The 576,716-nt window shown below is 40.7% G+C and overlaps 4 protein-coding genes, 1 long non-coding RNA gene and 1 other non-coding gene across 14 annotated transcripts; 3 read left to right on the top strand and 3 right to left on the bottom strand.

Annotated features, from left to right (window-relative positions):
- Positions 1-48,572: 48,572 nt before the first annotated feature.
- Positions 48,573-55,065, bottom strand: LOC115519270. Its single transcript, XR_003970447.1, has 3 exons — positions 55,056-55,065; positions 49,961-49,968; positions 48,573-48,681 (listed from the first exon to the last, which is right to left on the bottom strand). It is a non-coding gene; the product is annotated as an uncharacterized LOC115519270 (long non-coding RNA).
- A 151,035-nt stretch (positions 55,066-206,100) lies between these two features.
- On the bottom strand, positions 206,101-235,336 carry ARL5B (ADP ribosylation factor like GTPase 5B). Its single transcript, XM_030320894.2, has 6 exons — positions 234,970-235,336; positions 220,576-220,636; positions 218,855-219,002; positions 215,900-215,983; positions 213,637-213,788; positions 206,101-212,515 (listed from the first exon to the last, which is right to left on the bottom strand). The coding sequence occupies exons 1-6, from the start codon at positions 235,016-235,018 to the stop codon at positions 212,467-212,469; spliced, it is 543 nt and encodes a 180-aa protein (XP_030176754.1). The 5' UTR covers positions 235,019-235,336; the 3' UTR covers positions 206,101-212,466.
- A 4,761-nt stretch (positions 235,337-240,097) lies between these two features.
- Positions 240,098-313,677, top strand: NSUN6 (NOP2/Sun RNA methyltransferase 6). 6 transcript variants are annotated; one of them, XM_030320888.2, is made up of 16 exons: positions 240,098-240,648; positions 242,646-242,801; positions 244,646-244,725; positions 257,710-257,819; positions 259,599-259,752; positions 268,125-268,206; positions 272,722-272,841; positions 278,677-278,821; positions 293,931-294,079; positions 297,418-297,543; positions 299,258-300,349; positions 300,685-300,747; positions 301,090-301,168; positions 301,423-304,120; positions 311,529-311,590; positions 312,400-313,677. In XM_030320888.2, exons 1-11 carry the CDS (start codon positions 240,574-240,576, stop codon positions 299,468-299,470), a joined length of 1,410 nt encoding a protein of 469 aa, XP_030176748.1. In that variant the 5' UTR covers positions 240,098-240,573; the 3' UTR covers positions 299,471-300,349; positions 300,685-300,747; positions 301,090-301,168; positions 301,423-304,120; positions 311,529-311,590; positions 312,400-313,677. The 6 variants fall into 6 exon arrangements, with proteins under 6 accessions (XP_030176748.1, XP_030176749.1, XP_030176747.1 ...); XM_030320889.2 differs by having other exon boundaries at positions 301,087-301,168; positions 303,995-304,120; XM_030320887.2 differs by having other exon boundaries at positions 301,087-301,168.
- On the top strand, positions 248,373-249,589 carry LOC115517848 (60S ribosomal protein L23a-like). Its single transcript, XM_032593835.1, is given in 2 exon segments — positions 248,373-249,179; positions 249,181-249,589. Coding segments are annotated over 2 exon segments (474 nt in total). The 5' UTR covers positions 248,373-249,071; the 3' UTR covers positions 249,547-249,589.
- Positions 279,350-279,538, top strand: LOC115519622. Its single transcript, XR_003970616.1, has one exon. It is a non-coding gene; the product is annotated as a U2 spliceosomal RNA (small nuclear RNA).
- CACNB2 (calcium voltage-gated channel auxiliary subunit beta 2) lies at positions 304,301-502,842 on the bottom strand. Of its 4 annotated transcripts, none has more exons than XM_030320881.1 (13): positions 502,570-502,842; positions 437,238-437,357; positions 342,125-342,247; positions 339,946-340,082; positions 336,141-336,217; positions 330,686-330,819; positions 326,829-326,909; positions 326,288-326,346; positions 315,994-316,103; positions 309,505-309,656; positions 307,986-308,081; positions 306,616-306,801; positions 304,301-305,717 (listed from the first exon to the last, which is right to left on the bottom strand). In XM_030320881.1, exons 1-13 carry the CDS (start codon positions 502,618-502,620, stop codon positions 305,223-305,225), a joined length of 1,821 nt encoding a protein of 606 aa, XP_030176741.1. In that variant the 5' UTR covers positions 502,621-502,842; the 3' UTR covers positions 304,301-305,222. The 4 variants fall into 4 exon arrangements, with proteins under 4 accessions (XP_030176741.1, XP_030176744.1, XP_030176745.1 ...); XM_030320884.1 differs by lacking the exon at positions 502,570-502,842 and adding an exon at positions 472,576-472,673; XM_030320885.1 differs by lacking the exons at positions 330,686-330,819; positions 502,570-502,842 and adding exons at positions 329,992-330,053; positions 438,196-438,643.
- Positions 502,843-576,716: the final 73,874 nt, after the last annotated feature.

Raw genomic sequence — 576,716 nt, 5'->3', positions numbered from 1 at the left:
GCAGAAAAATGAACCTGGACCACTTTCTTACACCGTACACAAAAATAAACTCAAAATGGATGAAAGACCTCAGTGTAAGACAGGAAGCCATCAAAATACTCGAGGAGAAAGCAGGCAACAACCTCTTTGCTGTTGGCCACAGCAACTTCTTATTCAACACGTCTGCAGAGGCAAGGGAAACCAAAGCAAAAATGAACTATTGGGACCTCATCAAAATAAAAAAGCTTCTACACAGTGAAGGAAACAATAAGCAAAACTAAAAGGCAACTGATGAAGTAGGAGAAGATATTTGCAAACATTAGTATCCAAAATCTATAGAGAATTTATCAAACTCAACCCCTAAAATCAAATAACCCAGTGAAGAAATGGGCAAAAGACATGGATAGACACTTCTCCAAAGAAGACATCCAGATGGCCAACTGACACATGAAAAAATGCTCAACATCACTCATCATCAGGCAAATACAAATCAAAACCACAATGAGATACCACCTTACACCTGTCAGAATGGCTAACATTAACAACTCAGGCAACAACAGACGTTGGCGAGGATGCGGAGAAAGAAGATCTCTTTTGCACTGCTGGTAGGAATGCAAACTGGTGAGGCCACTTTGGAAAACAGTATGGAGGTTCCTCAAAAAATTAAAAATAGAACTATCCCATGACCCAGCATTTGCACTACCAGGTATTTATACAAGGGATACAGGTGTACTGTTTCGAAGGGGCACTTGCACCCCAATGTTTATAGCAGCACTATCAACAATAGCCAAAGTATGGAAAAAGCCCAAATGTCCATCGATGGATGAATGGATACAGAAGAGGTGAGATATATATATATATATATATATATATATATACACACACACACACACACATACACACACACACACACACACACACACACACACACACATATACACAATGGAGTATTACTCGGCAATCAAAAAGAGTGAAATCTTGCCATGCAACTACATTGATGGGAGTAGAGGGTATTATGCTAAGCTAAATTAGTCAGTCAAAGAAAGACAAATATATGACTTCACTCATATGAGGAATTTAGGATGCAAAACAGATGAATGTGAGGGAAGGGAAGCAAAAATAATATAAAAACAGGGAGGGGACAAAACGTAAGAGAGTCTTAAATATAGAGAATAAACAAAGGGTTGCTGGAGGAGTTGGGAGAGGAGATGGGCTAAATGGGTAAGGGGCATTAAGGAATCTACTCCTGAAATCAATGTTGCACCATATGCTAACTTGGATGTAAATTAAAAAAATAAATTATTAATTAAAAAATAATACAAAAATAAAAATAAAAACAAAACAAACAAAAAACCCAGAAACACTCTTATAAGTACAGAGAACTGTTGGTTGCCAGACAGGAGGGAGGTGGGCGGTGCTGGGTGAAAGAGATAGGGGCCTTAAGAGATACAAACTTCCAATTATAAGATAAATAAGTCACAGGGACGAAAAGTGCAGCATAGAGAATACAGCCAATAGTATCGTAATAACTTTGCATGATGACAGATGGTAACTACACTTATTGTGGCGAACACTGCATAATATATATATAATTGTTGAATCACTATGTTGTACACCTAAAACTAAGATAATGTTGTATGCCAACTATACTTCAATTAAAAACAACAACAAAAAAAACCCTTTAAGTTCTAAAGTATTCAAAGCATTTCGATTCTCCTATAGAAGTGCAGAAAGAATGTTTTTACCTCGCATTGATTTGATTAAAAAAAAAAGTATGGAAACATTATCAAGATTGACATTTGTGAATTGTCTATAACCTGAGTACAATTCAGTATCCCCACTAAGAAAAAGCGAAAAAAGAACTCTGAAGAAATGGATTGCTTCCAAAGCTATTAAAACCTTTCATGTTTTGGACGGATGCCAACTGTTTGCTCTCTGCCCATTTAAAATATTCATTGTTACCCAAATAGCTTGGATGCAAACCCATCCCCCGAATGACAGCACAACAAATTACTGGGACTTGTGGTGATTTCTTGGATTTAGTGATGGCAATATTACATATAAAAAAAAAGAAGAACAAAATGAGATGGCTGAGCTAAGGACGGTGTTGGAGAATTTGCAACCTAAAACACTCTTGGCAGATGGTGCCGAGTTGTCCAATCATCCTTGGGAAATAGCAAGAGATTTATTTTAAAATTTCCCTTCAGATCTTAAAGACTTGGCAGACAGCAAGAACTCACGACTGTGGGGTTCTTCACCAGCTAAGCTTTGGCGGGTCATTTGCCGCAGTCTCAGCATAAACAAACAAATAGCAAAACAAGTGGTTTATACATTGTTTAATGATGACATTTATGAAAAGTACCCACGTAATAATCTTTCGTTAAAAATCATCCAGAAAAAAAATATCGTTTAGACAAATGCACGGTCAAGCTATCTTGAAGATTTTCTTAAAACTTAAATAAATAACATAATTTTGTGCTTTCAGACTATAAAAGAAAGACGTTTGAGCACTGCGCTGTGGTCTCCAAAGGTATAATTTAAATACAAATCAATGGACTTTCAAGCCCAGTAAAATGCTTTCCTTCCCTTTTATTTATGAGAAGATAATGCAGTCACATTTGCTTTTACAAGAAGAGAAATATTCTGAGAGTAAGGATAACTGATAGAAGACAGATCTGAAATATAATTACAATTCATTGATCAAACAGGAAATTTTACCACAAAATTTAAGCACTGGCTTACATAACAAACAATTAAACATAACTGGATTCTTCTTTGGTTTGAATCCATAATTGTTTTAAGGGGTGGCTTGCCTAGCCAGATACGAGCTCTGTAGTGGTGAGAAACCCAGGCTTTGGAGTGTAGTACAACCGGATTAGGAATTGAGCTCCACAGTTTACGACATGTGTGACCTTGGGAAGTCACTTAAACTATGCTTCGGTTTCATTATTTTCAAAATGGGATCATAATTGTATCTCACGCATTTCTTCTAAGAAATAAATGACACAGTTTATCAAAAGGGCTCTCAGAGTCTGGTACAGGGTAATTGCTCAGTAAATGATTTTACTATTGCTTTCTATTGTTATTGAAGCATGAGCTTGTAAGATGACGAATTACATGGTTTTCTCGAACTGTGGCTACAACAAGTGACTTTAAATGTCAATCAGATCAGTTGAGTTGAATAGTATGTCCTTAAAAATAGCTGAGGAAAATCTTTTATGAGAGGAGAAAAGCCAACCAGTATCGTTCTAAGAATTGTTTGCTGTTCAAATTCTCAGAAGGCTCAGAGGAAGAGGTTGTGCTGACCATGGCGCAGAGCAGGGCCCCAGAAATAAAGTGGCAGTTCAACAGCTGTTCAGTGGACGATCTGAATTTAGCAAGAGGGGTGGGGGGAAATACCAAGGTGTGGTAAAGGTCACAATGAAAAATGTTTAGTTCTTCAAGGTCTTCTAAACATACAATTTTATGACGCCAATAAAATCATTACTTCCTAACAACTTACACAAGAGAATGAACTATAAGCTAAGCTTTGTGGGTTTTTTAAAATGTTTATTTATGTATTTTGAGGGGAGTAGATAGCGTGGGCGGGAAAGGAGCAGAGAGAGAATCCCAAGTAGGCTCTGTACTGTCAGCCCCACGCAGGGCTCCATCTCATGAACCCGTGAGGCCATGACCTGAGCCAAAAGTGGCCGACTGAGCCACCCAGGAGCTCCAACTATAAGCTAAGTTAATGTGACCTTAAATGTATTAAGGTAAAATCTATACTGTGGTTACAGTCATTAAGATTAATGCAGGGATATGTGGAAGCAGAGGAAACAGGAAAGAAAGTGTGAGGGAAAACATTTCAGCAGAATGTTCAAGACTGGAAGGAAGATGGAAGAGGAGAGTAATTCCTTCATGAGGCTAAGGGTAAAGAAGTCCTTAACCAGGAATGGCTAGGGTTTTCCACCCAGGTTATTGCCTAGTTAGTTTTGTTTGTCCGTCTGGTCAGATTAAGAGCATAGGCTCTGGAGTCAAATGTAGGGGTTTGGAGACCTTGGGCCAACCCTTACAGCCTCGGTTTCCACACTTGCAAAGCGAGAATAAAAACGGCTGTCTCTTAGGACTGCTTTGAGGATTAAAGAAGATAATGTACGAAAACCCTAGTACAAATCAGTAGTCGTTCAACTGATCACTATTCTTCTATGTCCGCCACTGATGTGCTTCCATAATTCATGTTGAATTTCTCACATTTGCATTTGAAAGGAATAATAAAAGACTCTCCAACTCCTGAATTTCCTACATTCTCAAGGCTAATGCAAGAACTATTAGGAACAAAAGTAACTAGAAATGATCCATTCATCTCTCTTCTGGTAATATTTCCTAGGGGAATAATCTGAAATATTAGCAAAGGTTTATGTACAAAGACATGAATATACTTAGAAATTATGCTTACCAGGAGTTTAACGCCAGAGGAAAACTCTAATATTTCCTGAGAAGAATAAGACTCAAAATTTGATCTGCAGTCCCCAACTTAGCTATTTTAAGACGCACAGAGAAAAAAGGATGGAAACAAAAATATGCTTTGAAATTGACCTCTACCTTCCATACAATGCCTGGGACCACAGGCTTTCTTTGTGTGAAGGTGAAGTTTTTTTAGACCCTCCTGGTTTTCGGCAGTGGCATTGTATCTTCCGGGCCAAATGCTGCCTGAAAGACTCTTGCATTATTCAGAATCTCACTGCTTTATGAGTGCCCCTATCCTTTGCAATTACACACAGCCCGGCTCTAATGGTGGATATAAAAATCTGTGCCACTGCTCCAATACTGCACCGTAGCATATGAAGTTGTGTTGACCCCACGCAGGGGAATTATTTCTTCGGTCTTTGGAATTCTTGAAACGGCAATAAAAACCATTGCTTCCCCGGATTCCTTCTGTTTCCACTATGTCGGGAATGCCTCACACCCACGCTGAGAGAACTTCAGCACGACTGTTCCTTCTAACAAACTCCATCTCCCTCACCCACTGTGCAACCACGAAGAAATAACATATCCCAAACCAAAACGTTAATTAGATTATTCTCACAACTTATTTCCTAACTAACAAAACCCATACTTCAGGCAGTTTTGCCTCAGACCCCAGTCTGAATTTTTCAGCCATACCGCGCCGTCCAGAACACAAGAGAATGCCTCTCCACCCTCCTGTCATAATATCTCTTCACTGCCTCTAATTTTGCTCACAACACTCCCTCAGGTTAGAACAGTCTTCCCATCTTTCCTCTCAGTCTCATTCTGCTCAAAATGCCCTCACAGTTAGCTTTTTGACTCTTCCTGCCTCCACAGTTGACAGCACACCTACTATTTCCCGCATGGCGGCCAAACTGACGTTTAGCAATTGGCTCTTCTCACTGCCAGCGACTTCTGATGACCTCAGAGTAAGGTCAGCAGGATATGTGGGACACCAACAGCCCAGTTCCCCACACATCTCCCTCTGAACTGTCCTCACTGTCCTCAGCACTCCATGCTCGTTCCCAACCCTGGGTCTTTTGCTGCCCCTCAAGCACTGCAAGTTCATTCCGGCCTCTGACCCTTACACCGGCTTTGCCCTCCACCAGAGACATTCTTCTCCCTCCTCCACTTACCTCCCAAACTCCTCACAGCTTTCTCCTTCATAAAATTCAAGTTTCTGCCCAAAGGTTACTCTTCTCTAACTGCTCCGTCTAAAATAAGGCCCCTCCCACTTCTTGATCACACTTTCTTCCTTTCCCTGATTACTTTGGCATTTATTTGTATTATTTGGAGCATTCATTTCCTTATTGAAAGACTCAATGTACAAATAAACAGTGACTAGATCATATGCAAGAACAGAGCTCTGTCCCACAATCTACTTCAACCAGCCCAAGAAGCCAACCTATTATCTACAAAGCCGACTTGTAAAAAGTCCGACTGCTATCTCTAACAACCCTTCCAGGAAGCCAAACAATAAGAGCCTCCAACCAGGGCCTACCTGAAGCCTACCCCTTTTCTCTATTATAAAGGTTTCCCACTGCTCTGCCGGGTGCAAGTAATGGTGGTGGCTCACTTCCTTTTTATAGCAAGCGCTGAGTAAATATCATTGGCTTATTCTCACTATTATCATTGGTCTCCATTCATTTCTACATTGTCTATCTATCTTGGTCTATACATGAAATCTCCAAGGACAAAGTATTCACCACTGATTCTTCATTATGCAGAATGCTATTTGGAACATATGCTAGACTAAAATATTAAAAGAATAAATGAGTAAGCATCTTTCCTGAGTATAAGACCCAGAATGCACCCCTTATTCCTCTATAATCCCATATAATCTATCACCTGTGGGGACCCTATCAGACTGCTCTGTAGTATAGGACCCCATACCCTATATTGTCTTCTCCTAACTGTAAATTACTGGAATACAGAGAATTGTGCATTTATATATATTTTTTCACGGTAACAGCTCAGGCTGTCCTCTAATCATGTCTTCGATAGTTTTGTACATGCCGGTCTTGTCTCTAAACAGGACTGTTCTCATTTTTATTCTCCCTTAATTTATGGTATGACCTCAGGTGAGGCAAAGCTTCTATGAACTACAGCTGGCTTGTCCATTAAAGGCAATGGTTGGACCATATGATCATCAAAACCCCTTCTAACTTCACCAAGCTATGATTATCTTAGGGCCTGTGGTAAAAGACCAAGAAAGCAAGAAGGGTCCAGATTTCAAAATGACTTTCCATTTAGTGTATTCCGTTAATATGCAAGTTGTAAAGTCAGTTGTTATGCATTGCAGGTAAAGCTTATTTATATTCAGAGCATTGGGAAAGTTTCCGTGTAAAACACAAGAAATGTCTAGCATGCCAATGAAGTTTCTGTCCTTTGAGGACAATCCAACTTGAAAAACAGGACAACAAAACTAAAGAATTGCTGGAGGTAAAATGTGTCAATCTTTCATGTCTTACGGCAACAACACTAAGGAGTTTCCCATCAGACATAAATAAAATTCACTAATGCAGATAGAGTTTTATCATCTCCCCAAATTATGCAGCCCAAAAACCAAAGGAAAGTACATTAGTAATAGATATAGAACTTCTGAGACCTTTGTGTTTAAGTTTTTCTTTAAACAACCACCTATTAATTGTGAATATTAATTCACCATCTCTTTACTGATACCTACTGTATCCAGCTCTCAGCTCTGCACTACTGGCTATGTAAGTTTGAGCCAGTTATTTAAGTTACTCGTGCCTTAGTTTCCTCATCAGTTAAATGGGGATGATAGTACCCAATTCATGGAGTTGTTGTATGGATTCAGTGAGTTAATATGTACAAAACGCTAAGACAGGGACTAGCACATACTTAATATTTAAGGGATTCATATTATCGTTGGTGTTACTGTTGTTGTTCTCTTACTGTTCTTTTTCCATGGAAAGCATTCAGCTTAATAGATGGGAGAATTACAAAAGAGACCAGAAGGGAGAGGAAAGGATAAATAGGCGGAGCATAGAGGATTTTTAGGGCAGGAAAAGTACTCTGTATGATACTATGATGTCAGATACATGTCATTATACATTTACCTAAACTCAAAGAAAGTACCAAAGAAACACCAAGGATGAAACCTAATGTAAACTATGAACCTTGGGTGATTATGATGTGTCCATGTAAGTTCATCAATAATAACAAATGTTCCACTCTGGCAAGGGAGGTTGATAATAGGGAGGCTGTGCATGTGTGGGAGAAGGAGGTATATGGGAAATGTCTCCATAGTCCCTTCAATTTTGCCATGAACTTAAAACTACTCTAAAAACTGTCTTAAAATTTTTCAAAAAAACATAATATCCATTCTTGCCCCTCAAAAACTTTGAAGTCATAGGAGAGGTAAATGACTGTACTAAAAGGTAAAAAAAATAATGCCACAGGACAGATTAAGATAAAATGCTACGAAAATTAAGGAAAAGAAAGAATCATTTGCATAAATTTCCACCGGAGCCCTTACCACACCATGTGATTTTTTTTTACATGCTGTGTGTCCCTCCTCCCCACCCCCACTAGAATGAATGTCACCCGGAAGGTAAGTATCACGGCTAATTCATCTTTGACTCACTTGTCTCATGCAGAATACAATATAAAAAAAGGCTTCACAACAGAAAGACAAATAAAGAAACTGATCCCATTCACAATTGCACCAAGAAGCATAAAATACCTAGGAATAAATCTAACCAAAGATGTAAAAGATCTGTATGTTGAAAACTATAGAAAGCTTATGAAGGATATTGAAGAAGATATAAAGAAATGGAAAAATGTTCGTGCTCATGGATTGGAAGAATAAATATTGTCAAAATGTCAATACTACTTAAAGCTATCTACACATTCAATGCAATCCCAATCAAAATTGCACCAACATTCTTCTTGAAACTAGAACAAGCAATCCTAAAATTCGTATGGAACCACAAAAGGCCCCGAATAGCCAAAGTAATTTTGAAGAAGAAGACCAAAGCAGGAGGCATCACAATCCCAGACTTTAGCCTCTACTACAAAGCTGTCATCATCAAGGCAACATGGTATTGGCACAAAAACAGACACATAGACCAATGGAATAGAATAGAAACCCCAGAACTAGACCCACAAACATATGGCCAACTAATCTTTGACAAAGCAGGAAAGAACATCCAATGGAAAAAAGACAGTCTCTTTAACAAATGTTGCTGGGAGAACTGGACAGCAACATGCAGAAGATTGAAACTAGATCACTTTCTCACACCATTCACAAAAATAAACTCAAAATGGATAAAGGACCTGAATGTGAGACAGGAAACCATCACCATCAAAACCCTAGAGGAGAAAGCAGGAAAAGACCTCTCTGACCTCAGCAGTAGCAATTTCTTACTTGACACAGCCCCAAAGGCAAGGGAATTAAAAGCAAAAATGAACTACTGGGACCTCATGAAGATAAAAAGCTTCTGCACAGCAAAGGAAATAACCAATGAAACTAAAAGACAACCAACGGAATGGGAAAAGATATTTGCAAATGACATATTGGACAAAGGGCTAGTATACAAAATCTATAAAGAGCTCACCAAACTCCACAGCCAAAAAACAAATAACCCAGTGAAGAAATGGGCAGAAAACATGAATAGACACTTCTCTAAAGAAGACATCCGGATGGCCAACAGGCACATGAAAAGATGCTCAATGTCACTCCTCATCAGGGAAGTACAAATCAAAACCACACACAGATATCACCTCATGCCAGTCAGAGTGGCCAAAATGAACCAATCAGGAGACTATAGATGCTGGAGAGGATGTGGAGAAACGGGAACTCTCTTGCACTGTTGGTGGGAATGCAAATTGGTGCAGCCACTCTGGAAAACAGTGTGGAAGTTCCTCAAAAAATTAAAAATAGACCTACCCTATGACCCAGCAATAGCACTGCTAGGAATTTACCCAAGGGATACAGGAGTACAGATGCATAGGGGCACTTGTACCCCAATGGTTACAGCAGCACTCTCAACAATAGCCAAATTGTGGGAAAAGCCTAAATGTCCATCAGCTGATGAATGGATAAAGAAATTGTGGTTTATATACACAATGGAGTACTATGTGGCAATGAGAAAGAATGAAATATGGCCCTTTGTAGCAACATGGATGGAAGTGGAGAGTGTGATGCTAAGTGAAATAAGCCATACAGAGAAAGACAGATACCATATGGTTTCACTCTTATGTGGATCCTGAGAAACTTAACAGAAACCCATGGGGGAGGGGAAGGAAAAAAAAAAAAGAGGCTAGAGTGGAAGAGAGCCAAAGCATAAGAGACTGTTAAAAACTGAGAACAAACTGAGGGTTGATGGGGGGTGGGAGGGAGGGAAGGGTGGGTGATGGGTATTGAGGAGTGCACCTTTTGGGATGAGCACTGGGTGTTGTATGGAAACCAATTTGACAATAAACTTCATATATTGAAAAAATAAAAAACAATAAAAAATAAAATAAATAATAAATAAAATAAAATAATAAAAAAAATTTTAAAAAGGCTTCAATAAATCTTGATTAAAGGAAAGTAAATGTGACTAAGTTCAGATTCAGATAGATGGCATTTGACTGTAAACATGGCATCCACATAGAAATATCTAACAAGGAGTTAGAAACGGCAATTAATTCAAGTTTTCTTGTGTGAAAAAAGGGCCATTTACTGAGATTTGTACTTTAAGAAAATATTCCGATAAGGACGCCTGGGTGGCTCAGTCAGTTAAGTGTCCAACTTCGGCTTAGATCATGATCTCAAGGTTTGTCAGCTCAAGCCCCTCATCAGGCTCTGTGCTAACAGCTCAGATCCTGGAGCCTATTTGGGATTCTGTGTCTCCCTCTCTCTCTGCTCCTCCCCTACTCTCTCTCTCTCTCTCTCTCTCTCTCTCAAAAATAAACATAAACATTTTTTAAAAAAGGAAAATATTCTGATAATTGTCCATAGGATGAATTGGATAAATCAGGAAGCCATTTAGATTTTCCAGTGTTATTACAGTGTAAAAAAAAAATAATTCATGCAACATATTTTCAATTTTCCTTGAGGTTTACGTCTTTAACTTATACTTATAGAAAACACTTCAATTGCATTACTCAGGTGGTACTATTTGCTTCATTATTAAAATCAAAGGAGAACGTTCTAAATGCGGCCATTCAGCAGATATGAACTTTCATTAATTTTAAGATAATTCATGTTGTTGGGGCTCAGTGGCTCAACAGTGAGCCTGGGTGGCTCAGTCAGTTAAGCATCTGACTACGGCTCAGGTCAGGATCTCACGGTTCGTGGGTTTGAGCCCTGCGTCAGGCTCTGTGCTGAAAGCTCAGAGCCTGGAGACTGCTTCTGATTCTGTGTCTCCATCTTTCTGCCCCTCCCCTGCTCACACTTGTCTCTATCTCTCAGAAATAAACATTAAAAAATTTTGTTTAATTAAGATAACATTCATGTTGTAGATACTGTCAGAAAGAAGGATCTTAGAACAGAAACGTAGCTAAAAAAAATGTATCAGGGAATCTATGATTGAGATTTTCCACACACCTAGTCCCTTCCTTGAGGCTTGGACTATAACCTGAAGCCTTTAAAAAATAATTTAGGACAAAGGCTTCACAATTACACAGAGAACAGAATTATTAAGTCAGCCTCTTCTATCCAGAAGAAACCGTGGTTAAAGTAAAATGTCCCCTGTAGGAATCACATGACGCCTCCCAAAATTTTGGTGTTTTCAACATACCTTCCCACACTGCAAGGCAGTTATTTATATTATTTCCTTCTTCCCCAGGAGCTCAGACTAACTGAAATGTCGGTTCCTTATGTTTCTGAAAAGATGATGAGACTTTTGTTTCCAGCCACTTGGGAATTAACACTCTGAACCCACTACTCCAACCTGCTGCATTAAAAATAAATAGATGCAGGGGCTCCTGAGTGTCTCAGTCAGTTAAGCATCCAACTCCTGATTTCAGCTCAGGTCATGATCTCACAGTCCATGGGATTGAGTTCCGTGTCAGGCTCTCTGCTGATAGCACAGAACCTGCTTGGGATTCTCTCTCTCCCTCTCTCTCTGCCCCTCCCCCACTTGTGTGTGTGCATACTGTCTCTCAAAAATAAACATTTAAAATAAAAAAACATTGAAGAGGGCATCTTTTGGGATGAGCACTGGGTGTTGTATGGAAACCAATTTGACAATAAATTTCATATATTAATAAATAAATAAATATAAATAAATAGGATATGGAAAGAGCCTAAATGTCCATCAACTGATGAATGGATAAAGAAGTTGTGTTTATATATACACTGGAATACTACTTGGCAATGAGAAAGAATGAAATACGTCCTTTTGTAGCAACGTGGATGGAACTGGAGAGTGTTATGCTAAGTGAAATAAGTCATACAGAGAAAGACGGATACCATATGTTTTCACTCTTATGTGGATCCTGAGAAACTCAACAGAAGACCATGGGGGAGGGGAAGGGAGAAAAAAAAAGTTTCAGAGAGGGAAGGAGGAAAACCATAAGAGACTCTTAAAAACTGAGAATAAACTGAAGGTTGATGGGGGGTGGGAGGGAGGGGAAAGTGGGTGATATGGGCATTGAGGAGGGCAACTGTTGGGATGAGCACTGGGTATTGTATGGAAACCAATCTGACAATAAATTTCATATATTAAAAAAAATTTTTAATAAAATAAAATAAAAATAAAAAATAAATACTGGACACATTACAAAAATCATATTTTTCAAATGCATTGCTAATCTAAAAAGAAAGTCTGGAAAAAAATCCCAAAAGGCAACAAATAATGATGATAACAATAGTAATAAAAGGCTAAAAGTAGAATAAGGAAGAGAACATAAGAAGCTGGAAATGTTCTGGGGACAATGCCAACAACAGGAGTCTAGAGCACTGGGCATGGAAGTCTCACCAAGCTGGTAAGTGAGGAGAGGACCCTGGGCCTTTGCCAAGATGGAAAATGCTAAACATAAAACTGCACACAAAGAAAGAACTCTAACCAGGATGAAAGGACAAGTAGGCAATCCAGCCCTGCCACAAAGGGAGCTAAAAAGAAAACCTGTCTGTCCCAGCCTTCGTGCCAGGGGTGAAATAAAGAAGAAAAATGGCCTCATAAAAAATGTTAGCCATAGACCTGCCAGCACATGTGTCCTGGGCTTGATTTCATATTATATGTATGATTTGGGAGAGAAGAAGACAAAATATTAATTAAAGTCAACCTAGAATTAACACACAAATCCTCTCTGGAGTAAATCTAATCATCATCCAGGTAGACCCCATAGGATTTTCCCACAATCAAATATTAGTCCAAAATAATTACCAAATGCGTACTAAAACAAAGTCATCTTGGGTGAGGGACAGGAGAAACAGAAACTACAGATTCACATACGTAAGGATTCTATTATCAGAACAAACAGAAGAGAAAACAATCAAGTAATAAAATAGTTAAGAATAAAGAATCAGACTATAGCCAAGGATCAAGAAAATATTAAAAACAACCAAGCCAGTTTGACAAAGAACCAAGTAAAAGGTCTTAAAAAAAAAAAGGAACCATTGAAGTTCAAGAGTCAAATAGCACACAAAACAAAACCAAAGAGAATTAATAAACTAGAAAATAAATCTGAAGAAATTACCCAAAGGCAGCATAAATAAACAAGAGATTTAAGAAGTACAGAAAATAGAATGAGAAGCTTTAACATATATTTCTTTCTCTTGAAAGAATCCAGAAATTGGAGTGAAAAAAAAAATCTAAAGAATGGTGCCTAAGTGTTTTTTAGATATGATAAAATACACAAACACTGAAGCAGGATTTAAAAAACAGAAAACCACAGCCTACATACACTACATTTAAAATGCAGAAAACCAAAGATACAGAAAATGTTCTTTAAAAATTCATTAAAAAAGCATAAATCAATGTAAGATAAAGATCAAAGCAGAATTAATAAAATACAAACCAAAAATAAAAACACAAAGGTGTTCAATTTATCCCTGTCATACCAATGAGCACATGACTCCCCACTGGGACCCTCTGGAATAGGAAGCTCCCAAATCGACCATCATGTACATGGAAACATGACATATGACAGAGAAGGAATGCATTGCCAATCAGTACAGAGGAACATGAGCTTAAATAATGATGCCAGAAAATGGATTAATAAAATAGTGATGCTGGAGTACATGATTACACATTAAAAAAAAAAAATGGAAACTGTATCTCACACCACACAGAAAAATCAATTCTAGAAGATAAAAGACTTAAATGTGAAAAGACTCTCTTTTAATTTATATAATAAATAAGTAAATAAATAAATATGTATATGTATATATATATGCACACACACACACACACACACACACACACACACACACACAAATATCTTCACCTGCAGTAAGTATGACTTTTTTTTTAGAGAGCATGTGAGCAGGGGAGAGGGGCAGAGAAAGAGAGAGAGAGAGAGAGAGAGAGAGAGAGAGAATCTTAAGCAGGCTCCACACTCGGTGCAGAGCCCATGTGGGGCTTGATCCTACAACCCTGGGATCATGACCTGAGCTGAAATCAAGACTCAGATCATCAACTGACTAAGCCACCCAGGCACCCCTCTTTTTTTTTTTCTTTAAGGGTATGACTTTCTTAAACAAGACACAAAAGCCTAAGTCCTGGTTGATAAATAAATACATTTGACCTATTAAAATCAAGATATCTTGGGGCGCCTGGGTGGCGCAGTCGGTTAAGCGTCCGACTTCAGCCAGGTCACGATCTCGCGGTCCGTGAGTTCGAGCCCCGCGTCAGGCTCTGGGCTGATGGCTCAGAGCCTGGAGCCTGTTTCCGATTCTGTGTCTCCCTCTCTCTGCCCCTCCCCCGTTCATGCTCTGTCTCTCTCTGTCCCAAAAATAAATAAACGTTGAAAAAAAAATTTTTTTAAAAAAATAATAAAATAAAATCAAGATATCTTTACATCAAAAGATATTTTAAAAGAAAATGTAGAATCAACAAAACTAGAAGATACATTTGTAATCTGTAGAGCATAAACCAGGGTACATAAATAACTGTTAATCAAAAAGAAAAAGATAGGGGCGCCTGGGTGGTGCAGTTGGTTAAGCGTCCGACTTCAGCCAGGTCACGATCTCGCGGTCCGTGAGTTCGAGCCCCGCGTCGGGCTCTGGGCTGATGGCTCAGAGCCTGGAGCCTGTTTCCGATTCTGTGTCTCCCTCTCTCTCTGCCCCTCCCCCGTTCATGCTCTGTCTCTCTCTGTCCCAAAAATAAATAAAAAGCGTTGAAAAAAAAATTAAAAAAAAAAAGAAAAAGATAAACAACCAATTGAAAAATGGGCAAAGGGAGACATATAAATGCCTAATAAATAAGTCAAAATGTGCCCACTCTCATTTTTAATCAGAGTTATGCAAGTTAAAACCAGGAGAGAATATTTTGCACTCACCAAGTTGGCAAAATTTAAAAACCTGACTTTAGCAAGTAGTAATGGGTACAATGAAGAGCAAACAATGCCTTGTTAACGTAAGGTAAATTGATTCTACAATTTTGGAAAACAATTTGGCTTTATTTTGTAATGCCACTTGCCTGTGAAGCGTATCACACTTTGCTTTAATGTTTATTCAATAATAAAACTGTTTTCTTTCTCTTCTGCCTTTGTCGAGAGGTTTCCTGGGTTGGCAGGAGTTCTTGTTTTTAATTACATTTCCTCAACAATAGCAAAAGAAAATCACAGAAAAATACCAAGTGGGATATCATGTATGGATAATTCAATATCCAAAATTGATTAATATAATGTTAAAGATATGTACAAAACTTTTTAAATGCCATTGAAAACAATGGAATTATAAAACAAAAATCAGAATAGATATTATTGGGAAGGGGAAGAAGAGAGTTTGAATGGAAAAGGTATACAGGGAGCTACAGCATTATTGGTTTTATTCTCCTCCTTGATCTAGTTGGTGAGAACCCTGATGTTTGATTTAATATTCTGTGTACTTTTTATACACACTTTTTATACACTTTTTATACTTTTTATGGGTTCGGTTCATGTGCACCCAGATCCAAGCCTGTCTTGGATCTTGCTGTCTCAACAGAGGAACCCTCTGAGATGAGGGCTCCTAGTCTCTCATGCCTGTCTCAACACACCTTATCCCTGCCTCACCACACCCCTCACCCTGTACTTCAGCCTCCACCCAAGATGTCCCCTTTGTCTCTGAGTCATGAGGCCAACAATGCAGGGCAGAGAATGCACGGGGGTTGGCAGTCTGACAAGATAAAATTTGACAAATAGGAGGCAGGATGCAATGGATAAATAGTCTACCTGGGGGCAGACTATTTGTTGGACGGTAGCTTTGTGGAGTCCCTTGAAGGATGCCAAGGTATGAATGAGTGACTGGCTTGCCATGAAAACATGAGCAGCCCGATAGCATGCCAATTCATATTCACTCCCTCTCCTTCCCTGCCTCACGCTCCTTTGGTCCCAATAAAGCTTTAGCAACAAAGCTTTTGCCTCAGGCTCTGTTTTGCTAGGAAACTCATGCTAAGAAAAACTTAGACATGTTTTAAAAACTTCCATGTAAATGTACACAGTTTTAGGAAATAGTAACAGAATTATTGTAAAACAAAAATAATGTTAACAATATAAAAAGATGAGTAAAGACAAATCATCCCAAGGACAATGGGATCCAGAGAACAAGTGGAAAGATGACTTCAGCATTAACTACTCAGGTTGAGATGAGAAGAGAAAAGAATACAATGAATACATAAGAATTTGGGCAAGGGAGCTCATGTTACATCTTTTCTTTCTGTCAAACAGAAATCATGGCCATTTACTGGGACTTACAGTGGCAAGGAGAAAATTAAGAATTGAGAAAGAGGGAAGAGTAGTTCCTGTACTCATCGTAGGTGAAGTGTGCATCCAACCCAGAGAAGTGTCGGTGGAGGGCAGGATGAGATGGTCAATGGGAATCCGAAATGGACAGCCTCTGTTAGTTCTCTGGCTCCCATGGGCAGTGATTTCTGGTTCCAGGACAACGGCGAGGCAGCAGAGGCCAAGGGGACTGGAGGTTATCCAAGACTACAGTCCAAGTGTAGAGTCAATGGTCATAGATCAGCACAAATTAAATGACCTGCCAAGATGGCAAAGTAGCAGAGTCGCTAAAACCTTCTCCCCAAATTCAACCCTAGAGAATATATAGACTCAGGAAGCAAACATGGATTCCAGAACTAGGAAAAAAAACAAATCAAATGAACAAACCAAATGTGAGAACTAGTGGAGAGAATGAAAGCTGCCTTGAATTGGTGTATGTGTAGGGGAAGGAGAAGGGGGGGGGAAGGTGAGTGACAGCTGTGGAGGATGGTGTGGAGGAAAGCCCTTTCAGTGTTACTCCTTCCTCTCTAATATGCTGCCCTAAACAACTACTGTGTCTACACTCATCACAGAAATAGGCAGCAACAGCACGGGCCTCTGGTGCAGTTAGGGAGGAGAGTAGCTAGCACAAAACCTGTGACAGGGTTAGGAGGTGGTATAGTCAGGTATGACCTGACCAGTGCCCTACTGCGTTACTCCTCCATTGCCTCCTGAGACAACAGAACCCAGGAAGACTACGTCTGCCCAGTGCTGGCTGTGTCAAGGAGCAAAGGTGGTCCTGGGTGTGGTTATCCCTTGAAGAGTCCATAGTGACTGATGTCTCCCCACCAACGGTCTCCCGGAGTAACAGAGACTAGGGCCTGGATTCCTGGCTCTTCCCAAACTCACACTGCCCGCGGGTACCCCAGAAAAACACACACAGGCAAAAATAACCACACAACATGAAGCTTCACATAACCTCATCTGAAATAGGTTCAGTCAGCAACATATAAAACCTACGGAAGAATTCGTGAGGACCAGGAAACAGAGTAGATACCTCTTGGAGAGATATTCAAAAGGATATTCACAATTTGAAAGAAGGAAAAGTAATCACAAGTAGCGCCAAGTGTAATATTAATTACGAAAATATAATATTTGAGATAAATACAACATCTAATTTAAGCAAGAAGATGATTATTTTTTAAACACATTAGAGAATTGGAAACATAAATTGAGAAACTGAGAAAATGGCAACAAAGGATAAAGAAAGAGAATTTCCTTTCAAAGCTAAAGAATCTGGAAAGATGTGCCAAGATACAGATTACAAGAGTTCTAGGAGAGAAGTAAAAAATGTGAAGGGGCAAAGTATTGACGAAATAATAGAGATAAATTTCCGAGAATTAGGTGGACAAAAGACCACAGATCAAAAGGGATCACAGAGTGCTAAACATGAGAGATAAGAAAAAAAGAATCCACAGTAAAACAAATGGTGGGACATTGTAAGAACATCAAACAATTAGAAAATTCTAAAGCCTTTTGGAGAGAAAGGAATCCAAAAGGAACAAAAATCATATCTAGAGTGAGGCCCAAGAATTTGCATTTCTAAGTTCCCAGCTGATACTGAATCGGCTGGTCCAGGGACCACACATTGAGAACCACTGAAATATATTTCACTCAGAAACTGAACATCAAGCAGGAAAAAAAAAAAACACAGAGATCTAAACTACCTGAATAATGTACTCATAAGTTGTTAGATGAACAGAGAATTCTACATCTAACAAAGAATACGCATTCTTTTCAAGTACCAATGGGACATTTTACTGAAATAAACTATTAGGCCTCAATATAAGGAAGACTCAATAAATCCCAAAGAATAAATATTGTATGGACCCTACCTTCTAACCATAATGCAAAAAAAAAAAAAATTTTTTTTTAATTAAGCAAAAATTAATTTTCTAAGAATAAAACTGGTGGTGCCGGATAGAAGTCAAAGATACAATGGTGTTTTTAAGGTGGAGAGGGACAGGTGTAGATGTCCCTCTATATATACATGGGGTACTGTACATCATATATATTGCAGTTCTATTTACTAACAGGCATTAGAAATCAAAATCAACACATCTAGTACTCAAATCTTGGCCTCCAAATGCCATTCTCCAACAAAAGAAGCAGAGCCTCTTTAAAAACTGGTTGATCTCAAGGTTAGGGCAGGAAAAACATAGGGTAAGTAAGCCTAGAGTAATTTGTGCTGTCAGAAAGTAAAAAGTGTCTAAAGAAAACAAGGATGGGAGCATGTCAAAGAGCATGGGAACAAACCTGGATAACAAAAAAAGGATATTTAGACTCAAAGTATCGCCGCCTAAATACTTACTAATTTCAAAGGGAAAATAATTACTTTTACATTAGAAAATGCTGATAAACACCACCTTAACCAACCGATCAAGGTTAACAGCACCGGTAATATATTCTATCATCACCAACCCCTGATATTATGTTCTGATACCTTTGTGGCATCCTTCCCAATTATGCATAGCCTCATTCTGTTCGTGCAGAATCGTCAGCTAAACTCAGAGTGAGGGACAATCCACAGCATGACTGGCCAATACTCTTAAAAGTGTCATAGTGAAAAGACAAGGGAAAATTGAGGGACAGACACAGATTTGAAAGAGACAGAACAAGGAAATGGGTTGCAGAATCCAGAACTGGATCCTGGGAACAGAAATAAGGCATTACTGGAATACGGGTGAAATCCAAGTAAGTCCTGTACGTTAGTTACTAGCATTGTACCTAAGTCAGTTTCTTAGTTTTGATCACTGCTTGGTGTTACATCAGATGCTGACAGTGGGGGGAGCTGAGTGAAGGGCATCTGAGAATTCTCTGTTCTACTTCCACAACTCTTCCAGAAGTCTAAAATTACCACAAAATAAAGAATCAACTCTTAATTTTTATTGATGGCATACCCAAAACCTCAACAAAATAGAAAACTATTTTAAATGTATATCTGTACCCATAATGGAAATTTTAACACCCAAAAGGCATTTAGTTTCATCTTTTCATTAATAATAATTCAACATATACATCAGACTTTTGCTTTCATGGCTCTTCAATCCCTATTTTGCAGCAATTCAAAACAAACAAGAATCCTAAGAGTAAATATACAGATGTCTTATGTTACCAAAATATTGAATGTGAAACTCTAGAAAATGTTAAAGAATAGTATACAGTGCATATAGCAAGACAGATTTTGTAATTCTTGTCCCCACCCCACACCACCCACGTGCCCAAGAACTTTCCTCTTACCATGGCTAATTCATCCTGGGGCAGACAGCTGAACCTGAAGAAAGCAATCCATTGACTGGATGGATTCACTCAGATGCTCTCTCCAGTAATTTAGAATCCAGACCCCAGACACTCTAGTACCTTATTTTACTGATGCTAAGATGCACAGTTTTGCACATTCTATCATTTCTAAAATCACTACGTATCTTAGAATAGCTTGTGCACCATATTTAACAACGTGTTTTCTTAGTACTATATAAATTAATGGTGCACCATAAAATATTCAGGATACATAGTACAAATATAGTATACGTCTCTTGAATACTTGGGAAACCACATGAGTCTGGTAATCCTATAAAGAGAAAGACAGGAATGAAGCCAACATACAGAGGGAAAACAAAGATGAGTGACCTTGTGACGTAGAGAGAGACGAAAGGTAAGGATTGTGCTCTAGCTCCTCACCATATTCCATTTTTCTTTTTTTTTTATGTTTTTTTATTTATTTTTGAGACAGAGAGAGACAGAGCATGAGCAAGGGAGGGGCAGAGAGAGAGGGAGACACAGAATCTGAAGCAGGCTCCAGGCTCTGAGCTGTCAGCACAGAGCCCGACGCGGGACTCAAACTCACAGACTGTGAGATCATGACCTGAGCCGAAGTCGGATGCCCAACCGACTGAGCCACCCAGGCGCCCCTGTATTCCATTTTTCTCATCCAATCTTTTGTGTGGCCCAATGGCACTCTCATCATTAGGTTCTGCAAGTTACTTTCACATCCTTATAATGAAGCCTTTTTACTAAAAATATATATACTAAAACTGAAATACTCAAGGACACCAAAAAGATGAGTATATCAGCCAAATTTTCCAGGATTTCAGGAAGGAATTTGTCTTACGCATTGAATGTGTCTAATGTGAAAGGTGATGTTGTTTGGTCTACATTCACCCTAGCGAAAGGGTCGTTACCAAGCCAAAGCTGGATGAAGATCACAAAAGGATGTTTAAAGATGAAGGCAAATCAGATGCAAGAAGATAATTGTCTTATACTGTACATAAATTCAATTAAGTTGCTAAAATGAATACAAACTTATGTGTTCTCCCTTACAAAAACATCACCGTGGGGTAGTGGATTCTTTGCTTCCTATATTTTCCTCCATCTTCACAACATTGATGTTTCTAACTTCGTTTGTGATGTTAATAGGCATAGAAAGTGAATTCCACATGAAGTTTACAAATTCAGCAGCACCATTTTTATGGGTTGACTTGTGGACTTGAATTTCGAATCGGACAAATAAAAAATATTGGGAAGGGTGCTATAGAGCACACATATCTATCTCGCAAAACAAAATAAAAAGAACACCACCTCAAAGGCAGTGATGGAGTACCACGTGAGCAATTAAGGTTGCCATTGTTTAAGGTTCCCATTGTTCCCACTGCTTCAGAGTCTGTCTCCCTCTCTCTCTGCCCCTCTTCCCCCTCCTCAAGAAAAAAAAAAGAATACTTCAGAACCTGAGCCTTCCTGTCTTTACCCTTTTTTCCTGCTATCTCGCCTCAGTTTCTCCCAAAAAGACAGTCTGAGACAAAAATGTGCATGCAGCTAGTTTACTCTGGAAGGTGACTGTAAGAAAAAGAAATGAGAGACTAAGAAGAACAAGGCAGAGAAGGTATGATAATAAGAAATACATACGTGGTCTTGGCTTCCAATTCCTGACACAGGGCTCCTAAAAGTCTTAAAGTTCTTGAGGAGCATATTTTGTTATTCATAATGAGCCCCTTTCTACCTTTATTGAATGTATGCTAATGAGGTGACATTTGGGTCCCTAGTTAGTTTGTCTCACGATGGGGCCGGTTGCCAGGTGGCTACCAGGTGATTGGAGGGTTGGGACTTTCAGCTCCATCCCCAGACACCTGGGGAGAAGAGAGAGACTGGAGATTGAGTTGGGTCACCAAGGCCAATGATTTAGTCAGTTGTGCCTACATAATGGCACCTTCATAAAAACCTCTAAACGACACGCTTCGGAGAGCTTCTGAGTTGAATACATCAAGGTGCTAGGGGGTTGGCACACACAGAGAGGCCACAGAAGCTTTGTGCACCCCTCTCCCCTCACCCTATGCATCTCTCCCATCTGGCTGTTGCTGAGTTGTATTCTTTATGATGTATCAGTAAACCTAAATTAAGTGTTACCCTGAGTTTTCCCTGAGCCATCCTAGCAAACTGTCTGAGGAAGGGGTGAGACAGGGAGCAGAAACCCAATCCATTTTGGCCGGGTGGCCCAAAGTAGAGGAGGGCTGGACTTGCAATTGGCATCTAAAGCGGGGGCACTCTGGTGGGACTGAGCCCTTTACCTCTGGGGTCTGTGAAAAGGCTGGGTAGCTAGCGTCAGAACCGAAGCGAATTGTAAGACATCCGGTTGGCCTAGGAGAATCAGTTCATGTGAGGAAACAAACCCCACGCATTTGGTGTCAGAAGAGATATAAGTAAAAACACATAAAAGGCGGTGAAGTCCATCTAAATGTGCGTTCCTGAGTTGATCACCACCGTGAGCAAGGGGAACCCCCTCCTGCTATCCCTGCTGCGTGCACTTCAGAGTCGTTTACATGAAGAGCAGGAAAGGGAAGTGCTGATGTATAGGTTTCTGCTCCACGGGGAAGGACTACCCCCTGAAGTGTGAACTCCCTCACCCTTGCAGGTCTATGCACAGGTCCAAAGGGGTGAGCATATTCCCACGGACGTCCCACACAACAGCAGCAAAGAAGTCTTCTTGAGGCACAAATACTAGATCAGCTGAGACAAGGTCCTATCAGGTTATACCTCCGTGTAGCTGTTACCACAGCAACTAGAATAAAAAGGCAGCTGTGAAGGTTTGGGTGGGGAAGGGGACACAAGAGGTGAGCAATACTGTCGACTTCCTACCCCTCTTAACCATCACGTAAATTATGTTCTCAGACATACGCTGCATTTGTTTAATAAAGTTCCAAATTAACTATTTCAAAAATCAGTTAATTCTCCCACTAGTCAGTTTCAAAAGCAAATATAAATTTGATCCTGTTTGATCTTTCATCTTAGTGGTGTATCAAAGCATTTATTCTTTTTTTTTTTTAAATGTTTATTCATTTTTGAGAGACAGAGAGAGACAGAGTGTGAGCAGGGGAGGGGCAGAGAGAGAGGGAGACACAGAATCCGAAGCAGGCTCCAGGCTCCGAGCTGTCAGCCCAGAGCCCGACGCGGGGCTCAAACTCACAAACTACGAGATCATGACCCAAGCTGAAGTAGGACGCTTAACCGACTGAACCACTCAGGCGCCCCTCAAAGCACTTTCTCTTAACATAATTGTGCATGATACGGTAGTAAGCGATTAGCTGAAAACACAATCCTAAATCATTATTGCACAAGGGTTGATTTTCAAAACCAGTTTATGATTCCAAGGCCCTTGCCTTGCGATGAATACTTCTCTGCATTTATTCTATCAGTATAAAAGGCACATCTAAACTTACCATGTGCAGGGAGGTGGATTTATGCCAATAATGAAGAACAGACACAGCCGCACAACGTGGAATGGACTGCTGTATGGAATAAAAAGCTCAATATTCATTCACTGAAGCATGGTATCATGGTATATTAAGTGAAGAAAAATGCACGTGTAACCGAATAAGCAATAATAGACATGAAAATGCCGTGACAGGCAAATGCTAACCATCAGGATCAGAGAGGAGCGTAATGGAATTAAATATGTTGAAGGAAATAGGGGAACCTACATAGAAGGTGAGAAGGATACAAGCTATGCTCACTTGGCCATCTCTTGACTCTTCAGGACCCCTGGAAGGAGACGGGTCCCACAGAGGCCCTTGCTGTTACAGGAGGCTTCAGGATTTAGCTTTGGCCAGTATTTTCAGTGCCCAATATCAACTTAACCTCCCCCTTCCTGGACTCATATTTTCTTCCTCTACCCCACTCCCCCACCAAAAAAAAAAAAAAAAAAAAAAAACCCTATTCCCACTTTAGATCATTTCCCATCTTCTATCCTTAACTGTTCTAAAGCTGTATTTGTGCCCAACCTGAAATTGTGCGTCAGTGAATATTTTAAAGGACTTGTGTTCACCCAGCTTCTCCAACTCTGTTTCACTATTCCGGAGCTGCTCAGAAAATCCTGCTACACACCCAGAGCCAACACTGGCAAACCCTCCTCTACCCCCATTGTGTGGAGTGTTCTCTCTACCTTGCTTGTGACTCCTGCCCTTGCTTGTTGAGGATGATTATCACTGACACTAATTTGAACCGTGAGGATGTGGGGCTCCAACTCACAAACCATGAGATCATGACCTGAGACAAAACAAGGAGTGGAATGCTCAACCGACTGAGCCATCCAGGCGCCCCTGTATTTTATTTTTCTTAATTCAACCAGTATAGCATACTTTTTATGACAGTCAAAAACTTTTGTAGAGTCAGGTGACAACGAATAGGTGGTGTTTTACTTCGATTTTATAGTCCTTTGTTCATTTGCTTCTTTAGAAATTCTTACATACATATATGAAATACACAATGATGCCAATAGTAAGGGAAGATGTAGAATATCAACAGAAAATTCATATTTTTCAAGGAGAAAAAAATAGATGTTAATCAAACACTGGGAATGCTATTTACAATGATATATTGTCAGTCGTTCAGGAATCGTGTATAGGATGTGGTGGTTTTAAAACATGGCCTCCAAATTACACACCTCCCATTGAAAGGTGCCGTCTATGCCCCCTCCTCTTGAATTGGGGCTCCTTGAAAAACTGAAAAATAGAATATTGCGAAATGAACACTGCTTCTGTCTCTGAGCCCAGGGTTATGAAACTGGCAGCTTTCGCTTTCTGTCTCTTAAGAGACTTGCTCTTAGAACCCAATCACCATGCTGTGAGGAACTCCAAATAGCCCATGGACAGGCCCAGGTAAAGAGGAACCAGCCCCCAACCCACAGTACTGTCTCAGTTCCCAGGCAACGGCCTGTACCAACCTGCTAGCCATGTGAGACAGCCATCTTGAAAATGGATCCACTAGGCTCTACCAAGCAGCCCCAGCTGATATCCAGGAGCAATGAGCTGCTCCCTGTCAATCCCTCTCTGCCCAAATTGCAGATCCATAGGAAAGGGGAAAAAAAGATTGTCGTTTCAAGCCACTATGTTTTGGGGTGATGTATATATACTATAGAAATTAGAACATAGAATTTTATAAAACACCCTAAAAGTTCTTAAAAGTCTTTAACTTTTGGGGCACCTAGGTGACCCGACTTTGGCTCAGGTCATGATCTCGTGGTTCATGAGTTCGAGCCCCGCATCACGCTCTGTGCTGACAGCTCAGAGCCTGGAGCCTGCTTGGAATTCTGTGTCTCCCTCTCTCTCTCTCTGCCCCTTTCCCACTGATGCTCTGTCTCCCTCTCTTTCTCAAAAATAAATACACGTTAAAAAAAACTTTTAAGTCTTTGACTTTTAACAAGTTAAAAGAAATAAAATTAGGAGCACCTGAGTGGCTTAGTCAGTTAAGGGTCTGACTCTTGATTTCAGCTCAGGTCATGATCTCACGGGTTCATGAGATTGGGCCCCGTGTCAGACTCTATGGTGACAGCACGGAGCCTGCTTCAGATTCTCTCTCTCTCCCTCTCTCTCTTTCTCTCTCTGCCCCTCCCCCCTGCTCTCACTCTCTCTCAAAATAAACATTTTTTAAAAAAGAGAATTAACAAGTAATAAGTATATACACAACTTATATGCATATATCAGATATATTTGATACACAGACATCAGTTCTAGAGATGTTCACGTGTTCTCACTATAAATGAGAAGATGGTCACCAAAGGTTAAGGGATTTTTCCCCAAATTAAAAATTTAATAAGGAGAGTCATCAGGATTAAAATGCAATCCTGAGCCTCCTACTTTGATGTTTTGTCAATAGGTTGTGCCCCTTTGCACACAGCCTATGTTTGAAGGGCATTTGCTTCCTAGGGCAAGTCTGCACTTAATTGGCATTCTTTAAAAGATGACGCTAGTGCTAATCAGGGCAAAGGAAGTGCACATTACACTCGAAGTCAAATGCATGTCCCAGATGTAAACATTTGTTTTAGGGTCAAAGCTCCTTCCGTAAGCCTTAAATAATAGTATTTATTAGTTACTGGCAACAGGACTCTATCCAAACATCCGTGCAGCACAGTCAATGATACCATTCAGTGAGGAAAACAGAACCGCATAAATGCCAACAATAACAAAAACAATGGCCAACCAAATTAAAGTTTTAAAGGTTATCAAAATAAATATGTCAGATAATAGGCTTTAATTGTGTACAACTTGAGAATCTACTGACCCACCCTTGAAAATAAATTTAAGATAGAGCTGTCCACCTGTCATTCCAGAAAACCACTTGATGTTTCCATTCCTAAGACACATTTCCTGAGAAGGGACCCTAGGTAGCCGGTATTTCCTACTGTACTTGCATCTTCTTAACACCCACTAAACATAAAACAGCAAAATCAAAGTAAAATGCCATGTGGAAGAGGTTAGACAAATCTGATAAAGCCAAGTACACACAGGAGAAAATGTAAGCAAGCTGTAACTCCTCTTTGTAACTGAAATACCTTGAGCACAGCTCAGGATTCCCTTCCACAGCAAACCAACAAAACAAGAAACTTTCTCTCCTGACCAACAAAACAAATATTTCCCTCTTCTATAGCAGTGTTTTGGCACATACGAGTCCAATGAATATATAAACAAACCTAAATCATAGCTCACGTTTACCGGCTATTCTAGTCAAACAATCTCAACAGCCAATAGATAAGGGCCAGGCCTGGATGGATGACAATTTTCTTTTCATATCAAATTTCTGTCTGGAAGTAAGTTCTACAACTGCAGTGACAGACGTTTGTTTTCTGGGGAGTTTCCCTGCTTCGATGCCTCTTTCTTAACACAACTGTGTCCTATTGTTTCCAAGGAGTACTTCAGAATACATTTTAGATACCTGTTGACCGAGCTTCTCCCATAAATTCTAAGTGCTAGATGTAAAACACCTGTTACTGATTATATCGGATACTTCATGGATTTGTAATCATATAGTGGTTAAGAATTCAGGATTGGGAGTCAGCTAGACCTTGGTTTGAATCTTGATTATCTTCTATTAGCACTATGACACTGGGAAAGGTAATAAGCCTCTCCAATCTCATCTGTTTTTCTGAGGATTAAAGAGGATTAAATAAGAAAACAATTTTGAAGATTTTTTTATTCACCCATGGATGAATAAACAGCCTAATTAGCAATAAAACGCAATCCTGTCTATCTCCAAAGCCCCTAGTTCAGCTACTGCATAATACTATTTCTAAAAGTATACATGAAATATACACTGAAACACATAGCACAGAGTTATTATTCTATGCAGGGATTTTTTTTACCGGCATTTAAATATATTGTCATTGTAAAACTTTATGCAAATATCACATTTTCCAGAAAATATAAAAATATCACTACAAGTGCTTCTTATGAGAATATATCTCCTTATAACAACTGTTGGAAGACAATTCTCCAGGGGCCCCTCTGCACCTATGAACGCCTTATTGGCAAGGTACTGACTGCTTTTCATTCTGGACTATCCTTTCAAGGATGTTTGTATATAAAATAGCCTTGGAAGATAGAGGTTCACTTCTCCCTCAGGAGCAAGAAGTTGGTTTGCTCCCTTGGCAAAGATAGTGTCTCTCTCCAGACTAGAGGGCAGACATGCTTTCTGAACAGTATAATAAAATAATGCTCCTTCTGAAGCAAAGGGCAGTCTTGCTTACTGCCCATTAAAAAAGATTCAAGTTCCCTAATCTCAGAGTTCCTCTCCCAAAAATCAACCTGTTGTGTTTGCAGGTGTATTCTGACTGTCTTCACATCACACAGTGGGAACGGGGGCCCAGGGAGCTGGCACAAAATTCTGATGCTTGGGCTACTGGTATCGCTGTGAGTAATGCATCAGCCTTCGTGTCTGCACCAGGATCTTTCTGTGTTCCTCCAGAACCCGTGAAACTGTGACAGGCTAACTTGTGTCTGCACATAGGGTCAGATCTCAGACTATTCACAGTTCTTGACAACAACTTATAATGCATATTTTACAAAATTGTGCTCAAATTTTTGAAATTAAAAAAGTAGCAACAATCTACTAAAGAAGTAGATTTCATAAAGTGGTAAGTCAAGGGGAGCCGGATAGAATATTCCGGCTCTGTGAGAACACTAACCTCACTGTCAGACCTCAGAAAGTGTACTGGTGAAAGAAGAGAATGCTAAAAACTCTTATTATTGTTGTCAATCTGGAAAGAAGCCTATCAGGGTACAGAGATGGGAAACCTCAGAAAATTTTTTAAAAAACAAAAAGCTCTCAGGAGAAAAAACCATTGTAACCACCATAGAATAGTCAGGTCTGTAGTGAATTCATCATCTCCATGACTCTTATGGACTGAATTGGATCCTCCTCAAAAAGATATGTTGAAGTCTTAGCCCACAATACTTCAGAATGTGACTGTATTTGGAAATAAGGTTGCTTCGGGGGCACCTGGGTGGCTCAGTTGGTTAAGCATCCGACTTCGGCTCGGTGGAAGTCGAGGTCATGATCTCGTGGTCCATGGGTTCGAGCCCCACGTCAGGCTCTGTGCTGACAGCTCAGAGCCTGGAGCCTGCTTCAGACTGTGTCTCCCTCTCCCTCTGCCCCTCCCCCCATTATACGCTCACTCACTCTCTCGCTCTCTTTCTCCCTCAAAAATAAACATTAAAAGAAAGAAAGAAAGAAAGAAAGAAAGAAAGAAAGAAAGAAAGAAAGAAAGAAAGAAAGAAAGAAAATAGGGTTGCTTCGGAGGTAATTGGTTAAGATGAGGTCATCCTGGAGCACAACCAATGCTACTGGTGTCCTTATAAGAAGATAGACATACTGGAAGACAGCCACATGACAATGGAGGCAGAGATTAGACATGAATCTACAAACTAAGGACACCAAGGATTACTGGCCACTACCAGAAGCTAGGAAGAGTCAAGGAAGGCTTCTACCTGAAGTCTCACAGAATGTATACCCTGCTGACACCTTGATTTTAGACTTTTGGCCTCCAGAACTCTAAGAGAGTAAACATCTGTTGTTTTAAGGTACTCAGTTTGTGGTATTGTGTATGGAAATCCTAGGAAACAAATGCAATGACCAAAGTGAAGGCACAATCTGAACCTTGGGGAATAGACCCATGAGAACAGCACAAAGGCTGCATGAAGCCCAAGTTAATCTTAACAGTCCCCTCCCCCCCATAGTGCCCATCTCTCCATCCTACCACCATCTCAACGAGACAAAAATGGGAACGGGACAAAATGTGCTCCTCCTCTTCTGTAATCAGGGAAGACACATCTTTAGTCTCTTTTTCTCTTTTAGTTTACCTTGGCCAATAATACAATTCATTTTTTTTTCTGAGTCATATTTATCTTTCTGAACTTTCATGCTCTTAAATAACTATGCATCTAGTAAAACAAACGTTAATATTGTACATTTCCTTTGCATTATCATTAGCCACCTAAGGATGTATGACACCCCTCGAGAATAATTTTAACAGACATACAAGGGATGGAGTAGAATTTGCAATTATGTTCTTCAAATTCAATTCTGAAAGTTTTTGAAAAAAGCAAAACATTCCTCAAAGCAATGATTTCAAACCTTGAAATTATACAAACTAACATAGAATTCAAATGTGTGGCTAGCCAACACATGGCCAGTGTATATGTTTACTGTGTAAAACTCCTATTGCCCAAAGTTAACATATAAACTTGTCATATATAATAATGAGCCCAACACAACGATGTGTATCAGAAGGCTAGCAAGGCATTTACAAATATATAAACTGTTGGGATAAATTATTTCCTTGACTTCTTGGATTACAATGTTATTGGAGCTTGGCATTTGGGAGAATTGGAACTTAATGAACGTTAGATGAACTGGGATATGGGCGGTTGCCTCAAATGAATCATTGTGACAGAGGCTTCTTTCCTTCCTCCTTTTTTTTTAAACAGGAAAGTGAACTCAGTGAGAGTTACAGTTTATTTCCATCAAAAGCTCAGTAAGAATTCACAAGGTGAGTGCAAGTATAAGACTTTTTTTTTGATAAATAACTAAAAGGGTTCACTTGCCAAATACTAGCTATCCAACAGTTTGCCAAGCATCTAGAAAATATAACCTTCCATAATGTTTTACAAAATAAACTTGGAAGCAATTTGGAGTACAATTTTTCTCCAAAACAGTTCATTGGTCAAAAGCAACCTAACTTCCCACCGGCACACTCTCAGCATCAACCAAGGTAGCTGCCTTTCAGTACACAGGCGTTAATAGGCTTTGCTTGACAATTTCTAAGAAAGGAATTGCAAGGCCAAAAAAAAAAGGTGTAATTGCCCAATTCTTGACCACAAACCAAGAGATACAAATTCTGACATCAACTGACCCTTCTAAGAAGAATTTCATTTATAAGCAATAATTTCCATATACCCACCATGTCTCAGAGTATCATGATTCTTCACAAAGGACAAAAGAAATTCTACCACCTACTCATTTAATTTCCCCTCCTACCTTTTCTTCTTTCCCTCTTCCTGCCAGCACTCGTGGCTATATGTTTGCATCCCTATCCATTTACCTTTGAATTATAGGGTAACAGAGCTCCCTTAGAACAGGCACAAAATCACTGCTAATCACCTAAGCAATTAATCTGAGCAATATCTGAATATCCATGGGGAACTAAAAAAATAAATCAGGAGGAACATCTTCTTCTGATGCAATTTTTTCTACTCTTGTCTACTCCTGATGAAAGAACAATGCTTATTAATGACTGAGATATTATGTAATTTAAAGTAACATGATGATCCCATGGGCATGCTCGAAATACAGCCCAGCTCATTTGAATTCATCATGGCTGAAACAGTCTAGCTGGCAGTTAAAAAGCTTCTGGTTTTATTTTCCTGCAAGACTTTTTTGAGCCTGACCCTGCCAACTTGTACAAACGTGTGCAATCATACACATCATTCAGTTAGCAGCCTCTTAAACACAGGCAGGCTACAGCGTATCATTAATGTCCAAATTCTCTCTGTTTTCATTTTGACTTGGCCACATAGACTAGAGAAGAGATAGATCCACTGTTCTAAATGATGTTGGTGCTGTCACATGAACATTTGCTCTCCTTGTGGGATGTTGTCTCTGGAGAGGGAGATTAAAAGCAGGGAGGGGTGCTGGCCAGCCAGTGGGACTAAAAGGTTGTACCTTCTATATCCTTTTATAACATCTCTAATCTTCCTAAATTATCTATGGGTTGCTTTGCCTACAGACCCTACGAGGTCTAGAGCCAGACCATCAAGGTTAGAACCCAGATTCACCACTCTTGGGCAAGTCACTCGTCTTCTCTGTAACTCAGTTTCCCCATCTGTAACATTAACCACATGGGATTGTTGTAATGACTGAAACAATTCTCACAGAACGAAGCCTATGGCATACTTGATTGGTGCTGATGCTGGTGTTAGTGAAAAGGACCAGATCTTCTTTGCGTCTGTACTCCCAAAGGCTCAACTTAGTGCTTAACCTTAGGAGAGAGCTGAAAAAGCATGCTAATTGTGTAGCCTTGGACAAGATATTTATTTATTTTTTTTTCAATATATGAAGTTTATTGTCAAATTGGTTTCCATACAACACCCAGTGCTCATCCCAAAAGGTGCCCTCCTCAATACCCATCACCCACCCCCCCCTCCCTCCCACCCCCCATCAACCCTCAGTTTGTTCTCAGTTTTTAAGAGTCTCTTATGCTTTGGCTCTCTCCCACTCTAACCTCTTTTTCTTTTTTTCCTTCCCCTCCCCCATGGGTTTCTGTTAAGTTTCTCAGGATCCACATAAGAGTGAAAACATATGGTATCTGTCTTTCTCTGTATGGCTTAGTTCACTTAGCCTATCACTCTCCAGTTCCATCCACATTGCTACAAAGGGCCATATTTCATTCTTTCTCATTGTTGGGCAAGATATTTAAATTGCTTGAGCTATAGGAAAGAAAACTAGTGGGCATGTAGGGAAGAGAGAGCATAGGTGAAGCAAGATTGACAAATAGTAATTCTTCAATCTAGGTTTCATGTGGTTTCTTTACACCTTTAATTTAAGGGTTTTTACTTAATGATTCTTATTTTGAGACAGGGAGAACTGCAAGCAGTGGAGGGGTAAAGAGAGAGAGAGGGAAAGAGAATCTCAAGCAGGCTCTGCACCCGACATGGGGCTCCGTCCCGCAAACCATGAGATCATGACAAGAGCCGAAATCAAGAGTCAAAGGCTTAACTGACTGAGCCACTCAGGCATGATTTTCTTTATCCTTATGCACGTTTGAACACTTCCATAATAAAATTTAAACAAAAACAATTATCTGAGCCTCAGTTCTTTCACCTGTAAAATAATGACAATAACAGCGTTCTTGCAAAGTCATAGAAAGGATGAGAACTGCATGCAGAGCAGAGCATGATGCATAACAAGGGCTAGACACATGGTAACTATTCTTCTTATTCCACTTAATAGCTGATGAACTAAACTATTATGCCAGTCTGAACCAGTAATACCTACATGGAGGTGGCTTGTTCCACAGTCCAGAGTTTTTGGGGTTCTCTAGAAACTCAATTGTATCAATGCACCAAGAGAGCTTCTAAGAACCTGATTAAAACTAACCACGTAAAAGTTAATAAATAAACCTTCCACTGAAGCTGCTGGGATGACCCAACTACTGGTGAGGCCAAAACTCAGAAGCAAGCTGACCCCAGGAGACATTTCTTCTGTGCAGGAAATGCATAATAAACTGGAACTCCCTCTCACTTCAGTTTCTCTGTCTCTGTCTCTGTCTCTGTCTCTCTCTCTGCAGGGTAAGATGCCAGACTCTTAGCTTCAAATATCTCTCTTTGCAGGCTGCAGATCGCCTCTCTTTCTTCAGATGAGTTAATGCTAGCAATCAAGCTATGCTTCCATTTCAGTGCTCAACCTCTCCCAAGTAAAAACAAATGAAAACATCATCTCATTTCCCTTCTCTTTCCACATACTGTTCTACCTTCTCTCAAACTTCACCTTCATAGCCTCACTTCTTGAGAAAATGTCCTGCATGTGTCTCCAGTGCTTCACCTGTTGCCCCTTTCTCCACCTTCGTTTGGCTTTCACAACTCATCAAAACTACTCTCCGCCTCAGGTCGCCCTTGACCTCACTGCCAATTAAACGCTAATAACTTAATACTTTAGTCTTAGAATTGTATTATCACTTTTCAGATCTCCAGAACATTCCACGCTGATGACCCATTTCCTTTCTAAAGCCATGTTCTCCCTGACATCACACTGTCTCTGGTTATGTCTTCACATTCTGATTTCACCTTTGCTGGCTCAGCCACTCCTTACTGCCTTGAGATTTTATAGTTTGGCTAGGCTCAGTCCTACCCTGTACTTTCACCACTGAATGCTCTCTTCCTAGATACACCAATATTTATTAACTTGACATTTCCCCCCAAACTCTTCTCTGAATTTCAGATCCACATTAACAGGGGCCTTCTTGACATCTCTAAGATGTTACAAAGTCACTTTGCAGTATATACAAAACCAAATTCATTATCTTGTCTCAACCCAACTCACTTCCTGTGTTCCCCATAAGACATCCAGTCTACATGCCAAAAACAAAACGAAACAAAACAAAAAAAGTAGTTTCCCTGACATCCTCTTTTCATTCATTTCTTCATGTGAAGAATTACATATGTAATTCACACATATGAATTACACATACGTGTGTATATGTGTGTGAGTGAACATCCTAGGAGTTTTGCTAGGTAGTTTTGAGTGTCTGCTGTGCTTATGATAACTAATTTAAAGGAAAATCAATCGACAGAGCGTCTGATTTGCTCTACAAACATTCAGCTGCTCAGAGCAGGTACAGAGGTTGAACAGTCAAGTTTAACTGGGGTTGGGTTTTACAAGGTGAGTATAATGGTAGAAGAAAAGGGCAAGGGTTTGGAGAATTACAAGACAGTGATCATAATGATGGATCACGGAGTCTGTGTTGAGTAGTGGAGAAGTTAATATAAAAAGGAGTGATGCAACGGGGAAAAACTGAGAGCTTTTTCCCTGAGATCAGGAACACGACAGGGATGCCCACTCTCACCGCTGTTGTTTAACATAGTGCTGGAAGTTCTAGCATCAGCAAGCAGACAACAAAAGGAAATCAAAGGCATCAAAATTGGCAAAGATGAAGTCAAGCTTTTGCTTTTTGCAGATGACATGATATTATACATGGAAAATCCGATAGACTCCACCAAAAGTCTGCTAGAACTGATACATGAATTCAGCAAAGTTGCAGGATACAAAATCAATGTACAGAAATCAGTTGCATTCTTATACACTAACAATGAAGCAACAGAAAGACAAATAAAGAAACTGATCCCATTCACAATTGCACCAAGAACCATAAAATACCTAGGAATAAATCTAACCAAAGATGTAAAGGATCTGTATGCTGAAAACTACAGAAAGCTTATGAAGGTAATTGAAGAAGATTTAAAGAAATGGAAAGACATTCCCTGCTCATGGATTGGAAAAATAAATATTATCAAAATGTCAATACTACCCAAAGCTATCTACACATTCAATGCAATCCCAATCAAAATTGCACCAGCATTCTTCTCGAAACTAGAACAAGCAATCCTAAAATTCATATGGAACCACAAAAGGCCCCGAATAGCCAAAGGAATTTTGAAGAAGAAGACCAAAACAGGAGGCATCACAATCCCAGACTTTAGCCTCTACTACAAAGCTGTCATCATCAAGACAGCATGGTATTGGCACAAAAACAGACACACAGACCAATGGAATAGAATAAAAACCCCAGAACTAGACCCACAAACGTATGGCCAACTCATCTTTGACAAAGCAGGAAAGAACATCCAATGGAAAAAAGACAGCCTCTTTAACAAATGGTGCTGGGAGAACTGGACAGCAACATGCAGAAGGTTGAAACTAGACCACTTTCTCACACCATTTACAAAAATAAACTCAAAATGGATAAAGGACCTAAATGTGAGACAGGAAACCATCAAAACCTTAGAGGAGAAAGCAGGAAAAGACCTCTCTGACCTCAGCCGTAGCAATCTCTTACTCGACACATCCCCAAAGGCAAGGGAATTAAAAGCAAAAGTGAATTACTGGGACCTTATGAAGATAAAAAGCTTCTGCACAGTAAAAGAAATAACCAACAAAACTAAAAGGCAACCAACGGAATGGGAAAAGATATTTGCAAATGACATATTGGACAAAGGGCTAGTATCTAAAATCTATAAAGAGCTCACCAAACTCCACACCCGAAAAACAAATAACCCAGTGAAGAAATGGGCAGAAAACATGAATAGACACTTCTCTAAAGAAGAGATCCAGATGGCCAACAGGCACATGAAAAGATGTTCAGCGTCGCTCCTTATCAGGGAAATACAAATCAAAACCACACTCAGGTATCACCTCACGCCAGCCAGAGTGGCCAAAATGAACAAATCAGGAGACTATAGATGCTGGAGAGGATGTGGAGAAACGGGAACCCTCCTGCACTGTTGGTGGGAATGCAAATTGGTGCAGCCGCTCTGGAAAGCAGTGTGGAGGTTCCTCAGAAAATTAAAAATTGACCTACCCTATGACCCAGCAATAGCACTGCTAGGAATTTATCCAAGGGATACAGGAGTACTGATGCATAGGGGCACTTGTACCCCAATGTTCATAGCAGCACTCTCAACAATAGCCAAATTATGGAAAGAGCCTAAATGTCCATCAACTGATGAATGGATAAAGAAATTGTGGTATATATACACAATGGAATACTACATGGCAATGAGAAAAAATGAAATATGGCCTTTTGTAGCAACGTGGATGGAACTGGAGAGTGTAATGCTAAGTGAAATAAGCCATACAGAGAAAGACAGATACCATATGGTTTCACTCTTATGTGGATCCTGAGAAACTTAACAGGAACCCACGGGGGAGGGGAAGGAAAAAAAAAAAAAGAAAAGAAAAGAGGTTAGAGTGGGAGAGAGCCAAAACATAAGAGACTGTTAAAAACTGAGAACAAACTGAGGGTTGATGGGGGGGTGGGAGGGAGGGGAGGATGGGTGATGGGTATTGAGGAGGGCATCTTTTGGGATGAGCACTGGGTGTTGTATGGAAACCAATTTGTCAATAAATTTCATATATATATATATATATAAAAAAAAGGAGTGATGCATGATAAAAAGAAGGGTGATATCAGTGGATTAGAGGTCTCCATGGGATCAAAAAAAAATTAATGGAATGCTTAAAACCAAGGAATTAAGAGACCAAGTTCTGAGAAAGTCAAAAAAACATATCAAAGTCAATGTTAATTATTATGGGGAACAAAGGCATCACCAGGTCAAATCTATTCCTTCGTTTCCACCATCACACCCAGGTACATGTTACCATGTGTGGAAATGTCCAATAATACACCAATTTAATACAACACATATAGCAATTATATATGCATTTCTATGGGTAGGACCAGAGTTATTTCTAAAATCTGTAACAGTATTTTTCTTAAACAGAACAACAACAACAAATAAGTATATCTACTGAGGATAATATCAGTGTTGGATAGAATCTTACATAAAAAATAAAATGCGCATTACAAAAAACATAGCTATAATAAACACTTTAGTAAATTCTGTACATGTAGCAAGTCTGAGAAAAACAATTAAAAATATAAATACAAATTTAAAAATTATATTTCTTTCATAATATCTGAATAGGCAAGTGTGGTTAACCAATACAATTCTCAGTATATTTTATTTTCACAAGTATCTTACACATGGCCATGTAAAAAGAATGATACCTCCACTGATGTTTAAAAAAAAAAAATGCAAGAATTTGCATTCCTAGTAAATAGTCTGCTATGGCCTGAGAGATGGGGCTTAGAGACTCTCACAGGCAACAGAAATAATTATTTCTACACTGTATTTATTTTTTAGCCAAAAATATCTGAGTTGGCAATTGAATGAATCATGCAGTAGAAACTCTATTATAAAATTGGTCAAGACAGTATGGCACATTGGGAAGATATTCCAAGTGCTCATAATTATATTATTTCTGGTAAAGTGCTGCAAGTATACTTTTATTTTTAAAAAGAGAATATATGGGTGGGGGGGGGGTGGGATGGGTGGCGCCTGGGTGTCTCAATCAGTTAAGTGTCCGCCTTCAGCTCAGGTCATGATGTCACAGTTCATGGTTTCAGGCCCCACATCAGTCTCTGTGCTGACAGCTCAGAGCCTGGAGCCAACTTCAGATTCTGTGTCTCCCTCTCTCTCTCTGCCCTTCCCCCCCACTCATGCTCTGTCTCCTTGTCTCTCTCTCTCTCTCTCAAAAAAAAATTTTTTTTAAAGAGAATATACGGGAAATAAATATGTTTTGTTGTATATAATGAACAATATCATTTCAAAACAATTTTTAAAAACCATGGTGCTTCCCTATCATCTCTGAAGTGCATTAAACTCTAACATGAACACAGTTATACAATGAATGTTAAGGTATTTCATACACTTTTTAAAATTCTCTAAATTAGTTTAAACTGAGTGTCAGCACTATTGTCAAAAATAACTCAGCATAGTACATACCAAATCTAGCAGCATAAATGTAAATAAACATTTTTTTGGTGATGATATAAAATTTAAGCCTATGACTTGCAGACAGAATCATTAATTTTAAATGTGTACAAAAATGCTTCTAAAGGAGGAATTATTTCATTATCCTAAAAGCATATCCTTTTAAGCAGAACCATTCTTTTAAACTGTCAGACCTGCACAATAAAATACGCCACGCCAAACCCCACCAATACAGATAAACTCTTGAAAATATCGATTTCGCACTGCTTTAAAAATTTTTATTTCAATGCAACTGTAACAGACCAGAGTAGGTGTGAAACCCAAAGATGTGAGCACCATATCTTATCATTGCTTCCCCTGAAGCGGAGTCACAGACACAGCAGTGAGAGCACATAGATTGATCTTTCCTACTTTTGTGACTACATGAGGAAAAGGCCTTTTTTCTAAGGTAACTAAAGTCCAATCATAACACTTTTCACTTAAAGTCAGTGTCTCAAATTGCAAACTGCAGGTGAATCACAAAACTGCTATCATGCCCATAATCCTCATATTTCTCAAGGAGATGGGCCAAAATGTTCAATTTAAAGAAAGAGTGGTATTTCACAGATGTCATGAGGCTGTTGCTTAAACAGAAAGGAAAGCCTCAAAATGCAAATGATACTCTATGGGATCTTTGGGGAGGACTAAAAGAAGGCTGAGGGATGAAATACAAAGATTATAGAAATGAGAAAACAATTAAAATGGTTTATCTATAGATGTCAGGGGTTACTAGTGCTACTGAAGATACAGTATCAATCATTCAAAAATGTTTTCTAAAAACACATTCTATTTTTTTCAGTTTTTATTTTACTTGCCGTTAGTTAGCATACAGTATTAGTATGTATAGTGATTCAACAGTTCCGTACATCACTCAGTGCTCATCACAAGTGCACGCCTTAATTCCCATCTAAATTTTAAACATAAAACGCAGAGAAAAATATCACTTCAAAAGCAGAAATCATATTCTCCCTCCCTTTCCATTATTTCACTATCCATTATTAGAGAACAGAGAGAGGAAAGTTAGATTTCAAACCAGATAAGTTCTGCAACTTACTCCTAGTTCCGAAGAATGTTTTGGTGGCCATGCACAGCGGGTCATGGGGAGGATGGTTTATGGTCAAGAAATTGGCTTACTAAAATTTGTAGCATGCAGGGGCACCTGAGTGGCTCAGTCGATTAAGCGTCTGATTTCAGCTCAGGTCATGATCTCACAGTTTGTGAGTTTGAGTCCTGCATTGGGCTCTGTGCTGACAGCTCAGAGCCTGGAGCCCGCTTCAGATTCTGTGTCTCCCTCTGTCTTCCCCTCTGCTGCTTGCACTCTGTCTCTAGCATTGTCTCAAAAATAAATAAACATCAAATAAATAAATAAATAAATAAATAAATAAATAAATAAATAAAATTGTGAGATGCAGTAAAAGATGTGTTAGGGTAAACTTACAGCATTAAATGCATATTTTAGGGAAAAAAGTATCTAAAATCAGCAATCTCATCTTCTACCTTAGAAACTAGAAAAAAAGAACAAATTAAATCTAAACCAAACAAAATGAAATAATAAACATTAGAGAATAAATCAGTGATACTGAAAACAAAAAAGAACTCAATGGGCAAAATCAATGAAACAAAAGCTGATTCTTTGTAAAGATTATCAAAATTGATAAATCTCTTGCCAAATTAACATAGGAAAAAACAGAGAAGACACAAAGTACCAATATCAGAAGTGAAAGAGGGGCCCTCACTACCAATCCTATGGAAAATAAAAGAATAAGAAAGGAATATTAAGAATCCAATGTCCACAAATTTAATAACTGAGATGAAATAGACAAATTCGTTGAAAACCACAATCTATTAAAACCCACACAAGGAGAAAAAAGCAAACTGAATATAGGCCTATATGTATTAAATGAATTAATTTAATTATTAATAACCTTCCAAACAGAAAACACCAGGCCCAAAAAGGTTCACTGGTGGCTTCTACCAAACATTTTTTAAAATTTATTTATTTAGGGGCGCCTGGGTGGCGCAGTCGGCTAAGTGTCCGACTTCAGCCAGGTCACGATCTCGCGGTCCGGGAGTTCGAGCCCCGCGTCAGGCTCTGGGCTGATGGCTCGGAGCCTGGAGCCTGTTTCTTCTGTGTCTCCCTCTCTCTCTGCCCCTCCCCCGTTCATGCTCTGTCTCTCTCTGTCCCAAAAATAAAAAAACGTTGAAAAAAATAAAATAAAATAAAATAAAATTTATTTATTTATTTTGAGAGAGAGAAAGTATGTGTGCACGTGTGTGCACATGGGTAAGTGATGAAGGGACGGACAGAAAGGGGGAGAGAGAGAGAGAGAGAGAGAGAGAGAGAGAGAGAGAGAGAGAGAATCCCAAGCAGTCTCCATGCTGTTAGCATGGAGCTCAACACAGGACTTGATCTCACAACCATGAGGTCATGACCTGAGCCAAAATCAGGAGCTGGATGCTTAACCGACGGAGCCACTGAGGCACCCCTACAAACATTTAAAGAAGAAATTTATGCTAATTCTCTAGAATCTCTTCCAGAAAGCAACAGAAGAGGAACTATCTTCTAGACTTCTAAATCATTCTATGAGAGCTGCATTATCCTAACATCAAAACAAAGACATTAACAAGAAAAAAAAAAGCTACAGACTAATATGTCTCATGAACAGAGATGCAAAAATCTTCAACAAAATATTAACAAATCAAACCTGACAATGCATAAAAAGAACTATACATGACAGTCAAGTGGGACTTATTCCAGGTACACAAGGCTAGTTCAACATTCAAAAATCAATTAGCAAACAGACCAATGAATCAAAACAGAAAGCCCAGAAATACACCCATACAGTCCATTAATCTTTGACAAAGGAGCAAAGGCAAATAAATGGAGAAAAGATACTCTTTTCCACAATGGTGTTTGAATAACTATGCACAAGCAAAAAAAAAAAAAATCTAAACCCATATCTTATGCCATTCAAAAAAATAAAATCAAAGTGGATCATAAAACTAAATATAAAATGAAAAATATAAAATATCTAGAATAATTTAAAGAAAATCTAGGTGACCTGGGGTTTGGCATTTATGTCTTAGATAACAGCCCAAAAGCATGATCCATGAAAGAAAAAAACTGATAAGTGTACTTCATAAAAATTGAAAAACTCCTGATCTGTGAAAGACACTGTTAAGAGGAAAAAACAAGCCACACACTGGGAGAAATTCTTTGCAAAATATGTCTGCTAAAGGACTGGTATCCAAAATATACAAAGAACTCGTAAAACTCAGCAAAAAGAAAACAAACAACCCAATTTAAAAATGGGCCAAAGATCTGAATAAACACCTCACCAAAGAAGAGATGCAGATGGAAAATAAGCACATGAAAAGATGCTCAGCATTGTGTGCCATTAGGGACGTGCAATTTAAAACAACAATACATTCACCACAAGATCCAGCAATCACACTTCTTGATACTTACCCAATTGTGTAGAAAACTAATACACATAGAAAAACATGCATACAAATAATTATAGCAGCTTTATTCATAATTGCCAAAACTTGGAAACAACCAAGATGTTGTTAGATAAATGCATAAACAAACTGTGGTATATCCATTCAGAAGAATATGATTCAGTAATTAAAAAACATGAGTTGGGGCGCCTGGGTGGCGCAGTCGGTTGAGCGTCCGACTTCAGCCAGGTCACGATCTCACGGTCCGTGAGTTCGAGCCCCGCGTCAGGCTCTGGGCTGATGGCTCAGAGCCTGGAGCCTGTTTCCGATTCTGTGTCTCCCTCTCTCTCTGCCCCTCCCCCGTTCATGCTCTGTCTCTCTCTGTCCCAAAAATAAATAAAAAACGTTGAAAAAAAAAAAAAAACATGAGTTGTCAGGCCACAAATGACATGGAGAAAACATAAATGCATGTTGCTAGGTGAAAGAAACCAATCTGCAAAGCTTACATGCTGAAGGCAAAACTATGGAAATGGTTAAAAAAAGAAAGAAAGAAATGCTTTCCAATGTTGCAAGAAGAATGAAGGAGAAATAAGTAGAACACAGGGAAATTTTAGAGTGGTGAAACTATTCTGCATGAATCTATAATGGTAGGTACATGCCATTGCACATTTGTCAAAAACTAATAGAATGCATAACCCTTACATAAACTATGGACTTCTATTAACAATAATACATCACTATTGGCTCATTGATTGCAACAAGTGCACCACACTAATCCAAGATGTGAATAATAGAGAAAATGGAAAAACAAGGCAGGGGGAAGCCTGTGAAAGTGTATATGGGAACTCCATGCTTTCTGCTTATTTTTTCTGTAAACCTAAAACTGCTCAAAAAAATAAAATCTGAGGTACCTGGGTGGCTCAGTCCATCAAGTATCTGACTCTTGATTTCTGCTCAGGTCATGATCCCAGGGTCATGAAATCGAGCCCCGTGTCAGGCTCTGCTCTGAGCGTGGAGCCTACTTAAGATTCTCTCTCTTCTCTCCCCCCCCCACCCCTCTCTCTCTCTCCCTCTACCCCTCTCCCCCACTCACTCTCTCTAAAATTAAAAATAAATTTAAAATAAATAAATAAACAATAAATAAATAAAATTTAGTTTAAAAACACCAAAAAAAATTTGTCGGTGCCCCTGAAGGAAGGTTTTCAACTCTAATTCAGTTTCTTTGATACCAGGTTATTCTAGTTATCTATTCCTTCTTGAATGATATTTGTAGTTATACATTTTGTATATTCCTTCTAAATTGGTGAAAGTATGGGGGAAGGCTTGTTTATAATGTTCCCTTATTATGCTTTCAGTGTCTGTAGAATTCCTAGTGATGATCTGTCCTTCTTTCCTTTCATTGGTAATTTTTCTTTTTTTTTCTGATCAGTCTGACTAGACATTTGTTTTTATTGATTTTTCTCAACCAACAACGTCTGATTTCATTGATTTTTCTCTCTTATTATCCTCAGTTTTTGGCTAACTGACTTCTGCTTACATTTCCTTTCTCTGCTTACTTTGGGTTTAGTTTGGTTTTTTTTTTTCCCTAGTTTCTTAAGGAGGAAACTGAAGTCATTAATTTGAGAACTTTCTTCTCCTCTAATAAAGACACTTTCTCCTATAAATTTTGAGACACTGTGATTTTCTTTTCATTTCATTCCAAAAAATTTCAAATTTTTCTTTTGATTAGTTGACATGCGAGTTGTTTAGAATTGTGTTTAGTTTCCAAATATTTGAAGATTTTTCAGAAGTATTTCTGCTAGATTTCTAGTATAATTCTACATAGTTGGAGAATACACTTTGTGGGACTTGAGTCATTTTAAACTTACTTAAACTTGTATTATACGGTGCATAATTTGGTATATCTTTGCAAATGTTCCATGACACTTAAAAAGAATGTGTATTCAACCCTTTTATGGAGTGTTCTTTTTTTGTTTTGTTTTGTTTTTTTTAATTTTTTTTTCAACATTTATTAATTTTTGGGACAGAGAGAGACAGAGCATGAACGGGGGAGGGGCAGAGAGAGAGGGAGACACAGAATCGGAAACAGGTTCCAGGCTCCAAGCCATCAGCCCAGAGCCTGACACGGGGCTCGAACTCACAGACCGCGAGATGGTGACCTGGCTGAAGTCAGACGCTTAACCCACTGCGCCACCCAGGCGCCCCTTTTGTTTTGTTTTTGTTTTCTGTTTTGATGATTGTGTTTTATTATTCCTACCAACTGTTGTTACACAGACTTGAGCATCCAGCGTCTATCTCCTAACTAAAGCTGATTACTTTATTTATTTTTTTGCTTTCCAGAGCAAGTTTATTTTTTATTTTCTAATATAATTTCTTATCAAATTGGCTAACATACAGTGTGTACCCTGTGCTCTTGGTTTTGGGGGTAGATTCCCGGGATTCTTCGCTTACATACAACACCCAGTGCTCATCCCAACAAGTGCCCTCCTCAATGCCCATCACCCATTTTCCCCTCTCCCCCGCCATCCATCAACCCTTAGTTCTCTGTATTTAAGACTCTCTCATGGTTTGCCTCCCTCCCTCTCTGTTTGTAACTCTTTTACCCCTTTTCTTCCCCCATGGTCTTCTGCTAACTGTCTCAAGTTCCACATATGAATAAAAACATAGGATATCTATCTTTCTGTGACTGACTCATTTCACTTAGCATAATACCTTCCAGTTCCATCCACATTGCTGCAAATGGCATGATTTCATTCTTTCTCATTGCCAAGTAGTATTCCATTGTATACATAAATCACATCTTCTTTACCCATTCGTCAGTTGATGGACATTTAGGCTCTTTCCATAATTTGGCTATTGTTGAAAGTGCTGCTATAGGGGCGCCTGGGTGGCGCAGTCGGTTAAGCGTCCGACTTCAGCCAGGTCACGATCTCGCGGTCTGTGAGTTCGAGCCCCGCGTCGGGCTCTGGGCTGATGGCTCAGAGCCTGGAGCCTGTTTCCGATTCTGTGTCTCCCTCTCTCTCTGCCCCTCCCCTGTTCATGTTCTGTCTCTCTCTGTCCCAAAAATAAATAAACGTTGAAAGTGCTGCTATAAACATTGGGTGGAGTGTTCTATAAGTGTTAATTAGATAAAGTTGCTTTTCAAGTCAACATCTCATCAATTTTCTATATAATTGTTCTAGAAATTATCCAGAGAGAAGTACTGGAATCTCCATTTTCAGTTATAGATTTGTCTATTTCTCCCTGCAGACTTGTAAGTTTTTGCTTCATGTACTTCAGTACTCTCTTCCCTGGTTAAAAAAAAAAAAAAAAAAAAAAAAAAAAAAAAAAAACATCTCAAATTGGTAAGTCTTTTCACCCTACATCATGATGAGGTGACTACACCACCTCATGAGTCACCCTACATCATGATGAGGTGACTATTCATCCTTAAGAATATTATTTTCTCTGAAATCCATTTTGTCTGACATTATCAGACACTCTATTTTGACTAGTATAAACATTATATGTATTTCAACCTTTTAGTCTATTTGTCTTGATGTTTAAAGTGGATTTCTAGAAAGTAAAATATAAATTGAGCCTTGCTTTTTTATCCAGTCTTCCAACACTTGCCTTTTAATAGGATATTCATACCATTTAAATTTAATATGGCTACTGATATAATTTAAGTCATGATATTTGCCAGCTATTTACCTCATCTTTTATTTGTTCCCTTTTTCTTCTTTTTCCAATTTCTTTTTTTTTTTTTTAAGTTTGTTTATTTTGAGAGAGAGACTGCATGAGTGGGGGAAGGAGGAGAGACAGAGGAGAGAAAGAATTCCAAGCAGGCTCCACACTGCCAGTACAGAGCCTGACATAGGGCTCGATCCCACAAACCATGAGATCATGACCTAAGCCAAAATCAAGAGTCAGATGTTCAAATGACTGAGCCATTAAGGTGCCCCTAATTTCTTTTAGGTTGAGTATTCTTATGAATTCATTTGATCTCCTGGCCTATTGGCTATAATTTTTCATTGTGATATTTTAGTGATTGTTCTAGGGTTCATATTCTACATCTTCATTTTATCACAACCCACTTTCAAATATACCGTGATATTAGAAAAACATGGTATAACAACTTTATAAAAATATACTTTAATTTCTCCTCTGTGGGTCTTTATGTTATTTTTGTTACGTTTTTACATATATATGTATATATTATAAATATAATATATATGTATTATAAACCCTACAGTACAGTTATATGGGGTTTTTTGTTTAAACAGTCAATTATAACTTTAGGAGATTTAAATAAGGAAAATATCTTATGCATTGACTGGTAGAGTTATCATTTCCAGTGTTATTTATTCCTTTGCTTGAAATTTATAAAAATTTCCAAATTTGGAAAATGTTCATCCATTATTTTTCAAGTCTTTCTCTACCCATCTCACCTTTGGGAACTACAATTACATGTATATTAAGTTACATTCAGTTGTCCCACAGCTCAATGATTTTTTTTTATTTCATTTACTCTCTTCATGTTTCATTTTCAATTATCTATTACTATGTCTTCAAATTCACTAATCTTTTCTTCTATGATATCAAATCTTCCATTAAAGCAACTCTGTATAGTTTTTTCTGATACATTATAGTTTTCACCTCTAGAAGTTTAAGTCTTTTTATATCTTCCATGTCTCTACTTAATTTTTTTTGAATTTTTGAATTATTTATTTTAGAGCTCTTTATTCCACCCTACTGAGGCAAGACCTCTCTGATCTCTCTACCCAGTGCCCCATAATCGTGAAGTTTTCTAGACTCGCTGATAGGACAGGTACTATTCCAACCTTGACTGGCTGCCACATAATGCTCCTGGTAATCCTTTTGGATGGTTTCATTCCCTAGACTCAGGTTTACTGTTTTTTCACATATATATGCTCATCAATACTCTGCTAACTACTCAAGTGGGTCCTCCTGCAATCTCAAGAGTTATTTCTTTGTACAACTCTCTCTTTTTCAGGACTCTGTTCTGTGGACTGCAGATGATTCAGCCACCTTGAACTCTCAACTCTATTTCTTCAATTCAGGGTGTCCTCTGGGTTCTACCTGAGTCTACCCACCCTATATTACAGCATGGAAATTCTTTCAAGCTACTGTAACAATCATAGGGCTCACCTGACTTATTTTCTTTTTTAAAATTTTTTTTTCAACGTTTTATTTTATTTTTGGGACAGAGAGAGACAGAGCATGAACGGGGGAGGGGCAGAGAGAGAGGGAGACACAGAATCGGAAACAGGCTCCAGGCTCTGAGCCATCAGCCCAGAGCCTGATGCGGGGCTCGAACTCACGGACCGCGAGATCGTGACCTGGCTGAAGTCGGAGGCTTAGCCGACTGCGCCACCCAGGCGCCCCACACCTGACTTATTTTCTGTCTCTCTCAGCCTTCACTGTCCTTCATGCCTGATGGCTAATGCCTTGAAAATTATTGTTTCATGTATTTTGTCCAGTTTTTTGTTTGTTGGTTTGTCTCAGGAAAGTTATCTAGTACAGATGAGACATTTTAATTCTGGAAATAAAGTTTGTTTCTGACTTAAGTGATAGTAAAAATTCCTATTTCTTAAAAGCAATCACATAAGAGAGAAGGAGTTAAGATGGTGTAGAAGTAGGGGGGACCCTGGGCATTCCTTGTCCCTCAAACACAGCTGTATTGAGGTAAGATCACTTGGAACACATAGGAAATCAATCTGTGGACTGTCAGAAGGATCTTCACAGTTGGAGGGAGACAGCTTGGCAGGTGTCAGGTACATGGAAGTGAATTGGGGAAGAGAAAAATAGCAGTGTCAGGGAAGGGAGAGAACTCTTTCCATGGAGTCCAAAACGGAGAGACAGAGGGTGGGGTGAGAAAGTGTGATACTGAGTTAATACAAGAGGAAGATGTCTCTGGACCAAGGACTGGAGAACAAGAAGTACTAAGTGTCCCAAGTTTGTTTTTTGGGTTTTTTGTTTGTTTGTTTTGTTTTGTTTTGCTTTGTGGATTTTGTTTGTTTGGGTTTGTTTTGGGTTTTTGGTTTTTTTTGGGTTTTTTTTTGGCAAATACCATATGGAGCTCAAACTCTGAGGTTTTGGATGTGTGCAACTTTCTCCAGAGCAGATCTGTGGTATCTGCTCCTGGGGAGAAGGGAACTGTCCCCTGAGTGCACAGCATGGTGTAGGGATCTCCGGGGTACACTGGAAGAGAGCATTCTCCTTTCTGGAGTACATTTGGAAGAAGGTATATTGCCTCCCCAAGGACAAAAGACCCTGCAGGTGCCAGCCAATGGCCTTTCATCAGCAGGGGACAGAGGCACACCCAGAGGGAATGTAACCTTTGCTGCTCTTAGTAGTGTGACACCATCAATTCCGTGCACTGTGCAGGTGTGTTTTTCAGGGACAGAGGACCTCACGTAGTGTGAAGAGGCTCTACTCCGGAGGAGGGGAGCAGATCCACATGCTACCAGGTTCTTTAAGACTTCAGGTTTTGAATCCCAGCTGTGTGCCAAAGAAAAAATGCAGGGTAGTTGTGATACAGGGCAAGCTGCCTGCCCTCGCTACTCTGTGAAGGCTGTCTGAATAGCAAGGGGTGAGATCCCCGGTCCAGGATGAGAGATTGGGGTGGTGCCATTTTCCCCCCAACACCAACATGGTGGGACTTCAGAGAGCTGCACAGCGGCCCCCAGTGGAGGCAGGTGACCTGCTTACACCAAATCCTGCTGCCCCCTCCCCTACGCCTGGCAACTGCTTTGCTGGGGCAAGACAGAGTCTGAGCCAGAGCAGCAGACCTGCCCCCCAGAAAACCAGCAGAGCCAGCAGCTCACAGGCACCAATTGCACTGAAAACTGAGTGCTTCAAAGTGACACCTGCAGTTTTTATTTTTTTTCTTTCTTCTTCTTCTTTTTCTTTTGGAATCCGGCTCATACTTTCTTGTTTGTTTGTTTGTTTGTTTGTTTGTTTGTTTCATTTCCTTTTCTCCTTTTTTTTGGATCCGGCTTTGTTTATACTTTCCTTTGTCTCTTCTTTTTTTCTTTTTCTTTGGATCACCCTTATAGTTTTTTGATTCTCTGTTAGGTTTTTGTTCTTTTTTTTTTTCTTTTTTTGGAATCAGGCTTCCTCCCCTGCCCTCTTTTTTCCAGGGTCACTTCAAGGAACAATAAAAGCATACATTCTTAAAGGTCCAAACACTCCCCCACTACAAGCAAGGAGGAGCTCTGCAGAGGACCGGCCAGTGGGAAAGAGCAGCCAAAATGCAACAGCAGAGTGCACACAGCATACACCAGAAACACTTCCTGAAGTGCCAGGCCTAGGACAGTGTATGACCCATTTTTAATATGGCGGTATTCTCAGGTGCAGGAAATGTAACAAGCTTTTAAAACACACAAAAGATAGAAAGTTAGCCAAAATGCCAAAATGGAGGAATTCTCCCCCATAAAAAGGTCAAGAGGAAGGAGATCACAGCCAGGGGCTTGCTCAAAACAGATATAAGCAATATATATCTGAACAAGAATTTAAAACAATGATCATAAGACTACTAGCTGGGCTTGAAAAAAGCACAGAAGACACTAGAGAAACCCTTGCTGCAGAGATTAAAGACCTAAAAACTAGTCAGAATGAGATAAAACATGCTATAACTGAGATGCAAAACCAACTGAATACAGTGACAACAAGGATTGAAGAAGCAGAGAATAGGTGATATAGAAGATAAAATTATGGAAAATAATGAAACTGAGAAAAAGAGGGAAAGGAAATTATCATATCATGAGGGGAGACTTAGAGAACTTAGTGATTCCATGAAATGAAACAATATCCATATCATAAGAATCCCAGAAGAAGAACACAGGAAAAGGGGGCAGAAAGTTTATTTGAACAAATTATAGCTGACAACTTCCCTAATTTGGGTAAGGAAATAGGCATTCAAGTCCAAGAGGCACAGGAACTCCCCCCAAAATCAATAAAAACAGGTCAACACCATAAGATAGCATAGTGAAACTTGCAAACTACAAAGATAAAGAGAGAATTCTGAAAGCAGCTAGGGACAAAAGGTCCTTAACCTACAAGGGTAGACACATAAAGTCAGCAGCAGATCTATTCACTGAAACCTGTCAGGCCAAAGGGAGTGGCAGGAAATGTTCAATGTGCTGAATGGGAAAAATATGAAGCCAAGAATTCTTTATACAGCAAGGCTGTCATCCAGAATAGGAGAGATAAAGAGTTTCCCAGACAAACAAAAACTAAAGGAGTTTGTGACCACTAAATAAGCCCTGCAAGAAGTACTAAGGGGGACTCTTTGAGTGGAGAAAAAAAAAAAAAGAAGAAGACCAAAGCAACAAAGACTACAAAGGACCAGAAAACATCACCCAGAAACACTAACTCTACAGGTAACACAATAGCACTAAATTCATTTCTTTCAATAATCACTCTAAATGTAAATGGACTAAATGCTCCAATCAAAAGGCATAGAGTTTCAGAATGGATTTTTAAAAATCCATCTATATGCTGCCTACAAGAGAATCATTTGGGACCTAAAGACACCTGCAGATTGAAAGTGAGGTGATGCAGAACCAACCATCATGCTAATGGAGGCCAAAAGAAAGCTGGAATAGCCACATTTACATCAGACACACTAGATTTTAAGCCAAAGACTATAACAAGAGATGAAGAAGGGCATTATACCATAATTAAGGGGTCTATCCATCAAGATGTAACAATTGTAAACATTTATGCCTTCAACTTGAGAGCCTCCAAATGTATAAATCAATTAATAACAAACATTAAAAAAACTCATTGATAATAATACCATAAAAATAGGAGACTTTAATACCCCACTCATAACCATGGACAGATCATCTAAGCAGAAATTCAACATGGAAACAATGGCTTTGAATGACACACTGAACCAGATGGACTTAACAGATATATTCAGAACATTTCATCCTAAAGCAGCAGAACACCCATTCTTCTCAAATGTACATGGAACATTCTCCAGAACTGATCACATACTGGGTCACAAATCAGCCCTCAATAGGTACAAAAAAGATCAAGATCATATCATGCGTATTTTCAGATCACAACTTGAAATCAACCACTAGAAAAATATTGGAAAACACTCAAATACACAGAGGTTAAAGAAGATCCTACTAAAGAACAAATGGGTTAATCAGGAACTTACAGGAGAAAAAAAAATACATCGAAGCAAATGAAAATGAAAAGATTACACTCCAAACTCTTTGGGATGCAGCAAAAGCAGTCGTAAGAGGAAAATAAATTGCAATCCAGGCCTATCTCAAGAAGCAAGAAAGGTCCCAAATACACAACCTAACCTTACACCTAAAGGAGCTAGAAGAGGAGCAGCAAATAAAGCCTAAAGCCAGCAGAAAAAAGGGAAATAATAAAGTTTAGGACAGAAATAAATGATGTCGAAACAAACATACAGAAACAGTAGAACATATCAATGAAACTAAATGCTGATTCTTTGAAAGAATAAACAAAATAGATATATCCCTAACCAGACTTATCAAAGAGAGAGAGAGAGAAAAACCAAAATAGATAAAATCACAGATGAACAAACAAATCTAGAGGAGAAAACAGACCAGATGGCTTCTCAGGCGAATTGTATCAGACATTTAAAGCAGAAGTAATACCTATTTTTCTCAAACTGTCCCAAAGAAAAGAAATGGAAGGAAACATTTCCAAACTTATTATATGAAGCCAGCATTACCTTGATTCCAAAACCAGACAAAGACCCCACTAAAAAGGAGAATTACAGGCCAATATCCCTGATGAACCTTGATGTAAAAATTCTCAACAAGACACAAGCAAATCAAATTCAACAATACATTAAAAGAATTATCCCCCATAATCAAGTGGGACTTATTCCTGGGCTGCAGGGCTGGTTCAATGTTTGCAAATCAATCAACACAATACGTCACATTAATAAAAGAAAGGATAAGAACCATATGATCCTGTCAATAGGTGCAGAAAAAGCATCTGACAAAATACAGCATTCTTTCTTGACAAAAGCCCTCAGAAAAAGAAGGATAGAAGGAACATAACTGGGGCACCTGGGTGGCTCAGTCAGTTAAGTGTCCGACTTCGGTTCAGGTCATGATCTCGCGGTTCATGAGTTCAAGCCCCGCATCAGGCTGTGTGCTGACAGCTCAGAGCCTGGAGCCTGCTTCAGATTCTGCGTCTCCCTTTCTCTTTGTCCCCACCCACACCCTGCTTGCACTCTGTCTCTCTCTCTCAAAAATAAATAGACATCAGAAAAAAAAACTTAAGGGGCGCCTGGGTGGCGCAGTCGGTTAAGCGTCCGACTTCAGCTAGGTCACGATCTCGCGGTCCGTGAGTTCGAGCCCCGCGTCGGGCTCTGGGCTGATGGCTCGGAGCCTGGAGCCTGTTTCCGATTCTGTGTCTCCCTCTCTCTCTGCCCCTCCCCCGTTCATGCTCTGTCTCTCTCTGTCCCAAAAATAAATAAACGTTGAAAAAAAAAAATTTTTTAAGAAAAAAAAACTTAAAAAAAAAGAAGGAACATACCTCAACATCCTAAAGGCCATATATGAAATACCCACAGCTAATATTATCCTTAATGGAGAAAGACTGAGAGCTTTCCCCCTGAGATCAGGAATACGACAAGGATGTCCCCTCTCACCACTGTGTTCAACATAGTACTGGAAGTCCTAGCCTCAGCAATCAGACAACAAAAAGAAATAAAAAGCATACAAATTGCCAAGGAAGAAGTCAAACTTTTACTCTTTGAAGATGACATGACACTCTACATGGAAAACCTGAAAGCCTCCACCAAAATACCCTGCTGTATCTAATACGTGAATTCAGCAATGTCACAGGATATAAAATCAATGCACAGAAATCAGTTGCATTTCTATACATCAATAATGAATCATCAGAAAGAGAAATCAAGGAATCAATCCCATTTACAACTGCACCAAAATCCATAAGATACCTAGAGATAAACCTAACCAACGAGGTAAAAGATCTATACGCTGAAAACTATAGAAAGCTTATGAAAGATACTAAAGAAGACACAAAGGAAAAGCATTCCATGCTCATGGATTGGAAGAACAAATATTGTTAAAATGGCAATACTAACCAAATCAGCAATTCCTACCAAAAAAACACCAGCATTCTTCACGGATCTAGAATAAACAATTCTAAGATGCGTATGGAACCAGAAAAAAAACCTGAATAGCCAAAGTGAGGTTGAAAAAGAAAACCAAAGCCAGAGGCATCACAATTCTGGACTTTAGCCTGTATTACAAAGAAAGCTGTATCATCAAGATAGTGTGGTATTGGCACAAAAACAGACACATAGATGAGTGGAACAGAATAGAAAACCCAGAAATGGACCCATAAACGTACGGCCAACTAATCTTTGACAAAGCAGGAAAGAATATCCAGGGGAAAAAAGAGCCTCTTTGGCAAATGGTGTTGGGAAAACTGGACAGTGGCATGCAGAAGAATGAACCTGGACCACTTTCTTACACCATACCCAAAAATAAACTCAAAATGGATGAAAGACCTCAATGTAAGACAGGAAGCCATCAAAATCCTCGAGGAGAAAGCAGGCAAAAACCTCTTTGACCTTGGCTGCAGCAACTTCTTACTCAACACATCTCCAGAAGCAAGGGCAACAAAAGCAAAAATGAACTATTGGGACTTCATCAACATAAAAAGCTCCTGCACAGTGAAGGAAACATTCAACAAAACTAAAAGTCAACCAACAGAATGGGAGAAGATATGTGCAAATGATGTATCAGATAAAGGATTAGTAATCAAAATCTGTAAAGAACTTATCAAACTCCACACCCAAAAAGACAAATAATCCAGTGAAGAGATGGGCAGAAGACATGAAAAGACATTTTTCCAAAGGAGACATCCAAATGGCTAACAGACACATGAAGAGATGCTCAACATCCCTCTTCACCAGAGAATCACAAATCAAAACCACAATGAGATACCACCTTACACCGGTCAGAATGGCTAAAAATAACTCAGGATGTGGGGGGTGAGGATGCAGAGAAAGGAGAACATTTTTGCACTGTTGGTAGGAATGAAAAGTGCTTCAGCCACTCTAGAAACCAGTATGGAGGTTCCTCAAAAAATTAAAAATAGAATCACCCTACAACCCAGCAATTGCACTACTAGATATTTATCCAAGGGATACAAAAATGCTGATTCAAAGGGGCACATGCACCCCACTGTTTATAGCAGTACAATCAACAATAGCCAAATTATTGAAAGAGCCTAAATGTCCATCGACTGATGGATGGATAAAGAAAATGTGGTATGTATATAAATGGAATATTCCTTGGTGATGAAATAAATGAAATCTTTCCATTTTCAACAATGTGGATGGAACAAGAGTGTATAATACTAAGCGAAATAAGTCAGAGAAAGACAAGTATCATATGATTTCACTCATGTGGAATTTAAGAAACAAAACAGATGAATACAGGGGAAGGGAAGGAAAGATAAGATAAAAACAGAGGGGGAGGCAAACCATAAATCCAGAGAACAAACTGAGGGTTGCTGGAGGAGGGTTGGGTCGGGGGATGGGCTAAATGGGTGATGGGCATTAAGGAGGGCACTTGGGATGAGCACTGGGTGTTATATGTAAGTGACGAATCACTAAATTCTATTACTAAAACCAATACTACACTATATTTTAACTAACTTGTATTGAAGGGAGGAAGGGAGGAAGGGAGGGAGGGAGGGAGGAAGGAAGGAAGGAAGGTGGAGAGTAATCAGATAAGAGTTCCCAGTTTTTAATCAGCAGAAGACAAATGAGACCAAATAAATGCAGAGAAACTCCTAAGAAAAAAAAATAAAATTACCTTCTCATTGCATCCCATAAGTCATTCTGTTCATTGTACCACTTATTCAACAACTGGAAAAATTTCAATGACCCTGAATACAGGATTGCTCGTTCATGCCATCCTTTACTGCTATTAACTGCAACCTCCCTATATTCAACTATAATTGTAAAGCTTTCTCTCAGAATGAGGCATTTACTTTCTCCTTGTAAAGTTTTCCAGTCAACGTTTTCTGCCCATCAGCTGTCACTGGAACTTAAAGGAAACCTGCTACACCCTGGTCATATTTATTGCTCCCACAAAAGAATTTGATAATGGAATCAAGCCCCTGTAAGTTGTTTCTGCAGGGTCACAGATAGGGGAATCTGTACAATATTGCCAAATTGGATTTTCGTGCTCCACACAATGTATTTGATATTCCTCTGACATAAACCTATCTGGTCTGTGTCTCTGACTACATGGGACCCCTGAATACAAGATTTCAGGCAGAGCGTTTTTTTGGTATTGCAGCAATAAAATGTTTCCAAAGGCAAAAAGAAACATTTATTGGTAGGCTCATGATTGTATCAAAGGGGATCCTTGAGTTCTTACTTTGTTTCTAGATATTTTAGAATTTTTAATGCACTTAAGGCAGATTAGAAATGTTTAAACACTTGATGCTTCAATTAAAATATGTATTTAATATCTATTTAGTGATGGGCACTGTACTGTGCAGTGAGAATATAGAAATGAAGTAAATCAGCTGTGCTGTTAAGATGCTTATAGTCTGCAGTGAGTCTTATGGTTATATTGGCAAATAAGTGTGAAACTGTAAAGATCTGTTTTGTTTCCACAAAAGATCATACCCAAAATGAGCTATTATGGAATTTTAAGATTATAGAATAATAATAATAATAATAATAATAATAATTAATTGTAGAATAAGAAGATCACAGAGATAGAGCTCACTTATCATCATTCCTCTTAGATTCTACCAAGCAGGGGTGCCTGGGTGGCTCAGTTGGTTAAGCACCAGACTTTAGCTCAGGCTCAGGTCATGATCTCACAGTTTGTGAGTTCAAGCCCTGCCTCAGGTTCTTTGCTGATAGCTCAGAGCCTGGAGTCTGCTTTGGATTCTGTCTGTCTGTCTGTCTCTCTCTCTCAAAAATAAATAAACATTAAAGAAAGGAAAAAAAACTCTACCGAGCAAATGTTCCACACAGTCTTCCACAGAAAAATGATATCAGACCACAACCCTGGCAAACTATGGCCCAAATCCCACCTGCCTTCTCTTTTTATAAATAAAGATTTATTGGAACATGGCCATGTTCACTCATTTACACTATTGTTTAAGGCTGTATTAGCCTACCACTCAAAGTTGAGTAGCTGCAACAGAGGTCACATGGTCCCCAAACCAAACATATTTACTCTCTGACCCTTTATAGACAAAGTTTGCTAACTCCTTCATCAGATGGTTAACTTGTCAGTCCTCTATCTAAACTAAGATTAACACTCAGCCGCTTTGAAATCTGCAATAAAGAAAATTACACAACCCATTAACCAATTTTACATTCAAGAGTTTGACCACTGCTTTCTTTACACTTAGCCCATGTCTCCTTTGTTTGCTTGTATAATACCGATTGCCTTTATTCCACCCTCGGTGGAGATACAGAACACCTGACCATTAAACTCCTCATTAGAGTCCTCTATATATTTTTGTATATGTCACCTTTTCCCCCAAAAAGCAAAACTTTTCAAGGTTCTTAGAGCCCTCATAATGCAAATGGCACAGTGAAAACCTTGAATCCAGTTCCATCCGCTATGTGACTCCCCACATGCATGCTGATCTGTCAGTCTGTTTCTTTGTGTTACCCTGAAGTGGTGAATGCCATCAAATTATCAACTATCTCTACTACTACCTTCTTGAGAAGTTTTCTTGTAGTCTCTTTGTAAAAAGGGAACCATTATCTCAACATTAATTTCTCGCATTCTGCTTTTCTATCTTCATCTTTTGCCAATAACATAGGTGTTGTGTTTACAAATACTTCCAGATCCCTAACAATTTAGCCATGATGTAGCAGATTTCTCTGCAACTCAGTTTGGAATTCCTTGCATCAGGTAAAGCTGCATTAAAATGTCATCAGTTACTCGCAAATAGATCATTAGGGAGCTGAACAAACTATACTAACTCAAAGTGCTAAGAAATCTAAAGAAGACAAATCAAAAGAAGATTGCTTAGAACTATAAGTAAACTTCCTTAAAAATAATAAGTCACTGGTGTTAACAAAGGTGTTTCTCAGAAAAGAGTAGTGCGGAAAATGTTTCCATCTGTATGTCTAAATGGATGTCCATATTTCTGTCTTGATAGATTCCAATTGGTAGTTGTCTTGGTCAGATTGAGCTGCTCTAACAGAATACCACCAACAGGATGGCTAAACAACAACCACTTAATTCTCACAGTTCTGGAGGCTGGATGTCCAAGAAGAGAGTAGCTGCATAGTCAGGTCCTTGGTGTAGGACCCTCTCCTTGGTTATGTCCTCACATGTCTACATTTAGACAGAGAGAGAGATCTGTGTTTCTCTCTCTCTTTCTCTCTCTCTCTCTCTATCTCAGAAGGCCATTCACACATAGAGAGAAAGAGATCTCATATTTTCCTCTTTTTAAAAAGGCATTCATCCACATGAGGGGTACACCCTTACAACCTCCTATTTACCTCCCATAGGCCCCACCCCCAAACACCATCTCATTGGGGATTACAGTTTTAACATACAAACTTTAGGGGAACAAAAACATTCAGTCCACAGCAGTAGGACCTACCCGCTAAAAGGAAAATACATCTGGATGGAAATGTCCATCTCTACAGACTTCATATTTATAGGTGAGCTTTATTTCTACTTCGTTTAACCTACTCCCTCTTCAAATCACACTTCTAGAATCGCCAAGGCTACTTTCAAAAATGAGATTGCCTCAAGGGTCCTCGGCTGAAGGAACTAGGTAAGTGTTCATATTTGTATTTATCAATTTGGGTCAGTCAGTGAGGAGGCCGACTTGATCGTGGCTTATTTCCCAGGCCTACCCGCCGTATTTTAGAGACATTAACACCTTTGTGGGATTTGGGTGGGGGGAGGGCTATGCACTTGCTGTATTATTACTGCACTTTAAACATTTCAAACAGTACGGTCTAGTCACCGAGCTTATTTATGTTACTTCTTAGGAAAGTCAAGAATACAGTCTGAAGTTTCCAAAACACAAAGGCAAAGCTCCTCTTCTACCTTGTGTGATTCCCTTATTTCAACACTAGGTAGTATGTGTGCAGTCCAATGAGATTTTTTTTTATTTCATTTATATTTTTACACGGCAATTTTATATGCATTAAATGTAATAATATGCAATAATAAAGCTAATGTCATGATTCCAACTGCTGTCTTAACTTTAAAAAATTAATTCCCCCCTCGTTTTACTCCTAAAATACATTCTGCATGTTTGGCAATTAGTTTCCTTTTCTTTACTGTTTCTCTGTGAACTCTCATTTTAAGTAAATATTTATGTTTTTCAGCCTAAGCACCCTCAGAACTACTTACCAAAATCCATTGCTTTCTTGTATCTCTAGATTTGTTATTTTAAAAATCAGTGGATAAAGATCACTAGTTTTCTTTTTATAACTTTTTTTTTTTCTTGACATGGTCCTCTGATGACAACGGCTTTAGAACAGTGCAGGGAAAATAAGCAACATGGGCTGCTTTCTCTCTAACAATTTTATGGTAACAACATGGGTGTCCAAGGCAAAGGACTTTTCACGTAAACTACTCCAATACCCTGTCACTTTGAGTTCCCTACTCTAAATACTGACCACTTGGGAAACAGCAAGGCCTTTACTAAATAAGTGCCTTTTGATGCCAACAATTGCTCTCAAACTTATTTTTTTAATGTCAAGCCGGTCCACTAATACCAGAGTCATATTTCAAATGATTTGTCTGAAGAGTGTGTTATTGGAAAGATTAGCAAAATACACCCATCCAGGAAAATATAACTCCTTTTGTTTCTAGTACTATTTATTTGTGCCCCTATGGAATCACAACTTCTGCTTTAGAAGTTATTGCTCTATTTAGAAAGGGTAAAATTTAATAATAATAAAAAATGATAATACTAGGGACATCTGGGTGGCTCAGTCAGTTGAGCTCAGGTCATGATCTCCTGGTTCATGAGTTCAAGCCCCGTGTCAGGCTCTGTGCTGACAGCTCAGAGCCTGAAACCTGCTTCAGATTCTGTGTCTCGCTCTCTCTCTGCCCCTCCCCTGCTCATGCTCTGTCTCTCTGTCTCTCAAAAATTAATAAACGTTAAAAAAAATGTAATGACAATACTAATAATAGCTATCATTTAATAAGCACTAAATGTACAAGACTTGTACTAGGTACATTAAATATAATATAATCCATTTTATCCCCACCATAATCCTAGTAATAGTTCCTTTTTACACATAAAGAAATCGAGACCCAGGGCACCTGAGTGGCTCAGTTGGTTACGTGTCCAACTTCAGCTCAGGTCGTGATCTCATGGTTCATGAGTTTGGGCCCCGTGACGGGCTCTGTGCTGACAGCTCAGAGCCTGGAGCCTGCTTGGGATTCTGTGTCTCCCTCTCTCTCTCCCCCTCCTCGACTCATCCTCTGTCTCTCTCTCCCCCTCCCCCCACTCACACTCTGTTTCTCTCTCTCTCTCAAAAATAAATAAACATTAGGAAAAAAAAAGAAAGAAAGAAATCGAGACCCAAAGAGGTTAAATAAAATGGCCAATGGTAGGTAGCTATTAAGTCACTGAGTGAGAGAGCACATCAGTGCCTGAGTCCCAAATCCCTGCCAGCTTCAACACAGCACTGTCTCTTATTAAAAATGGCTATACTTGGGGCACCTGGCTGGCTCAGTTGGAAAAACATGATGCTCTTGATCTCAGGGTTGTGAGTTCAAGCCCCACATGGGGTGTAGAGATCACTTAAATAAATAAGATTTTTTAAAATATGGCTGCACTTAGTTGTAGAATTTTAGTGGCTTCCATATTAAGGCCAAAAAAAGTAAGCCAAACATCTCAGGGTAACTCTTCATAATTTCTCTAAATTAAAATAGTATTGACCAGTTTAGGAAATTCAAATGGCAATTTTATCTTCAGAGAAACCAGAGTCTATTATGAACATCCCTCACTTAGTTTATCCTATTGAATGTAAACCTACAGATTGTAAGGCTAGATGTCTCTTTTTTTTTTTTTTAGTGTTTATTTATTTTAGACAGAGAGAGAGAGAGAGACAGAGCATGAGTGGGGGAGGGGCAGAGAGAGAGGGAGACACAGAATCTGAAGCGGGCTCCAGGATCCCACCTGTCAGCACAGAGCCTGAAGCGGGGCTTGAACTCATAAACCATGAAATCATGACCTGATCCAAAGTCGGATGCGTAACCAACTGAGCTACCCAGGTGCTTTGAGGCTAGATGTCTCTTATTTAGATTTTTTAATTTTTCTGAAAACCAATGGACATTTAGCAGTAGATCTGGAGAAATTGACTGCTCTTTGCTATTTTGCTCAGATTACCCCCCACTCCTTCTAGACCATTTCTATTAAATTCTAGAAGGCAGCATTATAATAAGCACTACACACTGAATGTAAGTGGAATAGTGTTTCACACATGTATTTATTGTTATATTTCAAATATACACATATTTTAGCGATTAATACATTACAAATTATTCAAAGTATTCTTTTTTTCCCAAAGTATTCTTAAACTCATAGAATTTTTGTCCTGTCAACCACCATAAAAAGTATAAGTAATAGGGGCGCCTGGGTGGGTCAGTTGGATAGGTGTCCGACTTCCACTCAGGTCATGATCTCACAGTTCCTGAGTTCGAGCCCCAAGTCAGGCACTGTGCTGACAGGTGGGAGCCTAGAGCCTGCTTTGGATTCTGTGTCTCCCTCTCTCTCTGTCCCTCCTCCATCTGCACTCTGTCTCTCTCAAAAATAAATAAATAAAAATAATATTTTTAATAAAATAATATTTAATAAAAATAAACAGGGGCGCCTGGGTGCCTCAGTCGGTTGAGTGTCCGACTTCGGCTCAGGTCATGATCTCACAGTGAGTTCAAGCCCTGCATCCAGTTCCACGCTGACAGCTCAGAGCCCACTCAGGATTCTCTCTCCCTCTCTCTCTGCCCCTCTCCCACTCATGCTCTCTCTCTCTCTCAAATAAAAAATTTTTAAAAAAGAACGACATTGTTTTATTCCCTCAAGTTGCCCACCTCGACACCCACTTTCCTAAATGCATTTTATTCATATCTCTTCCTCAGCTCTGAACACTTCTTTCAGTCTATACAATGCCCAGTGGCTTTGAACAACCCGCCCATGAAATAGGGGGATTGACTAGGAACAGACTGAAGGAGGCACAGCCAGCAAAGTGAAATCATTAGCATGGATCTCGCCAGTCCTGTCTGCAGTGGCTTCTCTCCATTAGCTTGATTCATCCTCAATGGAATAAGTTTAGTTTCAAGAACCGTTTAAGTAGGTGCTAGTCACATGACAAGATGAAATTCACAGTTGTTGCCAATTCAATCAGAGGTAAAACATATATGAATGAAAACATATAGGTCTTTTTCGTTCATGACAACATTGGTTAAAGTATAAATAAAATTGTTGTCACAAATAAAGTGTTTCTGGAGTTCATGAATGCTAAAAGCTGAATGTTTGGATGCTGTGAATTAGATATGCAAAAATCGTTCACAACCTTACCTTTTTCTTAACTTCTGTAAGAAAGACTAGAGAATTAAGATACTTTTCCAGAATCCTCCACAGTTGGGTTTAGCCATGTGACTCACTTCCAGCCAATGAAATGAAAGCAGAAGTCATTGACTAGGCTTTTTTGAATGGACAGTGTTGTAAGTTTTAGCATTTTGCTTTTACCCTTTATCTTTTCCCTTTTTTCTACATGGAACAAGGATACAATGCCTAGAGATGGAACAGCCATCATATAACTGTGAGGATGAAAAACACAGTTTAAGGATGAAAGGGACCCAGGTCCATGATGAAACCACTAAACTCTACCAAACGAAACTTCCCGCTTCCAAATTTCTTGTCACATGAGACAAATAAATCTCTTACTTTGTTAAGCCACTATTCGTTGAGTTTTCTGTCACTTACAATTGAACTTTATCCCAGCTGATGCAGCCTAAATGGAGAATAAAAATTTAGTTTTACGGAGGAGAATGGGAGAGAATTACAGTTCGGAAAACAGCAGGAGGACTCGACAGGAAGATGGCGGCGTAGGAGGACGCTGGGCTCACCGCGCGTCCTGCTGATCACTTAGATTCCACCTACACCTGCCTAAATAACCCAGAAAACCGCCAGAGGATTAGCAGAACGGAGTCACCGGACCCAAGTGCAGACGAGAGGCCCACGGAAGAGGGTAGGAAGGGCGGCGAGGCGGTGCGCGCTCCACGGACTGGCGGGAGGGAGCCGGGGCGGAGGGGCGGCTCGCCGGCCAAGCAGAGCCCTCGAGTCCGGCTTGCAAAAGCGGAGGGGCCTGACGGACTGTGTTCCCACAGCAAGCGCGACTTAGCGTCTGGGAGGTCATAAGTTAACGGCTCTGCTCGGAAAGCGGGAAGGCTGGAGGACAAAGGGAGGGAGAGCTGCGGAGCCCCCGGACGACAGAGCTCAGTTTGGTGGGGAACAAAGGCGCTCACCAGCGCCATCTCCCCCGCCCATCCCCCAGCCAAAGTCCCAAAGGGAACCGGTTCCGGCCAGGGAAATTGCTCCCTCCGGGCAAACACCCAACTCTGTGCTTCTGCGGAGCCAAACCTCCGGCAGCGGATCTGACTCCCTCCGGCTGCCACAGGGCCCCTCCTGAAGTGGATCACCTAAGGAGAAGCGAGCTAAGCCTGCCACCCCGCCGCCGTGCACCTTGCCTTCCCACCCCAGCTAATACGCCAGATCCCCAGCATCACAAGCCTGGCAGTGTGCAAGTAGCCCAGACGGGCCACGCCACCCCACAGTGAATCCCGCCCCTAGGAGAGGGGAAGAGAAGGCACACACCAGTCTGACTGTGGCCCCAGCGGTGGGCTGGGGGCAGACATCAGGACTGACTGCGGCCCCGCCCACCAACTCCAGTTATACACCACAGCACAGGGGAAGTGCCCTGCAGGTCCTCACCACACCAGGGACTATCCAAAATGACCAAGCGGAAGAATTCCCCTCAGAAGAATCTCCAGGAAATAACAACAGCTAATGAGCTGATCAAAAAGGATTTAAATAATATAACAGAAAGTGAATTTAGAATAATAGTCATAAAATTAATCGCTGGGCTGGAAAACAGTATACAGGACAGCAGAGAATCTCTTGCTACAGAGATCAAGGGACTAAGGAACAGTCACGAGGAGCTGAAAAACGCTTTAAAGGAAATGCAAACCACCACGGCTCGGATGGAAGAGGCAGAGGAGAGAATAGGTGAACTAGGAGATAAAGTTATGGAAAAAGAGGAAGCTGAGAAAAAGAGAGATAAAAAAATCCAGGAGTATGAGGGGAAAATTAGAGAACTAAGTGATACACTAAAAAGAAATAATATACGCATAATTGGTATCCCAGAGGAGGAAGAGAGAGGGAAAGGTGCTGAAGGGGTACTTGAAGAAATTATAGCTGAGAACTTCCCTGAACTGGGGAAGGAAAAAGGCATTGAAATCCAAGAGGCACAGAGAACTCCCTTCAGACGTAACTTGAATCGATCTTCTGCACGACATATCATAGTGAAACTGGCAAAATACAAGGATAAAGAGAAAATTCTGAAAGCAGCAAGGGGTAAACGTGCCCTCACATATAAAGGGAGACCTATAAGACTCGTGACTGATCTCTCTTTTGAAACTTGGCAGGCCAGAAAGAATTGGCACGAGATTTTCAGGGTGCTAGACAGCAAAAATATGCAGCCGAGAATCCTTTATCCAGCAAGTCTGTCATTTAGAATAGAAGGAGAGATAAAGGTCTTCCCAAACAAACAAAAACTGAAGGAATTTGTCACCACTAAACCAGCCCTACAAGAGATCCTAAGGGGGACCCTGTGAGACAAAGTACCAGAGACATCACTACAAGCATAAAACATACAGACATCACAATGACTCTAAACCCGTATCTTTCTATAATAACACTGAATGTAAATGGATTAAATGCGCCAACCAAAAGACATAGGGTATCAGAATGGATAAAAAAACAAGACCCATCTATTTGCTGTCTACAAGAGACTCATTTTAGACCTGAGGACACCTTTAGATTCAGAGTGAGGGGATGGAGAACTATTTATCATGCTACTGGAAGCCAAAAGAAAGCTGGAGTAGCCATACTTATATCAGACAAACTAGACTTTCAATTAAAGGCTGTAACAAGAGATGAAGAAGGACATTATATAATAGTTACAGGGTCTATCCATCAGGAAGAGCTAACAATTATAAATGTCTATGTGCCGAATACCGGAGCCCCCAAATATATAAAACAATTACTCATAAACATAAGCAACCTTATTGATAAGAATGTGGTAATTGCAGGGGACTTTAACACCCCACTTACAGAAATGGATAGATCATCTAGACACATGGTCAATAAAGAAACAAGGGCCCTGAATGAGACATTGGATCAGATGGACTTGACAGATATATTTAGAACTCTGCATCCCAAAGCAACAGAATATACTTTCTTCTCGAGTGCACATGGAACATTCTCCAAGATAGATCATATACTGGGTCACAAAACAGCCCTTCATAAGTTTACAAGAATTGAAATTATACCATGCATACGTTCAGACCACAATGCTATGAAGCTTGAAATCAACCACAGGAAAAAGTCTGGAAAACCTCCAAAAGCATGGAGGTTAAAGAACACCCTACTAACGAATGAGTGGGTCAACCAGGCAATTAGAGAAGAAATCAAAAAATATATGGAAACAAACAAAAATGAAAATACAACAATCCAAACGCTTTGGGACGCAGCGAAGGCAGTCCTGAGAGGAAAATACATTGCAATCCAGGCCTATCTCAAGAAACAAGAAAAATCCCAAATACAAAATCTAACAGCACACCTAAAGGAACTAGAAGCAGAACAGCAAAGGCAGCCTAAACCCAGCAGAAGAAGAGAAATAATAAAGATCAGAGCAGAAATAAACAATATAGAATCTAAAAAAACTGTAGAGCAGATCAACGAAACCAAGAGTTGGTTTTTTGAAAAAATAAACAAAATTGACAAACCTCTAGCCAGGCTTCTCAAAAAGAAAAGGGAGATGACCCAAATAGATAAAATCATGAATGAAAATGGAATTATTACAACCAATCCCTCAGAGATACAAACAATTATCAGGGAATACTATGAAAAATTATATGCCAACAAATTGGACAACCTGGAAGAAATGGACAAATTCCTGAACACCCACACTCTTCCAAAACTCAATCAGGAGGAAATAGAAAGCTTGAACAGACCCATAACCAGCGAAGAAATTGAATCGGTTATCAAAAATCTCCCAACAAATAAGAGTCCAGGACCAGATGGCTTCCCAGGGGAGTTCTACCAGACGTTTAAAGCAGAGATAATACCTATCCTTCTCAAGCTATTCCAAGAAATAGAAAGGGAAGGAAAACTTCCAGACTCATTCTATGAAGCCAGTATTACTTTGATTCCTAAACCAGACAGAGACCCAGTAAAAAAAGAGAACTACAGGCCAATATCCCTGATGAATATGGATGCAAAAATTCTCAATAAGATACTAGCAAATCGAATTCAACAGCATATAAAAAGAATTATTCACCATGATCAAGTGGGATTCATTCCTGGGATGCAGGGCTGGTTCAACATTCGCAAATCAATCAACGTGATACATCACATTAACAAAAAAAAAGAGAAGAACCATATGATCCTGTCAATCAATGCAGAAAAGGCCTTTGACAAAATCCGGCACCCTTTCTTAATAAAAACCCTTGAGAAAGTCGGGATAGAAGGAACATACTTAAAGATCATAAAAGCCATTTATGAAAAGCCCACAGCTAACATCATCCTCAACGGGGAAAAACTGAGAGCTTTTTCCCTGAGATCAGGAACACGACAGGGATGCCCACTCTCACCGCTGTTGTTTCACATAGTGCTGGAAGTTCTAGCATCAGCAATCAGACAACAAAAGGAAATCAAAGGCATCAAAATTGGCAAAGATGAAGTCAAGCTTTCGCTTTTTGCAGATGACATGATATTATACATGGAAAATCCGATAGACTCCACCAAAAGTCTGCTAGAACTGATACATGAATTCAGCAAAGTTGCAGGATACAAAATCAATGTACAGAAATCAGTTGCATTCTTATACATTAACAATGAAGCAACAGAAAGACAAATAAAGAAAATGATCCCATTCACAATTGCACCAAGAAGCATAAAATACCTAGGAATAAATCTAACCAAAGATGTAAAGGATCTGTATGCTGAAAACTATAGAAAGCTTATGAAGGTAATTGAAGAAGATTTAAAGAAATGGAAAGACATTCCCTGCTCATGGATTGGAAAAATAAATATTGTCAAAATGTCAATACTACCCAAAGCTATCTACACATTCAATGCAATCCCAATCAAAATTGCACCAGCATTCTTCTCGAAACTAGAACAAGCAATCCTAAAATTCATATGGAACCACAAAAGGCCCCGAATAGCCAAAGGAATTTTGAAGAAGAAGACCAAAGCAGGAGGCATCACAATCCCAGACTTTAGCCTCTACTACAAAGCTGTCATCATCAAGACAGCATGGTATTGGCACAAAAACAGACACACAGACCAATGGAATAGAATAGAAACCCCAGAACTAGACCCACAAACGTATGGCCAACTCATCTTTGACAAAGCAGGAAAGAACATCCAATGGAAAAAAGACAGCCTCTTTAACAAATGGTGCTGGGAGAACTGGACAGCAACATGCAGAAGGTTGAAACTAGACCACTTTCTCACACCATTTACAAAAATAAACTCAAAATGGATAAAGGACCTAAATGTGAGACAGGAAACCATCAGAACCTTAGAGGAGAAAGCAGGAAAAGACCTCTCTGACCTCAGCCGTAGCAATCTCTTACTCAACACATCCCCAAAGGCAAGGGAACTAAAAGCAAAAGTGAATTACTGGGACCTTATGAAGATAAAAAGCTTCTACACAGCAAAGGAAACAACCAACAAAACTAAAAGGCAACCAACGGAATGGGAAAAGATATTTGCAAATGACATATCGGACAAAGGGCTAGTATCTAAAATCTATAAAGAGCTCACCAAACTCCACACCCGAAAAACAAATAACCCAGTGAAGAAATGGGCAGAAAACATGAATAAACACTTCTCTAAAGAAGACATCCAGATGGCCAACAGGCACATGAAAAGATGTTCAGCGTCGCTCCTTATCAGGGAAATACAAATCAAAACCACACTCAGGTATTACCTCACGCCAGTCAGAGTGGCCAAAATGAACAAATCAGGAGACTATAGATGCTGGAGAGGATGTGGAGAAACGGGAACCCTCTTGCACTGTTGGTGGGAATGCAAATTGGTGCAGCCGCTCTGGAAAGCAGTGTGGAGGTTCCTCAGAAAATTAAAAATTGACCTACCCTATGACCCAGCAATAGCACTGCTAGGAATTTACCCAAGGGATACAGGAGTACTGATGCATAGGGGCACTTGTACCCCAATGTTCATAGCAGCACTCTCAACAATAGCCAAATTATGGAAAGAGCCTAAATGTCCATCAACTGATGAATGGATAAAGAAATTGTGGTATATATACACAATGGAATACCATGTGGCAATGAGAAAAAATGAAATATGGCCTTTTGTAGCAACGTGGATGGAACTGGAGAGTGTAATGCTAAGTGAAATAAGCCATACAGAGAAAGACAGATACCAATACCATATGGTTTCACTCTTATGTGGATCCTGAGAAACTTAACAGGAACCCATGGGGGAGGGGAAGGAAAAAAAAAAAAAAAAAGAGGTTAGAGTGGGAGAGAGCCAAAGCATAAGAGACTCTTAAAAACTGAGAACAAACTGAGGGTTGATGGGGGGTGGGAGGGAGGGGAGGGTGGGTGATGGGTATTGAGGAGGGCACCTTTTGGGATGAGCACTGGGTGTTGTATGGAAACCAATTTGTCAATAAATTTCATATATATAAAAAAATAATAAAAAAATAAAAATAAAAAAAATAAAAAGAGAATAATCAAAAAAAAAAAAGAAAGAAAATAAAAAAAAAAAAAAAAAAAAAGGAAAACAGCAGGAAACATGATCATATCCAAGAATGCCTGCCCTGTGTTTGGAGAAAAATGAACAAAATAAAGTCACCGAAGCCAAGGATATACAGGAGGCAGTTGTAGATAAAATAGGGTTGGGTCTATGGAAAATGGTCCAGATAAACAGTGTCTGAATGCCAGGACAGAGAATGGGGCTCTGTGGGAGCTCACTGAAGGATTAGTGGGGCAAGACACAGGGGTTTTACATACAGAATAGTATAGTGTAATAGTCTGCAAATTTTCAGTTGCTGACTTCACGTATACATGGAGCTGGTATTTGTCATTTTGTAATTTATTTATTTTGAGAGAGAGAGAGAGAGAGAGAGAGAGAGAGAGAGAGAGAGAGAGATAGCATGAGCAGAGAAGGGACAGAGAGAGAAAGAGATGGAACCCCAACCAGGCTCAACACGGCCAATGTGGAACCCGATTCAGGACTCAAACCCACGAACCGCGAGATCATGATCTGAGTCAAAACCAAGAGTCAGATGCTTAACCAAGTGAGCCACCTAAGTGCCCCTGGTACTTGTCATTTTTAAAGATCTAGAATGGTACAACCATATTGCATGTATTTCTAGTCATTTGCTCTTTGTAATCTGTGAAGTAGCCCTCCCTCAAATCCTCTAGACTGAGTGGTACTCAATCCAGAGAAATACTAGGGATAGGTCTCAAAATAAAAAGGAAGTATGTATTTATCACCTAGATACTTCTGTTCCTTACACGATACATCAACTCTTTACTTGCTCTGATCTCCCACATCACTTGTGACATCAATAGATGTTGCAGTAACAACAACCAATCCCAGCTTCTCCTGTACCTCAGGAGTACCTCAAATTTTACTTCATCACTTTAACTTCCGTTCTACACATTGAAAGAACATGGGGCTCTCTGACTGGGACCCCCTAGAAGCAGATGCTGATACAAATATTTGAATACAATATGTCTATTTGGAAAGGGAAGGAACATCAGCTAGGAAATGGAGAAGTCAGTCAAGGAAGGAAAGGTGTTCCATAAAGAGATTCCTAGTGCTTAATCCACTAGGAATTTGGAAGACTCCTGGATTGAACCTGAGGGAAAAGGACCTGGTGTATTTGGACACTACCTCCCATCAGCTAACAACTGAGAGCCAACAACTTTGGGCCAGCCTTCACTTTGGGCCAGCCATGGACATAGGCAGAGTTTTTACTTTTCAGCTTCAGAGAAAGTCCTCTGGAAGACCATGGTTTGTGGAAGTCTGATGTGAGGCACAAACATGGTAAGTCCTGAGAAATAGGGGTGGGAAACCAACAGCAAATGCTACAACATGCTTGGGCTGACCACTGACTGAGTGCAGGAACCATTTTAAGTAACAAAGTTCCAGTTCTACAGAAATGACAAAACATAAGAATTAAGAACTCACCAACAGAGCATAAAAAGATCTTCCTTTCTTTGCTGCACTCTAGAAGTCAGATATGAAATCCAAGATGATTCCAAAAGAGAGCACTCAAGTGGGGTTTGCTTTTCCTCTGCAAATTTTATGGTAGTCTGACTGTAACAAGAGCCGTTTTGAATGAAAGTAAAAAATACTAATGAAAATCACAGGTGGTCACAGAATTATTCCTTTCACATTTGGCAAACCCAGTAAGAGGAAAAATCAAACTATGTGATCTGGATGGCAAGGAAGAAGTCAAATAATAAGATCAGAGTCTATATCTGTATAGCTAGGCAAGAATCGGGAGAGAAAGCCATACATGTTTCCTCAAATGGGCTATGACTTTTTGCAGCCCTAACTTTATTTTTCTCTATTTAACTACATTAATATAATGCTTACTATGTGCTTGTGACTGTTATGTACGCTTTATAAAGAAAACTAATTTAATTTTTCTAACAATTTTACGAAGTACTTACTAATATTTTTATCACCATTTTACAGATAGAAACATGAAGAAGCTAAGTAACTTTCCCAAGAAAAATCTACCTCCAAAGTATTTTCTTTTTAATCTCTGCAATCTTCTGCCTCCCTCTAAATAAGAATTTGGTCAATATTGTGGACATATGATTGTTCCTGAATCCCTAATACAAGTTTCTGTATCCTTATAATTATCATTGGCCTATCCTTCGATTGTAAAGGGAGCAACAGGAGAGAAGAAGTGAGTCTTCTGGCAAAAGTTCATTGCTAGGCTAATTATAACAGCTACACCAGAAATCACCTCTATCCTTAGAGCGTTTGGTACAACCAGAAGAGGCTCAATTGACTAAAGCAAGCACAAAGTAATTGCACTGGAAAACCTAGAATACCAGCCAATCGGATTAGCCTTTATTATCCTGTAACCAAAACAATAAAGAACCACTTAAAAATCTGAGAAAGAAATTAAAAGCACGTACATGCGGTCAAGTGTCTTATGAGCAACAAAAATTGCGGAAGCATAGTACTCAATGGCAGGCAATTGGGATTCCAGGAAACCACAACTATCTGGGAAAGTCCACCTCATCTCAAGGGCAGGACATAAATACTCCCATGCTAGCCTCCTAAAATGCAAGTAACAGAGAAACAACAACAGGTGTATTCACTCTGGAGGAAAAACACATTTCTGCCTTTTAATGCGAACCTTCATGACCATGGACACCAAGTGGCTTCTCTTGGTCCATGAATTCATTTTCAAGACAAATCACACAGAAAAAAATGCTATTGTCTTTCAATAGGAGCCACTTGGAAACACACAGGCAAACATTCTTCCCTCAAGGACTTGTTCCACCTAGACCCCCAAACGTGTTCAACAACTGATAGCCAAAGACTTTTGGACAACACTTGCTTTAGTATTGACAGGTATAGGGCTTGGTAGCTCAAGTTCTGTGCCTTGAGCAATGCAGTTTCTAAAGGGCATTGCCATCCTTGCTCATCTTCACATTTTTCCACCTGAGAACACATCATAGATGTGCTCCATAGAGCTGACTATACTTCAGAATCCCTGGGTTTTCTTCCACACATGCCCAGACTCCAATTCCAGACATTCTGACTCATGGCTCTGGGTTAGAACTGGAGCACGTGTGTTGTTTTTTTCTTGTTTCAAACTCCATGGGTGACCAATGCCACGCAGGGTGAAGAATGACAGCACCACAATAAAAATGATGACAGTTCACAACTTTGACACGCTTGCCGTGTGCCAGGCGCCCGGCTCAGAAATCTACGTGTCTCAATTCACTGGATCTTCGTAACAACTTTCCGAGCTTGGAACTATTATTATCTCTGCTCTTCTGTTAAGAAATCTGAGAACTGATAAACTGAATAACTTTCCCCAGGTCATATGGGAAACACATGATGGAGTCAGGATTGAAATGCAGGCAGTGTGCTATAAATATACATACACATGCTCCTTACACCAAATAAGAAAAAGCAGTTTCCTTCTATGGCCAGCGTGATGGCTTAATAAGCTTTCACATCTTAAAATCTTAAAGCATCAAGACACAAGATTTAAAAGATATTGGCTTGAGCCTCCGTTGAATTTTCTACGGAAAGTCTAATGACCTGCCCCCAAATTTCTATACCGGGTCTTTTAAGCAGTCGGTGCTGACTCCAAGCTCTGGCCGCCATTGAATTAGCTCAGGTCAGGGAGCACACTGACCACCGCCTTGTACTTGCCCGTGTTTTGGTCTCTGTTGGCCCATGGGACCACCACACATGGTAATCAGCCACTTCACACTATTAAAAAAAAATGCTAAGCTAAAAAAGTTACAGTAGGTTTTCTAAGGTAGTATGTAGCAAACTTCTTTGCTGATTTCTTGGGGGAGACAGAGAATTTACTATTTTTTTAATTGCAGTAAGACAAACTAAAATTGAACAGTGATGCCTTTTATTAACATTTCTCCAGCCACTCAGTATGCCAGCTACTCAGACATACTCTGTTCCTTCTGTTCTCTCCCCCCTCCCCACACCCCCTACACCATGACTCTCTCCTATTTTATCCAGCCTTTGCTCGCTCTTCACCCCTGAACTTCTCTTATCTCTAAAACAAAAGCATTTAGTAAGTTCATCTGTTGCCTCCGGTGTATTCCTTTGCTAATATCTGCTTTCAGGTGCTCACATTTAATCTTAAGTAGTTTTTTTGTTTTGTTTTGTTTTTTGTTTCACCTTCACGTACCTTTTCTTTGCCAAAGACTGGGCTGTGTCAATAGTTACATAAAATAAGGTTGAGAAATCGTCCCTAATCAAAGAGTTGACAGTTTAGATGGTAAGGCAAGATATGTGTAAGACAATGTGATAAGGAATGAATACATAAATAAGTGTTCTAGGGTATAGCGAACTTGGAAATTCAGATTAAGAAAAAGACCAGAGATGTAGAAGAAAATGTTACGGAGAAGAAAAAGCTTTGTGGCTCAGTAGGATTCACATCAGAGATATGAAATGGGAAGTCACCTGTATCCCATCCCAGGTCAATTCAATCAGAATCTTTGTGGACGGGACCTGGAGTAAAATACATTTTTTAAAGCACCCCAAGTGATTCAACTATAACCATGGTTAATCATCACTGTTCTATTTAGGGTCTCATGACTGGACTGGTTAGGGAAATATCAAGCAAAGTAATGACATTCAAGTTTCTGACATGGAATAACATCCCAAACTTTCTAATTGACCTTTACATTATATACACAACAGGCTTCAATGTATCCTGTGTGCTTTACTAGAGATCTGACATAGTCTAAATTATCACCAGAATTTGGGTGAAAGACAATCTGAATTCTCACCATCTAATCTTATTGTTTATCTCTCTTCTAGTTATTACAGTAATAGCTACTGCAGCATTTGGAAATGGGTACCTGTCCCCCAACTCTCAGATGAACAAAGCTCCCCACTTAAGAGAAATACTGTAGAATGCACTATTTGATTTCAGCGTTCATGGATTGTGAATTGATATTGGTAGGAGAGGGAGAGCAATGACATCGACATGATTCCAGAACAACGATGAAATCTGCTTCCAGAACTAAATCAATGGACTCCCAGACAAAGCCCGCGAGAAAGACTTCCATTCATGTCTACGACAGTTAGTTGGTGTCACCCATTTGATGCTGAAATCTAGGAAACCTGGGTAGAATACGTTTTAAAAAGAAAAACAAAAAGAACAAAAACACGGAAGGCAAGGTGCTTCCAAGGCAGCAAGGACTTGAGGGGCCAATATCCCCAAGAGGCAACGCTCAAATTCATTATCATCTCCCTTGAGTCATTGGCTTTTTTTTAAGTGGTGGCCAGGGAGGTGAAAAGCTGAGCAGAATGCAAGAGTTCAGTGGTCTCAGTACACTGAGGAGATAAAAAAATGGAAAAGAAGAGCCCACCAAGGGGAAGAACCCAGTCACCACTTCTAGACATCACTTAGGACTCATAAGGGGCTGGAGCAAAGGCAACTAGAAATAGAGCAGCTTTCACAAAAATTTAAATACAGCTGCGAATCAGCTCAATTCCAGATGAGAGTGAAGAGTCCTTCCCCCAAACTTCCTGCATTCCAGAAGCAAAAGTAAATTCGCTGTGCAGGAAGATAACAGGTGGAGCCTCAATATCGCTCTATCGTTTTTCACACACAACAGCTACAAGAAATAGTCATTTTGGTAAAATGGGGGGAACCAAATTTACTACAGAATAGGTTCTGTAGTTATGAGGATTATAGAAGAGGTCTATAAATTACCTGCCACCATAAAAGCTTGACAAAGGACACTGAGGAAATGTTTATAGAATATGTCATCTGTGTTTTAAAAAAGGCTTCCTTTTAGGGGCGCCTGGCTGTCTCAGACGCTTAAGCGCCAGACTTCTGCTCAGGTCATGATCTCACAGTTCGTGAGTTCAAGCCCCATGACCAACTCTGTACTGTCAGCTCAGAGCCTGGGGCCTGCTTAAGATTCTGTGTCTCCCTCTCTCTGTATCCCTCCTCCACTCACGCTCTGTCTCTCTGTCTCAAAAAGTAAAATAAAAATAAATAAACATTAAAAAAAATTTAGTGCTCCCTTTTATTCTTTCTACCAGAGACATTAGGTAATTGACTTATAACTTGGCATTATGAAAGAGAGAAAGATGGGCTGGCTTTATAATTAGATTGACATTAGTATTAGGAGTCAGAGAGGGACACTTTCCCCTTTTAGTTCCTCAGCAAGCCACCAGAAGTCAGCAAAAAGGACAGTTCCACACGAATGAAGCCAGCACAGCTTGAAAAGCTCTTACACCTTACTTTTCTAGCCATTGTCACCATGTCAAATCCCGGTCTGTTCTGTTTATAACTAAACAAAATTTCTGCATACAGCATGGCAACCTAGTGTTTCATAATCAAGGGAAAATAATTACCTTTCACTATGGGTGTTCTTAATGAATGAAAATGAAAATGTATTAGCCATGCTTTTAAAGCCTGAATATTGTGCTCCACTTAGAACATCAGAATATAGTGGTGAGATATTAGGAATTAAATGTACTTCAAATTTATAAAGTGTTTTACAAACAGGTATTTTTATACCTTTAAGTAAGGATTGTGTTTATTTCTACACTAAAGCCTGAGAATATGAGGCATACGGAATCTAAATGCCCGTAACAGTCCCAATAATACTAAATTTGAGCACAAATGGTGATTTCAATTTTACTTGTGCCATTTAGCCATCCGGTTTATAACGTGACTTCAAACTAGATTTGAAATCTCCAAATACTACTTTGAATAACTGTGCCCACGATTTTAGATCCACCTCGGCCAGGAGAGTTGGACTGATAAAACACACAAGGTTCTCTAAAAGGGAAAAAAGTTGAGATTAAAAAACTTCTGACCTCCCCCCACCAGCGTGCGCCTTCCACGTTCCTCACCGCTGGGATCCAGCCCGCCCGCGGCCCCTGCTCTGCCTGACCACACCAGCCCATACAATTCTGACAGCATTACCTGGGGACTGGAGGTGAGTGACTTCAGTAAGAAGGTGCCCATCATCGTGGGCTGCAAGACTGACCCGAGCGAGGCGCTGGTGAAGAGGCTGCGGAAAACGAGTTGGCGCGCCCGTGACCCACCACGGCGGCCAGCAGGTGGTGGGGGCCGAGGGCACAGTGGCCTACCTCCAGCGCTGGCCCTTCCAGACGGCCGCCCACATTCTGGCTACGGATTGCGCGGAGTTTGGACAGGGTGACCTGCCCACCAGTGTCACCGCCCCAGCCGCTTGGCCAGGAGCCGACGCTGACCTTGCACCTGCTGGCCTGGCCGCGCCCAGGCCCAGGCTGTGACCTCGGAGCCGCACCTCCAACAGACAGGCACCACTGAGGCCGGCCCAGACCGGGGCCGGACTCCTGCACGGGAGCAAAACCTCTCGGAGGCTGGAGGAAGGGGCTTCCCGGGCCCACGGAGCCTGTGGAGGGCCAGCTCTCGAGGCCCCTGGAATCTCAGGCTGACTCGCAGCTGCCAGCCCTTGATGGCACATCCTGGTGCAGCCTGTGCAGCCTGGCGCCACCTGGCGGCTGTTTCCGGGGCTTCACCTTCAGGACCTGGCGTTCCTAGGACCCTCTGACCAGAACCCACACTCGGCGGGCTCCTTTCCACTGTGCCCTGTGCATCCCAGTGGTAACAGCTAGTAACTGAAATAACTAAAATGACATCACTTGTCCAAAAAAATTTTCATGAAATAAACAACTATTTGTTTCACAAAATAAACCAGTTGTCAACCACTATGCCATAAACCCTACATTGGCAGTGACTCACTTAAAAAAGGACACCTCGGGGCGCCTGGGTGGCGCAGTCGGTTAAGCGTCCGACTTCAGCCAGGTCACGATCTCGCGGTCCGTGAGTTCGAGCCCCGCGTCGGGCTCTGGGCTGATGGCTCAGAGCCTGGAGCCTGTTTCCGATTCTGTGTCTCCCTCTCTCTCTGCCCCTCCCCCGTTCATGCTCTGTCTCTCTCTGTCCCAAAAATAAATAAACGTTGAAAAAAAAAATTTAAAAAAAAAAAAAAAAGGACACCTCTAAAGGGATGGAAGGATTGGGATTATCTTACAAATCCTAGCTTTCTTACAGTTCTTATTCTTTTTTTTTAAATTCTTTTCAATGTTTATTTACTTTTAAGACAGAGAGAGTGAGCACGAACAGGGGAGGGGCAGAGAGAGATTAAGACACAGAATCCGAAGCAGGCTCCAGGCTCTGAGCCATCAGCGCAGAGCCCCACGAGGGGCTCAAACTCGTGAACCAGGAGATCATGACCTGAGCCGAAGTCAGACACTTAACCGACTGAGCCACCCAGGTGCCTCTTTTGTAGTTCCTATTCCTAAGAGACAATAAGATATTCCAAGAGGTAAGGGGTCTAAACTACAATAAAACTATCACACTCCACGTAAGGAATTTCTCTTTCCCAAAGGATGGAGGAAATAAAGAATAAAATGTGGAAAACTGGAGACACGCAAGGAAAACCCATGACTGCCGACAGACAGGATATGAAATACAGAACAAGGGAAAAACAGTCACATACACTGACAGTTTTCAGCGGTGTTAAATCAGACAACATTTTTGGATGACAGGAAAAAGAAATATTGGATCCTTGGCCTTTAAACAGTTTGAAAAAGCCACCTACATATTAAAATGTATTCTGAGACTTGCAGACCATGATGTGACATGATAGATAATGATGGTAGTTCAGTAGTTCAGCTAGTGGACAACAATTTTTGGCTGAAGTACTATTTTTTGCTTTAGGAAAAATCCAGTTTATAATAGCCACAAAATCTGTAAAATGCCAACGAATTAACATAAGAATTGATGTTCAAGAGAGATATCAAGAAAGCTATTAAATTTAAACTTTACTGGTGGACACAAGACAGGATCAGAGAATCACACCTTGCTCTGGATTAAAGGTAAAAAATCAGAAGCCTATCAACTTTCCTCAAATCTGTAAAATCAATGCAGTCTTAATCAAATTCAAACAGAAATTTAATACAACTTTACAAAGTGATTCTAGGATTCAGTTGAAAGAGTAAACGAGCAAGAGAAACAACAAAATCTTAAAAGAAATGGAAGAGAATAGGGGTGCCTGGTTGGCTCAGTCAGTTAAGTGTCCGACTTCGGCTCAGGTCATGATCTCATGGTTTGTAGGTTCCAGCCAGGCATAGGGCTCTGTGCTGACCGCTCAGAGCCTGGATCCTGCTTCGGATTCTGTGTCTCCCTCTCTCTCTGCCCTTCCCCCACTCGCGTGCGCTCTCTCTCTCTCTCTCTCTCTCTAAAAAAAGTGAATAAACATTAAAAAAAATTAAAGAAATGGAAATAGTGAGTGATTCACTTGACAACTCAAATACCAAACCATTGAGAAAAGTTTAGTAGCTAAGAGAGAGTCTAATTGTCCTAGCAATGATGGAGTACATAAATGTATCCAAATACGCAGAACAGACCTAAACCTATAAGAATTCATATATAAGAGCACTGACATTTCAGATAATTGAGAAAAATAGTGCTAAAAAATTATTCATTTGAAAAGTTATATAGATCATTATATCACACATTCACAAAAATAAGTCCCTGTCATACTAAAGATCTAAACAAGAAAACGACTAACTTTTAAAAGAAAATATAGAAAATTACATTTTTGCAAAGAAAGCCTTTATAAACGAAACCAGATGCCATAAAAGAGAATTTTATAATTTGACTTAATAAAACTGAATACCAAAATCCCTTAAACAAAAGAGAGAATAAGGATTATAGTATATAAAGGATTTCTACAAATTTATCTTCTAAAGAAATAAAAATGCCTTTAACACATATATAAGCAATTATATAGAAATAAGAATAAACACAAAGTTCAAATAAACATATAAAATGATAAATCATTAGAAACTGTGGGAATTCAAGTTTACCAGCAACTTAGAATAAACTGAAAAAAAAAAAAAAGAAAAACAATAAAATCTAATATTGGCATGTCTTTACACTATTGGTAACAATATAAAATGTTGGGGAGCCTGGGTGGTTCAGTCGGTTAAGCGTCTGACTTCGGCTCAGGTAATGATCTCGCGGTCCATGAGTTCAAGCCCCGCCTCAGGCTCTGCACTGACAGCTAAGAGCCTGGAGCCTGTCTCAGATTCTGTGTCTCCCTCTGTCTCTGACCGTCCCCCGTTCATGCTCTATCTCTCTCTGTCTCAAAAATAAATAAACGTTAAAAAAAATTTTTTTAAAAAGAAAGAAAAAGGGAAACCTATGCGTTCTATCATAGAAAATTCTCCCAAATGTAAGTTAAATTATTGAGGCAATATGCAATATATACATTAAAATGCAATTTGTGTTTTTAAAATATAGATATACGCATATATATGCAAATTAATAGAAAGCTATGTGAAAATACAACACCAAGCATCAACATGATTAATCTTAAGGAGAGGTAAATGAGTAAGATAACCCACCTTAAACTACTCATAGAGGGGGCACCTGGGTGGCTCAGATGGTTAAGCATCCGACCTCAGCTCAGGTCATGATTTCATGGTCCTGGGTTTGAGCCCCACGTTGGGCTCTGCGCTGACAGCTCAGAGCCTGGAGCCTGCTTCAGACTCTGTGTCTCCCTTTCTCTCCACCTCTTCCCCACTCACACTCTGTCTTTCTCTCTCAAAAATAAACATTTAAAAATTTTTTTAAACTATTCATAGACTAAGTGGTAAAAAGTTATAGCCAGCCTACATTATAACATCATAATATGTACCTACTAACTTTATATTGTCAATAAAACTATTATTTGATACATAATGCATGCGTTAGTGATCCCATAGACTGACTTGTTTTTAAGACATAAGAAAAGCAGGTCTAACATTCGTCATGAAAATATAATCAATAAAACTACTTTCTTTGAGTTTTCATTTAAATTCCTAGACTTTTGAAAATCTACCTGACAGTTGTTTCCACGTGAATAAATATCTACATGTGAAACCGAAATGAAACCAAACTTAACATTATCATCATCCTTATCAATTCTAGATTATTCAGGCCCCAAATTGATCTCATGAAAGGTAACAAGCTAGCTTATGTTTATCCTTAAAATGGTTATTTTTCATTTGTAATTTGCAGACATTCATAGGGTACACTTAAATAGCTGTACTTTTGCAGTTATTTGTTTTAACCAATATTTCAAGGCATTTCAAAAATTTGCATTGCAAGCATCTGCCCTACAATCCTACCAGAGGTCTATGAGAAAGGTAAAAACAAGCCATTTCATCAAATTGCCCAGCTGAAGCCTTTCAGAATTCTTCAAGGAAACTGAGGAATAAGCGAAAATATTATACAAAGCCATTCGCTTCGCCCCATCACACCAAACCCCCCATTCAGGTGTGATCAGAGATAAATGATCACTTCTCTGTAAAGACTCCCTCACCCATCCTTGTGGCAAAACTCCCAGTGATCTCAGTGGTCTCAAGTGCTTCCATCCATATCCCCTGTTTCAAATACCCTAGATATTTTCATAGTCTAGGGGTGCCTGGTTGGCTCAGTTGGTTAAGCATCTGACTCCTGATTTCAGCTCAGGTCATGATCTCACGGTTTCTGGGATCGAGTCCTGCTTCTGCCTCTGCACTGACGGAGCAAAGCCTGCGTAGGGTTCTCCCCCGCTCGCTCCCTCTCTCTTTCTCTAAATAAACAAACATTTTTTAAAAAGATATTTTCATAGTCTAATTGGAAAGGATGAACGATCAGAGTTTCACATGTCAAAGGCGTTTCACCATTTAACTGGCAAAGACAGCTATCTCTGTAGCCTTAAGTACTCTCCCTGTCTGTACTACGGAATGACTGCATTTTCTGTCTGTATTTTCCCATCTGTACTACAGAATGACTGAACTAGATGATCTCTAAGATTAGGCCAATATTCACTGAGCTTATGGGCCAAGCCTCCAAGCTTAAGAGAACCAGAGAAAGGGCATTATGTGGTAGGAAGGGGGTGGTTATCAGGTATTTTCAGTTAGCATCAGTTTATACTACGGAACGAACCACTCAAAACTTGGAGGCTTAAACCAACAAACATTTACATCCCTCATGATTTTGTGATTGAGCTGAATAGTTCTGGCCAGCCTACCTGGCACTGGATGGTTTAGGCAGGAGTCAACAAACCTTTCCTGTAAAAAATTTTATGGACCATATGGTCTCTGAGTCAGCCACTGAGCTCTGCTGTTGTAGCACAAAAGTAACTGTAGACAATATGTAAATGAACGGGCATGCCCGTGTTCCAACAAAACCTTATTTACAAAAGCAGATGGTGGGCTGGATTCGACCCATAAACCATAGCTTTCCAACCCCTGGTGGACGTGGTCTAACACACAAGTCTGCCTGGCTGGTTTCATATCTGCCAGGGTGCTTCAGTTTCTTCCACATAGCCTCTCCTCCATGAGGCTAGCCTGTGTTCATTCGCCTTGGGTACTTGGAGTTGCAACATAACAAGTCCTATTGCATAGCATTTTTTAAGCGTCTGCTTATGACGGTTTGCCCCATTGGCCAAAGCAAGTCACATGGCCAAGAGCTGAGTCAAGAAATGAAGAAATAGGTTCCACCCCTTGAAAGGACCAATGGGAGGGGTGCCTGGGTGGCTCAGTGGGTTAAGTGAACTCTTGATTGAGGCTCAGGTCAGAATCTCACCGTGCGGAAATTGAGCCCCATATCAGGCTCAGCACAGAGTGCGAGCCTGCCTGGGATTCCCTCTATCCCTCTCTTTCTGCCCCTCCCCCGCTTATACTCAAACACACACACACACTTTCTCTCTCAAAATAAATAAATAAATAAACTTTGAAAAAAATAATAAAAAAAGAAAGCACCAATGGGAAAAGTCAAAATATAAAGTGCTGTGCATATAGGAGTGGAAGAAATCTGTAGCCACTTTTAAGATATGCCACAGGGAACCCGCTAAAACTGTATCTAGGACACATCCAAATTTCTAATCATTTGGGTTTAACTAACCCTGAGCCAATTAGAAAGATGATGTTTTGGGATGACATGAAATGTACTTGATTTCTCCTAAAAGTGATTTTAACCTTGTAATTATGTCAAGCTTCTCCACATGGAAAGGAATATTATCACCTGAGGAATTCCAGAGTTTGTCTGACAATATAAACTGTAATTTATAAGGTTTGTGGAGATGAGACCATTAAAGAGTAGATTAGTAGAATCTTTTAAGTTGGATTTCTTCCCCCATCTTTATGTGAAAAGAGGTGTCTACAGCCTACAGCAATAAGAGTACATTTATCACTCACGACTAGACATACAAAGTTCACACCGTCATTTTCGGATCTGTGCTCCAGGCAACAGAGTCTTGCCATGACGAAGGCAGCAATCAACACAGAAATTGACTGCTTTTATTTTATAGCAGAAAAGTGTCGGAGAGAGTGGTCTAAAAAAATTGGAGAAGTACCCTTAAAACACTAAAGGTGGAATCCCCCCTGAGCGCTTTGTCAAAAATAGAGAAATAAAAGTGAGAATGCTTAGTAATTTGAGCTGGCTTTTGAAATAATAGCTGGTGTATTATGGCAGTCACTGTGGAATCTAGGACTAACACGTATTTATCTTATTTTAGTTTTTATTTTAGAGAGAGAGCTTGCAAGAGCAAGAGCTGGGGAGAGGGGCAGAGGGAGAGGGAGAAAAAGAATCTTAAGCAGGCTCCACACTCAGCACAGAGCCTGATGTGGGGCTCCATCCCACGACCCTGGGATCGTGACCTGAGCCAAAACTAAGAGTTGTACATTTCACCGACTGAGTCACCCAGGTGCCCCCTGACACACATTTATTTTAAAAAAACACATTTATTTATACGAAAGTGGATCCTTAATTTGTCAGCAATAGAGAAGCATAAAGGTTTACCAGATAGGCATTTGAAACAAAATTGTAAGTTTCCTCTACATGACAGAGATGCCATCTACGGAATATTTTATTTGTTGTTCTTAAGATGAGCTTCATGAGAACACTTTTCCCCTGCCTGCTTTCCAATTCTCGGGAAGGGAAAAATAAATCTTTAGGGTAACCCTTTTAGAGAAGAAGCCATCGACATTCTTATACATGAAAGCCGCTATGCAAGTTATTTTATAGATTACTTAATGTGGAAAGGTCAGAGAAGGGAATGAACTCACTTAAGAACAGGGGTTCTTAAAGTGTAGCCCTTTACCAGCCGCATCGGCCCCAGGCATCAGCTCGTAATTTGTTAGAGATGCAAGTTATCTGGCCCATGCCCTAGTCAGTGGCCAGAAACTCTAGAAGCGGGATCCAGCAATCTGTGTCTAACAACCCCTTCAGTTGATTCTGATGCAATCCAAGGTTGGTAAGTACTGTATTTGAATATAATCCAATGTGATTATTACCTTGAGAGGGACTACTAGAAGCAATTATGTCCAATGATTTTAAATTATCTTTCTGCACTCTTCATGGCTGATTCGCTGGAAGAAAGAAAGAAAGAAAGAAAGAAAGAAAGAAAGAAAGAAAGAAAGAAAAAGATATCCAATCAGGAATTTGTAGTTATAGGAACACAAGTTGACTACTGACAATAAGGTTGATTATCAAATCATCATAGTGCAAATGCCTACTTTTATTTCTCATTTCTATTCACCTTAGGTGGGATCAGTGTAGCTAAGAAAGCATCATTAGTTAAATGAAAAAAAAAAAATCAGGGCATGGAAGTGAGATAAAATTCCGTTTCCTTCCCTACAATAATTTTCAAGCGTTGTGTACTTCCTATGACTCCAGCGGATCGATTTGGATGATTAGAAGAGTAACGAAAACTTGTCATTCCTGCCTGAAATCGCACAATATGAGTCCAGCATCAATGGAAAGAAAAAAAAAGAAGTGGAATTTTTCTTCTTCTAATGAAACAGCAGAAAGTAAACAGACCCTTGAAAATGTTATAAAGACACGGAAAAGTGGATAACAAACTAGTCCAAAAGGGAATTTAGCAAAACATAGGACAAAAATGATAGATGGACTGTAAACCAGATACAGTATGACATAGGAAAGAGTTCCAGAATTTCAGGCGGTTTTTACTTCTATGGTGGGCTCCCGTGAGTTTACAACTGTACCTGGTTTTGCCGGTTTCTGCCTTCATGGATGAAGTAGTGAACAGCCAGGATGTTAAAGGCAGAGACTACCTGCTCCTTCTCAGCCATCCTCCATCTTGCAGCCAACCGTCTGCATTCCGTTCTCACTTTTGAACACGTTGTCTTGGTAGAAATACACATCTCATAGGACTTTCCAACAGTTACTTAGTTGTAATCACTTTCCAAATAATTCTCTACCATGTAAGTGCATGGAAGCATGTAAGTGCATGTAAGCATGCACATTCCCAAGTGCATTTACCAGTCCCAAAAATCTTAAGCCGAAATAATGTAGAGTTTGATGGGGTACAGGACAAACTACCCCAAAATATGGCACTTTGGCATACTGAATATTTTAACTGAAGCAGTTTGAGAAAATGGCAGAAGGAGGCAGGTTACTCAGATCATCTCCAATCCTCCTCCCCTGAAACAGGTCATAAAATCTGCATGTGAAGGGTGCCCTCCCTATATCTGAAGGAAAAAAGCATTCTCATCTTTGAAGACAAAGGGACCTAAAAATAATAACAGACCTTGCTTGCTAAGTCTTCTCCAGTTTACTACACTAAAGTCAGACCCCTTAATCTATCATCTTTCTAGATAGCTGCTCACTCTGAAAGCGTGCCCTGTAGGGTTAATGAGGTTAAAAGTAGCAGAAAAGTTAAAGCTTGTTTTTCAGAGAACTGTTTCTTCCCAGTCGGCTATTGTGTCTTTTCAGACCCCACTAACAAATCCACTGGCTGTCTCTGCAGAAGCCTGGATTCAAGATCAACTGAGATGCTTTCAGCCTATGAACAACCAAGACCCTGCATTCCTTCCTCAAGGTAACGAGCCCAAGACCCCATCCAGTTTATACCAGCTCTCAGAGTATGGCCACCCCTCTTCTCCTTGTCCTATAGAAACTTCCATCCCAAGGCCCACATGGAATGTACGTAACATATATATGTTTGCTCAATGCACATGCTTTGTCTTGCCTCATGAATAGTTTTAGGTTTCTCTGCCCTTTTCATCAATATGTGTGTAAACTCAACCCCCTTTTCCTTTGGCCGCCTCTGGAATAAATCCTTTCCTTGTTACATACCTGACATCTCAGTGATTAGCTCTGCTGCGTGTAGGGCAGATGCACTTGGGTTCAGTTACAACTCTTCACTGAACCTCGCTGAAAATACACAAGTCTGTTTAGGTCTTCGTTTCCTTATGAAGGCTCCTGTGTCATGAAGAACTGATGTTAAATACTTTTGCATGTTTTTTTCCTGCAAATCTGTCCTTGCCATTTAAAATTTCAGATTTAGCCAGGGACCCTAAGAGGGTGGAGAAAAACTTTTTTCCTCCCCCACAAGGCAACAGAAACTCATGAGAGAAAAGATCATCTTAAAAGCAAAAAACTGGTGTTTTCTTTATGTATATTTTACACAGTTGATTGTCTAGAGGCATGGCTAATCGAGGTCATTCCATAGGTGACAATTGCTAGGAGCATGGCTCCCTGGAATAAAGATGGGAGTAAGGAAGCTTTACTAATTTGGATTACTACCAACCAAAGCAAAGCACCACCGACTTGGGTCGGTCTGAAATATTCAGAACTGAAATTTCTCTTCCCAAAGCCTCCAACTTGGAAATGATATTTTACATAGAACTATTAGAGGGATTATTATTAATCCAATAATATGTGCTCCTTTTATATTGTATGAAAGATTGATTTTTACATCTTTAAAAAACAAAGGAGCCATAAAACATTGACGCTAGTGATAATGTTAGGATATTTCCTTATGCATTATGTTGTATGACTAGCTCATTGAAAATCATTATTTGCCAAGTTTTAAAGCTTTATACATGAATGACAATAATCTACCAACTGTGCAGATATTAAGAGTATGATTTTGGAGCACCTGGGTGGCTCAGTTGGTCAATCGTCCAACTTTGGCTCAAGTCATGATCTCACAGTTTGAGTTCGAGCCCTGCATCAGGCTCTGTGCTGACAGCTCAGCACCAGGAGCCTGTTTCAGATTCTGTGTCTCCCTCTCTCTCTGTCCCTCACCCACTCATGCTTTCTCTCTCTCTCTCTCTCTCTCTCTCCCTCTCTGAAATAAATATTTAAAAAAATTTTAGAATTACTTTTCAATATTTAACCAACTTTAGATGCCACAAATTGTTGCCCACCATAAACTCATTCCATTCTCAGAAGAATGTGAATGTGTCAAATTCAAATAGTAACTCCATCAAAGATTCTGTTCAACAGAATCGCACAAGTCAACATATTTCAAAATGCAATTACAGAATTTTTAAATTACATTTTACACCATTTGCACTCCTAGTCTTTATCAGTTCTGTGTATTTGTGGGGATTTATTTCAAAGTCTCCTTTTTTTGCAAGGTCTGTTTTCAGTAAATGCTATTTGATAAAAGTTATTTTACCAAAATCTAGAACAATACCTAGCCCAGAATAGACACTCAACCATATTAATAAATCAATCTATCAAAATTTGAGTAAAGTATACTGAGGTCTGTAGCTATAATTATGGATTTGGCCTTTTTTTTTAATTTTTTTAACATTTATTATTTTTCCGAGACAAAGAGACAAATCATGAGCAGGGAAGGGGCAGAGAGAGAGAGAGGGAGACACAGAATCTAAAGCAGGCTCCAGGCTCTGAGCTGTCAGCACAGAGCCTGACACGGAGCTTGAACCCACGAACCATGATATCATGACCTGAGCTGAAGTCGATGCTTAACTGACTGACCCACCCAGGCGCCCCTGGATTTGGCCTTTTTTAAAATTGTAGTTCTATTTTTGTTTTATGTTTTCTGAGGCAATGTCGTTGCATGAATGTAATTCGACAGCATATCTTCTTGGTGGGTCATCCTTTTTATCAATATGAAATTCCTGTGTCAGTATTCATTGATTTTTGCTTTGAATACTATTTTATATCATAAGGTTATGTCACCTTTTGTGTTACAATTTTTCCATCCTTTTATTTTCCAATCATATAATTTGCTTTCTCAAGTATGTCTCTTGAAAGGATTATTTCATTTAATCTAAGACCATCACTGACTGTACAAGCACCATGATATTAGTTATTTCTGTGAAAGAAAAACCTCTGTTAATTAGTGTGTAAATATGTATGTAATAATAAAAACAACGTATAATACAAATAAATATAAACAAAGATACTGTATAAAAATAATGTATTTATTACTTAGAACTATAATTTTGCACTCACTGAAACAACTCTTACTAAAAAAGTATTTAGGAACTGGTTGTTTATATCCACCAAGCGCATATATTTTTCCAAAAAGGAAAACATAAGCATGGGGCGCCTGGGTGGCTCAGTCAGTTGAGAGTCTGACTTTGGCTCAGGTCATGATCTCACACTTTGTGAGTTCAAGCCCCACATCGGGCTCTCTGCTGTCAGCACAGAGCCCACTTCAGATCCTCTGTCCCCTTCTCTCTCTGCCCCTCTTCTCTCTCTCTCTCTTTCTCTCCCTCTGTCTCTCTCTCAAAAATAAATAAGCATTTTTTTAAAAAAAGGAAAACATAAGCAAAATAAAATGGGAAGTAAGGGTATTCCTCAAACAAAATTTCTTCACATTCAGAATCCAATGCTTCTGAATTGCTTTTTACTCAGAGTTGTTGACATTCACATTTTTCCATACGCTATTATCCTGTGTGCCATCAAGAGGGTGGGTGAGACATTTGTTCAAGAGTTTCATTCTTGTCTCCAGAATTTCCTTCCACGCTGCTGACACTCATTCTGACAAGGTTTGATATCAGCGTTTTCTTAAACTTTTCCTAAGATGTCAACAGAAGGTTTTCAAACAGTGCAGACTTAGATTTCTTTCAAATGATCCTTAATGATTTGTTGACTGGAGCATCAAAGGGTTGCTATCGCCCAATCTTGCCACCAGGAATACTAAGCAAGTCGCACAGCCTAGTGACAACAACATCACAAGTGTCACCTAGACATGCCGATCATGTCTATAATGCCTAAGATATTTTGTAGTTTCAGAGTTGTCAAAAGTGAAAATAACATGCATCTTAGAATCGATGACACATAGACTTTGGCTTTATTTTCTTTAATGAGTCTGAGAGACAGTGCTAATGGATTTAAACCCGTTTCTATTTATAATTATTACTGATACCTATGGACATAATTCTGCCATCCTGTTGTGTATGCTTAATATGGTAATAGGAAGTTTCAGCCTCTATGCAATCCAACATCTCAAACATGAATTTTCTAAAATCCACTCCTTTTTAAAAATCCCTAATGCAGTATAGAAACAAAAGCAAAATACCCTTTACTTCTTTGTTGTATCATAATAGCTCACTGCCAAATGAAATCTAAATTTTTGCTTCAGTGGGTGATGAAAATTAAAACCACCAGATCATTATTGCTTGATGATGCAGATATAAAATATGTAGATGGGGGCAGGGCAGGGAACCGTACTACTCCTACCTTCAATATAGTGCATTGTACCTCATAAATCTAAAAGGTAAATTTTTTTGAATAGTGTAATATCTATATTAAGGCCATCTCTCTTTCTTTCTTCTGTTTTTTGGGCTTTTTTTTGTTTTGGGGGTTTTTTTGGAGAGAGAGAGAAGGGGAGAGGGGCAGAGGGAGACAGAGAATCTTAGGCAGACTGCACGCTCAGCAAGGAGCCCCACATGGGGCTTGATCCCATGACACTGAGATCATGACCTGAGCCAAAATCAAGAGTCAGACACTCAACTGACTGAGTCAACCAGCCACCCCTATATGAAGGTGATTTCTGACAAAAAGGATGTACTCCTTGTAGGAATAAAATTGATTGCACTGAATCTTTCCGATGAATCCATTTAATTCAAATGAAATCCCTCCTGAGTGAAATACTTAATATTTCACTTCAAAATGGATTTAATTACCTATGTTGCCATTTTTACCTTCTGAATAATAAAGATAAAGGTATATATAGAGACATAATATATAAAGACAAAGGTATATATATAAAGGTATAAAAAGATAAGGTTTCACAAACACTATAACATTCTAAATCTAAAAATGCACCCTGATTTCGGTGCAACTTAGAGAGAAAATGCCATTTACCCGCAGGAGTTACGAGAACGAGGATACTTACTATTTACTTTACAAACTATGACAATGTTTTTTCAGGAAACTTTAGGGCAGGAAACAGTAAGACATTATCTTTGAGAAAAATGCGGGCTTACTCTGATGGTTTTCAAACCCAATACTTCTTCAAAGAAAGAACCCTCTGCTTTTAAATGCAGTTCATTATTGCTCCCCCAGAAATGCAAAGAATGGCATGAAGCAGGAAAGGATTATTATTTCTACTTTGACTCCTATTCTCTCTACGTTATGCCACTAAATGCATGAGAAACGGAAGAACTTTAAGGAGCAGTCATTAAACAAGCCCAGAAAGGGAACAAACTATAATGAAAAACAATACCGATAGAGCAATTTTTTTTTTTTCTCAGCATCAGGGTCTCATTAAATGCTGTCTAACTTTAATGAGTTTGGCAAGTTAAAAAAACGTCTTTTTTGTGTTATCTTACCAGTTACCAAATAACTTTATACCCTATAGACTCCCTGAATACTTAAAGGCACAGAATCTCCCAGGACAAATAGACAACATTTTAGGGAAAGACCATTGTCTCTATTTCTCTACAACTATTTCAGGATAGGACATGAAAAACTACTAGGCTGCTTTTTCTTCAATTATTTGGGGCTGTATAAAATAAGTGGACTGGCTATTTTAGCCTTCAGTGGCATTGTCTAAATTATGTTTTCGAGCTCGGTGACAGAAAATATAGAATAAGGACAAAAATTGTTTACCTTTCATACAACCCAGACATTAAGGATGACCTCAAATGGCCCAAGGAAGGTGTACTCCGTTCTGTTTTAAATCACTTTCAAAATTCCAGAGTCATCTTGATCTAAGTTATTAAGGAATCCATGACCTGTTCCACTCAACACAAGGGAGAGTTCACCAGAAACAAAGAAAGAACACACAACTAGCTCCTTCAAGGCAAGGTTTTGTCTTATTTTTCAATGTAGCCCCATTGCCTTGCACAGAGTCCAACTACATCATTAATAAATGTTTGGTGTCTATTGTGTGTTGAAAGAATTTTTAACTGAGCTGACCCAACTACATAGGAAAATGAACTGCCACCTTCCTTCTCTCCCCAATTTCTACCTCTTTCATACACACACATACACCCACACATACGCACAAGGACACACACACACACCCCCCAAGGAAGTTGGCAATAATCATTTTGCTGTGTTAATTCTCTCTTCTTTTAACATAGCAACTACATTTCTATTTGTGCTCACATGCAGCTTTCTACAGTTTTCTAATTATGCTTCCAGAGAGTCAAGGGGAAAGAGATTTGGTTGAGGAGCCTGTCTGTCTGAATTGTGCGGTAAATTGCCTCTGACAATGACATTTATACTTGCCAGACATTCAGTTGGGCAATATGACTACTGTAGCAGCATAAATTTATGCAAGCCTGTATAATTGCCGATGATGGGAGCAAGATAATTGAGCTTAATATTTGATGAGAAAGACAGAAAAATTACGATCCCTCCTAGTCCCCAGTATGCTGAGTTCCCAATTATCAGCATTTGAAGCTGAGTGCCACAATGAAAAGAAATAACAGCAGTGGTGAGCCTCACAGAGAATTACAATTTTGCCAGGGGGAGAGATTAAGGCCTGCTAACGGTAGGTGAAGGATTGGTCCAGGGATTCAGCCCAGACTGAAATCGGAACACGCAGGCTGTCTCTAAATCAGTCTGAAAGGCAAAACTGAGGCTGTGTGACAGAGGGAGTGAAGGGATGGGGTAATAATGGGAGTGGCCAGCATGCCAGAAAGGCATGGGACAGGCAGCTTTGAGTCAATGGAGCATGGAAGGTTTTTCATTTCCATTTCAATTGGCCACTCGGCCAGCGATCCTATGTGGGACAAAACCCAAGATTGACACCTGGCTCCTGGACTTCAGATGGGACAAAATCAGCTTGGTAGGCCCATGGGGATTGCTCTGGACATGAGGAGACCAGACCATTCTTGGCATCCGTGCACCTGGATTGGTTTTCCCTTGTTGCTAATTCGGTCAACAGACAATTCTTAGTATTCATGAAGTCTCACCTCCTAAAATAAATACCACTTTATGCATTCATCCATTTAGTTGAGCCTCACTAAGCCTTTCCGATCTGGAAAGGAAGGTTTTGCTCTTACTAGGTGATGTAGCATCAGAGGCAGCTTTGTGGTGTGAATGGGAGTGTAGAAATAAATAAGATGTAAATATTATTATGTGGTTGTGACTATAATGATATTTTTTCTGGGCCAAATGACCATCCAACATACTCCTATTTAACAAGATTCCATTTTGATTTTTCTTCTCCCTTGATGATGTGGACAGAGTTGCATCAGTTTTGAGGGAACTTCTCAAGGAAATTGGGTAGAAGGAAAAAACTTCGTAATTACTACACCCTCTTCTTTCTACCTTGAACACAACTGAAATTGTTCCTGCTATGGGGTCCACGATCTACCTTCTCATGTAGGCTTCTCCCTATAACTATGGCCCCCTAGGGCATCCTGAAATAGAACAGCCAAGATAGATCCCAGTCTTCCTTCCAAATCTGAAGAAATGCTAAAGACCCCTTGATCTTTCAGTTTTATGGAAACAAGAAAAAGGTCGTCTCAAGTCCAGATCAATAAAGTAAAAATGGAAAGCCTTAACTCTTCTTCTTTTTATTCACTATATCAGTTCCCTATGGCTGCTAAGAAGGAAAAAAAAAAAAAGGAAACAAAATAGTACTAGCTAGGTAGCTTAAGAGAACAGAAGTTTATTCTCTCATAGTACTAGAAGTCAGAAGTCCACAATCAGTATCACTGGGCCAAAACCAAGGTGTCAGCATGGCCACACTTTCCTCCAAAGACTTCTGGGAGAATCTGCGTTTGCTTATTCCAGTGTCTGGTGACTGTGGGCATTCCTTGGTGTGATGGTTAATTTTATGTGTCAAGTTGCCTGGGCTAAGGGATGCCCTGATAGCTGGTAAAACATTATTTCTGGGTGTGTTTTGTGAGGGTGCCTATACGAGAGATTAGCATTTGAATCAGTAGATAGTCTAAAGAAGATTGCTCTCACCAATACAAGGGGGCACCATCCATTCTGTTGGAGACCTGAATAGAACAAAAAGTCAGAGGAAGGGCAAATTCGTTGTCTCTGCTTGAGCTGAGACATTCATCTTCTCCTGCCCTCAGACATCAGTGCTCCTGGTTCTCAGCCTTTCAGACCCAGACTGGATTTACATCATCAGCCCCCAGATATTCACTTGGACTGAGTTATAACACTGGCTTTCCTGGCTCTCCAGCTTGCAGAAGGCAGATAGTGGGACTTCTGAGCCTCCATACCCACCTGAGTCAATTCCTAGAATTATCCTATTGGTTCTGTTTCTCTGGAGATCCCTGATCAATACACTACGTTTATGACCAGAGCACTCCACTCAGCCTCCTTAGTCACACTGCCATCTTTTCTGTGGGTAGTCTCCTGCTGCCTTTTATTAGCACACTTTTGATTGCCATTAGGTCCACCCAGATACTCCAGGATAATTCCCCCATCTCAAGATCATGAATTTAACTGCATCTCTAAATACCCTTTTGCTATAAACAATAACGTTTCCAGTTTCCAGGGATTCGTACCTGATATCTTTGGGGATATTATTCAGACTACTGTATTCATATTGCATAATCTTTCCAAATGCTCTTCAAGTTCAACCCCTCCCATTCCATGAGAAGAAGCACAAATATTATTGAGAGAACTGGGGTGAGTAATCTCTACTCCCATATCAGAGATATTTGTCCTCAGGGGATCCATTTAATGATTTTATCTTTTCTATATCGACTCTTAGTCTCTAGCAACATACAACCACAGCCAACTAGATCTGAAACAAACAATTCTGTTTCCTGCCTGATTCCAGGCACTCTGACATCTTCAGATATCACTGGCTCCCCCTATATTTTTATAATCTTGCAGATCAAACTTGTTAAAGGTAAAGCACCCCATCTCCACCCCCAACAAATTCTGTCTAGGCCAGCAATTACCAAAGGAACCACCCTCAATTACTTCTGCCCCAAAATGTTAATTGATGCTGATGGGGAGAAATATGACTCATGATCAAGTCAGTTTGGAAAATCCAACATTAAAAAATGTTGAACACATTTTACTATAGGCCTCCTGAGAGCCTCCAATAGGCTGGTGTATCCTGGGATTCTCCTAGAAGAGGTTGGTGTGTGTGACATTTCCTAGTCATGGCACCCTTTTATGAGAGATTAACTTAAGGGGAGGGTGAAGGTGTGTAGACAATAGCTTGTAAAACACTAATCAAGACTGCACACACATTACAAAGTAAATACTGCATGGCCATAGCTGTAAAGAAATCCAAGTTAAGAGAGCTGTAGGCATTCTCTCCAAGACAGCTTCGGGAAAGGAAGACAGTCTACAGCAAGTTTGAAATATTTCTGGGCTTGGGCTTCCACCTCTTTAAGCTATATATGCTCAATATATGTACCTAATTTTTTAAGGACCTTCTTTTTACCTTTTTTTAAATTTTTTTTTTTTTTGGAAAGAGAGAGAGAGCATGAGCAGGGGAGAGGGGTAGAGGGAGAGGGATGGAAAGAATCTTAGTCTCCTTGCCCAACACGGGGCTCGATCTCACAACCCTGGGATCATGACCTGAGCCAAAATCAAGAGTTGGACACTCAACCTACTGAGCCACCCAGATGCCCCAAGAAACCTATTTTAACTAAGCAAATGTGGTGCTATCCCTCTGTAAGTAATGAGAGTAATCAAATTCTGCCAATTACAAAAATGTGCTCTATGGCATATCAATATGGAGGGCTAGATCCTATCTGAAAAACAGTATTTTCTGAGTGATCTGTAGGGCGGCATGACTATTATTTTACTTAATGGGGCCAAAGAGGAGAAAAGTGTTCAGTGATCACTGGAAACACAGTTCATGCCAGGACTTGCCCACCCTGCTTGGGGAGGTAGTCCAATCAAAAACTATAGGAAAACCAAAGAGCAGTCTTTCTGTCCTGCCTCTAGAGATAAGCAGATAGGCATAGCTGACCATAAGATTATGTTAATATCTTGATTATGCTAATCAACACAATAACAAAGATAAGTATGGGACATTACAATCATGACAAAAATCTTTTATGTAATGGTTCCTCCAATTACCTGAACCTTAGCAACACAAAATCTAATAAACTCATTCAAAAAGACATTAATCCTGGAGGACTTGGGGCAATGGCCTTTGTATGAAAGTGTCATTGGAGCCCTTCAGCCTCAGAACTGACCAGCGAAAAATCCTCATAAAAGCACTCAGACACATGCATGGAAAAACAAGGAAAATGCAATGTTATTTTTACTCTATCCACACATTTCAAAAGAAAACAGCCTGAGGGAAGGGTCAGATGGGAAGAATCACTAACAGACAGGACCAGCCACATCATTTCCAAGGCCCAGTGCAACACGAAAATGCGGGACCATTTTGTTCACAAAGCAGGTGCAAAGCTCCTTCCTTGCTTTTGCCATCTGTCTCTTGACCTGCCCTGCTGTTTTTTTACTTACTATTTAATGTTACACTCTCTTGGGAGAGCGAAGACCTCTCAGCTCCACCCAGCTGGGCACACGGGGTGCACACCCAACCCCCAGCCTTCCTGCACCCACACCCAGGCCCTCCGCTGGGGGTGAAGGCAACAAGGCAGTTGCTGGGAAAAGCCAGAGAGCAGGTGTCTGATCATCTGTCCTGAGGAGGCACCCCAGTGGCAGAAAGGAGAACCCCACTTGAACCATGGCTCCAAGTCCCTGGCACATACTCCATTGTCCCCTTAGACTTCAGTCCTATAGTACAAATTCAAAGATTAAATCACTAAGAATTTCAAGGTGGCAACTGCAGAGCGTTAAACTCCAAGTGCCTGCGCTGGTCGCACACCCATGAAACAGGTCCTAGTAACAGAGGGTCATCCAAGCCAGTGCATATGGACTGATTGGACGATGACAAATGAGGGCTGACTGAGCCATGGAAATGGTGACTCTGGCACAAGAAAATCCTCCCCTCCCTATTTTTTCTAGACTCGGTTGAGCTACCAAAAAAGAACCAAATGAGATTTAACCAAATATGGGATGAAAGGGAGACTTTATGAGATGTGCTTCAAGTGGCTTCTACATTTTCTTTTTCTTATTATTGACAACACTTTTAATGAACAGCTTTGCTGATACTGGATAACTATAAAAATGTTTAGGAAATCAATCTGTTCTTTTTACCTCTTTCTACCTCTTACTCAAACCACTTATTTTTTTATTAGTGCCAAGGAGATCCACAGATTTTAATCTAGTTTCGATTAAATGTAGTTCCCCCACTAGTTAAAAGTTACTGTAAAAAGAATGTACAATTACACATTTGGTAGATGGTGATATAATCAGAACAATTTTACCTAGTAAAATTCATACTTTATAAGTCTGCTGGGGTTATCTAGCAAAATCTTTATGTATTTCTGAATTGTTCTCATGTGCTTGGTAAAAATTTACAGGGATTGAGATCCATACATTTCACAAAGAGGGCAGTTAGTGACTTTTTAAAAATGTAGTTTCCCTTTGCCAAACTCAGAGAATCTAGAACACATTAAATAAATCATCAAAAAGATTAAGTCCTCAAAGCTAGAGGAGATCGTTAGTAACAAAAGGCTGCTAATGAGAGCTGCAAAGTTTTATTACAACTTCCTGCAGTTCTTTCAAAATTATGAAATGATTTATAAGGTTCTGATAAGGGAATACTATAGCATCAGATGCAGTCTTATTAACTGTAAAGCATCTAATTCTTGAACAGATGCACTGTCCCTATCCAACCACCTCCAGGGCCTAATTCAACACCACAGGGTTTAATTTGAGGGAAAAAGAGAGCACTTGTTTTTTCTTAATCATATCCTACTTTCAGCCTGCTTTGCTGCGGTTTTAAGAAAAGGACACAGGAAAAATAGCCCTGAGTCCCAGCGGCGAAAACACCTGAGGGGATGAATCCTTCCCAGGGCTTTTGTCTATTACTATTTTCAACCCAACTGTAGAGATCTGGAAAGATCAACATAGAGTCTAACGTGGATAAAAGGGTAGTGAAACAGAGTTTCTAATGGGATGGACATTCAGCAGGAGACAGGATCTTCACACAGCCAGCTGATGATAAACAATTCCTGGAAGGAAAAATAGGAATTGTGTTCTTTAGAACGAATGTGTCAAAGCAGGCTTAAGTTGTTTTCCTTTTAATTTCAAGCAGAACAGCGTGAAGAAATTATTGACTTACATTTGGCAAGATTAGCACACTTATAAGGACAAATAAAGGTTATTTTCAACTGTCCACTGGATGTGCTGCAGAGGAAATGCATGTTTGTTTAACGGCTGTGTCTCCTTAATCATCACCATTAAAGGAAACATTAGGTAACCCTAATTATTAAACACAGTTTAAATGGGGTTTTTTTTAGTTCATTTATTTATTTTGAGAGACACAGAAAGAGTGTGAGCGGGACAGGGGCAGAGAGACTGGGAGAGAGGGAGAATCCCAAGTAGAACCCCATGGCTATGGTCAGTGTGCAGAGACCAGATGGGGCTCGAATTTGCGAAACCACAAGATCACGACCTGAGCCAAAATCAAAGGTCAGACGTTTAACCAAATAATCCACCCAGGAACCCCATAACACAGCTCTAAATTTTAATCTGTCTCACAGTATTTCAAATCCCCCAACTCTGACATGGAGCCATTTATCAACGGCTTTTTATCCTGCAGGACATATTATTATTATTATGTTGTATGGAAGAATACTCTAGAGATTATCCCCTATATTATACAGAGTTTTCTTCATGTAGACCCATAAGATAAAGTTCTCTCCAGTTCATGAACATAGCAGAAATATGGATCGATGATATTAAGCAAATTATTTGTTTATATCCTATGGTCATTAAAAAACCATCCATCATTACTCATCAGGAAAATGTAAATCAAAATCATAATGCAATACCACTTCATGACCACTGAAACAGCTGCAATTAAAAAAAATTAGATTAAAAGTGTTGGCAACTACATGGCGTAATTGGAACCCTGATCTACTGATAGTAAAAATATAAAATGGGGCGCCCGCTTTGGAAAACAATGAGGCAGTTCTTCAAAGGACTCAACATAAAGTTACTATATGATCCAGAAACTCCAGTCTTGCATGTATACCCCAAAGAAATAAAATACATTCCACACAGAAACTTGTATACAAATGTTTACAACAGCACTATTCATAATAGCCGAAAGGTAGAAGCAACCAAAAAGTCCATCAGTGGAATAAGGGGATAAACAAAAATATGACTTGTCCAGATGAAGGAATATTATTCAGCCATCAAAAAGGAAAGACGCATGGATAAAACACTACAATATAGTGAAACATGACATTAGGTCAAGTGAAGACAGCCAGTTATTAAAATAAAAACAAAAAACAAACACATACCATATGATTTCATTCATATAAAAATACAGCATGAAAAAAAATCTATAAAGACAGGAAGTAGATGAGTGGTTTCTTATGGCTAAAGGGTGAGATGTTGACTGAAGGATAGAGAGTTAAAAGCTAAAGTGTACAGGGTTTCTTTTTTGAAGTGATAAAAATATTCTAAAACTAACTGCAGTGGTGAGCACACATATTTGTAAAGATGATACAAACCATTGAGTCACTCGCTTTCAGTGTGTGAATTGTATTGAGTTATCTCAATGAGCTAAATTTTTTTAATTGAAAAAAGAAGAAAAGCATATAACCTATTTTATTGCCTACTACAAAGAAGTCAGTCAAATTTCTGCATGATTTCAGCAAATGTATAGACTTTTCCTTTAAGTATATTTTTTTTTGAGAGAGAGAGAGAGAGAGAAAGAGAGAGAGAGAGTGCAAGCACGTGCACACATAAGTGGGGGAGGGGCAGAGACGGCAGAGAGAGAGAATCCCAAGCAGGCTCCACACTGTCAACACAAAATCAAGAGTTGGACACTTAACCAACTGACCCACAAATGTATAAGCTTTATAGATTATGGCTCAAAATATTAATTTTACTCTAGCTTTATTTTCCATTCTTTTGCCTTTGCCTTTCCATCTCTCTTACCACCAACACTTTAAGCTATTTGGTCACCTATATGATTTGTTCACCTCTTTATTTTGCATATATTTATTGTCTAGTGAAATTTGTACACTGTCTCATTTCCTCTCTGGAATGATTACACTATTATTTATCATTTAAACTGCTGTTGGAGCACCTGGGTGGCTCAGTCAGTTAAATGTCCAACTCTTGTTTTCAGCTCAGGTCATGATGTCACCGTCCATGAGATCGAGCCCATGGTTCGTGAGCTTGAGCCTTGCATCAGGCTCTGTGCTAACAGTGCAGAGCCTGCTTGGGATTCTCTCTCTCTGTACCTCTCCCTTGTCTCAAAAATTAATAAATAAACATTTTAAAAAATTAAACTGTTCATATAACTGTTTATATAACCAGTTGGTTGGGCAAACCTAGTCTTAGAGTAATAAGAGACACAGATTTATAATTTCTTCTTTAGGGAGACAAAATTAAGATTCACACAAAACTTTTATTTGATGAGTTTCCCATATTTGAAAATCTCATCTTCATTTAATTACAAGGTAGTATGATCCCTTTCTGGTAAGTATTTTCAGAACAGTGGTTATGTCTGTACTATCCTCAGGAATTTCTGTATATTTGAAATCGAGTGATGACAAAAACTATCAAAAACATTTACCTTGAAACAGCTATTAACTTAAAGAAAAACTGCTTAAACCACTGCTATTTTTACTGTGTTCTTTGATGCATTCAGTTTTGGCAGGGAATGCAAAATGAGCACAGCCTGCCCTAAAACCAGTCTGTTTTTGTTATAACAGTACTTTATAAAGTTAAACATAACTTTCAAGTACAGGTCTACTATATAAAATTTAAAGGAAAGACAAACGGACACAATTTGGCTTCTTTTGCTAAGAAAAGAATATTTTTGTCCAAGGATAATAATTCTTATCAAAATGTTAATGTGTGCAATACCAAACCTCAGCTCTTAAAAATCACACATCTCTCTTGCGTCCAAGCAGAAGGCAAAAAGAAGGCCATGAACTTCACAACAGTAAACATAAATAAGACAACATATATGACATTTTCTTCAGTTTGACAATCTCAGCCTCATGTCTAATTTCATAAAAGCAGGATGCAGTACTCCTCCTAAAAGGATGTAGTTAATCCTAGTTGCCAAGGTAGATGGCACTTTTATAATTCCGATTTTTCACCCTATTATAGTAAAGCTTTTCGTATTATTCAGCCTCTTGGGTAAAAGATGTTAACTCTATTGAAAATCCAGTTAACATACTCCCTCTGCTGGTTAATAGCTGTCTTACTCAAGCATAAGGATGGTCAGTTCATTATCTGTTTCTCGAATATGCAGTTCCTTTACACATCAGGATTTTTATTTTATTCTTCCTTCTAAAGAACCAAGTTACCTAAGTAAGCTATGAGCGAACAAGTAAATGAAAAATTCTTAAAACTGTAGGTTTTTATTGAACTTATTATATGCAAAATCTTCCTTCTGGCCAAATTCCAGCTGTTTTGAAGAATTTGGTAACACGATCAAATTTCTACTCTCCTCTCTTCCATCTTCTACAAACTAATCTCAGGAAAAATACTATCTTTTCCCTCATTTCCAACAGCCACTTCTAAAAACTTTTACTAAAGTCATCCTGCCTCTAAGATAAGTGACTACGTAACCTCTGATATCACAAACTACTTCCTAAAATATTTGGAACATTAAATATAAAAATTAAAATGCACACAGAAAATTATTCATTGCATTCCATCAACTACAAAATCATCTTCAGTTACATAACGAGCAATATCTTCCTTTTATGGCTTTAATCTCCGTTCCTACAGCTGCCTTTCTAGTCCAGATCATTTTCCTTCCATATTTACATTTCTCTACCCCCAGCTCTTTCCTGGCTCCAATCATTTTAGTTATACAGTTACCAGGAAAATTTCCCTAAACCGGAAAAATGTCCCTAAACCCAATGTAGTAATTTCATTCCGCGACTCATAAATCAATGCTCATTTTGAAACAAATGTATTTCTTCCACTCACCTTTCAAGAAGTTGTAAATCCCTACAATTAAATACAAAATTTTGCATTTGTATACATAGGCACAGTTTTTGTTAGCTTATCGAAAGGTTCTACGACACCCCTTCCAAAATGTAAGAATTCACCTCTTCTATGTGTCTACATGCACCTTGCACCTTTACACATAACATTAATGTTTACACCTCATTGGCCCCTTTACTCTGCTGGATCCCACAGCCAGAACGACTCCCTGTTCCACATCCATCTACCCAAGTTCTAGCTTCCTCCAAAGTACCACCTTCCCCAACTGTCTGCTGAATTTTTATGCCCCTTTGAACAGCAGCTCTCTCTATGTAGCACTTACTCATTCTTTAATAATTTCCAGCTATGATCAAATAACCATTTCTTAATGTTCGTGTCATGTGTATTGGTTTTATTTTCCCATCTAGGCTGCACGTGTCTCTATTCTATCGTTTAGTATATTTTGTCATCTATTTGACTGTGAGCTTCCTAAGAGCAGAAAGCTCTTATTTTATATATCCTTTCCCACTGTCCAGTATTGCATCTGGTGTAGAGATTCCCTAACGTTTGAGGAATAGAACTATAAACGCTCTGAAGGAAACAAAACATCTCATTATTTTGCTTGCTTCGATTAAACAGGTACTCCAAATTATACTCATTTACGGATTTTAAAAAGATTTTGTAAAAATAGTCACAATCTAGGGGCGCCTGGGTGGCTCAGTCAGTTAAGCATCAGACGTCGGCTCAGGTCACGATCTCGCGGTCCGTGGGTTCCAGCCCCGCGTCGGGCTCTGCACTGACAGCTCAGAGCCTGGAGCTGCTTGGGATGCTGTGTCTCCCCGTCTCTCTGCCCCTCCCTCGTTCGCGCTCTGTCTCTGTCTCGCTCTCAAAAATAAATAAACGTTAAAAAGATAATAAAAAATATCTCAGGATCCACATAAGAGTGAAACCATATGGTATCTGTCTTTCTCTGTATGGCTTATTTCACTTAGCATTACACTCTCCAGTTCCATCCACGTTGCTACAAAAGGCCATATTTCATTTTTTCTCATTGCCACAATTTTTAAAAAATAGTGACAATCTAAGCTTTTCCTTACTTGGAAAATAAAGAAAGAATAAAAAGGTATCGCTCTAGAGATACAATGGCATGCCTTGGAAGTCATAAGGCCTAAATACTTCAGTCTCTAAAGAAAATGCATCATTCACTAAAAAACATTTGGAAGTATATTTCTATAAAAAATGGATGGCAGGAGACAAACCCAAATCTCGTTTTTAGGGAGATTACATCCTTATTTCCCATGGATGTTGTTAAAACCTGGCGGTAGTTGCTCTAATTACAAGGTACAAAACAATGTCTTATCATGTTGCTTTTCCTTTTGGGCCTCCATGAAGCAATTTGCCATCTCATTAAAGTCTATCCTATATAATATAAACTTTTACATTAAAAAGACATGCGAAGTAACAGTTAAAAAGGCAGAATTCAAAAAAAAAAAAAAAACCTCAGTTAACGACCAACAAAATTGCCTAGCTATTCTCAACCCTGAACATCATTAGAATCAACTGGGAAGCTTTCAGAAGAACACAAAGACCAGAATTCTAGCCCAGCTTAATTACTGGTAGAGTCTAGGCACTGTTTTCCCAAGCTCCCCAGATAATTCAAATGTAAGGTCAGGCTTGAGAATCTTGACCCTAAACTTAATCAAAATCATATCCAAACAGTGCTTATCGAGATAAATTATACAGTTCAGTAAACTAAATTCTGGAATACAGGTTCTAGGCATGAATGAGAAAAAGAAAGGCAGGGAGTTAGGAAGGAAAACAGAGGAAGACTGGAATTATCACAAAGGAAGGGAAAGGTAATAGAGAAGACATGACATGGTAAAACCTTGCTTCAGCCATCTTCAGACCAACAGTCAGAGAAAATATTGCTCCAGAATTCCACAGCTTCCCAGGTATTAGCCTAAGGTCTCCTAACTCTTCAAAAAATCATTTCATTAAATTGTCTCATGAATACTTTTTCTGAAAGTCCCTTGATTTTAGATGAGTGGCTTTCAAACGTAGCTGAATCATCAGATTTAATTTAAAAAAAATTTTTATTATAATTACAGATTTCCCTTCCTGCCTCCAAAAGCTTCTGATTCAGTAAATTGCAGTGGAGTCCAAGAGTTGATATCCCTAGAAGTTTTCCAGGCATTTCACATGCAGGATCAAGAACTACTGATCTAGATTACTGGATAATAAACTCCTTCAGGGCAAGAGCATGCCCAGTGCTAGGATCCCCAAATCGACTTTTGCAAAATAAACACATGCAAAATCAACCCAAGAGACTCATTCTGCAGGGAAAGAGTTCGGACTGAAACATTTGTATATTTTAGGTGTTCAGCTGAAGCACGTGAAGTTGAGAAGCTCCAGCACAACACACTGTAAAATTTCAGTGAGTTGAAATTCAATGAGTTGAAATGAGTTGAATACACCAAAGAATGACTCAGTATAAATCTCTGTGGCTTTTGCCTCCTTTTCATCTTACAACTCACCTTGTTTTTGATTGTAATAGTATTTTTATTCTACTTCTCATGTCGGGGACAGGATGCTCCTTCAGAAGTATGGGTCTCCTAATTCCTAGGAAGACTTGATAAAAACAAAGACCAGTTTGGCATGTGCAGATATTGTCTTCATGAAGCCAGGATTCCAAATAGCCGTTCATAATGGCATGCCGCAATCCTACCTGAAAGGCGTACTACGTTCTTCAATGAAAACATTGAAGAATCTCAATGTTAGTAGATATCTTGGAGCAAAAACTATGGCTCGTCTGCCCTTACATCCAGCATCAATAAAACAGCTGACTACTTAAATAATACACACTTTCATCATATCATTCACTTACCAAATCAGAAACAGGGGACAAGGGAAGGGTATTCTGGGACTGTATTTTTAACAAGCACTTACAGGTGTTTCCATAATGAGGCAACATTTGAAAACACTGAAAAAGGAGAAGAGTGAAAATCAGCCAAGACCTGAAGGGAAGGTAGGATAAACAAGCCGTGATTAATCCAATAAATAAGGAAAGGCAGCTGGTCATCACAGTGCACAATGTAGATTGCAAGGCATTAAAACCATGTCTCAGATGTAAGAAACAAGGAAGACAGCATTTCACCAAAGTGTGTGGAATAGTAGTTAAGAAGCACAGCTTTAGGTGTTCCTAGGTGGCTCAGTCATTTAAGCGTCCAACTTCAACTCAGGTTTGTGAGTGTGAGCTCCACGTCGGGCCCTGTTCTGTCAGCATGGACCCACTCGGGATCCTCTATCCATTTCTTATTGCTCGTCCCCCCTCAAAAGAAAATAAAAATAAAACAACAACCAAAAGAAGCATAGCTTTTAAAAGTAATCAATCTCGTTAAGTCTGCCCATTCTTCCCACTTCAAGAAATGATTTGGACTGGCTGACAATAAAACTACAACTTCCAACTACAAATACGTGGATGTTGAATAAAATAAAAATGTCAATTTAGAATAATGATGGAAGGTAGCAATTAATATCTGTGAAACTCTGACTGATGAAAGCTAGAATAGCTGAACTCCATGGTTTGTCCAGAACTTGCTAGCAAACTAAGTAACAGGGAAAGTTACTCCCACCTAGGAGAGGAAAGCACATCCGCTCATCAGGCGAAAGAAACTTTTTCCTAAATCTTAGTGTTAGGAAAAATTTGTCCCGAAGGTCTTTATATAAGGACCATTGAGAATGTAATGGGCTGTGAACTTTAAAGCAGTAAAGAACAAAGAATGTCATTCAACATATGGCTATTTTTAATATCAAAGCCTCTGTAAAAGCAAAGAGCATAGTGCTAATGATTCTGTACACGTATGCAGACTTCTGGTAACTTCCTCCAATGGAAGAATGACTAGTATCACATTATGCTCAGAAAAGCTTGAGAAATGAAAAAATCCATTAAGCCTGTGTTTCCCTAAGTTAATCATATGTAACAATCACACAGGAGCTGTCAAAACAGTATCAATTCCTATAATGCTTCCTAGGATCTCTGGGCTGGGACGAGGAATCTATATATAGACCAAATGTTCTTCACATGATGGTAGGGAGCCACCTCTAAGAATTGCCACTTTCAAAAATCCATTCTCACTGCTGGCATTGCTCTAAATCAAGATGAAAGAAACAAGGAAATATACTGATGGAAAGTAAGGGGAACCAAGGTCTCTAAGATCAGTTTGTCCAGGTATGGCCCTTGGTAGCTTTCTAAAAATACATATAAAGATACACCCCAGAGCAGGAAAAACCCTTTCTTAGTGATGGAATGCAGGAATCTGCATTTTAACTAATATTCCCAGTGATTCTTTCACAATAGAGTTTGAAAACCTTCGGTCTAGCTATTGGACATATGAGTGGAAGAGAAATGATAAGAGATACTTTATTATGAGAAGTAAAGTTTCCAAATTTGAAATATGGCCAGAGTGGAAAACTTGAAGCTCACACAAGTCATCCAAGATTTCTTAGAGAGCAATTTCAAATCTGTTCCAGTGCTCAAACCAGAAGTCAATTGAATATCGCAGTATCCGTGATGAGTAATTAATCTAAAAGTTCCAGCAACATTCAGCTCTAGGAAATGTCCTATTAAATATGGCATCAGTTGACATAGCAAACCTATGCTTCCAAATATAATTGTTCTTCCTCTGAAACCCTTAAACAATACCAGAGCCTAGACGACTCTCCAGTTCTTCGAATTAAATTCTCTCGATTTGCAAATGCAGAGAGCTGAAGACCAGAGGTCGTGTCCAAGGTGACATGGCTAATTTTGGCACATATAGTTCAAAATTCTGGGCCCCTGACACTACTGTTATACAATTCCTTCTATTACAAACTTGTTGATGCAAACCAAAGTTGTTATTGGTTGGGTTTGTTTTTTTTTTAATTTTTTTTTCAACGTTTATTTATTTTTGGGACAGAGAGAGACAGAGCATGAACGGGGGAGGGGCAGAGAGAGAGGGAGACACAGAATCGGAAACAGGCTCCAGGCTCCGAGCCATCAGCCCAGAGCCTGACGCGGGGCTCCAACTCACGGACCGCGAGATCGTGACCTGGCTGAAGTCGGACGCTTAACCGACTGCGCCACCCAGGCGCCCCTTGGTTGGGTTTTTTAAAGAAAGGCTGAATTTAGGAGTTATGAAAGCAAGAATTCTCTTAATAGCCTATTTTTCGTAGACTAAGAAAATACTGACCTATCCTCATTAAATGTTGAGTTTTTTTTAAGGAAGGGAGAGGATTTGACTTGGTTTTGGCTTTCATTTGCTATTTGTTATATATTATTTTCATTTGGGAGATAATACCTTTGTGGATTTAGCTGTCTATTCTCTTTACCCAGACCTCATTTTTATAAGGTTCCTACTGTGAGTAGGGATGAAACTTACACTTCTGAACAAACAAAACCCAATGGTCTGCTTCTTAATCCTGAGTATTGCTTTGACCATTATGGAATAATACTGTTTTTACGGTTTTTATTTTAATTCCACTTAGTAAGCTAACTTGTGTTAGTTTCAGGTGTACGATACACTGATGCGATGCTTCCATACAATAGCTCATCACAGTAAGTGCACTCCTAAATCCCCATCATCTATTTAACCCATCCCCCAATCCACCTCCCCTCTGGTAACCATCAGTTTGTTCTCTATAGTTAAGAGTCTGTTACTTGCTTTGTCTCTCCCTGTCTCTCTTTTTCCCCTTTGCTTGTTTTGTTTCGTAAATTCCACGCATGAGTGAAATCATATGGTATTTGTCTTCCTCTGACTCATTTCACTTAGCATTATACTCTCTAGCTCCACCCATGTCATTGCAAATGGTAAGATTTCACTCTTTTTTATGGCTGATTATTTTATGGCTGATATCCATTGCATATAGATACACCGCTTCTTAGGGCGCCCCCGTCGCTCAGTCGGGTAAGTGTCCGACTCTTGATTTCGGCTCGGGTCAGGGTCTCATGGCTTGTGAGATTGAGTTCTGCGTTGGGCTTGGCATTGACCATGGAGCCTCCTTGGGATTCTCTCTCTCTCTGCCCCTCCCTCACTCGCATCCTCTCGTGCTCTCTCTCAAATAAGTAAACTTTTTTTTTAAATATATACCACTTCTTCTTTATCCATTCATCAATTGATGAGCAGTTAGGCGGCTTCCATATCTTGGCTATTGTAAATAATGCTGATATAAACATAGGGGTGTATGTATCTCTTTGAATTAATGTTCCTGTATTGTTTGGGTAAATACCCACTAGTGCAATTCCTGCATTGTCAGGTAGTTCTACTTTTAACTTTCTGAGGAACCTCCATACGGTTTTCCATAGCAGCTGCATCAGTTTGCATTCCCACCAAGAGTGCATGAGGGTTCCTTTTACTCCACATCCTCACCAACATCTGTTGTTGCTTGTGTTTTGATTTTAACCATTCTGACAAGTATAAGGTGATATCTCATTGCAATTTTGATTTGCATTTCCCTGATGATGAGTGATGATGAGCATCTTTTCATGTGTCTGCTGGCCATCTGGATGTCTTCTTTGGAGAAAAGTCTGTTTCATGTCTTCTGCCCATTTTTAATTGGACTATTTTGTTTTTTGGCTGTTGAGTTGTATAAATTCCCTGTATAGTTTGGATACTAGCCCTTTATCAGATATGTCATTTGCAGGTATCTTCTATTCTGTAGGTTACCTTTTAGTTTTGTTGATTGCTTTATTTGCTATGCAGAGCTTTTTATTTTGATGAAGTCCCAATAGTTTATCTTTGCTTTTGTTTTCCTTGCGTCAGGAGACACATCTAGTAAGAAGTTGCTACAGGCGATGTCAAAGAAGTTACTGCCTGTGCTCTCTTCTAGAATTTTTATGGTTTCTCATCACACATTGAGGTCTTTAATCCATTTTGAATTTATTTTTGTGTGTGGTGTAAGAAAGTGGTCCACAGGCACCTAGGTAGCTCACTCAGTTAAGTATCCAGCTCTTGATTTTGCCTCAGATCATGATCCAAGGATCATGAGATCAAGCCTGCATCAAGCTCTGAACTGAGAGTGGAGTCTGCTTGGGATTCTCTCTGCCTCTCCCTGATAGCACACACATGTGCGCTCTCTCTCTCTCTCAAAATAAATAAATAAACTGTATGTCCATTTTTCCCAAAACCATTTGTTGAAGAGATCATCTATTTCCCATTGGGTATTCTTTCCTGCTTTGTCAAAGATTAATTGATAATATAATTGTGGGTTTGTTTCTGGATTTTCTATTCTGTTCGATTGATCTATGTGTCTGTTTTTGTCCAGTACCATAACTGTTTTGATTACTACAGCTTTGTAATATAACTTAGTCCAGAATTGTGATGCCTCCAGCTTTGCTTTTCTTTTTCAAGACTGCTTTGGCTACTCTAGGTCTCCTTTGGTTCCATACAAATTTCAGGATTGTTCTGTGAAAAATGCTGTTGGTATTTTTCATAGAGATTGTATTAAATGTGTAGATTGCTTTGAGTAGTATAGACATTTTAGAAATATTTGTTTTTCCATTCCATGAGCATGGAATGTCTTTCCATTTTTTGTGTCCATTTGAATTTCTTTCATCAGTGTCTTATAGTTTTAAGAGTACAGATCTTTCACCTCTTTGGCTAGGTTTATTCCTAGGTATCTTATTATTTTAGGTGCGCTTATAACTGGGATTGTTTTCTTAATTCCTCTTTCTGCTGCTTCATTACTGGTGTATAGAAATACAACAGATTTCTTTTTTTTGTTATTGTTGTTACAATTTTTTTAATGTTTCTTTATTTTTGAGAGAGAGACAGAGTGTTAGTGGGGGAGGGGCAGAGAGAGAGGGAGACAGAATCTGAAGCAGGCCCCAGGCTCTGAGCTGTCAGCACAGAGCCTGAAACAGGGCTCAAACCCATGAACCATGAGATCATGACTTGAACTGAAGTCCAGCGTTTAATTGACTGAGCCACCCAAGCACCCCTCAACAGATTTCTTTTGTATTGATACATTGGTTTTGTGTCTTGTGACTTTACTGAATTCATGTATCAGTTCTAGCAGTTTTTTGTTGGAGTCTTTTGGTTTTCTATGTACAGTATCAAGTCATCTGCAAATAGTGAAGGTTTTACTTATTCTTTACCAATTTGGATTCCTTTTTATTTGTTTTTCTTGTCTGACTGCTGTGGCTAGGACTTCCAGTACTATGTTGAATAAAAGTGGCGAGAGTAGACATTCTTGTCTTATTTCTAATCTTAGGAGAAAAGTTCTCAGCTATGAATTTTTCATATATAGGCTTTATTATGTTGAAGTATGTTCCCTCCAAATCTACTTTGTTGAGGGTTTTTATCATAAATGGGTGTTACACTTTGCCAAATGCATTTTCTGCATCTACTGAAATGACCGTATGGTTCTTATACTTTTTTATGGATGTAATATATCGTATTGATTGATTTGCCAATATTGAACCAACCTTGAAACCCAAGAATAAATCCCACTTGATCGTGGTGAATGATTTTTTTTCTATTTATTTTTATTTTTTATTTTTTAAAATTTACATCCAAATTAGTTAGCATATAGTGCAACAATGATTTCAGGAGTAGATTCCTTAATGCCCCTTACCTATTTAGCCCATCTCCCCTCCCACACCCCCTCCAGTAACCCTCAGTTTGTTCTCCATATTTATGAGTCTCTTCTGTTTTGTCCCCCTCCCTGTTTTTATATTATTTTTGTTTCCCTTCCCTTATGTTCATCTGTTTTGTCTCTTAAAGTCCTCATGAGTGAAGGCATATGATTTTTGTCTTTCTCTGACTGACTAATTTCACTTAGCATAATACCCTCCAGTTCCATCCACGTAGTTGCAAATGGCAAGATTTCCTTCTTTTTGATTGCCGAGTAATACTCCATTATATATATATATATATATATATATATATATATATATATATACCACATCTTCTTTATCCATTCATCCATTGATGGACAGTTGGGCTCTTTCCATACTTTGGCTATTGTTGATAGTGCTGCTATAAACATGGGGGTACATGTGACCCTTCAAAACAGCACACCCATATCCCATGGATAAATGCCTAGTAGTGCAATTGCTGGGTTGTAGGTTACTTCTATTTTTAATTTTTTGAGGAACCTCCATACTGTTTTCCAGAGTGGCTGCACCAGCTTGCATTGCCACCAACAATGCAAAAGAGATCCTCTTTCTCTGCATCCTTGCCAACATCTGTTGTTGCCTGACTTGTTAACGTTAGCCATTCTGACAGGTGTGAGGTGGTATCTCATTGTGGTTTTGATTTGTATTTCCCTGATGATGAGTGATGTTGAGCATTTTTTCATGTGTCGGCCATCTGGATGTCTTCTTTGGAGAAGTGTCTATTCATTTCTTCACTGGATTATTTGTTTTTTGGGTGTTGAGTTTGATAAGTTCTTTCTAGATTTTGGATCTAACCCTTTATCTGATATGTCATTTGCAAATATCTTCTCCCATTCTGTCGGCTGCCTTTTAGTTTTGCTGATTGTTTGTGAATGATTTTTTTAATGTATTGTTGGATTCAGTTTGCTAGTATTACTGAGGATTTTTTCATCCATGTTCATCAGGGATATTGGCCTATAGTTCTCTTTTAGTGGTGTCTCTATCTAGTTTTGGTATCAAGGTAATGTGGGCCTCATAGAATGAATTTGGCAGTTTTCCTTCCTTTTCTATATTTTGGAATAGATTAAGCTCAGGTCTTGCATGATCTCACAGCTTGTGAGTTCAAGCCCCACCTCGGGCTTTGTGCTGATGGCTCAGAGATCAGATTCTGGCTCTTCATATTCTGAAACCTGCTTCAGATTCTGTGTTTCCCTCTCTTTCTGCCTCTCTCTCCCTCTCTCTCAAAAATAAACATTAGAATTTTTTTTTAAGATTTCTCTCTCTCTCTTCTATCTCCCTCTGCCCCTCTCCCCTACTTCTGCATGCTCGCTCTCTCTCTCTCTCTCTCTCTCTCTAAAAAGTAAAAAATAAAATAAAAAATAAACTTCCCTCTTAGAACCACTTAGGCTGCATCTGGACCATCATGTTTCCATTTTCATTTGTTTTCATGTAGTTTTTAGTTTCTTCTTTGATTTCCTAGTTGACCCATTTATTGTTTAGTAGCATGTTATTTAACCTCCATGTATTTGTGGTCTTTCCAAATTCTTTCTTGTGGTTGGCTTCAAGTTTCATAGTTTTGTGGTCAGAAAAGATGCACGGTATGATTTCAATCTTCTCGAATTTGTTGAGGTTTGTTTGGGGGACGAGTGTGTGATCTGTTGTGGAGAATGTTCCATGTGCACTTGAAAAGAATGTGTATTCTGATGTTTTAGGATGGATGTGGTATATGTGTTAAAGCCTAGTGGCACTGGATCTATCAGGAATCTACCCTTTCATAAAAGAAAAAAAGTTCCTTTCTGACATTTTCTAGTAACACTGCCCAGATTTCTTGACGTAAATTAATCCTGTCTGAAAATGAGTGTAGTCCCCCCCCAAAAACAAATATAGATCTAACCCTGAGATTACACATTTTAACTTTATATTCAAAAATAACTCAGAAAGAAATAATGCTTTTTCTCTAGAGTTTTTATCTGCAACTGTGTTACCCCTAAGTCTTCCTAATGGTCTACAAGTCTGATTTTTTTAAATGTCTTCAAAGAGAAAGACTCTAAATAAACACTAATTACTTCCCTGAGACATTTTAGAGTGTACATTATCTGTGTTCACATTTTTTTTCCTATTACCTTCATCTGAGCAAAGCCTTGTTAGCGTTTGATTAGAGGAGTCCTAAAATCCTTCTAATGGCAGCTCTGAGGAGGAGAGGGCATTAGAACACATTTTAGAAAAACAAGCTTAGCAAACAAGCCCCTGCATTTAACAGAGGATGAGATGCTCTTACACCAGAAGCACTATTTTACCTGAAGATCTACTCAAGGAAAGAATATTTTTAGTAAAACTTAAGGAAAAGATGTTGTGCACCCCTTGTTTAGATTTATGGAATATAAGAACATGTATTGAGTAGGACAATCAATGACTAATAAATCCTGCCACCAAAAACTATGGAAATCTGATGTGATTTCTGTAGTCTTGATGAAAAAATTGTCAAGTAAGATAGGTGGAATTTATTTTTTAAAATTCTGATTTAGGATGCCTGGGTGGCTCAGTCAGTTAAGCAACCGACTCTTAATTTCTACTCAGGTTATGATCTCACAGTAGTGAGAATGAGCCCTGCGTCAGGCTCCATGCTGAGAGTGGAGACTGCTTGAGATTCTCTCTCTCCCTCTCTCTCTCTGCCCCTCCCCTGCTTTCACTCTCTCTCTCTGAAAATACTACTACTAATAAATAAATACTAAGAATAAAAATTCTGTTTATTATGATTACATTTTTAATCCACTTACATTTCAGGGACTATAACCAAAATAGAAGCTGTCACCCAATATAAGATTCATTGATCACATACTAGTTGCCATGGTCCATTTACCACACTGCCAATAGGAAAAAGTCTTTTATATTCACTCAACACTTTGTGTAAATCATTTTTGCTTCTGGGACTAGGAATACAAAGAAAAATAAGTTTGGAGCTCTTCCTGTTAAGAGTTTGTTGACATGTAAGAAAATAATTACAATCCCTTGTGGTAAGTACTAGACGTTTAGATGCTAAAAAGGTCCTTGAAACAATCAACTTTTTTCCTGGAACAAAAACAGAGATTTATTTCAAAGCTCTCTTCAAACTGAGGTTTCTAGAATAAGGAGTTGATCAGGATGTATGCAAATCCAGAAGGCTGTCTCAACAAAGAGAAAGCAGGACAACAACTGCAAAGTCAGGGCCATTAACACGGTTGGCATGTTCAGAAGACAATTCATATCCTGGTGTGTGCACCTATGCTGGGGAAGGAGGTGCTAAGAATGGAAGGAGGTTAGGGGAGAAGAGCAGACAAATGCCAGATTATAAAGGGCATGTGCTCAGTATTCTATGCAATGATTTTTTTTTAACCTTACTCCATAAGTGTTGGAGGTCAAGAAGGACATAAACTAAAGCAGTGGGGATAAAAAAGATGCAAAACACATAGGAGATATTTCTATATCTGGTGGTAATATGTGATAAATTACTTAGTTTAACAACAAACACAACTAAGTTTCAAAAATTAACACAACTGTGAACAAAGGCAGAGTCGACACTGTTTAGGTAAATTGAGGTGCTTTTTTACTTGTATTCTCAATAGTGAATTTAATTTAAAACTCTAAATTTAGGGATAACACATGACAGCTATCATGTCTTGAATCTATTTTTTTTGCATTCACTGAACTTAGGTGCTTCTATCCTTTTATACCTGTAGTTTATCTCAGTTCCACATTTTCATCATTTATGTTGTGACTCTTACCAGCATCCTACTGCGGTCTGGCTTGAATGGACCCTGAAACATCACTCTTCCTTAGCATCATCTAGAGACTTCCTCCATGAGGCAGTTCAGGTGAATGTCTATTGAACACTTATCCAAAAACAAGATAAAAATACATAACTATATAGTAAGAGCTTTGAAAATTGAGCTGTAAACACCCAATGCTAAAACAGAACAGAAATATAAAAATGCCATTTTGTAAGGGTTTTTCAAGGTCTTAAAGAAGTAATTATCATGGAATACAGATTGATAAGAATATTGACTTCCACTCAGGCTCTTCCAGGGCTATTTCAAGTTTCATCTTTTCCATAGATAATGGATCAGTTAGAGATGTCAATCCCACCCAACACACACACACACACACACACACTAACACACACTGGTGCACATGCGCACACACACACACACAAGAAGTTATCTCCTTCTTTCACACCCCCAATCTTATTTGTTAGCACATTCTACTGGCTCTACGTCCAGAATATATATGAAATCCAACCTCATATCACCACTGTGGTAAGAAATCAGGAGAATAATAAATAGAGGGATGTCAAGAAAGGAAGTTTTATGACAGGCATATGGTTTGTAGAGGAAGGTGCTGCAAAGGGGAAAAACTATGGTGGGTGGGAAAATAATAGATGAAAAAATGATTTAAAGAGTTTACTGTGTGCTTTTTATCTCCTTCATAGTGTTTGGGCAATACACTATGGGTAGATACTTTAATTACTTTGATTTAGATTTGGTAAACTGCATGTCTTTGGGTGATGACTCTATTTTCTGTATAAATCATAATAAGGTCTAGCTTAGTAGAAGAATTTTAGAGTCTCCCTTGATTGTTTTCAGTCTTTCCCATAGCCTCCATATTCTCCTGTGTAGAGGAATATATTTATACCTCTAGTCCTGCTTTCTGTTCTGGGCACCAATCTTATATTTTAATTTGCTTCTTCTCAAATATATTATCCTCAAAATTTATTTGCCATTGTTCCTTCTGGTCTTGGTGAACAATTTCCATTCACCTAGTTAAACAAAATCAACTTTGCCTCGTCCCTTCCTTTGCCCCGGACATTCAGTCAGTTACCAAGTCCTATCTTTTCTGCCTTAGCATCATCACATCAGTAGTGTGTTGAGTAGGTCCTGACGAGAAGTAGATGGCACACTCAGATTAGGCAGTGTGAAGAGAGGTTAATAAAGGTATTGATACAATGTATGTAGAGGAGAACCCATTACTACCCCTAGGACTGAAGAGCTAACACAAGGGGAAAATGGTAGTGGAAATAGAAAGCCACTTAACAGGCTAGACTTAACAGGAGCTATGACCTTGGACCTCAGCAAGACCATAATGATCCCCAACAAAAGATCCCCAACAAAAGAAGCCGGTTGAGGTGGGGGGAGGGGTATATAAATATCCTAATCTCATACTCTGTCACTCCTCTGATGTCCAGCCAGAACACATCATTGTCTGAACTTAACTGGAAGCTAGAACAAAAATACCTATTGATGTAGTCCAAACTGTTCAATTCCTGGATACTAACATTCTATACAACAGTCTACGGAGGGACAAATGGAAGATATACAGCACAGTTAGCATCCTCTCTATCTCCTTGTTACTCCATTAATTTGGGACCCTATTTTCTCTTCCCTGATCTGTTGGCTTCTAAAGATCTGCTTCTTTACTCCTAATACACCAAACAATCCTGCCTTTTACTCTAGAAGACACTATCTCTCTCTTCCATGGATGTTCACTGTACAAACATCCTTGAAAATAGTCCAGAAGGTCACCTTAATAACCATCCACAGAGGTCTGGCCCCTAAATTGTCCAACCCACATCCTTTCTGGATTTCCATGGTATGCTCTACACCATGTCAGCTTTTGAAACTATCACAGGAAGAGACCATTACTTGGTATCTGAAACTAAAAACTGAATTTATTGTGTACCTAAGTAAGGGAGAGCTATGCTGACCAGGCATACTCTTTTGGGCAAAGGAAATTGCTTATTTTATTTTATTGTACTTTATTTTGTTTTATTTTAATGTTTATTTATTTTTGAGAGAGAGAGAGTGACAGAGCATGAGCAGGGGAAGGGGCAGAAAGACAGGGAGACGCAGAATCTGAAGCAGGCTCCAGGCTCTGAGCTGTCCGCACAGCGCCTGATGTGAGGCTCAAACCCATAAACCATGAGATCATGAGCTGAGCCAAAAGTCGGATGTTTAACCAATTGAGCCGCCCAGGTGCCCCCAAATTGCTCATTTGATGTGGGGTTTTCAGAAACCATTCGTTTCAGAATAGTGTTGGTTAATTTAACATGAGTTAATTTAACATGTTTTCTACTTGTTACAGAGATAGGACTGAGTTAACATCAATTTTAGATGCATACTCATTGGAATGGGTTCACAGTCGATTGTCTGATTTTCTTTTTTTTCTTTTCAACGTTTTGTTTTTGTTTTTGTTTTTGTTTTTTTTCAACGTTTATTTGTTTTGGGGGCGGAGGGGCAGAGAGAGGGAGACACAGAATCGGAAACAGGCTCCGGGCTCCGAGCCATCAGCCCAGAGCCCGACGCGGGGCTCAAACTCACGGACCGCGAGATCGTGACCTGGCTGAAGTCGGACGCTCAACCGACTGCGCCACCCAGGCGCCCCTCAACGTTTTTTTATTTATTTTTGGGACAGAGAGAGACAGAGCATAAACGGGGGAGGGGCAGAGAGAGAGGGAGACACAGAATCGGAAACAGGCTCCGGGCTCCGAGCCATCAGCCCAGAGCCCGACGCGGGGCTCAAACCCATGGACCGCGAGATCGTGACCCGGCTGAAGTCGGACGCTTAACCGACTGCGCCACCCAGGCGCCCAGATTGTCTGATTTTCAAAGTGTGAGGCTGGCATTCATGGTTAGATCTTAGATTTGTGTTTAACACAAGTGGGAAGTCCATGAGTCAACTAAAGAAGTTTAAACGAGGTCTGTTGGTTACTACCATAGCTATAGAACTGTCATTGACTGATTAAACAGATTTAAAAAGAATTTTGTTGGTTTACTAGTTATCTTGAATATAAAACAATACTCTTTTCCCTGAATTTATTTAAAGAGAAATCCTGTTCGTATAAGACTTTTGGCTCTGCTGCCTCCTAAATCACATCACCATGGGCTAAGGGTGCATCATCTGGGATATCCTTTCCCAAGTCTCAAATATGACTGTATTTCTTTCTTGTCCTCGAACCAATCAGAGTGGATGAGTTAACTTCAAATGAAAGAATCTAATTTAACTCAAACTACTAGAAAGACTACTGTGCCATCCACTTGCCACTGGTACAAATCAGAATCTATGTCAGAAGATGTGCCCTTTCATGGTATCTCTTGGTCCCCAATTCCAATGTATCAAATCCCCTGCTATTATTCTTTGCACCTCAACCCCTGCTCAATCCTTAGAGAGCTAAGGTCTCTGACAAGAAGATAAATGGACTGTATTTCAGCAAGCCTAGGAGAGGCATACTACCACAACAGATAGATCTCCCAAAAGAAAGGAGGCCATAAATCAGAGAACAATTTTGGAGTGATGTTCATCTCAGAACATCTGCTCTTTACAGCCCTGATGGAGTAGAAATGCTGGACTGATCTGAAGAGCCCATGGTGTTCTGCCTCAGTTTCCCTTCCTTCCACCCCCATCACTCCCTTGCATACCCATCCTGTGTTCCATCAGATCCTCCAAATCTGGGCATCCAGGGATTCTCCTTCAGAGTTAGAACTCTTTCATAGAAATTTCATTATAGAATATTGAGAAACTTCAGGTCATGATCTCACAGTTGTGAGTTCGAGCCCTGATTTGAGCCTGCTTAGGATTCTCTCTCTCTCTCTCTCTCTCTCTCTCTCTCTCTCTCTCTCCCCTCCCTGCTCCCCCACCCTCAAAATAAATAAATAACTTAAAAGAAAAAGAATATTGAGAATCTTAGTAAAGCTGTAAGATCAGTTTTAGAGAATTTTAGGATTTTGAATCCTACCCCTCTAGCACTTTCTTTCCATTCTTGGATTATTAGCAAGAATAAATTCCGTTCCATAAATCTTTATAAACTGTTCCTAGCTTATCTTGCCAGTTCATAACCACTAAGTATCCTTGTATACTTCATAGCACTAATGTTACAGGAAGAACTAATGTTATTAGTGGACATAACCCATTATTTGGCCACATAAATGCCTCAGCCATTGGAATCCTACACTGTGGGTCAGTATCCCAACACATTGACTTCGCACGCATCAGAACAGCTCTGTACAGAGACCTCAGCTGAAACCTGGAGGTGAGTAATAGGAAAGAAGCATCATAAAACAACTATAGAAATGGAACCCTAAACTGAATTATTCTTAAGTCTACTGTGCCACTTGCAGAAGCCTGAGCATAACTAGGAGTATAATTATGCTTCGCGGAGTCATTCAAGTGAAATAGAAAGCACATTTTCTGCTCTATAGCAGTATATAGTTTAATAGTAAAAAAGTGAATGAACAAATAAAAACGAAATAATGTGTGAAAGGAGGGGCGCCTGGGTGGCTCAGTCGGTTAAGTGTCCGACTTCAGCTCAGGTCATGATCTCACAGTTCGTGAGTTCGAGCCCCAGGTCGGGCTCTGTGTTGACAGCACAGAGCCTGGAACCCACTTCGAGTTCTACGTCTCTCCCTCTCTCTCTGCTCGTCCCCTGCTCGCACTCACTCTCTCTCCCTCTCTCTCTCTCTCTCTCTCAAAAATAAACATTAAAAAGAAAAATAATGTGTGAAAAGAAAACATAAGTACAGCTAACTACAATTACCCATTCTTCAGTTCTCAAGTCAAATGCCAGTCACATTTTCCTGACCACCATCAATTTGATTTTGCTCTTAGAATACTGCTATAATTTCCTTTATTTTATGTACCCAGTTGTTAAGTTTTATGTATGTGTGTGATTATCTGATAAGTGTCTGTCTCCTGTGCGGGCCTGTAATCTCCACATAGATGGATCCCATACCTGCTTTTTACTCACTATTTTACTCCCAAAACCTCATCTATTGCCTGGAACCTACTAGTACTACTCAATAAAATATCTCTGACTGAATGACTGAGTTTAAAATGTTTCCATTATATTTTTATCACTGGTTCTATCTTTAAAAGAGTATCCAGTGGTTTAAATAGTCCACTATTGAACGGACACTAACTTATTAGGAAACCCTGAAAATGTCCCTTCTCTCTCTCCCTTTACTTTGTATTTCCACAGCACTAAAATGATGATTAAAAACATCTGACTAACCTGGGACACATGGGTGGCTCGGTCAGCTAAGCCTCTGACTTTGGGGCTCAGGTCATGATCTTGCGGCTCATGAGTTTTGAGTTCCACATTGGGCTCTGTTTTATCAGCTTGGAGCCTGGAGCCTGCTTCAGATTCTGGGTCTCCCTCTCTCTCTGTCCCTCCCCACTTGCTCTCTCTCTCTCTCTCTCTCTTTCTCTCTCAAAAATAAACAAGCATTAAAAAAACACACACACCCGCACATCTGACTAACCTATTTTTTCTTATACAGTTGCTCTTCCAGTTACTATTGCTACATAGCAAACCAAAACTTCGAGACATAAAACAATGATTCTATTACGCTCACAAATTCTGTAAGTCAGGAATTCAAATGGAGCAGAATGGACTTTGTTGTTTCCGCTCCAAGGTGTTTACAGCCCCAGTTGGGAAGATTCGAAGGATGGGGGTGACTCAATGGCTGGAAGCTAATTTTCTGGAGACATCTCCACTTACATATTTGGCAGTTGATACTGGGTGCTGACTAGGAGCTCTGTTGGACCATTGGTCGGAAACCATCACGTGGCCTCTCCAAGTGGGCTAGTTTTGACTTCCTTACATAAGAGTAGCTGAGTTCCAACAGGAAGCATCAAAAGAGAACCAGGAAGGAATGATAGTGTCATTTAGGATCTAACTTCAAAACCAACTAGTTTCACTTGCATTGATGCAGTCTCAAGTCTTCTGGGCTCAAAGTGACGGAGATTATAGACCCGACCGCTCAATGGAAAGAGTGGTAAATTCACATTGTAGAAAAAGCATGTAGGTGAGAAATATTGTTCTGGCATTTTTGGAATATACAATCTGCCACAGTTGCTTTGATGATCCAAGAAGGTACCAGGAGAAATGCTAAACTGCATCTTCAAGAGTTAATTTTGGTCCAAATCTTAACCCTTTGTTAGTCTAGCAAAATATTTGAATCATGCATTTCTGAAGTTTCCTTGTGGTCCCTATTGGCATCGTTATACTGCTGTATTGGTTCTTGGTGGAAATTCAAACCTTAGGAAAAAACGGAAACTCTAATTTAAAAAAAAAAATGGACAGACAGAAATCACCGCTGGAAGTGAAAAAATGATTAGTTAAACACGGGAAAATCATTAACTGAAATGTTAACAAAACACTAAGATAATATTTATCTGCCAAATTAGCTTAAAAATGACAAGGCCAGCAAGGACTCTATGCCAACTGTTGGTAGGGAGTGGGTATTACTTATCTATTGATGTGTAACAAATGATCCTAAAGTGTAACAAATAAAACAAAAAGTATTTATTATCTCACACAGTTTCTGAGGGTCAAGAATCCAAGAGTGGTTTTGCTGGCTGGTTCTGGCTCAAGACTTCTCATGAGGTGGCCAGCAAGATGCTGGCCAGGGTTGCAGTCCTGAAGGCTGGACTCGGCCCAGAGGATGTGTACAAGATGGCACAGTCACATGATTGCTGGCTCTCGGAATGGAGTGGCAGGATCTTGCCACATGGAGCTCTCGTTGGGACTGCTTACGTGTTCTCATGCTATAGCACCTGGCTCCCTCAGAGCACACTATCCAACAGAGCACAAGACAGATACAACAATGTCCTTTCTGACCAACCTTCATTTCCATAATACCGTGTCGGTTTACACAGGCCAACCCTATTCATGATGGAAGGAATCACCCAACAGCATAAATGTCAGGAGGTAAGTACTGGCATAATCATCAATAAATTGGTATCACCACACTGAATGGCAATTTTACAATATGCATCAAAAGCCTTAAAAATGTTTCATAGCTCAAAGCTGGCTTTCAAGGACGCTTGTTGCAGGAATGGTTAAGTAAGTAGATATCTCAGAAGTTCCAATCCTAGGAGCCAACTCTAAGAAAATAGTAAGATATAGATGACAAAGATTTATTTATTAAGATGTTTGAAACATTATTTGAAACAAGGGTGGAGTAGAAATACACTAAATATCCAAATAGCAGATTCATGAAATGAATTATATCTTATTTTTTAGTCATTAAAAATTAAATTTTCAAAGAATTTTAATGAGATGTAACATTCCTGATATAACATTAGATGAAAAATGCACACAGAATAAAAAGCAATACTTAAATATGATCCCAATCAGTTGCATTCATATGTGAAAATAAAGAATACTGGAAGGAAATATAACAAAGAGTTAACAAAAGTTCTTTCCAGTTGCGTGTTATAGTTTTTTTCTTCCTTCTACTTCTCTGTACCTTCAAATTGTTTATATTGCACTTATTTTTATAATCAGAGATACTATTTTTTGATTCTTATTTACTGCTTTTCTCATGCAATTTATTCTCACCAGCTCATGCAGTCCTGCATAACCTTGACAACAAGGTCGTAGCTAAACTTTTGCACTTTTCTATTATGTTTTCTAAAATGGAATTTTTCATTCGTAGTATTGAGATATTTGGGACATGTTGGATATTCCAGTGCAATGCTCATTTAAGTCTTTTGCCAAGCATTACCCTAAATTTCAATATTTCAAGGTATAATTCCTATGTAAACGTAAGACAACAGTATACCTTAATTTTAGCATTCCTCCCAAACAATTAGCCTGCTTCTCTGAGGATCAGTACTGTGTTTTACTCATCTTTTATTAGAGCTACAGCCAAGCACATAACAAGCACTATGTGGAATTGATTTGAATATTTATGATCCCTGTCTAGGCCAACATTATCATATTAGCATCTTGTAACTGACAAAAAAGAGAGGGAGGGGGAAGTTCTTCAGGGAAAGCTCATAGAAAAGTGCACAAAATTCTCAAGTTGATTACCCAACACTTGTATCTGGGGCAAGAGAAACATATTAGAGCAAATGTGGCAACTCTGAGCCCTAGAGGCTGTCTTGATGTTCCATAGGGAACTCCTAATGGTCTGGATTTCACCTGAGTCAAGGGACACGAATCCTTGCCAAAGGTGTGAGGCTGTGACGATTTTAACTTCCTGCTGTCAAATGACTAGAATGTCTGATTTTTTTCCTTTCCATTAACTGGGTCATGTTTTGGCTGAATGGATTAGCAGGGTCAGTGTTGGGACATTGGACATTGGCACCTTCCAGTTCTGTGTGTGTCCTGTCCCCAGTCCTAGCAGGACATGAGGGAGAGTTCTAACTTCCTGGAGTGTTCAGGCTGCACCAAAAAAATGTAAATGGTCACTAATGCTGAGATTACTTTTGTAACTGAGAGATCTTATGGTGGAGTTTGTAAAAAGGATTAATAGGGAATTTAAAAAAAAAAATCATCATTGTTAAATACATTTGTTAAGCCACAGTTGCTATCTGTCTGTCCAGACAACCATGTATCCATATCCCTTCCCAGAAGGCTTTGGAGCCACCATCTCAAAGACATATATTTCAGTAATATATATCGACATTGCTATACTGTACTACTTTTAGCAACTGGTTTCTCTTCTTCACTACTGTTTTCTGTTTTGTTTTCCTACTGGCCATTTATCATCCCTTTACCTCCTTAACTCCCTTCAAAGTCTTATATGATAGCTTATTTCTGGAACAATCTCTTTCCATCCAGGGAAAGACCCAGAAGCAACTTAAGGCATGGGACTATGTCTGCCAAGTGGCGGTTATGTGAGAAGAAGGAGGACATTCACTGAAGAGGAGGTGAAGGAGGCCAGCAGCGAATAAGAGCAGAGCTGCAAGTCTCGGGGGGACGGGGAGGTAATCCACACCACGGGTGAAGGTCTCATCTCACTGAGATGCCGACAGTCTCTGAAGCGGGTGGACCGTCAAGGGATGCAGAGGTCAAGGGAGTCAGAATCATAAGTCTGATCAATCCAGGAGATTCAAAAAGGTGATCAAGACTAGGATGAGAGCCACTTTCTGAAAATGGAACTGGAGAGGAACCATCTATCCCTGCCGCCCTGGCGGGACCTCAGCTTCAACTCCAACTGGATGTTCAGCCTTGGAGGCGGAGAGGAGGAAGCCCCCACTCTTTCACAGAGTGGGACCAGGCAGCAGCCTGGTCACACACAGCAGACATTCGAGGGGAACCGCCTGAGTGATGTCTGTTCTAGAACACCACCCCCAAATCTCCTTGTGCCTTCGCCCTATGCTTTTGTGTAAGCTATCTACAATGCCCAGAATCCCAAACTCCACTCCTTAAATTAGGAGAACTGCACTTACCTCTTAATGTCAAGTGTAACATGCCCCCTCCACCTCATGGATGAGATGTCCTTCCTCTGTGCTCCCAGTCATAATCGAATTGTAACAGAATTATATATTTGTCACCCCCACAGACAGCGAGTTCCTGGAGGCCAGAAATTACATTTGTTTTTCATCTCTGTGTCTCCATAATTGCCTTACACGTTGTGCTCAATACATACATGTTGATGAGCAAATGAGCAAATCCACACATAAAAGAAGGAAAGGATGATACATTCCTGAGCATTTGTGGTTTTGACAGGGAGACCACTGACCATTACCGAAACCTGCTGGCACTGAGGGTCTTGGTAAGGGGGATGAACCAAGGGTAGGGAATGCCGTCCTCTCACTGAGCTGGAACAAGAGGCAGAGCTGTCTACACACACTAGGTGCCCATCAGACACACAGCGACGGCAGGTGGAAAGACACAAGTGCGGATACCTCCTCTGATAGCAGTACCTCTCAGACACCTGAAATCGCTTCCCTTTTCTTCCTGCCTCCAGCCGGAGTTAAGGAATGAGTAAGTGCACACTGCTGATATTTCTCATTAGGGTATTTTACACTGGAATGGACTTTCCTGCTTAGGAAATAAGCCCTTTGGCGAAATGACTACAACTCTATTCTACAGAATATTCTGCAGAAAGTACGTTATCACCATAGAGATAATAGCAATGCCACCTCTAAGGCTAGTGATAAGAAGTTAGCTTAAACTTTTCTGGGAGAACGGAGATTAAAGAAAAGAATAATTACAATATTTCAGGGTAAATCTGTTCCACAAGTTTGAATAAGAGAAAGAGAAAAAAGTCTCAACTCAAGCCTCTGTAGTCAGTGATTTCAAGGGCAGCAATGGTGTTTTATCCTTATCAATGAGTTTATTCTCACACAATGCATAGGGCTATAGAAAAATGGTTAAGTTTTAAAAGGAAGAGGAGATTTTTGCTACCAGAAAGCAAGGATCTGATTCTTTCTTACTAGGTTGTCCACTGTTTCTTAGAAATCATGCTTAGGAATGTCTCATCCAACCCCCCACCCTCAGAAAGTGTCACCCGTTTTGTGCTTTCCAATGTGAGCTGTCAGGCCATATCAGAGAAATTAACAAGTGTAGTAATACTCTGAAGCCTAAATAATGGAAATCAATTAATGGTATTAGACCTTATAATTTACATATATTTATGCATTTTTCCATGAATGAAGAAATAAAAATTTTTAAGTCTAGTACTGTAACTTAGAACACAAAGAATGAATAGCAATGCAAAAGAATGAAACTTACATCATACAAAAAACAAACTCAAAAATGGATTAAAATTCTAAATGTAAGCTGAAACCATAAAACCCCAAAAAGAAAATATAAGTAATCACCTCTTGGACATCAGCCTTAGCAACCTTTTCCTGAGTACGTCTCCTCAAGCAAGGGAAACAAAGGTAAAAATAAACTGTTAAGACTGTATCAAACCAAAACGCCTTTACACAACAAAGGAAACCATCAACAAAACAAAAAGGCAATCTACTGAATGCGAGAAGAAATTTGTAAATGATATATCTGATAAGGGGTTTATAGCCAAAATATATAAAGAACTCCTGCAACTCAACATCAAAAACAAGCAATCTGAGCAAAAAGGGGACAGAGAACCTGAATAAACATTTTTCCAAAGAAGACACACAGATAGCCAGACAGCCAAGAGACACATGAAAAGATGTGCATCAAAATCACTAATCATCAGGGAAATGAAAATGAAGACCACAGTGAGCTATCCCCTCACACCTGTCAGAACAGCTACACTCAAAAAGACAAGCAATAACAAATGTTGGCGAGAATGAGGTAAGCGGAGGTAACCACACTTATTGTGGTGAGCACAGCATAATGTAAAGATTTGTTCAATCACTATGTCATACACTTGAAACTAATATAGCATTGTATGTCAGCTATACCTCAGTTAAAAAAAAAAAGGACCAACAGCAAAGTCTAAATGCAATACACATTCCTCATCTCTAATCTAATATACTCCCTAAGTGAAATAGACATATATGTGTCCTTTGATTTTTAGCAAAAAATAATGGCACATTGTTACCCTGTTTTACAGATTAAAAAGTTTAGACTCAGAATCATGAAGGAGGATGTTCAAAGTCATATAGCTTACATACAATAGAACCTAGACTTGAACTTGCGTCCCTTGAATTAATGAGATGAAGGTAAATAGAGAATTCTAGTAGATGGATAAATCAACTTTTATTTGACTATAGACATTATTCAAATTCTCTATAGTCTTTTCCTTCAAAATAAATAAGAATATGATTTATCATAAATGGGAAAATGACATAAAACAAAGTTCTCCAAGACTTTGCAATCATAGCACCAACAGTACAAATTACTGTATCTCTTTGGGAAACAGTTTCTAACCTGTGCCCTTCAGGACCATATTTTTACAGGATATTTAGAGATATTATAATATGGAGGGAAAAAATATTCAACAAAAATCAGTTGCATTTCTATACACTAACAATGAGCAGTTCCAAAAGGAAATTAAGGAAGCCATTTCATTTAAAATAGCATCAAACTGTATTAACTAACCTTTTTGTAGCAATCATTTCACAATATATACATCCAACAAATCATTACTTAGTACACCTTAAATTAGATAATGGTATATGTAAATTATATCTCAATAAATCTGGGAAAGAAATTTAAAAATAAAAATAATATGGCATCAAAAAAGAATTAAATACTTAGTCATACTTAGTAATAAACTTCATGGGGGGGGGGCTCAGTGGCTCAGTGGGTTAAGTGTCTGACTCTTGATTTTGGCTCAAGTCATGATCCCAGGATCATGGGATCAAGCCCTGCATTGGACTCTGTGCTGAGCATGGAGCCTGCTTAAGATTTTCTCTCTCTTGGGGCGCCTGGGTGGTTCAGTCAGTTAAGCGTCCAACTTTGGCTCAGGTTATTGATCTCACTAACGTGAGTTCGAGCCCCATGTCGGGCTCTATGCTGACAGCTCGGAGCCTGGCGCCTGCTTCAGGTTCTGTGTCTCCCTCTTGCTCTGTTCCTCCTCCGCTTGCACTCTGTCTCTCTCTCTCTCAAAAATAAATAAAGATTAAAAAAAATTTTTTTAAAGATTCTCTCTCTAAAAATATAAATAAATAATAAAATAAAATGAACTTCATCAAGGATGCAAAGGCTACAAAACTACAGAATATTGCTGTAAGAAGTTATAGAAGACACCCATAAATGGAAAACCATTCATGCTCATGGATTGGAAAACAATATTGTTAAGATATCAATATTACCCGAAGGGGTCTACATATTCAATGCAATCCCTATCAAAATCCCAAAGACATTTTTTTGCAGAAATACTAAAATCAATCCTAAAATTAATATGGAATCTCAAGAGACCCTGAACACCCGAAACAATTTTGAAAAAAGGAACAAATTTGGAGGTCTCACACTAGCTGATTTCAAAACTTACCACAAAGCTACAGTAATCAGAGAAGTGCAGCGCTGTCATAAAAACAAACATATATTCTTTTTAAAAAAATTTTTTTAATGCTTATTTATTTTTGAGACAGAGAGAGACAGAGCATGAACAGGGGAGGGTCAGAGAGAGAGGGAGACACAGAATCTGAAACAGGCTCCAGGCTCTGAGTGGTCAGCACAGAGCCCGATGCGAGGCTCGAACTCACAGACTTCGAGATCATGACCTGAGCCGAAGTCGGCCACTTAACCTACTGAGCCACCCAGGCGCCCCAAAACAAACATATATTCTAATGCAATAGTATAGACAGCCCCAAAGCAAACCCTCCCATAGGTGGTCACATGTTTTTGACAAGGGTTCCAGGACCATGCAAGGAGGAAAGGGGAGTCGTTTCAACAAACAATACTGGGAAAACTGGGTATCCACATGCAAAAGAACAAAGTTGAACCTCTACCTTACACTATATTCAAAAACTAACTAAAAATGAATCACGGACCTCCTTCGTCCATACTCCTTTGTATCTCAATAAAGGGCAATCGCATCCTAACAGTTGCTCAGACCAGCAGCCTCAGTCACCCTTGTCTTCTCAAATGTCACACTATATGTTCAGACCATTAGGAGACCTATCAGCTCCTATCCTATCAGGATAGGAGACCTATCCTGAATCTGACCATTTTCATTACCTCAAAGATATGCTTACCTTCTCCTCTGTGCAGAATTGTTATCTGGTTCCCTTTACTTCTTCTCATCTTTATATATGTTTCACAGTGCAGGGTCATTTCTTTTTTTCAATTTTTTTAACGTTTATTTATTTATTTTTTTTTTTAATTAAAAATAACAAAAGTGAATTTTAATTAATGGAACTATTATTCTTTCATGGCTGTTTTTTTTTCAATTAGCATTTTCTTTTTTTTTTTTTTTTTTTTTTTTTATGAAGTTTATTGACAAATTGGTTTCCATACAACACCTTGAGACGGAGAGAGACAGAGCATGAATGGGGGAGGGTCAGAGAGAGAGGGGGACACAGAATCTGAAACAGACTCCAGGCTCTGAGCTGTCAGCACAGAGCCCAACGCGGGGCTCAAACTCGCGGACCACGAGATCATGACCTGAGCCAAAGTCAGACACTCAACCAACTAAGCCACCCAGGCGCCCCCAGGGTCATTTCTTTGAAACAAACCAGATCACGTCTCTCTTCTGGCCAAAACCCTGTAATGGATTCTTATCTCATCCTAAGTAAAAGCCAAAGTCATTATGGTGGTCTAAAAGTTCTGTACCACCCACACTCCCTTGCAACCTTTTTGAGTCGTTTTATGTAACCCCCTCCTCATCCACTCTGCCCCAGCACATCTGCCTCATTACTTGACCTGCACAGCACCCAGAATGTTTCTACCCCAACACCTAGACGCCTGCTATTTTTTCCACCTAGAAGTTCTTCCCCATACCTGCAGGCTTGTCCCCTCCTCTCCTCAGGTCTTGATTCTAATATTTCAGACCTTCTATGACCACCTTATATAAAACAGGTCTGGGGGCACCTGGCTGGCTTGGTCGGTAGAGCATGCAACTCTTGATCTCAGGGTCGTGAGTTTGAGCCCCACTTTCGGCATGGAGCCTACTTAGAATAAAATAAAAATAAATATAAAATAAAACAGGTCTGCCTACAGTGTTTTTAGCTTACTTTGGATTTTACTGTGCAAACCAAAATTTAAAGTTTTATACATGGTATATGTTTACTTGTTTAATGTCTATCTCTCTCCACCAGAATATAAGCTCCATTAGAATAGGGAGTTTGTTTTGTTCACTGTTATATCCCCTATACTGGAGCCTGCCGCATGCAAAAACTCAAAAAATATTGTTATGAATGCAAATATTGTTATAATGTGAGTGAATGAATGAATGAACATAATTGCTGCTACATTTATACACGTAACTAACAACTCATGAAATTTACAATTTACTTCATTGCACCAATTAAATCCTTAAAATTGAGTATTATCATTTTGGTCATAAGTGGTCATAGCTCAATTTAGTGAACAAAAATTAGCTTTTAAATTATGATGCAGCCCACTATGGAAAAAGAAATTCTATTGCTCATTGTATACTGCCTTACAATTTATACGAACCCTTGCCCCAGTGATGTCTTGGTCAGTTGGACCATGAAAGAACCTGAAAAAAAAGCATGATCAGTTTTTCAAAGTCTTGTCAGTCATTAGTATTTTCTTCATGGCGAAATGACAAACAGCAGAACTGATGAGTGTGGCTCTGACTTTGCTGATTTGGAACCATTGTTACCACAGTCATGTTCCTGTGTTGTGTTAAATTTCTGGTCAAGTAAATTTATTGTTTCTCTACCCACACTGGAGACACACTGTGAATCAGTAACATCTCCCTAAACTTCTTCCAACCCTAGACAGAAAAAAATACTAACGGTAGTTTCCTTTTCCTTGTAGGTTCTTTCCACGTCTGTACAAAAATAACCTCCATACAAATTGTACACTTTTTTATGCTTCAACCCAGTAATAGATTTTATACTGCAAATGAGGAGTCCTCTCTGACCCTTTGGGATGTTGATTCTCATACAAGAGTCTGTTGTCAATGTCAACCCACCAGATCAGTTCCCCAGGGTGAACATAGGCTCAAGCACTCACTGTGCTCATGTTTTCTCCATTCAAAATGTAAATCTCAGTCACCTGGGTGGCTCCGTTGGTTGAGTGTCTGAATCTTGATTTCAGCTCAGGCCGTGATCCCAGGGTCATGGGACTGAGCCCCATGTCGGGCTCTGTGCTGAGCATGGAACCTGCTTAAGATTCTCTCACCCTCTCCTATTCATTCTCTCTCTCTCTCTCTCAAAACAAAAAATAAAATAAAATAAAATAAAATAAAATAAAATAAAATAAAATAAAATAATGTTAGAATGTCATTGTGCAGCGTCCCAACCCCCTCAGTGTTTAAAAAAGAAATGTACTTCTTGGGGCGCCTGGGTGGCTCAGTCGGTCGAGCATCCAACTTCGGCTCAGGTCACGATCTCATGGTTTGCGGGTTCGAGCCCCGCGCCGGGCTCTGTGCCGACAGCTCGGAGCCTGGAGCCTGCTTCCGATTCTGTGTCTCCCTCTCTCTCTGCTCCTCCCCTGCTCACACTTTGTCTATCTCTCTCAAAAATAAAATAAAGCAATAAAAAAATGTACTTCTCATATTTTGGCTAGAACTAATATGCTGATCCAGGCCAAGGTATAAAAATAAATAATAACTTCATGTGAACGTTTTGAAATGAGAAATATTTTTCAGCACTACTCCAATCATACCACATAGGGAGTTATTTATTATAACTTAATATTATAAGTGCCTTCTCAGGAAGCAAACAAGTGTGGCTGGGTCCACCATGAGGCAAATTGGATCAATCCACTGAATGGAATATTGTGACATTAAAAATGATACTAATAATGATTAAACAGCAAGATGTGAAAATATATATAATTTTAAGTTAAAATCACAGATTGCATGTAACATGATTATATCTGCTAAAAATATGTATGGAGTGAGGTAAGGACTGCAAAAAAAACATAAAAAATAAATGCAATTTATATATCAGATTCTTCCAATTTCTTTCTTTGAAGTTTTAAATTGATTTTATAGCTATTTTAGGTTAAAAATGTAATTTTATGGAATGTGTTATACGAATATGTTCTGTCTTCTGGGTTTCCTTTTGAAACTATTCGTTATATAATCTTCAAAATTAAAATAAATATGCAGATATTTTGACCATTCTGACTTATCTTATGATATATCACAAAAAGTCTAACAAACACCTCATCTACTCAATGTGGAATGTTTTTATTTGTTTTCTTTTAACTTTTTTTAATGTTTATTTATTTTTGAGAGAGAGAGTGAGACAGAGCGTGAGCGGGGGAGGGCCAGAGGCAGGGAAACACAGAATCGGAAGCAGGATCCCGACGCAGGGCTTGAACCACGAACCGTGAGAATATGACCTGAGCCGAAGTTAGATGCCCAACCAACTGAGCCACCCAGGTGCCCTTCAATGTGGAATGTTTTTAACGAATTAAATAGTAAAAAAAAAAATCCCATGCTTTGCATTAATTTTGTAATTTATGATGATTATATGGAGTATTTAAACATCCTCCTGTTGTAATATTTATTATATTAGGACTTTCATGTGATTGTCTTTAATGATATCTTTTACTGAAAACAATCCTTACCTCAAATAATTTTTAAAATTATTATTTATTCCAACAATGGCATACACTGCTAGAGAAGAAGATATACTTATCAAATATTAAAAATTATCTATAATTTTTCCATCATCAGGATTTATTTGACATGGCAGATTTAATTTCATTTCTGTCAAACTGTACCTTGAAAAGATATACATCACAAAAATCCTATGAAATCTTGAATTTGTAGCAGTAAAATGTGTGCCTCTGACTGACATTTTATTTTAGCTGCAAATGATTTTGATAAGCACTAAATATCCAATAAAAATATCGACTTTCAAAGTCAGATTTGGACAACTTGGCCAAAGAGGAAATACTTCTAACATACCCTTGTTTTAGAGCATTTTAAACACCTTCCCCCAGCATCCTCCCATAAAAAAAACAAAATAACAATTCCACAAAACCGGGTTCCAGAAAATAATTAGATAGGGTTGAAAATAAATCCCTCTCTTGTGAAGAAGTGATCAAAGGGATGTATGATTGCCGGAGTAGGAGAGAAATTTCACAACCAATTTTCACATTGGTTTTCCACTATAACTAAAAGCAAGAAGAGACTCTTCTAACAAAATGCATGTGGAATGACCCTTGTGTTACCCTGCATAAGCTCAACAGAAGAGCACAGAATTCTCAATATAGAGCTATAGCATTGATTAACCATAAACCCACGTCAGCATTTTATAGATTGTAAGTAAGAATAGAGAATGCTTCCAACCAATACCCTAAAAGCCATTTCCTGTTTCTTCCATTCATTCATTGAAAACAATATTTATTGAGCACCTGGTATAGTCAGGCGCTCCTCCAACACTCAGACTATAACTGCAAAAATAAAGGCAAAATCCCTGCTATCAGAAAGCCTATGTTGTGCTGGAGAAAGGCAACAATCAGTCAACTGAATCAATAGGTAATTAATATTGATATGTGCTCTAAGGAATTAAAGGGCTGGCAAGGCTCCTATGTTTGATGGGGGTTCGGAGAGAGACTCTCAGATTAGGTGACACGACATTGGATAGAAAACCTGAATGAAGTAAGGCAGTGAGCTAGAAGGCTATGTGACAAAAGTGCTTGTGGCAGAAGCAGCACCATGGGCCAAGGCCCAAGTGGAGTTAGCATGAGCGGGGATGCCACAAGGAGGTACTTGGCTGGAGTAGAGTGAGGGAGGCCAAGATCGGGAAGAGATGTAAAGAAACAGTAAAGGCCATTTCACTGAGAACATTATTTGCCGTGGTAAGCACTTGGAATTTCATTTTGAATAAAATTGTAAGTCATTACTGGGTCAGGAGTAGGGGATGATCACAGAGTAAGAGGGGAAGCTGGGAGGCACATTAGAAACCTATTGCAATAGACCAAGTGAGAGATGATGGTGGCTTGGACTGATTTCATCGATAAGCTCAAGATTAGGATACATGTTGAAAGCAGAGTTTCTGATATTTTGAAATATGGGGTTTAAAGGAAAGGTAGATACTTTTTGAGAGTCGAATATCCAGGTCAAGATGAGATAACCCTAGTGAGTGAATACAAACAGAGAAGAGAAAAGATCCAAACCCTACACCTTGAGAGACTCCAATATACGAGACCACAAAGCTGAGTGGGATCCAGCAAAGAAAACAGAGAAGTCCGATGAGGCAGAAACAAAACATAAGGGGAATGATATTCTAGTGACCAAGTACAGACAGTACAAGTAGAGTTTCAAAGAGAAAGGAGCAATCAATGATGTCAGATGCCGATGCCCAGTAAGTAATATGAGGACTGAGGGTTCACCACTGGGTTTAGCAACATGGAGGGCGTAGAGGGTACGGATAAGAAACAGGTGTGGAACTAGGGAAGATCGGAGTGGGTTCTGTGGAGAATGAGAACACACAAAGTGCTGACACTGCCTCAAGGAAGTTTGCTAGTGAGAAAGGTAAAGACATTAGACAGAAGCTGTGGGATATGAGGGGTCAAAAGAAGGTTATTGGATAGAAATGTTTCAAACATCTTTTATGTTTTCAAAGATGCAAAACGATCCATCCTTATGTTATCCCTTGGCAAAATCAGACTTTCGTAGCTTCATTATAAAGTCAATACGCAACTTCATTATAAAGTCATTCATGGGGTGCCGGGCTGGCTCAGTCAGTAGAGCACATGACCCTTAATCTTAGGGTTGTGAGTTCAAGCCCCACATAGGGCATGGAGCCTACTTAAAAAAAAAAATTAATTCATAAAAAAAAAAAAAACAAATAGATATTTTTCTCACTCCTACAATTTTCATGGCAATCTTTAAAGCATAGTTTCTAAGTAATCTTTAAGGTAAATTTCCTCATAAAAATACAGACTTTTGAAGAAAATATATTTTTTAACTCTTTTTTTTTTTAATGCTTATTTATTTTTTGGAGAGAGACAGAGACAGAACACAAGCAGGGGAGGGGCAGAGAGAGAGGAAGACACAGAATCCGAAGCAGGCTCCAGGCTCTGAGTTGTCAGCACGGAGCCCGACATGGGGCTCGAACTCGTGGACTGCGAGATCATGATCTCGCCGTCGCTGAAGTTGGGCACTTAACCGACTAGGCCACCCAGGTGCCCGTGTATTTTTTAATTCTTGATATAAGATGAGCTAACCATAAAATTTAACATTGGGCTTCCCACAAAAAAATAATAAAATTATTCATGAAATGGGAAGTAGAAGGAATATTACTATTACCCTGTTGTACTTCTCATTTTCAAGAGAGAGGAAATTCCCCACTAGTAACTTCATTAAGAATATTTAATGACACGTGGGGAGCCTGGGTGGCTCAGTCGGTTAAGCGTCTGACTCTTGGTTTGGGCTCAGGTCACGATCTCACAGTTCCATGAGTTCAACCCCCACGTTGGGGTCTGTGCTGACAACTCAGAGCCTGGAGCCTGCTTCAGATTCTCTCTCTCTGCTCCTCCCCTGCTCGGTCTCTGTCTCTCAAAATAAATAATAAATAGACTCTTAAAAAAAGAATATTTAACAACACAATGAATGTTGCTAAATGTGTGTATCTTCAATAACAATATATATTCCATGTGGATTTTTTTGATAACAATCCTCTAACAAAAAAAGCTTAGAACATATATTATAATTCTTTGAGTAAATTTCTACAGCAAATTATGTCATCTAAAATATGAATCTGTAAATGTTTTCGCTCAGATGTGGAACTTGAGAAACTTGGAAGACCATGGAGGAAGAGAAGGGGGAAAAAATAGTTACAAACAGAGAGGGAAGGAGGCAAACCATAAGAGACTCTTAAATACACAGAACAAATGGAGGGTTGATGGAGAGGGAGAAGGGAAAATGGGTGATGGACATTGGACATTGAGGAGGGCACTTGTTGGGATGAGCACTGGGCGTTGTATATAAGCACTGAATCACAGGAATATACCTCCAAAACCAAGAGCACAGGGTACACACCATATGTTAGCCAACTTGACAGTAAGTTATGTTTAAAAAATTAATTACTTAAATATTGATCTAGGGGCACCTGGTTCAGTTGGTTAATCGACCAACTCTTGATTTCAGCACAGGTCATGATCTCATGGTCCATGAGATTAGGCTCTGAGCTAAGCATGGGGCCTGCTTAAGATTCTCTCTCCCTCTCCCTCTGCCTCTTCTCCACTTGCACATGCACACGAGCCTGCATGCACTGTCTCTCTCTCAAAAAAAAAAAATAATAATAATAATAAATCTAATTTTCTGGTGATATTATATTAGAAAACCCAGAAAAACAAATGATCAGCTTATCTCTTTGGCCATTTTTCAGACTCACACACGTCCCTTCAAGGGGTCTTAAACAAGCCTACCTACAACTTAAACAAGCCTACCTACAACTACAGAGGACAAGGGACTCAGTATCTCTGCATACTCTCAATCCCTCTGTGGCAATACCAGCTGAGAAGAACCTTAGATTATGACTCCCATACATGCATTGTTTCAATCTGTCTTTTGAGACAAAAGAACAGTAAAATCCAGCCCAGACTCTCCAACAAGTACCTAAGATGCAGAACAAAGAGATCCCGTTTGCTGTAAGTACCTGATATGCCAAGAACAAAGTTGGGTTGTTGCTATCAAGTTTTAGAAGCTTATCTGAAATTCTTTTTTATAAGAAGGAAAACTCCAAAAGCACCTGTAGCCAGAGATAAAGGTGTCCTCATGTAGCATCTTCAGATGGATTTAAAGGCTAAGATTAAGGGAATCAGCAAGATGATCTGTCAGGATTACAGAATAGTAGAGCTTCTATTTACATTTATTGTTATTTGTATTTCATCCCTTTAAAATTTCTATTGTGTGTATGTTTTATAATAATCATAATATTTAGTAGAGTTGTACGTTTATATGATATACATAAACATATATTTTAAAGGAGATGCTCAAAAAAAATCCGGACATGGTGTTCAGTCAGCAAGTTCAGGATTGACTGCATAAATGTGGTCTTAAAACTACTTTGGCTTAGGGGCACCAGGTTGGCTCAGTCAGCTAAGCGTCCAACTTCAGCTCAGGTCATAATCTCGAGGTTCATGGGCTCAAGGCTGCATCGGGCTCTGTGCTGAGAGCTTGGAGCCTGGAGCCTGATTTGGATTCTGTGTCGCCCTGTATATGCCCCTCCCCCACTCACGCTCTGTCTCTCCCTGTCTCTCAAAAAATGAATAAATGTTAAAAAATTTTTTTTAAACTACTTTGGCTTGGGAATGCATAGAGGATAGCATTATTCACCTTCCACCTTGGCTGAAGATTACCTCAATGTGGGCACTCTAAAAGTCACAGTTTTGAGAAGTATCATGTTCTAGTATGTCTACCTTTGGAGAGGCGCCAATGTTTTTTGTTTTTTGTTTTTTGTTTTAATGTTTATTTTTGTGAGAGAGAGACAGAATGTGAGCAGGGCAGAGGCAGAGAAAGAGGCACACACAGAATCCGAAGCAGGCTCCAGTCTCTGAGCTGTCAGCACAGAACCTGATATGGGACTCGAATCCACAAACTGTAAGATCATGACCTGAGCTGAAGTCAGACACCTAACTGACTGAGCCACCCAGGCGACCCAAGGTGCCAATGGTTTAATGACTTATAAATCCAATGGGGAGGGGTATAAGAATCCCCATCACACCCCGACTCCTGTGTTCATGGACTGCTATATTCCACCATATTTCCAGTGCTTAGAACAGTGACCAGCTCATAGTAAGTGCTCAATAAATATCACTTCCAAAATTATTCATTCAGCCAATATTTTATTGAGGACTTATTACACACCAGGCACTGTTCTAATATAGCCATTCATGAGAAGAACACTCTGGATGAGCTATATGTTATGGAAATCTGATACTGATAGATTTTACCAAAGCTTTCTTTTTGCCGTAATTGGATTTTTTAAATACTATGTGGGAACAGTCTATAAGATCACATGCTTTTTTAAAAACCTTTTTCAGGTTTATTGCTTCAACTGTCATCATTCAACATAACAGCCTAACAAAAAAAGCTGAACTCACAGAAACAGTAAAGTGGTTGCCAGGGGCTGGAGAAGGGGGGAAATAGGGAGAGGCTGGTAAAAGAATACAAACTCTCAGCTATAAGATGAATAAGGCCTGTATAACTAATGTATAACATGGTGAAGACAGTTGGTTACACTGTATCGCATAATTTGAGATTTCCTAGGTGAGTAGAATTTAATGTTCTCACCAAAAAAATTAAAAAGATAAATACGTGGGATGATGGACATGTGAGTGAACTGGCTGGAGTGAATCACTACACGTGTATCAAATCACCATGATATACACTTTAAACATCTTGACAACTTTATATGTTAATTACAAAGGTGAAATTATTTCAGAAAAAAGACTGATTCTTGAAACCATTTGCATTGGGATTTGGCAACGTCCTTGATGATCACGTGCTCATCTTTCACACCAATGATTGTTGTTTATGACGGTACTTTTTTGCTCCGGGCATCAAAAGTCATCTCAGGGGAGGGGACAAAACGGCGGAACAGCATAGAAGTTGTTTTTGCATCTCTCATCGTTTTGAAATGCAGCCAGATCAACACTAAACCATCAGGCACACCTAGAAAACTGATGTGAGGATTAACACAACAATCGACACCACCCGAACCACAGAACTCAGCAGGTAAGCAGCGTGGAGAGGTGAACTGGGGGAGAGAGAAGCCACGGAGGGCTGGGAGCTGTTTTGCTTGCAGAGAGAGGACGGAGATGGGGCTGGTGGGGAGGGGAGTACGGGAAAGCATCTCTCTCCATCCCCTCCGCCCCGCCCCGGCCTAAAAGCAGCTGGAGAGAAAAGGAAGCGTACACAAGGGACTGAACAAAAAAGGGAGAAAGGAGAAAGGAGAGGGTTTAAATTCCATCAAGACTCTATAAACAGGGGGAGTGCAGAGTCTGAAACTCCACAGCTAAATACCTGGTGGTGCTCTGGTGGGAAGGGCAAATCCCCAGGAGCAGAGAGCGAGGTCCAAGGGGTCCAGGCCACATGGAGAGAGGCGGTTCCCCCGCTGGGAGGACATTTGGTAGAGACTGTGTGGTCCCCACACAGGCAAAGGTCCCAGGGGACCCCGGATAATAACCACATTTACTGGTGTTGGAACAAGTCGTTAAGGGGGAAGCCTGGCACCAGACATGTGTCGTGATTTTCCATAATCCCTGGAACACTACCGCTACATGATCGCGAGACCTTTCTCTGGGGTGGACTGGCACCCGGTGGCAGTCTCTGGGCATCGGCAGCAGCACAGTCCCGCGAACCTTCCCAGGGGCAGGCTGGCACCTGGCCATTGCTCAGTGAGACTTTCTCCCAGAAGGTCAGCTTGGGTCAAAGCCACAGTCCCTCAGAAGTGAGGGGTCAGGAAAAACAGCCACATCTGAGATAAAACTCACAAGGAGGGGCTGCCTGGCAGCCTGACAGCTTGGTCACAGACAGTGTAGAAGGGAGTGGACGGAAGCCAGAAACAAAGGAGGGGTGTGCCATTGCTGGTCAGGGAGAACACAGAATTCTGATACTAGAGACTGGGTAGCTGGGCGATGCATTTTCACCCTGCCTGCCCATGTGCATACCTGCCTACACGCGCCACAGCAATCTACCCCAGTAAGCTGAGCAGCGCCATCTAGTGGAGAATGGAGCCATTACACTAAGCCCCGCCCAACTGGGCCAACCTCTCTCTTCACGAAAAACACAAGTCTCTCCACCTGCTTAGTTTTGGATTATAAAGTGCTTCATAGTTCGACTTCTAGGGAAAACTGATATAATTCCAATTATATTTCAGTCTGTTCACTGGTCCATCTATTCAATTTTTTTTCTTCTTCTTTTATTTCTTCTTGAATACAGAAAGAAAATATTTATTTTTATTCTCAATTTTTATTAAAAATATTTTAAATTTTTTCCACTATATTTTTTACTTTTTTGTATATTTTTTTTTAAATTTTTTTTTTGAACGTTTATTTTTATTTTTGGGACAGAGAGAGACAGAGCATGAATGGGGGAGGGGCAGAGAGAGAGGGAGACACAGAATTGGAAGCAGGCTCCAGGCTCTGAGCCATCAGCCCAGAGCCTGATGCGGGGCTCGAACTCACGGACTGCGAGATCGTGACCTGGCTGAAGTCGGACGCTTAACCGACTGCGCCACCCAGGCGCCCCATGTATATTTTTAAATTCTATTTTACTTCCATCATTTCATTTTATACTATATTATTTTATTTATTTTTTCAAATTTTCAAACGTTTTACTTTTTTTCTTTTCTCCTATTCTGTTTCTTTTTTTTTCTTTTCTTATCTTTCCCTTTTTTCTCTAATCTATCAAGCTTCTTTCAACAACCATACCAAAACACAGCTACTATCTAGCATCCTTTATTTGATTTTTTGTGTTGTTTTGAATTTTTTATTTTAATTTTTTTTACTTTATTAATTCCGTTTCTTCCTTCAAAATGACAAAATGAAGAAATTCACCCCAAATGAAAGAACAGGAAGAAATGACAGTCAGGGACTTAATCAACACAGATACAGGCAAGATGTCTGAACCGGAATTTAGAATCACAATAATAAGAATACTAGCTGGGGTTGAAAATAGATTAGAATCCCTTTCTGTGGAGATAAAAGAAGTAAAGGCTAGTCAGCATGAAATAAAAAAATGCTATCTGAGCTGCAATCCCAAATGAATGCCACGGTGGCAAATATTGATGAAGCAGAGCAGTGAATCAGCAATATTGAGGACAAATTTATGGAGAATAATGAAGCAGAAAAGAAGAGGGAGACTAAGGCAAAAGAGCACAATTTAAGAATTAGAGAACTCAGAGACATATTAAAAAGGAATAACATCAGAATCATAGGGGGTCCCAGAAGATGAAGAGAAAGAAAAGGGGTACAAGGTTTGTGTGAGCAAATCATAGTGGAAAACTTTCTAAGCTGGGGGAAAATACAGACATCAAAATCCAGGAAGCACAGAAGACTCCCATTAGATTGAAAACAACAACAACAACAACCATCAACAAGGCATATCATAGTCAAATTCACAAAATACTCAGACAAGGAAAGAGTCATGAAAGCAGCAAGGGAAAAAAGTCCTTAACCTACAAAAGAACACAGATCAGGTTCCCAGCAGACCTATCCATAGAAACTTGGTAGGCTACAAAGGAGTGGTAGGGTTTAGTCAATGTGCTGAGTCAGAAAAATATGCAGCCAAGAATTCTTTATCCAGCAAGGCTGTCATTCAAAATAGAAGGAGAGATTAAAAGTTTCCTAGTCAAACAAAAATTAAAGGAGATCATGACCACTAAACCAGCCCTGCAAGAAATTTTAAGGGGGACTCACTGTGGGAAGAAAAGACATAAATAGACAAATAAATATATAAATAAATAAATACCAAAAGCCACAAAAACTAGAAAGGACCAGAGAATGCTACCAGAAACTCCAACTCTACGAGCAACATAATGGCAATAAATTCATATCTTTCAGTACTCACTCTAAATGTCAGTGGACTAAATGCTCCAATCAAAAGACATAGGGTAGGGGTGCCTGGGTGGCTTGGTCGGTTAAGCGTCCGACTTCGGCTCAGGTCATGATCTCACGGTCCATGAGTTCCAGCCCCACATCGGGCTCTGTGCTGACAGCTCAGAGCCTGGAGCCTGCTTCAGGTTCTGTGTCTCCCTCTCTCTCTCTCTGCCCCTCCCCTGTTCATGCTCTGTCTCTCTCTGTCTCAAAAATAAATAAACGTTAAAAAAAATTAAAAAAAAAAGACATAGGGTAACAGAATGGATAAGAAAACATGATCCATCTATATGCTGTTTAAAAGAGACCCACTTCAGAGCTAAAGACACCTTCAGATTGAAAATAAGCTAATGGTCACCAAAGAAAGCTGGAGTAGCCATACTTATATCAGACAAGATAGACTTTAAAATAAAGACTGTAACAAGAGATGAAGAAGGGCATTATATCATAATTAAGGGGTCTATCCACCAAGAAGATCTAACAATTGTAAACATTTATGCTCCAAATGTAGAGTAACCAAATATATAAATCAATTAATCACAAACATAAAGACACTCATTGATAATAATACCATAATAGTAGGGGAATTCAACACACCATTTATAACAATGGACAGATCATCTAAACAGAAATAAACAAAGAAACAATGGCTTTGAAAGACACACTGGACCAGATGGACTTAACAGATATATTCAGAACATTTCATCCTAAAGCAGCAGAATTCACATTCTTCTCCAGGTATATGCAATGTTCTCCAGAATAGATTGCATACTGGGGCACAAATCATCCCTCAACAAGTACAAAAAGATCAAGATCATCCCATGAATATTTTCAGATCACAATGCTATGAAACTCAAAATCAACCACAAGAAAAGTTGTGGAAAGGCAACAAATATCTGGAGACTAAAGACCATCCTACTAAAGAATGAATGGACTAACCAAGAAGTTAAAGAGAAAATTTTAAAGTACATGGAAGCCAATGAAAATGACAACACCATGGCCCAAAACCTCTGGGAAGCAGCAAAGGCGGTCATAAGCAGGAAGTATATAGCAATCCAGGCCTTCCTAAAGAAGGAAGAAAGGTCTCAAATACAGAACATAACCTTACACCTTAAAGAGCTGGAAAAAGAACAGAAAATAAAACCCCAAACCAGCAGAAGACAGGAACAATAAAGATTAGGGTAGAAATCAATGTTATCGAAACAAAAAAAAAAAAAACAAAAAACAGTAGAACAGATGAATGAAACTAGAAGTTGGTTCTTTAAAGAACTAACAAAATTGATAAACCAATAGACAGTTTGATGAAGAAGAAAAAGGAAAGGACCCAAATAAATAAAGTCAAGAATGAAAGAGGAGAGATCACAACCAACACAACAGAAATAAAAACAATAATAAGAGAATATTATGAGCAACTGTATGACAATAAAGTGGGCAATCTGGAAGAAATGGACAAATTCCTAGAAATATATACATTACCAAAACTGAAACAGGAAGAAATAGAAAATTTGAACAGACCCATAACCAGTAAAGAAATCAAATTAGTAATAAAAATCTCCCAAAAAAAACAGAACCAGGGCAAGATGGCCTTCTGGGGGAATTCTACCAAACATTTAAGGAAGAGTTAACACCTATTCTCTTGAAGCTGTTCCAAAAAATAGAAATGGAAGAAAAACTTCTGAACTCTTTCGATGAAGCCAGCATTACCTTGATTCCAAAACCAGTCAAAAACCCCACTAAAAAGAACTCTAGACCAATTTCTCTGATGAACATGGATGCAAAAATCCTCAACAAGACATTAGCCAACCAGATCCAATAATACATTTCAAAAATTATTCACCACGACCAAGTGGGATTTATACCTGGGATGCAGGGCTGGCTCAATATCCGCAAAACAATCAATGTGATACAGCACATCAATAAAAGAAGGGACAAGAACCCCATGATCCTCTCAACAGATGCAGAAAAAGTATTTGACAAAATATAGCATCCTTTGGTGATATAAACCCTCAAGAAAGTAAGGATAGAAGGATCATACCTCAAGATCATAAAAGCCATATATGAAGGACCCAATGCTAATGTCATCCTCAATGGGCAAAAACTGAGAGCTTTCCCCCTAAGCTTAGGAACAAGACAGGGATGTCCACTCTCACCACTGTTACTCATCAGAGTATTGGAAGTCTTGGCCCAGGAATCAGACAACACAAAGGAATAAAAGGCATCCAAAATGGCCAGGAGGATGTCAAATTTTCACTCTTTGCAGATGACATGATTCTCTATATGGAAAACTCAAAAGATTCCACTAAAAAATTCTAGAACCGATTCATGAATTCAGCAAAGTCGCAGGATATAAAATCAATGCACAGAAATCGGTTGCATTCATATACACCAATAATGAAACAACAGGAAGAGAAATCAAGGAATCGATCCCATTTACAATTGCACCAAAACCCATAAAATACCTAGGAATAAATTTAACCAAAGAGGTGAAAAATCTATACACTGAAAACTACAGAAAGCTTATGAAAGAAATTGAAGAAGACACAAAAGAACGGAAAAAGATTCCATGCTCCTGGATAGGAATAACAAATATTGTTAAAATGTCAATACTACGCAAAGCAATCTACATATTCAATGCAATACCTATCAAAATAACACCATCATTCTTCACAGAGCTAGAACAAACAACCCTAAAATTTGTATGGAACCAGAAAAGACCCCGAACAGCTAAAGCAATCTTGAAGAAGAAAAGCAAAGCAGGGGGCATCACAATCCCAGACTTCAAGCTGTATTACAAAGCTGTGATCATCAAGACAGTATGGTACTGGCACAGAAACAGACACTCAGATCAATAGAACAGAATAGAGAACCCAGAAGTGGACCCACAAACATATGACCAACTAATCTTTGACAAAGCAGGAAAGAATATCCAATGGAATAAAGACAGTCTCTTCAGCAAGTGGTGCTGGGAAAACTGGAAAGCAAATTGCATAAAAATGAACCCGGACCACTTTCTTACACCATACACAAAAATAAACTCAAAATGGATGAAAGATCTAAACGTAAGACAGGAAGGCATCTAAATACTCCAGGCAAAAACCTCTTTGATCTTGGCCACAGCAACTTGTTACTCAACACGTATCTGGAGGCAAGGGAAACAACAGCAAAAATGAACTACAGGGACCTCATCAAAATAAAAAGCTTCTGCACAGCGAAGGAAACAATCGGCAAAACTAAAAGGCATCCAACAGAATGGAAGAAGATATTTGCAAATGACATATCAGATAAAGGGTTAGTATCCGAAATCTAGAAAGAACTTATCAAATTCAACACCCAAAAAACAAATAATCCAGTGAAGAAATGGGCAAAAGAATGAATAGACACTTCTCCAAAGAAGACATCCAGATGGCCAACCGACACATGAAAAAATGCTCAACATCACTCATCAGCAGGGAAATACAAATCAAAACCACAATGAGATACCCCCTCACACCTGTCAGAATGGCTAACGTTAACAAGTCAGGCAACCACAGATGTTGGCGAGGATGCAGAGAAAGAGGATCTCTTTTGCACTGCTGGTGGCAATGCAAGCTGGTGCGGCCACTCTGGAAAATAGTATGGGGGTTCCTCAAAAAACTAAAAATAGAAGTATCCTACAACCCAGCAATTGCACTACTAGGTATCTATCCAAGGGATACAGGTGTGCTGTTTTGAAGGGGCACATGTACCCCAAAGTTTATAGCCGCACTATTGACAATAGCCAAAGGATGGAAAGAACCCTAATATCCATCGATGGATGAATGGATAAAGAAGATGTGGTGTGTATATATACAATGGAGTATTACTCAGCAATCAAAAAGAAGGAAATCTTGCCATTTGCAACTATGTGAATGGAACTAGAGGGTATTATGCTAAGTGAAATTAGTCAGTCAGAGAAAGACAAACATCATATGACTTCACTCATATGAGTGATACAAAACAGATGAACATAAGGGAAGGGAAGCAAAAATAATATAAAAACAGGGAAGGGAACAAAACATAAGAGACTCTTAACTATAGAGAACAGAGGGTTACTGGAGGGGTTGCGGGAGGGTAATGGGCTAAATGGGTAAGGGCATTAAGGAATCTACTCCTGAAATCACTGTTGCACTATATGCTAGCTAACTTGGATATAAGTTTTTAAAAACTCATCTCAAAGAAAATATAAAACCAGTGCATGTTCCCCAAAATGAACGACAATCAAACAAGTTTGTTTTTTTATGGAGAGTATTTTTGTTTAGACCTTGCTCTAAAATAATGCACATATGCCTCCTATAATCTCCTTTCTCCCCAGAAGGCTTATAACAATGAGGAAAAAAAAAAAACTTTTGCTTAACGTTTGAGAACTCCATCATTTTCTTCCAAAAAAGAAAAAAAAAAAGTGAGCACCCAACAAACCACAGAGCCTTTTGATTTAATGATTTTACAAAAATAAGAAATGAGTCTAATAGACAAACTTCTGCAGCCATATCCTATTTGATAATGATGACTGCTAAGTTCAGGATTCCCCCCTCCCCAAAAAAAAGTTTCTTCCTTGAGAGTACCCAGCTTGTGCTGAGACACACAGATGTAGAACGAGAAGCTGATGCCAAAGCTGAGGAGAGATTCTGAGCTGAGATATAAAGGGTGAGAAGGCTTTGGGAACACTATTATTTACACTCGCAGAACAAAGCTATTTCCAAGTCCAGTGAAGCTAAGCACACCGACAAAAATGAAATACCACCCATGCTCAGAATTTAGTCAAGTATATTTTATCGAGTTCGACTACTCTGTGTGAAATGAACTCACAGAGGAATTACAATCCAAGTTCAGATGCTTTCGATCACCATTTTCTCCCGCCCTGGGAAATGACACATTCTTCAGAATGCTTTACGTTAGAGGATTTTACAAATGTGCTGCTTCCTAGGAAGCTTGGGCTTTCTCATTTCTTCACTTATTAACATACACATACGACAAATAGGGGAAAGAATCATTAACAACAACGGTATCTATCATTGAAAAAACAAAACAAGTTGTGTCTGGATTTTGTACTGTCCGGAGAGATAAACGTGTTATGTCAGTTAGAAGTGATGGATGGTGTTGGCTCCTTCGGACTCACTTGGTGGTAGCCTGGTTCCTCATCAGTCTTGTGCCTCAGCAATGGCATAAATACACGCATGCGCACATACACGTGCACAGCCTAGTATATCCAACGTCACATGCTAAGTTTCAGAGCATTCAGGGACAACGAAAACAAAAAGATCATCTTTGGGAAATGATTCAATTTAGATTTAGAAGGTGAATATAAACACAAATGATTCACTGTCAGGGAAGCAATCCTATTAAAGTATCATTTCCAAGGCCCACAAGTTTTTATTATCACTTCATTATGGGGACGCTTATAATGGGCCAAGGCAGCGACAGACAGGTGCTATATGACTTGAATGTTGTTCTCTAAGTATTAGTCCTATTTGTATGCCTGATAGTCCCTTACAAAGTGAACATCGTAGGTATTCAATAAGTACTTTTTAAATTGTAGGGAATAAAGTCAATAATGACATAAATCACTTACAGCTCATGATGTTTATTTGAGAAAGGCCAAAAAGGCCTGAGGAATCAAGGATCAAATTCAAAGCCAAGCAATTTGTGAACATTTAATAATGTAAATGCTCATGTCTTCTTTTGATCACAAAGTCATATCTTCATGAGAAGATGGCTGAGAGCCAGACTTCGAGACCTTTGCTATCATGGCCATGGACAGCATGAGAAACAGCTGTCAGGGAGCCTGTGTGGCTCAGTTGGTTAGGCATCCGACTACAGCTCAGGTCATGATCTCACAGTTCATGATCTCGTAGTTCATGAGTTTGAGTCCTGCGTCGGGCACTGTGCTGACGCTCGGAGCCTGGAGCCTGCTTCTGATTCTGTGTCTCTCTCTGTCTCTGCCCCTCCCCCCTCTCTCTTTCTCTCTCTCTCTCAAATAAATAAACACAGAAAGAAAGAAAGAAAAAAGAAAGAAGGAAGAAAGAAAGAAAGAAAGAAAGAAAGAAAGAAAGAAAGAAAGAAAGGAAGGAAGGAAGAAAGAGAAAGAAAGAAAGAAAGAAAGAAAGAAAGAAAGAAAGAAAGAAAGAAAGGGTTTTCACATGGATGGAGGTATAGAACACAGGATCAGTCAAAACCGGTGTTCCTAGTGATCTCTATCCTCTAAAGGGTTATCCACACTTGGGCAGATTTCTCACCCCTGCCATTTGGGGACAGGCAAGCAATTTAGATGAGATCTCTGTGATTGATGACGTTTGCGTGTCTGAGCCCATGCTGAGTGCCTGAGGTTAGGTTTTCATCGTCTCTGTCTGCACTATCAGAGCAGCCTCTCACCCACATCCCTGCCGATTGCCCTTCAGTCTTCTGACACACCGTACCAAGCTCATTTTTCACACATGCGTACCTGGACTCACTGTGCTCCTATCAGAGCCTGCCCAGTTTCTCCACTGCCAATAGACTAAAATCCAAATGTGTTAAAATACCAGACGTGTTTGTACTAACCTAACACTTTAGCTTTATATCCCCCTTCTTAAATATACACACACATATCCACCTCCGGACTCCTCCAATTCCTCAGTTGTTACCCGAAAGTCATAATGTTTCTGCTTTCGTGCCTTTGTTTTGTGCTATTTTTCTTCCTAGAATGCCCCTTAACACCTGGAAAACTCCTAATCATTCTTCAATGCCCAGGTCTAACACTGTCCTCACTGTGAGGACCCAGGGTTCCAGGCAGCACAAGTTGACCTTTTCTTTGTTTCTTTAACAAGTGATACCTGTGTCTTGTAGTGAGATGTTACAGTTGTCTATCTTCCTAGCTTGATTTAAAATCCTTGAGAATGAAAAAAAAATCCTTAGGAATGGAAAATTCATTTATTCAAAAAAACTATTATCATTGTCATTAGTTGTTATATTTGCATAATTATGGTTATTATAATTATTATTCAGTACTTACCCCTGGAGCCAAGGCTATAGCAACGAACACAACAAACAAGATCCCTATCCTGTTGGAACTCACATTCTATTAGGAAAGAGACGATAAACAAAATAAACATATAGTATAATATAGAAGGTGATAAGAACTATGAAAAGAGTTAATCAGGGAAGCAGGACAGGAGTACTGAGGTTGACAGTTGCCATTTCAATTTGGGTGAGCAGGAACAGACTCCCTGAGAAGACGATATCTGAGCCAGGATACAAAGACAAGGCAGAAAGCCATATAGATAGCTACAGGAAACACACTGCAGACCGAAGAAACAAGTGGAAAAGGCCCTGGTCTGGGAGCATGTCTGGCACATTCTAGGGCCATCAAAGAAGTCAGTGTGACTGGAGAGGAGTGACTAAGGGGAAGAGAATAGGAAATAAAGCAAAAAAGGTAATGGTAACCAGATCATGGAAGACCCCTTCCCCATGGTACAGATGTAGGGTTGTTTGTTTTTGTTTTGTTTTGTTTCATTTTGTTTTTTGAGTGGGAAGTTAGGGCATGGGAAAGTTTTGAGCAATAAAGCAATTTGGTGCTTACATTTAATAGGATGGCCATGACTGCTATGTGCTCACCCAGTATTTCCTCCCCGTATACACAGCTCAGCGCAGTCTCCAGGTTTCTCTTGCAGATGCTACCATGTGACTGACTTCCCCAATGGGAAACCATCAGAAGTGATGTATGCTACCTCCAGTGCTGGAGGTAAGAAAATTCACACGCTGCCCACATTCTCTGCCACATGCAGAGAATTAAGTAGAGAATTCCACATTATAGAAAAAGATGGACCCACTAGATGGAAGAATCCTGGGTTCCTAAATGGCCATGTAGATCAGAGCCCCTTCGTTTACTTACTATCGTGTGAGCAAACAACCAACATTTGCTGCACTAAGCCACTGAGATTTTAGAGTTGTGTTACAGTAGTTGGTGTAACACATGAGTCTATTGCAGTAATCCAGGTAAAATATGACACGTGGTAACAATGGTAGAAACAAAACCTTGATATAGCTTGAATATGAGCCAGTAGAATTTACTCATAGATTATATTCAGAATGGGAAATTAAGAGAGGCGTCAAAGGTGAAAGAAAGAGCAGTCCAATATTTCTGGCCTGAGTGGCCACAAGGATAGAATTGCATTTATCTGAGCCTGGAAAGACTGAGAGGATCAGGCCCTGGAGAAAATCAGGAACTGAGTTTAAGAAATAAAAAGTTTGAGATCCATGTTCAAATGCCATGGAGGCAATTAGAGAGAGAGAGAGAGAGAGAGAGAGAGAGAGAGAGAGAACCCCAAGCAGGCTCTGCACTGACAATGTGTAGCCTGATGAGGGGCTTGAACTCACGAACCCATGAGATCATGACCTGAGCCAAGATCAAGAGTTGGATGCTTAACCAACTGAGCCACCCAAGCGCCCCATAGCTAACAAACTTTAAAGTGCATTGTAAGAGGTGACAACTCAGAAATGTTTTATTCAAAAAAGGGTAAGAATCTCATCTGGAATGGCCCATATTAACATAGAAATTCAAAATCTCCTTCTTTACTAACAAACATTGAACAACAAATATATTTACGAAAGTATAGCAGTACCAAAAATAATATAGACATACAAATTAGTTCACTACAAATGTTCATATGAATCTTTCAGACCTAAAATTAAACGTTTTATTTCATTGATGTATGCGTGTGAGTGTGTGTGTAATCAGTTTTAAAAGATAAGAGTACAGTTATTCGCCTGAGAGATTTGGAAAACAGCTAAAACTGGTATATATAAGCAGGAGATAGGACATTGGCCAACGTACATTAGGAATTCTAAGGCTTAAACCCAGTTAACACCACCATTTTATCTGATATCTAAAGGTGTCATAAAATAAAGCAAAATGATTATGAAGTCAAACTAGATATCAAGTTCCATCCTAGGAATTCTAGGTATCAATATTCTATTGAATATGCTTAAAATTGCCATGAGTTGAATAATGATCAAGTTAAAACTTGCAATCTGTAAGATCTGTTGCTTCTGAAATATTACTTCACCAACCTAGAGAAATAAATTGTCCCTTTTTATTCTTATATCACAAGTGTCTCAAAAGATTTTCTTCACAGCTACCAAATTTTGCTTCCTGAAATTTGAGATCATTCCGAAATAAAGATACAATTTCTAATGGGAATTGTTAAGAAATCATCTACTCTTTGCAATATAATCTTCTGTTCTGTGCAAAATTCTTTGGTTTCATTGCAATCTCATTGCAAATAGACCTGATATTCAAAACCACCAGAACAAAATCTCACCAGGATCTTCTGACATGTTTTGTATTTATAAACTCTTCTTTTTTTTTTTTAGCTTCTAAATACAGCTTTAGACCCTGAGCTATGTAGTGATGAAGGGATAATTGTTAAAGAAAAAAATTGTAATTGTAATAGATATACCACAATGAAATTTTTTAAATGGAGTCATCCGTACCCCACAGTTCCAATTTCTGACAGTACAGGCTGGGTTCCATAACTGATCCTCCAATGCAAAACAAATTAAAATGCTAACTCAGATATATTTGTGAATCTTTTCAAATGCCTATATCTAGCAAGAAAGTAATGTTCAGATGCCAAAATATAAGTGAGGGCAGAAACCCAGCAATGTAAACAAAGAATTTAAAATAGATTATTCCTTGAAGAAAGCCAATTTCTGAGCTCAGGAATTTTAAGCTTTGGCTTTTATTGCTTAAAAAGTGCAGGAACAGGAAACAATGTCCAAGGCATGCACAAATAAGAGTTTAATAGGAGGAGAGGGAAAGAGGATGAATTATGGGAAATAACTGAATAAACAATGACCTCAACTTTCTAAAATTTACAGAAGACCCCTCTCCACATTTTAATAAGCTTCACAAATATCAGGCAGAATAAAGAAGGAGAAATCCACATCACAAGGAAACTACTGAAAACCAAAGAAAAAGAAAAGTTCTAACTAGAACCAGAGGGAAAAATAACAGGTTACCCCTAAAGGAATAATAACTACATTAGCAGGGGTGCCTGGGTGGTTCAGTTGGCTAAGCGTCTGATTTGGGATCAGGTCGTAATCTCATGGGTCATGTGTTTCAGCCCCAGTCCCACACGGGGCTCCACAATGACAGCGCAGAGATTGCTTGGGAAACTCTCTCTTTCCCCTTCTCTCTGCCCCTCCCCTACTCACATTTTCTCTCTCTCCAAAATAAACAAAATAAACTTCAAAAACAATTACATTAACAGTTGATCACCATTTGTAACAGTAGAAACCAGAAGATGGTAGAATTACATATATGCTGAAAAAAATTAACTAGTAGCATTCTAAACCCAAGTAAAAACATGTAACCGAATGTATCGGTATATAATGTATTGAAAATGAACTGCAGGCATTTAATGTGTACAATTTCCTCAGGCTCCTCTGTGGTACATCCCACCCTTTACCACCAGACAACCACAGATAAATATTTTTGCCAGGGTAGCATTTTCTATTCTTTTTAGCATGAATGGCGTCATACAAAATGCATTTTTTTCTGTGGACCCTTTCACTTAGCATACGTTGATTCATGTTGTATTATGAATCAGTAATTCATTGTTTTTTATTTCTGAGTAATATTTAGTTGAATATATATGCCACATTTTTAAAATTCACTGACAGGCATGTCAGTTTCCACCTTTTGGCTATAGTGAATAAAGCTGTTACAAACATTTACCCTTGTGTAAACATTTTATTTTAAATGTTTATTTTTATTTCTGAGAGGGAGAGAGAGAGAAAGAGAGAGAGAGAGCAGGGGACGGGCAGAGAGAGAGGGGGATAGAGGATCCGAAGCAGGCTCTGCACTGACAGCAGTGAGCCCAATGCAGGGATGGAACTCACAAACCATGAGATCATGACCGAGCAGAAGCTGGATGCTTAACTGACTGAACCACTGAGGTGCCCCAGTGTGGAAAGTTTTTCATTTCACACATGGAGTGAAATGCCTGGACCATACAGTAAGTATATGTTTACTTATTAAAGTAAGTGTTAATTTTCCAAAGTAGTTGTAATCATATGAAAATTCCAGTTGCTTCACATTCTCAAGAATATGTGTATTCTTAGTAATTTTAAAGTCAGTGTTCTACTGATAAGTAGTGGCATCTTATGGCTTCGATTTGCATTCTCCTAATGATGCTGAACATCGTTTTATGTCTTGTTGACCACTGTTTCCTAAAGTATCTATTGAAGTTTCTTGCCCATTTTTAAGTTGGGTAGTTGGTGTTCCTATGTATGTATGTATGTATGTATTTTAGAGAGAAAGCATGAACGGTAGAGAAGGGCAGAGGGAGAGAGAATCTCAAGCAGGCTCCACACTCAGCACAGAGCTCAAAGTGGGACTCAATCCCATGACCCTGGGATCATGACCTGAGCCAAAATCAAGAGTCAGACACTCAACCAGCTGAGCCACCCAGAGGCCTCTTAATTAAGAAAGTCTTTATATATATTCTAGATATAAGTCTTATCAGAAATATGTATTGCCTGGGAATGCAAGCTGGTGCAGCCACTCTGGAAAACAGTATGGAGGTTCCTCAAAAAACTAAAAATAGAACTACCCTATGACCCAGCAATTGCACTACTGGGCATTTATCCATGGGATACAGGTGTGCTGTTTCGAAGGGACACATGCACCCCCATGTTTATAGCAGCGCTATCTCCAACAGCCAAAGTATGGAGAGAGCCCAAATGTCCATCGGCGGATGAATGGATAAAGAAGATGTGATATATATATATATATATATATATATATATATATATATACAACAGAGTATTACTCGGCAATCAAAAAGAAGGAAATCTTGCCATTTGCAACCATGTGGATGGAACTGGAGGGTATCATGATAACTGAAATTAGTCAGTCATAGAAAGACAAAAATCATACGACTTCACTCATATGAGGACTTTACGAGACAAAACAGACGAACATAAGGGAAGGGAAACAAAAATAATATAAAAACATGGAGGGGGACAAAACAGAAGAGACTCATAAATATGGAGAACAAACTGAGGGTTCCTGGAGGGGTTGTGGGAGGAGGGATGGGCTAAATGGGTCAGGGGCATAAAGGAATTTACTCCTGAAATCATTGTTGCACTATATGCTAACTAATTTGGATGTAAATTTTAAAAAAGAAAAAAGAAAATTAAAAAAAGAAAGAAAATATGTATTGCAAAGAATTTATTCAATTCTGTGGCTCATCTTACATTTTCTTACTGGTGTCTTTTGAAGAGCAAAAGTCTGTAATTTTGATAAGGTTCAACTTACCAATTTTTTTTCTTTTGCAGTTCATGCTTTTTGTGAGGTATCTAAGAAAACTTTTCCTACACAAAGTTGCAAAAAATATTTTATCCTATGTTTTCTTCCAGAGTTTTTTTTTTCTTTTAAATTTTCCATTTAAGTCTATAATCTACTTCAAGTTAAATTTTGTGTATAAGGTAAGGATTGATATTTTTTTACATGGATATCCATTTTTTCTACCAGTATTTGTTGAAAAGACTTTCCTTTCTCCAATAAATTGCCTCATAACCATTGTTGAAAACAAGTTACTGCATAGAAATAGGTTTAGTTCTGAACTCTCAATTATGTCCCATTGATCTACATATCTATCCTTTCACTAAAACCATTTTATGGGTAAGACTCCCTGAAATCACAAAATAAAATAATACAGATTATTCTAAATACATTATTAATTTAAAATTATGTATCAACTAAATGTATCAATTTAAGAAAAATGAAATTACATTTAATTCGGTATATCTTATTTATGGAAAATATATAAAAAACATAGAGATATAGAAAATAAAAAAGCATAAAAATAGAAGTTTATACGCTAAGGGGAACCTGGATGGCTCAGTCCATTAAGCATCCAACTCTTGATTTTGGTTCAGATCATGATCTCATGGTTCATGGGTTTGAGCCCCACATCAGGCTCTATGATGACTGTGCAGAGCCTGCTTGGGATTCTCTCTCTCTCTCCCTCTCTCTCTGCCCCTCCTCCACTCTCGCTCTCTCAAAATAAATAAATAAACTTAAAAATTTTTTAAGGAAATTTATATGCTAAGCAAATATTAACCAAACGAAAGCTTGCATAATTCCCTTAATACCAACAATTCACTTATAAACTAAGGTCATTACTAGAAATAGGTCAACTCATAATGATAAAAGTTTCAAAAAACAGTTTCAATATACATGGAAGAATATCAGGCCTAAAATTATATGCAACTAATAACATAAATTCAATGAATATAAAGCCAAAAATTTAAATAAACACGAGAAAGAAAAACATCTACCAACGTAGTAGAATGTTTTAAATATATCCTTCCCATTAATAATAGACAAATCAGGTATCATGTAACAATATAGCTCAAATGAAAATGCAAAAAGTGTCCTTAAACCCCATAGGTCAAAAGAAACCCACTCAAAATATTCCCAGCAACAATACCACATACAAAATATCTGAAGCCCTCCACCCTCGTGGATTTATCATCTCATTATTCTCTTACCAAAATTCCAAGCTTTTAATATGCCTGAACAGGCAAAGAAATATGATTGTTTTTGTTCGGATTAAGAAAAATAACACAGCGTTCTACAACAAATAAACTTACTAAATTCCAGTTATCTAAACAAAATAAAAGTTTCTTTTTTATTCCCATTACAATCCAACTGAAGATTTTCTTCCATATGGTCATTCAGGGACCCAAGTAACTTCCCCTTAATGGTTCCATTTAAGTCCATAGGAACTTAAATTTGTTGCTTGATCTGCATCTATCCAGAATTTGGGGGAAGAGAAAGAATGGAGGGCTATGAGTGTTTCTGGGCCAAGCATGAAAGTGTTTCTACAGGATTTCATCAGAGAGCCAGACATAATTGCAAGGGAGGCCGGAAATTACCATCTGATAGTGAGCCCAGGAGGTAGATAAAATGGTTTTAAAAAGCACATAGCAATGTCAGTCACAATGCCCCACCATCCTACTTAACAAGAGAGCAAGCGATTCTATCCCACTCTCTGTAAATGCTTTCAATCTGTATCATCCTTTGTAGGAGAGAATTATATAATTCCCTTCTTAACCTCTTGTACTCTTTTCCTCTCTACGTCCTTGAGGCTTTCAGAACTCTTTCACAAAGGAAGTAAGATGCACTAAGGGAACAATTAGTAAAAACCATTGCTTTTTCTTTTTTTTTTTTTTTAATTAAGGCATGATCTCCATATTGTAAAACCCCCATTTTAGTGAACAGCTCTCTGAGTTTTGACAAGTAATAAAGTTGTTCAATCTGCACCACAATCAAAATCTAGAATAGTTGCATTAACCCTCCTTCCTCCCCAAAAAACTCCCCTTTACCTTCTGTGGTTAATTTTTACTCCTACTCCCGCCCCTGGTAACTACTGATGTATTTTCTGTTAAAAACTAGCATACGAATTGTTCTAGCAGCTTTATTCATAATTGCTAAAAAAACTACAAATAACCCAAATGTCCTTCCACTAAGAAACAGATAAACAGAACTATTACTCTTCAGTGCTCAATTAGGCCATTTATGAGCACAAAACAAAGGTTCTAAAGTTTGGTATATGGGCAAGTTATCTCATATTAAACTGTCATCTTAGCTCTATACTATATTTTAGAAGGAAAGTTTGCTGTTTTGTTTTTGTTTCCTCATTTCAATGAACCATCAGTTCTCTTCAAGAAAACAATGGAAAGAGAGGGAGCTGATGTCTGGGGAATGTGTGAGGTTGAAATATCTATCAGGCCAAAAAAAGACTGTGAAAAAGATTGCTCCAGATGAGACAGTCAGTCATTGGCGCTAAGCAATTTCAGCTGTGTCCTAGATTCCTAAAGCAAAGTCAATACTGAGCATAGTGCTTCCTCAAGAGCTCATGAAGGTCTTATTGACGACTGGGCTCTCACAATGAATATCCATTTCCCAATCATTAGGCAAAAGTTGCATCCAATACATTCTTAGTAAACTAGGCCAATTTTAAAGACAATATTCTGTGTGAGTCATCCAGACTTCCAACATGCCTAGGCATAAACCTGAAACTACTGGGTTTTAAAGAAATGCTTGTTACGTGTTATCTTTCTCACTCTTACCTTTATTGTATTTTTTCCTTGAGATATAATTGACATAAAACATTATATCAGTTTCAGGTGTGTTACATGATGAGTCCATATTTGTATATATTGTGAAATGATTGCCACAGGAAGCCTAGTTAACATGTCATTACACATAATTACAAATTTCTTTTCCTGGTGATGAGAACTTTTAAGATTTACTCTCTTAGCAGCTTTCAAACATACAGCACAGGACTATAAACTATAGTCACCATGCTGCACATTAAATCTCCAGGACTTACTTATCTTATAACTGGAAGCTGGTATGCCATCCTTAAGTTTATTTTTTTTATTTTTATTTATTTTTAATTTTTTTAATGTTTATTTACTTTCGAGAGAGGCAGAAACAGAGTGTGAGCAGGGCAGGGGCAGAGAGAAAGGGAGACAGAATCCGAAGCAGGCTCCAGGCTCTGAGCAAGCTGTCAGCACAGAGCCTGACACGGGGCTCGAACTCACAAACCGTGAGATCATGACCTGAGCCGAAGTTGGACGCTTAACCAACTGAGCCGCCCAGGGGCCACTGCCATCCTTAAGTTTTGTTTTTTGTTTTCTGTTTTTTTCGCAATTTTGTTTTTTTCCCAATTTTTAATTGTTTCATGTTTAATTTTTTTATAATTAATTTGTAAGTTTTCTTAATTGTTATAGAATATTCCCAATTTAATTCCCCACAACATACTTGCAGAAATCTACATTATACATTAGTAAGTGAAAAGCTTGTCACCTACGTATTGTAAAAGCTTTGAAAAAGACTGGGGTGCCTGGGTGACTCAGTTGGTGAAGCAGCAGACTCTTGATTTCAGCTCAGGTCATGATCTCATGGTTTGTGGGTTCCAGACCCACAGCAGGCTCTGTGCTGACAGCGAGGATCCTGCTTAGGATTCTTTCTCTCCCTCTCGCTCACTGTCCCTCCCCCACTCGTGCTCTTTCTCTCTCTCTCTCTCTCAAAATAAATAAATACTAAAAAAAAAAAAAAAAAAGCTTTGACAAGACCCATGTTTAATCTGTTGACAGAAATCTAGGGAGGTGACTGGCCAGAAATACAAGAGAAAAAAAGGACCCAAATCCAGAGATGTGGGGCTGACGCACAATGGAAGTTTTTCAACCGTATTTGAGACCCCTCAGAATGGTTCAAGGACGCATGCGGGAGGATCACTTTTACATACCGAAAGGAGTGTCCAAAGCAGAAGGAGGGTGTGAGAAAGATAAAGGTCATCATCACCCACAGCAGGAGACTGAAGCCTCAGGCGCCCACACAGCCGCATGTGGCCCTGGTATCAGCAGCTGGGCGATGGAGAGATGCTTAGCCTGGCATCAGAGCAAGATTAGCGAGCCCCTGGCAGTAAGTTCCAGGCTTCAGACTCTTAGGGGGCCCCCTAGGCAAGCACTTCAGAAGTGAGACAGCCGGCTATCAAGTGGAACAAACAAGATGCACGGCAGCTAGCGTAGCATCTCGAGGCCCATCTAGTCCACTGCCACGCAGAAAAAGAACTTTACACAGAGGCTAGGTTCCAGTGCCCCCTGGAGGAGGATGAGTTGAACTGCAGAGTGCCAGCTTCAGCCATACCTGATTCTTAGTCTCAAAAATCTTGTGACCTGGAGAAATCGGTATTAGAACAGTGATAGTTAGGGGCGCCCGGGTGGCTCAGACGGTTAAGCATCTGACTTTTGATTTCGGCCCAGGTCATGATCTCCCTGTCTTGAGATCAAGCCTTGCAAAGGGCTCTGCCCTGGTGCGGAGCCTGCTTAAGAGTCTCTCTCTCTCCCTCTGCTCCTACCCCCTCCCAAAAAAAGGACAGTGATATTTTATTGCTATTTCGTATTCAGCAAAAAGCAGGAAGTTCATTCATGTATTTTCTTCCACTAAATGCATGGTAAATAGCTCTCAGAAAATGTCTCCGAAAGCAACGTTGGGCTTTTCCTCATAACTAAAAGAAGTTCCAAATTTTATTTTATTTTATTGTTCAAGTTTATTTATTTATTTATTTTGAGAGAGAGTGTGTGTATGCAAGTGGGAGAGAGGGAAAGCGGGAAAGAGAGAGAATCCCAAGCAGGCTGACACCGAGTGTGGAGCCCAATGCAGGGCTCGACCTCACGACCGTGAGATCATGACCTGAGCCAAAATCAGGAGTCTGACACTTAACTGACTGAGCCACCCAGCTGCCCCAAGAAGTCCAAATGAACACTAAAGGTTAACACACTATTTTGAACTCTTTCGGAAATCAAATGCAATGACTCAGAGTTTTTCCACAGATGAAACAGAAGATGTTTTTCTACCAAGGTTAACTTTCTCTTAGAATTTACTGGATGAAATCACATGAGTGAATATAAACAGATATCTCTAGATGGACCAATATTTTAGAAATAAAGATAGCTTGTCTCATATTATCAGAAGAATTTGAAGTCCATTCTACATTGCATTCAGGTTCTAAAAAATAGTATTTGGAAATACAAATCAACTCAATGACTCTTTTTTTTTAATTGGTTAAAACCATCAGAAAAACAACATTTTAAGGAGGTAATATACCACAGTAGTGGATGACAATCCTTGGGGTCAGTAAATGTGAGTTGAAATCCCACCTCCAAATCCCACCTCAGACTAATCAATCAACTTCTTTTCCCTAAATTTCACCTTCTCACTAGCTAGAAGACAATACCAACACCTACCTTACAACTGAGCAGGTCAACTACTCTGTGGACCCCAATTCCTCCAGCTGCAAAAGTGGGCCTTTGATACTGGTTTCACAGCCTTACTCTGAGAATTGACAAAACCTACTACAACACATTAAATACGAGGAACTATATAAATTTCCTAATTGTGCTGCTTTTTATTATTTGCAGAACATGCTGGCGTATAAATTAGTAAGAAATAAAATACATATAATTATTAACCTAATTTGTCAGTAGAATTACCTAGTCAATTGTCAAACAGGGTCTCAGGCTTGTAGGCTAATTAGAAAATCACATTTGGAAATGGCCTGATTTACACTATCCTTGCCTTTGTGGCACCGAGTGGGTTTGTTAGGGAGATAAATACCCGCCAGGCATGACCAGACAAACCCATTTTACCTCACGACCTGGTCAAACCTGAATGCAGGTGAGCACATGAGGTAAAAATGTGGCTGAACCTTGGCACTGTTCTTACTGTATCAGTTTTCAGCTCGGGTTTCTTCCAGGAGAGAGCTTTTATACATACATACATATATATACATATGTGTACACATATATACATATACATATATACATATACATATATATGTACACATATATACATATATATATACATACATATACATATATATATATACATATACATATATATATATACATAGCTTCATCTCAGTCTCACAAACCCTAGAGTATAACATTTCTAGAGATTTCTGCACAGTGATGAGAATTCTTTTCCACACAAAAACAAATGTCTCAGACTTTTGCTGTTGTTCTGACATATTCCTTATATCTTTTTCTCCTTCAGACCCCAATGCTAAACTAGAAAGTGGCTTTTTAAACTTTTTTTTTTTCATCTTACACAGTCATACAGGAAACTTTAATACAGTTGTAATATCCTTGAAATATCCTTTTTATAATGTCCCCAGGTGATAGCATTCACTATTACCACTTTCATGACAATTATTAAGGATGGGAAGGTTTTCTTTTTTCTTTTTTTGTTTTAATAAGACATGTAGAGAAGGTACTGCAGGGAAGCACATTTTTTTGTAATTTTTTTCATGTTTATTTATTTTTGAGACAGAGGGAAACCAAGTATGAGTTGGGGTAGGAGCAGAGTGAGAGGGAGACACAGAATCTGAAGCAGGCTCCAGGCTCTGAGCTGTCAGCACAGAGCCTGACACAGGGCTCGAACCCACCAACCGTGAGACCATGACCTGAGCCAAAGTTGGACGCTTAACCAACTGAGCCACCCAGGCGCCCCAGATGGGAAGGTTTTCTTAAATAGAACTTTAAGGTGACAACCAGTGCCCTCACTATAGACCTCAGAATTCACTGAGCTTAGAAGAGCTGACAGCTTCCTGATATTTAAATATATTTAAGTGTTTCTGCCTGAGCACATGATCAATTTTGAAATTTGTATAAGGCAAGTGTAATAACATACATAAAGATAAACACTTTTAAATCTTTATAATGAAACATTTAATACATACAACTAGTAGTATGCATGACTGTCTTCTTTCACTTGGTTGTAATGCATTTAAGCTTCCTCCATGTCTTTTCATGACATGATAGCTCACTTCTTCTTAGCACTGAGTAATACTCCATTATCGGAATGCACCAGTTTATTTATCCATTCACTTACTGAAGGACATATTGCTTCCAAGTTTTGGCAATTGTGAAAAAATTTTCCATATACATTCATTTGTGTGAATATGAGTGTTTAGGTAACTGCTGAAGAGCACAATTACTGGATTGTAGGGTAAGAGTATGTTTAGTTTTCCACCAGCATTCAGTCTACTTAGTGTTCTGGATTTGGGCCCTTCTAGCAGGTGGATAGTAGTATCTCATTGCTGTTGTCATTTGTGATTTCCCAACGAGGTACGATGTTGAGCATCTATTCACAAGCTTAAATCATCTGTACATCTTTTATTCTGGGGGTTGGGACAAATAGAGATGTACCATGGTTCAGTTTTACTCCAAGTGGATAACACATATGGTGTAGGAGCAGAAGGGCAAGAATGGAAGTAGGCAGACCACCTAGGAAGGGTGTGCAAAGTTCCTGCCAGGGATTAGGATGACCTGGACCCGGAAGTAACAAAGATGGTGAAGGGGTCAGATTCAATACAAATTTTAAAGTCAGGACTCATGACGGGGCGTCTGGGTAGCGCAGTTGGTTAAAGCATCCAACTCGATCTCAGTTACAGGTCATGATCTCGTAGTTTGTGAGTTCGAGCCCCGTGTCTGGCTCTGCCCCGATGGCATGGAGGCTGCTTGGGATTTCGTCTCTCCTTCTCTCTGCTCCTCCCCCACCTGTGCTTGCTCTCTAAATAAATAAATAAATAAATAAATAAATAAATAAATAAATAAATAAAAATAAAGGTAGGGCTCATAAGATTTGCTGAAAGATCGAATCTGGGGGGAATGAAGAAGGAAAAAGTGTAAGGAAGATTCCTCCTCCCCACCACCACCACCACCATCATCATCCTCATCCTCATGGCTAATATTATATTTATTATGCATCAGGAAGGATGCTAAGTCCATTCCTCTGCATGCATTTCCCCCTCTTCTTCTTCTTCACAATAACCCTTTAAGTATTTTTATGGTATCTATTTTACAGGTGAGGAAACAGAGGCTCAGAGAAGGCTCAGTAGCCCAGCTAATTCGGAGAAAAATCAAGATTTAAATTCAGTCCTGCCATTAAAGCCCAAGTTCCTCCCACTATATCCCTGACTCTCGTGCTGTTACCACTTCTATGGTATTGCATGCTTACCCTTCACTTGGACAGTACGTGCTCAGCCTGTTGCTGAGTAATCACAAAATCATTTTGTTTCTTATTTAAGTTTTTAATACGTCGCTTTATGCAAGAGTCTTGTGATATGGTTTAGCATCACAGTTTTCATTTCAACTTTCTATTTATCCATTTATCTTGTTTAGGGAGTAAGGCTTTTATTCATACTTCTTAGGTGCCAGCCTACTTGGAAAAGCTCCCTATGTTCTATTGGCCAAAACGCATAGTTTTAAATTGGTAAGGGTAACAATATGAACTGGTGGTGTATTTCAGGGTTTTTTTAATGTTTATTTATTTGTTTTGAAAGAGAGAGAGAGCTTGAGTGGAGAAGGGGCAGAGAAAGAGAGAGAATATTAAGCAGGCTCCACACTGTCAGCACAGAGCCTGAAGCAGGGCTCGAACTCACAAACCATAAGATCATGACCTGAGCTGAAACCAAGAGTGGGACACTTAACTGACGGAGCCACCCAGGCAACCGTGCCCTCTTTTTATTTTATTTTTTTTAAATAATGCTGAGAAAGAGAAAAGCAGTCCCTGGCATCTAAGAATTGACCCGACACTCACAGGTAGGACTTGATGTACTCCTGTTGAACACAAACAATGTTACAGAACATCAACCTCAGATAAAGACATTCCATGGCCATGATGGATCAAGACAAAAACAAGATCACTGTGCGTGTCCAACACAGGCAAAACATGAACACTGGCAAAGCCACATCAATGACCAAACATCCCTATCCCAGCTAATATGAGTAAATGCCTTACCCTAGTCTGACCTTCTAGATAAGATTATTTAAGACATCTTATGTGAGCTGAATTGTGGCCCAGCAAGATTCACATGTTGAAGCTCTAACCCCCAGAACCCTAGAAGTGACTAATTTTGGAGGTATAATCTTGGAAGAGATAGTAAGTTAAAAAAAAAGTCACCAAAGTAGGTTCTAGATCAATATGATTATGACCTTATTAAAAGAGATTAGGACAGGGGCGCCTGGGTGGCGCAGTCGGTTAAGCATCCGACTTCAGCCAGGTCACGATCTCGCAGTCTGGGAGTTCGAGCCCCGCGTCGCGCTCTGGGCTGATGGCTCAGAGCCTGGAGCCTGTATCCAATTCTGTGTCTCCCTCTCTCTCTGCCCCTCCCCCGTTCATGCTCTGTCTCTCTCTGTCCCAAAAATAAATAAAGGTTGAAAAAAAAATTTAAAAAAAAAAAGAGATTAGGACACAGACTGAGGGAAGACCATGAGAAGACACACAGAGGGGATGGCTATCTACAAGACAAGAAGAGAGGCCTCAAAAGAAATCAAACCTGCCAATATCTCGCTCTTAGACTTCTAGTTTCTAGAACTGGGAAGACATAAATTATGTTTTTTAAGTCACTGAGTCTGTGGTAATTTATTTTAGCAGCCTGTCTTATAATAGGAAATATATTTGGACTTCACCCTGGTTTCTGACACAGAGCTAATAAACTCTAGTAATTTCCGAGGTGACAGGGGTGTCTTGTTATTCATATCAAGCCCTTTGTATCATACCTGACTTTATGCTAATGGGATGACTTGGGCAGGGGGGGTCCCTACATGGCCATCAGATGGAACTGGTCACTAGAAAGACCAAGTGATTAGAGGGTTGAAATCTCAGCCCCAGCTACCAACCTCTAGAAGGAGAGGAGAATGGTGGGCTGGAGGTTAAAGTTCTCAAACTCTCGAACAACAAGAATGGTTGGGCTGGTGAACACCATGTGCCTGGAGGGTGGTGCACCCCAGTTCCATGGGGACAGAGGCTCCCGCTCTTGAGACCCTTCCAGAACTCACTTCACATATCTCTTCACCTGGATGTTCATAGGTATTATTTATGATAAACTGATAAGCTAAGTAAGTAAATGTTCTCCTGAGCTTTGTGAGCCATGATAGCAAATTATCAAACAGTAGGAGGAAGTTGAGGGAAACCAATTTATAGCCAGTCAGTCAGAAATACAGGTGACAATTTGAATTAGCATCTGAAGTGGGGGCAGCCTTGTGGGACTGAGCCTTTAGCCTGAGGGATCTGATGCTATTTCTACATAGAAGATGTTAGAATTAAATTAAATCTGTAGGACACCCGGCTGGTGTCCACTGAGACTTGGAGAATTACTTGGTGGGGTTGGCAAATGTTTCAGACAGCCCTAGAATACTAACACAAAACCTGGTCATAGACTTACCTACCTCTTTCCACCACCACCCTCTTCCTGACAGCATCCAATCTAGAATAAAGTTCTGCTTTCTGAAACCATCCCCCACTTGCCTAGCACAGGCCCAAATGCTGTAAGTCCTTTCTTACTACTTATTACTGAAACACCTCACTGTCCCCAAAATGTGTGTCCCTGGTTCCATCTATAGGTGTGTTCTCGGTGGGCTTTGGCTGAAGAGCATCGACAGTGTCTTGATGTCATTGAGAGGTTTCCTTTGTTAAACACTCTCGAACGCTTATAATCATCAGCTTTGCTAAAGCACAAGAGATTTTCCCACCCAAGTGGTTCCAGTGCAAATCTGAGGAACTCAGTTTAAAAGACCACACCATGATCACCCATCCCATCCCACAAAAGACAGCCCCAGGGGGCTTGTGTCGGGAAAACACCCTCAACACTCTTGGTCAGGACCCCCTTCATGATCAAGCAAGATGCCAGGTGCTTTATATAACTGGTGCTGTTTAAGAAGAGCCTTCAGGGGCACCTGGGTGGCTCAGTCGGTTAAGCGTCCGACTTCAGCTCAGGTCACGATCTCGCGCGGTCCATGAGTTCGAGCCCCACGACGGGCTCTGGGCTGATGGCTCAGAGCCTGGAGCCTGCTTCGGATTCTGTGTCTCCCTCTCTCTCTGCCCCTCCCCCGTTCATGCTCTGTCTCTCTCTGTCTCAAAAATAAATAAAACGTTAAAAAAAAATTTAAGAACAGCCTTCAGCAACCCTGTGAACAGACATTAACTTTCTTAATTTAAATAAAGGCTGCACCAGTGAAATAAACGCTAGGGCAGAATTTCAATTCAGTCCTAATTCCATCTAGGGATGGAGGGATTTCTGTAAGACTTTGGGAACTTGGGGCACCTGGGTGACTCAGTCGGTTGGGCATCTGACTTCAGCTCAGGTCATGATCTCATGGTTCATGAGTTCAACCCCCGCATAGGGCTTGCTGCTGTCAGCACAAAGCCAGCTTCAGATCCTCTGTACCCCTCTCTCTCTCTCTGTCCCTCCCCCACTCACACTGTCTCTCTCAAAAATGAATAAACATTGATTTTAAAAAAAAAAGACTTTGGTAACTTAAATCATCCATTCCAAAGGACACTTCCAAATTTAGGGAAATCACCCACTTGTTGGGGATAATTTCCATTCTCAAGTTGCTAGAGACTGCGCTGAAGAGACAGCAAAAGGAATGAAAAACACTTTGTGGTCATGTTACAAACAAAATATCTGTCAGCAGTTCCTCCCTCCCTTTTTTGTGCATGGTTGTATGTACTAGTTAAAAAGGCACCATGTTGCGTGAAAGAAAACAGACCTAATACATTGATACGTAAACTGCTTTTACAGATTACATATTTTATAGATTAGATTAGCTATTAGAAGCGTTCAGAAAAGGAGTGTTCAGTAAAATATTTTGAAGGAATGAATAAATGAGCAGTTTTACATTGTCACACTCTACCCTCACAAAAATCCTCCGAGGTAAGGAAAAGTGGCCCCAGGAGTGATTTTTTTTGATCAAGAGATGTTATCTTTTAATTTGCTAAGAGTAAGGGAATCATTACTAAAGTTTTGCTTCAAAGACAAAGGCATTTTTTTTCCATTTATTTTTTTTCCATTTTACAGCATAGCTCCTTTCATATCAAACAGACCTAAAATTTATCATTTTGTAATGTAGTGCTCTTTTCTTTGATCAACTTACTTCTAGGACACTTGGGATATGATAGAAAGGAATAATAGACTGACAGTTGGGGTATAATGAATGACATCAATTTTCTGACTAAAAAGACATGAATTTTCTCTCAAAATGAATTTCACTACACATGCTTATATATTTATGAAGTACAAAATCATACTGGCTTAATAATAAATAATTTTGTTTTCGTTTTTTAATAATAAATCATTTTATAATATTACTGAGCTTTTCATTTAGAAATCTTTAGAATTACATGGGATGCTTGGATGGCTCAGTTGGATGAGCACCCAACTCTTGATTTCAGTTCATGTCATGATCCCAGGGTCATGGGATTGAGCCCCACACGGGACTCCACGCTGAGTGTGGAGCATGATTGAGATTCTCTCCCTCCCTCTCTCTCTGCCCCTCTCCTCCCCTTGCTCTCTCTCTCTCAAATAAAAAAATTTTTTTAAATAAAAAAATTTGTATAAACTTTCAGAATTACAACAGTGAATAAACATTGATCTGATTACTATTCGCTGGGTCCTCACTGTACATCATATCTTGGCAAGTGATTAGAGGAGTGGTTAAGCACTCCGACCAGACCACTCTCGTACGTGGTTTACTCAAGACTCAGGTCAGCATTCTCATGCTGGAAGGAGAGTCCACTTATTTTTGAGAATTTCTGAATATTCTGTCTGCCTAATTCTGAACATCATCATTAAAATTTTGGATTTGAGAGGAACAAACACAGAATAAGTTCATGAAGTTCTCTCAGATACTTTTCACGCACAACTTCAATCATCAGAGGGTTCCGGCACAGAGTAAGCACATCGTGACTCTGACACAATACTAGTTTACAGAAAATTCACACCCTAGCAGCCTGACAGAGTCACTTCTTCCAAATATGAGTAAATTACTCCCAGTCCTAATATGGAGAAAAATATAACTGATAGAATTCCATGTCTTGAGATCTTTCAAGTAAAGATTTTTTTTTGTAGAATTTTAATATTTCTGAATGGATTCTGAATCCCTGTAATTTCTTTTCTTAAATTTGCTACTTTAAATGGAGTTAGTTTCTAATAGACACTGGAGTAGGTAGCAGGTTTCTGTCCTACTTTGCCCCATCTGCCTGCAGAGGTACGCAGTTCCTATAAAAGACTCTCTGTGAGTCTAGTCACATTGAGAATGGTATTAGAAAAGCCATCTCTTCTTTGACAAAGTCCTCCTACACCTATTCAAAACATCATAATTGATATGATCTCATAGGATTATTGAATTTTTAGTGTATCAATAAATTAGTGCAAGCTTTCTAAGATTAAAATGTTCTAAAAAGGTAAGACTATGATTAAGGATATCATGTTTTAAACTGAAACTTTCATTTCAAAAAAGCATAAAGGAACTAGAGATTTCTGATACAATAATTTGGAATGTACAAAACAGGTTTTTAAATTCTAGAATTCTGGGAGGTGCCTGGGTGGCTCAGTCAGTTAAGTGTCTGACTCTTAGTTTTGGCTCAGGTCATGATCTCACCGTTCATGAGTTCAAGCCCTGCGTCAGATTCTGCACTGACAATGCATAGCCTGCTTGGGATTCTCTCTCCCTCTCTCTCTGCCCCTCCCCTGCATTCTCACTCTCAAAAAAAACAAAAACAAAAACAAAAACAAAATTTAAAAAAACTTTAAATTCTAGAATTCTGGGGTGAGGGGTGGGGAAAATGGGCAAAGGTGGTAAAAAGGTACAAACTTCTAGTTATAAATAGAGAAGTCCTAGGGATGTACAGCATAGTGACTATAGTTAATAACACTGTGCTGCAAATTTGAAAGATGATAAGAGTAGTTCTTAAAAGTTCTAATCACTAGAGAAAAATATGTGCAGTGAGGGATGTTAAGACGTCCTGTGGTGAACATATATCATTTGTATGATATATACAAATATTGAATCACTATGTCATACACCTGAAACTAATACAATGTTATATGTCAGTTATGTCTCAATTAAAAGATGGCATGGGGCGTGTGGGTGGCTCAGTCGGTTAAATGTCCGACTTCGGCTCGGGTCATGATCTCACGGTTCATGGGTTCAAGCCCCACATCAGGCTCTGTGCTGATAGCTCAGAGCCTGGAGCCTACTTTGGATTCTGCGTCTCCCTCTCTCTCTCTGCCCCACCCCACTCATGGTCTGTCTCTCTCTGTCTCTCAAAAATGAATAAATGTTAAAAAAATTAATGGAAAAAAAAAAGATGGTATCATTCTGGAATTCTGGACACGGTTTCCTCATGGATGGTCCTGTATGAGGTTATGCACACACACACATACACACACACATCTCTCTCTCCCTCTTTCTCCCTCTTGTCTCCCAGAGAAAACAAGCAGAATTAATTAGCAATAGGTTCAATGTCTGTTCAACTCAATTCAGAATTTGTTAGAACGTAAGTAATGGGGATTTTTCTCACATTAGCCATGTAGGATCCGGAGAAGAACAGAAAAAGTTCTCAAAGAAATAAATACTAGAGAGTAGGAAAGTTCTTGGAAATCAGATTATCCAGCTTTTTGAAGACCTTTCTAAACTTTTCACGTTCTCAATTGTCTCTGGGTTGTATGAGGCATAAGTAGCTGAAGCGAAGCAGAGAATGACCTGGCTGTGCGGGCACTTGAGACTAAGAAAGTGACAAAATCTTGAATCCTGGAGATCAACAAAAGCCAAATGGCAACTGAGTCACAGAGCACAGCACAGTCTCGCTGTGGATCCACTGAGCCAGGGAGCAGAAGTGTCCCCAGGGGCAGCGGGGACAGATCTGCACTGTTAGGTCACTCTCAACGATAGCGGGTGTGGAGGGAGCTTGAATGACAGTTGGCTTCTGGATGTAGGTCCTTTCTTATCAGATAATAACACGGAGTGAAGAGTCCAAGAGGTCTGCTGGAGAGAATCACGGCGCACATTTGAGGGGGTGTTCCTGCTGATATGTCGCAGCCCCTCCGAAATGAAGTGTCGAGAAAATCAAAAGAGAGGCTATGAAGTAAGAGAGTTAGGAGAGAAGAACAGTATCAAGGGTTTTCAGCTTCCGCTGGCTCAGATGAATGGAAGTGGTTCAGTTTTGTTGGGTTTTTTTCTGTTTTAAGTAGGCCATTTTGTTTGATATAAACTCATTGCTATATGTGTGTATCTGTCTTTAAAATTCCCACAAAGTACAAAGAGAAAAATCCTCTAAACATCCAAATTGACCCAAAGGTTACACAGCTCTCAGAAAAGAAAAAGTGTGTGTTTCTTATCTATTATTGAATTGGGCTGTATTCCCCTCTTATCTTTCCAAATAAAGGATAATATCAAGTTATATTCTTGAAATCTGATTTTCCCAGTGTCAAGGCAGCTCCCTGGGAGAGGAGGCATGGACGCTTTCAGTCCTACATGGCAATACTTATTTAAAAGCCTCCCTAATGATTTTTAAAATTACTATATCGTCGGCATGTACCAAATACACTAACTGAATTAAAGGAGCCATAAAGCCATCTTGGTACTACAACAATTCATTCTACCCCATAAATTAAAGAATTTGAGCCCAATGGTCCAGAACGATTAGCATCTGAGGTTTTATGAGGGATTTCCAATAAACCACTTGTGAGTTTTCACAAACTAATATTTCACCAAAAAAGAGCCGTTGTTCAGTTATTTGAAATTGCGACAGTAACTAAAGTTACAGGGCCCCTAAACCGTTTATCACCAAACCCTTGTATGCCCACCATAAAATTCAGGTTGACAATGGTTTTTTCACTTACAATAATGTTGCAGTCACTGACTTTTAAATAAGAGTAAGAACAAAAATGTTTTTCCTATGCTTACAGTGGGACTAAAGACCACAGAGAAATAACACGTTTTTCAAAGCACTTCCCTCACACTTTTGACTTCTAATACTACCATCTGCCCCAAAACATGACATTTTGTCTTTCTTTACCTTAAATTGTTTGCCATTACAACGTCATTCAAACGCAAATTTACACCCAAGACAGGTGCAGAGCATAGCTTTTCCATAGTATTTTCTTTTGTTGTTGTTGTTGATTTATTTGAGAGAGACAGAGACAGCACGAGTGGGGGAGGGGGCAGAGACAGAGAGGGAGACAGAGAACCCCAAGCAGGCTCCGCACTGTCAGCACAGAGCCCCGTGCAGGGCTCGAACCCACGAAGCCGCGAGATCATGACCGGAGCCGAAATCAAGAGTCGGAAGCTTGGCTGGCTGAGCCACCCAGGTGCCCCTTCCATAGTATTTTCCAGGGCAAGGAGTTGTTTGTCCATCAGCCAAAGTGTACATAGTCGTATTCACAGAGCAACAGGAACTTTCTGGAGTCTCTGGAGAGCCAGAGTTACTTTCAGTGGAGCAGGATCATTCACAAATTTACCAAGCCGCGCAGAGGCCTTTCGCACCACTTTTGCCCCCTTGCTGAAACCTCTTGATTGTCACTACCGGAGGGAAGAGCGAACGAGCTCTCTCACAAAAAGTTCAGGCAGCATCAGCAAAGCCATCCAGCAGCGTCTCTTGACCTTTTAGAAATCCCAGATCCCCGTTGAGAATCCCGGAAAAAAGTTACGAATCGTGTCCCCAGAAACAAATACACGTGGGGATAACCACAAACACGTGTGTGGTTTCAGGCATTGTCACATTTCCGGAGCTCAGTCACGGACCCCAGGTTAGAATTCTTGCCCGTGGCTTTTGCAACGGGTTCAGTCGCCAGGGCGGTGATTGCTTGTTCGTTCTGTGCCACCCATAGCTGCACAGTGGCTTAAGATGGTGACCCACGGACAGAAAACATTTGACTCTATTAAGCGCTGTCCCAAAATGGCTGGGGTTTTATTTCCCTACGATCAGCCCCCGGCACCATATTCCGTTTCCCCCCCTTCCTTAAGGACAAAGCTTCCGTTAGTTCTTTTCTGCCTCTACACACAACCCAAATGTTTAGAAATTTTTCCTCCCTTTCGGAGGACGCTTACTGTTTTAGCCCATATGTGACCCCGTAGGCTATGCACACAGAGACTCACTCCTCCACATTCCATACATTGCCCTCTCACGGCATCCACAACCCTTCCTCTTGTCAAAAATTTTTTCCTGACTCAATAGTATATGCTGGTTAAAAACACAGATTGGCTTCCTCACCACGTGCTTCACATTTCTGGTTTCCCTAGTACATTTTTTTTGGACATTTAAAAAAATTTACTTATTTTTCAATTTGCATCCAAGTTAGTTAGCATGTAGTGCAATACTGATTTCAGGAGTAGAATCCACTGGTCCATCCCCTACATACAACACCCAGTGCTCATCCCGACAAGTGTCCTCCCTAATGCCCCTTGCCCATTTAGCCCATTCCCCTCCCACAGCCCCTCCAGCAACCCTCAGTTGGTTTTCTGTATTTTAGAGTCTCTTATATTTTGTCCCCCTCCTTGTGTTTTTTTTTTTTTTAATTTTTCAATGTTTATATTAGAGAGAGAGAGAGATACAGTGTGTGGGCAGGGAGGGGCAGAGAGACAGAGACAGAATCTGAAGCAGAACCCAGGCTCTGAGCTATCAGCACAGAGCCCAACTCGGGGCTCGAACTCACCAGCTGTGAGATCATGACCTGAGCCGAAGTCAGATGCTTAACCCACTGAGCCAACCAGAAGCCACCCCCCTCCTTGTTTTTATATTATTTTTGCTTCCTTCCCTTTATTTTCAACTGTTTTGTATCTTAAATTCCTCCTATGAGTGAAATATCATATGATATGTGAAAAATCATATTTGCAATATCATATGATATTCATCTTTCTCTGACTGGCTAATTTCACTTAGCATAATATCCTACCGTTCCACCCACATAGTTGCAAATGACCCTAGTACATTTAGAAAGCATCAGAGAGTCACTGTCAGGCCCTTTGTCAATGTCCTTTCAGGTCACAGGCCTATCTCTTGTCATCGACAAGGAGAATAAGAATTCTCTGGCCTAATCTATATATTATGTCCACCCTCCAACCTCTGTTGAACTCCCTTCTCTTCCCTCTTTTTAATTTGTATTGTATTTTCTTAACTAGTAATTTTTATTGTCTGATGGACTAACCTAGAGATCCCATTCTTAATGAACCAGTAGCACTTTTTTTCCAGGACACAAAGGTCTACTCTTATTAGGTCAAGGCCAGGGGAACTAACCTCCTAGGAGCTGGTAACTGTAATTGCCGATCTCTCTGTGTATACAAACTAGTTGAAATATGTCAACTTTACTCCAGGGCAGTTTCTGCGGGCTGTCAATTAACCAACGAGGAAAAGAAGAAATAATTAATTTATTCACTCAAGAAATATTTACATAGCTCCAGACTGTTATCAGTCTGGAAGTGTGGAAGGAAAAGAGACAGACAATGCCTCTCCTCCGTGAAGTTACATTCTTGTGACGGGATAAACAGAGGATCGTAGAAGATAATTTCAGATAATGAAAACCACTATTAAAAAAAAAAGCCAGGGGAGGAGCCAAGATGGTAGAACAGCCTGAAAGTTTTGTTGCGTGTCTCGTGTCCATGAAATACAGCCAGATCCACACTAAACCATCCTGCACACTAGAAAACTGATTTGAGGATTAACACAACAATCTGCACAACCTGAACCACAGAACTCAGCAGGTCCGTGGCACGGAGAGGTGAACTTGGGGAGCGAGAAGCCGCGGACACAGGGAGCTGTTTTTGCATGTGGAGAGAGGACAGAGACAGGGGGCGGGAGAATACGGGAAAAGCACCACCCCCCAGAAGCAGCTGGAGAGAAAGTAGAAAAGTGGAAACAGCCGCAGGGACTGAACTAAAAAAGGAGAAAGGAGAGGGTGCAAATTCCATTAAGACTCTAAAAACAGGGGAAGAAGCAGAGTCTGAAACTCTGCAGCTCGTTACCTGGCAGAGCTGTGGAGAGAAGGGCGAATCCCCAGGAGCAGAGTGGGGTCGGGCTTCGGGCCACACGGGGAGAGGCGGTTCCCCTGCTGGGAGGACATCTGGTAGAGGCTGTGTGGCCACCACACAGGCAAAGGACCCAGTGGACCTGGGAGGACAACCACAGTCGCTGGTGCTGGAACAAGGTCGTTGGGGTGAAGCCTGGTGCCAGATGTGTGTTGTGATTTTCCATAATCCCTGAAATGCTGCTGCTACACGATCGAATGAACCTTTTCAGGGGTGGGCCGGCACTTGGCCGCAGTCTCTGGGCATCAGCAGCAGCACGGTCCTGCGAAAATCTCTGGGTGCAGCCGGCACCCGGCCATTGCTCGGTGAGACCCTCCCGCAGAGGAGCAGATCGGGTCAAAGCTGCAGTTCCTCTGAAATAAGGGTCGGGAAAAACAGCCGCATCTGAGATAAAACTCAGGAGGGAGGTGCTGCCTGGGGCTTGTCACGGACGGTGTAAAAGCTGGGAGTGGAGGGAAGAGGAAGACAAAGGACAGGTGTGCTATTACTGATCAGGGAGAATAGAGTTCCAATACTAGGGTAGCTGGGTGATGCCATTTTCACCAATCCCACGCATGCGCATACGCACCTACAAGCGCCACAACAATCCACCGGAGTAAGCTAAGCAGCGCCATCTAGTGGGAAACAGAGCCATTACACTAAACCCCACCCAAGTGGGCCAATCTCCCTCTCCAGGAACACAAATCTCTCTGCCTGTTTAGTTTACAGACTCTAAAGCATTTTATAGTTTGACTTCTAGGGGAAAACGAAGTAATTTCAATTGTATTTCAGTCTGTTCACTGGTCCCTCTATTCAATTTTTTTTCTCTTTTTTGTTTCTTTTCTTTTTCTTGAATACAGGAAGAGAAAAAATTTTTACTTTCAATTTTTTACTAAAAATATTTTTCGTTAACTTGTTTTCTACTATATTTTTTACTTTTGTGTAAATTTTTTCAAATCTTATTTTGCTTCCATCATTTCATTTTATTCTATTTCAGTGTATTCATTTTTTCAAACTTTCAAATGATTTCTTTTTTTTCTTTCCGCTTTTTTCTCTAATCTATCAAGCACCTTTCAACACCCAGACCAAAACACACCTAGGATCTAGCATCATTTATTCGATTTTGTGTGCATATGCGTGTGTGTGTGTGTTGTTTTTAATTTTTTAATTTTAATTTTTTTGTTTTAGTTTTTTTAATTTTATTTTTTTTACCTCATCAGTTCCTTTTCTTCCCTCAAAATGATGAAATGAAGGAATTTACCCCAAGAGAAAGAGCAGGAAGAAAGGACAGCCAGGGACTTAACCAACATAGATACAAACAAGATGGCTGAACCAGATTTTAGAATCATGGTAATAAGAATACTAGCTGGAGTTGAAAATAGATTAGAATCCCTTTCTGTGGAGATAAAAGAAATAAAAGCTAGTCAAGATGAAATTTAAAAAAGCTATAACTGGGTTGCAATCTTGAATGGATGCCCTGGTGGCAAGGATGGATGAGGCCGACCCAGAATCAGCTATATAGAGAATAGTCTTATGGAGAATAATGAACCAGAAAAGAAGAGGGAGACTAAGACAAAAGAGCACGATTAAAGAATTAAAGAAATTGGTGAAACATTGAAAGGAAAAAACATCAGAATCATAGGGGTCCAGGAAGATGAAAAGAGAGGAAAAGGGGTAGAAGGGTTATGTGAGCAAATCATGGCAGAAAACTTTCCTAACCTGGGGAAAGATGCAGACATCAAAATCCAGGAAGCACAGAAGACTCCCCTTAGACTCAACAAAAACCAACCATCAACAAGGCATATCATAGTCAAATTCACAAAATACTCAGGCAAGGAAAGAATCATAAAAGCAGCAAGAGGAAAAAAGTCCTTAACCTGCAAGAGAAGACAGATCAGGTTCTCAGCAGACCGATGCAGGCCACAAAGGAATGGCAGGGTATATTCAATGTGTTGAATCAGAAAAATATGCAGCCAAAAATTCTTTATCCAGCAAGGCTGTCATTCAAAATAGAAGGAGAGATTAAAAGTTTCCCAGTCAAACAAAAATTAAAGAAGTTTATGACCAGTAACCAGCCCTGCAAGAAATTTTAAGGGGGACTCACTGTGGGAGAAAAGACTAAATAAATAAATAAATAAATAAATACCAAAAGCAACAAAGACTAAAAAGGACCAGAGAATGCCACCAGAAACTCCGACTCTAAAAGCAACATAATGGCAATAAATTCATATCTTTCAGTACTCACTCTAAATGTCAATGAACTAAATGCTCTAATCAAAAGACATAAGGTAACAGAATGGATAGGAAAACAAGATCCATCGATATGCTATTTACAAGAGACCTACTTTAGACCTAAGATACCTTCAGATTGAAAGTAAGGGGATGGAGAACCATCTATCATGCTAATGGTCACCAAAGAAAACTGGAGTAGCCATGCTTATATCAGACAATATAGACTTTAAAATAAAGACTGTAACAAGAGATGAAGAAGGGCATTATATCATAATTAAGGGGTCTATCCACCAAGAAGATCTAACAATTGTAAACACTTATGCTTCAAATGTAGAGGCACCCAAATATATAAATCATTTAATCACAAACATAAAGAAACTCATTGATAATAATACCATAATAGTTGGGGACTTCAACACACCATTTACAGCAATGGACAGATCATCTAAACAGAAAATCAACAAGGAAACAATGGCTTTGATTGACACACTGGACCAGATGGACTTAACAGATATATTCAGAACATTTCATCCTAAAGCAGCAGAATTCGCATTCTTCTCTAGTACACATGGAATGTTCTCCAGAAAAGACCACATACTGGGACATAAATCAGCCCTCAACAAGTACAAAAATATTGAGATCAATCTCATATATGCATATCTCATATATGCATATATTTTCAGACCACAACAATATGAATCTCCAAATCAACAACAAGAAAAGTTGTGGAAAGGTAGCAAATACCTGGAGACTAAGACCATACTACTAAAGAATGAATGCACTAACCAAGGAGTTAAGGAGGAAATTAAAAAGTACATGGAAGCCAATGAAAATACTACCACAGCCCAAAACCTCTGGGACGCAGCAAAGGTGATCATAAGAGGGAAGTATATAGCAATCCAGGCCTTCCTAAAGAAGGAAGAAAGGTCTCAGATACAGAACCTAACCTTACACCTTAAAGAGCTGGAAAAAGAACAGCAAATAAAACCCAAAACCAGCAGAAGACAGGAAATAATAAAGATTAGAGCAGAAATTAATGCCATAGAAACTCCCCCCTCAAAAAAACAAAGCAAAACAAAACAGTAGAACAGATGAATGAAACCAGAAGCTGATTCTTTAAGGATTAACACAATTGATAAACAACTAGCCAGTTTGATCAAAAAGAAAAAGGATCCAAATAAATAAAGTCAAGAATGAAAGAGAAGTGATCACAACCAACACAGCAGAAATAAAAACAATGATTAGAATGTTATGAGCAATTATATGCCAATAAAATGGTCAATCTGGAAGAAATGGACAAATTCCTAGAAACATATACACTACCAAAACTGAAACAGGAAGAAATAGAAAATTTGAACAGACCCATAGAAAATTTGAACAGACCCATAACCAGTAAAGAAATCAAATTAGTAATAAAAATCTCCCAAAAAAACAGACTCCAGGGCCAGATGGCCTTCCAGGGGAATTCTACCAAACATTTAAGAAAGAGTTAACACCTATTCTCTTGAAGCTGTTCCAAAAAATAGAAATGGAAGGAAAACTTCCAAACTCTATGAAGCCAGCATTACCTTGATTCCAAAACCAGACAAAAACCCCACTAAAAAGAACTCTAGACCAATTTCTCTGATGAACATGTATGCAAAAATCCTCAACAAGACATTAGCCAACCAGATCCAATAATACATTTAAAAAATTATTCACCACGACCAAGTGGGATTTATACCTGGGATGCAGGGCTGGTTCAATATCCGCAAAACAATCAATGTGATTCATCACATCAATAAAAGAAAGGACAAGAACCACATGATCCTCTCAATAGATGCAGAGAAAGCATTTGACGAAATACACCATCCTTTCTTGATAAAAACCCTCAAGAAAGTAGGGAGAGAAGTGTCATACCTCAAGATCATAAAAGCCATATATGAACGACCCAACGCTAATATCATCCTCAATGGGGAAAAACTGAGAGATTTCCCTCTAAGGTCAGGAGCAAGACAGGGATGTCCACTCTTGCCACTGTTATTCAACATAGTAATGGAAGTCTTAGCCTTAGCTTTTAGACAACACAAAGAAATACAAGGCAACCAAATCAGCCAGGAGGAGGTCAAAATTTCACTCTTTGCAGATGACATGATACTCTATGTAGAAAACCCAACAGATTCCACCAAAAAACTGCTAGAACTGATTCATGAATTCAGCAAAGTTGCAGGATATAAAATCAATGCACAGAAATCGGTGGCATTCCTATGCACCATCAATGAAGCAACAGAAAGAGAAATCAAGGAATCGATCCCATTTACAATTGCACCAAAAACCATAAAATACCTAGGAATAAATTTAACCAAAGAGGTGAAAAATCTATACACTGAAAACTACAGAAAGCTTATGAAAGAAATTGAAGAAGACACAAACAAATGGAAAAATATTTCATGCTCCTGGATAGGAATAACAAATATTGTTAAAATGTCAATACTACGCAAAGCAATCTACATATTCAATGCAATACCTATCAAAATAACACCAACACTCTCCACAGAGCTAGAACAAACAATTGTAAAATTTATATGGAACTAGAAAGGACCCCAAATAGCCAAAGCAATCTTGAAGAAGAAAAGCAAAGCAGGAGGTATCACAATCCTGGACGTCAAGCTGTATTACAAAGCTGTAATCAACAGGACAGTATGGTACTGGCACAAAAACAGACACTCAGATCAATAGAACAGAATAGAGAACCCAGAAATGGACCCACAAATGTATGGCCAACTAATCTTTGACAAAGCAAAAAAGAATACTCGATGGAATAAAGACAGTCTCTTCAGCAAATGGTGCTGTGAAAATTGGACAGTGACATGCAGAAGAATGAACCTGGACCACTTTCTTACACCAGACACAAACTCAAAATGGATTGAAAGACCTAAATGTTAAGACAGGAAACCATCAAAATCCTAAAGAAGAAAGCAGGCAAAAACCTCTCTGACCTTGGCTGCAGCATCTTCTTACTCAACACGTCTCCGGAGGCAAGGGAAACAAAAACAAAAATGAACTGTTGGGACCTCATCAAAATAAAAAGCTTCTGCACAGCAAAGGAAACAATCAGAAAAACTAAAAGGCGACTGACGGAATGGGAGAAGATATTTGCAAACGACATATCAGATAAAGGGTTAATATCCAAAATCTATAAAGAACTTATCAAACTCAGCACACAAAAAACAAATGACCCAGTGAAGAAATGGGCAAAGGACATGAATAGACACTTCTCCAAAGAAGACACCCAGATGGCCAACCAACACATGAGTAAATGCTCAACATCACTCATCATCAGGGAAATACAAATCAAAACCATAATGAGATACCACCTCACACCTATCAGGATGGCTCACATTAACAACTCAGGCAACAACAGAAGTTGGTGAGAATGCAGAGACAGAGGATCTCTTTTGCACTGCTGGTGGGAATGCAAGCTGGTGCAGCCACTCTGGAAAGCAGTCTGGAGGTTCTTCAAAAATTAAAAAATAGAAGTACCCTACGACCCAGCAATTGCACTACTAGGTATTTATCCAAGGGATACAGGTGTGCTGTTTCAAAGGAGCACATGCACCCCCATGTTTATAGCAGCACTATCAACAGTAGCCAAAATATGGAAAGAGCCCAAGTGTCCATCGATGGATAAATGGATAAAGAAGATGTGGTATATAGATACAATGGAGTATTACTCGGCAATCAAAAAGAATGAAATCTTACCATTTGCAACTACGTGTATGGAACTGGAGGGTATTGTGCTAAGCAAAATTAGTCAGAAAAAGACAAATATCATATGACTTCACTCATGAGGACTTAAAGACAGAGAACAGATGAACACAAGGGGAGGGAAGCAAACATAATATAAAAACAGGGAGGGAAACAAAACATAGAGACTCTTAAAAATGGAGAACAAACAGACGGTTACTGGAGGGGTTGTGGGCGGGGGGGAGGGCTAAATGGGTAAGGGGCATTAAGGAATCTACTCCTGAAATCACTGTTGTACTACATGCTAACTAACTTGGATGTAAATTAAAAAAATAAAAGGAAATAAAAAAAACTTAAAAAAAAAGAAAAATAACTTGGAGAGCTACACTTGCAAGTGACTAGGGGCCTCTGGCCTTGTTTGCATTCTCTTTCACCTGCTATTTTGTATGTTTATTAAAAGCTTTTTTAAGCATGAAAAAAAAAAAAAAAGCCAGGTGATGTGACTTTGGCTGGGATCAGAGTTACCCTTAGGTTTGGAGGGCAAGGAAGACCTTACTGGGGAGGGGTGGTGGGGAGAGATACATTTGAGTGGAACCTGATTAAGCAGCCAGTCATGCAAAAATCGGGGAGCAGAGCTTTCTAGGCAGTATGAACAGCAATGGCAGAGGCGTAAGGTCGGAATGAAGCAGGCAATTTATCTAGGAACAGCAAGATGTCTGTGTGATTGGAACCCGGTGAGCAAATGGGAAAGTGTCACGAGATAAGGCTGGTGAGAAAGGGCTCATTCCTTTCAGCTTCATAGCACGAGCAAGAGAGTTTAGACTTTAAATACAAGAAAACCAATGGAAAGTTAAGCAGAGGGTGAAATAATCCTATTTACATTGCTAGAAGATTACTCCAGTTGTTATCTGCAAATAGAATGTAATGGGCCAAGAGTAGAAGCAGAAAATGAAAGAAAAATCAACCATCAGTGTTCTGTGCTGAGGAGAAACTACTATTCCTCACACAATTTTTGAAAAGTGGTTTCGGTTTTTTGGGGCCTCCTAACAACACAAATCCGTCCAACCGAAATCACAACATAGTAGAAGAGTCCCTCCTTATCCAGACCACATTCACATAACTCTTATTACAGCATATTGTTATCATTGTTTTGTTTTACTATTAGGTACTGGTGTTCATCTCCTACCGCGCCTAATTTATAAATTAAATTTATTGTAGGTGTGTACGTATAGAGGGAAAAAAGAAACAAAATGTATATAGGGTTGGGTAGTACCGGGGTTTCAGGTTTGTGGGTTTGAGCCCTGCACCGGGCTCTGGGCTGACAGTGTGGATGGAATCTGCTTGGGATTCTCTCTATCCCTCTCTCTGGCCCTCCCCACCTCAAAATAAATAAATGAAAGAAAAAAAGAAAGGAAGGAAGGAAGGAAGGAAGGAAGGAAGGAAGGAAGGAAGGAAGGAAGGAAACATACATAATATGATATTTTAGTTGTGTTTTGACCAGAGCTCTGAAGTTTTGAGTAACATTATAGTGCTTATAATACTCTAAAACTGGATACAAATTCTTGGAGTCGCCTGGTAATTATTCAGAACAGGGATCTGCATCTGGGTAAAATGGTTTCTCCTGCTATTACTAAGCTTTCAATCATATTAATTGCATTTTAAACAGAAGGAGCAGCAAGTCTGGCTAGTAGTTCAAAAGAAAAGAAAGAAATACCAAAATGTGTTGATATGATACACAGACCTATTTTTCATGCATCACCCTGAATATCTGAATCTTCCAGAGCCACGGCATGACCTAGTGCTCTAGAATGTTCAGCATATTCATTTTTGCCCTTCCTTCCACTATCAGCACGACTAGTCCCACCTTTTTAATCACTGTCCACTGCCCAGTGCACCCGCATTCTATTTTAGTGGCTTTTTCTCACTGCGAGGAGGGAAGCAATTAATCTAGAATGGTGATGGCTATTCATGTTTAAGATATTTCTCTGTCCTGATAACAGGCATTCAGAAACCCAAATTAGGATGCAAAGCTATAAATGTCATTCTAATGGGAGAAACTGCAGACATCACTGGATGTGTCTTAGAAACCCAGTGATGCGGGCTGGCCCTCAGGCTCTGCACAAATCCTATAACTAAAGCCCAACGTTCGTCCCACATGGAAAGTTACCTTATCGATCACCATTGCCCTATCATTCCCACACATGGAAGATGCTCGCTGTTTGAACATCGTCCAGCTGGAGGAGAATCAACCGTGGAACAAATACCACCAGATTTTTCTTCCCTGCAGTTCAATTTTCTGTAAAAGTGCCAAGCCTTTGTAACTTTAATGACTTCTTCCTCTTACCCAGGCCTTTTCCACAGATCCTCTTTCTAAAACCTCAACTCTTACTGTGCCAAACAGCAAAAGGCACCCATTCAGCACCATACATTTTTTTAGCTAATTTACTAGCTATTCTCATCATTCAGATTTGACAAGCCCAAATAAAAAAAAATCAATTTCTGTCTCTGATGACAGATAAGAAAAGCCAAAGTATGGTGAAATGGTGTCTTTGTCAATGCTTAATGAATAAACCGCATAAAAGGAATAGCCTGATATATTTTTTTCTCAGAAATCAATAGGAACACTCTCCATTTTTATATTAATCCACTCTGCATTAAAACCTAGAATTGCAGATTAAGCCTTTCATGTCTCTGTACTCATTTCCCAAGCTGCCCTCTTTGGTGATGTGTTTCTTCTAGGCATTGAACAATTGTCACTCACCCCTGCATTTCACCAGCTCCCTGCAAAGAAGTTATTTGCTGACATGCTGATCTATTAAGCAACATGCAAAGAAATCCACAAGCTTGTGTTTCACTGAGTCATAAAAAGCTTAAGAAAATCCAACAAAGGGCTGTGAGCAAAGGGAAACTTAATTAGTTTAAGTGAAACTGACTCAGACAAATATGCTAATTTGCTGACTCCACCAAGATCTGGTTTTCTCAGGAACAGACTTCTATGCTCAGTTTTGACTTTCAAGCCACGTTTGTGACTGTAGACTGTCACGGGCCCCACCCTTCCAAGCCAGGGTTGATGTGGGTTTGGTGACAAAGAAGACCAGCCAGGCAGGAAAGCCAGGCCTCGCTCAACAGGGCCTGTTCTCACAGTCAAGTCAAATAGGGCTTCTTGAAGGAGGGGGGAATGTCACTGGTTCCCCCAGAAGCAGCTAGAAGACATCGAAAACACAGGGCAGAGTTGGGCCTACTCAGGATGTCAAAGTACAAGTCTGAGCTACTTGGTGAAACAAAAAAGGGGTCAATGTGAGACAGATTATATGCATTTTAGATGATGCTTGGGATAAAAGGTTTTCTTCCACCCACACAGAGGTGACTTCAGGTACCATTGGTCAAGTGAGAATGATATTTTGGACTGAAGGAAATCCTGCTCCATACCTCTGAAGTAGCACCTGCCTCTATAAGCAAAAGTGGCTTAGGGTGGGATGATAAGAGAAATCCTGAGGCTCCAGATACAAAATATAATCAACAGAGTTTTCATGGGAAACATGCCTTCCTTAGGTGGTTTTACGTCGCCAAGACTGAGTCCCAAGATGGCCGTTTGGGCCTGTCTGGAGTCCTGAATGTTGCAACGTGCCTCTTCAAAATAACAGGTTGCTCTTCTCCTCCTTTCCCTTTCCTGTGGGAAGTTAGCAGCACTGAGGCCATTAAGGAAAGAGGTGTAGAAGTGGCAAGCTGAGGTGACAGTCTAGTCAGGCAGTCTAAGATTACAGAGAAGCTTGAGCTGGTAAGTCAATATATTGGGATTAATGGAAGCCCGGTTTTTCATTATTGGACGAAGAATTTACAGATGCAGCAAGTTGGAAGGCCATAAAGAACCCAAGTGTTGGGGTGCCTGAATGGCTCAGTCGGTCATGCCTCCGACTTCAGCTCAGGTCATGATCTCATGGTTTGTGAGTTCAAGCCCCGCATCAGGCTCTGTGCTCACAGCTCAGAGCCTGGAGCCTGCTTTGGATTCTGTGCATCCCTCTCTCTCTTTCTGCTCCTCCCTCTCTCACACTCTGTTCCCTCTCTCTCTCAAAAATTAATATTAAAAAAAAACTTTTTTAAGAAAAAAATTTAAAAAGAGAACTCAGGTATTGAATTGAAATAAGGGTTACCAATGTAAACTCCCGATTTCTTTTTTTTTTTTTTAAGTTTATTTATTTTGAGAGAGACAGATACAGTTCAGTGGGGGAGGAGCAGAGAGAGGGAGGAGGGAGAGAATGGGATATAGGAGCCAACCGTAAAGAATTTCCAGTAACCAGAGCTGGGATAATTTGGTCAATGCAACAAACAGTAGTAGTGGATTCTAAGAATAAAATAAATATTCATAATGTAAGTAAACGATTGAATCAATATACAATGGGGACACCTTTTTTTATGGAAGAATTCCAAATAATAAATGTAGGAGGAATGAGAGAAATAGAAAATCATTAGAATTTTACAGTAGTTATTATTGCCACAGGGAAATTCCACTGATGGATGTTTAAATTAGTGGTCAGAACTTTAAAGAAAAATAGGATATTAGCATAGCTTCAAAACATCAGCCATAATATTTAGTCATTGTTGTGGTACCTGTTAATTACTGTGGTTCTGGGAGGTGGAATTTAATTACCTTTTTTTTGAGTGTGGCCTGGATTTAGTGACTGGCTTCTAATGAATAGAACATGGAAAGGGAAAAAAATATAACTTTACAGGCGATCAACCTGACAGAGACCACCTTAACCAAATCCATCAAGGTTAATATCCTCAGTATGAGTCATGTTGATATCCTATACCCATTAATAGGTCACGATGACAAGTATTCTCCCCCAATTCATAATTCCAGTCCAATTTATCATAAGATACCATCAGACAGACCAAATTGAGAGATACTCTGTAAAATACCTTCCTGTTACTCTTCAGTAGTGTTAAAATCATGAGAAACAGGAAGAGACAGAGAAAGCACCAAAGACTAAAGAATACTAAGTAGACATGACAACTAAATGCAATGTGATACCCTGTGTTGGATCCTGGAACAGAATGGGGACATTAGCAGAAAGCTGGTCAAATCTCAACAGAATGTAGTTTAGCTAAGTGAGCTGTTCCAGTGTTTAGTTCTTAGCTGGGATCATGTACCATGGTTATGTAAGATGTTAACATTAAGGGAAGCAGGGGGAAAGGGAAGCAGGGGGAAAGGAAAAAGAGAACTCCCAGTGCTAATTTTGCACTTATGTACATCCAAAATTATTTCAAAATGAAAATGTTCTTTAAAGGACTAGAAAAACAATCTAGCCACTTAGTATTTTACAGTGGAAAAAAAGGAAACCCACAATCTTCTTTAGCTGCTCGAATGCTATTTCTCGTGACTCTGCTGTCAGTTTCTAATTAAATTTTCTCTCTACTTCACAATTTTCTCGAATTTGCAAGATTGACCTAGGTCACGAGAATGAGAAGACAAGCCCCAGATTGAGAGAAATATTTGCAAAAGACATATTTGATAAAAGACTGCTATCCAAAATATACAAAGAACACTTAAAACTCAACAATAAGAAAACAAACCAACCAATTAAAAAATGAGCCAAAGAAGCAGACACCTTACTGAAGGAGGTATGTGGCAAATAATCTTATGAAAAGATGCTCAACATCATACATCGTTAGGCAATTGTAACTTCAACAACGCCACACCACTATATACCTATTAGAATAACCAAAATCCAAAACACTGACAACACCAAATGCTGAAAAGGATGTGACGGAACAGGAACTTTCATTCGTCACTAGTGGGAACACAAACACTTTGGAAGACCGTTTGGCAGTTTCTAATAAAATGAAATATATTCTTACAATATAATCCAGGAATTATAGTCCTTAGCATTTACTCAAGAGACTCAAAAACACAACCACGCAAAAGCCTGCACACAGATGGTTACAGCGGCCTTATTCATAACTGCCGAAAACTTGGAAGCAACGAAGGTGTCCTTAATAAATGAATTCATTAATAAACTGTGGGACCTCCATACAATTGCATATATTATTCAGTACTAAAAAGAAATGAGCTATCAAGCCATGAAAAGGTATGGATGAACCATAAATACATGTTACTGGGTAAAAGAAGGTAATCTGAAAATCATACATATTGTATGATTCCAACTGTATGACATTCTGGAAAAGGCAAAACTATGGAGACGGTAAACAGATCAGTGGTTGCCAGAGACTGAGGAGAAAGAAAAGATGAAAAGGTGGAGCTCAGAGGATTTTTTTTTAATAGACTATTTTCTAGGGCACGTTCAGGTTCATAACAAAATTGACAGGAAGATACACAGATTTCCCTTATACTGCTGCCCCTGCATATGCACACCCTCCCCCACCATTAATATCCCCCACCAGAGTGGAACATTTGTTACAACTCATAAACCTACATTAACATATCACCATCACCCAAAGTCCATAGTATGCAATAGGGTTTGTTAATTAGTTAATTTTTTTATTTATTTAAAGCACAGGCAGGAGAGAGACAGAGAGAGAGGGAGAGAGAGAATCCCAGGCAGGCTCCGCACCATCAGCTCAGAGCCCCTCTCAGGGCTCGACCTCACGAACTGTGAGATCATGACCTGAGCTGACCGAAATCAAGAGTTGGACACTCAACTGACTGAGCCACCCAGGTGCCCTATGGCTCATTCTTGGTGTTGTATATTCTAAAGGTTCAGACAAGTATGTAATGATATGTATCCATCACTAAAGTATTTCAATGCCTTAAAAATCCCATCAGTGTAGGTTCATCAACTGTAACAAATAAATCACATCGGTGGTATATGCTGATAGAGGAGGCTGTGCATGTGTGGGAAGGGGGTTTGGGGGACCCTCTCTATACTTGTGCTCACTTTTGCTATGAATCTAAAATTTCTCTAAAATAATAAATTTACATTTAAGGAAAAAAAAAGATTGTCCTAAGGTAATGAATGAAGAAAATTGACCAAGTAAAGAAAACAACTTCATGCTTATTGATAATATAGTACATTCACTGGAACACGGCATCTGCTATGTGTCTGACATATTCCAAAAGCTTTGTATACATAACCGAATAATCACGACATTTCGGAGGTAGCAACTTTTATAATTATTCCTTTAGAGGTGAGGAAACAGACGCAAGGAGCTTAAAATACTTGCTGAGAAGACAGAAAAACATGGCGCCAGGGAAAGTCTGGTTCTTACTTTCTGGGGAAACCAAACACAGAAACCGAGGTACATTAAAATTTATAAGTGTCGGGGCGCCTGGGTGGCGCAGTCGGTTAAGCGTCCGACTTCAGCCAGGTCACGATCTCGCGGTCCGTGAGTTCGAGCCCCGCGTCGGGCTCTGGGCTGATGGCTCGGAGCCTGGAGCCTGTTTCTGATTCTGTGTCTCCCTCTCTCTCTGCCCCTCGCCCATTCATGCTCTGTCTCTCTCTGTCCCAAAATAAATAAACGTTGAAAAAAAAAATTTATAAGTGTTTATTTGAGCAAACATCCATTTAAATCAAGCAGCAGCAAATTGAAAGTGGTTAGGAGCTTTCTGCGCACAGAAGCTAGAAGGAAGCCTTTTTACAGGGCAGATGCAGAAACAAAGCAAAGCAATTTGATTGGCTATAGCTCCACTGGCTGCTTTATTGGGGGAAACCTAGCTGGCTGCTTGTACGTAGTGGTTCTTGAGTTGTTTCCTCAGATTTGAGTTCATTGACTCTGGCTTAGGTTTTAGTGTGCTTACATAGGCCCCCAAGGTATCAGAGTCACCTCGGTCTAATGGTCTCCTTGTTTATTTATTTATTTTTTTTCAACGTTTATTTATTTTTTTTTTGGGACAGAGAGAGACAGAGCATGAACGGGGGAAGGGCAGAGAGAGAGGGAGACACAGAATCGGAAACAGTCTCCAGGCTCCGAGCCATCAGCCCAGAGCCTGACGCGGGGCTCGAACTCACGGGACCGCGAGATCGTGACCTGGCTGAAGTCGGACGCTTAACCGACTGCGCCACCCAGGCGCCCCTGGTCTCCTTGTTTATTAACAGAATATAGCTAAATTTGGAGGAATTAGAGCCTTACTTACAACATGCAACATGAAATTTTGTATTTCTTTTTAAGTTTATTTATTTATTTTGAGAGAGAAAGGGAAAGCATGTGTACAAGTGGAGAAGGGCCAGAGAGAGAGGGAGAGAGAGAGAGAAGGCCAAGCAGGCTCTGCACTGACAGCATGGGGCTAAAACTCACCAACACTGTGATCCTGACCTAAGCCGAAACCAAGAGTCAGACGCTTAACCAACTGAGCCAACCAGGCACCCCCCAAATTTGATATTTCTTATATTAACCTGTAAACCTGACTGAAGAATCAAATTTACATGGAAGTACGGTAGTCTCAATGGAAAATCACATTGTTTTTTGTGGATTCAGAACACAAATTGTTTCCATATATGTTACCTTAATCTTATGCTTATTACAGATTTGTGATGCAAGTACTGAAAAGGGGAGCACTGTTTCAAAACAATGCCTATTTTGTGCTACTATAAGCCAACATTCACTAATTAGTTTACGTTATCAACATTTGACCCAAGGCAAGTTTGATCTACAGTGTTTGTATTCACAGCTAATTACAGAAGAAGCTCAAGTTATCAGAATATATATTATTATATATATTATATTGGGGCGCTGGAGTGGTTCAGTCAGTTAAGCATTTGACTCAGTTTTGGCTCAGGTCATGATCTCCCATTTGTAAGTTCAAGCCCCACATCAAGCTCTGTGCTGACAGCGTGGGGCCTGCTTGCTTTCTCTCTCTCAAAATAAATAAACTTTAAAAAAAATTAAAAGTGGGGTGCCTGGGTGGCTCAGTCAGTTAGCCATCTGACTTTGGCTCAGGTCATGATCTCACAGCTCGTGGGTTCAAGCCCTGCATTGGGCTCTGTGCTGACAGCTCAGAGCTTGGAGCCTGCTTTGGACTCTGTGTCTCCCTCTCTCTCTGTTCCTCCCCCACTTGCACTCTCTCTCCTGCAAAAATAAATATTAAAAAAAATTTTTTTAATAAAATAAATTAAAAATAAATTTAAAAAGTTAAAAGAATGCTCTCTTTGCATCTGTCATTTAGGATATGTCAATGGAAATTAAGATCCCAGAGGAAAATAAATAACCTTAAGAGAAGACACAGTACCCCCTTCCAGAGGGAGCCATAGCGAGTCTAACGTGAGGCAAAGGGAAAGGCTAGGTAGGGTTGACCAACTGCTTTAATGAAAAGCAATCTTTTAATTAGAAATGAAGATAAAGAATGAACAGGAGAAGGAACAGAACAAAAAAAAGACATAAGGATTGATATTCCCCTCCTTGTTTTAAATTTGCACGTTCTTCTTATTATCAGTACAATAATCTCCAAAGTCTTCACGTGCCACAGTAGCTCTTTGGGAATCACTAACTCCTAGGCTGCAATTACCAGGCATGAGTCCCTAGGTTCCAGTTCCACAGAACCACTCAAGGTCTCCAGACTCACTCTTCACTTTCCGGCCTCCGAGCCTTTGCCTCACTTATTCCCACATCTTCGAATGTCCTCATTCGAGCTCAAATGCAAATGCCAAGAGGCCCAAAAAGCTATCCCAGAACACATTTCATTCTCCATTTGAAGTTTTCCTTTCCTCCCTTTTCCTGTGTTACCAGTGCATTTTATCCCTGCGTAAAAGCCCTTCGCACATTCTGGCCTGATGGGCCAATGAGCTGAGACTAGGACCTACCTCCCCTGCTGGGCTGGAATCTGAGAGCAGAGACCGCATCTCTTCATCTTGTACTCCCCAACACATTTACGGCAATGCCTGACCTGTAGAAGAATCCTAGAATCTGAAACTCAGAGTTAGAAGGAAACTGAGAGATGAAATGGGACATATCATCGGGTGGCAAGACAGGTTTGATGCAGGAATGATTGAGGAGAAAGGTTAGGAAAAGAAAATTAGAGAGGGCAAGAGTAATAATAAATATTTGTTAAGAATTTATTGTGGGCCACCAAATTCCAAGCCCGCTGTATATATTCTCTCACTTGATTTTCACAATTTGACAAAGTAGGTGTTGTTGTCATTCTCCTCCTAGCGGAGGAGCAAACCAAGACACGGAGTCAAACAAATTGCTCAAGTTGAGCAGGTGAGGAACGGTGGGTCCAGAACCCCAACCCGGGCAGTTTGGCTCTAATGTACACGTGCCAGTAACATAAAGCTCAGTAAAGGGGTACGTCACACAAACCACAGGGAGAAGGGACCTTCAGGAATGGGCAAATGCAATGTACTTTCCATCCTGCTAACCTTTGGATGCCCACACTGAGTACACTGGGTGTAGTTGTCTTGAAGTTCAAAAACCTTAGCCACGATGGTCAGCATTCGCAAAGTATTATAAAACATTCATATAATATGACATTTTCAGAAAGCACCTTTCTGTGATTTTTAATGCACAAATCCCCATGAAAGGCACGCATTTGGTAACCAGCCCAGCCATTGTAACCACAATAGAGGAAACTCAGTGAATTTAATCAAAAGCATGTACCTAGCCACCAGGGCCCCTTCGGGAATGCTTGCTAGAAAAACCACATGTAGCTTTCATTTTCTATCATCTGGCCCTAACACGGCCCTTGTTTTTTTTTTTTTTTTTCTGCTTAGTAATAATTCAAAGCAGGTTGCCTGTAGGAACAATTTTGAAAAGACTAATTTTTTATAACTTCGATGTTAGGCAAATTTTTCAAAATTTCCCATTACAATCAAAGCTTAATAAAATATTTATGAACTACTGAAGCTGATGGTTTGTTAATTTTCATTTTTTAACCAGAATGGGATAACACCAAGTACTGATGTCACATACATTCTCTGTAGTCACACAGACAAGTTGTAAAGTCGCTTTGACTTTAAGAAATAAATAGGTCAGTTCAGGTTGCAGAAACCTCCTGAAACTCAGTGCAGTGTGATGGAAGGGCACATTTTAACGTTCAGCGAGGTGGGGCACCTGGGTGGCTCAGTCTGTTGAGTGTCCGACTTGGGCTCAGGTCATGATCTTGTAGTTCGTGGGTTTGGGCCCCATGTGGGGCTCTGCACTGGCAGTGTGGAGCGATTCTCTCTCTCTCTCTCTCTCTCTCTCCTCTCTCTCTGCCCTTCCCCAACTCGTGCTTTCTCTCTCTCCCCAAATAAATAAATAAACTTTAAAAAAAAATTAAAAAAAGAGTCTCTCTCTCTCTCTTTCCCTCTCCCCCACTCATGCTCTCTCTCTCAAATAAATTAAATGTATATATATAAAGTTGAGCAAGGAAATGCGTTGGTACAAGAAGTATTTGACCAAAAAACAAAGTACGTCCTCAGTTTATGTTCAGTTAAACACACACACACACACACACACACACACACACACACAGCACGCACACTGCCCCAATTCCCTGCCCACCACTGTGCTGAATACTTCTGGGGACACCACTCATATTAAAGTCTAAATAAATGCTCCTATCTTGTGTTCCTGTGTTCCTCCTTCTCTTTTCTTGCTGGAATGTCTTCCATTAGGTGGTCTCGCAGTGCCCCCATATCCTGGAAATACCAGATCTCTTGCCTTTCATTCATATTATACAAATACCACTACTGATTCAGAGCTTAAAGAGCCAGGCTTTCTTCATGTTAACAGGAAGGGGGGAAATGCTCTGACAGGATTAGAGCCTAATGCTTAAGGCTTTGGAATTTCAGGCATCAGTTAGCAAATAACAGAAAATATCTGGGGACATCCAAGCATCTCATCCTTAATAAATCACATCGATGAGCACCTCGACCTCTTATATTAAGCCAGCTCTTCTTCGGAGTTTTCATGAAACTTCAGCTTCAGTCATCCCCTGGGTTTCTGCGGGTGAGCTGGATACGTGGTGTAGCCTAAAGAGACGTGGGTGGAGAAGCAGGGCACTCGGAGCTCAAGTCCAGCATCACTGCCCTCGGGCACAGTATGGGTGCTTGACATGTTCATTGCATCCCTGTTTATAGAGCTCCAGACGTCAAGGGACAGCGGTAACACTACCGTCTCGTAGGGCTGCGGCGAGTTTGCAGAGTTCGCACAAGCCCACGTCGAGCGCAATCCTCGTGGCGCTCCATAGATGCCAATGAGCATGCTTAAATATCTCTAAAAGGTATATGGGACCCGTCCCTAAAGCAATGGCCCCACAACTTCTTGCTTACAAAAGCTTGCCTTTACTCTTCCCCAGGATTTCATTCCTGTCTCTCCCACCAAGATGACAGGACTGCAGATGTTGTTTCTGCTTCCTCAAATCACAGAACACCTTCGATGCCTCACTTTCAATCAGGACTAATAGGCTCTAATTGCAGACATTATCAATGCGAACGGTGCTCCTTCCTGATAAATGAGCACAGGGTGTCCTGCTAGGATGTGTAGATGAGCACAGGGGAAACTGTCATTCCACAAAGCGCTCAGCACCTGGGACTCGGGTGGATGGCACCTGGCGGTCTCCTCGTTTCAGGGCACGCGGCCGTGCCAGCCGCTGGCTGTCATCAAACAATACGCTCTAATATCATTCTGTGGTTTGCTTTTAAGGAGATCTTTTCCAGAACAGGCCAACTGATTAATTTCCAAGCCACTAGCAAACATAATCACGTAGTGCGGGCAGAATAATAGAACGCGTTGGTAGCTCACATTTTTCTGAGATAAAATTAGGAAAAAAATCACAGACTGTGTTTTGATGAAAGATTGAGAATGAGAGTTTCCAGGGTCACAGGGTAGACACACACACACACACAACTTTATAATGGTATTTTTTGCAAGGATTTTGAGTGAATCCTTTGATTAACATTTACGCTGTAAATGTATCATCATCTTTACCACAGAATTTTTATTCTACAGCTGTTTAAAGCTTTAGCATTTAACCTCTCAGCCTCCCCAATATGTTACTATGTCACAGATGATTCCGAAGAAAAGAAAATGGCCGGGAATGTACTTGGCTTGAGCCACGTACCATAAGCTCAACCGTCAGTGAAACTTGAAAAAAATGAAAATAATGCTTTCGCTCAAGTCTATTTTACAGAACATGGAGGATATGGAAGAAAGCAGTCAGAATCAGAAAGGAAGAAATTCTCTGATTTTCCCTGTTGAATTTTGAAATCTTTAGTTATAGGGAATCCATCATTTCTGCAAAGCTGCTCTGACTCCAAGATGTGTTATTAAAGTTAAGCCCTGAAAGAGACACCTGCCTCCGGCCACACTGGTCTGAGTTCAGCTCCTACAACTACCTCACCCACTTTTTCCTCACTTTAGACCCTTCACATGCTGTTCTCTCAGGGCAGAGAGAACACCCGTCCTCCCCGTCTCCTGCTTACCCTTCAGTGTCAACTTAAACGTCATTCTCTCATAGAGATCGTCTCAGACACCATGTCCCCTTGACCCAGGTTTCCTTCCCTCACACCCTTACACTACCACTAATGCCCCCCGACTCTTTGGTAATGCCCTTCATGTGTCCCTAACACTTAGCTTGAGGACTGTTGCATTTTAGGTACTCGATAAGTATTTGTTGGATTAGTTGATACCGTATGAATGAATAAATTCAGGCATTCTGACGCACTTTTGCAGGGAAGGCATGGATTGGCACCGGAGGCTGTTGCTTTTCCAAACATGACATCATAGGGCTTTCAGAGTCTCCACAGAGTATTCCATGTCTGGACACGTGGTGTGTAGATGCAGCCTAAGAGGGAAAAGTGAAACCAAAGGCCCACCTTTTGTCCTGGGATGTTGCCACACCAATCGAGACTAAGAAATTATGGGGTGCCCGGCTGGCTCAGTCGGTAGAGCACGTGCCTCTTGATCTCAAGGTCGTGAGCTCAAGTCCCACTATTGGGCGTAGAGAATTACTTTTAACAAAGACTAAGAAATTGTTCTTCATTAAAGCAGACTGTTCTTGGGGCGCCTGGGTGGCGCAGTCGGTTCGGCGTCCGACTTCAGCCAGGTCACGATCTCGCGGTCCGTGAGTTCGAGCCCCGCGTCGGGCTCTGGGCTGATGGCTCGGAGCCTGGAGCCTGTTTCCGATTCTGTGTCTCCCTCTCTCTCTGCCCCTCCCCCATTCATGCTCTGTCTCTCTCTGTCCCAAAAATAAATAAAAAAACGTTGAAAAAAAAAATAAAGCAAACTGTTCTTTATTAAGGCACGTACTCTTGCCATTTGCCAGTTTCTAAAGAGCTGAAGGAATCCAAAAATGTATCTATATCCTAAAAAAAAAGAAAAAAAAAGGAAAAGAAAAAACAATCGCACAAAATACTACCCAAAATACACAAGTTTCACATCCTGGTAAATTGGTTATCAAGGTTAAATGGAACGTGAGTGGAATACACAAGAGGCACTGGTTTCCATGTCACAGATTGCATCCAGGTCCCCTCTAGACTGTGTCACCAGACCATTGCGGGGGAGGTGAAAAGTGTTCTCACCAGGGGAAGGAAGTGAAAATATACAAAGAAACTGGCCTACATATGAGACTAGTGATATTGTCTCCATAGATATAGACCAGTTAGGAAGTTTAAAAAGTTATTTCAATGGATGGGCTGCCCTTCGCATTTTGACTCTTGCTAGATATAGAGCTGAATTATGGTAGGCTACCTAGGGTAACAAACAAAACCTGAAATCTTAGTGGCTTAATACCATAGAACTCATTTCTCCCTCTTGCCACAATGCCTCTTCCATCTTGGGGTCTCACCATCCACTGGTTTCAAGTTTAGCCAGGACACTGGAGGAAGAAGTCAACCAGAAGTAAAACAGTTTATTTCTACTTACATTCCACTGGACAAAACTAGCCACATGGTGAATCTAACCATAAGCGAAGATGAGAAACAAAGACGTACACACACATGTGGCTGAGTGTAGACAGTCTCTCCCACAGTGTAGTGTGGTCTCAATAAGAAGTTCTGCTTTTTGACACATGGTCTTGATGACTTAGCTAAAAGGCTTATTTCCTTCATGATAACTGAATTTAGCCCAGATGCTCTTTGAATATACTCTCAGAAGCCCGTAGCTTTGCATTTGTGTGCTCCAGGATATACTTAAGGTAGCGCGTTCTTTTTTTCCACATAACAAATCATCTCAAAAGTTAGCAGCTTGAAACACAAAGCATTTATTATCTCAGTTTCTGGGATCAGGAATTAGGATGTGGCTTAGCTGTACCTGTGGTTCAAGGTCTTTCCTGACCTTGCCGTCACACCGTTGGCTGGGGAGAGGACACAACTGAAGGTTCATTTGGAGGAAGATCCACTTCTTGGCACGCTCTCATGGTTATTGGCAGGACTCAGTTTCCTCACAGGTTGTTGGACCGAGGGCCTCAAGCCCTCACTGGCCGTGGGCCAGAGGCCTTGCACAAGTAAGTGCCTGTCCATAGGGCAGCTCGCAACATGGCAGCTGGCTTCCCTCAGACCCAGGGAGCGAGAAAACAAGAGCAGCAATAAATGGAAACCAATCTTCTGTAACCTAATCCAGAAGTGGCATTCGTAGCTGTCTTCTATTCATTAGAAGTGAATCTCCAGGTGTAGCCCCCATTCAGGGGGAGGGGATCACACAAGGACATGAATACTAAGAGGCAGGGATCATTGGGGGGCGTCTTAGAGAGTACTTACCACTGATGTTTCTCCCAGGCCACCTTATTTTTGGTCATCCTATTTCAACTGTTTTGTTTCTTATTTTCTTCCCAAGTTCAGATTGATAGGGTTACTTTAGTGCTGTAAGTCAAATAGTATTTAGAACGGTGGCTTTGGTATTCTTCTCAGGCCATGATGTTGAATATGACCTATAGAAGATGCGAATTGTGAGCAATCCATCTCTGAACATTATAGGAGATCCAAGTTGTACAGCCATCTAAAAAGAAAGAAGTATAGCCTTTCTTCAGCAATCTAGTTAGCTGTGTTTGTGTATACTTTCCTAGTTAATCCTAGGATTAACTTTCCTAGTTTCCTAGTTTCCTAACTTTCCTAGTTAATCCTAATACTTTCCTAGTTTCCTAGTTTCCCAACTTTCCTAGTTAATCCTAATACTTTCCTAGTTAATCCCCTACAGGATTTGCCAGTTTTAAAAATTTCATCTGATACTGCTCTGTCAATCTTTGGAGAAGTGAAATGGACTTACATGGATGGCTTCCCATTCGTGAGGCGTCAGGAAGTTCAATGTTTCCATATGTCCAGAATGGAGGAGAACCAGAAATGTTTGCAAACAACACTAATGACCCACACTCCCCCCCCTTAACCTTATCAAATACCACCGTGAGGAAACCTTTTCTTTATTTTCAAGTTGAAGGTCAAATAATCCTATTAACATATTCACATTTGGGTTTGTGATAATAACAATTTATATTCTTTCTTTCTCTTTTGATGTTTATTTCTGAGAGAGAGAGAGTGCAAGCGTGAGCTGAGGAGGCAGGCGGCAGAGAGAGAGGGGGACAGAGAATCCCGAGTGGGGTCGGTGCTGACAGCAGTGAGCCTGACGCAGGGCTCAAACTCAAACGAGCCACAAGATCATGACCTGAGCTGACTGAGACCCTCAGACACTCAACCGACTGAGTCACCCAGGCACTTCATAACAATTTATATTCTTTCTTAATACCCTATGTATTCTTGGAACTGCCATCCAAACTGCTTGGACCTTCAGGGTTTGATGAAGCCTAGACATATTTGCTTTTGTCATCAGTAATCTCAAACTAAGCATCATTGGTATTTGTGCAAAGTCTGGTAAATGGGGCCTGGGTGTTTCTTCTGTGTCTCTTAATATCCAAATAAAGGAATCACTGCTTTTTATATGTTCTCTAAATTCTAAAGTATTATATGATATATAGATATTTGAGCTACATTAAACAATAGAAGACAGGACTAACTAGCCTAGAATTTCTTTTAAAATATATAAAGTTTTAACGTCTAAGGATTTTGACAATAATATATATAGTTGCATATAAAGAATAAAAACAGGGGTGCCTGAGTGGCTCAGTCAGTTAAGCATCCGACTTTGGCTCAGGTCATGATCTCACGGTCGGTGGGTTCGAGCCCTGTGTCGGGCCCTGTGCTGACAGCTCAGAGCCTGGAGTCTGCTTTGGGTGTCTCCCTGTCTCTCTGTCCCTTCCCGGCTTGTGCACTGTCTCCCTCTGTCTCTCAAAAATGACTAAATATTTAAAAATAAATAAATAAAATATAAAGACAAAATATATCGTTTTATCATAATTTTTATCACTCTTTACAATAGAGTTTTATTTTCTGGTCTCTGTGCCTAATGTAGTTTCCTCCTTGACCTAAATTCTATCAGTGGGAATATTTTAACATAAATTCAGATTTCATCATTGCCCCGTTCACAACCCTTCAATATCTCCCACAAAGCTTTGAAGAAAAGTTGAAGTCCTTACTACGGATTTGTATCTGGCGACATCTCTAATTTGTTATCTTACCCCTTTCCTGTTGGGGGCTCACTGGTCAAATCCCATGGGCGCTCTACTCACCAAGAGCAAACCTCATGAACTTTCCCTTCTCTCTACCTACGGGTCTTCACAAAGGTCTTCATTCACAGCTCTGCTTAAAGTTCAAAACAATAAATAAATAAAGTAAATCTATAGAGAGACCTTCCCTGACCAGCCTTTCCTTTCCCATTACCTCCTCCTGCTTTCCTTTGTACCACACATCACTGACGTTATGCTGTGTATTTATTCACGTGCTCCTCCTCGTTAAATAAAAGCTTCATGAAAATAGGAACTGGGTTTTAGTCACTGCTGCACCCGGGGCACCTGGAATAACAGCTGGCACATTCTAGGAGTCCCCTGGACTTGGAAGACCCTTCCAATAAGATAAGTTTAGAGGAAACCCCAGGGGGCATCTGGCTGGCTCAGTCGGTTAAGCGTCCAACTCTTGATTTCAGCTCAGGTCACCATCTCACAGTTTGTGAGTTCGAGCCCCGCACTGCACTCTGTGCTGACAGCTTAGGATTTTCTCTCTCCCTCTCTCTCTGCCCCTCTCCCTCTCTTGCTCTCTCTCTCTCAAAACTAAATTTTAAAAAACCATTAACAAAAATGAAATAAAAGGAAACCCCAAGAGGGTAAGAATGTCCTTTCCCCAACACTGTAAACCCCATACCTAACAAAGTGCTGTGCTGGGTAATAGTCCTTACAGAAGAATCTGCAGTTGAAACAAATGAATACATGTCTACATTGAAGATAGTTAGTGCTACTGATACTCTTTTTTTAAATTTTTGAATGTTTATTTATTTTTGAGAGAGAGAGAGTGTGAGCAGGGGAGGGGCAGAGAGAGAGAGAGAGAGAGAGAGGGAGGGAGGGAGACACAGAATCTGAAACAGGCTCCAGGCTCTGAGCTGTCAGCACGGAGCCTGACATAGGGCTTGAACTCTGGAATGGCGAGATCATGACCTGAACCAAAGCCAGACGCTTAACCGACTGAGCCACCCAGGCGCCCCTAATGCTACTGATGCTCTTAAAATGTGTAATAAAATACTTTTTTCTCAGTTGATAATACCTTCTAATGCATGCCAACCAAAAAAAAAACAAAACAAAAACATGTTAACTGGAGAAAGCCTGACAAAGCTTTCTGAAAGTTCTGAAAAGACCTCTTAGTGGAACTCGTCTAATCCTGCAGTGTAAAAGCTCTGTATCGCTGAATCCCCTTGAAGAAACGACCCCGAGATCCCTCTGACATCACAGCCAGACCCCAGAGGAGAAGGCAAAGTCCTGGTGTGCGGCCCCTCTTGCCTGTTCTTCCATCAGAACAGAAGACGCTCGTCAATCACAGTGTTTTTCACTCCAAACACGGACTTACTTCAGAATCCTCAGCAAGTCTCTCTTTGAAGTCATGACCGCCCATACTCCTGACAGCATTTATTTGTCATTGTTGCTTGTATTTGTTAGTCTTAGGCAAGGTTAGCAGAGACTGAGAAAGCACAGATGACTACTTTTGTCTGCTACCTAAAACAAAAAATATAGAACTTGGACCTCAATAGAAGCAAACCTCGAATCCAAAACGTAGTCTTCATTACTTTAGCCGTTATCAGTGGATAGAGTGATCTTCATTTTGGAGACAGGAAATACAAGCTTCCTGTGGCGGGAACATGATCCATCTTAGAAGGATTCAACTTGAACTCTTGAGTACATCTCTTTAGATGTTTTACATCCAAGCTTTGAATGTGACCTGTATTCAAGTCCATTCAAATTCATAAGTATTTACTGAATGTCTGCTCTATGGAAAAGGCATTACCTGGAAGGAATTGGTTATAAACAGATGGAAGGAAGCTAATAGATCCCTGATGGCAATTGTATTCAGAAACGACATTTCATAATATCATAAACTTTTATATATAATGATTGCTTAAGGGGCTAATATAAACCCCATCTTTCATTTTTTTTAACATTTATTTATTTATTTTTGAGAGACAGAGAGAGACAGAGGATGAGTCAGAGAGGGGCAGAGAGACGGGGGGAGACACAGAATCCAAAGCAGGCTCCAGGCTCTGAGCTGTCAGCACAGAGCCCAGCTTGGGGTTCGAACCCACGAACTGTGAGATCATGATCCGAGCCAAAGTCAAACGCTTAACCAACTGAGCCACCCAGGCACCCATAAACCCCATCTTTCAGATGTGACCAATCCAAAATTCCTAACAACTAAGGCAAGTCTATTCTAAAGTTTACTTTCGAAATTTCTTTGGGAAAAAATACGTTAGTAAGCAAATTTGCAACATAAGGTATATGTAACAGTATTTTTAACCTACTCTTATGTAGGGACTCCAAAATTTTCAGAAACTCCAGAAACATTTATTAAATATCAACAATAAAAGTCAATTAACAACAAGTCTCATCTGTCCATTAAAGCCAGTCCAGCAAGATCTACATTTTGGCAAAGTAATCAGCAATTTATTCAAGATAATATAGTAGCTTGAGAACATTAAACATTTTAGATTTTTAAAAAAAATTCATTGTTCAGATTTTCTACTGATACACCTTGCTTCTTCCTGTGACTCTGGATTGGTCAAGTGTTATCTGTACAAAAGAAATTTTTAAACATATATCGAGTCTTTCCATTGCAAAATCACTAAGAACTTTCTGTAATAGGAAACCTTCAATTAAATGGCCAAGAGGATTCAATATGGCAAAATGAAATCCTGTTCTGCCATCTAGAGGACACATACTAACTGCCTAGAAAATATTTTAAATTTCAATGGCCCCTGAAGTTTAGAATATACAGATACTCTGCTAAATATATATATATATATATAAATATGATATATGATATATATGGTGGGGGAGAATTGTGAAAGAGATTGGTTCTTTTTCTCTCTGACACTATTCGATTTCCCCACACAGAAAAAATACTTTATCTTAAAAACTACTTTTCAAAAAACTGTGGATGAGGTATGTATCAACTTGACATTTACACTTTGCCAAATTTGCTTGGCCCCATCTGGCCTCCAAGGCTTTGACCACTTGCAAAGGCAGAACCCCACATTGGGTACATCTCCTAGGAACCCCATCTTGGAGTTGTTGGACCAGTTATTGTTGATGGTCTTTTCACGATGTTTTCCACTGAAATTTTCAGTCTCACATTTTAAGATTTTCTAAATTACCTTACCTAATACATATCCAGCATTAAGTAGTAGTATAAATTGCAAAGTGACATTTTATAGGTATGAAGTATTTGCTTTTCAGCATATATATATATATATATATACTCTCAGCAGAGTATACCATTACATAATATATACTTACAAAAATCAGGAAACAGAGGGTCATCCATATCATCAAAGAACTTCATAACCAAAGGGGACAGTAAAGATCATCTTCAATCTCTTCACTTCCGTGGAAGAAACTGAGGTCAACAAAGAGTTCATGCTCCGTTCAACGTCGCACACTGTTTACTGGAGTTTTCACTACAACCCACGTTGCCCAATCTAAGTCCAGTTTTTTTCACTTCACTTATGCATTAATTCAACAAGTGTTTAATACATGCCTACTATGGGCTAAGCATTGTGATAGGCACCGACGGGGAAATGACACATGAGGGAGACATCGTCCCTGCGTCTAAGAACGAATAGTCTGCTGGGGATGAAACACTAAATTTATATAAAATTATAAAAAGGTAGGGGACTAAGGAAGGCCTGGTGATGGGAGGCAGCATGATGCTGTTGCGGAACTAAAAGATGAGCGGGACATGTACGGATGAGAGTGCAGAGGCTGCCTGGGGTCTAATCACCTGGAAACAGGTGACAGACAATGAGCAAGCTATGAAGAGTTTCAAGAAGAGAGAATTAATCAGATTTGTGCTTTCGAAGGATTTCTGTGGATCCGGTGAGTGACAGAGAGAAAGGAGGCAAGAATGGACTGAGTACGAGACCAATTAAGAGGCCACATGTGACAGCAGTGCCATGGCGATAGACAAGTCCCACGGGATAGGGGTCCATGTCAGCAGCGTCTCTTGGAGTTGGGCAGTACACTGCCTGCACTTCCATACTTAGCCGTCCTGGAGGAGGAAAGACCGATGGTGCTAGAGACTGAATGTTTGTGTCCTCCCCCCACCCCCACCCCCGCTCACCAAATTCATATGTGATGGTATAAGGAGGTGGGGTCTTTGGGAGATGAGCAGGTCATGAAGGCGGAGCCTTCAGGAATGGGATTTGTTGTGCTTTCTTTTTTAATGCTTATTTATTTATCTGAGGGAGAGAGGGCTCAGGTGCATGAGTGGAGGAGGGGCAGAAAGAGAGAGAGGGAGAGAGAGAATCCCAAGCAGGCTCCACACTGTCAGCACAGAACCTGACATGGGGCTCGATCCCACGAACCACGAGATCATGACCTGAGCCGAAATCAAGAGTTGGATGCTTAACTGACGGAGCCACCCGGGCGCCCCAGGAATGGGATTTGCAGTTTGTGCCCGTTAGGAAGCCCAGAGAGCTCCGCACTGCTCCCACGGTGTGAGGACGCGGTGAGAACACGCCGTCCGGGAACTAGGGACAACCACTACAAATCTGCCCAAGAGAACAGAAAAGGGATGCTTTCGGCAGTGGGTAGATCCCGCATTCTGTCATGCCTGCTCGCTAGGAATACACAAGGCTTCTGCCCACTCGCAGGGGGTCTGTCACTCCACTTGTTGGGTAAGGTCTGCGTGTCATTCACTCTCACCACCAGCCTGGGGATACACAATCACCTCGAAGCCTAGACGTCGTACTTTTCCAGGCTCTCACACTAGGGTCTGCCAGCCTAACTCTCCTGTAGTGACCCCAGCAAGCTTGGACTGCACTGCCTGATGTTCATGTTTTCAACGTGGATTCCGAATTAACTTTACTACCGAGCAACCCTTCTTTTCCCTTTCCAGGACCCCCCCCCCCCCGCCCCATCCCTGATAAGATGAGCTCCACCCCTTTCCCCTCTATCCACTCTCTCAGCCTTTCCTGCAGAAATAATAACAGTCACGCTTTGTCAAAGGAAGAGGTCATCCATCAATATCTGAAACATTTCTTCCAAAGCAAGGAAGAATCTGACTTGCAAGCCGGTGGTTCTCTAACATGCCGTAGAGTCACCTACAGAGCTTAGTGACACAGATTACTGGACCCTGACCTCCAGAGTTTCTACTTTGACGGGTCTGTGTTTCTAACAAGTTCCTAGGTGATGCCAATACTAGGCACTGGGAACCACTGTGATAAGGGTTAGCCTCTGTGAACAAAGCATAAGGTTATCTTATATACTGTCTGGATGGAATCCAGAGATTGGGACAATTTTAGGCTCTTTATCAAATTCCTCCAAAGTGGAAGCATGGTCACTGATTGTTATTGATTGGCTGAGTTTGCAAAGCATTGAACCATCCCTGACCGTCAGAGGCGTATATGCTGATGTGAGGCTGTCATTGATGGACTGGGACTGGTTTTAGTTTTGTGCTTACCTGTGGGATTATAGCAAAAGGACAGTCTCTTTTACCTGAACCTGGAGTATAAAACCTTTTTATTCTCACCTTTATAGGCACATAGTTAGATTGCTCTTCCCCTTTTAAAAGCAGGGGTATTCAGTTTCTCCCACAAGAAAGTTCATCAATATCTGTCTCTTAGCGGAAGATATCACCAAGGGAGAGTCACTAAAAATGCGGGGGCCTCTCTGCCAATGTGGGGGAGGCGGGTTCACTGGTGTCATTGGAAGTCATCGGCATTAACATCCATTGCTGCTGAGGATTTCAGTACAGTACAATTTCATTCAGGAACACTGATCAGTGCTGAATTTTGATTCTCTTTGTTTTTCCTTATTAGCTCAGATCTGAGCAATCTCTGTGGACAGGATCCAGGGAATAATAGAGACAGGGGTAGTGGTGGCTCCATCAGTTAAGCGTCTGACTTGGGACTCAGGTCATGATCTCATGGCGTGTGAGTTCGAGCCCCATGTGGGGCCCTGCGCTGACAGTGTGGAGCCCAGTTCGGATTCTCTGTTTCCTCCTCGCTCTGCCCCTCCTCGGTTCATGCTCGCTCGCTCGCACGCTCTCTCTCTAAAAAATAAATAGATAAATAAATAATGTCAAAACTTTTTCCCTGACAGATTTCTCCCTATCACAATAATGTGTGTACCCATCTCTGAGGAGCTCTGTGGGCTCTTTCAGGGAGAATCAGTCACAGCCCTAGGCCCTCAGTCTGAAGGCGGAAGACGGTCTCCACAATGTTCAACGGGAGTGGAAGCCATAAACACATGAAGGTGGCCGTTTCCAGGGAGGAGCACTGTGCTGTCTGAGAAGACACTGACAAGTAGTGAGTACATATGTTCACTTTCTTTGTTAAGTTGTACCATTGTTTTATGCACTTTATGTAAGTTACAAATTCACAAAAACAAGGAAATCATAAGGCTGATGAGGAAGGAACAGAAAAGAACAGGTTTCAGAGAAGCGCCACTGGGCTTGTTTGCTTTTACTTCTGTTTTGTTTTTAAGCAGAGGAATTTAGAGTTCTTGTTTAGCTCAGTCAGGCATATAGTTCGGACTCCACGCAGAATGAGAATCCTTCTCCCAGCCCTGTCTGCCTCTTCTGAGCACAGGGTCTCTGTTCAGAATCCAAACCGTCTTTGATAGCCAGGGGACTTCCATTATGCCTGTATATCCCCTGTGCCTCCTCATTGGGCAAAGTGTATTTATAGGGAGTTTTTCATTTCCCTTTCATTCTATTAACAGGAGAAAATGAAAACAGTGCTAAGCTTCTAGAACTTTCTCCATGATAGTTAGCAGCTGTAGAATGACAGATACCTGTTTTGAATCATGGCTCTACCACTAAGTAACCTTGTGACTTTGGACAGGTCACTTTGCCCCTCAGAATCTACTTCCTTTTGCCTTCATTAAGGTTGTTGTAGCAAAATGAGTTAAAATCATAGAGTGGCTAGCAAAGGGCCTGGAATGTGGAATGTTCAAAATGGTAGATGTGACTTTAACTCAAGACAGTTTTCTCATCCTCTCAAACACATTCTTTTTTTTTTTTTTTAAGTTTATTTATTTAAATTTGTTTGTTTGTTTCTTTATTTATTTATGAAGGGGCACCTGGGTGGCTAAGTCGGTTAAGTATCCAGCTCTCGGTTTCGGCTCAGGTCACGATCTCACAGTTTCGGGAGTTTGAACTCCACGCTGACAGTGCAGAGGCTACTTGAGATTCTCTCTTTCTCTCTCTGCCCTTCCCCCACTCACACTGTCTCTGTCTCTCTCAAAATAAATAAATAAATGCAACAAAAATTTTAATGATAAAAAAATAAAAATAGAACATTAAAATAATTCCGAATAGGATCAGGCAATAAATAGATTAGGCAATTCCTATCAAGTATAAAGTTTCCTGAGTTCCAGTTACATACAATGTCATCTACCAAAAAAATAAGGTAATTAATTAGAAAGAAATGACAGAATAACCAACCCATTTGGAAGACAGATTATCGTTATAGAATTCACCTTGTATTTGTTTCTGTGCCAGAAGAATCCTCTTGGATAACTACAGAGCTAAGTCTCAAAATCCCCTCAAAAATCTCAACCTACTAAAGTGAGAAGTCAACTTTGCTTAGGACTACATAATTGTTTTCTCAGTGGGAAGGGTCCTTTTTAAACAAAGGGTCTTTTATTTTATTTTGTTAACGTTTATTTATTTTTGAGACAGAGACAGAGCATGAACGGGGGAGGGGCAGAGAGAGAGGGAGACACAGAATCCGAGGCAGGCTCCAGGCTCTGAGCTGTCAGCACAAAGCCGGACGTGGGGCTCGAACTCACGGACTGTGAGATCATGACCTGGGCCGAAGTCGGACACTTAACCGACTGAGCCATCCAGGCGCCCCTAAACAAAGGCTCTTTTAAACCAAGAATCAATATATGGAGGTTACTAAGTCAAACCCACAGAGGCACCTGAGTGGCTAAATTGGCTGAGCGTCCGACTTTGGCTCAGGTCATAATCTTGCCATCTGTGAGTTCGAGCCCCACGTCTAGCTCTGTGCTGACAGCTTGGATCCTGGAACCGGCTTCAGATTCTGTGTCTCCCTCCCTCTGCCTCTCCCCTGCTCATACTCTGTCTCTCTCTCTCTCTTTCAAAAATAAATAAACATTAAAAAAAATGAGTCAAACCCACAGTATGATGCTTTTGTGTGAGGTTTAAGAATAACTTATGCACAGTTAGTATATAGAATATGTGTAATATTTAATATTTGTCACATTAAAGAATCTAACACACTAACTTATGATTCACTGTAACTTAAAATACATGAATGATTTTAGATTTGTTGGTTTTAAGTTAAAAAGTAATAAGAGGGTGGGAATGCAAGCTTGTGCAGCCACTCTGGAAAACAATATGGAGGTTCCTCAAAAAATTAAAAATAGAACTACCCTACGACCCAGCAATTGCACTACTAGGCATTTATCCAAGGGATACAGGTGTGCTGTTTCAAAGGGACACACACACCCCCATGTTTATAGCAGCACTATGGACAATGACCAAAGTATGGAAAGAGCCCAAATGTCCATCAATGGATGAATGGATAAAGAAGCTGTGGTATATAGATACAATGGAGTATTACTTGGCAATCAGAATGAAATATTGCCATTTGCAACTACGTGGTTGGAACTGGAGGGTATTATGCTAACTGAAATTAGAGAAAGATAAATATCATACGACTTCACTCATATGTGGAATGTAAGATACAAAACAGATGAACATAAGGCAAGGGAAGCAAAAATAATATAAAAACAGTGAGGGGGACAAAAGATAAAGGACTTAAATATGGAGAACAAACAAAGGGTTGCTGGAGGGGTTATGGGAAGGGGGATGGTCTAAAGGGGTAAGGGGCATTAAGGAATCTGCTCCTGAAATCATTGTTGCACTATATGCTAACTAACTTGGATGTGAATTAAATAATAAGTAAATTAAAAAAAAAAAGTTGTAAGAGGGGTGCCTGGGTGGCTCAATTAGTCAAGTGTCCAACTTCGGCTCAGGTCATGATCTCACAGTTTGTGGGTTTGAACCCTGCATCAGGCTCTGTGCTGACAGCTCAGAGCCTAGAGCTTGCTTCAGATTCTGTGTTTCCCTCTCTCTCTGCCCCTCCCCTCCTTGTGCTCTGTTTCTCTCTCTCTCAAAAATAAACATTAAAAAAAAAAATTAAGTTGTAAGAAAATTTGCTAAGGGTGGATATTTAAGAGAGCTAGGATTTATTATTTAATACACTTGTTGGATTTACTAGAATTATCCAAGTACATGGGAAGGTTTAGACAGATTTGAAGTATAGTTAACTATCTACCTATAATCAACCCTGGTGAAAAGTGTATTCGAAAGTTGCTAAGAGAGTAAATCCTAAAAGTTCTTATCATAAGGAAAAAAAACTTGTTTTCCCTTTTTTTCTTTTGTATCTGTATGAAGTGACAGATGTTAACTAAACCTATTGTGGTGATCATTACACAGTGTAAGTCAAGTCACTATGTTGTACGCCTTAAACTTATGTCAACTACGTCTAATAAAATTGAAACAAAAAAAAGTTGGACTTAAACCTGTAAGGAAAAATTAGATTTAAAAATTTATAAAAAGCTCAAATTAATTTAATACCTAGTTTTTCTCTGTCTGGAATAGCCACGGAAACCACAAATTGTTTTTCCTAATAAAATCTCTGCTAGATTTTCTCTAGTTCACTGATCTTTAATAGTTTAGGAAAACACATATGGTCTTGTAATAATTTCCTACTGCTGCTGTAACAAATTACCATGGATTTAGTGGCTTGCAAGAACATGTATTCCAGAACTATGGTCTCCAACCCAGTTGCCAGTAGGGCTGCATTCTTTGTAGGCTTGGGGGGACAATCTTTTCCCCTGCCTTTCCCAGCCTCCCAAGCTAAAGGGTCCTGAACCAAAACAATCTCTCATGCCAGCACATGGCCGCTTTCTGAACCAACTGTAATCTGAGGCAAATCCTGGGTAGCTACCAAGCCACTGCCCAGAGGGCCCTCTAGTTTGGTTCCCCCGTAGCTATTGGTTGCAGGAGATTATCCGCCTAATTACTCTGGTTTAAACCATCCTGGGCTTTGAGATAGCGAACCAGAGAGGCTGTTCAACGCTAGTTCAATATTTACACTGGATTTCACGCTTTTTCACCAGAAAAGTGCTGTCTCTTGATTGTCTGATTCCCTTCCCTGCAGTCCACTTTGTATTCCATGTGTTGATAGGGTTTTCATAAAATGAATAAAATTATTTCCTGCTTTGAAAATTTTATCCAAGACTCGGAAAGAAGGCAGAAAGATTACTATGCCCTTTCAAAGTCATCCTAGGGCACCATCCTCCAAGTCTGCTGAAGGACCCTCACGCTATAAAGTTGGGCAGAAACAGGTCGAAACGAGTAAGTTTGTAAGTTCTTCTAATGTTTCTTTTTAAGAGACAGAGAGACAGAGCACGAGCAAGGGAGGGGAGAGAGAGAGGGAGACACAGAATCCGAAGCAGGCTCCAGGCTCTAAGCCGTCAGCACGGAGCCTGATGCAGGGCTTGAACTCACAGACCTCGAGATCATGATCTGAGCCGAAGTCAGACGCTTAACTGACTGAGCCACTCAAGCGCCCCTGTAAGTTTTTCTGAAGTGTACTTCTTTGAACCAGATTTGTAGCCTGCTGTTTCCCTAACTACTGACTTAAACAAAATTTTTGACAGATGCTCACTATATAGTTACAGAAGAGTTTTATAGTTCTAAAAATTATACTCTGACATCAGACTTTTCTGTTTAGAAAACAAAGAAAAAATTCCACTCCCATGAAGCGTGTTCTAAGCAAGCTTGGGCTAGTGATGACAAGGCTACATGGATATTAAGAAAACTACACACAAATTATATGCGGAGGCTACAGAGGATTGTTAAGTCAATTTAACCGTGTGATTAGCTACAACACCCCTATCGATGTCCCGTATTTGGCCATCTATAAATGAGGAATGGCATGAGAAAGGCATTGCCAAGAGGATGAAAAGGCAAGCCACAGACTGGGAGACAACTGTAAACAACGTATCTAATAAATGGCTTATATGCAAACTATGCAACACTTGAACCTCAAATCATAAGCAAATCCAATTAAAAAGGAAGAAAAGATTTGAACAAAACGCTTCACCAAGATAGAAGGATGGCAAACAAGCACATGAAAAGATGGTCCTCATCAGTCATTAGAGAAATGCAAATTAAACTTACAATAAGACCCTTATGTCTAAAATCAGTGACCAGGACAATGGCTGGCAAGAATGTGAACCAACTGTGCCTCTCACACACTAACAGTGGGAATGTAACCGAAGGGACAATCACTTGGAAAAAGTGTCCCAGTTTCCTAAAAAGTGCAACACACACTTACCATAGGACCCTGCCGTTCCATTCTTAGTTTGTGTGGTTTACCCAAGGGAAATGAAAACAAATGTTTACACAGAGACTTACATACGAATGTTCTATGGGTCTAGCAGCTTCACTTGTAATAGCTAAAGGCTAGAAACAATACAAATGTCCACTAACAGGGAGTGGACACATTGTGGCACGTCTATGCAATGGAATACTTCTCAGCAGAAAAAGGAATGCGCCGTCGATCTACGCAATGAAATGAGTGAATCTCAAAATAATTGTGCTGAGTGATGTTATAAAATTCTATGAAAGCAAAATATAGCAACAGAAAACTTGGACGTTGGGATCTGAGCAGAAGGGAGGAATTACAAAGGACACTAGGAAAATTGGAGGAATAATCAAGAGAATTCATTATCTTGATGGTGTCATGAGTGTATATGCATGAGTTTTTCAAATCGTGCACTCTTGTTAATTATACCTGCATAAAGCTGTTAAAAAATAGGCACAATAAAACCTTATGGAGGTTGAGTGTTTCTCGTAAGAAATTGGAATGTTTGGCTAATGTGTAGGAGAACTCTTAAAACTGAGGCTTTCCTGGGGCGCCTGGGTGGCGCAGTCGGTTAAGCGTCCGACTTCAGCCAGGTCACGATCTCGCGGTCCGGGAGTTCGAGCCCCGCGTCAGGCTCTGGGCTGATGGCTCAGAGCCTGGAGCCTGTTTCCGATTCTGTGTCTCCCTCTCTCTCTGCTCCTCCCCCGTTCATGCTCTGTCTCTCTCTGTCCCAAAAATAAATAAACGTTGAAAAAAAAATTTTTTTTAAAAAAAAACTGAGGCTTTCCTAACACTCTATACAAAATTGTAACTTTGTGTGTGATGTGGAGAACAAAGGCATGAAAAGAATTAAATTTCCTTTGCAGCCCATTGACAAGTACTTAGGACAGGCAGGGTGACCTTCCTCTAGGAACTCAGCAGTTTCAATGTGAATACTTTGCTAAAGGCAAAAGGCAACCTTGGCTTGACATTAGCCTGATATATATATATATATATATATATATATATATATATATATTTTTTTTTTTTTTTTTTTCATTCCTTTGGAAACTTCCTTTATCTCTCTCTACCTGCCCCCCAAGCTATATGTTAGTAATCATCCTCCAAACTTATGGCCCACTGACATATAACAAAAGGGTCTCGTGACTAAGGGTTTACTAGACAGTAATAAGTGACCTTATCCTAACAGCTAGCCTCTCAAGGTCCTGAAAACCTTGTTTCCAAATTCCTTAGAGACTTATGCTATCCCTAACCCCCTTCCAACTTGAAAGTATGTAATCAGTCACTTCTCACAAACCCAGTGCAGCTCTTTCCACCCATGGGTCCTGTCCCTGTGCTTTAATAAAACCACCATTTTTGCACCAAAGATGCCTCGAGAAGTCTTTACTGTTCATTCCCGGATCCCAACGTTTCACATGAGTATGTAGGTGTAATTTTTCAGTGTAGGTATCTTTCATCACATTCTCAAAGAGGACTATGAACAAAAGGAGGGTGTTAAGCCACTACCCTTCAGGAACCTAATTAATGAATATAATGAAGACGTATGGTCCTACCAATATTAGATTACATCTCAATTTTTTTTTTTATAAGAACACAATTTAAAGAACATACAATGTGTGGAAGATTCCAATTACACCTCACAGTGGAGTACACATTCCAATGTGTTTTTGCAACATCACCAAGCAATTCTCCGATTCTTAGCAGACGTTGATTGGGTGTCTTACAACGTAGCTCAATTCTGATACTATCCACTTGGAGACAGGGTCAGATCCCATAGACTAAAGCCTCACTCTCACAAAACTGTACTTTCCCCTCCCTCCCCACTTCAGATGCCAAGTCCAGATTGTCATTTGTGTCTCTGGCTATAGAGGGGAGGTTCCCGAAATCCCTTTCTTGGGTTTGATTAATTTGCTAGAGTGGCTCACAGAACTCAACAGTTACTTATATTGACCAGTTTACTATAAACGATACAGAAGAGCCAGATGAAGAGGTATATACGGCAAGGTCTGAGAGTCCCCATATAACGGGTGTACCACCATCCGGGCATGTGGATGTGTTCACTAACCAGGAAGCTTATCAATCTTGTTCAAGTTTTCCCAGTTTCATCAGCAGCATCCGCTTCCCTTCCCAGAGGCTGATGGGTAGACAAGTTCCAACCTTCTATTCATTTGGTCTTCCTCTGGACCAGCTACACTCAGCCCATCTAGGGGTCCACGCTGAGTCACTAACATAATAAATAATAATAATAATAACAAACATCATCATAATAATGAGTCATTAACATAAGCTCAAAGGAGCCTTCTTCTGAATGACAAAAGACACTCTAACCACTCAGGAAATTCCAAGGGGCTGAGTTTTGTCTCCGGACCACGGTACAAAGACCAAATAGATTTCCTCTTATACCCTTACACACCCACTTGGACTGCCTTAAAACAGCTCAGGGATTCCCCGTCTCTGTTAAGTGTTACCTTCCCCCAAGCCACGGTTGTTCAGACCAGGAGAAACTGACCCAATGCAGGGAAGTGAACCATCCGAAACCCACTAAAAGCATAAACTGGAGCAAAAATACAAATGGCTGCATTAAGGCTTCAGCTAGGCTCGATTTTTCAACTAAGTGACCTTTTTCCCCTCCTCCGCCCACCACCCTTTCCTTTCTTAGCCTCTTGTTTGAGGAACCCCGTATCACCCCGCACACCTGACCTACAAGGCTGGCAGCCAAGTCCCTGGCTCCTGCTGAAACTGGCTAGATCCTGTATTTCTCTGTGAAATTCCTCAGCGCCTGGGCTGGCGGTTTTGGAAGGTCTTAGCCTGCTGCAGCCTCCTTCGCCCAGAAAACAATAAAGCTATGGCTCCTCTTTATCCCAAACCCTGTCTTCACGTTATATTTTGACTCAGAAGCATGGAGGGCGGCCTCTGACAACGTAACTAAGAACCTAACGACCATCTGACTTCTCCCTTGTACGAAGATTGAGCTACAGGAGCAATTTGATTCGGGCATTTTCTGCCACGTGGACTGCCTAGGAGACAAGTGAAAAAGAAGAGATGGAGAAGATAAAGGACTCTGGTTTCTCCTCAGGGTCCCTGGGTCTCTGGTCCTAACCTATTCAAAAACCCAGTTGTGTCCTTGACCTTGGGTTCCATGAGCACCCACAACCTGACCTCTCACCCTTATAACAAATTCCTTGCTTCATTATCTTAGGTGGGTTTCTATCTCTCGCAACAAAAAGATTGTTCAAACAGATTTTCATCTTTAAAGGAAACCACCGGGTTCGTGACATATTGGAAAAGTAATTATTTATTATGACAAAAATAAAACTGTTGACTGAAAACAAATGAACGTTACACTGTATTGCACCATGATTGCAAATGAGCCAAAAACCTGTCTGAAAGATGAACATTCCAGAGCAAACAGCATCCTTTTTACTTGGGTGAGTAGGCATGCAAGCAACTCAGTATAATTGCAGAAATAAAAAAATCATGAGTACCAAGCAACCTAAACTGAACATATACAAAGAAGCATTTTACAACAGTAATGAAGCTATTAAAAAAGTTAAAACATGTCTTTAAACAGCCCCACCATTAGTAGAACATGCTTTGAACCATTTGCAAGAAGTGATGGTGTGAATGCATTAAGTAATTGGTTTGCTCTTTGAATTTTATTGATGCTATACATTAGACCAACAGCACACACTTCAGTTGCTTGGTTGGGATTAAGAAGCACGGCTTGTGGCATGAAAGACATTCTTTTTTTTGCCCTCTATGCAACAGGGTGGGACCCACAGAGAGATCCAATTCAGACTTTTGTCAACAGTAACACCACCTGTTGGACCAAGCTGATTAGCTCCGATATTGTTACAGCTTTTGTAGAAAGCCTGAAGCTTGATGGGTAACAGTTTGTACTGAAACCTTAAGAAGGGAACATAAATATACTTTAAAGTAGTTTTATTTTCTGAGGCAAAAAGTGTATTAGACAGGGCCTGCTGTTTCCTCTTTAATGCTCTAAAGCACCAATTTATGTTAAGACGGCAATGTGTGATTATAATCATTATATTCTGAGTAGGAGAAATACAGGAACAAGGTTGTAATTGCTTTTGTTTTTTTTTTAACCATGCTCTGTGCAATAAATAGGGTAAAATTTAAAACTATTACATAATTGGAAAAAATCATAACCATCATTTTATTTCACACTTTTAATGAAATAGCAGCTACACTTTTCTTTTTAAATCAAAACTTTCATAGCTAGACTGAACAGTTTACTCCAAGAGAATAAAGTAAGAGGCTTGTTGACTCCCTGAACTTCCTGAGGGAAAATATAAGCGGATTAAAATGACAATAGCCTCAAGTGAACAGGGCCAGAATATGCAAATAAATGATAGTCATTTGATATCTCCCCAACACCAGTGGAAATATAGTCACAGTATATAATCGATCAAATTTTAGGGTTTTCCTTGCCCTTGATTTTAATGAAACCAAGTACTGGCTGAGCACTGGCCTGTGAGCTTTAACGAATCTGCAAAACCGTGTTAACCCTGCTGGTGGCAAATAAGAATAAAACAAAACAAAACCTCCAAGGAATGCTACCCCTTCATTCTGAACTTTGCATATTTCAAACACAGTTTGGGTGAAGGGGGTATTGATGGGTGAGGCATCCCCCAAGCTTGAGCAAAGCACCTTATGGATTGAAAAATGAGGTAATTTTTTAATGAAAATATTACAAAGTTTGTGCAGGAGAACATTTCCATTCTTCTAGAACTTTGTTATCTATTTCAAAAGATAGGCACAGCACAGTGTTTTTATTTCTCCATTTCTAGGATACCGTGCAGATTATCATTTAAGGAAAAATAAGAAAGATGTGACTTGAAAACACGAACAAATTCTAAAAAACCTCATCAGTCTTTGGTCCTATGGCCACTTTACAAGTAAGAGATCTAGTTCTAGAGTAAAAGACTGTACTTTCTTTCTACTAATTTTAAGTGCCTTAACGAGGGAAATTCACTGTTTTCATTCACATTTTCTATTACTTAATATCCTTTTGAAGACTTTTCTACCTCATGTTAATCTTTCCTACCAACTGTTTTGACCTTCATTTCTAGGTATGACTCGATACCTCCAAATTAACTTTTCCCAAACATTTTACCAAATCATCTGCATGATTTGGTATCTGATTTTGGATCTCTTGAACACAGTACTTCTACTTTAAAATGGAGAAGTTGAAAAAAAAAATTTTTTTTTTGACCTTCTCGATTTAATTTTGGCCACCTGGCACTCCTAAAAAAAGTATTTTGGGAAGCTGACTTGGATTTACAGTCTTCACAGTAATACTAAATAAATAAGGATGAGACAGACATTACTGAGGGAACTAACCTTGAATATAAACTACTCTTTTATACAGATGTCTGTAAAATATTGACGGCCTGACTGCACTATCCTTTCAATACTGGAAAGTCAAACAGAATTGGAGTTTGGGGTGGCATCGAAAGCCAATAAACTCTGAACAAACTAACCACTTCTAATTAGTAAAAGCCAGGAAAGCCAGGTATTCTCCAGAAGAGAGTATTTTCAACACACACTGGTGTTTTATCGGCAGCTTAAAATCATTTCCTTGGCAACATGGCCTATTTTCTCTTCCGCACTGTCACTAGCTTAGTGAAGCTGAGTGGCAGTGACTAGTTGCTACTTTGTTTTGATTGTATTCATAAACTAAACAAAATGATAATGAGGTGGGAATCCAACCATAGATAAAAGTGAATTTAATTTCATATTTCAGGTCCTTTCCTAGTTTTTTGTTTTTTGTTTTTTGTTTTTTTTTTGGTTTTTCAACTTTAATATAGTGTTTAAGGATTCAGGACTTTAAAACCAAAAGATAAGGTGGAGTTTTTTTTAGTGGGCTTAAGTTCCTCAGTGTGGGGGGAAAAAATAGAAAGACCATGAACAGTAACTGTCTGAAGTCACGAGACACACAAGGGCCAAATTCAGATTCAAAACCACTTCGTTAGACAGCCAACACAATATTCTACTAGATCCAACTCATCAGACGGAATCTCAAAGTGACTTTATGCCAGCAAAATATAAAAGATCCTTTAGAATTGCACTGCATATGAAATATTTTGGATCCAAAGCCATAGATGAAAAGTTACTCATGAAGTTGCTCTTCAAAGATAAATGTCAAAGGAACTTGCCCATCTACAGGCATAATACCAGTACATTTTTCTACTGATATAGTTTTTATGTTACGTAGTTAAGAATTAAGAGTGCTAGTCACAAACAATTCCATTTAGAATTTGCTCTAGGATACTACACCAAAAAGATTTTTAAAAATATAAAGATTTATTGTTTTCTTTAAATTTCTTTGCTTTGTTGACTTTCCATAACTCTTCAGAGAATATTGTTTACAGCACTGCCTGTATCACTCACTGTTTCCATAGGAAAATAATTTCTCTTATGCTCCAGAAAATAAAAGTTACTTTGTGCTTAATCAGAATGACTATGGCTATAGGGGTAGTGCCCATTTAAAAATTATTTTTAACAACAAAGCTTGGATTTATTATCTTTCCTCTAATGAATATAGAATAAAATTTTACCTTTAAGCATACTAACACAGAATGTAAAAGCAGAAATTATGTATTTAATCATTAGTTTTCCAATAGCTAATATGTCATTTCAGATCTGAAAGAATTAAATTACACTAACAATACATATTATGTAGTATATTCCCATATAAAAGGGCCGGTTAATTCTAAGAGTTCCCAAATGGGCTGCAATGAAAGCCATGTGTTTAAATAAGAACGTGCCATGTTCAAAATGAAGAGAAATCCGTATTTGGGTAGCAGTTACATTTTAGTTCTAATAAAATACTGAAAAGATCTGTTAAACTTCTGTTTCTTTATCCTCAAAATAAAAACAGAATATAGAATATTCTCCTGGAAGTAATGTGGGTGGGTCCTTTGCTTTCCACTACTTACTAGAAACTTTGCTAGGCAACTGAAGGGGTGGCAGGGAGAGTGAATCTCGAGTTTATGTCATTGTCAAATTAATTAGCTGCTAATCTGCATTCTAAAGAACAGGTAGAGTACAAAACTGAGAACTCATCTCAAAGTGTGAATAAAGGCACGAATCACAAATTTACATTTTTCATCAGACAGTATCTTACAGTTGATTTACAAAGAATGTCAGAATCAATGCTTTAGCATTAGATAAGTTCTTGGGTCAAAACATTCTCTTGGAGTAAAGGATAATCGGTTTTCCTATTACTGTAACAGGAAATATCTAATGAGAACCTATAAAACACTTTTAAAAAGTCTTCCATGAATTTCCTATTTGAACTTTTCCCAGTCATTGCCACAGAAACTAGTGGGATGTTGATTTCATTTTCAACACAGCTAACATAACCATTTCTGATCCAACACTAACAAAATGCTTTTTTAAAAAATTTAGAAAAGAAAATAAACTGTGTTTTAAAAAATTAAATAGCAAACTTGAATCTATACTAGATGTTTGACAAAATACAATCAACTATTAAAAACACTTTCAATATAATGCTGATGTGGTAATACAAACAAAACAAAACAAAACAAAACCACCAAAACCGTGTAATTTGACAGAAGAAAATTGAGCCAGCCAATCCTATTAGAGATAAGAAGATAAATTTCACAAGAAGAATGGATACAGGACTATTAAATGTGTTTTCTCAGGATGGAGTTAAGAGAATTATCCTCAGAATTTATGGCTAAACTCTAGAACCAAGATAGATATTCTGGCAAAGTGTGCTTCAGGTAAATTGTATCTTTGTACTTCCTCCTGCCCCCAAACATATACCGCAAAGCATCCGTATTGATTTATGTTTGCTTTCCTCTCATGTTCTAGGATTATGGATTTTATTAAAATCAACATTTATCCTCTACCCAGGATAGAGTCACTAAGAAAAAGGTTCAAAACAAGGTTAATAAACCACTAGTTCCCAAAGTCCAGAAAGCTTTCCTCTGGCCATTTTTCAGTTCTAGGGTGTGCTACCACTAAATAGAAAATGTTACCACATTCAACTAAATTAGACTAAATATAAGAGATCAAGTATACCTGAAAACAGAGCAAAATTAAAACCAATTTACAATAAAAAATATTAAAATTAAAATACCATTTTTGAATAGGTATTTAGATATTCGTATCAACACTGAATCCTATTTTTGACCCACATGAAAAAAAATACTGCAAAAATGAAGTATTATTCTCTAGGGATGCATTTTATCCCTTTCATTATCGCAAAATCCCACACTTGAAATAGGGGATCAAAATTAGAATACTTGTCCTCCCTCTTAAGTATGCCCTAGACTACTGTTCATATTAGACCACTGCCTTGGAAAGCTTTTTAATGCTATGCAATGAACTTTTGATAGATTAGGACTCTTTTCCTTCCTACTTTTTAACTTATGTTAGTGTTGACATTGGGTCTCATGGCACGCTCTGAAAGCTAGGATTAGATTCAGCAGTTTCCTGTAATTCACCAAAGGTTTAGAACACGAGGGGTAACTAACAAGAGAGGTGGCAAGTATTTCAAGCCTATCACACTATAACCTCAGATGGATTTAGGGAAAGCCGTATGGCTTTCTAAGTAATACAATGCTGGTGGTAGAAACACTGTTCAAAATCCACACGCAATTTCAAATTTTAAGAAAGGAAATGTTTATACTACTGCTTTGGCTACTGCCCCAAGCAGATGCACTCTCCCTTGCAGATGGAATAGCTGAAGTTTCTGCTGATAATACACTTGTTTATCACTGATAGTGAGATATATATTCCAAGTGTCTTGTTTTGATATCAGTGCTGGTATGCTTTAGTAACTTCCGATAATTAATGTACGTGTTGAATAATGCGTGACATTTTTGAAATATCAGATCCCTCTAAAATATTAACCATCAAAGTTGGGCTTTCAAGTATTTTTCCTTGATTAGATTTTAGCCAAAAACTAATCTCGTGTTGGAGGCAGAAAAGTAAATTTAATTCTTTTAGATAAATAGCCTACTTAATTTCCAGGCTAATAGGAGCTTAAAATTATTCCATGACTTGTAATAATTGGGTGAAATTAACTTCTGTGAAGGCAGTTCTCATGATGGTTAATTTTCCTTACAGATATATCTTCGAGGCTGATTCCTTTCTCTATAATAAGTTCTGTCCAAAAGAGAAGTGGTTTAAAGAGGGAGCAAATACTCAGTGCTGGTTAATTTTGCAAGCAGTGCCTGATGATCTCCACTACTACTTTGTGAAACCAGGAATTGTCTGGTAGGGAAAGGAGGTGGTCAAGAAATGAAAGAAATTGGTCATTAAAGTTATTACAATACTTCAGAAAACATTAAACATATGACAAACATTTCTTACAAGGCAGTTATTGAATAATCAGAATCAGCAGTCAGAAGAATTATGTTGCCGAAAACACCGTTATACATTATGTTCATCCAACTGAAGATTAGTGCATTAAAAAAAAGTTAAGAAAAAATCTTTTATGTTCCAGTTCAGCTGCACTTGATTCAAGTGTTGCTCATAGAGGTTTGTGTTGTTATAAATTAAACATGCTGCTGCCTTAGCAGCCAAAGGTACTAGGAAAATGTTCATGTCACAGAATAAATAGAGCAGTCTCTTTTCAGGCAAAAAGTTATCTCACACCAATCCGGGAGGTCATCCACTCTAGACCTTGGCATAACCTGAAACAAAGGAGAGAAGTATTTTCAAAATGAAAATATTTCAACTTTCTAACTGAAAGCACACTTATTATTTTTAAGTCTTCCCGACTGTTGGTACTACGATAATTATTTATGCAGGTAAGTGACAAGATGGAGGTAACACCGTACGAAGCGGAATCTTCAAGTGGAAGATTCACTTAGAAAAAATGATGTTAATCAGTTGAGTAACTGGGAAATTGCTTCAGTCTCATCTTGAAGGTAACAGCTCTGGCAGTTTTGCCATCAAGATTGCAAATACTCCTCACCCCCCTGTGAGATTAAAACTGAAACCACTACAGAAAGGCAACAGGAGCGCTGCCCTACCCTCCTAAATTCTAAAGAATGGAATGCTTACACCTCAGTCTTAAAAGTATAGGTCAAAAAAGTCTATTATATTACACAGCTATTATATTACAAGCGATTTCTAATATGAGCATAACTAAGAAGGTCAGGTTGATTGGAGGATAAATAAATTCCTGGACATGAATGGGATAATTCATGGGTGGCACACTGGGTTCTCTTTGGCCTACTCTATCCAAACTCAAGTTTTGAGGAGAGAAGAATACACCATCATAAGCATTTGTCTTAAATGTTTAGTCTCTTGAAGTATGTCCCACCAAAGGACTCCGAATAATAAAGGAGATGTACTCTTGTGGAAAGCTGAAAGTTCAGGTTTAATTATGCCTTTACTGAAATGTGAAATGTCTTTGAAGCTTCCTCTTTAATTCAGGCAACACTACAGTCCCCCACCTCCGCCGCCCAGTTAGTAAATGATACAAGAAATGAATATCCACTAAAAATCTGGATTGTGAAAACTTAATTCAAAAGTTTGTCATTGACATTTTATGCTAAAATATTGTTTATATTAAAAGTTACAAAACATGTGTCAGTAACTTTGCTAAAGTGTAATTTAACAACAGTAACCGACTAAAATTATTTTTACCTTATAAAATTGAAATACAAAAACTATCTTGAAGAACAACAACAACAAACCCAAAAAACAAAAACAAAAACCCAAAACAGCATCAAAGAAGAAACAACTGCCTTAAAAAACAGAAATTTGACAGAAGTCATACCCCCCCCCCACATTGTTTAGCACTTACCCTTCTCCTGTTAAAGCACAGCAGGACTGAATGTGCCATGGATGATCCTTAATTGAACTAAGGGTGAGGTATTTAGAGATTTCAGCTGCTGTCATACACCCTTTCATATCCTGTTTATTTGCAAAGATCAGGACTGCGGCTTTCCGTAAATCCTGCAATCAATATGAAATATTTCTAAAACATGAAATAGCACAATTCAAATTAAACTAATGAAGCAGGAAGGTCAAATACGTCCAACTGGACAGTTATAATGAAATCCCTCTACTTTAAAATGATTGATTAGGCAGTAATATTTAACTTAAAAATTTTATTGAGGGGCACCTGGCTGGCTGAGTGAGTAAAGCATGCGACTCTTGATCTCAGGGCCATGAGTTCAAGCCCCACACCAAAAGTAGAACTTACTTAAAAAATAAAGCCTCAATTAAATAAACAAACGAATAAATGGAAATTGTATCGAGATAAAAATAAATTTTCTCAATAGTGATTTAATGATTCGCTCTAACAAAGATAGGCTAATTAACATAAGCTAGATCATCAAAAGTTATTTTTATATTGTTGGGCCAAAGGGGTCAGACTAAAAGTAAAATAAACATGCATCTTAAACATCGATTTAAAACTATACGAGCAGGGGTGCGTGGGGGGCCCAGTCAGTTAAGCGGTTGACTTCAGCTCAGGTCATGACCTCACGATTTGTGAGTTCAAGCCCCGTGTCAGGCTCTGTGCTGATGATAGCTTAGAGCCTGGAGCCTGCTTCAGATTCTGTGTCTCCCTCTCTCTCTAACCCTCCCCGACTAGTGCTCTGTCTGTATCTCTCAAAAATAAATAAATGTAAAAAACAACAACAAAAAAAACTATATAAGCAATATTCTAATAGGCAAATACGGTAATATGTTGCCAAACAGTACAGAATCTCTCCAAATTTATTTTTAAAGTTTGTTTGTTTTGAGAGAGAGAGAGAGAGAACAAGCAAGCGAGCACACATGCACGCACACACAGGAGGGGCAGAGAGAAAGAATCCCAAGTAGGCCCCATGTTATCAGCACAGAGCCCCATATGGGGCTCAAACTCACAAACCATGAGATGACGACCTGAGACGAAACCAAGAGTTGGACACTTAACTGACTGAGCCCCCCAGGCGCCCCAAGAATTTCTCCAAATTTAAAGAAGAGCGCAGAAGGTGAAGGGCTGGGCAATGCTTATGACTACTGGTATAAGGTAACCACATTCATTTATGCTCACTGCAGAACTGTTAATATTATCAAAATATCAGAAATAATCTAATGTTCATTAATAGAAGGACAGATCAACTGTGATAGATTCATACAAAATAATACTACATAGCTGTTGAAAGGAATGAAACCAATGCTGTATGTGCTGATGTGGATAATCACAATGCTGTGTGCAAAACCCCCAAAACGGAGTTACATATATATATATCTTATATTTATATATATATAAGATTTTATGAACAATGATGAGGCGCTTGGGTGGCTCAGTTGCCTGAGTGTCAGGTCAGGATCTGGCAGTCCGTGGGTCCAAGCCCCGTGTCTGTCTCTGTGCTGAGCTTTCTTGAGATTCTCTGTCTCCCTCTCTCTCTGCCTCTCCTGTGCCCATGTGCATTCTTTCTCTCTCAAAACTAAACATTTTTAAAAAAGATTTTATGAACAATGAAATATAGTATTTTATACAACTGACAAATAAAAATGTAGGGAAAATATAAAAATATACATGGGATTGATTCTCACTCCTTTTAGGATAATATAATTCTTTTAGGACTCTTTGAGAGAAAGGAAGGAAATGAGATTCGGGGGGGGGGGTCTCATAAGATATTTAGTATCTTATATTGGATGGTAGGTGGATGGATGTGTTTTATTACCTAAGTTTTTTTGTCTATCTTAAATTGTTAGAATCAAGTGGTCTCAGATTATTCACTAAAGAATTTTCAGTGACTATAAACTCTTGGAAAAAAACACTCAAGTTTTCCATCTTTCTTGCTTCAATTTATTGGACTCTTTAAGACATGAATGAATGGTTTTAACCTTGAAAAATCTTATCAATAACAATAATAGGCTACAAATTAATGTGCTGAGTTGTTTTCAAATCTGAAAACATAATGAAACTTTTTGACTTCAAGACGTCCATCAAAATACAACATTTTGCTAATGATGAAATAACCCACGGCAAAGCATATCATCTTTGTAAAAAAGCAAAACCAGCACACAGATACCTTACTCCACTGTTTACGTTTGCTTTCAAAATTTACCTCGTGAGCCAACATTCTGTATAACTCTTCTTTTGTAATCGCTAGTCGTTCCCTGTCAATGCTATCAACCACGAGAATGATGAACTAGAAGACAATTAAAAAGAAAGAAAATTGAATGGAATGTTGAAGTTTTCTGCAAAACTACTCTCCAGTGACGGAATATTTTCATGACGTCATCGTTACTTTAAAATGGTCTTTTTCATGAAGAGTTTGTATTGTACTGTAAAATCCACATGTTCAGAAAAGAACTCATCATTTCAACAAAGAAAAACTACGCCCGAGTTTATTTTAAAAAGGTGATATTTGAATACACAATACGCTGTAACACTAGGATTTATTTTAAGATGCAGGTAATAAAAAATAATTTTTAAAAAGAAAGTCACAGTAACTTAAATAACTTCCACTAAAACTCTATACCGCTGACTTAAGCAATCAGTAGTTATTTATGTTTGAGACAGTTTTCTGCCTACTAGGGACACACAAGTTAGTCTGAAAGAAAAAGAGAAACACACACACACACAGACTAATGAACAAGACATTTTTACATAGCAATGCCAACAGTAAGAGCCCCAGAAAAAAATGTGCTAAACGGAAACATACCCACTTAGGGGTTAACACGCTAGAGTGGGTGTAGGTGAAATTAAAGAGCAGCAAGCAAAGAGAGCTGGAGAAAACTGTTGGTAAAGGTGTATATGAAAAACGTGGGGTCTTACACATTAGAAATAAAAGCATCTTTGGTAAGAAAAATAAGATACAGTGTGAAAGGGCCCCTAATCGAATCTTAGAAGAAGAAAGTTAAAAAGTGAGATTAAGCGATGCTAAAGGTTTTAATAGACTGGCTCAGAATAAATGGAGAGGAGGAGGGTGAAACCAGATTGTTCAGATGACCTTAACATTAGGCAAAGAGACAAGTGGAGAAATCTGCCTAGAAACTGTGAAGGGCAAGGAAGAAAATGGAAGGAATAAAGGTAAGAAACATGGCAAGTTTGCATGGACAGAACATAGGGAACTTAATGAGAGCCAGGTGGCAGGAATTCATCGGCAGCTGAACTCCTTGTATTACAATGGAGACACCGGGCTTTTGGAGGACTGACTCCTTACGGAGAAGAAGTTAAGATGACGACAACGGTGAAGAATGCCATGGGGGAAACGTCACATGGGCAGGCCCATGACACAGAATCTAAGATTGCAAATGCTAGGTGCCGTGCTGGTGTGCTGTGATAAAGGCCATAGGTTCTTGTAGTAATTGTGAAATTCTTATAGAAATGGTTTATTGAAATTCTCCTGAAACCAATATTACACTCTGTTAACTAACTAGACCTTACATAAAAATTTGGAAGAAAAAAATTAAATAAGAAAAATAGATTATAAAAAACATTTCATGCAAACAGTGTCATTAATAACATATGTCTTTCTGGATCCATGCGGAGTCTTCTAGAGTTTCTGCAACTTCAAAAACCACCCTCTTGTAAGGTTATCAACATACGCGGATCAGCTAGAATCAACTCTAACCTCTTCATCAAAAGTAACGGCTCCTCTCCCACACAACTGCAGTTAACTGTGAGCTTTGACAGGGCGCCAAGAGCTATGCTGCTTAAATACAGGTGACCCTTGAACAGCATGGGTTTGAGCTGAGCAGATCCCCTTAGATGTGATTCTTTAACTGTACAGGACTGTACATGTATTTTCTGCTTATGATTTTTTAATAACATTCTTTTCTCTAGCTTACTTTATTGTAAGAATACAGCATATAATACATACAACATACAAAGGGTGTGTTAATCCACTCTTTTTGTTATCTGTAAGGCTTCTGCTCAACAGTAGGTTATTAGTAAAGTTTCTGGGGAGTCCAGGTATATGTGGATTTTTGGCCACACCATGGGTCAGTGTCCCTAACACTGGCATTATTCAAGGGGCAACTGTAGCCATATGGTAAAAGGTTGTTTCTCTCTAACATTTTTAGTTTCAGAATATTTTACTATAGAAGTATACATTAAGCTAACCTTGAACCGTATTTGCTTACCGACCTATCCCCCCGCTTCAAATAAGAAAAGTTAAGTGCTACTACAACCGTTAAAGACCTAGGATGTGCCATTTTGGTTGGACCAATCACAAACTGCACTGGAATATATATGCATAGATACATATGCTATCGCAGTATAAATCTAGAGGAATACATATTTATTTAAAAAGGAAACTTATTCACCAAAAATTCCTTGCCTCTCCCCACCTCCTCTGCACACACCCTCCAAAAAAGCCACTCAATTTTTAATAGGCTTCATTTTAGGAAAAAATAATTGGTCAGACGTCCCTGTCTGTAAAGAGAAATTACGGACGCAATTGTACATCAGTATACTCAAAGATAAATCTGTCTCGATAGCACTGCATGGTTTAAAAAAAATCTGCTTAACAAGAAATAAACACAGAAATAGAAGCTAGTCCAGACTGTTTCCTGGGTTGGCTCGGAAGCAGTAAAGTAGCGAAATAAGTGACAGAGAAGTTGGGGGCGGGTGCTGCAAAACCACTTGTTTTTTTAACTAAACTATAATCTCACCAAAATTTTGAATGCTCAATTCGTGTTATTTGAAAATCTTGTATTCAATTACGCTTAAAATATTTTATTCCTCCCTAACCAGAGCCTCTCTCAGCTGTGAGATCTTGGGACAGGTTATCTAACTGATCCCGGTCTCCACTTTCTCCAACAGCAGAGACCTGACAGGAGCACTGGGAGGACGAACTATCCGGATACAGTCCGCCCTGCAGCGGGCGTGCAACCAACAGTGGGCATTAGTCTTTCTACTTGCCTTTCCTCTGGTATGTGAAAACCTCAAATTCCTTACCGAAAAGGATCTTATTGGAAAGCAACTGCCAACATGCCTCTGGGGACTGCCTATCTATTTTCTGGGTTGACTCTGTGGTCCTTGTTATTAACATTCAGAGATTGGCTCAGTATACCTCTGTGTTTGAGTAATACGTGTTCCAGGACGACCTCAGTGATTCTTGACCACCAATATCCCACATAAGAAAATGCGTGTTCTTCACAACTATTTCTTCAACATTGCTTCCTATGGTTGGAGATGTGTGAACCACTTCATTCATTAAGCTGTTGAAAGACACCATAACAAATCTTTTGTAAATCTTGAGAACCGGAGGGAAGTTTTATCCCATCAACGACAGCATCAAAACTAGAACCTGGGAGGACATTTAATGCAAACACCTAGACAAAGAACAAGCCTTGAAGGAAGACTTTTTTTTTTTTTCTTTTAATGGAATAAACTAAAGGCTTGATCTGGAGAGATGGAAACACTGTGGTGTGAGTTTGTATTCCTGTGGCCAAAATTCCAAACCACCATGCCCTTGTTATCGGAGCAGAACCAGGGCCCTTTCCCGAAAGAGCAAGTTTCTAGGTGACTGTGACATCAATGCTCGCAAAGTAGCAACCACTGAATAGCAGGCTGTGTATAATTCTGAAGCCTGTCCACGTGAGAAAATTGAGACTTGGGTCGGCCATAAAAATTAGTTCAGGCCTATTAACCTAAACCACGGCCTTAAAAAGATAAGGCCACAGGCAAATGAAAATTTTAATTAAAATTAACTGTAAATATATTTAGAATACTAAGGCTCATACCACATTTATCATAATTATGCATTAAGACACATTAATTCATTCATTCAACAAATATGTATTTGCCTATAATACGCTGCTACTGTGTTGAAAGAAGTCTCCAACTGTCTCTTGGGTCTTACATGTTTTTGAAGCTATGTGGAAAATTATTTCAATAACTGACAGGTTTCTGAAATGTTTACATTTGATGTTTAAAGGCAGAGTCGCATTAAAATACATAATTGATAACGGATGAATGTTTTAAAGTAAAACAAGTAGTCATTCAACTGTAAAACAACAAGCCACAAGTTAGCAGCTTTTTAGCAAAGGGGCTGAAAAACACATTAGGCACTGCTTAAGTGAAGTGTTTCCAGACAACTGTCAGGTGACAGACTTAGGATGAGGTGGAAAGAGACAAGAGCCACACAATCGAGCACCGTATCTTACAACTACTTGTTAAAAGGCTTGGGACATAGATCCATTTCCACTGTTTAACATGGATCATTTCATTAATCCTGAAAGAATGATGGGAGCTACTCTGATCTGACAAGTGGACTGACAGGCTGTTAAAACTTCCTTCAAGTATTAATGTATTTCTCTGGAAGCCTCCAGCCCTTCCTGGCTGCGAGTGACAAAAGCAGGACTTTCAGGGGTGATCTTCATTTCTTTTGATTTGACAAGTCTGCCTAAGTTGAAACAATTCAGAGCTATTAGTCAAGAGAGTAGCAATGAGCTTCCTAGAGATACTGGTCTCCTTGTGTGAACCGCAGTCTGGGAAGAATGAAGTGAAATGCACTTTATCACCTCACTGCAGCACTATGATGGATGCTTTATTTATTTTAGTTTAATATTAAGTCTTTCTTTCAAGGCCAGAAAAAGACGAGGGTTTGTGAAGGCTGTACCAAACATACAGCCCTTTTATTCACTTTTGAAACAAATTTTGTGCTCGGTAAAATACAAAACCATACGTTTAGGTTTTTGCGGGATATTACAATGGTATCTTATTAATTACACAAAATTGGTTCTGGTAACTTAAATAATGAAGACTGTTTAAATAAATAACTATACTTACAATTGGTAAAGAATGGTGGTTTTCCCTGCATTATCCAGTCCCACTATAATTACTTTGTGTTCTACAAAAAGAAAACAAACCAGAAACATTTAACACTACAATTACATGCTTGCAACAATGATTATTAGTTAGCTTTCTAATGAGGATCATTCACCGGATTCTTATTACTGGATTGTTAAAACACAGAGTAAACAGAGCTTCACGATGTCAAGGTTACCTACGTTAAGGGAGGCCATCTAGTATGATGTTCTCCACCTGGCTGTCTTATAAACGAATGTGAGATCCGGGTTTAGAGGGAAGTTCAAGAGAAGCGGTGTGGGGGGAGTAACACAAATTCTGATCCTGACAAGGCACTACGACGTACAACCTAAGTTTAAAAAAATTGTTTTACACACCTGCTTGTCACCTCTGCTAATCAAATCAGCTTTTTAGCAAGTTGTTTTTACACCTGGAAGTTTTCCCACCTACATGCGGTTTCTTCCTTTCACGAAGAAATCCAATTTAAAACACAAAACTGAAAAGGTTTCCCTGTCACCAACAGGACACACGTATTCTCTCCATCAGTTTCTCATTCTTTCCGTCATCTTATTTCTTTTCCAAAGTTTATTTATTTTGAGAGAAAGAGACAGAGCGTGCACGTGCACACTCAAGAGGAGAGGGGCAGAGAGAGAATCCCAAGCAGGCTCCACACTGTGAGTGTGGCGCTGGGCGTGGGACTTGAACCCATAGACCGTGAGATCACGACCCGAGCGGAAATCAAGGGCTGGACACTCAGCCCCTTAAATGACTGAGCCACCCAGGTGCCCCTCCTTCCATTAATTTAAAGATAAATAAGCAATTGCTTAGTTCTCAAGGCTTTTTCAATCTGGATTTTACAACTCTTCTGAGTAGATACTGTTTCTGCTCCTCATGCAACAAAAACCTCTTGGGTCTTCTCCCTCTGGCACCATGCACAAAACAGACATTTGTTTCACTGATAGATTTTAAGGCCCATCTAATCATTCTGTTAAGTGGTACATACTCTGAAACCTCTTTTGAACGCAGAGAAGACACTTCCGAGTCATCTTTTCTAGATTTTACAGAACATATTAAAGATACCTCTCTTCCCCAGGGCAGAAGGCTTAAAAAGCTACCAGGGAACCTTCGTAAGAAACACAACACAATCGATTTATTTCTAGCCAACGATTTGACATATTTCCTATCAGAACCCTGCTCCCCTTGTTAACCTGTGATAATACCAAAACTCGGATTATACATCTCATCAGACATCAGCTCGTATTCCTACTTGAGGGTGTTTATACTGCATCAGTCAAAAAGAGAGGCCATTGTTCACAGACAAATTCTTAGGTGACAAACTATGTATCTTTATGCATCTTTAATGACCTGAACACTGTCTGTACTGCCTGTAATACCACAGGACTAAGGACACGGTTCTCTCGAAGGGCTTTTTTCACTATGGCAGAAACTGCTTTGTAAAACGCAAAAAAGAACAGAACTTGTTCGCTTATTATAACTCACTATAATTCTCCTTATTTGACTCTCTTTGGTTCATATCCCCTAATTTCTAAAGGAGCCAATCTTTATTTTTCTCCCTTTACAGTCCAAGAATGAGAACCCTCTTTCAGTGGAGGAACAAGCATTCTAAATTTTGGGGACAGCTGGAAACCACCTGCCCAGCATCTGGAGACCAAAGGGTCCCTGCGGGAGTGGGAAGGAAGCCACTAGTCTGGAAGTAAGCTAAACTTGGGCGTGGACACTTCTGCTGGGAAAGGAAAACAGAAGGTAGTACCACGTGGTTCACTGTTGAGGCCACTAAGGTGAACCAACACCCGGGGCCATTTTCAAACAGCCCTGCCCTCGCTTCACATTTTGTATGATAATGATCAGAGTATTGAAGGCCTGCTACAGCAAAAGTCATAAATAATGCATCATTTTTTTAAGTTTATTTAAATAAGAGAAAGAGGGAGAGAGACAGCGAGCAGAGGGGCAGAGAGAGAGGGAGAGAGAGAATCCCAAGCACGAATTGTGAGATCATGACCTGAGGTGAAATCAAGAGTCCCATGCTTAATGACTGAGCCACCAGGCGCCCTGCCCTCATAATGCATCATTCTGAAAGACTGGTCCCAATTTGAACTAAGTCAGAGGTGATGAACTCTGAAGGCGAAGAGAACATGAGTTTTATTACAGTTTCAACTGAGTGATTAACTTCAGGACTTTTTCAGATTCCTTTTCCCCTCAGTAATAGGGAATTCTAGCAATTAAGACAAAACAATTTCACCTCAGTCTTATAATAAAGGTATTACATCAATCCTTCAGTTAAACTGAGGCCTATCTTCTGGTGCAACCTGAGTCTATGTGCTAACAAAACATCATCAATGGGAAAAAGCTAAATATTTTTTTAAAGTATGAAATAACAAAAATAAACAATAAAAGCATGAAATAAGTGTATTATATTTTATTTTTGTTAATTTTTTTAATGTTTATTTTTGAGAGAGAGAGAGAGAGAGAGACAGCACGAGTGGGAGAAGGGCAGAGAGAGAGACAGACAGAATCTGAAGCAGGCTCCAGGCTCCCAGCTGTCAGCTCAGAGCCTGATGAAGGGCTCAAACCCACAAACCTGAGCCAAAGTTGGACACTTAACTGACTGAGCCCCCCAGGCACCCCAAGAATGTATTGTATTGTACTTTTTTAATGTTTATTTTTGAGAAACTGAGTGAAAGCAGGGGAGGGGCACAGAGAGAGGGAGACAGAGGCTTGTTGGGGGCAGTACGCTGACTGCAGAGAGCCTGATGCAGGGCTCAAACCCACGAACCGCCAAGATATGACGTGAGCCTAAGTCAGACACTTAACCCACTGAGCCACCCAGGAGCCCCAACAGAGTGTATTTTAAATCTTTTCTTTGAAAAAGCACCTCTTGAACATCATCTGTACAGTAAGAGGGAAATCAAGTTCAACGGGCACTTACTAAAAAGCCAAGTACAAAATAAAAGCTGTTTGTACTCTGCGGCATAACTGTAATTCTTCCTCCCATCTTCAAAGGCCTCCATTGTACTTTGCTGCTACTTGAGTATGCCAATGACCAAGGGCCTGAGTTCACAAATGCTAGTTAGTCAAGCTTTTACCTATTCAAGAAGAACACGGACGGCACCTACCTTTACTGTCAGCAGGAAAGGAAATTCATATGCTGCTCTAAATGTCCACAAGTGGTGTCTAGATTAATAAAGTATAAATCATCTGATACCACTTGATGTTAAAAAAACATGGCTTAAGGTACTTGTTCTGTACTGCTTTTCAGCTGCACGTAATCAACAGCCAACATACAGACCTTGTTTTATGTACAGAAACAAAAATATCAGCTAAATTATGTAACTATTAGTGATTTCCTGCAGTCATGGTAAAATAATTTCCTTCACCTATCACAGTTAACTAAAGCAAATACTAAAAAAAAAGATGCTTGTAAGTTTGTACTATGTCACCCAACAATTTTTGTTGTTTACCTAATAGATTAAAAAAAAAAAAAAAACTTTCAAAATGTATCACTCTAGTCCAGTTCAGTCCCGGTGAAGTGGGGAAAGAATCTATCCTAACAGTCAGATTTTGAGTTGCTGCCAATCAGATGAACGTCAGACACTTAACATCACTTTTACTTGCGGAGCCAGGAGTGGGGATTTCTGATTCACCAGAATTGAAATGTCTCAAGTTGTGAGGAGAAAACCATACAACTGTATGCTTTTATAATTTCAACTGATCCTCAACGTGGATATGTAAACTGTATATTCTTTTAAGCCCAACTACTCTCCATGAAAATGAAGTATTTAGTTTAGACAGACAGAGACATAATCAATTCTCATTTAACCTCAAACAGGGAAAACTATGAACATAGATAATATTACATTCTTTATTTAGAATGATTTTTGCAAATGTAATTATAGAAGTTTACCCTCTTTATTGTTTTTCAGTAGTGTTATTAAAATCAGTATATTATCACAGAGAAGGAGCTGCCCCTGTTTGGGGCCAGAAATGTGTATGTTGGGGACAGAGTGGGTGCAACTTACACACTTTCTTGGACAGCCAAATAAGTCTGGGTTAAAACATCACCCTAAGTATCAGAGCTACAATGAATCCAAATGTTGAAATGTGCCTGCACACCATGAGACAGTTACCCTGACACCACATTTTACTAGAAATCTCTTCCAGGACACCAGGCTGCACCTCTTCCCAGAATAGAGGGCTGAGAGGAGAGCATTTCCAGTTCTACTTAGGAATCCATGCCTGTCCAGAGTCAACACAAAGCGTGTTTATTTACACTAAATGAAGGTCCAATTGCACAGCTTTTGTTTAATTTTCATCAAGTGTTTGCACAAAAGTTTCTCTGCACTCTTGGCTACGGTATTTGGATCTCCTTAAAAGCTGGCGCATACTATTTTGTAAGCAGGGCATAAAGACATAAAGCCTACACAGAATGAGGTTTCAAAACAAAATTATTAAGAGTGCTTGCTTGTAGACAAACACAGGTAAAGGATGGCTAAAAAGAAAAATCATGGAAAAAGAAACTTCAAAAAAATAAGTGGAGGAAATATCAAAGAAATTTGTGTGATAAAATGATCGACTTGTATTTTTAAAATACAAGAAAGTCCAAAAGATACCATGAAATAGGGATCGCTACCTTCTAGATATATACCTGCACCAACACTGTCACTTAACAAGAGCCTTATACGAACACAGAGTATGTAAACAACTTCGCAACTAAACAAGTAAAAATGCTCCATGCCAAATTTGGCGATTCAGCAAATTTCGGGTATCGCATATACAGAAAATGAGTTTGAATGGTTGCAAGGGGTAGGTATTAACAAGTCAGAAGATACGATGTCACCAACGGAGGCCTGAAGGCCTGCACAGCAATGATGAACACCCAAGGAAGTCTGCTCTTGGGAAGGAAAAAAAAAAAAAAAAAAAAAAGGAAACGTCATATAAACTAACTCTGTCTTATATTATACTGGTTATAGAATCATAAAACACTATAGCTTGGAACAGACTGCAGAATTTGAGATTTATTCCTTCTCTCCCACCTCTTCACCTACAAATGTGCCACCTATAAGGCATTTCTGAGGAACCAAGGTCTCCAAAAACATATGTTAACTATTGACCTGGGCCATCTTGCTGATGTTCTAGATAAGAAATTAAGGTCCTATAGGGGCGCCTAGGTGGCTCAGTCACTTGAGCGACAGACTTTGCCTCAGGTCATGATCTCACAGTCTGTGAGTTGGAGCCTTGAGTTGGAGCCCCGCGTTGGACTCTGTGCTGACAACTCAGAGCCTGGGGCCTGCTTCGGATTCTGTGTCTCCCTCTCTCACTCTGCCCCTTCCCCACTCATGCTCTGTCTCAGAAATAAGTAAACATTAAAGAAAAAAAAAAGAAATTAAGGTCCTATGAGTTTAAGTAATGTGTTCTAGTAAACACTGGTAAGAGTCAGCATTTGCTGCCCCACTCTTTTTGCTATAAAGCATTAATTCCCCTTCCAAATTCTTCAGTCTCTCCCACTCCCCCACAGTATCCATATTCCTGGATGCCTAAATTTCGTCAAGAGCAGCTACATAAATCTGATGAGCCAACAATTCAACATTTCTTGAGTTCATTTTATGCGTGACTGTAACATTTAAGACTAACAAGGCAAGCTCTCTACCCTCAAAAATCTTAAAGGCAGATATGTAAATAAGCACTTACAATACACCATCATTAGTACAAAGCAACAGATACCGAAGAATCCTACGGTAATATTCCCAAGCATAAGTGAGATCTAGAATCCAACTCTCAGCCGAGGAAATAAATGTCAACAGTAAAAAGGAATATTACAGAGTGTCGGTATGACTTTTCTGGGCATTGTGGAAGTTAATCCTCACCATCATTCCATAAGAAAGTGGTGGTATTCATTTTACTGATGAGAAAACTGAGCCTTAGGCTAAATAACATGCTGGGAAGTTTGGCTAATGGTCTCCCAGTGTGATGCCTCCCCATCTTTATGTCAAAATTGAGTCTTATAGAATAATAAATAAGAACAGCTTACTGGATAGAAGAAAAACACTCTTCTGGTAGATAAGGGGATTAAATACCGATAAAAAGGAACGACATCAAAGAGTCTAATAGGTAGAACACTCTACCATCACAGACCACAGTGAAGGGCCTAAGCCCAAAGATTCCAACTTACTACACGAAGGCAATAGAAGAAAGGCTTCGACAAGGAAATACTGAAGTTGATTTTAACTTCTACAGTTTTCTAGAGAATTCAAATGTTGCCCAGGGGAAGGTTAAACTCTGGAAGGCAAATTTTTTTTAATGGTTTTATTTTATTTTTAAGAGACAGTGAGTGAGTGGGGGAGGGGCAGAGAGAGAGGAGGACAGAGAATCCCAACCAGGCTTCACGCTGGCAGCAGAGAGCCCGATGCAGGGCTCGAATTCACAAACCCAGTGGTGAGATCAGGACCTGAGCTAAAGTCAGATGTTTAACCGACTGAGGCACCCAGGCGCCCAGGAAGGCAAATGTTAAGGGGCAGAGACAATGCACGGTTTTCGAACTTGTGGGACCATGACCACAGTTAAATACATTTTGCCTGATGACCCAGGATGCACACAACTGAAACAAAAGTTTCACAAAATGGTACCTTTACTGAGATACACTGTGATAGTTTCTACTGTAGAATATCATTCCTTTATTTACTTATTTTTTCGTTTTTTAAGTAGGCTCCATGCCCAATGTGGGGCTTGATGCTCTAACTGACTCAGCCCGCTAGATGCCCCTGTTCATTTCTTTTTTAAATGCTGATCCTCACTAAATGGACTCTATAACTTAGTAAAAACAACCGTATTTGAGAAATACAAGTGAACTGGGTAAGTATAAAAATATTCAAACATTTACAAATTCAAGAAGCTCAGCAAAATGCAAACAGGGTAAATACAAAGAAAAGCAAAGCTACGTATGTCATGGTCAATCTGCTAAAAACCAAAGATAAAGGAAGAATCCTGAAGGTGGCAAGAGAAGATGACAGGCTACATAAGGGAAGTTAATATATGAATGCTGGCTGTCACAGGAAAAAAAATGGAGGCCTGAAGACAATGGAATGACAATTTTGAAGCACTAAAGGGAGAAAAAAAATATTGACCTAAGATGCTATATTCGGTAACAATATACTTCAAGAATGAAGGCAAAATAGAGACACTTTCAGATAAAAGAAAACTAAGAATTCATCACCTGCACAGCTACACAACAAAAATGCTGAAATTCTTGAATTTGGAGGGAAATCATACCAGACAAAAATTCAAAACATCAAAAATAGCAATGTAAGTAAATATAAGAGGAAATTTTACCCTTTCTTAAAATATTGAGGAATATGTGACTGTTTATAGCAAAAATTAAAACACTGTACTGTATAATTTATAACTAATGTAGATACCATACATATAGCATCTAACCCGTATGGTTATATAGGACTAGGGGAAGAGAGAGTATAACCATACCATTTCTTACACCTTACAAGTGTTACATTACTAAGTAGATTGAGAAAAGGTAACAATGCATGTTGTAATCGATCCCTAGAAGAACCATAAAAAGAATGCAAAAAGGATCACTGAAAAAGCCAGTAAATAAAATGGAATTCTAAAAATAAAAAACCAAACCATTAACGCAAAGTGGGAAAGGAGGAATAGAGAAACAACAAAACATAACAAATGTAGATGGGACAAAGGAGAAATAATAAAATAGTGCACCTTAATATCTGACTGTACCATAAATCATACCATATTGATAAATTTGCCCAAACATTCCAATTAAAAGAGACAGAGTTTCACACTACATTAAAAAATCACAAGATCACACCCTATGCTCTCTGGCGGAAATGCACATTAAGATACAGAATATCGGAACAATGCTAACAACCACCATAACCGAATAAACATTTATAGAGTATTGCACACAATTGCAGACTACATATTTCTTTCAGGCACAAATGGTGCATGCACCAAAGAGATCATTTGGATAGACTATAAAAAAGCCTCAATAAGACTGACAAAAGATGGAAATCTTACAGAGGATATTTCTGACAACAATGGAATTAAGTTAGGAACCAATAATGAGCTATTTAGAAAAATAAATATTTGAAAACTAAACACTTATAAATAATCCATAAGTCAAAGAAGAAATCACAAACAAAATAATTAAAACCTTTCAACCTGAATGACATACAGCATATTAAAATTTGTGGAATGAAGCTAACACACTTCTTAGGAAGTTCTTATGGCTTTAAAACGTTATATATATGGGGAGCCTGGGTGGCTCAGTGGGCTAAACATCTGACTCTTGATCTTGGCTCAGGTCATGATCTCACAGTTCATGAGTTCGCCACCCTAGTTGGGCTCTGCACTGACCCACGGAGCTTGCTGGAGAATCTCTCTGCCCCTCTCTCTGCCCCCTTCCCATTTGCACTTTCCCTCTCTCTCTCAAAGTACGCAAATAAACTGTAAAAAATTGTTACATGTGAATGGAAAAAGGGACAAGAACAATGACACACACCGTCTTCATAAGGGTGGGGGAATTAAAGTAAACCCAAAGTAAGTAGATGAAAGGAAGTAAGAAGCAGGAATTAGTAACATAAAAACCAGAAAACAACAGTGAAAATTAAAATCTTTGAAAAGATTAACAAACATGTCGGAGGACTGACACTATCAGACTTCAAAATTTACAGAGAAGTAGGACAATAATCAAGATGGTGTAGTATGGCTTTGGGATGGGCATACAGATCAATGGAAGAGGGATGTCCAGAGAGAAGACTCCCAGTCTTTTGACAAAGGCTCTAAAGCAACCCATTGGGAAAGGAAAGTCTTCAAGTAAATTATGCTAGAACAAGCAGATATCCATGTAAAAAAAATAAAATAAAATAATGAATTCCAACCCCCATACTTGCGTCATAACTGCAAAATAACTTGAGATGGCTCACAGCCCTAAGCATAAAAGCCAAAGCTTGTAGGTGAAAGGAACAGTACACAGAAAGCAACAACAATTAAAAAAAAAAAAAATGTTGAAAAAAAATCAGGTTTCACCAAAATTAAAAATTTCCACTTAGCAAAAACTCCCCATTAAGAAAATGAATAAGTAAGCCAAAGACTGGGATAAAATATTCAGAAAACATATCTAACAAAGGTCTCAATTCCAGATGATATAAATAATTATATATAATTTTTTTAAAGAAAAAAAATTTAATGGGAAAGGATTTGAACGTTCTGCAAAAGAAATCCAAATGTTCAGTCAGCACATGATAAAAGCACATTAATACCCAAAAGTCATCAGAGAAATGCAAATTAAAACCAAAATGAGATATCACTATTCATCTAACCAAATAACTAAAATTAAAAAGACTGGTGACATCAAATGTTGGTGAGGACGTTAAAAGAAGTCTCAAACCCTGCTGGTGAGAGTATAAAAATGGTTTAACACTCTGGAAAACAATCTAATAGTTTCTTATAAAACTAATCACATATCTACTCTATGACTTAAAAATTGCACTTCTAGGGGTGCCTGGATGGCTCAGTCAGTTAAGCATCCAACTCTGGATTTCGGCTCAGGTCATGATCTCAGGGTTCATGGGTTTGAGCCCCACATAGGGCTTGGTGTTGATAACTGCTGAGCTTGCTTGGGATTCTCTCTCTCTGCCCCTCCCCGGCTCATGCTTTCTCTCTCTCTCTCAAAATAAATAAACTTTAGGGGCATCTGGGTGGGTCAGTCTGACTTCGGCTCAGGTCATGATCTCGCGGTTTGTGAGTTCTTCGAGGCCCGCGCTGACAGCTTGGAGCCTGAAGCCTGTTTCGGATTCTGTGTCTCCCTCCCTCTCTGCCCCTCCTCCACTCATGCTCTGTGTCTCTGTCTCTCTCAAAACTAAAAGCACATTAAAAATTTTTTGAATAAATTTATACATATACTTAAAACAAATAAAATTGTACTTCTATACATTTACCTAAAAGAAATGAAAACATGTCTACAAAAAGTCATTAGACTATTCACGTATTACAACTAGTCATGATGCAAATGAATAAACAAACTGTGGTCTATGTACGTGATGAAATGATAACAGATCTAAGGGAAAAGCCTTCAGTGGGAAAAGCTAATGCAAACAGAAGCAGAAACAGAAAATTAGGGAGAAGAAAACTTCAGAGAAACTTGGAAGACACAGTATTATGAAACAATGCCATAAAAGCGATTAGAGTTAACATTTAGCAAATAAAAGGTTTTTATAAATTAAAAATATGATAGCGGAACCAAAATACTCAATAGGAAGACTGGAAGACAAAGGAAATATCCCAGAAAACAGAACTGGGAGGAAAAAAAAAAGAAAAGACAGTAAAATGGAAAAGAATACTTGATAATCAAGTAGCACGATATGATCGGTAATATTTCCAAAAGAGTAGAGGAAGAAATCCTAAGAGAAATTAAAAAAAAAAATTCTTAGACCTGAAAACGTCCAACTTTATGTTGGAAAGGTCCAGAGGGCCTAGCACAGTGAACCAAAAAAGGCATATAACAAGGCATGTGCATTTCAAATTTAAAAATACCAGGAACGGGCCTCCTGGGGGGGCTCAGTCGGTTAAGCGCACATTGGACTCTTGATTTAGGCTCAGGTCATAATCTAACAGTTCATGGATTTGAGCCCTGCATCCGCCTCCATGCTCACAGCATGAAGCCTGCTTGGGATTCTCTCTCCCCCTCTCTCGCTCTCAAAGTAAGTAAATAAACTTAAAAAAATAGAATAAAAAATAAAAATGCCAGGGAAGATCGGAAAAGTCCAAGAGTCCACTAGAAAGAGAAAGAGAAAACAGATCAGAGGAGGAACGATACTGGTCTCCTCAACAACACTAGAAGCTAGAGGACAATGACAATACCTTCAAATACCTTCTGAAAGAAAGGTTTTCCGACTCAGAATTTTATATTCAGCCCAATTATAAATCAAAAATGAGGACAAATACATTTTCAGGACAGACTTACTACATTTTCATGCATTTGGAATCGCAAAAAAAAAAAAAAAAAGTGACTGCTTTGGACACCTTCGCAGGACATTTCTGTAGGATGTGCTTCATAAATAAGAGGAAAGCAAGAAAGACATAAGTCCTAATAAAACAGAAAAGCAAAGGAAATTCCTGGAATGACTGTAAAGACGAATCCAGCACAGCTGTGTAGCAGGCAGAGGGAAGCAAGAGCAGTTTGGAGCAGGAGGGAATACTGAGGGAGCTGCGAGGAAGGCTAAATCATGTGACTGAGTGTATTATGGGGAAACTTGTGTGGGGAGTTTTGGGATGGAATGAAAGGACTTAGTCAAACATACAAAGTAAACTAAAGCAATGGGATGTTGTAATTATTTACTCTAGGGGGAAAAAGTTATAGGAAAAAGGGAAACCTACACCGTGGCTCAGGAGCGACTAAATTTTGCAATCACTAAAAATGAAAAGACAGTGCATATCAAACCAAAACACTGTATTGGGATGATAAGGGAAAAGGGCCTTAAGAGCTCTTCTACCGTAAGACAAATGCTTAGTACACCTGAAACTAATACAATCTATGTCCATTACATCTCAAAGGACAAATGATAATGCTTCAAGTTTCCACATAGGCATACTATTCAAAAATATGGAAGTGTGTACCGAAACAGATATACACACAAGTCTGTAAGATAATCCGATTTGAAATTACTTCCTTCATTGATAACTGCATCCCAGTAATGTATTCTAGCACAAATTGCCGAACCTGTGTACTTTGTCATAGTTTCATTTAGTCAAACACGCTTTAGCGTACTTATTCCCAGAAAGATATCAACTTCAAGAGAAGATGCTTTGTGTTGTAAAATGCTACAGGAAAAAAAGATGGGAGGCAAATACTGGAAAAAAAAAAAAAAAAGACAGGGGAAAGGAGTCCTTAAAGTAAGATATGTAGTTCTCAACCCTGGCTGCAAATATGAATCACCTAGGCATTCATGCCCAGGATACTCTGCCGCATTCTGATCTAACTGGTCTAAGGTACAGCCTTGGGCTTATTTATTCTAACACGCGACCAAGATTGAGTCATTTGAGTATCTCTGGATTAGTTGTATGACAGTGGTGAAAATGGAAAATGCTGAGACTGTCAGTGTTGTTGATACAGAAAGTAAAAAATACAGGACTAAAGCAGCAGTCTGTTCACATTATTCCCCTGCTTAAAAAATAACATAAAACGAGCAAACACTTCAACGGCTCCCATGGCTTGCTCTGTACGTATAGTTTAATGTCTTAGTTGGTCCACACACAAGGCCCTCTGTGATCTGACTCCAGGGGCTACCTCTCCAGCCTCATCTCTAACTCCCCACAGGCAAACTAAGATACTGCCAAACTAAACTATTTTCAGCTTCCTTCAATGTACCAAAGTATTTGATTCCTCTCCCATTTGCATATTATTAGTCCTTCAGCCTAGAATAATATGCCCCTTCTACTCAGTCTACTTAGCATGCCCTATAAACTCCTACTTACATTAAAGTATACCTTTTCCCGTAGTCTTCCAGGAACCACTTGAGAAAAATTAATCACTTACTTCTTGGCAATCATCACCACACTTTTATACATTGTTAAACCATTTACCGCACTGCATTTTCCCCCATAGGTCTCACTGACTGATCTTTGAGCACTTTGGGAACAAGTTAACTGTGTTACTGTTTCTGTTTTTCGTCTTCCTATCTGCTATGCCTAACTGAAGACTGGCTTATGGCCCATGACTAAATGTCAGTTGCATGAGTGAGTGAGTATAAAATGACAGGAGGACCACTAGCTCTAAATTTTCAACAGGAAAGTTAAAGGAAAAGAAGAATTCTAAGTAGTAAATGGGGATTGCGGAGGCCTGACAAATTCTGTGACTTGAAGCAGCCTATGAATGCTTTTCCTCATCTCCTAAATCTTTCCCCTACACCCTCCATTCCCCACTAGTCTGATTAAGGAAGGTCCGATAAGTAAATGATTAATTAAACAATAATAATAAAACAGTGGAGAAGAGGAATAGGATGGGTTATACAAGGAGAAACAAAGACTTTGGTACGGTTTTGTTTCTTAAACTATGCGAAAAGATAGGCAGGCGATAACTGTGTTGAACTTTATAGTCTTTAGCATGTCTTAAAATGCTGCTTTACATATAGTAGTGAACTCAAGTAACAAGGACTGGAAAATATAAACTGCTGAAAAAAAAAATCACATGTTAAATGTACAGATGATATCGTTAAAGAATTAAATTCCGAGCACTCTGAAATTACCTGAAATGTGGTATCTGTGGTAACTGCAAACATACACGTAATTGCGTGTGTGTGTGTGTGTGTGTGTGTGTGTATACATTTACTTACGATCTTGGAAAAGACTAGTGTTCTCAGCTATGGAACAAGTGAACTAAAGCCATTTCATTCTCTTCACTTCTCAAATCCAGGAAAAAAAAACCCACGTGAGCAGTAACAGTTGGTATCATTATAAAACACCGGTTTTTATTATGTCTGGGTATTAAACAGAAAACGAAACTGAATTTAAAAAGTAGTTCCAATTGCTAAGAAAAGCATTCTGTTCAAAGAATGGCTAAGACTTTACCTATTATCAGCACCACCACCCTCCCAATTTTTTTTTTTTTTTTTTGGTCTGGGTGTTTTCTCTCTTCAGAAGACATCACATCTCATTCTTTCTGACTCAGAACAGGTTTTACAACTTCTTGGCCCTTTGGACTTCCAACTTCCACATGTCTCATAACCTGTCCCAGACTAATTAGGGACACGCAACCTCCTATACAGAACCAAAAGCATTTAGTTCTCTAATACCTAAGAAAGGAAAAAAGGGTTTGGGATGCAGATTTCCGGAAACCCGTGTATCTCACGAGATAACTCATTCCCGAGTCTGATGGAGCAGGCGAAATCAGAACGTGAAGGCACACTGGCTTAAAGAATTGGGCGGTAAACAAAGTAGCACCAGTAATAATAATTAAAAAAAAAAAAAAGTTGACGGGTTTCTGGGCGCACACTCATGGGGCAAGACACGGATGCTTAACTAGAGATAGAACAGGCCTGCAAAATGCCTCCAGGTATCACTAGGTGCTTTTCTCTTTGCTTCGCTAAAATCCAAAAATTCTTAGTTTGGACTCTGGGATCTCAAATGCCACCTCTTTTCACTCCTCACTTCTCCCACAAACCCTGTCCCTCCTGCACCTTCTCCCAGCCTAAAATACCGACTTTCTACCCGCCCCCTCGAGAAAAGCACTTCTCTGCGCCTCTGTCCACCGACAGCCCAGCCTCCGGCTGTCCCCTAAGGCGGCCAGACTCTCCTCCTAGCAGTCAAGCCGTTGCGCAGCTCCATCCTTCTCACCTTGGTTACAGAAGAGGCTCCACAGTTTAGCGAAGATCAGCCCCATCATGAGCACCTGGGCGGGCCGCGGGGTCCCTCAGCAGCAGGTGCCGCTGCGCCGGGCCCCCCACCACGGCGTTGGCTGTAGGGAACCGAGGAGAAGCCTACTGAGACCGCGCGGCGACGGCACTGGCTGGCCAAGAAGCCTCGATCGGCCGCTCAGCTACCGGTCAGAAGGCACCGCGCCGAGTCCCTACCGGATAGTCCTTTGTTTCGAGCCAACTGAGCCCAACGCCGACCCGTAGTACCCTCAGTCTGAACCCACCTACCCACCAGAGCCTCTACCAGCCCCAAGCCCCGCCTCCGCTCCGCCTCCCCTCCCGATTCCCAGCCACCCATCGCCGGAAGGACGCGGACTGACGTCGGCGCGCTTGCGTTTACCCACGCTTTCGACGTGGCGTTTCCTTCGGTTTCACTTCCGGGGGGCGGGCTTCAAACTGCCCGCGGAGTGGGAGGTTAGGGGTCGTGGGAGTCGGGAGTTTCCCTAGGTGAGCTCTTAAACTCGGCGCGTTTTGTAAGCTTTTGTCACGTTCCAGTTCTTGAGTCTCTGCTGTTGGGCAAGTGCGCCCTCCCCCGTCTAAATCTAGGGGCAGCTGCAGCTCCTCTAACCGAAAAGCTGCCGCTTGTTGCCCTTTACCGCACGGAAATGAGGAGTGTTTCTCTCACAACTGTCATCGTGGGCAGGCAGGCGAGCTTGGTGTTCTAACGTGATTTTTCATTCGAAATAGAATTGCTTGGGAGACGATCCATGGACTGCCGGTAGCCACAAAGTTCGGGTGTGTGATTAACTTAAAGCCGCCTAGTTGCCACGCATTCGGAATTTTCATGGAGCCCAAATCAAAAAAACAAAACAAAACTTTTCTGAAGCATTAACTGAAAATAACTTCCTTTGATTGAAATGGAATCCCAGTAATCTCTGCCGTTCAACAAAATAGAGGAAAAAGCTCCAAGTGCTGTCCTAGATCAAAGAAACTGAAATTTCAAGAAGGTTGAACTAGGGAATTTAAAAAATATGTATATTATGAACTTAATACTTGGAAGAACTGTCTGCAGCTGGAGTTGAATTCAATTTATTTCTTGGCTAACCTTTTAAGTCAAAAAGCCAATTCTCTAAGCGTTTCAATTCCACTTTGTAATCATTTTTTTATTGTTGACACGACGTTACATTGGCGTCAAGTGTACATCATAGTGATTCAACATCTCTGTCTTAGATGCTCACACAAGTAACTACAGTCTGTCACTGCATTGTACACTATTACACAATTCCACCTTCTTTGCCTTGTTAAGTTCCAACAAATTTAAAAGCTGCATAACCTGGCATGAAACCTAATGCCCCTGAAATCAGTAAAGGAGAGAACTTAATTGAACTGGACTTCGATCAGGTGGTATATTTTAACCCAGGTAACAAGGCCTTTTAACAGGCCAAACCTTCCTTAGCTGTAGAAAGAGGAATGAAATGTATGACTTGTGAAATCCTCCTAGGGTTATGATTCAAAGATTCTTCGGGGCGCCTGGGTGGCTCAGTGGGCTAAGCGGCCGACTTTGGCTCAGGTCGTGATCTCGCGGTCCGTGAGTTGGAGCTCCGCGTGGGGCTCTGTGCTGACAGCTCAGAGCCTGGAGCCTGTTTCAGATTCTGTGTCTCCCTCTCTCTCTCTGCCCCTCCCCCGTTCATGCTCTGTCTCTCTCTGTCTCAAAAATAAATAAACGTTAAAAAAAATTTAAAAACAAAAAAACACAAAGATTCTTGAAGACTTTTATATGGGATGATGTACTCCAACTTTCTCATATTAAAGACAAGTTATAACGTCCCATGTAGAGGAAAAGGTATGTACTGAGCCTATGTAAATTAGTTTATCTGTCAGGATCATGATTTGCCTCCAATATAAATGATTTTGTGTTTGTGTAAACAGGCTTAAAGGGATATTTCTAATCATAGTTTCATTATTCATAAAAAAACCTTTAGATACTGTAACTTAGCCTCTCAAATTGTTAACACATATATATATATAAACTACATTCCACTATTTTCTGGCTTTTGGATCTCCAATTAACAGTTTCTGAAATAAAGCAGTTTTGTTTTTTGCAGAGCTTCGAAGGAAAAAAATTACTTATTAAATATTTTTATGATGGTGTAATGATACCTTAGAAAGTAAATTTGAAGTATTTTTTCACTTTTAATTTAGTGGTGGAATGAATATATTTGAGCAAGGCTGTTGATATTTCTATTGGTGCTATTCTTTCAAAATGTTTGAAACTTTTTTTTTAGAGTAATATCTACACCCAAAGTGGGGCTCGAACTCACAACCCCCAAATCAAGAGCTGCCTGCTCAGTCAACTGAGCCAGCCAGGTGCTCCAAAATGTCTGAAACTTTTATGTTCAAGAACTGTTCTAATTTTTATCATCTTCTCTACAATTTACCTGACAACAGGACTGCTGAAATATTTTTAAAATATTTTTTCACATTAGAAAGTGTTATTTGCCGATTTAGGAATTTGAAATTTTTATTAACTGTAAGAAAAGAAAACCACTCACAACTGAAAAGCGAATATAATTGATTAACAAAAATAGAGTTCCGCATTATCTAAACAGAACTCTGCTGGCATACCAGTATTATCTTTTACAAAAGATACAATTTAGTTCATATTGTATATTTGTATTATATATATTATAGTAGGAATACTTGTCAATAATTTAATCAAACTAAAGAGTTTTGAATAATACACTTTTTAAATATATTTTGAATACACTTTTTTAAAAAAAATTTTTTTAACGTTTTATTTATTTTTGAGACAGGGAGAGACAGAGCATGAACAGGGGAGGGTCAGAGAGAGGGAGACACAGAATCTGAAACAGGCTCCAGGCTCTGTGCTGTCAGCACAGAGCCCGATGCAGGGCTCGAACCCACGGACTGCGAGATCATGACCTGAGCTGAAGTCGGCCGCTTAACCTACTGAGCCACCCAGGCGCCCCTGAACACACTTTTTAAACTTAAAAAACACCTTTGCTAATTTTTTTCTGAAAACATTCCTTTAAAAACTTTTAAAAACTAATTTCAGCGTAGCCTTAATCCAAAGAAGGTATCACTGTTCTATGAAATGTTACTATTTGAATATATTTTGAATTCATGAAAGAAAAAAAAATCATGAAAAAGGAACGTGATAATACTGTCATTAGGATTATAACTTAGTTTCTGAAGTGTTAGTTGGAAATAACTTCCTTTAATTAAAACCCAATGCCAGTAATATTTCTCTCCAGTTCACTAAATTTTAAGAAAAAGATAAAAGTACTGTACATAAAGCAAAACAAATTAAAATTTCAGGAAAAAATGAAACATTGAACAACTAGGGAGTTAAAAACAACAACCTGTAACTACTGTTCCTCACAAGGAACTAATTATCCAAATTTAGATAGTACTTAGAAGAGTTGGCTACAGCAGGAACTGAATTCAATTTATTACTGTTAACTAAGATAAACTGCATGCATGGCTTGAACGAAGAGTTCAGGACAGCATGTTCTGCCAACTAGGAATGAAACTTTTCAAAAACAAACAACTCTCCTACACTATTAAGATTATGTCCACTTTGACTTTAGCCTCCAGATGAGTTGATAGATTTCCTGCCTTTCTAGGCTTTTTTTCCTAATCCCCTCATACCTTCTTCATGAAATTGAATATTTTGGAATATGCTTGGTTTTTGGTAAGGTTAAGCTTTGGAGCACTACAAACTAAGACTTAAGATTATAAGATTGTACCTAAGATTTTTTTGCTCCTCCACATGGGCAGCCATATTATCCCATGGAGCAAATACAACCTAAATGACCCGTATATGGGTATATTCCTATAGGGCTCTTCCTTTGCTTAGACAATATGTTTGCACTATGCCAACTTCAGATTTGGTATGTGTTTGTCTTCGACCCAAGTTTAGAACACTAAGAGGCATCTTCATCAACCTGTCACTACAATAGTGTCTAGACAAGGATAGTCTAAAAGTCCTCAGCACTGTTTATATGTGCTTCACTAGTAAACTAGTTTCCAGCAAATACATGCTTTAACAGTTTTCATTCTCTAGGTCACATAGATGCCTATCCATTCATCTAGTCATTCAACATTTAAGTGCCTATTACATGTTTTGGCAGTGGGTATGCAGTGCAGTGAGATGAAGTCTCTACCCTCGCGGAGTTTACAATCTAGTCCAACTCGTTCCTTCCTCTCCCTTATCTCCTAAATACAGATTCCAACCATTATTGGTGCTAGGGTTGTAATGTTCAGGCTGCAAAAATTCCTTTGGAAATGCCCGATCTAGACATGTTTTCTAATAACTTTTAGATGATTTAGCCACGGAAAAATCCCATGAACTTACTGAAGTATACCATGGTGAAAAGAGTTGGTATTCGTTTTAGATGACAGGTGGCTGTGGTCTTTATCCTGACTTTCTAAGGAGACAATTATTTTTAGCTACCTATTCAATCATAAAATGTCTGACTTTCATTAGGTACCTCCTCCTTTTGAATCCTTTCCTTCATCTGTAACACATAAATTATGTCAAGGTTCTCAGAGCCTTCAAGTATAAATCAACTATGATACAGGTAACTGCTAGCCTCACTCAACTAACTAAATGCTAGGTGTAGGTTTTTAAGTTTTAACGGATCATTCATGGACATGAACCCACCAGTAACCCAGCTTCCGAAAATTTGAATAACGTGGTTCATTCATCGCTGAAGTCAGACTAGTATGCGTTTCTGAAATCAAAGAGTGACTTACAGGTTCAAATAAACTGCCTTTCTCTTTTCTTTGCAGGTCACCCAGCAGGTAACTAATTGGCCCTCTCAACTTATTCAGGCCAGCAAAGCCTTCGACTTAACCCACACCATTTCCTCGTCTGCCCTGACACCCGCCGCAGGCGCAGGACCCAGGTGCTCCCCCGGGCTGCCGCCCCTCCCTGCGCCAACCGCCCGCACGTGGACGCGCCACCCACCGCTCTGGGAAACTCCGGAGACGTGACGTAGCGGCAATTTGCGGCTGCGGATTGGGGGACCGGGGAGGGTGGGCCGCGTCGCCGGAAGTGACGCAGGCCGGAAGCGGCTTTCGGCAGAGGATTTGGGGGGCGCGGTTTTGGAAATTAGGTTCAGAGGGCTGAACGTGCTAGAGCAGGTGCGGGTCGCTTTTCCAGGCCTGTTCGCAACGGTCTCGCCCGTCAGGGTTTTTGTTTGTTTGTTTTTTGTCTCCCCGTCCCCCACCCCCTTTAGTTTTCTTGTGGTGTTTTTGCAACGTGGGTGACGTGGCCTCACAGTGATTTCCGTGAGCGTCCCTAAAGGAGGACCAAGGACGGGTGTGGTGGAGGCGAGGAAGCTGCTCTGAACTGGCGACGCTCGAGAAAGCGTGGATGTACCTCCGCAAAAGCCGAATATAACTTGGAAAGAGCGGCGCGATTTTCCTGGCCATCTGGCGGTCCCGGCGCGTGTGGGTGGTTACTCACTTGACAACACGCTGCTCACTGTTCACTCGGAAAGAGAAAAATCACCGTTTTCCAGCATTTTTCTTGGAGGAGAACAAAACTATCGCCAAAATGTCTATTTTCCCTAAAATATCTTTGAGACTTGAGGTTGAAAGGTACCTTAAGGAGGGTTTTATGAATAAGGAGGTAGGTCAAATAAACTTGGTAGATGATATTTGGAAAAACTCAAATACTTACACACTCTGGAGAAATAGAAAAAAAAAAAAGAGGCCTAAAGCGAAACCTCATCTTGACACCGTTGTTTCTGCCTGGTTTTTTTCGAATGTAAAAACGGCCGGTATCTTCCCCGTAGGGATTTAGTGTTTTCGAGATCAGAGGTGAATGAGGTATATACGTTTCCACCCTTAGGAACGTGGAAGAAGGGAGGGGAACAAAGCGGTTATGTGCCCGGCAGTAGGCGTGGCACTGAAGGGGTTGCAAAATGAGCGCAAAACGATTCCTGTTCTCGAGAACTTAAGTCCTGCAGAGAAGTCACAGCTGCACTCTTGGAGTGTGGCAGTCTGTTGAAAGGGATGCTAGAAGTTGTTAATGCCTCAAATGCCACCCGTTGTGCTAGGTGGCTTGCAGACCTTTACATCTTAATATTCGCGCTCTCTCGCTCGCTCTCTCTTTTGGTAGAGATTGCCTCTCCATTTTAACAGGTGAGAGGACGGAGGGTCCAAAGAGGCCAAAGTGACACCGCTATGAAGTAACAGGACTGAAATCTGAAGCCTGAAGAGCTCAGGTACAATGACAAAATCCAGATCTGGAGTCCCAAGTCCTGGGTTTGTGTCTCTGTGCTTTGAACGAATCATTTCAGAGCGCTTAGCCTTAATTTCCTTTTCTGCGAAAACCGGGGATGTTAAAAATACATATCCTTACAAGGTTGCTTTGGAATATTAATCCTGAGAAAGCAGTTGGCGTTGTTGTGGCACACAGCCCTCAACAAATACTCATTCTCTGTGCTTTTCGCAGTGCCTCGCACAGAAGTCCTCAGTGAATACTGTCTTTGGTTGCCAAGCTTGTGCTCTTTACATTTTACGATCCGGCCTCTAGGCAACTTTGTACTTCTAAGTCTTTGCTTTTCTGTTCAAAGTAAAGCCACCTAAATGTTAATCGTGCGAAGATATTGCTGAAGCTGACTTGTTAGATTTGATTTCTGCATTTTATTTCCAAAGATTATTTAAAAAATTTTTTTAACGTTTTATTTTTGAGACAGAGAGAGACAGACCATGAACGGGGGGGGGGGGGGGGTCAGAGAGAGGGAGACACAGAATCTGAAACAGGCTCCAGGCTCTGAGCTGTCAGCACAGAGCCCGACGCAGGGCTCGAACCCACGAACCACGAGATCATGACCTGAGCCCAAGTCGGATGCTCAACCGACTGAGCCACCCAGGCGCCCCTCCAAAGATTATTTTACGGGACTAGACAGCATGGAAAGAGAAAAGACATTCTCTAGATTTCAGAGAACTTAAAATATAAGGAGCATATTAAGAGAAATAGAGGCATTCAGAAATTTTTCCCAGCGGGTTTAAAAAAAATAAATATTGCTTTTATGAAAGAAGATCCAAATGTCCGTCTTTGACACCACCTCTGCCTCAAACCCGCTAACTGTAAGTGATTTTACGAAAAGGAAAGCCATTACTTTGTAAAAGTATTGGAGGTAAAGGTCAGTTTTAATACACTAGAGAAAGTACTAATACTATGAGGCTGGTGGGTTAGTAGGCTGGCAAGTGGTTTATGAAGATGCTGTGGGGCAGGGTATATTCAGAGATCACAGAAATGGGAGGCGCCTGGGTGGCTCAGTGGGTTGTGCGTCCGACTTCAGCTCAGGTCATGATCTTGTGGTTCTTGAGTTGGAGCCCCACATCGAGCTCATGTGTCAGTGCACATCCCGCTTCAGATCCTTTGTCCCTCTCTCTCTCTGCCCCTCCCCCACTCATACCCTCTCAAAAATAAACATTAAGAAGAAAAGATGACAAAAATGGGAAAATACATGTCTCGTAAAGCTTCAGTTCATCACAGGGAACTTGGTTGGTTGAGTCTTTCATTAGTTGAACGAATGGGTGTTCATGTTCTTAAAATTTTTAGTTCATTTGTTGAGGGACGTTGAAACATTAACTTGTTATTTTTCTCTTTTTCAGGTTGTATCTGCTCTAGGCAAACAAGAAGCAGAAAGGAGATTTGAAACTCTGTTAAATCACTTGTCACACCCTCCATCATTCACAACTGTCAGAGTAAACACACATCTCGCCTCAGTGCAACATGTGAAAAATCTGTTGTTGGATGAGCTTCGGAAGGTATGTGCAAATTTTCTGTCATGTCTATGACATTTCTACAGTCTATGTCATGTTGCTGTTCACTAAAATCCTATGAACATAATGTACTATTCCAATTTTACACCTGAGGAAGTCAAAGATCATGAATGTTCAGTTGTTAAGTGGTAATGTTAGACGTAATGTTAGAACCCAGCACTTGTGATTCAGAATTTATTATAGTGACTGAGTAGGTCACTCAGCTCATCTGGCCTCAGTTGCTTCATCATTAAAATACATATGAACAGATCTGTTCTAACCCTAAAAGTCTGGTTTTGTAATAAGTTACCTGATTAGTGTGTAAATTAAAAGTAAGATGCAAGCATAATCAAAGGGCTTTTATTTATATATTTATTATAGGCTGTGTTATTAGTTTAATGAAGATGTAACATTAAGAAATCTTCAGAAAATTATCACTGATGTTGATTTACTTATTGTTCTTTAATCTCATTAGATTTATGGAATGTTTGTTATATTGTCTGTAAGAACAGTTTTATAAATTTCAAGTTGTGAGAAAATGTGTAAGAACTACCCGCTATGGGATCTGAGTGTATGAGACCCAAACTAGTGTATTATTAATAAGACTTGTAGAAAAAGTAATCGGATTTTGAATATTGATAGTGATAATTTTATTGAGAGTAATGACAGTAAGCAGTTCCTCTAAGCAACTAAATGTAACAAATAACAAAATATAAGCAGTTCCTCTGAACAACTAAAATTAATACTCTTATGCAGTCACGTATATGTTTTCAGGTAGTAGAAAGGAAAGTGTTCTGAGGCCCATCACAACTGTCTATAACTCCTGCAGATCCAGATTATTTTCTTTTCTAGCAAACTATTCCTGGAGTCTACGTATTCTAGTATTCCAGTCCAGTGGGCCTATAGCATCTAGTATACTAGTAACTAGTATCTAGGATAAGGCAGACATTGACTATGGATGGGCTTTGAGTCTCTTAAAGGTTAAGAGTAAGGCAGAAGGTTGACCCCTAAGCACTAGATAGGAAATTGATGGTAGAGCAGTACCTACTTCTAGCAGGAAAGGGGTCTCAGACTATTTATTTTCTTTCTCCTTCCATGATCCAAAACTCATGTGTGTCCTAAAGAGATGTCCCATATGGGATTATGGAGGAGTGGGTGCTTTGTCTCCCCAGAGTTCTCTGGGCCCCATATTGGGATTTAATAATTTAAATTTCATCTGGCTGGTGAGGATGTGGCGAAACTGGAACCTTCATACGTTATAGGTGAGAATGTCAAATGGTTTGGCTTTGGAAGACGGTTGGGAAGAGATGCACATAACTGGTTCTCCTGAGACTGTGTGAGTTGGCCTCAGCACCTATACTCCTGGCCCTGCACCCACTTCTAGTCTGAAGACCCAAGTATGATAGAGGATACTGAAAATCCTGAACTTTTGCCAATAAGCATTTCTTTTCCTCACCAAAACTGACATGGCATCCTGTATTGATTGTATATAATAAATAATATTAATCCTAATCTTTAATGTCCTGTTTAGAGTTTTTCATTGAAAGAGTACTACATGCAATTCTATATTGGATATATGTTTTCAAAATAAGTCATTTTAGGTAAATGCGGGTTGGCTTTTATAAAACCAAACAGTAAGCAAAATTGAACCTTAGGAAGACATAGAGAAGAAGAAAATATGCAGAAAATATAGTTGTTTTGAAGTCTTTGTTCCATAGTATTATGTGGAATAAAGTGAGAATAGCCTAAACCAAGCTTCATGCTCTGCTAGATAATGACACTGAAAAGCTCTGTAAGTTGAAATTTATCAGTTATATTGATTGCTTCATACTTCTGTTTATTTTTAACAGCAATTTAATGGATTAAGTGTTCCCATTCTTCAACATCCAGACCTTCAGGACGTCTTACTCATTCCTATTATTGGACCTAGGTTTGTAACTTTTCCATTTCCAATTAAATTCTAAAAATTTGTCACAGGTTTTATCTTACTGTTGGATAACACTGAGTTTCTGTATTATTAGCCACTTTGTATAGATAGACAAGAATTCACAAGTTCAAAAATGCCAACTTCATACTGTGTCGTGGGAGATGTTACAAAAAAGACTAGGAATGGGCCCAAATACCTTGAAAGTAATGCATTTTATGTCCATTTGGTGCAAAGATTGGTTGTTTTTCCTCCTCCTGTTTTTTTTTTTTTTTTTTTTTAATTTGTTTGTTTATTTATTTATTTAGAGAGGGAGAAGCAGAATCCCAAGCAGGCTTGGGAACCTGACAGCCCAGAGCCTGACACGAGGCTTCAACTCACGAACCAGGAGATCATGACCTGAGTTGAAATCAAGAGTAAGGTGTTTAACCGTCTGAGCCACTCAGACACCCCAGTTGTGGATTCTCTTAATACTATAAGTAAACAAATGAAGTGACTTAGAAAGTAGGAGGAAAGGGGCGCCTTTCCTCTTGTTTTTGGCTCACGTCATGACAGTGTGGAGCCTCCTCAGAATTCTGCCTCTCTCTCTCAAAATAAATAAATTGAAAAAAAAAACCACAAAAAAACATAGAGCTTCCACTGCTAATATAAAACTTTTTTTTTTGAGCTACACAAAAATACAAAGCAACATATTTGCTACATTCATAGGTGATATGTTTGTAAAATTTTATTCCTTAATCCACAGTTACATTAAATTATTGTGTATGTTCTGTAGAACAATGTTCTACTCATTTATGTATTTGGAAGACACGTTTGAAAATTGGGGGAAAAAAGCCTTTTCATATTATAATAGGAATTCATTTCCCCAGAACATTTTAAATCCCTAATTATGGTTTAATTTTTTTGTACCCCTATGAGTTTTATTAAATAGAAAAATGCTTATTTTGTGAAAGCTTTAAAGTAATTTAGTAAAGCAGTCAATAGTAAGGCAGTGGTTTAGTAAGTTAAGATTTATCTGTGCAGTGAAACATGGCCTTTAATGGGGGAGAATTATATGTATCAATAAGAGAAGAATTCACAATTATCAAAAGGAGGTTGCCATGCATAGGATAATTACAAATTTTTTTTTTTTTGTAATTACAAAAACAACTATACATTTATGTATATTTACATTTAGAAGTCTGGAAGCTTTAACGAACCCAACTTTTTTTTTTTAAATAAAGTTACTTTCTTTAAGTTTATTTGAGAGAGAGAAAGAGAGCAAGCAAGCATGCAGGGGAGAGAAAGAGAGAGAGGGAGGGAGGGAGAGAATCCTGAGCAGGCTCTGTACTTCTCTGCACAGAACCCGATGTGGGGCTTAAACTCACATCCTGGACTATTTTTTTTTTTTTTCATAAAGCCGTCATATCCAACTATTAATAGAGGTTAATTCTGAGTAGTTAACTCTGATGAGGTTGGATTAGGAGAAAAGTGGTAAGAGGAGATTTTCACTTGTAACATTTCTGTGTTATATTTACTGCAAGTATATTTACTGTAAGAAATACCGTATGTATTTCTTTTGCATTAAAAAGAAGGAGTTTTTGAGTTCCTTATTTTATTTCTTAAGGTGAAATTTGCAGGCGGTGAAATGGAGAGATCTTAATTATGTGTATCATTGGCTGAATTTTCCCAAATTTGTATAGCTGTGTGGTTAAGATCCACCTCAATCAAGATAGAAAGATGTCCATAATTGTCCCTAATTCTATATAAAGCTATTTCATTCTTTTTTAATAGCTGCATACTTAAAAAAATTTTTTTATCCTTCTGTTGATGGACATTTCATTATTACCAACAGTAAATATTCTTAAGATGTTTCTTTGTGGACTTGCATAAGCATGTCTACAAGATAAATTGGTACCCCATGGAATCACTGGTTCATTGGTCTGTGCATATTTTAGTTTGAGACCTATTGCCTTCTAAAACGTTTTACCAGTCAGGAGCACCTGGGTGGCTCAGTTGGTTAAGTGTCCGACTTCAGCTCAGGTCATGATCTCATCTCATGGTCGGTGAGTTCCAGCCCCGAGTTGAGCTGTGGGCTGACAGCCCAGAACCTGGAACCTACTTGGATTCTGTGTCTCCCTCTCTCTTGCCCCTCCCCGACTTGTGCGCTCATGCGTGCACACTCTCTCGCTCGCTCTTTCACTCTCTCTCTCTCTCAAAAATCAACGTTAAAAAATAAAAAAAATAAGTTTTACCAGTTAATGTTTCTAGCAATATATGAGAGATTCTTAGATCTTAATTCTTTTTCTCTCTTTTAATGTTTCTTTATTTTTGAGAGAGAGAGCAAGAGAGAGACAGAATGTGAGCAGGGGAGGGGCAAAGAGAGGGAAACACAGAATTCAAAGCAGGCTCCAGGCTCCACACTGACAGCCCAATGCAGGGCTTGAACCCACGAACCACGAGATCACGCCCTGAGCCGAAGTTGGACACTCAGTCGACTGAGCCACCCAGGTGCCCCTCAGATCTTTTATTCTTGCTAATACTGGCTATGTTAGCTCTTTTAAAATGTGCAGATAATTTAATTATTTTCTGAATTTAGCAACCCTTTCATCCTGTTCCTTGTAGTGATCTAGGCTACTCATCAGAACATTTATGAACTAAAAAACACAAATGATGAGTTACAACAGGAAAGTATTCAAAAGTCATTTAGGAGAATAGATTCACATACCTACCTTTCACTTCTAAAAGGAGCAAATCCATTCTTTTTTGTTTTTAAAATTCATTATCACTATTATTACCTTATGAGTTTCCACTATGAAAAATGAGGAAGTTCTTTAATTTTATCCCCTAAAACCTCCACCAGCCAGTTTTTATTTACTGTGTTCTTTAGCATTGTAGAGGTTTATAACATTGTTATTCTAGAAGCACAATTCAAATGGATGCAGTGCTTACTTTTAATTCTAATAGTTCATTTCTGAGTTGTCTTGATTGCTCTCTTGGTTAGCAAGTATAGTCCTTTATCAGGTGTGCAGCCCGTCTGCTTCCCGTCTTCAAAATAAGTATTCTCCTCTCCAAAGTATTTACTTTCTTGCTTGAGAATTGCCTGTTGCCTTTATATTTAAACAATAGGTTGACTGATAGTGGTTTCAGGTCCCATGTTATTTCCCTTAACACTTTGTAGACATTGCTTTTACAGCGTCAGGGCGTCAAGTGTTGCTGTGAAGAAATCAGAGGCCGGGGCGCCTGGGTGGCTCAGTTGGATAAGCCTCTGACTTCAGCTCTGGTCATGATCTTGAGCTTTGTGGGTTTGAGCCCTACATTGGGTCTGTGCTGACAGCTGGGAGCCTGGAGCCTGCTTCAGATTCTGTGTCTCCCTTTCCCTCTGCCCCTCCCCTGTTCACACTCTGTCTCTCTCTCAAAAATTAACATTAAGGGGCGCCTGGGTGGCGCAGTCGGTTAAGCGTCCGACTTCAGCCAGGTCATGATCTCGCGGTCCGTGAGTTCGAGCCCCGCGTCAGGCTCTGGGCTGATGGCTCAGAGCCTGGAGCCTGTTTCCGATTCTGTGTCTCCCTCTCTCTCTGCCCCTCCCCCGTTCATGCTCTGTCTCTCTCTATCCCAAAAATAAATAAACGTTGAAAAAAAAAATAAATAAATAAACATTAAAAAAAAAATTCAGAGGCCAAAAAAACATCCTGTCTCCCAGCTGCCCACAAGAGTAGTTTTTACTTGGAGATCTATGAATTCATCATTGAACTTTAGAAACTGGGCTGGGATATAGCTTGATTTTCACTATTCTCTCTTGCTCTTTAGTCAAACAGTATAACTTTTTAGTTACAAGTCCACCAGTAGTTCTGTGAATATTTTTGTTGTACTTTTCTGTATTCTCTATTATAAGGACCCTAGGACTCTGTAGGTTGGATCTCCAGTGCAGGTATTCCTGTGTTGGGGCACCCCAAGACAACCAACCCTCAGGTGCTGTGATTGACAAGAATGAGTCAGGATTCAGCATGTTGTAGTGCTCCTGGGGAAGACTGATTACACAAAAGGATACAAAAGCAAATCTAGAAGGGAAAGGTGCATGGGGCAAAGTCTGGAAGAAGTCAGGCACAAGCTTCCAAGAGTCTTCTCCCCGATGGACTTATTAGAACATGCTTAATTCCTCTAGCAACAAATTGTGACACGAGTAAAATAGTTGCCCAGGAGGGCAGCTCATTAGAGACTAGACCCAGTGGCCAAGGTTTTTATTGGGCGCTGGTCATGTGATCACCCTCTGCCCAGCATGTACCAAAATTTCAGGCTCCCAAAAGGAAAACAGGTGTTCAGAATAAAGCACATTGCTTATACAAACAGTTTAGGAATGCCCTATCACGAAGATGGAGCCGAAGGTGAAGAAGGAAGCCCCTGCTCCTCCCAAAGCTGAAGCCAAAGGAAGGGCTTTGAAGGCGAAGAAAGCAGTGCTGAAAGGCGTCCACAGTCATAAAAAAAAAAAAGAAGATCTGCACGTCATTTACCTTCCGATGGCCCAAGACACCGCATGTCCGAAAGCAGCCCAAATATCCTCGAAAGAGCGCCCCCAGGAGGAACAAGCTTGACCGCTATGCCATCATCAAGTTTCCCCTAACTGCCAAGTCAGCCATGAAGAAAATAGAAGACAACAACACTCTTGTGTTTATTGTGGATGTCAAGGCCAACAAGCACCAGATCAAACAGGCTGTAAAGAAGTTCTATGACATTGACATTGTCAAGGTCAACACTCTGATCAGGCCCAATGGAGAAAAGAAAGCATATGTTCCATTGGCTCCTGACTATGATGCTTTGGATGTTGCCAACAAAATTGGGATCATCTAAACTGAGTCCAGCTGGCTAAATCTAAATATAATTTTTTTCAACAACAAAAACAAACAAACAGTTTAGTATGGAAGGTTTTAAATCAGTGTTGGGAACTGTTTCTCACAGTCTTTTCCAGATGCCAACCAAGGGCGGACCTTGCAAGCAGGCCTTTCTAAAAATAGCCGTCTGAAGCCTGTTGTGTTATTTCGGAGGCTTTATTATCATTTTATTTCCCAGTTCTCTATTTTCTGTTTTTTTTGAAACCCTCTCTTATCTCGGTTACACAACAGAAGTTAAGAACATTGCATTAACGGATTGAAAGTATTTATTTTGAGAGTGCTAGTGCACGAGCAGGGGAGGGGCACAGACAGGGAGACAGAGGATCCCAAGCAGGCTCCATGCTATCAGCACAGAGCCCGACGCAGGGCTCCAACTCACAAACCGTGAGATCATGACCTGAGCCAAAATCGAGAGTTGGACACTTAACTAAGCCACCCAAGTGCCCCACTATTTTCTGTTTTTTATCTTGTTTTTCTTATATACCATTTTTGAATTATTCCTTTTACTTATTTTTAAAAGTACAAAGACATATTTGGAGTTTTTTTCCTTGGGTTTTTGTTTGTGTTTTGGTGTTGTAATACTGTTTAGGCTACTACCTATGTATAGGTCCCATGTTGAATGAATCTTTTCTGTTTATTATTCATTGAGTAGAAACAGTTACATTCACGTAGCTTCATCTCCTTTGTAGTTTGCTCAAAAATGTTATAGAATACTCTGGTTTCTCTTCAGATCGCATAAAAATGTTATAGAATGGGGTAAAATGTGTCCCTAGACGACTAAACAGATGTGTTTTCTGGAAATGCTTTCACCAAGTTTTCCCTAGCAGCAAATTTCTAGTCCTGGTGAGTGGAGCCAATAAAGGTTGAGGCTTTCTGTGAAGACTTCTAGCTCACAGCTTTTTTTGTACGGGGCTTTAAATTGTGTTTCTGCCTCGTTAACTCTGGCGAGGAGCATTGCTCTTGGTTGCTCTTCCCCTTCCCTTAGCTTCTTCCAGGAAGTTTATCCAGATTTCTCCGGGAAACACGGACACGTGCTTGCCAGGGTTGACAGTCCTGTTCCTCTTTCAGCTTTATATGCTGTGAATGGGGTACTGACAAGACCTCAGATCGTCTTTTCTCCACCTGGACCCCCCTGTCCTGGTTCTGAGTAGTAAATACTTGATTAGGCCTCCAGGAGCCTTTCCTTTTCATACCCTGTTGAGGAACTAGGTTTGATCCACATTTCCCTTTGTCAGGCAATTATTCCTCCTCATTGGGAATATAGCTAGCTGTTCCTTAGTTTTATTATAAGCGGCATGTCCTTCTTGGATTGATTTGTTTTTCTCCATTTCTGCAGACTTCAGAAACAGAAATACACACACTTACTCTTTTCCTACTCTTTTACAAGATGCTCAATATCATACAGTTACTGAAAATACCAAAACAGGGGCGCCTGGGTGGCTCAGTCGGTTAAGCCTCAGACTTTGGCTCAGCTCGTGATCCTGCGGTCCATGGATTCGAGCCCCACATTGGGCTCTGCTGTCGACACAGAGCCTGCTTCAGATCCTCTGTCCTCTCTTTCTTCCCCTCCTCTGCTTGTGTGCATGTGCTCTCTCTCTCTCTCTCTCAAAAATAAGCATTTAAAATTAAAAAATCAAAACATAGAGGTTAAACTTTGTTTGTAGATAGTGAGCAATTTTTTTTTTTATTATTTTTTTTTTTTTTAATTTTTTTTCAACGTTTATTTATTTTTGGGACAGAGAGAGACAGAGCATGAACGGGGGAGGGGCAGAGAGAGAGGGAGACACAGAATCTGAAACAGGCTCCAGGCTCTGAGTCATCAGCCCAGAGCCTGACGCGGGGCTCGAACTCACGGACCGCGAGATCTTGACCTGGCTGAAGTCGGACGCTTAGCCGACTGCGCCACCCAGGCGCCCCAATAGTGAGCAATTTTAAAAGTAATTTCTCACCATAAATTCAGTTTCCCTCAGGTTACTTAACAGGATACTTAACATGATACTTAATACTGATGAAGTATATTTTAATGTTGGGAAGATCTTATCATTCGCAACATAATGAAATTGAACATAAGGTGGTGATGCTGCATTTGATGGTATTCATGTCAACTTTAGTGAAAAACCTAGAAGAAAATTGAATGCCAGCCTTCACTTGATATAAGAGTGTTTTTAGGGGCACCTGGGTGGCTCGGTTGGTTGAGCGTCCAATTCTTGATTGCGGCTCACATCAGGATCTCACGGTTTCTGGGATCAAGCCCCACATAGGGCTCTGCACTGACAGCAAGGAGCTTGCTTGGGATTCTCTGTCTCCCCCTCTCTCTGCCCGTTCTTCTCTCTCTCACTCTCTCTTTTTCAAAATAAATAAATAAACTTATTTTTAAAAAAGTGTTTTAACATCCTGTCCCAAACAGCATTTTCTAAAGACTGCATTTAGATTAGTAGAATTTTTGAGGTTAATATTCAGTTCATAATTTTTAAGAACCTCTCCATTTTTTTAATAGTGTACCTCCCTTTTTGACAAAAATCTCAACAAAATATTTTTTAGCAGTTGTGAAAATTTTTTCTTTCCTTCACAACTGAATAACTAATCCAGTAGCATAAATCTCTGGAGATCCAAAGGAGGCCAGATTTGCCTCTCTCAGCCTGCGTGATTTCTGTCTTTCTTATCTTGCTAGTATCAGCACTTTAATATTTCAATTACTATTTATATGAAATAATATGGTACATGCAATAGAATACTCCAGCAATTGCACAAACATTTATGATGAAAACAGATGGCAACCCTGCTGAAAAATACTTGTTGGAATGCAGTAATATGTAACATCTTAAAATTATATTCATGATCTCCTGTTTGGTGTAGAGTTGCTAATATGTGCAATTAAAAAATGCCAAATAAATAAGTTTATGTTTTCATTTATGTTTTAGTGGGACATTCTCATAATCTCAGTTTTTAGTTCATAGACCCCTCATTTTTAAAGCCATTTTAATATTTTTTTCTTAATCAGAGTACCTTCATTCTATTTTCCCTTTTATTTGTATGACTGTGCTATCAGAAAATCCACTTCAATGGTGTTGGTTTACTCCTTTATTTGTAAACATTGCAATAAAAAGTCAAGCTTTTGGCAGGTTTTATGGCCCTGCATCAACTTTGACATGTCCTTTTATCTTTCCTGCCTAAAACTCTCCCCTTCAGGAAAGCTGAATTACACTTGCGTACTTGTTTTTGTACAGTTAGTCCTAGTGTTGAGGGATCTCCAAGACCACTCCCTGGTTTGATGACTCTCTAGTATGACTCCTAGGATTCAGCATTATTTGTGACTATGATTTATTGCAGTGAAGTCATCTGAAGCAGAATCAGTGAAAGGAGGGGGCACGTGGGAAAAAGTACAGGGTAACCCAGTTGAAAGCTTTACAGAATTCTCTTCCAGTGGAGTCACACAGGAAACAGTTCCCTCAGCAACAGGTTTGACAACATGAGATGTTACCAGCCAGAGAAATTTATGAGAGGCTCAGTGACCAGGATTCTTATTCGGGGGTGATCATGTAGGCACTCCCTGCCTGGTACATGCCCAGAAGGAAATTCTGGTCCCCCAGAAGAAAAGTCAGTGTTGGCCATCAACCTTATTATTTATACAGACAATTTAAGCATAGTGAGCTATTCTTGTCAGGTAACCGTGAGTACCCGCCTGAAATCTAAGTTCACAGATGCCAGCCAAGGACCAACCTTATAGCCATGCCTTCCCAAGGAAGGCTAGCTATTCAGGCTTGCTACGTTAACTCTATTTTTTTCTTTGTTTCAAGTTTTAATTTAAATTCTAGTTAACATATAATATGATATTGGTTTCTGGAGTAGAATTTAGTAATTCATCACTTAGGTATAGCACCCAGTGCTCATCACAAGTGTCCTCCTTAATACCCATCATCCATTTAGCCCGTCCCCACTGTCCTCTCCTCCAGCAGTCCTCAGTTTCTCCTTTATAGTTAAGACTGTCTTAAGGTTTGCTTCCCTCTCTCTCTTTTTTTTCTTTCCTTCCCCTGTGTTCATCTGTTTGGTTTCTTAAATTCCACATGTGAGTGAAATCATATGGTATTTGTCTTTCTCTGGTTGAACTTATTTTGTTTAGCGTAATACACTCTGGCTCCATCCATGTCGTTGCAAGTGGCAGGATTTCATTATTTTTTCCATAGTCTTTCCTTCTGTCCTCTCCGTGAAGTGGTTATCCCCATAAAATATTGTGATTCACACTACAAGTTTCCATGCCACAAGACATTTTTTGAATTGGTGCTATGTGGAGGACCCAAGGTTTTACAAAGATGAATGAAACGTAGTTGTTTCATTTAAAAACAGAAAACTTTGGTGTGAGACAGACCGTTAAGAGTGAAGGTGTACATGAAGTGCCATCAGAGCACAGAATAGGAATGACTGAGTAAAAGAAAATTGGTAAAGGTTTTCTGCAAGTGGATGTTATTTCATTGGAGACTTGAAAGTGAGCAGGCAGTAGGCTGATGAGGTAAGATGGGGGAAGGGTATGCAAGGCGGAGAGAAAGAAGTATGGGGGTGTGAAAATGTAAGGTGGCTCATGACAAAAGTGATCAGGTTTGTCTATTCAGTTGCTTTTGCAGAGAGGTTGGTGAAAGATGAGGTTGAAAAAGTTAGGGGAGGCTGGCTGTCAAATGTAAAAAGATTATTTCAACTAAGGAATATTTAGGTTTTTTTTGTTTTTGTTTTTGTTTTTTTCTTTTTGCGCAGAACATAGGAGCTAAAGAATATTAGTGGTGCATAAACTTGTTTTTCAAACTGCATGCAGATCACGATCCATTAGTAGGTTGTAAAATCAATATAATGTCTTTTTAGTATTTTATAAAAGAAATGGGATATTATTTTGTAACGTATCCTAGTGCATTGCACACAGTGAAGATGTTTCATGAAACATTTGATAGATACACACGCACCTACATATGTGTACTGGGTTGTGATAATAAGTGCATTTGTAACATTGGGTTACAGTCCAAAAAGTTTGAAAAAATTTTTGAAAGCAGATGAATTGCAAGACTGTAAACAAACCATTTCGGAGTGTTGTATTTCCAACGATATGGTGACCTAGATAACCTGAAAATGTTTCTGCTACACACAACCTAGGAATACTAAATAAAAAATAGGCCAGAAGATGCACACCTGGGTGGTTGAGAATGTGAGTGAGATATTCAGGGATTAGAATGAAGAGTAACTGAAAACAAAGCATGTGAGCTCATATTTAGGGTTGGGGGATGTGGGAGGGGAGGTAGTTAGTTGGTCTCCTAAACCTAGGGCCTTTTTCTTTTGTTGGTGTGTGTGTGTGTGTGTGTGTGTGTGTGTGTGTGTGTGTGTGTTTGTGTTAGAGCACAAGCAGGGGAGAGGGAAAGAGGGAATCTTAAGCAGGCTCCACACCTGGCACGGAGCCCCACATGGGGCTTGATCCCATGACCTTGGGATCTTGAGACAAAATCAAGAGTCAGATGCTCAGCCGACTGAGCCACCCAGGCTCCCCTAGGGCCTTTCATTTTAATAAGAGGCTATTAACCCTAGGAGCTGAGATGTATCCAGCAGTCAGTGCAAGGCAATAATCAGGAGTTGATCTCTCTTGTGTTAGGATCTGGGTTGAAGAAGACAAATCTGAGAATGTAGAACTATGGTTCATACCTCATAAAGGTTTGGAATTCAAGTTCATACTACCCAAGTGGTCTTGAAACCTGCAGTCTGGGAAATTAACATAAAAATTTGATCCCAAGCCAGTTCATGAGGTGCTTGGCAAAAGCCAGGCAAAACCACTCTTGAGTGACACACATTCAGTGCTGGCCACACACATTTCTCATGGTTGAATGCTATATACTAAGATTCAAACCTCCATAAATGAGAACAGCATATACAGCAAATTGAAGGATCCTATTTCCCCCTGAACTTTAGCAGAGTAGAGCTCTCTGGTAGAAACTTAAAAAAATTTTTTTTAATGTTTATTTATATTATTGAGAGAAAGAGAGCGAGCATGAGCATGGGAGGGGCAGACACGGAATCTGAAGCAAGCTCCAGGCTCTGAGCTGTCAGCACAGAGCCCGACGCAGGGCTCAAACTCACAAACTGCGAGATCATGACCTGAGCCAAAGTTGGATGCTTAACCGACTGAGCCACCCAGACGCCCCTCTGGTAGCAACTTTAAAATCAGAGTTCTTAGGGGTGTCTGGGTGGCTCAGTTGGTTGGGCATCCGACTTCGGCTCAGGTCATGATCTCACTGTTCACAGGTTAAAGCCCCATGTGGGGCTCTGTGCTTACAGCTCAGAGCCTGGAGCCTGCTTCAGGGTTCTGTGTCTCCCTCTCTTTCTGCCCTTCCCCTGCTCACGCTGTCTCTCTCTCTCTCTCTCTCTCTCTCTCTCTCTCTCTCTCAAAAATAAATATTAAAAAAATAGATTTGAGGCTCCTGGGTGGCTGGTTATGCATCCAACTTTGGCTCAGGGCATGATCTCGCAGTCCGTGAGTTTGAACCCCGCATCAGGCTCTGTGTTGACAGCTGAGAGCCTGGAGCCTGCTTCAGATTCTGCATCTCCCTCTCTCTCTGCCCCTCCCCTGCTTGTGCTCTGTCTCTCTTTGTCTCTCAAATGAATGTTAAAAAAAAGAAAAAAAAAAGAATAGAAATAATGGGGGAAAGACAATATTCAGAAGTGTAATACTAAGAATTTTCCAGGATTTATGAAAGACATGTAAGAAGTACAATGAGTCTGAAGCCAAAAATAAAAATAATTCCATGTCTACTTCAGAATGAAACTGCAGAATGCCAAAGACATAAAGAAGATCTGAAAATAGTCGAGGGTGAAAAAGCCAAAAAGCTATTTCAGTAATTAAGTCAAGAGCTGATGTAGGTCCAGTGTTAGAGGATGGGTCCAGAAGACCTGTCGGAGAATTAGAGGTGGCATGATTTGGTAACGCAATATATGTCGAGTAAGGAGGTTTAGGAAAAAAGGGATTTAAAATAATGTTGAGACTTCCGGTTTGGTTATTGAGGCAGATGACACTCTGTTCAAGATTGGCAACAGAAGGATTGGAAGATTTGGGATGTGCTAAGGATGAAGGAGTGGATCAGAGAAAAGTAACATTGTTTAGGACTTGGTAAGCTTGAAGTGACTAGGGGACACCTACATACAGTTACCTGCAGGTGATGAGAAATACCAGTCCAGGGTCTAGAAAGCCCGAACATACGAGTACACAGGTCATTTTTGTAAGTGATTATTGAAGTACTGAGATTGCCAAGGGGTAGAATGCAAGGTGAGAAGCAATGCAGTATGTTTTGGAATGTGGGGAATAGACCTCTTCAAGACGTAGGTCGAAAATGAACAGTGAGAATGTAAGACAGGAGTGGAATAAAGCCGAGAAGCTTAGTGGATTTGACCATCGGGAGATTATCGAAGGAAGGTAGGACACACACAGTTATGCTGCAAGGAGTTTTGACAACACCTGTGAGATGTTGCCAACCAGGGTCGCTCATCAGAGACTCAGTGCTTACGATTTTTATTTGGGGCTGATCACCTAGGCACCCCCTGACTTTTGAAAAAGTCTTTTCTGTGTGTTAGAAGTGACCCCCAGGTGTTAGTTGTCTAAGGAGTGCGTGGGAAGTGAGAAATTGGAAAACACTCAAAAAAGTTGGACAGTAAAGGAAGACTAAAAGACATCTTTGTTTTAAAATACAAACGGTTTACCATGCAGCAGTATACCATTTTAGAAATGTTTTATTGTCTGTATAGGGTCTTTTTTAGTCTTTGAAGACAGGGACTTTATTTTTCTTCCCTCCTAATGCTGTTATGAAAACAGCAATGCTCATTAAATGAGTAAGCAGTTTTTGGTGCCACTTTATTGCCTTCCACCAGATGGACATCTTTCTATTTTTTCTTTTCTCAAGTGTGTCCCACCCCGCTCTCTAAACTACTTTCTCTGTATTCAGCTTTTTTTTTTTTTTAGCTTGCTTTTTCTTAGTTATCCATTAGTGGGATTATCTTAGGACAGTCAAGACTAAAGAGGTTTTAAGGGTTTAGATTGAGACATTAAAAAGTTTGGTTGGGGGTGTATTACTCTGTTAAATTGCTCATCTTACATCCCTAGGAGGAATATAAAAAAACAGCAGTGTGAAGCAGTTGTGGGAGCACAGTGTGGCAACGCAGTGTTAAGAGGAGCCCATGTCTACGTTCCCGGAATTGTGTCAGCTTCGAAATGTAAGTATAATGTTTAAGCGTCTCTGTAAAATACAAGATTCTTTAAAATCCGTGTACATGATCAAATGGAAACTTTATTTAACTATCACTCAGATGCATTTCAAGTTTATCGGATATTTTCCAAGTTTTACGTTGGGGATAGCCAGCGAGAGATTTATCTGATACGGTCTAACAAATTTGGCATCCATGTAAGGTCTGCCAGTTTTTTCCTTTCCTTATAAGGGTATGTGAGATGATCTTCAGAGGACCGTTACTGATTAATAGAGTGTAAGATGTCAGTGAGATTTTATTTTGTATTCTTAAGTCCATTGCCCTCAGACTTCTGTTGTCACTGTGTGGGTAACCTTCAGTACCTGGAATTTTAATATTGGAGTAAAAGTCAATATTCTTAATTTACTCACTCAGTTGATGACCTGTTATGTTATGCTTAGTAAGTTAGTCACTGTGGTTCAGTCCTAATTTATTGGGCTTGAAATCAAGAGACAGGGGTTTTGATCTCTTGGTAAGTTATTCAGTCTGTGGGCTTCAGTTATCTTGTCTGTGAAATAAATAACTTGACCTACATTAGTGTATGCTAAACTACTGCCCACTGGCCAAGTCTGGCCCATGTCTGCTTTTGCATGGCTCACAACTGAAAATGGTTTTTCCATTTTTAAAAGATTGTTTTAAAACGCAGAATATGCCAGTAGACTTGATGTGGCTCACAAAGCCTCAACTGCTTACCCGCCTTTACAGAAAAAGGTCACTGACCCCTGATCTGTGTGAACAGTTCTAGCTCTAGCTGATCTGCTACTCACTACTGTGGTCAAGTTAATGGGCTAGACAAATTTGTGGCAGGCTAGGTCTAAGAAGAAGTGGAATACAATTTCCCATTTTGAAAGTCATCAGGATGTGTTACTGAAATTAATGAAATGACTATAAAAATCAGACTTAACCATAGAAATAAATTCTGTACTCTGTAGTTTCAAGGTGTTGTGAGTATATACACATGTATATGTATGTGCGTGTATATGTACACACATGTATATATATATATGAATGAATGTTTGTGCTTATCATTTATATCCCTGCTGTAACTGCTATAATAGGAAACCTGCAAAGAAATATCAGGGTTGTGGGATTTAGAAAAATTTCTTTAAGGGATTTTAGTTTACTTTTTTGAGGAATCATTTAAAAAAAAAAGTCAAAACAGAGGGAGAGGAATGGGGATGTGGGGTGAGGGGAGGAGAAAGAGAGAGAGGGAGAGAGGGAGGGAGGGAGGGTCCCAAGTAGGCTCCGCTCTGTCGGCACATAGCCCAACGTGGGGCTAAAACTCATGAACCGTGAGATCATGACCTGAGACGAAATCAAGAGTCAGGCCCTCAACAGGTGCCCTGGGATCTTTTGAAAGGAACCTTAGAACTTTGAGGATTGAGCCAAAGATACCAAAATTTAAATGAAATTTTTTAGGGAATGTTAGGTTTGGAGAAAATAATTCAAGTAGGAGATACCTTCCTTTTCTGCTTAGCTAAATTCTTCCAATTTAGATAGAATGTTTTGAAGACTTTTGTTTTTTTGTTTTCCTAGAAAAAAGTGTTCAGTTAGATTTATTGTTACAGAACATTTAAAAGCAAAAAGCAGTATTTTCTGTAAGGGGTTATTTTGAGATAATGAGCCAGTTTAGACCTCTATACCCACTTGTGATGCCCTTTCATGTCCCTAGTCCAGCTTAAAGAATGTTCACTATTCTCCTACCAAAACAGAGTTTAATTAGTATCATCTGGTTTTCTTCTTTCTTAGTTATGAAAGCTGGAGATGTTATTTCTGTATACTCTGATATTAAAGGCAAATGTAAGAAAGGAGCCAAAGAATTTGATGGAACGAAAGTATTTCTTGGCAATGGGATTTCTGAGCTAAGCCGCAAAGAAATCTTCAATGGGCTACCTGAACTGAAGTATGTCGTCAAGTTTTGTTTGGGGGAAATGTACATCCTTTCTGGTGATTCAAGGAAAATAAAAACAATGTCAAAAATAGATCTAGTTGCATTATAAAATTTTGTTGGTATAAATTCAACTGGAAAATAATCGTTGAGGGCGTATTTCCATGGTTTTTGAAAAATTGCCTTTAGGTGAAAGAGTAGGTGCTTAGATTAAAGGGCCCTGAGTAATCACATAGTCACACTGTAGTTGTCAGTTTCAGTTTTCCTTGTGAATTTTATTGATTTTAAAATTGTTGCATCTTTGGGGAACAGTACTCATCTTGAAAAAGGATAAATTGTGACCTATCAGCTTTTTAAGCAATCTGACTTTGTGAAAGGAAAAGCTTATGATTTTAATAAAAATTAAAAAGCAAAAAATTTATATTAAAAGAAATTTTTACCAGAAAGCCACATGGTTACTTGTGGTCCAGGATTAGTGTTTGGATTTACTCAAACCAAATTAAGATACAGTTATTGTTAAATCATCTCAGGTTGCTCCTGGCTCTAAACACATCAAATCTGTGGGCAGTCCAGAGTCTGCTTTTGCTTCACGTTTCGACCCAAACTGTTTAAGGAGTTCTGTGGACAGCTCCATTACCCCACCGCTGACAGCTGAGGTAGAGGTACTGAAAGCTGTGCGTTTATCCGTGGAGAACTGGACCATGTCCCTGATTCCTGGAACAGTTTTCATGTTGCAGTGATTTGGGTTTATGATTGAAATTACTTCTTCAGAAGTAACAGATTATTGGATTAGCTAACTCTGGAAAGCAGGCACTTTCCAAATGGCCAAGAGCAAATATTTTATTCTTAGACGGCTTATGAATATGAAGATAAAGCATATGTATGTTGTGTTTTTCTTTGGGTCTGAAATAGGGAATCAATGCTTTGACTGCCTCCTTCAGTTCTGTTGTTAGTAGTACATGCCTCATACTCTGTGTGTGTGTGTGTGTGTGTGTGTGTGTGTGTGTGTGTGACTGGCTTCATTTTTTTTTTCCCTGAAGAATAATTGACATACAATATTGTATTTCAGGTATACAGCACAGTGATTCGGTATTTATATGCATTAGAAAATGGTCACCACAATAAGGTGTTACCATCTGTGGTCATGCAAAGTTGTAACAATATTATTGACTATCTTTCCTATGGCATACCTTACATCCCCATGTTTTATTGATAACTATTTTATTTTTAAATTTTCCTTCAGGTTTATTTATTTATTTTTGAGAGAGAGTGAGTGAGTACAAGCGAGGGAGGGGCAGAGAGAGAGAGATCAGGAGACACAGAACCCGAAGCAGGTTCCAGGCTCTGAGCTGTCAGCTCAGAGCCCGACATGGGGCTGGAACCCACAAACCGTGAGATAATGACCTGAGCCGAGGTCAGACCCTTAACCAACTGGGCTACCCAGGCACCACTTTTGATAACTTATTTAATCTTATTTGTAACTTATTTAACCCCCATAACTTAATCCTGGTAACTGATTTATAACTGGAAAATTAATCCTTTTCACCTATTTTATTCATTACTGTCACCCCCTTGCCTGTCGTACCCATCAGTTCTTTGTATCTATGATTCTGTTTCTATTTTGTTTCGTTTGTTCATTTGTTTTTTAGATCCCACAGTGAAATCATAACAGTATTTGTCTTTATCTGACTTACTTCACTTAGCATAGTACACTTGAGGGCCATCCATGTTGTCACGAACGGCAAGATTTCATTCTTTTTTGTGACTAATATTCCTGTGTGTATATGTATATATACCACATTTTCTTAATCCATTCATCTGTCAGTGGGCACTTTTCTTCTTGTGATTGATTTCTAGTTTCTCGCAACTGATTTCTAGTTTCGTACTGCTGTGTAGGAAGAGAAGCTTGATGTGATTTCAGTCTTGTTAAATGTTAAATTTATTGAGATTTGTTTTGTGGCCTAATGTGGTGTATCTAGGAAAATGTTACATGTACACTTGAGAAAAATGTGTAGTCTGCTGTTTGGGGATGGAATATCCTGTATGTATCAAGTCGATCTGGTTTGATGTGTTCTTAACAGCTGTTATTGGATTATTTTCTGTCTGGATGATCTATCCATTGATGTATGTGTGGTGTTAAAGTCCCCTATTATTACTGTTATTAATGATTCTCTTTATGATTATTTAATGCGCTTCTTTGTCTTGTTACAGCCTTTTTGTTTTAAAGTCTTTTTTGTTTCATATAAGTGTTGGCTACCCCAGCTTTCTTTTAGTTTTCATTTGCATGGAATATTTTTTTGTAGCCTTTTACTTTCAGTCTGTATTTGTCTTTGGGTCTGAAGTGAATCTTTGTAGTTAGCATATAGATGGGTCTTGTTTTTTAGCCATTCACTCATGCTATGTGTTTGAAAAAATTTTTTTTTAGTTTATTTATTTTGAGAGACAGTGCGAGTGGGGGAGGGGCACAGAGAGAGGGAGAGAGAGAATCTCAAGTAGCCTCCCCAGCACTGTCAGCGCAGAGCCCGACATGGGGCTAGAACTCATGAAACTGTGAGATCATGATCTGAGCTGAAACCAAGAGGATGCTTAACTGACTGAGCTACCCAGGCGCCCCCACTCATTGCTTAGATCATTTATATGGTACTTATTGCCATTTTGTTACTTGTTTTCTGATTGTATTTGTAATTCTTTGCTCTTCTCTTGGGACTTGATGATTTTAATATTATGCCTGGATTACTTCCTCTTTTTTGTGTATGTACCTATTCTAGATTTTCAGTTTGTGGTAACCATGAGATTCATACGTAATCTATGTATATAACAGTGTATTTTAAGTTGGTGATTGCTTAATTATGAACACATTCCAAAATCACTACATTCCCCACCCCCACCCAGCAGCATTTTATGTTAATGCCATCATATTTTACATCTTTTTATCCTATGTATTTTTTATCTAAATTATTATAGGTATAGGTGATTTTACACTCTTGTCTTTTAACCTTCAGACTAGTTTTATAAGTGGTTGATCCACTACCTTTACTATATATTTTCCTTTACCAATGAGATTTTTTTTTTCTTTCATATATCTTTATTTCTAATTATGGCCTTTTCCTTTTTGCTTAAAGAAGTCCCTTTAATATTATAAATTTAATTTAGTGGTGATGATCTCCTTTAGCTTTTGCTTCTCTGATAAACTCTTATCTCCCCATCGATTGTAAATGATACCCTTTCTGGGTAGAGTATTCTTGATTGTAAGCACTTTGAAAATATTGTGGCACTCACTACCTTCTGGCTTGCAAAATTTGTGCTGAGAAATTGATAGCGTGATGTGCAGGGTAGGGGGTGGGTTCCCTTATATGTAACTAATGCTTTTTTTTTTTTTCTTATTTTGTTGCTTTTAAGATTCTGTCTTTATGTTTTTAATTTTTGACATTTTTAATTATAATGTGTCTTGGTGGGGATATCTTTGGGTTCATCTTTTTTTGGATTCTTTGTTTTTCCTAGACCTGGATGTCTGTTTCCTTTGCCAAATTAGGGACACTTACATCTACTATTTCTCACATAAGTTTTCTGCCCCTTTCGCTCTCTCTTCCTCTAGAGACCCCAAGAAGGGGAATGTTAGTGCACTGATGTTGGCTTACAGGTCTCTTAAACTATCCTTAAAACTTGTAATTATTTTTTCATTTTTTTGTTCAGTTTGGGTAACTTTTACTACCCTGTTTTCCAGATCACTGCTCTGTTCTTCTATATCAGTAATCTGCTGTTTATTCCCTATAGTGTATTTTTATTTCTGTTATTCCTCACCTCTAATTGGAACTTTCTTATATTTTACTTTTGTTGAAATTCTCTCTGTGTTTATCCATTTTTCTTCTGAGTTTGATGAGCAGTTTGATGGCCATTACTTTGGACTTTCTCTTGGGTAGATTGTTTATCTCCGTTTAGTTTTTTTTTCTTTTGTTTTATTTTTTTGTTTGGAACATATTCTTTGTCTCCCCGTTATGCCTAACTCTATGTTTATTTCCATGTATTCCATAGTTCATCTACATCTCCTGGTCGTAAAGGAGTGGCCTTATGTAAGAAATGACCTGTAGGGCCCAGAAGTGCGATTCCCTCGCGCCGACCACCAGACGCAGGTGCTTCAGGGGTGTTCCCTGGGTGGGCTATATGTGTCCTCCTCTTGCAGCAGCCCCTCAGTAGCTCCAGGTGCATTCTTCCCTCCCTTGCCTGGTTAGCTGGAGGCCCATCCCTGATGGCTGCAGGTGTGCTGGTGGGTGGACTTATCACCCTGTAGACTGCAAGGCCCTGCTGAGGGCTGGGGTCGTATGGGGTTCTCAGTGGGATGCACACCGTGGCTTCAGCGGTCTAGAGGGAAGTTTCAAAATGGTGCCTTTCATCCCAGCATCAGCAGGGCTGCCCCCAGTGTCTTACCCCCCAGGGCGAGTCCCCTCCATCCCCTTCAGCAGTTGTTCCAAGATTAGTAAGTAGGTCTACTTCTATGGTGCATGTGCTTTTTGATCTGGCTCTGATCTTTTTTGTTCTTTTTGATGTGGTTTTTTAATCTGATCTGAAACCATTTGTACTGGTTTCTGGGTTGAGTCTGTGTGGAAGGCTTTTTTGAGTGGGTTTTCCTTTCCCTGTGGTTCTGTAATTTTCCTGGACCTACTCCCTGTTGGTTTTTAAAGCCAGCTGTTTTGGAAGCTCATCTCTCCATGCAGGATCCAAGGGTTGGGTTGCCTGATGTGGAGCTTCGATCTCTCCTCAGGGAGATAAGATTCCTTTGAGGTCCCTTCTGACCATGGAATGTTGTTCCTGGGGTGTGGCTTTTTCCTTATCAGGAATGTATCTCTGCCATTTCTACCCATCTTGGTGCTGTCTCTTGTTGTGGGGGCTCTGTTCATCCAATCTCTAAGTCCCCTTCAGAATGAATTATGCCATATGTAGCTGCACATTTGTTGTGTCTGTGGGGGGAGGTGAGCTCAGGATTTTTTATTCTGCCATCTCGAACCTTCTTCCACTCTTATATTATTCAGAACTACTACACTGACAGACTTTTCTGAGTGATGTTTTTTGCTGGGAGTAGCAGGCAGCCATCTTTCAGAAAACTCTTTTGTAAACTCAACTTTTAAACTCCGCATCCAGTTACGCTGTTAGGATTTCTTTCTCTGCCTATGTGAGGAAAAGCATGCTTCCATAACCAAGGAACACTGTGCATACACCATGTTTCTTGTGGAATTTTAGAACTACGTCAACTAGTAGCACTTTGTTATTCGGTTGGTAAGTTTGCACCCTTTGGCTTCTTGAATTGTAGCAGAGTTGAGTCTTAGACTTCATAGAGATAGATTAATTTACTAACAGCCTGTTTTTCCTATGAGATCTGGTGCGTTGCATTATTATATGGAGACACACCTAACAAAAAAAGTTGTATTTTAAGTTAAATACTGTATGGATGAACGTACTTGTGCTGGTGGTCAGAAGGAGATACCCAAATTGCAGAACTTGAAACACTAGGTGGGAACTGGATTAGAAAGGCAGGCCTATAAATGTCAATGTTTTGAGTATTTTTCAGAGGACTAGTGTCCTGGGAGTCACAAATTCATTTAAATTACAAAAGAGGGAGCAGGTGGGTCGTGGCATTCAAGGTGTTCCATAATGGATTCGGACTCTTGGCAGGGGTTGAGGTGTTAATCAAGGTCAGTATACTAGTTATACCAACAAATGACTGACTTTTGAATGTGAGGCTGTGACTTTTCAGAAGGTTCCTTTGTATTTTTTCTTGTCAGGGACAGCAACTGTGCAGGAAGTGGCTAGATTTGATCCCAGCTGGAGCAAGGACCAAGGACTGAACTGATTAACTAACTCTCATTAAAAGGAGAGATGCAGACACATCGAGGGAGGATAAAAGGGATGGGAAGGGGGAGAAAGGAGTTCATATTTACTGTATGACAAAGGATGTTAGAACTGAGTGGACATCATAGTCATCTCACTGCGATGGCAGTCCATGAATAGCTACAGCAATTATTTCACTTCAAAGGGCAGTATAAACTTATCCTTCTGAGGCATAATAATAATTTGGTCTTTGGGTTCCTGGCACACAACTCCCCAAGTCCTTGGAATCTCCGTAGCGATGAGTGTCTTCTGTATGGTAATGAGAAGACTGGTAGCTGGGGGTCCCTAGGTAGCATCTAGATGGCACTAGCGAGAGGAACCAACCACGTGGTTAGAAGGTTGGAACTTTTAGCTCTACCCCTGGACATCCAGGGTGGGGAGAGGGCCTGGAGATTCACTTAATATCCAGCAGTCGGTGATTTAATCAATCGTGTCTGTGTAATGAAACCCCCATAAAAAATCCTAGATGGTGGGCTTCAGAGAGCTTCCAGGTTGGTAAACCCATGGAGGTGCTGGGGGGAGGGAGGGGGTGGTGGTGATGCATGCGCCTCTCCCATACCTTCTGCGCATCCCTTTGATTTGGCCAATACTAACTTGAATCCTCCATGGTAAACTAGTAATACTAAGTGCTTTTTTGAGTTCTGTGAGTTCTAGCGAATATTCAAACCGGGGAGGGCACTGTGGAAACCCCCAAATTTATAGCCAATTGATCGGAAGTCCAGGCGGCACCTTGGGATGTGCAGCTGGCATCTGGAGTGAGACCAGTCTTGTTGGATTGAACCTTTGAGCCTATGCAGTCTCCCGATAATCCCAGGCAGTTAGAGTCAGAACTGAACTGAATTGCAGGACCCCCGGGTGGTTTGAGAGAAAACCTTGCACATTTGGTGGCAGGAGCGTTGTGAGTAAAATTAGCCCAACTACCTATGTCAGGCAGGGTGCAGATCATTGGAATGGATGCTTCTGCCCCAGGATTGGTTCAGAAGCTGTGAGTTTGTTCTCGATGTCCATACTTAGATTTATACGTGTACTCCTGCACCTGGGTTCAATCCTGTTCTCATCCTTGCCTTTATTATTAGATTGCGCTTTTTCTGTGCCCCTTAAATCCCTGGAACGTGGTGTTGATTGGCTTTTTTTCTTCCTCTTTGTGGTGTGGCCTGATACGCCAGGCCATGTTTGGCATTCTCTAACTATTTGTGTACTTCCTCTTGCCTTTGATAGTCTCTGACAGCCTCTGTCAGATTGCGATGTTTGTCCTGATGAATCACCATCCACCATGTTCTCCTGGGCCCTTGCACTTCCTGCTCTGATCATTTCCCCTGCCCCTTATAAAATGGGACAGAGCTCATTGTAAGGATTGTGTCAGTACTGGGCAATTACTCTCTAAAGAGTTGAGAGGAGAGTTGTGTGGCATGTTTGTTGTTTCTTAGCATCGGCATGACTCTTAAGTGTGTGTATATATATATATATATATTTTTTTTAATTTTTTTAATGTATATTATTTATTTGAGAGAGAGAGAGAGACAGAGTATGAGCAGGGGAGGGGCAGGGAGAGAGGGAGACACAGAATCTGAAGCAGGCTCCAGGCTCTGAGCTGTCAGCACAGAGCCCGATGCGGGGCTCGAACTCCCAAACTGTGCGATCATGACCTGAGCTGAAGTTGGAGGCCTAACCGACTGAGCCACCCAGGCGCCCCAAGTATATTTTTGTTTTTCATACAAGTACCTAGCATAGTGCCTTCCAAACTGAAGGATTCAGAAACTGTTGATTGCTGTTAACAGTGATCATGGATCTGTTACCAGAAAGATTAGAATAAATCAATAAATAAAGACTCAGATGTCAAAGAAAGACAAATGCCATATGATTTCACTCATGTGGAATTTAAGAAACAAAACAAGCAAACAAAGGGAAAGAGACAAACCAAAAACCAGGCTCCTGGTTAGATAGAGCACAAGCTGATGGTTATGAGAGGGGAGGTGGAGGTCGGTGGGGGGGGGGGGGGGGATGAGTGAAATAAAGGGGATTAAGAGCACATTTATTCTCATGAACACTGAATAATGTATAGAATTGTTGGATCACTATATTGTATACCTGAAACTAATACAGCACTGTATACTGGAATTAAAAGGTAAAATAACAATACAACTATTGTATGTTAATGTAAATAACATTTTTAATTAAATAACTGTGTGTTGTTGTTTTTTTTAAAGATTCAAGCCATTCTTTGCCTTTTTCAGTTTGTTCAAATCTCTGAAAAACTCCTTTGTGCCTAAATGAAAATTTTATGTAACTTTATCCTTTTTAGTTTTCCTGATGGCCTTCTACTGCAGGGAATGAGTCATAGACAATTCACAGGAATATCCTAAGGATTGTGGTGTTGAGTTAAAGAGGTTTTAAAAAGGCAGAACATCCTGTATTTATTGGGCTGCTTGGGTATGTTCCCAGAAGTGGAGTTTGTATAGACTATGGACTTTATACAGACTAATGTCAGATTTTCTGCTTTTCAGAGGTATAGGCATAAGAATGACAGAACCGATATACCTCAGCCCCTCATTTGACAATGTACTGCCCAACTACTTATTTTTACAGGTAAGTATTTGTGAAAGCAAAATATTTATTAACATTGAAACATAACTTCAGTGAGTTATTTCAAATACAGTGTTTTTTTTTCTGTTACCATATTTTTTGTGGTTTATTTTTCTGATCTACCTTTTGTTAATGAGCAGTAAGAAAAAACTTTGTACGTACTCTCTTTTTCTCAATTGATTTTTTTTCCTAATGTTCATTTTTGCTAGAGAGCATAGGTGGGGGAGGGACAGAGAGAAGGGGGGACGGATAGAGGATCTGAAGCAGGTCCTATGCCGACAGTAGCGAGCTGATGCTGGGCTGGAACTCATGGACCATGAAATCGTGACCGGAGCCGAAGTCGGGTGCTCAACCAATGAGCCACCCAGGTGCGCCTCAACTGAATTTTAAACTTTTTTTTAACCCTCTGTTGCCCAAAGGCGCTTTAACAGCTCATTATAATCATTATTTTCCATCTCAAAATATTAATGTCTAAATAATGCATGCGTTGATATACGTATAAGTGTATTTGTAACTTTGAGATGCAGATGGTTTACTACTAACACATTTTTGTCAGGTGGTTATCAATTGCTGTGATATGACAGTTTATTTTGCCGTGTCCAGTTTATTGCATACTTTTGCAGACGGTAACTCTTTTGATTTGTTACAGTTCATTGGTTAGGTGGTATTATTGTTACTACTCCCAATATGTAATGAAGATACTGAGTATCAGATCTGTTAGGTTTCTTGGACAAGGTCATATACAGTTCATAATTAGTAATGTCTGAACCCTGACCTAAATGCACATGCCATTTGCTTTCTGCTCTGCCCAGTGTTTAATCAAAAGACATAAACCCAAAGGTTATTTCTAATGGGAACAAACAGGAAAACAGATTTATGTGTATTATCTGATTCTACAATAGTGATGCTGTAACACATAGGATATATAACTTAGTGTATAGTTACACGCTATTATTCAAATTCTTCTTTGGTAATCTGTGCCAGCCCCCCGCCCCCTGCCTTTGCTTTAAAATTTGGAGTTGCGCTAGGTGCTTGGAATATATTACCACAAGCATTAACTGGCTTACAACTTAAGACAGCTGATACTGAACACATTATTGAATGATGTTCAATAACCATTTAACTTGTGACACAAGGTAGTTCGTAGGATGACTGGCTGAAGAAATTTACACCTTGAAGAAATCATATTTCATAAGCATAAGACTTTGGCAACTGGTAGCCTTTGTCTACCTACTTGGTGAGGTTAGTTTATAGAATGGGTGGAATTATAGAGCTGCTGAAAAATTCCTGGGGAAATTTGTGGGGTTCTCTTTCGCTTTCTCTTTCCCGCTTTTGGATACCTCTTGGCCTTGGCATTATCCCCAAATCTATATTATTTGTTACTTCTAACAGCTAATGCAAAAGCTTTGCATTGGAGACTTTGTTTTGCTGGGATATGTGTATGTGTAAGGGGCTATTGATAACTGATTATTTTTCATTTTAGCACTCGAAGTTGTATACTAGAATATACTTTTCAGAGTTAATTGGAGTGTTGTATACAATCATTAAAACTACAACTGTGTAATACCATTTGGCTTTTCACAGTCAAAAGGGAACTTTTGAATTGCTTAAACACAGCCCACAGAATCTCAAAATAATCTTAGATGTCCTTCACATTTGAAATAATTGTCAGTTAAAAGTTTAGCAGTTAAATACTGACAAGAACTGCTTTCAGCTATATTCTAGTAACATTTTAGTTTAACTGGAGTAAAACATAGTGCCTGAAACTTAATTTTCTCATTGCCTCGTTCCTTGTAAATAACTAATTTAAGAGCCAGATGAGGTTGGACAACCTAAGGAGCTTTTAAATAAATACTACTGCCTGGGCACTAGCACCAGAATTGGTTTTAGTTGGTCTGACTGGGGTGGGGCCTGGGTCAGGACGATTAAAAGCTCTCCCATGCAATTCTCATGTGCAGTTAAGGTTGAGAATCACTATAGCATAGCAATGGGGTGCATGTGGCTGCACGTTAGAGTCACTTGGGGCAGTGTTGAAAACACTGATGCCTAGGCCCTATTGCCAGAAATTCTGGTTTCACTATTCTAGATCAGGACTAAACCTTTTTGAAAAACTCACTAGGTGATTCTCTTGTGTAGCTAGGATTGGGATATACTGTAGAGAAAGGTAGTAGACTAAATTATTTTAAGAAAAGTTTGTCATTATTTAAATATTTAATGAAGCCTTTTCATTTGGACTGTTTGATAATTTCAATTTATTGCATGGCCAGAAGGTTCTTAATGTATTATTTATGTTTGATTGCAGATTTCTGTCATTTTTGACCAATACATTAATGTTATTAGGAGACAAGTATAACCAGTTGTCTTCAGATAAGGAATCACCAAATCTCTAGTAGCCACATACATGTTTTAGTGTTTTCATATTGGAGTTCAATTTTTAAATATTTTTGGAATAAATTAGACCATTGAAGAGAAAATCTGTAACAGGTTAAGCGGTTTTTAATGTGGAGGGACTGCTCTTCAGATGCCTGAATGATTTGCATTGATTTGAATGCTTCCTGTTTCCATAGGGGGAGTACTTGCTCATTTGTGTCTGCTTTCTCTCCTTGATTTTCTGTTTTCAAGTGGTAATCTTTGATTCACTTGAGAGCATTGTAACCTTCTCCCAGTTCTTGAGAACATACTAATGGATACAATTCCCGTGTGAGAACGAATGGACACCTTTAAACTTTAAATAGCTCTGTGCTTGCCAAGTAATTTAAAAACTGCATTACTTTAAAGAAAATGCATTACTTTGTAATATTCTAGCTTTTAAACAATATTTATTAAAATATTTTGAGAGGGAGAGAGCATGTGTGCATGAGTGGGGGAGGGGCAGAGAGAGAGGAGAGAGAATTCCAAGCAGGAGAGAGAATTCCAAGCAGGCTCCGTGCTGTCGGCGCAGAGCCCAATGCAGGGCTTGAACTTGTGAACCATGAGCTCATGACCTGAGCTGAAATCAAGAATCAGATGCTTCACCGACTGAGCCATCGAGGTGCCCCAGTATTTGTATTTTATTTGAGGCAAACTGTTATCCTAGAGTAGCAGTCCTTATGTGATCAATACTAATGATCAGGTAAGGTATAACTTACTGCAGTATAATTTACTACTGCGGTATCTGAGTTGTCCAGCCTCATAATACATTTCTGGGTGCCAATCAGAAACAATAAGATTTTTTTTACATTTTACTTTTCTCCTACAGAAATGTGGTCATTGTGGGGAGATAGGAACCCAAATGTCTTTGACTGGCATTAGCATAAAACTAGAATTCTTAAGTGGGCATTAGATGGTGAAGCACCTGAAGTTGCAAATTTTTATACATTTCCTTAGAAAAAAACCTAGAGCTTTCTTACATTTCTAAAAGGGCTTTGACCTTCAAAATGTTGAGAATTGTTGGGGCACCTGGGTGGTTCAGTCAGTTAAGTATCTGACTTTGGCTCAGGTCATGATGCTCACGGTTCATGAGTTCGAGCCCCACATCAGGCTCTGTGCTCAGAGCACAGAGCCTGCTTGGGATTCTCTCTCACCCTCTCTCTCTGCCCCTCCCCTGCTCTCTTTCTCTCTCAAAATAAATAAACTTAAAAAAATATTGAATTGTTGAGAAAAAAACATGATTTGCTAAATTGATTAGGGAAATGCATCTGTGCATGTGTGAAGGTCCTATGAGATCATAGGATAATCTAGGAAATTGTGAATTTCCTGACACTAGTATTTTTACAGAAACCATATTTTGGTGGAGGTTGCTGTACTGGACTGCCTCCAAAGATGTGTTTATGTTCTGTGATTCTTAATTTTAAAATGATTTAGAATCATTAGGGGCATCTGGGTGGCTCGGTTGGTTAAGCATCCCCACTCTTGTTCTCAGCTTAGGTCTTGATCTCAAGGTTGTGAGTTCAAGCCCTGCACTGGGCTATATGCTGGGCTCTACGCTGGCTATGGAGGCTACTTTAAAAAATGGGGCGCCTGGGTGGCTCAGTCGGTTGGGCGTCCGACTTCAGCTCAGGTCACGATCTCGCGGTCCGTGAGTTCGAGCCCCGCATCGGGCTCCGGGCTGATGGCTCAGAGCCTGGAGCCTGCTTCCGATTCTGTGTCTCCCTCTCTCTCTGCCCCTCCCCCGTTCATGCTCTGTCTCTCTCTGTCTCAAAAATAAATAAACGTTAAAAAAAAAATTTAAAAAAAAATTAAAAAAAAAAAAAAAGGATTTAGAGGGGCACCTGGGTGGCTCAGTCGGTTGGTTAAGTGTCTGACTTCAGCTCCGGTCATGATCTCAGGGTTTGTGAGTTCCAGCCCTGCGCTGGGCTCTGTGCTGACAGCTCAAAGCCTGGATCCTGCTTCGGATCCTGTGTCTCCCCTGTCTCTGCCCCTCCTCCCATGCTCATCCTCTGTCTCTCAATAATAAATGAATGTTAAAAAATTAAAATAATAAAATAATTAAAAAAAATTTAGAGTCATTGGTAATTGATTTTTTGTTTTCCCTTATAGAACTTGCCATCTGCCGTCGTAACTCATGTTCTGGATCCTCAACCTGGAGAGAAGATTCTAGATTTGTGTGCAGCACCCGGAGGCAAAACTACACACATTGCAGCATTAATGCGTGATCAGGTAAGACTGTCTTCACAGCAAACACTACTCTCAACATATTACGTATTTCAGTGTTGAAAGTAGCACTACATATAACTTAGGAAACATGCAGACATTTATAATCTGAATTATTTTAGATTCATCCAAAGTGAAGACTCTTCACTGACGGGATTCATCACATGTTGAGTGTAGTATATAATTATCATTTGTAAACACCATTTGAAGATCTTCTTAAATCCCAAATTTGCTAGTACATTTGTAAAGTAGAAGTCTTCTTCATAAATATACATTTAAATGAAACATTGAAGAGATTTTTTATGTTCTTAACTATAAGACTTGATACTTTTTAAACTATTCAATTTTGCCACTAAGAGTTAATTTGACTGCACATTACTGCAGTATCGAATTATACATCCACCCATACATATGTACTTATATGATACACGTCAAACACATCTTGAGACTTATAAAAGCTGTATGATCTGTCTTAATTACAAAGCTTGGTTTATTGTCACAAGATAGAGTAAGTCGTGGATAACTTTATCTCACATTTTACCGCCTCTACCTCCGTGTGTATGTATTTGACAGTATGTTTTCTTTCATTGTGGGTTAGTCTTACCTGTTTAGTACTCAGTGTGACCTTGTAACCATTCTATACTGCAATTGCAGTACTTCAGCTCAAGAGGATACGGCTGGCTGATGCCATCTTTCTTCTTATTTCAAATTCCATACAATTAAGTGGTTCCTAAAATACTGAGACATGCTAGTGTCTTCACTTACTTTGATCTGAAGTCAGATTTTAATTGATTGTTCGGTTGATTAAACAGATACTTAATTAGTACTTCCATGTGCCAGGGACTGGGCGTGTAGCAATAAACCACAGTGACCAAAATCACCTTCTTCATGTAGCTTGCATTCTAGTTGCGAGGAGACAGATACTAAACTAAATGAATACAGGGTCTGGCATATGTGATTGCGATAAGGGCTACGGTGAAAAGTGAAGGAAGGTGAGGGGAATTGGGGTTTGAAGGACGGTGGGGAGGGAGATCCACACTGGGAAGGCGGCTTCTGAGGAAAGACTTGGAGGTGCTGAGCAATGTGGAGGTCTGTGGAACGCGTGTCTTAGTGAGAGGAAACAGCAAGTGCAAGTGTGCCGAGGCTGGAGGGCACCAGACTTGTTTGAGGAGCCTCTGCAGTTTGCTGAGGAGGACGGGTAGAGAAAGAGCAGTCGGAGAGGGAGGGCTCAGGGGAGGACGTTTGGGTAGAGCAGCTTGCAGGGTGTGTCAGGACTTCACCTGCACTCGAGTGATGGGAAGTCGTTGGAGGTTTTGAAGAGAGAGTGGCATAAGCCTTACTATTTCAAGTATCGTTTTGGCCACTGCATTGAAGAGAAGCTGTAAGAGGGCAAGGGTGACCAGTTAGGAGACCGTAATTCAGGGAAGCGTCATGGAGGCGGAAAGTTCTGGAGTGGTTTTTAAGGTGAGGTTGTAAGGAGCTGCAGACGCACTGGAAGTGGGCTGTGGACATGAGAAAGTAATGGAGGGTGACTCCTCCAGATTTGGGCCTGAGGAAATGGAGAGAGCGAGCTAGGTGGGGGTGACTGGGAGGAGCAAGTTCTGCAGGGAAAAGTCAGCATTGAGTTTTGGAGATAATAAAGTGAAGTGTCTGTCAGACATCCAGAGGATGACGTTGAGCAGGCAATTGGGTATTTGAGCCGGGAGTTGAGGAGAGAGGCCTGGACTGGAAATAAAACTTTGGATTGGAAATGTAAACATATACGGAATAGAGATTTGGACCTCATCAGCATATAGATAATGCGTAAAGGCATAAAACTAGCGTGGGTGGCAGTAGAGAGTAGAAGAGGCCAGAAGACTGAGCTGCCTGGGTACCATGTGCCAACATTCAGAAGCTGGGAGAAGGAGAAGGAGTGGCCAGCTATGTCAGAGGGAAACCAGAGGAGTGTGCTACCCTGGAAACTAGGTGAAGGAAGGCACTGAAAGGTAATGGAGAGATCAACTGTGTCACATGTTGTTGCCGGGCCCGTAAAAGGAGGACTAAGACGTACCAGTGGACTTAGCACCACGTAGGTGATGGGTGAGCCTCTCATGAGCAGTTTTGGTGAGTGGAAATGCTTGCTTGGATTGAGAATGAGAAGAATCTGAAAAAGTGAATCAAAACAGCTCCTTTGGTCGTGGTGAGGGTAGTTATTTGTACAAGAATGCAGTGAAGGGGCGTCTGGGTGGCTCCGTCGGTTGGGCGTCCGACTTCGGCTCAGGTCATGATCTCGCACTTTGTGAGTTCGAGCCCCTCATCGGGCTCTGTGCTGACCTCTTGCTCAGCTGGAGCCTGCTTCGGATTGTGTGTCTCCCTATCTCTCTGTCCTCCCCTGTTCATGCTCTGTCTCTCTCTCTCTCTCTCTCTCTCTCTCTCTTAAAAATAAACATTAAAAAAAAAAAATGCAGTGAAATGGGGCAGTAGTGGGAGGTGAACTCAGGGAATACTTTTTTTAGGATGAGAGAAATGATAATGTTTATATGCTAATGAGAGATGCATTAAAAGGGGAAACATGTAACACCAGAGAAAGCAGGGAAAATTCCTGGACAGTATCTTTGAGGAGGTGACATGGGCTAGGATTTGATGCACAAGTGGCTTTAGTTGGTAGCCTGTGACAGTTTATCCCATGGAAATAAGAAGGGAGGCTGAGTACATAGGTGCAGCTGTTGGTGGGCTGGTCAGTGTGGGAGGACCTGGATGGTCTCTTCTGATCATTTCGCTTTTCTCAGTGAAATAGGAAGCAAGGTCATCAGATGAAAATGGGGATGGGGAAGGAGGCGGTAAGAGCTAGGAGGTTGGAAATACCAGTCCAGGAAGTGGAAGTGAGGACGGGTGTCAACACGCCGTAGGAATCCAGTTAGCACTGTGGGGTCCCTGAAGACATGAATTTGAGGCAGGATTAGTTGGGATAATGATGGGCTTTTTTTTTTTTTTTAAGCTTCCTGGGGGTAGACAGGAGGTTGGTGAAGAATGGAGCTTAATCACAGCAGCATTTTTGCCATGCTTACATCTAAGACACAAAAGCATGTGTAGAAGAGAGTGATTTGATGTCACGTGGAATCTAAGCTGGGTGAGGAGCACAGCCAGGACAGTAAAAGACTGAGGCAGTGTGGATCCATTCTTGATTTTCTGAATTAGCTCACATTTCTTCAGTGGGAGGATTTCTTAGGCACCTAGAAAACTCAACAATTTTTGTCACAGTACTAATTTATAAATAAAAACTTACCTACCTGAGGTGTGAGACTTTCTGGCATAGAAATACACGTCCGTAAGGCTTACCAAAGCCCTTCTGCTCTAGCTGATTTACTTCATAGAAGTAATATTTGCCCACTCCCCAAAGTGCCAGGTGTTGGACTTTGCCAGGTGATCTTTTTTGATCTGTATTTGATGGTTTTTAGGATACTTAAGCGATTTACAAGCAATCTTGCACAGAAAATAATAGGAACATTTACTGTGTCAAGGTGAAATTGTAACTTTTCCCTTTCATTAGTGCAAATCATTTTATCCAAAGACTTCTGATGAAAATTCACATTGCTTGCATATTAGTATATAATACTGTCGTAACTTCTGAAACATTCACTGTGTCACAGAGGGATAAAACATGTATAAATTTATATATATATATATTTTTTTAATTTTTTTTAACGTTTATTTATTTTTGAGACAGAGAAAGACAGAGCATGAACAGGGGAGGGGCAGAGAGAGAGGGAGACACAGAATCTGAAACAGGCTCCAGGCTCTGAGCGGTCAGCACAGAGCCCGACACGGGGCTCGAACTCACGGACCGTGAGATCATGACCTGAGCCGAAGTCGGACGCTTAACCGACTGAGCCACCCAGGCGCCCCTAAATTTATATTTTTAATAATTACACTGAAAGGTTAAAATCTGTCTCTGCACTGTATGTGTGTATCTACAAACACTATATATAGGCACTGTATATATACATACTGCGTGTGTATATGTATGCCTTCTGTACACAGGTACCCTACACACACAGACACACTTGTGGTAACACTAGTATAACCTCAGTGAGTGGCCTTAAGGTAAGTAAGGAAGAAAAGGATACTTGTTTAAATTTTGTGGAATTAATACTCTGGGTTCATTAGAGGAGATATACTTGCCTGTTTACTTATATTCTTGTTTATCCAAAAAGAATTTAAAGTGGTAACAGTAAAAACTTTAAGGAAAAATGCATTAAATATCACCAGAGTGTAAAATGCAGAACAAGATTCATTTTATGGGGTTGTGGTGTGTAAATGCAGATCCTTTTTTAGATTCCTTGAAATCTTAATTGTGAAGATAATGATATGCCTTGAAGAAGTAATCATAATCCCCCCCCCCCTTAATTTATGGTATATGATATTTATTGTGTTGGCTTAGAAGTATTTATTCACAGATATTTTATGTTCTCTAATAAGAAGTCATTTCAGAGAGAATCTGGGTATTTTAAGTGTGTCCATGTTTTGTTGTTCCGTTTTCTAGTGTGTAAAAACAACCACAAAAACCTTAGCAGCCTACGACTAAACATTTATTCAGCTCAGGAGTCTGGGATTCAGTTGATCCCTGCAGGGCTTGCTTGTGCACTTGATCAGCTGCAGGCCAGCTAGGGGTTCCCATGGTCTTGGGTGGGCTCATTCACTTGAATTTGGCTGGTGTTGGCTTATCTAAAGTGACCTCAGCAGAGACCACTAGGGTACCCTGCTGCTGGTTCCTTTCTCTTATCTACCTGCTAGGGGGTAGTCAGGGGACTAGCCCAGCAGAGGGCAAACATTGAAGGTTGGGAGCACAGAGGGCAAAGCAGAGAGCAAAGCCACCTGTTCAAGTCCTTTCCACAGCTCTGTTTGTATCACATTTACTGTCCTCCCATTGGCTGATGCAAGTCCTATGGCTCAGCTCAAGTAGGAAAGGCAAGGGACTGCAAGGTGAGTGCCAAAGGGTGGGGGATATGTGGAGAGTTGAGTTGGAGTTAGGCAATTCCCCCATAGTGGGCCGCCAGCAGAAATGAACAACTTTGAATAGAAATATTTGAGCTTGCGTGAATTCCAGATTTTATTGCTGTTCTTGATGTGTTGTTATTTATTTTGATATTTAAGCAAGTTTTATGTGAGTATAGCCTCTAGTCTTGTACTTCTGTAAAAGTAGCCTTCACCCATCACCACAGTAATGCATTTGAAACTTATTCCAGTTGCTGTTGCTTACTTTTCCAGTTCAACTCTCTGGAAATGGTTTTCCTGTTTGTCAAAATATTAATAGGAAAACTGTGTCTACCACTAACCTGGTGTCACATTTAGGAACATCATCAGCAAATATTCAGCATTGTTGTCTATGCATTAGATGCACATGTCATACAAGGATGTTGTATATAAAAAAAAAGCAAGAAAAGACATTGAAGAGTTAATCTCACCATCTCTGCAATATCATTTCATAGCATATTTTTAAAACCATATGAATGTCACAAGGCATTTGTAGAAGTGTGGTATCATCCTCATTGACTTTTTTTATAAAACTGTTTATTTTAAGAGAGAGCGAGTGGGGTATGGCCAGAGAGAGAGGGAGAGAGAGAACCCCAAGCAGGCTCCATACCCAGCATGGAGAAGGATGCAGGGCTTGATCTCATGACCGTGAGACCATGCCCTGAGCCAAAAGCAACAGTCAGATGCTTAATGAAGTCACCTTTAAAACTAAGGGTGGTAGTAAAATAGAGAAGACCATAATTTTTCATCAGTTTTCCACAGTATTAATAGTTTTCATGACTGCTTTGGGTATATACCTTATTTTTATGTGTTTTGTTTGTTTTTTAGGGAGAAGTAATAGCACTGGATAAAATATCCAACAAAGTAGAAAAAATAAAACAGAATGCTTTATTGTTAGGGCTGAATTCCATCAAGGCATTTTGCTTTGATGGAACAAAGGCTCTTAAACTCGATATGGTTAAGGATGCTGAAGGTGAGTTAAATTTTGTCTTTATAGGCTTCTGTAATTGGCTTTTGGAAACAAATAGATTTTGCTATCATTGTTCTAGCCTTAAAATATCCATAAGTCCTCGAAACTGGCATGGATTTAAGCTATGTTGCCATAATAGATACCATTTTGCTTTTCATCTCATCCCTAAATTTCAGATTTTAATAGTGTACAATCATATCCCCAAGACTTGGTCAAACCCTTTGGTCTCACTGTATTTGTCTTAATTTCATGTTGAATCTCAGAAAGCTTATTACCCTTTCAATTTTATGATTCTTGGGCTATTGTGTTTTCTTCATTTTTCTTGAGAGAATGGGGCTGTGGAGCTAGGAAGGAAGGAAAAACTGCCACATGTCTCGTTTTAGAACAAAATGTTGTATTAAGTCACTTGATAGCTCTGTTTCTTTGTTTGGATTTGATTTCATGAAGTACTCCAGAAACTTGCATATTTTAATGAACTGATTGGCATTCGTGTTCCCAAAATGTGCATCGATTAAAGATGCTACTTGATTAATCACTTCTTGGCCTTTTGGCTAGGATCAAGTGTAGTACCTGCTCTTATCAGTTGAATATCTGCTATGTCCTCTCTCTGAGGACAATATATCACAAGATTTTGGCACCAGGAGATGGAACAGGAACTTGCTCCGTCCACTCCATGCATTGACCTGTGTTCCCAGTACTTCCAGGAATGGTGCACCTTTTTGAGGGAATGAAAATTGTCCAGGGGAAAAAAATCCTACCTGATTAAAGGTGACTTTTATTTTATTTTATTTTTAATGTTTATTTATTTATTTTGAGAGAGCACGTGAGCTGGGGAGGGGCAGAGAGAGAGAGAGAGAGAGAGAAAATCCTAAGCATACTCTGCACTGTCAGCGCAGAGCCGGAGGTGGGGCTTGATCTCACAGAATCGTGAGATCGTGACCTGAGCCGAAATAAAGAGTTGGATGCTTAACTGACTGCGCTACCCAGGTGCCCTTAAAGATGACTTTAAAAAACTGAGGCCATGGTTTTGATTCCCCACCCCTTAGAGCCCATCTAACGTTCCCATATATAAGCTGTTGTTTTTTTTTTTTAAGAATGACTAGTAGACAATGGACAGCTCAATATAATCCATTACTGTTACTTTACTGAAATCATTGGTAGGTGACCAGTTTTTACATATCACTGAATAAAGTGATCATACTTATAAGCATAATAGGTTGAGATTAGGGTAAGAACAATCGAGATGTAGGGGTAGCCATTTTAGAGGTTAGTCTCCAGTGCTATAGCGGGACATGTATTAACTGACTTGGAATAGTTGATCACTGAGTTTTCACTCATTTACATCACTTTATTAGCTAATGGTCCTAGGTTGTCATCTTTAGGTATTTTTTGCATCAAGACTTGTTTCGTCACAGATACGGGATGGTAGTTTGATTTGGGGTATTAAAGCTAGAATGTCAGGCAAAAGACATCTGATGGAAAATGCATCAGTGATGTGAACATCACCATATCTTTGAGATTCCTGGAAAGTGAGGAGTTACTTTGTGATACCTACCTAATGTGTAATAAACCGCAGGGGAATAAACAAATGCAGCACATGGAACTCTTCCTAGAAAAATAGGGATTGTTCAGAGGAACAAGTTCTGGACTATCATTTGTCTTCTTACAGGGGTGGGAATAGGTCAGACTTAATTGCCTGATGACATGAGAACAGCATTTCATGGTCAGTTATTGTTAACCTAAAAGAGTTAGCCAGGGGATTTATATTAGGGTATAGGCTCACAGGCTGTATCAAAGAGACCCAGAATTCAATGGCTTAGAAAATATAAAAGCATTTTTTGTTTCTCTGTTTTCGTTGTTTATTTTGGTCTCACCTAGCAGAAGTGGTCATTCAGTCCTGGTAATGTCATCTCTGGGTCCAAGATAGATGTTCTGGTTCTTTCAAGGGGAAGGGAAAGGATATCAGAATTCTTAGTGATGCATACTACAGCTGGCCGGATTAGTCATTTGATGATCAATTTAGCTGCAAGTGGGGGCTGGAAAATGTAGTCTTTAGCAGCATAGCAGTGTGCCCAGTGCAAACCATGACTGTAGGAAAAGAGGATAATGGGCATTAAAGAACAGCTAGCAGTCTGACAAAGGCTTTGTAGTGCTAAGGTGGTGATGGTGACCATTTGCATTTATTCGTAAGATTTTTTAAATTTTTATTATTTTAGTTGACATAGTGTTACTAGTTTCAAGTATAACAATTCTACAATTATGTACATTATTCTGTGCTCATCACAATTAAGTCACCCTCTGTCATCATAAAATGTTCCTACATTATTAACTTTTTCTTTTTTAGCATTTATTCATTTTTTAAGAGACAGGGAGAGATAGACTGTGAGCAGGGGAGGGGCAGAGAGAGGGAGGGAGACACAGAATCAGAGGCAGGCTCCAGGCTCTGAGCTGTCAGCCCAGAGCTCAAACCTACAAACCGTGAGATCATGACATAAGCTGAAGTCGGATACTTAAACCGACTGAGCCACTCAGGCCCCCAAATGTTACATTATTGACTATATTCCCTACACTGTGGTTTTTTGTTTGTTTGTTTTGTTTTGTTTTGTTTTGTTTTGTTTTGTTTTGTTTTATCTCTGTGACTTACTCATTTTATAGCCAGAAGTTTGTACCTCTTAATTTCTTTCACTTATTTTGCCCATCAACTCACCTGCCTCCCTGCTGGCAACCACTGGTTTGTCCCCTGTATTTGAGTCTATTTCTGTTTGTTTATTTATTGTTTTGACATTCAGAGTCCACATATATGTGAAATCGTATGGTGTTTGTCTTTCTCTGTCTTATTTTACATACCCTCTAGATCCATCCATGTTGTTGTGAATGGCAAGATGCCTTTCATTTTTATGGTTGACTATTCCGTGTGTGTGTGTATACCACATCTCTGTCCATCTATCAGTAGACACTGGGAATTGCTTCCGTATATTGGCTGCTGTAACTAATGCTGCAGTAAATGTGGGGGCGCATATATCTTTCTGAATTCATGTTTTCATTTTCTTCAGGTAATTATCTAGTACTAGAATTACTGGATCATGTGGTATTTCTATTTTTAATTGTTTGAGGAATCTCCATACTGTTTTCCATAGCAGTTGTATTGATTTACATTCCCACCAACAGTGCAAAAGATTTCTCTTTTCTTTACATCCTTATATATTATTTCTTGTCTTTGACACTAGCCATTCTCACTGTTGTGTGAGGGGAGATCTTACTGTGGTTTTATTTTGCATTTCCCTGATGATTCGTGATGTTGAGCATCTTTTTGTGGGTCTGTTGGCCATCTGTATGTCATCTTTGAAAGAATGTCTTCAGGTCCTCTGCTCACTTTTTAATTGTATTCTTTGGGGTTTTTTTTTGGTGCTGAGTTGTAGAAGTTCTGTGTGTATTTCAGATATTAACACCTTACAGATAGATATATCATTTGCAAAATCTTACATTCAGTAGGTTTGCCCTTTCATTTTGCTGGTGGTTTCCTTCACTGTGCATAAGCTTTTTATTTTGGTTTAGTTCCAATAGTTTATTTTTGCTTTTTTTTTTCCCTTTACTGCAGAGACGTATCCATAAATATGTTGCTAAGGCTGATGCAAAGAGATGACTGCCTGTGTTTTCTTTTAGGAATTTTATGGCTTCAGGTCTCATATTTAGGTCTTTAATCCATTTTGAATTTATTTTTGTGTTTGATATGAGAAAGTGTACCAGTTCTACTCTTTGGCATGTAACTGTCCAGTTTTCCCAGAACCATTTATTGAAGAGACCATCTTTTCCCCACTCCCCATTGCATGTTCTTGCCTCCTTTTTTATTAATTAAGTGAATATAAAAGCATGGTTTTATTTCCAACCACTGTATCCTTTTCCATTGATCTTTTTTTGTGCCAGTACCATATTCTTCCAGGTTACTATAGCTTTGTAGTGTATCTTGAAATCTGGAATTGTGATACCTCCAGCTTTCTTCTTCTTTTCCAAGATTGCTTTGGTATTTGGGGTCTTTGTGATTTCATACACATTCTAGTATTATCTGTACAAATTCTGTGAAAAGCACGGCAGTTATTTTGGTAGGGATTGCATTGAATCTGTAAATTTCTTTTGGTAATATGGGAATTTTAACAATATTCTTCCCATCCGCGAGTATGGCATATCTTTTTATATGTATTGTCTTCAGTTTCTTTCCTCAATGTCTTACAGTTTTCAGAGTATGGGTTTTCCCCTCGGTTGAATTTATTCCTAGGTATTTTATTCTTTTTGGTGTAGTTGTAAATGGGATTATTTTATTATTTTTCCTTCTCCGTATAGAAACACAATAGATTTCTCTGTATTAACTTTGCATTCTGTAACTTTACTGAATTCATTTATTCTAATTTTTTTTAATCTTTAGGGTTTTCTATATATAGTATCATGTCATCTGCAAAGAGTAACAGTTTTGTTTTCTCCTTACCATTTTGGATCCATTTTATTTCTTGTCTGATTGCTGTGGCTAGTACTTCCAGTACTATGTTGACTAAAAGTGGTGAGAGTGGACATCCTTGTTTTATTCCTGATCTTAGAGGAAAAGCTTTCAGTTTTTTGCTATGGACTATGATATTGGCTATGTGTGCTTCATATATGGCCTTTATTATATTGAGGCATGTTTCTCCTAAACCCACTTTGTTGAGAGTTTTTATCACGAAGAGATGTTACATTTTGTCAGATACTTTTTTCTGCGTCTATTGAGATGATCCTATGGTTTTGTTTTTTTTTTTTAAGTTTATTTATTTTGAGAGAGAGAGAGAGCGCACGTGCACACGAGTTGGGGGGAGCAGAGAGAGAGAGAATTCCAAGCAGGCTCTGCACTGTCAGCACAGAGCCTGGTGTGGAGCTCTAACTCACGAACCATGAGATCATGACCTGAGTTGAAATCAAGAGTTGGATGCTTAAACCATCTGAGCCACCCAGGTGCCCAGTCCTGTGGTTTTCATCCTTCCTCTTGTTAATGCAATGTATCATGTTAGTATGTGAATGTTGAACCATCCTTGCATCCCTGAAATAAATTCTATTTGGTAGTGGTGAATGATCCTTTTCATGTATTGTTGAATTTGGTTTGCTAATGTTTTGAGGATTTTTGCACCTGTCTTTGTATCAGGGATATGGGCCTGCAGTTTTCTTTTTCTGTAGTGTCATTGTCTGCTTTTGGTATAAGGCTAATGATGGCTTGTTAGAATGCCTTTGGAAGTTTTTCTTCCTATTTTATTTTTTGAAATCGTTTGAGAATAGGTATTAACTCTTCTTTAAATGTTTGGTAGAATTCATCTTTGAAGCCATCTGGCCCTGGACTTGTGTTTGTTGGGAGTTTTTTGATTATTGATTTAATTTCACTACTAGTAACTGGTCTGTTCAAATTTTCTATTTCTTATTAAGTATTGGGAGATTGTATGTTTCTAGGAATTGATGCATTTCTTTTACGTTTTCCAGTTTGCGTATCATTTTTTTGTAGTGTTCTCTTAGAATCCTTTTTATTTCTGTGGTGCCAGTTATTTCTGCTCTTTTATTTCTGATTTTATTAGAGTTTTGATGAATCTGTATAAAGGTTTATTAATTTTGTTTATTCAATTATTGATCTTTACTGTTTTTTTTTTTTAGTCTCAATTTATTTCTGCTCTAATCTTTTTATTTACTTCCCTCTAACTTTAAGCTTTGTTCTTTTTCCTTGTTTCCTTACTTATAAGGTCAGATTATGTGAGATTTTTCTGGTTTCTTGAGGTATACCTATATCACTGCAAACTTCTGTCTTAGAACTGCATTTGCTATGTCCCAAAATTTTGGACTGTTGCGTTTCCATTTTCATTTGTCTCCGGGTATTTTTTTATTTCCTTTTTTATTTCATCATTGACCCATTGACTGATTAGTAGCATGTTGTTTCGCCACCATGTATTTGTGTTTTTTCTTGTTTCTGTTTTTTAAATAATTGCTTTCTAGTTTCATATTGTTGTGGTTGGAAAAGATAATTGATATGATTTCAGTGTTTTTAAACTTAGTGAGGCTTGTTTTGTGGCCTGACATGTGATCCGCTTTGGAGAATATGCCATGTGCACTAGAAAAGAATGTGTGTTTTGCTCATTTTGGATGGAATGTTCTGTATCTGTTAGGTCCATTTGGTCTAATGTGTATTTCAAAGCCACTGTTTCCTTGTTGATTTTCTGTCTGGATATTTTATCAGTTGACGTAATTGAGGTGTTAAAGTCCACTGCTATTATTGTATATTAGTATTGTATTGTCATTCTATGTCTGTTAATATTTGCTTTATGTATTTAGGTGCTTCTATGTTGGGTGGATAGATATTTACAATTTTTATATCCTCTTGCTGGCTTGATCCCTTTATCATTATGTAATACCCTTATTTATCTCTTATTAGAATCTTTGTTTTAAAGTCTGTTTTGTTTGACATAGGTGTTTCTGCTTGGCTTTTTAATTTTTTGCTTCTGTTTGCACAGAATATCTTTTTCCATCCCTTCATTTTCAGTCTCTGTGTATCTTTAGGTCTGAAACAAGTCTTTTGTAGACAGCCTAGAGACAGGTCTTGGTTTTTATTCATTTAGTCACCTGTCTTTTGAATGGAGCATTTATTTAAACTTAAAAGCAGTTATTGATAGGTACATAATTATTGCCATTTTGTTAATTGCTTTCTGGTTATTTTTGTAGTTCTTCTCTGTTCTTTTCTTTTTTCCTTGCTCTCTTCCTTTGTGGTTTGGCGGTTTTCTTTAGTGTTATGCTTGGGTTCTTTTCTCTTTTTTGTGTATGTGTATCTGTTATAGGTTTTATTTGTGGTTACCATGGCATTCATTTATAACATCCACTTGTGTATAGCAGTCTATGTTAAGTTGGTGGTCACTTAAGTTCGAACACGTTCTTTTTTTTTTTTTTTTTTAAGAGAGAGTATGACCCTAAGTAAGTACAAAAAGATTGAGATCATACCGTGCATATTTTCAGACCACAAAGCTATGAAACTTGAAATCAACCACAAGAAAAAATTTGGAAAGGTAACAAATACTTGGAGACTGAAGAACATCCTACTAAAGAATGAATGGGCTAACCAAGAAGTTGAAGAGGAAATTAAAAAGTATATGGAAGTCAATGAAAATGTTAACACCACAACCCAAAACCTCTGGGACGCAGCAAAGGTGGTCATAGGGAAGTATATAGCAAACCAGGCCTTCCTAAAGAAGGAAGAAAGATCTCAGATACCCAACCTAAACTTATGCCTTAAGGAGCTGGAAAAAGAACAGCAAATAAAACCCCAAACCAGCAGAAGACAAATAATAAAGATTAGAGCAGAAATTAATGCTATCGAAACCAAAAAAAAAAAAAAAAAAAAAAAAAGTAGAACAGATGAATGAAACCAGAAGCTGGTTCTTTGAAAGAATTAACAAAATTGATAAACCACTAGCCAGTTTGATCAAGAAGAAAAAGGGAAGGACCCAAATAAGTAAAATCAAGAATGAAAGAGGAGAGATCACAACCAAAACAACAGAAATAAAAACAATAATAGAATATTATGAGCAATTTTATGCCAATAAAATAGGCAAGCTGGAAGAAATGGACAAATTCCTAGAAACATATACATTACCAAAACTGAAACAGGAAGAAATAGAAAATTTGAACAGACCCAAAACCAGTAAGGAAATCGAATTAGTAATCAAAATCTCCCCAAAAACAAGAGTCCAGGACCAGAAGGCTTTCCAGGGGAATTCTACAAAACATTTAAGGAAGAGTTAATACCTATTCCCTTGAAACTGTTCCAAAAATTAGAAACAGAAAGAAAACTCCCAAACTCTTTCTATGAAGCCAGCATTACCTGGATTCCAAAACCAGACAGAGACCCCACTAAAAAGGAGAACTACACACCAATTTCCCTGATGAACATGGATGCAAAAATGCTCAACAAGATATTAGCCAACCGGCTCCAACAATATATTAAAAAAGTTTTTCACCACAACCAAGCAGGATTTATACCTGGGATCTAGGGCTGGTTCAATATCCGCAAAACACTTAACGTGATTCATCACATCAATAAAAGAAAGGAAAAGAACCATATGATCCTCTCAATAGATGCAGAGAAAGCATTTGACAAAATACACCATCTTTTCTTGATAAAAACCCTCAAGAAAGTAGGGATAGAAGGAGCATATCTTGAGATCATAAAAGCCATATATGAACTACCCAACACTAATATCATCCTCAATGGGGAAGAACTGACAGCTTTCCCCTGAAGGTCAGGAACAAGACAGGGATGTCCACTCTTGCCACTGTTACTCAACATAGTATTGGAAGTCTTAGCCTCTGCAGTCAGACAACACAAAGAAATAAAAGGCATCCAAATCGGCCGGAGGAGGTCAAACTTTCACTCTTCGCAGATGACATGATACTCTATATGGAAAACCCAAAAGATTCCACCAAAAAACTGCTAGAATTGATTCATGAATTCAGCAAAGTTGCAGTATATAAAATCAACACACAGAAATCGGTTGCATTCCTATACACCAACAATGAAGTGACAGAAAGAGAAATCAAGGAATTGATCGCATTTACCATTGCACAAGAAACCATAAAATACCTAGGAATAAATCTAACCAAAGAGGTGAAAAATCTACACACTGAAAACTGAAATCTATACATGGAAATCTATACACTGAAAGCTTATGAAAAAAATAGAAGAAGACACAAAGAAATGGAAAAAGATTCCATGCTCCTGGATAGGAAGAACAAATATTGTTAAAATGTCGATACTACCCAAAGCAATCTACATATTCAGTGCAGTCCCTCTCAGAGTAACACCAGCATTCTTCACAGAGCTAGAACACATAATCCTAAAATTTGTATGGAACCAGAAAAGACCCCGAATAGCCAAAGCAATCTTGAAAAACAAAACCAAAACAGGAGGCATCACAATTCTGGACTTCAAACTATACTACAAAGCTGTAATTATCAAGACAGTATGGTACTGGCCCAAGAACAGACACTCAGATCAATGGAACAGAATAGAGAACCCAGAAATGAACCCACAAACGTATGGTCAACTAAACTCTGACAAAGCAGGAAAGAATATCCAATGGAATAAAGACAGTCTCTTCAGCAAGTGGTGCTGGGAAAACTGGACAGCGACTTGTAGAAGAATGAACCTGGACCACTTTCTTACACCATACACAAAAAATAAACTCAAAATGGATGAAAGACCTCAGTGTAAGACAGGAAGCCATCAAAATTCTCGAGGAGAGAAAGCAGGCAACAACCTCTTTGATCTTGGCCGCAGCAACTTCTTATTCAACACGTCTCCGGAGGCAAGGGAAACAAAAGCAAAAATGAAGTACTGGGACCTCATCAAAATAAAAAGCTTCTGCACAGCGAAGGAGACAATCAGCAAAACTTAATGGCAACCAACAGAATGGGAGAAGATATTTGCAAATGACATATCGATAAAGGGTTAGTATCCAAAATCTAGAAAGAACTTATCAAACTCAGCAAGCAAAAAACAAATAACCCAGTGAAGAAATGGGCAAAAGACATGGATAAATACTTCTCCAAGGAAGACATCCAGATGGCCAACCGACACATGAAAAAATGCTCAGCATCACTCATCATCAAGGAAGTACAAATGAAAACCACAATGAGATATCACTTTACACCTGTCAGAATGGCTAACGTTAACAACTCAGGCAACAACAGATGTTGGCGAGGATGCGGAGAAAGAGGATCTCTTTTGCATTGTTGGTGGCAATGCAAGCTGGTGCAGCCACTCTGGAAAACAGTATGGAGGTTCCTCAAAAAACTAAAAATAGAACTACCCTACGACCCAGCAATTGCACTAGTAGGCATTTATCCACGTGATATAGGTGTGCTGTTTCAAAGGCACACATGCACCCCCATGTTTATAGCAGCACAATCAACAATAGCCAAAGTATGGAAAGAGCCCAAATGCCCATCGATGGATGAATGGATAAAGAAGATATGGTATATATATATACAATGGTGTATTACTCGGCAATCAAAAAGAATGAAATCTTGCCATTTGCAACTACGTGGATGGAACTGGAGGGTATTATGCTAAATGAAATTAGTCAGAAAAAGACAAAAATCATATGACTTCACTCATATGAGGACTTTAAGAAACAAAACAGATGAACATAAGGGAAGCCAAAATAATATAAAAACAGGGAGGGGGACAAAACAGAAGAGACTCATAAAGATGGAGAACAAACTAAGGGTTACTGGAGGGGTTGTGAGAAGGGGGAGAGGCTAAATGGGTAAGGGGCATTAAGGAATCTACTCCTGAAATTGTTTCACTATTTGCTAACTAATTTGGATGTAAATTTAAAAAATAAAAAATAAAATTAAAGAAAAAAGAGCATGAGTTGTGGCGGGGGGGGGGCGGTGGTGGTGGAGGGGATAGACTCCATGCTTAGTGTGAAGCCAGATTCAGGGCTCTATCCCATATCCCCAGGGATCATGCATGACCTGAGCTGAAATCAAGAGTCAGGCACTCAACCAACTGAGCCATGCAGGCGTCCCTTGAACACATTCTAAAAGCATAAATTTTGACTCCCCTTTCATTTTATGTATATGATACCATATTTATGTCTTTTTATTTTGTATATTCCTTGACTGATTTTGGTAGATGTATGTGATTTCCCAACATTAATGTTTTAGCCTCCATACTAGCTTTATAAGTGATTAATTTACTATGGTCACTCTATGTTTGCTTTTACCAGTGAAGTTTTTTTCCTTTTATATTTTTCTTCTAGTTACAGGCTTTTCTTACCTCTTAAGGAATTCCTTTTAACAGTTCTTGTAAGGCTGGTTTAGTGGTGATAAACTCTTTTAACTTTTGCTTGTCCAGGAAACTCTTTCTCTCTCCTTCATTTCTGCTTCAAGATAACTTTGCTGGGTAGAGTATTTTGGGTTGTAGGTTTTTCCTTTCAGCACTTTGAAGGCATCCTTCTGGGCTGCAGAGTTTCTCTTGAAAAATCAACTGATATCGCCGGATTGTCAGAGCTCCCATTTTTAGGCTTTGCTGATTTTCAAAGCCAGATATCGTGAAGACTCATGTTCCCAGTAAATGCCCCGGACTGAGGTTGCCTGCTGTGGGTTCTGATCCACTCACTCCTCTATGTTTGTGATGTCCCTTCCTTTTGTGGTTTTTCACACGAGGAGTTTGGTTATTGACCTTGTCTCCAGCCCTCTTACCCTTTCTGAGATGGCCTTCTCTCTGTGACTAGCTGTGGAAGGTCTCTTCTCCCAGTCTTCAGATTTTCCTAATCGGTTGCAGTAGATACAGTTGTTGGTTTAGTGTCTGTGGTATAAGGTGAGCTCAAGATCTTCCTATGCTGCCATTTAACAGAATTTTCCGAGTTCCTTTTAGTTAATAAAATTTTTCTTTTCTTTTTAAGTTGAAAGAGTTCGAAGTCCTCTGAGCGGATGAGTGAGGTGTGTAGTATAAGGTGGCAAGAAGTTGATTCAGTGGCTTCTTAACCATGCACTGATTTCAAGTTGCAGGGTGGTTTTGATTTTTAAACAGTTCTGGGTATGAACTGCTGTTGTAACAAATCATTTCATCACTTAGTGACCTAACACAGTGATCTTATTATTATTTCTCACAGTTTGAGGGAATGACTGGGACCTCTGAGTGGTTCCCACTTTGAGTATCTGATGCAATTAGCAGTCACTGGGTACCTGAGGGAAGCGTCATCTCAAAAGCTTTATCTGTCACGTGCATGTCTGGAGGTTGATGGTGGTTCTCAGATAGGACCTACACGTGGCCTCTCCCATGTGTACCGACTGGGCTTTCTCAGACCAAGTGGCTTAGGTTCTGAGAATGAGTGTCCTAAGAGCCCCAGGCAGAAGCTGTATCAACCTTTTATGACTTAGTCCAGAAGTCATGTAGTATCAGTTCTGCTCTTGTCCACAATAAAAGAAAAGGAACATTAGACCCCACCTCTTGTGGGAGAAGAGTCAATGTCAAATTGAAGGGCATGTGGGATGGAAGGTATTGGCATAGCTATCTTCGGAAAATATAATTTTTTTCACAGTTTTAAATAATTTGTATTCCTAGTGCATAAATTTTATGCACAAAAATTGTTAGCTGGACATGGAATAAATACTGACTTGAAAAATGAAAGAGCACAAAATCAATAATTCTTCCCGTTTACTTCAGGGTGACTTTTACCTGCTGCGTAAATTGAATTAATATGATTAAAATTCTTACGTTGCATACTAAGGTGATTTTATTTTATAATTTTTAATGTTAATTTTTTGAGAGAGAGCATGTGTGAGTGGATTGTGGCTCAGATACCACAGATACTCACATTTCTTAGATTCTCTTTAATAGGTGTTTCTTCATTTGATGTATGTCCCAGGCATTTTCTAGAGACTTTAAATGGTGGTTTTCGCTTTTGTTACAGTTTTTACCAGTTATAATTCTTGCACCGGGGAGAAGGTCTGTATCCCCTCATTCCAAATGTTGTCCCAGTCTTATTGTTTCCATCATAAAATTGCTCCTAAATTACACACCACTCCAAACGAATGCAGTTTTAGAAATCACTAAAGGTTGTTCTAAGAATATATATTGAGAAAAAGCTTTGGATAAATAAAAATTTGGGTACTCCTAAACTGCATACAAGCCTTAAATGTTCATTTCATGGCTTTCTAGTTTTGAACAAGAGAGATTTCTCTTGGACCATGTATCTTTGTGGTCATTTGGTGATCTTAGTCTCATCTAAGACAGGTCTAGAATATTTTTAGGAATGTCTCAATTTTTGAATAATTACCCACTGCTTTCTGTGAAAATGGTACTTATTAAGAACAGTGAGTTCAGTGAGTTGGCATTGTCCCTATCCCTGTCAAGGCCATGGCATTTGCTTCTGCTCTGTACAAGGGTGCCTGGCTGGGGGATATGTTGAGGGGCTGAAGGCCAGCCTGTGCTCTGTTTATCATGGTGCAGAACTATGTTAACCTAGAGATACGCATACCTTAATTCTAGTCCATACAAAGGTATCTTGTGGGCTTGCTTGTCCTGTTTTTTAGGAATTTTCAGTGTCTAGATGGAAGTAACACTTGAACGCTAGTGTGCATGAGACTCTGCATCCAAGGGGTGCCTGCGTGGCTCACTCAACTCTTGATTGCAGCTCAGGTCACGATCCCAGGGTCATGGTATCAAGTCCCATGTTGAGCTCTGTGCCGAGCATGGAGCCTGCTTAAGATTCTCTCCTTCTCCCTCTACATCTCTTCCCTGCTCATACGCTCACCTGCTCTCCCTCTCTCAGGAAAAAAATATATATATACATCCAAAAGATACCTAATGCTATGGCAACTCAGAGGAATGGGTTACTTCTTCTAGGGACAATAGAAAAAAGAGTTTAGGTTGAGGAGGTGACATTTGTTAGGGCTTGAAAGGGTAGATAGCATTTTGACAAGTGGAAATGAGTGCTGGGGCATCTCAGGAAAATAGAATTAGCAGAAGCATGGAAATAGCAAAGCTCATGACATTTTTGGGTAACAAAGTGATGTGGGTTTTTTGTTTTTTTTTTTTTTAACATTGGTGAATGTGGCTGAGTACTGAGAAAGGTAGCTAGGGAAGTACATGGAGTAGTCGAGAAGCTAGAGAAGAGGTCTTTATTTGTTAGTGTAAGGAGTTTATTCAAGAGATTTAGGTAGCTGTGGGAGAGTTTTTGGTTTTCTAAGAGAGACAATTTGGTATAAAAAAATAGTGTAAGGAACGTGTTAAATCGATGTTGGAGAGCTGGAAAAGCAAAAGGAGATCATCGAAGCATCCTGGAGCTAATCATGTGCAGAAAGCAGCTACTACCCCTGTAGCTCTTCTGATCAGTAAGAAAAAGCCAACAGTCTAAGTAGAGAAAGGACAAAACAAGAAAGGTGACCATATAAAGGAAAAATAGAAATGGCCAATGAAACAACAACAATAATAATAACTTCTTTGATGAAGATTTTTAGGAGAATGAGTATAATCGTAATGAAAGTGTAAATTGCTATAATCTTTCTGGAGCATTTTTTCAGTATGTACCAAAAACCTTAAAAATTATTGTTTACTTTGAGAAGATCTTCTGAGACTGTGGGTGAGAATGCAGGTTATATGTGGAGATGAGTTAAATTGATAAGAGCTCATGTATGACAGTTGTGCAGTCAGAGAAAAGCAGGTGATCTTGTGGTTCTCAGAACATTGCTGTGGTTCCCGTGGGCAGTCAGCTGGCTTCCTGTGAGGGCAGTCAGCAGCAGTATCTTGCAGTTATTAAATAGCAGAAATATATAAACAGACCGGTTTCATGATTTTCTCCAGTAACACTAAATAACTCAGAAGTCGGAGCGGAGAACATTATTCATGTGATACAAGGAGATACTCTAGAGCATAGCCTTGCTGATGGCCATGAAAGCGAGGAGAATGAGGAACCTCAGAACCAGTATATTTGACTAGAACCTAACAGGTATTCTTTTGGGGGGCTGTCTGCAGTAGGGATTGCTGAGAGAAGTGTCCGCTCTCAGTATGACTAGAATGAATTCCAGGTCCTCGCTCTGATGAATTGTGGCTTGTGACATTGGGGATACAAAGTCTCATATGATTAGGCCTTAATTTGCACTGTGTCAACAGAATAACCCTCAATTATAATAATTACATTAACCATTTTACATATGTCAGAATTAGTTTTACCAGCTACTTGAAAGGAGAAATTGTTTTTCTTTGTAGTCTAGATGATGATTTTAAATTTCTGATCATTGGTTCTATCTCAGGAGTTTTCTTTTTTTTTTATTTAAATATATATATATATATATTTTTTTTTTTTTTTTTGAGAGAGAGCATGAGCAGGAGAGGGGCAGAGAGAGAGAGAGGGAGACAGAGGATCGAAGTGGGCTCTGTGCTGAGAGCAGAGAGCCTGACACGGGGCTCGAACTCACAAGCTGTGAGATCACGACCTGAGCCGAAGTCGGACGCTCATCAGACTTAAGTCACCCAGGCACCCCTATGTCAGGAGTTTTCTATTCTACACCTATAGGCACATAACAAGTCTGTTTATAATTCTCTTCACAGGAAAACCTCCATTCTTACGAGAATCTTTTGACCGAATTCTTCTTGATGCACCATGCAGTGGAATGGGACAGAGACCAAACATGGCTTGTTCTTGGACTTTGAAAGAAGTGACATCATATCAGCCATTACAGAGAAAACTCTTTACTGTGGTAGGTGATGATCCTTTGATATGAAAAAAAAAGTTGACCTTCGCTACTTTGATGTTTCAAAGACTGAGAAGCAGTGTTCATAGCAGCATTTCTCACAATAACCAAAATAGGGAAACGACCCACTTGTCTATCAACAGGTGAATGGATAAGAAAATGTGTACACGTATAACAGAATATTACTCAGCTTTCCACAGGAAGGAAATTCTGGCACAACATGAATGAACTTCGGGAACTTACGCCAAGTGGTATAAGCCAGACACAGAAAGACAAATACTGTCTGTTTCCATTTCTATGGGGTAACTAGAATAGGAACATTCTTAGAGATAGAAAGTAGAAGAAAGATTACCAGGGGCTGGAGGGATGTGGAATTAGTGTTTCAAATGGGTACAGAGTTTGCATTTGGGAAACTGAAAAGTTCTGGAGATGGGTGATGGTGATGGGTGCAGACAGTGTGAATGTACTTAATGCCCCTGAACTGTACACTTACAAATGGTTAAAATGTCAAGTTTTATGTTGTTTTATCACATGGAAAAGGACAGAGAAAACCTAGTTTAAATAATGAAGCTTTCATTTGTGTTGATCATTCTTTATTACAGGCAGAGGCAGAATTTCTTCACTGAGACATTTAATGGGTCTCCAACATTCTGATACATCTTAAGAAGTCACTGAGTTGTTAACATCATAGTTGCTAACTGATGTGTAAAGAATGGGATATAAATGAGTTACTCTTTTTTTATAGGGTTCCTGGATCATCTTCGATAGTGTATTAGAAATGGGAAGAGTCCAGGAGAAGGGAAACACATCAATAAAAATGAGAAGTGACCATTCAGTGTAGAATATAGAAGAACCGTAAAAACTTGGCTAATTTCACTGGTCTCTAGCACGTTTCAAGAGAAACCCAAATAGAACATTTGAGGATTTCTTTCCGACTTGCGAACATGATTCAGTGGATTTCGCAATGTAGAGAGCATTTGATCAAAGATGACTTTGTTATTTTCTCTCAGCCCTGCAATTATAAATGCATAGGCTGCAGCAAATGGGTACACTGTGATTATGCAGTCTCTAAAGTTACCTTTGAGCATGTTTCTGCTCATCTCTCTAGTATCTCCTTTTATACCCAAAGGTGGTACTCAGGGTATTTATTTAACTTTTCCTTCAGTCTTCAAAGAGCACATCCTGGAAGTTAAAACAGCAAACAGCAAAAAGGAAGCTTTACTTATGGTTGAAACCCACTCTGAGTTGAGGGTAAAATTAAGACACTGTTTTAAAAGACTGGGCTTTTTGTTCTTTTTTAGGTCAAAGCAGAAAGAACATTTTAAAAGGTTTCTTAGGAGTAGATGCAGTGATCTCAATGAAAAGGAATAGCTACGAGAGAGAGTTCAGAATATAGCACATTTGCCGTTTAGTACGGAGTTGTGTTGATGGAGAACGTGGACTTTATAATCAGACACTATCTTGTTTGGAACTGTGCAGCTTCCACACGAGTGACTTTAGGTACATTGTTTTCTTTATATGAGAAATGGGGACTATAAATCCACCTGATAGGGTCACCTCATTGGAGATAGTAACTATGCCTCATGGTTATAAGTAAATTGAGAAAATCCATGTAAAATGCTTAAAACAGTAACTGGCACACATTTACAAAGTTTAAATTTTCATCAGCATACTCTAGTTAAGAAGGCACAAATATATACTATATGTAATAAAAATACATATATGTAGTATAGATGGTATATATTATTATATAGTTTATTCATATTTATAAATACCAGATGGCATATAGTGTGTGTGTATGTGTGTGTGTATAATAGTATACTATGTATAGGATGTATTTTAAAGACTTTCATTAAAATGTTTTTAAATATTGGGGCACCTGAGTGACTGAGTTAAGCGTCCAACTTTGGTTCAGGTCATGATCTCACGGCTCGTTGGTTTGAGCCCTGTGTCAGTCTCTGTGCTGACAGCTCGGAGCCTGGAGCCTGCTTCAGATTCTGGGTCTCCCTCTCTCTCTCTGCCCCTCCGCTCATTGTCTCTTGCTCTGTCTCTTTCTCAAAAATAAATAAACATTAAAAGAAATTTTTTAATGTTTTTAAATATCTAGGAGTGTGAAAAGATACAGTTTTTAGTTATTTGGGAAAAATTAATTTTCTTATTAACACCTTATTTCTTGATTCATTTATTTACTGGACAAATATTCATTGAGCACCTGACCATAACACAATATGGACTGTTCTGGGTGCTATCAATATAGCCGTGAAAAAATGACAACCCCTGCCTTATTCATGGAGTGTCTATTCCAAATGGGGAGGAAGATATAAACAGATGAGTAAGTTATTATGTATAGTAACAGAGCCGACTAAAGAAGGGAAGGTAGGATTGCTGGATTTGAGTAGTTGTAGTTTTACCTGGGATGGTCAGGGAGGGCAGTCCTGGAAAGGTGACATATACACAGAGATAAGATTGTGAGGAAGCAACGCAGAGAATTCGAAGAGTTTCCAAGCTTGTGCACGGATCTTGAGGTGGGCCTGTGCCCTGTGTGTTCCGGAACAGCAGAGGCCAGTGTTGCTAAAGCAGAGTGAGCGAGGCGTGTCAGAAGGGCAGCCAGAGGCCTGCTCTGTGTAGGGCTTTGAAAGCCACCGTAAGGACCTGGGCTTGGACCACAAGTGATAAGTCAAGACATTTGAAGGGTTTTGAGCTGAGAAGTGACAAGTTTTAAAAACACTGCTCTCTGGCTGCTGTCTGGAGATGATTGTAGGAGGGCAGACAAGGAAGCAGGTAGGCTGAGAAGGAGGCGAAAGACGGTGTAGCTTAGACCAGAATGATGGCAGGGGAGGTGGCCAAACTCTGGATATATTTTAAAGGTAGAGCCAATGGAATTTGCTAGCGGATGGGAGTGCAGGAGAAAGAGAGGCGTAAAAGATCATCTCCGGTTGGGGGCCTGAAAATAGCACTTCTCTAAAAGGTCTTGGAAGACAGGTGTTCAGTTTGAGACACGTCAAATTCGATAGTAGACAAATGGAGAAGGCGATTGAGCACATAAGTACAGAGTTCAGAAAGGAGGATGGCTTACAAAGTGTCCATGTGTGATTTTGGGCATAAAAAGGGGTATCTAAAGTAGTGAAAGTGAATGCTTACATTTAGGAAAGTCTTGGTGTCAGTGCACTAACAGTTCCAAGAGCGTGAAATGCACCTGGGCTGGAACACTACTCAGAGAGTGAGTCTTGATCACACAGAACATTTATCCCAAACACTTGAAAGGTGTCCTACAGATATAAAATCCTGTAAAATGTTGATTTTGCCTTGTGGTACACCCGTAGTCTGATCACATGTTTGTTTAGGCAGTTGAGCTGCTGAAGCCGGGGGGCGTGCTGGTTTACAGCACGTGCACCATCACACTGGCGGAAAACGAAGAACAGGTTGCCTGGGCCCTCGCAACCTTTCCTTGCCTCCAGCTTCAGCCCCAGGTATGAGTAAGTTCGGTTTTCTCTGTGTAATGTGACAAATCACAGAATCATGAGTGTGGTGATAAACACGAGGTTGTCATATGAAAAATGTGTCCAGCGAAACTTCAGAAACAAATACTGCAATGGACAAGCATGTTCCTCCAGTGAGATCCATTTGACACTGAACAGAGAATTTCCACGTCCCAGCAGTTTTTCCCCGTCTTCGTTCTTTGCCCTTGTGTTAAAATGCCACAGAGCTCGGGTGTACTTGTGTTACAGGTTTCTTTCACCTGTGGCTCTTGTTCAGTTTATGCAGACCTTTCTTTTCCTAAAGAGTCGTTTATTCCTTTCCTCTCCTGGTCCTGCATTTTGCTGGTATGGAGTATGTTGAGCATTTTTTTTCTCAATCAAATAAGCTATAATAACTGGGATATCAGAAGACTAGCAGAGGGAAGAAAATGGTTCAGGATTATTGCTTCTTCACAATTTGTTACATAAAATATGTAACATTTTAAAAGTTTTCTTACACTTTATTTGACCTGTTTTGGTTTTTATCAGAACTATATTATGACTATATGTTTACCTCATGATGTTTGAGGTTAATTTAAATATGTAACAATACTCACATTCAATTAGATACATTAAACGTCTAACCTCAGTAACCTTCCTGTACAGAATTCTAGTAGGTAATTGGGATATATGAATAAAAATTGAGAGACGGTTTCTAGACTCAGAAGTTAAGATAACTGCTTTGTAGAGGAAAGGAAGACTTCAGAATTCACTTGAATTTTATGTGTGTGTGTGTGTATGTATACACAACACTCAATATATACCTAAAAGAGAGAGAAACTTTCTGCCCAGGAGTTAATAAACGATAGGTTTTCAGTAGTACGTAAACGTTTGTGCATTGGTGACTGAAGTTAGGATTGTCGATCTTTTGCGGTCATGGTTCACACATATCACTCAGTTCCTTATGATTCTGTATTCTAAACCAACTGACACAGTCTTACTTTATCTCTTTGTAATAATTGTTCTAGTACATTTAAAAACAACAATAGAAGACTTTTATCATCCAATTGGTGTGGGTCAGAGAAAGGCACCTTTAGGTCCGCTTTGGGGAATGTGATGATAAAGCTGAATTTGTATTTATTACTGTTGTTGATAATGATGTTTCACTGACTGGCCACTGTATGCCGGGCATACCACCACCTTCTTGAAGTCTTAGAACTGAGTACTTGATCTGTTTCGTAGATGAGCAGACAGGTAAAGTTACTTGCTTAACACCACAAAGCCAGGGCTGCCTGGGCGGCTCAGTCAGTTAAGCGTCCGACTTCGGCTCAGGCCATGATCTCATGGTTGCTGAGTTCGAGCCCCGCGTTGGACTCTGTGCCGACAGCTCAGAGCCTGGAGCTGCTTCAGATTCTGTATCTCCCTCTCCTGCTCGCGCACTGTCTCTCTTCCTCTCTCTCAAAAATAAACATTAAAAAAAAAAATACATACAGCTAAAATGTGGCAAAGCTGCAGTACTTGATGAGCAGATGGGTCCTAACAGATAGTCATTCATCAGGTGACCATTTGTTACCACCGAGAAAAACCGCACGTATATTCCACAGAGATAACATTTATCTATTTTTGGAATTGGTGGTACTTATACCTCAATTTTGTCTTTTAAATTGTACACAGGCACACTTACTAACTATAGGATATTCGTATTTTTTTCCCTTTCTCCACCCAGGAACCACAGATTGGAGGAGAAGGAATGATGGGAGCCGGCCTATCATCTGAACAATTGAAACAGCTGCAGCGATTTGATCCATCTGTTGTGCCAGTTCGGGACACTGACATTGCTTCTCTCGGAGATGCCAGAATAGAAGACATGATTTGGCTGGCAAATAGAGATTGTATAGGTTTTTTTATTGCAAAATTCATAAAATGCAAAAGCACGTAGGATCCATAGAAACGAAAGTTCCAAACGTTAGCTCTGTGGTTTTGTTTGGTTTTCTTCCTTCCTTCCTTTCCTCCCTCCTGTTTTTTTGTGTTTTTTTTGTTTTGTTTTGTTTTTTAATCAAACTGTTGTCAGGCCTGGTGATTGATGACATAGTTGCTAAGGAAACAGAAAAGGCTGCCAGCTGTTGTACCAGGGAGCAAGAGGCTTAAGAGACCGCTTCACGGAGGAGGTAGTTGGGGGGTGGTACAAGATTATATTTTGTGTTTAAAATATGTGTTTTCTTAAGGATTTAGCACAGTATAAAGAAAATGAGATGCCTACAGATATCTGGAGCATATTTTCATTTGGGGTTTTGTGGTTTAATGTACGAAGAATACAAATCATTTTTAATGTTAAAATCTGTGATTATAACAAGAGGAATAAAATGAGTAATACTTAATTTGATAAAAAGTAGTGTTTTGTTCCTGAGAGTTCCTAAGGGGTGGTAGTTCTCTAAAAATTCAGGGCCTGGGAACTATAACGTTTTTCATGTACTCATAACTGAGGTGAGCGTTTATCTGAGGTTTTCTGCTTACTGTTTGATCAGTCAACTCTTTGAAATGAAATCTGGACCTCTCCTAAATGGTAGTGTGTCTTCACCATGTTTACTTTTTTTTTTTTTCGTGCTTTTAAACTGAAAACTACAATGTTTTCTTCACTCTGTAGATTAAAATTATGAGAGTATTCCACAGTTTGGGTACCTTTCATCATCCCCTGGAACACCTGTTCTGCAAGTTATTGTGATAACTGTGGGAACTGGCTTGACCCTTAGAGCCAAGCTTTGGTGTTCTGTTGAACATCAACACATTCACAGAACTCCCAACATCAGACAAAGCAACTGTGAGTATGGTAGATGAAGACAAAAAAAGGGTACCTCATGATCAAATCTGGAATCCAGCAAAATCCAGAACATCCCCTAAAAGGGACCAGACATGCCGCTGTTAGCAGCAATGTGACTGCTCTTACTAAAAATTATAACCTTAGGCTTGCTTCATCCTATTGCTTTTTAGATAAGATATATTTAAGTACTCAATACCCAGCCCTTATATAGTATTAAATACATCTAAATGTTTTGTTAACTTCCTTTGGAATCATCTCAGAATTTCTCAGCCTTGGGCATATAAGGTGGACAACTGGGAACAACTACCTGATAGTTTCTTTTTTTTCCCTCCTAGGTTTCTGTTCAGAATTTCTTCTATCTATTGTGTCCATCAAGATTGCAAGGTCTCTTGGATCAGGTAAGCTCTTTAGCAGGCCTCTTCTTTGAAGAAGCCTTTCTTGAATATCCTTCTCCGAGGTTGGCTTAGGCATTTCTGTCTTTCCATATATCCCTAGGACCTACTTCTGCTGCTGTCATGGTACTTGACACACTCACTCTTAGTTTACTGGCCATGCCCTTTACCCCTCCCCCCCATGCTTGGGAAAGTCTTGGAGGCAAGAACCCTATTTTTTCTGTCGCCGCTTTAGAGCAGATCATCAATACGTGCTTATTTAATGGGGGAAAAGATATTTCAAGCTCCATAAGATTCAAATGTGTGACTGACTTCTTTATATCCTTCATTCTGCCTTTTATCCAGTAGATGTCATTGGACTAAAGAGAAACACATTTACCTGTGGCACTTCTGTCTCTAGAGCTCACCACATTTCTCCAGACTTCAGGTGTGTTTTATTTTTTTTTTATTTATTTTTTTTTTTTAAATTTTTTTTCAACGTTTATTTATTTTTGGGACAGAGAGAGACAGAGCATGAACGGGGGAGGGGCAGAGAGAGAGGGAGACACAGAATCGGAAACAGGCTCCAGGCTCTGAGCCATCAGCCCAGAGCCTGACGCGGGGCTCGAACTCACGGACCGCAAGATCGTGACCTGGCTGAAGTCGGACGCTTAACCAACTGCGCCACCCAGGCGCCCCTAGGTGTGTTTTAAAAAATCCATTTCTTCCCCGGCTTTCTGCAAAGGCTTTTGTGCTAAGCTGGGATGAAAATCACAGACCGGGAGCCCAGCAGTAAACATGTAAACTGTTGATTAACACCGACAACTGTCAAAATACAAACAATGCAGGCAAAACTGATGAAAAATATTTGCATATTAAAAACAGCAGGACAAAGAATATTGTTAAAAATTGTTGCTTTGACATAGACAGTTTCAGTGGGTTTCTTTCCTTCAAAAAGTAGGGCAAATTGGAAAATAAAACACATTTAAAGGACTTAAGTTTGAGAAAAAAATAGAACAAAAGGGGAAAAAATCTGGGAAATGTGGAGGACAATTAATATATGATCTCTTAACATACTTAGGGTTAACATATTCTTGTGAAACAAAAACATTTCAGTTTAACAGTGAGTACATTTTACTTCAAAACCCTGTGCCATAGTTTACTTTAAATCGTAAAGTGAAGTACAAGTCATTGAAAATACAATTTAACCAGAATTAAATAATTGACCCAGAACGATCTAGTGGCTGTTTTCTCCAACAGCGTGACCCTTGGCATGGAAATAAGATTAGTGTCCAAGACTAGTAGCATTGTATCATTGAGCGGAGGGATGAGGGTGAGGATTGAAATTTGACGTCAAGATGGATCTTCATTTTAAAAACGAAGGAATAATAAAAACAATCTGAATCAAGAATTGCCACACGTGTAAAACTAATGTAGGGGAAAGATTACTCTGCTCGATCTTAAAGGATCTTTACCTACTGTACGTGATCATTTTATCTGACATCATGGGAACGTCGCTAGAGTAACGTCCGTGATTAGCGTTGCCCTTGAGAGAGCTGCTCCACAAGTGGGCACTGGTGTTGAAAACAGGACGTATTCTCAACTATCAGAATCATCCCTAAAATGGCAATCAATACTTCTACTAGTAAACAGTGCAGAAAGCCAGCTCTTTATTTGTTTTATATGAATGACTTTAAACCAGATTTGTTGAACAGTTCAGTGTAGCTGACAGTGAATGTTTAACAGGAATGCATAGCAGACCATGTTAAAAATGTGGCATTGTCCCAAAGTACAGTATGACTAAGACATCCTACATTTAGCAGCACCTTTTTGTAACAGTAACTTAAATGAGCAGTAGAGAAAGAGCATAGGAAAAACTGAAACGGATTTGACAATAAAACACAGAACTATTAAGGACATTTCCAGCATTTTCTAGGTCGACTACAAAGATCATGATTCTACAACTGAGTAGGTTAAGATTAAGCCTTTGCTGAGTGAAGAGACTAATTTTACATTCCACAAATCAGTAAATCTCCCATTGCCCTTGGGATTATTTCTTCATTTACAAATTTAGAACACACTGTTTACACACATATAGATGTTCATGTCAAATCCTGCAATATAGTTTTTTTGAGGAATACTCTGATTTGGACTACTATGTTTCACAGTAGGTGAAAAATTAAGAATCCAGATACAAATTTTAAAACCGGAATCTGTTGGCATGACTCGTTGAAAGATTAGTGGTAGCAGCAAGTAAGATAAATACCAGTTATATTTCAAGAATTTAAATATTCCAAAGTCATTAATCGGGATGAAAGTTCAGAAATATTTTATACAGGTAACTGTAACTGGAATATGGTTTCCCAATGATACGAATATTTTACATCAAAAATGTTTACGTCTACCATTTTTATCTTCAGTAAATAAATTTGTCAACAGTACAGAGCTAATTAACAAAAAGATTAATTCTGAGGAAAATGTTTCTTCCATTAGCGGGTAAAACCCTTAAAGTGTAACTCATTTGTAAAACTGAGTTTTTCTGTGCAGGGAGGGAAATAAGGAGTTAAATGTGAAAGTTTTACATATAAAGCTCCAAGAATATTTGGCAAGAACCTGGAATAATCAAAGAAGCAGAACAAAACTAGATGAACCGACTTAATAATAATTTTACAATGTGTAGATCTGAAGTTAGGCAATTATAGATGGGCCTTTTCCAGGGACAAACTTCAGGTGCTAGGTACTTGCACACCTAATACTGTCTTACCTGTCCAGTCGTAACTGGACAAAATGGACACATAAGTGACACGGAGAAGGTTTTAGCCTTAGCGTGGCAACCACACTGTGAGCTGCTGACAGTGCTATCTTTGAGGCGTGGAGAACAGCATCTTCCGGGCTCCCCTTCAGAGCAGGTGTCTAACATAGGAAGATATTCTTAATGTTTTGTTCACTTCAAGTCCCCTCATTTTGCCCTGATTACTTCTGAAGAGCAGAAACTTTGGTTGTAAGAAGCACTTCTGGGTTTTGACGGACATGGACGTGTTGGAGTTGGTGGTAAGGAACAGAATGAAGGGTAAATCTGGGGGAGACAGACCACAGGAACGATAGGCAAGGTTTAGAAAAGGAGGTGGGAGAAGGTAGAAAAATTTATTTTCCCACGAAATAATTCTACAAGCTGTGTAAACATTTCTTACTAAAACAAATACTCAAACACACAAAGATTGTACATTTCCAGTGAAACACTCACAGTTAAAAGTTGCCTGTGTTCTTACTCTAGGAGCAAACACAAGGAGCCAGCACATGGATGCCTTCCTAGTCACCTTTGGCAGCGAGCTTCCTCACATTCCCTGACTGCTCAACGGATTATTAAAGCGACACGTAACACAATTAAATACAAAGCCAGGTGGGTAGAATTCTAGGTCATCAGTCTCGAGTCCATCTCAGTCACTCGTGCACACTCGTACCGCTCTTGCACACAGACGCACTTGCACACAGAGAGGTCCGGCTCGTCAAGTCCAGTGCAGCGACATAAGACACTAACTACTCAGGACGTGTTTGTCACAATCAGTGTGAACTGCATGGATTAGAACAACCTTTGGAGTTTGGTTATATTTACCATAATTTATGGTCAAAGTTATAAACTTACAAGGATGGTAAAACATTCAGAAATCAAACCTTTTCAAGTCAAGCAATCACGCGTATTTACAGTATGTACAGACTTTCTACGAGAATGGGGGTAGGTGTCTAGACGATATAACAAATTTCCTGAAGGTGGGCATCTCTAGTCCCTGTAATTCATAAAGCAAATCTGCTGACTTGGCATTAAGACTCTAAAATAGTGTGATCAAACATATATATATATATATATTTATATATTATATATATAATTATCATAAGAAGGTGTTTGCAGAAATAACATTTACAAACTATACAGTACACAGTACTAGTACATAGAAAATAGATTCTAACTTTATGATCCCCTTTGTGTAAGGCAAGACTGAATCTGTCCCCAAATTTAGTCAGCCAGAGGTACAAGCAAGAAACAGTGGTCCATGGATAAATGAGTATGCAGATCTGGTGCCTACATATTAAAAATCTGGAGAATCAGGAAATTCCACTTTTATCTGGGCCAATTCTGGCTTGCTGGATACATTAACTACATTTTTGAAAACATCAACTATGTTTCTTAAAATACTAAAGCCACCGGGGTGGCAACAGATTTTGTTCAAGTGGCAGCTACCCCAAACAGTTTTTGAAAAGTCCAGTATACAACCGGAGCACTGCAGCCATACGAGGCCAACTTACGTAGCACTTGCAAAAGGAAAAAAAAAGGTATATTAATACTCCTTATCAATCATGCTATTGCTATTCAAGCAACAGCAATACAGAGTATACAAGACAGATCACATCTGACTGCAATGTAGACCCCAGAGATTTAGTCTGAGGATGGTGTCATACAAGACTTAAAAAAAAAAAAAAAGAACAAACACACAAGAGGGCAGAAGTCACTGGCGGATGTAAACATCCCTGCTCCACTCCCCAGCCTCGTTCCGTTTCCGGGCTATGCCTTCTCCATCCTTGTCACAGTAGCGATCCTTGGATTTATGCCGGCCGCGCTGTTTGTTGCACTCGCCGTGGTCCTGCTCTCGATCCAGGTCCCTGGCACGGTGTCGAGCTTCCCTGTGTCTGTGCTCGCTGCTCCCGTGGGGCTCTTCTCTGTGGTTGTGGTCGCGGTGTGGGGCGTAGTGGTCCCCGTGTTCGGGGGGGTAGTCTTCCTTCGGCTCCACGTAGGCAGAGTCTCGACTCTCCTGGGTTTCCGAGTCAAACGTCTCCTGCCTGGAGAGGCCTCGACTCGTGCCACCACGATGGCTGTGGTGCTGGGCGGAGGACGAAGAACGGTGGTGGGGTTTCTTGACGGGTTCCAGGCAGGGCTCTTCTTCAGCTTGGGAGGCGGAACGGGCAGGAGCAGAGCGCGCAGTCCTCGGATCTCCTTGAGAACCCTGGCACGGGAGGAAGCCAGCGCAGGCATGAGCCAAGGCCAGAGCGTCAGGAAGTAACATGTCAGAAAAGCAAGCCCACGCATTCAGGTTTATTCCCCTCTAAGTTTCTAGAATGAAATCTCACCTACTCAGTTACTCCGTACGTCTGCTAACACCCAGTGGCATTTCTGAGGTTTGTACTACATTATAGTGGACTTGAATTTGTAAGAGCCTACAACAGCATACAGAGGAACTTTCTTTTTCCCCTTAATGAGTAAATGAAGGGGGGAGGGGATCCTTTTATATGTTCTCTTGGAGTTCAAATCAGATTCAGGGCCCTAAGGATTTTCTGCACACAAGTGCACATTTAACTACCTCTACCTGAATACACATGGGAAGATAAAAAATGCTTAAGATGTTGGCTTTGGATTGAGGGGAAAAAAGTAAAATGACAGGTGCTCCCAACAGCACTTAGCATGAGGAATGTACTGTCCTAAGTCTGTCTTGTGTATTAATTCATTAATGCAGCGGCCGTAGGGGACAGGTTGCCATCAGTCTTCGTGAGGCAAGGGGCACGTGAGGAGCTTATCCAAACTTACATACAGAGTAAGCGGTGGAGCGGGAACGTGACCCCAGGCAGTCTGATTCCATGGTTGTGCTATATAGATGGTATAGGAAATTCTATCCTTGTCTTCTAGGACATGTAGTTAGGGAGTTTTAAAGTTTATATACGTCTGTAGTATGTTGTTTACCTGGTTTGTTTACTATCTTCAGTGGGAGCTGTGTACCCGTAAATGACTCAGTGTGGATGGAGCTGCTCTAACTGGAAGGAGTGCTGTGCTGGGTGACTGGGAGTGGATCCCGGCCATGTGACCTAAGGCAGCTCGGTTTCTAGGGCGTAAGGAAGAGCTCCTCTTACCTGTGAATTAGAGGCTTGAGTGGGGCTAGTAGGCAGAGTCGAAGTAGCTAAAGTCCGGCTAAGGAGAGGGTTGGGGAGATGGCTGCTGGGGGGGTGGGTGGCCTTCCAGTAGGCCTCCAGATAGTCGGCAAGGTGCTCACAAGCATCCTCCAGCTGGTTCTCGTCCAGGATCACGTCAAACAGCTCCTGCAGAGACAGACACTTCAGGTGGCGCACTTAGCCAGCCCCGCACCGAGTGAGTTTCACACACACACTCACACGAGGGAGGGGCTCAAGAGCTGCACCACTTTGTATTTGCTCGTGTGCTCCTGCTTTCTCCTTACCTAACTGCCAGTCTGTCCGCCTGAGATCATCATTTACAACCCTCGATGCTTAACCGTGGCAATCACCAGAATATGAAAGGTGTCGTGAAAGTTGTTTAGGACACGACAGAAAAGAGAAGTAAAAAAAGAAAACAAAAATACAATCTGGACAGTACAGAAGAGGCCTGTTTTTTGACATGGAGACTATGAAAAACTTAATCTTGGAAATGACTGAGGCCCGTTTAGGACATGAAATTTGGCAGAAAAAAAGCTGAAACCACAGATGAGTTGACAGGGTGCAAACTTCAAAATATTCTAAGCAATAGAAAATTAATATAATCAGAACTCTTATAGCTTCTGCTATACCTGCCTATCATAACAAAACAAAAACCCAGAGGTGATCTAGGGTCCCAAAGCATGATAGGTAAAGGAGGGATTAGAAGGAAGAAGGTGTTTTGAGTGTTCAGAAATTTGTTTTTACATGGTCTCAAATCAATTTCTCAGTTGTTAAGAGCCAGCAACTTGCTCCCTATTATTAGAAGTGAATAGTGGGGCGCCTGGGTGGCGCAGTCGGTTAAGCGTCTGACTTCAGCCAGGTCACGATCTCGCGGTCCGTGAGTTCGAGCCCCGCGTCGGGCTCTGGGCTGATGGCTCAGAGCCTGGAGCCTGTTTCTGATACTGTGTCTCCCTCTCTCTCTGCCCCTCCCCCGTTCATGCTCTGTCTCTCTCTGTCCCAAAAATAAACAAACGTTGGAAAAAAAAAAAAAAAAGAAGTGAATAGTAATCCCAAATCCATTTTAGCAACGAAATTTTTGAAACCACAATCTTGTTTCATTTAAGACAATTAGATACTAACAGTGCACGGTCACCACGGAATGCACTGTAGCTTTTTGTAAGCCATGATCTAGACAAGTGCTTGTGGGAACGGCTGGGACAGTTCACCTCTTGGGAGTGAGGACCACGGCTCGGTGGGGAGAATTCCGTCCGGTGTTTGTGTGCTTGCCTTGTGGATGTGATGCCAGGTCTGAGGACGCAGAGTGGATTGTACCGTTCCGAGAGACCACTTACCGGAGGACACTGAGCCAGTTTGTCTGCTGCTACCATCTGGACATTGAGGTGTTTGGCTTGAGATTTCCCTCGAGATTTTATTAACCTTTGTAAAACCTGTGCGAGATAAGGTGTAATGGGAGAACATCTGCACTCAGCTGAAGAAGCAGCTCAATAGACTGAGCTACAAAATGTCTAAGATTGCAGAATTAACGCGTTCACACACACGTCAGGTGCAGGCTTCAAAAAAAATACCCAGCTGGCATGGAGCTTATGCCGAAGCTTACCAAACCTCTGGTCTCGTGGCTCCTTTATGTTTACAAAAATTGAGAACCCCAAGAGCTTTAGAGCATACGCCTGTTACATGTGAACATATTACTTATTTTTGCACAGGTATCTATAGTTTTTGCAAAGTCTCCTAGCTACACGTACTTTTAACCTGCTACTGTGTATTGTTTTGGTTGGAATATGTGAAGAAATTTATCCTTCAACAGATAGGGAATTCAGAAGAGGAGGAGTATTTTAGTAGCCTTTGCAGGTAACTGTGGATATTGTCTTTTAACATTACACCAAACTACTTTCTTCACGACAGTCTGCATGTGAAAGCTAACACCCTATCCATGAACTTCTCTTACTCTTAAATTCCATTGCCCTGTCTTGAAATTTGAACGGATCTGTTACTAGGCATGATTTGTAACATCATTCATTCATCATCTGGAAAACCAATGGTGCACTGAGTTCTTCAGATCTTCTGACACATTTTTAAAAGAATACATTTGCTATTACCACTAATCTCAGAAAAGTCTGTCTTTTGAGAACCTGGTAAGCTCTCAGGTAGATTTGAATTTTCTGAAATTCTATTCTTTTGTTTGAAACCTTCAGTTTTATCACTGGTGACAAATGGGAAAAAATCTGCCAAATAAGCAAGTCTGAATAAACATAGTATGCCAGTTGTTCTTTCAAATAAAAATGGTGTTCCATGAAAAAAGAAGCTACTTGAGTTTGTATTTCGAAGTGTCCTCAAGATAGCTAACTGCTAAAACTGTAGCTGAAGCACTTTCAAATGTACTTCCTGTTTCATTACCCAGGATATTGAAAAGGCTTGTATTGAAGAGTCAAATTTTACTCCTGTGTCAGGACATTGCGCAGTGCAACTGCACGGTGGTGGTTTTCTTCACTGTGGGTGCTGTCTGGTACCAGTCTCGAGTCATGGACACTTAACTTTTACCCACCTTTGCACCATCAGTGCAAATGCCCAAACACTGAAAAAGGAAAATAATGTCTCGGTATTACTGTGGAAATCATTTTGACCTTGTGGACTCTCACAGCAAGTTTCTCAGAACCTTCCTCCAGGAAACCAGGGACCACACTTTTAGGAATCACTGTTGTAAGCCATGTGTTCGCTTATATTAAGAACTCTTGACTACCCTGTCTCTTCACACTCCTGATGTTAGAAACATAGCCTTTTGCAAGTGTAAAGCACAACATAAACGCCACAGTGAAGTGTGATTAGAGAGCAGACAGTAACAACCCCACTTACCTTAGGAGAAGAAATCTTTACGTATACTATAATGGGGGCCAAGGAAGTTTTACTAAGTTGAGCTGGATGATTAATAGTATCTGCGTCAAGGACTACCAGTTGCAATGTTCTTGCAAGTTCAAAAATCCTTTCAATTTCACTCTGAACTTCCGCTGTAAAAGGTTAAGCAGAGTTCAATTAAAGTATTTTTAGACCCAATAGAAATAAAGTAAAATGCTACACTATTTCTTCACCTGGAAGGCAGGTAGGACAGCCAGTAGGTTAATGTTCATAGGCAACAGAGCTGATAAAAGGTATCCTTTGAAAAGAGCTGTCTCTCCAAAGTACCTTTAGAATTGAGGGAATTCTTTCAACAAGCTATAAAATTTGCTTCCAGTATAACAGTTTGAGTAGGAGAATCAAAATAGTTGGCTATCTGTGCTGACTTACTTTTTGTGCTGTAAAACTTCACTCTGTGAAATCATTTCATAAAAATGTTGTAAAATAGAAACAATGTGTTTGTTTCTGGCCACGTTACCATAGCAACTGTCACCACCTTTCTTTTCACTGTATCAGCTTAATCTGTGTTTATACTGTTACCTATTGGTATGCTTTCTGGATATGATAATCTAGATAAATGTATTAGCAAGCTGAAATACAACATTAAAAACAGGAGAGACGTTAATGGTATCTATAACAAACTTGTCCAAAAACACACTTTTCATGGTTTCTACCAACAGACGAATGGCCCTGCAGTATTCCTATTCTAAAAGGGTAGGTCTCCATTAGAAGCAGCACTACAGGGCACCTGGGTGGCTCATTCAGTTGAGCATCTGACTCTTGATTTCTGCTCAGGTCATGGTCTCACAGTTTGTGAGTGCGAACCCTGCATCCGGCTCTCTGCTGACAGCATGGAACCTGCTTGAGATTCTCTCCTTCTGCCCCTCCCTTGCTTGCACTCTCTCAAACATTTAAAAAAAAAACAAAAACAAAAAAGCAAAAATCCAAACGATAAGGTTTATAGAGAAAGTATCAACTAAAAATATGCTTGAACACCAGGGAAATTTCATTCAGTCTGTCTACCCCATGATCTCTCTAGAAGCTAAAACAGGATGTCCAATAGAATGTTCTGTGATGATGGAAATAGTCTGTATCAATGCCGTCCACCCGATAGCCAGGCACTAGGCACTTGCGGCCACTGAGCACTCGAAATGTAGTGTGAATGAGAAGCTGAAATTTTAAACTCAAAGTGAAATAGCCAGAAGCACCAGAAGCATAGATCTGTCAAGCCTAGCATGCAGCTTGCAGTGTCTACTACAACCATGAAGGGCAGGTTCCTTGAGACTCCTAGCCCCACAGAATACCCTTCAAGTCCTCTTATTTGGTTCTGTGCAGAAGATTCCTGGAGGTAATTTCCACTACTGCAGAAAAGCTAAGTCACTAATCATCTGCCTCACAACATGTTATGACTAGACTCCTTTCATTCACCCGGATGTCTTTAAAATCTGGACTTAAACCACCTGCAATACCTGCTTTAAAATAATATTTGGTTACATGCTACTCGTGACAATCTTGCAGGAAGGAAAAACAAAACCCGATTAAGCTTCTGGATCTACCAGTTTATAAGAAACAGAACAATTAAATAAACTACACTATAATGCAGTTACCAAACTTTGGACTATGGAAAACTATGCATAAGTGACCCAGACTCTTTAAGCAAAAAGTTACAAGGGAAAAAAAAAAAGATATATGGAAAACTATAGACTAAGAAACTTAAGGACCTTTGAACCAATCACTGTGGACTTTAATTCGCATCCTGACTTTATATATTTACAACGCATAAGTGAGTAAAATATAAAAAATATATATGACAATTAGGAAATGATACATGGCTGAATAGAAATCTCATGATACTACGGATGTATTGTTATGATAATGGCATTATGGTTTAAATAAAGAGAGTCCCTAATCTTTAGAAATAGGTACTGAAATATTTACAGATAAAATCTGTAATGACGTCTGGGATTTGTTTCCAAATAATCCAGAGACAGTTGGGGGACAAAGGAGAGGACTGGAGATGAAACAAGACTGGCCATGAATGTCGAAAGTGAGTGATAAATACCTGAAGTTCCTTCCACTTTTAACTTCCCTACATAACTGAATTTAATAACAGTTTAAAAAATAAAAATGGTATATTCTGATTATTTTTTTTTCATAATAGTGTTTTAAAACATGACTAATATTGTTTACATATTCTCTACATTTACCTTATCTTTACATTTTTATTCCAATTATAACCTTGCTACAGCTTTATAACCTTGTTGTGGCTTAACTGTCTTAATTCAAGTAATATTTTTAAGAGTGTAATGTTCTTCTGCATTCTCTAAGTGTGAAATGTATCTAATGTAGATATCTTAGATTGTGATGCTTGACCAACATTACAACTGGATAAACAAAGTTAGAACTTGTATGAATCCTATGGCTACAAATAAAGCCGTCTGTCCATCCAAAGAAGTCATGTACCACCCCAAAACAGTACAAAAGATGTACTTAAAGCTTCAAATTTTTCCAAGTTTTCTTTCCCTTCATGTCATACAGTGGTACATCAGCATAATGAACTACAAAGGCAACATACTATACTTTGGTTTCTGTAACGGAGTTTTTCTAAAAGCTTACGCATAAAGCAAATTTTTACCTATCAAATTATATCTTCACTGTACCGGATCTTTCATCCTTCTGTAAAAGAAGTGATTGCTGAAATTGATCTTTGAGGTGAGAGAGATCTTCTCAAATTTAAGCTCTACTAAATATAGAAGAATCTTAAGGTATAGCATATACATAAACTTACATATCTGGAATGTTAAAGTATCGGTTTTGTACCACGTTGTAACATGAAACGTGTTTCCTCTACAACAGAGTCCACATAACGCCCACAACTTGTCATTCAACATGTACGGGCATCACTGGACCATTGTCCTGCTATAAGTACCTATCTCCTAGTGCTACCATAAGAAAAACTTAAAATCGCCAGAGAAACCTACCCCTGCGTTTCCCTGGGAGCAAAGACTCAGTATTTGCTAATTCAGTGTCCACGGAGACTTACTAAGAATTGACTGCACCTTAAGCCCCGTCCTCTACTGAGTTCCAGATCTGTTTATACAATCGATTGCCTGCTGGACATCTGCGTGCTTCGTAACACTGCAAATTCAACATGTGCACAAACGCAGTCATCGTTTTCCTTATCCCTCTACCCAGCCAAGCTCCTCCTCCTGAATTCCTTCTCCCCAGAATAACACCATTGATGACCTAGTTCCTGAAAGCGGAACCTTACAGCTCGTGCTGGAGTCGGCTTCTTCATGTTCCAGGTTCAACAGATTGCCAGATCCCGGCTCTCTTCTCTCTGACTCCTTTCATTCTACTCATTCCCTTCACCCCTGTCTGATGTCAGTCCTCTTAATCTCTAAGTTGAATGATGAATGACCACAACTACTAAATGACCTGACAGGACAAGAATTGGACTGAGAGGAGATGCTTCTAAAGGCACCCGTTTTATTAGTTTTTGCACGGAGGACATTATTTTTCCCTGAAACAACCTCAACAATCTGAATTTCCCCTGACTTAGCTCTTGCCCCTTTCCATTCTCTTCTCCACAATGCTGTCAGTGATCCTTCTAAAACACAAGTCCTATGGTGTCACGTCTGCTTTCCTACACCTTTCTACCGCATCCACAATAAAAGGCCTACAAAGTCCTACATGATCAGGCACAGTCTCTCTGACCTCATCCTCTCAACCCCTGGCCTCTGCTCGTTCCACATCTGGCTTCCTTGCTATCCCTTAAACACATCACACATACTCCCGCCACAGGCCCTTTGCACCTTCAGCTCCCTCTGCCCGAGACAGTCTTTTCACGGGTAGCTTACTGTAAGGCCAGAGAATTCACAACGTAAGTCATTCTGCTAAAACGCTGCTTCCTCAGAGAGGCTCCCCCAACATCCCCATGTAAAAAATCACTCTTCTCAGTTTTTCTCTACCCCTTGGCCCGCCTTTTCTTTCCAGACTCCTGAACCACAGACTTTTATATCTGCTCACTTTTGTCCATGTGTTCCTTGTGAAATAAAAACTCTATGAGAGTGAGGAGTTGGTGTCCTTTACATCTGTGTCCCCAGCACTTACAATAATGCCTAGCACATGGTTGGTACTCAAGTATTTGTTAAATGGATGAATAAATGCCTAAAACCTATGATACATGGTTCCATAATGCCTTAAGGGTAAGCTCCAAATCCCTTAATATCTCTCCTCTGCTTCTCTGGTGTCATCTCCCGCCTCCCTCTTTTAAACCATACACTCACAGCTAAGGTAAAGAACAATGTTGTCCAGAAGCTTCTCTTCACTCTCACTCTAAGTCCCTATCATCCTCTCTACCTCTTTCCCTCCTTTTTTTTTTTTAAGTTTCATTAAAAGTTTTGAGAGTGATGGCAGGGGGAAGGGATGGGAGAGAATTATGAGCATGTTCCACACTGTCAGCTCAGAGCTCACCGTGGGGGTTGATCCCAGAACCATGAGATTGTGACCTGAGCCGTAACCAACTGAGCCATCGAGGTGCCCCATCCCTTCTGTCTGGCCTAATCCCTATCATGCTCCAAGTCTCAGGTCAGACTTAGCTCCTTAGAAGAGACTTTCTTGGTGGCCTCCACCGTCCTGCAGCATCAGCACTCTGGCGGCCAGTTCGATGCATGCCCACTGTGCTCACCACTTTGTATTCCCATGAGCTGTGACCTTCCTTGCCTTCATGCTAAACCAGGCTCCTTGTGAGCAGTGCCTTCGTGTAATTCATCTTTTCCTTCCCAGGATTTATTTAGCACGATACTCGGTGTGTAGTATATGCTCAGTAAAGTATATGAAGTGGACCATTCGTTTGAAAATAATACAGAGTTGGTAGTGACAAAAAGCCTTGGCAATCCGAACAAATCTTTTATGCCACTGATTTAACTTAGGAGTCTCAACAAATTTCTTGACGTTGTTAATGTGCTGAATCACATGAAATGAGCATTTTGTATCAATTTCTGTGAACATCAAAAATGTATAGAAGGGTCGCAGATGAAAACAATATGAAAGGAAATTACTGTAAGCAAAACGTATCATCACGTTTTCCCCCTACAGTTTTTTTTTTTAATGTTTGTTTTGAGATATGTGCTAAGCTGTCAGCACAGAGCCTGACATGGGGCTCAAAGCCACAAGCCGTGAGACCATGACCCAAGCCGAAGTCGGACGCCCAACCGACTGAGCCACCCAGGTGCCCCTTCGCCCAGTGCTCTATTACCTAAGTGTAGTCAGTGAGGGTTTTTTAGGTGAGGAACCAAACTGAGTTTTCTAAGGTATTCTACACATTACTAACAGATAAAGTTTATTATTTTTAATAGTTTCTCTATGATTTATATAGTAATTTATATAATATATGAACTAAGGTTAAAGATCTCAAACTCTCAGGGGCGCCTCAGTGGCTCAGTCGGTTGAGCGTCCGACTTCTACTCAGGTCATGATCTTGCAGTTTGTGAGTTTGGGCCCCGCATTGGGCTCTGTGCTGACACCTTCAGAGCCTGAAGCCTGCTTTGGATTCTGTGTCTCCCTCTCTGTCTGCCCCTCCCCTGCTCATGCTCTGTCTCAAAAATAAACTAAAAAAAATTTTTTTTTAAATTGAAAAAAAAAAATCTCAAACTCTCAGAAAAATTACTTTATAATCACAGAACTTAACAACCCAGTGAGTGAAATGTGTGACCATGATTAACCTAAAACTCCAAGCACATGCCACAGAGAAGAAATAACTGCCAGACTATCTCATTTGAGCAAATCAGCACATTTATAAACAGTATCCAAACACAACCCTGTAGACATGTTCACTAAAATCTCTACACTGTTTTTGCACATAATATCAGTTAAAAATGGCCAGTAACTAATTTTATCTTTTATCTCAACACCTACCCATCCCCCCCAACACACACTATCCTGAATATGACATAATCATTGATATAATTCAGTTACCGAGGGTCTTTGGATAATAGCCATCACTGATGGAGAATATACTATGTTTAATCCTTACAATAATTCTACAAGGTAGTTAATTCTCTCTCTCTTTGTTGTTTAGATGAGGAAACTAGGCATTAAAGACATCAACGAACTTGCCCACGGTAACACCAATGCAAAGCCAGGAAGTTTTAGAGTCTCTAGACACCCAAGCTCACATTAGTGGGGGAAAGGAAAAAAACACAACCAAAACATTAACGCTGACAGCCAGTGGAACATTTAACTCGCAACTATCCTAACAAATCTTTCCGTATCATGAAATCACTAAGACTGTAACACCTGCCCCTGGCAACACAGGTTGGCAACACGGGTCCATTTCTTCTCTGCTCTATGACACATGGAATTATCATCTAGTTAGAGCTTCTCATTGGCAACGTCAGGAGAGAAATGTTTCAATAGCCTAAGCTCATCAGCACTGCACAGACTTACCTAAGCTTGACCTTGTGTTAGATCTTTCTATTATTGCATGCTTGCTGGGATTGTTTAACACTGAGCGCTTGGCGAGCGAGATGTCAGCCGTGACCCTTGTGATGGATATCCTGTGGGCGAAAAGTAACAGAAGACCCTGAGGTTACTAGTTGAATAAAAGGGGATAAAGTACATTCCCAAAACGCATCTAGATTTGAGATATACGGTGAACATTATTTTCAGGTGAAAATCATTTTTAATGAATTGTTAATGACTAATCATTCATTTTTGCTTATCCTGCACCTCCTTACTAGGCATTTGTTGTGTGCTTACCAAGGACGAAGCGCTCTACCAGACTTAAGAGTCTAGTGGAAGAGATGGACAATAAATAAGAAAAGAAAATTAACAAAATAATTAAAAGATCAAGATGGCTGTCGGAGAGAGGACAGATAGGGTGTTGTGACAGTAAGGAATTAGGGGGCTCATTTTAGGTCTGGTAGAAATGAGAGCACCACAATTTGGAAGCTGGAAACAGTAAGATGACAGACCCAGAGAAGTAAATATCTAAGTCAGTAACGGGAATAGTTGAGTAAAATAGAAGCCTCATGATACCTCATGATAGTTTGAAGGCAAAACTAAAAACACGAGGTTTGGTGAAAAGTCTGTTTCAGAGTTCTAGCCCCCCACCTCCCCTCGAGTCGCCAGGCGATACTCCCTTCCCCGTGTGATTTAACACCACTGGTTGATTCCCTACAGGCAGTAAAATACAGGGCCTCTGACCAGGAGACCCTAGGCAGAGACAGGACAGGGACACTAGATGGAAAAGAAAGGATTCTAAATGTTGGGCCACCAGCCCTCTTCCCTGTCTTACAGTTCTGACAGCCAGGCTTACATCCTCCAGGGGTCAGAATGGAAGATCTTTCCATGGGAAAACTGCCAAAGGGAGGAGACCCCAAGATAACGACATTGGAGGTTTCCAATTAGATGGTCCAGTGAGCCTGTCCTATAGGGAAGCATAAAGCTGACAAGCCCCACCTGTGAGCACAGAATTTCCAAGTGATCATGTGATACCCCCATTCTTAGGAGCCCCACAGCACTCCCTGAGAGTCTCAGGAAAAGCTCTAACATGAGAGAGACCGAAACAAACAGGAAAAGCAACAGTATGAATAATATAGTTGATTCTTGAACAACATGGGGGTTTGAAGCACCAACACCCTGTGCAGTCAAAAATCCACATAGAGCTTTTGACTGCCCCCAAACAACTAATAGCCTACTGCTGACCGGAAGCCTTACTGATAATGTAAACAAGCTATAAACACATATTTTGTATGTTATATATTCTGTATTCTTATAATAATACCTTTTTCTTAATTTTCCAGTATTTCTAATTGGTTCACTGGCAGGATTTTTCAAATGGTCACAATTCTTCCCCCCAGTTTTCCAATATATTTATTGAAAAAAAAATCTCATAGGGGCGCCTGGGTGGCTCAGTCAGTTGAGTGACTCTTGATTTCAGCTCATGTTCTGATCTCACACTTCTTGAGATTGAGCCCCACATCAGGCTCTCCACTGGCAGCGTGGAGCCTGCTTGGGATTCTCTCTCTTCCTCTCTGCGCGTCTCCTGCTCATGCACACATGCTCCCTTGCTCTCTCTTTCTCAAAAAGTGAGGCAGAGGCACCTGGGTGGCTCAATCAGTTGAGCACCTGGCTCTCGGTTTCGGCTCAGGTTATGATCTTGCAGTTTCGTGGTTTCAAGCCTCACATCAGGCTCTGTGCTGGCAGTGTGAAGGTTGCTTAAGATTCTCTCTTCCCTTCTCTCTGCCCCTCCTGCTCTCTCTCTCTTTCAAAATAAAGAAACATTAAAAAAAATCCTCATATAAGTGGAACCACACAAGTTCAAAGTCGTGTTGTTCAAGGGCCAGCTGTATTCAAAGTTGAAAGCCAGGAGATTATTATATCCAGGAAACTAACAAATTTCTGTTCAGAAACTCAGAATGAGTCGTTGGAAATTAAAAAGTAGAAATAGGGGCGCCTGGGTGGCGCAGTCGGTTAAGCGTCCGACTTCAGCCAGGTCACGATCTCGCGGTCCGGGAGTTCGAGCCCCGCGTCAGGCTCTGGGCTGATGGCTCGGAGCCTGGAGCCTGTTTCCGATTCTGTGTCTCCCTCTCTCTCTGCCCCTCCCCCGTTCATGCTCTGTCTCTCTCTGTCCCAAAAATAAATAAACGTTGAAAAAAAAAATAAATTAAAAAAAAAAATAAATAAATAAAAAGTAGAAATAAACATTCAAAACAATAGCTGGAACATAAGAAAATCTAAAGGATAATAAAGTAAAAGGCAAAGAGAGAGAAAATAGAAGGTATGAAAGTTAGAGAATTACCCAGCAGATTCAACTTTCAAATAATAAGAGTCCCAGAAAAAAAGAGAATCAAGAAACCAGAGGAGAGGAAACCAAAAAAAACAAAACAAAACAAAAAACAACAACAAAAAAAACCCTAATTCCATAAGAGTCTGATTATCCAAATTGAAAAGGATGGGCACAAAGGTTCAAAGTTCTACACCGGGACTCAGTCTTCACAAATTTCATGACATGAGGGACAAAGGAAAAAGACAGGTCCCACACTAAGTGTCCTGTAATTCTTTTTAATTTTTTTTAATGTTTATTTATTTTTGAAACAGAGAGGCAGACACAGAATCTGAAGCAAGCTCCAGGCTGTGAGCTGTCAGCACAGAGCCTGACGTGGGGCTCGAACTCACGAACTGTGAGATCATGACCTGAGCCGAAGTCAGATGCTTAACCGAGCTACCCAGGTGCCCCACGTGTCCTGTAATTCTTAACAGCAACAATGGAAGCCAGAAGATAATGGGGCAAAAAGTTGTCAGAATTTTAAGGGGAAATTATTCCAATCAGAATTCTATAGCCATTTTAACTCTCAAATGGGAGAGTTGCTTAAAGACACTATTAGATATTCAGGGCCTCCAAAAGCTCTGTACTTTTCTAGGGAAACTACTAGAGGATGTTGTGGACTGAGATGACAGGGTAAACCCTGAAAGCGATCAAAGGATCTAAGGAAGAGGGGCTCCAACCCAAAAGGGGGGGCGAAAGGAACCCCCAGAATAAAGGTGAAAGATGTCACAGAGTGACAGAAGGCCCCCAGAGGTTCAGGAAGTTGAGTGACTACAGGATGCATTTCAATACGCTGCAGGGGTGGGGGTGGGGGGCGCGGATTGGTTCAGACAACTGGGGAATTAAGGGCTCAGTTAGGGCCAAATACAGAGAAAGTTAAGCAAGCATGAAAAGTAAAATTACTTATCTCATGGTTCCCAGGAGAAAACACCAAAGAAAGAACTATAGCGTGCTGTATGGCTCCTTTGAATATTACCCACAAGGTCATAATAGTAAAAATGGAACCAGCTGAAATTAGGATTTAACCGTTGGGAGACTGAAAGAGGAGATGTGTGCAGGTATGGGAGAAACAGCTGTAAGATGCAGGAGAGGTAAATATGTTGCAAGGTAGGAAGTCAATAGATAAAGCCTAACACCGAAAACTCAAGTAGCAAATCGAGCACGTTATCTAGAGGTAAGGAGTAACGAAGCAAAAGGGCCACCTAAAGTAGTTTAGAGTGGTTGTCAACTGAAGCACAGGGCATTTGGTAAAATGGGGGAAGGGACTGCGGGCTGTTGTAAAGAAATGTGCGTTTATATGTCACAAAATTCATCTTTCTGGTGACTGATTCCATCAATTTGGACCAATTCATAGAATCCTCTATCTGCAACCACAGTCATGATAAGAAATAGTTCCATTACCAACACCCCCCCCCCCAAATTCCCTTGTGCTGCCCCCTTTGTCAGTCTTCTCCCCCCTTCCCTAACCCTGGCACCCAAAGAACTGCTTTTCATCCCTCTAGCTTCGCCTTTTCCAGAATATCACTGTAGCCTTCTGAATGGAGCGCCTTCCACTTTTCATAATGGATTTGAGATTCAGCCACATTGTTGTACATTTCCATCTTTTCTTACTGCTGAGTGGGACTGCTGTTTTTTTTAAAAAATAAGTATTGGATTTCTGGGCTTTTTGTCCACTGAGGAGAATTTTATTTAACATGTAAGAAAAGCAATAACCAGAAAAGAGGCACTAAAACATCAATCTAAACATCGTTTCATTATTATTTCAAAATGCGTTCACAAGTGAAATCAGGCTACAGGTGAAACACCCAATGCTTAGTAATCGTTTAACATGTTTTTGTTTATTTAGGGGTGGGTCTAGTAGCTAGGGTGACACAATCTGGGAAGCTCCAGTTGCAAAGGAGGTGACAATTGAGCATCTGCCTGACCACGGAGGGGGTCACTCATCCAACACCGATTTATTGAGTGCCTACTATGTGCCAGCCATGAGGGTGCTCTTCTGGAACTCAAATTCTTGTGGGATGTAGGGAGAGAGGAAGGGAGCAGACACGTGTGATGCCAGGTGGTAACAAAGCCATTACAAAAATAATGGAGGGTCATGAAGACACAGATGGGGTGCAGGGGAGGGTACATTTGTGTTCAGGGAAGACCTTTCAGGAAAGTTGACCTTTGGTCAGGGGCATGAAGGAAGTGAGGGAATGAGCCACACGGACACTGTGAGCAGGGTGTTCTAGGCGGAGGGAAGAGTGAGCATCTGAAGTGGGGGGCATTGCAGCAGTACAGCTGGATGGGACCCAGGTACTGCTGGCGACCACAGTCTGGGTCTGGGCACTCCCTGGGAGGCAAGCTGCCCTGTGATGGGCACCGCCCTGGGCGCACAGTGGTGACCAGACAGACGAGACCAGAGAGCACCACACAGTCAGCCTGTGGGGAAACTGATTCAGCAGCAGGACGGGATTTTCTATAATAACACATCCTCCTTCCCTCACATGCTCCGATCTTTCCACACATGGTATGCTCAGCTGAGGACCCAACGACCTGCTTCGGTGGGCAGCTCTGTCAGCTGTGTGAAGTGGGGTCACTATCCTATTTCAACTCCTTAAGTGTGCCTTGGGGATTGTCACCACTTGGGGTTCCGCCAAAAGAGGGACCTTGAAAATTACAAGGGCAAAATTTGGGGGACGATTCAACTTAGAGTCGTGGCTCTAAACCCTCTCGGAATATCAAAACTGCCATGGAGGCTTTGAAAATGACGTTTGGTCCTTCCTTAGAGATTGGGCTTCGGCCACAGGCGGCACAAAGCCTTTGTTGTTTGCTCTGATTTATTTTTAAAGTGCTGCAGAGGATTCTAATATGCATCCAGGCTAGATAACCACCAGTTTAGAAGAAGCTGTCTTCACATCTAAGCAGATTATCCACACGACAGAATACAGCGATGTCATGTTTCCCAGGATTATTGATTTCCAGTAAAATTCCCTCACAGAAGATTCAACAGCGTACGTATCCCTACAATTCAGCTCGCATTCCAGACACTTCAGTGCTGACGGCTCACATTTGCAAAGTCACTAGGAAGGAAAACCAAATTTATCACTGATGGTAGCTCTCCTTCTTGTCCTCAATTTCCTTGTTAATTTACCTGTCAATGTCCTACAAGGTGAATCCGAAGATTGCTTTGTTTACACGACACAGTTGGTTAGGACGGATCTGATTTTAAATGGGCTACTCCACTGCACACAACAGAGAGAAGATAATGATTTATCATCTCTTCTTTGACCTGACACACTTTAACGCTATTTAACAGCAAGGATCACGATTCTGACAACTCACCAGGGCTTCAACAAATGAACCTAACTAGGTTTAAGAACAGAAAAGCAGTCTTGTCAACAGTCTCTTCCTCACCAACACTTCCTCTTATATTTTCTTCCCCTTGGGCTTCCAATTTTTAAAAATAAATTTAGTTTATTTAATAGATAACTAAGGAGTAGTTTTCCCCTTCTAAAATTCCACGTATAGGGAAGTGATGAGTTTCCTTCCCCTATTCGTGCCAAAACCAAAAGACATTTAATGATTCAGGGACTCTGGATGTCTTGCCATGTGTTAAAAAATTCAATTTTTGCATGGATTTTTGTAAGTGTGTCTTATGGACCCTGTTAATTCCTTTGAGGATCTTTACTAGGTGATCCCAAGCCTAGAGTGTTAAACGTGAGCTTTATGGGTCAGATAAGCCAAGGCAGGCCCATTAATAAAACCACGTGGAAATTACTCCTGGCCAGAAGCAGCAAATCAATATAGTATTCACATATTTGGTTCATTTGTCTCTTAAATGAAATCAGCCTGAATGGCTAATACTTTAGAACATGGGTCCAAGATATACCCTATGGCTGGCATCTGTCTTCCAAATTCAGAACTTACTAGGTTTAGACAGCAAGGAAATACCATCTCATTTCTCCATCTTTGGTGTTTTGGAAAGGACAGTGGGCTAACTCAGCGACAGAAAGCATAGTGCTTGGTCTAACAGAATTTTCTGGGTGTGCATTCTCAAGAAGACCATCCCAAACTAGGATAAATGACAGAGGCAACAACGAAGAACTGAAAAGTAACTAAGCCTGGTCAGGACTATGCCTTTTTCACTTGGCCAGTGCCCGACATGTCGCCTTGGACCAAGCCAAAGACTATGTTTTCCTGGTACAAAGTGAAAAATACTTTATAAAGTTATGGGGAAAAAAAACCAAATTAGGAGCGTTTGATTAGGTGTATCTTGATTACCAAGTCTTTTTTATACCTCAAATCAGTGTCTGCTTTCCTTTTCTGCCTCTTTCAGTCCTTTTCTTGTCCTGGCTTCCCTTGCTGAAAGCCAATATAAATTAGAAATGGCTATAGAAGCAGGTGTGGTCAAGGAAAAAGCAGTATATTAAGAAATATAAAAGAACACGGAAACCCACAGATACCATCTATTGTACCTGTGTTGTTAGGATACCAGAAGGAAAGGAGTATCGAGGAGAGGCACCAAATATGTCTTGTTAAAAAAACAGAAATTTAAACCAGCCCAGTATGTTCCCACATCCCCTACAATCAACTCTTTGTTTAAATTTCGAAGTCTCCATTTTAGACTCCTATCATCTCTTTGATGCTTCAGGAAGTGGCTTAACCTTGACCACAGTGCCCACTGATTATCTGACTCAAGGCTTCCTTTCAGTAAACTTGAAGCAAGCTCCTTAAAGCCAAAGCCCTTGTCTGATTTTGCTCCTCGCAATGCCTGGCACATAGAGTATGCTCAATAAAACTTGCTGAAGCAAGCTGAGGGGGAAGGGGAAAAGAGGAAAAGGATTCAGTCCAAGCCAATTAACACGACCCACTAGATATGGCCCTGGCTTTGTTACCAGTCACTCCTTGTCGAGGGACTTGACTCAAAGACCTCTAGCTAGCTTGCCTTCCCCATGATGCTGTACCACACCTTGATGCCTGGACATCCTTTCTAATGCCTTTCTAATTCGAGTTGGTGAAATCTTAGCTACCACTTTAAAACCTTTCCTAGAGAGGACATCCCTGTCAGTGTTCCTCCCTCCTCTCTTTACCCCAGACACATACATGCATTCACTTTATATGTCACTGGTCGAAATTTCAACTGATGGTCGACACCTAAGGTCCACAAAGACAGTGAATGGCTTCAACATCTCTGCGTATCTCTAGCAGGACACATATAGGAGACATTCATTCAACAGTCACCCACAAGTATTGTTCACAATGGGCGCAGTTCCAGGCACTGAGAACACAACAGTTCATATAAGAGATTTAAAAACAACAACAAAAAACAACAAAAAAACAAAAAACCTGCCCTCATGGAGTTTATATTCCAACTATGGGAGAATGACAGCAAACAAAATTAATAAATACCTAAAAGATTCATGGAAAAAAGGAAGGACGAGGGGATGGGTGTGTGTATGTGTGTGCACATATACCAAGAAGAGTATCTGGCACAGGGAACTGCAAGTGCAAAGGCTCTGAGGTGGGCATGTATCTGGCTGTCTGGCACACTCCTGGAAAAAGGAAGTCCGTACAGCAGGAACAGAATGAGCAAGTGGGAGAGCGTAAGAGATGAGGTCAGAAGTAAGGCAGGGTGTGGGGGTGTGCATGGTCAGACCAGAGAGGGTCTTAAAGGCCACCATAAGGACTCTGATTTTTACTCTGTGTAAAAAGAGAAGTCATGGGATGGGTCTGAACCCAGTGATGGGATCTGGCTCACAGTTTAACAGGGTTGTTCAGGCTGCTGAATTGAGAAGAGACATTAAGGAAGCAATGATAGAAGCAATGATACCAGTTAGGAGGCAACTTATGATAATAATCCAGGGAAGAGATGATGGGGTCTTAGACCAAAAGGATAGCAGAGGATGTGTGAGAAGTCGGTAGATTCTTGATATATTTTAAAGATACAGACAACAGCATTTGGATGTGGAATGTAAGAGAAAAAGAATAGTCAAGAATGATTCAGGACACGTGGGTGGCTCAGGTGGTTGAGTGCCCGACTCTTTTTTTTTTTTTTTTAATTTTTTTAATCTTTATTTAATTTTGAGAGAGAGTACAAGTGGGGGAGGAACAGAGACAGAGAAAGACACAGAATCCGAAGCGGGCTCCAGGCTCTGAGCTGTCAGCACAGAGCCCGACGCGGGGCCTAAACTCACAAACCGTGAGTTCATGACCCGAACTGAAGTCGGATACTTAACCGACTGAGCCACCCAGGCGCCCCGAGTGTCTGACTCTTAATGTAGGCTCAGGTCATGAGCTCACTGTTCGTGGGATCGACCCCCATGTCGGGCTCTGTGCTGACAGCCTGGAGGCCACTTGTGATTCTCTCTCCCCCCGCTCTCTGCCCCTCCTCCCCCTCAAAATAAATAAATAACCATTAAAAAAAAGAATGATTCAATGATTTGCGGCTAATGGGTGTTAGAACTAAAAGATGAAGCAGCTATACCTGAGGTGTGGAAGACTATGAGAAGAGCAGGCTTCTCAGGAGTTGGGAGGTTCAGTTTGAGAAATCCATTGGACGTCTTAGTGGTGATCCTAATAGGCAGCTGGGTATATGGGTCTGGAATTTGGCGGACAGACTGGCGAAGGAGTGCTATTTAAAGTCTTAAAATGAAATCATTCACGGAATGAGTGTAACTAGAAGAGAGAACACCAAAGGACTTAACCCTGGGTTCTCCCAGATGTCTAGCTGATGAGAAAGAACCAGCCAAGGAGAGGAAGGAGACAAAGTGAGATAAAAGAAAAACCAGGAAAGTGTGCCTGTAGGGAGCAAGCAAGCAAAGTATTTAAATGACGATGAGGCAGTCCAACATGTCAGTTACGAGGAGGGCTGAGGATTCACCCCTGGATTTAACGATGGTGAAAGTCACGGACGATCTGACAGGACTAGTTTGGGTTGAGCGATGGATGCGTAACTGGAGTACACTTCAGTATGAGAGGAGAACAAGTGTGTACTATGTGCTCAAGGAGCTTTGCTGTAAAGAAAAGGAGAAAAATGGAGCAGCTAGAGGGGAACAGGCGTTCTAACTTTCTTCAGAGGGAGAAAGTACCTTTTTATTTTAAATTTTTTTTTTTTCAATGTTTATTTATTTTGGGGACAGAGAGAGACAGAGCATGAAAGGGGGAGGGGCAGAGAGAGAGGGAGACACAGAATCAGAAACAGGCTCCAGGCTCTCAGCCATCAGCCCAGAGCCTGATGCGGGGCTCGAACTCACGGACCACGAGATCGTGACCTGGCTGAAGTCGGACGCTTAACCGACTGCGCCACCCAGGCACCCCGAAAGTACCTTTTTAGATGCTGATGGAGTTTCCATTAGAATGAGAAGTAGCGATAAGGAGAAAGGAAAGGATTCTCCAGCTGTGTTGGGGTAGGAAGAGATCTAAGTGCCCAAGTCGTTGGGTTGGCCATTGCTAGGAACGTAGTGACAGGGAAAAAAAGAGGGCATTCCAGCAAACATGCAAGTGGGGCTCGGTGTGAGCGTGGGAACTCTAGAGGTTCTCTGTTTGCCTCCATGGGGGAGAGAGATGACAAGGGGCTTGGGAATTGGTGAGCGAGGAGATGGTACAGATGTCAGAAAAGTGAGAAGACGATGTATATTATATCTGTGCAGCATTGAGAGCCAGCTGACTTTAGGGTGATACTAGTCAACAGGCCAAAAAGCTTATAGATGCAGGTGCAGGGACAGACAGCTGGCTATAGTCCAGGGCTGAGGATGTGCTGAGCAAGTATGACAGATATTTACTGAATCAGAGTGAACTGAATGAGACTTCTTGCCCGTCACCACAGAGACCTCAGAGGGCATTTTTCTCTTGGGATCACACGCCTGTCCCACCCGGGTTTTGTCACCGTCAAGAAGAAATCCACAAAATCCAGTATCCTGAAATACTCACCGCCCTTCAAATCTGTGTTTTAAAAAATCAAACAATGCTTTTTGCATCATATCTGTGACCTGCAATTGAGCAAGCAATAAATTAATAAGACACAATAAAAATATTACTAATTAGGATAAAACACTTCTACTCCTCAGACTGTTTAAAATCCTATGCTTCCCCTTTGGAAAAAGTAGCATGGGAGACTTGTCACGTTATTTCCGTTGCTGAGTTGTGGTAGCAGTGACAATTAAAACGGGAACGTTCCCCCAACTTATCCTGATGTTTTAGTGACAATAACATGACATCGCAAGTGGTTTCGGGCAGCTCTCCGTTTGATGCTATTTCCCCCCAGACTGAGTAAACTAAAGCTAGCAAAATCTCCAAAACAACAGCCATAAAAACAAAACAGAACAAAACAGGAAGCACTATGTACCACAGCCTGGAAAATAACATGCTTTGCTGCTATGAGCTCTTTAAGGTCTCAAATCAAGAGGGAGGTGGAGTCACAAAGCAGTGCTGCTGGTGAAGGTCACGTGTGCTCCAGAGGGCAGCCACTCACCTCATAGCCCTTCAGAGATGGGCCCACCAAGACCACGGGTCGCATGGAAGGTACCACGTCATAAGGAGGAGTGTGCTCTGTCTGCAGAGAGAGAGGAGAGGACTTCAGATGGTTAAGAGGCAGGGGGAGCTGAGATATTTTAAGTATAAATTGTTCTTTCTGAACTCTGTCATAGGAGGCACCGGCTTTCCAAAAATTTTTTTTCTTTTCTTTTTTCTTTCTCTTTGTTTCTTTCTTTCTTGTCTCTTTCTTTTCTTTCTTTTCTTTCTTTCTTTCTTTCTTTCTTTCTTTCTTTCTTTCTTTCTTTCTCTTTTATTTTTCTTACTTGCCTCTTTCCTCAATAAACCCAAGCAAAGCATGGTGGGCTTATTTTCCTAAGGTTTTTCAACTTACTGAATTGTCTACAGTTTTCTTGCTCGCCTCAAGAAATACTACTGACATATTAGTTCCTAAAGCAGGAAGTGCTGCTTTTCAGCAAAATCTAGTTGGAAGGACAGAAACATGCCTCATGCAGAAGAAGTGTTTAGGCTGGACTGGAGGTTAATACTGCTTTTTAAATGCATTTGAGAGTTTTCTGAAGAGCTGAGTGATCAGACTAACGTGGTTAATTGCAGAGAAAAAAAAAGGTCTTATTAGCTTTGCATCCTGGATGTTGGTCTTACCTGGATAAAACCTAATTTCAGAACACTGTAACGCCCATTACCAAATACTTGCAAATCCCTATTGTACTGTGAGAATTCAAATTAACAGGCAGGCCTGTTCTAAGGATCCCTATCACAGGTTAGTGATTCATGGTTTTGGATTTTGGGTTTCTCTACCTTGGAACTTGAAAACTTAAAATGTAGCCTTTACGTGCCTTGGAAGAAAGGGGGTTAATGGGTGATAACATATTCAAGCATGCTGCAGGGGCCTCAAAAGGTTCATTATCAACTCGCACATCTAATATGCTTCTCATGAGCGGCCTAGGTCATGTCTCTGTTACATAACTAATTCATGCCTTTCTACGATAGTTTCTTTCTTTCTTGGAAGAGCAGGGGAATGAGCTACATTTTGTAGCAATTTCTAAAACTTCCAAAAAGTTTCAGCTTTAACCGCTTCACATAAAATGATCAAAATTTTCCCCCAAAAAATCAGGTAATAGCTAATTTGTTTGATCACATTAAAACTGGCTATTTCCATAGCAGAAAATGCTTACACGGACCCCAGAGGACTTTTTTTTAATGCAAAAGAGAGAGAGAGAGAGAAGATCTCCCACAGTGAGGTACACAAATCATTACTATCTGAGTCTTCCTGCATTAAGGAGTGCCTGAAAACTATATGTTTAAAGAATCACACAGACAAAAAAAAATTTTTTTAACTATTTTAAGAATTTGAAAAACTGATGTACAAACATGAATGCAATTTCTGCATCAGCCTGTTGCTCAAGAACAGTGTATGGTTGCTTAAAATTGCCCACTGCAAACTTTCTGACGTTGACTAAACTTAACTTGCTTCAGGTGGGGGCTGGGAGTGGGCGGTAAAAAACATTGTAGTTTCAACCTGCGATTCCGCCCATAGTAGAGGACAGATCCATTCTGGGGACAAAAATAACGCTGCCATGTGCTGTCCAATTTTACTCCTTAAAACTTTAGCTAGTGTTCAAAATTAATTTTAATAGACACAAGAAAGGTAGAATACATTTTCAAACAGGAAAAAAAAAAAGAAAAAAAAAAAAACAAGACAAACATAATACAGTAACAGCACAAATGCCACGAGCACCACTCTAAAAGCAACCTAAAAGATGGAAAACAATCGTATCGGTGAATGTCAGGTTGGCTTTTGGTTTTTCAGCTCTACATTGAAGTTCACCACATAATCAGTAACACAAGAAGAATGAATACCAGTGCCGAAGGCATCATAAGCATATTTGTTATGACATTGATAACACCTGGGATCATACTGAAACTGTTTAGAAGCCGAGTCCTTATAACTATTCAGTAGAAGAATACCTTTTCCACTGTTGGGATCAGAAATATAAATTGCACATATTTCAGCAACGGCTACCAAGAAATTTTATTTCAAGCCTGTAAGGGTTAAGCGGCCCAGGATTTCATACATAAAGTCTTGGTTCCTTCAGTCTGTGGCTACCAACTAGCAAAGGGTTACCCATGCCGGTCATCAATCAGCTTCGTATTCGATAGGGTAGCTACAGAAATTACCTTATTTGATGGAATATTGGTACTTTGTGCCCTAGTGATAACGACACCATCATTTTTATCTACCCTTTCCCGCTAGCCCTATTTTGTTCCAACTGTGTAGCTGAAAAAATCGTGGTTCATAGACATCTGTAAGGTTTGGGAACTTAAGAGAAAGCAAACTTCAAAAAACACATCTTGACTAACATGGTTTTCGTTCAGGTCACTGCTCTGTAAGATGCAGAGCATCTGAAGGATGCAGATTTTCTAGGCATCTGTGCCATGAAGACTGGTAGTCACTAGGCTGCAAGTTTTAGTTGCGCCGAGAAGACAGGACCAGCGAGATGGGCCCACTGGTGTGGACGTACATCAGGCTGGGGCTGTCCATGTTAACGCAAAAATCCAGGTTTTCATTTTTGCCTGGAGTGCTGAGGTCTTCTATTATAAAAGTAACCATCAGTTATTAAAAAAAAGAAAAAGAAAAAGAAAAACAACAACACACTTCACAGTTCAGCCTCTGACACTTCATGGATGATTTTAGAATTCCTCCATGTAGCAAAACGCTTGCATCCATGTCACGACGTACCCATCATTATGCCGGACATGCCGATGCTGGGAAGTAGGATTCCAAAAGACAGCACAGCAGTAGGCTGTGCAAAGTGGTGTGTGTGAGAAGAAAGGACTGAATGGCAATCGTGTGCGTGTGTGTGTGTCGGGGGCGGGGGGAATGTCTTTAAAAAATAATGCTTCCAAGCTACAAAATGTGCGAAAGGAGACAGACTTTGGAGGAGTGAAGGGCACTTGGGAATACCCTGGTTTCCAGTCAGGGGACAAGGAGCATCACTGTGTGGCACCTTGGCGGGCCGGTGGCAAAGGCTCTACGCACGGCCACCGCCCTGTTATCCAACAGGTGAGATGCTGCGACCTGACTATGGGAGAAGGCAAGAACGTCGGGAGAGGATTTATATATGACAATAGGAAAAACTCACAGTAAACCGCCAAAACAAGCCTGCAGTTTTCCACTGGTCTTGTTCATCTGCAGAGTTTGCACCTAGTGGATCAGAAGTTTAAATACTGACTAAATTAAAAATCGAATCATTTTTTTTTTTTTTAGTACAAGCTATTGTATCTGGATATCATCAATCAGAATCTAATCATGGTTTTAATATGCTTGATATAAGTTAAATTTCTGGAAAAAAGAAAAGAGACAAAGACAGACAGAATAAGCATGCACAATACAGGTGCATTATATGGAGTTGTCAGTGTTTTGACATCTTGGAAGGTTTAAACAAATTCCCTTGGTGGTAGATATTATTCCATCAAAAAGGATAAGTACTGTAATAGCGCTTGAACAGGTCACTCCCTGAATTTAGTCAGTTTGAAATGCATGGACTCCATGAGCTTGTTTGATAGGTTCTTTTCTTGGGACAGAAATGACTGCGTTTAATAAAACCGTGGGACTTAATGCTAATGATGCCAGTGGCAGGATAAACACAGCTTATGTCAATGTAAACTTACCGATCTCTGCTTCTGCTTAGCTACAGCAGCGTGGAAAAGAAACAAAGAATAACAGAGCATGCACGTTATTGGCTTATCAAAAGACGCAGACAATCAACAGGACGAGAAGTGTGGCGCAGTGCGGTTGAGCAGTTGAGCAGACGGGAGCTTGGAAGTTAATGTTACCTTCTTAAAGAAGGGCATTCTTTTCTCTTTGGAGTGGGGTGACGTTACACTGTTTGCACTGGGTTTAGGGGAGCGGTGGTTTGCTGGAATATCATTTTCTTCTGCATCTAAGCCAGTAGCATCTATGTCTATAGCTATATACAGACAAACAATTCAAAAATCATCAGGTAGACAGGAGAGGAAAAACAGGTTATAAAAAAAAAATAAAATGAAAGCAAATAAAACTAACCATAGTAAAAGATCTATCACGAGTGCTCAGCACAGTAAACAAAGTAAAATTTCAAGGTAAAGCACGTTAAGAATGCCATGTAATCAAATCGAACAGCACCGAAAGATCCCCTTCGTGATAGGTTTGCTTGAACAAAGTTACACTAGATCTCTCGGATAATATTTCCGGAGGAACATTTTTAAGGTGTAGCTTCAAACAGAACACTGACATTTTTCCACATCAACTGTATATAAGCATGGTACAGAACATTTGGCTTCACGTCTCCCGATACCTTAACTCAGCTTTTAGATAATGAGCAACTACTCTTGGAAACCTTTATCACGGTGTGCCCCAGGCTTCTGAGTTTTGCTTGATTTTGTGGGAAAATAAGGGCAACGTGAAAAGCTTCGCTAAAAATGCAACAGGAATTTGAGCGAACGTGAGAATAGAAAATCCTAAATTCAGGCAACGCAAAGAAAGGAGTCGTACACGAGGCAAATGATTCAGGGAGTGTTCCAGGAAGGACAGCATTAAAACTATTTCAAGATGGTTGTAGCCCCCTCATTAGTTACTAATTAGAAAGCACTGGACCCCACGAGCTCCAGATGAAATGATTCTAATGACATAAGGGGACTTCCAGTGGTTTGTGTAAAGCCACTGGATCTAATAAGAGAGGCAGAGAGGAAGGACACAAAGACCCAAGAGAATGTGGCACCGGTCTCCTTGTCTGGAGATCGAGAGGTTTAGGTTTGTGGTTCAACCTGATTTCACGTTTAAAACCTTCTGCCTTGAAAACTGGAGCACTTAAAAATTAAGCGTTAAGTGAAAAATGATCCATAATCTCATTTTGAACTTTATAAAATGCTTCCACGTGCCATTACCACAGAATTTTCTCCACTGCACAATCAGGGCTGGAAAGTATTTGGAAGATCGCTTTCAACCCTCTTATTTTTAAGGCTGAGATGATAAACTCTTAAAGAGTTTCAGGGACTTGTTCTTGGCAAAAAACTCGGCAGGGCCAGGTCTCGGAACCCAGGTTTGCCTCTGCGAGCCCCTGCCCCGTCCCTGCACCCCGCTGCCTCTCCAGGTGAGCCCTCTCTCCACCAGGTACCCTTCCTTCTCCAGTCCCCTGTGCTTTCCAAGAGGGCTCGCATCCTCACTGTCAGGATTCAGGAAGGTACCACAGAGGTGAGCTCAGGAGAAAATCAGTCTATGCTTTAGTTGAGATCATGGAAAGGAATAGGAGAAAATCTACTCCGTCTAACAAAAACCCACAGTATCTTCAGAGATATCTTCACTGCCATCTGGGCATGACAGTTCGGTGCTGCAAAGCCCCTACCATTCCTTCACACGAGGAACACATCGGGTTCACGCAACGGCAGCCGCTGCTGACCGTTTCGACGGGGGCAGGTCACCCGGCAGCCGTCACATCACTCTTCAATTCTGAAGCGATTGCGGATATTAGGTGACTCAGCCTTTTGAAAACTAAATGAAACCCTCGTTTAACTGTTCCTTTGATTCATCGGATTAGGTCGGAGGCAGGCGATGAAGGAACTCCCTGGCACTGTTCGCATGATATTGCACACATCAACTACTGCTTGCGGAAACAGCAGGTAGGATTCTCTCTCTCCAGTGAAGGTAATAACAGGCTGAGTTAATTCCAAGTATTTAGTTAGACCTCCCTGGTAATGAAGTCTTTCTTTGTGCAGCATCCATGCATTCTGAGGCGCTAAAAGGTTCAGCATGTAGTGTTTGATGGGAACACTACAAAATGTGCCCACGGGGTTGAATGGATGCTTTTGTACAACCTGTAAGGTTTTCCTTGTATCCCCACTCAGGAAGCAGGTTGTTAGTGTCTTCCTGGATACGATGGAGAGGATTGGGGTCAGTTTTTCACGATTTCTAATACCTCTCTTAACCAACGTCAGATCATTTTCCCTTCTGGTGGCACGTGCCCATACACTTTTACCTTCCTCATCTTTTCTTGGGCTTATAAAGGCGACCTTCTGGGGAGAGTACTTCCTGAGAGCCTTTCTGAAATCGAGGATACCTACTGGCATGTGAGAACTGACAGGACCCTGGGATTGCAAAATTCATGAATTAGATTTTATGATTTGGCCATTGAATCTAGTCTGCTCTGATCAGTGCATGGGCTTTTTTTTTTTTTTAATCCTTGAAATGTTTTTTTTTTTTTTTTTTGAGAGAGAGAGAGAGCATGCATAAGTAGGGGAAGGGCAGAGGGGGGGGGGGGGACAGAAGATCTGAAGTGGATTCCATGCTGACAGCAGAGAGCCCGACGTGGGGCTCTAACTCAAGAACCAGGAGATCATGACCTGAGCTGAAGTCGGATGCTTACCTGAGCCACCCAGGTACCCCAGTGGATGGATTCTTTTTTAAAATTTTATAGTAGGAGTGGATATGCATAAAAAGTTCAGCTGTGATACTGCCCAGATGTTTGGCGACCCACGCATAGCCTCAAAACCCGAGTCAGGTTTGAAATTTACCTGTATTTGGACACAAGGGCTCAAAATCCCCAACTGAGAACTTTCCAACTGATTAGTTCTGACTTATGGTTAACTTAAATTTAAAAGCCATCAGGGTTCACTCTGAAGCGCAGAGAATTCTAAAACATTTGGCCAGAGTTCCATACACTTTATTAGACTCAGATGGTTACCCCTTTTCTGTTTTATACTTGTGTTTGCAGACCTTAGCAAACATTAGTATTTACGTGGGAAAAACTACTTCCATAAATATGAAAATAGCTTCTTTTATTGGTCCTCACTAGAATGATTCTTTTTTTTTTTTTTTCTTCTGGTAGAGACCCTCGGAAACATTTTTTGAAATGTAAATTGTAAACTTCACCTTAAGACCCCTGGGTCAGGTGGAGTGGCGTCCTGGGGGGACCAGTGTGGGCATATGCATGTAAGTGTAGGGGGGTATGTGTTCCGTAACTGACTACCACCCAGTCACTCAGATATGAAGTGGAAATTCTTCCTTTTCCAAATCCTTGAGAACCTCCAAGAATATTTACTTTAGGCAAATGCTTATATTCCTTGGTCTAGTGATGGGTGAGGTGAATTGTAGACAGGGCCTCTGGGAAATAAAGATAAATTTGCAGGCCAATCCACACTGGATGAATTAGGCAGTCTACCCTGCAGGTGGGGTGGGGAAACATCTCTGCAGAAGTTTTCCGAAGGTTTCCTTCAGAGAAGTTGAAATATGAAAATTATAGCAGGTTCCTGTTATAAATTTTGTGGTTGGCAAATGTCTCCAGTCTTTTCAGTCCCAAGTGTTTTCTATTCTTGCTATTCGTGAAAAGGTATTGCAAAGCCCTGCATCTGTAGAAAACCTGTGTCAAGTTTTAAATCATCTTGACCTTGCTGTAGTAACTTGAACTTTTGTTTTAGTGATGATGGACACTTGCCTGCAAAAATGAAATGTTATTTTACAAACACACTAACTCACTCTTCAAAATGCACGTGGCCTGCTCTCACATCGCCAAAAGCATTAGAAGGCCACAGCCCAGTTTATGGAAATGGAAGAATCTTCTCGTCTACGGGAGTGGCGTGGACTTCTGGGCACGGGGCTGCAGTTCTTTCACAATATGATGTGACATTTCCCCATTTCAGGAGCCTAGTGGCAGTCCTCTGGAGCCTCTGAGACAGTCTTTAAGATATATATGAAGGGTACAGCTTGATATCATAATCTCGGTAACTTTACATATTTGAGAAGGCGTGGAGATCAGCCTCCTTTCCCCTGTGCGTTCAGTAAGTAGCTACCCTCCACTGATGAAGGGAAGGCATGAGCCTTACCTAACATCTAAAAGGGCTTCAATTTTCATTTCAAACGTACGATTATACTTAATTTCGGGCAACTCAGAATTATTGCAAGCTGTACGTACATGGTTTTTGAAATCAATATGCATCCTAAAATGATTTATTTCTTATTGTGCTCAGATTTTGCACTTAGAGAAGTTGTGTCATTTTTATTAAGAAGCCTTTGGTCTCTAAAAGCCACCAACATGCAGCAACGAGGCCTGATCAGGAGTCCGAGGGGAATCCTGTTCTTCAGACACACCAGTTAGAGGGCACCTACGTCCCTACCTTCTCCGCGGATGTATACGCTTCCGTCTTCCAGCTTCCTTGGAATCACACGAGGAATCATTTCACTCAAATGCTCTGCTGGTAACTCCCTGGAGTCCTCCTCTGAGTCCCAGTTGCCTCTCTTAGCAAACTAAGATTCTGATAATCCTGGGCTTTCTACAGTTCCACCAACTGGCCTCCTAATTATATAGAACTCCAAGTTCTACAGAGAAGGGTAGAGTTGCCAGCTTTATTTTTTTTAATGTATATTTCTTTTTAGAGAGAGAGAGAAAGAGTGAGCAGGGGAGGGGCAGAGAGAAGGAGAGAGAGAATCCCAAGCAAGCAGGTTCTGCATTGTCAGCACAGAGCCCAATGTGGGGCTCGATCCCACGAACCATGAGACTGACCTGAGCCGAAAGCAAGAGTCGTACGCTCAACTGACTGAGCCACCCAGGCACCCCCAGAGTTGCCAGATTTACTAAAGAAAAATACAGTCCACTTTCAATTTCAGATAAACAATTTTTTTTTTACTCTAAGTATTTCTCATACAATACTTACTTATACTAAAAAAATTATTCAATCTTTATCTGAATTCAAATTTAATGTGGTGTGCTTCTCCACTGTTTTGGAAAGAAAACAGTAGTTACTCTTCCTGTGAGTGTTTCTGTCTTTTTCAATATTTCTACGTATCTCTTAAATCTTCCAAAGAGCCTTTTGGGTAAAGCTCGTGTCAGGCCAATCACTCCATCATTTTATTCTCCTTTCCTTGCCTTTCCACAGCATTTATCCTTCTTTTCCTTTTATTTAACTGTGAGGCCAACGCACATTACACTGTGTCTGATGGTGGGTATTCACCCATTTACTGCCCAGGACGACGTGCGGGGCACCACGTGAAGTACGTAGGGATAAAAAAGTTAAATACATTCATCACTTTGGTCATCCAAGCAACTTACAGCGAACACATTGACATATTCCCTTTTTTCCAAGCCCTGCCAAAATTTCCCCATATTGTTTCTTACCCCATGTGAGCATTCTTATGTCTGATCAGTTTGAACCTTTCTAGGGTTCAGGCGGTGATTCTAGGTATGTAAATTCACACAACTAGGTCAGACTGGGGAAAGCATGAAATGCAGAATGTACCGTTTCGCACTTATTACCTACTTACCGGACGATGGAGGTGTAGATTTTCTGGAACTAGGTACTATGTCACCCAAACTGGATGATGAATTTCCTCCTGATTTACTGAAGTAAAGCAAAAATTTATGTTACACCTGACGCATATTTCAGACATTAGAACATTTCTATTGCTCAATAAACATGATTAGTCATTGTCTTTTTATTGAACTTTAAACTTGTCTTTCCTACAAGGAGGCAAATAATAATTTCCCAGCGGAGATTCCTGGAGTACTTGAAACAGCCATGTAATAGTCTCTGTTTCAAATTCAAGGTTTAATTTTAAAAGGCCCTGAGAGAACGGAAGAGAACTAGGGTAATATCTGCGGCCCTCACACTCTCCACCAGCATCACAGAGAGATAACAGCAGATGCCCTTTGCTTTTTATGTTAGCGACCTTCTGAAGTAATGCACAGAACCTTAAAGTTAACACCAAAACTTATGACTTCCTTCTTGTGTGGTTCCTGCTTCTCTGTCTTAGCTGGGTTACTTTCAGTGTATTAAGATTGAAAGTACGCAAGCCTTCGTGAGCAACCTACAAGAGAAAAACACAGCAATACTCAACCTGCTAACCTTTAAAAGATCCACAACGGAGCATGAGACACACAAGTGTTCTATGATTTAACCCTCTGATAGTAGTTAGTATATTCGGAACATGTCTCAAGCCTGCCTACCGCGGAGGATTCAACTTGGGGATTTTAGGCACAAACTGAAGAGCGTGTACTTCAGAACCACCAAATTCTAAAATCCGAAACAAGACACGCCAGCGTCTTAGCAACTTTACGGGATAAAGTTATCGGAATCAGAGCGTTTATGTTTTTTCACCGGCATACCAGCATGCTAAATGCCCTACTACCAAATGGCCCCTTAGGAAGAAGATGGAAAGGAATATCGTACAAGAGTGACAGTCAGTTTTGGCAAGGCGATCTTAGTGCCTAACGTGTATTATCAGAGCCAATCGTGGGTGTACTTGAAAGAATTTGCTACAGTGTCTATGCACCAAAGGGCAATGTTTAAGTTACACAAACATTAAGATAAAAATATAAATTCCACTAAAATACCAGTAACCAGGCTCAACCGTATTGCTGCTATTCGGGCGTTTTGATGCATAAAATAGACAAACGTCAAAAACTTTAAGTAGCTAGCAGGAGGCCTCTGTATCTTTTTCCCGATTCTTAAGAGGTACTCCAGTACAGTTAATAAGAATACCAGACTGTATATAAAATTAATAAAAAGTGGTATTTATAGAAGCTGTAAGAATACCCATTACCAGGACCAAAACATTTTCTTCCAGACGTTTTGTGTTTGTTTGGTTTTGCTTTTCCTTTTTCTAAGGTACTGAGTCTAATTTCAGTTCAAGCATGGGTCTGTTTTACATTCTCTTTGAATTTTAATAAAAGTCAAAGTATTATTTGAATTGTGTAAAATTTCGACAACCACTGCAAATAGTCAAAATGTTCAAAATGCAAATTTGCCCTTAACTTTTAATTCCAGACAAATGCCACATTCTTGAGCTCTGCCCCCATTTACCACTTTTGATGTCGGTTGATTTTTATAATTTAAAAAACATCAGGCTTTTTACATACTGCTGAATGCTGGCTATGTCCTCAGAATCAAACTGTATTTCGGATGTTAGAAGACAAACGTAAGATCTCTGAAAGTAAAAACACCTTCACATACTGAGGCAAAAACTTAGGTAACCAGGACAAAATAAAATCAAGAAAATCAAAACAAAAGATCCAGAGGTCTAGTAAAGGTCACCTAACTCCCTAGAATAAGTTATGAGGCGTTACTCCCCAAATACAGATAGTTTATATGGTCCTTTAAGGGAAAAAATGCAAAAGCAATACGATCTAATATAGTAAATAAAAACGGGCCCTTGCCACACGATGTGTGGCATAGCATGGTCGTCCGTCTGCGGTCTGGCTACAGTCAGATGGATTGAGTTCTCATCTTCATTCTACCACTTACAAGCTGTGCAAGCTTGGTCAAGTTCCCTAGCTTCTTTGCCTGTCGCCTCATCTGTGAAGTGGAAACGCTCATACTTCTTGTGCCCACAGGTTCTTATAAAGCTGAGCTGATGACCAACATCAGACCAGGGATGCCCGCCTGGGAGGCAGAGGAAACCGCGCTTCCTTAACAACGTTGGCCAAAGCTTCTCCCTTCCTACTCCTTGGGAAGTATTCTCAGTTTGTACGTGAATAAGCAGAGAAAGATATACAAGTCTATCTCCGTAAAAACCCATCCCAAATTTCCTACAATACATTCTACAAAACACGATTCCAAAGACATGCACCAAGAAACGTTCAAGATAATTTTAGTAGACACCTGAAAAAATCCCCCTCCCACTATCCAGATTCATAGGCTGAACAGATTAAAGGCTGGGAACAGCTTTAAGGTAATTTGCTATTACCAAGTACTGTCCTAAACTTGTTTGACCAGGTAGATGCTTGAAAATACTGAATTATCCTCAACAAACAAAATCAAAACAATCCCCTATCTGAGATCACTTCAAACCTCAACAAACTATATCCCACCAAAGTCAAAACAGCAATATATATATACCCTATGAAAAGAAAACTTTTTCACATTATAAGATTTTACTAGTTAGTACTGAGAGACTACTATCAATACAGAGATTAGAAAAATAACAATTTTTCCAGGAGAACGCTGGAAATTTTATGAATAGGATCCGATCTCTAACACCCTACAAGTAAAATGTGCATGCACTGTTGATCTGCGTGCATCCACTTTTATAGGACTAAATGCATCTCACAATCTGAGAGCCCCCAGTAGCCCAGGGATTAATGACAGCCAAATAAGGGGGGAGAGGTTTCAAATAAGGGAGGAATCCACCTGAACCCAAACAGCCTGACAGTTACAAAATTCCCGTTACAAAAGAGGGACGTTTCAAACCAAAAAAAAAGATCTTCTAGATGACTTATTTGCAGATACTTGGGGGAAGAAAATCTTGCCTGTGCTAAAATATTACCATTGGCAAAGGATCTTCCAGCATTATAGAAACAAAATATAACCAAGAAAATAGAAACCTAGCAATTCACATTAATGAAAAGGTTTGCCCCAATCACATCCCTTCCGACAAGGAGAAGCAGAAGAATCAGGCCGTGTTCTCGGACTCGTCTGCATAGGGTTCAATTTCAAATTCACTCCATGTCTGAGTAGCTCCTCCGGTGATTCTTTTAATGAGGGGCACACAACCTCAAGAATCCTAAGAAGGATTACTCAGCCCCAGCTTATTACATAACTCATTTAATTGCTATCTGCAAAGGCAGCGTTAACTGGTTTCATATTGAGTTTCCCTTTACATGCTTAGCGATGGGTAGAACTGAAAATTGAGTTTCCTAAGTGAAAATGAAGTAACAGGTCACAAGACCTGCCTTCGCCAGTGAAGTCTAAGACCATCATCTCTAAAACACCTTCCTGCCATGCCAGGCAGCTACCACGGACACTCGGATTAGTCATGAAGGCTGCTCAGTGTCCCAGTGTTTTCGGTAAGAGATTAGGACTTGAGAATTTCCTCTGCACTGAAGCCCACATTTAATACTCCATGCCTTTATGATTAACGACAACAATTAATTTGATTCTCTCCCAAATAAGATGACAATCAGATGCTGGGATGAAGGCTTTAAAATGCAGGATTTGTGATTCTCTCAATAAACCATATCACCAGTCTGCTTTTCAACACATAATAAAGACTGTGGAACACAGAAAACAAGAGGACATAAATGATGACACAGTCTGGACGTTTACAAAGACACTTGATGTTTTTCTCATACCTGGAGTAGAATTTCCCTTGCTTGGCTCTCTGTTCATGCTGTAGTCTCATATTTTCTAGTTTGACTGGGCTTGGAATGAATCCGATCTCACAGCCTTCTTTAACCAATCGCCCTATCCACCAGTCATTGTTAAATTTCTAAACGCAAAATCAAATTTGTTACGATCAGTGCACAGAAGTTCATGTATTCAGATTGTTTTTCTTCTACATGAACCATTTTCAGTGGAGAGAAATATTATGGCGAATACAGTTAACTATGCCTCAACATCACAACTGGAGAAAGCCTAAGGCTTTCATGGGTTGAACAGGTAAGACTGAAGTATGGCCAGTGAGCTCAGCAATTCACCATAGGATTTACCCCTCATTCTCTTTCCTGGTACTATGTGAGATTAGCCTGAACTTCGGTGCGGCCTCTGCAGGCCCCTGGTTCAAATATTCACAGTTCTTCCCATTAAGAACCAGGGAGTGCTACAGAGTTCTCTTCTGTAATCAGATTGCTTAAAAATATTAAGAGTCAGAGATAAATACTGAAATCTACCTGAAATATTTTGTTCCAGGGCCAAATTTCCCTTTATGCAAACAGGTTTATAGTTACAATGGTATGGTGTTCACAGATGATTTCTCCATTTACGTGGATGTTGACAATTTCTCTCTTGCAGATAGAATGTTTATCCTACATGATTTGTCTTTAATTCTCTCAATGGAATAGTACTTTGCCAGTCTATTCTTGAACATTTCAAAGAAGACTGGCCACTCTGTTTTTCTTTTCCTTCCATGGTAGAGAAGAGATCTGTCTTTAAGCATCAGCCATCAGAACGGGACCCTGGATTAACCTAACTTCTGCCTGTAAAGTCAGATTGTAGGCATGCCACCATTTCTGACAGCTTTTATGGTCTTTCCTTTCCAGCCAGTATTTTGTATCTCTTTCTAAAAAGTTAACAAAATGGTAGGTTCTCAATTCTCCAGGCTTTTTTTTTTCTTACACATATAAAAACATTTCTGAATCGAGGCTGAAACTGTACCTCTCTACACCTCTTTACTACATAGAGTTTTAGAGTACGGATTTATTTTTTCTTTAATAAATTTTTTTTATTAGAGTCTTGACTAGGCTTTTTTATTTATTTATTTAAAAAAAATTTTTTTTAACGTTTATTTATTTTTGAGACAGAGAGAGACAGAGCATGAACGGGGGAGGGGCAGAGAGAGAGGGAGACACAGAACCGGAAGCGGGCTCCAGGCTCTGAGCCATCAGCCCAGAGCCCGACGCGGGGCTCAAACTCACAGTCCGTGAGATCGTGACCTGAGCTGAAGTCGGACGCTCAACCGACTGAGCCACCCAGGCGCCCCATTGACTAGGCTCTTTGAATTGGGAGTCCTCACCTCCTTCACTTTAGTGAGCAGCTAAATTTACATACATTCTTCCTGACACATCATCCCTTGGATGGAAGTCTGTTCCAATGGTCACTCCTGCAGGTCCGGAGAAACCTCATGCTCACACACTGAGAACATCATTGAGGGGGAATTTCTGGTCGCTTAACGCCATGTTCTGCACAGCTGGCATTTGGTAAATATTGACTCAAAATAAGCCTTAATTAAGGGTGAATTTTTCCAATGTACAGGCAGGAGTCATTGTTAACTGGCAGGTGGAGACCTCCGGCATGGAGGAAAAGGGAGCGTCTGGCTTCTTGCATCAATGGCTCCAATTCCCACGATTCTCCCTCCGCTTCAGACATTTACTCCCGAAAGGAGGATCAGGGCACCAGTGGTCTGCCTTCAGACATTGTCAGCAGAGAGGAGAGATCATGAATTCTAGGTATTATTATTAACTCTCCCCCAGATGGTTAAACTTGAGACATGAGAGGGACTCGACATGCAGCCAAGGTTAAAAATTAAAAGAAAAGTACAGGTTAAGCATAAAAAAAAGGATCATCTACTCCAGTAATTCCCAATTTCTGGGTCACAGAGCCCAGGGGAGCCCTGAGGTTAACTGCAAGAGGCCTGTGACTTCTTTCTTCTTTAAAAAGGTTATATTTATATTAGAAAAGGTTGAGAGGCGCTGAATTTGTGCATGTTATGCAAGTGGAGCTCTACGCAATGCTATTTCATGGCAATAAGAAATAAGAAATGATGTTTCAAGGTGAAAACATCAGGCGGGTAGAAATTCGAATTATTTTCCTTACTTCCTTAACATGCAGAAAATCTTTTGCTTCGAAGGAGATGGCCATGCCTGGCACTGGAACATCATCTTCGTGGGCTGCACTATAGCTGACATTTGTCCGAACAGCAAATGCAACGGGCTTTGTCTAAGGAGGGAAAAGAAAGGGAGAAAAAAGTAAAAAAACAAAAAAAAACAAAACAAAAACCCAAAAAACCAAAACCAAAAACACAACAGTGTTCCTCCCTTTCCCCTCCAACATACAAACAGACACCGAATATCTACTGTCATTTCTTTTTAAAGTTTTTATTTATTTTTTTAGAGAGAGAGAGAATCCCAAGCAGGCTCTGACTGTCAGCACTGAGCCTGATGTGGGGCTCAATCCCACAAACCGTGAGGTCAGGACCCGAGCCGAAATCAAGAATCGGAAGCTCAACCAACTGAGCCACCCAGGGGCCCCTCTACTGTCATCGTTGCTGGTTTTCCACCTCGGTTGTTTATCACAAAACAGCTTATTAGTATTCACAACATGTAAAATCTTTCCGCTCTCAGCCACATACCGCCCATTTCCAAACTAGAAAAAGGCCACCGTTCTCTTGGAAAGCACAAGAGATAAAGTGCCCCTTCTCTGCTTTCAGTGAAAAAGACTTAGCAACCACCACTCCTACCCCAAACAGCTACTTTAATTAATTAATAACATAGTTGTAGGAAGGACAGTGTTTTGGGTGAAAAAAGAACCAGAGAATATATCTTCTTGAAGGCTGCAGAGAATTATGAAAGTCAATGACATTTAATTCTATTATTTTTCCTCCTTGAGTTGGGTCAGCCATTAAAGATGGTAACCTTTGTTATTTGATGCTTTGAAAATTTACAGGTAAGTATTTGCCCTCTAGTTAGGCAATTCCTGTTTACCCGCAAGGTGGAAAAATAGGTAAGCTCAGAAATGGTGAAAAGTGGTACTGTTTTTTTTTTTAAAAAAATTATTTATTTGGGGGCACCTGGGTGGCTTAGTTAAGCGTCTGACTCTTGGTTTCGGCTCAGGTCATGATCTCACCGTTTGTGACTTCAAGCCTTGCATCAGGCTCAACACTGACAGTGTGGAGCCTGCTTGGGATTTTCTCTCTCCCTCTCTCTGCCCCTCCCCCACTCCCTCTCTCTGTCTCTCTGAAAATAAATAAACTTTAAACATTTTTAAATTTATTTCTTTAAATTCAAGTTAGTTAACATATCGTATAGTTTTGGTTTCAGGAGCAGAAGCCAGTGATTCATCACCTACATAAAACACCCGGTGCTGGGGCGCCTCGGTGGCGCAGTCGGTTAAGCGTCCGACTTCAGCCAGGTCACGATCTCGCGGTCCGGGAGTTCGAGCCCCGCGTCGGGCTCTGGGCTGATGGCTCGGAGCCTGGAGCCTGTTTCCGATTCTGTGTCTCCCTCTCTCTCTGCCCCTCCCCCGTTCATGCTCTGTCTCTCTCTGTCCCAAAAAATAAATAAATGTTGAAAAAAAAAATTAAAAAAAAAAAAAAAAAAACAAAAAACACCCGGTGCTTAGCCCAACAAGTGCCCTCCTAAGACAACTGATAGAATGGGAGAAGATATTTGCAAACGACATATCTGCTAAAGGGTTAGTATCCAAAATCTGTAAAGAACTTATCAAATTCAACACCCAAAAAACAAATAACCCAGTGAAGAAATGCGCAGAATATATGAATAGACCCTTTTCCAAAGAAGATATCCAGGAGGCTAACAGACACATGAAAAGACGCGCAACATCACTCATCACCAGGCAAAGACAAATCAAAGCCACAATGAGATAACCCCTTACACCTGTCAGAATGGCTAAAATTAACAAGTCAGGAAAACAACAGATGTTGGCAAGGATATGGAGAAAGGGGAAGAATGAAAACTGGTGTGGCCACTCTGGAAAACAGTATGGAGGCTCCTCAAAGACCTGAAAATAGAACTACACTACAACCCAGCAATTGCAGTACTAGGTATTTATCCAAAGGATACAAAAATGCTGATTTGAAGGGGTACATGCACCCTAATGTTTACAGCAGTGCTATCAACAATAGCCAAATTATGGAAAGAGCCCAAATGTCCATCGACTGATGAATGGATAGAGAAGATGTGATACACATATACAATGGAATATTGCTCGCGATCAAAATGAATGAAATCTCATCGTTTGCAACAACATGGAAGTAACTAGAATGTAATACGCGAAGCAAAATAAGTCGGTCAGAGAAAGACAAAAGTGGTATTGTCTTAAGTGGCATTGTGTTTATGTTATGGGCCAGTGGACTTTTTCTGAGCCGTTTCTCGCTTCTGAAGGAGCTCTTCTTTGACTCTGCTTGTCAGGAGGGAAAGGAGGGATTTGGAATAGAGAGTCCATCTTTACTTCCAAAGTTAATTTGTTCTACAGAACTGTTGTCTGGGTCGAGGACTGAGCTAAAAGCCATGAAGTCACACAGATCCATCCACAATATGCAGACTGAGAAAGGCTACCACATTCTGGGCAAGAGCATAGTAGACATAAACTGGGCATAAATATCTAGAATCTAATTCTTGTTATCCACTATGATCTTCACTGATATAAAAGGTACTCATCCTCAAATGGAACTAGAGACTGTAAAAAAAGAAACAAAAAAAAAGTTGCCCATAATTGTTTCACTGAAACACAATCATTGATAGTGATGGTGCTTCCATTTTTTTCTGGAAATTTCTTTACATACATAGATTTTACTCCCACAGCTATAATCATAAGGTATTTCATTTTTATCCAGCTATTTTCATGCAATATGCTTTTTAAATCTGCCATTTAAAATTATTCAAACCATTTACCTTTTTTTGATACTGGAGTTTATATTTTTTTCACTATGATAAATATTCTACTTCAAAAAAATCTGTATGTGAAAAGCTTCTTTCTATTTAGAATTCTTTCCCTGGGACAGATTCCCAGGGGTAGCATGAGTAAGCCATGAGTTACCAAAACCTTTTTCAATTCTTTTCCAAACTACCGTCTAAATGGGCTGCTCCATTTTAAACTGCAACCAGCACTATACAATGGTGCCCTTTAAAAGAAGATGTAGTCTTAATCAGATTTGGGTTTGCTGCCAGAAATAGGATTTTCTTTTTAATTTTTTTACTGTTTATTTATTTTTGAGAGAGAGAGAGAAGAATTTGAAGCAGGCTCCAGGCTCTGACCTGTCAGCATAGAACCCAACGTGGGGCTCGGACTCACAAACTGTGAGATCGTGACCTGAGCCAAAGTTGGACGCTTCACCAAGCGAGCCACGTAGGTGCCCCACAAATAGGATTTACTTGAATACATCTTTCTATTATTCAGGAGAGTTTCGCATCATAAAAATACAGATCCAAAATTTTTTTTTATGTTAGCATGATCATTTCCCTCAGGGTCTTTTTTCTTTATTTTATTTTTAATTTTAAGTTTATTTATTTATTTTGAGAGAAACAGAGCAAGCGGGGGAGGAACAGAGAGAGAAGGAGACAGAGGATCTGAAGCAGGCTCCTCGCTGACAGCAGAGAACCTGATGCGGGGCTCGAACCCGTGAACCGAAGTCAGACACCCAACCAACGGAGCCACCCAGGCTCCCCTCCCTGAAGGTCTTTTATTCCTTGGAGGATAGAGAGATTAGATGTGGCGTCATGTTTTTTTATCACGGGAAGACATAAATTTTAAATATACAGCTCTACAGAGGATCCCATGGAAATCTCAGGTCTTCTACACGTTAACTTTTCAAAGACTGTAGGTAGTAGCAGGAAGAGGAGACACTGAAAAACAGAAAAACAAACTAAAGGCGTGGTGAAGGCCAGCATGTAGGAACAAGGGCCACAGATAATAATTTTCTGTTCTGACAGGTAAGACATCAACACAGAACATGCGTTCTTCCTTGGCTCACCTCCCGTAACCAATAATTCTAGCCCTGCATATGGAGTTGTGTATGGGAATCAGCTTTATACAACATATAGGGAGCAAGGAACAGCAGAATCCCACCCCTTACGATACTCACTTCAGGAACTACATTTCTAAGATTAGAACGGACAACAATGAAAGTGGAGAGGAGGAAAAAGGCTTTATCAAACTACGAGAGCTTACCTGCTAGAGACAAAGACCCCAGGATGCCAACCAAAGGGACCAGACGACAATGTCACTTTGGGTTCCCTGAACTCACTTCAGCACTAGCTCAAGCAGCACACCTACTATGTGGAAGACGTGTTCCACATCAATTCCATTCGTATGGGTTCATTCGTATGGAATTTTAAAAGGCCTGGATTTGAATGCTGATTCTGCCATTTACCAGGTAAGCGGCCTGGGTATATTTCTTACTCTCACTGAGCAATGTTTCCTCGTGGCTGAAATGAGAGTCATAATACCAACACAGCAGGGTGATTGCGAGATTTCAGAAAATGCGTATGTCGCAAGTTACAGGAAATCCTGCCATTTGCAATGACACGGTTGGACCCCAAGGGCATTAAGCTAAGTCAGACTAAGGCAAATTCCTGTATCACCTCACTTATATGTGGAATCTAACCAACGCCCCCCCCAACCCCAAAACCCAACTCACAAAAAATGCACGCACAAGGCCAGGCCAGTGCTTGGAACAGAGAGAGTGCTCAATAAATGGGCTTGCTATCCACCATAATAAATGCCACACCTAAAGAAATGTTTGCCCATATTCACCCGTCTTTTAAGGCCCTACACGAACTGTTCTCTCTGTGCTCTTTCAGTGTGACCCTGCTCAGACCAAACTATTTAAAACAGGTGAATACGTGCCATAGGATACAAGCTAAATCACTCTTCTTTTCAAGATGTGTTCCTCCAACGTGGATTCTTTCATACTCTTTCGGGTGGGAAAACATGGTAAGGCTTTCCCAGATTTGTTTTGCTTACACTATCCTAGCTCTTTAATTCTGATTTTCTTTGAGAGTCCTAAGTCACGGGGGCTTTATTTTTTAACCAACGTGAAGTCCCAAGGGAACGTGTCTTAAGGAATCTTTGCATTTTTATCCCATGAAACCATTTTTAAAAATTAAACATACCCTGCTTTCAGTTGACCTCTGCATTTCTGGCCTCCTGGCGGTACGGTCCAGGCCTCAAGGACTCCTTCCTTTCATCACTCAGGCCTCTCGGCCTCGTTCCCACTCAGACCTGCACTTACAGCCCAGAAGCCTGCCTTGTTTTTATGCTTCTTCCAGTGCCACATCTCCAATCAGGACCCAGGACGTGGTTCAGCTGATCCCCACTCCACACGCATGGGATCCACTCGAACAATTTGTGGCCATAACTGATTGTCGGGGCATTTACGCTTTGAGGCCAGTGGATGTTTATTCTCTCTCTCTCTCTCTCTCTTTTTTTTTTTTTTTTTTTTTGCTCCCTTCCTCAGGTTAAGGCAAAGTCCTAAAGAGGAAGAACAAATAGAAGCCAGGGAGCCCTGGCCCTACACAGGCCTCCTAGGAACACCAGGACAGAGGGGACTGTGGTGGTGGTGACAGACGGATCTAGAGCTGTCGGACATGCTGAGCCCCCACACTGCTCTGGGTCTTGAGGGAAGCAAGGCTGACCCAGGCCTCTGGACCAGAAGTTAATGGGACGCTCTGAGGAGTGGGCTTTGCCCCAGGTCGTAGGTTCCCCTCAAATTGTCCTCTAGATGCTCTTGACCTCCAGAGCCTCACAGGTGTGCCCGAAAGACTTGGTCACAGCTGTCGGGAAAGGTGGAGAAGAAAGGCAGCAAGCACGCATATAAAGGTGGCCCACGGCCCCAGGTAAGGTCCTCTCAGGACTACTGTGGAACAGTACTCAAATCCCAGGGCAGATTTGGATTTATTTTCCATTTTTATTTATTTTTAAATATAATTTATTGTCAAGTTGGCTAACATACAGTGAACACACACAGTATGCTCTTGGCTTCGGGAGTAGATTCCCATGATTCATTGCTTCCACACAAGACCAAGTGCTCATCCCAACAAGCGCCCTCCTCAATGCCCATCACTTGTCGCCCCCTGCCCCCACCATCAACCCTCAGTTTGTTCTCTGTATTTAAGAGTCTCTTATGGTTTGCCTCCCTCTTTGTTTGAAACTGTATCTTTCCCCTTCCTAGATTTAGATTCACCCTATTCCACGGAAGCTATGAGGTAAGTAAGTTGACTGGGAGACCACGTGATCCTCAATTCCACCTTCTGTTGACCTCATAAATAGCCTAAGACCTTTATTCTCAGGCCAGGGCTATTGCTGGGGTCTACTTTTGCTGTCTCCTACCGGGATTCCCAGCTAACTTGTTTGGAGGGCCCGTGAAGTGGGGACATACCTTCCCACCAGTCTCTGCTTCTCACGTGCCTGTGCCCAGGTTAACAAGGTTGATGGATTCCTCTGCCTATTTTTGTCCCTTCTGTCCGGCATGTGCTCTACAGCCTTAGGTGGTTGGTAAACCACTCTTGTTTTGTACTTGCCATCTTGGTGCACAGAACTAAACGTTTGCTGCACTTCAGCCTGTGAACTAAAGCTGAACAGATTCTTCAGCCAATGAGTATCACCTTGTAGAAGAGCAGAGCATTTCATCATCCAGACTATTATGCAAATATGTTTTCAAAACACTATGGCTGGGGCGCATGGGCGGCTCAGTTGGTAACGGGTCCAACTCTCGGTCTGAGCTCAGGTCATGATCTCACGGTTCAGGAGATGGGAGTCCTGTGTCAGGCTCTGCGCTGACAGCGCGGAGCCTGCTTGGGGTTCTCTGTCTCCCTCTCTCTCTGCCCCTCCCCTGCTCAGGCGGTCTCTCCCTGTCTCTCTCTGCCCCTCCCCTGCTCAGGCTCTCTGTCTCTCCCTCTCTCTCTGCCCCTCCCCTGCTCATGCTCTCTCTCTCTCTCTCTCTGCCCCTCCCCTGCTCAGGCTCTCTGTCTCTCCCTCTCTCTCTGCCCCTCCCCTGCTCATGCTCTCTCTCTCTCTGCCCCTCCCCTGCTCAGGCTCTCTGTCTCTCCCTCTCTCTCTGCCCCTCCCCTGCTCATGCTGTCTCTCCCTCTCTCTCTGCCCCTCCCCTGCTCATGCTCTCTGTCTCTCCCTCTCTCTCCGCCCCTCCCCTGCACAGGCGGTCTCTCCCTGTCTCTCTCTGCCCCTCCCCTGCTCAGGCTCTCTGTCTCTCCCTCTCTCTCTGCCCCTCCCCTGCTCATGCTCTCTGTCTCTCCCTCTCTCTCTGCCCCTCCCCTGTTCATGCTCTCTGTCTCTCCCTCTCTCTCCGCCCCTCCCCTGCTCAGGCGGTCTCTCCCTGTCTCTCTCTGCCCCTCCCCTGCTCAGGCTCTCTGTCTCTCCCTCTCTCTCTGCCCCTCCCCTGCTCAGGCTCTCTGTCTCTCCCTCTCTCTCTGCCCCTCCCCTGCTCAGGCTCTCTGTCTCTCCCTCTCTCTCTGTCCCTCCCCTGCTAAGGCTCTCTGTCTCTCCCTCTCTCTCTGCCCCTCCCCTGCTCAGGCTGTCTCTCCCTCTCTCTCTCTGCCCCTCCCCAGCTCAGGCTCTCTGTCTCTCCCTCTCTCTCTGCCCCTCCCCTGCTCATGCTCTCTGTCTCTGTCTCTGTCTCTCTCTCTCTCACTCTCAAATTAGATAAATAAACTTTGTTAAAAAAAAAAAAAAAACACTATGGCTATGTCATTTCACAATGGTATTTCCAGTCTGCATTCAGATATGTTTGGAAAGGGGGACAAATAAATAACACGTATGTAAAGCAATTACTATTCTTCTCTTCCAAGTCCTTCTTCATCTTGTATGCAGCGCAACTTATAATAAAATTATAAGAACTACCATCATGGGACGTCTGAATGGTGTGCTGTATATTATGCAGAGAACAACTGGTTTTCCTGGATCAGGAAAGTGAGGCTCAAACAAGTTCTCCTGGGCCACAAATAATGGAGGTGATATTCAAACCCAGCGATCTCTTTCTAAAGCCTGGGTTCTTTCACTCAGAGGGGTACAGTGATGGCAATTTTAAAGCCTTTAAATGTCTGTGTGAAATTCTGAACACTTGAAAATTATATTTTTCACACAATGCTCAGAAATTGGCTGGGACAGAAGGTAAAAAAAAAAAAAAATCAGGTCAAAGTCTGCCTTGTACAATTTAATCAATTTAATTTTTGTTAATTTTTAAATTTATTTTGGGGGGAGGGGCAGAGAGAGAGAGAGAGAGGGAGAGAGAGAATCTCAAGCTCTGACAGGACACAGCCTGACACAGGGCTGCATCCCACAACCACGGGATCATGACCTGAGCTGAAATCAAGAGCTGGATGCTGGACCAACTGAACCACCCAGGCGCCCCAAGTCCATTAAAAAAATTTTTTTGATGATTTATTTAATTTTGAAAGAGAGAGACAGAGTGTATGAGCAGGGGAGAGGCAGAGAAAAAGAGGGAGACACAGAATCCGAAGTAGGTTCCAGACTCCAAGCTGTCAGTACAGAGCCCAACATGGGGCTCAAACCCAGGAACTGGGGGATCATGACCTGAGCTGAAGTCGGACGCTTAACCGACTGAGCCACCCAGGCACCCCTCCCCTAGTCCATTTTTAAAAAACCGCTAACAGTGAGCAGTTCCCGTGTTGGAACTACAGGCATTCACTGTAAAGGTCATGTATTTCTGCCTCTTTGCACTTGAATCATTTTGTGGTCCGACAAATCAATAACAATGTCAAATCATGATTTTTGTTTATTTGTATATGAATGTTCTTTCTTCTGTTTTCCACAACATATAAAGCTCAATTTCACGCACAGAGAATTGAGATATTAAAACACACGCGGTCTCATGGCTTCCAAAAATGCCACAGAGGATGTTGCAGAGGGAGAGCTAAAAGACCACAGCTACTATATTATAGCATAATGTACTATACATAGGAGGACTATACTATAGGGAATATATGCACAAGGAATTTATAGTATATATACCATATTTGAAAAGGGTAAGAAAAAGCCAGGCAAAGTTACTTATGATAAAATGTTTCCTGGACTAACTTTAAGGATTTTAACCGGCCTTCCAGTTATTCTGGGAGCCTTCTAACTTTGCTTTGCAAGTTTGTTACTTTTGGAAGGATTCCTTTTCTAGGTCCCTTTCCCGTGGCAGCTGCTGGAGTATCACTAAGGATTCTTTGGCTTCGGTTGTGGTTTCCTGGGGAGCTTTTGTCAGTTTACAGTCTTGGGGTTGAATTCTCCTGACACGACGGCACACAGTTACAAGTACGGCAGAATGCTGAAGATCCAAACCACGCTGGTTTCACCACCGCCTGCCCCAGGCTGAATCCAGAGCCACTACAGTCCAGCCCACGGACCCGGAAGGATGGCCCATTCGTATCTCAACCCTCCCAAATGTCCCTCTTCCTCGATGCTTTTGCTCTGACTCATGCCCTCTAGCACCCTTTAAGAGTCCATCATGCCGCCATATGCTCTACTCTGCTGAGACGTGGATGTCAGAATCCAGTTTTGACCACGCCTGAACGGGAGCCCATCGAACAACTGCAGGGGGGATATTCCTGGACAGCTCGGGGGCCACAGGTCTTGCTTTTTCTCACAACCAAAGGAAGATGCATTAGTGTTCCAGAGGCCAGGCCTGTGTGAGCCTGAAGGTTCCTGTTAGAGATACATGTGAGGTTTACAGCAGAAGCAAATTCTTCTATATTTTCACAACCTTCTGGAATCACTAGACCTAAGGCTATTGGTACACGGCTATTAGAAGTAGGAGATAATTAAGTTAAAACAAATCTATTTGGGTCCAGCAATTCCTCTTCTGGGAATATATCCAAAGGAAGCAAAAATACTATGTTGAAGAGATCTCTGCACTTCCATGTTCATAGCATCACATTTACAATAGTCAAGCCATGGAAATAACCTGTGTCCATTGACAGATGAATGGAGTATTATTTAAAATTTTTTTCATGTTTATTTTTGAAAGAGAGAGGGTGAGTGGGGGAGGGGCGGGGGGCACAGAATCTGAAGCAGGCTTCAATGGAATATTATTTAGTCATAAAAAGAAGGAAATCCCGCCCTTTGTGACGACATGGATAGACCTTGAGGGCATTATGCTAAGTGAGTTGTCAGAAAAGACAAATACCATATGATCTCACATGCAGAATATCAGAAAACAAAGCAAAACAGATTATCACAAGTTTATGGCACTATTTCTAGTTTTCTTCCTAAACAATGACTTAATGAGTTAATAATGAAACCAATCATTTTAATGGATGCAATAAGATGTTTCCCTTCGGTTTATTAAAAAGGTGCTAGCGGCAGAATACGTACTTTGTTAAAAAGCAAAATGAAATTCACCCAAATAAAACAAACTTCTGATCATGATTAATAGGGTCACTTGAATTTTCATGCTTTGACTTCTTAATGTAAAGATGCATTTTACTATGTCAATAGCAAGGTGTGTGTTTTCTTTTTTCATTCTGAAACTGTCATATCTAATAACATAAAAGAAAAATCCAAAGTTAATGTTTGAATGTCTATAATGGATTTATCCAAATACTCTCAATTTTCAATATATTTTTTAATGTTTATTTATTTTGGGGGGGGCAGAGACAGAGGGACACAGAGAACCCCAAGCAGGCTCCAGGCTGTCAGTGCAGAGCCCCACGTGGGGCTCCATCCCATGAACCATGAGATCATGACCTGAGCCGAAATCAAGAGTCGGGTGCTTAACCGACTGAGCCACCCAGGAGCTCCAACATTTTTAAAAGAAATTTAAGGAAAAGTATGACCCAGATACCTATTATGAGATTAGAGAAAAGAGAGCTTAAAAATCAAATTGGATTTTTGATCTACTTGTACATAATCATTTCCTATAAAACACACTATATTCTTCTAATTCATTAAAAATGACTCAAGTGGGAGGATCAGCATTGAGTCTTCCACAGGAAATACTTAGGACCCGAAGAGATAGCAATGTACTTTCAAGAATAAGATCAGAGCTATCGCTTTTCTTTTCTTTTTTTTTTTTTTTTAAATTTTTTTTTTCAACGTTTATTTATTTTTGGGACAGAGAGAGACAGAGCACGAACGGGGGAGGGGCAGAGAGAGAGGGAGACACAGAATCAGAAACAGGCTCCAGGCTCCGAGCCATCAGCCCAGAGCCTGACGCGGGGCTCGAACTCACGGACCGCGAGATCGTGACCTGGCTGAAGTCGGACGCTTAACCGACTGCGCCACCCAGGCGCCCCTATTTTCTACATATTAATACTGTAGTTTCCGGTTACCCTTCTCTCTACAACTTCTCAGCATCATTTGCTACTTCAGTGATAATCAAAAATCCTTCCAATATGGAATGAAAATCTTCAACTTTATTCCCTACACATACATGTGAAAGATTCTATAGCATACTGAAAAATCTTGCCTTGAGTCTTTCCAATCACTGAACTTTTAAAACATATTTGCTTAATTTATTATGAGCTACCAAGGACAGTCTGCGAATTCTTTAACAGCAAAATATATCAAGCCATGGTGATATAAGCAATGTGACTATGTATTCTGACAGCTGAATCGAACTGAATAAGCAAATAATCAGATTTGCCACAAGATAAAATTTATATATGCTGCTAACTGATTTGAGAGATTCAAAGTTCTTCTCGAGAACTGATTCACTTAATGAATATTTATAAGGACGTGTTTACTATCTTGGGTCCCTGCCCTCACATGGCTTATTTTATATTCTAGTAGAGGGGATATTAAATAATGAAAAAAGTAGAAAAGAAAAGTTATGTGAATGAATAGAGAGTAACCAGGCAGGAAAGGTGAACAGGCAACATGAAATGGGGTAGTTGGGGAAAGCCTCGTCAGAGCTCTCATTCATTATTCGGGTCTGGCACTGTTTTGGACAGTGAACACTAGAAACTAAGATTCTCATGCCCTCTGGGAGCTGACATTCTAGAGCGGAGAGAGAAATGATAAATAACAGACCTAATAGACAAAGTGTATGTTGAAAGATGATAAACGTTGTGGAAAAAGAAAAATCAAAATAAGGTTAAGGGAAAGCCAGGGCACAAGCTACAGGGCAGGAGATACTTGAACCAAAGCACGAAGGGGGTGAGCGAATGCAGGTATCCGAACTCGGGGTAGAGGAAATGGCAAGCGCAGAGGCTCTCAAGTGGAAGCAGGCCAGAGACGTGTCAGAGGAAGACGAGGTCAGAAAGGCTGAGCGGAGCAAACCAGGAAAAAGAGCAGGAGATGAGGTCAGAGCTCTCAGGTTTTATGTGGCTTTTTCAGGTCACAATCGAGACGTTCAGCTTTTACTCTAAATGAGATGAGAAGTCACTGGAGGGTTTTCAGCAGTGGAATGATACGGTCCGACATGTTCAAAGTCCTGTAGTGGCTGTTAATTGAAAAGAGACTTTGGGAGCCAGAACAATTAGACGAGAAAAAGAAATAAAAAGCATCCGGATTGGAAAGGAAGAAGTAAAACTGTCACTATTTGCAGATAACATTATACAGTGAGAACCCTAAAGACTTCACCAAAAAACGGTCAGAACTAATAAACAGATTTCAGTAAAGTTGCGGGATACAAAAGCAAAATACAAAATCCTGTGGTAGTTCTATATACTGATAGCAAACTATCAGAAAGAGAAATTAAGAAAACAATCCCAGGGTGCCTGGGTGGGTCAGTCGGTTAAGTGTCCGACTTCGGCTCAGGTCATGATCTCGCGGCTCGTGAGTTCGAGCCCCGCGTCGGGCTGTGCGCTGACAGCTCGGAGCCTGGAGCCTGCTTCAGATTCTGTCTCTGTCTCTCTGTCCCTCCCCTGCTTGTGCTCTGTCTCCCTCTCTGTCTCTCTCAATTATAAAAAAGAAAACAAACAAAAAAAAAGAAAACAATCCCATTTACAATGGCATCAAAAAGATGAAATACCCAGGAATACATCTAACCATTGAGGTAAAAGACCTGTACACTGAAAACTACAAGACACTGATGAAAGAAATTGAGGATGACACAAATAAATGGAAACCTCTTCCATGCTCAAGCCCTGGAAGAAGACCGTTAAAGTGTCCATTCGCACCAGAGCGATCGACAGATTCAATGCAATCCCTATTAAAATCCCAATGGCAGGGGCGCCTGGGTGGCGCAGTCGGTTAAGCGTCCGACTTCAGCCAGGTCACGATCTCGCGGTCCGTGAGTTCGAGCCCCGCGTCAGGCTCTGGGCTGATGGCTCAGAGCCTGGAGCCTGTTTCCGATTCTGTGTCTCCCTCTCTCTCTGCCCCTCCCCCGTTCATGCTCTGTCTCTCTCTGTCCCAAAAATAAATAAACATTGAAAAAAAAAATTTTTAAATCCCAATGGCATTTTTCACTGTAACAGAAGAGTCTTAAAATTTATATGAAACCGCAGAAGACCCCAATTAGCCAAAGCAATCTTGAGAAAAAGGAACAAAGCTGGAGGCATTACATTCCCTAATTTCAAACTATGTTCTAAAACTATAGTAATCAAAGAGTATGGTATTGGCACAGAAACACACACAAATGAATAGAACACAATAGTTCAGACGTAAACCCATGTGTAGAGGGTCAGTTAATTTATAACAAAGGAGCCAAGAATATATGAGAGGAGAGTCTCTGCGATAAATGGTGCTACGAAAACAAGAATGAAACTGGACCACTATCTTCCACCGTATCCAAAGCGTAAGTCAAGGTACATTAAATACCTGAATGTAAGAGGTGAAACCATAAAACTTCTAGAAGATAAGGGATACTCTCCTTGACACAGGTGTTGGCAATGATTTTTCGAATCTGACACCAAAAACAATTAAAGCAAAAGTAACTAAGTGGGACAAGGAAGTGGGACTACCCCAAACTTAAAAAGCTTCTGTACCACAAGGAAGATCATCAACAAAATAAAAAAGGCAACCTACCAAATGGGAGAAAAATATTTGCAAAATCATGTATCTGAAAAGGGGTTGATACCAAGATTTATACATATATATATATGTGTGTGTATATATATATATAATATATAATATAATATATTTATATTTATTATATATATTATATATATTATATATAATATATATATATACAACTCCTACAACTCAACAGAAATAAAATAAAAACAAGAACAGTCCAATTAAAAAACGGGCAAAACACCTGAACACATATTTTTCCAAGAAGACATCCAGATGGTCAACAGAAACATGAGAAGATGCTCTACATCCCTCATCATCAGGAAAATGTAAATGAAAACCACAATGAGATGTCGCCTCACACCTGTTAGAATGGCTAGTATTAAAAAGACAAGGAAAAAAACAAGTATTTACATTTTTTAAATGTTTATTTATTTTTAAGAGAGAGAGAGAGAGACAGAGAGACAGAGTGTGAGCGGGGGAGGGGCAGAGAGAGAGGGAGGCACAGAATCTGAAACAGGCTCCAGGCCCCGAGCTGTCAGCACAGAGCCCAACGCGGGGCTCGAACTCACAGACCATGAGATCATGACCTGAGCCGAAGTCGGACACCCAACCGACTGAGCCACCCAGGCGCCCCAAGAAAGAACAAGTTCAAGTAAAGATTATGGAAAAAAGGCACTGATGGTAGGAATGTAAAATGGCACAGTCACTGTGGAAGACAGTGTGGAGGTTCCTCAAAAACTTAAAAATGGAAATACCCTCTGATCCAGCAATCACACTGCTGGGGCTCCAAGTATTTTGCATAGTGGCAGATATATTAACTCAATGTTAAGGGACTCAATTAAGGGATTGATTTTTTTTTTTCTTTTAGAAGAATCAGTTATCAGGTGCTTAGGTTACACCTACTCAACACAATATTCTGTCACCATAGAGCTAAGGGCCTATAAAACCGAATGGCTAGATCATCATGAGAACAAAGCTGGTCTGATCAGGAGTCTGTCTCATATGCATGCATGCACACACACACACACACACACACACACACACACAGAAGTGTAGCACACGTCTTTCCTTCTGCTTATCAAGAATTGATCTGAGGTCTTCAAGGAAGGAATGTAAAGGATTAGCAAACACCCATGGAGAACTTCATCAGATAAGAAATCCGTATGAAGAACAGAGACAGAAGAACAGAAGAAGAACAGAAGTATCAGCAATTTTCGGAGTTCCTCTATCATCTGTGCAATGATTGTGAAGCACTCCCCTGCAATAAGAACATACTGGCTTCTTTTCCCTCGTGAGGCTGTCTCTCCCTCGAGCAGTATCTTCAAAAGGCATAACAACTCCAAGTCGCTGGGCAAGAAGCCAATACGAGGAGAAAGCGCTCGATTTTATTTATTCTGGGTTGTGCAATGTGTGTTTCCTTGCCTTAGAAGGGAGTATTACTTAGAAGTCATTTTCAGCTAAGCCGGCATCGTAAGGAAGAAAAGAAGTGTTTACATTTAATTTTACTATTGGTTAGTTTTACCAAGCCTGACAACAGTATTTCTCCAGTTATTTGGAAGTTAATGGTATAAATCAGAAACAATTTTTACTTTATGCTCATTGCTTTCTTTCTTTTTTTTTTAAGCATAAAAAAAGACACTGAAAAACCGGTCTTCTGTTGCTGTTATGGACTGAATGTTTGTGTTGCCCTCTCCCTGCATTTAGATACTGAAGTCCTAGCTTCCAGTGTGACTGTGTTTGCAGACGGGATCTTTATAGAAGTTAGTGAAATGAGGTCATAAAGATAGGGCTGTAATCCAATGGGATTGGTGTCCTGGTAAAAGGAGGAAGAGACCCTGGAGAACTCTGAGGGTGCACACGGAGGAAACACCAAGCAAGGACACAGCGAGACGGGGGCCTCTGCAAGCCAAGGAGAATGTCCTTGCCAGGAACAGCCCTCACCAGACCATGACTGGAGATTTTCAGGCCCCAGAACCGTGAGAAAGTCCATTTTTGTTGTTGAAGCCCCGCGGTTTATGGTATTTTGCTATGATTGCCAAGGCAGACGAGCACCGTTGCCTTACCCAAATCAACATCCTGGTTTCTATTTCTGGTAAAAAGCACGACTTGAATCTCCATTATTTTGACATAAAATTCATTCATAACCAAAGAGAATTTCTTTACTCAAAATTCAAAGAAAATTAGGGAAATGTCAAGTCAATTAAAAAAAAATCACTCCTTTTTCTAATACACATTTACTTATCATCTACTTTGTTCAAAATCCAACACTGCATAGGTCAAAGGGCAGGACAGTGCAGGATACAGGGTTTCCTTCCTTAAATCTACTGAGGTTCTAGCTGGAGAGCTTGTGTCTACAGCAGACCAATGCACTTTAGCAAAGGCAGTTGAAAAGTCTGGATTCCTGGGCGCATGGGTGGCTCAGTCGGTTGAGCATCCGACTTCGGCTCAGGTCACGGTCTCATGGTTTGTGAGCTCGAGTCCTGCGTCGGGCCCAGTGCTGACAGCTCAGAGCCTGGAGCCTGCTTTGGATTCTGCGCCCCTCTCTCGCTCATGCTGTCTCTTACTCTCTTCAAGAATAAATAAAACATTAAAAAAAAAACAAACAGAAGTCTGGATTCCTGTGGGGTGGGTTCAAACACACCTGCTGGCTTTCTTCTGCTGTTGGGTGGCTGTATCTTTTGGGTAGTTGCTGTTTCAACTCCTGAATAACTACTTTCTGTTTGCATTCTTTCTGTTTGCTTGAATGTTACGCTTAACCCCACCTGACTGTCCCATTCCTTAGCTAGTTGTCTCCGAATTATATCGTGTCCACTTTTCTTAAAGTGCAAAACTTAAAAACAACATAAAAGGTGTGATGATGTCGGGTCATATCAACCAGGACCAGGCCCATCATTCCCCAAAGGGCCTCAGTCCACAAAGTGCAGCCCAGAAACATTCAGAACCTCTTAACATGAGTGGTTAAGGACATGTTGCCATCAAGGTTCTGCTCAGTACTTTTATTCCACTGCAAGGATAAGAAGGAAAGAATTAAGACAAACCAATGGTGGTTTGTTTCTAAAGTACTGCTGGGCATTCAGGCTGGTATAAAAATGTCTATTCTATCCCTGGAAAATTATACACTACAAAGAATTTCCCAAGAAGTGTTCTAAACAAAGGCAAGGAAAGCCTTTACAAAGGACAGCCTGACAAACTTGGGAGACAGAGATAGTATTTTTTGTTTTAATTCTTTAATCTTCACTTTCTTCTCCAACAGCTGCAATTTCAGCTAAGTCCACACAGCTCCAGTGCTCAAAAGTTAGGCAAGTTTGCGTGTGTTTATGTTGTTTTTGTTTAGTTTGCACTGAGTGCTTTGCTTTTCCTAAAAAGAAAAAAAAATGGGGCAAACGATCTCCGTGACCAAAACCCAGCGTTTTCGCAGGGACTCAATTAGCACAGAGAGCTGTGAGTGGCAAGTTCTGACCAGGGGCCCCTGTCTGATCATTTACTCTGGAGAAACTTTTAAAAACTGTCTCGCCACCCTTCCTTCAATGTTGTACCAGTATCCAAAGAAATAGTGAGAAGTCACTACCTAGCACAATGCTTGAGAGGGCAGGACAGGGTCCAAAGGGGCAAATACGGGAAGAAAGCACAAATCGACTCTGATACATGAAAAAAATCTGTAATCATGGCTAATGCTGATAATGGGCTGGGCTGTATTTTCAGATTTTTAGATGCAAGGTTATCATGTGCACGTCCTACAGTGAAACTCTGATACTAACTCATGTGAAAAGATAAACTGAAGCGTATTACAATTTTTAAGACTGCGTTTGACAGAACACTGACTCAAATCAGGCATCACCAAACCAAAAGTGGTTAGGAACACTTCAGCCGCAGGAACTAGGGGAAAAGCTTCCATGGAGAAGACACAGAAGCGAAGCAAGGAAAGTGACTGGCTGCAGCTTCAGCGGTTGCCTTATTTGCGAAAGCCTAGTTGGCTATTAGTGATTGGTCATTTTGTTTCCTGGGATACAAGGGCATTTACAGGAATCAACTCTGGCTTAATTTTGGGGTGCTTTCTTTTTTCAACATTTATTTTTATTTTTGGGACAGAGAGAGACAGAGCATGAACGGGGGAGGGGCAGAGAGAGAGGGAGACACAGAATCAGAAACAGGCTCCAGGCTCCGAGCCATCAGCCCAGAGCCTGACGCGGGGCTCGAACTCACGCACTGCAAGATCGTGACCTGGCTGAAGTCGGACGCTTAACCGACTGCGCCACCCAGGCGCCCCTTGGGGTGCTTTCTTAGGATCCCAAGGCATTGGTGTCACCCTAGTCTAATGGCCTCTTCAATTACTTTAACACTTGTAATTACTCTAAAGACCTTTACGAAAGGCATCTCAAGTATCTGCTCAGACATCTTCAGGCAAGTCAGGGGATATTTTCCACTTCCTAATGGCCTTCTGGGAGTCAGGGTTTCAGACAGCTGTTGGCTACTGGGTGGGAATGTAAGAAGTAGAATGTTTACTTACTTGGGCATATTTGTGGCAATAGAAAGATATGATGTAGCTTGGTACGCAGGCTTTTTAAAAAAAAATTTAAAAAAAAAATTTTTTTTTTCAACGTTTATTTATTTTTGGGACAGAGAGAGACAGAGCATGAACGGGGGAGGGGCAGAGAGAGAGGGAGACACAGAATCGGAAACAGGCTCCAGGCTCCGAGCCATCAGCCCAGAGCCTGATGCGGGGCTCGAACTCGCGGACCGCGAGATCGTGACCTGGCTGAAGTCGGACGCTTAACCGACTGCGCCACCCAGGCGCCCCTTAAAAAAATTTTTTTAATGTTTATTTTTATTTTTGAGACAGAGAGAGACAGAGCATGAACGGGGGGGGGGGGGGAGGGTCAGAGAGAGAGGGAGACACAGTATTTGAAGCAGGCTCCAGGCTCTGAGCTGTCCGCACAGAGCCCGACCCGGGGCTCGAACCCATCGACCGTGAGATCACGACCTGAGCTGAAGTCGGACGCTCAACCGACTGAGCCACCCAGGCGCCCCAGCAGACTCTTTTTTCAAATATGATTGGACTGTAATAACTAATAACTGCTTTCATTTATTAAGTCCGTACTACACAGAAGCCACTATGCTGAAACAGATCTCATTTGGTCTCCATAAAAACCCTATGGCCATGTGTCTAGTGAGGATCTGGAATTCAAACCTACGTCTTTTTCGATTCGCTTATAACCACTGTCCTGTCATCAAGAGAGACCACAGCCTCTTTTGTAAGTTTCATTTTTTAAAATTTCTACTCATTCTCTAACTTTTCCAAAATTCCTATTACATGTCATAATATGCCACAGAAATACTGTAAAGTTTACTTATTTCATAACTTCTCATAAACTTTCACTAATTCATACCTGATAACTCTTCAAATAATTTAAATTCATTGTTCCTCGATTATAGCTTTACATATGGTCCTACTGCATCTCTCTGCCAAAATTCTTACCAAAAATATACCCAGCTGAATTTTCCCTTAAAAAAAATTAACCACAAAAATAGAAAATTAAGGAAATGCAGCAAACCAAAGAGAGGAAGTATCATCATCTACAATTCCACTGTCTACCGAACACTGAAGAGCTGATATACATGCATGCTGTTTAAAAAAAAAAAAAAAAAAAAAAAAAAAAAACAAAACCCCAAATAGTATATTAAACATATAATTTTGTAACCGGTTTATTTCATCTAAAAAACTACTGTCTTGCCATGTCATTTTTAATGGTTGGACAGATCTATGCCCACTGAATAAATACTATGTCTTATGTCACTAATTAGAGAAGCTCTCAGTTTCCCAGAAAGCAGACGATGAGGCAGAGTATTTACAGAGGAGTAAAACTGCAGGGAAAAGAAGTGAGAGACACGGTAAAGCAAAGGAGAGAGAGAAGCTGACCCATTATGGACTTGGTTGCCATTAGGCGTGATTGACTGCTTAAACCTTCTGGACCATCCTCTGAAAAGCCACATAAGCCATGCCTCAGGACAATCTGTCAGGAGGAGGGTGTGACTGAACCTCTTCACTGGTCATAGGTATGGTCACTTTGGTGTCATTCCCTGGGCTTCCAAGTACTCATGGTCCTACATGGAACACCTCACTGTCCGCAGGGAAAGACCCGGAGTGGGGTGAGGCGAACAGAAGTGAGATGCAGGAAAAGCCCACGCAGATGGACTGCCTCAGAGACGGGTCGAACAAGAAGCAGGCAAGGCTGGGAGCACCTCATGGGGTGCATAAGGAGATTTATTTATTTGCTTGTTTGTTTACTTATTTATTTCTATTTAAAAAACACGTTCTCTTCATCAGTTCGGGCTGCTATACAAAGGACCATAAACTGAGTGGTTCATAAACAACAGAAATTTCTCTCTCACTGTACTGGAAGCTGGGAGTCTACAAAGAAGGGTCGACCTGGTGACAGCCCTCTTCCAGGGGCAGATTGCCATCTTATGGTTTTATCCTCATCTGGTGGAGAAGAGAGCGAGAGAGCTTCTGGGGTCCCATTTATAAGGACCCGAATCCCATTCATGAGGGCTTCACTGTCATGACCTAATCACTTCCAAAGGCCCTTTCCTCCTGATAACCTCACATGGTGGGGAGAGGGGGGCGGGGGGGGGGGTAGGATTTCAACATATGAGTTCTGGGGTGGCGGGGGCACAAACATTCAGTTCATTGAACACATCTAAAACATGTCATCCTTAATTATTAACTCAGATAAACTCTCAGGTCAAAAGGTGTTGATATCAAAAAAGGTGTGATATATGTCACCAAATTTCCCTCCAGAAAGATGTGCTAATTCTCTTGCCTACCGACAGGGGGAAAAATTCTCTATTTTCTCTTAGCCAGACTATATCCTAAGTCTCAAGGTGATAGGCTGGAGAAAAGCCTTGAATTGTGTTTTCTACAGTTTAACTACTTACACTTGGAAGAAATCAGCTCAGTAATCAAATACTTAATTTCCTCTTTAGGGGCGCCTGGGTGGCTCAGTCAATTAAGTATCCAACTCTTGATTGCGGCTCAGGTCATCATCTCACAGCTCATGAGATCAAGCTCCGTGCTGGGCTCTGCGCTGACAGCATGGAGCCTGCTTGGGATTTCCTCCCTCTCCCTATCTCTCTCTCTCTCTCTCTCTCTAAAATAAATAAACAAACAAACGTTAAAAAAAATAATTTCCTCTTGAATCCATCAGGTGTTTATTCAGTTCCTCTATAGGCAAGTCTGTCTCTTTAGGGGAAACACAGAGATCAACAGGAAAAATATGTTTTTTTGCTCTGTGAGACGGATATCCTAGCAGGAGAGAAATACTGACATGACAACATGATTCACTGGAGTCATGATGGGTTTTACAAAAGGGAAGCATCGTATGTGATGGTACTTACCATAGTGCTTACATAGAGGGACTTGCCTTATTCTAGAAGGCCTCTCTAGAGGAGAGCCAGCCTTTTAGTAAACAGATTGGTAACCCAGAGAGACAAAAACTTCACACCTCCAATATTTAAAAAAAAAAATTTTATATTGATAACTCATTTCCTCTGAGTACAAGTTAGTTTTTCTGACATAGCCCAGAGTCATTCAAAGTCACATTTAATGGATAACGGTCAACTAGGGACATCAATGTTTTACATTACAAACATTGCTTGACAATAAAAGTAATGAGATGTCTTCCTTTGTACTTCACGCATGCCTCAGAGGACAGTCCTAACAATGTGTCAACAGCTTTTGAAAGAAAGTTAGTCCCAACCGTGGTTCCCCAAAGTTTTCTTAAGTTTTTATGCTTCCCAATAAGCCATCTTTTCTTGGAATTTGTATTAAGAACTCCAGGTACGCCTACAGAAGTTTCGTAACACAGGCCTATCAAGAGACTGGATCATAAGCTCTGTGGTTATTTGTGTTTACTCTTGGCAGAAAAAAAAAGTCAAAGAAAGGGTTTCAGTAATATATCTATGTATGTCTCGATTTCCTCCACAAAATCAAGTATTTCTACTTTTATGTAGAAATACAAGTAGTGGGGGGGGGGACAGAGACAGAGTATTCCAAGCAGACTCCACACCATCAGCACAGAGCCCAACACGGGGCTCAAACTCACAAACTGAGATTCTGACCTGAGCAGAACTCAAGAGTCAGCTGCTTAACGGACTGTGCCACGCAGGCAGCCCAAGTATTTCTACTTTTTTTTTTAATTTTTTTTTTAACGTTTATTTATTTTTGAGACAGAGAGAGACAGAACATGAACGGGGGAGGGGCAGAGAGAGAGGGAGACACAGAACTGGAAGCAGGCTCCAGGCTCTGAGCCATCAGCCCAGAGCCCGACGCGGGGCTCCAACTCACAGACTGTGAGATCGTGACCTGAGCTGAAGTCGGACGCTTAACCGACTGAGCCACCCAGGCGCCCCAAGTATTTCTACTTTTAATTTTTTTTTTTCAACGTTTATTTATTTTTGGGACAGAGAGAGACAGAGCATGAACGGGGGAGGGGCAGAGAGAGAGGGAGACACAGAATCGGAAACAGGCTCCAGGCTCTGAGCCATCAGCCCAGAGCCTGACGCGGGGCTCGAACTCACGCACCGCGAGATCGTGACCTGGCTGAAGTCGGACGCTTAACCGACTGCGCCACCCAGGCGCCCCAGTATTTCTACTTTTAATGAGAAGCACTTAATATTAACCACAATTTTAAGCACCCAAATAGTCCTAGATCTATAGGATTTTTCCCCCTCCTGTGTATAATAGAAGAATTTGGGAAAAGTAGTAACAAAGAAATGATCTACTTCTTTTTACTTCTGTGCATCTTGCTCATTTTACTTAATTTCAGGTATGCTGATTTTCCTATAATTATTTAGGCTGCTAATTAATTTGCAGTACACCTAGGGAAAGGAAAAGCTTTGAAGAGAGTTGTTTTTTGTAATTGCTTTCTAAATGGCTTCTTTTTCCTCTCCAGCCTTATTGAGGTATAAATGACAAAATTATAAGACATTTAAAGTATACTACATGATGATACACACACACACACACACACACACACACACACAGACATACACACGCTGTGAAAGGATTCCCCCATCAAGTTACCTAACAAATCCATTACCCCCCATATTTACATTTTGGAGAACATTTAAGTTCTGCTCTCCTAGCAAACTTCAATCACACAATACAGTGTTATCGATTATAGGTCCCATGTTATACATTAGACCCTTAGACCTTATTCATCTTATAACTGAAAGTCTATTGCCTTTTACCACCCTATTTCTCCCCACCCTCTCATGGCTGTCTCTAATGGGCAGGCCCTCTCTGAGCTCCAGAAAGCTACCGATAGTCCAGAGGGAACTTTTAATCTGGAACTTTATATAGACAACAAAATGATTAAGAAAAATGAAACTCCCCTTTTAGAATGAAAAATGTGCTCAACAAATCTTGTCGCAACATAAGTATGATTAGTTTTAAGTACATTATTAAGGGTACGTTGCACAGTAATTGTATTAATATAAAATAATTTTATATTAATTGCCTTTTTAAAAAAAATTTTTAATGTTTATTTTTGAAGGAGAGAGAGACAGAGTGTGTGAGTGGGGAAGGGGCAGAGAGAGAGGGAGACACGGAATCTGAAGCAGGCTCCAGGCTCCGAGCCGTCGGCACAGAGCCCGACGCGGGGCTCGAACTCATGAACCGTGAGATCCTGACCTGAGCCGAAGTCGGACGCTCAACCGACTGAGCCACCCAGGCGCCCCCTATGTTAATTGTCTTTTATTCCTTCTATGGTTGGGTGGCTCAGAAATCCTCTCTCCTGATCCAGCACGGAGCCTCCCAGGCTCACACGTTTAGGCTCCACTGGTACATTTTTGCCCAGGATGGCAGCTTTGGGGTCTCTGTTACGTCTCTTATTACTAATAACAGCCTGTTTGCACTTGTCTGAATCTCACTATGAATACACACTTTGGCAAATTTATACAGAAGTGGTGTTTCCTCAAAAACAAAACAAAACAACTCCCCCCAAAACTCCTGATGTCAATTACTCAGAAATCTGAGAATGTCTTTCTATCATGTGGCCCTTAAGCTCTTCGCCCCCTGCTCTGTGTTCTTCCTGTATTCCAGGGTCTGTTTGCCTCAAGCTTAAAAACAGCCAGATCTGTGTCCATGCTCTGATGGAAAGAGAAGCTTCCCAACTGGGTCATATGTGGATAAAAACACAAATACCGCTATCGGCTGGGCTCGCAACTGACATCCCCTCCCTTGTTTTAACAGCCTAAAGAAGTTTACTACTGATGCATTTCATGATGCTCAATATCAAATGGCTATGCCACCACGCCACACATTTTGCGCTGTATACACTTTAAATCTCTAACAAGTCCTAGAGAACATCACAATTGGACACTGTCCTGAAAATTAAAATCGCAAAAGTGATAAGGATTCTGAACTGTGGTTAAATAGAAGCCAGTGGGTTTCCCCAGTGGTGCTGTGAGGAAGTACAACAGGAAGCAGTCACGGCATATTTGAGAAGGCCTGGGTAAACCAGCCTTGGCCCTGAACTGGCTGTGTGACCCGGTGCATATAAACCTTTCTAAACCCGGTTCCCAAATCTTAAAGAGGGTCTTGTGAATCTGAAGCGAGCTGGAACACACATCGCTCTCGGCACAGAGCCTGGCATGGGGACACACGTGAAAAATGGTAACCATCAAAATAGGAAGTAACAGATGATGCTCCCTAACCAATCTCGAGTTCTGCCAGTCTAGTGGAGGTGGAGGCTGGTGTGGTCAGGGAAAAGTATCGACAAGGCACCTCTTGATCCAGAGAGCAATAACTGGAGCCATACTCACAGAATGTGGTCCATAGACGAGCACACACCCAACATTTAGTAGCCATCACCAGGCTAATGAAGCCAACATTTAGTCTGATCTTACAAGAGGCAAGCTGGAGGCTTCCTGGTGCCTCATGTTCATATACCCAGGCCATATACACGCTCATATACCCAGGCCATATACACGCTCATATACCCAGGCCATATACACGCTCATATACCCACGCCATATACACGCTCATATACCCACGCCATATACACGCTCATATACCCACGCCATATACACGCTCATATACCCACGCCATATACACGCTCATATACCCACGCCATATACACGCTCATATACCCCACGCCATATACCCGCTCATATACCCACGCCATATACATGCTCATATACCCACGCCATATACACGCTCATATACCCAGGCCATCTCTCCAGGGGCTCTGAGCTGTTGCTGAGTAAGAATGCATGAATGAGGAAAGCGGTCGGTGAGTTGACATCCCCACTTTCATACAGCCGAGCAATCCACGCTGATTGCCCAACGGCACCTTAGTTCATGAGCTTGACTAAACACCTGGCTTGCTGCCAGACTGTGAATCCAAAACCAGAGTCCCTGAAAGTCACCCTGCCTCGCTGTCCCTCGCTTCCTTGTATGTGAGCTAACTGGTCTGTGGGTGCTCTTGAGTACTGACATGTTATCATCCCATGAGCGGAGGCTAACTTCAGATCTGCCAATGTTCCCCTGCCTCACCAAGGAGAGCTCCTTCCTACAAGAAGTCTCATTATATAGTTTTCAAAGGCTCTTTTTTCTAGGTGAGAAACTTCCGTGAAAAATCTGGAAGCATACATGTTTCATCGTCTTGACGTTGGGAGCAAAAAGAGCCCTCTGCAAGCGAAGCCAGCCCTCTCGTTTTAAACACGAGCCCAGCAATTTTGGGTCTCCGTCAAGGTCACAGATAGTAGTGTGGCAGGCAGCTGCATCCGGGTTCTGTGCTCCGTGTCCAATTAGACCCTGGCCCCGGTTCTGATATGTGGAAAACACACTCGAAACCTCAGGAAATTATTTTTAACTTTACACGGTAGTTTTCAATTGCTATTTTACAGCCAGGAAAAGAGAAGTATTTTTAAGAAGCAAGAACAACTGAAAAGTCAATCTCCCTCTCCACTTTGGCTATTTAAAGCAAGTTACGTTAATTCCCTGTGTGACGGTGTAAGAGATAGGAGAAAGCACACATTTCTGGCACAGCTTCCTAGCACACCAGGGCACCAGATGAGGACTGACTGATGGCTTCAGACACTAATAAGTCCAGAGTCTGTTCCTAGGAAAATGCTTTGCATGAGTCATTAAGGCTATTTTAGGGCTTGCTGTCTTGAATTGAATATAAACTAGCACTGGTGATTCTGAATTTCAATGTGATTTCATTGAGGGAAGGAGAAAGCATACCACATATTGTTCTCAAGGCTTGGGTGGATGCAATTTTTTTTTTTTTAAAGGATGGTGGTGAATCTATCGATTTGTATATCGTTTTTACGAGTTCTTTGAATAACAATTCCAAAATTCACCGTACATTTATTCACATATTAACGTAAATCAAATCAAAATACTCCTACTCAAAGCCTGCATTTATTTTCATTGCATCCTCCCATAGTAAACCAAATAGAATCACCTGTGATACTTAAAAAAAAAATAAGGCTGCTGAGCCCCCCCTGAAAACCTTGCACTGAATTGCCAGGGAGTGGAGCCAAAACATGAATAATTTTTTTCCTGATGGCCTTTAAAAGCACTCTCGAGCATATCTTCGATGAAGAACCACTGATAGCACACAACAGCGACGCAAATTGTGCCGTGCCGTTCGTGTTAACACCTCCCGTGTTCACGGAGAATGGAAATCTCCATTTGAAGAGAGAATATGTTTCATAACAGCGATGCTCAAACGTTGTTCTGCGCCATCTTCAAACACTGGGGGTGGAGCTTGTTAAAAATATAAATGGCGAGTCTCACCCCCAACCTAAAACACTGCATTTTTAACAAAGCTATGAAGAATATTCAGGAGCACACAGAGTTTGAAGACTAAAACTTTCTGGAAGATGTCCTAAAAGGCCACTCGTTTCCTAAAGATTGAACTGAAAATAGTAAACGATGAACCATATTAAAGGGACACAGCTGTGTCAGACACAATTTCAAACCAGACCTAATTTGAACCAAGGTCACTAAAGCTCTTCTATCGACTCCCCACCCCCTCACTCGTGGTGTTACCATTAGGTTAAGGAGGTGGCTTTCATCGTGGAAACAAGGTGGGCAGGTGGAGGGGAGAGGTCAGTTGCAGTAGAGTAAACTGAGACTCCTTATCCAGAAATGTTCAGCTGGTCAATCATGGGGTTGAAGAAGACAGAAAAGGAAGTGAAGCCAGTAAGCTATGTTCCACCAAAAGAAAATGGGGGAACCTAGACCTCAAAGGTACACCTGAGATCCACGGGCAGATGTAGGAGGGATGATGGTTGTGAAGGAGACACAGAGGGAGATGAGTGGTTAGGCAGGGAGATTCTGAAGTTTAACAGAACTGGGGTGAGATATACTTGTTACTTGATATGTAGGTACTCTACAAGCAGTTAAGCAGAAAAATACATGGTGACATCATGATGTCAGATGATTGCTACATGATGTTGGTGTAGGGACTTAAATTCCTAAGACGTCTTTATAGGCATTTCATCATTTACTACATACGTCCTTCTACCTAGCCTTCATACATCATTTCTTCACCTCAACGTCAATTGAAAATTTCAAGACCCCTTCTGAGTCAAAAGTCAAATGCTTTGGGTAGATAAATTAGGTATTATCACTTCCATTTGCATATGAGGAAAATCAGATGGCAGGCTCCAAACCACATGGCTAGATGGGGTAGAGACCGGACTCTATCTAACCCAGAATTCCAACTCCACTGCACGGCAATTTCTGCTCTCATTTTAGGCTTTTGCTACCAAGTGCCCCAGAGGAAGCGTTAAATCGAAAGGCCTACAACTAAGGGCAGTTTAACAAGGCAAATGGCAGCCGGATCGTGATTTCCTATCTGGGGAGAACATAAGAGTAACAGGAATGAACTGGTAAGATGTGAAGATAAACACTTTAATAACGTTTTGTGAGGAAAAGGTAGTTAATTTTTTTAAGTCATAATTTACCAGAATTCCTTCATTTTAAGGTCATGCGGAAATACTCATTCGACAACCTTCCCAATCCTTACCGTTCATACGTCGTCTTTGACCATGCTATGTGTGTGGGACTTCAAACAGTGCCCTCCAGGCCACAAACTCCTGTTTGGAGCCAGGATAATGCAGGATTAATGGTAACTCTGGAACTTGGCTCACACATTCATTCGCTTTCTGCCCTACGTGTCCGTCTTCTTGACCAGACTGAGCTCCTCTAAGGGCAGAGAGGGTTTCCTTTATCTTTTTATTTGCCGCCAGTGCCCTCCCCACACTGCTATGCCTACTGTGTACCAGATACTGAAGAGCCCAAGCTAGATGCTTATGAAGATCAGTCTAAAGGAGGGAAAAGCCAGAGTGTCCTAGAATCTGCTGAACTGGAACATTTTGGCGAATAAACTGAGGCTGGCCCAGAGAAGAAGAAAATCCAAAGACAGAGATGAACCATGTATACACTTTGCCATATTTGAGAAGTTTATATTAATGGATGAAAATACATACACATGTAACGCATACATTCGTAATACACACAAACGTGCAGGGATGCAGGCATTTTTAAACACAGGAAATGAAAGTACTGACCCTTTATTTTTAAAAATCCAATAAGAAGCTTACTCATGGGGCGCCTGGGTGGCTCGGTCGGTTAAGTATCCGACTTCGGCTCAGGTCATGATCTCACGTCCGTGAGTTCGAGCCCCGCATCGGGCTCTGTGCTGACAGCTCAGAGCCTGGAGCCTGTTTCAGATTCTGTGTCTCCCTCTCTCTCTGGCCCTCCCCTGTTCATGCTCTGTCTCTCTCTGTCTCAAAAATAAATAAACGTTAAAAAATTTTTTTAAAAAGAAGCTTATTCATATCATTACTTAGCTTCCTAAGGATATCATTGGCATATTACCCCCAAAAGATGCTAGTTTTCATTAAAAACTTAAGCTACATTTTGTACTTATGGTCATTGTACTTAAGGTCATTCACATTTAAGCTACATTTTGTACTTATGGTCATTGTACTTGAGGTCATTCACATAATTTTCAAGTTTTTTCCCTTCCACATACACATTAAAAAAACAAAAACCTGGATTTTTTTGCCTCGTGCAAGCATCTGGCTTCCTTACATAGAATGCATTTCATATACAGATTTCCAGGTAGCAATTCCTGAGTTAGAAATTTTAGGTAAAATGTTCACTTATTAATTCACACACATTCTTGACCGCACAATGGATTTATAGCACGACAAGGCAGGGGCACCTGGGTGGCTCATTCAGTTGAGCGTCTGACTTCGGCTCAGGTCATGATCTCACAGTTCGTGGGTTCCAGCCCCGCATCGGGCTCTGGGTTGACAGCTTGGAGCCTGGAGCCTGCTTCGGATTCTGTGTCTCCCCCTCTCTGCACCTCCCCTGCTCATGCTCTCTCTCTCTCTCAATAACGAATAAACATTAAAAAAAAATTATATAGCACGACAAGGCAAAAACAAAAAACAGTGAGTATATTCTATGTTTAAGCTGTTGGGCTATTTTTTACACAGATTTTCAGGTAGCAATTCCTAAGTTGGAAATTTTATGTAAAATATTCATTTATTAATTCACATATATTCTTTTTTTTTTTTTTAAGTAGGCTCTATACCCAGCGTATAGCCCAATGTGGTGATTGAACTCATGACCTGAGCTGAGATCAAGAGTCAGATGCTCAACCAACTGAGTCACCCAGGTGCCCCAATTCACATACATTCTTTTAAATTTCTTTTTTTTTTTTTTTAATTTTTTTTTTTTCAACGTTTATTTATTTTTGGGACAGAGAGAGACAGAGCATGAACGGGGGAGGGGCAGAGAGAGAGGGAGACACAGAATCGGAAGCAGGCTCCAGGCTCTGAGCCATCAGCCCAGAGCCCGATGCGGGGCTCGAACTCACGGACTGCGAGATCGTGACCTGGCTGAAGTCGGACGCTTAACCGACTGCGCCACCCAGGCGCCCCTCACATACATTCTTGATTGCAAAATGGATTTATAGCAGGAGCAGGCAAAAAAAAAAAAAAAAAAAAAGAACAGTGAACATAGTCTATGTTTAAGTTGTTGGGCTACATACAAAAATGAATAGACTCAGATCCCCTAACCTCTTGGTACCTGTGATGTGTCAGGGTGGAAAGTACAGATGTTATCAAATAGGTTTTAAAATAAAGCACAGAAAATTCAGAGAAACTGTACCAAACATTAAATTTATTCTTGCCAAGTAGCCAGATATTCTTGCTATGGATGTAGTTTGAATTGTATACAGATTACTGTCTCGAATCGTGCAAATTCTAGTGAACCTGGTTTATTTACAATAACTCAACTCAGGAAAGTCATGAAGTCTCTATGCCTCAGTTTGCCTGAATGTCATTCTTCCAAAGTAATTCTACACACACTCTACTAGAGATCAGCCTTCTGGGGCTGGGTATGTTTTGGAAATTTGCCAGAAGTAAGCAAAGGCAACTTGGGGCACCTAAAATAATTTTTGAGAAAGCTCCTCAAGTCCATGAGATCAATTTTCATTCCACATATAGTTGCTAACAAGTTAGGCTGTCCATTGTCCTAAGCCAGTGGCACATTAAAAGCTGTATGTCAATGGCACGGGAGCAACAAATATCAGCAACACAAAGTGGTGTCAGCAGACAGGATAACCGCAAGACCGACATGAAGGAAGGAATAAGAAAAACCAAGGCATCTGATGGTGACGTCCCAGGTGCTTACCATGAACTCCCAAAGGCAGGATCAAACTATGTGTGGTGCTTTTGCTTAAGAAGGCAGGAGAGCATTTTAGATGCACTTCCATCAAATTTAAAATATTTGCTTGTTCACAGCAGCCAGGACCAGTTAACCATAAAACCAATATGGAATGCCTCATTCCCAAAAATGTCAACTAAATGAGAGTTTCCGTGATTCTCCACCTGGGCGGTATATATCACCCATGGAGGTTTTAAAAAATGTAGGTGCTTTGAGATTCAGACTTATGAAGCCTGAGGTGGGGGGTCCATATTATCTGCATATTTACCAGGTTTTTTTTTAATATCCTTTTAACATTTATTATTGAGAGACAGGGGGAGACAGAGCATGAGCATGGGAGGGGCAGAGAGAGGGGGAGATACAGAATCTGAAGCAGGCTCCAGGCTCTGAGCTGTCAGCACAGAGCCGGACATGGGGCTCGAACCCGCAAACCGCGAGATGATGACCTGAGCCGAAGTCGGAAGCTTAACCAACTGAGCCACCGAAGTGCCCCTGCATATTTACCGGTTTTAAGTAACTCAGGGGCGCCTGGGTGGCGCAGTCGGTTAAGCTTCCGACTTCAGCCAGGTCACGATCTCGCGGTCCGTGAGTTCGAGCCCCGCGTCGGGCTCTGGGCTGATGGCCCAGAGCCTGGAGCCTGTTTCCGATTCTGTGTCTCCCTCTCTCTCTGCCCCTCCCCCGTTCATGCTCTGTCTCTCTCTGTCCCAAAAATAAATAAAAACGTTGAAAAAAAAAATTTAAGTAACTCAGACACATTGAGGTTTGAGCACCCCTACTTATCGTCTAATTTTTTTCTGATCGCCATGTGCCTGGGTATAAAGGCTTTTTGTTTTAATGATTTAAAAGATGTCATGTTGCGACCTTCCTTCAGGGTCAGCTCGTATCTGGCAAATTCATTCGATTCTTGATTCGCTCATGCAAGAAACACTGTTTCGAGGGGCACTAACAGTAGTCTGGTACCACACCAGGCAGGAGGGCAGGAGAAATTCCAAGATGAAGAAGACACACCCACCGTCTCCAGGAGACCCGAATCTCAAAGAGAGACAGATGCCGACAATGGCCACGCATCCCAGATATCTCAGTAAAGTGGAGAACGAACAACAGAAGTGTCAGTGTCGTAGAGAAGGGACCGGCCAACTCTGCCTGGCACCTGGCGAGGGGTTTAGAAGAGAAGCCGATTGACAGAAAAAAAGCGCCACAGGACAAAGCCATTTGAGTTGAGTTGGAAAGTCAAAGACACTGGGCTCCTGGGGGGGGGGGGATTCTCCCCCCTGTGGAAGCTTCTCGCACTTCATGTGTATGCCATTCCCCTGGCTCCCGACATCTGCCACTTTGCTCTGCCCTGTGTCTTTCATGCAGGTCTTGTCTTACCAGACTGCAAATTCACCAGAGGGTAATAAGCCTGTCGAGGTAGAAACTACCTCTTATGCATCACCGTTTCCCAGGGCCTGGCATATACTGGGCACTCAATAAATATTTCTGGATCTCCACATTCCCTGAGAATACAGACGGATCTTTGAGTGTGGAGCATCTAACAGTGAAGTGTGAACAGCAGTCCAACCACAACTAGGAATTTTTGATGTTTGTGACAAAAGGAGATAGCGATGTTAATGTATCATTTCAGCTGAATGGTTTTAGAATGGATTATTTCAGAATCTTAAAAAAAATCAGAATGCCTTTCTGTTTCATCTTATTGCACTTAAAACATTATTTCAACGTTATCTGGGCATCATTTAAATTCCACTTTGTTTAGACTTGTTTCAACGTTAAGTTCCAGTTCATTAACACAGTTCTTTTTTTTTTTTTCTTAAGTTTATTTATTTTGAGAGAGAGAGTGAGCAGGGGAGGGACACAGAGAGAGAGGGAGAGAAAGAGAATCCCAAATAGGCTCCACGCTGAGAGCGGAGAGCCTGACGTGGGGCTCAGATCCCTGAACTGTGAGATCATGACCTGAGCTGAAATCAAAATTGAGACACTGAACCAACTGAGCTACCCAGACACCCCTATTAACACATCCTAATAGCTGTTGGTCTAGAACTTGTCGTATGACCAGAAGGCCAGGATTTTTAATTTTTTTTAATGTTTTATTTTTGAGAGAGAGAGACAGAGTGCAAGTGGGGGGGGGGGGCAGAGAGAGAGGGAGTCACAGAATCCGAAGCAGGCTCCAGGCTGTCAGCACAGAGCCCGATGCGGGGCTCGAACCCACAAACCATGAGATCATGATGTGAGCCAAAGTCAGATGCGTAACCGACTGAGTCACCCAGGTGCCCCCAGAAAGCCAGGATTTTTGGATGAAGGATGTGAAGTCCTATTTAAGTGAGAGTCTCTCAGTCTTTCATCAACTGCTAGTACCCGTAATGGATCATCAAACGAAGTGACCGCAAAGGAATCTGATTTTCTTCCTTCTGCCAGATCACAAGAGAAATTTCCACGTAGGACTTTCTTATAATTCAAAATCAACAGCCAGGGGGAAAACCAAGCTCTTTAGAAGTGTAGGTAGAATAGACAAAAACAGACTCCAGTTCAGTGCCTAGATGTTCTAATTACTTTAAGTACTGGAGAGTTTTGTTTGCTACTTTGAGATTCTTGGCCTCGTGCACCAGAACTGGAATGTCAGATAATCCATCCCTGTTTGGGTGCGGGAGGGTGTGACTGCATTTGTGTCAAGTGTTGTCACTTTCCTACTAGGTCTAGATAATTGAATATTATGAAGTGCCAAAACCTTTATAAAGAACATGGATGTACGTGCTTATCTCTGTTAATAACGAGGCTGAAAAGGTTCCCGGGACACCGTGCTTCACCCTGCATGTATCCTAGGAGGGGAATACTCAGGGGTAAATGTAGGTGATGTGCGGCTGGGAAGACAGGAGGAACGCGGACTTAGGGCTGGAAGAAGAAACAGAAGGGAGACGTAAGAAGTCAACAGGAGGCTGGGAAGCAGGACCGACACTCTTATTTACTCACCTATAGAGTTTTCCTAAGTGATTACACCTACTCCCATGGCTTCAGGTATAACCTAAAATGGCTGGTTCCTAGGTCTATATATTTGGCCCCAAAGACTTGGTTCTATTTGTCTATATCCAACTGCCTCCAAGAATTTCCAGCCGACTATCCACAGCTTGACATGTCCAAGGATTAAGACATCTAGTCAAAACTTTCATATTTTCCCCATTTTCTTAGCCTGGACTCCTGCCTCTGGGCTCCTTCCCACTTCCCACTGACTCACTATAGTCTGTTTTACTTGTCTGTTCTACTATAGTCTGTTCTAAATAAATAAATAAATAAATAAATAAATAAATAAATATCCCCCAATGCATTCTCTCTTCTTCCATTTCTACTTGCCCCACACTTAAATTCTCATGGTGTCAATTTTCTCTAATTTTATTTCTTTAACAAGTTGGAAAGGAGGAAGAGAAGAAGAGCCCAGATGAAAGATGATGGTGGCTTGGACTAGTGTTGTAGTGGTAAAGCTGGGTACGTTTTGGTGACGCAAACGTTTTGGAGATGGTCTGAATGAACACGTAAGTGGAGATGCTATATAGGCTATAAATATAAATTGGAATTCGGAGTGGAGACAGTAGAGAGAAAAGAAAAGATGAGCGAGCCATGTTCTGAGTGCCGAAGAATCCTAACTTTGAGAGGTTAAGTATAAAGGGAGGAGCTTACTCCTCCCCACCCTGAAAAAAAGACAGAAAGACAGAAAGAGAAACTTGGCAAGGGATGGCCAAAGAACATGGCATCACAGAAGCCAAGAGCAGACAACACTTCAAGTTGGAAAGAGTGGTCAACCATCCTGAATGCTGACAAGTTGAATAAGAGAAAACAATGCCTTGGACTTATCTGCAGCACAGAGACTGTTGGCCTTGCTTGGAACAATTGTTGGAATTGTTGAAATTGAGGGGATAGAGTTTGAACTGGAGAGGGCAGTGAGGAGAGGGGTGAGGAAGGAGACGTTACGTGCAGACCATTCATTTGAGAAAATCTGGCTTGGAAGGGGAGTAGAGGGATGAAGCTTTAGCTGAAGGAGCTGGGACATAGGGCTTTTAGGACAGGCACCTCCACAGTATGCCATGCTGATGGAATGATCTAGTAGAAAGAGAAAGACTGGATGCTGCGGGAAAGAGAAGATGAATAAAGACAGGAAGTCCCGGGGAGGTGAGAAACAGGAAAAAAAAGGAATCTGACAGCAGGGAAGATGCCTCCTCTGTTCTAAAAGGAGGGAAGGCGGAAACACGGAGCCCAAATGAAGACAAGTTTACAGGCTGGTGGCAAGATGAGAGTGCTACCATCTGCTAACTTTTGTTTTCTCGGCATGAAGTGAGATCAATAAACTAAATAAGTGAAAAAAAAACTTAAAAAAAAAAAAACCCAAAGTGAATGAATAATTAGTTTGAGGAGAGAGGAGAAGGTAGGAAAACCATCTCGGATTATATTAAAACACTACCTATGCTTAATAACTAGCTTTTATTTGCTCTCTTCTGGGCAGTGTGAGAAACTATTCCTATTTTTACACATTTTCATAAATTTTTATTGTGAATCTTCTCACCCGGGATCCTTGGACATTTTGCAGGGTTCTGGAGAAAGACTGTGCAGTCAAGGCTTCTGGGGATCGATCTCATGCTGCTAGTTTCTGCGTGGGCAACTGGCCAAGACAGAGTAGTCTTTCCCCAGAACCGGATGAACTGTTGACTGTGAGGGTGGAGAGGCATCTGGTTTCAGAATAAATGAACATCCAAGATGGGAAAAAAATGACACCTCAGCCCTCTCTCTGAAGCTCCAAAAAGATTGTAGTACTTTGAGGTAGCTATATGTCTTACCAGATAATGGATGAACTCCATCCTGCGATGACAGAGGCCAGATTGGGGGCCACTGGCATCTCCCAACTGAACTGTCAGAGGAGGTATAGACTTGGATAGAAGTACAAGGGCCAAAAAATAGAGAGATTTTACCAAAATGCTTTAAACAAAGGGCAATCAGTTTGAAAACATAAATTTATGTAAACACAATCAAGGGAAAAACCATGGACACTGGATTTTAAGGGAACTCGGTGGGGGTGGGGGGAGAGTGTTGCCAAACCAGAAAGTGAAACCCAGAGTGAGGTCACTCCAGAGAAGATGGTGACAGCAACATAATCACTCTGGACAAAGGTCAGAAGACAGGGCTGGACAAACCAAGCACCCTGAGAACAGTGCCCTCCAGACATGAGAGTAACTGAGGGAGGAACACTGGTGGAGAGAGGTTGACAAAAAGGGAAGTCCCTTTTTTAGAAACGCACTGTAATTTGCCAAATTCTTCCTGGAACAATTAATGAACTCAACCTCCACATCTGTATCTATCAGAACTCCTACAGGAAAAAAAAGGGTGAATACTTTGAAATCTTCCTACAGATATAAAAAAAATCATTCCTACTTAAACATCAGAACCATTACCGCATAAATCCTGTAAAGTAATGGATTTGGGGACCCTTCCATGAGAACTTATCCCTACTCAACCTTCGAGAGCTCACTATTGACAGAAAGACTATAAATGTGGAAGCAAACGTCCAACGTATTGGGCTAGAAGACTAGCTCTGTTTCTCCCCAACCTGCCTTACGTTAATCTAACAAAAACCACAAATGAGAAGGTAAAACATGAATTAAAACAACACCCCCAGTTTCTCCCATGTCTTATTATGGATTTCCATTATTTCACTGGTCATTTGAAAAGACGTATGTGTGTATGTGTGTGTGTATATACACACACACATAAAAACAAGCAATAAAATATGATTTTCTTCAACGTTTTTTTTTATTTATTTTTGGGACAGACAGAGACAGAGCATGAACGGGGGAGGGGCAGAGAGAGAGGGAGACACAGAATCGGAAACAGGCTCCAGGCTCCGAGCCATCAGCCCAGAGCCTGACGCGGGGCTCGAACTCACAGACCGTGAGATCGTGACCTGGCTGAAGTCGGACGCTTAACCGACTGCGCCACCCAGGCGCCCCATAAAATATGATTTTCTTAAAAGAAACCCCAAATATGTTAATACTCTACCTTTACAAAATGGTGGTAAGGATGCCCAATTGATTTACAGCGTCCAGAATATTATGAATGTTTTAAATTAGCTATCATATGGATAACAATATAAAGGGGAGAAAAGATTATTTGCTATGTTTGCTGAATTTAATTTCAAAACCGGTCATGCCATGGAACAGCATGCAGGTAAAAAAATTTTAGCTCCTGACTGGCAGGACTATTACATGACTCCGTGGAGCCTGAGGGACCTGGGACGCCACAGCACAGGGCTGACCTCTGCATTGGAGGTGGGCTCCATGCAGCTCTAAGACGATGGCCACAGCCCAGAAAAGCACGTGTTCAGTCGGATGGTCTTGGCCACTCCTTCCTCCACAACTGTTCCAGAGAACACGGGCATTTCTGCAGAACACAGCAAAGGTGGCCGGGAGGCTCAAAGGGCAACGAGTCCTATGTTCCTGCTGCCATCAGTATATGACATTACAGTATTCACAATTGCAAGTGTGAATTTAAGGCAGCAATCAGAGCTCTTTTTGTTGTTATTTATTTATTCCTTTTTTAGACTTTTTAGAAAAACCCAGACTATATGTTTTTTAAAAATGTCACACAGGGGATGCCTATGTGACCAGAGACAGTTGAGTTCTCTGACTCTTGATTTCGGCTCGGGTCATGATCTCGGGGTTCGTGGGATCGGGCCCCACGAGGGGCTCTGCACTGGCAGCATGGAACCTGCTTTGGCTCCTGTTTCTCCGGCTCCCTCTGCTCCCCCCGACAACTCTCTCTCTCTCTCTCAAAATAAGTAAGTAAGCATTAAAAGGCATTACTATTAAAGGCAAAATTTTTGAAAAAGCTTTGTAAAAGTTCACCTTCTTTACTTCCGTCATACTAGAATGAATAGGCCTTGAATTAGTCATTCAAATTAGAATGGTAATAAATCGTGAAAAAAAAAATCACAACTTTATTGACACTATTTGTGTCCTTTGTGGTTTTTTTGGGGGTCTATTTTCTGTCTATTAATTTCACCTTAAGGCATAAAGGAATCTACGGATTTCTAAATCATTTAGAAACGATTGTGGTTTTTTGGGGGGTCTATTTTCTGTCTATTAATTTCACCTTAAGGCAGAAAGGAATCTATGGATTTCTACATCTATATCATTTCTAAATGATATAATTATTCATTTATATGCATCCAATATCTAACGATTTCTGTGTGCAATAAACAGACAAAATCTTCATCTTCGTGGAGTTTATAAAAACTCTTAGAATCAATACAAGTAAAAATTACCACATGCAAATAAATAGTGAAACATGAAAGTTAATTAGGATGATATTTTCACGTGTTTTCTAGACGTGTTACACAATATTTTATTTGTGTAATATTGTGTAGACAATATTTAAATTTGTTTTCCAACTAGGACCTCAATATTTTTATCTTGAATTGCTACTGCGTAGGAAGATATAAATTCACCTACAACCAAACACCTTAACAGACCTTATTATTTATTTTTCAAACTAATGTTTCCATAGCTTACAATACTTACAATCCAAGATTGGTAGTTATCTGTAACAATTAGCCAAGTTGAGAACAAACATATTCTACTAAAAATAAGTTGATTTTTATATTCAGTTCTCTAAACATTTTTTTCCTAATTTTCTTGTGCAATAAAAAGAAGTTGCTGAAAAACAGCACACTATTCGACCAGGGGTAGATGTTACATATTTAAATTGGAAAGTACTGTTACCCAGCAGCATTTTAAAATAAGGGACTATCCTGTGTAGGAGGAACTCAATTTATGCCTCAATTTATATAGTCTAATATAATAGCGTAAGTTGTCTGTACATAATAGAGTTTCCTTTAAAAGCTTCTGGAGGTAGGGGTGCCCGGGTGGCTCAGTCGGTCCAGCATCTGACTTCGGCTCAGGTCATGATCTCACGGTCCGTGAGTTCGAGCCCCACGTCTGGCCCTGTGCTGATAGCTTGGAGCCTAGAGCCTGCTTCGGATTCTATGTCTCCCTCTCTGCCCCTTCCCCGTTCACGCCCTGTCTCAAAAATAAGTAAACATTAAAAAAAAATGTAAAACGTTCTTTTTTAAAAAGCCCCATGTCAGGTTCTGGGCTGACAGCTCAGAACCTGGAGCCTGCTTCGGATTCTGTCTCCCTCTCTTTCTGCCCCTCCCCCTGCTTGCGCTCTGTCTCTTTCTCTCTCTCTCAAATATAATAAGCATTTAAAAAATTATAAATAAATAAAAGCTCTTGGAGGTGTACTGGCACACCCGTGTTCATAGCAGCATAATTCCAACAGCCAAAAGTTGAAAACAACCCACCTGTCCACCGATGGATGAATGTATACACAAGACATGGGAGATGCATGGAAGAGAATATTACTCGGCTTTAAAAAGGAAAGGAATTGACATATACTACAATGTGGATGAACCCTGAAGACCTTAAGCTAAGTGAAATAAGCCGATCACAAAAGGGACAATTGCCGTATGATCCCCCTTATACGAGGCAGTACCACTCCCAGAGCACATTCAGAGAGAGAGAAAGTAGAATGTTAGGTGCCAGGGGCTGCTGGAGAGGGGAATGAACAATTAGTGCTTAACAGGGACAGAGCTTTAGATGGAGAACATGAAAAAGTTCTGGAGAGGGACAGTGGTGATGGTTGCTCAGCAAAGTGAATGAATACCCTTAACAGCACTGAACAGTAGACTTTAAAATGATAAACTTGGGGCACCTGGGTGGCTCAATAGGCTAAGCGTCGGACTTCGGCTCAGGTCACGATCTCATGGTTCGTGGGTTCGAGCCAGGCATTGGGCTCTGTGCTGATAGCTCAGAGTTCAGAGCCTAGAGCCTGGAGCTTGCTTCGGACTCTGTGTCTCCCTCTCTCTGCCCCTCCCTCTGTCACTCTCTGTCTCTCTCTCTTTCTCAAAAATAAATGTTAAATTAAAAAAAATAAAACGATGAACTTTATGTATGTTTTATCACCCTAAAAATGCAAAAAAAAAAAAAAATCCCAATATCATGTAAAAATGGAAAAAAAATTCTTAGTGGTCAATATCATAGCAATAATCTATGAATTTGTATCCAAGGGGAAAACTTTCCTACAGGGCATATTCTGTGCTATATGTTCATCCAAACAATAGTCATCCAATATCCTTTATCATTTGTTACTTAAGTGCTCGAATAACAAATAAAATTCACGTAATGCCCATTTATTTAGTTCAGTCATCACTACACGTATATAATATGTCAAAATACACAGTAGCAAGCAATCTCCAGGGTTGGAACAGTGGTTGGGTAAAAAGACATAGGAGGTCTGAAAGGAATTCACAAGATTAATTTATATAATATCAAAGGAAGAATGAACTGGGGTGACCACCATGTATCCAAATATTGCTAGAACTTAGGCGGGGACACTTTGTTTTGAAGTTAGTATGAAAGGAGAATCATTACGTATATTAACTATGATGTGTCCGCATCTTATGTCCAGGAATGGAAGGCAGAAGTTAGGGGCACCATAAGAAAGAACAGAAGGAAAGCTGTAAGCATGAGATACTGGAGGATTTGAGAGGCAGCTGAACAGAAGAGGCATTAAGGGAAAGAAACAGATTAAACCTTGGAGTCTTAGAAAAAAATGGTGAAAAAGGACAGCCATGTGGGTTAGCAGTTAATAAAGTTCAGGAGTCTGCAGGGAATAGGATTGGCAGGAAGTTTCACGAAGGAGATGCATTATGAAAGTGATGATTTACATTAACCTGTCAAGAAAGTGAAGATTACATTAAATAGAGGAGAAAGAATAGTAATTGGCAACAAGGAGGCTGGTTAAGTGGGAAATGAAATAAAAGGATGTATATGTCCGTAAAACCGGGAAATAGCTTGTCTCTTGTGTTACTGCAAAAACTATCCTTGGTATAAATAGAAACATCAGCCGCAAAGGAACTAAATGTCACCCTCACTGAGCATCCTTCATGGACCATCAAGCTAAGTCATGCCTCATTTCACCGCACATCAGCAAAGCTCGATTCTACTTGGCTAATGAAAAGAAATTCTGCTAAGAGTACAGAATTAGAAGGCCACCACGTTCTGGGTTATGCCCTTCTTATTATAATACGGAAGCAGGGTCCATTTGTAGGGGCCAAAGAACAGCAAGAATACAAATGGAGCCCGCAGAGTTGAAACCATTTAACCAACCAGGGCTTTAACCTTCTTAAAATTCCCGAAAGATAAGCAAGTGGAAGTGTGGAGTGATACACGATTTGCCCTCGGGCTACCTTCCAGGATTAAAAACTCCTCTACGAGCACTCCCACAGGGACGTACACTCTTCACTGTCCAAGGAACAGCCGTGTAGTATCTACCTGTGTTAATGAACGTGTTCCCAACAGCACTGACCTCTAGCGACAGTGACAGCAGGATACAAGCCACATGACAGACCCTCTCTGGAAGTGTTTTCTTATCTCCATGAACCTTCAGTACAGCTCTCCTAGCCCTAATTCTTCCAGGTAACTTTATCAGCACTCATTTACCTAATAATTTAATTACCATTTCTAAATCATCTCTTAGGCGACACCTTCTTCCTAAGTCATCTTCCTTAATATATCATCAAGTACTCTCAGAATCAGCCAGCCCCCACATGTTCCTTCCCGAATGGTGCAATGATTACTGTGCATTTGTCTTTCACATTTTTTCCCCTAAAAATACAAGTTCCTCTAATATATCTTTTCATGCTCTTCATGGAGGCAGGTGCCCCATCACACACTGGCAGACATCATTATGTGAACTTCCGTTACAATTCGCATGGTGACTTTTTTACTTCGATAAGCATGTATATCACATTTAAAAAAATGTTCATCTTTTCCCCCCAATGGAGGGAAAAACACCTTTTTCTTCAAACAGTACACAGTGCACTTGACATTTAAATGTCAAGTACTACAAAGCCATATCAATGGCATTTTCTTGAAAACTTAGTCCCATGATCTATATTAAAATGCTTTGATACATGCATTTTCAATGGGGGCAACTGTACCCCCAAGGGGCCAAAAATTTCCTCTTAGAAGGTGAAAAAAAAACTAACTCTTTTTATGTGTGAAGCACAGATATATACAGAGTACACAGCCAGATGTACAGTATATTTGTGGGACATAATTTCATTGGGCAGAGAGGATGGTGATTAGGAAAAACCTGTCTAGAAAAGGTTCCCCCTTAAGGAGGTGATAACAACACCACCAGAAGATTAAAAACATTGTTTTGATGTCAAAACTGTAAGAAATTAATTACAAATACTGTAAGTTCCACAACAGTTACTTATTAGAGATCCTGGAACTCTCTAGACATGATTTTCTCTAAGATGCTTTCTCTTACTTGTAAGTATTTGGTAATACTTTCTCCTGGATGCCCCTAAGGGATGAATCCTTCCCTATCATTGCTATCATGCTACTTTATAAATGGCCATTGGGCTTAATCCCCTCACTACACGGCTTACTTCAAGAGAAGAGAGAGACTGTCTTTCTTCATTCAGTGTTTATTTCCACTGTGAGAAAGGCATTGGGGTCGGCCCTGAAGGTACAGAGAAAAACAAGTCAAGGAAGAATGCTGGCCTCCTGGCACTTACAACCTAATTGTGACAAAGAAAGCCAGGAAGGAGGTAAATGCGTGACACAATCTATAAACTACTAAGTGAAAGTTCTGAGGAGGAAATAAAGAGGGTGGTAGGAAAGACAGTGGTCAAGAAATCTCGGAGGAGATGATACCTAGCTGGGACCTGAGAGGTAAGTCAGTGATCCAACGGACAGAAGAGATTCCAAGCCTAACAGGCCAACAGAAAAGACCTTGGGAGGGCAGGGCTGAGGAGGCCAGGAAGGAAGACCCGAGGGGCTGTGAGGCAATGGGGTGGGAAAGGTGGGGCGTGAGACTGGCAGGAAATGATACCGGAAAGTTGGGCCAACGGAAGCGAGTTCCTGCCCTGCTTTTTAAACCCTGGTAAGAGGTCTTGATTTACCTTACAGCAGTGGAAAGCCACAAGAGGTTTGCAGACAGAATCCAATTTAAGTGTTAAGAAAATCACTCTGGCTGTATGGGGACCGAAGATCAGGGGAGGCGATGGTGAAAGAAGGAGACAGTTGGGAAGGCTATTCTGATATTCATAATCCAGGTGAACAAGCTAGCGTGGCAGCGGCAGAGATGGAAAGATATGGACACAGACAAATAACCGAAGCTGAGGACACGGACAGAGAGGAATGCAGGGTGGGTCGAGCTTGAACAACTAAGTGGATGGGGTGACATCCGTCACAATGGGATTTTACCTTGGTTTTATCCATCCCTAGCACACTGCCTGACACCACAGCTAGAATTTACTACAAATTTCTTGAAAAAATGAAGCGTTACGCTATGCCAGTTTCATAGTATCTAGAGACAGGTATTATTTTCCTGCCTCTTCCCCCCCCCCCCCCCGTCTTAAAAAAGAGGAGGCTGAGGATCAAAAAATAATGTCTCTAAAGTCATGCAACTAGCTGGCCAGGGTCACATCCAGTTTAAACTCAGGACTATAAAATGCTACCCTGGGCTCCTGCCCATAGCTGATCTTTCTTCCCCAGTGAAGTCAACCATTGAGGTATTATGGTAGGGCTGAGTCTCAGACAAAGGCTCCTGACATGGTGGTTTTTGTCCGATTCTGTAAGTGTTCTGGGCTTCTCCACCAGACTCTGAGCTCCTCCAAAGCAGTGACTCTTTCATATTTGAACCATCAGTGAAAGCTAACTGAACAAGTGTGATGGAACTCTCTTCAACCATTAGTGAGAGAGTTTACTTGGATGAATTCTTTAAATTATTTTTTTAATGTTTATTTATTTTTGAGAAAGAGACACAGAGTGAGCAGGGGAGGGACAGTGCAAGAGGGAGACACGGAATCTGAAGCAGCCTCCAGGCTATGAGCTGTCAGCACAGAGCCCGACACGGGGCTTGAACTCATAACGGGGAGATCATGACTTGAGCCAAAGTCGGACACTTAACCGACTGAGCCACCCAGGTGCCCCTTTATTGGATGAATTCTTAATTTCTCACTGGTATGAAGTCCTATTTTTCACTCAGTATGCCACTATCATCGTCATCTTCTTGTGAATTCTTAATTCTGAAAGAGAGTAGATAGGGACACCCGGGTGGCTCAGTTGGTTAAGCGTCTGAATTCCGCTCAGGTCATGATCTCACGGTTCATGGGTTCCAGCCCCCAGTTGGGCTCTATGCTGACAATGTGGAGTCTGCTTAGGATTCATATCGTCTCTCTCTCTCTCTGCCCCTCCCTGATTCATACTCAAAATAAATAAATAAACTTAAAGAAAAAAGTAGATAAAAGTGTCTGATTTTCTAAAGATCTGACAGTAGATTCTAAATGTAAACTTTAATTTCCCGGATTGTGCCATGATTCTGTTTGGTATTATTCTCACAGTGACCTAACACATAGCTGTTCTTATTCTGGAAAACTTCCATTATCTTTACATGAGGCACCTTCTGACAAGGAAATTCGGTTAAACTTGGCATCCTTAAGTGGTATCACCCCAAGTGTGTGTATAAAGTGGCTGGGATTATTTGAAATATAGAATAGTAAGTAAACTAAGTATTGGCAGAAAAATCTCAACTTCCTCCTCCCTCCAACTATTAATTTAAATTCCTTACCAATTTACTAGAGAAATAAGTCATTTACAAACTTTGTACGAGTCTACCTCAGAAGCCAGAAGTAAGAAAATACTTTGAAATTGGAAAATTTGGTTGAGGTAGTGAAGTTAAGGTTGAATTTTACTACAAGTAAAAACACACAGTAAAGATGACAAGAACCAGAAGAAATACAAGGCAGGTATTTCACTGGAGCAATGGCTCTCAACCATGAGTGTAGATTAAAATCCCCTGAAAACTATAGAAGACTTATGAAGGAAACTGAAGAGGACAGAAAGAAATGGAAAAGCATTCCGCGCTCATGGACAGGAAGAATAAACATTGTTAAAATGTCTATACATTCCAAAGCAATCTACACATTTAATGTAATTCCTATCAAAATACCACCAGCATTTTTCACAAAACTAGAACAAACAATTCTAAAATTTGTATGGAACCACAAAAGACCCCAAATACCCACAGAAAGTCTGAAAAAGAAAAACAAAACTGGAAGCATCACAATTCTAGATTTCAAGCTGTATTACAAAACTGTAGTCATCAAGACAGTATGGTACTGGCACAAAAGCAGACACATAGATCAATGGAACAGAATAGAAAACCCAGAAATGGACCCACAACTCTATGGTCAACTAATCTTCAACAAAGAAGGAAATAATATCCAATGGAAAAAAGTCTCTTCAACAAATAGTGTTGGGGAAACTGGATGACGACATCAGAAGAATGAAACTGGACCACTTTCTTACACCACACCCAAAAACAAATTCAAAATGGATGAAAGACCTAAATGTGAGACAGGAAACCATCCAAATCTTAGAGGAGAACACACGCAGTAACCTCTTTGACCTTGGCTGCAGCAACTTCTTACTAGACACGTCACCAGAGACAAAGGAAACAAAAGCAAACATGAACTATTGGGACCTCATCAAGATAAAAAGCTTCTGCACAGCCAAACAAACGATCAACAAAACCAAAAGGCAACGTAAAGAATGGGAAAAGACATTTGCAAAAGACATAACTGATAAAGGGTTAGTATCCAAAATCTATAAAGAACTTATCACACTCAACACCCAAAAAACCAAATAACCCATTTATGAAATGGGCAGAAGACATGAACTGATACTTTTCCAAAGAAGACATCCAGATGGTTGACAAACACATGAAAAGATGCTCAACATCGCTCATCATCAGGGAAATACAAATCAAAACCATGATGAGATACCACCTCACAGCTGTCAGGATGGCTAAATTTAACAACACAAGAACCAACATGTGTTGGCAAGGATACAGAGAATGGGGAACTCTCTTGCACGGTTGGTGGGAATGCAAACTGCTGCAGCCATTCTGGAGAAAAGTATGCAGGTTCCTCAAAGAACTAAAAATTGAACTACCCTACGATCCAGCAATTGCACTACTAGGTATTTATCCAAAGGATACAAACATACAGATTCAAGGGGATACATGCACCCCCAATGTTTATAGCAGCATTAGCCAAAATGTATACATGTATCAAACTATGTCTATAGAGCACTCTTTCTCTCCTATAGCCAAACCATGGAGAAAGCCCAAATGTCCATCGACTGATGAATGGATAAAGATGTGGTATATATGCACAATGGAATATTACTCGGCCATCAAAAAGAATAAAATCATGCCATTTGCAACAATGCGGATGGAGCTAGAATGTATTATGCTAAGTGAAATAAGTCAATCAGAGAAAGACAAATGCTATATGATTTCACTCATATGTGGCATATAAGAAACAAAACAGGGGTGCCTGGGTGGGGTAGTCAGTTAAGCATCTGATTCTTGAATTTGGCTCAGGCCATCGTCTCACAGTTCATGAGTTTGAGCTCCGTTACTCTGTTTGGGATTCTTTCCCTCTCTCTCTGCCCCTCCCTTGCTCATTCTCTCTCTCTCTCTCTTCTCCCTCTTTCTCTCTTAAAATAAATAAACTTAAAAAAAAAGAAAGAGATGAATATATAGGTAGGGGGAAAAAGAGGAGAGAGGAAAACAAACCACAAGAGACTCTTTAACAATAGAGAACAAACTAAGGGTTGATGGAGGGAGGTGGGGGGAGGGATAGGCTAGACAGGTGAAGTGTGCTAAGGAGGGCATTTATTGTGATGAGCACTAACTAAAATTTAAATTAAAAATTCCCTGCAGGGTGTGTTGAAACACAGAGGGTGGGCCCTTCCCGCCTACACTGACAGCCAAAGTTCAAGACTTAGTAGATATAGGGTAGGGCCTAAAGAATTTACATTTATAACAACTTCCCAGTGATGCTGATATTACTGATCTGGGGCCATCGCACTTTGAGGGACACTGTACTGGAGCAAATACCGAGAATCAACATCTACTAAACCAATGTTTTGCTTTGACATAAAGGGGAACATTGGCAGGAAAGTAAACATCAGTATTACAGAGCTGTTTGAACAAAAAGTCCATATACACATGCGAGACCCGTACAATGTCTATTTTTTCAAAAACAGTTTTTAAATGTGGTCTATAATCAAGGAAGGAAGAAAAAAAAAGAACGATTTCTTTTTTTTTTTTTTTTGAGGTTACTTTTGTTTCACAACATGGAATATGATGGGTTTTTCCATGAAGTATGAATTTCTGTAACACCAAGACCTGATTTTAACCCGAGTGGTGGAGAAAATAAATTTACCTGACAGTCTCTGATTGCTTCGTCTTGGCCCCCTCACCCAAGCCTGATGTCAGGAAGAAATACGACAACCTTCATCCGCACTAAATCGTTTATACGTTGGTAGGGCTCCACCAGGAATGCTCATTAAGGAATGACCAGACTTCACAAAAACACCCAGGGTACTGTCGGTGAGACAGAGAACCCTTTTAGTGAACAGAAAAATATAAAAATCATACTAGGTAGAGAGTACCTCTATTCGTATGGCCAATCTCGGTGACCTCTGTCGTTGCAGAGGTCAGTGGGTGGAAGGCAGTTTTTCAATGTGGTCATTGGCTAGATTCTTCTTTTTTTCTTCTTCTTTTTTTAATGCGCTACTGTGGTTCTGCTCATTTTTATTTATGCATACTCTGGCTTGTTCCAAAAGAACATAAGTTAATCAACTGAGTTAGGAACAATCCAGTAAGATAAAAAATTTTATAGGGTGTCATGGACTTCGTTTTTGTCCCCCCCCCCCTCAAATTCACATATTGAAATTCTAACTCCCAAGGTTGATGGTAATTAGGAAGCGGGGCCTGTGGGAGGTGATGAGGTCCTGAGGGCAGAGCCTCCTGAATGAGGGTCATTATAAAGGAGACCCCAGAGAGCTATCTTGCCCTCTCTTGGCCACATGACAGTACGACATGAAAATGGCTGTCTGCAACACAGAACAGCCCGTGCTGGTACCCTAAGCAAAGACTTCCAGCCTCCACAACTGTAAAAAATACATTTCTGTTGTTTATAAGCCTGAACTATGGGATTCTGTTAAGGTAGCCTTAATGGACCAGGACACAGGTTGTAATTGGAGCACTGGGAAAACAAAGACGGGGAGGCGCCTGGGTGGCTCACTGAGTTGAGCATCTGACTTTGGCTCAGGTCATGATCTTGCGGTTTGTGGGTTCGAGCCCCGCGTCCGGCTCTGTGCCGACAGCTCGGAGCCTGGAGCCTGCTTCGGATTCTGTGTCTCCCTCTCTCTCTGCCCCTCCCCCGCTTGTGCTCTGTCTCTCAAAAGTCAATAAAAATATTTAAAAAAAAATTTTTAATAAAAAGAATTTTAAAAAAGGAAGATGGGGTGGGGGTGGGGGTGTTGGAATAAAGCCAACTGTGAAGTTGGACCACCTCTTTCAACTACTTTGGTGAAGTGACTTTATATAGCTCTTAAAACACTGAACTGAAAACCACAAGAGGTTATGAGGAATACATAAAAGTGTAATCAATTGAGTCCTATCTACATGTAGACAATGATATGACCAGCATTATTTGATATACACACGCTTTCAAAGTTAAATGCAATGAAAATGCAGGTTTCACTAGTGTGTCTGTGTTTGTAGTGCTGATAATGAACTAGGTGGCCACCAGGGCTTGGAGGAACAAAAACGTTTCTCCGACAGACAGAAAGAGCTAGGTCACGGATGAATATGTGGGTATAGGGGGCACTGGGGTGGTACCGCCCTATTTGTGAAAAGCCTCCTCCCTCTTTGGTGGAAGAAAAGGAACAAGAAAATGGCCATTTTCTGCAGGGGGAAAAAGGTAGTTTAGCGGGAGAACATGGTTCTAAAGCCATTTTGTTTCTTAATCCACGCAGAATCACGCAAACTTCATATTGAACAAATTCTGTCACAATCCAGTTTAAAACAGTGCTAAATCGACATGATAGATTGGAGATAGCTGATGACAGAAACACGGTGCTTATGCCTGAAGGGTCTATGAACAAAAGTGGAAACAAAGCCAAGAACAGGTGGGAGCCCACCGGACTATCTGGTCCGGTAACACCAGACCTGTTACGATGGTTCTGAACCTTTTCAGGAACTGCACCTGAAAATCTATTCGACGCAATCACCCAGATGGCTGCTTCTTGATTTCCGATGCCTCCATTAAGCAGGTTGCTTTTCTAGCATCGAGTGGGCTGAGAAGCGAGGCAAAATTCAAGAACCATGGAGGAAATGCTTGAATGTTTCCAAGTCCTATGCATCCCGCAAACCCCAGGTCTACAAGCATTTCCCCCCAGATCTAATCCAGGATACACAAAAATCTCTTCAAGTGAAGAGATCCTATCTTATGTAAGGTTGATATTACAAACTTTGCCACTGATTCCCTGATGATGGGAGATATGTTCCAAGAAATAGGTTGAAATACTAGTAGTGATTCTTTTTTTTCCTTTATAAAAATGTACACTAGAGCATGAGAGTCATTCCTGCACTGTTTCCTTCCCCTTGCACTGAAATGCCTTTTTTTTTTTAAGTTTATTTATGTTGAGAGAGAGGCGGGGGGAGAGAGAAGGGAAGGAACAGAGAGAGAGGGAGAGACAAAGAATTTCAAGCAGGTTCTGCACCGTCAGCGCCCAATGCGGGGCTCGAACTCACCAACTGTAGGATCATGACCTGAGCTGAAACCAAGAGTCGGACGCTCATCTGACTGAGCCACCCAGGCGCCCCTGAAATGCCTTCTTAAGAGGAAGTAGGAAGGAGCACCCAAATCTTGGGGTTCCCTTACCACCTGGATTCTATCTTCAGCCCTTAGCCCCCGGTGAGCCACCTCCTCACATTATTTACCACATTCCGCACTTATTCTTTCCCAATAATTAGAAGCACTGGTGTTTAGGTGATGAGATAAATATATAGCAAGGAAATGAAAAAATCACTTTGGTAAAGAGACACTATTCACTCTGTTCGATGCGTTAATGGGCATAGGGCAGTAAGGAAGGGTTTCCTCTGGTCAAATCTTGTGATTCCATTAATGATGCCTTTTTTTTTTTTTTTTTTTTAAAGGACAGAGAGAAGGGAGCCTAGGTCACCCAGTCAGTTAAGCATCTGACTTTGGCTCAGGTCATGATCTCACAGTTCGTGGGTTCGAGCCCCGCATTGGGCTCTGTGCTGACAGCTCAGAGCCTGGAGCCTACTTCAGATTCTGTGTCTCCCTCTCTCTCTCTGCTCTTCCCCTGCTCAAGCTCACTCTCTCTCTCTCTGTCTCTCTCTCTCTCTGTCTCTCTCTCAAAAAATAAACATTAAAAAAATTGTTAAATAAAGGACAGAGAAATGTAGCATCTAGGTGTTTTACAAACCATTCATTCCTTAAGACTGTTGGAACTGTGCCTGAATAGTACAGTTTTGGGCTTTACAGACATCTTAATTTGAGAATTGTATAGACCCAAGGAGCAGAGAAAACAAAAATTTTATGATGAACAGAAGTAGAGTCACTGTACCCAATAAAATGCTCTCCTGCCTTATGGCACCTGCCCTGTGCCTTCCGTTCTGGAGGGCCTGGGCTCCTTTGTCAGCTCTGGGTCTGCACTCTGAACATTCTGCCTCATCCAGCTTCCTGTTCTAACCCCTGGCACTGAAGTTTGACATGCTGCCTTCCCCATCTGCACTCAAACCGACCTATGTCCCATCATGTCTAGGTAACAGCAACTCTAGAACATTCCCCAAGCCAGAGTACTCCGGGAGGCACCTCAAGACAAGTCCCTGGGGCTGGCATTCTCCTCAGCAGGCCCTGGTACCTGGAGAAGGGACCTAGCAAAAGGATGACAGAATGTCAAATGCACCAAATAAGCACAGGGAGATTCTATCAAGTTCCCCATAGACTGGATCCAATCCCAGGTCTTCTCATTTACCAACCATGTGAACTTGGCAAATTTCTTGACTTCTCATTACTTCATGTCTTTAATGGTGAAATCGAGATAATAGTATCAACCACACAGGGTCCTTGAGAAGATGAAAGTAGTGGATGTAAAATACTATGTAAGAACTTGCTCTTCTCATCAGATGCTCTTCCTCCTTGACTCTGTCTTAGCTAAAATAGTAAGGTAGCCTGATCATATCAATGTCTTCATGACTTCCTGCAATGGAAGCCTTGTGCTCTCCTACTTCTTTTTGTTTTTTTTAACTGAAGGAGTTTGGTATCGCCTTTGTTTCTGGGATAGCATTTCCACACCACAGGACCCCAACAATTGTAACCTACTTCACAGAGGCAGATTCCTTCCACTTATAGGGGAGAATATGCCACTCGAAAATATGCCACTTTGGCATAAGTTTTCTTTTGAGCTGGAGACACCAGTGAGAGGAGATGCAGGAAGATACCTTCCCAGAGCTTCCCTTAAGAGACCATAAGTAAAAACTCTTGAAAAACGGGGACTGCCATACATCCCCTCCTCCTGGAAACTTTACAGCCATGAGGGAGATGGAAAGTTGGTGCCAAGATAGACCCGCACAGATAAACCTCACTCCATTAGTTTCCCCCATATATTTGTCTTCCCACAATCTGCCATACTAAAAAATGCCAAGTTCTTTTACTTTGTCTCGTCACATCCCTGAAAATTTACTGTTCTTTTGTAAGATGCCGCAGAACCCAAGTTCTAATGTCCCCCCTGAGTTGCTCTTCACTGAACTATCTCCCACAGAAAGTGCGCTACACGTGTGGGGAAACTATCTTTCTCTCATTAATCTTTTAGTCATTCTAATTTTACACAGCCCCAGCCAGGGAACCTAGGAGAGAAGAAGAAAAATAATTTTTCTTCCCCTACACCACCTTTCCTGATAGTTTCAGCACTGGGCTCACTGAATTTCCTTTTTTCTTTTCTTTTTTTTAAGTTTACTTATTTATTTTCAGAGAGAGAGAGAGAGAGAGAGAGAGAGAGAGAGAGAGAGAAAAGGAAGAATCCCAAGCAGGCTCTGCATTGTCAGCACAGAGCCCAGGGTGGGGCTTGATCTCACAAACCATGAGATGAAGACCTGAGCCAAAACTAAGAGTCAGATGCTCAGCCAACTGAGCCACCCACATGCCCCTGGGCTCACAGCATTTTCTTTACCCTGTCCCTTCTTCCTTGTCTCAATATCCACGGGGACAGCTTTTGGGATTCTAGTTCCTAATTCTTCACTTCCAGGGGCTGCCATCTATATTCTAACCTGACTTCAAAATTTTACATGTCATTATCCACTGTTGCTCCTTTCACTTCTGGTCATTCTCTGACAAAGACGTGTCTTTTCTCCCTCTCGACGTTCACCTTCCACCTGCAGCCTGGATTCCACGTTCTCCCTTCTCTAGGGCAGAGGCCCTCAGACTGTGGTGCCCACGTCAACGGCATCAGCCCCACCTCGGATCTTGTTGGAAATGCCATTTCTTGGGCTCTACCGGGGACCTGCTGACCCAGGAACTCTGGGGCTGAAGCTGAGCAGTCTGTGTTTTCCTGGCCCCCCCAGGGCTTCTGGCACAGGCCAACATTTGAGAACTACTACTGCAGGAACTTAGTAGGAAAGCAAGTATCCCCATAATCCCCATTACACGTTCTTTTCTTTGCTTCTACTTAATCATGTTCTACTTCATCATGTTAATCCTATATTCTTTTTTTTTTTAAGTATTTATTTTTGAGAGAGAGAAAGAGAGACAGACAGACAGACAGAACACGAGCAGGGGAGGGGCAGCGAGAGAGAGGGAGACAGAGAATCCAAAGCAGGTTCCAGGCTCCGAGCTGTCAGCACAGAGCCCAACGTGGGGCTGGAACTCACGAACCGTGAGATCATGACCTGAGACGAAGTCAGGCGCTTAACCGACTGAGCCACCCAGGTGTCCCCATCCTCTATTCTTTTTTAAATTTTTTTTTTCAACGTTTTTTATTTATTTTTGGGACAGAGAGAGACAGAGCATGAACGGGGGAGGGGCCGAGAGAGAGAGAGACACAGAATCGGAAACAGGCTCCAGGCTCTGAGCCATCAGCCCAGAGCCTGACGCGGGGCTCGAACCCACGGACCGCGAGATCGTGACCTGGCTGAAGTCGGACGCTTAACCGACTGCGCCACCCAGGCGCCCCAACCCATCCTCTATTCTTAAGGAAAAAAAGAAAAATCTGAATCCTGCTCCTCCTACCAAGTTTCATTAGGGGCACCCGGGTGGCTCAGTCAATTAAGCATCCGACTTTTCGATTTCAGCTCGGATCATGATCTCACGGTTTATGAGATCGAGCCCTGTGTCAGACTCTGCACTAACAGCATGGAGCCTGCTTGGGATTCTCTCTCTCTCTCTCTCTCTCTCTCTCTCTCTCTCTTTCTCTCTCTCTCTCTCTCTCTCTGTCTCTCCTGTGCTCACTCATGTGTACATACTCTCTTTCCTTCTCTCAAAATAAATAAAAAGTAAAAAATACTATTTTATTTCATTGATACCATTCTCTAAATAAGGAATATGATGTACTTTCTGTTCACACTTTCTTTTTTTAAGTTTGTGTATTCATTCATTCATTTATTTTGAGAGAGAGAGAGAGAGAGAGAGAGAGAGGGAGAGAGAGAGCATGCACATGTAAGCAGGGAAGGGGCAAAGAGAGAGGGAGACAGAGAATCCCAAGCAGGCTCTGCAATGCCAGTGCCGAGCCCAGTGAGGGCCTTGATCCCATGATGTGTGAGATCATGACCTGAGCCAAAATCAAGAGCCAGACACTTAACTGGCTGAGCCACCCAGGTGCCCCATTCATGCTTTCTCTTGAAAACACTCCAAGACTCCTTAGGCAAGACTCCCATCCATGTGATGTTCTATTAAAGCTATTCTTTCCAAGGCCAGTGATGCCTTACTTTCCAAACTTTAAAGTTCTCCTCCTGGATCCCTCTGCCAAACACTTCCTTGGTCTTCAAAGTCCCATCCTAATATTCTAAAAGAGCCAGATCCCAGTTTTCCTGCTCTGGGACCATCCTTTCTCAGCCTCCTTTAGCAGCTCTCTTCCTTCCATCCTCAGACAAATGCGCCCCAGCATTCTCTAGTTAGCTTCACTCAAGTTATGGATTCAATGATCACCTCTAGACAATAACTCCAAATCCTTCTTCCTAACCGAACCTTCCTTCTAAGCTGCAGTTCCTCGCAGCCTTCTAGATGCTTCCAGGTTCATAGTCCAAGGCACCTCAAACTTAACACATCCCAATGTCAAGTTACTGTCCCTGGCCCAAACCAAATACTAATTTCAATTCCCCACTTTTGAGTAACTACATCATCTCCAGATAAAGTGTAGCATGTCCCAAAATAATTTTCCAGAAAGTAATACATGATTTAGAAATTCTTTTTTTTTAAAGGGTGTCCATGGACAGCTAAGTTTGAGAAGTGGGACAACACCATCTTTTAGGAGATTCACAGTACATATTAGCGCATTAGAAGCTCTGAGAAATCCTGCACAGAGAAAATGAAACATGCCATTGCAAAATGATTTGACCAAGGTCTTAATTTCTTTGGTAATACGAACCAGTGTCACTCAGCACATCTACCGATACTTATCAGGATGTGACTTTTATCAACCCTCTCACCTCTGCCTCTTACATCTGATTATTTGCCCAGCCTGGATGACTTTTCCTTGTGGAGCCTTTATTTCCAGTCCTACGGTCACTTCTCCACTTCAGGCCCTGCTACTTCTGGTCCAACTATGCAACTCACCAGCTCACTTCCTTTCTCCTTAAACTTTGAATCCAGTGTGCTTAGTTTGAGACCAGATTACTTCACTGAAAGTACAGCTCAGGACATTTCACTCCCCGATTTAAAAATCTCCACCAAACTAAAGAACAAGCATCCTCAGATAGAAAGTAACATTCAAAGTTTTTTCTAACCCAGATCAACCCCTGCTTGCCATCCCTCGCCCTGCCTCCATCCTTCTGTACCCTCTTGCTTTATCGATTCTAAAATAGACCCTTGACCCTCACCTGTCCTCAGATCCATGCTCTGGCTCATGCTACTCTCTTGCTTCATCGTGAAAAACCCTCCAATGATATCACAGCTTCTCAGGGCGCCTGGGTGGCTAGTCGGTTAAGCGTCCAATTCTTGATTTTGGCTCAGGTCATGATCTCATGGTTCATGGGATCAGGCCCTGTGTTGGGCTCTGCACTGATAGCACAGAGCCTGCTCGGGATTCTCTCTTTCCCACTCTCTCTTTGCCCCTCCCCCATACACACACTCTCTCTTTCTCAAAATAAATAAACTTTAAAAAAAAAATCACAGCTTCTCAAAGATCATCTATCCTCCACAGCTCAGCTACAATCCCACCACTTCTAGGAAACTTCCTGATGGTCATAAACTGTCACTACTCCTTTTTTTTTTTAAGTTTATTTATTTTGAGAGAGAGTGAGCACAATCAAGGGAGGGGCAGAGGGGAGGGGGGGAAGGGAGGGAGGGAGGGAGAGAGAGATAATCCGAAGCAGACTCTTCACTGTTAGCACACAGCCTGACATGGGACTTGAACTCATGAACCGTGAGATCATGACCTGAGCTAAAATCAAGAGTCGAGTGTTGCTTCGGCAGCACATATACTAAAATCAAGAATCGGATACTCAAATGACTGAGCCACCCAGGCGTCCCTGTCACTGCTCCTTTTGAAATCCCATAGCACTGTGCTCATTGCACTTGTTCTGTTTGGTCTTCTGTCTTCAGAATGAGGCACGGAAATGACATAAACTGCCTCTCATACACATTTACCTCCCCAGATGTACCTAACACAGTATCTTGCCCAGAAAGCTCTAGAGATAAGCCGGATAACGAATAAAAACCAAATTACATTGACCTGTACGTAGAAAAAGAAACCAGTGTTGTTAAATTCAGACCCCATGACATTGGAAACTCCTTTACCAAAATGTGGTCAGTACATGCGTGATGGAAAAGAAAACTCTATGTTCTTCCTTAAAGTGCAAGCCTCTTTTAAATACTAAGCACTATAATTTTGTTAAATTGAGGCTGTGTTGGTAGCTATAAACATCACAGTTCAAGATACACTATCAGACATAGTAATTTGTACCAGTGCCCAAGGGCCAGCTGCTAGACAAGGTCCCCTCCTGTTTCTGAGAAGAATCAGAGTGTTCAATTTCCCAATAAGACTTCCATCCTGAACTGAAAAATAACCGAATCACATTAATATATTAGTTATTGCCCAAAACACCATGGGCAGACGCAATGTAGAAGCATGATTTCTACTACTGTCCTCGCCACGTGAGATACTTCTGAGAAGGAAAGACTGAATCGAATTCAATCGGTTACATAACAAGTGAGCCACAAATACTTTGGTAAAAAAACACAAAACCAAAAACTTGGAAATGCTAGTTGATCTTTCCAAAACAAAACGAAGGGTAAATGCAGTCAAAGTTGGTAGAACCACTGGACAAAAGTGGAACCAAGTCTGCTCTTTCTATTTGTTTCTCCTGACGTCACTGTTTAGCCTTTGCTCCCTTGGTTAACAACTCCAAATGCCACATTACTAATTTCACTAATATTTCAGCCAGGGTATTTCTCGTTTTACTGTCTTATGTATATCTCCTTTTTTTAAAAAATAACTTTTTAATGTTTATTTTTGAGGGAGAGAGAGAGAATCAGAGTGCGGGCAGGGGAGAGGCAGAGACGGGGGGGAGACACAGAATCCGAAGCAGGCTCCAGGCTCTGAGCTGTCAGCAAAAAGTCCGACGCGGGGTTTGAACCCATGAACCGCGAGATCATGACCTGAGCCGAAGTCAGACGCTTAACTGACTGAGCCCCCCAGGCGCCATGGGAAATGTACTTTCTGACACGTCTGGGGGCTGGAAGTCCAAGATCAAGGTGTCGGCAAGCCTGCTTTCTTCTGAAGCCTCTCTCCTTGGCCTGCAGAAGGCCACCTTCTCACTGTGTCCTCACGTGGTTGCCTCTCAGCCTTGGAGCGTCTCGTGGCCTAATCTCCCTTTTTATAAGGATGCTGGTCATACTGGATTACAGCCCATTCTAAGGACCTCATTTTAATATAATTATTTCTTTTAAAGGCTCTATCTCCAAATACTGTCACATCCTGAGGTACATTTTGAGGTCAGGGCATCGACATATGAATTTGGTTGGGGGGAGGGGTACACAATTCAGCCCATAACACAGGCTACAGGCGTATGAGGCTCTAAGAGATAAACAGTGGTTATTCTCTCTTAGCTCTGTCCATTCTATGAAAGATTCGTGAGCAAAATGTTTTAAGTAATTTAGCTGCTAGGCAATCTAAAATGTTTTCCTCCTAAATCATATTTTGGAGTAAAGGTAAAATTCATATAGGTTTTTAAAATAAACGTATTTCACAAGAGTACCCTTCTGTGGGCCCGTCCCATCTGTGTGTCTGACCCGCCGTGTGCACATCCCAAGGACAGGTTTGAGGAGCCTGGATTGGGATCGTCAAGGGCACTTGGAGGGAGAAATGCAAAGCAACCATATTCCAGGGGCTGGGCTAAGAGAGTGCATATATGAGCAGAACTGCTCGTGTTAGTTCCCTGCACCCAGATGGGGAGCAGAATGCCATCTTCTATACTGGGTCATCCAGAGAGGATACAAAGGATCTGCATTCCTTCGAGAACAACATTCGCTCAAATGAGTGGATGCCCTTCAAAGCTGCCTTGAGGTAGTTAACTGGGTCACGACTTCCCTTTAGATGTTCAGGAAACAGTATGAAATAAAACGACAACAAACAGAGGCGCCTGGGTGGCTCAGTCGGTCGGGCATCCGACTCTCGATTTCAGCTCAGGTCATCATCTCATGGGTCGTGAGTTCAAGCCCCACGTCGGGCTCTGCACCGACAGTGTGGAGCCTGCTTGGGTTCTCTCTCACTTTCTCTGCCCCTCCCCTGCTTACACGTTACCTCACTCTCTCTCAAAATAAATAAACTTTATATAAAACAACAACAACAACAAACAGCAACAGAAACCAAATAGAGAAGCACAAAGTGCTAGTAAGTGTCCTGGGTGCTCCCCACTGCCCTGCACGAGTCCCCTGTTTGTCCAAAGCCTCAGGGGTCCCCTGGTCAACCTGACAGTGGGCCTCGGGGACTCTGGGTGAACCGGTGACGGCCACCACCACCGCCACTGTGCTTCTCACCTAGAAGTAGCTTCTTCCTTCTGTTAGGACACCGGGATGTTTGCTAACTTGCCAACCATTGCACAGACTCATTGATTCACTCTAAATTTAGCACCTGTTATGACTCAGGCACTCCGTAGGGGACACAAACATAAACAAAACCTATTTCATACCCTTATGGATGGTACAACCGGGTTAAATGAATGCTGAAGTGAAATAAAAATGGGGAGAAAAAGAACTTTGATTTGCTGAGCCCCTAAGTTACAGGATACATACTTCAGGACTTTAAGAGAAGTATTACCACCTTCACTTATACACAGGGAACCGGGCCTCCGCTTACTCTACTGGAGCTAAGGGGAGCCAAGTTCAAATCAGGAGTGTCCACTACGAAGGGCAAGCCCTTTCCGCTACCTCACATTGTATGCCCGCCTTCTTCAGAGGACGAGTTCCCCAATCATGGAATGTTCTAGAAGGAATTACAAGGAGACTAGCTTGAAAGTACTTAGAAAATAAAATCAGAATCACTAGAGCCAGAAAATGTTGATGCAAAACTAACCTCATTAGACAAGCCTTATTCTCCGTTTTGGATGGTTATTAAATTAATGGATCAAAGAATGAGGGAAACATAGTCTGCACTACTGGTTGCCTGACTGGTTTTCCTGCTTCCATGCTTGTTCCTGATCCCATAGCCTTTCCCCACAAAACAGCCACTGCTTTGCTTTCCTCTTTCTTTCCTTCTTCCTTTTCTTTCAGTGCTCTTAAAATTTAAGATTTAAACAAATGACATCACTCTCTTGCTCAAAACCTTCTACTGGACCCCCCAATACTCACGAGGAAGTCCAAAGGCCTCCCCATGGCCTACAAGGTGCCCGCCTGATCTTTGGCTGACCTGCCAGCCTTTTGCCACACCCAGACACAGTCTCTGGGTCGTTCCCAGGATGTGCTCAGAACCTTTTCCGTTGTTATTCCCACTGCCCAGAATACTCTAGCCTCCAAATATCGGCATGCACACGCTCTCACTTCATTCAGGTCTCTGTTCAAACATCACCTCTTCTGAGAAGCTATTTCTGCTCACTTTCCAACTCCTCATCCTCTTGCCTTTCTTAATTTGGGATTTCAGCACTTACTATGACATCAAGTTACATATGTACATCCGGGTATGCTCTGCTGCCCCCAAAGAGACCACAATCTCCCTGACGGCAAGGATTTTGTTTACTTCTGTTCCCTGTGGCTGGGACATGGCTTGGGGCACGCAATGAATGAATGAATGAAGAGTGAGTCTAGATTTCATCCAAGTATCAGTAAGATCTCTTACCTTTGTAATGACAGAATAATGAAGTTGGTTTATAAACATAAAACCAAAACTTCAAATATCCTAATTCATGGTGTGTGTGATCATCTGAGGAGACATTTGCAGTCTGATTTTGAAGGCTGTAATGAGAGGTAGGGGGTTTAAGCCCCTGAGGAAAACAGTACAGAGTAAAGGGAGTTAGGGAAGGGGATCAGGTATTCTGGAAGGGATACACAATACGCTACTCTAAAACAGGCTTCGCGTGGTTGGAACTGGAGGGTATTATGCTAAGTGAAATAAGTCAGGCAGAGAAAGACAGATACCATATGTTTTCACTCACATGTGGATCCTGAGAAACTTAACAGAAGACCTTGGGGGAGGGGAAGGGGGGGGAAGTTACACAGAGGGAGGGAGGCAAACCGTAAGAGATCTTAAAAAACTGGGAATACACCGAGGGTTGATGGGGGATGGGAGGAAGGGGAAAGTGGGTGATGGGCATCGAGGAGGGCACCTGTCGGGATGACCACTGGGTGTTGTATGAAAACCAACTTGACAATAAACTATATTATAAATAAATAAATAAATAAATAAATAAATAAATAAATAAATAAATAAAACAGGCTTTGGCATAAAGATTATTCTGAGCTGAAGGCAACTGCGCGTCAACAGACACAGCAAGACTTTTCTGCCTTCTCCTTACTGGCCGAAAACAAGGGCATCGGTTTCCCTTGTGAATGAAAGGTTGTCTCCCTCCTCAGAACCAGCAACAGGACAGCAACTCTTTTTTGGTTTTTTTTTGGAATAATGAGGCACGAAAGTCTTTATCTGTTGATAGGTCTATAGTGAGAAAAGTCTTTGCACACAATTGTTGGGGGAATCCATCCTGTTTTCCAGTTGTTTATATAATCACATGCCCATGGGGGCTTATTATTATCCCCACAGAATAACAAGCACAGAAGATTGTCTATACATGAAATACTGTGACAATTTTTCTGAAGTTTACCTCAAGTTGTCTAGTTTAGGGGAACAATGAGGAGAGCAACTCCTATCACCAGATATGGAAGAAAGCCAGTTTCAAGATGGGCCCGTACAAGCAAACCTTGCTAAAATAACCCTTTTCTTCCATTGGTTCCCCTATTTAAACCACAGGCATAGATCTGGGCTCCTTTTACATGACATTCTATTCTTTGATATCATTTACCAGCTAGCATATTTCAAAGAATATGGAATCTAGATACTCAAACTTTGAAAATGGAACTTAAAATAATTAAGTAGGTATTCACTCAATCATTGAATCCAACTATAGTGATGGAAAAGTCACTTTTAATAAATTTCCACTTTATTTCAATGCTAATTTCTTTGACTACATAAACTCTTAAAAATTTTTTTTAATGTTTGTTTTTGAGAGAGAGAGACAGAGACAGAGCACAAGCGGGGAAGGGGCAGAGAGAGAAGGAGACACAGGATCTGAAGCAGGCTCCAGGCTCTGAGTCGTTAGCACAGAACCCCACACAGGGCTCCAACCAACAAACTATGAGACCATGACCTGAGCTGAAGTCGGACACTTAACTGACTGAGCCACCCAGGTGCCCCATCTTTTAAAAATCTAATAATAAACAAATAATTTTCCAGGACTTTAGAGTTTTCAGGCAACTACCAAAGGTGCCTGTGATACTGCGATTTATAATTAGAAATCTGTATTTGGTTTTCCTCCCAGTTTCTGGCACAGAGCACCTAAAACCCTTGGAACTTCCCAAGTGTTGACAGCAGTAAAGGTGTCTTTGTTATGTTAATGAAGTGACTTTTGGAAAGCCCCTAGGTAACCTGAGGTTGGGGGCTGCTTGCCAGGGTAACCAACCCAGTGATTAGAGTTGGAATTTTCAGTCCCACCCCTGATCTCCAGGATGGGGAAGGGGCCTCAAGGATGAGTCAATCACCAATGGCCAGTGATTTAATCAACCACGTCTGTATAATGAAGCCCCCATAAAAACCCAAAAAGGACATCATTCGATAGCTTCTAGGTTGGTGAACACACAGAGACTGGGGGACAGTGGTGCGCCCAGAGAGCAGGGAAGTTCCAGGCCCCTTTTCCTCATCCCTTGATCTATGGATCTCTTCCATCTGGCTATTCCTGAGTTCTATCCTTCTGTAATAAACTAGTAATTTAATATGAAAACATTTCCTGAGTTCTAGGAGGTGCTCTAGCAAATGAATCAAACCCAAGGAAAGGTTCATAAGAATCCCCTCCAATCTATAGCTAGTCGGTCAGAAGCACAGGTGACAAACTAAACTTGGAATTGATATCTGATGCACAGGGTGGGTGTACATTTTTGTGGGATTAAGCCCTTAACCTGTGGGATCTCACACTATCTTCAGGTAGATACTATCAAAATTAACCTCACATTTTACAAGTGACAAATTTAAACCTTTTTCTGGCCAACTCTAAGGACCAGAGAAGACGGTCAAAGCTGTGGCAGATATTCTAGACCCTTGCTAATCACACTTTCTTCCTAGAGAGTCATTATCCCCCTGCCACTGTGTGGAGGTCAGCCACTCAAGGGACACTGGGATTGTGACATACATAAGCTCTACACTGTGGTGGACCAATGAGAGGTCTAGCCTAGTTTGTTACAGCAGGTAGTATCACTTGTCCCGATACAAACGTTTACTTAAAATTTAGTCGCTCACAACGTTATTCAAGTGTCACGGGCATATAAACATATATGAATTGACCGATGTCCCTCTTTCCAAACTCTTACTCAGATTTCATGAAACAACTTTCTCTGAATTTTGCATCTATCTCGTGGACATCAGTAGAGACAGAGAGTCATCTAGCTCCTTTCCAGAGGAAACTATCATCCAGGTTGTTGGAAACTGTACTTTTTGAACCCTTGAGTTTACAACAGCGTCCGGTGTTTACAACTTTGAGGTCACATCTCCCAGAAATAAATGGTAAGTCTCATTTAAATTTAAATCTACATTTATTTTTTTTTAATTTTTTTTTCAACGTTTATTTATTTTTTGGGACAGAGAGAGACAGAGCATGAATGGGGGAGGGGCAGAGAGAGAGAGAGACACAGAATCGGAAACAGGCTCCAGGTTCTGAGCCATCAGCCCAGAGCCTGACGCGGGGCTCGAACTCACGGACCGCAAGATCGTGACCTGGCTGAAGTCGGAAGCTTAACCGACTGCGCCACCCAGGCGCCCCTAAATCTACATTTAAATAGTTCAAGTCATTTTTAGCAAGTGACTTCTATAAACTCCCCAAAATAAGATTGATTGAGATTATTCAGGCTGATGCATCTTTAGCAAACTGTGCACTGTTCGAAATAAAGTAAGAACGTGCTCTCTGCACCAAGAGAGACTGTGTGAGGGGTCAAACATAAGGTGACTCACTCCTTTCTGAGGAATGTTGTTTTGGGAAGAGGCCCATCTTCTGTTCAGGCACATGTGGTAATCTTTGGCAAATTGATTTTTCTGAGCATTTATTTTTACATATTCTCTTTCTAAGTGCATATGGAAAAAATAAACATGATTTATTTTTGTTCGGTTGTATAAGCTCATTTGCTTTACGGCACCCACATGGAATGGTAACCTAGTAACATTTTGTACGTCTAAGAACCTCTGATTATTTTTGCAGGTGTTTTTGTGTTTAAAAAATACCAAATATGCTTTGCAAGCAACAGTGCTTCTGATTATAAAGCCATGCATGCCAAGGAGAATTAATCCACACGTGTATGTGGTCTAAGCAGAACTTTCAAGGATTTTTACCTACAAGTCCTTTTTAAATTTTTACTTACTGATAGTGGGCAGGGAGGAGAAATGTGGCAACGATTAATAGAAAGGAAATAGCACTGTTTTGATTGGGTGATGAGTTTTATTCGTTGTTGTTGGTCTCTGCTTTGTTCACAATGAATAAATTATTCCAGAAGGTTCAAATGCATACTCTGCTGCCCAAATTCCTAGTTTAGCGAAATATACTTGAAACGGTTTCTAAGATTTTGTTCAAATTTGAAATTAAACAGACGTTTCTGAACTTCTCCACCAAAGAGGGGAAAACTTTTTTTTGGAGGTGTTGGATGTGTGGTGATGACAGAAACTGGCCTTTAATTTCCCCATTTTGTTCTTTTATTGGTCGACTACTGATGAACATAAAATTCAGTTCATTCACTATTTATGTTTTACTCGTTTATTGCACCCAGCTTAAGAATTTTCGGGGTAGGAGCCCCTGAGGCTCAATCGGTTAAGTGTCTGACTTCAGCTCAGGTCATGATCTCGAGGTTTGTGAGTTCAAGCCCTGCGTCGGGCTCTGAGCCTGGACCCTGCTTTGGATTCCGTGCCTCCCTCTCTCTCTCTGCCCCTGCCCCGCTCTCACTCCATCTGTCCCCCCCCCAAAGAAAATACACTTTAGAAAATTTTTTTAAAGAATTTTCAGGGTAATACCCACCTCTTCTCACTTACAACAGACTTCATTGAAGGTACAATATTCATTTTTATTCTGATCACCTTTTTCAAAAATTAACCTTATGAATCCTCTAAAAATAATCTCAAAACACTCCCTAGACGTTTATAGTGCTTAAAAAGGCATCCTGCTCCTAAGGCCTGATCTACATGGCAACTGCTAACGTTCGGGGTTCCCTGGGTTCTCAGAAGACGACTAGAATTTGTCAGGCTCTAAGAAGATCTAAACGATTTCGATGTGTGTCTGTCTATGTGTGCCTGAGCCCACACAAACTAACTTCCAGGATAGCTAACTCTTGGAAATTTGGGTGGAAAGCAGTCAAAGGTGTGCTTGGTGGCTACTTCATAGCCTCATTTCTGTCAAAGACTGAGGCAAAGGGGTGGTGATTGGGAAGGGCTGAGCAAAGTTGATCCTACCTTCACAGAAAAGTTCTCATTTGCACGTGTGCTAGCCGGTCAAATCGGGTTTTGGTGACGAAATGTTGTGGTGGATTATCTATTGCCAAGCTCGGCACTATCGTCCCCGACCCCAGCCAACCCTCTCCCATGCATCAGAGGGCATGGCTACCCAGCACTCAGATTTACAGAATTTCTGCCGGCTGGGACCCAGGTTGGATTCCCCCAGCGAGAGGCACTTGTATGAGACACACGGATGGCGGAGAGGAGCCATGCTGCCAGACCACCAACAGACAAGAGGTTTTTCCAGTTCCAGAGGCCAGTGGTTTTTAAAGTATGCTTCAAGAACCTCCAGAGGTCTCCAAGACTCTCTCTCTCTTTTACTGTTTATTTTTTTTTGAGAGAGAGAGAGCGCAAGTCGGGTAGGGCAGAGAGAGAGGGAGACAGAGGATGTGAAGTGGCCTCAGCACTGACTGTCAGTGCAGATCCTGATGCAGGGCTAGAACCCATGAACCATGAGATCATGACCTGAGCCAAAGTCAAGAGTCAAACACTTAACTGACTAAGCCAATCAGGCGCCCCTGCCTTTTACACTTCTATTGCCCCATGATTGTCGAGTAGAATTTTCCCGAAACCACAGGACCTGTGATGACTTTATGGCTCTGATGGCTATGGGAATGTGTCCTTGTGCATTCTTGCGTTTTGAATTTTCTGTTTTCATTTCAAAGGCAATAAATGTCAATAGATGTAACCTACATAAACAAAAGCTCTTTGAGATGGTCAATAACATCCAAGAATGTCAAGGGTTCCTGAGACCAAAAAGTTTGTGAAATGCCTTTCTAGGCTCTGTCCGGAGAATTCCCTACCCAGGGCTTCGGGCAGCTGGAATGATCAGGGGTGACGTTCTTGGGGTGATCAGTTGGTTCTACCAACATTTTGATTCCCCTAAAGCTACTGGCAAACCTGAAAAGTGTTCCCTGACTTTATTTCTCGAGTCCCTTTTAGGTTTTGTAAGCTTCTAATTCCCTGTATTAAATTCCTTCCTTCATGAAATATTTAAAGTGGTTTTTGTTTTCTTGATGAAACCACGATAGAGATGAAGTGATGCTCAATACAAGCCACTATGAATTAGTTTTCAGTAATTCTTTAAAATCAGACCATGTTGGGGCGCCTGGGTGGCTCAGTTAAAAGTACAACTTTGGCACAGGTCATGATCTCGCGGGTTTGTAAGTTCAAGCCCCTTGTCAGGCTCTGTGCTGACAGCTTGAAGCCTGGAGCCTGCTTCGGATTGTGTGTCTCCCTCTCTCTCTCTGCCCCCCCCCCCCCGCTCCCACTCTGTCTGTGTCTCTCTCTCAAGAATAAAGATTAAAAAAAAAATTTAAGTTTTACCATATGGGAAATCTCCCCACTCTCATCTCTCCCCTCAGAGTATGACTTAGAAGAACCTACCCTCAAACCATTTTCTATTCAAGTTAATGACCAAATTCTCAGTGCTCTACATTTTTATTTTTCTGTATTTTAAATTTTTAAAAATGTTTATTTCTGAGAGACAGAGAGACAGACAGACAGACACAGAGCATGAGCAGGGGAGAGGCATACAGGGAGACACAGAATCTGAAGCAGGCTCCAGGCTCCAGCTGTCAGCACAGAGCCCGATGTGGGGCCCGAACCCACGAACCGTGAGATCATGAGCCAAGTCGAAGTCAGAGTAACCAGTCGAGCCACCCAGGTGCCCTTCAGTGCCCTACATTTTTAAACGTCTATTTTCTATAAAACATGCCATGTGCCTGTCAGAGGGAGCTCAAAATTAACTGATGCAGCAATCCGTGCAACTCTACCACAGTTCTTGTCAAAATGGATATGAATATCGTCAAAAGGTTTGCTCTCACACAATGGCTGTATTCCAGGAAGTTCCGTGCGGCGAAAATAACAAACGTATGATTAAAGACAATGATTTCGATCGGGGGAAAAATCCTGAGACTTAGGAAGTTTCAAATTTGCCACAGCAAATTTATTTCATGCGAGGGGTATTTATATAGTTCTAAACTTTTAACCGTAACTATCCCTCACGAACCCACCATTTGCTTCCACCTACCGTCTGTACAAGAACGGGCTTTTCTTTGCTTATCAATACCAGCCGGCATCAGCACATACAGATTCTTACATATTCTTACCATTCTACGCCCCACTGTATGATGACCCAATGCAAATCACACAAAGCTGCTGAGTTACAGAAACAAGAGCTATTTTTCTTACACGCTTGGTCTTGATCACTCTAACATTACAGCCAAGAATGGTCTGTACAACGCAGACCTTGAGGCTTACTGAATCCATCACCTGGCTTCCACCAAAACTGGGGTATGAGAAATGCCGAGCTATAAAATAGCCTAACTTTACAAGAGAGAAACTGATTATTTGAGTCTCTGATCCAGGTACATTAAACCGCTTGCTGTTCCTAAAACAGATTTTGCTCTCCTCTGCTCTTGGGAGCATGCCGGTCCCCTCACAGGAGATCTGGATCGTGTTTGTAGTTATTCGCAGCTCTGGCAAAAGGCTAACAGGCGGTCAAATAAATAAATATACATACATATATACATACACACACGTATAAGACACATACACACACACACACACATACAGGTACATATATATTTACACATTTAAAAGAATCAATAATACCATCTAAACAGTTCCACCCTAAGGAGGTAAAAAAACTAACAGGCACGCGAGCCACCCAAAGGGAAGATTCGATGTTTGGACAGTAGTAACAAGGGACAGACACAGACCACCTATCATTTATCTCAGTGGTGCTGAAACATTTATTTTGGCTGTTTTGCTCATTGTTTTTGAAATACAAAGCAAGCACATTCCTTCTTCCTAAGATTCATGAAATGTCTTTGCGAATTTATTTTTATATTTTTTATTTTTAAACACTTCTCTTGAGGTTGAAGTAAGAGATGCAGAGGGAGAGAGAGAGAATCCCAAGAAGGCTCCACACTCAGTGCAGAGTCTGACTCGGGGCTCGATCTCACGACCCTGGGATCAGGACCTGAGCCGAAATCAAGAGTCAGATGCTCAACCAACTAAGCCACGTTTTAGCTTATATGACTATGTAACTACCACAATCAAGATAATGAACATCAGGATATCAGGAAGGGCAAGAAGGAAGGATGACAAAAAAGCGCTCTGGGGGTGACAAATGCGTTCACTACCATATTTAAAATTTTAGATCTTCAAAGAGAATATATGTGGTATTTTTGTTCCAACTTTGGCTAGTTTCAGACTCCAGGGAAAATCTTAGTGAGTAGCTTGGCATTTTGGGTTATTAAAAAGAGTTTTCAGTTTTATCCATAAGGCTTGCAATCACACCTCCCCATTTCTAAAGTTAATTTATTCTTTCTTAAAAAGAGAAATAATAATCCTGTGACAGATACATGACCACGGGAAGGAGAGAATTATGGGGTCAACAAAAAACATCCTTGGGGCTTAACCATTTTGTTTCTTGACTTTTATCAGATGAATGCACTGTAGCTTTCTGTCAGTTAATTTCCTTGCTTTTCTGGCTTTTCAAGGAACAAGATAATGCTATATATGTGAAGCTTTTAAACAAAGGGGAAAATGTGGTCAGCTCTTCCTTTTTTCATATCGTGGATTATTAGGAATAAAGCCTGTGTTTAAGTCGACATTTTCATTAGCCCCCCTGAAGTACATTCTTGACTTAAACAGAGTATGTTTGCTCTTATAAGTAATAACCATAGGAAAAGGCAAAATAGGCTTCATAGGCACTGCTGAGACATTTATAAAAAGAGCTCAGGACCTACTTTAGGCATCAGGAGAAAAGCAGATTTATTCTATTCCCACAGCCAAATGTAGACGAGCAGAGAAGATAAACAAACTGACATTTACTCTACGTTCGTTTGAACTGTTATACAATCTCAGAAGAAGAGACATCTATATATAAATACAACTACAAAAGCATCTGACCAAACCCAAATATACATGATTAAGAGAGGATCTAGTTAAATTACCCATTTGACTGACACATCAAATGCAAACGTAGGTTTCTCATGTGGATAAATGAGAGCGGAGGACATATGTACTTACCACAATCCTCTGGCTCGTTTACGTATCAGAATCAACTCTTAGTCATTTCCTTTTGGAAACGTGTCTCAACAGAAATCACAGGTGAGAACACTTCATACTATGTGGTCCCTTGTTGACACACTGAACTCTAATGAGATAGCTTTATATTTTTTATGTCTATTTATTTGAGAGAGAGGGAGAGACAGGGGCAGAGAGAGAGAGGGAGACAGAGGATCTAAAGCATGTTCTGTGCTCAGAGCGCAGAGCCCGATGCGGGGCTCAAACTCACAAACCACGAGATCATGACCTGAGCCAAAGTTGGATACTTAACCGACTGAGACACCCCTCTAATGAGATACTTTGAGAGGTTGACCGGAAATCCCTAAAAAGAAAAAAAAAAACCCTACATGTAACTTTAAAGAGGATAAAAATAAACATCTCCTTTTTCTTTCCCTCCCTCCATACATAACAAAAATGCAGACTGTGGGCACTCCGTGTGACTATTTAGTTCTAAGATTCGTGTATGTATTTAGTCAGACTGAGAATCATGATTTAAGAGGAGTCTGGGGGGGTCTGTTGACATTATACCTGTCTTACTTAGAAAAGTTTCTTTTTCCCTATTATTTTGGGTAATGGATCTTTGAAGCTTTTATTAATGTATCTCCCAATTCTGGCAACGAGGGACAGTAGACATTTGGGACAAACATTCCACCAAGGTTAACTAACAATGCTAGATTAGTTTTTGTTTTTTTAACTTTTCAGATAATGGTGAAGAATTTTCCAGAGTTATGGGCATGTAAACTGGTGCAGCCACTCTGGAAAACAGTATGGAGGTTCCTCAAAAATTTTAAAATAGAACTACCCTATGACCCAATAATTGCACTACTAGGTATTTATCCCAAGGGATACAGGTGTGCTGTTTCAAAGGGACACATGCACCCCCATGTTTATAGCAGCATTATCAACAATAGCCAACGTATGTAAAGAACCCAAATGCCCATTGATGGATGAACGGATAAAGAAGATGTGGTGTATGTACATATATATACATACAGTGGAGCATTACTCGGCAATCAAAAAGAATGAAATCTTGCCATTTGCAACTACGTGGATGGAACTAGAGGGTATTATGCTAAGCGAAATTAGAGAAACACAAATATCATATGACTTCACTCCTATAAGGACTTAACAGAACACATGAACATAAGGGAAGGGAAGTAAAAATAATATAAAAACAGGGAGGGGGACAAAACATAAGAGACTCTTAAATATGGAGAACAAACAGAGGGTTCCTGGAGGGGATGTGGGAGGGGGGACGGGCTAAATGGGTAAGGGGCATTAAGGAATCTACTCCTGAAATCATTGTTGCACTATATAACTAACCTGAATGTAAATTAAAAAAAAATTAAATAATACTAATAAAAAAAAATTTCCCAGAGTTGGTATAATATTCAAATCCTTGATTCAGGAGATAGCGATGAATTCCAATCAGGATAAGAAAAGGAAAGGAAAAGGAAAAGGGAAAAGGAAGGAAGTGGGAATGTGAAAGGGAAAGAAAAAAGAGAAAGAAAAAAAGAGAAGAGAGAAAAGAAAAAAGAAAACAGAAAAAAAAGACTCTGTAGCTTGACAGATTGCAGTCAAACAACAGAACACCAAAGACAGAGAGAGATCTCAGAGCAGCCAGGAGATAAGAGACAGTGTGCACAAAGAACTGGCAGGTACTCTGAGGACGGACTCAAGAGCAAAAACCTACAAGATGGTAAAACATCATCTTCCAAAAGTGATAGGAAAAAATAACTATCAATTTAAGATTATTTTCAAACAATCTATTTTTCATAAATGAGTTTTTTTCCAGACCAATAGAGAAACTTCTTCATCAAAATGTTCTCATGAAATCAATTTATAAATGATAAATTTCAGGGCCGCGCCTGGGTGGTTCAGTTAGTTAAACATCCGACTCTCAATTTCGGCTCAGGTCATGATCTCACAGTTCGTGAGTCGGAGCCCCAATTCAGGCTCTGCATTGACAGTGCGGAGCCTCCTTGGGATTCTCTCTCTCTCTGCCCCTCCCCTGATCACTCACTCTCTCTCTCTCTCTCTCAAAATAAATGAATAAACTTAAAAAAATGATAGGGGCGCCTGGGTGCCTCAGTGGGTTGAGCGTCTTGACTTCAGCTCGGGTCACGATCTTGCGGCTCGTGGGTTTGGGCCCCGTGTTGGGCTCTGTGCTGACGGCTCAGAACCTGGAGCCTGCTTCGCATTCTGTGTCTCCCTCTCTCTCTGCCCCTAACCCACTTGCATTCTGTCTCTGTCTCTCTCAAAAATAAATAAACATTAAAAAAAATGATAAATTTCAATGACATCAGAAGGAATCCCTGATACCTGAAAGAAATGGTGAACAAAGTCAGTAGCAAAGAAATGAAATATATTTTTAAAAATTTATATATTTTTATAAATAATAATAATATTTAATATATAGGGTTAAAGGCAGATTAAGTGAAATTATTGGCCAAAATATGTCAGAAAGGAGTTATCAGGCTTAAATGTTTTGTCCAAAAGCAGGGGCACTGATTAACTTTAGATCACTTTAAGAATTCTTGCTAAAATTTTGAAGGTATCCACTAAAAAACAATAAACAAAAAAAAACCCACCAAAACAGAACTGTATCACTTCCAAACTAGTAAAGAGTAAAAACAGATTAAAACAACCAAAAACAAAACAAAACAAAAAAACAAACACAAAAGGCAATTCACTCTTTCCAAATGAAACAAAAAAGAAATAAGATGGAAGGTAAAGAAAGAAACCCTGGAACACGCTATAAGCACAAGACTGCAGTACAAAATAAATACAAATTTGTGTGATCTCAATCAAAGCAAGAATAAACACTGTATTTTAAAATGACAAAAAACTGTCAGAGTGAATAAAAAAAATAAATTAAGCTGTGCCCTTTTTAAAATACACAAACCGAATACCCAAGGACAGAGCAAGAAATGCCATCAGTAAGACAACCTGCATGCAGTTGGGAATTAAGACATTAATGAATAACTCACAGCTCATATAAGAAATCAAAACGAAAACAGCACTGAACAATAATGAAATGCCACAAGTCAGTATTTGTGGAATACAAAAATAGAAATGTAAAAAGTGAATATGATTAACAGAGAAGAGGAGGAGAAATAAAGAGCTAAGAACCTGACTTAAATGACCATGAAAAAAAAAAAAAAGATGAGAAAATAATAAATTAATGAAAGAGGAGGTAGAGAAAATTACAAACTTTATTTGAAAATCGTAACAAATAGGGGCGCCTGGGTGGCTCAGTTGGTTGAGTGACCGACTTCTCAGCTCAGGGCGTGATCTCACAGTCCATGGGTTCGAGCCCCACGTCGGGCTCTGTGCTGACAGCTCAGAGCCTGGAGCCTGCTTTGGATTCTGTGTCTCCCTCTCTTTCTGCCCCTCCCCCATTCAAGCTCTGTCTCTGTCTCAAAAATAAATAAACATAAAAAAATTTAAAAAAAAAAAAATCGTAACAAATAGTTGAGTATCTGTGAGAAAGATCAAGTAAAAAATTGACAGGGGGAAAAAAGATGTAACTATACATACTACAGAGGTTTAAAAAGACAATGCGATTATAAATAAATCTAGGACTAAAGTATCTGAAATACAGGTGAAAAACAAAAAGAACAAGGGTAGCTAGAATACCCAAAATGACATTAGGGGAGTGAAGAGCCTTAAGAGTTCTATAATAACCAAAGAATTTGAATCAATTGTTTTTTTTTTTTTCATTTTTTTTTTTTTTAACATTTATTTATTTTTGAGACAGAGAGAGAGCAGAGCATGAATGGGGGGAGGGCCAGAGAGAGAGGGAGACACAGAATCCGAAGCAGGCTCCAGGCTCCGAGCTGTCGGCACAGAGCCCGATGCGGGGCTCGAACTCACGGACCGTGAGATCGTGACCTGAGCGAAGTCGGACGCTCAACCGACGGAGCCACCCAGGCGCCCCTTGAATCAATTGTTTAAAAATCTTTCTTCCTGGGGCGCCTGGGTGGCTCCGTCGGTTGGGCGTCCGACTTCGGCTCAGGTCATGATCTCACGGCTCATGGGTTCGAGCCCTGTGTCGGGCTCTGTGCTGACAGCTCAGAGCCTGGAGCCTGTTTCGGATTCTGTGTCGCCCTCTCTCTCTGCCTCTCCCCCATTCATGGCCTGTCTCTCTCAAAAATAAATAAACGTCAAAAAATTCAAAAAAAAAATCTTTCCTCCTGGGGAGCCTGGGTGGCTCAGTTGGTTAAGCATCCAATTTTGGCTCAGGACATGAACCCAAGGTTCAGGCCCTTGCTGACAAGGAGGAGCCTGCTTGGGATCTTTTCTCTCTGCCTCCTCCTCCTGCGCTCAAGCTCACTTTCTCTCTCTCAAAATGGATGAATTAAGCTTAAAAATTAATAAACAGATAGATAGATAGACAGTCTTTCTACCAAAGAACAAAAAACCACAGTAAGTTCTAGAAACTATTCAAGGAGTAAGTAATCAGAACATAACAGAAACTCTTCCAGGGGAAGAAAAAAAAATCAAAACGAACAAACAAAAAAATTTTATGAGCATAGCAAAGTTCACTCTTAAGCCACATGGAAACAAAATGGGGAAATTGAAGGCCAGTTTCTGTCATCACCACACATCCAACACCTCCAAAAAAAAATTAAAACCTTAGGAAGAAAAATCCAGCCACATATTAAAAAGGATAGAATACTGTGAAAATGTTACTTACCAAGGGTGCAGTCAGTTTAATATAGAAAATCTATTAATATGCCACATAAGAAATTTAAAGAAAAAAAATCATATGATCATCTTAAAAGATGTAAAAAGAGGCATCTGATAACATTCAAGATCAACACATGATTTTTTAAAAGTAAAATATTTATTTTTGAGAGAGAACACGCGAGTTGGGGAGGCAGAGGGGCAGGGCGGGGAAGGGGACGGAGGGTCTGAAGCGGGCTCTGAGCTGTCAGCACAAAGCCCAGTGTGGGGCTCAAACTCACAAACCATAAGATCATGACCTGAGCAGAAGTTGGACGCTTAACGGACTGAGCCACCCAGGAGCCCCAGTATGTGATTTTTTTTTTTTTAAACCTGGCAAACTAGAAATAGAAGAAAACTTTCTTAACATGATGAAGAGTATCTACAGAAAATCACATCCATTATAAATAGCAAAATAAAACAGTTAAAAATAATAAATATATAATAAAAAATAACAGCATGGTCTTTAAAAATTCACAGAGACCAGGATGCCTTTTCTAACCATGGATACCCAACGCTTGAATGGAAGGTCTAACCAGTGCAGTAAGATGAGAATACATTGAAAAGTTAAAAGGATTGGAGAGGAAGAAATAGAATTTTCATTATTCACATGATATAACTGTTGAGTCTAGGTTTGACAGAAAACTCAAGAATCTACAGAAAATGTATTAGCATTTAATAAGCATTTAGGAAGATTGACATTTATAAAGATTTTCATACAAAATCAACTGCATTTTCCTACATCAGCAAAGAGAAATTGTAACTTGAGAGAGAGAAAGTAAGACAGAGGGACTAGACAATAGTAACTAAATATATATATATTTAGGTCAGGTCATGATCTTACGGTTTGCGGGTTCGAGTTCCGCATCGGGCTCTGTGCTGACAGCTCAGAGCCTGGAGCCTGCTTCAGATTCTGTGTCTCCCTCTCTCTCTGCTCCCTCCCTGTTCATACGCTGTCTCTCTCTCTCAAAAATAAATATTTAAAAAAATTTTTTTAAATATAACCCCAAATCTCACCTGGGTATGTTAGTGTTTTTGTCTGTTTTCAATGTTGTGTGTGTGTGTGTGATGAACTTCACACTTGTTATCTAAGATTTGTATGAAGGACAAAGGTCTAAGAATAGCCAATTCTTTCCTGAAGAAGACTGTGAGGTTAACATGTCCAATATTTATTTTAAAGCTATAGTAATTAAGTAGCATAACATTGACACAGAAAAAGAGGCCAAGAAACAGACCTTACTCACACATAAAATATTGATTTCCAAGTGAGCAGGCATTTCAGACCACTGGGGAGACAACAAGCTATTTCTTAACATTAGATCTCTATCTCACTCCATATACAAAAATCAATTCCAGAGAGATTAAGGAATTAAATGTGAAAGACAAAAAATGTAAAACCATTAGAAATAAAGATGGAATTTTTTATAAGCCGAGGGTGGGAAAGAATTTCTTAAACGAGGCTCCAAAGCACAAACAGTAAGAGAAGGGATGGTAAGTCTTGCTTGATTAAAATTAAGACTGCTACAAAAATGTGAGAAGAGCAGCTACAGATTAAAAGCTTTCAGTAATACAGGGGCACCTGGGTGGTTCCATCCCTTAAGTGTCTCCGGCTCGCGATTTCAGGTCAAGTTGTGAGCTCGCAGATTGTGAGACAGAGCCCTGCGTCAGGCTCTGGGTTGATAGTGCAGGGCTTGTTTGGGATTTGCTCTCTCTTCCTCTCTCTCTGCCCCTCCCCCACGTGCACAGGAGCTCTCTCTTGCTCCCTCCAAAAAAAAAAATAACAATAATTTTTTTAAAAAGGCAGTTCCTTAAAAGTTTTCAGTAATAAAAATAATCAACAAGTGGATACATAATCTACAAAGTACTCCTACAAATTAATAGAAAAAGACCATTTGATTGAAAATTCATCCAAAGCCATGCAAAAATAAAATAATAAAAAATAAATGAAAAAAGAAAATGAATCCAAAGCCACGCATAGAAGAAGAAAACAAAGGTCAACAGACATATGCAAAGCGTTCCGTTTCCTAAGTAATCATGGAAATGCAAATCATACCACGATGAGATTTTAAATTCTGCACCTGTGCTACATTGGCAAAATAAATAAATAAATAAATAATAAAATCTGATAATATCAAGTGTTATAGAGAACACGGAACTAAGGAACTCTCCCAGTCCAATGGCAGGAGTATAAATGAAGACAACCACTTTAAAAACTAGATGCTACCATCCGGTAAAAATAAAAACACACATACTTTATCGTTTATGCATATCCCAGAGAAATTTTTGCACAGGTATACCCAGAGACAAGTATAAGACTTTCCACACCAGGACTGCATGTACTAACTCACATGTCCACTGCCCGTGGGCATTTTTACCATATATGGGTAATAGTGAGCAAATTACTGTGACTAAAGTCAACACGGATCAATGTGCAAACGTAATGTTACTCAAAACACCCAAGTTACAAAGGGACATCTTAATAGGATGTCATTTAAGTAACTGCTCCAAACACAAAAACGATGCAATAGGTTATATGAATAGGTTATATGGAATATAAACACACATGGTTCAGAATGAAAAGGAAGAGAGGAGAAACACCAAATTCAGCCTAACAATAATCTCTGAGAGGGAGGACGGCATGTATAAGGACAACAGGGGAGCCTTCAAAGTTATTTGCAATGGTCTCTATCTTTAATCAGGGCCGTGGGTGCACGGGTGCACGAGTTTTCCACCTCTTATAAATAATCTTTTATATGTAGTATTTAATTTACTTTAAAGGTCATCGAGAAGGTGACATCCTACTTCTAATAAACTTCTATTGTAGCATAATATATAGTCAACACCTGCAGAAAAATGTTACTATTACTTAACCAATCTTCAATTACGGCATATTTCTCAGTACCCAAGAAGACAAACCCTTTCCAATGATCATGAAGTCCTTTAATTGCAGCTTTCTTCTTCAGCTGTATTCCCATATACAAAAGCAAACTGAATGATCTACACGTGGGAACACATTAGCCATTTTTACGTCTTATGTTGGAGTCATTTACCTTACGATCTCTCTTCTTCACTAATTATTCCAAAGAAGACAGTGATCAAACTTCAAAGACCAAAAATTCTGGAAATACGTTTGTGGAATACACACCAGGTGCATTTTACATATAGACCTCAATGTCTCTAAAAGATAACCCAATTTATAATCTCATCTTTACATAACAGAACAGCTCCTCAGAAACCGGGCTGGAATGGACTCTTGCCTATGACTGAGAACAACAATTCCTGCTAGTCAGGAGTCTGTGCACTTGGTGGGGGCATGCCATTTTCCTGCAAAGACCACCTCTGTTCAGATGTGGTTCCTACAGCGTGTTCCCTCACCCCACGCCTTATGCAGCAGCATGGGTGAGGGGGGACCATACTTGACCAAATGTAGTTTCTGAAAAGACTTCCTCAGTTATCTCTACCATAAATAATTTTTTTTATATTTATTCATTTTGAGAGAGACAGAAAACATGAATAGGGAAGGAGCAGAGAGAGAGGGAAAGGGAGAGAATCCCAAGCATTCTCCGCACTGTCAGCATGGAGCCCAATGCAGGGCTCGAACTCACGAACTGTGAGATCATGGCCTGAGCCGAAACCAAGGGTCAGACACTCAATTGCCTCCTAGGCACCGCACAAACAATTCACTGTTTAATTTTCACCAAAGAAATGCACAAAGTAACCAAAAGTCATTCTGCATATCACTTACTATACGAGAAAGAGAAACAAACTACACATCCCTAAATCCCCTCTCCGAGGCCACATGTCCCCTGTGGGGACAAGATATAACCTCCTAAAAGAGTTAAGTTATAGAAGACACAGACGGCAAAAGGTTTAGAGCTCAATTCACACATTCCCTATCACACTGACATCATGTAATTCATTCAATCCACAAATACTTGTTATGCTTCCACAAAGGAATTAAATTGAAAATGTCAACAGGACCATCTTAGTCCAGGTTACTCCCAGTTTACATATTTAGGGAGAAAACAAAGCCCAGTGGGGCAAGAAGGACTGCAAGAAGGTGCAGGAGGTGACGAGGGATGAGGGAGGGTTATTGGGACAGAGGAATAAGCCACGTCAGATCAGAGCTCATTCATGGCTGCTGAATATAGTGAACCTCTCAATGGAACCCTACACCTCTGGGCCGGACCAAGTCCTGCTGTTGGGAACACTTAACGTTTCAATTATTTTCCTAAGAAGCCGGAGAAACGGCAGGAAGCTTCTGTCTAATCTGGGGGAAAAGAACAATCAGGCTTCAGGTAGCCTTGATGTTCTGTAACCTGCGGGCAGGCTCCCCTCCAAACAGCCCGTCAGTGTCCAAATCACACAGATAATCTCAGCAAGGATAAACAGAGTACATATTCAGGTTATATCTGATGGGAGTTGACACAAGATAGAGCAGCTCAGAAGCTCAAAGGCCAGTGAGCCAACACAGGCACACGGCCAGGGTCAACCACAGAAAAAGTAGCTTCTGCTGTCTGCTAAACTTGAAAGAATCTTTCAGTTGTGTCCATTTTCATACAGGTCATTGAAGAATCTGAAAACAAAACACTGAAATGGCTAGCCATTGACAACCGTTTTTAACTGGAACACCCTTAACAGCTAGATAGCACATAGAAATATTTAGAGTATCGTATCTTTCCCCAACCTCTGGTTCCACACTAGACTAAACATGATAGCGAAAAGGAAAACTCCAAGAAGAGTTTATGTGGTAATTTCAAGCATCTAGAGCAAAGGAAAACATGTCTCATCCTTCAGACCACGTCCCACAGTTCAGGAGGTCTCTGCCATTCTAACTGGACCAACACTGGGTTCTCAACAAAGTTTCTTGTACTTTGTAAACCTTTAGGAACCAGGCATTTGTTCCAAGGTCCCATGAAGACCTGGAAAGAGAAGCCATGCTGCAGGAAGGCTCATGGATTTTATCATATATTCAAAGGCAGTTGTGATCCAGAAGACATAAAGAAACAGTATTCAAAAAAAGTAAATCTTTTAAAAAAAGAATTCCATATTGGTAATATTATGATAAACATTTTTCATCCAAGGAAACAGCATACATATTTCAGGGAAATATAAAAAATTATTTCAAGGGTCAAGATTATAAGGTACCCATTTTTGTTTGTTTGTTTGTTTTGTTTTGTTTTGTTTTTTAACTCAAGTTCAGTTTTTCTTGGGCTGGAGTTTAACAAGAAGTGACTGACCTTTACTAAGATCAAAACATTGGACACCCACGTACACTTTTAGGAAAAAAGAAACATCATTCAAACTCCTCTCTTTCATTATAAATATGCTGTATTTTACCAAAATCTTGCTTTTTTATTTTACCAAGACATTTAGCAAAAGTGTAAGATAAGAAACAAATGGTTCCTGTGTTGGAAAACTAAGCTATTTAGGAGAAATTCTGAGGGTCATTTTAAGGTCTAAGTTATTAGGACTGTGTTTTTAAATCAATCCTTTTCGTTTCTTCTTGTATTTTCTGGAACCCAAATCCCTTTGGATGGAGTCAAACCCAAAAGTCAAAGTATACCCTAAACTGAAGGCGTCTGTCTGTAGAGGTGAAACATGCATTAGACTCACATTCAACGAACACATTGGTTTTATAGCAAAAGACAAGTGCCAGAGAATACATTTATTAATGTGTTAAGCTTAAATCAACTATTTATGGTTGGGCTATCTCCTTTTAGCTGACCTTCGATCACTTGGAGGCTGACTCCACTGCCACATCTGAGATGCCAGCTCAGAGACATCTGGTCAGACGGGCACGAAACACACAGCGGTTCATAAACCTTAGCGCTCACAGGAGTCGTGAGAACTGACCCGGGCCTCAGTCTGCTCAACCTCTCCCTCTCATTTTATTTCTTTTTTTTTTAAAGTTTATTTTTTAAATTTATTTTGAGAGAGAGCTAGAAAGCAAGTAGGGGAGGGACAGAAAGAGGGAGACAGAATCCCAAGCAGGCTCCACACCGTCAGCGCAGAGCCTGACGTAGGGCTCAAACCCACAAACCGTGAGACCATGACCTAAGCCAAAGTCAAGTGTCGGACGCTTAACTGACTGAGCCATCCAGGTGCCCCTCTCTCTCATTTCAAAGCGAGGTGCCCCTCCCTCTCATTTCAAAGCGAGGACATGAATAAGGTGACATGATGTATTACCATATAGGACATTTAAATGTCCTCTTAGATGGAATTCCTAGAGATCAAGGAGCAAGACTTACTCGTTTTGTATCTTCTAGCATCGTGCTTACCATACACAAGTGTGTTAAACTAATGCATTATTCCTGTAGCATGTGAACATTCTCAGCTATTCCAAATGATTTCCATACTCATTGTGCACATCCATTATAAGACCTATTACATGCTTCAGGCTACTTCAACCCACAGAACTGACCAAGTAGCATATGTCAAAGGTCAGCTTTAATTCTGGGCCAACGTATGACACTTGAGTTGTCTCGTAAACAAACTTGTAACTTAACTGTCATCCGTAGGGAATATAGGGTGACTCCAACTTCAGATTAAAAGTGGTCTAATAAATAATTCATTCAAGGATGACTCAAGTTCCTTTCAGAGGACAAAAGGGAGAGTTGAGTTGTTTAAGATCCATGGAATGCCGGGGTGGTGGTGCAGGGGGAGGCCTGGGTGGCTCAGGCGGTTAAGCTTCCGACTGTTGATTTCAGCTCAGGTCACGATCTCCTGGTTTGTGAGATCGAACCCTGTGTCGGGCTCTGCACTGATAGCATGAAGCCTGCTTGGGATTCTCTCTCTCCTTCTCTCTGCCTATCTCTCTCAAATAAATAAACATTAGAAAAAATAATCCCAGGGAATGGAGCCAGAAAGCAAAAAGACCTGAAGACTTGACTGCCTACAGTTTTGCCCACCACCTGCCAAATACTCTTCCTGGCCCAGCCTTGAGAGAGTAGGGAAGCAGAGGGTCAGCCCCAGATCTTCAAGAACGGTCACTTTTTTCCTTTGTAAAGATTTTTTTTTTCTTTTTAAAGCAATGGGCATTATTTCTGCATGTATCAGTAGAGAGAACTATTAGTAGGGAATCACTAGAACATAACCGACAGCTAATTGTGCCCCACATCTTCCTTCCTAAAGACGGGGTTTTGTTTTGCCTTTTTTGTTGTTGCAACTATTTTTTTAATCTTACTTCCTTGTTTACTTTTTTAAGTTATCTCTACACCCAACATGGGGCTTAAACTCATGACCTTGAGACCAAGAGTCAGATGCTGTACCGACTGAGCCAGCCTGGCACCCCAGGGTTTAGTTTTTAAAAAAACAACACTTTTCTAAGCCACACAGATTTCTTCTAAACCATCACGAAGACAGTTTCCTAGTCTTTCTTGACAACATATTTTCAACTCTCTCTGGTCAATTATAACATTTAACTTTACATTTTTGGCTGCCATGATTTTTAGACCGTTCCTTTTTTTTTTTTTTTTTTTTTTTTTGGTAGAACAGACAACACTTTCAAAATCTCTTTTCAAATAGTTTCATTGTAAGTTCAATCTGTTCTCCCTTGGCCTACGTAAGCTGTTTCTTCAATATTCTTACAATGTATTTCCTAGATATTATTTTTCCACTTCTTTATAGGAAGATCCTATTCAAATATTTTCAGGCACATTCCATTTAACCAAGAATACAGTATCACACATATGTCTCGAAAGCTCATCCCTTAACAACACAGTAGATTCAAGAATTTTTGTTTAAGTTTGTTTATTTATTTTGAGAGAGAGAGAGAGAAAGAGAGTAGGGGAGGGGCAGAAAGAGAGGGAGAGAGAGTCCCAATCTGACTCTGCACTGTCAGCACAGAACCCGACACAAGCTCGATCTCCAGATCATGACCTAAGCCAAAATCAGGAGCTGGACGCCCAACTGACCGTGCCACCCTGCACCCCCGTCAAGAAATTCTAACTCAAGATTTTTGTTCACATGATGTTAAAACGTAAACATCATTCCAAATCAGTGGCATAAGGATCATAAGCAAAACTTACAAAGTGGGAATAAAGATGAATATTTTGTCTGGGAACTCCAATTGTTCTATGTAACGCCACAGCCAAAAACAAAAACAAAAACACGAGGTGGTGTTTTTACTCGTAAAACTGTTGTACTAGTTACCTAGTTACCTTTCCTCTTTCTTCTTCTTCTTCTTCTTTTTTTTTTTTTTTTTACTTTTGTCATTAAAGAAAAAAAAAAGTTAGTCCTTTAAGCCTTCCAGATCATGAAACAAAAAGGCAAAATTAGTACATTCTTGGTTTATATCTTTCCACGAGGTGCTCCCTGACCAGGTGAAAGTACAGAAGAGAATCCTACCAAAAGCCTAGGTTTTTGTCCTCATTCTGCCACTTACGACTTCAGTGACCTTGGGCAAGATCCTTCAATATCACATCAATTTCCTCATTCGTAAAATGGGGTAACTGTATCTGCTTTCCCGCCCTCACTCAGTAGTGGCAAAGGACCAAGCAATGTAAAATACACTGGAAAGCTCAACACTGAGACACTGTACAACACAAGCTTTAATTACTACTTGCTGACGGAAGAGCTTCACAAGACCGTTAAAAAAAAATCCAAGATAAAACAAAAAACCCCCACAACAACAGTACAGCTTTATTCACAATAGCCAAGAGGTGGAAGCCGCCCAAATATCTATTGATAGATGAATGGATAAAGGAAATATGGTATATCTATACAATGGAACGTTATTCAGCTTTAAAAAAAAGAAAAGAAAAGAAAAGAAAATTCTGTCATATGCTACAACATGGATGAACCTTCAGGACATTATGTTGAGTAAAATAAGCCGGTCACAAAAGGACAAGCACTGTATGATTCCATTGATATGAGCTACCTAGAGTAGCCAAAATCATGGAAATATACAGTTGAATGGTGGCTGACAAGGGCTGGGGGGAGGGGGGATAGGGAGCCGTTGTTTAGAAGGAATAGAATTTCAGTTTTGCAAGATGAAAACATTCTACAGACCTATTCTAGAACAGTGTGAACATAGTTAACACTACTGAAATGTACATTTCAAAATGATGAAGAGGGTTAGTTCAAGGTGAATTGGAAGTAAGTGGGATTTAAACAAAATTAAACCAAAATATCAGCCTTTATCGGACCACTCGTTTAACCAATCAATCTTGCTAGCCTTAAAAATGCATGTTGTGGGACGCCTGGGTGGCTCAGTCGGTTGAGCACCTACTCTTGATTTTGGTTCAGGTTGTGATCCCAGGGTCATGAGATTGAGCCCCTGCATCGGACTCTGTGCTAAGCATGGAGACTGCTTTAGATTCTCTCTCTCTCTCTCTCTCTCTCTCTCTCTCTCTCTCTCCCTGCTCTAATAAAAAAAAAAAATGCATGGTACAGGTTAGCAAAGTCTGTGCCCCCAAAGAGACATTCGCCTAACTAACAGTGGAGGTATCTATAATCCCAACTGCCCTCCTTGGGGTCTTCCAGCCCCCCACCCCCACCCACTGCTGTTAGTTTAACACTTAACACATTACTCCCAGTGACACACATGTCTGGCATCATCATTACAACATGCGTTTCTTGAGGGAGAAACGACATCTAACACATCTTTGATTTCCCTTCTTCAGCTCCTAACTCAGCAGCAAAATCACTTATTAAATGTTTGCTAATTGAATACATTCTCCTGTTTCACAGTTTCCAACATCTTTCATTTAGCTGTTGGTGGGGGCAAAACGGAAGAGCAGGGAAAGGATGACTTTAAACGGGGTGTAAAAGTCTTTGTGTTGTTCCCCATTCAAACTGGGTAGAGAAAACGGAGAAGAATCATGTATTTATGGCTCTGTTTATAACGATACAACAAAGATGTTCAGTTACAGCTCTCTAAGAAAGAAAAAAAAAAAAAAAAGCTTGAGCTGCAAAGTTTATAATCCATCCCAATCCATTTATGGCTCTGAAAGAGCCAGAAGTCTGTATTATGCTAACAGTCCTTATATGGATTCTTGCACAAGACTGTGGTTTTAAATGGGGGCCCTCCAGAACTTCCATGAATAAAACCATAAATCCACCGTAAGAGTGTTGAATTAGATAGAATACCAGGTGATCTTCAAAACATGCAACTCTTACCCCTTCTCATAGGTAAATTGCCAAGATAATAGAACCATATGGAAATACAGAACAACGTGTAATTTCATTCCTAAAATACTCAGATGTTACTCAGAAGAGAAGACATGAGAAGAGCAAGAAGGGACACTAGCTCACTCTTGGTAACTGAGGCAGGAATCTGTACCAGTGAGATGAAGCACGGAGAACACCTTTACTCTCAAGGGGCTCAAAGTCTAGTTCAGGAGACAGGACACGAGCCTCAATCGTGGGGATGGATGGGACACAATCTGACCGGATGCGATGAGATGCTGTGAAGAGGACGTGAGGGAGTCAACGCCCATCACTTCCTACTCAGGTCTGCAGCCACTGGACCTACTGGTCTGCCCTACAGCACTCACCACTGAGCTAGAAACTAATAACTTGAATACAGAGAACAAACTGAGGGTTTCTGGAAGGGAGCTGAGTGGGGGGATGGGTTAAATGGGCAACGGGGCGCGTGGGTGGCTCAGTCGGTTGAGCGTCTGACTTCGGCTCAGGTCATGATCTCGCAGTTGACGAGTTCGAGCCCCGCACTGGGCTCTGTGCTGACAGCTTGGAGCCTAGAGCCTGCTTCAGATCCTGTGTCTTCCTCTCTCTCTGCCCCTCCCCTGCTCACACTCTGTTTCTCAAAAAATAAATAAACGTTAAAAATTTTTTGAAAAAAAAAAAAACGGGCGATGGGCATTAAGGAGGACACTTGCTGGGATGAGCACTCAGTGTGTATGCAAGCGATGAATCATTGGGCTCTACTCGTGAAACTGATACTACACTGCATGTTAACTAACCTGAATTTAAATAAATTCTGAATGCAGTAGTCACCAAACGGCGTATGGTGACCTGACGCAACTCAAGAGAAATGGCAAGAGCGGTTTCGTAACTTCTAATACAAACTCCCCACTGGACACTGGACTGGATGGCAGGGGCCATGTGTCCCTCGTCTGTGCCCAACCCAGACCCGACTGGGAACCCTGGGCGTGGCACGTACCAGCCCACGCGATTGTCACTGGAGCTACAAATAAGCTTCACACGGAACTTAGCAAAAGGTCCGGCGGCCAGTCCACGGCAGAGATGGAATGCGAATCCAGGTTTCTCTGAGTTGAGAGGTTGCGACAGAGACCACGAGACCCGAGGCACCTGAAATACTTCCTATCTGACCCTTTATGTTAAAGATTTGCCATCCGGGCACTAAGGCTACACTTAGGAGGACAAAGCTCACATTGACAGAGGTCGGAAAGTGCAGAGAAGAAAGGGTTTGAGAGAAAAAATGGGAGCTCCATTTTACATGGGGGTGGCGGGGCAGAACTGATAGGGACACCAAAGAGAAGACGGCGTGACATTACTAACGCTAGGGAGAGAGGCTGGGGCAGAGCTGCGGACAAAAAGCGGAAGCCGTGGGAAGTACAAGGCAGTGAGCGGAAGGTGGCCACGGTTTAAAACTCGGTGTCGAGGTGAAGCTCTATATTCAGAGTAAGACATACATGGGAGTCCCACTATGTCACATGAATGGAGCGAGCTGCTGTAGCTGAATCCCGAAGGAATGCACAGAACACGTCGCAGGGCGCCCCTCTGCCCCTGCAGCAGCTCCTGAGGAGCCCGTCAGTGGGAAAACCAAGGGCATGCCAGAAGGTCAAGGTCTGAGCATGTGGCTGGACGGACTTCCATACTTCAGGGGAGGGAACAAAAAGCAGCAGCCCAAGAGGCTGAAGAGGATCAACCAGAGAGGTAGCAGAAATAGACTTGTGTCACAGTCAAAAGCTAAAAGACGAAGGTGATACAGTAGGGGGGGAAGACAAGGGAGGCTTCCAGAGAAGTCAAGGGTACAGGGAAGAAAAAGTCAATTGGCTTGATTAGAAAGTCCCAGGAGATTTTCTGTCACTATCAGTGGAAAGACAAGAGACAGAAATGAGTTTCAAAGAGGTGGGGAAGAAGGAAAAGAAATGGAAACAGGAGGGTGAAACCTGGTGTAATTAAGGTTGGCACTAACAGGAAGGGAGAGATGGGATGTGAGGGAAGATGGATGTTTATTTTATTTTATCTTATTTTTTTTGAGAGAGAGGGCACAAGTGAGCAAGGGGCAGAGAAACAGAGAGGGAGAGAGAGAGGGAGGCAGAGAGAGAAGCAGGGCTCACCTGAATTGGGGCTCGTGCTCATCCAATGTGGAACTTGAACTCATGAACTGTGAAATCATGACCTGAGCTGAAGTCAGATGCTTAATGACTGAGCCACCCAGGTGCCTGGCAGTTGTTTGTTTTAAAAGGTGTGGAGAGTGAATTACTGGGACCTTATGAAGATAAAAAGCTTCTGCACAGCAAAGGAAACAACCAACAAAACTAAAAGGCAACCAACGGAATGGGAAAAGATATTTGCAAATGACATATCGGACAAAGGGCTAGTATCTAAAATCTATAAAGAGCTCACCAAACTCCACACCCGAAAAACAAATAACCCAGTGAAGAAATGGGCAGAAAACATGAATAGACACTTCTCTAAAGAAGACATCCAGATGGCCAACAGGCACATGAAAAGATGTTCAGCGTCGCTCCTTATCAGGGAAATACAAATCAAAACCACACTCAGGTATCACCTCACGCCAGTCAGAGTGGCCAAAATGAACAAATCAGGAGACTATACATGCTGGAGAGGATGTGGAGAAACGGGAACCCTCTTGCACTGTTGGTGGGAATGCAAATTGGTGCAGCCGCTCTGGAAAGCAGTGTGGAGGTTCCTCAGAAAATTAAAAATAGACCTACCCTATGACCCAGCAATAGCACTGCTAGGAATTTATCCAAGGGATACAGGAGTACTGATGCATAGGGGCACTTGTACCCCAATGTTCATAGCAGCACTCTCAACAATAGCCAAATCATGGAAAGAGCCTAAATGTCCATCAACTGATGAATGGATAAAGAAATTGTGGTTTATATACACAATGGAATACTATGTGGCAATGAGAAAAAATGAAATATGGCCCTTTGTAGCAACGTGGATGGAACTGGAGAGTGTAATGCTAAGTGAAATAAGCCATACAGAGAAAGACAGATACCATATGGTTTCACTCTTATGTGGATCCTGAGAAACTTAACAGGAACCCATGGGGGAGGGGAAGGGAAAAAAAAAAAAAAGAGGTTAGAGTGGGAGAGAGCCAAAGCATAAGAGACTGTTAAAAACTGAGAACAAACTGAGGGTTGATGGGGGGTGGGAGGGAGGGGAGGGTGGGTGATGGGTATTGAGGAGGGCACCTTTTGGGATGAGCACTGGGTGTTGTATGGAAACCAATTTGTCAATAAATTTCATAAAAAAAAATAAAATAAAATAAAAGGTGTGGAGAGGGGCGCCTGGGTGGCTCACTTGGTTGAGCCTCTGACTCTTGGTTTCGGCTCAGGTCATGATCTCATGGTCGTGAGACTGAGCCCCACATTGGGCTCTATGAGGAGCATGGGACCTGCTTGGGATATTCTCTCCCTCTCTCTCTCTCTGCCCCTCCCCCTCTTGTGCACAAGTGCTCTCCCTCTCTCTCAAGATAAATAAACATTTAAAAAAATTAAAAAAAAAAAAAAAAAAAGGTATGGAGAGATTTCTTTTTCCAAAACGGGAAGGGAGACAAAATGGCAGGGCAGGCTCTTCACAGAAAATGGCCACATGAGGGGGCGCGTACGTGGCTCAGCTGATTAAGCATCCGACTCTTGATCTCGCCTCTCACACTTCGTGGGTTCAAGCCCCGCAATGGGCTCTGCGCTGGGGCCAAGGGGCCTGCCTGGGGTTCTCTCTCCCTCTCTCTCTGCCCCTCCCCTGCTCAGGTTCTCCCTCCCTCTCTCTCTCTCAAGATAAACACATGACCTTAAAAAAAAGGAAGAAAAAAGAAAATGGCCACAATAATTCACCGGCTGGATCCATGTCCTTAGTAGTTCCCTTGCACACTGATTCTGAGCTTAGTTACATGGCTTGCTTTCACCAACAGGACCCTAGCAAACGGGACTCGAGAAGAGACACGAATATCACCCACTGGGACTTGGTGTCTCTTGGTGCGCTTGTAACCCTCAAGCAAGCATGAGACAGAGCTACCCAGCCTGCTGAGGGATGAGAGACCATCTAGAAAAGAAGGAGACCCCCACACGGACAGCGGTCAACCTGCAGACACGTGCAGGAGGCCCCCCCAGTCACCTGGTCACCAGCCAACCCGCCAGCTGGCCAGTGATCACGCAGAAGAGAATGGGGCCCAGGTAAAAATGGTGGTGACTTTAAGCTACTGACAGCAGTTTGTTCCATGGCAAGAGCCAACTGGGAGAACACGGGAGGATTTTTCTGACATAAAGGGCTGTCCAGGAACCAATTCTATACGTACTTCGTGATCCTAACTGCTCAAAAGTATTTCAAAATGCTCTCAAGACACACAGCTTTGCTTTTCCTTTTGTGTCTTTCAAATCGTCTACCATGAGCAGTAATCCTGCAGGAAATGTTGTCATTGCTGTTATTACTATTGTCGTTGTCACCTACCATTTGAGATGGGCAGAATTACAGCACCAGGGTACAGGGCCATACCCATCCAGTCACACTTACGAGTTAATGGAGAAGCCTGAAACGGGGTCAGGGGCTCACATGCACTTTGTGATTTCTTACAGGTAGAAAAAAAGGCAATGTTAGCCAACGTGTATTGGGACAATAAACTAGCCCACGCTGCTGGAGATTGGACATGGTTAGCCAGTTAACTAGCTTTGTTTGGAAGGTGACTGCTATGAGCAAAGGAGAGTTGACAATTTTTCAATGCAAAAAAGACGGCATTGAGATCAGTGATGGGAAAACAATTTTAGCCTCAAATACTTTCCTAAGAAAGTCTACCATATTTTTGTTTTCTATGAGGAGATCTCTCTGCTGGATTTTCACCAATTAAACATGTCCCCCCCCCCCCCCAGGAGTACCTTTCTAGTCTAATACCTGTCACGTGTTCTTTGGATTCTCTCCATCAGTCTATCCTGTAGGTTTAAGAAAGTATGCAATATAGGCAAATGCATAGACTTCTCTCCTACTTCCCACAGAATTTACTCAATCAGACACATTTTTAAGAATATTTTCAGGGTACTTGGGTGGCTCAGTTGGTTAAGCGTCTGACTCTTGGTTTCGGCTCGGGTCATGATCTCACAGTTACATGGGTTCAAGCCCCACGTGGGGCTCTGTGCTGGCAGCGTGGAGCCTGCTTGGAATTCTCTCTCCCTCTTTCTCTCTGCCCTTCCCCCACTCACGTGGTCTCTCTCTCGCTCTCAAAATAAATACCACTAAAAAATGTTTCATATTTTTGAAATTGAAAGGTCATCTTCAGGTTGAAGGTGAATAAACACAGTCATGTTTCTTCTTTCTTCTGAAAAGGCTAGTTCGGGGAATATTTCCAATTGGGTCCGATTCTCCCAATGCCCAAGGCATTTACGGACTAAGGCAATATGAGAAACACTTTTTCTCTTTTATATAAAGTATGTTTACTGATGAATATGAGGGAATAAAACATGGTCAAATGAACATATGCTTCTTCCTAAAAATATTTTTTTCGAGAAAGTATAAATCCACAGATAGAACAGGAAATCAGAGTTGACAAAAATGCAGACTAGAGAAAAGGATCGTGGCAGGGAGCCTGGGCAGTCCCTGGGGCTTCCAACTCTTGATTTTGGCTCAGGTCATGATCCCAGCGTCCTGGGATGGAACCCGTGTTGGATTCCGTGCTGAGCATGGAGCCTGCTTAACATTCTCTCTGTGTCAGGGTGCCCGAGTGGCTCAGATAATGGAGCATCTGCTCAGGTCATGATCTCACAGATGGTGGGTTCGAGCCCCGCGTCGGGCTCTGTGCTGGCAGCTCGGAGCCTAGAGCCTGCTTCGGATTCTGTGTCTCCCTCTCTCTGCCCTTCCCCCACTCACAGTCTGTCTCTCAAAAATGAATAAATGTTTAAGCAAATTGAAAAAAACAGACTGTGTCTCTGTCTCTCTCTCTCTCCCTCTGTCCCTCTCCCCTGCTTGTATGCAGGCTCTCTAAAATAAAAGAAAAAAAAAATGATAGTGGCAATTAACAAAGTGGAGACAGTGAGAACATAAAGCACCAAAAGGCTAGAGACTCCGGGCTAGGAACACTGACCAGACGGAATGAAAGGCACTCCCTCCCCTCTACACCTACAAAACATCAGCAAAAAGCATTGCCATTGCACTTAGAGCTTCCAGGGAACTTTACAAGGTCTTGCTCTTAATTATGTATAGACCGTCAAAAAGCAAATCTTGGAAGAAAGTCTCCAGTATGTAAAAATAATACCAAATTTTAAAAGTCTGAAGGGCACTGACATATAGAAAAATTAAAATTAATAGCATATGGGATGTAAGAGAAAATCTTACAGCCGTGGGGTAAGAACAGCCAACTATAAAAAGGGAGTGGAGAAGAAACCTCTTGGGAATTAGAAATTTTCAAATACAAAAACCTCAGTAGATGGGTTTGAAGATAAGTGGTGAAAGACTCAGTAAAACCAAAAGACTGGGAGACAGAGGGAAAAAAAAAAAAATCAGAAGAAAGGTCCAGTCAAACATCTGACAAACTAGAGAACACGAAAAAGAAGAATATACAGTGGAAAAAATGACCAAATAAAAATCGGTCACTTCCCGGAACTGAAGTGACAAGTCCTTCACAATGAACATTCACATGAGAAGCTGGGTGTGATCAACGAAAGCCACACCAATGCAAAATCTCCAAATACCAAAGGCCGATCAGTTAGTTCTATGTATTGCAGAAAATTAAAAAAACGAAACCCTCAAAACCCAAATGACACCGGTAAGCATATCAAACGTGCTGGAAGGCAGAAACAACAAACTAAGGTCTTCAAAATTCTCAAAAGAGAATATTCATCATACCTGAATATTATACCTCACTGAACTATTAATTCAATGTGAGGCTAGAATAAAGACGTTTTCAAGTTGGCAAGATGTCAAAAAAGTGAAGCTTCTCTGTGGCTCCACATCCCGTGTAGTCACCAACTGTGCCCCGAACAATTTCTTTAATAAGTAGACATTCACTGTTGAGAGAACAGTCAACTTAAAATTTCATGTTAATCCATTCTGCTGAGAACACTGCCCTGAACCTGTTTCGTCTCTGTTCCAGTCCTTTCCACATCCAGACTTCCTAACTCAGAGTATCTGCATAAACAGCAGAAGGGATCAGCTCTGGGGAGTAAGGGGGACAAGAAAAAAGTTATTCTTTCAATTTAAAAAGATGGTCATGTGACCCAGGAACTTCACTCCCAGATATATACGTACAAGAAACAAAAACATGTTCGTGCAAAAAACTTGTAGGTGAATGATCACAATAGCATTATCCACAAGAGCGAAAAGTGGAAACAACCCAGATGTCCACCAGTGATAAATGGGTAAATAAAATGTAATATACACATACAATGAATGGACTATTACCGGGCAATAAAAAGGAATGAGGTACGGACACACGATATAGCATGGTGAACATTGAAGACATTACCGAGGCACCCTGGTGGCTCAGTCAGTTGGGCATCCAACTTAAGCTCAGGTCATCATCACCTCACGGTTCGTGAGTTCGAGCCCTACATCAGGCTCGCTGCTTTAAGAACCTAGCCTGCTTAGATCCTCAGTCTCCCTGTCTCTCTGCCCCTCCCCCATTTGTGCGCTCTCAAAAATAATAAACATTAAAAAAAGAAAGAAAGAAAACATCACTAAGTGAAGGTAGTTAGTCACAACAGATAGCCTACTTCATGATTCCATTTATATGCCATACCCAGATCCACAGATCAAGAGTCACCAAGTTGGGTAGTAGTTGCCTAAGGCTGAGGGAGTTGGAGAGACAGAGTAGGGAGTGCTAACTTAGAACACGGGATTTCTTTTTAATTTTTTTTTAACGTTTATTTATTTTTGAGAGAGAGAGAGAGACAGAGCATGAATGGGGGAGGGGCAGAGAGAGGGAGACACAGAATCTGAACCAGGCTTCAGGCTCTGAGCTGTCACCACAGAGCCCGACGCGGGGCTCGAACTCACGGACTGCGAGATCATGACCTGAGCCGAAGTCGGCCGCTTAACCGACTGAGCCACCCAGGTGCCCCAGAACACGGAATTTCTTTAAGGAGCAGTGAATATCTAAAATCGATTGTGATGATGGTTGCACACGTCTGCACAAACTAAAACCCACCGAATTGTAGACTTCAAATGAGCGAATTACACCTCAATAAAGCTGTCTTTTCAAAAAGATCAGCATGAGAATAAAGGCAAAAATCAAAGGGCACCAGCTTCAATAAGGCAAGACTTGCAAAGCAGGATAAAAACTGAAAAGGATTGAAACATGCATTTAGGAGGAAAACCCCAAGCTACAAACACAAGGTCATGTCAGCTGATTTTTCTGTGCCTCAAAATTAATACATAATTTGTTCACTGTAGAGTTTACTATTTTAAGAGAAACCATAGCAAAGTAGGAGGGAAAAGTACTGACTTTCACTGGAAGCACAGAGTGCCTGGTTATAGAAACTTTTATAGGTCACTTAATTTCAAAAGGCAGCGTCTCTCATTTCTCGTACTTGGCAATCACCTTATTTTATAGACATGCTCTTGAGGGCAATTAAGGATCATGTAGTTCATATTTAAAGAGGGCCAGGCTCTGAAATACTGCTGAGGTTTATTCCAGACATTTGCACAGCCTTACTGCATGTGATCTGTGGGAGCAGTGAGATACAGCACCCACTGAGAAAGTCTTCCCGTTTGAGAGATGCTATGATGGTTACAACAAAAATGTGCAAAGCTTTCGATTCTTCCAGAATGGATGTGCAATGTGTTTTCAACTATTTAAAATTAAATGACGAATTCATGTATTTTTAAGCTTGAAGGCTTCATTTTACAGAAGGGCCCACAGGGGCACCTGGGTGGCTCAGTCGGTTAAACATCCGACTCTTGATTTCGGCTCAGGTCTTGACCCCATGGTTCATGAGTTCGAGCCCAGCACGGGGCTCGTCATTGACAGTCCAGAGCCGGCTTAGGATTCTCTCTCCCTCCCTCCCTCCCTCTCTCTCTCTCTCTCTCTCTCTCTCTCTCTCTCTGCCCCTCCGCTGCTCGCGTGTACCTGTGTGTGAGCTCTTTCTCTCAAAATAAACTTAAAAATTAAATGACTACATAAAAAATATAAAAGGGCTGGCAAAGTCGTACTGACATAAAGGAAGGGACAGTGAAAGGGGAACAGATAAACACAAGCCAATGAATAAGGCTTCTCCTATCCCTGTTCCTCATCCATTCTTCAGGAATAAACCAGACCCACCGAACCATGATTTTCACATAAAGTACACTTAAATCCTAGTCCTTCCATGTTCTTTCAGAACATACTCCTATTCTCCCTCATCCTAGTGTCTCACTCGTTTGAATACATCAAAGGTTCAAGATACTGACCAAATTTTAAGAAAGAAACATGGATGGAAACAAACTCCTTTCATTAAACACAGGAAACAGTCTTTCAACTGTTTTGCCTTTGTTTTAAATTCCCTTCATTTTCCTCTCATCTTCTAAGTCATTCATAACAATAAACTTTTTAGTCTGTATCACAAGTAACTTGAACCTGGTTTGGTCTGGGATCAATATTTTGGTCCAGGCTGGTTAAAAGATAAATTTAACAGTTCTACGCAGCTGTATCACATAATGGAAGACTTTAAAAAAAAAAAAAAATTTTTTTTTAACATTTATTGAGAGACAGAGGGAGACAGAGAATGAGCAGGGGAGGGGCCAAGAGATGGGGAGACACAGAATCCGAAGCAGGCTCCAGGCTCTGAGCTGTCAGCACAGAGCCTGACGCGGGGCTCGAACTCACGGACCGTGAGATCATGACCTGAGCAGAAGTCAAACGCTTAACCGACAGAGCCACCCAGGCGCCCCTAATGGAGGGCTTCGGAAACACAGTCATGGACAAAAACGTCCCAAGCATGTAACTGAAGACTTTAAAAACCAAACCTACAAGACAGGGTTGTATGCTGATGTGACACGAATCTGGAAAACCGTTTAATTTTGGTATGTGAAAATCACATGAATAAATTAGTGCAAATACAACACTCTTATTTCTGGAACACAAACTGTTATTCCCTGCCCCCCCCCCAAGACTTTTCTTTGTACCCTGGTGCAAAATATAGAATAAAGAATTCAGATTCTCAAACTCAACATATATTAGCTACATGGCAAACTTGTGGCAATTAACTTTGCTAGCCATACATTCACTGTTTAATCTTCTCCAGTACTTAATTTTATACATATATATATATGCATGTAAGATATATACACACATATATATAAGTATATGTATATATATGTGTGTATGTAAGAAATTTCACAAGAGATCTACCCTACCCTTCTCACCTATGAGGTGCAAAGTACAGGACTGATAACTCCGGGCACAATGTCATACAACAGATCTCTAGAATTATTCATCTTGGGGCGCCTGGGTGGCTCAGTCGGTTGAGCGTCCGACTTCGGCTCAGGTCATGATCTCGTGGTTTGGGAGTTTGAGCCCCATGTCGGGCTCTGTGCTGACAGCTCGGAGCCCGGAGCCCGCTTTGGATTCTGTGTCTCCCCCTCTCTCTGCCCGCTCCCACCACCCACCCCCCACCCCCAACTCACACTGTGTCTCTCTCTCCTTCAAAAAAATAAACATTAAGACAACACTTAGAATTTATTCATCTTGCCTAATTGCAGCTTTAGGTCTGTGGATTAGCAACTGCCCACTTCCTCCTCCCAGCCCCTGGCAACCATCATTCCAGGCTCTGCTCCTGGGAGTCGGACTGCTTTAGATGCCTCGTGTAAGTGGAGCCACCCAGGGCTCGCCGTTCTGTGACTGGCTTATTTCACTTGGGGTGATGTCCTCCAAGTTCACCTGTACTGCGGCATCATCAGGTTTTAAACGGTGAAGTCTGGTTGAGCAGAAGAGCCCACAGCAAACCAGACCCACGCCTTGCTTCATCAGCTCCCTGTTCCTGCTGGGTAGGACCCGTCTTGCAGTCAAGATGGTGTCAGATCTGGAAATGACCTCCCTGCCAGCTGAGGTGAGAACGCCGTTTTGATGTATGGAAAGACTGCTTTTTAAAAGTCAAGGCCTCCTGGCAGTTGCTCTGTAAACGACTATGGCAGCTGTGCGAGAGGCCATGAATATTACATAAGGACCGTCCGTGCATTCCAGCCAGAATCTCCAAGCCACAATTCCCATAGCAACACACGGAGATTTTACTCCTCTCAGAGATGAAGCAGCCAGCCAAAGTGCCTCGTGCCACCCTGGATTGTTTTTTTAGCAAGATCAACACAGTACCTAATTCTTTTTGGCAAAGCAGTAATTTCTTTTTTAAAAAAAAAAAAAAAAAAAACCAAAACCAAAAAGGAACGACTGCGTGAAAGGTGTTCATTTAAAAGTTACCAAGTGTCACATAAGCCAAGATACCGTAACTTCGAACAACAATCTATGCTTTAGGAATTGCTGCCATTTGAATGGCTCCCCGGGAAAAAAGATTTCAAATCATTACCACGCGTGAAACGAAATGCACCATCCTCTTGGCTAAATACTGTACTTACAGATTTTATATCTGATTTCCAGTTCCCCCTTCCACATATACACACTTTGTTATTAGAATGGAGGAGAACATGTTCCAAAGGAAGGAACATGTTGAACCCATAAAATCCTTTATTGCTTTATTTTTGAAAAGCAGAATGCAATCCCTTTGTTAAATATAAGAAAATACTATTACAAAACACCTATGCAGTAAAATTTGGGGAAAAGACCATTCCAGTCTAAGAAAATATACAATTGCCCTGAGGAAAGTGGTTTTCCTGAACAGAGAAATGGTTTACCGAAATAATGAAGTTACAATCACTTTGTGATTAGAAGCAGGTTTTCCTCTTTGTAGATTTGGGGATCCTTTTTTGAGTGCCTCCATCAACTATCCACCCACAGAAACAAGTTGCTTCGATTACAACACAACGGAAAAGCCAAGGCCACTCTCATATATCACACTTCCTTTTCCTATCAAGGAAATCAATCCAACACACTCCATTTCTGGTACTTCTTGAAAACCAACGAAATGCCGTAAAAGACCAACCATCAGCTTTGAACGAAACTTCCACAGGTGGCCCATCACAGACCCAGCGCAAGCGGCCAAGAAAGAGCTTGGCAGGGGAGAAATGGCTTTACCTTTGCTTTTTCCAACTGGGCCTGGGCCTGTCGCTCTGCTTCCCTGCGTACCGCCTCCCGATCTTCCTCCAAAGAAACATCTGAGTCGGACGGACGGCTGGTGTAGGAGTCTGCCGAACCCTTCAGAGAGAAATTTGCATTTTAAAATAGATTCCATCTATGATGTTTGCATTGGAAAAGTCTCATTGACACAGCAGTTAGCTTCCTAGATGATGCCATAAATTCCTGAAAAGAGGAGAAAAGAATCCATTTTGTGGCAAACCATCGAGAAAAATCATGCTCTGGTTTGCAGACCGTTCCCTCGGCGAGCTGTGCCTACCAAGTGACCGTTCCTTCCCAAGTCTTATGTTCCGATTACTCTCCTTTCTGGAAGCCAGAGCAAGTCCCTTTATAATTAAACCAGCTCCGTGGTGCAGTGCCCGGCTGAAGGGCATAGAGGGGTTTCAAGGATGGCTTCGAGAACATTCTACACACTAAACCAAGTATTTGCAAGTAGAAAGAAGCTACGTCTAATAAAAAAAAAAAAACCCATAAAAGAAACTCCTAACCAGTCATAAACTTGAATTCTCCAAAATGTCACTACCGGGAGATGATGACTCCCACGGTAATCTTAAGCATCCTTCTGTACCTTTTCATTCACCTGATACCTTCACGGACAAAACTGTAAGGCAACAGCAGCCAGCTTCACTCAATCTTTAAGCAACACGTTTTCCTATCGCTTTAAATAGACGTTTGATAAAAGCTGCCTAAAGAAAACACCTGCCCGGGATGGCTTCTACGGCAATAAATCACAACACGGGCAAAGGAGCTCGGAAAATTATAGGACTCTCCCTCGCTCCCTGTCTTGCAATCAGGATCATATTACTAAATCACAGGAGCCCCTGCCAGCACTCACTGTAACAACAGCAGAAGCAACGACAATACAGAATCTCCCCCAGACGAAAGCCCTTGAGCTTACACAGATATCCGAATTCTTCAGCCTTCCTCCCTTGGCTCTTTTCAGAAGCCTGATCCAGGTGGCCTTCATTAGCCAGACAGCGCCTTTCTCATCCGCAGCTGCAGCCCCGGGCACGGATCCTCAGTGCGCGCTGAGCCCTGGAGAGCCCCTGCTCCTTTCCTATCCATGCTCTGGGCAAGCCCCTCTTCTCCGTCCCTTCCTGCCACCGGGGCTTTCACTCCCTACCCCGGAGGACTCCAATCCAAGGAGATTCTTATTTTCCCATTCCAGGGAGGGGAAAACAAACACTCGAGTGCCTTATGCTGCTTTAAAAATAAAGAACACTTCAAGTGCATTCAAAGACAGGCATCAACTCGTTCTCAACTTAATGCATCTTATTACTCTAAATATTCTCCTCTTTGCGCTTGGGTTGCTACAGGAAATTAGTTGTAAGAGAACCTTTTTTAAAAAAACCCATTGCAAAACGTATGCAGTGACATTTGCAAGTGCAAAGTTCAAGCCTTATCTTCAGAGATCTGGAGGGGGAGGGCGGAGGAGGCACTCACTGCACTGGGCATGCTCCATATGTAGCCTTTTTACGCAGATGCCTACATCACACTGTTAGTCTATGTCAAATTGCCATTTTGCATCCGAAGTGTAAACAGCTGGAGAGGGCTTTTCGGTTCTATAGTAACAGGCACATGGTATGTTTGTCATGTTTCTGCTTCAGTTGAAACAGCCTCTCAAAGACAAAGCATGCAATCTTTTCATTTAATGAGCCCTTTCCATTACCCTGCTACACAAAGTATACCCTATGCCATAAGACAATTCAAAGATAAGCAAGATCACGCAGGCATCATTGGAGAGTGGAAAGCGATGAATGGTGCTCATCAATCATAGCATCAAACTGCCCTTGATTGCTGGTGACTTCCCAAACAAGATGCAGGAGACAGATCTCCCCCTTTAATTAGGACATGAAAGTAATCACAGCTCTAAGCAATGAGTTTAACCGAGCTCAAAATGACTTTGAACTGCTTCTCCAGCTGAGAAACTACCGTTCGAAATAAAGTCCCCAGAAGAAACAACAGTATGAACTGTCAGAACAACAATCATGAAGAAATTGCAAAGTGCGGTTGATTTATTAGCTCGAGTTAAGATTTATGGAATAGCTGAGTCCAAACTCTTTTTATAAATAGGGTGATTGAAGCTCGAGAAGAAAAGATACTTACTAATTTCCTCTACCAATGAGATTACATTTCTTCTTTACGAAGAAATACACACTTCTAGATGGCTTGGTAAACATAAAATTCAAACACTGCATTCCAAACTACATTTTTGTTTGTGTGGTAGGGAAGGGGATTATTTTGTAAAGTGTCATGCAAATGAAAGACAGGTGGTTTTATTTTTACTTTTTTATGAATTTTTAAAATATTTATTTTTGAGAAAGAGTGAGAGCACGCGAGAGAGAGACAGTGTGCGAGCAGGGGAGGGGCAGAGAGAGAGAGACAGAGAGACAGAGAGAGACAGAGACAGAGAATCCAAGCAGGCTCCAGGCTCTGAGTTGTCAGCACAGAGCCTGACACGGGCTCGAACTCATAACTGTGAGATCATGCCCCGGGCTGAGGTCTGACCTTTAACCAACTGAGCCGCCCAGGTGCCCCAGGACAGGAGGTTTTAAAATCTTTGCTACTTTTTTCTCTTCCTTCATTTCATCTCTTTCTCCCTTCTTTTGTGGGCTAAGACCAATCTTCATGCCTTAAATGCTAGAAAATACAGAATAGAGGCTTTAGAATAAGTTATAGATTGAATACACCCCAACTGTGTGTTATCCATAAATCAATAAACGGGTCATTTATATTCTTACGAAGTGAATGTAAAATGCATGGGAGATATAAAATGCATTGCAATTTCTTATTCCAGTAAAATTCACAAGGGAGAAATGAAATTTTCTCCATCCACACACGTTGGGGGGATTCCTAATCTTCCCAGAGGGTTTCTCATGGCGAGTGTAGCACAGTAGAAAATTACCCAGAAGCACAGCTTTATCCCACAAAAGGCTTCAGGCCCCACTGTCACAAATGTTAGCATTTTGAACCCAATCACCCTGCAGAAGGTTCCATTCACAACACAGTGAAAATACAAAGTTTCGGTCATTAGTTAGCCCCATAAGGAGAGTAAGAGCATAACACACACAGAACTGTACACTATCCTGTTCCCTTTTGAACAAAATATGATTTAAAAAGTCCTTTGCTAATAATCAGATGTAGCTTTTAATTGCACAGTCATGTTGAGACCTGTTTCCAGGTTTAAATAATTAAGCGGTTAAAAAAACAAACAAACAAACAAAAAACCTCTATCTACAGTGACTTCTGGCAATGATCTTTTGAATACTGCAATAATAAATTAACTTTTGACTATGTTACAATGTAAGATGTGACTCCCAAATGATGTTTAGTGAGGTTGATAGAAGGGGCCACCATAAACTTTCTTTCCTTGTAACTGTAGTAGTAGCAGAAAAATGGCAACAAAATATTTTCATTATAGAAGTTACATGTACCCATTGCAGAGACACACAGATAAAGGTCACTTTAAATTCTCCCACCCAAAGATAACCACTATTAAATAATAGCATGTTTTAGCCTCCAGAGTTCTTGCATTTTTGAAAGTCACCCTCCCAACATGTGCATTACAATTAATCTCCTTCCTTCTGGGAGTGTGGATTTATGCAGTTAGAAGTAATATATCTAATTAAGCTTTTGCCTTTGGTACCATATGGACTTTCTGGGTCATTCTGCCTCAAGCAGTCTTCAGTCAGGAACAGCTGGCTGTCATTTCCATAATTCCAGAGTAAGTTCATTACAAGATGCGCCCTTGATCTCTTGGGTTGCTACAATGTGATGAGCTGGTCTTCTGTAGTTTTGTCCTTGCAGGTGGGTATATCACATGTTCGGCTACAAATATTTCCTTTCCTACACCTTAATATTCTCATTCCTCATTGTACAGGTCCAAAACGTAACCTGTACCCTAACGTCTACCAAAACTCATCCAGGATCGTTCACTTTTATCCTCAGAACTCTAACTCCAAATACATGTGCTTTGCTCACAGAAAATTTAGTTAACCGGATTAACTCATGCTTTTTTTAAAAGGTTTGTTTTATTTGTTTTGAGCGAGAGCTAGATGCAAGCAAGGGAGAGGCACAGATAGAGGGACAGAGAGAGAATCCCAAGCAGGTTCCATAATGTTAGTGCAGAGCTCGATGATGGGCTCGAACTCAAGAACCATGGGATCTTGATCTGAGCCCAAATCAGACACTTAACCGACTGAGCCACCCAGGCACCCAAATTACCTCATTCTTTGTAACTACTCTTCAGTTTTTGTTCCCCCCCCCCCAATTTATGCCTAATATTTGCACAAAAAGCATACATTTTTTTTGTATATAGAAAGTTTGCTTAAAAAATTTTTTTTTTAATATTTACTTATTTTGGACAGAGAGAGAGAGGCAGAGCATGAGCAGGGGAGGGGCAGAGAGAGAGACACACAGAGAATCCGAAGCAGGCTCCAGGCTCTGAGCTGTCAGCACAGAGCCTGACGCGGGGCTCGAACTCACAGACCAAGAGATCATGACCTGAGCCGAAGTCGGACGCTCAACCGACTGAGCCACCCAGGCTCTCCATATGCAGTTTGCCTTTTTGATGCTGTACTCTACTGTTTCAATCATATAGATTGCCAGCATCATTTTTTTTCTTGAGCATTCCTGTATTTTCTCTTCTAAAGCCAAAAGAGCGAGAGTCATAAGGCTACTCAGGAATGGCATCTTCGATCCTAAAGCGTCCATCTATTTTTATAGGGAATCTTCATATGAAGACTAAGCAACGTTGTTGGACAAAGTCAATTTCTCACAGTATCCCAGGGTTACCCCGATTCTAGACAAATCTACACTCCATCCAAAACCCTCAAGACTTCAAACGACCCTCCTCCTGTATAGGACTATGCTGAGCCAATGGCAAGTCTGAATTCAGTTGCTTCCTCCTGACCTGCCATGGGATAGACAGACATTCCACCGCCATATTCCTCAGGCCCACACTTTTAGAAAAAAGCGGAATGGGAGGGACTTCTGAAACCCAAGACCAAAGGCAAAGACTTCCATCTTGTATTGTCTGTGCATTAGCTGGCAGAGAGAATTCTTTCATTTCTCATACTGTCGCCTCTTTTCACAGTTGAGAATTAACTTTTTCTTTCTGTGAAGAGATCTGGATCTCTAAGAAAATGAATTGCTACCCCCTGCACTGTTGGTTTCTTCAGGAATAAAACCCATTTACCGTTTACTAATAATGACAATTTCCTGCCTCGAGAACCTTAAAAATGTTACAGACTATTGGGATGAAACGCATTGACACGAATACTGTATGCTTGGGCTCGCAAATGTCATAGAGCTTGCATACCCGTTCGATCGATGAAAATCTCAAATGTGATCGGCCTGCCATTTGGCTTCACGTGAAAATATTATCCGAGGCAATGGTAATAAACCCATGCAAGTTCATCCCTGTGTGGTAACCTGTAGGATTATGTAAAAGCTAAAATACTAGCTTCTGGGGCGCCTGGGTGGCTCAGTCGGTTAAGCGTCCGACTTCAACTCAGGTCACGATCTCGCGGTCCGTGAGTTCGAGCCCCGCGTCGGGCCCTGTGCTGACAGCTCGGAGCCGGGAGCCTGCTTCGGATTCTGTGTCTCCCTCTCTCTCTCTGCCCCTCCCCCGTTCATGCTCTGTCTCTCTCTGTCTCAAAAATAAATAAATGTTAAAAAAAAAATTTAAAACATTAGCTTCAATTTTCTCAAGAGCATAGGGAAATTTAGACACTTTGTGGCACTAACATACATACTGATGGAAAAAACTACATTTTGCCAAAACCAAATCCAAAATCACCCACATGCGTTTATTGAGCACTTACTACTTTGCAAGTCTATGTGCTCTAAGTTAAATGCTGGGACTATAACTGTGAAAAAGACAAAAGCTTCGTGTCTGTCATGGAGCCCAAAAATCTAGTTGAAGGAGACCAATTTTTTTAAGGTGACCAGAACAATAATCACAACGAGAAAACACAAAACCGGCTGTGAGAATATATTGATGGTGAGAAGAAAGAAGCTATTTTATTTATTTATATTTAAAAAGATTTTTTTTTTTGAGAGAGAGAGAGAGTATGCATGCACGCAAGTGAGCAGCAGGGAGGAGGAGGGGGAGAGAGACTTTCCAGCAGCCTTCACGCTCAGGCTCAGAGCTCAGTGCCTGAGGCAGGGCTCGATCCCACGGCCCTGAGATCACGACCTGACCCGAAATCAAGAGTCAGACACTCAACCGACTGAGACACCCAGGTGCCCCGAGAAGTAGCTATTTTAGTCAGGGTGATGATCCAACACTCTGAGATGTGATTTACGCTGAAATATCCCAAAAGAGAAAGAAAAAATAAGTCAGCTTGGGGATGTGTTAAGACAAGTGATGTCCAGGAAGAGGGAACAGCATCTGCTAAGGACTGAGGACAAGGAATACTCAGAAGTTTAAGGAACTGAAAAGAAAAGAGATCAGTGTAGCTAAACATGCTCCTTTTTCAGGAGTATTTCTTTCAACACCCTCCCTTCCCCCTCACCATTTTTTCACCCTGCAGGTAGTACATACTCAAGTATACCTGGAATATGAATTTTGGGGCATCCTTTTCATTTATGTGGCATTACCTGACGGTACAGGTCCTTATTCCTATCTGAATTTCTCAAGCAGAAGTGGCATTTAAGTTGCCAGTAAATTCCACATTATTGGGAAAATCATGTCCCCTGAGATTTAAACACAGTGCTCTGATTTTCTTCCTTCTCAACCCAGTACTATCTCATAAGAGCAGACAGTTTATTTCTGAGATTGTCGTACGTTATGTTAACAATCAGAACAAATTATTAAGATTTATTGCCATTTATTAAGATCAGGCTACCACCTACATGAATGATAATAATTGCTAACTTTTCATGAGGGCTTCACACTGTGTTAGACATGGGGTGGATTCACCAGCATTACATAATTTAATGTTTGATCTCTATCTCTGTCTTCACTGAAGAAAACAGTGAGGCACAAGGAAGGCCAGTAACCCGACCGAGGTGACAAAGCTAATAATCAACAGAGGCGGAAGGCAGCTTTTGAAGTGAATTCAAAACTGAATGGATGCATCAACTCGGGCATGCATCAATTCATAAAAAAAAAAAAGCCAGAACAAATCCCTACGTACAACTACTATTTATTTTCATTGAAAACGTATCTCTTTCTGTCCGTCAGGCACATGTATGGCCATTTCCACTGGCCATAAAATGCCAAGAGGACTTCCAAGTTCTTAGTTCTATTTTTGCTAAACCTAGGTTGCTCTCTCTCTCTCTCTCTCACACACACACACCACATATACATCTTCAGAGAACCTCAAGTTTTATCTTCCCAAAAGACACAGTGAAGGTCCGATGAAACAGACAATTTCTCATTCATCGATGTAATGCTGTTTTGTGTTAAAGAAGGACTCAAAGGTTGGCTGTTACCCTGAAATCTGCCTCCCCCTCAGAGTATCTCAAAATTATAAAGCCTTCTTTTCATTACTTACCTACAATGGAGAGTGGAAAAGTAGAATAGGAAAACAATGGAAGTCAAGAAACCGGCTATTTAAATTTCTCTCTTTTCCCTGAAAATGAACGTAACCCTGGCAAGCTGGCCTTCGATAGCCTCCTTGGCAGCTAATCTTGCCTGAAGCTGGCTGGGATTCAAGCATCTCCTATGTTCAATAGAACAGTTGCTAGTTTTCAGCAATGAAGCCTAAGTTACTCAAGTACAGACCCGAGTCGTGACGAACTTAGTGGGTTCGAGCCCCGCGTCGGGCTCCGTGCTGACCGCTCAGAGCCTGGAGCCTTCTTCGGATGCTGTGTCTCCCTCTCTCTCTGCCCCTCCCCTGCTCACTCACTCTCTCTCTCTCTCTCAAAAATGAATAAACATTTAAAAAAAGAGTAATATATTAAAACACTGTTACCACCAACCTATTCCTTAAAGGAAGGCTATGATGGCTGTTTATATTTTGTAGAAGAAACCCTGCCCAAAATTCGCAAAATTTGACACCAGTAAAAAGAACCATTTTGAAAAGTTAGAATTAGAGGGCCAATTTTAATGGTACTTTGAGTTTGGGATTTTAGACATATGATAAATAATTTCCCTTCATAATTACAGCACCGGGTGGGTACCAAGGGAGTTTGTTAGGCCTTTAATATCAATTTACTGATGGTGATAGATGACAAAAATGTTTCACGCTATATAATTTCTTACCAAAAACTTTATCTTTCAGTCATGAAAACGGAAATGAGTAGGCAAGAAACAGAAAAATTCTGGCCTGGGCGAGGTGACCTTCCTTCAAATATTGCTGAAAAAAAATTGAATGAGGGAAAAGCAGTGAACGAATCAGACGTGGGGCATTTTGGGTAACAGGAAGTCACGGTGGGTATACTGTCAGAAGCTCTGCGTGCACAACACTACCTTTCGCCTTCCCACTGACTCATTCTAACCAGCACACACGCGGGTATATGACTCCCCTCTGCCTAAGAAAACCTTCCCTTGACTCCATATTCTCTGCCAGCCCCCCATCCCATTTCTTTGCTCTCCTCTGTAGACAAAAATGCTTCAAAGTTGCTGACGCTCCCTTCAATTCTCTTCTCGTTTCCTCTTAAAGCTACGGTCTCCCTGCACTCGGCCATCACTGCTCACCAAGACTGTCAGTGACAGATGGCCAAGGCCACAGGTCAGTTCTCGGTATGTATCTTTCTCAACGTATCAGGAGCTTTTCGCGTGGTTGTTGAGTCTACTCCCCATCCTTTATGCACTTTCTCATTAACACCTTCTGGAAACCACTCTCTCTTTGTCTTTCTCTCACCTGTTGGCTGCTCCTTCTAAGTCTCTTTTGCTGGTATCTCCTCTTGTCTCCTTTTGCCACACGCTCCTCCCCATACACAGACTCCTTCTTTCTGCTCCAAACTCACTCATCACTCACAGGCACCAGCAATGCTCTCTCTCTCTAGATTTCCACACTGCCAACGATCACCTCCTTCAAGTCTTTGTTGAGCATTCACCTTCTCAGTGAGGCCTTCCATGACCATCCTATTTAAAACGATAATCTGCAAGGCCTTCCCTTTCCACGATCTCTAATTCCACTTACCTGACGTTTTTTCAATGTTTATTTTCGAGAGAGAGAGAGAGACACAGACAGAGCATGTGCTGTGGGGGGGAGGGGGGGGGGTTCAGAGAGAGAGGGAGACACAGAATCCCAAGCAGGCTCCAGGCTCTGAGCTGTCAACACAGAGCCCAATGTGGAGCTCGAACTCACAAACCGCGAGATCACGACACAAGTTGGAGGCTTAACCGACTGAGCCACCCGGATGCCCCCTGGTTGTTGTTGTTGTTGTTTAATGGTGCTTTTACCTTCTAACATACAACAGAATTTATTAATTATATTTATTGTTCGGGGTCTATCTCCCTCCAATAGAATATAACATCCCTGAGGGCAGAGATTTTGTTTGTTTCCTTCACTCATTTACCCCAAGTGCCTAGAATAGTACCAGGCACAGCATTCTTGCTCTATAAATTCATTCACTGGATGAATGAATAAGAGTTACTAGGGAGAGAGACTATTCTCCCCCACATCCTGTATCTTAACACTCTTTCACTAGAGGGCCCCCCCCCTTGGCATTCCTGAACATTCCTAAACACCCTAAACATTCTCAAGTCTCCCCCTTACTAAAAAACAGCAACAGCAATTTGACCTAGATTGTGAATGACCAATAAATAACTCGCCATCGGGAGCAAGAGAATAAAACTAAGGCTTCAGCCTGAAGATGCACTTGGTGTTTCATCATAACCCTCAATAAATATCACTTAACCAACTTAGTGTAAATGTCAGCTATGATCGGTTGATTAGATAAACATGTTCCATAACAAGCAAGCCACTTAAAAAAAAAAATTCATTATACATAAAATTTATATAGCATCCTTCTTCCAAGAAATGTTAAGAGAGGCTTTGCATTTTGAAAATATGATTAACGCTCATTTTCTATGAAGCTTCTCTTCCCATTAATTGTATTTATTCATTCCAGGGATTCAAAGCTCCAGTCTTAAAACTGCTAATGACCCATTGGAGAAGCCATAGGCAAGTCATGTAAATATGCCCCAGGCTAATTTCCCCCTCAGTAAAATGAGTATATAAAAAAAAATTGACGCTACTAGAAAGAATATTCTTGAAAATTTCCTTAGAGATGGTTGAAAAAATGCTGCAAATAGGACATATTGTATGACTGTTTACTGACTGTTACTCCTCATGCACTAGCCCCCCCACGTCTATGGGGAGAGAGTTCAAATTCACAGCTGAAAAAGTGACTACACATATAATGTCTAGGAAGACAGAGAGTTTAAAAAATCAAGCCAGCACAGGGGTGCCTGGGTGGCTCAGTCGGTTGAGCATCCGACTTCGGCCCAGCTCATGATCTCACAGTTTGTGAGTTCGAGTCCCACGTCGGGCTCTGTGCTGACAGCTCAGAGCCTGGAGCCTGCTTCCGATTCTGTGTCTCCCTCTCTCTCTGCCCCTCCCCTACTCACACGGTGTCTCTCTCTCCCTCAAAATGAAATAAACATTAAAGAAATTAAAAAAAAAAATCAAGCCAGCACAGAAGGAAGATATTTCTTTAAGCCATTCTGAGTAATATATTTAAAAGGCACGCTACTAACAAACTAGACAGATACAAAAGTCCAGCAGCAAGCCTTTCCTTGAGTGACAGAACAATCAAACAATAACTGTTGACTCCTGCCTTCCAGGGTGAATGCTCTCAGGTGCAAATGAACAATCCATCTACACACATTAAAGGAGAGTCATCATATGTGTCCCCCCAGGGAGTCACACAGCTGTCAAAGGGGATAGGGCTTCCGTCCTTAAAGGTTTTACCCTCTAAAATTTTCTTTGCTTATACAGAGTTTATATTCATTGATAAGAAAAGAGGAAGAGATCAATGGGTATTAAATAGGCAGCGGTTATGAACACAAAATTCACAAAAAGTAAACTAGTCACGAGCATCTGGAAACAGTGTTCAGCCTGCTAAATGAAACACAATACCATTTCCCATTAAATTAGTTCTCTTTGCAAAGTACCAATTCAGTGTTGTGAAGTTACATTAACACAGATGCTTTCACCTCTCGTTGATACTTTGTTGATACTTTCTTGACTTTTAAAAAACCCTTTGGGAAAACAATGTTCTTTCTGTTTGTATCTAGATACATATCTAGACTAATATGCATTTAGACTAATGATTTCACTTCTGGGATCTGTCTTAAAATTCTAAAATCTGTTCCATACAACACTTAGATTATTACATAATATTTAATAATAGTTACAAAGGCTAAAGATCATTATAGGCAATTCTTAATGATCATTATATTTGGTTAAAAAAATAAAGAAATAAAAATCCCTGAATCATTTCTATAAATACATACATTCACATATATATAAATACTGGGAGTACACAAAATGAACAGAAGAGATAAAGTTGGATTCACTGTTGTTTTTAATTCAGAGAGCTAATTTAAATTTTTTTCTGTAATGTTACCATTTTTTAACAAAAGTAGAAAGCTCTTAATGCAATCGAAAAATCTAACAAACTATCTTGAAAATACTTTTGGTGTTACAAAAAAAAAAAAAAAACAATGCAGGTATATATTTTCCCTAATTTGTTGATTTAACCTTTATAGTTTTTTGTTTTTTGTTTTGCATGTGGGGAATGGAGGCAAACTCTGGGTCTTCTGAAAGACTCTTTATGCATAAGAAATAAACAAATGAAGGAAGGAAGGAAGGTAGGTAGGAAGGAAGGAAAGAAGGAAGGCAGGTGGGTAGGAAGGAAGGAAGGAAGGAAGAAAGCAAGAATGTTGATACAGGAATTACATCAGGTAAGAAATAAGAATTAAAAGGAAAGTACTTGAGCCTGAAATGTTAACATTTTGAAGAACTACATTTCTCTGTAGAAAATGTGTTAAAATGATTATGTTACATTTCCACTTGAAACATTGGAATTTTCTCATATGACTGCTTAAATAATTTTTTGCTACTAGGTTAGATACTTAAGCAGGCCAAATGACTCAGTAATTTGGTAGTAAATTATTAATACACTGTTCTAAAAGTCTAACCTTCCAGAAAAATATGACTTTGGTTCAGAGAGATTTAATATTAAAAATAGGCTACCCGATCAGGGATTTGGCTGGAAAAGTGCCAATGATACGGAGCATTTAGTAATAAAGCACTGCAAAGTACCCTACTGACCTAAAATAGTTAATGCATCCCTTAAGCAGCTAACCTACCTTCAGAAGGTGATTTCAGAACTAGAGACAATCTGGTTTATACAAATCTATATTTAGAAATTTGCTGCAAATTTTAGACTGCGTAGCTAGAGAGAGATGTGCTGTTGGTTATATTAATATGTTATTAATGCTAAAAAACCCGACTCTATTAAGAACACTTAATAAAAAGCAATTCATATAATATTTCCTGTCTCACAAATAAGGAAGCATTTTTACTGCAAATATTCAGTACACGGTTCCATAGACCAAATGCTTGCGTCGCCCCCAAATTCATATGTTGAAACCTAATCTCTAAGGTGATAGTGTTAGGAGGTGGGCTTTTGGAGGCTGATTAGGTCATCACAGTGGAGCCCATGGGAACGGGATTAGTGCCCTTGTAAAAGACACCTCAGAGAGCTCCCTAGCTGCTTTGACCACATGAGGTCATAACAATAAGAAGGCTGTCTGTGAACCAGGAAGCAGGCTCTCACCAGACACTGAATCTGCCACTGTCACCAGACACTGATCTTGGACTTTCCAGCCTTCTCAGCTCTGAGAAGTAAGTATCTTTTTTTTTTTTTTTTAATGTTTCTTTATTTTTGAGAGAGACTGAGAGAGAGAGAGAGAGGGCACAAGCAGGCGAGGGACAGAGGATTTGAAGCAGGCTCTGTGCTGACAGCAGCCAGCCCCCTGTGGGGCTTGAACTCATGAACCGTGAGATCACGATGTGAGCTGTTGATAAAACTTCCATCAAGCAGGACAAAGATGGCTTGCCAGTTTGGCAAAGACCAGAAAGATCTGGTTACTGCTGCTGCCCATGCCTGTTGACTCTTGCATTATGGCCTGAGGACTACTGTTTTGCAGTCTGCTACAGCATTCATGCGTTATATGCCAGATGCTTCTACTGTTAAAACAGACACCAGGGGCGCCTGGGTGGCTCAGCTGGTTAAGCGTCCAACTTCAGCCCAGGTCATGACCTCACGGCTCGTGAGTTCAGGCCCCTCGTTGGACTCTGTGCTGATGGCTCAGAGCCTGGAGCCTGCTTTGGATTCTGTGTCTCCCTCTCTCTCTGCCCCTCCCTAGCTCATGCTCGCACTCTCTCTCTGTGTCTGTCAAAAATAAATAAACTTAAAAAAATATTAAAGAAAGCTATTAAAATAAACAAACAAACAAACAAACATAAGACACACCAAACTTGAGCACTCCAAACCAAAGATAACACCTACTAGGTTTTCCACTTCATTTAAATAACAATCATTTAACATTGTGTACAACTAAATTTATTATTATCTCTCCCTTCCCAATACACACACACATTAGAATATATGATTGTATTTTCGTGCCCATGATGAGGGCAGAAAGTCTGTGTTTTTCACCTCTGTATCCCCAGGGCCAGCGTACAATCTGAGAAGAAGACAAGGCTGGGGTTTACAGTCTAGTGAAGGAGACAGACGTTACAGAGGTAATAACCTAAACGTTATTTGATGACAATTTTGGCAGTGACGATCCAGGAGAAGCACAGGGTGCTTTGAGGAAATGTAGCAGGGGGAATAAGGAGGGGCTTCTAAAAGGAAAATCCTATTTAGGCTGGGTCTGAAGTTAACAGGCAACAAGTTATACAAAGAGGTAAGGGAAAATGTTTCAAGGCAGAAGGACCAATTTGAAAAGGAGAATGCTCTTAGCACGTTCAAGGAGCTAGAGCTTAATGAGAAAAAGGAAACCTTTGAGAGAACTCATCTGGATATGCCTTTGGGCACTTAATACTGCACGCATAAGTTGATGCATTCAAATTACCAGGGGAATTCCATTATGGTAATACCATTAACTCCTTAACTTTTCTGGGATGAACACACGCAATCAGCTTGAACGATCCTTTATCATCATCATGTTTATATCCAACCATTCATTCAGCAAGTAACTACCATGTACCAGACACTGAGGACACAAGAAGAAATACAATACGTTCCTTGTCCTCAAGTAGCTTACGATACCTGGACCAATTACCAATCCACATTTTAAAATTTCAAAACATAGAAACCATACATTTTATTACATAGAATAAAAAATTATAAATAAAAATCAATATAACATTGGGAAAAAATTTACCAATGACAAAGGGTTCGTTTCTTTCATATGTTAATAGATCTTGGAAATTAGTAAGAAAAAGACCAATGCTATTGGAGAAAAATGGACAAAAATGACAGGAGATATTCACAGAAAGAGAAATGGTTTCTTTAGAAAGCATATAGAAAATGCCCAACTTTCATTATGATGTTAAAAGGGGCAAAATCAAAGAAAATGCTAATTTTTCTTGGCAAAGATGAAAAGCAAGGCACTTATTAGTGTGGAACACATCTTTGCCCCTTAAGGGTAAAATCTGGTTGCACTTATCAAAATTGAAAATTCACTTACCCTTTGACCAATAATCCCAATTCTGATTCTTAGAATTAATACCTCTAATTAATTTTAGAGGTATATACAAATATATGCAAAGGATGTATATATAAGAATGTTCATTATGGCATTATTTGTGTTACAGATGACTTAAACTAACGTAACTATCTACCAGGAGGAGACTGATTAAATAAATTATGGTGCATCTACATTATGGCCTATTATTGAGACATTAAAACTAATAAGGCATATACATAGCCATATGTATTAACATGGAACAATTTCCAAGATATATTTTACAGTTAAAAAAAAGAAAAAAAGAAAAAAGCAAGAGACAAAACAGTAGATACTATTCTGGTATTGTCTCTGTCTGTGTGTGTGTGTGTGTGTGTGTGTGTGTATGTGTATATATATATATATATATATATATATATATTTTTTTTTTTTTTTTTGAGAATACATATGCTAGTTTTTAGGCTACCTCTAGAACATTTAAATGGCTGCACATGAAATAATCTTGAGAGGATATTAAAAATCTCTGTGCTTCGAGGGTGCCTGGCTGGCTCAGTCAGAAGAGTGTGTGACTCTCAGCGTCATGAGAGCCCCACATGGGGTGTAGAGATTACTTAAACAAATAAAACTTTAAAAAAATATCTATGTTTGGGCTATATCCCCAAAAAATTCAACCAGAAACTCAGGGGCAGGACCAGGCATCAGTCCTTTTTAAAGCTCTGCATATAGTTCTGTTGACCACTGACAGTTGAGAACTCTATGCCAGGACACCTGACAGTGATGGCCTCTGGGGAGGAAACCTGAGGGATCCAGGGCCAAACAGGGGTGGGAGGGACTTGCTTTTCACTGTGGAACCTTTTATAATGCTTGAAATTGTATTTTTCTTTAAAGCCATGATCATAATACTTGCCAAAGAAGGTAACTGGATCATTTTCTTACACCATACACAAAAATAAACTCAAAATGGATTAAAGACCAAAATATGAGACCAGAAACCATAAAAATCCTAAAGGAGAGCACAGGCAGTAATTTCTCTGACATTGGCTGTAACAACATTTTTTAGTTATGTCTCCTGAGGCAAGGGAAAGAAAAGCAAAAATAAACTATTGTACTACATGAAAATAAAAAGCATTTTCACAGAAAAGGGAACCACCAACAAAACAAAAAGACAACCAACTGAATGAGAGAAGATACCTGCAAATGATATATCTGATAAGGGGTTAATATCCAATATATATAAAGAATTTATACAACTCAACACCCACAAAACAAATAATCTGATTAAAAATGGGCAGAAGACACGAACAGACATTACTCCAAAGAAGACATACCGGTGGCCGAAAGACACGTGAAAAGATGCTCAACATCACTCATCATGAGGGAAATGCAAATCAAAACCAAAATGAGATATCCCCTCACACCTGTCAGAATGGCTAAAATAAAAAAAACACAAGAAACAACAGGTGTTGGCAAGGATGTGGAGAAAAAAGAACCCTTGTGCACCACTGGTGGGAATGCAAACTGGTGCAGCTGCTTTTGAAAACAGTATGGAGGTTCCTCAAAAAATTAAAAATAGAATTACCATATGATCCAGTACTGGGTATTCCACTACTGGGTATCATGCCCAAAGAACACAAAGACACTAATCTGAAAAGATATATGCACCTCTATGTTTATCACAGCATTATTTACTATAGCCAAATGATGTAAGCAATCCAAGGGTCCATTGATAGATGAGTTGGATGAAGAAGAGTGAAATCTTGCCGTTTGCAACAACATGGCTACATCTACAGGGTATAATGGTAAGTGAAATTAGAGAAGAACAAATATCATATGATTTCATTCATATGTGAACTTTAAGAAAGAAAACAAATGAACAAAGAAAAAGACAAACCAAGAAACAGACCAACTATAGAAAACAACCATGGTTACCAGAGAGGAGGTGGGTAGGGGGTGGGTTCAATAGGTGATGGGGACTGAGAGTACACTTGTGATGAACAATGAGTAATGTGTAGAATTGTTGAACCACATATCGTATATCTGAAACTAATATAACACTGTATGGTAACTACACTGGAATTACATTTTTAAAATTATTTTTTAATTTTTTTTAAATACGAAATTTATTGTCAAATTGGTTTCCATACAACACCCAGTGCTCATCCCAACAGGTGCCCTCCTCAATACCCATCACCCACCTTCCCCTCCCTCCCACCCCCCCGGGATTAAAATTTAAAAACAAACAACAACAACAACAAAACCAAAAAACAAAAAATGTGACCACTGATACTGACAAAACTACCCAGAGGCAGGAAGCTGAACTTACTGATTTTGCAGGGTATTCAGGAGGTCGGGGGGTGTCTTAGCGCTGACTCCATGGAGGACTACAGGACCTCTAGTAACCCTGGGCCTCTTTGGCTCTGTTAACTCTATTTCTGGAGTTGCTTTTTTCTTTTCTCCCAAACTGTCTTTATAAATCTCCAACATCAAAGGTCACAAAACTGACCAAAACAACTGTGGCACTTAACTTTAGTGTTTATTTATTTTTGAAACAGAGAGACACAGAGCATGAGTAGGGGAGGGACAGAGAGACAGGGAGACACAGAATCCAAAGCAGGGTCCAGGCTCTGAGCTGTCAGCACGGAGCTCGCCGTGGGGCTTGAACTCACAGACTGTGAGATCATGACCTAAGCTGAAGTCGGATGCCCAACTGACCGAGCCACCCAGGCGCCCCATAACAACCGTAGCATTTAAAATGGCAATCCATAGGGCGCCTGGGGGGCTCAGTCGGTTAAGCATCAGACTCTTGGTTTCAGTTCAAGTCATGATCTCACACTTTCATGAGTTCAAGTCCCACATGGGGTTCTACGCTGGCAGCTCAGAGCCTGCTTGGGATTCTCTCTCTCCCTCTCCTTTTGCTCCCTCCCACACTCATGCTGTCTCTGTCTCTCTCAAAATAAATAAATAAACTTAAAAATTTAAAAAAAAAAAGGCAAGCCATCAGCTACTCACTAATCCCCTTTTTCTGCTGTACTTACATGTGTATTCATGGTTCTACTCTCTGCACGAATACCTAAGTTCCATGAAGGCAGGAGTCGGTGTCACTTTCGTTCACCATTGAGTCCCCAGTACCTAGCACAGGGCCTCGTACACAGCAGGCACTCAATAAATGTGTGCTGGCTGCAAACGGATCTGCTCTGTTGTTCAGCTCTATGAAAATCTCATCGTCCGCCTCTTTCTACCGCATCACCCCAAGCCTAGTTATCGCCCACACCCTGTGTGGGCTCCGACTACAGCTCTGATTGGTCTTTCTGCCTCTGCCCCGCCCCCAGCCCTTCCACGCAGGGAGCCAAAGGAAACTTCTTCAAACGCGCTAGCTCACAACATTCCCCCTTACACAACATTCCCATTGCCCCCCATGTCACTTAAAAAATAAATCCCGTGTCTCGCTGATACACTTTGGCCTTTGCCTACATCTCCAGACACATCTCGCACTACTTTTCTCTTCCTTCGCTACCTGCCAGCCATAAACATCGCCTTTTTGACTTTTTTTTTTTTTTTTTTTACAAAGGAAACTCTCTTGGCTTTTGAACTTCTACTTCTGTCTTTCCCACTGCTTGAAGCTCTTCTTCCTCTCTGGCTACAGTTCCCATCACATCACCCGGCTTATCTTCTTCCGAGAGTCTCTCACATGATGCAAAGACTTATTTAGTCACTGTTTACTTTTCGTTGGCTGCCCCACTCCCGGCCCCCCCCCCCCCAGCCCCGTCCCCACGCTCTGCAAACACAGCACAGCTCTTAGATTTGGGAAAGTGGTGCCTGTACACTCCCAGCCCCTGTCTTTTCCTCCAAACTAGAACTTTCTGCCGGAAAATCTGTATTTGTCCTGCAGCAACACATATACTATATATATACACACACGATAGCCTCTAGACAACAGTGGGTTGAAATATAGCTAGTGCAACGAATTTTAAAATTTCACTTAATTTTGATGAGTTGACATCCTAATAGCCCTACATGGCAAGGGCTCCCATATTATACAGGGTAGTTTTAGAGAGTCTGGGAACTGGAGCGTCCGGAATTTGCTGACCAAATGGCCACGGGCCTGTTAGGTCTGCCTGGGCTTCCTCCCAAGTTCACACTTCTCAGCATACACTTCCCTGCCCTCGTGCACACTCCTAGACCCAGCTGTGGCTAGGGGCAGCTGTATGATGAGGGAGGTTGGCAGTGATGAGCAGGGGCCTGAATGTGTAGGCTGGGCTTCTACTCACATGCAAAAGCCCCTCATGGACCTTGACAGACCCAGGGGGACGTGAGGTTTCTATGTCAGCTCTCTCCACTGCCAGATCTCCACGCGGCATTTCAAGGACAGTTGTAAATTCAAACTGGTTCGCAATCATAAAGGCATGCACTATTTGGGCCTCCTTTGGTCCTCTTGCCCTCTGACCCGGAAGAAGCGGGTTTATCACCACGTGAGGGGCTTTATTTTAATATCTGGATCTCCTACTCTGAGCTGATTGCCTGGTACCGACCCTGGTGCACAGCAGTTGCCCAGTACATATTTTGGGTAAGTGAATAAAGTATAGGTCTATCATGGGGTGTCATGATCTCATGGCTCGTGAGTTCGAGCCCCGCCTCAGGTTCTGTGCTGACAGCTCAGAGCCTGGAGCCCGCTTCAGATTCTGTGTCTCCCTCTCTTTCTGCCCCTTCCCAGCTCACACTCTGTCTCTCTCTCTCCTTCAAAAACAAATAAACATAGGGGTGCCTGGGTGGCTCAGTCGGTTAAGCGTCCGACTTCAGCTCAGGCATGATCTCGCGGTTTGTGAGTTCGAGCCTCGCGTCGGGCTCTGTGCTGACAGCTCAGAGCCTGGAGCCTGCTTCAGATTCTGTGTCTCCCTCTCTCTCTGCCCCTCCCCCACTTGTGCTCTGTCTCTCTCTGCCTATCAGAAATAGATAAATGTAAAAAAAAAAAAAGTTAAAAAAAGAAATAAACATTAAAAAAATTGTTTAAAGTAAAGGTCTATCATATCAAAGTTGGGGTAATATTTGGTGTTAAATACAAAAACAACTTCAGTAGCCTTACTGAGTGTCCCATGGATTGTTCAGCACGTAGTATAACATTTCTATTTCCTACCAATGTGGCATCCAGTCATGAATAGAACAGAACCTGTACCATCCCATCGTCTGAGGAACACCCGAGAAAAGACCCCCAGCAAAGTCAACAAGGCATTTCGGTACAGAGAAAGAGAAAGCCGTGGTAAACAGAGAGAAAATCAGTTCCTGGGATGATAAGCATTTGCAAAGCTGAGCAGAAGAGACAACCCTCCTGAAGAGCCTGGCAAAATCTGGACAAGACGACAAGAGGTGAAGGGCATGGTCTTTTTCTTTTTGTTTCTCTCTCTCTCTCTCTGTCTCTGTCTCTGTCTCTGTCTCTGTCTCTCTCTCTCTCTCTCTCTCTCCCTCTCTCTCTCTCTCTTTTCTATACCCAACAGTTTTAGTCTTCTTCAGTAAGTTGAAAGAAGCAAATCATATCAGACTCCCAATGTATATCACTTATAATTACACATAATTTTGTTGAAATTAGGATGATATGAGGGGCACCTGGGTGGCTCAGTTGGTGAAGTGTCCGACTTTGGCTCAGGTCATGATTTGGGGGTTCGTGAGTTCAAGCCCCGTGTTGGGCTCTGTGATGACAGCTCGGAGCCTAGAGCCTGCCTCAGATTCTGTGTCTCCGTCTCTCTCTACCCTTTCCTGACTTGTGCTCTGTCTCTCTCTCAAAAATAAACATCCAAAAAATTTAAAAAAAAAGAAAGAAATTACAATGATACGGTAAAAATACACGAAAGCCTCACTGCATAACGAGTGCCCAACCCTTTTCAAGTTATTCTTTTGTGATTTCCATGAAGAACGAAGTAAAAGAATATTTCCACATACAGTCCAGAGACATGCCTGGAGGGTGGACCCTATCTGACTGTGGCAGGATTTCAGAGCTCTGGGGGAACCACATCATGCGTGCACATCATTAGGAAGCAATTATTTTTCAGGGCCTATTTCTGTGCGTGTGAGCCAAGTATTTCATGAATGCAGTGCTCGCAAATACAATTTTAGCCCTCCACAATTCCAACCTCTGTAGGCAATTAAATCACAGGAAAATGAACCTTCTATTAGGTAGGAGAGGTGGGGGCTCCTACCTGTTATTACTGACAGCAGAACCAAAGGATAGCAGCCAGGAGTATAATTTCCCCAGCTGGCACTGGAGAGTAAGAATTAACAACTCCGTTGAGCTCACTTCCTTCCACTTTCAGAAAACACCTCTGCTGCCTGCATTCTTCAGAGTGGCTCCTAGGGGTGGTTACAAGCAAGGCAGCCTACCAGGAAAGGGAAGGCACCGCAAACAGTTTTCCTTACGCAGGGGGCAGTGTGCTAATTAACCTAAAATTGGGATTGCAGGCAGAAAAACCCACACATTTTCTAAAAAGTAGGATCCCCCAGTGGGGATAGTATGTGTTTGTTTTCCTACTCACATTTTCTTTTCCAAACAAAGAAAGAAAATTCTGTTACATCTTTCTCTAAAAATAACCTGCTGGGGCGCCTGGGTGGCTCAGTCGGTTAAGCATCCGGCTTCGGCTCAGGTCATGATCTCGCAGTCTGTGGGTTCGAGCCCCGCGTCAGGCTCTGTGCTGACAGCTCAGAGCCTGGAGCCTGGTTCAGATTCTGTGTCTCCCTCTTCCTCTGACCCTCCCCTGTTCATGCTCTCTGTCTCAAAAATAAATAAATGTTAAAAAAAAAATTAAAAAAAAAATAACCTGCAAAAATGAATTGTCCTAATTAATATTTGTCTGATTTACTTTGGAAAGTATTTTAGGGGCACCCGGTTGGCTCAGTCAGTTGAGCATGTGACTTGATTTTGGCACAGGTCATGATCTCATGGTTTTGAGATGGAGTTCCATGGGGGCTGTACTCTGGGTGTGGAGCCTGCTTAAGATTCTCAATCTCTCTCTCTGTCTCTCTCTCTCTGTCTCTCTCTCTCTGTCTCTCTCTCTCTCAAAAAAAAAAAGGAATTAGAAAGTATTTTACATTTTTTTAAACATTTATTTATATTTGAGAGAGAGAGAGACAGAGTGTAAGCAGGGGAGGGGCAGAGAGAGAGAGAGGAAGGCACAGAATTTGAAGCAGACTCCAGGCTCCCAGCTGTTGGCACGGAGCCTGACTCCGGGATTGAACTCACGGACCGCGAGATCATGCCCTGAGCCGAAGTCGGATGCTTAACTGACTGAGCCACTGAATTAGAAAGTCTTTTAAAACAGGACCATCCTCAGAATACTTCCTTAATTCCATGCAAGGAGGGCACTTCCGTTCTCCTAGTAGACTGTAATACACAAGGGTTTACAACAAATCAAATCTTTTCTTTCTAAGGCAAAACCAAAACGAAAATATTGCTTGGTGAGGCCGTCAACATTAAAAAAATACATTGTTTCAAAGGAATTAGGAACACTGCTCTTCTTGAGATTAAAAAAAAAAAAACCCCTTTCACCTGACTGAATTGAAATTAAAAATTTTAATTTAAGAAAATCAAACATTTCTTTTAGAAACACAGTTTCTTATGAACCTTTAACACATTATGTTGAGTGAAATAAGCCAATCGTAAGAGGACAAATACTCTTATCATTCAGCTGAGTAATCACATCCACAGAGACCAAAAGAATGGTGGATGCCAGGGGCCAAGGTGGGGAGAGGAGATGGGGAATTCGTATTTAAAACTTGCACTGAATGCCACAGAACTGCACACTTAAAAACAGGTCAAGTGCTAAATATTGTTATGTATATTCTACCCCAATAAAAATATTTTTTTAGACCCACATGATTTCTGCTAGAGAAATCAGAGTAAGCATCCAAAAGAGAGAGAGAGCAAGAAATTATATTTGGCATGCAAATGTATTATAACAAATAGGTCCAGGAAAGCAAGGGTCGCTGGCTACATTGTTCCCTACCGGGTCCAAGCCCCTAGCACGGTACTGGGTCAGGCAGCCACTCAACACATTTGCTCTAGGGAAGTGACAAGTAAAGGGAGGTCAGGGAGGAATTTTTTCCCCCAGTTTTACTGAGATATAACAGCATAATGACTTGACTTACATATATTATGGAATGATTCCCCCACAGACAGTTTGGTCGATGTCCATCATCTCATATAGATTATAAAAAAAAAAAATTTTTTTCTTTCCTTGAGATGAGAACTGTCAGGATTTCCTTTCTTAACAACTTCCAAATATACCAGCTGGCAGTGTTATCTACAGTCACCATGTACGTTATATCGAGAGGACATAGATTCCATTTTTTTTTTTTTTTTTTTTTTTGGCTGAAGTTCACAATTCCAGCCAGCCCCGAATTGTGAACGGGCTGATTCAGGAGGAGTTACTATACCAAGTCACCATGGAGTCTAATAATTACAGTTCTGAATTATTAATTGATCTAAAGAGTGTGCCTTAAATACATTTTGTAAAAGCAATCAAATCTAGAGAAGGAAATTCTGTCTGTGCTATATAATTATAAAAATCAGGGAACTTCAGGTTGTGTCAGTGTTTTAGGTAACAAATAATTTCAGCACTAAAATACCCAATTAACACTCATTCAGAATTAAAATGTTGACATATCACCAAGTACTCGTTTTTGTTGAGTATAATGCATTGGGATTCAAATGTGAAAAGTGACGCATTTTGAGGATTTGTATTCAGAAATTTACTCTAATTACTGGCTGGGTTTTCTCTGTTGCTGGTGCCTGTAATTTGGCCCTCCCAGGTTTTCTTTCTCCTCTCTGTTCCCGGCACCCCCATACAAACTCTTGCCCAGACCATTTCTCTAAGGATAATACCTTCCACAAGCAGCTGAAACATAATGTTCCTGGTTCCTAATTAGCAAAAAGACAATGACCCTTCAAAACAGCCACAAGAAAGGGTTCAAGGGCCCTGTGTCTTTCATAATAATTATTTTCAGTCAGTTCCCAGGTCCGGCAAGAAATGTGAATATAACGTCTGAATTAAAGAGCAGAGGTTAATGTTTGAGTTGGCCAAGCATAATTTTCAAAAACCTCAAATAAAATAGTGTTTCTACAAAGGGGCACCTAGAATGCATTCTCAGATTTGCTACTAGGCTTGTGTAGAAAGCATTTCACTTTTGCCATATATATAAAAAGACCTTCAGGGCTCAAACCCCACAGATGATACCGGGGACCAGCCAACCACAACTCTGGGGCCAAAGTCAGCCTGTTGCCTCTTTCTGTGTCTCATGAACCAATGGCTCCTTTTGTGGTACAACAGAATTCAGTGAGGGTGACAGAGAATGTATGGCCTCGAAGCCAAAAATACTTACTGTCTGACCCTTACAGAAAAAGCTTGCCAACTTCTCCATTACATGGTATGCCAGGCTTAAAATTATATAGTTCGCATAATATCGATACCTACCTAGTCTCATTATTCCTTACTCCAATTCCTCTTTTTTACAAAGTAATTGGAGGGTTTCATTTTGGAGGTTATGTATGGGGCCCAATATATCTCCTCCCCTTCTGAGGAGTTCCCCAACCAAAATTATTTATACTTAAGCTGGTATCTTAGTATAAAATTATTTATACTTAAGCTGGCATAAACTTCAGTTGGTTTTTAATCTCGTGACTACCTTAACTGATGACAAAGTATTTTTCTCTTCCAAATCTGTGTCCATGGCATTTTGAGGCCAGGGTGGTTTTCAATGGATCAACAAACCAGAGAAATTAAACCATCCTTCAAACATACACATATACGACATCACTTGTTCGGCATTTACTGTCTGGCCTTCACATCTACTTACTGATAATCGTGCTCAGGCCTATAAACTCCAAGTTCATTGCCCAGAGCACGGGCCCCTGTATGTTCCTATAAAGGGTCAAGGAGAAGTGAATTTTCACTTGCTTGCTAGCAGTATTTTGTGATGAATACTGCCTTCCATTTCTCAGTTTCAAGGAATTAGATTAGTTAAGGAAAATAAGTTAAAGGTCTTCATCAATTAAAAGCTGCTTTTGCTAGTTTACATTGCCTGCCATAGTTCCCATGCATGGCCCCGAAAGAAAGCTCAATCCAAACAGTAAACACTACCACTCGGAGGATTTGCAAAATGATTAATTTAACAACGGACTTCATCCCCATTAGCACATTGAGATGAACTTTATCTTAATAAAGATACAGGTACCTTCCTCCTTATGGCATTGATACAGCCTAGGGGGGACTGAAATCACAGGACAAAATAATAGAGCATAGGACACGTCAAAGCACTCAGTTCACACTCACTTCCAATCTCCAACACCAGAGAAAACAAGGATCTTTCCTAGGGCTACGTCTTACCACAGCCTTCTGCTTTCACCAAAATAGGACCCTTTCTTTGGTGGGCAGTGTAACAAATACTAAACCTGACACTTTTTAACTGGGTGACCTTGGACAAGTTATAAAACATCACAAAGGCTGAGTTTATCTGGAAAATGGGAAGGAGCTGGTGCACACAGCTGTGAGCTGGAAGTTAATATGGCAAAGCACACGACCGGTGCATGAGTGTCGGGGAAAATGCCATTTGGCACGACTTTGCTATTCTGTTGTTGCACAGGATACAAAAGGCTAATAAGCAAACCATTTAGGATGCCAAGCACTTTACAAAGAAAACCTACCTTGGTAACCAAGGATGTCAAAAAATTACTCAGCAGCTCATGTACTTTTTTTTACTAGTTTTTATATCGCCTCTGCTTTATCTCTAATGACACCTGTTCATCTTTACTATAAACCCAAGGAGACACTCCCTTTCTTATTAATTGAGGATTGACCCCTCAAGGTGTTCTTGTAATTCTATTTCCCGTCCTGCCAAATCTACCTGGCACCTCTCCAGCCACTGACCTTCCCCTAAGCCCTCTCTACCTTCCTGGAAACTCGAGGGAACACTTAATTTCACTCATCTAGTGCCCTGCTTCGTCTGGTGACCTCAGCAACCCTTCCAACCTCGGCCAAACACCACTGTATGTCGTAAATTTCTAGAGTTGCGTTGTCCTCTGGCATTCTTTCTCTCCTTAGTCACTATCTCATCCTGGTACACCTCTAATTATTTTTCTCTATATCACTGCAGGTGCTAAAATGCAAATGAAGGTGCAAATGGAGGAAGCTAATTTATTCTCACCTTCACTTCTATTCTCTACCTAAGTCTTCAAGTCTTCCTCTCACACTTTGTTCTTTATCTCTACATCCCACCTTTAGTGTGGAAATGTGATCTTCTCAAGGCTGCCCATCAGCATCATCTTGGACACAGAAACAACACAAGTGCGTCCCAATGACACATGGACTTCCAGAGACATCTACTGGATACCTTCTCCAAAGCAAATCACATACCCATTGGGTTAACAACTCTAACACCTTAGTCATTAAATCAAGACAAAACAAAAAAAAATGTACTGAAAAATCTGAAGGAACATACAGGTTAACCCCAACGCTCAAGAAAGCAAATGGAGAAACCACAAGGTTGACCTCACAAGAGAAGCAGCACAGAACAATGAAGGGTTTGGATCCTGTAGTCAACTTAACCGAAGCTGAAATTCTGGGTCTGTCTCTTATTAGCTAAGTGCATTTTTAAAATATTTATTATGTTTATTTATTTTTGAGAGAGAGAGAGACAGAGAGACAGAGACAGAGTGTGAGCAGGGCAGGGGCAGAGAGACAGGGAGACACAGAATCCAGAGCTGTCAGCACAGAGCCTGATGAGGGGCTTCAATTGAGCACATTTTTAAAACCCCCTCAATCTTGAGGTGCCCGGGTGGCTCAGTTGGTTACATGGCTGACTCCTGGTTTTGGCACAGGTCTTGATCTCATGGTTCATGGGATCGAGCCCCGCACCAGGCTGTGCGATGACAGCACAGAGCCTGCTTGGGATTCTCCCTCTCTCTCTGCCCTTCCCCTGCTCGTGCCCTCTCTCTCTCCAAATAAATAAATAAACATTAAAAAAAACCTCCCTAAATCTCAGTTTCCTCATCTGTAAAGAGTGGGTGGTAAAAAAAAAAAAAAAAAAGTGTTCTGAATCATTCCAATATATAAATCACTTGATCCAGTGACTCACATAAATATCCCCCGAATAACAGCTGTTCTCCTCATCCTCTCCCACCTCGTCAGCCTTGCACAGCGGGTTGCTGCCCTTGAGTTAGGCTGTCCAGCCTTGTTTGGGAGAAACAGAAATCGGAATTAAGATACAAAAGTAGAATGAGATACACCTCAACCCGGCCTTAGGGCAGGAGGAAGCATAGTCAGGATTCAATAAATGTCTGCTGAATGAACAGATGAATGAGGGGGGAAGGCCTTGCATCTGCCTCCATCCCAGGCCATGAGAACCTTCACAAAGAAGGTTCCTTACGATCTTCTCACGGTGCAGCCTGAGGTGAAGCTGGCCAGTCAGTAGGGAAATGCGATTGCCTTTTCGGCAATGATTTTGCTTCACAGCAAAGTTCTGTTCTCTCTCTCTCTCTCTCTCTCTCTCTCTCTCTCTCTCTCTGATGGTTTTCCTCCAAACCTGGGGAACTTCCTGTGCTCCCTGTGCTACCAACAGTGAAGTTCTCCAGGGAGAGATGCACACGTTGTGTGGACAGGAGCCATGCTACTGAGCTGATGTTCGGCTGGCTATGGCCTTGTGAGGGCATTCGGTGTCTTCCAAAAAAAAAAAAAAAAAGTACAAATGACAGTGAGGGTGGCCTTCCTGGTGACCTCCTCCACTCAGGAATTACAACAAGTGGGCAGCACAAAGGGACTCTGGATTTCTGATCTGCCGGCTGCACAAAACTAAATCCGAACTGGTAAAATTCTCACCAAACAAAAATTTCTTTTTGGTTCACTGTGACATGGGGTGAGCAAAAGCACAAGTTCTTAGCCCACCAAGAGATCTCCCCCCAGTTCCATTCCAAGAATGGTGCACAGTCGATGGTGTGCAGGCAAGACGCTGAAAATGTCAGTAGGGGGCGCCTGGGCAGCTCAGTCAGTTAAGCATCTGACCCTGGATTTTGGCTCAGGTCATGATCTCACAGTTTGTGAGTTTGATTTCTGAGGATGCCAGGAGCGGAGTGATGGAAGTCTCCTCACTGTGAAAGTTGAATCCTCTCCGTATATTCACAGTCTAATGTTATTATCCCCGTTTTATAAATAAAAAAACACCAAGCTCTGCTATGGGCACGCAGCCTGCTTCGGATTCTCTCCGCCCCTCTCCCTCTCACGTGCGCGGGCACGCATTCATGTGTGTTCACGCTCTCTCACTCTCCCTCTCTCAAAAAAAAAAAAATTTCGGATAGGCCTTTGGCCACACACATCCCCGACGCTGGGGATTATGATCTCGGTGGCTGGTATATAACACCTGTCGTGTACAAAACTACTGACCTAGGTGATTTACACATAAATCAACGACCTTATCCCTCACGACAATTCAAAAGGTAAGTCCTACTACCATTGTCATTTTACAGATGAAGTGACTGTGCTGGCAACGTCACACAGCTAGTAGGTGACAGCCAGGGTCTGAACTCAGGTCAAGTGGCTCCACAGTTGACATCAACAAGCATACAGGATTGCCTTAGGTAGCAAGATGTAAACCTCAAGTACAGTTCAAAGGGCTGAGGGACCATAGTCCCCAGCGGCATGGAGAGAGCAGGGGACGAGAGGCCCGTCATACGCTGGACAAGCCACTACAACTTTCAGAGCCTTTGCTTTTTTACTTATAAAACGGGGATAATAACATTAGACTGTGAATATATGGAGAGGATTCAACTTTCATAGTGAGGAGACTTCCATCACTCCGCTCCTGGCATCCTCAGAAGTAACGGTCACCAGGCTCATCAGAAACTTTCATCCTCTCCCACTTCATGCAAAGAAGTGAGAAAGGTCAGTGCCCCATAAGGCTCTAAATCCTGGGAACTCAACGGCAACAGAAAGTGGACAAAAGCCGTAAATCAGACTTTCACCAAGGACCGATGAACATCTATACAACACATACTGTGGCAAGTACGTGAAAAATATTATCTAATTTGGTCTTCACAGTGACCTTACGAAGTGACTTGAGGTTAAAACAAAAAACAAGGTACAGAGTTAAGTAATTCACCCAAGGACACATACGTAAGGAAGAAACAACCATGGCTAAGAAATATGAAAAAACACTTAACCTCACCATAATAAAAAATCTTTAGGTACTTAAGTTAAAAATGAGATACTTTTGCCTATCAAATTATTTAAAAACTTTCTATTTTAGGTTTTATTTATTTTTATTTATTTTTAAATTGAGATGATTGACATATAACATTATATTAGTTTTAAGCGTATAAATACTGGTTTGATACATGTATATACGTTGCATAATCAAACGATCGCCACAATAAATCTACTTAACACCCATCAACACACATAGTTATCGGGTTTTTTTCTTATGATGAGAACTCTCAAGATCTACTCTCGGGACGCCTGGGTGGCTCAGTCGGTTAAGCATCTGACTTCGGCTCAGGTCATGCTCTCACGGTCCGTGAGTTCGAGCCCCGCGTCGGGCTCTGTGCTGACGGCTTGGAGCCTGGAGCCTGCTTCTGATTCTGTGTCTCCCTCTCTCTCTCTGCCCCTCCCCTGTTCATGCTCTGTCTCTCTTTGTCTCAAAAATAAATAAACGTTAAAAAAAAATAAAAAAAAAAGATCCACTCCCTTAGAAACTTTCAAATATACAATATAGTATTGTTAACTACAGTCATCACATTATACCCCAGGACTTATTTATCTTGTAATTGGAAGTTGGTACCTTTAGACCAACTGTACCCGTTTTGCCCACCTCCTACAAACAAGTGAGCTTACAGAGCATTTGTCTTTCTCTGACTTATTTCACTTAGCAGAATGTCCTCAAGGTCCATCCGTGTTGTTGCAGGTGGCAGGACTTCCTTTTTTATGGCTGAATAATATTCCACCACATCAAATTAATCATTTTTAAGGTGACAGTCAATATTACAGCGAAATGAACTCAAACACTGCTGGTGGATACGTAAATTAATACAACTTTTGTGAAAAGCAATTTGGAAAGGCATATTACTCTTTCAAAAGTATATCAGTATACTGAATTCTCTTTTCCACAATCTATGTGAAGGAAATAAAGATGCAAAGAAATATGATACACACACATATATACATACACACACACATCATATACATATATATATATAGGAGTCCAAATTTGATATTTCTTAAAAAAATTTTTTTAATGTTTATTTATCTTTGATAAAGAGAGCATGAGTGGGGGAGGAGCAGAGAGAGAGAGAGACACAGAATCCGAAGCAGGCTCTAGGATCCGAGTTGTCAGCACAGAGCCCGACACGAGGCTCAAACTCATGAACTGAGAGATCATGACCTGAGCCGAACTCAGATGCTTAAGTGACTGAGCCACCCAGACACCCCCAAATTTGATATTTCTAGTGCATCATATCCAAATTTTAATTTTTGTGGGGATGTAAGAATTGCCATTGATGTGGTTTTTTTATTTTTTTAAGTTTATTTACTTATTTTTGGAGAGAGAAAGAGAGAGAGAGAGAGAGAGCCCACACAAGCACACGAGGGAGGGGTAGAAAAAGAGAAAGAGAGAGGGAGAACCCCAAGCTGAAATATATATATATATATATATATATACACACACACACACACACACACATATATATATATATATATGGAGGAGGACAAAGACTATATATATCTATACACACACACACACATATATATGTATATATATATATATATATATATATGATGTATGTGTGTGTATGTGTGCACACACTTATGTGTGTGTAAAACAACCTAAATAAACCAACAGTGGGAAAATGGCTACATTTTAAAAAGCACTTCGAAATTTATATTCTGTAAGCATGGACTACTTTTTTAGTGGCAAAAGAATGATGGGAATTTTAAGTAAGTATGTGCTTTTATTTTTAACTAAGAGACGGCTCCCACCCCCACTTGGATTAGCTTCCTGATGAAGCACCATTAATAAAGATGAAAACTTGTGACTAATAGTTTGAGCTCACCCTAGGTTCATTCTTTTTAAAACAGAATTTGCTGAAAAGGACATTCTGGCTGCCCTCCAAAGAAGGCCGACCAAACCCGTCCGTTCACATCTTGCAACCAGGAGGGCAGAGCTCCACTTTGCCTCGGCCCCAACTGTGAGAGCTAGAGAGAGGCAGAATTTTCGAGGCGTTTTACAGCACCTGGGGACTCTATAAACTCTAAGGGAGGAAGGGGAAGCAGTTGCTATGCTCTCAGATCTGCAATTGAAGCACTCTTGCATGGTTTAAAGAGGCCGGGTCGTTGCTCCACACTTTGATCCTGAATCTGTAACATGTGTCAAAAATCAAACCAATGGACTCAGAACCTCTTTTCTTTAAGATAAGCAACCATCGTTGGAGACTTTTTCCAAGCCAATGTAGATTTAGAAGAAAGACACAGTCTGCTAAGTTTAGTCTGCCTGTCTCATTTGAAAGGCACAACTTTATGTAATACGAGTTAACAACAGCGTAAGTTAAACCAGTCCTCTTGAGGGTTTACTGTGTGTGTAAACACTTTGCCTACATTATGTCAGTTCGTCTTCACAACACTGAGGCAGGTACCGTATCATGAGCATCTGTCCCTTACAGAGGGGAACCAAGCCTTACGTAGGACAGCATGCCCAAGATCGCTCACAGCCAACACAGGGCAAAGCTGTTTCTACGCCTGGTCTAACCTCAAAGCATATGCTCCTTACCTCTTTCTGAATCTCAATAATTAACTTCTCCAAAATAAAGAAAATATATAGGCCCTTGGGAATTGGAATACTTGTCTCCTCTAGCCATCTAGTCCGTTTAGGAATGCCTTATAGACCAGCTCTGCTAAATGGCAGTGAACACATGATCCACCCGGAGAGGCTGCTAACATGTGGATTCTGTTTCAGGAGGTCTGAAGAGGGGCCTGAGATTCTGACATCCCGAACAGGCTCTGAGGTGGTCCGTGGAGCACACTTTGGATCGAAAGAAGTCCAGCAGAAGCTACCATAGGATTATTTACAGTGAATTACAAATTCTTAGCAGGCACTCTTCCATTGCCACACTGCAGGTGCATAACAGCCACACGTGGCTAGTGGCTACCATATTGGATGGCACAGATACGGCGTATTTCAATCATCAGAAAAAGTTCTAAAGAACAGTACCGGCTGGCTAGAGCATGCCAAAAGCAGGATAGATACTTCTAAGAATGGGGAGGTGGTGGCCCATTTCTCGGTGAGTTCGCTTATTAATTTCTAAACGGAAAAGACACATACCTTCTCCCTTCTTATGACTTCCGCTACTTGTGCCACACCCTTAACAAGACACAACAAGGAAACACTTTCTAAAGTTCGGTCCTCTCAACTGTAGCATGTTTTTATGTGTTTCTTATTGACACATGTTTCTTATTAAAAATAAGACCACATTAGGGCACATGGGAGGCTCAATTGGTTAAGCATCCAACTCTTGATTTCATCTCAGGTCAGGATCTCACAATTCATGAGATCGGGTCCTTGCATCAGGCTCTGTGCTGACAGTGAGGAGCCTGCTTGGGACTCTCCCTCTCCCTCTCTCTCTCTCTCTCTCTCTCTCTGCCCCTACCTCCTGTGCTCATGTGATCTCTTTCTCTCCCACAAAATAAATAAACTTAAAAAAAAAACAAAACTAAGACCACATCAATGATGATTGTTACATTCCCACAAAAATTAAAATTTGGGTATGATGCATTAGAAATATCAAATTTGGACGAGTATTACCTACGCTATATTTGAAAGGACATTTCAAATATTCAATAAAGCAACAAAACTACAAAAGACATTAGTGATACAAATGGAATATTTCACTCACAGGGAGAAAAACAGAAAAAGGACTTTAGAGCTAAATGACATGGAAAGTAATTTATTTTTTTAAGTGCACGTAACTGTTCTTTATGGCATCCGTAAAATGAACCAGTCCTGGCACGTTATAAAACCTAGACGAGCCACCAAAGTCATTTTTTTACACAGTGATGCAGACCTCCTCGTACAAAACAAACACAAATCTAAGTATTCAATTCATGTTTCAATCTGGTTTTCAGATTTTTATTTTTATTTATTTATTTTTTTTCTTAAGTTTATTTATTTTTGAGACAGAGAGAGACAGAGCATGAACGGGGGAGGGGCAGAGAGAGAGGGAGACACAGAATCGGAAACAGGCTCCAGGCTCGGAGCTGTCAGCACAGAGCCCGACACGGGGCTCGAACTCACGGACCGTGAGATCGTGACCTGGCTGAAGTCGGACGCTCAACCGACTGCGCCACCCAGGCGCCCCATGGTTTTCAGATTTTTAAAAGCCATTTTAATACCTAAACACAAGAAAGTTTCCAAATTTGGTCTCAATAACCAAAATTGCCTAAGTTAATAAATTTACAGTGATTTTACATTGATAGCTCACTTCAAATCCTTTTAGCTCCTGTCACCTACAGGCAGCACTTTAAGAAAAATTATATATATATATACATATATATATATGTATATATATATATAGTGACTCATGCTGTAACTGTTTAACATGATTGCATACTTTAAATATTTTTTCTTCATTATAGAACATATGGTTCCTTAAAATTATGCAAAAATGATAGAAATTATTCATGAAAAAACCAGCTTCTGTGCATAACCATATCCAACAGGTGTGTATTTTAAACACATGAGGGTTAATTAATGAATGTTTGTATTCCTAAAATACTCATTAGGGTGAATTCTAAGGAATATATTTTCTGTATTCATTTATACTCTTTATTAAAAAAGTAACAAAAACCTGGAACTCATTTTCAGCAATACTTTCTTAAAATGTTAACTTCATTCCTCCAAAGATTTCTTGTCTGTGACAGCTTAGGCTTGAGCACAACTCTCAAAGAGTTTGAAAATCCTGCACGAACCGCATGCAGTGTAGACAGTAACAAGGGAGAGTAGGGTTTAAACACTGGACACATTTCTGTTTAGTAGGAGTTTAAAGTGTCTTATTCGAAAATTTATAATTTTGCAACCACTTTAAATTCTTATAAACATCTGAATAGAGTCATGTCCTACTCTTTAAAAAAGTTTTTGCTCATCTTGACAGTCACCTGAGAGCAAAGATCAAGAGACAAAAGAAGGTCTTGGGGTGCCTGGGTGGCTCAGTCGGTTAAGCGTCCGACTTCGGCTCAGGTCATGATCTCGCGGTCTGTGAGTTCGAGCCCCGTGTCGGGCTCTGTGCTGACAGCTCAGAGCCTGGAGCCTGTTTCAGATTCTGTGTCTCCCTCTCTCTCTGACCCTCCCCCATTCATGCTCTGTCTCTCTCTGTCTCAAAAATAAATAAACGTTAAAAAAATTTTTTTAATAAAAAAAATAAAATAAAACAAAATAAAAGGGGTTACAAAACAATGACCATATTAGAGAATACTGTTTTGAAATTCATAACAAAACCTTTAGCTCTCATTTTGGAATTGTATCTATCATTGTGATCTTATGCCAATGGTTGAAATAAAGAACTCAAATTAAATAGACAACTGTGTGATTTCAACTTGCTATGTTTAAAGTAGAAATCTCAGTTGCTTTTTGGGAAATTTCTTTCCTTCTGGCTACATAACAAGAAGTGAAATCATCTCATCCTATGATTCCTACACACACCTAAAAAGGGAATTTGGTTTTGAGTGGAATATGACCAGAAAACTGAAATCCACTATTTAATACAGGTTTATTTCTTATTAGTTAAACTGTGGTATTATTTACTGAGAATAGATCTTTCTAAAGTCAGATCAAATTATCACCTCAATTCATCAGGCTATTAAGGAATCAGAATGTATTAAGGAATCAAGTAATACAGTACTTCAAAGAAACATATGGTTTAAAATGCCTTTTGACACTTTCAAAACCATGTTTGTAACTCTTGAAATATAAAAAAAAACATTAGCTGTTCATTTTGCATAATGTACAGATTCATATGATTTTTTTTTACATATTTTATGGATTGAGAACAACGTGATACTCTAATTATATATATATATACTCTTAGTTGAAATATTTTTTAATATACAAGGAATGCCTTTAATGTTTAAGCAAAGACTGAGATTTTCCTAACGGTTTACTATTTACAAATGAAGGATCTGAAGAGATTTTATGACATAAAGCTTTTCAATTCAATTACTTTCAATTATATTTAACAGATGATTTCACTGGTAAATTAAAAATGTTTTTGTTAAGGAATCTTACTTGTCTATCATTACACTTACAAGGACTTTTTAAAACACCTTTTCAATAGACATCATAAGATACTGATAACCATTTCAAATCCAAGTTCAAGTACAAAAATCATCTCAGCTATAGCAAATAATACAAAACATGTTTGATTTCAAACTTTGTTCTGCAGTATTTCAACATTTGGGCTCGTCCTTTAGACACGAGCTATTTGTTTTCCATTTCTGTTCGTGATGCCAGGCGCTTGAGAGGCAAGTTTAAAATCAAACTCTGAAAATGATTTAAAAAGCTGATTAAAAAAGCCAGACGTCAATGACATTAGAAGGAGTTTCTTACCACTTCCGAATGCTCACTGCCATCATCGCACATACTGCTTCTATACCTCGAACTAGATTCTCAGCATAGCCATCAAGAGGTCCTTTTACAGGAAGCTGAAGTGCATTATCACAGTGATACTGTTTCCACAGCTGGAAGATAGTGCTATTAGTTTCCCACGCTTGGCAATGCTCTTAAAATAGGCTCTCAGGCACCGAAAGACAAAAAATGACTATTTGCAAGCACTTCAGGAAATGATGGTCTGGCAAACTGAGTGAAAATTCCACAACCAAACAAAACCAGTTTTTGATGTAAATAGTTTCATTGATTACTCAAAGCAAACAGACCCAAGAAAAGGATGCTATTAAACACTGTGAGTAGTAAATTACTGGACTAGGAGATGAAGGAAAATGAGGAACTCATGGGCTCATACCTCGCCTTCAGAGCGCACACAAACATTCACTTCTCTGGTAAGGGACCTACCATGTCCCATGACCTCCACCTAGACACCTAGTTTTCAATGGAGGGGCTAGCAAACATCATAGGAACCCAAGCCGACAGGGAATAAACATACTACTCAGGATTAATGTCCATTTATTTAAATAAGTAGAAAGAATTTTCTAGCAATTTGAAGGGAATTTGAGTGTTAGTTTGCATAAAATTAAGACGTAGTAATTTACTGGATTTTGAATCACCCAGAAGTCAAATTAGCTAACCTATTCTGACATTGTCATTTCAACAAGATACCGGCACACATTTCTTTCTGTGCCTCTTTTGTTAACTTTCAGGTGGTGTATAAAAGAATGTCACATTGTTCTGTCTCAACATTATGATCCAAAGAAAATATTTCAACAAAACGCTTCAATTTTCCCACAGCCTTTTAAAAAATGATAACAAAAGTCTTGCCAAACATCCTTGTAATACAAGGACAGGATCTCTGCCAAGGAAGCTGTGATGTTTTAACTAGAAATAATTTTAACCAAATACTGGACAAGCTTAATTGGTTGTACAGATCAAAATGCAGTACAGTAATGTAGGAAAAGCTCCACCTTGAGTGGCATTTGGGAAAAAAAAAACACAAAGTCAAACCATGAATCCAGCTCACCTCGCATTTGTAGATAATTGGTCATCAGAGAGTTTGTTACATGAAGGAAGACTGAGAATTATAAGGATGCCTTGAAGACTTGGTCTTCTCAGATTCTGATGAGAATCTCAAGGCCAGAGAGGTTAAATAACTTACCCGAAGCCAATCAGCTAGATTGCCTGCTGGGAACAAACTAACCCCAGATAATGTCCTTAGCTAAACTCTAGGACGGGACACACAATACAGTGGATAGCAAAAGCACAGAGAAACAAGAGTGGGCTGAACTCCGGAAACAGTCTTAACTATCAACTCAATCAGTAATTAACCTTGAGATCCAGGGCCAGTCACTAACTCCTCTGCATACGCGCTTTTCATCCTTAAACCAAGTCGACTGGATTAGATGAATTTCAACCTCTCCTCTACCTCCAACTTCCCAACACTGTGTGTATGAATAAGACAGCACTTGCCTAAAGCACTACCATAAAACGTGCACGCACACACACACACACACACACACACACACAGAATTTATAGACTCCTGATTTTGTGAGAATTCTTTAATCTCCTGTCAGTGTTGAACCCTATTATACACACTAAGAAGAAAGAAGGCTAAAGAATAATGAAGAAAGAAATACTGCATGGGAAATGGGGCTTTGATACAAAGAGGGAAATCAGAAAAGAAGAAGGAGATAGAAAGCAAGGAGAGCAAATTAGGTAGCAACACCTGGGAGAAAGCCACAGGTCCTGGGTACCAGTATGAGAACAGGCAGGGGAAGAAAGAAGTGGTTGAAGATGTTGAAAAAAAAGAGAAAGGTAGATAGATCAAAAGATTGAACTGCATTGAAGGCCACATTCTTTTAAAAGGCATTCACAAAAATACTGCCATATTAACATTTTTATAGTAGCGTGTGACATAGAATGTACTTCCTGTAAATTACTTATTTGTTCTTAAACCAAACCAATTTGATTGGTATTACTATCCTTACTATTTTACAAAAAAACAAATTGATATTCAGAGATTTCAGGTGGCAAGGATGTGAAGTCAGACCCTCTAGCTCAAATGCTTGCTTCTCTCAAATATATCATGCTGTCTAGTCCTACCATCAAAAACATTTAAACACTGAAAGGATGCTATTAAACACTATATGATTAGTAAATTACTGGACCAGGAGAGGAAGGAAAATGAGGAACTCATAGGCGCATACCTCACCTTCAGAGCACACACAGTCATTAAAAACGTGAGGCAGAAAAGTTGTCAGTAAATAACTAGCAAGACTATAACTAGTAACTAGCCAGAGTTCAAGCCCCACATCGGGCTCTGTGCTGACAGCTAGGAGCCTGGATCCTGCTTCAGATTCTGTGTCTCCCTCTCTCTCTGCCTCTCCCCTGCTCACACTCTACCTCTCTCTCTCTCTCTCTCTCTCTCTCTCTTTGTCTCTCTCTCTCTCTCAAAAATAAATAACCATTAAAAAATTTTTTTAAGAAGAGATTTTAAAATTTCTCATTACAAGAAAAAAACTGTAACCATGTGTGGTGACTGATGTTAACTAGACTTATTGTGATCAGTTTGTAATCTATACTGATAATTAAGTTGTACACCTGATACTAATATGTTGATTTAAAAATTTTTTTAATGTTTATTTTCGAGAGAGAGAGAGAGAGACAGAATAAATGGGAGAGGGGAAGAGAGAGAGCAAGACACAGAATCTGAAGCAGGGCTCAGGCTCCAGCTGTCAGCACGGAGTCTGACACAAGGCTTGAACCCACGAACCATGAGATCATGGCCTGAGCCGAAGTCAGGCCCTTAACAGACTGAGCGGCCCAGGTGCCCTGGTTATACATTAATTATATCTCAATTTTTTTAAACAGGAAATTTAAATCAATTCACCTGAGACTATTTTTGTGTTAAACTTCTCAAATGACTACAATACTCATATAATCTCTTAGTAAAAAACAAAACAAGGGGGAAATAGTAATCACACAATGTAGAAAAATAAGTAGATAAAACTGGTAAAATTTCTATGAATTTTACAAGTCTGTACTACTACTAACAAAACATTTGGAAGAAAAGGTCTTTAGGTAAACATCTCTCTCTCTTTTTTTTAATTAGGTAAACATTTCTTAAGGAGTTATAACTAAAACAAAAATATCCACAGTGCTAATTTGAGAACCACTTTTTTGAAATATAAATTAAGCTGAAAATGTTTTCTAAAACGCATGTTTAAGAAGTCCTTAAAAGGCAAAAAGATGGTGGGCCACCTGAGTGGCACAGTTGGTTAACCATCTGACTCTTGATTTCGGCTCAGGTCATGATCCTATGGTTTGTGAGTTCGGGCCCTACATGGGGCTCCGTGCTGACAGTGCAGAGCCTGCTTGGGATTCTCTGTCTGCCTCTCTCTCTCTCTCTCTTTCTCTCAAAAATAAACATTAAAACAAGGTAACAACAACAAAAAAAAGATGGCTGTGTACAGAAGTGTACAGAAACAACATGCAAATGTGTACAGAAACAACATGCAACATGCAAATGAGGCTTAAAGCAATAGGTGAACCGCCAAGAGATACACTGATGATTAGCTGCCAAACACACGGACGATGGGTAAATGTGTTGTAATAGTACAGAAGTTAGAAGCACAGTTACAAATTTCACCTTAAGCAGGATAACAGTGGTCTGGCAGCCCTGGAGAAACACATAACAGACGCACTTTTCTGCTTGGATTGTTTCTTCTAAGATCTATCTAAGGATGGCTATGTAAAGGTGATGGCTGAATCCAGGGAGGAGATGAGAACTTGCAGAGCAGGGTTCTCACAGTAGATAAAAATCATAGAAAGTTTCAGAAAAAAAACCCAGGGAACATTCAAATTTACCAGATGCTGGGGGGTGGGGGGAACAAAGTCAGCCAAGAATGAGATGCTGAGCTCAGAGAAGGAGGCAAGAAAACACAGGATGTGTGAAAGAGGGAGGAAAAATGAGCTGAAAAAAGGTCGGAAGGCATTAGGACCATGGACAGTTCTTGGCTTTGATGATGAGGAAGGCATTCATGATGCCTTCTACCTATAGTTAGAAAATTCCCCGGGTTTGCAGCAGAGGATGGTAAAGAGGGCACGGACATGAAATCGGACAACTTTGCTCTGTGACCTGTCAGCTGTGTATTCCACAGGTCCCTAAGCAGACACCGAGTAGTTTCTGGGAGGCAAGCTCCAGAGTCTACTTTCTGGAGTCTTGCTTTCTCACCGCAATGACTTAGTTCCATATCAAAGCTGTCACTTAAAGTTCTGCACCTCAGTGTCCTTATCTGTAGAATGGAAATACCATCCTATTCTCCATGACTGCCATGAGGGATAAATGAGTAATTACAGGCACACAGCAAAGCTTAGTTTAAAAAACCAAATACTGGGGCGCCTGGGTGGCACAGTCGGTTAAGCGTCCGACTTCAGCCAGGTCACGATCTCGCGGTCCGTGAGTTCGAGCCCTGCGTCGGGCTCTGGGCTGATGGCTCGGAGCCTGGAGCCTGTTTCCGATTCTGTGTCTCCCTCTCTCTCTGCCCCTCCCCGTTCATGCTCTGTCTCTCTCTGTCCCAAAAATAAATAAAAACGTTGAAAAAAAAATTAAAAAAAAAAACAACCAAATACTCTGAGCCTCAGTTCCCTTCTCCACACAATACAGAAAAAAAAAAAATACCACCTATTTCTGAGGTTGTTTGAATAACTGATATCAAAGAAATCACGGGACCATGCCATGCTTCTGCACTGCTGTGTGATCCCCAGTATAAGACCATGGTCCTGTATTTATGGCTTATGTTGAATGCAGACCAATCTGCAGTCTGCACTGGAGACTGAAATTTACAACCCAGGAGTCTTCAGTATCATTCACCACAGTAGAAAGCATAAAAGTCAACCTTAACATGAGAACGATTCAAAGAATAATATTTCAAATTCAAGGGCTGTGGCCAATAAACACACCAGTTTAAGAAGAACATCACTTGTTGGGGTGCTGGGTGGCTCAGTCGGTTGAGCATCCGACTCTTGGTTTCGACTCACGGTTTTGTGGGATGGAGCCTCGCACAGAGCTCTGTGCTGAGAGGGTGGAGCCTGCTTGGGATTCTCTCTCTCTTTCTCTCTCTCTGCCCCTTTCCCACTCACGCAGTCTCTGTCTTACTCAAAAATAAATAAACTTAAAAAATAAAAAAAAGCATCGGGGGCGCCTGGGTGGCGCAGTCGGTTAAGCGTCCGACTTCAGCCAGGTCACGATCTCGCAGTCCATGAGTTCGAGCCCCGCGTCGGGCTCTGGGCTGATGGCTCAGAGCCTGGAGCCTGTTTCTGATTCTGTGTCTCCCTCTCTCTCTGCCCCTCCCCCGTTCATGCTCTGTCTCTCTCTGTCCCAAAAATAAATAAACGTTGAAAAAAAAAATTTAAAAAAAAAAAAAAAAAAAAAAAAAGCATCGCTTGTAAATTATAAGCATCATTTGAAACCACATCTACTTTTTTTGGTGGCAAGAAAGGCATCTCAGAGGGCACTGGCAATTTTGGTTTAAGATTGTGCCTGCAAAATAGCTCCCTAAATAATGTGGAAGTGGAAAAAAATAAATGGCAGCCAGTGGTTCAGTGGTTATTAAGACCCCAAAAATGTCCCTTTTCAGTTGTGACCAGTTTTTCTGTTCTATTAAGGTGTAAACTAAAGCCGACCTAATATCTCCTGCTGAAGCTTCCAGAATCGCACGTAAGAACATACAACTTTTCACAGACATATTCAGCTGTTGGCAATTTCCCTCAGCCCCCCTTTGGCCCCTAGCTTGATTATCACCTAGTTGACTAACTGCATAAGCCGAGGATGGGGGGATTCCAAAGCAAATGCCATATAGATATGAAGATACGCTAACTGCAAAATGCTCAAATGGGCACCTCTTCTTTTTAAGTTTATGTATTTATTTTGAGAGAGGGAGGGAGGGAGGGAGGGAGGGGGAGAGAGAGAGAGAGAGAGAGAGAGAGAGAGAGAGAATGCAAGTGGGGGAAGGGCAGAGAGAGAGGGAGAGAGAATCTCAAGCTGTCAGCACAGAACCGGATGTGTGGCTTGATCTCATATACCATGAGATCATGACCTGAGCCCCAATCAAGAGTCACTTAACCAAATGAGCCACCCAGATGCCCCCGATGGGTGCCTCTTAACGCTCAGGTTTACAATTTCACCTCATTTCAAGAAGGCACGTCTGTTACCTCCAATACACCTACTAAATGTAAATTTACTAAATGTAAAATGTATTGCTCAGGGGAAAAGAGCCCCTTACAGCACTCTATTGCCATGTATCTGAGAACAACAACAAAATGGTTTTGATTTAAATGTTTTGGCCCAGGATGCCGTGTAAACAGACACAAGGAATCTATAAATAACTATGTTATTTTCAGGCACTCATTTTATTCTATTTGCTTTTTAAAAACAATTCACCAACCTGACTTCCTTCCACTGCTTTTTATTTTCTACCCAGCTTTCTCCATCATAATCAAGTGACTTAACTATACAAAGTATGTGTTCTGAATTAAATAAAACTCGTTACACCAAAGTTACAGTCATCCTTTATAGGAAATCTAGGTGTCACTACAGTCACAAAGTAGTTTCATATACGGAGAGAGAGCAAGCTCGGGGTATTTGTCTCATTAACTGCTGTATTCCGAGGTCCTAGACCAGCGCAGAGCATCTATGGTAGTTGCTCTGTACACACTTTTTAACTGAATGGATGAGCATGTTTCCCTGTTTCCATGCTTTCCCATTCATCCATCCGTTCGTTCCTTAGTTATTTGTCATGCACTGCTATGATCATCTGCTAGATATCAAGGCTGCCAGCATAGACAAGGCAAACATGGCTTCTGCATTCAGCAGAGCTCGTAGCCTAGACCAGGTGTTCTAAAAAGGTGTTCCAGAAATTTGTTGCGGCATTTTTGGTTGTCTCAATAATTGAGGGACATTATAGGCTGTTTGTGGGCAGTGGCCAGGGGTATAAATGTCCTGCATTGTGCACAACAGTCTCACGTCATAATAAAATGGGTGTGCACCGCTCATGCCCTCTGTCCTGCTGGAACTTATGCAGGTGAAAAAGCTGTTGATGAAATGATCCAAATCCAGAACCCAACTCTATTCTGCATATAAGCACAAAGCATTTTTGGTTAGTTATCAAATATACTGAATTTTCTACAAATGAACGTCCTGTGTCAATCAGTGGAAGGTTGTACTTTCTTTGGGACTTTACCAAGAATCGTTGAGTATTGTCTCCAAGAGCCACCCCCCAGTGTGACATAACACCGTTAACCTTCGTTCACAGCTGCCCCAGCCATGGCACCTACAGACAGGGGCAGACATGTGACGACTTCGTCACATTTTGCAGTGTGGTCGTATCTGTACCATCACAAACTGAAACACGCACGACTTAAGGGTAAATCAATTACTGGGGCACCTGGGTGGTTCAGTTGGTTAAGTGTCTCACTCCAGCCCGGGTCACAATCTCACCATTCCCAAGTTCGAGACCCATGTTGGGCTCTGTGGTGACAGCTCAGAGCCTGGAACCTGTTTCAGATTCTGTGTCTCCCTCTCTCTCTCTCTCTCTCTCTCTCCCTGCCCCTCCCCCACTTGCATTCTCTCTATCCCTCAAAAATAAATAAGCACTTAAAAAAATTAAAGAAGAAATCAGTACTTACTGGAGTTTTATACATTTTGTGATAGTTGTTCACATTAACTGTGATTTTCATTTCAAGATCATAAAGGGGGCGTGAGGAAGCATTCGTAAAAGAAACTGAGTCTGCTAGAAGTGTGAACCTTAAGGAAGCCACATAATTGCATTTGTATGAAGGAAACGGACTCAGTTCCGTGACAGGGACACATAGGAGAAACCGCTTTTTGGAGGGAAGTCAGTGAAAACCTTTCTGAAGAATCATGGCTTCACTGAAATCTTACGAACAAGAAGAAGGGACAGAAAGAATGCTCCAAGAGAAACAACAGCAACCACGAAGGCCGTGAGGCTGGAACTTGGCTTGTTGGAGATGCTGGAAAAAAACACAAAAACTCAAATGATGACGAACTACAGCAAGGCAAAGGGACATGATGCTGCCGGTGACGGGCGTCTCGGCGGTGCCTGAAATGAGCGGGATACAACACGGGTGCTAGACTGGCCGGTTACGTGGATGAATCAGGCATCAGTGTGCTGAAGGACAGCTGGGTAGAGGTCCGGGCCACGGTGGCACCGATGGGGTTCCGGGAGCTCCGGCCCCAAAACTGAAAGATATGTTAGAAGCACCAGAGACCTGCTCGGGCTGCAGAGATCCCGTCTCCTGGGATCTGGTGGGGGCGCTACAGCCCAGGTGCAGCAGAAACATCCCTGGGAAATCCTTCCAGAGAGATGCTGTTGTTGTTTGCTTGTTTTCCATATTTTACCTGTGCGTTAGTTCCTTCAGACGCTGCACAGGGAGCCTAACCAGCTGGACTCCTACCAGACACTTCTTTGATTATAAGTGGAGCTCTCAGCTCTACCAAAAACTCTGCTGTGGCATAAAAAGAAAAAAAATAACGGCTACATTTATTTAAGAGTTATGATCATTTGCGTCAAAATCAATACCAAATGGTTAGTTATATATGGAAACCCAGTTTTTAAAAACTTCTCTCTTTTTTAAATGTTTTTACTTTTATTTTTGAGAGAGCGCAAGCAGGGGAAGGGTAGAGAGAGACAGAGAGAGAGACAGAAGAGAGAGGGACGGACAGAGGATCTGAAGCGGGCTCTGTTGGAGCCAGATGTGGGGCTCGAACTCATGAACTGTGAGATCATGACCTGGGCCAAAGTCAGACGCTCAACCGACTGAGCCACCCAGGTGCCCACATTTTTCTTTTTTTTTTTTAATATGATTATTCTAACTAGGTTCACACCTAGAAAGGAACAGCTATAGGTTAAGATTTACAAAAGATAGGCTCTTTATCCAGAATCCAAAATTCTAGAAAAGTCAAACAACAAGAAGTGTGAGAGGTGTTAATTACGTCAGGCACCCTGAAACACTGTAATAGCCTCACTTCAGAAGTGACTCCTGAAGAAAGAAACCACACGTGGTTCCAATAGATGTCTTATATTTTAATTCTCTGAATGCTGCCAATCCCTGCATAGACTATGTAGGCAACGAACCTATTTTCAGAGGCAGAGAAGCTGCCTCTCGCTGTTTGCTCTACCTTTCTTCTCCTACGTACCCCCATTCCCCTGCTATTAGGCCTCTGGTCCCACAGCGTCTTGAGACACAATTTGCAAAACAAACACTACACGGAAACAAATAAACAAAGTTAACAAATCAACACAGTTAACTCTGGCTTTCTTTTAAGCCTTATCCTCTGGCCTCGGATACACCAGACACAAGTGACCCCTGTTACCTCATTCAGCACCCCCTTCGGGCCCCACTCCTTGGCACTGGCTGCCATTTTTCTCTCCCCAGGACTCTCCTGGCAGCCTCTGGGCCCTTTCAAGGGCAGAGCAAGGTTGCAGAGGGGTAGAAAATATGGAGGGTGGACTGAGGATTGGGACCAGGCACTATGAGAAGCTCTCAAGGGACTGTATGTACACCAAGGAGATCGTTCCCAAGACTGTTCGAATCTCCAGGCAAGAAGAGTAAGGGCTCAAGTCAGGGGGAAAACGACAGGTCAGTCCTTGACAAATGTTTGTCAAATGATTAATCCCTTATTACCATACTTTACTAGTTTCAAGATGTACATTATTTTTGGTATTTGGTCCTTGAGGTCGACAGGGCTTATATCATTATTATTCAGTTGTAAAAATAAGGAAACGGACTCTCAGAGACACTTGGTGGTGTGCCCAATGTCACTCATACAATTAAAGCCCATACCAGCTTTTTTAAAGAAACATCAATTCTATTTTAAATAATTTAAAAAAATTAAGTTTATTTAACTTTGAGAGAGAGAGAGAGAGAGAGAGAGAGAGAGTGTGTGAGCAGGGGAGGGGCAGAGAAAGGGAGGGAGAGGGAGACACCGAATCTGAAGGAGGCTCCAGGCTCCAAGCTGTCAGCAAGGAGCCCGACAAGCGGCTTGACCCACGAACTGTGAGATCAAGACCTGAGCTGAAGTCTGACGCTTAACTGACTGAGCCAATCAGGCGCCCCTTCATCAATTCTATTTTAATGCTAATCAAGAACTCATTGAGCTATCAGCCACTTGCTGGTATTGATAAATATCAAGGGTTTTCAAAACGTTAACCAGAATACTCAGAGTTTGATGTCTAGAAAGATTTATTTGTGCTAGAAATAAAACTTTGCTCATACTATTTCATTCTAATGCCTTTGGCCAAACACATAGATAAGGGCCGTTGTCAGAGTTAGCAGACTAAACAGTATTTTAGGATAGATATGATTAATACAAAGCCCTCAACTGCCAGAGAGCAGCATAAGGATATTTTTTTTTAAGAAAAATTAAGCTGGAAATCTAAGCTCAGACTCTCAAACCAGATGCCAATGAATGAGAAACGTCAAAAAGTTCTTAATCCCTGGGGCACTACATTCTCTGCTTTTCCCTTCTATTAGTTTCAGATGTCTTTGCAGGTCATTTTACTTTGGTGCGTACCTTACACTAAATCAACCCAGATCAGTCCAGTGTGAAGAAAAGAAATGCTTACACACTTAGTTTATACCATAAAATTCTTGAGCTGACAACAGCTGAGAAGAGTCATATCCTTCACAAAGATTTTTCCAGGGACGTAAAAATACAGATTTCATATAGAATCATAAATTTTTAAATTCTAATTTGAAAGCTTAAGATTAACTAGAATTAAAATAAAAAAAATTGTTTATGTTTATTTTTGAAGGATGAGAGAGATAGAGCACAGCGGGGGAGGAGCAGAGAGAGAGAGAGAGAGAGAGAGGGAGACACAGAATCTGAAGCAGGCTCCAGGCTCTGTGCCGACAGCTCAGACGCGGGGCTCCAACCCACAGACCGTGAGATTATGACCTGAGCTGAAGTCAGACGCATAACTGAGACACCCAGGCACCCCTAGAATTAAAATTTAAGCTATATTATTGTTTAGGAGCCATATTCCCCTTAAAAAAATTATAAGAAGCTTTTTATCTTTCATTTTTCTTGTACGGAACAGATCACATTTACCTGCTACCGAATAAAACACTTCATGAAGAAGAAAAATGACCTTCTTAAAATATTACTATAATTTATAATTTTACTCAAGATGATGCATGTTTGACAGTGAAAATATGTCCCCATATACCATTCATAGATTTTAGGGATTCAAAATTATATATTCATTCATTTTCTCAGAAGATGAGAAAATCCAATATCCTAATAATTTCAAATTCTGCTAAATATTATACGTAAAACATTCTCCCTTAAAAACCACCATGAAATGGGGCACCTGGGTGGCTCCGTTGGTCAAGCGTCTGACTTTGGCTCAGGTCACGATCTCACGGCTTGCGAGTTCGAGCCCTGCATCGGGCTCTGTGCTGACAGCTCAGAGCCTGGAGCCTGCTTCAGATTCTGTGTCTCCCTCTCTCTCCATGCCCCTCCCCTGCTCAAGCTCTCTCTCCTTCAAAATAAATCAACATTAAAAAAAAAAAGAAAACCATGCGATGCTATGAAGAAATGGTTCCTTTCAGTACGACTTAAAACACAGTTCTGCAACGAAAACCATGCAGCCTCTTGTCCTTCATATAACAATGAAGTATATATTATTGGAAAAGGACAAGTCTCATTAAGAGAAGCTCTTCCAGGGGCGCCTGGGTGGCACAGTCGGTTAAGCGTCCGACTTCAGCCAGGTCACGATCTCGCGGTCCGTGAGTTCAAGCCCCGCGTCGGGCTCTGGGCTGATGGCTCAGAGCCTGGAGCCTGTTTCTGATACTGTGTCTCCCTCTCTCTCTGCCCCTCCCCCGTTCATGCTCTGTCTCTCTCTGTCCCAAAAATAAATACACGTTGAAAAAAAAAAATTAAAAAAAAAAAAAAAGAGAAGCTCTTCCAAAGCAACAAACAGTAAAACAAAGTGCCTACAAGTTCTCATAAATGGAACTCCTGGAATGCTTTTAACCCACGTACTTGCTTATCGCCCTACTATTCTGGCTACTCTCCTCCCTCATCATTTATCAATCGTACTGTTCTCTACTTCAGTACACATGCATGATAACGTTAGTCACTGACCAAATTCCATAACCTAAGAGCATTCGTACAGTGGTGACATGTGCTATCTTCAGAGCCCCGTGCGATAAAGCAGTTATGTTCTCTGGTGGTGTAAGAATTAACCAGCACCAGACGCCATGTTTTTCCCTGCTTCGCAGAGGAGCCCGGTAAGGAGGCGTGCTATGTAAAAGTCATCTCAATTCATGCAATCTGAAAGAAAACACGAATACCAAATGAGGACACGTTATCCTTTCTGAGGGTAAGAACGTAGTATAAGGAGACTGACTTGGGCTAAAATGCACTTTCAGGCAGCATACGCGTTTGGTGAATAAGGCCAATGTAGCTCGTTCAGCTCAGGCATTGCCGTGAACGCACAGAAAAAAACAGACCTGTAGAAATATCATCTGTCAGAGCTCCGCAAGCTAGTCAAACGTCCGTATTAGGAAAAACTGAACTGGCCTTGAGAAAGCACCAAGAGGATACAGGATTTGAAATTCTGCATGTCTATATTTGTATTTTTAAGTGTCACAATTATTTTTCCTAGGTTTGCACAAACTGTCAGCATTCTGACTTACTGAATTGAGGAACTAATCAGGAAAGAGCTCTGAATAGACTCTACCACTTTGAAAGAAATGCAAGCACGGAATTCTTAAATGATGTTAAAAAGTTTCCTAATTCCGTAATTAAGAACTTGATTTAATTCATTGTGTTGGCCTATTATCTTGTTTCCTTTGTTCCGAATTAAGGGCAGAGAGGAAATGATGCAGATATACTGGGTTGGAAATGATTTCTCTCAGCTGGTAAAAACCAGCTGGTTTCTCATGGGAAAATAAAAAAGGTAGGAAACGGGGAACATTGAAATAGCACGTGTTACCAACAAGATTTTGAAAGACACTGCCCGTTTTCCGTGTAGCAAGTGTCTCCAGGTTCATCATTTCACCCAGTTGAAAAACAGGGGTAGAAGGATTTAAGAGGCACTGATCACCAGGGGTGCCTGGGTGGCTCAGTGGGTTAAACATCTGACTCTTGATCTCTGCTCAGGTCATGATCTCACTGTTCGTGTGTTCAAGCCTGGCATCAGGTTCCTCACCGGAAGTGCGGGGCCTGCTTGGGATTCTCTCCTTCTCTCTGCTCCTCTCCTCTCTCTCTCTTAAAATAAGTAAATAAACTTAAAAAAAAAAAAAAAAAGAGGCACCAAGCACCAGAATCAGAGAAAGATCTCTTAGCCCCCCATTCCCTAACGGGGCTTCTTCCCTGTTCTACGTAACTTATTTTATCCCAGGATGGTCTTGCAATCTTCAATTCGCCAGGGTGACGGGATATAGAATGTACTGGGTCCAAAGCCTAAAAGTGCAAAACAAACACATCACAACAAAACAAAACAACACCCCCCCAAAGTAAACACACTACCACCAACAAGAAAACCTTAGTGCAATCTGGTTATAAATGTGGATTCCAGCAAGGAAAAAAAACTGTTTTAAAATGGTATCGACGAAAAAAATAAATAAATTTTACAAAGAAAAGAAAGAAAGAAAAATGGGATAAACATAGTCTTTACGAAAATATCTTAACTTGGCTTTTACATACATTCCCTGTGGGAATGAGTCTGCTCTTGTTTTTTTGAAAAGGAGCTGGGACATAAAGATAAGGAAAAAACAGCTCATTTCTTATTTCTAATGGACCATCCTGGGAAATTTAAAAAAAAACAACAAAACAAAACATCAAAAAAAAAAAAAAAAACAAAACCATTTGAATGAAAGTGGTCCATTTAGAGAGGGTTAAAGTGATTTTTTTTGCCCCCAAAGTTTATTTATTTATTTATTTGGGGGGAGAGATAGAGAGATAGCCTGAGTGGGGAAGGGACAGAGAGAGAGGAAGAGAGAATCCCAAGTAGGCTTCCTACTGTCAGCACAGAGTCAGATGCAGGGCTCAAAGTCACGAACCGTGAGGTCATGACCTGAGCTGAAACCAAGAGTCGGATGCTTAACCGACTGAGCCGCCCAGGCGCCCCCAGAGGGTTAAAAGGATGTTTATAGCACGAGTTAATTTTGAGACCATGGGGGCAGCCGGCCTGTCGGGTGATTTTCATGAACTCTACGAGAGGACCGTGCAGCTGGTCTGCGGAAGGTGTCTGGCTGACTCCTGGCGGGATTAGGTGGGTGGTTTCTCCTGCTTCTGTCACTGGCACCCGGGGCTCCCTAGACGTGAGACATCCCTGGCTGTGCTCAGATTCTTCCTCACTAGAGAAAATCCTGTGTCTACTGCACAGGGATGCTGTAAGAATTAAATAAGATAATACATACGAGGCATTTGGCCTCATTCAACATACAGGCTTACTATAAAGATCATTTTTTTTTTTAACTGCGTTTCAAAACTCGTGGTAAAACGGACACAACAAAAAAGTTACCATCTCAGCGATTTTGAAGTGCGCAGTTCAGTGGCATGAAGTAGGTTCACACTGTTGTGCCCCCACCACCATTAATCCATCTCTAGAACTTTTCCATCATCCCAGACTGAAACCCTGTTCCTATTAGACACACCTCCCCATTTCCTTCCCCCGCACCCCGCCCCCCTGCCAGCTCCCGCAACCACCGTTCTCCCTTCTGTCTCTATGAGTTGGTCTATTCCCAGTATCTCATCTAAATGGAACATCTACCATTTGCCATCTTGTGGCTGCCTCGTTTCACTTAGCACAATGCCTTCACTTTTCCTGGCATTAAATCAGTCCCAGAGGAGACAGGCATTCTCACTCAGCTCTAGAAATTTAACAAATACATATTTTCTCAGCCCGAAAGCAGATACCGCATCAGCAACGGGGACCCTTTATTATCCACACAAACTGTCCTTTATTAGCTGGAGTAGTTTTATTAATCTGGAGCTCAGGAACGACTGTTCTTTTGGGCTCTCTTGAAACAAATAACTTTCAACGTCTCCACCAACTAGATGTTCCGGCTACAACATCACGTCTCTCAACAGTGAGACAGAAGCAGTCAAGTGACATTCTCATGGGGTCCCTGAGTCCCACAGCAACTTCTACAACAGTCTTTTGAATTCCTACCACTCATAGGAAACACAAAAGAGAAGACAGGTTGGAGGTCTCTTTAAAATATAAACCTTTTGGGGTCACCTGGGTGGCTCAGATGATTAAGTGTCTGACTTCGACTCAGGTCATGATCTCACAGTTCGGGAGTTCAAGCCCCACACCAGGCTCGCTGCTGTCAGTACAAAGATCCTCTGTCTTCCTCTCCCTTCGTGTGTACATTCTCTCTCTCTCAAAAATAAACATTAAAAAATACATACCTAGGGGCGCCTGGGTGGCTCAGTTGGTTAAGCGTCTGACATGAGCCCAGGTCATGATCTCACAATTTGTGAGTCTGGGCCCCACGTTGGGCTCTGTGCTTACAGTTCAGAGCCTGGAGCCTGCTTTGGATTCTGTGTCTCCCTCTCTGTCTCTGCCCCTTCTCTGCTCATGCTCTGTCTCTCTCTTGCTCTCAAAAATAAAAACATTAAACATTTTTTTAAAAAATACATATAATAACTTTGAAAAATATTTTGTTTTGTTTTGTTTTTGTTGTTTAAAATTTATTTTTGAGAGAGAGAGAGAGAGGGAGAGGGCATGAGCGTGTAAACTGGGGGGGGAGAGGCAGAGAGCAAGAATCCCAAGCAGGTCCACACTATCAGTGCAGGGCCGAACATGGGGGCTGATCCCATGAACAATGAGATCATGACCTGAGCCAAAATTAAGAGTCTGACACTTAAGTGACTGAGCCACCCTGGTGTCCCAATATAAACTTTTTTGAAAAATATTTTTTGGGGGAGAGTGCAAGCAGGGGAGGGGCAGAAAGAAAAAGACACAGAATCTGAAGCAGGCTCCAGGTTCCAAGCTGACAGCATAGAGCCCGATGTGGAGCTCGAACTCACGAACTGTGAGATCGTGTTATGACCTGAGCCGAAGAGGGACACTCAACCGACTGAGCCACCCAGGCGCCCTTCCTCCTCCCCGCTCCCAATGTAGACTTCTATTCAGCCCCATAATGAACTTGGATCTCCACAGAGAAAAACAAGTTAACTCAATCATATTAAAGAGACTGTTCACAAACCTATTCTTTAACCACTGTTGAACTGAATTCCACAACTTCTGCACCTGCAACCAATCTTTAACCCTGAGAATTCTCGCAATATTTATTGTCTATAATAGAGACATTTGTGGTTCTTGATGTCGCTGTATTTGCACAGATGCATACCTATTTTTTTATCTTGTTAACATTATCTGAATAAATGGTAACACTGTCAACCATAGAGATCTCACTTAATTTCACCTGGGTAGTACTCAACACATATCACGTGGAGGCGATTAATATTTTTGGCAATATCGTGAAGTTACTTCCCTTTCATATTGTTATATCCGAGTGCATGCACAGAGTTTTGTGTTTAAAAAAAAAAAAAAAACACCCAAACACCACATTAGCATTAATTATTCACAGTCTACCTTGAAAACCCACTGTAAAAGCCATGGAAGCAGAGCTGGGAATGATTCACAAAACCCGCTGATGTGGCACTTAGCCTTGAAATATTTCCAAGCCTGTGTTTTTATTGAACATTAAACCTTATTAAACCAAGTCATGAAAATGGTCATAAACCTGGACCCGGCAGGGGGGAATCTCAGGCTCTTCAGGTTTCACGATGCAGAAATACCTGTGCTGATGCCAAGACAAGAGAGGTCCAAAAGAAAAGAAGGAAAGAAAAATGGAAAGGAAAAAAAAAAGAAAAAATTGGGGAAAAATAATGTGAGGTTAGATGACTTGATTTTATACGTATTAGTATTGAAGGTACGTTCTTCAAGCAATCATCAGGGCTTCAAAGAAGAGACAAAACTAGAAATAGCTATTCTGAGATGCTGAGATTCTGAGAAGTATTTTGTATCACCCCCAAGGGCCTTTACAACCTCCCATATGGAGGAATCCAGAGATAAGAATCACTACTTTCATTTTAGGTGATTAAACAAACCTAGACATGTTAATCGACTTGCTTCCAAATGAAGACGCAAGAATTAGAACCAAGAAAAAAATCTCGTTCTTCCCCTTTCCGTGCAGTGGGCTCTGTCCATTTTATCATGTTCTAAATCCTATCATGTTCTCAAATCAAGGTCATTTTCTGTCCTCCATGAGTAAGTAAGAAGATGAGGAGGCCCAGGATGGTACAAAACAGACTTTGTCAAGAGGGTACCTGTAGCACAGGGTGTGAAACCTTCGGGACTGTGGCAGATCTATTTTATGTGTTGGTAACACAGTTAAGGATCTTATGTGTGATCTCAAGGGTCAGATTTTTCTCTTTTCTGATGCCTGAAATGCCACTAACCCAAATAATTGGTTCTACACTCGGACGAAGGTTTAAAGACAAGTACCGTTTGTAAGGTTAACAAACAACATTACATTCAAGTCAAAATGACCGCAGGTCTCTTACCAAGAAAGAGTACAGAAAGTTCCAGTTCTCCAACCCTAGGGGAAGAGTTGGGGAGACAGCCCCCCTCCCACCGGTATGACCACTTAAGGGGGAGCCCCACAAGAAGCTATTAGGGTGTAAGAGCCCTTTCTGAGTTCTAACAGCCCTGAATCAACAACCTGATGACCTACCGGCTCACGCTGCCCTCGACGGTGCAAACTCTATGAACCTAAAGACAAGACAGAACACACTTCTCATGTGAACTACAGCTCGAGCCAAATGTGGTCTTTTTCTTATTTTGTGGACAGTCATTAGTTCTCTGCAAAAAGTAAGTCAGATATCTAAACAAAGTCAAAGTTTTTTGTTTGGCTTTCCAAAATCAAGGCTTAAGTTTTGTGACCAGTCTAGCGTCGATTTTAATGCCACTATGTCACACGAGCTACCCTTGAGTGACATAAGCAGGGTGCCGCGATATAAATGTGAAGGTCAATTTTAATTTTTAATTTTTACGTAATCTGTACACCCAACGTGGGGCTCGAATTCACAACCCCAAGATTAGGAGTCACAAGCTCTACTGACTGAGCCACCTAGGCACCCCGGAAGATCAGTTTTTAGGAAAGGAAGTATTTCAATGGCAGGGACTACACAGGGGGAAAAAAACTAATAGTTTATCCTGTAATTCTGTTAATATCTAACAAATAAAAGTAACATTAGCCTCTAAACCCAGGAAACCTAATAAAATACGTACACAGAAGTCCAAAGAATATACAAATACTCAGTTAAACATTCACCTTTGCTAGTAGTCTACTAAATAGAAATGAAAGCGTTGCCGTGTCATTTTTTTTACATTTTATTTCTTTTTTACGCTTATTTATGTTTAGAGAGAGACTGAGAGAGCATGAGCGGGGAGGGGGCAGAGAGAGAGGGAGAAGAGAGGATCCCCAGCAGGCTCTGCACCGTCAGCACAGAGCCTGACGCAGGGCTCGGACTCATGAAACCACGAGCTCATGACTGGAGCTAAGATCTAGAGTCAGACGCAACTGAGCCACCCAGGCACCCCTAATTTTTTTTTATATTTTAAAGTAATTAGACAGTAACATTAACATGGGGTGTATCGTTATAAAATTAGTATGTTATCAATATTATGTTGGCACTGGCACCTGGTACAATAATTTTGAAAAGAGATATGGAAAGCGGAGCCAAAGACATAAAAACACTCAACTCCACTCACTGTGCAAATAGCTCCACATCTGAGACTTTACCTCAAGGAAGTGATTTAGTAGAGCCAAAAACCATATGCTCAAAATTGTCATTACAGATTTCTTTGCCTATAAAAACAAGATTGTAAAATCAACGAAAATCCCAACAATAAATGACCATTTTATTTCGACACCCCACGGTAAGTTCGCACAATGCTATACTGTGCTATGATTTAAAAGTGATCTCGAAACACAGCCGAGGGAAAAAGGCAGCACCTAGGAATAGTCTGTATACTATAGTTACAACCATAAAAATCTGTAAGCTTATAAAAAGGACTGGGACGTAATTTGCCAGAACGAACATATCTGGCCCAAAGAGATGCGACTGTAGTGTTCCTACACACACGTTTCCTGTGATATTTCTTATATTTTTAATATCAATCACTTCTAACGAATTAGTGGGATGTGTAAGGCTCTCTTTCAAGCTTTTTTCAATTTTAACAGCAGAGATAATTTGGCAACTCTCTGTCAGGATGGTGCAAAATTAGCTTTTCTATGAACTCGCTGTTTTATGGGGCGAGGTGAGATCACACATTCTGCCATCTCCGGGTCCTAAAGCCAGCATCCCTGCGGTCATCCTTCAAAGCATCCTCATGCACGTATACTAGCCACCAGGACTTTGCAACATTTTGTTTCCATTGAAATACAGGTTATACCTGAAAAACGATGCAGGAACCTATAACCTTAGATCATTATTTGTTTTGTAATATATGGGAATTGAAGGCCAGCAGATATGGCACCCCAAAATATGCCACTTTGGAATAATGATTATTTTGAAGTCACTTAAGAGACAGCTGGTATAAGAAGAACACTCTGACCCTCCTTTGCCTCCCAGAAAGCAGGAAATAAATCTCTCATGGGACGATACCCTCGGTGTACTAGTACACCAGAGACAGCGATCAAGGCCAAGTAGGTTGTATAAACAAAGCTTGTCACCTCTTCCCTAATCTGCCCCTAGCCCAAACCTCTCTGTGTCATCATTTTTTCACGAATTCGTTGTTTCTTGGTCTAAAAGGCATAAAAGTTTTCAGCTTTGGTCACTTCTTTGAGTCTCATATTTTTATGGGCTCTCATATGTATGAAATTAAATTTGCTTTTCTCCTGTTCATCTGCCTTATTTCGATGTGATTGTTACACCAGCCAAAGAACCTAGGAGGGAAAAAAGGGAAATGTTTTCCTCCCCTACAGTTTGGGTGCCCAATGTGGGGTTCTCTCCTGGCTGACCACCTGTTTGTTCCAGGGCTACGGCCGCTGCAAGATCCTGGGACCCCTGGCAAGAGCCAGCAGAAGGTAAGGATGCCTAACCCATCAGTCTCCTGGATCGCTGCCTGCAGGATCTGTTGAGATCAATAGCAGTGAGAGTCTCTCTTTTTCTAAATTTAGATTAGCAGCAGAAAATGAAAGGTTTCTCGTTCCTCTCTGGGCAAGATTTGTTTTCTACTGATCCCTAGCCTCCCAGAAATGGTCATTACTTTCTTTCATCTCTTTTCTTTCATTTCTTTGTTGTCATTTGTAATAAGGAGGAAGACCACAGGGGGCAATGCAGACACAGGTCCTCTAAGCCTGCTGTTTGAGCTGGCCTCATCAAAAAATCCCATGCCAGTAGCACCTGCCTGGCGTCACAGATTAACAGGCCGATGAACGGTGACATGGAAAACCAGAGACACTGTTTTCACTATGCCATTGTTATCCCCTGTGATAATGAAGGTCTTTGCTTTCTTAGGCTAACTCTGAGAGTGAACTTTCTAGGTCTTGTAAGGGCTGCACCTTTTGTACTCTTTTGGGACACCTGTTGTACCCATGGTCAAGCCATTGAAAAGCTTATTGGTTTGAGTTGCTATTGAGATTACAAGATCCTACCGATCAATGGCCACATGAAGGATATGTGAATTGGAAAAAAAGTCTATATTTGGGGAGAAGTTTTTAGAGAGTTCTCATCCTAAACAACTGTCTTATGGTATTACCTAGATTATTTCTAAATAAAATAGAATAATGAAACATTAATTACTGAACCTAACTTTTACCTAATTTTGGCTTCTTATTATAGAAGAACTAAAGATATTTGGGTCTGTTAGTAAACATGTCTCGTACCACATTGAAAAATTAAACTATTAGGAAGCCTATGTTTCTAAGAACTATAAAATGTATTCATAAATCTGCCAATCTAAAGAATGCTGGTACAACATATAGCTCACAATTGCTTACTTCTTAGTTTTTACTAGAAATTATGGTTTCTCAGAGTTAAGAATGAATTGTAATTAGAAAGTGTAATTAAACTAGTAGAAATAATAAAGGAAACACATCTGTATGCAAGAAAAGTGAGATAGGTTTCGGGGCAAGAAAAAGCATCAGGGACGGAGATGCATTTTTGTTAGGAGAAAAGATAATAATTTTGTACTAAAATACAACTGGTTATTTCAGAATAAGAAAAAGGGAAACCAGGACAAACTGAATGGAAATAGGAAGTTGGGAAGAGAGACAGAAAAAAAGAGAGAGGGAATTTTTTCTTGTGTAACCAAGTTGGCTGAAGTTGAGTTACTAACATATAGCTTTTAAAAATAAGCTTTAATAGTGTACTTACATAAAACTAAATCTTAATTTTCTTTCATCTGCAAGAGAGAGAAAGTTTTGTTCAACTATTGGTCTGCTCCTGATAATAAGAGATTTGCAAAAATTTTTATTTACCTTTTAAGTAATCTTCCTAGAAAGCAAAGATTTTGTGTCTTACCAAAATAATTTCCTGATCTCCATTTTGTTTTAATCAAAGGATTACTTAGGAAAACTGAATCTTCTCAATATTAAATGAGCTAAGTTTTGCTCACAACTTTGTAACCTTCTATACTTGATTTTATAGTCTTTTATTGTCACTTTGGTTAAATAGCTAATTAAGTCTTAAATTTCATAATGATCACAATCCTATTTAGTCAAGTCCCCAAAACCTTTTAATATTAAAAAAAAAATTTAATGCTTATTATTTTTGAGAGAAAGAGAGAGGGTGAGAGAGAGCATGAGTGGGGAAAGGGCAGCAAAAGGGGGACAGAGGATCTGAAGTAGGCTCCAGACTGACAGCATAGAACCCAATGCAGGGCTCGAACTCAAAAAACCATGAGATCATGACCTAAGCTGATGTCAGACACTCAACCAACTAAGCCACCCAGGTGCATCCCCCAAAACCTTTCAGTATTTTTGAACAAGCTTCCCCAAATCAAATTCTGAATGAAGTCTTTTTTGACTTCAGACTAAGTTTGGGATTTTCTAGAGGGTCCCTAGAATATCTCAAAAGATTTATTTCATCACCCCTTATAAAAAGAGAGATGTTATACTAATTAGGCTTATTTGATACGTTAAATCATCAAATAAGAGGTGATAGGAAGCACTCTCAAATAAAAAGTGATGCTGGGGCGCCAGGGTGGCTCAGTCAAAAGTCCAACTCTTGATATCGGCTCAGGTCATGATCTCGCAGTTCATGAGATTGAGCCCTGCGTCAGCTCTAGGATGACAGCATGGAGACTGCCTGGGATTCTCTCTCTCCCTCTCTCTCTGCTCCTCCCCTGCTTTCATGTGCGCGCTCTCTCTCTCTCTCTCTCTCTCTGTCTCAAAATAAATAAACGTTAAAAACAAGGGGGCACCTGGGTGGCTCAGGTCATGATCTCACGGTTCGGGAGTTCGAGCCCCGCATCAGCCTCCGTGCTGACAGCTCGGAGCCTGGAGCCTGCTTCGGATTCTGTGTCTCCATCTCTCTCTGCCCCTTCCCGACTTGTGCTCGTCTCTCTGTCTCTCTCAAAAATAAATAAACATTGAAAAAAGTTAAAAAAAATAAGAAGTGATGCTAAACTTCCTTTACAATATATATATATATATATATATATAGAAATTATTAATATAAGTGTTCCAGAAATTATATGAAATTCCTAAAACTCTGATGTGTCCTGGTATAATGCCATCAGTCACAATTCTAGTTATTATTTTAAAATGCATATTACAGAAACAACCAAATCCCCTTGTCAACTGCATTATAATGAATTCTCATCAGATCTTTAACCATGGCCATTTTTAACTCTTTGGTCATTTACAGAAGCTATTGCTTTACTCTGATGTTTTTGCAAATATGTTTTATCTTCAGAGACTTTCATGGAACGGACTCTGACCAGTACTCTAGAATACAGCTTTCTATTAACTTTAAGATCATATCACTGACCTGGGTAAAAATTTCCAGAACTAATGGGAAAACTGGATTCAAGCAGAACAAGAATTAATTACATGGGGCTGAACAAACCGATGAACATGATTACAATTTTCATGACTTTTTGTTTAAAACACTGCTGGTTCTTTAATGTTTTATTTCTCCAGATTTAAGGAAAACCTTTTCTTTCTACCCCCTCCTTCATCTTCCTATGACCTACAGCAATTTGGTAAAGTGTTCCCATGAACAAAGAGAAAACAGTTACTGTTTCTACCTACCTGATCTCCCCAGAATTTGAAAACTCTTAGTGATTATTTTTATTTTTGTGGCAATATAGTTATTTGCATAAGTTTAATAAGAATCTTTTCTCCTTGTAAGAGGACACAACTGGAATATTACCAAGGCCTTGACTAGAATGCCATGTTTAAAAACAACGTGCATAAAATCAGATATGACCAGACGGCTTTAAGAAACTAAAATGCAGCCAATCACGGCTGTTGGAAAAAGAGCTTGGTTCCTTGCTTACGGGTTCCAGACAGCCTTACCAAGTGAATTAGGAAGGCCACTTTCTGGCAGGCCCAGGAACCTGTGGATATTTGGGGAACCTCAAGAAGGGAGGAATTAACCCAAATTTATAGGTATTACAGGCAAAGTCAGATGGCAGACTTGAAGGTAAGTCCTTGGTTTGGGTTCCTAGCCTCAAGAGGTCTTTTAAGAGTTCAATCTAGGGGCGCCTGGGTGGCGCAGTCGGTTAGGCGTCCGACTTCAGCCAGGTCATGATCTCGCGGTCCGTGAGTTCGAGCCCCGCGTCGGGCTCTGGGCTGACGGCTCGGAGCCTGGAGCCTGTTTCCGATTCTGCGTCTCCCTCTCTCTCTGCCCCTCCCCCGTTCATGCTCTGTCTCTCTCTGTCCCAAAAATAAAAAAAATAAAAAATAAAAAATAAACGCTGAAAAAAAAAAAAAAAAGAGTTCAATCTAAAATTCCTTGTAAAAAGTTTCAGCAAAGCAAACTTTGAAAAGTCTGTACGGTCAACTGCTATTTTTACAGCACTTATACAACTAACCAAGCCAAGTTTAATGGGACTAGACTTATTTTGCAAACAAATTAGTCTTACTTTGATTGTTTCTGAGAGAAATAGGGTAACCATACAGAGAAAAATTTTGTGTCAATGGAAAACTGTAATAAACCCTTGTGGATATCGGATTCCAGTCCCGTTACTTGTTTCTGAGGTTATGTTTTCTACCTGTAAACTAACCAGATCCTGAATTCTTCTCATTTTCTCCACTGTCTGGCTATAACGTTCCAAAATAACCGATTTCCCATTTTCCAAAATGTCCAATTTTCTCCCACACTTCTGACTTGGAATCATTGTTCTTTTTCCAAAGCCATGCAAACTATAACTGGACAACTTGATGTAAACTTCAGAGACATGACCACAACAGCTCATGTCCGGAAAATCTTCATGCCTGCTGTTGTGGCCACTCAGGAAGATAACCAGAGACACTCAAACTGCAAACCAGGAAATCTGTCAGATTGCTACTCCCTGTCCTTATTCTATCTGAAAATGCTTTGAGTCCAATCTAGGAATCTTGACCAACGACCCACAGAACTCTGACTGGGTTTATAATTAGCTCTAATCATTAACCCTTCATTTTATTTTGTTTCCACAGAAATGCCTCTTACTGAAGACGCAACTGTGAAACCATCAACAAAATGAAACGTAACCTACTGAACAGAGAGATATTGGCAAATGATATGTCTGAGAAGGGGTTCATAACCAAAATATTTTTAAAAAACCACATAGTTCACCACCAAAAACACCCAAACAATCTGATTTAAAAATGGGCAGAGGATGGGGCACCTGGGTGGCTCAGTCGGTAAGGCGTCTGACCTCGGCTCAGATCACGATCTCACCGTTCATGGGTTCAAGCCCCGCGTCGGACTCTGTGCTGACAGTTCAGAGCCTGGAGCCTGCTTTGGATTCTGTGTCTCCCTCTCTCTGCCCCGCCCCCATTCGCACTCTGTCTCTCTCTCTCAAAAATAAATAAACATTAAAATAAAAATAAAAATAAAAATGAGCAGAGGACCTGAATACGTATTTTTCCTAAGCAGACATACAAATAGTCAATGGACACACGGAAAGAGGCTCAACATCACTATCATCAGGTAAATGCAAATTAAAATCACGATGAGGTATCACCTCCACCTGTCAGTATGGCTAGTAGTAAAAAGACAAGAAATAACAAGTGTTGGTGAGGACGTGGACAAAAGAAGGCCCTCATGCACTGTTGGTGGGAATGTAAACTGGTGTAGCCACTATGGAGAACAGTATGGAGGTACCTCAAAAAATTACAGGTAGAAATGCCATACAATCCTGCAATTTTACTTCTCAGTATGATTTAGTCAAAGAAAATGAAAATACTAATTTAAAAAGACATATCCCCTGTGTTCGTGGCAATATTATTTACCATAGCCAAGATCTGGAAATCATCTAGGCGTCCATCAATAGATGAATGAATAAAGACATGGTATATATGTATGTGTGTATGTGTGTGTGTGTGTGTGTGTGTGTGTGTATGTACACACACATACATATGAACACACTCATTTTAAAAAGCCATAATAAATGAAATCTTGCTGTTAGCAACAAGACGGATGGACCTAGAGGGTATTATGCAGCGTGAAATAAGTCAGACAGAAAAAGACAAATACCACATGCTTTCACTCATGTGTGGAATCTGGAAAACAAAACACACACACAAACAAAACCAGAAACAGATTCATGGATACAGAGAACAAAGTGGTGGTTGCTAAAGGAGAGAGGGGTAGGGCAGTGGTCAAAATAGGTGGTATAACACCAGTTCGTATACCAAATGGTATAACTTCCAGTTATAAAAAAAATAAAGCATGGGGGTGTCATGTACAACATAGGGAACAGGGTCAATTATATCATAATGACTTTGTATGGTGACAGATGGTAACCAGACCTACTGTGGCAAGCATTTCATAGTGTGCATAGATGTCAAATCACCAGGTTGTATACCTGAAACTAAATAATGTTGTATGCCATCTATACTTCGATTAAAATTTAACTGACTTATTTTCAAGGCTAAGAGACTAATTCAATAAAATACTGGAACGATCTACCAACTCAACTTCTGAATTGTGAAACCTCTTGGAGATTTCAAAGGCAGGCCTGGAGAGCAGAATATGCCACTCCAAGATATGCCATTTGGGCATATTTATTATTTTGAATTAAAGTTACTCAAGAAACAGCTGGTACACGAAGGGTACTCCGACCCTCCTTTGTCCCCCTGAGGGCAGAAAATAAATCTCCTATTTGAAGGCACCCTCTCCGTGCCAGGAGAATAGAAAGCATCCTTACCACCAAAGACAGGGAATTCAAGGCCAAAAATGCTGTGTGAACAAACCTTGTAATTTCTTCACTAATTTGCTACTTCAAGCCCAAACCCCTGTTCTGTCAATTCTTCACAAGTTTATTGTTTCTTTTTCTAGAAGGCATAAAAGCTGCCTGCTTTGGTCATTTACATGAGCTTCAGATTTTTATGGGTTCCCGTAGGCTCAAAATTAAATTTGTTTTTTTTTTTCCTGTTCATCTGTTTCAAGTCAATTTCATGATGAGACCAGCCAAAGAACCCAGAAGGGAAGAAAGAGAAAGTCTCCTTCCCCTCAGAATGCCCAGGCACACGTCAACTTCTTGTTTTTCTCCTCCTAAATGGCTCTAGCAATGCACAGGTAAAAGACAAGGAAAGAATAATAATTCAAAAATTCCTAGACTTCTTAGAATACTTAACCTACATCATCTTTTTTGCTCTTTCAGGCTCAGTGCCATCCAGGAGATCTGGTGCTTTTGCATTTGGGAGGTGAGGACCACATGGAGAATCTCCTGAAGCTAGAAAGTGTGAATGGGTACAAAGACTCAAATATGAGCATTTAGTTTGTGGAGAGTTTCCACTTGCCCTCTGAAGCCCTCTGATCCCAGGGCCAGATATCCAATTAGGAGTCCCACGTCACAGGACTGTTATTTATTTTAATCTCTTTCCTCCCAATATGCAAATAAAAACCTGCTCACAAGTTTCCCTGGCCTCTCCTACGGAGAGGTTTGCGATCTCAGAGCTAAGTTCTTGCATTTTTAGACACTGCAGAAAATGGACATAGGCATGTGCGTCCCCTTAGTAACTAGAGGTACTATGCTAAGCAGTCTACGTGCTCTGTGATTTTTAAGAAAATTTCTCACAAATACCCGAAACGCAGGTATAATTTTTCTTAATTTTACAATTACCTAAGTTTGCCAATCACACAGTTTTGAAGGGAACGGCCTTGTATTTAAAGTCAAGCCTGACTGGAGCCGAACACTTGCTCTCAACCACATTCAGAAAAAAGGTGAAATTGTGGGTAACATGCTGAATCAAGAGAAAACCCTGCACAAGTCCGAGAGATCATTTTGGTTTGAAGGAAGGGAGGAAAGGACATAGAGGGAGTGCACACAATTTCAGTCATTAAGAATATTCAAGTTTGGGGCCTGGGTGGCTCAGGTGAGCATCTGACTCTCGATTTTGGCTCAGGTCATGATCCCAGGGTTGTGGGATGGAGCCCCACGTTGGGCTCCATGCTGAGTGTGGAGCCTGCTTAAGATTCTCTCTCTCTTTCCCTCTGCCCCTCCCCCATGAGCGTGCGTGTGTGTGTGTGTGTGTGTGTGTGCGTGCACGCACACGCATGTGTGCTAAAAAATTTTAAAAAAAGAATATTCAAGTTTAAGAAACTTAACAATACAACAATACCAGAATTCATATACAGACAACAAACATACTAGTCAGATTCACATTTTTTTTTTGCCTTCGGCAATGAAAAAGTAACTACCTATACCAAACTTTAGGAAGTTATTAATTTCATTTTAATCTAAGATAAGAATTAACTGTATGGTTTATAAATGTTGTTTTTGTACATTTGGGATTTGCAGTGACTTTAAAAAAGTACAGTGATATAAAAACTGAAATCCATACTTGATTAGAACAAAAAATAAGGACCGTATAGCTTATTCAGCATCCTAAAAAGTTATTCCATAACACATTTACATACACACATAAATGTATCCGTATACATATGTGTATATAAAGGATCCTATCCATTTATATTATTGTCCCAATTGAAAGAATAGTTTCTGTCATTATTAGGGAATTTTGAGAATGACTGGATGAAGGGGTTAAATGGAAAGAGAATGGTCTTTATAAGGACTTATTTTAAACTTTAACCATTAAGACAAAAGTCCGCGTATTTAGCAGCCTATTCAAACACCGGTATTAGTTAAAACGAGAAGTGATTAGGTCACAGGAAACAAAAATCTAGGATCTGGGGAGACGAAGTAACTTAAAAGGATTGAAAAACGTCCCTGTGCGGAGTCCCCGTAATCCTTCAAGACAGAACTGAAATTAACTGCATGACAAATCATTCAACTATTTCCAAGTCATCTAGACTGACATCCCAATTAAACCACCGTGACGTTTTTGTGCCCAATTTCACTGCTGAAAATATTCAAAATGACCACTGGCATGTATTTGGCAATTTGGGGTACTTAGCCACTCGGGTGGCAGATGATACATTTTCCTAATTCGTCAGGCAATGCCTCCGCAGAAACGACCTGAACAGCTATTTTGTGTGTGATAAGATTCTTAGAAAGCAGGCAAGAGCATGGGGATGATGATTCCAGATGTCCCTCAGGACAAACAGGTACTGAGTAATTTCTAAATCAAATGCCAGTGGCATCTGAAAAGCTCAGAAATGTGTGTGTGACGTATCTACTGCTCAGAAATCCTTGAAAACCAGTGTGCGTATTGGCAGCTATGTCAGAGGCAAAAGAAATACAACTGTGGCACACGAAACTGAATGGGGCAAAGACAAGTGTGCGCCTAGAAAATTTTAGACGCGACCCAATAAAAGAGCATTAAAATCATATAGATTAAGCAACGCATGTCACAGCTTCCTGACCGTGCTAATACTTTTGACCCCAGAGCTCCTGGAAGGAACCAGTAATTACCACACACAGGTGTGTGTTGGCAAGCATTTTCTTTCTTCATTAGACGAATTTAGGGTAGCCTGGAACTGGAAACAAAAGAGATACTTTGGAAAGAATTTCTAGGCAAGCTGGATTTCACTGATTTCAAAGTGACGTGTTTGTGTCCTGTTAACACAGATATTTGTAAGCTTATGGTTTTTGTTTTCACAGGCTATCGTTTACGGTTGGGTTCTAGAACGATGATTACTTTCTTGACGTGTTCCCTCAAAGGGCTCCAATAACAATGCGATCTCTTCTTTAAAAGTTCCACTCCAAATCTAAAGACCCGGCCTCTGTGTGGCAAAGCTCTCTGCTTAAGGATTTTTAAATGCCAGGCTCGCGGGTCTGCATTTCATTAAATTCACAAGTGTTTGAAGCGGCAAACAGCAAGGAAATCTGAAACGGCAGCCGTGCAGGAAGCTACATCATCGTGATTTACGCAGAAAGGCCTCAGGAGCTACACATGTAGCTCAGTGGCTGGGCTGTCAGTGTCATCTACCATGCAACAAGTGACTGTCTACAGCTGGAAAAAGCATTTTCATCTTCCAGTTTCTCCCAGTCCCCCCCCCCCCAACCCAAGCTGCTAAACTGTTCTCAATTAGATACACTTTAAAACCAGAGTTCCGGTTTTACTTGCTTAAACCACCTGAACACTTACATAATCACACTGTGAATGACATTTCTGGCAAGATAAGAAAAACTCCTAAGAAGTGAAGCGACTAACGTGATGTGATGTGATGTAGCTTGAGCTCATTAGCAACAAAAGACATTCCCGTTTGCTCAAAACCACACCGTGCATCTGGCCTGCCTCCCTGCCCGCATGCTTACCCCAGGAATGATGTGCTTAGTCTGAGGCGACATGAGGCGTCGGTCAAGCATGCCAGCCCAGTTCCGAGTGGGCCCGGCTCTCCAGAGAGCAAGAATGTGCTTCACCGGGGCAAGAACTCAGGAAAAAAGCTCAAGGCAGCCAAGTCTTGCTTTGCTGACCAGCATATCCACTGCTTTCCTTTTCCCTGCTGGCTGGAGGTGTGCGGCCTTGGCCAGCCAGTGTGACTTTCTCAAGTTCTTCAGATTAGAACAGTTCTCTCTGTTCTGGAACCACTTAGGCACCGCAGACAAGCTCATCAAAGTCAATTAACCAACGCCAGTGGGAGGGTCCTTTTCTACTTCCAGTTACGTCAGCTGGCTTGCGAGAGCAAAGCCTGCAAACTTGTGAACGCAAAGTAGCATTTCATCAATGTCAAATGCATGCCCACGGGCGGCACTAGGATACTTTCTTTACTATAGAACAACAGATTGCACAACTGGACGGGGCTGTTGGCATTCAAGAAAACTACTAGACCGAAAAATGTTTGGACCAAAAGTGAGAACATTCTTTTACTCACATCCAGTGAAGAAATATTTCCTCTTTCGCATACAAGAAAAGTGAGATCTTTTCTTTTGTGGTCACCTTTCACATTCCCCATGTACAAGAGAATTACAATTTTTTTTTTTTTCACACAGCCAAATCTCACTGGGATAAATTTAATTTTATTTAAATTGAAAACGCCTTTCATCAAAAGACAAGTTTAAAGAATGGAACAATAACCACAACACCCTAAGACCGTGTCGGCAAAGCATGTAACAAAGGATTACCATCCAGAGGAGAGAAAGAATTCCTCAAAGCCCATAAACGGAAGACCCACAATATAAAAGAAAAAGGAAAAGAAAAATCAATAAATAAACCACAGAAGAGAAAATCCTAGTGGCCAACACACATGAAAAAATGCTTGACTTCACTACGAGTCAAGAATACAAACGAAAATCACAATGCACCATTTCACACCCATTGGAGTAGAAACATTTAAGATATCTGAAACACACCAGGTCTTGGCGAGGGATCAAGCAGGGCATACATGGGCAAACTACGGCCTGAGGGCCAAATCCAGCCAGCTACCCATTTTGCATAACCTGCAAGCTAAGAATACGTTTTGCATTTTAAAATCAGCATGGAGCCTGATGTGGGGCTCGAACTCACAAACTATGAGATCATCACCTGAGCAGAAGTCAGACGCTCAACCAACTGAGCCACCCAGGTGCCCCTATATTCTACTTTTTTTTTTTAATTTTTAAAAAAATGTTTGTTTATTTTTTAGACAGAGAGATAGAGCACGAGTTGGGGAGGGGCAGAGACAGAGGGAGACACAGAATCTGAAGCAAGCTCCAGGCTCTGAGTTGTCAGCGCAGAGCCCAATGTGGGCTCAAACTCACGGAGTGTGAGATCATGACCTGAGCCGAAGCTGGACACTCAACCGACTGAGCCACTCAGGTGCCCCTTTTTTAATTTAATTTGATTTGATTTGATTTTTTTTTAATGAGGTTGTACCTCCACTATTGGCCATTCTGTTATTTTCTATGTATTTTTTGTAAGTCTGAAAAATTCCTAAGTGCATTATTTATTCATAATAAAGAAATAATTTTATAATTAGACAAAATAGCAAAAAGGATGGTACAAAAATGCCAAATCATTATACAGACATTAAAATATTTATAGGACACTTTCATTATATAACAAAAAATATGATATATGAGAAAAAGCAAAAGAAAAAAAGTAGCCTACCAATTTTTTTTTTCATAATAATGACTCCACTGTTTTTGTTTTTTTTTTTTTATGACTCCACTGTTAAAAATATTTAGAGAAAAACTTGTAAGGAACATGAATTCTATTTATAGGGGTTGCATCTGGGTAGTGGTTTGAGGGTAGATTTTTTTCCTCTCCTAAAAAATTTAGTATTTTTCAAACTTTTTACAATAGACTTATATTATTTTTTGACCCCCAAAAAGTTTTAGGTGTCTAACAGGCAATCAAGGATTATCTAATTTTCTAGGGAAATTAGAAACGTTTGTTTAACGCACTATTTACTTTGGATTAGAATATTTTATATATTTGTGAGGGTAGCTATTAACTTTTAGAAAGCTATTAAAAATGCCAATGAATTTGACCAGCAGAAACAAATTTGTCTAGTAAAAATGCTAATGATTTCCATTTTGTAGAAAAGATAACTCTCAAAATGATTGTTTTATTGCCCTGTAGAGAGGTAACCAGCTCTGTATCTAATTTAACAATCTTAGCCCCCTATCTTCCTTTCAGCGACTGTAAATACTTAGGTTGCTTCCATAATCTTTTACACTGGTTTTACCATCCTGTCAGTTTCCGTGATGAATTTAAAAACCTGTGACACATATTCATCGTACATTTATTTCCGGTAAATGTTCTGAAAAGTTTGAAAAAGTACACTTGGACACGAGTTTTCAATTTAAAATGCTTCGGACAATGACATGTTTGATTGTTAGCCTCCCAAGTCTAGCCCATATTAATATATAATGCCACTAAAAGATACTTACAATGGAAAGATGCCAATCACTGATGTTGGTTTCAGGTAAGCAAAAAACAACTGGGGGTTGAAAGAAAGAGCAAGGGCACTCGGGTGGTGATTTTTTGGGTCTTCGTACATTTGGCAAGTTTTCAAGTTAAGTGTTTATCATTTAGGGAATGTCTAAAATACAGAGTATAGAATGAAATATTAAAAAGAATATTTTCTGTCTTTCCTGGGTATAAAATAATTTCCCTGGATGACACATTTTCCTTGTTAAGTATTAGAAAATAAAAATCCCAGAACAGGGGCGCCTGGGTGGCGCAGTCGGTTAAGCGTCTGACTTCAGCCAGGTCACGATCTCGCGGTCCGTGAGTTCGAGCCCCGCATCAGGCTCTGGGCTGATGGCTCAGAGCCTGGAGCCTGTTTCCGATTCTGTGTCTCCCTCTCTCTCTGCCCCTCCCCCGTTCATGCTCTGTCTCTCTCTGTCCCAAAAATAAATAAAAACGTTGAAAAAAAAAATTAAAAAAAAAAAAAAAAATCCCAGAACAAAACAAAACAGATAGCAACACTTGTCCTTGCCTTCCCTCAGGTTCCCAACCTATGAAAAGGGGAGAAAACTTCACAAGAGAACTGTCAGGACTACACAAAACATCTAGTACCCATCTGGCAGATCAGAGATGCGACATAAATGTGAGTTTTCTTTCCTATAACTGGGTGGTTCTCAGCTGGCGATGATTTGGCCCCGAGGGGACATTTAGCAATGGCTGGGGACATTTTTTATTGCCACACTGGGACGGGTGGGTGGTTTACTGGCATCCAGCGGGTAGAAGCCAAGGACGCTACTACACATCCTATATTGCACAGGCCAGTCCCCCGCAACAAAGAATTTTCCAGCCCAACAGGTCAATAGTGCTGAGGCTGAGAAGGCCGAAGGCGCCCTTTGTATATACTTTAAAGTATAACCTAAGATGACTGACTAAAATTCAAACCATACCTAGATCTCTTTCAGGTTGCCTCAAAGTGGGAGAGAGGATTGGAGAGGCAAAGGACAAGGACCAGAGAAGTTGACCACTGTGAATTGGGAACCCGGCCAAGTGCCTGGTTATTCTGTGATTTTCTACAGGAGAAGCCCACAGAGACCACTGGCTAGCTCAGTGTCAGATTTCAGAGGAAAAGACTGGAGGTTTCTGCTGTTCCCGCAGGCATTCACAGCACCAATCTTTTGCCTTAGCTGGTTTCCAGTTCCCTTCCTCCATACCCCAAGCTGCCCCCGAGTTGTCTTTGCTAAACTGTTAAAAAGGCTTAATGAAATTGACATCAGGCCCAGAGAACTCCTGGAGTGCTATTTTCATAACTCAAGAAGCATGCTCACCAATCTGCCAAGAGAAGGGTTCTCTTTACTGCTACGTGCGTGCGCAGAATTGTTATTATCTGTCTGCAGAAACAGAAGGCCGGAAGGACAGCTTCCGTAGTACTGGATCCTCACGCGGAGGCAACTTTCCCATTTGTTGTTTTCAACTTTAAAACACCAGCAAGACTTTTTTGGATGGGGAGGTGGTGGCCAAAGCAGAAGTAGGTTATGTTGCCAGGAGACAAAAAAAAAAAAAAAAAAAAAGGCAAGATTTGGGAATCAACGTATTTCGAGTGGCCACTCCAGACTTCAAAGGCCAGACTGTTTATCTAACTGGCAAGGGTTGTGAAAAAATTCCCTTGACCACACCCCAGTTGAGAGCTCCTGCCATCAGTAGTGTCGTCTTTGATTACAAAAGGCCATGATATGTGTACAAATACGGATAATTATGGCGTGCATTAGCCAGACAGTGAATCATAATAGCAAAACAAAAGTCTAACGTGTGGGTACACGCTAAACCTCACATGTGCTTTTGGTAAATAACAGCTAAACACATTGTTTTCCTCAAGACATAAAAATAAGAAACAGTTCCAAATGCCATAGAAAAAGCAAACAACAAAACAAAATGAAAATAGTCGCATCTATGATTGAGTTTTCTTTCCACCCGACTAATATGTTGTCACTAATAAATCTTGTTATGACACGTGACAACAAATTCCAACAAATTCCTACTGGTCATTGATTCGGATGACCTATGAGGAAAAGCAAAGCAACTTTTTCCCCACAGCTGTACTATTTAACCCAAAGAGCTGTACTGTTAAATCTCTTTCCTTAGATTTTATTCCCGTAAATAGTCTATTATCAACTGTGCCCCTAATTCATCGAGCTGTAGGTGAGGGGAGAATCTTCATTTAAATCGGAGCCACTCTGATGAAGCTCCCCTCCTTTAATTTCATAAAGATTTCATAAAGAATCTAGCAGTGGATGGAACTCAGCTAGCTTTTTGCCCTTCCTGCCTCCTTGATAAAAGAGCTACCATATATATATATCATATATATATATATTTATACATATATACATATGTGTATATGTATATATGTACATATACATATATACATATACACATATGTATATATGTATAAATATATGTATATTTATGTATATGTATATGTATAAATATATGTATATACATACATATACATATATGTATATGTATATTTTATATATATATATAATTTTTAATTTTACCATTAGTTAAGAACTTACATGGGCCAAACAACTTTGTATTTGAAACAACATGCTAATTTCAAGCACATCACAGCTGACCAACTACATGAGCTGAAAGGGACACTTCTCTACCGTATGCTTTCCCTCATTATTGGCTAAGATCTACTTGAAAATATCCCTGAGTACTGTTATTAATAAAGAGCCACATAATTTTATCTACATCAAAGCTGCTTCTTCAGACTATGCTAGGAAAATTAAAGGAGGAGAGGGTGTTTGGGGGTGGGGGTGGGGGGAGACTCTTTGACCAGTTTATCCCTCCCATGGATCTGTTCTATTGCAAATCTGACTTCAAAAAATATAGTTTAGAATTTTTTGGTACTTGCAACCTGCTATTTAACGTAATAAAACTCTCTTTCTTTATCATTCAATGTCTTTCTAGAGTTATCTATAAGAAAAACTGCTAATTTCTTTCTATGGTAGTTGATGAACCAACATAATTTAATGTGTTATGCATAATGTTTCAGTATGACCCTTTCAAACAATTGCCACTGGATTCTGCAGTACGAAGTATGTGCTGGGGACTAAGGAGGTGAGTACTGGGTTTTGTACTGTGTTTTTGAGATACCCCAACACACACATATCCCATTTCATAACTCTCTTCTCCCCGCCCTTCTCTATCCTGCCATCTGAAGGATTTTCCTCCTCAAATCTTCACTTCTCACCTGCATCAAGGGAATAATTATTCCCTACTCTTGGATTCCCCACTCCCCGTTTCTGTGAGGTGTTCCTAAATATTCCAGGCCTTTGAGTTCCAGGCTCTTGCATGTAGCACCAACTGGACACCTCCCTGTGGATTTCCAGTAGGATTCTTGAGTTCACCCGTCTCCAAAGAACTCCTGATTCTTCTCCCCAGCACCCAAGTCTTGCACACTGCAGCGAATAGAACCTCTATCCTCCTGTGACTAAAGTCTAGAGTGGCAAGTCCTGTCCACTCTAGCCAACCTGCCACCTCTCTCGTGATCTGCTTACCAATAGCCCCTGACTCATGTCATGGCTGCTGTCCCATCTCCACAGATTGCCAAAGTTGGCTTTTTAAAGCATGAATTCACTTCAATCGCTCTGCTGCTTAAAACCTTCTAATAGTTTCTCACTGCAGCTGTAAATGCACGGTGCATAGGGCTGCTGAGAACTGGCTCCCGGCCACATCTCTGACCTCATATCCCCTCACTCTGCCTGTGGGTGCCATGCTGAAGCCACACTGGCCTTCCCTATGTCCCCAGACTGTGTCAGGGGTCTGTATTTGTTCTTCCATCCGCTTGGAATGCTTTCCCCATGGGCACGCACATGGCCGCCTCCTTCTTACATCATTCAGTGAAACTCATCACTTCAAAGAAGACCTGACCTCTAGGACCAAGGTGAAACTACTCTCCATCACATGACCCTGTTTGGTTTTCTCTATAGCTTATAGCAACAGTCGAAGGTACCCAAAGTATTGATGTGTGTATATCATATCTGCCTTCCCAATAGAGTGAGTACAGAGCAGATGGCTTGTCCATCCTGCTAGTTTCAGCTTAAATGTTACCACCAGGAACATGCTCTCTCAGAGTATGGTCTGGTCCACCATCGAGTCAAACCTAGAAGTACATTCGGTAAAGAAGAAAGTGCACTAGACTCAGAGATAGTAGAACTGAGTTAGTTCCAACCCTGTTGCCATTAACTAACTCGTTAAGTTACTAGACACGCCCGGAGCCTCAGAAGCTTCCGATATAAAGAGAGGTCGTTGAACTAGTCACTCTAAAGAGAGGTTAATGCCTTGGTGCTCCTACTAGAAGTTCTAAAATTGCTATTCCAATAAACACGCTGGAGGAAAATGACTTTATACAGTCGTCTCAATCAGTCAGAGCTTCCAGGTATAATCTCTAGGAGATCCACAATTAATTCAGGTTAGAAAGGTCAGTCATAATAACTGGCACTTGCTGGCTGAACCGAATTTTCACTTAATTCGTATTCGAAAAAGCTTGTTGACTCGGTGGGTCCTGGAAGGAGCCTAGCTGACAGCCTGCTGCATTTACAAGCCGATCGATCATACAGTCTACACCTAAGTCAAGTCTGCCAAACATTTGAAGGATTAAATAATGAATGTGGTTTTTATGACTGCTCTGTGTTATCTTTAAAATCCCAACGTTAGGCAGGTGCAATCGACACATACAAAACTGTAAGACACCTCAAGTGTGCATCACGGTGGTCTGACATATATGTATACATTGTGAAAGGATGCTTCCTATCCAGTTCAGTCAACACATTCATGGCCCCATGTGGTATCTTGTTGTAGCATGTGTGGGAACATTTAGTATTGTCACCCGTAGTCACTCTGTTGTATGTTAGATGCTCAGAGCTTACTCATGGTGTAGCTGAAAGTCTGCACCCTTTTACCATCCTCACCCTATTTCCCCCACCTCCTAGCGCTAGCAACCATAAGTTTAAAAAAAATTTTTAATGTTTATTTTTGACAGAGAGAGAGAGAGAGCAAGAGCATGAGCGGGGGAGGGGCAGAGAGAGAGAGGGAGATGCAGAATCCGAAGCAGGCTCCAGGCTCTGAGCTGTCAGCACAGAGCCCGATGCGGGGCTAGAACTCACAGACTGCGAGATCATGACCTGAGCTGAAATCAGACGCTCAACCGACTGAGCCACTCAGGTGCCCTGCAGCCATAAGTTTTAAAAACAGGAATTTATAAATTCAGTGCAATAGAATAAAATAAGTTAAGAAAATAGATTTTCATTTTTTTTTTAATTTTTTTTTTCAATGTTTATTTATTTTTGGGACAGAGAGAGACAGAGCATGAACGGGCGAGGGGCAGAGAGAGAGGGAGACACAGAAACGGAAACAGGCTCCAGGCTCTGAGCCATCAGCCCAGAGCCCGACACGGGGCTCGAACTCACGGACCGCGAGATCGTGACCTGGCTGAAGTCGGACGCTTAACCGACTGCGCCACCCAGGCGCCCCGATTTTAATTTTTTTTAACATTTATTTATTTTTTGAGAGACAGAGAGACAGAGCGTGAGCGGGGGAGGGGCAGAGACAGAGAAGGAGACACAATATGAAACAGTCTCCAGGCTCTGAGCTGTCAGCACAGAGCCCGATGCGGGGCTCGAACTCATGGAGTGTGAGATCATGACCTGAGCCGAAGTCAGACGCTCAGCCGACTGAGCCACCCAGGCACCCAGAAAATAGATTTTAAAAATAGATCTAGGGGGAAACAATGAATTAGGGATAAAGGAACTACAGAAAAACAGACAGAAGGCTAAAAACAAAATCATGAACAGGGCGCCTGGGTGGCTCAGTTAAGCGTCCCACTTCGGCTCAGGTCATGATCTCCCGGTTTGTGAATTTGAGCCCCACATTGGGCTCATTGCTGTCAGCGCAGAGCCTGTTTCAGATCCTCTGTCCCCCTCTTTGTGCCCCTCCCCTGCTTGCGCTCGCACGTACGTGCTCTCTCTCTCCTAATAAACAAATAAATAAAAATATGATCATGAGCTAAAATGTAATGGTTCTTATCATGTGATTTCATTTTACTAATTCCTCCAATGAGGTAGCGAAATTAATCCTAGTTTTCTAGATGTAAATTTAGTGTAAATTATAAAAATATAAACATTTACTCCCTAATTTTTACTGTAAACACTGACACATTTTTAAAGCTTCTATCTCCCTGACACCATTATTTTTATTACAGGATGATTTAGAAGTAGCAACCCTGAGGAAAAAAATATATTCACAACCACATTTTTTTAATGTTTATTTATTTTTGAGAGAGAGAGAGAGAGAGATACAGAGCACAAGCAAGGGAGGGGCAGAGAGAGAGGGAGACAGAATCCGAAGCAGGCTCCAGGCTCTGAGCTGTCAGCACAGAGCCCGGTGTGGGGCTCAAACCCACGAACCGCGAGATCATGACCTGAGCTGAAGTCAGATGCTTAACCGACTGAGCCACCCAGGCGCCCCGAGAGGCCCCAGTTTTTGATCATGAGCACTATGATAAGCAGAACTCCTTAAGCGTGTGTGTAGATCAACCACCTAACTGAACCTTACGTGTAAGTATACGCAAGTATAATGTGGTTAATGTGTAAATTGTGACGCATATGACACATAAGTGGTTAAATCAGGTAAACACCGCCACTGCCTTGAAACCAGTCTTGCTGCAATGTGGAATCACTGGGGAGATTTAAGCTTTACCGATGCCTGAATTGTACCCCCTGAGATTCCGACATAATTGGTCTGGGACGCAGCTTGGGCATGCGGCGTTTTCAAAGCTCCCCAGATGATTCTAATGTGCAGCCAAGGTAGAAAACTATTGCAGTAGGGCCATGTAGATTCTCGTCTTTTCTCCTCGGGTTTCATCATTGCTCACGATTCAGTCTTTGAGCCTTGAATTCTTGTGGCTCTTGAATGCATACGATGAAAAGTAGCCCTTGAAGTTGCCATGATACACCCTGTGTCTGGGTACCTTGGATCCTTCCAGAACTGGCTGCAGAGTCTAACCTCTCCACAGGCAGCTCTTTATCGTATCCAGTCCTAACTTTCTATCTGCTTCCAGAATTTGGTACTTCTGACCTGTCCTCAGTTCCCATTCTGCCTTCGGTCAGGCGTTTGATACAAGTTCCCTTTGCCCCAAAGTCTGACACCAGCCCTGCTGGTCCCCACTCAGTCCTGGCTCCAGGAGCCCTTGCGTGCTGAACCCTGCCCATTCATGAGAGGAAGTTAGTCAGCTAGTCTTAAACTTCTGCCCTTCGTCGAGTACAGGCATGAACGTGGTCATTAAAAACACTGCTGGTGCAACTTAGTATTTCCAGATGTGCATATTTCCACATGATAGCATTTAAGTACATCTGATACTTTTGGAGGCTGAAGAAATGCATCAAAAGAGAATTATGTTGTTTTTGTTATGAACGTGTAATGAATACACTTATAAAAAAACATGTTCTTCATATCATAGGCATGTTCTTTTGTGGTCACTTGTCTTGGACCCTGAAGTCCACAGGTGCTTTGGAATAACATAAGAACATATTTCAAGGCTTTCTCTAAAAACAGAATGAACAAATCAGGAATGTTCTAACATATCATTTTTTACTATCACGGAACTTTGACTTATTAGTGCTCAAGGAAGGGTTGTCCAAGGAAATGCTTTTTAAAAAGCCATTACTTCCTACTTTCTGAATTAACTCGAGGCACTAATAAAAATTTGAAGCACATCCCCTGGTGAGAGGAGTAAACCGCCATATTCCAAAGGAAAATGAGGACGCCTTCAAGTAAAACTTCCTCCAAGTGAGCTGTGCTTATTAAGATCAAATGCGATCTTATTTATTTTCAATTCTTAATCTGATGCAGTCAGAGGGCACAGCAGTACCGATGAGGAGTCTGACGGAGGAGGAGCTGGCTGTCTTTCTTCCTCCCATCTGCTCCTTTCCCCTGGACGCTAACACCACGAATCTTCCACTCTTGGCTTTTCTTGCATAAACTACCAAGAAAGAGCAGAGTTGGGCCAACATCCAATTACACTTTGGATGACCAAGATTCAGCACAGTCACCGTGGAACATGATTTGGAATCCAAAGCTCTGTTTACTTGGGGAATAAGGCTTTACATTACTAATTACTTGTGTTGGATTTCCACATTTAACTTGAGGGAGCCTTGATGAGGAAATCACGTTTCACTCGCTCCTAAAGTACCATTCAGTCCATTTTTTTCCTTTTGATCTACTGATTGTGTTTTCTTTCCATTGCGGTACAGTCGGATTAATTGCAGTTTCTCCTACCTTCTGTTATTCATTTGTCTTGACAACAGAAGGCACAAGAGACTAGGCACAGGGGTTAAGACAGAAGGAATCAGAGTCCCAAAGAACTAGGCTAGAGTCTTCAGCTTAATAGCTATGTGATCCAGGGCACGTGACTTTCCTCCTGCAAAAACACTCTGGACTGGCCACATAACCTGTAGGGTGTGGCGCAGGATGGAAATGTGACGCCCTTTGTCCAAAGTTATTAAAAATTTCAAGATGGCACTGGCAGAGCATTAACCCAAAGTTAGGGCCTTTCTAAGCACAGGTCACTATATCGCTGTGACTGTCATCACGCCTGGGGACACTAACTGTACATCTTCCATGGGGCGGATGTGAGGACTACGTGAGATAACATCCAGGAAGTGCTTAGCCTTGTGTCTGGCGCACATTAAGGTCCCAACAAACACAAACTATTTTTAAAGTATAATTTCTGTTGCTCATTTTATGTTACTCACTTCCCGACTGGTTTATTTCTCCTCGAATATTTCTGTATCACTACCATCCATTCATTATTTTTTTTAATAATTTTTTAAATGTGTATTTATTCATTTATTTTGAGAGAGAGCAAGCAGGGGGAGGGACAGAGAGAGAGGAGACAGAGAATCCCAAGCAGGCTCCGAGCTGTCAGCCCAGAGCTGATGCAGGGCTCGATCTCATGAACTGTGAGATCGTGACCTGAGCCGAAATCAAGAGTGGGATGCTTCACCGACTGAGCTGCCCAGGCCCTCCTCCATTCATTACGTGTGATGGCAATGATAGCAAAATTTCTGCTGTGGGATGAGCCCCCCCTGCAACTCCCTGGGCTGACTTCACCCATATTTTAAGACCCAATTCAAGCTTCTCTTTCTTTCAGAAGCCTTCCCTGATCTTCTCAGGGGGGGAGAGCCTCCCTTTGTGGTCCATTGCATAGTCCTCTGTCACAGTACCAATCACTCTGTTTATGCAAAGAGTTACCTGATATCCCTCTCTTCCTCTAAGTCTATAGCACTTCATAAGCAATAGCTGTATGCACTCGTCTTAGAATCACTGTGGTCTAATACACAGATGGCGTCTAATTAATACTTGGTGCATGAATAAATGAATGACCTATTAATTCTTCAAAAGCTAAAGTGATTAGCCAAGATTCATTTGCCTTCCTTGCCATTACCTTCACTTCTATGCTCAGTAAGATGTTTAAAATAGTATTTTTCTCTATTTTAGTATATGGTATATTGCGTATTCCTTACATTGTACCATTGTGCATAATGTTCTATCTGTTGTATATCAGCAGGTTATTAGTGGCATATAATGTCATTTTCTACAAATGACTTTAAGACTGAGATAACTAGTTTATATTGTTTCATTTTGATACGTTCGAAGAACTGCAATCACATTCTTACTTCTTAAAACGTACCTGAAAGAAATTCACTACTAATATTTCTGGATAGGAGAATAAAAGGATAGGAACATCTACTAGGAACAGGTCACGTCCTAGGCTTCTGTTCTCCAGTTCACTGTAGTGACCAAACGTAACCCTATCTTTTCATTAGGACATTCCTTGTAAGTGATTTTTCTGGTATTAAAACCCATTCCTTTAAGTGTGCAAAAATAACACAGGTGCATGATGATGTAAGTGATCTCTGATTCCATGTATTCCTTCATTAAATATATGGAACCCAAGGGCACCTTCTCTTGATGAGTCAGGTTCATAATTACTGCAATATAATTCTATTAGTTCTCAAAAACTAGAAGCATCCCAAATGTTCATCAACAGTAGAGAGGACACAGAAATTATGATAGAGTCTCTACAATGGATTATACAAACAAACATCAAAGACCAATCCTAGAAACATAATATATAGGGGGGGAAAAAAAGCAAGCCTCCAAAGCATATCTACATACTTTCATAATGCAAAACTAGGCAAAACAACTCTATAGAGAATAGGGATGTGTATGGGAGTGAAAAGGTAAACTGTTGAAAAAAATCAAGTTTATCACCATCAAAGTCAAGAAGGCAGGCTAGTGGTGACTTCTAGGCAGGGGTGGTGAGTAGAAGGGATAAGGAGGCAGAGAGATGTTTCTGGGGGCTGCTGGGAAATGTTCTATTCTTTTAGACATTTTTTGGAGGGGTTCTATGGGAGTTTGCTAACCATCATTTGCTTAACTATAGAAAAGGTGGTGGTTTTGGGTTGCAATTTTCTATATGCATTTGGTTTCTAAAACTGTTTTTTCATCTTAAAAGAGTTTTGTAGGTGTTTGCAGGCAGAGAGTAAAACTTTTATATTTAATGCATTTGTGAATGCTGTGCATATAAAAACATCAAAAGCCTATTAATGTAAAATGACTTACAGAGCTCTGATATCTAATGCAAAAATAAGACGTTTTGGGAATTTATTCCTTTAATGTCATTTTGACACTTTGTCATCTACTTGGAGCTTTAGGCTCACAAATACAGTAATTGTTTCTTTCACATTCATTCAAATCAGAAATTAATATAACTAACATAAAAAACCACCCTATTTTCTTCTGTAAAATTTTTTTATTTTTCCCACTTTATCTGGAAGAAATAAAATCGTGTAGTTAGACATATTTCATAGCCCTCAAAATCATGACTTATTTTTTTTATTTTAGAGAGTGAGCAAGTGTGGGAGAGGGACAAAGGGGGAGAGAGAAAATTAAGCAGGCTCCAGGCTCAGTGTGGAGCCCGACCCGGGGCTTAATCCCCTGACCCTGAGATCATGACCTGAGTCGAGACCAAGAGTCGGATGCTCAACTGACGGAGGCACCCAGGCACCCTCTCAAATCATTATTTCTAATCTCTTTATTTCATCTCCTCCAAGATCATCTTGTAAAATTATAGAAATGTAGGATGTTTACATAAAGCAAGGAATTGTCACATATATTTACAAAGGGAGCAAACAACAAAACACAGAGTCAGTGAACAGCAAAGACCCTTAATAATCAACAAATACTAACCATGAAATATCTGCTCACTGCCTGCTTATTCTAAGCCATGAGGTTTCATCGCTGAAAGATGAGTCACAGTATTTTCTGGGTGTCATCGAGCTCGTTGTAATGATTCCTGCCATCAGCGAAGCTCTCTTGGAAATCAGAGTTTAATACACCCGAGGGAGCTTTCTCATCCCAGGAGATTTCTCACTATTGACAACCCCCAACTCCTCCCAGAATTTACAAAGATGGGGCAGAGAGCAAGAGATAGCTTCATTCTGCAGGTTAGAACTCATAGGAAGTCATGGCTCCTGTGACTGTGGACTATCTGGACTACTGAGGCTATTAATACACACACACACACACACACACACACACACACACACACACACACACGGACACATGCCTTCTGAATCGCTGATTTGCTCTACGGGGAGCCTGTGGAAGAAGTGGGTTACATCCTCAAGGTACTGTGGTATTCCTAAATGAACACAAAACGCTAAAACACATGCTAAAGCCATCTCTCAAAGTCTAGTTATATTGTCACATTCATATTCCAAGTTGATCGAAGAAATGAATGTGACTGGTTCTGTTGGGGGTACGGAGGGCTTTGAGAGCTTGCAGAGGCTCCAAATCAACTTCTCACTCAACTGAAAAAAACATCCCAGAGCTCAGCGGCTTTCCCTATGAGAGGCTGTTCTTGCTTTCCTAATTCCCTCTGTGTTGAAGAGACACATCTTCCTCCTGGCTTGCTCTTCAGGAATATCGCATTTTGTGGTATGCGAAGAGTTTACTAATAGTCTCCTTAGAAGGAAAAATGTGGACTTTCTGTTCCCCTTCAGTGCTGTCAACAGTAATTCTAACCACAAATCAAGTAAATTAAGTAAGGCAATGATTCTTGTAGTCAAACCCTTAGTTTCTTGGCTATGGTTGTTCTGCTTGTAATAAAATGACTTTTGGGGGCATTCCAAAATTTGCTCAAAATCAAACAAGGGTTGCTTGCTACCTAAGTGCAAATCCACTAGAATATGCACGACCAAGTTTTTCAGCCCACGAGTAAATAAAAAATAGCCAGTGGGGGCACCTGGGTGGCTCAGTGGGTTAAACGTCCGACTTCAGCTCAGGTCATGATCTCACGGTTCGTGGGTTCAAGCCCTGCGTTGGGCTCTGTGCTGACAGCCTGGAGCCTACTTCATTTTCTGTCTCCTTCTCTCTCTGCCCCTCCCCCCTCTCAAAAATAAACAAACAAACAAACAAACAAACAAACAAAAAAGTGCCCAAGAGGTAACTGAGGGCAATGGTAATAGACTGGGTCAGTTATTGTGGATGAATGTTTAGAAAGGTTAACTTACTTTTTTTTTCCCATGGATATGAGAAGATGAACTGTGGAATTTCAATTGTCTAAATATGTTTTTACCTCTCTGCAAGTAATTTTTGAGACTTAAACAAAAAGGAAAAACAAGGGGGTGGGAACTCTATGATTTTTACTGATGTAACAATTTACTGAATAGGATAGTCAAGCATCTTTCTAGGTTTCTTATTCAAAGTGAACAATATAATTAATATTCAAATTCACTAACAACAGAAATATTCCTTAGGGTTATTTTTTGAAAGGTTGGTCAATTAAACGTCTTCTTTCCCCTTTCTTCCAAATCCCAACTTCTAACGGCAGTACACAATGGTATTATAACAACTCTCTCTTCCTTAAAGCTATTAACTACAACATTGGTGTTAGGATAATTATATAGAGTTTCCACGTGACGTAATTCAGTGTACGTTACGCTCAATCACCATTCACTCAATATTCAATATTTACTGAATATAAAAAGCTAATAACACTCTGAGGTTACCATGTAGTCATTGGTATTTCACACTTCACGTTAACATATTTATCGATTGTCCAGAAGCCTCTAACAAATGGATTCCTTTCCGCGAAAACCTGTAATATTTTTAATGGAGAGGAAATAACTTTATCGTAAATAGATGGACCTACAAGCCATTATTTTTGCAGTAAACCCCAAATGGAAAGAGCTCTTTGAAAATGATGAACGAGAAGACGACGATGTTGTGTATTACTGTGGGAACATACCATTTGTCTCAATGGAATACATCTGCAAGTCTCTTAAACGGCAAAAGTCAGGCTCACAAGAAGTGCTATCTTATGGGTTATGGGAAACATTCTTTCCCCTAATAGGTTGATTATTAATTTCAATAAGCTTTGAATTTAATCTCAATTGCATTCCCATCTTTAGGCCCTGAGCTTGGGAGAAAAAGGAGGTGATGACATACTCTCTATGCTGCTGTTAGGGCAAAAGACAGAAAACTCCCGAGATAGGAACGGAGTTGGGAGAAGCAAAGACAAAAATAATTGAAAAAAAAAATACACAAATTGGTGTCACTATGAAACAGTGAGTCACCCTGACCAGGGGTGACTTTGCCTTCCCCAGAAGACATGTGCCAAGGTCTGGAGACAATTTTGGTTGTCACAGCTGCAGAGAGGTTGCTACTTACATCTGGTGGGTAGGGATCAAGGAGGCTGCTAAATCCCAGTAGACAGGGCATCCCTCCACAACCAAGAATTATCCAGCCTAAAATGTTAACAATGCTGAGGTGGAGAAACTCTGCCATACAGGTAACTTATACTGGAATACTGGGTTAATAAAATACCAGTCAAAACAAAGGGAACATAGGGTATACACAACACCAAACAGCTGAATATGTGTTTAAAAGTTTCTCACTTACATATGAATATTTTTTATTGATAGTTATTTACTGGATGTAGCCATAATAAAAGATAATGGTTACTGAGCCCCTAACTACGTGCCAGGCTTGGGCTATGCACTTTACTTGAACTATCCCAAGTTCATTATAACCACGTAATGGGAATGCTGTTATTAGCACAGAAAAATGATCATTTATTGCATCGAGCATCCTCTAGAGGTCAGCAGTCACTTGCTCTGTCTCTCAGTCAGTAACTGTCACAGGCGTGACCTTGAACACCGTGACAAAAAAAGTCAGTCCTGAGAGCTCTCTGGAGATCAGCTGGATATCCTCTGAATGTCCATTAATACATGTATTAAATGTCCTCCTAAGTGTTAGAAGATACATAAAAAAGTGGGCTGGGTTTACGAATTTGGTTTTTTACAGTTAGGCAGAAAAGGGATTTACAAATCTTAAAAACTGAAGAACAATGAAGTACAACCCAGAGTACACAGTGGTGAAACCAAGAAGCGGAGGAGAACTTTGGACAGCCCCACCCCAACCCACACTCTCATCTCCCTAAATAAATATGTTCAAAGGACATTGATAAAGGGACCTGAGGAGGGCTAGGCATGTCTCGTGGTATTGACAAGGATTCATTCAGAGTCTGGGCCAACATTTCTGGTCATTATATAATCTTAACTGGCTGAGGAAGGATAATATAAATTATTTCCTCGGAGGGGAAGCCTAGAAAAATTTAAAATTAATGTGTCTCAATGACTAAACGAATAGAATCAGCATTTTCATGCAAAGGAGACTTGAATGCTTTGTATTTTATGCACTCTTAACATTTAAGAGAATTTGGCAGGCGAGCTTTTTCATTTCAACTTAAAGTAGATAACTGAATAATTGGTTTAGACTTGGGATTTTCAGTTGAAAACTTACTAAGTTTATGTGCCATATCGAATACTTAGGAGACTTTAAATTTTACCATATTTATAATTATAATTTTAATTTATTTCATAAGGCTTATTTACTTGCAGAGTTTTTGTCAGATTACTTCCATGCTTGAAAAAAAGACAAGGAATATTAAATATATAAATGCATTTTAAAAGGCGTTGGGACTGAAAGAGGAAGAAAGCTTTAGGTAAACATACTGACATCCTCAAAAGCGTGGAAGGGGTTCTCGTGGGAGAAGAAAAAGTAGGTTTTCCCAGCAGTGACCTAAAGTGCTCTGCCCCTAAGGGTTAAAGCCTTCCTAAATCAGGTGGATTGCGGGGTTCCTGCCTGGCGGTTCCCTGATGACACCACCCACAGAGAAGGCTAACTACCATCCCATCCTCTTTACCCACACGGAACCACAGCTCACCCTCCCAGACATGACAAGTCTATGGGAGAAGCAAGACTAAAATATTAGAGGACACCCATGCCACCACCTACATGAACTAATGCAGGCACTCAGGCAAAAGTATGAATGAACAAATAAGGAAAACCATACACTTGAAAAATAAAGACAAAGAACAATCTAAAAGAGAAGATCCCAAGTTTCCTTGAAAGAACAGAAATAAAGCAAAGGAGCATAGCAAATTAAAAAAAAAAAATCCAAAGTAGTATCTTCAGAAAGTCAAGAGATTATTGAATTTACAAAACAAGAATGAGAAGCTTGGAAAAAGGAACAATGAGGCAATAAGAATGTTTTTGAAAATTAAAATATACTTGCCGGCCTAAAAATATTCAACGGCCAAGATAATTAATAAAATGGAAGCATCTGAAGACCAAAGTGGAGGTATGTGAAACCAAAGGGAACAAATGAGGGAAAATATAAGAGGTTAAGAAATATGCATTGCTCCTAGTGTTTCAACATTTATCTTATGTTAGTAGAGAAAAATGTAAGAAACAGATTGACACTTTGGCCCAAAGTTAAATAGAATGATGGAGAAAAAGACTCACACCCAGACATGTCCTGATAAAAATGTGAAATCAAGGGATAAAGAAAAAACACGAAAAGCTCTAGAGAGAAACAGGCAAATTATCTACAAAAGAAAAAAATTAGTTTAATAGTGGGTGTCTCATCGGCAGCCCTGCATGATTGAAGAAAAACAATGAAAGGAAGTTCTGAGGGAACAATACATTTTGAAATCACAACTCCCTGCCAAGATACATTATTATGTGTAATATACTAAAAAGATTTTCAATTTTTTAAAATTTCTTTAAGAAAGAGAGTGTGTGCGTGAGTGGGGGAGAGGTAGAAAAAGAGAGAGAGAGAGAATCTCAAGCAGGCTCTGCGCTGTCAGCAGAGAGCCCAATGCAGGGCTCAAACCCATGAACCACAAGATCATGACCTGAGCCCCAATCAGGACTCAGACACTCAGCCAACTGAGCCACACAGGCGCCTGCAAAAGAAGAGATTTTTAAATGTGCATAATACACACACACACACACACACACACACACACTTACTAAGGCTTTTCTAGCAAAAACAAAAAATAACCCAAGAATAAGAACTTCATGGGATATCCACCACACTATTAGCCTAATAGAACTGAGAGGAAGCAGATGGAAACTTTAAAGAAAATACAAGAGAATCCATCAACTGGGACAGAATGAAGAGTCACCCTTGACTTTTAATGGCACTAGAGCCCACTTCCTTCCCCATGGATCCAATATGTAAATGATGTCTCCATAATCATGATGTTGCAAATGCTATTTATTTTCATTTTTAATAATCATAGTATAGAATGAAGCCAAAGGTTTAATTCCAGTTTCAAAACAATATAACTGGCATAAATAAAATAGCTAATAAAAACTGGAAGTTAGGAGAGATGGGGGTAGTATCTTTCAAATTCTTCATCTTTTCAAGTATCTAAAGTTAGTAAATTACTAAATAAATAGGGGATAAACTAATATTTAAATTTATACTCGTAACCACCGTAGGAATTAAATTTTATAAACCCTCTTAACAGTGGTTTTCCCTGAAGAATAAAACTGAGGGAGGGACTAGAAGGTAGAAGGAGACATTTACTTTTCATTTTTTAGCCTTTCATTCTATTTGGATATTTCAAATGCTTGCATTGTAGCCAGAATAAAAAAAAATGAGTAAGAAAAAAAATATATAGTAAATGGACAGAAAAAGTTGAGAGATAAAAACTTCTAGGGGCACCTGGGTGGCTCAGTCCGACTCGGGCTCAGGTCATGATCTCGCAGTTTGTGAGTTCGAGCCCCGCGTCGGGCTCTGTGCTGACAACTTAGAGCCTGGAGCCTGCTTCGGATTCTGTGTCTCCCTCTCTCTCTCTCTGTCCCTCTCTCTCTTGTACTCTGTCTCTCTAAAAAATAAACATTAAAAAATTTTTTTTAAACTTCTAGAAAAGAATTTTTAGATAACCTATGTATTTTATATACCTAACTTAAAAATTAAAAATTATTTTTTATTGCAAGTTCTTGGCTTAACAATTATAGTAAACCTAATTATTGCCATCAAAGTAGACTTTAGAGATGTTGTTTAAGAAATACAGAATCCAGGGGCACCTGGGTGGCGCAGTCGGTTAAGCGTCCGACTTCAGCCAGGTCACGATCTCGCGGTCCGGGAGTTCGAGCCCCGCGTCAGGCTCTGGGCTGATGGCTCGGAGCCTGGAGCCTGTTTCCGATTCTGTGTCTCCCTCTCTCTCTGCCCCTCCCCCGTTCATGCTCTGTCTCTCTCTGTCCCAAAAATAAATAAAAACGTTGGAAAAAAAATTAAAAAAAAAAAAAAAAGAAATACAGAATCCAAACTTAACTGGCAAATTCCAGAATTTTAAAGACAGAGCTTTATTTTTTTTTTCAACGTTTTTTATTTATTTTTGGGACAGAGAGAGACAGAGCATGAACGGGGGAGGGTCAGAGAGAGAGGGAGACACAGAATCGGAAACAGGCTCCAGGCTCTGAGCCATCAGCCCAGAGCCCGACGCGGGGCTCGAACTCACGGACCGCGAGATCGTGACCTGGCTGAAGTCGGACGCTTAACCGACTGCGCCACCCAGGCGCCCCAAGACAGAGCTTTAAAACACATTCCTGAAAAGGCAACGGAAAATGAGAAAAGCTGAACTACTCAAAGTTGAGAGTAAACTATTCGAGAATAAAGCGAGTATGAAAAACTGTATAACCGAGTATCTACGAATAGGCTTGGAATTAGTAGCACTACCATCACTTGGAATAGAACCACATGGTGCATCAAATTCTCGTTTTCTGGACCGAGCGTTACTTTAGCGAGAGTGGCCTCTCTGACTACCCTTCAGGGAAATGCATTCCATGCCCTAACCTGTCATCATTCTTCTGCTCTTTCCGGCTTCATCTTTTTTCAACACCTGCCATATCATATATTTATTTGTTGGTTGATTTTGTGCCTTCCCCACCTGCCAGTTTGATGGTGAGCTCCTGGACAGCCAGGACTTTGCTTGTCATTGATTCCTCAGTAAAGATAGCAGGTACTCAATAGTTATTAGTTGGATGAATAAAGTAAGTGTTCTTATAATATTTATTTCTTCATATAACAACTGGTCTCAAAGATATCTTTAGGTTTTAATTTTTTTTTGAAACTGGCAAATCTAATGTTGATTGTTAGATTTCTTTCCTATCTTGATTCTAACCATCTAATCCATAAGCCATTTATTATATGCATGTCTAAAACCACACGCCTGCCTCATTCTCACTGAACTCCTTATCAGGATAACCATTCCGAAACAAGTAGCAATTCATGGCTCAAATAAAATCAACATCTTCTTAAGGATCTATTACATTCAAGGTGTTGGGATGGATGGATGGATGAGGGCAGAAGCCTGTGACCTTGGTCCAGAAATCCTGTCTCCCCTTTCTCAGGGAACACTTACTTTCTAGTCAAGTTCTGGTTTCAGCATGAAGATTCTTGGTAACTTCTGGAGATATTCTGACTCTGTCCTCCCTCTTTCTGGATATTCCTCTATTTTTCCCCTTTTCACAAAAATCCAAGCATAAATCTTACTTCTCCCTTGTACACATATAAAACACAGATAACAGATTTGGTCCAGAAAGTTACCATCTGTTTTTTTTTAATTTGGGGAATGTATCAGACAACAGTTCTACCTGTACTTCAATACTGAAAATGTTAGTTTTTGCAAAAAAAAAAAAAAGGGTGGGGGTGACAATGAGGAAAAAAAAAATCCAAACTTATCACTTGGAGGGTGTAACATTTTTTAAAAAGTAAATGCACTTCTGTAATGCTTCCGAACAGAAGTAAGGACCCGAGTCAGCGTATATTCAACTATTCCTCTGTTTAAAAATTACATTTTTGAAAGTGCTTCATTTTCCGGCTGACATCAGCAAATACACATCAGTGAGTTTATGACATCTTATACAAAAGGGACAACTCGTTCCCCCCAACAAGCTGTCAAGTAATGCACTTGACTCATTTTGCCAGGGGCTGAAGGTCTCAAGCATACCTTCTGCCTTCGGTAACTTTGTTGGCTCCCGCACACTTGGCATTCTTACGGCTGTTTTTGGCAGGCAGACGCACAGCCAACTCACTATTCATTATGACCCCAAAAGCCAGATCGCACGAACTACTGCAAGTGACCTTGTGGGAAAACGGAAGGGTAGCCCAAGAAATCACTGTCGATGCTTCCCTATAGCGTTGCAATTGTAAATTGTATTTGCCGTTTTATGATGATCTTTCGAGAAATACAAAAGTCTAAAATTTTGCTATATGTTGTTTAGTCCCAAACCAATCACGTTTTTTGGTTTTAGACGACTGAACAGTGAGAAACATACATGCTTCTGGCTAAAAAACTAATCAAACGTATTCTTTGTCTTCTGCAGGATAATAAACTTTTGAGTTAATTTTCGTTTGTTACAACTCGGGAATTTTTATCTTTTATATGTTTATCAAGTGACAAGCTTCTTTTAACGTTTATTTATTTCTGAGAGGCACAGAGAGAGAGAGCATGAGCAGGGGAGGGGCAGAGAGAGAAGGAGACACAGAATCTGAAGCAGGCTCCAGGCTCTGGGCTGTGAGCACAGAGCCTATGTAGGGCTCAAACTTGTGAGCAACAAGAGATCATGACCTGAGCCAAAGTCAGACGCTTAACCAACTGAGCCACTCAGGTGCCCCAAGAGACAAGCTTCTTACTGACCCTTTCAAAGTATTCCCCATTCATTTCAGTCAGTGGCCTCACATCTTTTTAAGTCCATGACATCAAATCGCATGACCCCCTTCCCACCCCTGTTACTATCTTTTAATTTATGTAACGTATTTATTGATTGTACCTACTAAGAGCCATCACTGGGCTGGGAAATAGGTATTATGTTCAGTGGTGAACAAAAGAGATAAAATATGATTTCTGGCTTCAATTTAATAGAGAGGGAAGAAAAGTATCAAGAATAAATAATTGGTACCTAACTATAAATTATGATAAACGCCATGATGGAAGAGTGTCTATTTACCAACTTTTGAGATATTCCCCCCAGGTAGTTCAAACACTCTTTCACCTGGCGTGGCTTTCCTCTCTACTATATCCTTTGCCATCACCCGGGACATTACATGCAAACTTCTGTCCTTCCCTTTAGGTCCCTGGCTCTCTCCGGATAGAGGGCTTTCACTTCCTCACTAGGAACTCACATGCGTAATTCTTACCTCTTCTGGTCTTTACCCCAAGTTGTTTTTGTTGTTGTTGTTTTAATTAATCTCTACACCCAGTGTGGGGCTTGAACTCATGACCCAAAGATCAAGAGTCACATGCTCTACCAAGCCAGCCAGGTGCTCCCAAATTGTTTTAACTAAGGGACTTCAAATCCTGAAACTTTTCTGATCATAATCTTATTATTTTCACTTTTCTTACAATAAACCTGCAATTAGCCTTTCCCATGACCTTGAGTCCTTTAATACCTCTGTGCTATCTTTGGGCTACTAACCTCCTGCAATCACTTGCTTCTCTCTCTGACCTGCTTCCCAAGGTCCAACATGTCCACAGTACAATCTCTAGCAACCTGCCAGTCCTCACTCCCTATCTTCAGTGTCTGCCTCCTACTTTTAAAGAAAATGTTAGTCATTTTCTCCAGGGTGACTGCGAATTGCTGGAGATTCTCAATACGTATCACTTAACCCAATTTCATCATGACTCTTAACGATGCTTACAATTATTTCATAATAGACCTTTCTCCTTCTTCCTCCTATCTCAGCCTGCCCTTCTCATTTTCCAAGTACCTCACCTCTACTGTCAACTAAACAAGATGTCAACTAAAATGTCAATTCTCTCTCTTGATCTATTTTATTTTTAAATCTACACATCCATTTTGAGAGAGACAGAGCAGGCATAAGTGGGGTAGGGGCAGAGAGAAAGGGAGAGAGAGAGAGTCCCAAACAGGCTCTATGCTCAGTGCGGAGCCGGACGCGGGCTCGACCCCACAACCTTTTAGATCATGACCCGAGCCAAAATCAAGAGTTGGACGCCCAACCAAATGAGCCACCCAGGTGCCCCTAAAATGTCAATTCAAAATTTATGTCATTTCCACACACACAAAACCTTTACATATTTCATTTTTGTGTTCTGCTTCCCTTTAAATTCTTTTTTTTTAAGTTCTTATTTATTTTGAGAGAGAGAGAGAGAACAGGGGAGGGGCAGAGAGAGAGGGGGAGAGAGAATCCCAAGCAGGCACCACACTGTCAGTGCAGAGCCCTACATAGGGCTTGAACTCACAAACTGCGAGATCACGACCTGAGCCAAGATCAAGGGTCAGACGCTCAACTGACTAAGCCACCCAGGCTCCACACAGTCCTCTGTATTTGGTCTCCTCTTCTGCCACTTGCTCCAGAAACTTGTGCTCTGTCTACAAATATGTTCACGTCGTCTCTCAACTCCCTCCCTCCAAGTGATTGTGGCCTATTTCCACCTTCTGGACACCGTAGGCTTCGTTTTGCTGGTTTTTGCTTTCATCCCCGTCCCACTTCCTGTAACTCACTGCATTTGTGCCTGACCGTCACCCACCCCTTGAAAGAACTCTTCTAAGATCACAAATGCCCTTTCGCTAAAGTCACTTTTGACCCAATGGATATCCCTTCTCTTTGTCCTGAAATCCTCTGCATCTATAGTTACTATTGCATTATGCACGATCTTCTTCCTTGTCCTACCTCCCTAATAACCCCTCACTTTTTATTGTATCCTCTGCACACGTGAGAATTCCTTAGGATTCCTCCATCAACCTCTTTTCTTCTTCCCCTGCACCAGGAGTCACAAATGGCAACCCCGAGCATATTTTGGCTTCCAGGTGCGTTCTGTCTGGCCTACAGAGTCTTGAGGTTGTTTGTTTTCACAGAAGTCAACACTTGCAAATTAGGAGATTTTACATAAAATCTGGACTTCCACTTTGTCTTGAGAAACCACGATTCATATCAACTACAGAATAAGGATAAAAGAAAGAAGAGCGTCAAACAGATACAAATGACCATTTGATAGCAAGGTAATAATGAAAGACTGGCTTCCTCCGTCACGTAGGAAATATGACGAGATATTCTCAGGGCAGATTTTGAGGATTCGTGCTGATAACCGCAGATATTACCAAGTTCAGTCTATCAGTCTTCTGTTCTCATCCTTGTCAGACTTACCCACATCTTCAGAGCCCTGGTTATTCGTCCTATCTTCTATAATTCCCTCGTCTTATTTCAAAAAGGATTTGATTCCGAGTCCTTTAGTTTACTTTCCTCTGAATACTGAATTTACCTAATACAACCTGAACTCTGAAACAAGTAACAGAATAAAACGAGAGCTAACGTCAATCTTAGCTTTCAAATCCTGATGCGGCCACATTGCCTAGCTGGTCCACGAAGTAGAGAGGATATTGCTTTGCTTTACTCCAAAGGCTTTCCTTGTTCTTAATTTTAGAGGTGATAAAGTCTCCATGGGGAAGAATATAGGAAAAGAAAGTGTATAAAGGTGGAAGGGTAGAAAAATCTGCGTAAGAAAAGTCATTTTCACTCACTCTTCTTTCTCCTCCCTTGTACACTTTACAAAAATATCTGTTTGGCAGTAACTAACCCTAAGCTTCTACTTCCTGACGTTGACACTTCAATTTCCATCACCTCGTATTCCAAGAACAATGTATGTACGTCTCCCTGCTGCGGAAATGAAAAGTGAGAGTGGAAAGTATAAGATGACCTACAAGGAAAACAAAAACAAAAATAAAAAAACGACCCTCCGTTTTAATGAACGAGCCGAGAGAAATGTCTCCTCCATACTTACTTCACCACCTTGAAATGCTGCCTAACATGCCATGATGTTTAAACTCCTAATAGCCCTGGGCTAACATTTGGAAAGGCTTATTTATATTTTGAAAATGGAAGTCCACACACACCACGCGGAGGATGAAATTCTGTCCCGCGGCAGCATAAATCACGGTTTTGTAAGCCGCGTTTCACTTCTTGCTTTGGTGCCTTGTTAACCCACTAAGCCAGGTTGCCAGGCAACCATGCCAGCTTTGCTGAATATAGATATTAACAGGTTTAGGTTACAAGGGGGGAAAAAATGGTGCAAATGAGCACAGATTTATCCTTCACCTGGAAATCTGGGGAAACAAGCAATCTTCACAACCCGGTGTTTGAAACAAATGTATTTAATACCTTCTTGTTACACTCCAGCCTCTGCGATGGAGGCGACAGTTCGTTCCCGCCTCTGAGGTAACACCCCTGCCCACTGTGTTCCGAGAAACGTCCTTGCCCGCTGCTACCATGACTTGCAATTCTGGGTTTAGAACACCGGTCGTGTTTCTAGCAACTGACGGAATTTCAATCTCGTTTTAATAAAGTCGCACGCTTATAATGTTCTCTAGGGGAAGGCTCTCTCCCAGGGAGCATTCTACTCTTTACTGTTGGCGCTGGGTAGGACAGATGTAACTGTCCCCATCGGTCAGGGGAGAAGCCCGTCTTCGTGACCATATGGTGTTGGCGCCACAACTGGTCGAGGGCAGAGCTGGGATGTGCCCCCAGCGGACAGCCAGCCCCAACAGGCAGTCCCTCTGACATGTCTACAGTATTTTCTTTTTTTTTTTCCTACCAGATTATTGAAAAAGTGGCAGAAAGTGAAGATAGTCTTGTGAGCTGTTACAGCTTCTCAGACTTCAGTACGGGCTCTCCTGCAAAGAGGCAAGTCTGTCATCAGAGACCTGTGGCCCTGAGATGTGTTTTCTTCTTCTTCTTTCTTTTTTCTCCCTCGCTCCAACATTTCTCACATCCCTGCTTTTCCGCCTGTACTCCCGAACAGACTTTACAACAAAACAAAAACAAAAATAAGCTCTTTCTGATCCCCTTTCTCTGGAGGCAACACGAGGGGCCAACAAGGCTCTCGCTTGAATCCCTTCACTGTGACTTCCGCTGCAGGACGAATGACCCCAGAACGACCCCACAGAACTTCCGAGTGTAGAGGACACCCGCTTGGGGCGCCTGGCTGGCTCGGTCGGTTGAGCATCCGACTCCGCTTCAGCTCAGGTCAGATCATGATCTCATGGTTTGTGGGTTCAAGCCCCGCATCGGGCTCTGCGCGGACAGCGTAGAGCCTGCTTGGGATTCTGTCTCTCCCTCTCTCTCTGCCCCTCCCCCGCTTGCTCTCTCTCTCTCACTCTCCCAAAATAAATAAAAATAAACTTAAAAAGAAAAGAAAAGAAAGGACACCTGCTTCTAGATACGGACCTGTAGGAGAGCTCTGCGGAGAAAGCAGGCTAGATATGCTTAGCCCAGATTGCACCAGGCTGCAATCTGCCTGCAAGTCTAGAAAAGTCCACCCCCACCTGTCACTCACATTTAAAAATATGTGCTCTCACTGCTATTGCTGCTGCCGCCGTTCACGTGGGCAAAGCACTAAGATGGCTCCAGGCCGACCAAGCGACCCAGGCTGCTAAGGCGCAGGTCCTGTGGATCGCTGGGACCGGGCCTCAGAGGCCGGTCAGCACTGACTCTCCGGGGAGTGGTTCCACTTTGATTTCTCTTGTGTCAAGCCGGGACGCCCGACGACGGTAATTTTGAGACAAGTGTGGCAGTGCTCTTTCTCCCTCCTGCTTCGATAGGTTGGTGACGTTTCCACTCCCAGCCCTGCCGAAGGCTAGGCTAATTTCAGTCAGAATGCCTCCCCTGGGTTATTTTCTGGGGCCCCAGGAAGTGTGAGGTATGTGCATCTTCTCCCACATTGCGGGGAGGTGCCCTGGATTTACCCGGAGAGGCTTGTTCAACCAGGTGGGAGCGACGCGAGGACGCTTCCGTCCGCCTTCCAGCACTTTCCGTCCTGCTACCAAAGACAGCCGAGGCGGCCCATTTCGCTCCCCTGGCTTGACTTGGGAAGTTAATAAGATCATAAGCTGAAGACCTAAGAACTGGCAAACTGTGCCAAGACGAAAATCTCAGACTCCCCTGGGGACAGAAATACTCGCTTGCCCTCCTGAATAGGAGTCTCTCTTTTTGAAAGCAGTGGGGTCTCCCTCCCACGTTATGATAGTTTCCCTCTCACCTCGATATTGTGGCCGACTGCAAATTAAAACAGTGCTCTTTCCTGGCTTATACTGTCTTATCTGCTTGGCTTGGCATTAGTCCTTAGGAGAAATCTGGTCTCTCTTTCTTCCCCAGGGAATTCTAAATACTCTGCAGGGTTTTCTCCCCCCCCCAGAAGTCATCGGTGATGATAAAAACGAACAGATTTCGACGGCATTTTAAACGTGTTAGTTATCGAAGACGTAATCAACCACTTGGACTTTTGACATTTATTGTGGTATGTTCTGTGAGGGTTTTTATTTATTTATTTTTATTTGAAAATTTTTTTAATGTTTAGTCGTTCTTGAGAGAGAGAAACAGAGTGCGAGTTGGGGAGGGGCAGAGAGGGAGACACAGAACCCGAGGCAGGCTCCAGGCTCTGAGCTGTCAGCGCAGAGCCCGATGCGGGGCTCGAACCCACAAGCTGTGAGACCATGACCTGAGCGGAAGTCGGATGCTCAACCGACCGAGCCACCCAGGCGCCCCTGTTCTGGTAGGTTTAATGACATAAATGGAGACTTACTTTACACCAGGGCTACACATATACGTGGGGAGAGTAATGCTGATGATCTCTGTTCTTTCACGCGACCTCTGCGCATAAGACTTGGTTTTAAACTTGGTTCAGAAGTAGCAGCAATTTCATTTCAGGGGTGTGGGTGTCCGCTTGTTAGCTGCGCAGCAGGAACAGAAGCACGGATGCGGCACGGACGCTCATGTGTTCAGAGCGCTAGAGGTTCTATCTGTGGAAATGGTGGGGAACGGGGCCAGAACCTTCGACTGAAACTCGATGCAGACATGCCTCCGGGCCAGGCTGGGAATTCTAGATCGGCACCAGAGGTGATTTTAAGTAGCCTGGCTTGTCTCACTGTTCTTGTGACATCTCTGGTCTCCAGGACATACGCTCCTTGGATTCTTAGGATTAATCCTTACAAGCACCATGTGAGGTGGGTGTCACGATCCCCCATTTTGCAGGAAGAGAAAGGGATCCTTGAGAAGATCAGTTAACCTTCCCAGAGTCGCAAAGCTGATGCGTCCCTGCCGGATGCCACAGGTGTATGCCCCCTCCCCTCCTCCTTGGGTTTGAGAACACTCACAGCAGAGTCTGTTGCGGGGACAGCGGGGACCTTCCCAGTCTTCCCCGCCACTGCTCTCCTCTTTACTCATCCATTCATACTCCATGGGAAACTGAGAGTGACCACGGAATTTGCTGCCCAAACCACAACACTTTTGGAAACAAAAGTCACTAGTCATCATTGTTGTGAGGCAACAGGCATGATTTGGGACTTCTGCACACCCTCGTTTGACCAAATCCCTGAAACGGGGTTAATACTTACTTAGTAACTTAATTTGAAATTGTCCACAGTGGAGTCTCTCCGACCCTCTCCCCCCAAAGGCGGCATCCCTGAATATGTCACCATCTAATTGCTGAGAGGGGATGCCCCCCCCCCCCCCACAGTCCACTCAGCAGTCTTCCCAGGTCAGAAGTACCCAACCCATCCTTATTTTCCTTCTGATCTCCCTTCCGTCTCTGTAGAAGGAGGGCTGCCTTGCCCGCCCTTCTACCGAGGCGGTGGGGTTGCCCGGCTGAAAGGTCTCTCTGGTCTCTGCTGGTCCAGGCAGCTAATGCCCACCGGGCTGTCAAGCAAGGGCTGTAGGAGCAAAACCTCCAACGGGGCACAGACTCAGACTCCTCTGAGCATATTGTGACTTGATCACCCACTGCAAATGGTGTCATCTCTTGATTTCAGGGCACGACTCACAACTCGTCCTCCCCTGCCTGGGCTCTACGTGCCTCAGATGTGGTATCTAACATGAACTAGGACACAGATCAACACCTTCTCCCAAGAAATGTCACCCTTCTTATTGGTCTGGATTGGGTGCTTTCAAGTTCACATTTATTTATTTATTTATTTTTGAGAGAGAGAGAGAGAGAGAGAGAGAGAGAGAGAGGTGTCACATGAGCAGGGAAGGGGCAAAGGGAGAGGGAAAGAAAGAATCTCAAACAGACTGCAGGTTCAGCGTGACGCCCCATGCGGGGCTCAATCTCATGACCGTGAGATCATGACCGGAGCAAACATCAAGAGTCAGACGCTTAACTGACTGAGTCACCGGGCACCCCTAAAGTTTAGATTTTAATGGTATCTTTCATGCACCTGCTTGAGTTCTGTTTTTAAACCCTCACCAAATAGAATAAGGAAATAGTTCAGCATATCACTATGTGATTCGGGGGTAATTATTTGATTTTCCTTACCCGTATTTCATCGACCTCCAGGCTTTGATCTTCAGACTCAGGAACACCCAGGCAGAAAGCCAGCCCCAAAGGGAAACCTATGTGAAGCTTTCGCATGTAGTGGAGTTGAATCTCTCCCTTACACTCAGACATTAGCTCAGCAAGAACCCTGGAAGAGAAGTTCCACCAGCTGGACGCTCACTGTAGCTCTAAGACCACAGTTCAAACACAAGACAAAGAAGCCAGGGATGAGGGGTGACAGAGGGCCCTGCCTGCAATTCTAGACCCCTCGGTCGTCTTCTCTGGGAAGGGAATCAGTTGCGTTCAAGAAGGCTTAACTTTCTCAACGGACAGAGAGGAATCCGTAAAGGGTTTGGTCTGCTGGAGAATGGATGGAAATCTGGGTTTAAGGGAACTTACTGAACAGTAGAAATATTTGGAATGACTTGGAGAGGAGAAAGTTTGGAATTTAGCACTCAGTACAGGGGCTGCTACAGAGTCTAGGAGATTCAAGGCAAGAGAGCCCTGAATCAGTGCTATAGCCACGGGATTGGAAAGAAAAGGACGAAGGGAACAAAGTGGAATTTAACAAATTACTTGTGAGTGCTGGCACAATGATAAGTACTTCATGTACGTTATTTTAAAAACATTCCTACCAGTAAAGTTTTATTATACCCATTTTACAGATGAATAAACTAAACCTCAGAGGTTACTAATATCAAGGTCCAACAGCTGGTGCAAGAAATAAGATTTAAAGTCAGAATTTCCCTCTAAAGTAGAATATAATCTGTCAACAATGCTCTGAGCTTGGGTAGATGAGGGAATGTCACCAGGAACAGAAACAAGAAACAGGAAAGCAGAGGATAGGCGTTAGTTTGGAGATAGGGAATGATGATTTGTTTCCTGTTAGATGTGTAAGTGCCTTTTAGATGTGTAAGTGAGAACTGCGATTATTTTAAAAGGTGCACATTTTAATATATAAAAAACACAATTACTAACAGCAATTTTCATGTCAGTTACATATTTCTTAATGCTTTGTGGCTGGCTATATAAAGCTATATAAATGAGTATTTACTAAAGCCACCTGGCACAATCTCTCAGGTTTCCAAGTCTAGATATAGACTTTATCTACTTATTTTTATTTATTTACTTTTTAGAGACAGAGAGAGAGCTCGAGCTGGGGAGAGGGGCAGAGGGAGGGAGGGAGGGAGGGAGGGGGAGAGAGAGAGAGAGAGAGAGAGAGAAAATCTTAGGCAGGCTCCCTGCTTAGCACAGAGCCTGACTCAGGGTTTGATCCCACGAGCCTGGGATCATGACCTGAGCCAAAATCAAGAATCCATCACGCAACAAACTGAGCCACGCAGGTACCCCGAGTCTATTCAGAAAAAAGAAAAGAAAAGAAAAGAAAAGAAAAGAAAAGAAAAGAAAAGAAAAGAGAAAAAAATTAAAAAATAAATATATAGGAAGGACAAAAAAAAAAACTGTCTCCACACATGAAATTCTGGAAGAACCTCAGCGGCTATGAGCAAAAGTAAATACTTTATCTGTATCACTAGACACACTCTGATTTCCTGTCAGTTGTGAGCGAAGGTGAAAAATATTAAAATCTGCACAGGTGTTTGAAATAAGTATAATAAACCTAATGTATCCCAACAAGGAAAAAGAGGGGAGAAAACAACAATAGGGAAGTATTTCCGATGATAGCAGCATATGTTCAGAGCATAAAAAAGGAAAATATAAAATTGGATATTTTCAGAAACTGTTACTGACTGAAAGACCAGTAGTCTAGATACTGCAGTGAAACTTACATATCTAATGAAGTGAAGCCAAGAAGAGATAAATCTCTCAAAGTCATAATAACACCATTCAACTTTAAGTTCATCAAGACAGACATTAAGTATGTATCAGAGAGGTTAAAAAAAAACCTCAGAAACTGGTGCAGTCACTCTGGAAAACAGTATGGAGGTTCCTCAAAAAACTAAAAATAGAACTACCCTACGACCCAGCAATTGCACCACTCGGCATTTATCCAAGGGATACAGGTGTGCTGTTTCGAAGGGACACATGCACCCCCATGTTTACAGCAGCACTATCGACAGTGGCCAAAATATGGAAAGAGCCCAAATGTCCATCGATGGATGAATGGGTAAAGAAGATGTGGTATATATATATAAAATGGAGTATTACTTGGCAATCAAAAAGAATGAAATCTTACCATTTGCAACTACATGGATGGAACTGGAGGGTATTATGCGAAGTGAAATTAGAGAAAGACAAATATCATATGACTTCACTTGTATGAGGACGTTAACAAAACAGATGAACATAAGGGAAGGGAAGCAAAAATAACATCAAAACAAGGAGGGGGACAAAACATAAGAGACTCTTAAATATGGAGAACAAACAGAGGGTTGTTGGAGGGGTTTTGGGAGGTGGGAGGGGCTAAGTGGGTAAAGGGCATTAAGGAAGCTACTCCTGAAATCATTGTTGCACTATAGGCTAACTTGGATGTAAATTTACAAATTAATTAATTAAAAAAACCTCAGAAGATTAGTAAATCCTTGACAACCTGAATAAGACATTTATATGGAAATAAGATGAAATATAGAGTCAACTGACCAAGGAGGGGAGATAGAGTTTCTTGCTGGAGGACAGATAGCTTTTCCACGTCAGAAACCTATTAGGGTGCCATCCTATTTGTAGTACATTTCATTTTCATGTTCGTCTTTTAGCTAACTTCTAGTAACATGTATTTTATAAGATAATAATGGTGCATTCTTAATGCATTTGCTAGGAACATCTCTATCAAGAAATAGACAGCAGACCTCAAAGTTCTGAGTTCTTACTTAATCTCTAGCACTCTGTTAGGAGAATATAATTCATTTATGTCCTTTATAGCCTGCCTTCATTTTTTTACATAAATTTTATTTTTGCTTTTTATGGTACAAAGTAAAAAAACAGAAAAGCAGCTAATGAAATATACTACCTACTATATAGAAATAATAATTTTAAAGGGGATCACAGGTTTGGGATGTCAGAAACTTGAGTGTGATTGATTTCAGCTCTTGAGAATTAAAAGAACGACAAGGGAGTTTGCTCAGTGACCGGATCCTAAGTCGGGTCTTTTATTTCTGTATTTTCAGGGCAGAGCAACTTTTCAACAAAGTAGGTCAGTCTGGCATAAAGTCACATCTACAGCCTTAAGGGGTCCATACAGCTTTAATGAACAAATGCCCACATGACCATGTCTCAAAACCCAGACTTCTGAAAGAATTTTTTATAGTCAAAGAATATGTGGAGATTCCACAATAAAGTTTCATATTGTGTACTTAACTGTATCCTGACAAAAAGTAAAAATTGTTACTGGGAGGGGCGCTTGGGTGGCTCAGTCGGGTAAGTGTCCAACTCTTGATTTCAGCTCAGGTCATGAACTCACAGTTCATGAATTTGAGCCCTGCATCCGGCTCTGCACTGACAGAGCAGAGCCTGCTTGGGGATTCTCTCTCCCTCTCTTTCTCCCCCTCCCCTGCTCGTGCGCTCTCTTGCTCTCTCTCTCTCTCTCTCTCTCTCTCTCTCTCTCAAAATAAATAAACTTTAAAAATTTTATTAAAAAACTGTCATTGGGAAAGCTGTGTTCCATAGATCTGAATCCTTGTCCCTAAATATTGTTTCTTTTTTTTAAAGTTTTTTAAATGTTCATTCATTTTTGAGACACACAGAGCGTGAGTGGTGGAGGGGCAGAGAGAGAGAGAGAGGAGAGACACAGAATCCGAAGCAGGCTCCAGGCTCTGAGCTGTCAGCACATAGCCTGATGCGGAACTCAAACTCACGAACTGGGAGATCATGACCTGAGCTGAAATCAGATGCTTAACCCGCTGAGCCACCCAGGCACCCCTAAATATTCTTTCTTGATATTATCTTTTTTTTATGTTTATTTATTTTTGACAGAGAGAGACAGAGCTTGAGCGGGGGAGGGGCAGAGAGAGAGGGAGACACAGAATCCGAAGCAGGCTCCAGGCTCTGAGCTGTTAGCACAGAGCCTGACGCGGGGCTCGAACTCACAGACCTCGAGATCATGACCTGAGCCGAAATCGGACATTCAACCGACTGAGCCACCCAGGCGCCCCTCTTGATACTATCTTTAACGTTACTTTAAAATTTGTTCTAATTTCTGTTACTCCAAAAACATCATTATGCTTATTTGTAAAACTCTCAACAACATTAAAAAATAAGCAAACTTCTGAACTCTAAAGGGCCATAACACTTTTTGGGTGAACTACAGTGTGTTATGCTAAGCGAAATAAGTGAGTCAGAGAAAGACAAATATCATATGATTTCACTCATATGTGGAAATTTAAGATACAAAACAGATGAACATAAGGGAAGGGAAGCAAAAATAAGATAAAAACAGAGAGGGAGACAAACCATAAGAGACTCATATCCAGAGAACAAACTGAGGGCTGCTGGATGGGTGTTGGGTGGGGGGGATGGGCTAAATGGGTGATGGGCAAGACGGAGGGCACTTGTTGGGGTGAGCCCTGGGTGTTGTACGTAAGTGATGAATCACTAAATTCTATTCCTGTAATCATTATTATACTGTATGTTAACTAACGGATTTAAATTAAAAAAATAAATTTAAAAAAAGGAAATAAAGAACCAGAGGGAAAAAAAAGGGCCATAACACGTTCTATCAAGCATGCATGTGCCATGATGATCCGTTCCCTCCCCTTTCTTTGTGCTGTCTGTAACCTTTATTTGGCAAGTGTGGTGAGTGCTGTCCTAGGAAGCCTCTGCATACCTCCAGTCTCTGAGATTTGAATAGAGGCATTGAGATCTGCCCTGGAATCCCCAGTGAAACAGTTACCAAAGATATAAAAAGTGCATACAGGAGGCACAAAGCAATTTTAAGAATGTCCCTGCAGCCCAGCCATGCTAGCATACTCCAGGTACGTTCCTGCTCAGGACCTTGGTACCTGAACGTTCCTTTGCTGGGAATGCTTGGTTCCTACATTTCCACATGGCTGGTTCTGTTACCTTCTTGAAGTATTTGCTCAAATAGTTTGACCAAGGAATTGGCAAACCTCCCCCCCCGTCAATTCCTGGCACTTTCTAAGCCAGTCCCTGCTCTAGTTTATTCACCACATCGCACAGTGCTTATGTGTTTGCTTTTTGTCTGTCTCCTTTCACCAAAATGTGAGCTCAGGGCAGACGGGGATTTTTGAGGATCTTATTCACTGCTGTTTCCTCAGTGCTGAGAATATCACAGAAGAGGCGTCCAGTAAATTTTTGTGGAATAATCGTCGAACCTGCACAGCAAAAGGACCTGCTAACCCTCACATCTCAAGAGAAGCAGGTAGTTGCTGTTCTTACTCATTTTAGAGCCAGGGAAACTCTCGGGAACGATAGGAGCAGGTGCCCAGGAAACACACTGCCTTAGAGGGCACCCCACAAAAAGAAAGTGGCGTTTCCCTCTGGATTGTGATATCTGGCAATACGTGTTCGTGTTTACCAGACGGGGCAAGGCATATCTAAGGAATACTCAAGACGAACCAGGGGGAGAGAGATAGAAAGACCCACTCTCTCCAAAGAGAGGTTGCCTGTTTGGTTTCAGATGAGATGAATCATTTTATTCTTCTCTTGACTTCAAGTCTAAATAAATGCTCGAATGGAAAGTGGCCAATGGCAAAGGCAGGACTACCAGATACATTTCCCTCCACATAGCCAAAAAACTCAGAGAAATGTCATCCAATGCCTAAAACAAGCACACTGATTGAATCCGAAGCGAAGGTCAACATCCAAAGGTGTCTGTCTGTGCCCTATATTTAAAATAAGTCATTTCATAACACCAATGAACAGTCAGTGTTGGTTCACCGCACAATCAACGCACACGAACCAAATTACTATATTCTCTGTATGTAACAGTAATTCAACTCCTAAACTTTGCTTCTGACAAGCCCGGGTACAGAGACATTTATACAGTGACATTTATACATTTATACAGCGGAATAGACAGTGAAAACTATAACCTAAGAAAATACAAGTATCCCGACTCTATTAAAATATCAGTTTTTACATTTTTAGCCAACAACTTGAACTTTTAACAAAATACTGGCATAACTGAGTCTGAAGGAAACCAGACGCGATGGGGATCGAAGCTTATAAAATGGTTCGAGTTTTGCCCTCACAGCAGAAACACCCCATTAGGCAGACACTGCTTTGGGGGAATTAATCTTTTAGAAGGGATTAATCGGATGAGGGAGGGGATATACTTTTGCAACTACTCCTTTCTTCGGTGTTTATGTACCGGGAGAAAGTGGCAGAGACCCAACTGGAAATCAGAATTACAGAGCGGGAAAGAAACTCAGTGAATAGGCCACGAGTCTGTGAATCATACCCCTTGGTTATACTGGGATGAGACGAAAAAGCAACAGCGGCAAGAGTATTGAGACAAAGAATACCAATATTAATTTCTGACAATGAACAACTCGCAAAAAATGTTGCCAGTTGTTTGAAATAATTGGGGGAATTGTGTTTCAAACTAAGATACATCTCCTTTCCTTAAGTAGTATACAGAACGACCGTCAAGAAAAGCAATCAGTCCGGGTGCCTGGGTGGCTCAGTCGGTGAAGTGTCCGACTTCGGCTCAGGTCGTGATCTCACGGCCCGTGAGTTTGAGCCCCGCGTCGGGCTCTGTGCTGGACGCTCTGAGCCTGGAGCCTGCTTCGGATTCTGTGTCTCCCTCTCTCTCTGACCCTCCCCTGCTATGCTCTGTCTCTCTCTGTCTCAAAAATAAATAAACGTTAAAAAAAATTATTAAAAAAAAAAAAAAGAAATCAGTCACCATTTTCAAGTACGTACTGTGCTCTTTCATGGAAAGAAAGAAAAGCCTAATCAGCTAAATTTCAAATTAAGGCAGTAAAAATAGAATCATTTATTTTCCCCGAGTTACTTTAAGCAAAGACCACAATCATAAATCTAATAAAGTCTACAATGAATATGGTTGGGTTGCATGTGCCGGTGCCGGCTAAAAACAGTGGTGTTCGAGACCCAACTTTATATGGAGAGTACAAGGGAATCCATTTGCCTGTTAATTTTAATGTATCAAGCTCGCTAAACATGATAGCAGAGAATGAAAGCCACTTGTTTAAGAGTTTACAGATTGTTCTCATTATTTTAAGCTCAATATAATATATTTTGTACTTTTGTAGGAAACTAACTTGAAGCAACATTCAAGAGTCAAACTGGATTAGGATTAACATGTCATGTTATTCCTGGAATGTTAAATTTTCCTCGTACGTGTCCATTATTGATTGACAGAATTTAATTAGACGTGTAAAACTGAGAAATAACTATTGCTATCGCGCTTCGAAGGACAAAAAAAGGGAACGGTAGGCCCAAATAATGAAAATTCTGCACATCCTACCCGTAAAATTTGACTTAATACTATCAATCTATGCTATCTTTACTGAGCACGAACAGTTAAAAACATCTTCAAACCATAGCCTTGACTTTGCACTGATGCATGTTAAATTCTGGGTGTAGATGTGAATCCGAAGCAACTTAAAAGTGGCAAAACGAACCGAGAGTTTACATGTGTTATAGTTCATATTTTAGCAAGCACACCTGTCATCGTCCATATTTTAGCAAGGCTTTTGCCAAAGGATTCCTAACACTAATAAAGACACGTCTACGCTTCTCTAAGGCGAACACTTTCTGAAAGTCTCCCAAACACTTCTACTGACAGGAAACCACGAGAGGTCTTTCAGTTTTCAAATTATATCTTAAGACATATAAAATCGTATCTACTTACCCAGGAGACATTTTTACCCTTAGGTGGTTTTAGCATGGCAACCTGCAGTATCGAGGTGGCCAAAAACAGTTTCACCAACATGGAAAATCCAACGGAGTATATTCCAAATGTCTTTGTTACCCAAATGCAAAAAGTTCCCTGGTTTGCCAGACACGGATGTCATAAGTAACAATGAAGATGACCTTCAGGTAACCCATTCTTCTTCTCAGGACTAAGCATGTGAACACACACATAACAGATCACTGCTTTAATCACTCCGTACGTGGAGGCGGGAGCCGCAACATGTGTTATCTTCTCTACAGCCGCAAAAATCCTCAGTGGGCTACTTCCTTAAAAAAACAACACCTGAATCCATGTGGAGAAGTCCAAAATCACAGAGGAATTCCTCCCTCGGCTGCTGAAGTGCAATTCCCAGTTGCTCCCCAAGCTTAAATGGAAAGCTTGCCGGCGAGGGCTTGCAATCACTAGCAAGGGAAATAGTGAAAGTAAGCACTTAGGAGACCTTGCAAGGTTAGCTGCTGGTGGCATCCATTTTAGGAGGCGCCTGGCTCCAGGGCTGCCCAGAGGAGAAAGAGAATGCAGAGCTCAGTTTCAATAAATAATACATAGTCTCAGGTACAATGTGTACCTGTAAGTACCTTCTGCGCAGCCTCACGGAGGAACTGCTCTCTCCGCCGTCCCGGAGACTCACAGTGCACCTGTTGTGGCTAAAACTGCTCCGTGCAAAGGCTGGTCTCCTAACAACCAGCAACATTTGTTTATAAGGTAAGAAAAATAGAAGCCCAGGGGGGAACAATTTAGAAGCCCCAGATGGAAGAGCAAGGCTGGAAATCAGTGTTGGCTCTCCTCCCTTTGTTTCTGTGTCCTTGCGTCCCTTTTCTTTTACCTCCTGTCAATCTAGATTAACCAAGCAGATCCAGGCTAAATTTTGCTACTATCAGTAGTGATTAGTGTGAGTTGATGAAATCGGATTATACAGGCGGACCTCTGCCTTCTCCCTCAGCAAGCCACACCAGGCGACTGGAACAACACCGTGCTGTGGTCCTTCTCTTCACCAGGTGGAAGGAAGCATTCTGGAAGGTTCTGCAGGAGGGAATCTGTGAGCAAGGGAAAACCTGGCCACCTGAAGCTGCACAGACACAAATGGAGGGGGAACAAACCATCTATTTCACTTTTTACTTTGTTTTTTTTCCAAATTCTAAATGTTCTCTCAGATTGAAAGTTAAATCACGATCAAAGAAATGCACGGCATTTTTTCCATTTCACTGAAAATTTTTTTCCTAGCAGACTGACCATCTTGGCCAAGAGATTGAGGTCACGGGAGACTACAGAAGGGGCTGGGAATCAGAAGTCCTTTTCCTGATCATCTACTACATGACCGGCATGGCCTAAGGGAATTTACGTATACTCAGGTCCAATACCTCAGGAAGTAGGTATTAATATGAACACTTTAAAAATGAGGAATTAGGATTTAGAGATATTCAATACCTTTCAATGAGGACCCACTGAGCCAAAGCAATGCTTTCTAGACTTCTCTCTCTCTCTGAAATCAAATGGCATCTGGATTTTTTTCTTTGGGTCTTTTCCAATCTCGAAGAATTTATATATATGTATTTTTAAAGACCATATGTTTCCCTTAAGTGTCTAAGAATTCTGTGGAATTATGGTTCCTACTTATTTTGAAAATAATAATGTTCTATGGTTCCTCACAAGAAATACAGCTGTCCCTTGAACAACATGGCTTTGAACTGATCAGATCCACTTATACAGGGGTATTTTTTTTTTTCAATACAGTACGGTACTATAAATGTCATTTCTCTTCCTTGCGATTTTCCTAACGATATGTTCTTTTCTCTAGCTTACTTTCTTGTCAGAATACAGTCCTACAATACATAGAACATACAAAAAATGTGGTAGTTGACTGTGTCATCCGTATGGCTTTCTGTCAACAGCACACAATTAGCAGTGACGTTTGGGAGGTGTCAACGGTTACGTGCAGATTTTCAACTGTGTGGGTGGTTGGCTACCCTCACCCCCACCTTATTCAAAGGTCAACTGTATCTTGGGTTACATTTTTGTGAAGTGTAAAGCCACAGAGATGAGGGCTACAGTGAGCCTCATGAGGATCAGTGCTACAGGCAAAGGGTCTAAATGACTGGTGATTCTGTGCTGTACATTCAACAGATTTAGTAATAAGAGCCAACATTTATTAAAATGTTCGATACGGTAAGTATTTTACCATTTTTATCTTATTCAAAACAACAACGACCTCAGCAAGTTGATTCCTCATGATTCTGGATGGTTTTGGTAGAGGCAGTATTAATCAATATTGAATTTTAAAATAAAATTATTTATTAAAATACATTAACAATGATTATTTTTTTAATGTTTATTTATTTTTGAGAGAGAGAGAGAGACAGAGCACACGCAGGGGAGGGACAGAGAGAGAGGGAGACACAGAATCTGAAGCAGGCTCCAGGCTCCAAGCTGTCAGCACAGGGCCGGGGGCGGGGCTGGACCCCACAGACCGTGAGATTGTGAGCTGAGCCAAAGTCAGACGCTTAACCGACTGAGCCCTCCACGTGCCCCAACAATTATTAAAATTTTAAATTATTCTGAAGATTTTATTTTCAAGTAATCTGTACCCCCAACGTGGGGCCTGAACTCACAACACCGAGATCAAGAGTCACACGCTCTACAGACTGAACCAGCCAGGTGCCCCCAAGTTTTAAATGTTCTAAAAGAAAAACCTGATGTTACAATTAAATGACCAACATGAGCTGAATTTTCAACCAATTCAAAATCAGAAAAAGGTTTCAGATAGACATGAACATGGAGATAACAAGGATTTTTGAAATAAAAGAAACTTCCTTTGAGTGTCTTGTGAGTCTGTGTGCGTGAGTAAATCGCATCTGGCTTATTATGCTATAAACCCCGTAAGGACATGGCTCATGTCTACTATATTCTTTTCTCTTCAGGGAATACAGTACTCACAGTTGCTCAATAACTGTTGTTGACTAATCGGGTACAATCCCACTATGAATTTTAAAACCGTGCTTTGAACATAATTTTCTTTTAACATTTTCTGCAGTGTAATCGTGTTGAAAAATAGATAAAGCACCTTGGAACCTGATGTTTTGACTAAAACATGAATGCCAGCGATTACTTAGATCTGAATTTTTGGATTTTAAATTTTCTCACAATCATAAAGGGCTATCTGGCACAAGTTTACTGTTCTTACTGGGTAAAAAGTAAGACCAGACCATGTAACTCCAGTCATATTTAATCTCAGATCCTTCTAGAAATATTTGGCTTCGAACTACAACTAAACTTTTGGTCCTTGGAATTGTGATGGTCCGCTGTTGTTATCGGTTGAATTATATCCCCCCAAAAAGGTATGTTTAGGTTCTAACCCCCAGTACCTCACAACGTGACTTTATTTGGAAGTAAATTCTTTATAGGGGTAATCAGTTAAAATGAGGTCATTAGGGTGGGCCCTAACCCAATGGGACTGGTGTCATTACTGGTGTCTATGCAAACGTGAACATAGAGACAGACATGCACAAAGGGAAGAAAAGGTGAAGACACAGAAGACGGCCATGTGACTGGAGGATGGTATCTACCAGCCAAGGAACATCAAGGATTGCCAGCAAACCCCAGAAGAGGTATTTGCTGGAAGAGGCAAAGAAGGATTCTCTCCTAGAGCCAGAGAGAGAGCATGGCCCTACTGATACGTCCTTGGACACAGAGCCTCCAGACTGTAAGAATATATTTCCGTTGTTTTAAGCCACTGGCTTTTTGGTATTTAGAGCAGGCCTAGCAAACTAACACAGATGTCAATTCAATAATTCCTCCTTTCTTTTTCTCTTCAATGACTCTTTGGAGTATTCCAAACTTCTTCCATTAATTTCACTGTAGAACCTTAAAGGAAAAAAATGCCATACTTTATATTTAAAACTTGAGTTTTAAAGTATACCTATACTATTTTATGTATTTGACTTACAATTTACATTAATTAAGAGGCTATCTGCACGTTTCACACATGAGGTCCCTTAACGGGGGGCTTTGGGAGCCCAAGGAGTCCATGAATGAATAAAATCTAGGGAGTTCATGAACTTGAATGGAAAATCACTGCATCTTCTTCTCAGTAATTCTGACTGAAATTCAGCATTTCTCTCAGTTATGAATGTTAGCAACAAACTAGAGTAGTATTAACAGTACCTGTGATGTCAGCCACGGGAATCATGCATATTTTCATGTCAGATTATAACTGTTTCAGGTATCTTGAAATATGTCCATCCTCTAGTTTATGATATATACGCTGTTATTTAGAGGAAACCTGCAATTTGCTTTGCAATTTACATTGACATGGACAAAAACATTAGGATGATTTGATGATGCACCGATGGGTGGACAGATGCTTAGATGGACAGATATGTGATAATGAAAGTATATGAAATGTTAATGGGAGAATCTAGGGAGTGAGTACATGGGTGTCTCTGTAAGATTCTTTCAAGATTGTTAGTACTGTTATGTAATCTACTAATAGGAAGTACATTTTTACCATATACATATTAGAGATTTGATTTCTAAAATATTTTGACAGCTACGACATCGTATGATTCGTTTCCTTCGTAATTCTACAAATTTCACATTACGCATTTAACAATATTGCTCTAAGAAAGACTCCCTTGGGCTTTCCCAGACCACAAAAGGGCGTATGGCACAATAAATCTAAGAATTTCATCTATAACGTTATCATGAGAAAACTGATTAGCAGCAATTATTATTCCACAAAGTTTATTTCAAAGGATCCACTTCGTGGTACGTAAAAGGTAAAAAAACTGACATAGCGGCTGTGTGCCCAAGTAAAACCTTGCTGATATCTAAGAAATAATTGATTTATATCCTGTGCCACTGAACTACTGATGCGTAACAAACTGTCCCAAAACTTAGTGGCTTAGAACGATAATTTATTACGCGCCATGGTTCTGAGGGTTCCCTGGGCTCAGCTGGGTTGTTTCCCTTTGGAGACTCTGATGTGGTTATGGTCAGAGAGCTGCTGGGGCTGAGTCATCCGACAGCTTGACTAGTCTGGACACCCAAGATGCCTCACACACACGGCTGGCAGTTGATGCGGGCTGTCAGCCAGGAGCTCAGCTAGGGCTGGTGACCAGAGCAAACCAGGTGACTTCTGCACGTGGCTCAAGCTTCTAATAGCATGCCACCTAGATCCCAAGAGACACTACTCCAAGAGCAAGCATCCCAAGAAACCCTGCGGGGAGCTGCAAGGATTCTTATCTGACCTTGAAACAGCACACGGCATTACTGCCACGATGCTCTTCTCGTCAAAAGTGAGTAACGGCACCAGCCCAGATTCGGAGGGAATGAATACTGCGTGAGGGCACGAGCACTGGGCATGTGGCTTATGGTGAGGGGAGACGGGCATCCATGGAGACCCGGAGAGGTTAAGGGACCAGGGCAATGCCCAGCTTTGACCCTCCAGGGTCTGATGCCTACGCCCTCCCGCTTGGTTGGTCTCTTTCGGTTGTAACAAGAAAAGCCAACTAGCGCTGCCACACACGGAGGGGTCCGAAACAGGGTCCCAGACTCTCAGCCCACCTCTGATTCCAGACACAGCTCTTACTTTAAGCCAGGCCATGCAACGTTCTCCTCCTTGGCCCACAGTCTTAGATCCTGCAAACAGCCACTCAGCCTACCGGCGAACCCAGAAGTGAGGGGGAGCCCCTGTCCCTAGAGTCAACTCTCAATGAATAGGAATCAGAATAGGCCACAAATGCTCCCAACTGTTACCCTGAGAGTGGACAATTCTGGGAGGTTTTGGCACACTTCTGAGGAGGTCCCGGGGCACTCGAGACCCCTCGCCCAGAACCTTGATGATGTTCCTCTGTGTCGCTTTTTCTCCTTGCCTGTCTCCCAGACACCACCGGCCCAATAAACTGCTTGCACGGAGTCCCTGTCTCAGGCTCTTCCTTTGGGGAACGAGGCCTGTTATGATTAGATGCATCCACTCTATTCAGGAGAGAATGGAGTTCCAGATCTGTGAAGTTCCAAATCTGTGAGCGTTTCTTCTGAAGATCCACGAAGTGAGCCCCTACTGAAAGAGGTCCCTGGAGACTACTGAGGAGCTGAAGTGTTCACATCCAGGCCCTTTAGTTATCTCACGAACTAGACTGTGATCCCTTGAGGATAAGTGCTTCCATTTTCAGAGCCGTGTCTCACATTACATCTAAATGGCTGGCATTTAACAGGTGCTCAATTAGCGCATCCCGATTAAGTAAGCGGTTCTCCCTGTTGAAAGTATTACCTCCTTATTCCAATCTATTAAAACCGCAAGTACTATTTTCCCTAGGGTATGCCCTGTAGGCTATCTTGTCTGCCTAAGCAGGGCTTTATCCTAAACTCCAACTACCCAACACTAATGACTGTTATTTCGTATGGACACGTCTACACCTAATGATCCGATAGACTCAAGCAGAGATGGAGTAAGCATGGCAGAAAGAGCGCAGGTCCGGAGTCAAACAGCCCAGAGTTGAATTCTGACTCCTTTATTCATAAAATATGGAAACTGGAGCAAGGCAATTCACTTGGTTGGACCCGTTTCCTGATCCACAGAGAGACTCCAGTGACAACTGGCTCGCAGAGCTTTGGGGAGCGTTGTATGAAACGAGATGTATAGCATGCAGATGGTCAAGCACACAGTGGCTCCGTACCTGGGATCTCCCTGCTCCCGGTTTCCTGCTTGGTCTTCATGAGGTACTTATATGCCTGGGTGAGTCTTAGATTTCTCCTTTGTAAAGGAAGGATAATTAACTTTCGTGTGTACCTAGTACGGCTGAGGCCAAAATCAAGTAAAATCATGCATGTGAAAGTTACTTGAGAGTTACGAAAAGTACTGACAGGTCGTGGAGGAGGTGAACAGGAGGCTGCCATGCAGTGCTGTATGTTCTGTGCACTGCACAAATGCCCTGGCCAAAAGGGTAGGTTAGCGGTGAAATCCAAAGAGGCCGCGTCTGCCCGTGGGGGGTGGCATTTTTCTCATTTGTCCGCTCAAAGACAGTCCCTTTTCTAACATGCACAGAGTGTCCGTGATGACTAGCAGAGGCCCTAAGAGGAATGAATAAAGGAGTATACACTCCTCAGATTCAAATCCTGGCCCTAGCATTTACTAGTTGTACAACTTTGGCCACAGTCCCCGTGTGCCTCAATTTCTTCATGTAAAAAGCAAAGGATTTTATATTACTCACAGGTTATGAGGATTAAATGAGAAGAGTACCTAGCACATAGTACGCAATAAGTCCTCATTATTTTTTTAAATGTTTATTTTTTGAAAGAGAGACACAGCGTGAGCAGGGGAGGGGCAGAGAGAGAGGGAGACACAGTATTTGAAGCAGGCTCCAGGCTCTGAGCTGTCAGCCCAGAGCCCCACATGGGGCTCAAACCCACGAACCTCAAGACCATGACCTGAGCCGAAGTCGGATGCTTAACCGACTGAGCCACCCAGGTGCCCCAATAAATGCTCATTGTTAATTATTCTTATTCTTATTCTCTAAATGTAACATTATGATCCAAATGAAGATGTGCTATTTGTGGGAAAATGACACACAGTATTAACGATTCAAAATAGCACTCAGATCTATTCAAAACCAAACTGTGTGTACACGTTTTTGCATGAGGCCAGTTAGCAACGTATAAATCTTTCTTAATTTTTTTAAAATTTTTTTTTTCAATGTTTATTTATTTTTGGGACAGAGAGAGACAGAGCATGAACGGGGGAGGGGCAGAGAGAGAGGGAGACACAGAATCAGAAACAGGCTCCAGGCTCTGAGCCATCAGCCCAAAGCCTGACGCGGGGCTCGAACTCATGGACCGCGAGATCGTGACCTGGCTGAAGTCGGACGCTTAACCGACTGCGCCACCCAGGCGCCCCAATCTTTCTTAATTTTTGACGAATATAATGGATAAATTGATGGACTCCTGAAACACACAGTTTATAAAAACTCAGCTCTAAGGATATGAAATGGCTTCAGAATTCATTCTCTTGCTCAGGAAATTGTTTTTGCTGAAGCCAGAGGTATTAGAAACCATGACTTTGAAGAGCTCTGTACTTAGTTTAGATCAATCTGAATATTCATCTTTTTTTTTTTCAATTGTTACTTGTTAGTTTAAATCGAGGTTTTTGTCACTTACAAATAAATACCCAATTATTAAACAAGAATCTCCACTGCATTCATATTTTAGATATCACGGAAAGAAAGCATCATGTGGGAAGGAAATAAAATCCACCTAGAATTATGGTATGCTTGCTTATTTATTTACCCATCCAGCATATATTAAGCCTAATTTTGTGCCAGGGACTGCGCCTTTCCAATATGAGTATTTCTAACAGATTGCCTAAAATTCTGTCAATAAGTCATGATACTTCTTCCTATGACAACTTATCATCCTATGATGGGTTATCAACTAAACGCTGATCCTTGTTGGATTCATAATTCTTCAAGGGCAAGAACCACATTCATCATTTTAATATATACTACTATGACATATTATGTAGAAAAAAACGTTGGCTGAAATGATAATACAAATGTCTGCCAAGTAAACTTCAAAGACACATCCCAGCACAGCACACTGCAGTAATCTAACCCAGAGAGGACAAGGACATGGAAAATGTCATAAAACAATGACTTCCTAAAGCAAGGGTCTAACCACAGCTTCCTGTCCCTTTGGAGGGAGTCATCGACAATGACTTGTCACTGAATAATAGTCACAACACCATTTTCTGGCTCTTGATACTGAATATGGGGAGAGGAGAGGGGAGAGGGAACTGAGGGAGGTCATGGAGGCGGGGGGGGGGGGGCTATCTGAACTTCTTCCAGAAAGAACAGAACCATTTGTTTTTACCAGTTCTGGGACGGCTTTCAAAAACATGGCCAAAGCCATTCAGATTTCATCAATTTGGCCAACCAGCTAAATTAAAATGTCCTTGATAAGGATATATGTAGCGAGGATTCATGAGATTTACCAAGTATCCTCAATTTTAACCAAAACTTCCTAGAAATTAAAAAACAACTATTTTCACGGCGGTGATTAACCCAAAATATGTCATGAAATGCCAAATGACTATCTTTGCTTATCTTAGCCATTTTCCAGCTATTAGCTGGAAATAGCTATTAGCTATTGGAGGGCAAATAAAGTTTTGGTCTCAATAAATAATGTTTTATGAGTAAAAAGAGGAAAAATAAGAATCAGCATATTTATGTTTCATTTCCTTTTCCCTCTCTCAACAGTGCCCATCACTGCGATTCTCACCTCATCTGGACAATATAGGAGACTGTGGTCTTCCCGAGTTTCCATAGTGGAGTCCAGCTGCCTTGGCTTCAAGAGTCTTTCTTGCGTGTCCCCACTCACATCCACGTAGACTTATGATCATGAACATGGCAGCCTCTTACTTCTTACCACATCAAATCTATACAGAAAGCCTGTGCCTCTTTGTATTCCTGTCTAGCCCTTGTATGATGAGGCTTATATTTAAGGTGTGTAGTCAGAGTAATATTAGGTGTAGCCACTTCCCTCTAATTAGATATATCGGTACACAAATCTTCATGTGTTAGCAAGAAAAGATCCATTTGTGAATACTCACGGAAGCTACTCACTTAAATCCAAGATTACAGGCAAATACCCACATTATATTATAATTGGTTACATACAGGACACTGGTTCCCAGACCATTTCCCAGACCACGGGTAATCTACGTGAGGATTAATGGTTTGAGAATTCAAAAGCGGTACATTGTTTTAAAAATGAAGAAGATGTTGTTTTATTCTAGGCATATACTAGAAGTTCCTGGAGGAAGGGGACTCTTTGATTCATTTTTATGTCCCTCAGGAATAAAACCATATGGGGGCTCCTGGGTGGCTCAGTCAATTAAGCATCCGACTTCGGCTCAGGTCATGCTCTCACAGTTTGTGAGTTCGAGCCCCACGTCGGGCCCTGTGCTGACAGCTCAGGGCCTGAAGCCTGCTTCGGATTCTGTGTCTCCCTCTCTCACTGCCCTTCCCCTGCTCGCACTCTCTCTCTCTCTCTCTCTCTCTCTCTCTCTCAATAAACATTAAAAAATTAAAAAAAAAAGAATAACAGAATATCTAAAATGTGCCAGGCACTAAATACATATGGAATGAATAAACTTAAGCATGATTAAGCTAAAAATTATATATGTTTGCCTCTACAGTGCATGAGAAATCATGTTTTATCATTCTTGTTTTATGAACCTATGCAGATACATTTAATCTCCACTTTATACTGATCTGTCATGCATATCATTTAAGCTTAGGCTAACATCTGGGATTCACTCTGGTCTCCTCAGGTGATCATGTTTTCTCCTTGTTTTATTGGAGTTTGGACCACTTGGTTCAAATGAACGGAGATCACTAAAGTTCCCACATGTGGCAGGGCCTTGTTTAAAGGATACACATTTGCAGGAACTCAGAAAAACTGAACAGTCAACTTCAGAAAGGCCGGGAACCATTTTTATTTTATTTATTTATTTATTTATTTTATTTTTAAAAAACTTTTCTTAATGTTTATTTATTTTTGAGAGAGAGAGACACACACAGCGTGAGCAGGGGTGGAGCAGAGAGAGAGGGAGACACAGAATCTGAAGCAGGATCCAGGCCCTGAGCTGTCAGCATGGAGCCCGACACGGAGCTTGAACTCACTGTGAGATCACGACCTGAGCCAAAGTTGGACACGTAAACGACTGAGCCACCCAGGCGCCCCAGGATGTGTTCTGCTGTTAACACAACCTGCCATCCTGAGTGCTGTTTTCATAGGTCATGCTTCCCCAAAGCTCTACTTTCTGCACCCTGAGCCACTTTGATGACTCTCTCCTTTTCTGATGCATACTCTTTACCACATAGCTTCTGCTTCCTCGCATATTTTTACTCAAAATTTGGACTTGCTGTGACTCCCCGTGACTCTCCCTCTCATCCATGACAAATTTTCAGCGCCTGCTTCTGAAGGCAAGTGAGTCTGTGACTCCCTCACTCACGCTCCTGAGTCAAAGTGCTTACCCTAATCGCACATATTTTGGCCGCCCGTGGGGCTGTGGGTCAGGGCAGTCTATATAGTTCATATATACTGCCTTTCGGCAGTAACGATGCGTTTGGCAATTTCACATGGCTACAGGCTGACAAGGACATGATTGGCATTTCTAATAAGGTTGGCATCGTTATTCACTTCTTTATAGTATTGCTTATATCAATTTCACTCTTTGTTTCTGAGTTTATTATGAAACGGAGATCATTGCTTTTTTGCCCCAAATTTGCAAGTTCTAATCTTTTATGTTATGTGAGGCTGAAAACAATGCATGGTACATTGATGTTCTGAGTTGATTAGTTATTATTTAAAGTTGCTAGAAAACATATTTCAATACTCCAACTCATTGAAACTTACGACAGATTGGCAAAGAATGAGAACGGTTGAATCGTAAGTTCCTTATTTCATCTAAACAAAGTTTCAGCATTCTGGTTGCAATCAAGTCACATAGCTGGAAACTAGAGAAATAGGTTCACATTACTAATAAAAACTGACGGTGAAGATTTACTCTGAAATTCAAAATCCTGAGCTTAGACTACGTGGTAATTTAGAAGCCATTGGTAAAAACGTTTCTTATGCTAGTATGCACTTTCCAAAAGGCAGAGCCACTATTTAAAATAAATTTTAGGGACACCTGGGTGGCTCAGTCGGTTGAGCGTCCCACTTCAGCCCAGGTCATGATCTGGCGGTCTGTGCTGACAGCTCGGAGCCTGGAACCTGCTTCGGATTCTGTGTCTCCCTCTCTCTCTGTCCCTCCCCTGCTCATGCTCTGTCCCTCTCTCTCTCTCTCTGTCAAAAATAAATAAACATTAAAAAAAATTAAAATAGATTTTAAAAACCACTCTTGCATGGGAGAATAGGAATAACCTTTATTTTCTTCATGTACCGATTCATTTAAAAGGAGAGTAATTCTCTGTGCGTACCCTTCCATCAGATCCTACAAGCCAATCTTCAAAAATACTTATGTCTGCAGTCTCTTGCATCTACTTCCTTATTAGGAGGCTACCCTTTCCCCCTTATGAAGAAGTACCAGCATTAACAGGATAATGTTGGGGAAATGAATCCTGAGAGCTAGTACTCAGTGGTAGCTGTCTGACATCAATGATATCAGTATTCACACCCGACCCACTGGACCTGGAAGTCTAGCAGTTAACTATAGACTGAAATTGAACCATAGATGAAACTGTCAAATGCCAGGTGACTGCTGTTTGCTCCAGAGAGTAATGGAACAGGGTTGTCAGAGAGAAATCCTCACTGCCTGAACACCTATTAAAAAAAAAAAAAAAAAAAAAAAAAAAAAAAGCCATGGAGAAGTACATGTCTCATCAAGGGTTTGAAAAGGTAAACACGGACATCCAATCAACTCAGAAAAAAAAAGTCAGATTGTCACCTCATTTTTCATGGGTCTGTAGGGTGAAAGAACCCAATCAGTGCCTTTTAAGAGTGTTCTTTAATCTGACTGTACTGTCAATCAGAGTTCAAAAGTCAAGTTCAATGAGAGAAGCAGCGCAATAAGGAATCGTATAGGGAAAAAACGAAAAATCAGAAAAGTACCTTCTAGCAGTGATGGCTTTTGCCTTTAAAGTAAAGATTCATTTCAAAATTTTAAGTGCTCCGTGGTCTGTAGAAATAAGAGTTCTATTATTTTAAACACTAATGAGCACACTATAATCATGGCTCATAAGTGAAAATCTATGAAATTGGTTGTTTCAAGAGGGACTGAGCAAGGGTTCTTAAAAAGAATACATTAAAAAATTTTTTTAATGTTTTTATTTATTTTTAATAGAGTGTGAGCGGGGGAGGGGCAGAGAAAGAGGGAGACACAGAATCAGAAGCAGGCTCCAGGCTCTGAGCTTCATAGCTCAGAGCACAGAGCCCAACATGGGGCTTGAACTCACGAGCTGTGAGATCATGACCTGAGCTGAAGTTGGTCGCTTAACAGACTAAGCCACCCAGGCACCCCAAGAATATTTTTTTTTTTTTTTATAAATTTTTTTTTTTCAACGTTTATTCATTTTTGGGACAGAGAGAGACAGAGCATGAACGGGGGAGGGGCAGAGAGAGAAGGAGACACAGAATCGGAAACAGGCTCCAGGCTCTGAGCCATCAGCCCAGAGCCCGACGCGGGGCTCGAACTCACGGACCGCGAGATCGTGACCTGGCTGAAGTCGGACGCTTAACCGACTGCGCCACCCAGGCGCCCCAAGAATACATTTTTAAAACCAGAAGAATTTAACTAGAGGTCTGCATTGTATGAAAAAAAATTACACGGACTTCTCTTTTATTATTGTTCTTTTTAAAATCTATTTTTGAGAGAGAGAGAGGGAAAGAGAGAGAGAGCATGTGCACAAATGGGGGAGGGGCAGAGAGAGAGAAGGAGACAGAGGATCTGAAGCAGGCTCCAGGCTCTGAGCTGTCAGCACAGAGCCCAATGTGGGGCTCGAACCCCCGAACTGTGAGATCATGACCTGAGCCGAAGTGGGACACCCAACCAACTGAGCCCCCCAGGCACCCCAAAGATTTCTGTTTTAAAATGTTTGTGACACCGAAGGAAGAGGAGACAGGACGGGCAGAAGCTTTGGTCTCTCTTCCCTCCCAACAAGAAAAAAATGAACAGGCCCACCTTGCTGAAACCCTTAAACACAAGATTACAAGTTCAAGGGTCTGTCTGTATAGCCACCTTATTCAAATCTGAGGGGTGGACATTCAGTAGTTGGTTCAGGAACTAACCAACTAAATTAAACCAACTAATTAAATCCCTTTTAAAGGCATTTTCAGGATTTGTTCAGAAAAAAAAAAGTGCTGAGGCGCTGATACTTTGAAGCAACTTTGTAAAATCTCTTTCTTATCCCTTTCTACTTCAGGTGCCTCCTTTCCTCTGTTTTTCTGGAACTGAAATTCAGTTCACTAAAATCAGCAGACAAGTCAATTTATTTCAGCCAAATTAACCTTGCTACAAGGAAAGCTGCCAACAGATTTTGCCAGTGTGGCCTATCACACAGCATATTGCACGCAGGATACCCTACTTCTGATTTAACAGTTAGAGGTTAGTTAAGACTCCCAAGGGGTAGAACTTTCTAGAAATATGAGGAAAGGCCAGGGCTGGGGGGAAGGAGAGGTTGGGAACATGGGTGTGAGGGAAGAGGGGGCTGGGATCCCAGATTCCTGGTTCCTGGGGAAGGGAGAGCCTGGGGTCTGGAAAAAAAAAAAAAAAGAACTTTCTAGAAACATGAAATCCATGTTTTATCATTCATGCTAGACATTCATCAGAACTGTGTCAGCTCAGACCCATGGTCCCCAGGTCAGTGTTGCTCAAGGAGAAATAAACGGTATTTCTAGCAACAAAAGTTGTACCTTGCAAGGAATAAAATATATACATACATACATATATATATATATATATATATATATATATATATATATAGTATTTTATTTTAGCTCCTTTATTGGTAGACTCTTCACACTGTTCCTTAGCTGATTCTATGAACTTCAGTTGTAATTCAATCTTGTAATTCAACAGGCTGCCAATAGTTACGGAATATCTGAATAAAATGCTTACAGTCATTACTGGTCACTTAAATCAATTCAAATATTAGGTCTTGACTCTTGACAGGTTTTTGACCAGGCACTGATTCGACTGGAGAGGCAATTCTGGATTTCTCCTACAGACTCCATCTTCCATAATCCCCATTTATGTAACCAAGGAACATCAGCACAGCTGAACTTAAGGCTGTTAATGCTCACTTCCTAAGCTTTAACCATGAGAGAGCCTGGTTCCTTTAAAAATTCCTATCGTTGTGTTCCATGTGTGTGCAAAGATCATCTGTGGTTTAATGCTGACCGGGACCTACTTCCTTTCCTTTTTTCTTTTCTTTTCTCTTCTTTTCTCTTTTCTTTTCTCTTTTTTTCTCTTCTTTTTTTTCTCTTCTTTTCTTTTTCTTTCCTTTCTTTTCTTTTCTCTTTTCTCTTTTCTTCTTCTTTTCTTTTCTTTTTTTCCCCCTAGAAACAACACTTGCCTTTTACTTTGGGAAATTCTTCTGCATTTTCAGTCAAGTAGCCCTTGCCCCTCTCCTGGCCTGAGAAGATCAAGCTGGCCACTCAGATCCTCTCTGAGGAATTTGAACCTTGAGTAACCCGACACAAGTTGACTTGAGGTGAGCCGACTCACCTTAGAGGAAGGGTGCTGAAGAGTGTAGCCACAAGTCCAGATTCTCTGTGTTCCTGACACCCCAACTTTCAAATTTCCTTGGATTCTCTGAGATCTCCGCAAGTCACAGGATGCACAAAAATCACACTGAGAGGTTATTAAAAATTAAATGATGAAGATCCATCCCTGAGATGCAGATTTTATGGGTCTGGGATCGTTCCTAGGGATGTGCATTTAAAAAAACTTTTTTTAGTATTTATTCATTTTTGAGAGACAGAGAGAGACGGAGCATAAATGGGAAGGGGCAGAGAGACAGAGAGACACAGAATATAAAGCAGGTTCCAGGCTCTGAGCTGTAAGCACAGAGCCCGATGCAGGGCTCGAACTCACAAATCACAAGATCATGACCTGAGCCGAAGTCAGACGCTTAACTGACTGAGCCACCCAGGTGCCCTAGAAAGAGGTGATTTCCTACTGTGTACCCCCAAATTACCTTATCTTATCCACTCTTTATAAAGCTTTGCAAAGTGATGATTAATAAAGAGCTACGTACCTTGGGGAGAGAGGAGAAAAGAGATTTTTAGATCGTTCAAGTGTAGTGTTTAACCCTCCCCCTTTCCCCTCCACCCTGTTCTGCTCCTTTCAACTAGAATCCCCGGAAATTATGAAGTCTCTGTTTCTTTCTGAGGAGAATGTGTCCAACTAATCCGTGTAGCAAAAGGGTTGTAATCCGCCCCTTTGAAGAAGTACCACTTTGCTTCATGTAATCCCCCCCCCCCCCCCCCAAAGAACAACCTGATTTTCCCAATAATCAAATGACCCCAGAAAGTCACTGACTCATGTGGGGAAGCTTCACAGACCCCATGATACCACTGCCCTCCCCTCAGACCCTCCAAAAGGGCGAGAGACACAACGTGCAGAGATTCTAACACACCCAGGACCTTTGTCACAGTCCTGAGAGAAGCCACTTTGCCCCTTACCCCCTTCCTTCTGTGCTGCTGTTTGGAAATCAGAGAGGGTTATATAAATTATGTATTCCTTTGGCGATGGGGAGGAGAAAGGCACTGTGCTCATCACAAAAGTGCCGGGGTCGGGGAGGGGGGAGGGAGGGAACCCCAGTAAACAATAAATGAAGCTACTTCTGATGATTCAAACGGAAGAGAATTGGCTGTTATCTCAATGTAATACCAACGGAGGAGTCCGGCTCAATGGGAAGCAGATCTATTCAGCAAAAAGGTCATCTGGCAATAGAAGGCCTTGAGCCAACAACACAAAAGGCTGGTCAGAGCATTGCTACCTGCCCGAGCTCGGATGGGGGTGTGCAGCGAATGACACATCTAAAACAGGAGCCGCTGGTTTAATATGGAAAAGATGGGGTAGCTTCTAATACATATGGCTGTTAAAGCCTTTAATTCAAGGCTTCAAAAAAATAATCCGGTGATGTTTTTATTTTGAAATGGCCGTGCTTAAGGATACTTTAAAATATGTTCTTTTTTTAAACAAACAAATCACATTTACCTATTTCATAACCATTGTTTTTAAAAGGACTTAGTTCACGGGTTTTGGTTAATTTCATCATTTAAATCAAGCTAAGATCTCTTTTGCATTCAGAGCAGGTCCTTGCCAGTGGGTAAATGCCTGTTTCCTGTTTCAGATCCTAAATGAACAGAATATCAATAATCTAAGCAGGGAAAAGAAGCCTAAAGAGTAAATAGTTTCAAAGTCTAGCAACAAAGTTTATGTTCTACTTTGTAAATACTGAAAAGACCAAGGAATTTAACTTTGTATCATCACAAAGCTCTGTGTGTGTGTGTGTGTGTGTGTGTGTGTGTGTGTGTGCGCGTGCGCATACACACACCCATATATATAATGAATTTATATAAATATAAAATAAAAGTTGCATATTATAATGACCAGTAGGAACAAAAAATAACAATTTAATCATATTTCTCCAGCACTATTTACTTATTCATTCAACAAATATGTCATCACCATGTGCCACAGGCACACATTGTTGCTGGATAATCAGGATACAACCATGAAAAGGGAACTCAGAGTGTTCAAAGAGGCACATTTACAGGAGTAACTGTGATAAGGTATAGCAAGTGCTGTTGCAGGAAAAGAGCACGGACACTACCCCAGCCTCTACCGAGGAGCAGAGGCAACAGAGCGCAATGCGCACTGGGGGAAAAGAATGACATTCAGTGCCACTGGGACTTGAGTGGGAAGGTGCTACGGGTTAAGGCCCAGGAGGCAAACAGGGCTTGGTCAGGAAAGCAGCATGGCCGATCAGAGAACACGAATCCACTGGGGGTTCTGAGCAAGGAAATGACATGACTGCATTTGACAAGAGTCACAATGGCTGCTCCCACGTGCCGAAAGGACGGTTCAAGAATTACAAGTAAGACAGGGAGACCAGTCGAAGGGGTTGCTGCAGTAATCTGGGGAGGGACGGAACTGGGGTCCGCACTAGGGTCGAGACAGTTGGGACAGAGAAGCTCTTGAGGCAGAAGTGACTGGATGTGACGACTGACTGGGTCAGAGAGTGAAGGGAAGGGAAAGTGATTCATTTCTGGCATGGACCAGGCAGAGGATGCCAGTGCCTTCCAATCTGCCCGATGAGGTGGGAGTAGATGCAGGCATTGGTGGGAGGGGAAGGAGCCACAGAGATGAGGAGGAGCAGGACGGACAAGACGGGGTCAGGTTTACACAGGCTGTGTTTGCAGAGCCTGCAGAGTTCCCAAATAGAGATGTCTGGACTTTGTTCAGTGTTTACACATCTGTGAAACTTGCTGGAGGATCTGAGCTGGGCATATAGATTTAGGAGCCATCAGCATACACGTGGAATAGTTTTCCTTCTGGGGCACCTGGGTGGTTCAGTTGGTTAAGCGTCTGACTCTTGATTTGGGCTCAGGTCATGATCTCATGGTTCGTGGGATCGAGCCCCAGGTCGGGTTCCAGGCTGACAGGGTAGAACCCACTTGGGATTCTTTCTCTTCCTTTCTCTCTCTGTCCATCCCCCTCTTCCCCTATCTCTCTCTCAAAATAAGTAAATAAACGATACAAAGTAAGAATGGTTTTCCTTCCATTATTTCAGCCATTTCTTCTTCAATCTACTTTTAAGGTTTTCCTTCTTTCAAGCCTTTTTCTTTTTTCTTTTTTCCAATATATGAAGTTTATTGTCAAATTGGTTTCTATACAACACCCAGTGCTCATCCCAAAAGATGCCCTCTTCAATACCCATCACCCACCCTCCCCTCCCTCCCACCCCCCATCAGCCTCAGTTTGTTCTCATTTTTTAAGAGTCTCTTATGCTTTGGCTCTTTCCCACTCTAACCTCTCTCTCTTTTTTTTTTCCTTCCCCTCCCCCATGGGTTCCTGTTAAGTTTCTCAGGATCCACGTAAGAGTGAAACCATATGGTATCTGTCTTTCTCTGTATGGCTTATTTCACTTAGCACCACACTCTCCAGTTCCATCCACGTTGCTACAAAGGGCCATATTTCATTCTTTCTCATTGCCACGTAGTACTCCATTGTGTATATAAACCACAATTTCTTTATCCATTCATCAGTTGATGGACATTTAGGCTCTTTCCATATTTTGGCTATTGTTGAGAGTGCTGCTGTAAACATTGGGGTACAAGTGCCCCTATGCGTCAGTACTCCTGTATCCCTTGGGTAAATTCCTAGCAGTGCTATTGCTGGGTCATAGGGTAGGTCTATTTTTAATTTTTTGAGGAACCTCCACACTGTTTTCCAGAGGGGCTGCACCAATTTGCATTCCCACCAACAGTGCAAGAGGGTTCCCGTTTCTCCACATCCTCTCCAGCATCTATAGTCTCCTGATTTGTTCATTTTGGCCACTCTGACTGCTTTCAAGCCTCTTTCAAATGTATATTGGTGTTGATCAGCCTCTCTAAGAACTGACTACAGATGTTTGACTGCCTGAAGGAACACCAGTATAAATAAGAAAACAAAGTCATAGCATGCATATGAGAAGGAAGAGGAAGAGAAATATGGAAACAGGTGCATGAGGTATCACAGAAGTCAAGGGTAAGCTGGTTCAGGGTGGGACAGTGGGGTGGGACCATGGCTAATGCATCTGATGATCTGACCATTCTGACTGGTGTGTATCCTCAGTGAGGAAGACCCACTAGGCAGGCATAGATCTCCACTAGGCATGGAAAGACCTCTTAAGATGATTGACGTTGCTCCGCTAAGATCGCATCTATTCATTCCTTTTGATCTTCGTTTGCTTAGGAAATGTGCTAACAGTAAAGATATGCAGGGTGCAAATGAATTTAATAAGACTTGACCAGCCTGCATGAGACCAATTCTTAGCATGCAACCTAAGCATGCGGACTAGACCTTGGCCCACAAGCTGAGCACATCTACATGTAACCCCCTGGGAAGGACAGGCCTAAGAAACCAGCCAGACCTGGCCTTTCTTATTTCACAATAGTTCTGTGAGCACATAGGACAACTTCTCAATTCACAGATTCCTCAATTTCTGGGTTGTTTTCACTCAATGCACTTCAAGTGGAGTGTTTTCTAACGAGCTGAAATATGTATTATATGTATTTATTTATATTTTATAAGCCTTTTTAGAAGAAGGAGAGGGAAAGAGTAATTTAAAGGCATTTGTCTTCTTAAATATTTATCAAAAAAATTAAGCATGCTCATTGGAAAATGTCAAATGATATAATAAGTAAAAATCCCACCTGTCCCTCTATAATCCCACTTCTGTGAACTTGGCACACATTGTTATAGCTTTCTAAAAATTTTTTTTAACATTTATTTATTACTGAGAGACAGAGAGAGACAGAGCATGAGCATGGAGTGCAGAGAGAGGAGGAGACACAGAATCCGAAGCAGGCTCCAGGCTCTGGAGCCCGGCGTGGGGCTCGAACCCACAAACTGCAAGATCATGACCTGAGTTGAAGTTAACCGGCTGAGCCACCCAGGAGCCCAGGAGCCTTCTAGACTCTTCTTATGCGGATGCCAATATAGATACAAACACCCACAGAGTAAATGTGATCATTCCATATACATTGCTCTGCAACTTAATTTTTGGTACCATAGTTTCAGAACACAGACCTCCTTCCATGTCACTCTGTTTTTCCTTTAATGCCTGTTTGGTATTCTTTCCGGGTGGTATACAATTTGTTGTCTCCTATTGTTGGATATTCCAGTTAACTCAATATTTTAATGGTCCATAAACTCATGTGTCTCCACCAGTAAGCCAGGCCCTCCTGAAGGCAGGGATTAGGGGTTCAGTTCCTCTCTGTACTTTGAACTTTCTGGATAGCTGTGGGCGAAAAGCAGGTGCTGAGTAATCCCTTCGTGAATGAACAGGTGGCTGACGACAGCTGAAGCTCTCCGTAAGTAGATAAACTTTACAAAACCTTTCTTTCGAACAATGAGTTTATCCTTCTGAAAGTGACGGCTCTTTTTCAGCAACCTTCTTACCACAGGAGAGGTGCTCAGAGCAGAGGGAGGCAGGAATTACAATAATTTAAACAGTTCACACTTCACTGAGTACTTACTATGCGGCAAGTATTTTCATAGTTTAACACATATAACATTCACAGTAAATCTAGGAGTAAGATTCTCTTGTTATTCCTCATTTAACAGAAAGGGAAATTGAGGCACAGAGTGATGGACCCTTGCCAAGGGTCTACAAGGTATGGCTTTTAGGCCTCTGCTCCAGAGTCTGTCATTCCCATATTAAATTGCCTCTCCATACTGCCCAGTTCATTGTGGCATTATTTACAGTAGCCAGGATATGGAAAGAATGTAACTGTCCATCATGAGAGGACCGGATAAAGAAGACGTGAGATGTGTATGTGTGTGTGTGTGTGTGTGTGTGTGTGTGTGTGTGAATGTATACATATCAATGTATATGTGAATGTATATATGTGAATATATATATACACATACATACATACATACACATACGCAATGGAATAAAGATGTGAGATACACACACACAATGGAGTATCGTTCATCCATGAAAAAGAAGGAAATCCTACCATTTGCAATGACACGGATGGAGCTTGAGAGCATTATGCTAAGTGATATAAGCTGGACAAAGAAAGACAGATACTATGTGGTATCACTTAAACATGGAAATTTTTAAAAAAATCAAAGTCATAGAAAGTAGAAGAGTGGCTGGAAGGAGCTGGGGAGTGGGGAAAATAGAAAGAGGTTAGTAATAGGTTACAAACTTTCAGCAATAAGAAACAAGGTCTGAGGATGTAATAACTAACATGGTGACTATAGCTGATCACACTATATTGTATAATTGAAATTTGCTAGGACAGTGATACTTACATTTTCTCTCTTTCTCTCTCACACACACACTATATGTATGTATACATACACACACATATATATATGTATGTATACACATATATATGTGTATGTATACATACATATATACATATATATACACATATATATGTATGTATATATACACACATATATACACATATATATATGTATGTATACATACATATATATATGTATGTATACATACATATATATGTGTATGTATACATACATATATACATACATATATATATGTATGTATACATACATATATATGTGTATGTATACATACATATATACATACATATATATGTATGTATACATACATATAGTGTGTGTGTGAGAGAGAAAGAGAGAAAATGTAAGTATCACTGTCCTAGCAAATTTCAAATTACATATATATATATACATACACTATATGTGTGTGTATATATATATATACATATACACACACATATAGTGTGAGGTGATGGACAGGTTACCTAGATGGAAGGGATCTTTGCACAATATATATCAAATCACCAGGTGTACACTTTAAATACCTTACCATTTTATTTGTCAATTATACCTCAATTAAGCCGAAAGAATGTGATCCTCCAAAAAACAAACAAACAAAAAACAAACGCCGCTCCAACGGGAAGGGAAAGCAATGAGAGACAACCAGCAATGTGCCGAGAGGCTTTAAAGCAACTGGATGATCCCATACCTGTGACACTTGATCAGGAAGCTCATTCTCTACACATGCCCAAAGGATGCAGACTGCTAAGTGAATTTCATCCCTCCCCTCCCCCCATGCTCCTTAATGTTTGTAGGCATGTTCATCCATCTCGTTTTCTATTAATAAGATGTCCTCATGCACCGAAGCTTATAATTAAAGCAAAACTTAAAGCTCTAAAAAAGTACATCATCAAGCAGTATTTTTATTGTGAGGTATTTTAAACATGTGCGGCTGTCATTTCTGAAGCTGAGGTCTTCTACTCTGATGGAAGCATGCCTTCCGAAGGATATTGTCACATCCTATAGAGACGAGCAATAGTTCAAAAATATTTTTTAGGATCAGCGGCATCTTAAAAATTTGAAGGGTCAAATTAAGGATTTTAATATGGCCCAAATTAAGAGCTATCATAAACACGCGCAGTCCCAAACCTGAAAAGTCAGCAATCTCTTGAGAAAAATGGGCTAGGAAAAATGTATATAAATTTGACTGTAAATGTATATGAATGTATATACACTTATAGGAAAAATGTATATAAATTTGACTTTAAAAGAGAGGCAGGTTTAAAACACCAAATATTACTCTTCAAAATCATCTGAAGTCATAGCTGGAAAAGCTCCAAGTGATTTAAGGTATGTGTGTAAACACGTACACACATACACATGCAACATCCATCCATGTATATATTTACATATATATGTTACTGTGCTTATGAATCTGACTCTTTTATCTGTGAAGGGACAGAACAGAAGCCACCAAAACTCTTTAAAAAGTCATTTTCCATGAAAAACCTATTTTCCAATGCAAAAATAGTAAATGTGTACCTTGACCTAACTAGTTAACTAGTTAAGACAATTCTGAGAATTGGAAAAAGTAGAAATTGTGAGAGAAAACTCTAAGGGGCGCCTGGGTGGCTCAGTCGGTTAAGCGGCCGACTTCAGCTCAGGTCATGATCTCGCGGTCCGTGAGTTTGAGCCCCGCGTCGGGCTCTGTGCTGACAGCTCAGAGCCTGGAGCCTGTTTCAGATTCTGTGTCTCCCTCTCTCTGACCCTCTCCCGTTCATGCTCTGTCTCTCTCTGTCTCAAAAATAAATAAACGTTAAAAAAAAAAAAAAGAAAAGAAAACTCTAAGTCAAAAGGGTACATTACCCACAATGCTACCACAAGAAATCTCTTCAATGACAACTTGGACATTTCTCAAGTTCAATGATAATTGATTTTTATACTCAGATGCACTAAAAAATTCTAGCGTTAATTAAACTGAATTTTAATCCCATTATTTAAACTTAGAAATACATCCCAAACAGGAGGCACAGAACACTATATATGGATAAGAATACATATTACTTTAAATCTCAGGTTGGCCCCTGTTGGATTTTGAGGCCTGAGGCAATAGTTACTCCTCACCTGAAGTTTCTTGATCTATAGAATGGGGATATCATCATTTGCCTTGCCTTAAAAAGGTTACTTTAACATCCCATGAAATAATGGGCTATAAAAGTATTTTGTAAACTCTGTATAAGACTATACGATTGTGCATTAGGTAACAATAACTATCAGAATCTACCTAGATTCCTGAATTTCTCAGAAGCTATGTTAGACTGTTCGCTGCTGAACAACTTGCTTGTTTTATTCAATGTAGTTGAAAACCCATGTACAACTTTTGACTCCCTCAAAAACTTAATTGCTAATAGCCTTCTGCTGGCTGGAAGCCTTACTGATAACATAAACAGTCGGCTCACATGTATTTTGTGTGTTTTGTATGTTATATGTAATATATAGTGCATACTTACAATAAAGTAAGCTAGAGAAAAAAATGTTATTGAGAAAGTCCTAAGGAAAACATATTTAAGGACCTGCTCAGGTCAAACCTGTGTTGTTCAAGGGTCAACTGTTTATACACAAGTGACATCACTGGGTGATCTCACTCCGTTTACACGCTCTGAAAGTTCAGAAGTGATCATATACCAAGGACAGAGTGCTCTGATAGGGGACTGGTAACAGACTAGGTCGTTCTCCACCATCTAACCCATTTGTCAAGGCTTTTCAAGACTTGTAGTAGCTAACACAGGCAGTAACCAGCCAGTTGAGGCCAGCCACCCACCATCTCGTCACTACCATTCCCTACCGCTGTCCTACTATCGTCACTTTGTCTCACGATCTCATTTCATAGTGCCTCCAGCTTTGGAGAGACAACTGTGTGCCAGGCAATATACTAGGGGCTGACAAACATTATTTCATTTTAACTCTCAAAATAACCCTGTAAGCTTTTCCTATTTTCCCAATTATACAGATTTCTCAGAAAAGTGGGGGGTCTCAGAAAAGAAAATAACCCTCCACTAACCCAGAGTAAATAAGCGAGAACATCAAGAATCACACCCAGGTTAGCCTGAGTGCAAGCTCCAATGATATCTATATATACCCCTCTGTTGCTAATCATTTTATTATGCTAATCACCACAGTATAATATTGGCTAATCACCATGCCAATCAACTTCTTCCTGGTTCTTTTTTTTTTTTTTCAAGATTTTTCATTTTTTTAATGTTTATTTATTTTTGAGAGAGAGAGAGACAGAGCGTGAGCAGGGGAGAAGCAGCAAGAGAGGGACACACAGAATCCGAAGCAGGCTCCAGGCTCTGAGCTGTCAGCACAGAGCCCGGCGCGGGGCTTGAACTCACGAACCGTGAGATCATGACCTGAGCTGACGTCAGACGCTCAACCGACTGAGCCACCCAGGCATCCCTAAGATTTTTTAAAAGTAATCTCTACCCCCAGCCCGGGGCTCGAACCCCCAACCCCAAGATCAAAAGTCACACACTCTACCAACTGAGCCAGCCAGGTGCCCCACTGCTTATTCTTTTCTGAAGAAAAAAGCCTCAAAAGACAAATATCCTAATAGAAAAAGAGGCAAGGAATTGAACAAATAGCTCACGAAGGAGAATATCCAAATGGTCACTAAGTGTATGAGAAGGTGCCTGATTTCATTAGTCATCAGAGAAATGCCAAGTACAAACATAATGGAGTTCTTGTACACATTCACCAGGCGGGCTAAAATGTAAGAGGTAACACCAAGTTTTGGTGAGGCACTCCTGGTAGGAGCGTAAATTGATGGAACTACTTTCGGAATACTTTGTTTACCACTATCACCTTAAGCTGAATACACATATATATACCCCACGACTTGGCATATGCGTATACATATGCAGAAGTACATATGCAAACATCCATAAAATAGCATGTCACAAATGTTCACAGAGGCAGTATTTATAGCAGCCCCAAACTGGAAACTACCCAAAGGCCTATCAACAGTCAGATGGGTAATTAAAATACGGTACAGCCACGTGATGAAATGCCATACAGCAATGAGAATGAACAGGTTATAAGCCACAACGTGCAGCCACATGGATGGATGAATCTTGTGAGTATCATGATGAACGACGCAAACTGAACAGAGAAGTATATACTGTATGAGCCCAGCTGTATAAAATTTGGAAACAGGATGTTAGAAGCCAGATGAGTGGGTGCCCTGGCTGGGGGGCGGGGGGGGGGGGGGGGTCAGTGTGCGGAAGGGACCATGAGTGTGCTGATGTTGGTTGGTTTCTTGGTTTGGGTGTTGGTTACACAGGCTGGTTCACCCTGTGAACTCTCGTCAAGGTCGCCACTTAGGATTTTTGCGCTTTTCTGCGGGGAGGCGGTACCTCAATAAAACGTTTACTGAAAAGAGTTCGTATCCATCTCTGCTCTCCAGTGCATGCAAATGTCAGTAGTTTAGAAGTGTTTCACAGCGGCGCACACAGGGCTTACTATGCTTATATAGCCTTTTAAGCTTAAGAGTATTTATTCAGCTGACAGGTTTTCATGTCATTCAATATGATGAAAATAGCAAGACAGTTTAGATAAAAATAGGAATTTCTTCTGACCTAGGAAGTAGGGTTCAAACAGAATGATCATGAGGGGTAAACCAAATAATGAAGACTAGGTCTTGGAGTCAAAGAAGAATGCCAAAGAGAAAGGCTTCTGCATTGAGTCTCAAAGAAAAGGAAAGGGGTCACAGCCTGCAGGGTGGGCGTCACTCGCAGAATGCTTTTGAATGTGGAGGTGGGGTTATGCAAATTAGGGGAGGGGACCTAATAAAGGGGACAGCTGTGGAAGATAAAAACCCCCGAAATGAAGAACTATGGCATATGTACATAACTTTATTCAAAACCCACGTAACTTTCATATTCTTTCTGAGACAATGTTGGAGTAGGAGGAATCCTTAAGAAAGCTGTCATACTAAAAAAAAAAAAATTATAAGAACTAGCAGAGGGTTCACACACACACACACACACACACACACCCCAATTGATTTGTATGTTATAGCTAATATATATATTTTTTAATTTATACACACTTTAAATTCCCAAGCTTCAGTTGGATTTCGGTACTGGCATGATGGTCTAAGCCATCGTCCTCTGAAATGGACACTGGCTGGAGAAAAGCCACCAGGACAGTCCACATAAGGGGCATTCAGTGACCAAGGGCCCGGTCACTGGTACTACACACAGTTCTGGACTGTCCTTTGCCCTGTTGTCTCCCAGTCATTCAATGAGCAGCTCCAAGACTCAATGTGTCGTTTGGAGACTCACAAGCAAGTTAGAGATCTCACAGAAAGACCCGTTCACAGAGAGTTCTTTTCCTCTACAGAAACGAAATATGTTTCACATTTGACAGACCTATAGCTTCGGGGTGCCTATCTCTAAGGAAAATTGCAATCCGTGCGTTAAACTGCCAAAAAGCAACAAGACTAAAACAGCAGGTGGGTTACGGTTAGAATTCCCCAGAGATAAATGTTCTAAAATAAAGGAAAATTTATTTCTAGTGACAAAGGTATGAATTTCTTTTATCTGTTTAAAATATAGTTGTGCTGTAAGTTTTGTGGATCCTTAACCAAAATGCAAGGTAAAAAAAAAAAAAAAAAAAAAAAAAAGTTTGAGAATGAGCAGAAGAGCCAAATCTTCTAAACTTTCCATCAACATTCCAAAAAATTACAGATCGTGCTGTCTCTTCCATTTATTTACATGTCCAGTGTAAGGAAAAGGACAAAGATAAGTAGGAGAAAAATTATTACTTTTTTGAGGCCTTACTTCAGAATTCCTCTATCCAATAGGCCACATAACCACAGATTTCTTCTAATTCATTATATAAGAGTAAACAGGAATACATAAAGGTCTGGAGCTGTCAGCCTTCATTATTCTGGAAAAATATGGATTTTTAATTTCAAATTACTTTTAAACTTTTCTTTATGTGGATAATTTTACACTTTAAAAAACTTTCTAACGCTTTTCCCCTCAACTCCTATTAAAAAAGAATTGATTTTTCTGTTGGGGGTAAAAGAAAAAAAGAAACCCATCTATTTCTGCAGATGTCGTCTTTAAAAACCTTTGCTGCCTACCTCACTGCTACATTCACTCCTTGCATATCAACTGTTGCATTCAAAAGACAAATGGCCCTGGATATACAACAATTACAGAAACCTTTACGTGAAAGGGGCTTCTCACACTTTGCCTTATTTAACAAAATTGAATATTCTCTTTCGGATCCGATGGGAAAGCAGTCATCCCTTCCCTGCCTCCAACTCCCCGTCCTCAACTTTATTATTGAGATCCTATCAGATTTTGACCTTGTTTGTCCTGGAAGTGTCACGCACTATCTGTGCTGGTGGCCAGTTTTCCAAGGTCACGGGTTTCTTTACATGACACCCTTAAGTATTGATTAGCTCCCTTTGTGGAATTTCCATTTGTTTTGCAGCCAGCAATCGCAGACCAGTGTGAAGCCGTTCAGCACTGCAGTTTGGCTAGCCTGCGGAAACCTCTTGTCCTCCCTCTTTCACATCAGTCCCTGAAAATGAAGTAGCCGCATGCAAAAAAGAGCAGGAAAATAAAGCCGGCGCTTCCCCAGAGCCTGCCGGCTAGCGCACTGCACAGCATATTTCAATTAGCATCCAATCATTTTAAGTAGTGATACTTCAGTGTTTGCAGAAGCCTGCCTTGTAGAATTTAATACTCAGACAGCCATTTTGCAAAACACAGCAGGTCCGTGAAATAAGGGCTATTTCAGTGAAATAGTCACAGGATGATAAAGCTGCGATAAATCCTGGCGTTAGTGGCAACAGCTGTGTCATCCACCAAGCGATTATCATCTACGCTTTTTCTGAAGCTGTGCAAAATAGGATTTAATAGGAGCCTCTGTGGCTATCGTTAATTTCACAAACTCCATAGTATTCCTCTCTAAAAGAGGTAATGTTTTTTTCCCATGCCATAATTCACACATGAAAACAAGGACTCCTTTAGGGAAAAGAGAATATCAACTGGTTTGAACTGATACAGATCTCTGAGACAATGGACTTCCCAAACAATCCCCGTGCAAGTGATTTCCAATCTTATCAAAGTAACACGGCACCAGAGATCTACAAAAACGTCTCCGGAACAATCGCAGCATCTCCCATACCTCAGGTGCCTTGAAAACTCGTAGTACCAATGACTGATTCCCTGGCTGATACTCAGCACAGGGATTAAAAACATCCGAGAGAGGCAACATGCACGAGACAGACACGAATCGTATTTTCAGCCCCTAGCTGCAATTCTACAGCAATAGAAACTTACATAGGACACCCGTACTCGCCGCCGATGCACCAGCCCACAGCACTGCATGAAGAGCGGTGCGGAACGCAGTCAGCGTGTGGCTTCACCGAGCTGCACTGTGCCTCCTCGTCTCATCACAGCCACTGTCCATTTCTTCCCACCTTGTGCTCCCAGGTAAGAGGCATGGGCAAATCAACACTTAGCTTCTGCCTTCCTAGGTAGTTTCTAAAAAACACCACGGGTCCTTGCAAGCATGCCAAAACTTTGTTGTCCCTGTTTTTCTTTTCTTTTCTTTCCTTTTTTTTTTTTTTTTTTTTTTTTTTTCGGGTAATTTGAGATCTTCTTCAGGGAGTTGTCTACAGACCAGAAAATCGGCCAAAAGTAAAATTTATTTTCCTGAGGTAACTATTCCTACCACACAGTTATGACCGTCCGGATCGGTAGAGTTTCTTGGCAACATTTTTACAGTAGCCATTCTCCACTCAGGAGACTGTCAGACATCAGAGAATCTTGCCTTTCACAAGCCTGCAGTATCCTGTTTTTCACAAGAGGAGGCCCTACTCCTGATGCCGTTTATGTTACTGCTTCTGAGCGCACGGCTCCCCCCGCTGCTGCTCTGCCATTATTGCCTCCCTTCCAGCGCTCAAACCAGCAGCAGCATCCTGGCCTCCGTGTTCTCTCTGTAACACTTCGGGCATATCTGATCTGCGACTTCTCCCTCCTCCCTTTTCCCCTGAAAAATGACGGAGTCTAGACTTTAATTCACTCTGGATTCCTAGGACTACAGAACCACCCTCCAAACTGTCAGACGCTTTGTCTTGCGGTACGTGTTTCACATGAATTGTAGAAAAGATTGCTGGAGTGGCCTCAGGACCCGACTCACTTGATCACTGCAGCTACACACAGGTTTCTGTGTGTGTGTGTGTGTGTGTGTGTGTGTGTGTGTGTGTGTGCGCGCGCGCGCACGGGTGCTCACTGCCAAAATATTCACTTCCTACGTTACAGCACATGAAATAAACATAACCCCGGTAAGTAAATCTGATCAGAGTTAGACATAATTAATTAGATAATATCATTAATTAGATGATCCATCGCCTACGATTTAGACACGAGACACAAAGTGAGGGTGCCTTCAAAGCAGGAGATGTTACAAATGAATGCTCCTTGCAAGCTGTAATTTACATTCTTCTCTAAAGATACAGTTTGCTGAGACTGAGCCGATCATAACATTCTTCCAAAAGGCCTTGTGCACGCCACACCTGAGAAGATGAACTATTAAGGCATTTGGGGGTAAAACTATTAATTTGTATGGTATCACCCATTCTAACAAGCAAGGATTCATACAGCCTCCTAGTGTGCCACAACTAACGATCTGCACTTGACCCCATGCCCAAGTCACTCCAGAGGCTGCTGCCACTCAGGAAGAGAGGTTAACTATTTCCCGCCACCCATGAAGATCACACCGCTACGCTCTTCAGGCCCTAGAAAGTGCAAGCCTATGAACTGTCGACACTTCACCATTATTTCCTTAAAACCTATGATTTAAAGTAACAAATCTTTATTATTATTAACAGCCCAAGGGGCTACTGGAGATGAAAAAAAAAAAAACAAGTCCTGCCTTAGTTTAATGTTCTTCCTTCACTAATAAAGTAACTAAGGCCCCAAATAAGCAGGTGTTTTGCCTAGAAGTAACATAAGCAATAGTATTACTACACCCAGTAATTTATGTACTTTAAATAGTCTACGAAAATTCTATGGCTTTATCATATACTAATTAATCCTCCGTGTATCAGAAGGTCCAAAAGGGAAATAATGAATAAATTATAGACAGACAATAAGGCTACTTTTGTGATGACATCAGAAACCTAGAAGAAAATAAAATTTCTAAATTACATTGCAAATTGGCTTTTAAAGGGAGATCTGAGGGGGGAAAAAAACTCATCATCTTCTAGACCATCCAAGATGGATTTCCCGTAGATAAGACATAAATTTGATTTTTTAGAGAAACTTTAGTGAGAAATATATGTGATATAGTTTTTTTTAAATTTTAATGTTTATTTATTTTTGAGAGAGAGAGAGAGACAGTGTGAGCAGGGGAGAGGCAGAGAGCGAGGGAGACAGAGAATCCGAAGCAGGCTCCAGGCTCTGAGCTGTCAGCACAGAGCCCGATGTGGGGCTCAAACTCACAAACCGTGAGATCATGACCAGAGCTGAAGTCGGACACTTAATTGACTGAGCCACCCCGGCACCCCACATATGTGATATAATTTTTAGCGAGATAAGAGAACCTATAATTCAAATGTAGGCTTTTTCTTGAAGACCCTTCATCAATCTCAGCCAAGACACATTTACTAGAATAACTGAATAAAAATAAAGAATTAAAATTAACTCTAAGTTAGAATAAGATGGAACTGTTGGAGACATGATCTCTTCTATGATTCTGAATTTGATTTGGAATTCACTTAACTTTTTATCAACTCTGATATCATCATCCGCAATATGACGGAGATCCCCAGTTCATTAGAGATTCCACCCACCTTGCCATTCAAGAATCCATGAAAGGATGCCAAGCTCTAATTTGATTCAGCAAACATCTATCAAGCACCTTCTATTTGCTCAGCACTGTGCTTGCTAGGTGCTCAAAACAGGAAATGAATAAAATACAGTCCCTACATGTCTTTTTTTTTTTTTCAACGTTTATTTATTTTTGGGACAGAGAGAGACAGAGCATGAACGGGGGAGGGGCAGAGAGAGAGGGAGACACAGAATCGGAAACAGGCTCCAGGCTCCGAGCCATCAGCCCAGAGCCCGACGCGGGGCTCGAACTCACGGACCGCGAGATCGTGACCTGGCTGAAGTCGGACGCTTAACCGACTGCGCCACCCAGGCGCCCCAGTCCCTACATGTCTTAAGGGACTTACAACAAAACGGAGCGAAGAGAACACAGAATTTGAGCGTTATGGGAACACCAATGGTACAACTCCTACCTATCCCGGAAAGGAATGCTAACGGCTTCTCGAAGGTAGGAACTCTCGGGCTAGCCTTAGCAGAACGGATAGGTAGAATTGCATCCAGTGGAAGACAGGGGCAGAAACCATGCCAGGCAATGAGGCAGCAGATACAAAAGCACAGAGGATTATACGCAGTATACAAAATGCATTGTTTATATAGAATGTAGAGAAAAGGTAAACAGGTTAAATGTTCACGATCTATTCCGAGAACAGGTATATGCCCTAAATCCCTCAAACTAAACTGGGTTCTCCCCGGAATCCAGGCCTCACCCATCTCTATACCCCTGGCACTGAGTGCACTGATGGACACGTAGCAGGTGTGACAAAGACGCACCGTTGTTCCCCCATCGTCCCTTCTTGACTTCATCAAGAGCAACAGAAATGGACACGTGGCTGCTGGGCTAGGAGAAATGCCCCAGCCTCCCTTGCAACTTGGTATGGCCACGTGACCAGATTCCGTTCCACGTTCTAGGAAGAAACGACACACGCCAACATCTTAGTCCTGTCCTCAGAGGGAATGGAGCTTGCCTTTCCCTTTTTCTGTTCCCTGTCTTGCTGCTCTGACTGTGGACGTAGTGTTGAGAGCTGGAACCATTTACGAGCCACTCAAGTTGAGAAGGACACGGAATGCTCTTCAGTCCTTCTGCCCCTTGCATGCGGGCTGTGGCGTGAAAGAGAAATAAACTCCTAGAGTACTTTCTGTCTGTCGCTTTTAATCTGACCTCGGTTATAGAAGCTAAATGTGTAGTTTACCTCAAAATACCTCAAAAACACCTCAAAATACCTCAAAAAATACCTCAAACTACCTCAAAACGATGTACTTCAAAATGTTTCTGGAATGAATGATTAATTCACAGACTCTAAAGTTGGGGGGGGGGGGGCAGGGGGGGAGTGGGAGAGGATCAAGAGAGCAGCATGGGACTGGACTGTGAAGTACTTTGAACTTCACTTTCGAGACTTCAGATTTTATCTTCTAGGACATACAGAATTAGCAAAGCCTTTATTTGTTTTTTATTTTTTTAATGTTGATTTATTTTTGAGAGAGAGAGAGAGACAGAGCGTGTGCAAGGGAGGGACAGAGTAAGAGGGAGACACAGAATCTGAAGCAGGCTTCAGGCTCTAAGCTGTCAGCACAGAGCCTGACATGGGGCTCGAACTCACAGACCGCGAGCTCATGACCTGAGCTGAAGTCAGACGCTTAACCAACTGAGCCACCCAGGTGCCCCCAGAATTAGCAAAGCCTTTAAATGTGAAAGTATGTGTTGTTTTATTAAAAAGTAGGAGAAAAAAATCTCTAGACTGGTTTAAAAACTAGTCCACAGTTCAATATTAGTAGAAATCTGAAGCTTTTGAACTTGTATAGTTGTCTACAAGAAATGTCTATCCACTAAAAACCGAAATCAGATAAAGTCAATAAAACTAGCTGTTTGGTTCATGTAGCTAAATCACAAATCTAATGAATTGTTAAGTTAGCTATTTTGCTATAATCCAAGATGCGTGCCGGTAAAATATTAAAAGATGACAATGAGAGCTAGAATGACAAAAGCAGCAAATTAAAAATAAGTGCGGATAAATGTCGTCAAGGCCAGGTTTTTTTCTTGGATGTTTATTTATTTATTTTGAGAGAGAGAGAGAGAAGCCCATGCACACACGAGTGAGCAGGGGAGGGGCAGAGAGAGAAGGAGAGAGAGAATTCTAGACAAGCTCAGTGCTGCCAGTGCAGAGCCTGACACGGGGTTCGATCCCACTAACTGTGAGATCACGACCTGAGCTGACATCAAGACTCGGACGTTAACCAACTAAGCCACCCAGGTGCCCCAAGGCCAGGTATTTTTAAAAGTTCAAGGGATTTACATCTGGGAAGTCTGTATAAAGTGTGAGAATTCATGTTTATTTACTCGTCCCTTTCTACGTTACTATTAGGAGAAATCAAGTACCCGGTGGGTGTTAAACACAGATGAAATGCTTCTCTGGAGAAGAAAACTCTTTGAAACAGAAGAATAAAACCAGCTCAAGAGAGGCCTTCTGCAGGGAAGCTGAAGGTTCCTTGTCAAGACTGACTCTGCTGGAGCATTTATGGCTCTTTTTGTGGCTATGGTTTCCCTTCCCGCCACAGACACTATCCCATAGACTCACTGAACTCTTCCTTCACAGTATGTTGTTGCAAAGCCTCAGAGCCTGGTGTTTTGAGGTGCACCAAAAAGTTCTCCACTGATTTCAGTAAAAACAAACGAACGAGCAAAAAGGGACCAAATGTCTATTTCATCAACAGTATCATTCAGTCAATAATTACCATGGCCATGTATGTCCTAGGCACTAGGGATAAAAGAACAAGTACGATAACCATGGTCCTTGACTACAGAGCGACTAAAACCCAGGGGAAAAGACAAGGGGAGATGGGGAGATGGGGCAGGGAGAGGGAATAAGGGAGCCATATTCCGAATGCAGGAATATTATTTACAAAGGTCTTTGTGGCAGAAGAAAGAATGCTCAGTCTAAGAGCTGAAGGATAAAAGAAGCGGGAGGGTGGGACAAGATTAGGATAAAAAGGTATATAATTGCCAGAAACAACTTTTATCTTTACACTAACACCAGTGGGATTCTATTCATACAGTCAAGGGGCATGATCAAATTTGCATCATTTAAATTTTTTTAATGTTTATTTATTTCTGAGAGAGAGAGAGAGAGAGTGAGAGAGAGAGAGAGAGCGCGCGCATGAGTTGGGGAGGAGCAGAGAGAGAGGGAGACACAGAATCCGAAGCAGGCTCCAGGTTCCGAGCTGTCAGCACAGAGCCTGACATGGGGCCTGAACCCACAAACCGCGAGATCACGACCTGAGCCGAAGTCGGACGCTTAACCGACTGAGCCACCCGGGCGCCCCAAAATCTGTATCATTTAAAACACACTTCGGTAGTGGGGCTGCAGCAAGAGTGGAAGACGGCCAGAGAGGAGGCAGTGAGAGCAGCTTGGGAGCTGCCGTAACCGTCCAAGTAAAATCAGATGGTATCTTATAGCAAGGAGGTGGCAGGGAAGAGAAGGGGCCAAAACCATGAAATATTTGGGAAATCAAAGCGGATAAGCACAAGTACAGAAAGCAGAAAAAGGAACCCAATGTAAAAAAGATACCTGTTTCTCTCAGTGCGGGCTATTTCCCTCCACTAGTGAACTTCAGTCTCCAATAGCACAACCCATGATAAATCTTTATTTTCATGTCAGTTCCACTTTGCTTCTATTCTTGGTCAATCCTCATTTCTCTCAGAATCCCGAACAGGATCTCTCTTTAGCCCTCTGTCTCTTCCATTCAGCTCTACTTATTTTAGCCACTGAAAAGTACCACTCTTTTTTTTTTTTTTTTTTTTTTTTTTTTTTGAGAGAGGGCGCACAAGCAAGGGAGGGGCAGCAAGAGAGAGAGAAAGAGAGAGAGGGAGAGAGTGAATCTCAATCAGGTGCCATGCTCAGCACAGAGCCGGATGTGGGGCTCGATCTCACAAGTGCAAGATCATGACCTGAGCTGAAATCAAGAGTCGGATGTTTAACCGACAGCCACCCAGGGGCCCCCACACCATTCTACTTTATTCCAACTTCTATGGACTGAAAATCATCTCTCTTTCTCAGTTTGTTGCTGTTGTTGTTTTCATTTTTTTTTTTTCTCACCAGGGTGTCCAGGTTCTCTTTATCCACTGGTTGTTTGTTTGTTTGTTTTTTTCAGACCAACAATCCAGGCGTTTCTTCTCAGTAATGAGAGTGACGTCACTTGTTTATTCGCCACCCACATACAGACAGCAGCAGAAGTAAAGAAAACAGTTACATGTGATGTGATTGGGGGAGAAGAAGTCATACTCGCAAATGAATAATAATCAGGAAATGTGTACCGCAAGTCTAGAACACATTTTGTGTTCTAGAGTTAGAATACGCATGTTATATTCAAAATCGTGAGAAACCCATGCAACTCCGATAAGTCCCAGGTCTCTTACAGCCTCGTCATGTTGAAAGAAATGCCATCTAACAACAAAAAGTGATTGAAAATCAACTTATATATAGCACAAAGATCACAAGAGAGAATCCTTGAACTCACAGCCACGCTTCCCAAG

The sequence above is a fragment of the Lynx canadensis genome, chromosome B4 (genome assembly GCF_007474595.2).
Source record: "Lynx canadensis isolate LIC74 chromosome B4, mLynCan4.pri.v2, whole genome shotgun sequence".
In the NCBI taxonomy this organism is placed as follows: Eukaryota; Metazoa; Chordata; class Mammalia; order Carnivora; family Felidae; genus Lynx; species Lynx canadensis.
The sequence above is the reverse complement of the archived record's forward strand: the minus strand, read 5'-3'. Positions and strand labels throughout refer to the sequence as shown.

Coding starts and splice junctions, on each gene's coding strand:
- NSUN6 (XM_030320890.2), top strand. CDS start 240,574: ATGTCTATTTTCCCTAAAATATCTTTGAGACTTGAGGTTGAAAGGTAC. Junction 259,753..268,124: donor AATGGGCTACCTGAACTGAA/GTATGTCGTCAA, acceptor TCTGCTTTTCAG/AGGTATAGGCATAAGAATGA. Junction 268,207..272,721: donor CCAACTACTTATTTTTACAG/GTAAGTATTTGT, acceptor TTTCCCTTATAG/AACTTGCCATCTGCCGTCGT.
- CACNB2 (XM_030320880.1), bottom strand. CDS start 438,264: ATGAAGGCCACCTGGATCAGGCTTCTGAAAAGAGCCAAGGGAGGAAGG. Junction 342,248..437,237: donor CCCAGTTGGAAAAAGCAAAG/GTAAAGCCATTT, acceptor TTCCCTCCTTAG/ACAAAGCCCGTTGCATTTGC. Junction 340,083..342,124: donor ATTTTCTGCATGTTAAGGAA/GTAAGGAAAATA, acceptor TTTTGCGTTTAG/AAATTTAACAATGACTGGTG.
- ARL5B (XM_030320894.2), bottom strand. CDS start 235,018: ATGATGGGGCTGATCTTCGCTAAACTGTGGAGCCTCTTCTGTAACCAA. Junction 213,789..215,899: donor ACAGAATGTTGGCTCACGAG/GTAAATTTTGAA, acceptor TATTGATTGCAG/GATTTACGGAAAGCCGCAGT. Junction 212,516..213,636: donor TGTGCTTTAACAGGAGAAGG/GTAAGTGCTAAA, acceptor CCTTTGTTTCAG/GTTATGCCAAGGTCTAGAGT.